The 571,557-nt window shown below is 36.2% G+C and overlaps 31 protein-coding genes, 5 long non-coding RNA genes, 1 other non-coding gene and 1 pseudogene across 76 annotated transcripts; 21 read left to right on the top strand and 17 right to left on the bottom strand.

Annotated features, from left to right (window-relative positions):
• The first annotated feature begins 53,579 nt into the window (after positions 1-53,579).
• LOC114242940 (uncharacterized) lies at positions 53,580-56,077 on the top strand. Its single transcript, XM_028174273.2, has 4 exons — positions 53,580-53,728; positions 54,243-54,448; positions 54,613-54,793; positions 55,785-56,077. Exons 1-4 carry the CDS (start codon positions 53,698-53,700, stop codon positions 55,961-55,963), a joined length of 597 nt encoding a protein of 198 aa, XP_028030074.2. The 5' UTR covers positions 53,580-53,697; the 3' UTR covers positions 55,964-56,077.
• A 3,026-nt stretch (positions 56,078-59,103) lies between these two features.
• On the top strand, positions 59,104-62,550 carry LOC114242965 (uncharacterized). The gene is made up of 4 exons (XM_028174310.2): positions 59,104-59,194; positions 59,537-59,742; positions 59,945-60,125; positions 61,034-62,550. Exons 1-4 carry the CDS (start codon positions 59,164-59,166, stop codon positions 61,210-61,212), a joined length of 597 nt encoding a protein of 198 aa, XP_028030111.2. The 5' UTR covers positions 59,104-59,163; the 3' UTR covers positions 61,213-62,550.
• Positions 62,551-67,953: 5,403 nt separating this feature from the next.
• shi (dynamin-1 shibire) lies at positions 67,954-98,246 on the bottom strand. 9 transcript variants are annotated; one of them, XM_089732865.1, is made up of 18 exons: positions 98,018-98,246; positions 95,824-95,897; positions 92,255-92,404; positions 90,156-90,359; positions 88,907-89,099; positions 88,267-88,476; positions 87,425-87,632; positions 86,771-86,908; positions 85,160-85,317; positions 84,918-85,024; positions 83,985-84,172; positions 82,997-83,116; positions 82,608-82,622; positions 80,236-80,445; positions 79,542-79,776; positions 78,680-78,833; positions 74,653-74,790; positions 67,954-70,765 (listed from the first exon to the last, which is right to left on the bottom strand). In XM_089732865.1, the coding sequence occupies exons 1-18, from the start codon at positions 98,179-98,181 to the stop codon at positions 70,702-70,704; spliced, it is 2,730 nt and encodes a 909-aa protein (XP_089588991.1). In that variant the 5' UTR covers positions 98,182-98,246; the 3' UTR covers positions 67,954-70,701. The 9 variants fall into 9 exon arrangements, 8 of the variants coding, with proteins under 8 accessions (XP_089588991.1, XP_028030140.2, XP_028030141.2 ...); XM_028174339.2 differs by lacking the exon at positions 82,608-82,622 and adding an exon at positions 81,397-81,438; XM_028174340.2 differs by lacking the exon at positions 98,018-98,246 and adding an exon at positions 97,029-97,312.
• A 5,000-nt stretch (positions 98,247-103,246) lies between these two features.
• Positions 103,247-118,978, top strand: nocte (no circadian temperature entrainment). Its single transcript, XM_028174321.2, has 13 exons — positions 103,247-103,476; positions 103,911-104,071; positions 105,105-105,250; positions 106,136-106,196; positions 107,013-107,181; positions 107,329-107,462; positions 107,542-107,786; positions 107,867-108,862; positions 110,522-113,786; positions 117,301-117,436; positions 117,519-118,054; positions 118,158-118,365; positions 118,450-118,978. Exons 2-13 carry the CDS (start codon positions 103,958-103,960, stop codon positions 118,575-118,577), a joined length of 6,138 nt encoding a protein of 2,045 aa, XP_028030122.2. The 5' UTR covers positions 103,247-103,476; positions 103,911-103,957; the 3' UTR covers positions 118,578-118,978.
• Positions 118,979-122,392: 3,414 nt separating this feature from the next.
• On the bottom strand, positions 122,393-127,415 carry LOC149501434 (uncharacterized). The gene is made up of 3 exons (XM_089732831.1): positions 127,326-127,415; positions 123,262-123,389; positions 122,393-122,820 (listed from the first exon to the last, which is right to left on the bottom strand). Exons 1-3 carry the CDS (start codon positions 127,413-127,415, stop codon positions 122,529-122,531), a joined length of 510 nt encoding a protein of 169 aa, XP_089588957.1. The 3' UTR covers positions 122,393-122,528.
• Positions 127,416-127,586: 171 nt separating this feature from the next.
• Positions 127,587-127,660, top strand: TRNAT-AGU (transfer RNA threonine (anticodon AGU)). The gene has a single exon. It is a non-coding gene; the product is annotated as a tRNA-Thr (tRNA).
• A 3,035-nt stretch (positions 127,661-130,695) lies between these two features.
• On the top strand, positions 130,696-148,286 carry Ctl2 (Choline transporter-like 2). 5 transcript variants are annotated; one of them, XM_028174222.2, is made up of 14 exons: positions 130,696-130,884; positions 130,968-131,038; positions 135,952-136,074; positions 137,069-137,232; positions 137,915-138,104; positions 138,261-138,484; positions 140,404-140,569; positions 140,890-141,115; positions 141,453-141,627; positions 143,293-143,419; positions 143,836-143,989; positions 144,434-144,725; positions 145,284-145,509; positions 146,406-148,286. In XM_028174222.2, the coding sequence occupies exons 2-14, from the start codon at positions 131,023-131,025 to the stop codon at positions 146,501-146,503; spliced, it is 2,181 nt and encodes a 726-aa protein (XP_028030023.2). In that variant the 5' UTR covers positions 130,696-130,884; positions 130,968-131,022; the 3' UTR covers positions 146,504-148,286. The 5 variants fall into 5 exon arrangements, with proteins under 5 accessions (XP_028030023.2, XP_089589215.1, XP_028030024.2 ...); XM_089733089.1 differs by having other exon boundaries at positions 130,696-131,038; XM_028174223.2 differs by lacking the exon at positions 138,261-138,484 and adding an exon at positions 139,222-139,343 and having other exon boundaries at positions 130,698-131,038.
• Positions 148,287-151,186: 2,900 nt separating this feature from the next.
• Rrp4 (exosome complex component Rrp4) lies at positions 151,187-153,143 on the bottom strand. Its single transcript, XM_089733091.1, has 5 exons — positions 152,904-153,143; positions 152,552-152,789; positions 152,340-152,474; positions 151,608-151,793; positions 151,187-151,403 (listed from the first exon to the last, which is right to left on the bottom strand). The coding sequence occupies exons 1-5, from the start codon at positions 153,026-153,028 to the stop codon at positions 151,188-151,190; spliced, it is 900 nt and encodes a 299-aa protein (XP_089589217.1). The 5' UTR covers positions 153,029-153,143; the 3' UTR covers position 151,187.
• A 255-nt stretch (positions 153,144-153,398) lies between these two features.
• Positions 153,399-158,072, top strand: MED18 (mediator complex subunit 18). The gene is made up of 5 exons (XM_028174225.2): positions 153,399-154,094; positions 154,559-154,693; positions 154,982-155,186; positions 155,315-155,427; positions 157,704-158,072. The coding sequence occupies exons 1-5, from the start codon at positions 154,002-154,004 to the stop codon at positions 157,827-157,829; spliced, it is 672 nt and encodes a 223-aa protein (XP_028030026.2). The 5' UTR covers positions 153,399-154,001; the 3' UTR covers positions 157,830-158,072.
• Positions 158,073-158,201: 129 nt separating this feature from the next.
• Positions 158,202-165,224, bottom strand: LOC114242903 (uncharacterized). Its single transcript, XM_089733092.1, has 4 exons — positions 165,068-165,224; positions 164,920-164,989; positions 158,730-158,848; positions 158,202-158,365 (listed from the first exon to the last, which is right to left on the bottom strand). The coding sequence occupies exons 1-4, from the start codon at positions 165,222-165,224 to the stop codon at positions 158,226-158,228; spliced, it is 486 nt and encodes a 161-aa protein (XP_089589218.1). The 3' UTR covers positions 158,202-158,225.
• A 252-nt stretch (positions 165,225-165,476) lies between these two features.
• LOC114242915 (uncharacterized) lies at positions 165,477-174,040 on the top strand. Of its 2 annotated transcripts, none has more exons than XR_016324214.1 (4): positions 165,477-165,581; positions 167,485-167,728; positions 168,659-168,694; positions 169,678-174,040. It is a non-coding gene; the product is annotated as an uncharacterized LOC114242915 (long non-coding RNA). The 2 variants fall into 2 exon arrangements; XR_003624674.2 differs by lacking the exon at positions 165,477-165,581 and adding an exon at positions 166,547-167,196.
• Positions 174,041-182,288: 8,248 nt separating this feature from the next.
• brk (transcriptional repressor brinker) lies at positions 182,289-183,382 on the bottom strand. Its single transcript, XM_028174274.2, has one exon. It carries the CDS (start codon positions 183,365-183,367, stop codon positions 182,561-182,563), a length of 807 nt encoding a protein of 268 aa, XP_028030075.2. The 5' UTR covers positions 183,368-183,382; the 3' UTR covers positions 182,289-182,560.
• Positions 183,383-202,351: 18,969 nt separating this feature from the next.
• On the top strand, positions 202,352-207,288 carry LOC114242934 (uncharacterized). 2 transcript variants are annotated; one of them, XR_016324181.1, is made up of 3 exons: positions 202,352-202,593; positions 203,000-205,614; positions 205,688-205,877. It is a non-coding gene; the product is annotated as an uncharacterized LOC114242934 (long non-coding RNA). The 2 variants fall into 2 exon arrangements; XR_016324180.1 differs by having other exon boundaries at positions 203,000-207,288.
• On the bottom strand, positions 206,096-207,617 carry Nep1 (protein). The gene is made up of 3 exons (XM_028174267.2): positions 207,307-207,617; positions 206,972-207,215; positions 206,096-206,457 (listed from the first exon to the last, which is right to left on the bottom strand). The coding sequence occupies exons 1-3, from the start codon at positions 207,448-207,450 to the stop codon at positions 206,135-206,137; spliced, it is 711 nt and encodes a 236-aa protein (XP_028030068.1). The 5' UTR covers positions 207,451-207,617; the 3' UTR covers positions 206,096-206,134.
• A 1,060-nt stretch (positions 207,618-208,677) lies between these two features.
• LOC114242973 (uncharacterized) lies at positions 208,678-214,121 on the bottom strand. 2 transcript variants are annotated; one of them, XM_089732858.1, is made up of 3 exons: positions 213,108-214,121; positions 210,588-210,826; positions 208,678-210,487 (listed from the first exon to the last, which is right to left on the bottom strand). In XM_089732858.1, the coding sequence occupies exon 1, from the start codon at positions 214,119-214,121 to the stop codon at positions 213,360-213,362; it is 762 nt and encodes a 253-aa protein (XP_089588984.1). In that variant the 3' UTR covers positions 208,678-210,487; positions 210,588-210,826; positions 213,108-213,359. The 2 variants fall into 2 exon arrangements, with proteins under 2 accessions (XP_089588984.1, XP_089588985.1); XM_089732859.1 differs by lacking the exon at positions 208,678-210,487 and having other exon boundaries at positions 210,723-211,909.
• Positions 214,122-214,134: 13 nt separating this feature from the next.
• Positions 214,135-222,892, bottom strand: LOC114245510 (uncharacterized). 4 transcript variants are annotated; one of them, XM_089732861.1, is made up of 5 exons: positions 222,793-222,892; positions 215,989-216,195; positions 215,212-215,301; positions 214,446-214,535; positions 214,135-214,352 (listed from the first exon to the last, which is right to left on the bottom strand). In XM_089732861.1, exons 1-5 carry the CDS (start codon positions 222,827-222,829, stop codon positions 214,135-214,137), a joined length of 642 nt encoding a protein of 213 aa, XP_089588987.1. In that variant the 5' UTR covers positions 222,830-222,892. The 4 variants fall into 4 exon arrangements, with proteins under 4 accessions (XP_089588987.1, XP_089588988.1, XP_089588989.1 ...); XM_089732862.1 differs by having other exon boundaries at positions 222,741-222,832; XM_089732863.1 differs by having other exon boundaries at positions 222,775-222,793.
• A 2,766-nt stretch (positions 222,893-225,658) lies between these two features.
• On the top strand, positions 225,659-226,399 carry LOC149501433 (uncharacterized). The gene is made up of 2 exons (XR_016324298.1): positions 225,659-225,919; positions 226,250-226,399. It is a non-coding gene; the product is annotated as an uncharacterized LOC149501433 (long non-coding RNA).
• Positions 226,400-228,058: 1,659 nt separating this feature from the next.
• On the top strand, positions 228,059-231,549 carry Atg5 (autophagy protein 5). Its single transcript, XM_028177657.2, has 5 exons — positions 228,059-228,371; positions 228,442-228,647; positions 229,003-229,127; positions 229,944-230,144; positions 230,214-231,549. The coding sequence occupies exons 1-5, from the start codon at positions 228,216-228,218 to the stop codon at positions 230,318-230,320; spliced, it is 795 nt and encodes a 264-aa protein (XP_028033458.2). The 5' UTR covers positions 228,059-228,215; the 3' UTR covers positions 230,321-231,549.
• On the bottom strand, positions 231,540-239,280 carry Torsin (torsin family member). The gene is made up of 6 exons (XM_028177685.2): positions 239,076-239,280; positions 237,882-238,153; positions 235,696-235,847; positions 235,453-235,598; positions 233,496-233,643; positions 231,540-231,703 (listed from the first exon to the last, which is right to left on the bottom strand). The coding sequence occupies exons 1-6, from the start codon at positions 239,272-239,274 to the stop codon at positions 231,574-231,576; spliced, it is 1,047 nt and encodes a 348-aa protein (XP_028033486.2). The 5' UTR covers positions 239,275-239,280; the 3' UTR covers positions 231,540-231,573.
• Positions 232,425-233,416, top strand: LOC149501432 (uncharacterized). The gene is made up of 2 exons (XR_016324184.1): positions 232,425-232,563; positions 233,210-233,416. It is a non-coding gene; the product is annotated as an uncharacterized LOC149501432 (long non-coding RNA).
• A 5,728-nt stretch (positions 239,281-245,008) lies between the features above and the next one.
• Positions 245,009-250,488, top strand: RpL5 (ribosomal protein L5). Its single transcript, XM_028177674.2, has 7 exons — positions 245,009-245,162; positions 245,643-245,756; positions 246,624-246,773; positions 246,984-247,144; positions 247,417-247,575; positions 248,239-248,356; positions 250,265-250,488. Exons 1-7 carry the CDS (start codon positions 245,160-245,162, stop codon positions 250,457-250,459), a joined length of 900 nt encoding a protein of 299 aa, XP_028033475.2. The 5' UTR covers positions 245,009-245,159; the 3' UTR covers positions 250,460-250,488.
• A 1,360-nt stretch (positions 250,489-251,848) lies between these two features.
• LOC114245539 (uncharacterized) lies at positions 251,849-253,605 on the top strand. 2 transcript variants are annotated; one of them, XM_089732882.1, is made up of 2 exons: positions 251,849-253,005; positions 253,313-253,605. In XM_089732882.1, the coding sequence occupies exons 1-2, from the start codon at positions 252,014-252,016 to the stop codon at positions 253,557-253,559; spliced, it is 1,239 nt and encodes a 412-aa protein (XP_089589008.1). In that variant the 5' UTR covers positions 251,849-252,013; the 3' UTR covers positions 253,560-253,605. The 2 variants fall into 2 exon arrangements, with proteins under 2 accessions (XP_089589008.1, XP_089589007.1); XM_089732881.1 differs by having other exon boundaries at positions 251,861-252,617.
• Positions 253,527-282,131, bottom strand: LOC114245537 (brahma chromatin-remodeling complex ATPase subunit). Its single transcript, XM_028177740.2, has 28 exons — positions 281,422-282,131; positions 271,676-272,250; positions 270,635-270,890; positions 269,886-269,969; positions 269,672-269,760; positions 268,989-269,127; positions 268,629-268,818; positions 267,723-267,861; positions 267,462-267,636; positions 267,109-267,216; positions 266,766-266,886; positions 265,606-265,738; positions 265,204-265,285; positions 264,687-264,844; positions 264,218-264,395; positions 263,376-263,618; positions 262,635-262,801; positions 261,972-262,160; positions 261,193-261,351; positions 260,173-260,344; positions 259,096-259,205; positions 258,753-258,873; positions 257,857-258,042; positions 256,991-257,190; positions 256,566-256,694; positions 256,357-256,483; positions 255,862-256,042; positions 253,527-255,485 (listed from the first exon to the last, which is right to left on the bottom strand). The coding sequence occupies exons 1-28, from the start codon at positions 281,863-281,865 to the stop codon at positions 255,346-255,348; spliced, it is 4,995 nt and encodes a 1,664-aa protein (XP_028033541.2). The 5' UTR covers positions 281,866-282,131; the 3' UTR covers positions 253,527-255,345.
• On the top strand, positions 272,261-281,410 carry LOC149501431 (zinc carboxypeptidase-like). The gene is made up of 6 exons (XM_089733424.1): positions 272,261-272,729; positions 272,791-273,113; positions 273,179-273,293; positions 273,784-273,998; positions 275,329-275,413; positions 280,936-281,410. Exons 1-6 carry the CDS (start codon positions 272,348-272,350, stop codon positions 281,196-281,198), a joined length of 1,383 nt encoding a protein of 460 aa, XP_089589550.1. The 5' UTR covers positions 272,261-272,347; the 3' UTR covers positions 281,199-281,410.
• Positions 282,132-286,619: 4,488 nt separating the features above from the next.
• por (Protein-serine O-palmitoleoyltransferase por) lies at positions 286,620-289,300 on the top strand. Its single transcript, XM_028177716.2, has one exon. The coding sequence runs from the start codon at positions 286,918-286,920 to the stop codon at positions 288,241-288,243; it is 1,326 nt and encodes a 441-aa protein (XP_028033517.2). The 5' UTR covers positions 286,620-286,917; the 3' UTR covers positions 288,244-289,300.
• Positions 288,932-290,517, bottom strand: LOC149501430 (DNA repair protein XRCC2). The gene has a single exon (XM_089733036.1). It carries the CDS (start codon positions 290,421-290,423, stop codon positions 289,617-289,619), a length of 807 nt encoding a protein of 268 aa, XP_089589162.1. The 5' UTR covers positions 290,424-290,517; the 3' UTR covers positions 288,932-289,616.
• A 2,196-nt stretch (positions 290,518-292,713) lies between these two features.
• Positions 292,714-297,433, top strand: Agpat1 (1-Acylglycerol-3-phosphate O-acyltransferase 1). 2 transcript variants are annotated; one of them, XM_028177713.2, is made up of 5 exons: positions 292,714-292,945; positions 293,015-293,148; positions 294,525-294,706; positions 296,251-296,416; positions 296,555-297,433. In XM_028177713.2, exons 1-5 carry the CDS (start codon positions 292,731-292,733, stop codon positions 296,707-296,709), a joined length of 852 nt encoding a protein of 283 aa, XP_028033514.1. In that variant the 5' UTR covers positions 292,714-292,730; the 3' UTR covers positions 296,710-297,433. The 2 variants fall into 2 exon arrangements, with proteins under 2 accessions (XP_028033514.1, XP_028033515.1); XM_028177714.2 differs by having other exon boundaries at positions 292,715-292,921.
• A 1,642-nt stretch (positions 297,434-299,075) lies between these two features.
• LOC114245495 (protein-associating with the carboxyl-terminal domain of ezrin) lies at positions 299,076-305,265 on the bottom strand. Its single transcript, XM_028177676.2, has 7 exons — positions 304,809-305,265; positions 304,543-304,728; positions 303,129-303,268; positions 302,913-303,022; positions 302,209-302,538; positions 301,565-301,752; positions 299,076-300,364 (listed from the first exon to the last, which is right to left on the bottom strand). Exons 1-7 carry the CDS (start codon positions 305,019-305,021, stop codon positions 299,564-299,566), a joined length of 1,968 nt encoding a protein of 655 aa, XP_028033477.2. The 5' UTR covers positions 305,022-305,265; the 3' UTR covers positions 299,076-299,563.
• A 1,370-nt stretch (positions 305,266-306,635) lies between these two features.
• Positions 306,636-311,730, top strand: ND-ASHI (NADH:ubiquinone oxidoreductase subunit ASHI). The gene is made up of 3 exons (XM_028177704.2): positions 306,636-308,761; positions 308,835-309,052; positions 311,434-311,730. The coding sequence occupies exons 1-3, from the start codon at positions 308,626-308,628 to the stop codon at positions 311,644-311,646; spliced, it is 567 nt and encodes a 188-aa protein (XP_028033505.2). The 5' UTR covers positions 306,636-308,625; the 3' UTR covers positions 311,647-311,730.
• A 4,298-nt stretch (positions 311,731-316,028) lies between these two features.
• LOC114245533 (argininosuccinate synthase-like) lies at positions 316,029-319,694 on the top strand. Its single transcript, XM_089732830.1, is given in 6 exon segments — positions 316,029-316,050; positions 316,682-316,758; positions 317,471-317,562; positions 318,858-319,006; positions 319,529-319,610; positions 319,612-319,694. Coding segments are annotated over 6 exon segments (489 nt in total). The 3' UTR covers positions 319,679-319,694.
• A 146-nt stretch (positions 319,695-319,840) lies between these two features.
• MED22 (Mediator complex subunit 22) lies at positions 319,841-321,463 on the bottom strand. The gene is made up of 3 exons (XM_028177719.2): positions 321,102-321,463; positions 320,875-320,976; positions 319,841-320,423 (listed from the first exon to the last, which is right to left on the bottom strand). The coding sequence occupies exons 1-3, from the start codon at positions 321,196-321,198 to the stop codon at positions 320,206-320,208; spliced, it is 417 nt and encodes a 138-aa protein (XP_028033520.2). The 5' UTR covers positions 321,199-321,463; the 3' UTR covers positions 319,841-320,205.
• Positions 321,464-322,095: 632 nt separating this feature from the next.
• On the top strand, positions 322,096-323,681 carry LOC149501429 (uncharacterized). The gene is made up of 2 exons (XR_016324173.1): positions 322,096-322,302; positions 323,441-323,681. It is a non-coding gene; the product is annotated as an uncharacterized LOC149501429 (long non-coding RNA).
• Ass (argininosuccinate synthase) lies at positions 323,397-330,085 on the bottom strand. Its single transcript, XM_089732783.1, has 10 exons — positions 329,169-330,085; positions 328,975-329,080; positions 328,728-328,888; positions 327,903-327,987; positions 327,506-327,651; positions 326,554-326,675; positions 325,396-325,547; positions 324,580-324,671; positions 324,113-324,261; positions 323,397-323,589 (listed from the first exon to the last, which is right to left on the bottom strand). The coding sequence occupies exons 1-10, from the start codon at positions 329,231-329,233 to the stop codon at positions 323,432-323,434; spliced, it is 1,236 nt and encodes a 411-aa protein (XP_089588909.1). The 5' UTR covers positions 329,234-330,085; the 3' UTR covers positions 323,397-323,431.
• A 2,335-nt stretch (positions 330,086-332,420) lies between these two features.
• LOC149501428 (uncharacterized) lies at positions 332,421-338,214 on the bottom strand. The gene is made up of 2 exons (XM_089732784.1): positions 337,602-338,214; positions 332,421-333,134 (listed from the first exon to the last, which is right to left on the bottom strand). The coding sequence occupies exons 1-2, from the start codon at positions 337,923-337,925 to the stop codon at positions 332,841-332,843; spliced, it is 618 nt and encodes a 205-aa protein (XP_089588910.1). The 5' UTR covers positions 337,926-338,214; the 3' UTR covers positions 332,421-332,840.
• Positions 338,215-342,726: 4,512 nt separating this feature from the next.
• On the bottom strand, positions 342,727-353,240 carry Rop (Syntaxin-binding protein Rop). Of its 3 annotated transcripts, none has more exons than XM_028177643.2 (15): positions 353,129-353,240; positions 352,003-352,152; positions 351,547-351,702; positions 351,261-351,364; positions 349,998-350,146; positions 349,850-349,910; positions 349,323-349,477; positions 348,695-348,846; positions 348,237-348,391; positions 347,947-348,027; positions 347,576-347,743; positions 346,642-346,731; positions 346,260-346,357; positions 345,599-345,681; positions 342,727-344,942 (listed from the first exon to the last, which is right to left on the bottom strand). In XM_028177643.2, the coding sequence occupies exons 1-15, from the start codon at positions 353,154-353,156 to the stop codon at positions 344,809-344,811; spliced, it is 1,764 nt and encodes a 587-aa protein (XP_028033444.1). In that variant the 5' UTR covers positions 353,157-353,240; the 3' UTR covers positions 342,727-344,808. The 3 variants fall into 3 exon arrangements, with proteins under 3 accessions (XP_028033444.1, XP_028033445.1, XP_089589227.1); XM_028177644.2 differs by lacking the exon at positions 351,261-351,364 and adding an exon at positions 350,931-351,034; XM_089733101.1 differs by lacking the exons at positions 351,261-351,364; positions 353,129-353,240 and adding exons at positions 350,931-351,034; positions 352,955-352,991.
• A 3,404-nt stretch (positions 353,241-356,644) lies between these two features.
• raskol (Ras GTPase-activating protein raskol) lies at positions 356,645-559,563 on the top strand. Of its 17 annotated transcripts, none has more exons than XM_089732874.1 (21): positions 391,034-391,201; positions 395,384-396,347; positions 415,484-415,605; positions 420,414-420,443; positions 442,442-442,628; positions 478,008-478,034; positions 539,862-540,087; positions 541,781-541,850; positions 542,527-542,654; positions 544,841-544,984; positions 545,929-546,074; positions 547,319-547,564; positions 548,639-548,838; positions 550,638-550,846; positions 551,647-551,759; positions 552,917-553,083; positions 553,584-553,811; positions 554,495-554,592; positions 555,216-557,214; positions 557,486-557,601; positions 558,001-559,563. In XM_089732874.1, the coding sequence occupies exons 2-21, from the start codon at positions 395,549-395,551 to the stop codon at positions 558,248-558,250; spliced, it is 5,505 nt and encodes a 1,834-aa protein (XP_089589000.1). In that variant the 5' UTR covers positions 391,034-391,201; positions 395,384-395,548; the 3' UTR covers positions 558,251-559,563. The 17 variants fall into 17 exon arrangements, with proteins under 17 accessions (XP_028033421.2, XP_089589004.1, XP_089589005.1 ...); XM_089732872.1 differs by having other exon boundaries at positions 395,373-396,347; XM_089732878.1 differs by lacking the exons at positions 391,034-391,201; positions 395,384-396,347 and adding an exon at positions 356,654-356,963.
• Positions 442,641-450,538, top strand: LOC149501427 (uncharacterized; annotated as a pseudogene). Its single transcript, XR_016324183.1, has 2 exons — positions 442,641-447,189; positions 450,328-450,538. The product of XR_016324183.1 is annotated as an uncharacterized LOC149501427 (transcript).
• A 1,508-nt stretch (positions 559,564-561,071) lies between the features above and the next one.
• Positions 561,072-563,490, bottom strand: LOC114245455 (uncharacterized). Its single transcript, XM_028177628.2, has one exon. It carries the CDS (start codon positions 563,121-563,123, stop codon positions 561,078-561,080), a length of 2,046 nt encoding a protein of 681 aa, XP_028033429.2. The 5' UTR covers positions 563,124-563,490; the 3' UTR covers positions 561,072-561,077.
• Positions 563,491-571,557: the final 8,067 nt, after the last annotated feature.

Below are 571,557 nucleotides of genomic sequence, written 5' to 3'. Positions count from 1 at the left end.
AGTTGGCGACACTATTCACTGGTAATTGGTTTGCACCCCTCATGTTTTGACAAAAGCTGCGACGATCATAAATGTTTGTTTTGATGACATTATTTTCGAAAAACCTTGACACTTCGTTAAAGCATTCAAATATATAACAAATATTGAAGAAAAATACATTCGCTAGATAACTAACTGTTCGTGTCATTGTGACTCATCATATTTTGAAGTTTGAGATTCAATCAGCTCATATTTGGAACATCCTACTTGTGGAACAGCGGTATTATCTGTGCCTCCCGTGTAAATATAGCAGCTTCAAGACAGGCTGTGGCCTCAATGGTTTTCAATTTTCTCGATATTACCTTTGACTTACTGCTAATACACCTATGATCGTTTTTTTATATCATAAAAAAATATTTGAATTAAAACGGTTGCTTGTCTGCTAGTACACTCGTTTGATTAACCTAATAAAAAAATCGTGTATTTAATTTAAATGTTAATCGCGTTACTTAATCTATTATTGTCACATACGAAGTCCGAGCTAAGCTAAGCTAAGCTTGCTAAGCTTTATTAGTAAATTCAGGTAAACAGGACATTAGTAAAATAGTATTATTCTTCAAACTGACCCAACCTTATTGTAATAGTATAGTAATTGTAGTGTAATCAGCAATGATTAGTATTAACAGAACAGCAAGAGGACGTACTGTGACCAATCGAGAATTAATAAGTACGTAAGTAAGTTAATAAGAACAACTAGTATAACTTTAATGCAATATGATTGAAACATGTCTGAAGATGGGCGTTGGCATTTTACGTAGCGATTACGGGCTCCATGACCAGGGCAGACCAAGCTAAGGACTCCACCCGCGGCTGTAATGCCTCAGATTATGATGAGTAATAGGGCTCGGTAACCTCTTAAAGCACTGTCACAATTTGCACCCGTTCACCAATCGTATCATACAAAACTGAAAATCACATTATAGACGACGATTATTACTTGAAATATTAAGGTATATAGTAATAATAATAAGTATTTTTCGAGGAGTTACACGGTAGGTTCTACCGAGCTCTTACAGGGCCTGATGTACCAATTAGCTTTTGTAGCCTGGAAACGATTCAGTAACCTCTTTGGCGAAACTGAAGGTTTTATTTTTACAATTATGGATGAAGTTATCATGACGAACAACTACTGGAAATATATATGTACTAAAGGATGGGACAGTTGATATATGTCGGGCATGCCATTGTCCGGGAGAGTCTATTGGACATATTGTTTCTGGCTGTTCTCGTTTTGCTAATGGCGAGTACTTGCATAGACATAACCAAGTGGCTAGGATTATACATCAACAACTTGCTCTGAAATATGGTTTTCTTGATTCTGCTGTACCTTATTACCAATATCAACCTCAACCGGCTCTTGAAAATGGTCGTGTTATGCTCTACTGGGACCGATCTATTATCACGGATAGGTATATTGTGACCAATAAGCCTGATATTGTGATAATAGATCAGTCTGCGCGTCGAGCAGTGTTGGTTGATATCACCATTCCGCATGACGAGAGCCTCGTGAAGGCAGAAAAGTACAAATTAATAAAATATTTAGACCTGGCCCACGAGACTACTGCCATGTGGCATGTTTATTCAACCATCATTGTTCCAATAGTTGTGTCGGTACACGGTTTGATAGCGAAAAGTTTCGATCAACATCTTAAGAAACTTTCGTTATCCAGCTGGTTTAGGGGCCTGATATAGAAGGCTCGCTTATATTCGATACCGCGCGTATTGTGAGGAGGTTCCTCACTCTGGAACCCTAAGCACTGGTTGGTGGTTTGTATTGTAGACAACGCCATGAGCGGCAATCTATTTTTATGAAGTGTTTTTTTACAAATTGTATTTTTAATAACTATCTTTTTTTTAAATATTCTATAATTATATAATAGGATTTTAAATAAATCTAATATATAAAATTCTCGTGTCACAATGTTCGTTCCCATACTCCTCCGAAACTGCTTGACTGATTCTCATGGAATTTTTTATGCATATTCAGTAAGCCTGAGAATCGACTACTATCTATTTTTCATACCCCTAAGTGATTAGGGTTGTCCACCCCTAACATTTTTTTTTTATTGGGACATATTTTTTTTGTTATAATGAGGTATTATGTGGTTGAATGAGGTTTTGTTATTTTTATTATATATTCCCTCATCGTTCACAGCACTACATACCTCTTTCAAACATTTACCACATCCTTACACACCTACAATAAGTTAGTTTTTTTTTCTACACTAGAAATTCCCTAGAAATCTTATATATGGCAAAACAATATTTGCCGGGTCAGCTAGTATAGTATAAGTATGACGGCGTTAACGATATTTATGTTATACAGCACGTGCAATAGGAGTGACTCACACAAGCGAGGCGCGCCGGCCGTGTCGTTCCACTCGTAAACAACAGCTGCAACAGAAGTGACTCATAAGCCAGCTGCGCCGGCTAGTATAAAAAGGCGGAACGTGCTTTGAAATGAACATTCGTTCGACTGCGTTTGCCCGGTGCACTTACTATATCGTTGTTACGTTGTGTGATTCAGTGACTGTTGTACGTACTGGTTAAAGTTGGACAAGTGTTAAAGTGAATTGTCAAGTTAACATATTGTTGATTAAATCAGAAATCAAAGGTGACTTCGTTTTAATTGGTATTCAACAAGATAATATCTACCCTCAAGCCAACATCAGAAGTGGGATCAGAACTCTACTCTCACTGGCGTGACGTGTTTGAACATGTTCGAAGTACAGCAAAAAAAAACATGATGCAGATCAGAATACTAGTAGTGGTACGCCACAAGAGCGTGAATGCAGCATACGTAAGTCGTGTAATAACGTCTCTGTTACCTCGATGGAAGATCTGAGCCACGAAGAAATCGTCACATCTTACGTTCTGGCTCATGTTGCCCAGTTTGACTGTCGACTTCATCACATGGCATTTACTAACGGAAATACAACACGTAACAAGCTATTGCAAGAAATTAAGGCAAGTGCAAATCTCAAGTGAAACTTCGATCGCAATAATGGATCTGTCATGACGAGTGGGTAGTTCCGACACGAATCGTTTTTAAGCCAATGACTACTGCTAGAGTTACATGGCACTAGTACAGTAAACCAGGACATGAGACTGTGAATTGTCGCTGAAATTTTAGAATCTACTCGATTCAATACCAATAACACTACACGTTCGATGACTTCGGGCTTCATCGAGCAAGCAAACAAGAAAGCAAGCAAGTTTCCGTGGGGAAGAAAAATTGACACATCTGAAGTTGTCGTGACCTGTAAGATAAGACGTCCGGTGCGTTCGTGTCTGGCGATGCGGCGGTGTTCGGGTTCCGCTGGCGGATGCAGGTTTTTCCGGTGAAGTGCGTGCTTGTGCGTGCTTGACATGTGTTCGCGGTTGGCTTCCTCAGTGTGGGAGTAACATCGTGTAAGAGAGGTGGAACCCGTAAAATTATAGTTTGCGTGGTGGCTGGTAAGATTTGTTGCGGTAAGAAGTTTGCATGGTGGTAAAATGTCTTGTGAGTCTGCACAGGTAGCCGGAGGTGAGACTTCCGCGGTCGCGGCCCACCCAGTCCGCGAGAACCGGGCAGATCGCCTCGACGGTACGGAGGCCGGCTGACGGGTCCGCCAAACGACGAGACCACGCCTCCAGCACGGACTGCCGATATTGGAGCCCCCGCGCTACGGCTGCACTTGCGCTAGGGCGCGCCGCCTCGTAGGAGACTGTGAGGTGCTGTGGCAGGTCCAACCAGAGACGTCAACGTGTGTTCCAGAGCTTCAGTGTGTTACAGATAAGTGGTTTTGGCTCCCCCTTTATGTTCCATTCAGGGTCAGACTGTAGTCTTATAAAACAAAGCCATAGTAATTTATTCAATGGTAAGCGGTTTCATGAACAAGTCACCGTAGTCACCCTAGACACGTCCTTACGGATCCATCAGATCCAATAACTCTTGCATTAGATACCTTCAGCTCTAACACTAGGAGCAGGCTGAGGAACCCCAGTAATCGTACTCGTCGAACTCTACAAAGAGGTCGACGTGCAACCTAACCCATGCATCAGCCCACTGAGTTTCTCGCCGGATCTTCTCAGTGGGTCGCGATTCCGATCCGGTAGTAGATTCATTCGCGAAGCAATTGCTCTTGAGTTGTTAGGTCTCCTGCGGAGGCGCTCGGGCAGTTGTTAGCAAATCCCACCCCTCTTGGCTGAGCCTTTGCTCGCCCACCCGTCCTGGTGAAGCGGGAAAGGCCTCCGGGCCACCAGTAATCTTTCAATCATCTGCAGTTTTGGAAAACGATAGGTATAAGTTGAGATATGTAAATGGTTCTAGTGTACAAAGTTCCCCATGAAAACTTACGCGAAGTACCTCGAGGCCCGTCAGGCCTACTAGAAATTTCTGAAAATTATAGTGACGATGACGTGACGGCGTACACAGATGGGTTAATTAATCTTGTTCGTGAAACTGATCTTAATGATGACGACTCTATCACTGACAATAGAAGCGACATTTTTGTCCGCAAATAGCGATACAGCAAACATAGTCTGTGGGTAGTGATACAATGTCTGTAAGCTCAGGCACCTCAGGTGCAGGTGTTGGAAATGTAGAAAACGATGGTCGGTCTCGCACTATTTCTGAAGAAATTCCGTATAAATGTTCTGGTTTAAGAAATGTTTTAACAAACGCTACCGTACACGCAGATTAAAAAAAAAAAAAAAAGAGAATTGTATGTGGCTAGAGAGATGTTAATCCGGACTAGCAAAAAAAAAAAAAAAAGAGGAAAAAAAAAAAAAAAAAAAAGTGTGAAGTCATTGAAGGGTCTGTCCGGTCCAATGGCTTGGCTATAGGGATTTTCATCCAGATTAGCCACAACAATTAGCTACAGGGATTGCGATTCGGTCTAGCATTATCCGGTCCAGTTCGAAAAACTGAAGGGATAACAATTCCGGTCTAAGTTAAAAGGGACATACTTACATACCTGAAGAGTTTTAAATGAACTGGCCCAGGTATGTAAGCAGTCTGAAGGTTATTTATAGCCAGTATAGGATTTTCTGAAGAATTATGCGAACCGAACCGTACTAGATTGTTAATATCATAGACCACGTTTTAAGTTGCATCCGTTAATGTCAGGATGAACGAACACGTTTGTTGTTCACAGACATACCATAAGAATGCGCGCACGAGGACGAGCGCACGTCAGTATGGCCGTGACGGCGTTAACGATATTTATGTTATACAGCACGTGCAATAGGAGTGACTCACACAAGCGAGGCGCGCCGGCCGTGTCGTTCCACTCGTAAACAACAGCTGCAACAGAAGTGACTCATAAGCCAGCTGCGCCGGCTAGTATAAAAAGGCGGAACGTGCTTTGAAATGAACATTCGTTCGACTGCGTTTGCCCGGTGCACTTACTATATCGTTGTTACGTTGTGTGATTCAGTGACTGTTGTACGTACTGGTTAAAGTTGGACAAGTGTTAAAGTGAATTGTCAAGTTAACATATTGTTGATTAAATTAGAAATCAAAGGTGACTTCGTTTTAATTGGTATTCAACAAGATAATATCTACCCTCAAGCCAACAAGTATATTGATGGAAAAAGCTGCGCATGAAAATTTGGTACAAATTTGGTTGGCAAAATAAAATGTTCTTTATTTTTTTTAATTATGACCTAAATTTTTTCTTTACATGATCTCTTTTAGAGAACAGTGTACTTTTCAATATTCTATTTAATTCCATTTCAGTTTTACAGTTGTTAGTTTGTGATTTTATTACGTTGATCTAAGTAATAACACTACGAAAATACGTTTTGTTGCCAAAGTGAGCCGAGTAAGTGCTCGCCTATCCATGATAAAAAGTATCGAACAGTCCTAAGGCGATGAAATATATTTTATTAAAACGCAATTGGGAGGAAGCTTAAAAATATGTTTTCATTCCCTTCCTGTTCGCTTGTAGCCTAAGGGATTATTCCAGTTACGCGCGGACGGGTAGATGATGTCATGGATTCAACCTGAGAGAATTTTCTGACACTAGCTCTAGCAAGAGCAGTGCTTCGCAGAATCTACCACTAGATAGAATCGCGATCCACTGAGAATTAAATGGGCTGTGTCTATGTGCTAGTAAGGTGTAGTGCTTACATCAAAAACACCTCGTTGAGAATTAGCTGATAAATTTGGAAATTATGCCCAAACTGAACTGGTGGACTAATATGCCATAAGAATAGTACCATGCTTTTTCTTGGTGGACACACGCTTGCATTTTAAATGTATTGAATACAATAAGATATTTAATGAATTATAAATATAAAAAAGTCATCGTGGTCTAAAGGATAAGACGTCTGGTGCATTCGTGTTGAGCGATGCACCGGTGTTCAAATCTCAGGCGGGTACCAATTTTTCTAATGAACAAATACTCACTACAAGTACTCAACAAATCTTCACGATTGACTTCCACGGTGAAGGAATAACATCGTGTAATAAAAATCAAACCCGCAAAATTATAATTTGCATAATTACTGGTGGTAGGACCTGTTGTGAGTCCGCACGAGCAGGTACCACCACCCTGCCTATTTCTGCCGTGAAGCAGTAATGCGTTTCGGTTTGAAGGGTGGGGCAGCCGTTGTAATTATACCGAGACCTTAGAACTTATATCTCAAGGTGGGTGGCGCATTTACGTTGTAGATGTCTATGGGCTCCAATAACCACTTAACACCAGGTGGGCTGTGAGGTCATCTACCCATCTAAGCAATAAAAAAAAAATACCCAGACGAGGAACAAACAAACCTATTCATCTCACCAATGTTTGCCCCATATGGAAATTGAAACCACAGCCTTCGGCGCAAGAGTCAGGGGCGCTAATTACTGCACCATCGAGACAGTCAAAGTGATGTGATGTATTCGAAACGTCGGAAATAATGTAGTTATAATAAAAATTAATAAATTAATTTTGAGGTCGTCGTGACCTAAAGGATAAGACGTCCGGTGCATTCGTATCTAGCGATGCAACGGTGTTCGAATCCCGCAGGCGAGTACCAATTTTTCTAATGAAATACATACTTAACAAATGTTCACGATTGACTTCCACGGTGAAGGAATAACATCGTGTAATAAAATCATACTCGCAAAATTATAATTTGCGTAATTAGGTGGTGGTAGGACCTCTTGTGAGTCCGCACGGGTAGGTACCACCACCACCATGCCTATTTCTGCCGTGAAGCAGTAATGAGTTTCAGTTTGCAGGGTGGGGCAGCCGTTGTGACTATATTGAGACCTTAGAACTTATATCTCAAAGTGGGTGGCGCGTTTATATTGTAGATGTCTATGGGCTCCTATAACCACTTAATACCAGGTTGGCTGTGAGGTCGTCCACCCATCTAAGCAATAAAACGAAAAAAAAGGTGAGACTAAGCCGTATGATTACATTGCAATCAGGCCTTTTGATGCGATGCGTAGAGAGGAGATGCACGTGACTAGGAGATGTATGGAGATGGTAGTGCAAGATAGTGAGGAAAGAGATCGACCGAAGAAGACATGGATGGAGTGTGTGAATGACGATATGAGAGAGAGAGAGAGGAGTGAGTATTGAGATGACGGCTGATAGAAGAGAATGGAATAGAAAAATTCGCTATGCTGGCCCCACCTAGTGGGATAAGGTGGAGACAAAGATTGCAATCAAGCCATTTCAACTTTTATGGGCTTAGAGGGCTATTGCCTTATCTGAGCATGTTTTTATTTAGTTACTTTATACCAGCTACTACCCGCTGCCTGCGGTACTAAATATAACTCACCCATAGTGGCAGTGTCCCCTACTCAGAAAGGTTCTTCCTCTTGAATACATCATGCCACACACATATGTTTTGAGTAATGATTGGGTGTATTGTAACCCCGCATGGGTGGGTAGTATCTACCACCGCCGTCCAACTTGTTTCAAGAGGGCGGTATTCTCTCTGTGATGTCTATAGGTTCAGATATCCCTAATAGCAGGAAAACCTTGAAATCGGCTGCTACGGTGCCTATTTCTACTGCGTTACGGCTTAAAGGGCGGGTCAGCCATTGTGCTATAAAAATGAAACAGAACTCATATCTCAAAGTGAGTGGCGGGATTTAAGTTGTTGATATCTATGGGCTCCGGTAGCCAGGTGGGCCGTGAGTTAGTCCACTCGCTAAGCAATAGTATTTTTAAAAAAGTTTTATATTACTGTTTTAAATTATATGGGCTACCTAAGTAGCACTAAGGCGTTGTTACTATTTAATGAGTGTAATAGAAAAAGTAGCGATTAGATAAAGAGTAGGTATGCTAGTATTTTATTTGGTAGTTCTACTATTTTATTTGGTCGTTTTAACATGCGGTATTGCGACAGATAGATTTATCAAAATCATTTTTTAGTGTAATATTTCAAGTGTTGTTTGATGTTTTTTCACGGTTTATAGTCGTCATGACTTAAAGGATTGGCTCAAACGATACGACTATTTGTCGATATTCAACACCCGCAGGCATCTTTCTAATGATACACGACGTTAGGTACTTACTTACCTACTTCATTTTCACAAACGACTTCCGTTCGTAAAAATGATTTAATAAATCATTTAATTGATGTTTTTTATTACACGATAAGCTATGTTACTCTTTACATAACATAATATCGTGTAATAAAAAATGTACTTTGCGTTATTGCTATACAATTGGGGCAGACTTCAAGTATCAAGTTAGGTGGCAGCATTCACATTGTGATGCCTATGAACTCCGGTAGTCACTGAACACCAGGTGGACCGTGAGTGTTCACCAGCCCGTCTAAGGAATAAAAAATAAAAAAAATGAAATATCCACTACATATTTGAACTGAACAACATTCCAATAAGTACCCGTTCACTTGTAAGATGACGTAAACGACAACTATATAGTACATAGAATAGGAGAGTAAAGGGGCACTCGACGAGTAAATTAACCCATAGACACAGCCCACTGAGTTTCTTGCCGAATCTTCTCAGTGGGTCGCGTTTCCGATCCCGATGATAGATTCTGCGAAGCACTGCTCTTTCTAGGGCCAGTGTTAGCAACATTACGGCTTGAACCCCGTGAGCTCACCTACACATCAAGAAGATGCTGAAACAGCCTGAAAAAAATAAGGGGCTCAGTGGGACCACGTAAAAAAGAAAAAAAAAGATTTTTTGTTGCAATCGCCCTTGTTTTGGACGCTAATCAATAATATGGTTATTTATCGCTCAGTAATATAAATAAATAAATTCAAGAAACAAATGGGACCAAGCAAGAAAAAGAAAAATAACAATTTTTTTTGTGGCAATAACCCTTGTTTTGGACGCTAATCAATAATATGATTATTAATTGTTCAGTACTATAAATAAATAAATTCAAAAAACAAAATCTTAGCTTATAGAAATAAATTATTCATAATCGATTGATTATGAGAATGCTCGAAACTGATTTGCTTCCCTTGCATATCGGGCAATAAGAGCCTAAATCATTCATATATTTATTGTACTCTTGCATAACTTTACTCATATTAAAATGCATTCAATTTTTTTTTGTTTACTATTTAAAATTTAATGTTTTGGAAAAAAATGTCTTTGGCTTCTAGATGGCTTTCTTAGATAATAATCTTAACTTGGTCTAGGTCTCGTTAACACTGCCCGGGCGGCCTGGTAGGACTCCGGTATCACGGAGACCGGCGTCATTGGTCGTCGTTTATCGCCTCGATGACACATCGAGTGTCCTAGGAGTGACGCCGCGAATCAGGTTGTAGAGTTGACCGCTGGAACCTCCTTACTCTGACTGGGTTCTGACCCCGGGCGAAGATCGGACGTCGGGTGTAAGAGTGCAGGGGAGTCGTTTAGTGCAGTGGGGCCTTAAAAACATCCTTCCTTACCTGACCATCATGAATGTCAGCAATGCCAGGGGCACACCCAAGGCGCTATCACTCTATTATTGCTTATTGATGCCTAATTTTCATTTAATCGCAATAAAATGCAAGATTAAATCGTAAAAGAAGTTTTCTTTAAGCTTAAATTGAATTAACTGCAACGGTAAATTTACCATCTATCTCTAATATATTTACCTAAAAAACACATTCACCTTGAAACCAAACTTAACTATACAACTCAATACCTACCCAATCCCTAGCTAGGGAAGAGCTGATCGAGAAACATTTCTTAACTCGTTCATATTTTTGTACCGAAATAATACCTGGCACCTAAACTACTATGAAAATGACGACCCCCAATGTATACAGTTCAAAATAATAATTTTTTTTTTTATGATATACAATATACAAACTACCATAGTTCGGTAAAGTACAGCGTTTATCGAGAGTTTCCGCTTATGGTCTAAGTACGCTTTTTACTATCGATTTTCAGGGAATTGCTTGTTTTAATTGTAATTTTAAAAAATTGTGGTCTTCCGGTGCGGCGTTGTTTGAATACAAAGTGTTTTTTTCGTTATCAAGAATTAAATATTACGCGAGTTGTATTATCTACTCAGTGATTACTGAGAATTGACTCAATTTTAAATTTTAATGATGTTAATATTTTTATTTACTTATTAAACACGTTGTTTGATAAATCAAAAATATATAATCGGTATGTTTGATGATTTACGCAGTCTATTTCGCCTCTTGCAGTAATGGGTTAACAAATTGGCATCAACAAGGACAAAAGACTGATTCCACTCAAATTATGAGTTTCCCAGGGTAAGCTGATAAAATGGTACTACGTATCACATGTTAAAGTGTAAAGAACCTACATAATAATAGTCTAATTGATATAAGAAGATTAGTGTTTATTTGCCAATTGGAACTAGATCCTCTAAGTAGTACACAGACAGGCAGATCATTAGTAATTCAATTGTTGTGAACACTACAGCATTGATAGATATTGGCACGACCAAACTTAGTAATTATAATAACAAAAGAAAAACGAAAAATATAACAAATTTAAGATTCGCTTTCGCAACTGGAATCACACCGAGCAGATTATTTCACAAGACAAATACCTAAGAGCAATTACCATTAATGTGTCTCTCGATAATTTAAAAACAAGAATGACATGCAAGAATACGCGAGAAACACTTTATAATTCAATCTTCGGCGACATCATTCTCAGTTCACTCTATTTAATTAATTTGAGTTACATTTGCGAGTAAAAACCCAAGAAATCTTAGGCATACGTACATACATACATACGTATAATTTATTCCCACGTCGTGAATAATAATCGATGTACTTATATGACATAATTGTGTCGAGCACTTCATTGCGGCTTGTCTGACTAAATACAGTCAGCATGACAACAACAAAATAGTTGTTTATTTAAAAGTAATACAATAAAATGTTATAAATTTACTATGTTTTTAATTTACATTTTCGAGAAAAACAATTGTAAATCGGAATTTCAGTTAGCGGTTCAATTGTGTGAGCGTCCATTTAATGTATGAAACTCAAATTACACATTCTAGTTATTTATTTAAAATCGAGTACTGTGATTTGGTAGAAAATGTTGAATAAAAACAATTTCGTGGATTATTTTTTTCCAAAAAACATTTGATCCTTGTTTTATATCTTATTATTATAAGTATATCACAAATTATTTTAAAAATAATATATTAAATAATATTAAATTCTATAGTAGGTATACCACAATAATATTGTTAATGGGTAATATAAATAATAAAGCCAGAACTCACCGTAATGTGGTAAAGTTTCTGATAAAAATAACATAGGTTAAACTTAATTAACTGAAAAGGAATTGAGAAAAAAACTATTTCAAAAACTAGGTAACGCATTTTAATTGGACGAAAGCGATACATTGTTAAATAATTATAATATAGTCATTGTCTATAATTACCATATTATCTTCAATTAATATCGATCAATCATTGTACCCAGCTCTGTAGAAACATAGGTTCGACCGCCTTCATAAATAAAACAGATAATTCTTCGTGTAAGTAACGTTCACGTGTCAAAACATTAAATTCAATAAAATGTTCTTTAATTTCGCCCACTTAAACTAGCTAATTATAATTGCACTTAAAATATATGTATATTCAAAATGGGAGTGACAAAATTTTGTTTGTTATCGTGTTTCGATACGATTTTTTGTGATTTAATCAACGTACTTATTACCAGACAAACTCAATATATAATTGGTATATAAATATTGGTATATATTTCATATTATATGTAAACGGTATATATTTTGTTTATTGTATGTATGTATTTTCTATAATAATGTATTATATATAGTTTCTATAGTACACCGCAACATACCTGCTATATTTTTATATTTTCCAGAATTTCTGTAAATTAAAGGGTTGTCTGGAAGAGATCGCTTTTAGCGATAAGACCGCCTATTGTACAAATGTATCTGCTTTTTTGATTGTTTTTTGAATGTAAATTGTATTTTGGTGTGCAATAAAGTGTATTCCCTCTCTCTCTCTCTCTCTGTCTCTCTCAAGTTTTTAATTAATTATTAGAGAAAATGAAATGAATCAAACTGTTTTTGATATACGCTTTAAATTTGTCGACTCCAGATTTTTCTGTTGTAGGCACGTACAACGCAAGAACAGAAAAATCCAATGTCTTAACAAAGTAACTCGATCTGGAATCTGATTCGGGACCTAACTGTACAGTAGTTAGGGTTGTAACCACTAAACTAAAGTTCAAACAACGTAATTATACGACAAATAACTGAATGTTTAATTTTGGACGACTCATCACAATCTGTAGATATGGTGACACTCGATGACGCTGATAGTAAAATGTTAATACCACTGCAACTGAAAATCCTTTGAAAATTATAGTTTTTTCAACAACAAATGACGATTGTAACTGGCCGATGTAACGTTAATCACTTTTGAAAACCACCATTTAATACAACACTATGACTGTTTGAATATTACTATCAGAGATACATTAATCGGAGAGCAAATGGACTTCTTGAAGGAACTGGAGTGGCAGCAGATAAAACTCCCAAAAAAGCAAAGAAATGGCGCGTAGTTGTCCAGTTGCGGAAACCCAACAAACGGACAAAGGTTATGATAATGCATTTGAATGTTTACAATAAATTGAATTAGATTGAGACGAACACGCTCGCGGGCACACACTAGTTTCAAATGTTAATAATATGTTTTTGACAGCTAATATTCTGACCGTACACTAATTGCAATAATTACTCATTTTCAGGAAGTCTGCAACGCACGTTAATTTACAGAGAGTTTTTACTTGGATTCAACAAATACTAATTTAATTGCTTGTCTTTTAGTTCCACTAAGATTGTTACGTTCGTGATGTAATTTGGTTTGTTTCACATTTATGAATATGGAATTATTTCTATGTAAACTATGAAATGTGTTTTATTTCACCAAATACATCAGAGATATATTTGGATAAATACATCGGTAGGCAGCGGCTTGGCTATGCTCCTGGCATTGCTGAAGTCCATGGGCGACGGTAACCACTTACCATCGGGAGGGCCGTACGCTCGTCTGCCTACAAAGGCAATAAAAAAAAGGTATCATCAAAATTCGAAGGTCGATTAAGAGTTAAATGAAAAATAATTTTAATATTTTTTTTGTTTGAATTCGACGCGATTGCGGGTCGTTTATCTGACTGAGTTTTAAAATTTGTAAAGTTATTATTTTTAGCCCTTCTGGAAACGTTTCCAACCATTCTATATGTTTTTTTCATCAAACGTGTACCATGCTATGGGTAACAACACTTATTTTCAGATAGTCGACTACAGTCAGAGCGGAACGTGGGATGGGTAAAGTTTATTAGTATTTAGTAACGTAAACCATTAATATGAGATATCGTACATAAAAGAAAAACAATTTATATAATATATCTAAATGAGTCATACGATTATTATTTTAATTATGTTAGTTAAATCTCAATACATGACGCAGGTAAAGATAATGTTTTTTAATAATCTTCATGAATATTAGTATTTTTTTATAATTGCATATCTGTTTAGACCAATTCACAACCAATCTGTTCTTACCAAATGCCATCACGACGTAAATGCCGCCAAGAAAACGACTTCGACGTTATGTCTCATGATGGGCATGGACATGGACATGAGGTCCAAATCTTATTTTCCCTAATTATTCACTGGTAACCTAATGGACTATTCCAGCTACACGCGGACGGTTAGGTGAGCTAACGGCCTCAACCAGAGAGAATTAGAGATAATACTAAACCTAGCAAGAACAGAATCGCAGAATATACCACCTAATCGGAATCGGAGAAGATCGGGCGAGTAACTCTATGGTCTATGAATATTCGAAATCTCAATTCTATTCTATAAATCAGAACGCATGACTGCTTCGCATCAGAAAGTGGCAAGTCGTTTGTTACCTAGGCCGGCTTAGACACACACACTACGACAAAAAAAGCAAATTTACAATTTTTGCCACCTTTATTTGTATTACACGATGTAATTTCTTCATCCTTAGTAAACACATATTTAGTGCGTATTACTTTAGAACTGTTGATGCCTGCTTACCGAATTTCCAACTTTAATATACCTAGTCGTATTACTATATAGCTACGGATGTCTTATTCTTTAGACCAAGACGACTTATGTTATAAGAAAATTAATTATTAGTTTAGAAATGATGTCTCCGAGTAATAGAAATTTGAAAAAATGTAATAAGAGCTTAAGATAAAATTGTTTAAAATTATTGAAATTATAATTATCAGTTAATAGCTTAATACAATGTGTAATTATTAACGTTACACGATAAAGTTATTATTACGAAAAATAATAGCTTAACCGAAAAATACTTATCACAAAATTTAAAACATCGTTCTTTATAATAGTACGCACATGTTCTGCTTTTACCAATTATTGATACTTACGAACTAAATAATATACCCACTGAATCAGGAAATGTGTAACTGCAATACACATTTATTAAACATTTCCTTGACAGCTTAATAGATTCATACACTGCGTTGATCAATAAGGAATAATTACTTATGAACATTATAAACTTATGTACGAATATAATGTGTTCTTCTATATTATGGGAGCGACATTTTACAATTGGCAGTTTGATTCTAGTAATGAAGCAAAGAAAATTACTAAAAAAAAATCATATTTTAAAACCATACAACAATTTGATTTATTTTGTCTACATATTAAAATTTTACATCTATATTATTTTTAAAATTAATTGATGGACTTTATTATCATCATCATCAAACCACAGACTTCCAGAGCTGGACATAGACTTCTCCTAAGATTCGACACCAATCCCGGCCCTGTACTACCCACATCCATCGATCGACTTTATATTTAATTGAAATTAATTGATTCCACAAAACAAATAATAGTTTCCAATATTAGAGACAAACCGTTAAATAAGACGGTATAGAGGTTACATCGGCAGTTGAACAAGAAGGCTAAACTGAATCTTCTAGTTCTTCAGTTGCGAGGCTTGTCTTTACAATTCACAATATCCCGTTGTGGATTAGGGGACCTGTGGATTGTATAAATTTTCAGCTTATTACGTCCCTGGTAAAAGCTTCATAGGTATACTAGTTTACGAAACGTATAAATATAAATAGAGCTTTCGCATCCAGTTATGCTAATGTCTTTTGCGAGACTTTTCAAAGACCACCCAGGAGTTTAATTGGGATGCTGGTGAGATCTTGGGCACACCAGACCGCGTCGGGGCCGTTTCAACACCGCCCATACTGAACTACATTACTGGTAAGCATTTCCACTTGCATTATGTCAAACCATAATTACAAATTAAATAAAGTAATTTATACAACACGAAAACCCGAAGTACCTTATTGGTAATAATGAAAAAGTGAAAATAATGAAACTGGTAAGTAAATCGAAAAGTAGAGTAGCAGAGTTTTTTTATTGCATAGTAGGTGGACGAGCTCACAGCCCACCTGGTGTTAAGCAACCAGGAAGTCTTGCTATAATTAGTGAGTTAGAGCCCATGGGTTTGTATCTGACAACTGCGACCACAGAATCATCTTAACCAGAGATTGGGATGACTTGACGTTCGCTCGCCATGACAAACCTAACTTCTTTCGGGGCTACCAGCTCTTAATTCAAATTATAATTTAGTAGAATACAAGACGATTAATCGTTATTTAAATGACAGAATAATTTACTAACGATTATAAAGCTGTCAAAATAACTTATAACTCTTAAAATTAAGTGATTTAAAATATTTTAAAACCTAAAATCCTAAACATAGTTATATATATTGCGTAGCTTTCACCAAAATGCTAGCCTAAAGTGTTTAAATACAGCTTTATAATTAGATGATTTTAAAGAATGATTATATTGAAATCCAGAATTTAAGTAATATTTCTATTGCCTCTCTTTGTTTTAAATTCATAGACGCCATGTTTAAAATGTTAGTATACAATCTCTCCCGTTATTAAAAGACTATAACAATACCAGTCAATGCAAGACCAAGTCAATGGGGCTAGAGAACTTAGTTGAAAAATATTAAACTCTTTCTTGGTTAGACGGGAATAACGGATCACTATGTTTTCATTTACTCTGTATGGAAAAACAATAATCAAAATCACACCCACATTCTAAAGTTAATGTTTATGAACACCTACCATACTACAGTGGATGAACTAATTTATATTATGTTCTTTCAGTGAAATAATAAGAAAATGCTAAAATTCAAAATCAATGTAATGAACTAGCTATCGTAATTAAACTAAAAGATTCTCTTCTCATAACAATCGAAATCAACGACATCTTTAATACACGACATACTCGTAGCTGTTGGGTAATCAGACTTCAGACAGTACGTAAAACAATGAATTTAAAATGACGTGTTCTGTGTCCCGGCCAATTGTCAAACACCATTGTAATAGGGATTGCTTGATTTCACAAAAAAAAACCTATGCGCCTTACATCAATCACTTCAATTGTTGCATTTTTTAAGCGGACGTCTACAACACGTAATGGATATATTTTTGAAAATTATATGTATGGGGGCAAGCTGGCCACTAGCTCACCCCCATACTTGTACTCATAGCAATTGAAAATACAAGGTTAATGAAAATACTATAGCAATACCAAGCATTAGAAAAATGATAGCTTAAGATCGACCAATCAATCTATCTACAGATTCAACTATTAACCATGTATCTTATTTATTTATCGATATCTCATTTTTTTTATTGTACATGAACAAACGACCTCACAGTTCGCCTAGAGTTAATACATATCACATTTTGTATTATATTATCGTCAATGCGTTAATCAGACCTTAGTATTGTTTTATTATTATAATCAAACTAAAATTGACCAGTGCTTTTTCTCAGTTCATCTTAGAGTTTCTTTATTTTTGATCCATAATAACCACCGCGATAGCAATTAAGACAGTGTTAAACAATCGGCCCGCTGATTCTTTAGACCGTGGGGTAATTGCTTTCATTTAAACTTCTTACGACTTACGTAATAAAATGCACGCTCATTAAATACGAACATCAAGAATCGGATTTATTTTACTTTATGATGCTAAATTAGTTGTATTTATTTACAGCGGTTGTTTTAATTTCACTTAATTTTTAGATGGATTTTTGTGTTCCGTGACAAATGTGTTTCTCTTGTACATAGGTGATAAGATTTTATGATTCATATTGTTGATTCAGAGAATACAGACTCGAAAGGAAGTATAAAAACGTTATTAAATGAATTGTTTTAATTATATAACGATAACTCATTAATTAACTCATGAGAATTATAACTTCCCATTTAGTAGTCGTAAATAAACTTTATTACTAAAATGTTCAGACAGTTTCAAGTTTAGACTAGTTATTGCTGTCTAACAATTAAAAATTGGTACTTGGTACGTACTAGCTTTCCGCCCGCAGCTTCGATTGCTTCGACTTTTCAACTTGAACTTAAAGTCTTCGTGGCCTAAAGAAGAAGACGTCCGATGCATTCGTATGTAACGATGCATCGGTGTTCGAATCCCGCCGGCAGGTACCAATTTTTCCAATGAAACACGTACTTAATAAATGATCACGATTGACTTTCACGGTGAAGGTATAAAATCTTGTAATAAATATCAAACCCGCAAAAATTAAGCTTTGCGTAATTTCTGGCGGTAGGACGTCTTGTAAGTATAATAAGTTCAATAACTTAGCCTTAAAAACGTAGCAGACAGACAGAATTACTATCGTTTTAATAATATGTAATATATGCTTACTATGTAACTTCTAACATTTAACAGTATATTCTAGAAATCTATAAACGGACAATAATGTTTTTAAAACATCCGATTTTTAGCCTTTATATTCTGGGAAAACTACATGAAAATCATTTCAGTAGTACTAAAGACAAACAAAGACGTAGAGACCGCGAAGAATTCTAAAAATCCCCTTTTCACTTTTCTTCTTTTCTTTCTTTCTACTCACTATTTTTCTTCAACGTACCGGATTCTATGGTTTTTTAATATTGACTAGATTAATCAAGAACGTTTTTAAATGAACTGAAATAACCATGACATCAGGAGAAACAGGCAGAGTATTGGAATCTAGTACGTGGAAGTTTCTGAGCCTAGGGTTCAATATAAGCAACCTGATATCCAAGTCACAAATTCTACTACATATGTTTAAGATTATTTCACTGTTGTGGCAACTAAAATAAATTAATAAAAAAATTGAAAACGAAAGTTGTATTTACGAGACTTAAATATTTTAGTCGTTCTTCTTCTCAGTCGTTTGCAGAGTGTCAGAGTTGGGAGAGTGGTCGTGGTCATCATTTCAGTTAGTGGTGTGCTTCTCAAAACGTCGCCATTCCTCGTGTACCGCAGTCCTTCTTGTTCACTCGTTGACGGGATCGCTAAGAGCTGCCCTTATTTGGTCGGTCAATCGTAACGGTGATCTGCCGCGTGGTCTTGTACACTCAATCATTCCCTGCACCACACGGCGCTCCAGTGAGTCGTCACCCCGTCGCGACACATGCCTGAAAAAAGTGAGAATGCGACCCTGATCTATGGAGGTTAGACGTTGTTTGATGCCGAATTCCTGTGGAATTGATTAATTCGTTCTGAACTCCATCCATGATGCTTGCAGCTTTCTTCTCCAGCACCAAATTTCGAGAGCATCTATCCTCTTTTTCTCACTTTCCCTTAATGTCCATTTCTCAGTGTAGTTTTAATCGTAGGTGCTATTAAAAACCTAAGTAAACACTATGATGATTATCTTTCTAGACGTACAAGGTTGTCAGTTAGTGAGTGTATAAAAAATTCTAATCATTGTTTTGGTATATTTGAGACACTTCGAGGTCACATATCATCCTTCGTAAATAGCACCATTAAAAAAATACATAATCAGATTGAAATAATTTACAAAGCAATCAAAGAACACACGGCTAAGCAGAATACAATTCGAAATTAATTAAAATAATTTACGAAATGTAACCGCCAAGAGCTCGCGTATAGAATCAAACAGTCACATGACCATAAAATTGGTGTTTAGGAAGACCGCTGCCGGAAACGGTACACACATTTACATCGCAACAAAGTAATGAACAAAAGTTATTATAAGCGGCCAGATCGGAATGATAAGGCAGCGGCTACAATAAACGTGCTTTTTACGTTAATTAAACTTTGTAATGTTAACGATGATGGACGCGTGGTATGCATTAAGGATTTGCAGTTAAAATTTAATGAAGTTTAGAAGTTCCTTTTGAAAAAAACAGATCTCGACGATTTCTTAGCACGCCTGAAATATTTTTATATCTTTTAATTTGAAATGCTAACTTACGATTTATATTATATAATAAATTGTTTTGTTTGAAAATCGTAACACCAAAATTTTTAAACATTTACTAACGCACCAACATCATAGATTTTAGATTCAAGAACAAAAATTTAATTTATTTTATTTTATTTTATTTATTTAATATACACACAACACATAAAATGTGCCATCAAATGAGAAGTTTACTCTTGTCTTTCATATTCGCCCTATGTTCGTGATTTCACAGACGAGAGCTCAGTGCTAAATGATAGTAACTTGCTTGTTACGCCGTCCTGAGTGCGCATTAACTCGATTTATGTTCAAAGACATTTTCACATTATATATGTGGACGAATGATTAGGTTACATTATTTTGCTTATGCTCCTTGATTATGTCAAGTAACATGGAACAGTTGATGGAAATTTGTGAAGAGATTGACAGTCAGATTAGCCAGATCAGTCAGGTTAAGTTGAATAATTTGTAAACGAAGTGTGTCCTGTGGTTTCAGCGTTGTAAAATTTTCGAATAAATAATAATATAAATCTACATAAAATGGGAGCTCGGTTTTTTAAATGGTTTCGTATGATAGTTGCACATAACATTCTCAACACTTCTTATCACCGCGAAATATTTGCAAAGGTATACTTATTAAAGTGTTAAAATCATTCAAAAATAACTTTCATCAAAATCGATCCAGTATTTCTATTCTGTTATATGTATGTCCTAAATTATTAAATTATCTATAATATTTACATAAAGAATAGTGATCGGACAATCTTCAATTGAATGATAATTCTAATGTAATTATAATGCTTTTGAAAGAGGTTCGTATGTTTTTTATTTATTTATTGCTTAGATGGATGGGAGAACTGGGAGGGGGGATGGATGAGAGAGCTGGGAGAAGGGGGACGAGGTGCAGGAATTTGTGTACTTGGGGTCATTAGCATCCAGTGACGGTGATTGTGACAGGAGATAAACAGGAGGGCCCAAATGTCAAAATCAGCCGTGAGGCGATTGGAGAAGATTTGGAGAAACCTTTTTTTTTTATTGCCCTTGTAGGCAGACGAGCATACGGCCCACCTGATGGTGAGTGGTTACCGTCGCCCATGGACTTCAGCAATGCCGGGGGCAGAGCCAAGCCGCTGTCTACAAACCGCAGTATAATCAAAAAAATTAAGATAAAGCTCATGCGAACCCTTATCTTCTCCATATTCTTGTACGCTACTGAGACGTGGATCTCAAGGTCCGTACCCGATCGAGAATTGACGCATCTGAAATGTGGTGTTGGCTCAAAATGTTGGGCATATCATGGTTGGAGCGCCGAACAAATGTGTCAATTCTCTCGGTGCTAAACGTCAAGACCCTTCTATCTACAATCTGTATGCAGCGTCTTCTCAAATACTTCGGACACGTGGTCCGACGTAATCCTGACAACTTTGAAAAAGTAATAGTTGTAGGTCACGTGGAAGGAAAGAGAAGTTGAGGAAGATCGTCAACCAGGTGGACGGACATTGTAAGGGAGGCCACAAACACCAGGCGGGCGCAACTAAGCAGGCCGAATGCAGGTAACATTGCAGGAAGCTGGTGCAGAAACTAGACCAAGGTGATCACGATCCACAGTAATGAGGAAGCGACGAAGAAGAAGAAGATGGATGGACGAGCTCACGGCCCACATGATGTTACGTGGTTACCGGAGCCCATAGACACCTACAACGTAAACGCCGCCACCCACCTTGAGACATGAACTATAAAGTCTCAATTTTTACAATACAACGGCTGCCCTGCCCTTCAAACCGAAACGCATTACTGCTTCACGGTAGAAATAGGTAGTACCTATAGGTAGCAGAGAAATAGGTAGAAATATGTGGTGGTACCTACCCGTGCGGACTCACAAAACGTCCTACCACCAGTAATTACGCAAACTATAATTTTGCGGGTTTGATTTTTATTATACGATGTTACCGTGCTCACCGTGGAAGTCAATCGTGATGATTCCTTAAGTACGTATTACATTAGAAAAATTGGTACCCGCCGGCGCGGCGGCGGGATTCGAACACCGATGCATCGCTACATACGAATGCACCGGACGCCTTATCATTTAGGCCACGACGACTTCGATTGTTTATTGCATTTGTATCTGATTGTTTATAGCATTTCTCTAATCTTCGATTTTTCTACTCTTCGAATGATTGCTTAGCGATCGAAACGGGCAAAATGGTATTTTCACTTAGTCATGCTGAACATAGGATTTTGGTATTCAAACAGAAAAATGGGTAAGGATTTTTACTACAAATAGTCTGCTTAACATCCATACTTGGGATCCAGAATCGTTTAAATACATAATATTACATCCAGTTATTAGAGTAGTCGATTCTCGAGAACCGCAATAATAAAAATTACTATTTGGAAACACGGCGGCGCACGACACTGCCCGGAGTCACATCTAATAACGGCTCTCGGCAAAGGACACACGACAAAAACCATCTCATTAGCCTATTCTATGACAATCTAACTCCATTTATAATGCTATTAATAAATATAATGACGTATCATGGCAATAAGAATTTGATTCGGCATCAAACGTACATTAAATGTCATTTTATCAGTAAAAAAGATTAAAATCGTTTTGTTATTTTGACATAATGACAATATTTTATTGTTATGTTCCAACAGTCGAATCTTCTATTTTAGATAATTCAAAATATACTCTATTCTGAAGGTAAAGAAAGTTATAACTCGTCGAAACAAAAAGTGAAACTTCCAACTAAAGATTTTTGATGGTAACATTATTTTTAGATCTGCTTTGGAATAGCATAATAAACATCCGTATTACTTTTGCTAATGTTAATTAATGTACGATTGTTCGTTGAGAATTTTAATCGACATCTTAGCTATTAAAAACATTTATTTTATTAATGTAGTAATTAACTTAATTAGCGATTTAATACAGAATACGGAAATTTTAATTATTCATTTGTAATTTATATCTGTAGCAATTATCAGGATATACTATTTTTAAAGTAAAATATACAATTTACACTTTCAGAAATAGCAAAAAGCAGAAGAATTGTGCCGTGTGTTTCTAATTAAAATCATAATAAAACTTTACAACAAATTTAATAGGGAAATTAATCATGGTAGTTTTAATGTTTGGTTTGCTTTACGACCGTTTTGACCACTAGAGGAACTGTTTTCATTAAATATATTTGGAATCCGTTGTAATTCATGTCTCAAACTAGTATTCACACGATATGTATTTGATCCATACAATTCAACTTCCCGATACGAAAAAAGGAAAGACTGTCGTTCCTGAAGAAGAAAAACCCAACAATTTACAAACTTATCGTAAGCAGACAACAAAGTCGTCCCTTCCCAAAGGATAAAAAGCCATATTTATATCGATGACTAAAAGAGTGTTCAAATCCCGCAAGTAGATACCTATTTTTTTAAGGAAATACGTTCTCAGCACTTGTTCATGAATGAATTTTGCGATAAATGAATAACATCTGATATCAAAAGCTACTTAATTACTGAATGTAAAGCGTATTTTAGGCCGACATGTCGGCTTAAAATAGCCTGTTTGCAGTACATTGCGTGCAGATCAAAATTAATAATATTATCGATGTGATGTTAAAAAATAGAATACTATGATAAACAATACAATATGATGATTTTTAATGTAATCGTTTTAGGAATTCACCCAGTACACCAGATACACCCAGTATTAGTACTAAGAAACAAACTAACATTACTACCACAATAACAAAAAAATGTATTTTCCCGTTAGAATACCTATTAATTCAAACTATTGACGTATGTATCATGAATAAATTGTCCAGTCTACACAAACACGTACAAATTACATGTTTGGTTCCACATCTTAATTTGTATATTAATGAAATATTGAACTTAATTAAGTCATGTTCTTCTTGTGGACATGTCATGCTATGAAATGTCCTTCTTCAAAAGAGGCTTGTAGAGAGTATTAAACGGTAGGTAGCGGTTTGGCTCTATAACCACTCACCATCATGTGGGGAGTATACTCGTCTGCCTATACGGCAATAAAAAAAACATTCTTAAAATTAACACCTAAATAATCTCTTATAACAGCCGCATTGCATTTCTTATTGTTTTACTTCGTTTTCTTTAAACACCTTCAATAATAGTGTTTAAAATTATTTAGTGACAATTCTAAAAGGCAGTTTTTATGTTTAATATTTCATTGACGTCTACAAGGGTGGCGCAAGACGGACAGGGGTACTCGGTAAACATAGAATCAGCCTTATTACCAGTTGAGTTAGTATGCATGGGCTGGGACCCGCCCTCGGAGCCCTATCGCTACATTATACGACTTCGGTACATAAACGACGTTCCGATTTACAACTAGATCACACACTACACTTGAATGCAAATCGACTTAATTTCGTATTGTTGTTATAGTTGGATTGGAACAAGGTTTTACAGTTTCACAAACAACTTTTCTAGAAAATATTTACAATAAACCTATTTATATAATTTCAATATTTTCAATTCGATGTTGGAATTTATTTTGAATATCGAATATTATGAATGTTGTTTTTTTTTGAATTATTTTATAATAGGTAAATAAATATCTGATAGGAAATCTTCAGTCAATATCCATCATCTGATTACAGAGCTTATTTGAATATTTTTTTTCACCCTCATGATTATTGTCCCATAAAAGACAAATTAGATTATAATAAATTAACTTTGGTATAGTTTCCTAAATACATTAATTTCGCTGTATGTAATACATCGAAACTGATCATTTTATTTCTGCTACAAAAAATCATATTAGAAAAACGTTGACATTCCGACAGTTTCTCAGAGACATTCTACTAAATTATACTATTATTAGTTGCCGATCACGTCGTAGGATGCTTTTAATATTGAATTAGAGGAACCTGTGGTTACGTGGCCCTTAATCGTCCCAGCGGCTTCGATGTTCATGTATCAACCTTATATCCACAGACTTGTAATGGCGTAAGTAATAATAAAGCCCAAATGACACAAAATATTGTCAAATTATAGGCTCTGAAAGTACGGGTAACCACTTACAATGTCTGCTGTTGATCCATAAGTGTAACGATAGCAAAGAAAACCTTAATGTTTTATTATTCAAATATAATGCACAAAAATTTGTTTTAAGGACTCTAATTTAAAATTATATTAGAAAAATTTAACTAAAATATATAAACACATTTGAACTTAATAAAAAAATCGATCATAAATAATTCAGGATATGTTTTTTCGTTTAAAACCAATGTTTCCATTCAGACGTTGACAAAAATTACCGTAGTGGATCGTGCACTTTTTCTCCATCTAGGATTGCAAATGAAATGTTTCTTTACAAACAAACATTACTGTTAATGCAAACGAATACTTTACGTATATGTTAATGTAACCAGTGCTAGAACCGAATATCTAAGTAGGTTTTTGCAACCAGTACTTGTAGTTAATTATACATATATTAATAGTTTTCCTTTTTGGGCGCATGAAGGATATCCAGAAACGGCTGTGTCATATTATTTTAGTGGATGACGCCGATAACCAACAGCTGCAGACTTGTCTGATTGTAGTATTTAGCTTCGAAACCAGGACTGTAATGAAGGAACAATGAGTCCGAACTTCTCAAGGCCGGGCCTCATAGCTCGGCTTTTACAAGGCAAACTTCGATATTTAGATACACTTGAATTCTAGTGAATTCTAATTACGTTTTGAAAATATTTTTGGATTGGATAAATTTTAAAATTCGATCGAAACATGCACTTCAGAACAATATAAATTTTTTGCTTGACCGATCTAACAAAATAAATTGAAACATTTCATAACATCGCAATTCGTTTGCGAAGTACCTGAGTGCGTCCCTGTGGGATAAGAAATGATTTTATTCGATTGCTATCGAATGATCCGATCGTAGGCTAATAGGAGCGATTCCAATATATTTTCGGTTCTCCGACCGGTCATTTAAGCCGTACGTGATGTGCTTACACGGAAAATAAAATCGTTTGAATCGCATTATATCCATTCGTATAATTAAATGATTCGTTTCTGTGAGAATTTCAAATTTGGCGGACGTGAAAGAATGTTCGGTGACCTACAATCATTTTTTATCATCACGTAAGTGAAATAAAATTAAATAAATCATAAATTGCTTGTTTTTAATTTAGCTTTTACAATTTAGTCTTATTATGCAGTCTTTTAAATGTCATTATGTCGTTTATATTTTATATACTTAACTTTAACATGTACACAATACATCATTAAGAACCTATCCAATCAAAAATGTCTGATATTTTTTTTTATTTTTAATTTTTTTTATTGCTTAGGTGGGTGGACGAGGTCACAGCCCACCTGGTGTTAAGTGGTCACCGGAGCCCATAGACATCCACAACGTAAATGCGCCACCCACCTTGAGATACAAGTTCTAAGGTCTCAAGTATAGTTACAACGGCTGCCCCACCCTTCAAACCGAAACGCATTACTGCTTCACGGCAGAAACAGGCAGGGTGGTGGTACCCACCCGCGCGGACTCACAAGAGGTCCTACCACCAGTAAATCATATTAATTACCTTGATACATTGTGCTACAAATATTATGTTAGTCGACACCAAAAGCTTGAAATTCTTAAACCAATTAAATAAACAAACTTTGAAACGAGCGAATAAATCAAATTGGTTTTAAGATCACTTTAAATCCAATTTGTTTACTCATTATTGGTTTTATCGGATCTCTTACGAGCGAGTCGAATGTTAATTGATTAATTAGACTCTTTATTAGTCCCATAACAAATTAATCGGATCAGATCGGAGGTACCTAATCGGTTTGGCGCCTCTTAACGGAGTGCTCGTTCAGACAAGGATACCTCGAGATAAATTTGTAACAGAATTATATTTTCATTAATACGTTATATAACTTAATTAACAGTCGTCACATTTTGAGGAATTCCATGATTAAATAAAAACAAACATTGTAAATCAAATCAAAATCAAATCATATTTTGTACGCGCTGGTGATGTTTTTTGACAATATTAATTAGTTATCTGGATCATAGTATATGTATGTATATAATCTGTTTCTGGCCAAAGCTTAAAACTGCGACCATGTTTTTAATTATTAATTTAATTAAAATAAACAGCCCAATACCATTTAATAAGACAAAGTGAGATTATAATTATGTAGTAGTTACACATCACGTCGCACGGCCATCTTAGGCTACTATTTCCACGTCAACCAAAGTGGGAGTCTCCTTGCTTTTTTCGCCTTTAAATCATTTTCTTGAGCAAGTACTGCTTGCAAGAAAATTTGTGAATCCGCGAACTTAACATGCTTTCTGCTTTAAAGAGGAGAATAGCGGCTATTTCAATCCAATCGAGAATCTGGCTTAATGTCAAGGCAGGTGGCCTGATCCAAGACGGGCTTACCCGAGGTGACGCCGCGAGTCTGGTTGTAGTGTTGTCCTCGAAAACCCCTACTCTGACCGGTTTCTGACCCCGGGCGAAGATCGGACGTTTGGTGAAAGAGTGCAGAGGAGTCGTGTGGTCCTAAACTAAACCTCCCTTGGACACGCGGTACGCTCGCGACATCTGTAAAGCGTCCAGTCCACATACGCCGCGCGCCCCCTAGGTTAAGCGTAGGGACCACGTAGGAGGTTCGGCTCCCTGCCCGAAAAACAGAAGGTGGCCGTATCCATTGAGAAGTACAAATCGAGGTATGAGAAAATCTTAACCTCTAGTCTATGAAAAAATCACAAATTTAATAATGTACCACATTCATGATAAATAAGAAGTTTTGTATTTTAGTATAAAACTATATTTAAATAAAAGTCACCTATATTGGTAAAGTCCCAACAACGGTCCGGTTGAGGTGCCACAAGTCGGGATACAGATAAGAAACGCTGAATATTTCTAGTCATAGAAAGGCTTGTGTGATTGAAAACTCAATCTTATTACCCAGATAACAAGAACTACGTAAACGTGTTGAGACATAATGTTATTTTGGTCAAGTTAAAGGTACTTAATGATACCTGCTCAAAGGCAGGATGACATCACACACGGTATTGTAAATGGAGAGATAAGGATAATTCAATGGATATCACAGATTTTGGTCACAGCCTTCGCTAAGTGGCGTCTACCTTGACACAGGAAACAATGTGGAATGCAAGTTCTGAAAGTAGGTTGAAACTAGGCTGCACGGGCATATTCATTTAAGGATTTGACGGGAGGGTAATGAATCAGATCATATAAATAAAACTTTATGAAGTCTTTACTTTATGCGGTTTTTTACGCGGATTTTATGAGGTGGCAGAGCGTCTTGTAAGCTCGTGCAGGTGGGTACCACCACTCTACCAATTTCTATCGTGGAGCAGTAATGCGTTTCGAATTGAATTCATATCCCAAGATGTGTGATGGCAGTAATGTGGTTTATGTAATGTAGTAGTGAGCTCGTCCACCCATAATAAAACGCCCGGTGTGGGTACTCTGTACCGACTTTGCTTGGGCTTGTATAATTTTTTTTAATCCGTAAAACCACAGAATTTATTAATTGGCGTATTTTAATGGTGGTTGACCATACTATGAGCTTGCGCAAGTATTCTTATCCGTGCATTATTGATTTCTGCCAAAGACTCATGGATTCCGGTTTCAAGAGTCCACAAGTTTATTAGCTTTTCGTGAATAGTCAACACTATACATAAATGCTAATACCAAAAATATATTGAGCGATGCGTGTTAAATTACAGAAGAAAGTATGTTTGTAAATCGATCAAACTCAACGAAAATGCAGTCAAACTCGAAATGTCACATAACTATGTCAAAACAAAAGATAGTGAACCTATACAAATAGCTTAACCCTACCGACGCATCGTCAGCTATTTCAAAATAAACGTTATTCTAAACTCCGCTAATTTAACAACGAAATCATCCTAAACAAATACATTCCCTTTGTTTTATAAGATTTGTAACAAAATCATAAAAACTGTCCGAAGTTATCAAGACTAGTAACGCCATCTATTAGCGAATTTGGCAAAAAGAAATGTAATCTACAAATCCTATCTGAGACTAGCACATATAATAATTATGGACATTATTAAATTACATACAATAATATAATTGTATATATAAGAGGTACATGAAATAAACTTAGTCAATTGGCAAAATCAGTGTTCCCATGTGCCTAAAAGCGAGCTGTATATGTCCTTCTGGGTTGCCAAAGAATTTTTCAGTGGTGTAGGATACCGCCCACAGAACCGAAACCGAAGTTTCAGGAAGAAAGCTTCACGGTCTTTCCGTATCTTGCATCACCGATTCCTAATTTACTGGTCATCGTACTAGTCGAACCCGTCGCTTGCGACGAAGAATTCAGCCGTAATACTACCGTATTACGCCTATTCCAATGGAATTAAGTGTTCATGGTAATTCACATTTTGTTATCTATGGACTCGATATCATTTAACTGTGTGTTTCGTCTACCCAAAATAAAATTAATTAAAATATAAAAAAATCGAGATAGGAAAAGTTTTACAACTCGACCTAATAGTGATTTAAGCTTACAAAACTTCGGATTATAAATATAAAACAAACTTTTATAACCCTTAAAACACTTCTAAATTTTATATGTAGCACCTAAGGACTGTGTAATACTTTGCTTTGACTTTTGACAACAAATGACAATACTCCTTTTATTAGCGCGGTACAAAGTGCGCGAGTCAAATACTTAATTAAAAAAGCACAGATAATAAAAATATTGAATAGGTAGATTAGGTATTGGTTAGGTATTCCTTTTGATATCAACAATGAACACGACATAATATGAACATAAATAGAGGTAACTACGAATAATTAGTATCATATGATCACGATATAACAATAATTCCTTTAGAAAATTACGTGATTTTAAATTGATTTTTCCTAATAACAAATAATTATTACCGATACATGCGCAAACGATTACAATAATAACAGATTAACTTGCATGTAATATCTAATATTATATAACTTACAAAACAAACCGCCATCAAGTTTTTCCAATGTAAAACTATTTATTTTTCGCAATAATAAAATAACACTTTTTTAAAATAACAATTGTGTCTTAGAATTTCGAATAGGGCTTTAGAATTTCGCATCTTCCTTCAGCATTTTTTTCGCACTATATAATTTTAATGAGCACTCTTTTTAATGCATAATTGATTAATCTATTTTATTTATTTATCTATCTAATTGTAATTATCCAAAAAAAATTTTTGGGCATTATACTTAGTGTTATAATGTTGTTGCGTACAATGTTGATTTCAAGTGTACACTATCACGTTACTAAAACGTTGTGGTTACACTACCAACTAGCTAAAATCAAATTAATTTTATTGTTAGTTACCTTAATAATGTTAATTTTAACACTATTATCAAAATTCATAAAAAACAAATAAAAGGTAAAATTTTAACCGTTTGGTAACTGAAAATCAAAAAATTTGTGTAAATGTTTATTGTAATGACAAAAAGCCAATCATGGAACCAAAAACGGATGAAGTAAAAAAAAAATACAAAAGAAGAAACAGAAAAGTCTCTCCCTGTGGCACGTTGCGATGAACATACTATTTGGGATATGTAGAACCCAAGGAGGGTTGACGTTAGGCAGGCAGCCGGTCATTAAACTCATGCCAAATCCCTATGAATGTGGGATAAGAACCAGAAGAAGAAGGATAGAGTAGTTTGCTAAAAACTTTTTTTTACCTACCTATTGCTTGCAGCCTAAAGAGCTCACCCGGGCTCACCCGAGAAAAATTACTATTCTGTGATACTAACCCTAACCCTAGGTTTAGGTTTAACTAGCAATATTTAGTAATCGCATAAGATAAACTGGCCTTATCTTTCAGTTGAATAAAATCAAATAATTATTATAATTTTGTTTGGAGTTTAAAATTACTAGACATTTCTGCCACCCTGAGATATAATGTCGAAGTTTCAAAGTAAGCTTGCTCTCCCGCAATTACGAACAAAAGACTTGACTGTTTCGCGACATAAATAGGTACTGTGCAACCATACCATAAGCACTTCCTTCAATTACATAATTTAAAAAAAACACATTTGGTATCGCCAAAATCATTCGAAAGCTATTATCTTTTTACTCTGGCAAATTTGGTCTTGTCTTAACCCTCGATACGAACATGCGTCCTACCTATTAGAAAACGGACGTTTTAGCTCCCATAATGACATACATCTTTAAAGAAAATGTATTATTTAACTTTTGACCAAAATTCGTACCGGAAATGATCCTTTTGTTAAATAAATCAAAATTACACCAAACGCTGTGAATCTGGACATAAAATTAGGCCGAATGTCGGTCGCAAAAAATTAATGGCGGCACGGCACAAAACGCTTTTTATTAGTTAAATCAGAAACTGAATGAAAAATAAACGTCGCTAATCGCCTGGTTTGAATCGAAGGTCGACCGACCGACTTTATTGTAACTACGTTAATTGTGTCATTGCATTATATGAAGCATATGTATAAACACCGAAAAATGTATAAAGCAAGTTAGTAATCTGGAGCAAGTTAGTAATCTGGACAAGCCTCTTTTAAAGAAGGATATGTCATAGCGCTCGGGAAACACCGTGGAGGGGAACTCATTCCATAGCCGGATGGTACGTGGCAAAAAAGACCTCTGGAAACGCACTGTCGATGAACGCAGCGGTTCCAGATGATACGGATGAACTCTACTCCGATGGCGAACGGTGCGATGGTAAAAACGAGATGACGGTATCATCTCGAACAATTCCTCAGAGTACTCCCCATGGAACATACGGTACAAAATACAGAGGGAACCGAAATCCCTCCGCAGAACCAGAGGCTCCAAACGATCCGTGAGAATGGGATTATCGACAATCCGAACGACCCTTTTCTGTATGGAGTCAAATGGAAGAAGCTGGTATTTGGGAGCCCCGGCCCAGAAACGGGAGCAGTACTCCACGCGAGGCCGGACTTGTGCTTTATAAAGTATTTGTCCAGGCGTGAAGCACCGCTTCGCTCTGTTGAGGATTCTCAGCATTTTGGACGCCAACTTGGCTTTACCTTCCTAATGACTCCAACAGTTGGAGTATATACATAGTAAGGCAACGTTTAAGTTTTAAAACAATAAACTCTTTTACTCTCCCAAACTATTAATTAATGACTACTAATTAAACTTACCACGACTATATCACAATTAGACAAATCAATTTGCTTTATCGTTGTTACTAAATCGGACGGTCGTTCATCACGTAGACAGGGCCGCCACTTCCATTCGGGTCGGTGTCATCAACTTCCATCTGACCATGTCAATGTTTTAGCTCATTCAAAAATGCTAATACGATTAGTTCCGCATTGTTTCTGGTATGAGCCGTCGTAGAGCACTCTAAAACACGCATGGCTTGTACAATTAATTTATAATTAACCGTCATTTACATAAAACATTTAAAAAAAAAAACACATTTTGGTAATTTTAGTATTGTAGCACCTGAACCATTTAAAAATAAAACGTTACGCTCGGCTGAAATATACCAACATCTCGAACTACGTCTACGACTATGTTTTATTACACTAAAGGTGCTAATGGATCTTAAATAATCATTGGGTAATCACCAAATAAATAATTCACGACAACGAACATCTATCTCGAAGTGAAACGAAAACGGATATCCAAAATTGGGACAATAAAACGCTTAGCCCCAATAGGTTTATCGCGTCCACTTCCTACAGCCGTTCTAATAACCAAAACAAACAATATCGACGGACACAAAGGGAGGCAAATAAGTCCAAAAAGTGCTAATACAAAAAAGTGTGCCCGTTTTTATAAAGAACGAGTAAGTGTGAGGTCGGAGCGAGGAATGTTGGCGCCTGTCTGAGTACGTATACCTGTAGGTTTATCAATGGACCGCGGACAATAAGATGAAAAAAGCGACATGAAAAAGTATCAAAAGAGTGCTTCATCAAGCGGAGCGGCCGGCGAGGGTTGTCACTTAAAGGAATCGTCACTTGTCTTGTCTATTAGTGTCACAGTGACACCAACACAACGAATTAATGAATTCGTAAAACACTAAAATCAATTAACGTTCCATAACCGCTACAATATTACATCTGAATTTTAATATGCAAAAAAATAAACACAAAAAAGCCGATTTAAAGTAAAATAAATCTTAAAATAAAAACAGTACTTATTTTAAAATAGAAGGTGATATTTCGCATTCGCGCCGGCAATAAGTTTCCAACATTGTCACGTGTAGGCTCCGCGCTCGCCACCCCGGCGTCCGGCGTACATATCCCGTAAAGCCTAACACAACTCAAGATGAACACGACAAAACTGATAAGGGCCCGCCACGCCTCGGCCGAGACATCCCAATTTAGTACCGGCCCTCGAGATAACGCTATTATACAGCTTTTAACTATACCAACGATACGCTAAATGTGTTAAAATCACCTATAGAGAAGGTTTAAATATAAAGGATGTGTCCGAGCAATTGTCACCTGCGTGGGTGATTGGTTTTAGATTCAAATGCCCTTCATTAAACATGCTTGAAAGACTATAAAATTCGTCTATTTTTAAATAGATAAAACTGTGAAGCTATGAAATTTAAAATTTTAAAACATTTTTCATGTTAAACAATACGTTGCACAATCGTACTAATAATAAGTCTTAATATTTACCTAAGTATATAAGCATACAAAAAGTAAATACTTATTTGTTGACAATATTAACTAAAATAGCATAGCATATTCTCTCAATTAAATTGACAGTTTCACAAATAAAATTTAGTTTGGTAGGTATGTGATCAGAAATGAGTCGCGATTCCTTCTTTATTCAGAGTACAAAAAAAGGTAGAGAAAAGTAGAATTATCACTCCAAGGTAAAAGTTTCTCGAGACCTTAATACGCTTTAGAAATGAATTTAATCCATTACGCCTACACATGTAATTACCATTAAAAACCATGCCGAACAGGGTAAGCTTTTTAGTGATGGCACTGTACAGTTCAATTTTTAACACTGAAGCATTAGCATTATCTCGTGATAATTGGGAATAATGATTGATGGTAATGCCGTAAGTAATTTCCTACCGTTTTCATTTTTACGCATTAATAAACGTTTTTTTTTTTTTTTTCAAATTCTTTGTCAAATTACATTCGAATGGACTCTTTTTGCCTTTTCTGTACTATAGCTGTTGTCATCCATGGGAGTTGAATTTATTACATTTGAAATAATACCGAGTTATTGCCAGTAAACGAAAGGCTTACCCCATAACCACAACACTATGCACCCTAAGCGATACATAGCGCCGTGGCTGAAGACCACGATGAGACCATAGTGACCTCACATGGGCCGTATGGTCGTCTGTCTACAAGGGCAATAAAAATACTAAAAATTGACATATCAATCACAATGGAACTTTGTTATGCGAATGAATTGGTGGACTACTTGAAGAATCGGAATTCAGTACAATCATTAAACCAGATCGAAAGATTACTATACTAAAGAACTTAAACAGGCTCGAAGCCTCTGTGGCTCAACGGATAAGATACCAGGTCTAGACGTATCGAATGATACTGTTAGTATCGAATCATAAGACAGGTACCTACAATTTTTTCTAAGGAATTGTACATCTAGCAGATACGTCCCATTGTAACGAGGAAACCATAACATAATTTAATAAAAAATAAAATCCACAAAAGGCTTATTTCTACCGCAGTAATACCTTTCAAATTGAAGGGTGGTTGGGGCTGCCGTTAAGCAATTCGATTCAGACTTCGGAGGCAAAAATTACAGTTTAGAATGTTTAAACCAGTACAACAGACACGCGTCATTTGTGTCTTTATTTTACACATTAGAGATGAGATTTATATAGATAGCATCGTGTGAGTTCAAAGAAACAAATTTCCTTTTAACAAATTGAGCAAAATCGACATAAGAAACTCCATTCAGCGTCGGACTAATGAATGGCTTTCGAAAAAGCCAATTTGTAGTTTTTTTTACAGTTCAATTTGTGGCGTAAACCCAAAACAGGCTCGACCAAAACCACAATCGAATTAGTGTCCCTTGTTCCGGAGATTAGAGGACTGTCCCCTTATCTTGGTCGTTCGTTATTTTATGGGCTTGTACAGAGTAAGTCGATAAACACGACGTATAATGGTCAATAATGAATCGTCTTCGCGAGCGGTTTGACTAATCATAAAGGTTTTATGGGTGTTGTTTCTGAATACTCACTTTATGACGTAGCGTCGTCTATTCCTCGGTACAATAACACATTTGTTGCATAAACAGATACTAAAGCTGTCATTTCAATCTCAAACGCGGATATAAATTAATAAAACATGTTTTATTGTTGTTCATCACTCATCACACCTAGGTCTGCTAGCTTATCACTCATCCGTTGTATTACTTCAAACACGCTACGCCTTAGTAATTATATTAAGTAATCAAAAATACCCTGCACTTGAATATTCTCTCAGCTAATGATCACTAATATCAATCATTTTCATTCAATCGACCCGTACACAGTAACGAAAACAATTTACAAAAAATAATTATTGTTCGGTAACTACAATTATCTGAGAATCAAGAGCTTGATAATGTTTAAAATATGAATTAAGACACGCTCTAGATAAGGTTTATTGCTATAAATTACTCGTCTAACAGTTTTCTGTAGTCGTTCATTCATACAAAACAACAGACAAAAGATTTCTATGTTTGTACCAAATTTCGAATGAAGAATGACAATGGACGACACAGACCGCGAACAACCATTCATTGCCTACATATAACGAGCTGCACTAATATTGAATTAATGAACACAAAATGATCTATAAGCCGCGTAAAAGAGCTATTCATAAGTCGAATTAAAAATGAATTAAATGTCTGAAATATCGAAATGCGAGGTCCGGTGGTTTGTTAGTGGTGTGGTGACTGCGTTTGAGAACAATTACACCGATGCGAACAATGTCCGACAGTAAAATATAGTCCATAACGTTAAAGATTCTAGGTATATAATAACATTACTGAACCTCAATTACTTAGGTTTCATATTCGTTATACAAAATAAGGTTTAATGTACGAATATCTCCTTTACATTTTGTTTATTATCCCAAATAAACTCACGACTCGCGTATGGTAAATTACTATCGAAGTCTTTAGAGTTTAGATTTTGATAACAATGTCTGTCTAAGTCTTTAGACTGCAATTCTTCAGTAATGTCTTTACACGGAGCAACATGAACCGCTACTATCTTGAGAAATGAGAACGGTAGGTACTCTTCAAAACCGATAGCATCATTAGTTCACGGCAGAATTAAATAGAATGGTCTGTCAGTGCGAGTTCATAAACGTTGGAACAGTAGTAAAAAAACTTTATCTTCGTTTTTATTTTGTTTTGTTACGTTATGGTGTCACAGTCGGTCTCGGGCTGGAACGGGCGGCAGTTCTCGTGAAATAGATGCCGTTCGCTTTGCCACTAATGACTTCCTGTTTTTTTTTTTCATACGCCAATTATTTCCCGTGGGTGAGCATGCCGAAGACAACAACTTTTTTAAGAACCTTTTTTTTTTTTTGACAAAATCAATTTCCATTTATTTTGTATCGTTAAAATGTTTTTTGTGTGATTGAAAACTTGTTTTTGTAATTGTTATGTTTATAAACACCTTTATGAGAACATAAGTATAAAAATTGTAAGAAAACACACAGCTCGTTTCAAAGTCTTGTTTCTTTCAATTCAAATGAAAAAAAAGAGACTCGATATCAGAACGTTGAGGAGCTTGTGAGTCCGCACGGGTAGGTACTACCACTCTGCCTATTTCAGCCGTGAAGCAGCAATGTTTAAAGGGTGGGGCAGCCGTTGTAACTATACTGAGACCTTAGAACTCATATCTTAAGGTGAGAGGCGGCATTTCCGTTATAGATGTCTATGGGCTCCGGTATCCACTTAACACCAGGTGGGCTGTGAGCTCGTCCGACCATCTCTGCAATAAAAAAAATAAAAAATAAAAAGTGTTTTTTTTCCTTAGATAGATTAATGAGTCCATAGCCCATTTGGAGTTAATTGGTTACCGAAGTTCACATACATATATCACAACGTGAGCCTCACCACGTCGAAGCCTCGACTATATTATCTAAAGGCTGCCTTTAACTTTAGACGGTAACGCATCGCGGCAACGATAAACTGTATGGGATATATTTATGTACTTATAAGTGCGAGAGTAAAATATGCCCTACCTGCCAGATAATTAGGAAAGATATTCATTTTGCGGCTTTGGATAACAGTTTAGTAGCATCGCCGGAGACTAACTAGTACACCAGGCGTCTTATCATTTAGGCATCGACGGTTTCTTAAATAACTTACCAACGTACGTACCACTGGGCTCCAAACTGTTTTAAATGAATCTGCTTTCCTCTGGTAAATACTACGTGGATCTTCAGCGGACTTTCCTACAACGTGTCTTGTAACTCAGGATTGAATCACCACCTATAGTATGCCTAATTAATTTACTATGCAACGTCTTCATTGAAACAAGAAAATGAACTAAAAAAAAGATTTTTTCTTAAATAATACCAGTAATGACACAAAAAACGAATTGAATTTTTTGTTTATTTTTACTTATAAACCTAGTCTTTACGTTCTAAAGATGGCAAATAAAAAACAAGAGAACATTTGTTCCAGCCCTTGGCGACGGAAGACGACATTTCAAAACGTACACAGAATTTTGTAAATGCCTTATAATTACTCCATAATATTCATGCCACTATAGTTTTATTTTTATAATTCTCTGTGCAAAAGAGGCCGAGTCCGTTTTGCCTAAGCATTTAAGGGTGGGCGAAACCGCAGATAATTATGTTTTTCTGTGGGGAAACAACATTAAATTGGCATGCGGCTAATTCGAATTGCTCTTGTTAAAATGCCATTTGTCGTGAAACGTAATTATGGATATGGATTCGATAGCAACTGCAACATAAAGCTTACTTTAAACGCACAACAGCACCTTAACAAATTGCGTTTTAGGTAGATTGAGAGCTCTAATTAAGAGTAGGTATTTTGGTGAAGTTTGGATGACTTCGTTGGTCAAGTTGACCTGTGAGTGTGACGGTCTATCAAAGGCCAAAATGGATAACTTGAGTAACGAGTACAAGCTTATTATTTATCCGTCCAAGCTGTAACAATATTCATGCGAAGGTTTTTGGAAAGGAAAGGATCAGGGGTCTGATACAAAAGCATTAAAGAGTTCGGCAGTTCGTGTGACCATTCCTTTAAATTAAATACAATAAGACAGTGTCTACTCTACCAAAAGGGCCGTTACTCGTTTATATAATACTAACTATAATAATAATATTATTATAGTATAGATAACAGGGAGAGTCTATTAGACATATTGTTTCTGGCTGTTCTCGGTTTGCTAACGGCGAGTACTTGCATAGACATAACCAAGTGGCTAGGATTATCCATCAACAACTTGCTCTGAAATATGGTTTTCTTGATTCTGCTGTACCTTATTACTAATACCAACCTCAACCAGTTCTTGATAATGGTCATGTTACGCTCTACTGGGACCGATCTATTATCACGGATAGGTATATTGTTGCCAATAAACCTGATATTGTGATAATAGATCGATCTGCGCGTCGAGCAGTGTTGGTTGATATCACAATTCCTCATGACGAGAACCTCGTGAAGGCAGAAAAGGACAAATTAATAAAATATTTAGACCTGGCCCACGAGACTACCGCCATGTGGCATGTTGATTCAACCATCATTGTTCCAATAGTTGTATCGGTACACGGCTTGATAGCGAAAAGTTTCGATCAACATCTTAAGAAACTTTCGTTATCCAGCTGGGTTAAGGGCCAAATACAGAAAGCAGTTATCCTCGATACTGCACGCATTGTGAGGAGGTTTCTCACTCTGGAGTCCTAACCACTGGTGGCTTGTGTCGTAGACACCGCCATCAGCGGCAATCTATTTTTATAAGTGTTTTTTAAAAATTGTATTTTTAATAAATTTTTAAAAAAAATATTATGTAATTAATAAGATTTTAAATAAATATAAATAAATAATAATAATAATAATAATATAATAATAATATTATAAAGAGGAAAGATTTGTTTCTTTGTTTGTTTCGAATAGGCTCCGAAACTACTGGACCGATTTGAAAAATTCTTTTTCCATTAGAAGCCGACATTGTCCCTGATGAACATAGGCTACTTTTAAAAATTTTTTTTTTTTGGTTTCATGTGTGTTTTAATGTTTCCGAAGCGAAGCGAGGGCGGGTCGCTAGTACATAATAAAGATATTTCATCTTCAGGTTGCGGTGTACATACTTGTTTTTATGCCGTAACTGTATATTATTCTACTAACATAGGGCAAAATCTTGACTTGATGCACTCTTTGAAACCTTCGTCTTTGGACCAACCATTGCTACCAATAGAAAATAAAATAGTATTTTTTTATCTATTTCCAATAAACAATTATCAGTACCGGTACTCTATTTAATTGCAATAGAATAAAATTAGTATACATTACCTTAAAGTATCACAATGCTTGGAATATTATAACACTCGACTGATCGCAGTAATTAACCGCCAACCACTACTAAAAAGAATGACAAAAAAAAATTGGAAAAAAGTATAATTGATTCGAAGTGAACTTTCCCTATTTTATAATTAAAACTACTTTTACGATTTAATTTCGATTTAAACTCGACGTCGTCCGTGAATCACGAAAAGTGTAAAGTATTTGATTCGTTGGAAGTATTATTTTTGTAATAACAAAAAAAGCGAGAAGGAATCTTAAAAGTAGTTTTAGGTATAGTAAATACCTTATCTTACTTGTTTATTAACTTGAAATAAATGGCAAAAATCAATACAGGGAACACTAAAAAGTTTCATAACCAACTATAAATAAACTTCATTCACCCGTTATCATAACCATTCAGGTTATTTTGATATTTACATAAAACGTTGACCGTCTCAAGCTGGTACAAGCATTTTTCAATAATTAAAATGTATAGATGTTGTACTTACACGCATTTTAATTTCCGTAATGGCTCTCCGCGGTGGTCCTCCCAACGAGTACAAAGGCATATTACGAATCGATATTTTAAAATAACGTAAATATTTTTAGAATGTGTTTAGTTTTTACAATTTCAATTATATTTATGTCAGAGCTCTGTTGGTATTCGATTTTTTTACACGTTTTTGTTTTCTTGACATACATTTTCTAGTCTCTATTTATTTAATGGACTCTTTCAACCTAATTTTAATAAATTTTTAGACGTCCAATAAAGTTGGATATTTGAATAAGTATCACGGACCCACAAAAATTACTGGTGGTAGGACCTCTTGTGTGTCCGCACGGGTAGGTACCACCACCTTGCCTATTTCTGCCGTGAAGCAGTAATGCGTTTCGGTTTGAAGGGCGGGGCAGCCGTTGTAACTATACTTGAGACCTTAGAACTTATATCTCAAGGTGGGTGGCACATTTACGTTGTAGATGTCTATGGGCTCCAGTAACCACTTAACACCAGGTGGGCCGTGAGTTCGTTCACCAATATAAGCAATAAAAAAAATTAAAAAAATAGTACGTTACATACTTTACTACAGGTACGTTCAGGGTTTCAAAAAAATTGTTCAGTTTGCTATCGAAGTGTTTTTTTTAAACTACACACATTGTTCTACAGTTCTGTGTAGCAAGCATCCCGAATTAGGAACAACGTGAAGAGTTCATTCGTAAGAAACGTGGCGAAAATCATCTCTGGAAAGTACTGAGAATTACAAAGCAGCAGTAGCAGCAATAATTAGGCAGTATGAATGAACCCAGCTCTGATGACGATTGGTGCTATATTAATAAAGTGATAATAGAACTTCACAGGGAATGTTCGGTCTGAAACACAGAAAGAACTAAAGTAGCTTTGTAGACTCAGATCGTTTTAATTATTGGTGCTAAATAAAAAAATATCCCACTTATCTCCTTTTTAAGTTTAATTAGAACGTATTACTTATTTACACTTTTTATTATTTAATACAACTTATAGTCTGTGAGTCCTGTGCCAGCTAAGGCACGCAAGGCTACGCAGCACACCAGAATAAATGACCCCGTATTCTGCATCTAACAGATGAAAAAAATCTATATTATTATAAGATTTGGCATTACGGACAACATTCCCTTTACGCTAGGCAGCGGGCTTGGCTTTGCACCTGGTATTGCTGAAGTCTATGGGCGACAATAACTACTCACCATCAGGTAGGCCGTATGCTCGTCTGCCTAGAGAGACAATAAAAAACCCACCCAATTAATAAAAAAAAATGAAAATTTATATTTTACACCAGAGAAATTACTATTTTTTAAATAAAACCCAGCAACTGCTCTGATCATAAACGATTTTTGTATTTGCATGTACGCATTCTTATTAACACAAATTTTCGGCGTGTAAAATGTACTGGACGCAGAATATTCTTGTGTAATGAAAACATGTTTAATAAAAACAATAATAAAAGGCACAATGGTCGGTCGTGTTTATTGTAATTAGCTTATCATCCGGATCGGTAGATCGTGTGCACGCGCATTGGCGATCCTTACGCCAATCGTGAAGCGTACCGCGTTCTTAACCGATCGATTCTTTTCTGTTATTACAATAATTTCAATACGATTGCATCTAATTGCGCTCGTTTCCGCCGATCATGGTCCTTACACCTACCAAGGGTGCAGCATACACTAGTTAACAAAGAATTCATAGATATCGATTTTATTGCTAATCATTCCGAGAGTAAAGTTTTATTATCCTACTAGCTGTACCCGTCCGCTTCGCTAGGCATTTAAAATTAACATAATTATTTCTCACCCCCACAAAGATTCTCATCATTAACGCCTCCGTAACTGGTGTAGGGAGTCCAACACTCATATAAATATTAACATATCCATTAAGTACATGTATTTTCTATATGGATACCAAATTTCAAGTCAATCGGATGCATGGTTCAGTAGTTATAACGGAACATCCGTAAAAACCACTGTAGATTTATAATATATTAGTGTAGATAAGATACCAAATTCAACAATAAGAACACAGAAGAACTTTTAAAAACATTTCGGTGCTGACGATTGAAAATCGTAATTGTTCACCACAGGTTATACAGAATAGTTATTAAATTCTTTGGTCAAATTTCACTTTAATATCATCCTACTCTGACCCCACCACGGTACTTCACGTAGCTGAAAACGATTTCCCATTAGAAGCACGCGGCAAGCCTTCCGAATTATTCTATCTCATTCTCTCGGAAGCTTAATCCTGTAGTTATATATGTCCGTCTCCTTTTAGTGTTGATATTTTGTTTTAAATCGCAACGGCCCTATATAAGTTTACATTTAAAATATTCAAATCGATTTCTGTAATTATTTCAATGTAAAACCAGTTCTGCATTGATTATATTATCTCTGTGCTCAGTATCGTATAGTCTCTTTCTAACGAATATTTGGTTTGACCACATCGCCGCCTTTTTACCGTTGCACTAAAGCCGTCAAAGATGCGTTTAAGGAAATCATTTTTGCCACGTTCGATACTGAAATAAATGAGGTTCTACAAGTATTATCACCAACATGTTCTTCAAATAAATTTAAAGGAAGTACTAAGCGGATGGCAACATTTTCCCAAATGAATGCACGCACGACGGAAACCTATCACAGGTGTACTATGCAAATTAAAAAGAAGTTTTTTATATTAATATATATTACTACTAAAACAAAAATAAAACAAATACACAGTGATATCCTAGAGTAGGGGTTTGATCACTAAGAATTACTGATAAATTTATCTATAGCTGCTTATGAGTAGCTAAATTACTAATGTCGGCTGCATTATTGTGAATACAGAAAATAACATCGAGAATTCGATCTCGCTGAACAACTCCATTATATCGAACATACCATAATCTATGTTATTTGGTATACGTGTTTTCCTATTCTCCACTTTTAAATGAAACGTTATAATATTTCATACAATGTAGTCGTAGCCAATTGTAATATATAATAATAAATAGTATTTAAAGTTTTTAATGTTCCCTTTTCTATTGCTCAGATGATTGAATAAGCTCATAGTACCTACTAGTGTTAGGTGTTGCCGAGGCACTTAGACGCTACAACTTAAATATCGCCTTCCTTGAGATATGAGGCTGAATTGTCAATTGTATTCTACCTATATAACTGTTATACCACTCTTGACACAGGAACGCACAATACCTGCCCATGCGAGGAAATACCGCGAATAAGTACCAAAAAAAATATATTTTACGGGTTTGATTTTATTCCTTCATCGTGGAAGTAGTGCGTGAACATGTGTCAAATACGTCTGAAAGTTAACGTTTTTTCTTTAGGAAATTAACCGCCTACGACACATCAACAAGAACGATGGACATATTATCGTTTAGGCTACGACAACTACAAACCTACGACCTTTATCAATTTCCCGGAGAGCTAGGGATGTTAATTAGAGCTTAATACCAACAGCCGAAAAGTTGTTCTTAAAACATTTTAGCTATATGTACCTAGTCAGGTCATAAATTCTGTCACATGTTTAATGTAAAATAATTGAAACAAGTTTATTCATTATGTAACCATTCATATACCAAAATGAACTTAACAAAACATAGATTCTTATGACACTAAAGTTTATTCAAAATGACCTCCGTGATTTTGAATACAGGCCTTCAATCTGCGCGGCCAGTTATCTATCGCAGCACGAACGAGGTCCATGTCAATATCGGCGGCTGCCTTAATCAAGGATGTCTTGAGTGACTCCAAATTGGGATGAGGCTTTAAGCACGCCTTTTCCTCCAAGTGTTGCCATATCTTGTAATCTAACGGATTCAAATCTGGACTGGAGGAGGGCCAGTCTTCGTGCCGGATGAAGTCGATTTCACGCGCCGCCAGCCAGTCTTGTGTGCTCTTCGCTCTATGAGCTGGCGCCGAATCTTGTTGGAATACCCAGTGCCTGTTATTGAACATGGTATGAGAAACAGGTTCCACAAGGTTCGTCAGGACTGTATTTTGATACACAAAGGCATTCGTTTTTACACCTTTCTCACAAAAATGTACCTCTGTTAAGCCCCAATAAGAAACTCTCAACCATACCATGAGCGAGGATGGAAAATGACCTCGTTGGACACGCGGAATACAGTTGCTTCACTACTGTGTGGGTACATCTTATCATTTTGTTTGTTGTAGCTCTCTTCTACGGTAAAAATTTTTTCATCCGAAAAAAGAATTTCCCGATATTTTTTTCCCGCGTACCGCTTCAGCAAAGCGCGGCATCTCTTCAGTCTCAGGTCCATTAGACGAGCATTCAAACGATGTCCTGTTTTTCTTCGATATGCCCGAAGCCCTAAGTCTTCATTTAACACCCTTTTCACCGTGGTTCTGCTTAACCCCATCTGAAGGGCCAACAGTTTCTGCTTACGTTTGGGATTTCTTTGAATTCGCGCCTTCACAGCTTCTATCACTGCTAGAGTCCTAACAGACCGAGGGCGACCACTTCTTGACCTGTCATCTACACTAGAGTCTTCATTATATCGTTTGATGGTACGATAAACGAATCTTTTGGTTATATTCAAAATTTTCAGTATGTTAAAAATTTGAATTGGCGCGTAACCGCAACGATGCAACGCAATAACTGCAACACGGTCTTCTTTAAGCGTCCACTCCATATTTAAAAATGAGTAAAATTCTAAAAAGTATACATTTTTATTTTCATGAACAATTCGAAATTCGAATTTAATAAACTTTTTTGTGGCCAGCATTCTAAAAGAAAAGTTTTTACTGTGTGACAATACTTATGACCTGACTAGTTATATCAAAGCTATAAATTATATATAGTAGCATATATACTGTATGGACCAACTGTATTTCTCGCCGGATCTTCTCAGTGGCTCGCGATTCCAATCCGGTGATAGATTCAGCGAAGCATTCCTGGGACTAATGCTAGCAAGTCCTCTCAAGTTAATCCCCGTGAGCTCCCCTACCAATCCGGGGGTAGATAAAATAACTCCTTAGGCTACCAACAATTAGGCAGCGACTTGGCTCTGCCTCTGGCATTGCTGAAGTCCATGGGCGACGGTGACCACTCATCATCAGGGGGGCCATATGTTCGTCGGCCTACAAGGGCAATAAAACAAAAAAAGATTAGGTACGCCAGATACAAATGGTAGGGCGAGCTGTGAGCACCGTCATAGAACCAAGCAATAACAATAAAAGCAGTCGCGCGTTCAGATTTAAAGAGAGATCGCGTTCTACTAAAATACAATTGAAGCTTCAACCTCATGTCCTCTAATAGATGGTTACATTTACTTTGCGATGTCTATCAGCTTCGGTATATACCTGAAAAACACCAGTTATGGGTTAAGTTCATTTGATCATCGTTTTTCACTGCTTAAAGCTCACCGGGGCTGACGATTACAGCTCTGCTTAGTGTTTTAGACATGGAGCATGTATAATAAGCCCCAATAAAATAAAATAAAAGATGTGTGGTGTCGTGGGACACCGGATAGGAACGAAATTCCGTATTATAAAAATATTAATTTTAAGTTCTATTCGAGGTATAATGATATTTTATTCGGGTATACATTTTTTATAATTCATTTATAATGATAATTATTCGGGTATACATTTTTTATTATGATTTTTTTATTGAAAAAATAATCGCAAGGGTCAACCACTCCGCAGTGCAGTGGAGAAGCCTCGCCCTGGGGGAATCGCATGCATGTTCACGGTATCCACTACGCCAGGTAAGTATGATTTAGCAAGAGAAATACAAGAACGTCTATCAACTGTGTAACATCTCGTCTCCACGATTCAGAAATTGTTGAATTTACGTGCAGCGACATCTGTTGATAACAAACTAAATAGAAAAAATCTTACGTTACGGACGTTTTTCCCCGGTTAGGGTTCCCCTCCGCATCGTCCCATAATGAACTTCGTTCCAAAACTTCGTTAATGGTCACGTTATTATTACGACATAGTGGTCATGGCCAAATTTTACTAACGTACATTAGCCGACGAGGTCTCGGGCCGATTATTGTTAAATGATAGTATTAAAATCAATAATTAAAATATGGCGACGGGCTGCAAGCCAACAAGTGTTGGGTAAACAGTGAATAATCTTCAAATAGGTTCACAAACAAAGTTTAATACTAGGACTTCTGATGCATAAAGGGTTCGCCGACAACTAATTAAAGTTAGTCTACGAGCCAGACTAAGGATAAACTCAGTATTTCCTACCAAGACCCTCGTCAACACTTGAACATCTTAAAAATATTATTATATTTTATACGTTACAACTAATTTTTCTCCAAGATTGCATTCTAAAAAGAGTATATTACCAAAGAATACACTGCATCTTAATATGACTATTAGCTTTAAAAATAACCGTACCGTCGACGGATGCTCTACAATGAGTATCTGCGATGGGTGTGGTGTGGTGCTTAATGTTTTTACCGGCGCTTATAGTCTCCTCGGTAGATAGAATAGGACCGTGGCGTCGTACATAATCAAACCACATGCGGGGCAGTAATTGCTTCTACATTCAAAGACCCGCTCACATCACGGCGTATAATGACAAAAATAGTCCAAAAAATACCACAACATATGAGGTTTTTTTAATACAAAGTTCGCGCTCTCGCACTCAACTGAATTACGAAATAAAAGATTAAGTTAAAAGATCAATAAACTTAATAAATGATCTCAATAATTGTTGTATTACGGATACAATGGAGCGCGGCGTTGTGAAACGTCATTAAGGCGCGAACATCATTAATTTTATTCGCAGCCTTCTGACGTAAAAGCAATGGCGTCTGTCAGAATTGAAAGAACGCACTGCTGCCACCTGTTGGTAGCGCGGTAAATTAGACATTAGACCCCGCGGTGCGAGTTCCACTTGATACTGCCACTGGAATGACTTGCCTAAAAATTTGAAGCAGGACATATTAAATTTCACAGTTGAAAACATTCCAACAAAACAAAATTGAGAGATTTTCATACCAAGTCCGTGGTATAAATCAAAAGTGAATCATGTCAGAATTCATTCAAGAAATTTGATTAAAACACTTTTGTTCAGTATAGGGTAGGATAACAAATTTCAAGGAATAAGCTCAATTCTATTTTTATAATTCTATTATTAATGGAGTTACAAAAAGCTGCAGGTTTTTGTTCTAAGATTAAATTTCATTTTGGTAGCTAATTGCGTTTTATCAAATTATAGCCAGTCTGACGGCGCGAAGCCCGCGGCGAGCTATGATTAATAATGTTTGACGAATGAATCTTTCCCACTAGTTTTACAAAATAAACTGTTTAGATATATTCAACACTTGCCATTTTAGAAGTAGAAATCAGTCAAAGGCCAAGTGTTGCAACATTAGGTACGTGCTTGGCTCTGAATCTAGCAAATAAATCATACAAAATTACCCATTCCTTTGATCTACCTAACAATCTCATTATTTAAATTTTACTGAGGCATAAATGTTATTTTATGGAAAAAAAATTATGATAATTTATAAAAGTAACAAGTAGATAGAAGTGGCCAATTATAAGTTTTATTATAGACTGGACCTGCCCGCGGCTTCACTTTTATTCAATTTGTAATTCGGATAAAAAACACACAGTGTATTTTTTCCGGGTAAAGAATTGCTTGCGTCACTCTTTGGTCCATTTGGCTGCCAGTTAGTTTGTCAATCATTTGATATGTAAAATCACGAACAATCTAGCGTACTGTCTTAATTATCTTAGCATTACCGGTTAACATGGTAAGAAGTATCCTATCGTATCCTAGAAGTGGAAGTGGAAGTGGTAGAGTTAACATTGTTATTTGTATTTTGACATTCAACAAGTGTGTCATACTGACATCTAAGTTGAAATAAATGAATTTGAATTTTGAATTTGAGTATCTTTGAGCGAAAAATCATCCTAAGCCGCTCAATTACTTTTGCGTCAGTAAGTAACAGTAGTCCATAAAAACTGTAACAGAGGTCAACGCTTTTCACACGACAAGTGAACTCTTAGAAACCCGATTCGCATTAGATTATTGTACTCAAAGATGCAAAGAACTAACTCTTACTATTATGAACTTTGTTTTCTACCGTTTCCATGCAAAGTACTCTGAGGAACTGTTTGAAGAGATCCCGTCCTTTCGTTTTTAGCATCGTTTCTATTGTAATTTCATATGAAATTAGGTCGTTTAGGTGTTCCGATACTTCATTCTGATATCACAAATTATATGAAACTTTTGGGTCTACAGAAAAACCTTATGTCTTTTGTATTGTATGTTGGATTGTGGATATAACAATTTTTTGAGATGATCTTCTCAATTATCGCTATTTGCTGGTTGACATTTTCTTCTTCAAACCAGCTTAGAAAATAGTCTTCAGGGAGAAGCAAGTCTCCATCAAATTTATAGTGTGCATCAGCGACCCTAAGCATTTACTGAAGAGGTTTTACCCTGACCTACCTATATTGACAATCAGTAAAGAACAAACCCACGTGGACACATCTGAGAAGGCTAATATAATTTTATATTGATTGAAGCATTGATATTATCAAAGACACGCTAATTAGCGTGCAAACGATTATGCTAATTGCAGATAAGCATTGCTCTTAATTTTGAATGCTGATAATTTGATTTATATTTTATCTCGATGTCCACCTACGCGAGCGCAGTAGCTCGATATAGCCGTCGGCATCGGCCATAGCCTAATTGATGAACAAAATAAATATATTTAAGCACGTTGGTAATTAAAAAGAATAGTTTAAAAAAACTAACAAAATACGTTTACAAAAATCCACGCTTTTTATACAATAAAATCATTTTTTCTTACGCTATTTTTAATTCTAATTTATTAAAATTTATTTTCTATTTCTTAGTTGGATTTTCTATAAAAGCGTATTTTGTTAGTTTTTTTCAACTAATATTTATTTTTAATTTTTTAGTTGAATTTCAATTTTTTCAATTTTTTTTTTTAAATATAGAATTGACATCGCTCCTTAATAAGTATACCAAATTTCATACTACACACTAACATACATACGTCTCAAGCTATTAAAAGCGTATTAATAAGATCAAGTCCTTTTATATCTGTTTTCTCAGTTATTGGTTGGGATTAAATTTGTCAGAGCTCGGTCAAAGTGCATGATAATGTTGGAGCGGGGTTCCTGTGGCCGTCATTTCAATCATTAAGAAGTTCGGCGGCGGACACAAAGCGGTGATTGATGCGCCCGTTTACCGGCCTCGGTGGCACCGGTAAAAAAACGTACGCTTAATTAACTCGTTTGGCACCGCCGCTCATTAAAAATATTAATCAAACCGAGGCGGAGCGATAGTCCGAATATGATGTATCGAGCTTTGATTACATTAACGCACTCGGGCAGCGATAATTAAAACCGCGCCGGGATGTCTGTGTCCCGAATACAGAACAAAAGGCTTTATGTGTGCATTCTCAATTTTCTTAATTTTAGAACAGCTCGTGATAATGTTTTTCGAGTGTTTCGTGGGGCGGTTGCTTGGTGCACTGATGTGATGAACATCTGCGTTTAGCCCACTGAGTTTCTCGCCGGATCTTCTCAGTGGCTCGCGTTTCCGATCCAGTGGTACATTCTGCGAAGCACTGCTCTTGCTAGGGCCAGTGTTAGCTGAGCCCCGTGAGCTCACCTACACACGCTAGGGTGAAGCTGAAATAGCCTCTCAAGGCTATCAGCATAGGTAGGAAAAAAAAACACCAGCGCATCACAGTAAATGACCAATGAAAATTAAGATTACGTACTTACTACCACCTAAAATAATTCTAAACCCGTGTTTAGATGGCTAACACGAAAACAGAATATTACAGATGATTAAAAATGAAAACCTTTGTTATGAAGATGGCCTTAGTCATAGTTTCCGAAAAAGGTGCAGTGCAAGCGCGCTAATCTTATTTATTAAAACTATTAAAATTCAATGCAAACTTTATCGTTTTCGAAATGTTATAATTGCAAGCAAAGGTCTATTTTAATGCACACGCGTATAAACAGAATTACGTTTTATTTAAAACTAGCTGACCCGGCAGACTTCGTAGAGCCTCAATCGATAAATAAAAGACCTAAACTTTTGTATAAAATAAACTTAAAACAATAAAAAGGAATCCCTTCCGACGGGGGACACATCAAAGGAAAAACAAAATTGTTATTTTTATTTAATTCCGAGCATTTTCATATTTATCTACCTTTTAAACCTTCTCTGGACTTCCACAAATAATTCAAGACCAAAATTAGCCAAATCGGTACAGCCGTTCTCGAGTTTTAGCGAGACTAACGAACAGCAATTCATTTTTATATATATTATATATAGATAAGATTGTTTATTAAAAACATAAATTTCTAAATATAAGTTGACTGCTATTTCAGTTGTACTGGTAAAAGAGTAAAATGCACGCCTGGTCCACAGTGGGCGTGCACAATGCAAAGATACAGCACAATCTAATCTTATTCTGATAGCTCCAGCGCATAAACAAACCAGCAACGCATGTACCGGCTGACAATCTGGAACTGTATATGGAGCTGATGCCACGAACCATGCACCACATTAATATGAAATATCGAAGAATTGTCTAGTCTCGTCCTGCTCTTGGCTTTATTAGTGACGACCATAATAAAATATAAGATTTTATTGAGGAAATTTGTGTCGAGATATAGTCATTTAATTTTTTTGTGATAGGTCACGCTCTGTCTCTTTATTTAAAAGTCAATGTCGTTAAAATAGATTCGGTATTATCTACATGAACACCGTTATGCTTATAGAACTCGATTGGTAAATGATATGCCACTACATTTGGTGTTAAATGGTAACCGTAACAATGTGAATGCTGCCACCAACCTTAGGACCTACGTAAGTAAGACGTAAGACATAATTTTGTAGGTTTACGACGAAGGGAAGATCTTCGAATGTCCGAATGTGTCTAGAATTGTCCGAATGTTGTTTTTCGAAACTTGTATATATGCAACCTTATCTACAATGCCCTACGTGTTCAATATAATAATGCGTTTAGGATGATGTTATCACTGCCGCGCTTTTGTAGTGCATCCACAATGTTTGCGACATCTCACACCGATGACTTCTTTGCAATAATGCGGAAGAGAAGTGCATCGTTATTGCGTCGAGTTCGTGACAGTGGCAACAGTCTTTTGAGAATCATATCGACCAAGATCGAGGGACTGCTGATCAATAGCCTTTGCAGTAGGCACTTGGAAGGAGAAAAAAAAATAAAAAAAATGTAATGGTATAAAATGTATATAATGATAGTTATGTGTTAGATTTTTTAAGTTACTAACATAGATTATAAGTAATTACTACTAACAAAATGTTACGGTTTAAAAAAAATAATGAAATAAAGTATTAATAATAATAATAATTATTATTATCTTGAAAATATCGTAAGCGAGATTCAGACATCTGTCAAATATCTTGTGTTCTGTAATGGCTACCGCCATAAGTTCTAAGTCTAAGTTTTATAGCACAACGACTTCTTCTTTTCGACGATCTTCCCCTTTAAAGTTGTTGTGGCTTAGAGGATAAGAATCCCGGTGCATTCTAATCAAGCGATGCAACGGTGTTCGAATCCGTCATAAAACCTTCAGCTATCTTCGCTATAAAAATGCCGCCTTACAAAATACGAAGTTGAAGCCTCAATTATTAAGTGGCAAGACTGTTCTGACCATTTAATCTCAACGAAATTGACTGCTTCGTGGCAGAAAGAGTACTTGCGAATTATAGAATACCTTCAACCCAAAAAAAGCTGAATGGGATGCGGACTCACAGTCTTTCTCTTCATTATGAGTTAATAAATTTTTAAACAATAAGTTCATTTAAATTATACCTATGCTTTTATATAATAGCTCTTACAAAATGACAGCTGATGCTCGACTACAAAGAATGAATGTCGAAAGCTATCAATACACGGAGCGCGTGCGCAGTTAACCACAACCCTCGCCCATTCACCACTGAAATGAACGCGTAATCCTTTAACTTAAGCTAAAATGCACTTACGCGTTCTGAGGATGAAGCTTAAATTCGCACGACGAGAGAAATGAAATAAAAAGCATTTTGCAAACGCTTAAAACTAAGGTAAGAACAAAGGACGCGTGTTCTTTTTGCATTTAACCACACAGGACGCACTGAAAACCCTGCGGTCCAACGGTAACTGAACACCGTTTGCTCCATAAAATCAGTAGCCAATTTGTCATTAGTAGGCAGCGGCTTGGCTCGGCCCTGGCATTGCTGAAGTCCATGGGCGACGGTAACCACTCACCATCAGGTGGGCCGTATGCCCATCTGCCTACAAAGGCAATTAAAAAATATATATATAATAACAATAATAAGCCCATATTATTTCCAAAAACAAAGAAAGAAAAAAAAACACCTTATCAAATAAAAATTTACAAAATTAAACATAAAATTATGTTATTGGAACCCCATTTGGGTATAGGCCTAGTCCAACTTACTTACACTCTTCCCTATTCTTGGCTTTGTTTCTCCATTCTTTTCCAGTTGCTGCTATTATTTCGTCGATCCATCTGCTCCTTGGTCGTCCTCTTCTTCTTTTGCCCACTAGTCCTTCCCATGTTGTAGTTTCTAATGTCCATCTTTTGTTCATATGTCTCGCAAGATGTCCTGATGATTTGTCATTATATAAGATGATAATAATTTCCTTTCGTATTGTTACTATTAAAAGAGATTCACATAGTCAAAAAACCCTTCAAAATGTAATTCAATGAACTGAGAGAACAATGTACCTAATTCAATGAATTTTTCCTGCTGCTTTCCAACATAAAATAAGAATCAAAATTCTATTGATATAACAACTATCTTGCCCTTCAAGTCAGTTCATACGATTCTCAGTACTTAATAAGTTTGATTAAATAAAATTCCATTTATATAACGACTACCCTCAAACCAGTTCATACGATTCTGAGTACTTAATAAGTTTGATTAAATAAAATTCCATTTATATAACGACTACCCTCAAACCAGTTCATACGATTCTGAGTACTTAATAAGTTTGATTAAATAAAATTCCATTTATATAACGACTACCCTCAAACCAGTTCATACGATTCTGAGTACTTAATAAGTTTGATTAAATTTTCCTTAAATTAGCATTTATCATATCAATTCACGGAGGAGCATCCTCAGGAAGCACCTGTTTACTTCGTTTACTTCACGGCTGTTATTTGCGCCAACGCAGAGCGTCTACAATGAGCTACGATAAATTTACAACAAACTTTTTTAAATCTGAACAAACAAACTCATGACTGACTTTTTATTAAACGATGACCATAGTTGCTAGCTAAGATCTCTAGAGAGGAAACGAAAGCAAAAAAAACTTGATTTTTAAGATCATAACGTGAGGAAGAAAGATCGCATAATCCTGTCTTGATTTGGTCATGGAAAAGAAGAAAAGCTCGCGGCATGTTAAGCGGCTATCACATCAAACAGGGATCTTAGGGGATCTTAGATCAGGGGACTTAAGATAATTGAGATCCTAGGCTCATCTTGATTGGGATATCATATAACGCAAAACAAAAAGAAAAATTGGGTTAATCTAGTCACTACTTAAGAGCATTATGACTATTTGTACAATATGTTAAAAAGTGGGAGTTAAAAAGTTAAAACAAAAATAAATCTACAATAACGGATACTCCAACTTGATTTTTAAATTTCACATTGTGGTTCATTTTTAGGATATCATCATTATTGTCTCTGGTGATAAATAAGTAAACTGATATTTTTTTATTTCGGCATATCCAAATTTTTTGCTTCTATGTATTCGTCCCTCGCGCAATCCTCGCAGCTTATTATTCTTAAGTTTATGAATTCAGTTGCGTTCTGATGTCAACATGTCGCCACAGCGTCGATGTATTCTAATCGGTAAGAAAAACTTATGTGCATTTCACAACACTAACACTGTGTTTTTGAAACTTAAAATTAATATTTGACATAGTTTTATTTCTTTTTAATAGTAGTGGAAATAAAGAAAAAAGATTCACTCAAAATAAGTTTTTTTGTTGGAAAATCGACAGTTTATTCTTTCAGGGCGCAACTGGCTATAGTTGTTTTATAGTAGAAATAAAGCCTATCAAAAACCGAACAAAACATTTTTAAATTCGGTGTACAAGTTTTTATCTTTTTACTGTAGTTTTCGGTAGACAGCGGCTTGGTTCTGCCCCTGGCATTGCTGAAGTCCATGGGCGACGGTAACCACTAACCATCAGGTGGGCCGTGTGCTAGTCTGCCTACAAGGGCAATAAAAAAAAATCTAATAAATTATAGCTCTCCTCTATAGTTACTAACCAATGAATAAACGAATAAAGTAATGAAAAAAACGTGTACAGTGTGGCTTACCTTTTAAACTAAGTTTATTTAATGCTAATCACTGTTGCAGTATTATTGGCAGTGGGAGTAATAAACGCGTCTCCGAAAGTCAACGATGTACACGACAAGCAGCAAAACTGTGAAAATTCTCCGCAAGGCCACGTCTTCAACGAAGCCCAGGTTATTGGCACATGGCACCCGCAACAACATAAATCAAAGAAAACTTACGCATTCGGGGACTCCGAATGTGTTCAATTAACTTCGGTCAACGAACAGGTGTGTTATTTAATGTTCCATTAAGCCAAATTAAGTCCTAGGTATGCGCCAAAATGAAATTACTAAAAGCGAAAATATAATGTTACCTCGAAATGTAACGTAATGTATAAACGTATTGAGTTCTGACCATACATCATATAGATAATTTTACGGTTTTTGTTCAGGAACGAAACGAATTAAAAGAAATGATCGGGAATTACGTCGACAAAATGAAATGGGAGAACTTAACACTGAGAATGCAAATACCTTGTCCGAGTGACAAACATAATGTAACCAAAGACTATTATCTGGAACGTCTTGAGGGCGACGGTTTTTACAGGACTCTAAACATGCCTCCGCCGACTGGTAAGTTTTGATGCTCGACTAAAGAGTTTTCTTACTTCCTCAGTTGTTCCTTTTCGCGACAAAGGGACATAATTAATATAGGCTGCCTTAGTAAAATTAAAGACAATAATAATCGTGTGTCCCTGCGACTGGGACTACTCGATGCTGTTCGAATTTAAATATGACCGGATAATTGGAATATAACGCCCGTAGTCCACGTTGCAATTTCCTATGTAAATTATGCGTTTCTCCAGGGGAAACCCGCCCCTAATCCGGACTAACACCAGGTGGGCTGTGAGTTCGTCCACACATCTAAGCAATAAAAAAATAAAAATAAACTTCTGGGACGCGGTGGTAAAATAAGATTACGGTGAGTACGGAACCTCAGCATCTTTTGCGCTCTTGCCCTATACGAATTCTGTCCGTATACGGTTCGAACGCGTGAATAACAAGCAGCGGATCAAACTCCTAAATCTAACCAAACCCAACAAGGGATTATCTGTGATCCATTCAAACCTACTTCCTGAAGACCGCTTTTTTTTTTTGCTTAGATGGCACACGAGCTCACATCCCACCTGGTGTTAAGTGGTTACTGGAGCCCATAGACATTTACAACGTTAAAAATTTATAAACATTTACGCGCCACCCACCTTGAGATGTAAGTTCTAAGGTCTCAGTATAGTTACAACGGCCGCCCCACTCTTCAGCCAAAACGGATTACTGCATTACTTACCTACCCATGCGAACTCACAAGAGGTCCTACCACCAGTAAAACCCTTCTTCCATATGAAAAGACAGATCGATAAAAAGTATTAAATATCACCAATTAAAATATTAACTCACATTGAAAACAATGTCTTTTGTTTTAGATTCATTGTAATGGATGATGTGAATGGATAAACAGTCTCTATCACAAGCCTATTCACTTGACATGATCTGTGTTTATGTTATAACGAGTAAAGAATATGTTGATTTTGGCAACTCCTAATCCGTTTCCTGTTATTTTGTTTAGCTAAACTGGAATTCGGCGTCTTTCGTCGTTACCCAATACGTTTGAAGATCATCGAGAATGAGTACCTTGGTATAATGGACTGTCACGTGTTCCTTTTAGGCAAAGAACCATCTGACGGCACAAAAGTCGACGAACGCCTAAACAAAATAACGCAAATATACTGGCCAGACGACATATAAGAAATAAAAACAATTATTGTTGTTAAGCATTAGTGTTGTAGTTATTTAGAATGTAATATGTATTGATATATTTTCAATAAATGTGACACATTTGTAGTCTCTTTTGCACCGACATTGTTCATTTGTTTTTTTTTATAATTTCATTAAGTACCTATTGACCGATTAGTGAAGAAGGACCTAAAGAGGCGACTTAGGGGATCTAACAAGACAGCTCCCTGAAACAATTGACATCGTAACGAAAATATCTCCACTCTATGCGATATGAAGAGTCCCTAGTAAACTCAACATTTGTTCCACCCTACAAATTAGAACCCGTGATTCTGAGATATAAATAGGCTAGATGGTGGTAGTACCTACCGCTTTTGTGTTACAATACTTCTCTACCGGTATACTCTACAGTACACAAAATTATATGAATTTTTGAAGTTTGATTTTATTACATGGTGCTATTAATCCATCGTAATAGTCTTTTTTTTCTACTTAATTGCTGGTAGCCTAAGGGGCTATTCCAGCCACGCTCGGACTAGTAGGTGAGCAAGAGCTCAACCTAAGAAAATTGCTAACGCTATCCCAAGTAAGAACAGTCCTTCGCTGAATTTACCACCTGAGAAGATCCGGCGAGAAACTTAATGGGCTGTGTCTGTGGGTTAGTTCGATCGTCGAACTTTTCATCGTATTCGACGAGTTCGACGGAGATGATGATCGGAACTTTGAAGAGACTAAAAGCACCGAGAACGGACCCAAGGGATCCGACAAGAAATGTTTAGTGTGACGGTGGCTTTGTGTTGGCCCGTCGCTCTGGTCGGTTGTGTAATTACCGGTGGCCACAATTAGAGGGATATAGTGTCGCGCCGCTTTATCAAAGTAGCGGTGTGGCGCTTCCTTAAAATACTTACGTATCGGATCTAAGGTTAAGTTGTCATGAAGATCGACATTCCTCGCGTACCCCGGTGCTGTGTCGGCTATTCTGCAGAAACAGGATTGGATGACCTGGAGAGACCTATTACGAGTACCGGCCAGGTGAGCTAACAGCGTAATAGTCGTTCGTGAACATGTGTTCAGTACGTTTTTTCATTTCAAAAATTGGTACCTGCCGCCAGACAAATACTAAACTAGAACTAAATAACAAAGGCACAACGGCATATAAGCACACTGAGCATGCCCGTCCGCGCGTAGCGGAAACAGCCCTTTTTTTATCTTTATGATCGAAGGATTACTGGTGGCCCGGAGGCCTTCCCAGTTTCACAAGGATAGGTGGACGAGCAAAGGCTCAGCCAGGAGGGGTGCGATTAACTAACAGCCACCCGAACGCCTCCGAAGGAGTTCTAACAACTCAAAAGCAGCTGCTTCGCTAATGAATCTAGGAATAAACCCCTCAGAATACCAGCGAATAAGTAGGGAAAAAAGAAAAAAAAACTGGGCATTACATTCGTTGGACCACCACGACTTCCAACTCTTCAAATCAGATCATTAAATTGTGTGTACTTCATAGATTAAACAGATAACGTTTTCCTTAAAGTGGTATTTATCATACGACTTCAAAGAGTAACATCCTCCGGAAACACCAGTTTACTTCATTTACTTCATACATTGTCCTCTACAACAACGCAGTATACAATGAAGTACGATAAATTTAAAACAAGCTTTTTTTATAAATTTAACGGGAAAAAAAGCTCACAAACTACTTGTTGGTGGTTACGAAAGCTTAGCTGGTGGTAGGACCTCTTGTGACTGGTGGTAGGACCTCTTGTGAGTCCGCACGGGTAGGTACCACCGCCCCGCCTATTTCTGCCGTGAAGGAGTAATGCGTTTCGGTTTGAAGGGTGGGGCAGCCGTTGTAACTATACTGAGACCTTAGAACTTATATCTCAAGGTGGGTGGCGCATTTACGTTGTAGATGTCTATGGGCTCCAGTAACCACTTAACACCAGGTGGGCTGTGAGCTCGTCCACCCATCTAAGCAATAAAAAAAAATAAAAAAATTAAAAAATAGCTTACCAGTGTCCATCTTAAAACAAAAAATGGAACTCTTTTATCTTATTTCATCATACCCTTAAAACGGGAAGTTTTTTTATTTAAGAACAAAAAGATACGCAGGTTACCCATTAACAGTGCTTTTAGGTACCACAAGCACCGGTCACCGTCCTCGTCGTTCCCATCGCTTGCGACGAAGTAGCCGACGAGTGAATTAACCAATAGACACAGCCCACTGAGTTTCTCGCCAGATCTTCTCAGTGGCTCGCGTTTCCGATCTGGTGGTAGATCCTACGAAGCACTGCTCTTGCTAGAGCCAGTTTTAGCAACACCCTGATTTGAGCCCCGTGAGCTCACCTACATATTAGGACGAAGCTGAAATAGCCTCTCAAGGCTATCAGAATAAGTAGGAGAAAAAAAAAGTTCACATCTCAAGACAAAAGGTATATAAGTCTCAATTGTCTCAACCATAACGGCTGCCCAACATTCCAAGCCCTTTCTGTCATAGCACCAGGAGCGTGCAACAGGTAACTCGCGAATAGCTTAAAGAAGTTATGGAAAGAATACATTAATTGAGGTGAGGTAGAAAGACAGAAGAGATAGCAAACATTACCTAGATATTTTGACTTAAAAGAGAAATCTTACAAGATATTGACTAATATTTCTCCGACTTCTTTACTGTTGATATTTAATATTTGAAGTAACAAATACCGCATTGCATTACACTGCTGCACTGAGCTGTGCTCGTCTTTATCGTCGTCATCAAAACGATTGATTAGCTTGCGACAGTAATATACAGAACGGGCGTGCAACACTCCATAGCTGGCTTAAGGTTAGTAATTGAGATCCTAGGATTATCTTGACAGGGATATCATATAACACAAAATAAAAATAAAAAATGGGCGAATGCAACAAAAAATGGGTGAATGGTAAATAGCCATAATGCTCTTAAGTGAGCATTATGGCTATTTGTACAATATGATAAAAAGTGGGAGTTAAAAAATTAAAAGAAAAAACAAATCTACAATACGGATAATCCATCTTGATTTTTAAATTTCACATTGAGAGTCATTTTTAGGATATCTTCATTATTGTCTCCGGCGGTGATTTTGTTGTGTTTTATTATTTCGGCATATCCAAATTTTTTGCTTCTATGTTTTCGTCCCTCGCGTCCTTATAGCTTATTATTCTTAAGTTTATGAATTCAGTTGCGTTCAGATGTGAACATGTCGCCACAGCGTCGATGTATTCTAATCGGTAAGAAAAACTTATGTACATTCGCAACACTAACACTGTGTTTATGAAACTTAAATATACTTTGTCATTTACTGTAGAAATTAAATAAAAATTAAGCACGTATTAGAATCGAATAAGCACCTTATTCTTTTTGACCTGAACTGACCATGATCTCTTCATGATAGACATGAAGGCAAATACTGAGGTTTTTTTTCAGTCAAAATTTTTGCTGACGGAAGGCAATTAATTTAATTTTCTAAAGTAGTTGTTAGTAAATTAATAAAAATAACAATAAATTACATTTAGGATGTTTACAATTTAAAAATTTCAAAATATTTAAAATTATTTCGTTGATTGTTGTAGTATTATTAACAGTGGGGGTAATTCACGCGTCTCCGAAACTCAACGATGTACGCATTAAGCCACAAAATTGTGAAAATTCTCCTCAAGGCCATGTCTTCGACGAAGCCCAGGCCATAGGTACATGGCACGCCCAACAACACAAATCAGACAAACCTTACTTCTTCAGGGACTCCGAATGTGCACAGTTAACTTCGGTTAACGAACAGGTATCTATATTATGTCTTTAAATGTTGAAATAAGCCAAAGAGCGGCTAACGCCCCTGTGGCATCCAAGTAAACTAAAATTACAAAAACTATATAATTTAATAATGAATGTATTAATCAACAGTTGCTTCGGAATAGATCGTAATGAGTAAATATATTGATTTTTGACCATATACATCTCGTATAATACTGATTTACGTTCAGGAACGAAATGAAGTTAAAAAAAAGATCGGAAACTACGCCGCCAATTTAAAATGGGAGAACTTAACATTGAGAATGCAAATACCGTGTCAAAGTATGAGACACAATGTTACAGAAGACCATTATCTGGAAAGACTTGATGGTCACGGTATTTACAGGACTCTACACGTGCCTCTGCCGAGTGGTTAGTTTTGATGTTTGATTATTATTTTTTCTTACGTCCATCCGCTTCCCGGAAGCTACAGCCTCCACATGAAAAGCAATACGATGATAAAAGTATTGTATCGCATCAATCTAATTTAATCACATTCGGAATGATATGAGTAATTTTGTTTTTTTTTTTATTGCCCTCGTAGGCAGACGAGCATACGGCCCACCTGATTGTGAGTGGTTACCGTCGCCCATGCACTTCAGCAATGCCAGGGGCAGAGCCAAGCCGCTGCCTACCGCTTAATACTCTCCACAAGCCTCGTTTGAAGAAGGATATGTCATAACACTCGGAAAACACCGTGGAAGGGAGCTCATTCCATAGCCGGATGGTACGTGACAAAAAAGACCTCTGGAAACGCACTGTGGTTGACCGCAGTGGCTCCAGGTAGTATGGATGAACTCTGCTCCGATGGTGGGAGGTGCGATGATAAAAAGGAGATGAGGGGATCATCTCAAACAATTCCTCATAGCACTCCCCATGGAACATACGGTATAAAATACAGGGGGAACCGAAGTCCCTCCGCAGACCCAGAGGTTCCAAACGATCCGTGAGGATGGGATTATTGACAATCCGAACGGCCCTTTTCTGTATGGAGTCAAATGGAAGAAGCTGGTATTTGGGAGCCCCGGCCCAGAGATGGGAGCAGTACTCCACGCGAGGCCTATTTATTATTATTTATTAAAAATATTTTCTCTTGCGTTTTAAATTGAATGTAATTAATAAAAGTCACTGTCAACATTGAAATCTATGTAATGTATAAATGTATGTATAATGTATAATATCTATGTATAGATGTAATGTATTATTGCGTAATATATTGTCTAATAATGTTTATAGTCTAATAATAATAATGTTTAATTCATTTTCTTTTATTGTTTTAGCTAACCTAGAACTCGGCGCATTACGTAGTATCGCAATACGTTTGAAGATCATCGAAAATGACTATCTTGGTTTAATGGGCTGTCATGTTTTCTTTTTGTCCAAGAAGCCGTTTGACGATACAGACATCGAAGAACGCTTGAATAACACCTACAAATATTGGCCACAGGATTTATCATAAGGGTCGTAAATATTATACATATACTAGCTTTTGCCCGCGACTCCGTCCGCGTGGAACAGTTATTTTGGCATAACGCTAAATTTTGCCCCCACTTCATTTACGTAGAAAGTGAAAATATTTTTTAATTATAGAATGCTAAGGAGCTTTTAAACCCCTATTTTGAAACATTATTTACTGATACTCCACATGTATTGGCCTTGCCGTGATGTTATATAGCCTATAGCCTTCTATGATATAAATCTATATTGATATTATGATTGATTGATATGATGTTGACTATGATTCTATATGAGCTATCTAACACTGAAAGGATTTTTCAAATCGGACCAGTAGTTCCTGAGATTAGCGCGTTCAAACAAACAAACTCTTTAGCTTTATAATACATATATATATATATATATCTTCAGAATTTAGGATAACAAATTATTTATTTGTTTTATGCATGTTGTTTAATATCTACGTCTAGCTGATATATAATGTATCGAGGGCATTTCAATCCAACGACGGATCCTAAGTTCGATCCCATCGCACAGCGCATGCAACTTTAACAGAACTACCCTCCTTTTTATAATTATACAATTAATTTCAATAGTTGTAGTTTAGCAATTAAACACCAAAACATTAATGAATCTATTACATTAAGTAAATCTATAAATATAATTATTCTATTTATAATAAGTAATTACAACGAGTATAATAAAAGGTATCATGGGTCGTTCTTCTATTTCTACTGAAATAATAATTCATTGCGGCACAGAGGCTAGAGTAACTTAAGTCTTGTTCCTTTACTGGTAGCGCATATCTCAATGTGGTAGTCTCTCTTTGAATTCACGTATTTTAGAGATCCCTCTTATCCAAATAAACAAGAAAAAAGGAAGGACTGATAAAAAAAGTCGAAGGCATGTTGGATCTTAGGCTCGTTTTAAGTAAAATCGCGATTATTTCAAACGATTGCATTTTCTAGCCTGTATTATAATATTAACAAGCAAATACTTTTATTACGTTTCGAATTCGTAATGAAGAAAAATATGAATCAACCGAAATCACTTATTACGTATCGATACTACTCGTATAAGGACAAATATGAGAGTAATTACGAAAGCAGCGGAGCCATTAGTTACCTTCCACCCCATCGGCAGTACGCAGCCCTTACACTAAAGCACCACTCAAATTAAGTGCGGCTCGATCAACAGTCATTTTCGGTTACAATTAACCACACATTTGAGTGAAAAGTCAACCACCCACTCCAATTGATTTATTGTGTCCTACACTAGTTCCGCCATTTTGTGGCAAGAATTGTATTTTACAACATAGAACTATTAAAACTATACTGGAATACCCAAAGACTTTTATTGTGTGCTTGAATACCTATAGCTTAGATGTGTGGATGAGCTCACCACCGGGCTTATTGTGAGCTTGTATGAACAGGTATCATCCAATCTATTCCTTCTGAGAAGCCATCATTGCAACTGGAAAACTGGGTTAGCCGTTTGCAAAATTAAGGTGGCGATAGTTATTGAATATTATTCTCCTAGTTATTATTATTTAACCATTACTCCAGATATTATACTGGCCCTCTTTGTGAGTCCGCACAGGTAGGTATCACCCTGCCTATTTCTGCCGTGAAGCATTAATGCGTTTCGGTTTGAAGAGTGGACCAGCCGTCATACTGTTAAAACTGAAACGTTAAAACCCATTCTTAGGGTGGGTGGAGGCATGTTTTAGATGTCTATGGGCTCCAGTAACCACTTAACACCAGGTGGGCTGTGAGCTCGTCCACACATCTAAGCAATAAAAAAAACAAAAAAAAACCGTAAAGTTAGTTTTAAAGCTTACCGAAGATCTTTTAATCTTATAAAAAATTGTCTGGCCAACTATTAATCAAAAGGTAAAACTTTAAAAAGTCACCATGAAGAGTAAGAGACTGTGGGACCTCGAACCTATTCCTAAAGTTGCATGTTCGCATGCTGTAGGCACTACGATCCTGTCTTTCTTTTTCAACAAGAAATCATACTTTCCAGTTCGGGAGAATGGAAGCCCATTAGATCAATATAATTAAAACTTCTTACGTCTTAACCTATTCCCTTGGTGACGTACCTATATGAACTCCAGTAACTGTTTAACATGTTTAACGCTGGTCCGTGGGCCAAAGTACGGCAATGTCAAAACTTTACCTAATTTTGTCGCATCATAATTCTATATATCGATGTACAAACAAGCAGTGGCGTGTGCCGTGAAGGGTGCAACGCTGTTCATTTGTCTAAACGCAGTAGCATTTTGAAGGGCACTTGCACGAAGGGCTGGGAAAGTGTTGCACTTTACAAAAAGTTAAAACGCCATTTGCGTACTCGAGCACCGTTGCCTGTTTATTTCATTGGTCTCTATAATTTTACCTCTTGTCAATATTAATAAAAAATCGTTCTATAATCAACCGCCACAATCTAGTTTAATCTTCTGTATTATGATAGCGGAGATCAAAGACACAATACTCCGAATATTAAATAATAATGTGATAGTTTGAAAGAGATATTTTGACTCCGAATCGAGACTCTGTTATAAACATAGGCATTCGTTTCTAATTTCATTAGGCATATGTAACGTTCTAGTATTACTTCTGGTCTAAATTGGAACTCATCATCATCATCATTTCAGCCTATCGCCGTCCACTGCTGAACATAGGCCTCTCCAATAGAATTAGTGAACTGAAGTGGCAATGGGCCGGCCACATAGCACGAAGAGAGGACGGTCGATGGGGCAGAAAGATCCTGGAGTGGCGACCACGTACTGGCAAGCGCAGTGTGGGACGGCCACCTACTAGATGGACCGACGACCTAGTAAAAAGCGCTGGGTCTCGTTGGATGCAGGTGGCAATGGACCGGTCGCACTGGAAATTGGAACTAATCGAGAAAATATTGATCAACAATATTACCTCTATTAATTGAATTTCACAGTTGATAGTTTAAAATTAGTTATGACAGTTTGCAGACCACACATAACTCCCAAATAATACTTAACTCTTAAAATGCTAATGAGTAAAATGAATGTGACATAGACGAAACATTATGTAAGGAACCTTCAAAAAGCATCAAAAGCATTGAAACAATGGAATCATACGATCTAAAGATCAACTGCTGCTAGCAACAGAAGATAGGCAGAGCGATTGCAAATAACCGTGCGATCCTCACGCTTTATTAAAATTTGCAGGTTTGATTTTATATGTTCAGGATGTTACTCTTTTGCCATGGAACTCATTGGTACACACGCAATAGGTACGTACGTACGTTGTGCGTATTTATTTAGAAAATTTGTACCACATTTGTCACATAGTCGCATCGCGTCACTGGAAATAAAACATCCGCCTTACAAAATGACGACTACCGACGTCTAAAATCGAATTTTTGCGAAGTAAATATAACATAAGAACACGTATAAGTCAAACTCCAATTATTATTCGATTCATTGTCGGTCAAGCTATCAAACACAAATTATGGCTGGTTTATAAGTTTTTAAATTACACTTTCTTTCATTAAGTCCACACGGAACAGGTACATCAAATCATTATTAAAAGTTCAAACGTAATAGCAGCTAAACAAAGCCGATAGAAATCTGATCGCCGAAGTAAAATGAAAGAAACGTATAATTTTGGATTGTTGACCGTCATATCGCTTGTGAAGTTTTTCAATTACACATAGAAGGTAAATAAGTACCTACCAGTGTGATTTAGATTTAATTACCGTAAAATATTTTTGTGATGTATCCGATATCTGAATATTTAAATTCTGAAATACATTATACTATGTAATTGTAATTAATATATATATATATATTTTTTTTTTTTTTTTTTTATTGCCCTTGTAGGCAGACGAGCATACGGCCCACCTGAAGGTGAGTGGTTACCGTCGCCCATGGACTTCAGCAATGCCTGCTTTTATGCTGCCTAATATGCTTTTATTGCTACTGCCCAATACATTTTCGTATCACAGTTAAGATATTTTAATTTTTTTTTTGTCATTACCATAAAGTACTCTATACTACTTCAAATGCAATTTGAAATGAAACTTGTACCAAAGAAAATTTGTTATGTTTCCATTTAACTGAACCACTTAACACCAAGTAAGCTGTGAGCTCGTCCACGAAACTACGCAATAAAAAAAATATAAAAAATTGCTATTGATTTACGAAATTTCATAATATATGTTATTGATTATAAAATTAATTAGAATTTATCACAAATTGTGATTGTAGCATTTGACTGCACATAGCAGAGAACAGGGCATGGAGATTTTGGGACAATCTGTAAATAAATCGCAAACATAAAACAAACACAACAATCTGTTAGTGCGTGCTTTTTAAAGTCGTTTACTGCGTGCTCCACACCTGTAATTACCACATACGGACCTCGCATGTTAATTGTTGGGAAAATTTGGTTCAAAATATAACGAGCGAGGGTGACTTTCTGACTTGTGGGAACTCGCCTATTGCCAATTAAATTAGACAACTGTTTAATTACGTAATACGTACATGAACAGATTTCGGGACAAGTTGTGTAGTTTCTAATTAGGGAGTAGCTGCGTTTTCTACGAATTGTTACGCTTATTCCTCAGTCTACACGCGTAAAGCTTTTTTAAGTAGTAAAAAATGCTATTCTCCTCTAATTAACAAAGAAATAATTTATGATAGAATTTTGATTCATAATTTTTAAGTAAAATTTTTAGTAGTAGTCTAGAATGAACGGTCTTATCTCTGTAATTAGAATTGGGATTCGTTTTTTTTTTCTTCTATTAGATAATTAGCTACTTATAGATAGCCGAGATAGATCCATTCAGAGTATGTAGGTACCATTTAGCGGTCGTGTCTGTCATCGGATTTGCATAGTTAATCGACTGGTTACACGCTAACTGCGATAAAGGAAATATGCTGTAATGATTTACATTCTAAACACAGAGGTGCCAACTAAACGCCTACGTTAATCCGCTCTTGCCTATTTAATTTATGGACAGCTTTATAACTTCGGATAATTATTGCTTAAAACTCTGGCATAAATCTGTCAACACTCAGCTGTTACACAATTCGTCAGTGTTAAGTAATTCAAGCACTTATTTGTAAAGACGGGTACAACATAGTGCCTTGTGTTATTGAATAAGAAACCGCATTAATGTTTTTAATATTTTGTACCGCAATGAAAAATAAAAAATAGGTAGGTAATTTACTTTCAAAATTTCAAATGTCAAATGTTCGCATTAACAGCAGATTACTTTTTTGCGTAGTACACCATTCACAAAACATACGGACATAATTTTTACCAATTAGTAAACTCACATACCTACCTACATAATGGCATATGAATTACATCGAGGCATCGTGTAACAAACCGAAACTAAGTGCAGCCGAAAGTTTCCGCTCGTCCTCTAGACCATTAGAGGCGACGCCGATAGCATTACCGGCCACTGAATAATTTGATAGGGGAAATGATTGATACAACAATCACACGTAATCAGAATCGTGTCGGTGCGATTAGGCCCCCGCCAGCACAGAGGGAGCCGCTACTCGACAATTGCTCACCGACGATTTAATCAAGTCCCCGTTCCTAATGGTTTTCTCTCTTCATTAAATTGTAATAATGGTCTGTGTTTTTGTCTTGCGGTGCGCGTTGGGCGTTGCTGCGGCTAATGCAACTAATGATTCGACTCGCACACGTCCCCTTTACTTTGAGGTCAAGAAGGTACCAAAATAAAACGTCAACGTGCGAAATTTTCTTTTGATTCTTATCAGAATTACATTAGTGCTTCAATCAACTTCCATCAAAAGCGATCTTATCTAAAAAAGTTAGCTAATTTATAAAGAAAAACTAGCTTGTTTTCGGAAACGTTTTCACGTAGTTAAAGGCAAGCCCCATCATGCGATTCAACAATTAACAGGCGAAGGCCTGAAAGCGATAAGAATACATATTAGAGTTCTTTCACTAAGCTATGGTTCTACTAAAAAAAAACAGTTTTCAGTTTTCAACAACAACGAAAATTGGATTCTTTTTTTATTTTTTATTGCCCTTGTAGGCAGACGAGCATACGGCCCACCTGATGGTGAGTAGTTACCGTCGCCCATGGACTTCAGCAATGCCAGGGGCAGAGCCAAGCCGCTGCCTACAAATTCATTCAATATGATATAATAATATCCGTTCGAGATGTTTTAATAACCTTGACAAATTATATAGCTCATTTAAAAAAATATATATATATGAAGATATAACTAATCCTAGCTTATATTGTCTTGTTTCTTTCAAACATGTGAGCTTGAATTTCGATGAAATAGAAATTACACGGTTTATTTATTTCTGTTCCTAGGTCATATCACAATTAAAAGCCGTAATAATTTCACTTTTTACCTAATTGTAGACACATTAGGTATTAGCTACTTTATTTTTTTAAGCACAGGCCTATACCAGTAATTGACTATAGTTATAGAATCTTTATTTTATTTTTTGTTTATTTAGTTGCACCAACAAAGTGATCATCAATACAAAACATTGACAAATTGACAGTAAGTACAGGGCAGATATCACGTCGTATTATCTGTCAGTTTAATTGAATGAAAACTACATTGCCAAGTCGGATTAAAACAAAAATTCGTATAAGCATCAATAAAGTTCAGCTTCCACATTCAATGAATACCACGGCGTTCTTCCAAAATTAAAAAAACGTCGCTGAATTAAAACCGTAAGCTATTATTAAATGAAACCACAGATTATATTTTATTTACACATTTAATACAGTTGCATATAAGTATATAAACAGGTCTATTAGATAATATTTTATACATTTATATACAGATTTCTGACGCGCAAAGACGAAGGCAAGGGAATGTTAGAAAAATTCAGAACTCAATAAAAACGATCATCAACAAAAGGGCTTATATCGAATAATAGTTTTTAAATTGAGTTATTCAAAAATGAAGACATACTTTTTAAAAAAAAATTACACATAAATTGAACTAAAATAATTAGTTTTTGTTGTTTAATAAACTCAAAAAAGTTTTTTCAACAATTTCTTTTCTAATACTGAAATGTAAACCGCTAATAATATATCTGTCTCTTTCCAATATTTTATTTACTACTCTTCGATATTTTTTTCGAATTACAACACAACATGTCTGACGTAGGTGTTCAACTTAAATTATTCATACAACCCGTCCATTTCCCGCTAATGAAAAAATATAAACTTATGTATCTTAGCTGACGCATGTTCCTTAAAACCAGTTTCCTCCATCGGTAAAACGAAACAAACTAAATAAATGTCACCTTAATAAAAATAGTGACGAGATACCTATATCATAGGCTTATGCTGATTGTGTTATATTTATTAATAACTTTAGTTTTATTAAAGACAACAGCATAAATAAAGCAATTGCAAAATAACTAAGTTACTAAATTTTTCGCGCGTCAGGCGGTAGGGTAAATTTGCCTTCAAAAAACTTTTTCATTTTACAATATAATCTCTCATTCTACACGAGGTGTAAGGGAAGGCGAGAAACGATAATAAAGAAATAACATCGAAAGCAAAATATATATTTTGCTAAAATCTCTAAGGTATTTACGGATCAGTTTCTAGTTGTGTTTTTATTTTATCATACCATTTCATCCTCTTTGTTTCGTTTTGATAATAATTACATAACGATACCATTATTACATTACAAGTAACTATAATTTTTTAAAGTTTTTAATTATGGATTTCAATTATATTACAACTAATAAACAAAATCAGCAAACAGGGCTTGAATACTTTATTTTTTTTAAAACCAATGGGTTATACATGGTAATGTATTTTTAAAACCAATGAGTATGATGATAATGTGTATTTTTGATATGCAATCTGAACGAAGAACATCCGTCCATTCACGTCAACATTTTTCTGTTGCATCTCATGCGGTCCAAATCTTGTTCATTGTTATCGTGTCACAAATCACCAGTACTAAAGCTACCTACCTGCATACCTTCATTTTCAAGGAATATCCCCTTACACAGTATTATCTTATACCTTTAAACGAGCAATTCTTGTATATTAATATATATTATAATCTGAATCTCGGAAACGGCTCCAACGATTTTCATAAAATTTAGTATACAGGGGATTTCGGGGGCGATAAATCGATCTAGCTACGATTTATTTTCAGAAAATGTTTTTATTCGTATTTTCAATAATCAACTCTTCCCGACATCTATTGGCGAATAATAATACTATTTTTCTTAATTGAGGGCAACTAACCGCTTTAAAGACAACAAGATGGCTTTATCAAAAAAATCATCAGGTCATCGTCTAGTTTTAATTAAATTTAAAAAGTCGTATTAAAACTCATTTTTCTCTTTTCATTGTGAAACTTGTGATGTATTTATTAGATCTATAATATTTATTTATAATAAACATTATAGGCTCTATTGACTTGGGTTGTAGATTACTTAACAATACATAACAGAGCAAAGGAGGTATAAGGTCTGTTTCATTTATATATATATTTTTTGTACTGAACTTAATATAATTTTGACGAGGTTTAGACACTATATTAATTGTAGGAAAATAATTACATCGATAACTGGTTTGCAGAGTACTATTTCGTATAATAAATATGAATTTGTTAATGTTATTATACATTTCCACATTTTTACTTCTGTAAAGCGACAGCGTAAATTATTGAATACAGCAGATGCAATTATTGTATTTCAGACTAATGTTGATTATTAAATAATCCTATACCCTGAACCTCTGTAAGGTTTTGTTAATAATTAATTTCCTAGTAAGCTGAATGCTAAGTTACTAGAGATTGTAAAATAGTTCCGTATTTAGTGATAGGTAATTTGGTCATTACGTTTTACAACCACAGCATTTGAGACATAATTTCGATGAAATGCGATTTTTTATTATTTATTATTATTCACGACTAGCACTAAACTCCCATTTGTTACGGTATTTTTGCACCGTAAAATTTCCGTTAACAATTCTTCATGAGAACCAAACTATCAAACGTTGATTCCAAAACCATTTTAAAAAAAAACAAAGTTTTTATAAAACATACATTTTTTTCGTTAACAAATATTGTCATTAGTTAATCGGTCGATCTATACGTTACGACATGATACTAAAGCGTTTTTTAAAGATTTGAAATACAATACAAATATCTATACACTTTTTAAAGCAACTTCGATCCAAAGTACAATTTTAATAAATTAAAGCTGCAATTAGATTACATTATTTCATTAAGTTTAATTATTAAAGTCCACATTACGTGTTTTAAACATTGTGCCTAATAACAGAACCATCGACGATAAAATCGTGAAGTACGCGAATGGGCCCCACTTGCATAGTAAAATGCTAAATTTGAATACCATCCACCAAGTAATCCACTAAACGTTTTACGCATTGAACACAACAATATACAAGATAAAAAATATATTTACATGATAAAAGCTAATCACAAGATGGCGGCGAAGGCGGAGCGCGTTCAAAATGGCCGGCCGTTCTGCGGTCGTTCGGGCAGTTTCGGCGGCATATTCGGCATCGGGCGACTATGAACAACAAAACGAAAATAATTATTTTTCACACGTGAACATACTCGCTCTGTAAATTGTTTTATACGATGTTTAACAATTTAAAGTATTTACATAATGAATAATCAATGGCGTAGCGTGGGTGTCAGCCGCCCGGGGCGGAAAACAAATTTGCCGACCTTTTATTTAGGTATTTCACTTTGATGTATAGTATACATTGGTTCTAGATTATTATTTTTGCAAGAGCTGTCATCATTGTTTTGCATTATATCTACAGGTAAGATTTTAAATAAAAAAGTTTGCACACACACAGACTGTATTGCCAGTTCAATCGGTCTAAATTTGTAGTTGCGATAAAAATATGAAATGGTTCAAATATTTTTATTATTTATTGTGAAGTTTTGCCGCCTCCTAAAAAGTGCCGCCCGGGGCGGGCTGCCCCCCGCCCCTACCACGCTACGCCACTGTGAATAATTGTCAGCATACAGTACAAGATCTTACAGTACAAGAATGAAGCCTTCTTTCTTTAAGCATGTTGAACAGCCTAATTACGTGCTAAGATAGCGATGAAGTGTTGCTGCATGCAATGTTCTTGACCTGTCTCACGCATTCGCAGTCGTCGACAAAAGAAAATACAAGTAAGCTTCGGGATGGCATTATTGAGAGTGAAACAGGTCTTTATCGTTTTAACTAATAAACTAATTATAATATAACATTATATTCCATTCCATGCGCAATCGATACTATTAGGTATGGCAGCAATCTACATGCCGAATAATCAATCTTGACAATAGACCGCGATACATTCGAATTGTCCGTAATATTTATGAAAGCTAATGATTCCAAACACATGCATCTCACTTAAATAATCGTATAGAAAGCAAATCTTACTTCCTACAATCAAATATCTCAATAAGAACATTCTGTGACCATTACGCACTTCATTAACGATAGGATCTACGCTTTCAGTAACTTTCTAAATGCGTTTCTAAAAGCGGAAACGCTAACCGCATTCGATATCAATCGATACAATTGAAAATTTAAACTTTCGCAAACCGAACACGATTAACGTCAATATTCAAACTAATCACGAACACTATAAAGTTTAAATTACTCTAATCATTGACTTGACTAGTATCAAAATTAACAGTCAATCTAAAAACCAAAAACAATTGCATTTACTCAAGACTCGTTTTAAATCAAATTAAAATAAGACTTAAAATATATTTAAAATAAAACTTACTATGTATTGAACTCTTATTGAAATATTCAATTTAAATACAAAACACGTCTTACCTAAATTTTCACTCTCATTTTCCACAAACTAATGGCTAATGTAGCCAGCCACTTTTCAAATACATTATCAACTCAACTACTGGAATAAATCAAACTCCTTTATTACACATATATAGCATTTAATTACTCTAATTTATACAGCATAAGATTAACAATGTTCATAAACTATATCAAATCCAACAATCACTGTCTATGTTTTATTTTTTCGATGGTACCAACTTTCTATTTTATTTATAAGAGAGCAAAACGTTAGACGATTAGATTTAACTTCAGAAGTAATGCTAATAGAGCAAGAGACTGACTACAGTGTCATATTGTAAGTGTAGGAACTCGAAATTTATTCTATTACAATTTTAGACTATGCTTCATAGTTGGGTAACTCAGTGGGCATCGTTGCGAAAGCATTTCATAGATTTTTTCTATAATACTTTCAATTTCAAATCTATAATACATTTTCAATATATCGATTTAAATTGGAACATCAATGTTTTTTTTTTTAATTACTCATAAGCTTTTAAGTGATGCTTTTATGTTTTTGACGTCAATCAATGTTGTATTTTTACTCAATAAAACATCTCTAATAATTGACCTTTTCGTCAACATCAACAATCCTATAAGAGAATAAAGTGTTTGCTTGGTAATATGTAATGAACCTAGGAAATATTATGACAAATATTCAAGCAAAGTATTGTGAACATTCAACGTTCATAATATAGTTTACTTTGAAAAAAACAATCTCAATTATAAACGAGAATATTAGATCCGAAATGTTCATACATGTTTAAAGTACGAAATTCGCATCATTGAACGTTTTACACACATATGACGTCAGAGTCTAGTTACAATAACCGGTAAACGCGCCTATATACACACGCTCCCGTCGATAAACGTGAGACGAGAATTCAAGAGACGTATCATCGTTCTAAACTACGGGAACAGCTAAACATTGAAGTGAATATTTAATAGGAATAGTTTCAAGTAACTACAGATCTAGGTCTACGCGACAACTGTCGGGTGCAACATCAACCGATACACGTACTATATAACTGTCCTTAATCGTACGAAACTAGCATTTAGAAAAACAAAATGATATGCGTTTTTTTTTTGTTATTATTTATTGTAAACACATCACCCGGCTGCAAGAATCCTGCGACACAACTGACCTGCTGCATTCGATTATATATCACCGTTTCAAGCCACCCAATATAATAACATTTACAATAATTATGTTAAACACATTTATCAACTATTTATTTCATGTGATATAACGGTAGACAGTAAATTTTTAAACAGCGCTATAAGACTATTATATTCGTTTAATCCAATATACACAGCGGTAAAGCACTCTAATTTATCATTCGCTGTTAATACTGTATATTTCATAATTCATTTTCTAATTTATCACCATTTCGCCTCCATATCTTCCATAAAAAAAAAAACTAACAGATAGTCTATAGATTTTAGGAGAAATAAAAAAAAAAAACTGCGCACCTATTAAGGAAACATGGAATGTAAATACAAATATATATATATATACATTAAATATGTATGTGTGATCTTCTTTTTTTAATTTGACAACACAATTTACTTCATTTGGACTTTTCCTGAGTTATTAAAGCAGTTAAACGTGTGTTACTCATTTTAATATAAACGCTTTATAAATATTCGTAGTTTACGCATGGAGGTTCAGTTAGTTCACTAATAGTTGGAAATTTATTAGGAACTTGAAACAGAAATAGCGCCATTCGTTTACATTAATACGAAACTCGTGAAGACACTCTTAAGTTAAATAATAATATAAATACGCAGGATAAAACATCGATTTCTTTTCATCGTATCATATATTTGGAGTAATGCATTATTTAATACTAAACAGAAATGTAGCTTTCACATATCGTAACTGCGTTAAGTTTGTCATTAAATAATTTTAGTACTTAATTAGACACACAAAAAAAATTACATTCATCAAATAGGTAACACTGATTTATTAAGTGGCAACACTGAAGGGTTACAAGTGCGTTGCGTACAGCGGACAAACATTAAATTTTGTGTTACAAAATAATAGCCAACGCTCACTCCAGCAAGACGAGTCATGTTACAAAGTGTAATCTGTATGATTTGACAGATTTTTTAACTTTATTGAAAACCATAAATATACTAAACGTATGAAAAGCAATTTGAGCTTTATTGTCTATTATACTTGGTCTTTAAATTCAATAGACGACATATCTTTTATGCGTTTAATTGTTTAAAATAGTATTTTGGTTGTAAATGTAGCCTATGTAAATGTAACATATAAAAAAGGAGTTACATACTGCGTTTTTTTTTTCAAACGAAAATTGGTCCGGGACTATCCCCTTCATTTAAAGTTAATGAGACTTATTGATTTATTTAAAACAAAAGCGTAAATGTTAATAGGAGTTTATCACAACAAATGCGTGAATCACGTTTAATTTTCTTTAGGAATTGTGGAGGTTTGCGTTTGCAAACGAAGAACGAAGGTATATCAACTGTTCCATAGACAACGCTTTTGCGAGTCGAATTACAAATCATACAGATACATTTTAAGCGGACACCAGTTAATAGGCGGTTTTCTGATTAAAGTTTACTTGAATCTCGCGAAGGCGGAGCTGAGCTCGTTGATGGCCGCGTTGGTGACGGCCTGCCCGACGGCCTGGTTGATCTGGTTCCTCATGTGCGGCGGGAGTTGGTTCATCGCACCGCCAGCACTCGCCCCGCCGGGTCGCCTATTCGTTTAATACGCATTTTTATTTTATTGATGACTCTACCATTATATTTTTGTCTAATAAAGAAAGAAAGAAAAAAAAAACATGATAAAGTATTAAAACTAATTTTTTCTCCTACCTACGCCGAAAGTTCGGTTTTCGTCCCGCTGTACAGGGAAGAAAGTCTAACTTTTCCTCCATGGGTACTGACAAGTGCGCATGCGCGTTAGTGTCTACGTCTGCTCTCACGCACCTAAAATACTCCGCCATTGTTGTGCTCGGGTAATTTGCAATATTGTGTTTAGTGTTTTTACAGTGTCGAACTTTCGGCCTGGTAGGAGAAAAAATAGTACGTGCACCGCGGGAAAAAAGTAGGACATCTCATCAGGAAATGTCATACTTTTCTCCCTTATTGCACAATGTACTATTACACTGAGATGTAATATTTAAACTTGTGTTTACTACATACAATGTTGTTTATTGTATTCGAATTCTCAATTACTACACAGTCATACAGTACGGTTCAAAAGTATTTTTAATCACGATGATTTCAACAAAGAAACCACATATATATTCGAGGCTATGTGTAGGCGAAACTAGTTAAAGAACTCTCACAGCTGCTCTGTAAGATTCATAGTTGTACACCGAATGATAATGTAACAGCCATAATTGGATCATTATTAAAACTAAATACGTAATATATTTATTGATTTATTTTATCGTTACTCTTACAGAATAACTGTGAATTCGTTACATAATATGTTCTGATTTATATAAAGCACAATGGTATTTATTAGAAAATTTATGTACTACAGCAATCTACATTTTTCAAACAACGTATATTATTACAATACTTAAATGTGCACAATACGCCGTGCATATGTTGAGAACTTGATGAAACAACAGGGATTAGTTGGTGCACAAAATATTTATACTTAATTAGTGGATTATAGATGATGCACTCTTAGCCTTGTATTGATAAAAAAGAAACGTTAGCAAGCAATCGTCACCGCTCACTAACTTACTCGTGTTATCTGAAAAATCTCATATGTTTTTTATATTTTTCGAGATCAAACACACATCATTGTGTATTAAATAGGATTATACTTTGGCATGCCAGAAAATAAACCCCCAGCATCCCTCAGTAACTGAGCTCTCAACATACACGTAGGCACTGTACTACTAAAGAAATTATAGATTATCTATAGGAATAAAGAAGATCACACACGTATTAGTTACAAGTGTTACAACAAAAAATCATATTAAAAAATATTTAAAAAACTTCGAGTGTTAAATACAAAAATATATGTTTTTTTTTTAAATAATTTAAATCAATCTCAAGAGGCGGACCGTCGACCGTATTTTACGTACATACATTCTGAACTAACTTTCGTAACATTACGATTATAATATTTTAAAACATCGTACATCGTTCGGTGTAGGCAGCCGATTTTGATTCTTATTTTAATTGGATATACAATTTAGAATAGATTAATTAAACTTGACAAAGTGAACATTTAATACACAAAATAAGGACTTTTTAATGTTAATTACACGAAAAATGTACCGAAACATATATGTATGTGTGTGTGGAAGTGCTCAAATTTTTTTATTTTATACTTTAGTATGGAAGGGTGGTAAAATACAGTGAACTTGAACACATACACAGAGTGGTATGTTTGTCAACAAAATTGGTGGATTTTAGTAAAATTAATTGTGCCCCTCCGGGCGTAGTTGCAATAGACCCTTCGACTACCAGCCAATAGGTCGGAATAAAATATTGCGATCAAACTCAAAGTTTCGTTGTGTCCGACTGCCTACACGGTAATTATAACTTAAGCAGTTATAAATGTTTACTACGTAATATATGAATACATGTTTTCTTTCTTTCTTGGAAGCAACTTTCGACTTTTCATAAGTATTTAATTTTATATTACACGACTAAAATATATATATTTATTTAACATATTATGTATAATTTTCATCAAATGATTTCGTATGCTTGTTAACTTATTATATTTTTAAACAAGCAAAATAAAAAAAAAACTTATATTTTTCCGTTATTTATCGTAATTTATGCATAAATTTAAAATATCTCATTTTGTACTCGCATATATAACGCAGAGTTTAAGGAAATTGCTTCCGAAAACAACAGTAAATTGTACTGCCGATGAATCCTGACACTATTAAGTTACTAATGCGACGAAAAATTACATAAAACAAAAGTTTTTCGGCGGCTCGAACCGTAAACAAGCGAAGCGCGGGGTGAATGACCCCGTATGATCGCGGAGGACTGACTATCTACCCCCTGCTTTTAAAATGGGGATTCGAGAATTATGAAATTACTATAACGATAACAATATCCGTCAACCGTAAGATACCCCACGCTCCCACCCTTCTTCAGACCAGAACTTACGAACGCTACGCGGTAGAAATAATGAGGAGAGCGGTGGATATTACGTGTCATTTATTTTTATATAGTATTTTTATATTACGTCTTCAGGAATAGTTCCCTCTCACACTGTCTATAAATTTATTAATATAATAATTTAAAAAAAAATGTAATCACCTACTTCTCCTTCATAGCGTAGTCTAAGCAAAACTAGTATCATTACGTATTACCGATAAGCGTCTATAGAGCTTATTTAATGTAATATCCAGCCCAGCACCTCTTTGAATTGATATATATGAAAATATAGAGATTTTACTAATTATTCTGATGTTAGTAATAAGTTAACAAGCATTGTTAGTACCTTATTTTCGTACGTAACTAATGTTAGAGGACGCGCGTAGAAGCTGCGACCTTAGCGCCGCCTGCGAAAACAACCAATATCTAATGCATTTTTAACTTAAAACTTTGCCAATCTTTGCACCAGAAAAAAAAAACGCACCAAATAATTCATTAATTAAATGAACACTAGATTGCTTTGACAATGATTTGCAAATTTCAAAACCTTTGTTTATGTTATCGGCAGTTTTGTTAGAGTTTACCCAAAGACTTGATATAAGCATTAAATACATAAATATTCATGATTTTCATAAATAAACATTATATAAATACGAATTTATAAAGCTTTGGCTCCATATTATGGCAGTTACATTATTCACTCACACAACATTTAAAATTATCACACAAAGCCCAAGTACATTTATTTTAATAGTAGGCTCCTGAATACCAACCTTTAATGTTAATTAGTCAATTTTTTTGCTTTTTTTGTAAAAAAATTTAAATTTAAATTTGAAAATATGTACTTCATTTAGCGACCTTTTTATTTTTCAAATAAAAAAGTAATTGATTGCGTGTTTTTTTAAATAAAATTAATTTACTTAACTTATTCTATCTAAGCTTTCGTAAATCAAATTCCAAATTGACAGCTTACATAACTTCATTTACACATACGAATTTTTGACACATTTTCAATGTGATTCACGGTCATTTCCAACGGTTCATAACAATGAAATATTATGTCATTTATTTATTTCTATATATTTTTCATATAATATAGGTTTATTCTCGTTGGAGATTATTTGAGATTGAATGAAAAACATACAAACGGTGGGTTTAGCATTTGTGTATTGCAATTTTGTAGATGAAAGTTGATGGTATATCCTCATGAACATCCACAAACGTTCCACATTGAATAATATTAAGCTAGGATTATTCGTCGTGTTGGGTGCCTCAAACAAACACATACGAGAAAAATACAAATACAACGAGACCCCGGATCCGCGATACAGTGATGAAGTATTTAATCAGTAGTATTCATCCACAGACACGTCTCGTATTAGCAATACCATGTGTATCTAGCAAGTACTGCTATCGCGCTTTACATCAAGGCCAGTCTGGTTATGCTGCCTATAGTACAGTTGTTGACACTGATGCGTGATGCACACAGAGAGATATACTCACGTGGGAATGAGCGGTGCGGGCAGACCCTGAGAGGGCACGGGTCTGGCAGCGGGGGGCCGGGGGGCGGCGCCTCCCGGCCGCGAGGGGAGCGGCGGCGCCGGACGTCCTGCACCCGCTCCGGGCGGCGGGGGAGCTCCGCGCTGACCCAATGAACCTATTAATAACACATTCAATGAAATTCCATATTTTTAATACTTTAATTTTAGTATTTACTTTAATTATTAACGTCGAGTGTTCAGTGAGACCCTTCAAGCTGCGCTTACTTATAAGGGCTGTTATTGTAACGCAATTTCAACTTCGACCATTCAATAATTAGACCACATATTGATAATATATTACCATTTTATTTTACTTTAATACTTTCGAATGTTCTAATATATCACTACCCTGCTGTTCGCGCCGACGTTTGTGTATTTCAGAAAACTAATATTCAATAGACATATTTCATAGATTAAAACCTCTTTGCCATTGCACTCTGGCACGCACGCACGTCACAATAAAACAATCAATCAAAACATCAGAGTTTAATTTTACATAAATTAAATTGCAAATGTCCATACGAGACACCTGCCTATTTCTGCCGTGAGGCAATAACGCGTTTCGGTTTGAAGGTTGGAGCAGCCGTTGTACTGTTAAAGTTAAGAACTTACTACTGTTATCTCGAGCATGGTAGTCACATTTACGTTGTACATGTCTATGGGGTCTGGTTACCACTTGACACCAGATGGGACGTGAGCTCATCCACCCATTAAAAATATATAAAAAATATGCAATTATGTGACAAGTTAAGCAATGGATGTTCACGAGAGTATGTGCGTGCGGGTGCGCACGTGTGTCATAGTGTGTGAGAGCGTGCACGTGCCTTGTTGCGCGGGCGCGGCGCGGCGCGGGCCGCCGGGCGAGGGCGGCGACAGTCTCGGGTTGGAGTCGAGTCTGCTCTCGAGCCAGTCGTTCTTGACGGGCGGCGGGACGGGCGTGCTCACGGTGGCCATGGACACGTCGCCGATGATGTGCAGCGCCTCCTTGCACGCGTGGTACATGCGCAACATCTCTTCACGCTTCAGTGCCTCCTCGGGAGACTCTTCCATCATTTGAGACTGTGAATGAAATTTCGAATTTAGAGCCGAGCCTTAATCTAATTGAATACGCAATTTTGAAAAGGGCACATCTCTGAAAATGTAAAATGTGCAGGAAATGAAAAAAACTGATTATTTTCTAAAGCAGTGTAAAATTTAAAATATTAACTTTTGAGATACATCTAAGTCTTAATTAGCAATTGAAAATTACTGGAATTATTATCTTTAACGTCAGTATATACATTTAATTAGATATCTTATATTTGTGAGATATGACCTTTTTGAAATTGCATATTCAATTAGAAACTAGAAAAATTGATAATTATTTTCGAATAAAAACCATATAGACGGTATTCCTAAAATATAATGTTCTTCATCAACTGTAGTATTCGATATTATTTGTTACCTAATAAGTGACAATGCAATTTAACTCGTAGCTGAAGATTATTATAGTTTTTAATATTTCATAGCAACTATCACCTGATCCCCGGACGCATACAGATGCGCAAGTAATTCTCCATTAATGAAATCTTTGGCATTATTGATGATCATCATCATGATTGTCTTGGGGACGAGATCTCGCGTTGTCTTCGTGACGATGCGCATGTACGAATCCACCAGATTACGGATGGTCTCCACCTGCCTCTCTAACTGCGGGTCCATACTGCTGGTGCCTGTGCTGTCCGAATTCTGGAAAAAAACACTAATACTCAGTTCTGTATTACATACATTCCAAGAAAACTTCCAAGCCCTAAATATGATGATGATGATAACAATAATATATTTTATTAACTACATACATAATATCACTGAATACTTTCGGTCAACAAAATTTCAATCAATGTTTCTATTTGTGCATTAGTGTTAATATGAAAACTTCAGAAGTAACACGAATCAAAATTATATTCTTTTTATTATAATTGAAATCCAAAAATGACATTAAAATTTATATCGAGAGAATAACATTTCAACGGTTTTTTTTAAATATTTCGTTCAAGTACAACACTTATGAGCTTATTCGAATACTGAAAACGAGGACTGGTTTTAGCATGCATGCAGTATATATATAATTATCTCAGAAGTATACAATCATCGCTCGATTCCAAAGCGAGAAGAGTAAGCCATTGAACACTATTCGTTGATTAGAAATAACATCCATATCAATGTGTTAGTGTTAGTTCGTTTGCTAAAAATGAAATCAACACTCGAACGAGCTACGGAACGATTTACTAAAAATACCTTATTTATTATTAAAATTTTAAAATAATATCAAACCCACCGTCCTTTCTAACGAGTAAACCAACACCTTTTTTTTAAATTATATCACAAGTATAACTCAATTTTCAATAGAGTATAATTGCAAAATTACATGCGAAATTGCAAAAAATAAAAATCCTAAGAAAAAGACTAAACGACTCTGCATCCCGGCTGCCATTTGTTTTGCACTTCAAAGCAATCAATCATGCATTTCAATTTCAAAATAGACGCAGTTTCCTAACTGCAAAAAAAAATAAACCTCTGTAAATTCATAGGCTGTTTAACATCAGGTACGCCATGAGCATTTCTATACTAAATCAGTGAAAAACCACCTCACTAAATTAGAATCCAGCATTCAAAGCTTTTAAAACTCGGGAGACTTACTCTTCCTGCATTTTCACCCAAACCCAGGGAAGGCGGAAATAACTAAAAATAAAAAAAAAACACACATGCTAAAACAGAACTTAACGATATAAAAGAACGTCGTGAGTTTAAACATTTTGAAAGTTAATATTTAAGTTACATCTTTGCGACTGTTCGTTTTCATACGAACACCAAATATTAAAACGTTTTGTGAATCGATGACATAATCTATATATTAATACGTGAAGCAAAAACTTTGTACCCCTTTTTACGAAAATTGCGCGGAGGAGTATGAAATTTCACTAACTTCATGAACACTTATACAGAATATAGAAAAGTTGTGCACAATTCTAATATTTTTTTAAAATAATGCATAAAAGATAATTTAAATCAATAAAGAAAACATTACACACACTACCATGTATTTGACACAATACATACATAAAAATATACTCGTGTTTACTGTCAAATACTCTGTCAATTGGGAAACTTTTGTTATTGTTTAAAGTCTGTGGTCGAATTGAAAATAGATTAATATTATATGTCTTTAATATTATTGATCTATAGTGCAGTTTTGGCGAATACTGTGATTATATTATCGAAGTATAATAGTGTTTCAATTTAATTATAATTTCAATTAATTATAGTCGAATCTCGACTACTGCGGGGCCACTAGTAATATATAATGTATAAACAGCGTGTACTGGATATTTGCGTGATCTTATAACTGTACGAATAGCTCTAAACGCGTTTCATGCTACTAAATTACATAATGCATTTCAAGAAACATTCTAATTCATTATATCGACGGGCAAAAGGCTATGTAGTTTAAGCGACATTTTTGCAACTTCACAGGAGATCCATTTAAAGTTTAAAATTTTGGATAAAATATCATAACAAACAAAACTTCAGCTATTTCAATGGAGTAGAGTTAACATTTAAAAACATATATTTTTTGATGCTAATACCAAATAAAACGGACCTTTAATTACAAACATAAATATCGCGTCTTAAGCGAAATGTCACTTAAAACAAATAGTCTTTCACGACTCGATTTAATTTTGTAAATAAATTTAAACTTCACTAAAACAAATAAAAAATAAAATACATTGTAATTTCAAATCGGAGAGTATTCTTGAAATTCACTTTCATGTTGTGGTGTAGACAATCGACATAGAATTTTAGTATGTGTGTGTATGTTACATGTCTCGTTTAGTTCTACGTTGACAAACCTCAGATCCTTCGTTCTGCGAGGCATGCCAAAATAAGATTTCTTATAATACACCGACACACTTATTAGATGACAGCAATTGATATTTCATAAAGCAATTTAATATTGAAGCTTAGCGGTAAGTAAGAGTAGAAAAGAAATGGGTTTTGCCGACAGCCTTCGGTAAACTTATATTGAATCTAAAAGTTCTATATAATTTTATAGAAACTTTCAAACTACAGGTTTGAAATTTGAAAGTAGTTGTTGATTTAAAAAAAAAAAAAATTTGCAATATTATATTTTGTGCCACCCATACTTATGGGGTATTGCAAAGGGGGCAGAGTGGGAGTAAAAGTTTACAATCACCTTGAAAGCCTCCTTAAGTTTATTAGTAAAAGATATCGAGCTCACCTCGTCGCCGTTGGCCGCCTCCGATGTCTTCTCGGGGTAGACTCCCGCGCGCAGGAACGAAGCCTTCCACGAATCGACGTCATCTTGAGTCTCACACGACAACTCCAATTGCTTGTAATCCTGGTATTAGAAATAAATAAATATATATACATATCGCACCTTTACAATTAGACTTCCACTTTAATTCAAAAATGGACCTAGAACGACCTTTTTCAGCGACTCTTAATAATCAATAGAGCAAAAGTAGCTTAGAAGGAGACAAAGTTATCCATCGGTCTCTTTCACTCCGTCCCCTTCCTCTACATCTTTTCGGTTTGTTTTCCAAATAACACATGTTTTTGGATGGATCTCTATAATTCTAAAGTGCGATATAATTGAATGAATATACCATAAAATACTTAATTGCGTTTTCTGTGACACAATAAGAAAACAACATTTAAAGCCCTTAATCTCTTTTAAAATTAATATGTTTACAGTATTATTGTATGTACTCTGAACTATTCTCTTCACTGAATGACAGACAGGGGGGTGATTCCGTCTAAGAAAAATCTTTTTTAAAACTAAACAGTTTTAAAGGTTTTAAATGCTTACGGTTTTTCTTTAAACATAATAATATATATTAAAAACTTCGTCGAAAACTGGTTCAGACACATGTAAATTTTCACAGACCCTAATAGAACATAGGTTTTTGAAAACTTTGATTCTAATTTTAAAATCTAGATTTTTTTTATTTTTTTTCTTAGATGAGTGGACGAGCTCACAGCCCACCTTAAGGTGTTAAGTGGTTACTGGAGCCCATAGACATCTACGACGTAAATGCGCCACCCACCTTGAGATATAAGTTCTAAGGTCTCAAGTACAGTTACAACGGCTGCCCCACCCTTCAAACCGAGACGCATTACTGCTTCACGGCAGAAAAAGACAGGGTGGTGGTACCTACCCGTGCGGACTCACAAGAGGTTTTACCACCGGTAAATGTATGACTGACCTTGTAAACATTTCTGCCTTCAGGGTTGAAGAGTGCGAACATGTGTCGCCGCGACATGAAGCCCTGCTCAAGATCTCTCAACTTGAGCCCGTCGAGGGGCAACATGTACTTCTTCTCCCGCTCCTCTTCATCCTTGTACCACGAGATGCTCTCAGAAGTCAGTACGAACCAGTAGTCGCGGGAACCTCCTATAAATTTTCAAGTCAAATTCAAAACTTCGAACTTTCAAAAAAATCGAATCATAAGGCAGTGGAGAGGAACGTGTAGTGTCTTATAAAATTTCAAAACAATATACCTAGTAAAGGTTAGCTGTACCGGCCCGCTTAGCTGGACATTTAAAATTAACATTATTATTTCTCACCCCCACAAAGATTCTCATCATTAACGCCCCCGCAACTGGTGTAGGGAGTACAACAAACAAATAAATATTAGCCTATCCATTAAGTGCATTTAATTTCTACATGGATACCAAGTTTCAAGTCAATCGGATGCATGGTTCAGTAGTTATAACGGAACATCCGTAAAAACCACTGTAGATTTATATATACTTTTAGGTAAAGATAAATAAAATATATTTGTTATGTATAAATCTCTAAGATCGTTATAACAATTAAATTTTTTTATTTATGTGTATGAGAGACATAAAATATAGACTTAGCGTAACACACAAAACTTTGACAACATATCTCTAACTATAGGCTCCGTGTCTAGCATGAAATTGAAACTCTTATAAAATCCTTATAATACTCAGAGAACACTGCTGTTCACTCTACGGGGAATCCCTTAGTCGCCTTAAAGGAAACCCGTGGGAACAATTGCCATGATTTCCTATGCCACACAGCCGAAAATATTAAAATTAATTTATATTACATAATAAAGCAGAAATCGGACATATCAACTAATGCATATAACGATTTAAGAAAAAAAACATACCCTTCATAATTCCCAGATTGTGAATGCACATGTATCCTTTTCGGATCACCTGATTTCCGAGCGCTCGATGTCCTGATTTCGCAGAGTTCTCAGACTGATTTTGTGCGCTGTTGCCGAAAAGAAAATATGTAATATAAAATACAAGACGAGAAGATGAGAAATCCGTCAACAATTCAACATCCTGTATCCTTAAAAGGGATGTTCTCATTTCTTAATTCAAAATATAAATATATTTTACTAACTTCGCGAATCCAATGAAATCTTCATGATTGGTATTCATATAAGCCAGTTCGCAGTCGATGAGCAGCACGAGCTGATCCTTGCACATCTGCTCCCGCGAGCGCACGTGCGACATTATGATGCGCTCCGTCTCTTCGCGCAGGCGCGGGTAACGAGACATCTGTAAATTGTATGTCAAATAAGATTATTGTTTTGCGTGATTATGTTGATGTTGTATCTATACTAATATATAAATCTAGTGGTTTTTACGGATGTTCCGTTATAACTACTGAACCATGCATCCGATTGACTTGAAAATTGGTATCCATGTAGAAAATACATGTACTTTAATGGATGGGCTAATATTTATATGAGTGTTGAACTCCCTACACCAGTTGCGAGGGCGTTAATGATGAGAATCTTTGTGGGGGTGAAAAATAATAATGTTAATTTTAAATGCCCAGCGAAGCAGATGGGTACAGCTTGTCTACTAATAGATGCATGTGCTTCATTACCCTGTCATGGCGTATTCATTTTTTTTCCTACCTAATCTGATGGTCTAGAGAACTATGTCAGCGTCACCGGGCTAGTAAGTGAGCTCACGGGGCTCAATCCTGACGTTGTTGCTAACACGAACTCTAGTAAGAGCAGTGCTTCGCAGAATCTACCACTGGATCGGAAACGCGACCCACTGAGAAGATCCGGCGAGAAACTCAGTGGGCTGTGTCTGTGGGTTAATTTACTCGCCGAGCCCTTCGTCGCAAGCGACGGGTTCGACGAGAACGGTGACCGGTGCTTGAGGTACCTAAAAGCACCGTTAATGGATCGGGAGGATCCGAGATGACGTGTCTGTATACATGAGAACGTATATAGTCTACTGTTTTTTTTTTTTTGAAGGTGTGATAGAAAAAAAGATAAATAACTAGGTTCACGCTGGTTTCACTAAAAATGTCTTTCCAAATTTATGGTCACCTCACCGTGCTAATCAAAACAGACAACAAAGACCAACATCTTCAATTAAACGTATTAAAATTCTGAGAGTATTCACGTTTTTCAAAACCAAACATTTCTACGTTAAGGACTGCCGTATGCTACGTTGTGGCTAGCGCCTAAATACATTTGTTGTATGTATGTGTTCTGCAATTAAAGAACAATATTAATAAGCTTAGATGTAGTTTTTTTTTTTTTTTAAATCAAACCTTGGCTGTCACCGTTAACCCTGCGGTGTCTATGAACTCCAGTAACTACTTTGCCATGTGCCAAAACCTCATAAATATTTCCACCTTTTTTTTTCTATTGCTTAGATAGGTGGACGAGCTCACAGCCCACCTGGTATTAAGTAGTTACTGAAGCCCATAGACATCTAAAACGTAAATGCGCCATCCACCTTGAAATATAAGGTTCTAAGGTCTCAGTATAGCTACAACGTCTGCCCCACCCTTCAAACCGAAACGCATTACGGCTTCACGGCAGAAATAGGCAGGGTGGTGGTATCTACCCGCGCGGTCTCACAAGACGTCCTACCACCAGTAAAAATACTAAAGTAAACTGAGCAATAAAATAATAATAATAATGTATTGCTGTTGCAATTGCTGTTGTAAAATTTAATTACGTTATTGAATCATGTTACATACTCGTTCGGTGCAAATCCGTACAACGTTGGACAGCTCCTGGACAACCAGATCGACGCACTTCAGGCACGGCTCCTTCAGACGACCGATCTGCTTTTTCACGATAGCCTCAAACGCCATATCCGGTGTGAACAAACCCACCTATCAAAACAATTAAGTCGATACTTAGCAAAATTCAACGAACCCACCTTGTAAACTATTTCAATATGACTTATGCAAATTAAATTTCGACAAATGTCTATTTCGTGTCGAATGACAATTATAAATACATCAACTTAACATCTCAAGGTGGATGACGGCTATGAGTTCCAGGCATCGCCAAACACCAGAAGCGTTGTAAGCTTATTCACATATAATTGCCATAAAAATAATTCAATTTATTACAAGTTGACTACCGTGTTGGTCGTCGTCGGCACCCTACGCGGCGCTCTGAAGAAATTATGTCGACTTATGTTATGTGTTATGTAAGCTCCTGGACTGCCTAAGTTTGCCTTCTTTTGTTTTGAATGCATATTTTAGTCTTTTAGGTCTCTTAAAAACAGATTCATTCGTCTTCGAATTCCAGATTCTACTAGATGTTTCGGCGCCTTAGTAACAGAAATCGACATAATTGCTTCAGTGCGTTCAGTCAAATGGTTAAAAATATAGTTCACTTACTCGGATACCGTGGATATTTCGAATGGCGAACGCGATCTCGCGGCGCAGTTCCTTTTCGTCGAACTCCATTTTGACAATTTCAAAAGGAAAACGTTCGTGAAAAAGCCTGTTGATCTTAGCGCCACCGGACAGTTCGTTGGTGTTGATCTGCGCCGATCCGGAACCTTCGATGGTGCGTTCGAAATCGGTTTGCAAAGTCTGAATCATTCTGTCGTAAAATAATAAAAATTAGTTACCTACTTTGTTCATTATTTGGAATTAAAATACTGGTCGTTTTTTTTAAGCGCACAGAAAACAGCTGCCGGACGAACCAGCGTTCCGTCGAGGTCAATGACAGCACGCGTCAGCTGATTTCTTTATTTTGTTACATTGCATGCAAAATACACAATCCACCAGCAATTACCGGATGTATTTGTCTTCAACGTTATTGTTGATGTACCGACTAATTACGATTTAAAAATAATTATTTTCAAGAAGGGTAATCTATGAATTTATATTCTACCAGGTATGAACAGATTTAAAACTGGCCTATCCTGCCCATAAATGATCTATTTTAACAAATAATGTCGATTCGTTGATGCATTAAACAAATGCAAATCAACAAATAGATTTTAAATATTCAATCATTTTTCTGATTTCAATATTCAATGAGTTTCACTGTTACTAGTGCTATGCTTAACTCTGTCAACAATTATTGTTTGCACATTTAGATCATGTAAAGATACGTCCTTATATGTCTTATAAAATGCAAGGTGCATTTAGTAAAATACAAATATTGTATTTCGAAAACAATTTCATTAAAATGCAGTATATCTATGTACTTTAAGAACTTAAGAACTTACTGCAACATGGCCTTAGTTTTAATAGACGGGTCATCGGGTCGGAAATGCTTGTACTGGTCGACGTCCTTCTCCAAGGTCAGGAGTTGTTTCTGCAACTTGTCACGGAGACTGGGCAGAGTGTCGCGGATATGGTTGGTGAGCTGTTGGTTCAACACTCGCTGTAGGTAAGGGGTACCGAGACGATCGGCCAAATGACGGTATGACGGGTGGCTGTTAATAACAAACAAAACAAAAAAAAAACATTATTATTATTACGACTTATTACGAAATGTTCACGATTGAGTTCCACGGTGAAGGAATAATAACATGGTGTAGTAAAAATCAAACCCGCAAATTTATAATTTGCGTAATTAATGGTGGTAGGACTTCTTGTGAGTCCGCAAGGGTACCAACCACCACGCTGCCTATTTCTGCTATGAATCAGTAATGCGTTTCGATTTGAAGGGTGGGGCAGCCGTTGTAACTATACCGAGACTTTAGAACACATATCTCAAGGTGGGTGGCGCATTTACGTTGTAGATATCTATGGGCTCCGGTAACCACTTAACATAGGTGGGTTGGGAGCTCGTCCACACAACAAAGCAATAAAAAAAAAGAATTATCACTCGTCAACAAAGTTTTGGTATTGCAAATGAATCACCTAAGGAAGAATTTTCTCTCAGCCGCAAGTGCAGCGGCTATGTCCTTGCGACCGTCGATGTCTTTCTGCGATCGGTTGACGACTCCGATGTACCCGCGGCGCAGCGGCAGCAGCTTGTTCTCGAGCACGTCCCGGGCATCGGTACCCTCGTCCATCAAATCTAATTTTGTTATGACGCCGATAGTACGCAATCCTGGAAATCGATGTTTTTTTTTTTTTAGTTTTACAATTCATAAACCAACAGATGTAACGACACGTTAATTAAATTATGTGAATCGAATATTTATTTATCATTTCATATCATAGTATATCACTTTATTCAATTCCAGTTTCACAAAAAGAAACGATGCCGTATAGAGATCGTTACCATCAGAACTTTAACATTCTGTTTAGTATATAATCTTTGGCAGTCCGCCGCTTCTCCACCCCTCACGTCTCTTCTTCATCCCGCTAAGCCGCTCCAGACGTGTATTTTAAATAAATCAAATTAAATTGTTTACAAATACTTATGCATGAAAAGTAGCATCTTTGTCTTTATTTGTGTTTCGGCTTGTGTTTTTACACTTTCAAAATGAACACGAAGGCATAATTAAATGTTTAAACAAGAAAAAAGTACCATATTTTTTTTAAGTGAGCTTTTTTTTCCTGCCTAAACTCATAGCTTTGAGAGGCTATTTCAGCGTAACCTTAACTAGTAGGTGAGCTCACGGGGCTCAAACCTGACGACGTTACTACCGGAATCTACCGAACCGAATCTACTACCGGATCGGAAACGCGACCCACTGAGAAAATCCGGCGAGAAACTCAGTGGGCTGTGTCTGTGGGTTAATTTACTCGTCGAGCCCTTCGTCGCAAGCGACGGGTTCGACGAAAACGATGACCGGTAATATTTAAGAAACACAATAGTTGTAATAAAATAATTTACTAAAAAAATACTAAAAATAACGAACTAACACATATCGGTATATTCTTAATAATAAAAATTAGCGTACATTTCAAATTGCTAATCAAATACAAGTAATATTTAAAAAAACATTGATAAATCAATATTGTTCAGGTATTCTTTTATACCATTTTATTTGTAGCAAACATTGCGCTTTCGTTCAATTAAACGTTCACAATAAAAGTCGTTACTAACAAATTAATAATTAAATGAAATCACACGGCGTTCCTTATATTCGGCGATGGGATAATAAATTTTATAAATGTATACTTGTTAATAATAAGCTTTGAATTTTATTCAACAAACCTTGTGGGTCTACTTCTTTGGCAAGTTTCAGAGCATCGCTGTTGGCCAAATCCGTGTTGGCCGGAGTAACTGCCAGGATAAGGCATGATTCGCGTCTGATGAACTGGAATATCATCCCTTTGATTTGCTGCTCGATATCTATAGGCTGATCACCGATTGGCACTTTTGTCAGACCCGGCAAATCAATCAGCGTCAGGTTGAGCACTGCGAACAATAAAAATGCGTTTATTTTGTCATTAAAATATAATTAGGACAAGATTGTAGTAGTAGCAGTAGTAATAGTAGACCCAAATTATAATTTTTGCCAGTTTGAAATGAGGAACAGTCGATATAGATTTTTTTTTGATTGCCCTTGTATGCAGACGGACATACGGCCCACCTAATGGTGAATGGTTACCGTCGCCTATGGACTTCAGCAATGCCAGGGGCAGAGCCAAGCCGCTGAATACTGTTAAAATTTGAGATTTCGACTTTGTCCGATAGTGGGTGACAACATTTGCGTAACGATATCTATGGGTTACGGCGACTGCTTTAAGACGCGTTCTCTGGGAGCATGTTCACTCATGTGTGGAGTAAAAAAAGCTCAACGCAGCTCTCAGACCACATAACAATAAAGATATACTGCACTTAACGTACAAATTTCACTGAGAACATTAATCCCACCTCACACATCTCGCACAAGTAAAAACTATTTCAAATATCGCGAAAATATTATTTTACTAGTAGGTAAAATTATCATTAATACCATTGGAGTCGTCCGTGATGACCACGAAAACTGAAAAGTATTCGAAACGCCGAAAATAATATAATGACAATGTAAAAGGGCGATACTCAACTGTTATGTACCTATAGACAAAATTTTTATTTTAATACGTAAAGCAAAAACTTTGTACCCCTTTTTTACGGAAATTGCGCGGACGGAGGCGAATGAAATTTCCCACAGTTGTAGAGAACATACGAGGACTGCAGAACGCTAATTTTTTTTTTTAAATTACCATAAAAATACATTAAATCAATAAAAAAAACATTACACACATTATATACCATATATTTGACATACATACACACATTTATACTCTTTTGTTTGTTGTTACAGTCTGTGGTCAAATTGAGAATAGATTAATATTGTTTGCCTTAATATTAATTGTCTATAGTGTAGTCTTGGCGAAATCTGTAATTATAGAAGTATTGTCTGTGATTATAGTATTTGACAATAGGACTCTAACAATGTTCAAATAAAAAATTTCGGATTTCGGCTACTGGGGGACCACTAGTTATTAATAAAATGTTCAATACTTCAATGAAACGATGATCCAATCACGACTGTTTACTATGACTCTTGCTCGCGTCAGTCGCTCTTATGGGATTAAATTAAAAAAAAAACTGAGCAAAAATGTACACGTACGTAACGTAGTTCTATTTAGCTTAATCTATTACCTACTACCTAAGCACATGATATCAACCGCATGATGTCAACTGCTGATCGTAGGCCCCAAGTATTCCTATATTGAATGGTTCGAAGCGGCCTGACTCGTAGCGGCCTGACTATCCAGTATTCCGTTTGCTATTTGACGAAACCTGGTTTCCATTCCTAGGATTTGTTCATCCCAAGTGGACGCCGCTTTTACGCACTATCTATCCCAACCACTGCCTATTCATTTTGCTCACATTATAAAGCAATGAGTTTCATTACTACTACTATGAATATCTGTGTACTACCGTTATTCTTATATTGCGGAATTGATTTACATGTATTATCGTATGAATCAGCATTTTGCTCAACATATTTAAACTACTTGTGCACGCTTGAAACTTTCAGTTTACTGGTTTAAACAATAGTGGATTTAGAATATATCCATTTAAACTAAGAGAAAGACCCTGTTTTTTGAATCGCAGACATATGAAATGTTGGACATTATATGGACTATTTATTATTAATCTGTGTAGACTATTCTAATTTCATATATCCGAAAATACACTTTGAAAATGCATTGTGTTAAATCGGTATCTAGCGTGTCTTTTTGTTAATTTAATATCAAAGCTAATTCAGCAAAGTAAAAATAAAGTATTCGTAATTTAAAAAAATATGTTAAACTCACCATTCGGGGAATAAACACGCAGGTTAATAGGTACAGGAGATATACCCTTGTTGGAACCAGTAACACGATCTGTCTCCGCCTCGATTTCTCCTCGAACTTCATTGAAGTCCGTGAACTTCTTTCCCTTGCAGTGTAAGAATTCTGCATATTCTATACAAAAACAAAAATTGTTCAAAATAAGTGTAAGCTATTTTATGCCTATCTATTTTTCACGCAATGTAACCAAATTTCCGGAATGTATTCCACCGTGAGGGGGTGGAGCAGTGTGCAATTAGAGCTCGAAGATGCAACGGGCCGCTATGGACTTTGAAACTTAATGTGCCACTGCTTTTCATTAAATAAATAACCGTATATACTTAGTCTGGCCATAAATACTGTTACAATTAAAAATAAAAAAATTATATTACAAATAACATTTATTACTTTTACAGTGTGTTAGTTTAATACATAAATATAAAACAATTTAAAGTATAAAAAGCTTATTCGAAGTGGTCTTCATTGGCTGCAATACAGTCCTTTAAACGTTGAGGCCAGTTATCAATAGAAGCACGCACTCTTTCCATGGGAAAATTTTTCACTGCCAATCGTACGGATTGTTTTAGGGACTCCAAATTATCATGGCGTTTAGTGCAAGCCGTACTCTCTATAACTGACCATAAATCATAATCCAGCGGATTAAGATCGGGACTAGACGACGGCCAGTCTTCATCTCTGATGAAGTCCGAAACGTTCGTGTCCAACCAAGACCGCGTAGACCGAGCTTTATGACCTGGCGCCGAGTCTTGCTGGAAGGACCATTCTTGATTATTGAACATGGTGTTGTTAAGGGGCTTCACTACCATCTCAAGAATAGTGTCTTGATACACTTGTGCCAATGTTTTGATACCTTTTTCACAAAAGTGTGGCTCAGTCACTCCTTCATAGCTAATACCCCACCAAACCATCACTGAAGTCGGATAGTGCCCACGTTGCACTCTGTCGACTAAATGGGAAGCTTCCTTAGAGCTTTGAGCATAAATACGGTCATTTTGTTTGTTAAAATGTTGCTCAATTGTAAAAAAAATCTCATCCGTAAACAAAATTTTTCTATGACCTCACTTTGCGTACCGCTTCAGTAGTTGTTTCGATTTTACCACCCTATTCTCTTTTAATTTATCAGTTAAGAAATGACCAGTACGTCTCTTATATACTGCAAGTCCTAAGTCATCTTTTAAAATACGCGACATGGTTCTAGGTGCTACGTTCATCTCCCGAGATAAAATATTTTGCTTTCGGACAGGATTTCTTCGAATTCTTTCCCTTACTGCTTTGACCACCTTTTTCGTACGAACACTACGTGGACGGCCAGATCTTTTTCTGTCACAAACAGAGGAGGTCTCATTGCACTTATTAATAGCCCGGTACACAAACATTTTACTAATACCAAGCGTATGGAGAGTTTTAAAAATTGTATTTGGTTCCATACCTACTATGTGTAATGCAATCACAGCGATTCGGTTCTCTTTATCACCCCACTCCATTTTAATATCGCAAAATATTGTACAATGTATTGGCGCCAAAATGAGAAAACTCAATGAGCAATCATATAAAAATGATAGATTCCAAATTCAAATGTAATATTTTATTTATTTTTAATTGTAACAGTATTTATGGCCAAACTAAGTAGACTATTCAATCCGACGAAGTGCCGCCTCTGTACAGCCCTTTTCGGGTTTCATATACCTACAGACGCGATCTAGGGAACAAGTGGTTACTAACTCAGTTATTGTCGTCTTTATTGTACTCAGTAAATGTATCACCCGGGTTACAGGGAGAACCTATTTGTAACGACATGTCAGAAAGACGTGAAGAGACACATTTAGCAACAATCCCTTAGAATCTTAAGTTAGCATTTGAACCCTATAATGAGATGAACGTTCATCAAACACACCCGCGGCAGATAATCATAATTAATGCAAAAAAAAACATTTCCACATAGTGCCGTCCTATCTCGCTATTAACACTTCACATTATATACAAATTATTACCCTTTGTATTCAAAATAATAAAATTGACCGAATTAAGTCTCTGGTCAATTATTACCGAAAATTTGTCAATACTATCTAATTTTCTTAAAAAAATATCTTTGGAATAAATTATACATTTATTTTAATGCATTCGCCCAAATATTAGAAGTATTGATGACGAAAGTTGAAAGCTTCAATATTTCATGCGGCGGAAGGGTACTGACCTAGACGTGACCGGGAAAAAATTATCGTCATAAAAACTGGATCAAATTGTTGACGCATACAAATACCCCATGACATGTTTTGAGCTTATTAAACGATAGACTCTGTCAAACAATCCTCGTTTACAGTGGCTTCAGTTCTCTTTGCGGTTTGTACTGTATATTCCATAAGGATGTCTGGTGTTTGAGATAATCACTTCATCTCGTAATCTACCACCACAACACCTACGATTTGAGCAGTTGGTATTGTCCCACTCATCCATAGTTTCCAGACATCAAATTGACACTTATAAACCAGTCAGAATTATGTTGATGGAATGTGGTTTGGAATGAATCACTTATCTATTCTCCTGGCATTGCTAATGTTCATGAGTGATGGTGGCTATTTTTTTTTTCTGTAGATGGATAGACATAATCATCTGACAGGCAACCTGTCATTAAAGGCTTCCAGAGAATAGATATTACACTGTTAATATTACCACCAATCACCTTGGGACATGAAAACTTTCAATTGTTTTGTAATAAAGTGTCTCGAATTTAGTACAGAAATAGGCAATATGGTGTTAGCTACTTGTGCGGGTTCATAACAAGATGTCCGGAGCCACAAACAGTTAAACAAATAAAAACTACTTTCGGTCTATTCTTTCTGTTTCTGTTTGTTTTGTACATGTGTTATGTATGCATGTACTTAATGTATGTGTATGTATGTATTTAAAAATATTGGTAATTGCCCTTTTGAACCTCAACTATATAATCACATCACTTGATGCAAACACACAGGGTGACACACTGATGCTTAAATTTCCATTTAATCAAATGAGGCATTTGTAACAAAAAAAAAGGTATTTAATTAGATACTGTTATCATCATCTAGTATCATCACATTCGGTATCTACAGCAATTCTTCTTCATTACAGAAAAAAGTTGTAATTTTAGCATCAATTTCAACTCATATTTGTAAACATAAGCAGCAAAGGACACTGTAATTGTATCTGGCTTCCGAATGTGCAATAATTAGTAAGCCAATTAGTTGATTTAACATTGAAACATAACTGAAGGTTACCAACTAAATTAACAGTGAAGGCAAATTATTTTGAAGAACACCAAAATACCAAAATAGTACAATATGTAGTAGACTAGAAAACTATTAGCACCTTGTTTACTTTTTTATCTTTTTAATATATAAATTTTTCACTTTTACAAAGATTTTATAATTTTTATAACAAGTTCGATCAATACCTAGTATCTATCATTTATTTTACATTGTCATTAAAGAATGTCTTATATTTATAAATTTAGTAATATTTAAACATTTTTTTATTTTAGTGTAAAAAGTTATTACCTGTATTTCCATTTATAAGCTGCAGAATTAATGGACGACGTGTGACAATGCCAGAGCCTCTTGGTAAAAAATCCCTGTAGCAAAAAATTAAGATATTCAGTTTACTCTATAATAAATATTATAGCAAAAACAAACAAAAACTACAAATTAAATTAAATCAATAAACATACTACTGTTTATATTTTATTATTATATTTTAATATATATTAGAATACATTTTTATCATTGCAATATAATATTTTAAGAAATGAAATAAAGGCTTTAACCCAGAATTGTGTATGCCCTCAAATATGTGCAAATATTTGTTATATTTCACAAAAAAAAGGTTCAAGTCACTTGCATACAATAAATCTTCTTATTTAATAATTTAATTTAATGAAAAATGACACCTATCTACACCTATCTAATAGACCTCTCTGTTTGAGAGTAGCATTTTTATTAAATATAGAGACTTGGTTAATTAGTTAACTGGCATTACCAGGAGTCAAAAGCAAAACTCTGAAATGATGAATTTTTAACTAATTCCCAAAAACACATTAAAATGGGATATACTCAGTTTTTATTTATTACCCATCAATTTTTGTATCTTAGACAAATATGACTCCAGTTATCCCTAGTTTATGCTACTACCATTACAAAATAAATCAATAGTAACACTACAGTACAATGATCCTAATTGTTTTTTTTTAATGAAATTATTAAATCCAGATCTATGTTGAATCAGGGTCAGAACCCACTAAGGAGATCTGTATTAGAAATGAAGTTTTTATGTTACAGAATAATAACATGTTTGAAAGAATATGAAGATCATCATTTTTGTGTAATTTACTTTTTTATCTTGTCCATTTTACAATTAATTTAATTATTAACCTTGTAGTTACTAATCAACTACACTCATGCCAAAACTCTACACTGAACTTACAGCCACCAGAACAGTGCATTTGGTGTATTTATTGGGTGCAATGAAAAATTAATGGCCAATTACATTTTTCTTGAACACTTTTTCGTTTTATCTGTCTAATATGTTATTATACAGCATTTCTTTATAATTTAATAAATTGCATTTTGTAGTAGATATCAATTTTCATAAGTTCTCAAGAACTGAATTTAACAACAAAAGAAATTTGATTTCAAAAAGTTTGCATTACAATACAATTTGCAAATACTGGTCACTATTGAAATTATCAAGTGGGGAAAAGTCTCACCTCCCGACAAAATTCTCTAAAACAGAACTCTTTCCTGCCGACTGACCACCCACAACAGCGATTTGTGGAAGATCTAAGGACATGTGCACGCCCATTTGTACAAATGCATCTTGTAATTTGTTTACGATAGGAATCAACTGCTGCATTCCAAAATTTCCAGCCATTTTTAATATAATACATTAATATTCAATCACCAAATACACGATTTCCACTCGCTCATCATCAGTTCATCATCGATAAACTACTATTATTTTTCAATATGGTGGGTGGTTACGTCTTGGGAACTGTCAAATTTTTTTCATTCCCATAAATTTAGCATATTTTTATCCTTTTCTAAACAAAGGCTACACGAGGTGTACAAATGAGGTAGAAAATGCTAAAAAACTCAGTTGTCTGTGGTCAGTGTGATCTAATGTAAAGCTCAAAAACCAGCTATTCACAGGTAATGTTCATCTGATGTTTAAACTATTCTAAATAAAACAACTTTAAAATCATGTTCATGTTCATTGAAAACAGAAGCGTTTTTTTTTTGTTTTTTTTTTATTGCTTTAATGCTGTACTTTAAGATATTTGACGATCAATATATCTTGACATGCGCACTAAATGTAGGGCATCCCAAATATATCTCGATATTGGCCTTAAAATTGTAAATGCTCCTTTAAACATCCATTCTTACAATAAAGTAAAGAAAATAATGAAGAAAACTGTCAACCGTATTTATTTTTGTTTTTTTATTACATAACAATTTTAAGTTTTTTAAGCGGACTTTAAAATAATTGTATTTATACACATTATTTAAACTAAAGTTGCAGTGGGAGTATATTTTTGACGAATTAAATGGTATTATATAATTTTAATCTCAAAATTAAGTAGGTAGTGAAACAACTAAAATAAAATGAACATTATAAGAGCCAAGTCCGTTCTTCCACCTATGATAAAAATAATAAGGTGCGAAAAACAGCACGATTATTAGTATTTAGCAACCTTACCTGCCCACGAAATTCTCCAGTACTGAACTTTTTCCTGCAGACTGCCCACCCACCACAGCAATTTGGGGTAAATCCAATTGCATGTGGACACCCAATTGAGTAAAAGCATCTTGTAGCTTGTTAACAATGGGTATAAGCTGCTCCATCCCTATATTCCCGGCCATGGCTGCCGGTTTCCTTGCACTTCTTTGACCTAATGAGCCTCGCCGCAGATCTCTGCTTACTGATTTTAACTTCGTCAATAAGAGGCAAATTCCTGCATTGCGCTTGCGTTAACTTTGTGAGATAGAAACGTATCGGTCTCTCAACAGTAAAACTACTTTTAAAGTGAGCTTAATAAAGGTTTCAAGTTACACACATTGAAAAACTCTATTCTAACAAAAAAATCCTGAGGTAATTTATTTTCATAAGTTCAGTCTTTCCTTTGCGTTTATAAATGATGAGACTACGAAAAGTCAATATGACGGGCAGTAACGGCATGTTTCACAGTCACTGACGTAACTAAAGCAACTTTACTATTTATTGTGGGTTATGAAAAAAACCGTAGGTAGCACACTTTTGTAGCCCGTTGCTCCGATAATTTCTGTGTAGTATTAAAGCTCCCGAAAAGCACAGCTGTGCTCTTAATAGGGGTCACCCTCCGACGCTATTGCTGGTATCTCGTCAGCAATTACGTGCAGTAACTCCATTACTGCCATTAAAATCTTTGGCCAGCCCATACCTTGGGCTTCGAAGGCTAAGTACTTAGGCATCAGCCTCAACAGAGAGGTGACATTCGGGCCCTACATTAAGTCAGTACGCGACCGAGCTGCGTTCTCACTCGGTCGACTCTACCCATGATCTGCAAGCAAAGTAAATTGTCCCTTCATAACAAGGTGATACTCTGCAAAACTTGCATACGCTCTGTCATGGCCTATGCAAGAGTATTCGCTCACGTGGCCCGTACACACATTAACTCTCCCCACGTCATCCAATCCCGCATCTTCAGGATAACCGTTGGAGCACCGTGGGGTGGGAGGAATGTAGATGCCGATACGTAAGTATCTTAAGGAAGCGCCATGGCGCCAGAACTAGAACGCTACTGCGACAAAACGGCGCGACACAAAAATCCTCTTATCGTAGTCGCCGATAATTACTTATCCGAACGCGACTGGGCAACACAAAGCCGCCGTCGCCCGAAACATGTCTTATCGGATCCCCTGGATTCACTCTTGGTGTTAGTTAGAGCTAACGATAGCAAATTCTCTCAGGTTGAGCCCGTGAGCTCACCTGCCCGTCAAGACGTAGCTGGAATAGCCTCAGCTATATCAGGAAAGCCGCTGATAGCTTTATAGGAAAAAAAAGATTAGCAAAAAAAGTTTAGTATTAAAAACTTCAAAAATGGCATAAAATGATAATCTTAATTTTGAAATTATACCGTAAAAGTAATTTTATTTATGACTATGTTATTATTAATGGCTTTTTCTTTCTCAAATCCTACTTTTACATAACGTAATTCATATTTTCCTAATTCATGATAAATTGGCCAAATATTAACATTAATTAACATTCAACTTAAATAACTTTATCAATCTGATCTCACTAATACGTGGGATTAGACATGAGGTTGAAGACACATCTGTTGACTGCTTTACGACATAAATAGGCCAAATGGTAATATCTACCCGTGTGGGCTTATAATATGACCTATTTTCAATAACTTACTCTGAGATTGCAACCACGAATCATCCGGTGAATTCTTCGCCACACTTTACGATAACTATGGCATAGGTTGGGATGGTTTAACAATATCTACGTATATAATAATATTTATGTCGTATGTATATATGTCGGCACAACCCTGCTATTTAGTTAGTTAAAATTATTTAAAATGGACTGCTATCCCAATGCTAAAATTGTTGGTTCAGCAATGCTTACTTACGTCATCATTTTAAAACACCATGAAACCAGCCTCTCGTTATGTATAATGATTATAATAATAATATTTATTTATTTTCTCTCTGAAAGGTATATTACAAATATAAATTAACGTTATAATATATTTTATTATCCTTTGAAAGAGCTGAAGTCTATAGTAGGTTCATAGACCTGTAGTACCGATCTCCAGGGTCTCTCCTTAGGTTAGATTTATTATTTTAGCGAATAATAAATATACAACTCCTGAAGTATCTTGAAGATCGCCAGCTGATCAGTACCGACAGTATGGTTTCCGTCACGGTCGCTCAGCTGGCGATCTTCTTGTATACCTTACTCACAGGTGGGCAGAAGCCTTGGAGAGCAAGAGCGAGGCTCTTGCTGTGAGCCTTGGTATCGCGAAGGCCTTCGACAGGGTCTGGCATAGGGCACTTCTGTCGAAACTACCATCTTACGCAATCCCCGAGGGTCTCTGCAAGTGGATCGCTAGCTTTTTGAATGGGCGGAGCATCACGGTCATTGTAGACGGTGACTGTTCTGATACCATGACCATTAACGCTGGCGTTCCACAAGGTTCGGTGCTCTCCCCCATGCTTTTCATCCTGTATATCAATGACATGCTGTCTATTGATGGCATGCATTGCTATGCGGATGACAGCACAGGGGATGCGCGATATATCGGCCATCAGAGTCTCTCTCGGAGCGTGGTGCAAGAGAGACGATCAAAACTTTTGTCTGAAGTGGAGAACTCTCTGGGGCGAGTCTCCAAATGGGGTGAATTGAACCAAGTTCAACACCAAGTCCATGGGCGACGGTAACCACTCACCATCAGGTGGGCCGTATGCGCGTCTACCTACAAGGGCAATAAAAAAAAAATTGGTTATGTTATATCGTGTGTGTCTACATCTATGTGTGTATATAGCTATGAGTGAATTGGGCTCACAAATAAAAAAGCAGTTCATTTCACAGTACGGAGTAAGTTCTCCGTTTGTTAGTAGTGTAAGTCATGAAGGCAATTTATTAATGCATGTTTGCATATGGTCCGATTAATTAACTTAATGCAATTCTACAATTTTAAAGTTCCTTCTTGGCGTAAATAAAAGTTACACAAGTATAGCAATATACGATTTCTAGGTATTTTAAAGTTTTTCATTGGTTATTAGTAATTGAATCATAATTAAAGTGTAAAGTCAAAAAACTAACTGGATGGCGCTAGAAAGATTTGTATCTTTAACCTAAAATAAGATTTTATAGACCTTGTGACATAAGAATTTATCAAAGGCTTTTCGGTAATCTATATCTCATTCTAAAGCTGGCCTTAAAACAAGTTGGACTTTTAACGATTTAAGCCAGTCGTTTGTGAGATCTCATCCAACAAAACATTAGTAAGTTAACGGATCGGACCGTTCTGACTTACAATATGCGCCCAACCTATTAAGGCTATTGAAAACGATAATTGAAGCTTGGAAACCAAAACAGTAGTGAACAAGCTATTTCGAAAATTAGAAATCATGAAGATGTTTTATTCCCATTTATATTAATCATATTAAATAAATTGATAGGAATTTTTGATATAAGCTGCAGTTGCCAATCGACGTTACAGTATCCACTACAGATTGTTTTCATCGAGTTTTTAAATATTTACATCACAGTGAATACCTACTCGAAGGGAATTTTACATGTTTATTTTCAATATTTCTTTCCCATTTCCCATATTTCTTTCCAAGAGTTCCCAATAAGAAGAGGCGTTCGTCAAGATGACCCTATTTCGCCAAAGAAATTCTCAGCAGTGTTTGAGTAGATCTTTAGGAGACTGGGTTGGGGCAATTTCGGACTTAATGTAAATGGATACAAACTGAATCATTAGAGATTCGCTGATGATTTAATACTTTTCTTCGATTAGCAGATGAAAGTACAAATGCAGGGCTCACTATGATTAAAACAAAAAGTAATGAGTTAAATGAGGAAAAGTAATTCCTGACAAAAAAACGCTATTGCAGTTAATAATCAAGAGTTAGAGCACGTAACTGAATACGTTTATCTGGGCAAATCAGTATCACCGACAGAAAGCATGCAGAAAGAGTAGAAAGAAGAATAGCAAACACTTGGAAGAAATTCTGATAATTGAGTGAAATAATGAGAAATAAAGAAATGCCTATAGCAGGGAAACGCAATGTCTTCAATGCTTGTATACTGCCATGTCTCACATACGGATCCCAGACATGGGCCTTAACTGAACAACAACAAAATAAATTAAATATATGTCAGAATGGAATAGAGAGAAGCGTATGGAGAGTAAGAAAAAGGGGATAAAATAGAACTAAAAAAGATCTAAGGAAAGACTAAATTTGAAAAGGTTCAAATAATGTGCAGAAAAGTAAAATGGTGCTGGATAGGACATATGTTGAGAGAAAAGTAAGAGAAATTGACCAGAATAATAACGGAATGGTGCCCTAGATAAAGCAGAAGAACTAGAGGAAGACAGCCAAAGCGATGGGAAGACGACTTGAAGCAAGTAGCTGGGCCAGAATGGCTACATACAGCAAAGGACGGAAACAAATGGAAATCTCTAAAGGAGGTCTTTGTCGAAAGACAAGCTGTTAAGCCGAATGCCGAGAATATGTTTATTTTGAGTTAATTTATATTTTGCTTACCTCTATTGTTATTATTTTATGATTAGTTAAATAAATTAAAATCTAACAACAATAAAGGCTTATTTATTATTTGTTTATTTATTTATAAGCTGACTTAGTAGCAAGTCCCCTCAATGTACCTTAGGTTCTTCAAGAGTTTTGTTCTATTCAAATGAAAGTTTGAAAGCAACTGAATTTCATACGTAAAAAAAATCATTTGGGGTATGAGGTGAGGTGTTTTTTTTTTTTTTATTGCTTAGATTTTTTTTTTTTTTTAAAAGCAAGCAATTTTTTAAGCAAGCAAGCAAGCAAGCTTTAAAAAAGCAATAAAAAAAAAAAAAAAAAAAGCTTAGATGGGTGGACGAGCTCACAGCCCACCTGGTGTTTAATGGTTACTGGAGCCCATAGACATCCACAACGTAAATGCGCCACCCACCTTGAAATATAAGTTCTAAGGTCTCAAGTACAGTTACGCTAGATACTACGACATGTGAATGAGCTTTTGTTATGATTTTTTATGAACTTTAGTGAAAACGTCCACAAGAGATCCATCTACAAACTTATACGTGTTGTTACCGAATATTTGACCTCGCGTCGTTTATCCGGCAACCGGATGGCGTGCATAGTGTAAAGTCGTAACCATTTTATGAAATACACTTTTGAATGGCACGCTTTAAATGTCTTGACATAGTGTTCACTAGAGAGCGCTGTTGCGCGTCTTTGTGACGTCACACTATTGATTCTGAATGGTAGGGAGAAGAGATCGTCTTTTTGAGACGCCATCTTAAAATAAAGTGATATAAGTTTTTGGTAGCGTAGATAATAGTTAAAATCCAAAGTAATCTTTGTTAAGGGATAAGCAATTGAATTTAAACCATTATTGTTTTCTATATTAAGTCTTAAGAGACCAAGGTACTAAAATATTTATTTTTATTGTTTTGTAGAAATATGAATTAAGTTTATTTACCGTTCTTGGATTTATAAATTTTTCGTACCGTTATTTTGAGCTACATAGTGAAAACTTACTATAAAGTGACTAGCAGTGTGTAACGGGATATTTTAGTGTAATAAAACTGAATTTCATCGATCCAGCCTTCACCAGACGGATGTAACACGTCAATAAACGTATGAGGGCAGGGCTCCCGTTTATTGTCTGAAGAGAATACAAGTTTTGTGAAAGTGTTCAGTGCCACACTATGATTAGACACAGTGCTTAGTTGATTTCGAATTGTAAACCTGTGCTTAACTAAAATAAGTGAAAGTATTCATTGCAATATGCATGTAAATGTATAAAATTTTTCTCCGAAGATTTGGGTAGTTCCGTGAGTATTTTGTATCGCTTGCAGTTGGTAGTCAGTGCGAGGGGAACTCCTGATGGTGTGTACATCGCAGCATGTCTGCACTCTCAACGCCGGGCGGCGGAGGCACTACGGCGCAGAGCAAGCCGACGTCCGGCAAGCAAAAATATCAGAAATTGGACATCAATAGCTTGTATTGCGCTAATAGAGTGAGTGCTTATTTTATCATATTCACAGAAATCAATTTTGTAAATTATAGTAATATTTAAAGGAGAGTAGGAAAATTGATCGATTTTTTTGTCTTGACATAGCAGCACATAGCCTTGGTCTTGACAATGGCAAGCACAAAGACTTGCACGATATTAGATACATTTTAATATGCTGACCTTCAGCTGGTAAAAGCATAACTATGTGTTTAGTACTGTATGATAATCACTTATTATTCGTTTTTGTTAAAATTCTAGAGTTTTAAATAATTGAATGCCAGTAATATACTGCCTAAGCTTTGGCACAAATTATTGCTCTTCCTATATAATCCCATTTCTGTAATTATGCGTAAGTAATAAATACCTATGTTATACTTTCTTTGTCATGAAGGTCAATAACCTTTCAACACTAATGTTTTACCTATAATCTTAGTTAGTTAATATAGTTACTAATGTATTTTTTTTCTTACGAAACATTAAGTGCCTGAATGCCTAAAACTGAGAATATTGATACAATAAAACTTTTCATATTTTTAGGAATAAAGTCAAGAATATGATAAAAAATTAAATAAGGTGAAAAGAAAGTTACAAATAAACAATATACTGTTATTTTTAGTATGAGCCAAAGCCTGGGTACCCTTAGTGCATTTTTATTAGAAGAATCTGTATTTAAACAGTTAGAAGAAACCTCATAGAGAAAAAAGCTCATTGAATTTTAAGCTGCTTTGTAGTATTTTCTCTACATAATTATGCAAAACTAAATAAATGGTAATTACATTATCAATCATACGATTTGAATCAGTTGCGGTAGGTATTGCAGCACTCTATAACAAGTCATTAATAATTTTTACACTAATGGGCTCTATGAATCTTGGCCTACTAATTTACTTTTATATTGAGGCCCTGAATGAGCTTACAAATAATTTTTGAGGCAAATCATGTCATTGCAATCAATCAATCTAACAATCAATTTAAACTTAACACAATCATAAATATTTTAATGGAATTTGCTTAGAAATCAAAATGCTTTTTTTAGAATGAAAACTCAGAACCGTCCTCAGTAAAATCTCAACTAAGCCGCAAACATGGAATGCAAAGTCTTGGAAAAGTACCATCCGCTCGAAGACCACCAGCTAATTTGCCATCTTTGAAAACTGAAATTGGTCAAGATACAACTGCCAAGTAAGTTTTAATATTTATTTATCATCAGCTAATATTGGCAGAAAAGCTCATAATCTGATATTAAATGAGACAGAAGAAGTAAGCATGAAATATACCATTTTAATGTGAAAACGGAAACTTCATTTTTATGTTTTTTTTTTCATTGTTTTTTACATTCAAACAGTTTCAATATTGTTTATGGTTATATAATCAGTATTTCACTACAGAACTACACCTGAAAAATCACTCATATTACTGGGAAAATAAATTGTCAGAGTTATTTCAAATATTGACATCCAAGTAATAGGTCTGTATCAGATGATTCAGCTTTGACAGAACCAATAAAAAACAAGCATATCACAGGAAATAAGGGAATGAACACAATACATATTAACTTATACACGATTAAAAGCCTGTTCATAGCTGAAGAAGTTTTTTAGAAATATAGGCCTGAAAAGCAGAAATAAAGAAAGGTTGACTTTTGTCTTATGGGAAAAGAATAAGGGAATAAATCCATTGCTGGACATTTCAAGTCATACCTTGCCAATTAAATTTTGAATGAATATTCCATAAACGCTGAATTGTAAGAGCAGATTAATAATAAAAAAAGCCTGGTGTTGTTCTAATTAAAAAATTAACTCAACTAAATTCTCTAAAACATTTTAATCACAGTTTCGTGTGTGGAAAAAATTATCAAATTTATTTGTATTTTAATTTTTTCTCTGAGCACCTGTCATTTTTGTGTATACTGTGACGTGTTACAAAATTATTGCCTAAGGCGTTAAAGCCATTAAAAAAAAAGATTTAAAAAACTAATAATTTATTTACGTAATGTTTGGGATTATTAATACATTGTTTAAAATAATTTTAACTTTGAATACCAATTTTGATTTTCATTTATTTCAGCACAACTTCTGCTGTTACTACAACCGTATCTGCACCACCACCATGTACTACCCAAACAACAGTGAGTTACATTTGCTTCTGCTTTGCTGACAGTAGACTTCTATTGCCAGATAACTTATGTCACAAAGAAATTAAAATCATGTATATTGCAATCCTGCAAGACATATTGGGGTTAATTTCGTAAATTGATATCTGGATCTTTGGACATTAACTACTTCTAAAAAATGAAGATGATGTTGAACATTTTTATTTTGTTGTACAACATTCTGCATGAGACACCTGTATCACCATTTGTAAATCAATCACAACAAAGACTTTTACTGGTAGTAGGACCTCTTGTGAGTCCGTACGGGTAGGTACCACCACTCTGCCTATTTCAGCCATGAAGCAGTAATGTGTTTCGGTTTGAAGGGTGGGGGCAGCCGTTGTAACTATACTTGAGACCTTAGAACTTATATCTCTGGCTCTCTATCTTATATGGCACATTTACTTTGTAGATGTCTATGGGCTTCAGTAACCACTTAGCACCAGGTGAGCTGTGAGCTCGTCCACCCTTCTAAGCGATAAAAAAAAAGATCTAATTACAGTGTTACAAAATAAAAAATCATCTGGCTCATCATAGAAACAAAATAAAAAGATATAAAAACTGTCCGAAAACCTTTTTTCGGTTTGAAGACCGGGCAACTAATTATGGATTGGATAAAATTACATAAAAATATATAGAATTAATGGGTGAAGAGTATAAAGTAGATTGCTATAACGCGTAACTTATAATTGAGTGAAAGTATTTTATTTAGTTCTATAAATAATATTCACCTATTAATATCATCGATAATATTCATTTATCTATTAATAATATTATTCAACTACATTTTAGACAGTACCATCGAACAGCAATGTGGTTGTCGGCCCAGGCGGTTGGGTGTCGTTACCACCGCCGTCATCTCCACACTTCCGCACAGAGTTTCCCTCTTTGGAAGCAGCCGCACAACCATCACATCGTACCGGAGAACACACTGGACCTCAGCCACAACTGAGACCACAAAGTATGTCTTGATTTTAATTTTAGTGACATTTTTTTATTTTATAAAGATGTTTTGTTTAATACGTCAACTTAAAATAAGAACTGAGATATTTAAAATAATAAAATAATGAAAAATAATATTTGTAATATATTGTAAATCAATTTACAGCGGAAGGCAGCTGGACGTGCGGTGGATCAGTGAGCGGCAGGCAAGAAAGTGGTTCCGCTCCCGTTGCTGCCGCACCTGCTGCGGTTCCCACCTCACAACAAACTCCAGCATTCCGCGCCATCCTGCCATCCTTTGTAAGTTTTCGAAACCGTAGACAAAGTGATAGCACAAAAAATTAAGTGATAAGTAAAATGTATCTATATTTTTCAACAGTTGATGAAAGGTAGCAGTGGTAGTGGAGGGCTCGGGCTAGGCGGTCTCGGAGCGCTGCGTGAGCGCGGCGGTGGGGGAGCCGGTAGTGGCCCCCAGCGAGAGCGCGGTGCCACCCGAGCACCTCCTACACCCCGCGCCGTTGAAGTACTCACGGCGCGACCCATTCTGCGTGACGAGCAGATTTCTTCCCTCGACGATATTTCACGTGATGCTGGCTGGGCTCAGCACGATGACATCGATTACGAGTTAGTTATTTTCCTAAATAACAATAATTCTTATAGAATGTTGAAACATTAAAAATAAAAAAATTAATTGTTAATTTTAGCCAAAAATTGGACTTTTCCGATGGAGAATCTTCAGCTCCCACAAAAGGGAGCACTAAGAGCAGTAGCACTCGGGCCAGCATCGAAAGTGAACGAGCTGAAATAAAAATGCATGAGCTTGGTGATGAAGACCAAATGTGGGCTGAAAGACGACAAAAGCAAAATAATGAAGTAGCACAAGCCGTTGCACGTGCTCGGCAACGAAAAGAAGAAGAGCAGCGCCGGCAATTACGGGACGCCCCCTCATCTAACTCTCAATCTAAAGATTTTCGTGGAGATCGGGAACGCAACGAAAATCGTGAAAGGGATTTGGAACCAAGGGATAAAGACAGGGTCGAAAGTAAAAATAGAGATCGTGTCGAGCGCGATAGGGATCGGATTGATAAGGAAAAAGAAAGAAACGATTGGGATACACGAGATAAAGATCGAATACATGAAAACAGAGATCGTAATCGAATGGATGCTAGGGAACGATTTGACAATAGAGATCGCGACTTGAAATCTGATCGGGAACGTGATGTACGAGCGGATCGTGATAACGACCTTCGAGATCGTGATCGTGCCGAAAATAGAGATAGAGGTCGCGGCGAGAATCGAGAGCGTCATGAAAATGATAAAGAGAGGATGGATAATCGTAATGAGAGAGACAGAGCAGACCGTGATAGGTTCGATAGAGAAAGAGAACGTGATCGCGAACGTGAACGTGAGCGTGACCGAGATAGAGATACAGCAAGAGAAAGAAATGATAGAGACCGCGAGTTTAGAGATCGTGATCGAGAGTATGGTCGCGATCGTGATCAAAATAATCCAGCGTTTTCCAAGACTTTTCAAGCAAATATTCCACCTCGATTTTTGAAACAACAACAAAACAGACAACAAGACGATCCAAAAGCAGGATGGGCCTTTTCGGGTAAACCTGCCCCAAGAAGACAAGATTTACAGCCTTTTTCTGCTCCGAGACATGTACAGCACAACAATGGTCGCAGATCTTATTCCAGGTTAGTTGTTTAATATGTTAATTACCCAAACCACTTAATAGAGAAAAACGAAAAAGTGAATTTTAAAACCTTGAATACTGTGTAATAAATAACCTTTTATATGATGTTAACTATTATAAGTAGTTTCCCCCTCTATCTATCTTCAGCCCTTTGATAGCCACTGCTGGGCATAGGTCTCCCATTGGCATAAAGCTATAATGCTCGATCGCCCGCCATTTGCATCGACGTCCACCCCGCCTTCCTGACTATATAGACTGACTTTTAGAGAAGTCGTCGTGGCCTCTTACGTCTTATCCTTTAAGACGTCCGGTGCATTCGTATGTAGCGATGCACAGGTGTTCGAATCCCGCAGGCGGGTACCAATTTTTCTAATGAAATACGTACTCAACAAATGTTCACGATTGACTTCCACGGTGAAGGGATAACATCGTGTAATAAAAATCAAACCCGCAAAATTATAATTTGCGTAATCACTGGTGGTAGGACCTCTTGGGGGTCCGCACGGGTAGGTACCACCACCCCGCCTATTTCCGCCGTGAAGCAGTAATGCGTTTCGGTTCGAAGGGTGGGGTAGCCGTTGTAACTATACTGAGACCTTAGAACTCATATCTCGAGGTGGGTGGCGCATTTACGTTGTAGATGTCTATGGGCTCCAGTAACCACTTAACACCAGGTGGGCTGTGAGCTCGTCCACCCATCTAAGCAATAAAAAAAAATGTATTATCCAATGTGCCATAGGTTATTCGGCATCTCAACAACCTAATCTTAGCTGCCATTCCATCACTATCTTACTTCGTCTGTTGTCATTTCGGCTTGCTAAGTGACCAGCCCAACTCCGTTTCAGATCTGATATTCTCTAACCAACATCTATAACTTTTGTTAGGCGTCTAACCTAGATGTTACGCACCTGATCTATCAGATTGATGCCCAGCATAGAGCCTTCCCTCGCTCGCTCTGCGACGCCAATTGTGTGCAGTCTCACGAGTAAGGGTCCATGTTTCTGCAACGTATATTAATATGGACCAAGAGCGTTGATTGTAGAGTCTTGTCTGAGACAGAGGGAAGTTTTTTGATTTGAAGATGTGTTCCAATTCTCCAAACACAACTCTTCTGAGTTGTATTCTACTACTGATCTGTTTAGCTTGATGTTCGCTTCTCAAGAATAGAACATGCCCAAAATAAATGTAGCTGTCCACTATCTCTAGTTGTTCATTTCTAACCAACCGGTCATTGTATTTGAGATACTACTCATCGCCTAAGATTTGGACATGTTCATCCTTAGGCTTACCTCTAACGAAGTATCGTAAAGTTATAGTAGGATGCTTTGCAGATCACAGATCATTAGTGAAGAGCATTCTTTTATTTCATTTCTTCCTCCCCTCATTTACAAAAAATGGATTCATTCAACCATAACAGTAACATGTATAACATTATTTATCAACTTAACTTAAAAATGAAAGTAGTTTTATATTACGAATATTTATTTATTCTTAAATAAACACTTAAAAGCTATTATCATGTCTTTATAGCTGGGATATAAATTCTTAAAAGAAATTGTCGTATTTCGTAAATAATATTTCGCGTTTCGTGAAGTTATCGTGATTCACTACAATTATTCATACATAAAGTAAAATTAAAGAGACTGTTTTTCTGTTTTAGGGATTATTCTGATCGAGAAGAAGTTTTTAGAAGAGAGAAAGAAGGACCTGGACCGCAATGGCGGTCTGAAATGCAAGATTTTGAAAGATTCGGAAAGGATCTTGAGAGGTCTAATTCTAAAGAATCTTATAAAGAATATGTCGACTACAAAGATAGAAGAAACGAATGTGACAAAAGAAGTACTGAAAATATAATTGAAACTAATTCTAGATCTGCTGCAGAAAAATTGAGTGAAGTATTTGAAAGAAAAAGCATTGGAATATCAGAGACTGTATCCTCTGATTCATCAGTGCAAACTCCTGGCTCTATAAAACTAAGTTCACCTGTACCTCCTTCTGCAAGAGAATCATCTGAAAAAGAGTTTAGTAAAACATCTTGGGCAGATGCTGTTCAAGATGAACAAACGCATATTGCAACATTAAAGACTTCTCTTGAAAAAGTGTCTGTGCTAATGGATAATGACAAGGTTCCTAAAGACCCACCAAAAGTAGAAAATGATGAACCAAGTCATGCTTCTCAATCAGCAAAAAATGTATCTCAACTTTCTTTGTCTTTATCTAAAGGAAATTTAATTCCATCACTTTCTCAGATCCAATCTCAAAAACCTGAAACTAGTACATCAAATACTCAAGGTATTAGTTACAATCAAGTACTATCTCAATCAGGATCTTTAGCTAATTCCACTCAATCTGTTCTTAATAATAATCACACACAAATGTCTTTCCCTGAACAACAAGTTGCAAAACCATCTTTTTCTGCTGTTTCCAAACAAAATTCTCAAAATGAAAATCTTCATAATTCTTCATTACTTTTACCAACATCAAAGCAAATGCCTGAGCCACAAAATCAAATAGCAAAACCTAAATTGTCTGCTGCTAAAACAGAAAAAGAACTTTCTGAATCTGATTCGGTAGTACCAAAATCCAGTACTGAGCCAACTGTGAAGTACAATGAAACGCAGTCTACAGATTTACTTCAAGATTGCAATGAAGGTCAAAAACGTCAGACTGATGACAAGAAAAATGAGAAATTTACTAATGAACAACATATCAAAATTCCCATTAAAGAACCCATAGAAAGGAAGTCTAGTGGGTCTGGTTCTGAGAAAAAGGTTAGAGGCTATGCAGGAAGCGGAGGATATGCTGTATACAATAGAGGTTGGGGATCAAGGGAATCTCGTGGAAGACGGTCACATCGCAGTTCCCGTTCAAATAATAGGGCTAGTGAATCTGATGGATCTACTGATGGAGCTCTCAATTCAGAACGCAGGGAACGGCGTAGAGCACCTCGTAGTCCACGAGGACCGAAAAAGTCTGATAAGCCTGATGAGTTAAATCCCGCAGTACAAGATCAAACTCCGACAACTATTGATATATTGGAAAATCGAGAACCGTTTGCACCTCGTGGGCAACCTTCTAGAAGGGGTAGGGGTGGTTTCCAGGGATCCGCACGTCCACCAGCTCCTGCTAAAAGAGTAGTAGGATATGGCCCTCCTAATACGAAGAGTCCATTCAGTCAAGCCAATAGAGCAGTGAAAGATACTGAAGAAGTTAAGGATAACATTGATGATAGAGGAAAACCAAACAAGCCACGTGCTGGTTCGACGTCAGGTAGAGGACGTGATCGTCGTCCTAAAGGTGGAGCTCCGAGTGGGGAAGATGAAAATTGGGAAACGACATCCGAACATTCCGAAGGTGGTGGTACTTCCGGTCGCCGTCGTTCTGCTCAATCTCAAAAGAATAGTAGAAATGCTAATTCCAGTAATCGTCAAAATGGACGTATTTCACAAGGAGGAAAGAAAGACGTAGTTACAGGTGAAAATAAAACTGCTGCGGAAATAACTGAGGCCATTTCTGATCTGAAGTTAAACACTAAAAATGACGAAGTTATCGATGACGGTTTTCAAGAGGTCCGCAATAAAAAGAGTTCCAAAGATACCCGACCACCTGCAAAAGAAGATGGTCAAGGTTCTGGAAAACAGTCAAGATCTCATTCTAATCAAGGAAATGGTCGCAATCGATCGTCGACTAGAAACTCCAATGATAAATCCACAAACAGAAGCTCCGCCCCAGTACCAGGCAAATCCGGATCTCAATATGATAGACCTCGACAAGCGAACTTAGCCCCTCGTTTTGTGAAACAACGACAGCAAAGGCAGCAAGTAGGTGGCTTAGTGAGCGCATGCGGCCCCGATACCGGCGCCGCACCGCCGCCACCCGCAGTTAATGCATGGGATAAACCCATATCCCAAACCTTACGTGGTAATGTAGAAGAAAATGTAGATTTAGTTGAAAATAAATCTGCGCAATCCAGTCAGCGTAGCACACCAGCTGAGACGTCGACTGATATCAAGACTGTTCCCACTCCTTGTAATCTATCTGCTGATAAAACAAGTATGTTAGATGGAGCAACGCCGCCTGTAGAAACCATAATTTTTGAAAATACCAACTATAAGACTGCTACACCAGATGAGGCCTTGCAACAAAAATATCAACTAAATTCTAATATGTCTAAAAATCAAACTGAAGAAGTATCCACTGAAATAGATAGTCGTTCCCTGACATTTAACGGAGAAGTTAGGGGACGTCCTAGATCCATACAAGAACTTATGGCAGAGAGTGGGAGACAATCTGCAGAAGGGGACGCGTCGTTAGGTTTACAAATGTCATTTGACACAACACAAAAAACAGAAGATTCTGACATGAAACTTGATTTTGGCTTTGATTCAGATTTGGGACAACTTTCAGAAGATAAATCAGCTAAGTCGCTGGGTTTACCACGTGGTGTCCACATGAGCACTTCTAATACGATTTCGCCTCTGGCAGCTGATCTTAATTTAAAAATCGCTAGTGTTAAGAAGGTCTGGGAGATGCCTGCTGTTGCGGAAAATACGGAGGAATTACAATTTACTGGATTTGAAGAAACCAATACAGAAAGCGCTCCACCTAATGTGTGCAAAGTGAAGCCAACGCAACAATTGCAGTCCCCACCGCCTCAACATTACAACCACGTGGGCTATCAGGGAGGGTACGGTGGGCTATCAGTTCCGTCGCCGCCTGCCATGTTGTTTAACTCATCACAGCAATTGTTAGGATCTTCTCAACAGCTTCCCCAGCAGGGTGGACTTTACGGAGCTTTCTTGGATCAGAGTAGAGGTCAATTTGGTGGTTTTCCTGGTACTCCATATGGCGCCGGTTCAGCGGCCCCCTATAACTACCAACCACCACCGGATATGTTTTCTAGTATTCCAAGCCAATATAGGATGGTAAGAAATTTTTAGTTTAATATTGTAAGTATTATGAAATAACAGAAATCTCACACAGATGTGATTCAACAGTACATACAGTACACCAGTTCGAAAAAGAAATAAGGTTTTATCGGCGACTCCCCATTCCACATTTAACGTGGATTTCAGCAATGTTAGGAGCCTACATAGTAACCTTGACGCCGTACACCACCACCTTGAGACGGCGCAGCCTGCCCTACTTTTTCTAACGGAGACGCAGATATCTGCTCCGGATGATACCTCATACCTTGAATACCCCGGCTACGTATTGGAGCACAACTTCCTGCGTAAAGCCGGGGTGTGTGTATTCGTCCGGGCTGATGTCTGTTGTCGCCGTCTTCGTGGCCTCGAACAACGGGATCGGTCCCTCTTGTGGCTGCGCGTAGATCACGGGGGTTGTACCCGAATCTATGCGTGCCTGTACAGGTCCCACAGCAGTGATGCAGGTTCGGCTCTGATAGAGCATGTGCAAGAGGGGACTAATCGCGTGCTTGAGCAGTACCCTTCTGCGGAGGTGGTGGTTCTTGGAGACTTTAACGCTCACCACCAAGAGTGGTTGGGGTCCAGAACCACTGACCTCCCGGGTCGGGCTGTCTACGATTTCGCCTTGTCCTACGGCCTCACTCAGCTGGTGACACAGCCCACCCGTGTCCCAGATATTGAGGGGCACGAGCCCTCGCTGTTGGACCTTCTGCTGACCACCGATCCGGCCGGATACAGTGTGGTGGTCGACGCTCCACTTGGATCGTCTGATCACTGCCTTATCCGAGCTGAGATACCAATCTCTCGTCCTGGTCGTCGAACGACGACCGGGTATCGAAGAGTTTGGCGGTACATGTCAGCAGATCGGGATGGATTGCGTGAATTTTACGCATCCTACCCATGGGGGCGGCTCTGCTTTTCCTCTGGTGATCCTGACGTCTGTGCGGACCGACTTAAAAACGTGGTGCTTCGGGGGAGGGAATTGTTCATTCCTTCTTCCAAGGTGCCCGTCGGGGGTCGCAGTGGACCCTGGTACAACAATGCCAGTCGGGACGCTGCACGCCTCAAGCGGTCCGCATACGTGGCATGAAATGATGCCAGGAGACGTCGGGATCCTAATACCTCAGAGGAAAGGCGGAAATTTAACGCCGCTTCTAGGTCCTATAAGAGGGCTATTGCCAAGGCGAAGTCAGAGCACGTTGCCAGAATTGGCGAGCGACTGAAGAGCTATCCCGCCGGGAGCCGTGCTTTCTGGTCGCTCGCTAAGGCTGCAGAAGGTAACTTCTGCAGGTCTAGTCTCCCACCACTACGCAAGTCCGATGACAGTCTGGCCCATAGTGCGAAAGAGAAGGCTGACCTTCTGGTCAAACTCTTCACCTCGAACTCGACCGTGGACGACGGGGGTGCCACACCACCGAACATCCCCCGGTGTAATAGCTCCCTGCCTGAGATCTGCTTCACGCAGTGTGCAGTCAGGCGGGAGCTCCGACTCCTGGACGTCCATAAGTCGAGTGGGCCAGACGGCATCCCTGCAGTGGTTCTGAAAACGTGCGCCCCTGAGCTGACGCCTGCGCTAACGCGTTTGTATCGCCTCTCTTATTGCACTAACAGGGTTCCGTCTTCATGGAAGACTGCCCACGTCCACCCTATCCCCAAGAAGGGTGACCGGTCGGACCCATCGAGTTATAGGCCTATCGCGATAACTTCCATGCTTTCCAAGGTGATGGAGCCAATAATAAATATACAACTCCTGAAGTATCTGGAGGATCGCCAGCTGATCAGTGGCCGACAGTACGGTTTCCGTCACGGTCGCTCAGCTGGCGATCTTCTTGTATACCTTACTCACAGGTGGGCTGAAGCCTTGGAGAGCAAGGGCGAGGCTCTTGCTGTGAGCCTTGATATCGCGAAGGCCTTCGACAGGGTCTGGCATAGGGCACTTCTATCGAAGTTACCATCTTACGGAATCCCCGAGGGTCTCTGCAGGTGGATCGCTAGCTTCTTGGATGAGCGGAGCATCACGGTCGTTGTAGACGGTGACTGCTCTGATACCATGACCATTAACGCTAGCGTTCCACAGGGTTCGGTGCTCTCCCCCACGCTTTTCATCCTGTATATCAATGACATGCTGTTTATTGATGGCATGCATTGCTATGCGGATGACAGCACGGGGGATGCGCGATATATCGGCCACCAGAGTCTCTCTCGGAGCATGGTGCAAGAGAGACGATCAAAACTTGTGTCTGAAGTGGAGAATTCTCTGGGGCGAGTCTCCGAATGGGGTGAATTGAACTTGGTTCAATTCAACCCGATAAAGACACAAGTTTGCGCGTTCACTGCGAAGAAGGACCCCTTTGTCATGGCGCCGCAATTCCAAGGAGTATCCCTGCAACCTTCCGAGAGTATCGGGATACTTGGGGTCGACATTTCGAGCGATGTCCAATTTCGGAGTCATTTGGAAGGGAAAGCCAAGTTGGCGTCCAAAATGCTGGGAGTCCTCAACAGAGCCAAGCGGTACTTCACGCCTGGACAAAGACTTTTGCTCTATAAAGCACAAGTCCGGCCTCGCGTGGAGTACTGCTCCCATCTCTGGGCCGGGGCTCCCAAATACCAGCTTCTTCCATTTGACTCCATACAGAGGAGGGCCGTTCGGATTGTCGATAATCCCGGTCTCACGGATCGTTTGGAGCCTCTGGGTCTGCGGAGGGACTTCGGTTCCCTCTGTATTTTGTACCGCATGTTCCATGGGGAGTGCTCTGAGGAATTGTTCGAGATGATACCAACTTCTCGTTTTTACCATCGCACCGCCCGCCACCGGAGTAGAGTTCATCCATACTACCTGGAACCACTGCGGTCATCCACAGTGCGTTTCCAGAGATCTTTTTTGCCACGTACCATCCGGCTATGGAATGAGCTCCCCTCCACGGTGTTTCCCGAGCGCTATCACATGTCCTTCTTCAAACGAGGCTTGTGGAGAGTATTAAGCGGTAGGCAGCGGCTTGGCTCTGCCCTTGGCATTGCTGAAGTCCATGGGCGACGGTAACCACTCACCATCAGGTGGGCCGTATGCTCGTCTGCCTACAAAGGCAATAAAAAAAAAAAAAAAAACACAACTGATTAAACAAACCATATTATTATGTTTTTAACAAACTTAATTGTTGATTTTTTTTTTATTTCTAATGAATGAATAAAGCTAAAAAGCAAATTTAGTTGCAGAAATATAAAAAAATATCTCTACAAAACATACATTTAATTCAATAAAATTTTACTTCTTCGCCGTCTATGTAGTGTGTTCTTAGTAGTGCCACAAATATATCCAGACATCAGAGGCATAAGGGCGAATATCCATGATTACAGTAGTTAGTTTCTTGTATTTTATTGATAGAACCATACCAGATCCTATTATAATGTTTATCAGGGTTGAGCTACTATCACATATTTTAAATTTTATTGTTTCGTCAATAGGTAAATAACCATAAAACTGTCATAAAATCTACCCAATATCAATTTACAGGCAGCAGGCGGGGGTGCAGCTTTTGGCCAATCAGGGCAGCTTGGAAACAGTCCTAGTACAGTGCTCATATCTAGTACATCTAATTCTCTAATGTCTGCAACTGTGAAGCCCACTACTCAACAAATTGGTGCCATAGGTAAGAGTTTTCGCTCTGGTTTTGTGTTTAAATAAGGTATGAAAAACGAGAGCTAAAAAAATAACAATTATAATGTATAAAGGTGCAGGCAGCAAAGGCGGCGGTGTGGGTGGAGTAGGAGGCGTCAACACCTACGGCCAACAGTACCTAGGATATTCAGGACCTGTGGGCGAAGCCCCGTACTCACTCTTGCCACGACCGGCTCCGCCAGCTTCCTCGTACTATTCACCTTACCAACCACCAACTGCGCCAGCACCTACCTATCCTCTCCAGTTTACGCAACCTGCGCAGTCTGGCGCCTTCGGCTCCCAATTTCTCTCTTCGCAACTACAGGTTGCCGCCGCTGTACAACAGATGCAACAACAATATAGAGCGCCTTTACAACAACAGTATCCTCCGCCGCAACCACAGCCTCGTTTACCCCCTCAACAACAATTGAAGAGTCCTCTTCACGAGCATGCCAATGGATTCGCGCCACTTTGCGATGCAGCGTCACCGACTCCGAAAGGTGGTGGAAAACCGCAAAAGCCGCCACATTCTCCACCGCAACACAAGTATCACGCCCCGCCTCAGCATCCACCGCCGGCACACACACCCCATCAACACCATCAACAACAGGTATATTTTATGTCAAACTATGAAATTATATGTTTACAATAATTGTATTAAATTGGTCAGTATCGTTTTCAGTAAGAAGTATTAGTAATGTCTGTCTCCGCAGATGGTGAGCGGCGGCAACAACGGGCGTTGCGGAGGGGGCGGGGGCGGAGCGGCAGGAGTCATGACCCGCGGAGGAGGTCCTGCCCCGCGCTACCCAGCGCCTATACAGCGCCCCCATGCGCCAGCACTGCCGCTGTATCGCGCACCACAACAGCGACCTCACCATGCTCAGCCGCGCCCCAATCTCTACTATCATCATCCTCAGCGAAGTCAGTATACAACTTAGTCACCAAATCGATAAAACTAGCCGCCGTTCTCGTCACGAATCGCTGATCGCTCGCTTTTGTGTCCAGACGGAGGCGGCGGAAACGAGCGCGCGCCCGAGAATACAGAACCGACCGCCGGCGGTGAGGAGAGCGGCGACCCGGCACCGCCGGCGGAGGTGCAGACCGTGCCCCCGCCGGAGGTCAAAGCGGAGTGAGCGAGCGTTTCGCCTGCCGCGATTTGCCCTTTCGCTTCTCGCGGACGCTTTCTATTGCGTCCCGGGAACTCGCCGAATTTAGGTTTCCGATATTTTTATTAGGACGTAAATTATGAAAGTGATCGTGAGCCGGTCGAGTCGCGCGCGTGTACATACTATGTCCGGCGGCTATCGGCCGGCTCCAGGACGTGGCACTATGACATGCCGTGAGTCGGGTGACCTACTAGTGAATGTGTAGCGACGATTTTGTGGAGGAAATGTCGATGCAATATAATGAGTAATAATGTAATCTGGAGTGATACAAACCGATCACCTTTCGGCTCTAAAGTGGACCGCCGCGCGGTTACACTCCATGTATCATAATCAATTATTAAATATGCGAATAAAATTATTATGACCAATCCCATTTTTTATTTATTAGTTTATGGTGAAACCTAATCTCTATCATACCTATCACCAATTCATAGGACTTTCAGTGTGACTTTCAATAGCTGTTATGCTATGTTACGATAATAATTTACAAGAAAATGATATTAAAACATACCTCTAATAAAAATTTATGCATGATACAATAAGATTTATTTTTTAAAATGTTCCACGTATTTATGGGCCGATGAGACCCCCCGCCTGTCGGTAACTACTACAGACACCGGTGCGCTGCTGATTTACGTAGTAAAAAATTGTCATGTATAATATATATATACAAATTTGTTCACTACATACGTCAATACTATTAATAAATAGCTAGTAAAATTTTTAATGATCCTAATGAATCAAAACCTGCTGATATTTTTTTTATATTAATAATTATAAGCATTTATAGAATACTTTATTTAAGATTAATTTGTATAATTTATTGTTATTGTAGAACTTAGTTTACTTAAAGTGAGGTCACTCTATATTCTATTTAGATGTCGCTATCCACTTAAAACCAGATTACTTAAATAACATATATTTATAAATTTTCCTTGTTTATTACATATCTAGGAAAAATGTACAATTTGGTAAATAGTCATAATGTAACTCACTTGACTGTCCATTTTAAAATGTAAATGGCCTTAAACCGTATAAAGCTACACATTGGGACCATCAGACCTGGTTAAAAGGCATGGCTTCCGGGCCAAGTATAATATTTCCAACACAAAAAAAAACTTCTCTTATTTTTCTGCTGGGACATTTGTATGAGGAATCTGTTCAAAAATAAATATTTGAAGAAGCCATCTTATTTCGAGTACTTAATCATGGTCGTCATTATAAAATATATCATCAAAGGACAAACCCGATATCCATACAAACTTGGGCCTGGCGTTACAGTGCTAGAATTTGGGCATAAGTTACAATACCTAAGAAGGTTTCATGAGCCCAATTTTCAGGTCTCCCAGCAATGGCCAAATTGGTAAAATCAGACAATGTTTACATTTTAGGTTATGTTTATTGTTCGAGATATTTTAATAAAAACGATATTTTTGAGGCTATTTCCTACTAAAGATGAGTAATTTTTTACGAAACCTGTTGCAGCAACAGGTTGCTTGAAAATAAAAATGGAACATGTTACGAGAAATCGCGCGTTAGGTTGTTTACGAAAACGAACGATAGCCAAAAATTAAAAACAACGTAATGCGAAACGCGCTGCGCACGAAATGATTTTTTAAGGGATTTTATGACCTGGTAACTAAGACCTTTAGGTCAGTCTTATTTTAATTTTAATGAAAACTTTTTTATATGAAAAACTATATTTATATGATAGCTTTTTTATATAAAATATAAATCATTACGTGCTCCCATATTATCTCACCACATTTCATTTCATTTTAGTTCATGCCTTTTTTTTTTTTTATTGCTTAGATACCCATCGACGAGCTCACAGCCCACCTGATGTTAAGTGGTTACTGAGCTCATAGACATCTACGACGTAAATGCGCCACCCACCTTGAGATATAAGTTCTAAGGTCTCAGTATAGTTACAACGGCTGCCCCGCCCTTCAAACTGAAACGCATTACTGCTTTACGGCAAAATCCAAAATATCTTCAGTTGGCATCATTAAAAATAACATAACACGATTTGATACATTTGTGTTTTTCTATGGCATAGTCACATTAATATAAAAATGCAAAACTACCCTTTCATGCTATATTTAATGTTGTCAGTTGTAGATATTTTGAATTGCCGCCATTGTAAGTAGTTGTGTCACGATTCGATGGCCATACTCTATTTACATTGATTAAAATACCTATAAAAACAGTCATTTATCCTAAAGCAAAAGAGTATTAATTATTTTTTACACTTGATTTCCACTAAATCGATCCTATTTTATGGATGTTCTAATTCTAATCCGCACGTTTGTGGAGCTAGTTACGTATATTGAAATAAGTGTTGCAGATGTTTACAAAGATTGTTTAAAACAAAAAATTGAATTCAACTTATTTTCTACACTTGGCCATTGTCAATGAAGCTAAGATTTTAATAGGTTAATCAAGCAAAGTAGACGAATTTTTTGGTACATATCCCATTCGTGTAACGCTTAGGCCCAAAATGGGGTTTCTCCTTTATACCTGTGTGATATGTGCGTGTACCAAAATGTAAATGAATTTACAATCGCGTTTTAAGAATTAATACTTTCTTAGCCAATATTATTTTATGTTTATAATTTTGTTTCTGGGTGAGTGACATTCATGGATGTTCGTATAAAAAATTGGGAGGGTGTTGATAATTTTGATAAATATTTTAGTAATTTAAATTTAGTTGTTTTATTTTTTGACTCTTATTTTTTTATTTTCTGTATTGGGCTTTGATTTGTATTATTTTGTTACTAAATTATTAGAATGTTTTTTTTAAATCATTATGTAAACTGCCCTTGTTCGTGAAACATTTGCTATACTATGCTGTTTTTTTTTCTACCTAGCCCTAGCGAGAGCCGTGCTTTGCAAAATCTACCACCGGATTGGAGACGAGACCCATTGAGAAGATCTGGCGAGAAACTCAGTGGGCTAACTGCTATTTTGGTTCTCTGAGTGAATATTGACACATACAAGAATAGTCGGTGGGAAAATAAAAACCGTCATTAATATAAAAAATATATATATATAAACAAGCACGTTGTAAAATAGCTTTAATAAAGAAAAAAATCCCAAAATGGTCCAGGTGGACACCAGGGTTCCACGGGAGACCACAGGGGGCTTACGTTGGCGTGCCAAATGAAATGGGAGTCAACAATTCGTAAGGCTCAGAACATAAGGGGTTCCACAAAAAGTTATTTGCTTTCGATAGTAAATTATTTGTTATCAATCCATCCAGTAAGTTCCCCTAAAATAATAATATGACTATTTTGTGATTTCATTGTATTATGTCCTTACATATGAAATTAGCGTTTTGTCGTACTGACCACTTTGATCTAAATATCTCCTCTTTGGTTAAGAATTCCAAATTCAAATTTATTAGTTCATTTAGCTGGTACATTTGAGTTTTGAAAACAGCCATTCATTTTTTTTTTTTTTTGGCGTCGCTTATTACCGCAAATGAAAAACATGAGGTATCGGTAAATTTACGAGTACGAGTTCTACCGTGCACTAGTGCTGCAGAAACAGCTCGAAGGATTAATTATGTGTACGGCTAGAGATGGGCGCAGGAATAAACCCAGGTTTTTTCTCATTTGGGTCAAACCGAGTATTTATGTGGGAAAACCAATAGACGGGTATTTTCATTATTTAACGTAATTATCACGATATTAATAAAATTAACTAATTTTTTTTTTTTTAGAACAATGCAGCGAAAAATATTTTTTTGCGAATCACACATACTTTGTGCCTGGACTAGCTGTGTTACCTGTTGTTCGAAACGTTAAAATGTATAGTAGGATTCAGGAACTAAAATAAAGCTAGCAGTTTATTAAAATAACAAAAAGACGTCTTCTTGTTTTATCATAAGATTTTTTTACGCATTGTGATGGAATTTTACTTAATTGCAGAACCTTTTTCTTTTACAATATGAGCTAATAAAGCGCTCATACTTTGGTTTCTATTTATTGCTTTTATCGTGTCTGTGGCAATCGATATAAAAGCATTAATAGGTTCTAGTTTTAAGCAATCTTCGCATAGCAAATTCAATGTATGTGCTACACATCTCATCGGTATTATATGTGCATACGAATCTTTAACTATCTGAAATGCTCTTTGAATATTATTTGCGTTATCTCCGATAAGAGTTACAAATTTGTGGCCTTCGTACGCGTTTATAAATTTAATTCTGTCGTCGTCGTGGCCTAAAGGATAAGACGTTCGGTGCATTCGTATGTAGCGATGCACCGGTGTTCAAATGCCGGGTATCAATTTTTCTAATGAAATACGTACTCAACAAATGTTCACGATTGACTTCCACGGTGAAGGAATAACATCGTGTAATAAAAACCAAACCCGCAAAATTATAATTTGCGTAATCACTGGTGGTAGGACCTCTTGGTAGTCCGCACGGGTAGGTACAACCCCGCCTATTTCCGCTGTGAAGCAGTAATGCGTTTCGGTTCGAAGGGTGGGGTAGCCGTTGTAACTATACTGAGACCTTAAAACTTATATCTCGAGGTGGGTGGCACATTTACGTTGTAGATGTCTATGGGCTCCAGTAACCACTTAACACCAGGTGGGCTGTGAGCTCGTCCAATCTAATCTAAGCAATAAAAAAAAAAAAAACTGTTGAGGTACATATTGGCTTGTATGTCGGTTTGTTAGAGTATTAAGGCTTTTAACAAAAACAGGCTCGGGTTTTGCAATAATAAAGTTGATGATACCTTCATTGCGCTGATTGCTCCAGCCATCACACTGCAAATCCAATCATAGACTTCAGTTCGTCTGTAATTTCTTTGACCATTTCTTTATAAATAGTTTAACACACACACAAACAGACAGGTTTTTTTATTTAATTAGATAGCATGGAGTATATATAACGTATTTATTGAATTATGAAAATAAGCCAAGTTAGATTAGCTCTAACTAGTAGTAATAGTATTTAAATAGTACGTACTATTTGATATATACATGTACCTACATATTACCTAGATGTTACATGTGCTAAATACGAAAAAACCCAAATATTATATTCGGGTTTTTTTCCCACATTTGGGTTTTTTTCGGGTAAAATCTCATCTCTATGTACGGCCCTGATGTTGCAAAAAAAAGCACGGTACGTTTTTTGTTTCAACGTTTTCGTTCTGGAAATTTCGACCTTCAGAATCAACCCCGTGGACGGCCGGAGACCAAAGTGGAAAATGAAGCATTAAAGGCTATTGAGGAAGCGGATCCATCACAAAGCACTCAGAGATAGCTGCAGGCTTCGGTGTACCTAAGTGATAAAACTGTATTAATCCACTTGAAGCAAATCGGGAAAGTAAAAAACCTTTTTATTCCTCCCATACAAAACGCCAATTTCATAATATGTAAGGACCTAATATAATAATTAATGTTTAATTTTAATTATATTACGACTAATCATATTAATGTAATATGATAACTTAAATAATTAATAGGGTAATAATTAAATATTTCAATGAATTTAATCCAAAAAATATACTAACTCCAAATGAGGAGTTTTTTAAATGAAATAACTGAAAATTGATTCGTTCCTTGTGTCGTGCGCTTGCTTTTTTTTTCGCCAATTATACTTTTTTAAAACTATTAATTCGTGGGTAGAACTAAACAGCAATGCAAATTTCCATAGTTGGATCTAATCTTCACATTTTTGTCGAGTTTGTTTAGTGGGTGAATTCGGTAGTCCCACATACCGCACACTCCCGCGGTGCAAGGGGTCGTTAATTTGAAATTTATTGCATCATGTAAGTAAAATTAAGTGTAATGAATGTGAAGAATGATGGCATAAAGGCTTAAAGCTTCAGTCCGCAATGCAAGCGAACCTGACAGAGTAAAAGTTAATTTACATTAACTAGGACAGGGCTGTCCAAGCTACATACTTTTCCTGACTAATTAAATTTACTACAAAAGCTGGATGGCCGCAGAAAAATATTTTTTCAAAAATACTAAATAAATACATTCCGGGAATTCCCCCAAATAATAGTAAAATATAGCTTCACTTTTAAATGATGTCATGGGAATGGAACATTACAAGAATAAAGATAAATTATACCAAATATTGATTAGTCGGTTCAGCGGGTTGGTGATCGGTCGCGTGATCTTACCTTCCATCCGTCCTTGAACTACCATATATGATGTAGATCGTAAAATGATGCTATAATATTCTGATAATTCCGCCACCTACCTTGAGACATGAGGTCTATGTCTCAGTTGTACGAATTACCTACATTATATGCAGTGTTGTTTTTACACAATATCTTATTCCTTTATCGAAGATTTTTGTATACTTGAGGAAACTACGTATTTCGTTGGAAAAATATCTGTTGCATTTAAAGCCAGGCATTGCCGCTTCACTTAATAAAAGTGCACCAGGCGAATTATCCTCTAGACCGACATACACCAGCAACGGCATCGCGCTTTATAATAACTACTCGTCGGCCTAAATAAAGGCTCCATCAAATCCAATAACTCTTGCACACTAGGAGCAGGCTTAGGAACCCCGGTAACCGTACTCGTCGAACTCGACAAAGAGGTCGACGTGCAACCTAGCCCATGCATCAGCCCGCTGAGTTTCTCGCCGGATCTTCTCAGTGGGTCGCGATTCCGATCCGGTAGTAGATTCATTCGCGAAGCAATTGCTCTTGAGTTGTAAGGCCTCCTTCGGACGCGCTCGGGCAGTTGTTAGCAAATCTCACCCCTCCTGGCTGAGCCTTTCCTCGCCCACCTGTCCTGGTGAAGCTGGAAAGGCCTCCGGGCCACCAGTAATCTTTCAATCATAAAAAAAAGGTGAGTGTGTATCGAGTGTAAATAGAGGAATGAAAACTAGCGTCTTAGTTCAATCGTCGTAATTAGGTCATTCATTACCTACGAAATTGCCTTTTAGTATATAGAAAGTTTAGCAATTTCAGTATAAATGTTTTTTATTTAGTTCAATCAAAGTATTCACCCATGATCTGATGCGTCTGCTAGCGTAGTGGTAACTGTCAATACCGTTCAGGAAAAAGGGTCTACCGGAGCCAACAAAATCTTCAAAGATATTTTGTATTGTCTCTCGGGTAGGTATTAATGTGTTTTTCTTGCCAAGATGTTGTCTCAACTTTGGAAATAGTAGAAGTTTGCCGGTACAAGGTTTGGTGAGTCCGGTGGATGACGCAAACTTCCAACCCTAGCTCTTGTAGCTTAAATAACGTCTGTTGTACCATATGAGGTCGAGCATTGTCGTGTAGGAGCAGCGGGGACGAGCGATCAAACTAGACTACCAGAGCTTCTCCATCATTGTGTACAGATTCTCACAGTACTTAATGCAGTAATACAGGTGCCATTTGGTAAAAAACTGACAGATTGTGCTGGGACTAAATCGCCGAACAGTAATGACTTTTTTGGGATAAGTTTTCGTTTGGGGCATTGCTTAGGTTCTGGACCAGCGTCTAACTAACAGTGAAGAGGTAGTCTCCTCCCGGTAATAGTCACCCGGAAGAGCAACCCGGGTGGCGTTGTATCGCGTTCCGACCTGGCAGTCTGATTCTGACCCAGCGGGGTGTCCCGGAACACCAGCGGTATCGCCGGGCGGCCTGGTAGCGTCGCCGTACCGCGGAGGTCGGAAGTCCTCGGGGTGGCGCCGCAAGTAATAATAATAATAATAACAAACATTTATTCCAATCATAAATTAGGTACAAAAAATAAAAACAAAGATAAGAAAAATAACGAGGCGTTACCGTCTCAGCAATGCCTAACAGTAACGAAACAATCGGTACTGCGGCGCTGAGCTTCCGCCGGCACCTGCGGAGTAACGGGCACACCAGCATCAGACCGACCAAAGTCTGGTTGAAGTCTTGACTGCGGGAACACCCCTTGTGATAAAATATTATATTGGAAAAATATCCTTGTACCCACGGTCTGCCTCCAACATCTGCAGATTGTCAAGTCCCCATATCCCGTGCGCCTCGTAGGAGGTTCGGCCCCCGGCCCGTAAAAAAAATGGTCTAACCAACAAGGTGACCGCTTACGATTATAAAAAAATCATATTTCATCAATCCCTTTGTTTCGGTGCCTGTTAAACCACGCAAGACATACTTTAACGCGTTCGAGATCCAATCTTGGTGTTATTAGGCTCTCCAAGCACCGTGTATTAAAGATACCCGACCTTATCCGAATGCGACGGGGCAACGCAAAGCCGACGTCGCCCGAAATGTCTTGTCGGATCCCCCGGATTCACTCTCGGTGCTTTTAGGACCCTCAAGCACCGGTCAAAAGTTTGACGAGTGAACTAACCCACAGACACAGCCCGCAGAGCTTCTCGCCGGATCTTCTCAGCGGGACGCGATTCCGATCCAGTGTTAGATTCTGCGAAGCACTGCTCTTGCTAGGGCTAGTGTTAGCAAATTCTTTCAGGTTGAGCTCGTAAGCTCACCTACCCATCAAGGCGTAGCTGGAATAGCCTCATAAGCTACTGAAAAAGGATACCTACCCGACAAGTTAAGGTTGAAATATACAGTCGTTCTGAAAATGACAGTAAAGAAGACAAACATTATAATTTGGGTAATTACTGGTGACAGGTCATCTTGTGAGCTCGTACACATAGGTACCACCATCCCAACTATTTCTGCCGCGAAACAATCATGGGTGCCAACTTGAAGCGTTAATACAATACAATTGAGACCTCGATCTCACATCCCAAGGCGGGTGCCGGTATTCACATTGAGATGTTTTTGAGTACCAGGAAGCATTTACACTTCGGCCATATTTCAAACTCGAATACATGATTACTTCATTGCAGAAATATGTAGCAGAACTCAGGTATAGTCGTGGTAGCAGCCCGGAGTACATAACGCTCTGCTATTGCTATTTAGAACTATTTTTGGGTGTCTTAAATTAAACAATTGTCATCGTTATCATTAAAATCCTATGTATAATTTGGGCTGGGGGCTTGGCGGCGCCGTGGCTTAGTTGGTTAAAGCGCCTGTCTAGTAAACAGGAGATCGTGAGTTCGAATCTCGCCGGGGCCTACTAGTTTGTTTTTGCCTAAAAGTTTTAACAGAAGTACAATCCATTTATGTCGTAGATATCTATGGGCTCCGGTAACAACTTAACATCAGGTGGGTCGTGAGCTCGTCCACCCCCCTGAGTAATAAATAAAAATCACATTGTACTATTTGAAATTGAATAGTGACATTGTGATTTTCTCTAAAATCTTCTCTAAAATGTTTAAGTACCACATATTTTGGTAATTTTAAAGACAACAAGATAACACTTAATAGTAATATACAATAGTTAATTAGACTGATAACATAGTTAAGCTACTAAGTGATAAATAGAAGAGTCCAGATATACAACAAAGTATGTAGTCAAACGAAGACAAAATATTTGACAGCTGGCAAACACTATCGTGTTTTAATACTTAGATATAATTGATTTCAACAGAATTCTATAATTATTAATTCTTGAAAATGCCGCTACTGATTGAAATAATATGTAAAAACAAAGTAGAAATATCAGGAATGAAATAATAATGAAAACGAAAAAGGTTAAGCTGTAAAAGTAAAAAGTTTTCATTAGGTATGTGTGCGGGTCACGAGATGAGCAGTAACTAAATGAAATTGGTCGACATAGCAAAATGATATCAAAAAAATCATCAGAGGTATAGGTCGACATAACAAAATGCTATCAAAAAAATCATCAGTGGTATAAATTATCAGCAGCATATTATTAAATTTTATTATCTTCACAGCCCATTTCTGCGAATTCAATACGTCGCAAAACTAGGCATTTTTTATTGAGTAAAAAGATTTTAAAGCAATTTACTTATACGAGTTTCACGAAAGGTCAACAACCAGACAGGGATGCATCGCAAGTCCTTTGTCCGGATCCTTGTCTAGCATGGCAGGACGTTTACCTCGACTCTAATTTCTTATTACATATTTTGAAGTACAGAAACGATCTGTCTTTGCAAGCATTGTATGTATTCTTCTGTCATGTAAGAGTCTGTGCTTTCAATCTAAACTAAGCATTAAATCATTTGCAGAACTTTTAAATAAACACAAAATTTGACATTTCCGTTATAGAGCTGGTCTATCCACGAGCTTCCAACGATGAGCCTGGCTAATTTTGGTTTTGATGGATTTTCTTCGGTTTTCACGAGTGCTAGACTAATTTAAAGCTGCTTTTATTGTTTAGTCATTACATTATTTTCGACGTTTGGAATACCTACTTTACAGTTTTCGTGGTAACGAATGACTAAGGTTATTTTAATATTGTTATAACTATTGGTTTTTTTTCAACGAATATTTTCATATGTTGTACTATTATTATGTTCACAATTTCAAAAATGTAATAAAAAGTGAAATCGTCAATTGAAAGTGTATACAGCTGATTAAGGCATTAGGTATAATTAATAGAAAGTAAGTATACATTACAAAATATGCGGATTTTTTTTTAAAGGTCAGAAACGGATTTCCAATAGTTAAATGTTAGTAAATAGGTAAATAGTTAAAAGTTAAATAGGTAAATACCTAATATCACCCTTAGGTATTTACGTATAAACAATATAACAACAATATAAACAATAAACAAATGACCGTGTACCAGCCTAGGCCGCATTAAAAGTAGCAAAATTATATCAACATTAGTACTCGACTACCCGCAGCCTTTTTATTTACATCTAATTTTAACGCAAGGTCAGTTTGAATATTCAGTGTTCGTCATCCTCTTTATTTCAGTATATTTTGTAAAGTTATTTTTTGTCTCCCGCTTTCTTCTGCTCTTCGACTCATAATACTATCGGCAGACCATCGTAATCATTTAGACTAGACTAGAAATTTTATTGAGTGTGAGGGTACTAAATAAAAAGGAAATTAAAAATAGTATGTAGTATTAAATAAAATAACTATGTGATATCAGAATTTTATGCAGTTAATTTATTTTTATCGAAGAACGCATAAGTTTATTGTCGCTAGTGACTAAAGCTAGCTAGTTAAGAAACGTAGTAATTCTTGTATTCCCTTTATTAATAAACGCAAAACTGATGCAGCACGAACAATGACGGCTTTTTTTATTCAGTTGCATTAGCAAATATTGAAAAATAAATGACATACGTTTTTTACAAAATACTTTTTTTCCTATTAGGTTACGCCCTATGAATCGTGAAAGGTTTTTTTTCATAATCAGTTCGTTATTTTTGTTTATTAAAAAGATAACAATATAATCTAAATGATTAACAATCTTATCGAGAACTCGTTAGAATTACAGTTAATTTCCCTCCTGCTTAGTAATAAATATATTATTTTTTAGTGGCGGGGCGTATTGTGAGCCTGGACGGGTTGATCTTTTCGCCCTGCCGTATATTTACATTGAAGCCGTCATGCGTTTCACGTACAAAGAGAAATTGTAGTTAGACAATAAAATTGAGAATTCTCAGGTTAGAGGGGCTCTATAACATATTATAATACCATGAACTGAATTGCTCGCTCGGCTACTACGCTGGGATAGCCCTCTAAGGCTGCCAGCTTAGGTAGGGGAAAAAATTAGAGAATTCTACTTCATGTCTTAAAATGCGTGGAAGCACAGTGTGATGTCTACGGGCCCCAGTAACTTAACGACAGATGGGCTGTAAGCCCGTTAACCCGCCAATGGAATAAAAACATTGTATAAAAATTAAAAGACATCATCACAGTTTGACATTTTGTCATTATGTTGGATGACAGAAATAACGATCGGAACAAGTGCTAACAGTAGGCGTTCTCCATTGATAATTAAAACTTGGATGCTTTTCATTAACCACAAGGCATTCTTATCAAAAACTATATTATAATATCCGGGTATGTCTAAAAGCTCTGTTTCTACAAAGCTAACTTAAGTGGCATAAAACAAGAACTGCTCGGTTTGTAATCTATTAACGATCGACCTTAATGAAGCTAATTGTTGTAAAAATCCATAATATAATGTCATAGATCTGGCCCACCAGACCACACAATGGAAAATATTCTTTGTATGCGATGTTTGATGATTCAGTCGCGTTCATTCGCAGCGACCAAGTACAATAATAATACAGCTCGGTAAACTTGTTATTCGTCGCGAAGCACGCGCGCTTAGTTGACGTATATCTGTTGCTACTAAAAGCGAAATAAAAACTTTCACTTTAGATAGTGTTTCGATGTACGTTAGTAAAATATTGCAACGCATAAAAATATCTGCTGAAGTGCCTATTATATGCATGTGTCGACCGTTTTGTTTAGTGAGTAAGATGTGTTGTAATCGAAGTTAATGAAGTCTAATAAAGTGTAACACTTACACACAGTGAATACATATTTCTTTTAGGTGTGATTTTATTTAGTTAAAGTAGTTTTATCTAAATTAGCGTGATTCGGAGACAATGGAAAAAAATTTAGGTGAGTTGAACAAGTAGCTGTCAATAAAATAATTCTACTTCTACTAAGTGCATCCCGCGGTTCCGTCTGCATTATATGTCAACAAAATATGAAGGAATATACTTAATAAAGGTAGATTCATTTTGTATTGGTGGACTTTGTTTATGAATTTTTTTTTGTTAAATCTCCGATATCTTCATTAGTCATCGTGTCCTAATTACTATTTTACGTAGGCATTCAGGACAATAACTGCAACTCTGAGGAATAAAGAAAAATATTATAATATAACGAATCAATTCCATAAAGCTGAGAGAAAAAAAATCTTAATTTTTGTGTAAAATCAATTTTTTTGTAGCCGACTTAACCTAATAGGTACATGGCTCTTATAAAGAATTTAAAAAAAATAGTCTAAAAACATATGCCAATTATGTACGTGTAAAAACAGGGGATGTATTAACCAACAAACTAAATCAAGAATCCGATTCTAAAATGGAATTAATCAAAATTTACTTACAAGCTTACTATACATTATAATTTTACAAAAACTAAATATTGAAATTATTCGAAAAGAAATTAAATGCTCAACATGCATCTAAATCATCCAGTCACGTTCGGCATCGGAACAAAATGTTCTAATCCTCTAACAAATTATATTTGGTTATTCGTGATCTATGCGCCGCTATTGTTGCCTGTTCTGGGAAGGCTTTTGGCATAACACCATAAATCCACAACAGGTAGTGCATCGGGACGTGAGCCCCGTGGCCCAGCTACAGCGTTAAAAAAATGCGATTGTCGCTAAATTGTAAAAGTATTATATATATACACATATTAACCTGTAGCGGGTAGTATTTATAGAACATGTTACCGATTACTGAATCTTGCTAACATTTTCACAATAAGTTTGCATAGGTACATACAAGTTTCAAACAATAACATTCAGACCGTCGTCGGTCTAACGAGCGACTTTACCCGCTCGGTGGAAGCTCTTCCCTTTTTTGTTAACCTCCAAAAGCCCTTGGACAAGATCTAGTTCTCGTCGCCTGCAGGCTTACTTGTACTACATAGTGCTTGCCTACATAGTGCATGACAGATGCAGTGCAAGTGGTAAATACGATATCAAGAATTGAATTGGAAAAGACAGGAAACAATCCGCTGCAACGCTTAAAATATTTAAGGGAGTTAAATATTCTGGCTGTAACAGTAGCTATCATATAATAGAAGCTATTTGACAAAAAGCCGATTAATATTAAAATTGGCATATTCCAAATAGAAACATTTAGACGAAGGGTCAAATGCCAGACCGCACTCCGCATCCGAACCGCCGACCCATTTTATACGGACCGCGAGAACACCACAACTTGCACTACAGATTTCGGAGGTTTCCAAGGAAGAGTTCTGGATAAAATTTGTGTATGGTAGTAAATATCTAGAACTACAAAACTTTGAAACTTCATACTTTGTTTGGGTCACATATATGTATTTGTAAAGCACAATTCCAAGATGAACTTCATCAAGAATGAATTTCGATTTCGACTTACTGATGAACATCTCCAGGATTTAATGACAATAGCTTGCTTCTAATTTTACTCAAAATTTCAGACAGATTATCATAGATATGTAAAAAAAAATTAGCGCTAGATTAAATCGCAAAAGTACTTATAAATATGCTTGACGACTCGCAAACATAAAAAAAAAATACTGTTTTGATTTGTGTATTATTTTACAACTGCAAAAACTTCAGCTGTATGTAATTGAAGATAGTCTTGTTAAACGTCGCGATGTTTAAATTGTGGCTGCTACTCACTTCTCATAAAATGAATTGAGGATGTTGTACCTAACCTTGTTTAAGTCTAATAATAGAACAGTAACGTCAGTAGTTGGTCTGTCCACAAAACACATAAGAAAGTTTCACAATTCCAAACAGATTTTTCATTAAAATTTGTCGCCTGTTACGTGCGTGTCGATAAAATGATTATTTATATCATAAACAAAAAATCGAAATTCATTCAAAACTAAACCGGTTAGTACTCGCAATATAAGTGCAACTGGCATTTGGCATTATCTCGCCGGCTACAATTATCTACGATTGAGTTGAGCTAAAAACTAGGACAAGTTAGTGAGCAACAAGAAAAGAGGACGTATGTAGTTAATAGGAAACACGGGTGCCGAAAATGTTGAAATAAGTTTTTAAAATTATTTCGCTCTCTCAAAGCTTACGAAAGGTATTTTAGCCTCTAAAATTAAGGATATTTATAAATGACGTTAAAAAATACTCAAGGTCTTGGTAGAGTTATTGTGTGAGTTGGACGAGCATTCTAAAAGCAAAAACGTCATTAGTTTAGGCCAGTGTTTACTGAAATCTACTAGTGCCAGTATAATGAAAGTATGCTATATAGTACTGAAGTAGTTGCAGATTGTATACACAGGCCACGAATGTAGCGCATAGTGACTACTGTGCCCCGGGGTACGTTTGGGATAAGATTAAAGTAAGGCTTGGGTTCGATTCCCGGATGAAATCGGTACTTTTCTCATAATTCGGTGTTTAGTTGTACGAATTATTGTCTCGTATGTATTTATCTATTTCTGGTAGTAGAACACAAGAGAAAATCCTAGATTGAGGCCGTCAAACCTAAAAGTATTCTTCACAAAGCTTATTGATTTTATGAGATACTAGCAGCCCGCTCCGGCTCCGCTCGTGTCTTTAACAAAAGTTTCAACGATATATTTGACGTTGTTTTATTTTTTTAAACAAAATAACACTTATTGCGGCATAACTATAATAGTTAGACATATGCTGTTGCGAGACTTTTTGTAAATAATAATGTGTTCTACAAAGTCGTAGTACATTATTTTATTCTATCATCAATAGTTTTCGCAGGGTACGCGATGTAATGAATATTTTAGGCAATTTTTTTACACCTAGGGTTACATTATTGGAGTTTTAGTAAGGATACCTAATTTAAAATAAAAAATTATAGCCTATGTCACTCGGGAATAGTGTAACTTCCAAACATTGAAAGAATTTTTCAAATCGGTTCAGTAGTTTCGGAGCCTATTCAATACAAACAAACAAACAAATCTTTCCTCTTTATAATATTATTACTAGCGACCCGCCCTCGCTTCGCTTCGGAAACATTAAAACACACATGAAACCAAAAAAAAATAATTAAAAAAAGTAGCCTATGTTCATCAGGGACAATGTCGGCTTCTAATGGAAAAAGATTTTTTTAAATCGGTCCAGTAGTTTCGGAGCCTATTCGAAACAAACAAACAAACAAATCTTTCCTCTTTATAATATTAGTATAGATTATATTATATAATATTATTAAGTATAGATAGTATAGAAGTATATTTAACCACAAATAAAAACAATATTGTAGTAAGTAATCTGTTTCCTTCATTTTCACGTGTATTCATGATGGCTTGATTCTATGAAATATTTATACCTACGCGTGACGCATTACGAGTTATATTTTTTATATCACTGAATTTAGTATTTAGTATCCGTAACCTCGGCTGAAATCGACGGTACGTAAATCACGAAAAGCGTTTTGATTGGTGTTTAATATAGGTAGTGTGGAGGAAAACCTTTTCGTTTCATGTAATCATAATGCCACTTTTAATTACTTAAAATAGTATTTAATTTATGTTTATAATAACAATCTAAGCAGCTGAGATAAAAAAAAAACATTATCATTTTCAAGATCATAACAATATTGGTTCATTATTGGCTTATGCCTATTTTATGCAATTGATTCGCGTAAACCTTTGAGACTTGACCCTACTTAGATGATTAATCCAATTATTCAACACTTAGCACGTTTCTCTTCTAGATCATCGGTTACTGGGTTTAGTTGGAGTAATATAAATGTAATTATAATAAGTGTAACTACTGAACTTCTATAAATAATTATCATTGCGTATAATCTAGAAATTGTAGTTAATATTGATTAATATTGATGATTAACTTGATACCCGTGATAACTAACAATCTAAAAATAAAGTACCTACGTATATGCTCAGTATAACTATAGCAATAAATATAGGATTACCTATTCAACTTCATATAAATAAACTAGCTCTACTGATGAGTTTTTGAGATTGAATGAAATCTAATTGGTCACACATGTTAAATAGTTATCATATTTCACCAATCCGTTATCGAGAATAAGAATTATCTTCACTACGATAAAGAAATCAACGAATTTAGTATCAGACACGATGTGTAAGTACGTACTATGCCACTTCGTAACGCGTACAATTTTTCACAAATATATTTAAGTTAATAGGGGTTTTAATTTAACGATGCTTTAAATAGAATTTTTCAATATTATTATTATAAAATGACTTGCTGTCGTGATTGTTGTGTGTCACCAAACGAATCTAGTAAGTATCTTTGATCGCATTAAATCATGTTTCGACCAATGCTATTTCTGAATTATAGGTGCTAAGTATTTCACAAAAGAACAAGATAAAAAGTCACGAAAATAATGAGTAAAGTTTCATTATGTTCTGTAATTAGGTAATGCTTTTTTTATTTAAAAAAATTAGTTATTCATATGATTGCCTTATTATTATTAAATATTTACTGGTGGTAGGACCTCTTGTAAGTCCGCGCGGGTAGGTACCACCATCCCGCCTATTTCTGCCGTGAAGCATGAATGCGTTTCGGTTTGAAGGGTGGGACAGTCGTTGTAACTATACTTGAGACCTTAGAACTTATATCTCAAGGTGGGTGGCGCATTTACGTTGTAGATGTCTATGGGCTCCAGTAACCACTTAACACCAGGTGGGCTGTGAGCTCGTCCACCCATCTAAGCAATAAAAATAAAAAGTCCCTCCGCACACCCAAAGGCTCCAAACGATCCGTGGATCTACAGCGATAAAATCATAGTAAGTTTTGATTTAAAAAATATTTATGTGTTAATTTTCAGGAGAGCCGATACGATATGATCCTAATTTTAATGGACCAATCCACAATCGGTCTTGCACAGATGTTTTCTGGATAATATTATTCTTAATTTTTCTTGGAGGTTGGATGTACATTGGTTACTATGGTTTGTATGTTTTTACTAATTAAAAACATTCTTATTATATCGTTGTGAAATGACATTGAAAATGCAGCGCAACAACAGCATAGGCACTTACTCATAATTCTTCAAACTTAATTAACTTAATTATTATTATTATAATTATTATTAACTTAATTATGGGTACCATTACTCAATCTGATTAATTAAGTTAATTACTCGTACATACCTAATGGTTCGTTTTAATTCTTATAATGACGACACTTTGCGAGATTAATTATTTTGTTCTATAACAAGTAAACAGATACTGGTTCTAAAACAAACCAAACAGAATATTTTCATTGTATTGACTGTAGGCAGTAGTGTTGGACTTCCTAATAATAATGACAATAAATAATAATGTTAATATTAAATACGCAGCGAAGCAGGCGAGTACGGCTAGTAGGTCTTTAAAGTTGGAACTATCATAAGTATTTATCTATGATAGTTGTAATTCGGACGTTTCAGACACTTAAATTTTTATTTATTTTAATAAATGCTACTACATACCACTTCATACTACTTATTGCTACACTTATGTTCCTCAGTAGTAAGATTTTTTTTATTATGCATAGTCGGGTGAGTGAACCTACAGCCTTCCTGCTATTAGTGGCAGGCAGCGGCTTGGCTCTGCTCCTGGCATTGCTGAAGTCTATGGGCGACGATAACCACTCACCATCGGGTGGGCGCTATGCTCGTCTGCCTACACGGGCAATAAAAAAAATATACCTTCAAAACGAGAATTTCCAATATTACTGAGCAAAAGTGATAATAAGTAAGATGATTATTCTGATTCCATGTTTGGAAAAAAGTTATATCTTACTACTAAGAATAGCATTGAAAATAACAATTATGTGCAATTATTGAGTGAAAATCAACCGCTACCAAATAAAGAAAATCATAATTAACTACAAAAATGTTGCTTAAAGATGAGTGTATATACTACCAGATATTTAACGGTTAACGTTATTTTTTATTTTAGGTTATCAAAATGGTAACATTGAAAAACTTTTAGCTCCAATGGACTCGAACGGTAAGCGATGCGGCGTTGATTCTGGTGTTATTAATAGAAAATATTTATTATTTTTCAACTTAGCGAATTGTCTAAGACCCGAGACACCGATTACTGGATGCCCTACTCCACAAGTAAGTTACTTAAGTACCTATGTTTGTGTAAATTTATATTTATAATAAATTGTAAATAAGCGATTTATTTCTAAAGATGTCTCAAATCGGTTATCACATATCTATGGCCATTCGTTCATTATTTACTTTTGGGTTCTGAGAAGAAGTGGCATTAAAAAAAAACATATTTTATCTTAAATTGAAGGAGGCTAAAAGCTATTCTTACGTAGTACTTTATAAGTGAGAATGAGAGTGTATTGAGCGTGTAGTTTGGAATATTTTATCATCATGTGATATATCACATTATGTGATATTTTCATATTTTTCTTTTTTTTAGATTAAATAGGTATTGTCCAAGAAATGTCGCAAATAATAGTAATGTTGAACATATTAAGTAAAGTGTAGGGTTGACATTAACACAATCGTCGGGATTAAAATCATGAATAAAACAAACATTTACCAGTACAATATGATTGAAAACTTACTACTTTCGAATATTCAAGTGTTATAATAAACGACCTATACTTATTTATTTGGCTATTACAATGGACCCATTAATATACGACGTGGATGCAGTCTGGCCTGAGATATGAGGCCTTCGCAGAAACAGCCCGGATGGTGGTATCCGTGCTGGAAATCTTCAGTGGCTAATAATATTACTATCATAAACAGTGGCCACAGTAATACGAATATATTTTTTTAGGTTTGCGTAGAGGAATGTCCCCAAAGGACAGTAAAATTTATTGAACAGTTAACTTCGGCAAATTTCAATGAAATGAAACGAGAAATGGTGTGTATCGACGGCGTTAATACGGAAACAATGACATATAACGACGCTTTGCAATACATGAACGAAGATAAATGTGCTGGCCTAATTTTACAAAGCCAGTCAGGTACGTTTCTTTTCATGTAGTTTTAATTAAATTCCGTTTCTGTTGTTTGCTGCGCTCGTGTGGACTTGTTCGTGTGGCATGAAATGCCTATAAGCAAATTCAAAACCCAATACAAACCATTACATACCCATATTGGATGTTTAATAAACCCCTCAGTGTTGTTTCGCTGCATCGGAGATCTATCCACCATCCCATGCAAGGGCCCACCCAAACCGACCACAAATTGGATGCAAACCGACGGAGACACTACATGTGTAAGAAATCCTAAGGAAGGACAGATGTCGTTGTTCAATCGTGCAACAGCTCTCGACACTTATATTGGCAGGATTGTCGCTAGCTTGGTGACCGCCTTCACGAAAAACGAAAGGGACACACATATTGTAGGTAGATCTGTCGCTGTCGCAAAATTTAAGCACGAAAAGATAAACAAACGCGGGCATGGCTTCACATATGTAAATCCTGCGCATGAGCTCTTCCTACTAATTCATTAACAATGACTCACCTGCTCACCTTTACTTTCTACAAATATTGATTCTAATAAAATTACGTTTACGTAAGAGATTATCGAAAAATACATCCATAGTTCAGGGCATTAAATCACGTTCAGCTGTCTAAATCTGGGCACGTGCCAATGTCCCTTCAATGATCCAATCATTGACGATGTTATTTTTAATAGTTTCTATAATCATGATCGTATATGTATATATCTGTGTTCTTTCAATAACCAGATCGGCTATTTGGTTAGCGATTTGACGTCAGTTAGTCGTTTCCCGTGCTTTTTATAATCAGCATAGGTTACATGAACTTGTAATGCATTGGTTAAATAGCACGTCAAACTTTTAATGTTGATTTATATGTGGCGGGTAGCCATCATACAACGCAAGATATTTGACACATACCTGAATCTCGCTTACGGCATTTTCAAGATAAGCTCGCATATATACAAGTTCCGAACAACAACATTCGGACCGTTGGTTTACCGAGCAAATATCAACCGCTCGGTGGAGGGATCTTCCCTTTGTCGTTTAAGCCTCCCCAAATATACTATACTACTCTCATAATAATCTAAATGAATATTTTTTCACAAACACTAATCCTTCGCTTGGTGTCGGTGCAGTAGTGAGACGCTGCTTTCTGAATGTCACGGAAGCGGTTACCGTGACTGATAAGTTCACCTCACTTGGTTTCAACGAAGAGTCTCTACTCAATCAACTGGCAAGTCTATTGGAACTCAACGAGGTAGTATTTTATCGGCATTATTTTAAAAGTACATAAATTTTAAATAGGTACATTAATTTCTCGAATTTGCATGATAGTTGTAATGTCAAAGGTTTTATCAGAAAAAATAAGTCTAATGTACGAAAGTAACAACAAAAACAAGTTTTTTTTTCGTATGAGATTGAGAGAATTGAGAACCCTCGCCGTTCAAGATACCTTAGACTTTAGAACGTAGCTAGTTCGCACTAACTATTAACACGTTTGCATGCTTCGCTGAAATTAAGAAATCGTATTATATTTATAATTCCACAGTAATTAGCATATTTTGTAATGATTACATGTTGTTTCTCTGTTGCTTTTGCTGTGAGTTGAAGGATTTCACTTACGTAGACAGGCTGTTCGGTAGAGCTCCTGGTCCACTCGGTATTAAATGGCTACAAGAACCCATAGGACATAACTTAAATGACGCATCCAGCTCGATCTCTCAATTGCATTTTAACGACTACCCTACCATACAAACAGGAACTTATGACTGTCTCGCGGCCGATCTAGGCATGCCTGGTGGTGCCGTCTCAGACTAGCTCAAAATTTTGCAAAACACATGTGATTTTACTTACTACTTTGTATAAAAAAAAGATCATAACAAACCTTTTTATTTTATTTTATTGCTTAGATGGATGGACAATCTCACAGCCCACCTGGTGTTAAGTGGATACTGGAGCCCATAGACATCTACAACGTAAATGCGCCACCCACCTTGAGATATAAGTTCTAAGATCTCAGTATAGTTACAACGGCTGCCCCAAACTTCAAACCGAAACGCATTACTGCTTCACGGCAGAAATAGGCAGGGTGGTGGTACCTACCCGCGCGGACTCACAGGAGGTCCTACCACCAGTAAAAAATTTAAACTTGTAAATTTGTAAAACTAAAACGCTCGGGTTATAATACTCAACCTCTACGTTAGCTTCAAATTAATTTACCTAACAAACAGCAAATAAACGCAACATTTGTTGATTGAACTATTTGTTTATTTTTCAATCTGTAACATACTAATTAAAGCTAACTTTTATTCCTGCAGCTATCATCAAAAATCGTCCAAGATCTGGTTCAATCTCGGTGGTACCTCGCTGGAGCTTTATTGGCAGTTGTCATTATCTGTTTCATTTATATAGTTTTGCTGCGGTTTGTCATTACACCTATCGTCTGGGCTTCCATCGGAGGGCTCTTAGCGCTACTTATTTTTAGTGAGTTAATCTTAAATCAGTATTAAAATTGTGTATCTTTAAAATTATCTTCTTCGATAATTAAGAATACGAAATATTATTAATCTCAACAATTAACATTGCAGGGACTTATGTAACTACTATACGTTTAAGATCCACGTTCCAACTGTTTAATGTTAAAAAACACAAAACTATTATGTTTCGTATCATTGATACTCATCTTTTTAAAATAGATACATTTACTTTGCAAAATATTTGTAATTAAACTAGCAATAAATGGAAATTGATTGTATCGGTACACTTCAGTGTATGCGTCTACATAATTCTTAAAACTTTTGCAGCATCATACTTGTGCTATGGAAACTACGTATATTACCGTGATAATCCCGTTCAACTTCACCAGACGACAAATCTCAAAGGATATGCGCAGTCTATATTCAGCAAGGCGTCGACGTGGATGGTCATATTAATTGTGACGGCCTTTCTAAGTTTCATACTTTTAGTAATCGTTGTATTTTTACGAAACCGCATCAGGATCGCCATTGCACTCATACGAGAGGGCAGCAGGTAAAATAAGCATGTTTTAATTATTTTTTCAATAGTTTGTTTTAAGCTAGCGCATCGCCTAACATACGAATCGAACCCTTCATATTGTGAACTTATCGAATTATGTGGGTGGGCAAATGATAAAAATTTCGTCAAAACCATATCTCCAACATTTCCAAGGTTAATTTATCTAAGTCACGTTAGTTTTGCGTTTCCTAACATTAGAGTTCACGAACGTGACGCAGATATGGGATAAATAAATTTGGAGCTTTATTTTTCATAGAATTTCAATAATTAAATAATGATTGTAACAAGATCACGTAAAACTTATTTCATTAAAGTGCTACTATATTTACAGAGCATTGTCGGCGGTCAAATCAACAGTTTTATTGCCTATATTCCCATGGATATTTCAATGTGCTGTCATCGCCTATTGGCTGTTCTTGTTTATGTCCTTGCTGTCGATAGGAACGCCGATATTCAAGACTGCCAACTTAAAATCGGATACCAATTGCAAATGTCTTTATACCGAAGTAAGATTAATACAGTAAATAACATTATTTGTAAGTTAAACATGTAGATATATGTACATAGTAGCGATGCACCGGTGTTCGAATCCCGGAGGCGGGTACCAATTTTTCTAATGAAATACGTACTCCACAAATGTTCACGATTGACTTCCACGGTGAAGGAATAACATCGTGTAATAAAAACCAAACCCGCAAAATTATAATTTGCGTAATCACTGGTGGTAGGACCTCTTGTGAGTCCGCGCGGGTGGGTACCACCACCCCGCCTATTTCTACCGTGAAGCATTAATGCGTTTCGGTTTGAAGGGTGGGACAGTCGTTGTAACTATACTTGAGACCTTAGAACTTATATCTCAAGGTGGGTGGCGCATTTACGTTGTAGATGTCTATGGGCTCCAGTAACCACTTAACACCAGGTGGGCTGTGAGCTTGTCCATCCATCTAAGCAATAAAAAAAAAATGCAGTAGGTACATATAGTAATTTCGTCACTTCTAATTTTCATGTATTTACCATTGCTCTCGAGTAGGTAGGTACCTATATTAATATACAAATAATAGGAGTTGTTACTTTAACGTGAGTTTTCTCAAAGACAACCACGCTTTTTATGTTTACTGAATGCTAATGAGTATTCAAAATTTTCATTAAGGTTTTAAAAAAAGATACTAAATAGTATTATAAATTTTAAGAACGTGACAACTTGCATGCAAAGAAGAAATTGTTTTTAAACATTATAAACTGGTATATTTATGAAAAAAACACAAATTATTTAATTAAAATCATTGTCACTTTTATTAGTTCATTCTACGTATTTGGTTACTGTACAGTACAATGTAAATAATTACTAGCTTTTATCAGTGTTGCTATTCGCGTTAATGTAGAAATAGGAAATATTTTGTACTTATGTAACGCCAATCTTTCTGTGGTAAGAAATTTAAAGAAATATTTAAACACATATATCATTATGTAAATAATGATTTTCTGATGTGGTCTCTTTTTTTAATTTTTTTTATTGCTGAGATGGATGGACGAGCTCACAGTCCATCTGGTGTGAAGTGGTTACTGGAGCCCCTAGACATCTACAACGTAAATGCGCCACCCTTGAGATATAAGTTCTAAGGTCTCAGTATAGTTACAACGGCTACCCCACCCTTCGAACCGAAACGCATTACTGCTTCACGGCGGAAATAGGCGGGGTGGTGGTACCTACCCGTGCGGATTCCCAAGAGGTCCTACCACCAGTGATTACGCAAATTATAATTTTGCGGGTTGGTTTTTATTACACGATGTTATTCCTTCACCGTGGAAGTCAATCGTGAACATTTGTTAAGAAAAATTTTCATTTGAAAAATTGGTACCCGCCTGCGGGATTCGAACACCGGTGCATCGCTAGATACGAATGCACCGGACGTCTTATCCTTTAGGCCACGACGACGGGAAATTTTAGGAGGACGAGGAATTTTAGATTTAAATTAAAAATGTTGTAATGGAAATTCAAATGTTTTCTAAGACAACTTTCAAACTGTACATCAAAATAGATAATATTGTTTATAGCATTATTATTACAAAAGTTATCATTTCGTAAATTTTTGATGAGTAAAACCTTTTTCTTTGTATATGTATATAATTTTATTATTATAACAATAACTATATTTTTTAATTAATTTCAGGATAACATGGATTGTGATCCAAATAAATTTACACTCTCATGTCGCGATTTAAGTGGCGGCCCTTGCCGACAGGCGACTTGCACCTTCCAGAGCTTTGAAACACCTCAGATCATCTTATATTTACATTGTAAGTTCTACAATCAAGTTCTTACTGATATAATTTAAAGATCTTGGTAGCAGTCCTATCTTTAAATCGCAGAAATATCCATATCCAGGTATTATCCATAAAAGAGATCTTTTCCAAAGAAACGCTTTATCTACAGAAGTTCTGAAAAAGATACAACTGAAGAGATTATTTCCATATCGATAATTATTATTTAGCAAAAGAATTATGTCACCATAATGATATTAATATTTAATTTCATTACCTGTTTACATAATTTACCTGATATATTTACCTATTATATGTGACATTTCCTGGAAAATCGATCAGAAAACAAAATACTATTCGGTGAACTGTGCTTAGCAATCAGATTGTTGTACAACTAAACCGTTTCCCTGTTTATTTTTTTTAATTTAAATAACTTACTATGTGTTTTTTAGTGGCCAACTTTCTCGGATTTTTTTGGACGATGTTCTTCATTACCGGTATTACCGACATGATACTCGCGAGCACCTTCGCCACTTGGTACTGGACTTTCCAGAAAAGCGATCTTCCTTTCTTCACCCTCACGAGAGGCGCGTACAGAACCATAAGGTGGGGTTTTGAAATGTTAAATAAAGAACGGATATTTAAATGCGTTGTTTCCCTTTTTTTTTGTCGATATATGTAGATAGAAATATTGCTTTTCGTGTAATACAGTGAATAATAAGGAATAATAAGGTTTGTGTACAATTGTACACGAACGACCAACCAAGTTTGTTTTACTTTGCGGGTTCGAAATCGCCGTGGCCTCAAGGTTAACACGCCCGGTGTATTCGTATAAAATGATGTGACTGTGTCGCTGTTCAAATCCCATAGGCAATTACCAATTTAATAAAGACAATTTATGGTCGCCATAACAAAGCGAAAATGCTTTTTTTATAAGACAATACCTAATTCCTTACCATTTATAAAGCATTATAATATTTCTCAAAATCGAGCCACATTGATAAAAAATCATAGTAAAAAAAAAAAGAATGAATTTTACTTTTTTTCCAGATACCACACGGGAACCGTGGCATTTGGCTCACTAATTATTGCCATTGTACGAGTGATAAGAGTAATACTCGAGTACATTGATCACAAATTGAAAAAGTTCGAAAATCCCTTTACGAGATTCATAATGTGCTGTTGCAAATGTTTGTTCTGGTGCCTGGAGAGCTTCCTCAAGTTCATCAATAAGAACGCTTTCATAATGTGCGCGGTGCACGGACACAACTTCTGTAAAAGTGCTAGAGATGCGTTTTCCTTACTCCTAAGGAATGTTGTTAGAGTTGTTGTTTTAGACAAGGTAAACTATACGATTTCTTTAATAAAACTAGTTTTGCAGACGCACTATTTGCTATCGCAATTGACAGTGTATAGATAACACGGGTCAACACCAAATTTGACTTTGATTGAAAAGCATACAATTTCGATATTTTAGATCGTAATTAGAAGAAAAAAAATACATGGCATGAAACAGTTTGCTTTTGAACTTTAATAAATTGACCACATATGAAACAAAATGCAACAGCATCGTATTTACACTTTCGTGAAATTTTAAATTTTTCTGGGCTTGTACAAAACACCTGATCGTTGTTTATGACTCGAGTGCCATCTAGTGGCATTGTGTAAACGTAAACACCCTACTCTCATAGCGCGATTTTTTTTAAGTATTAAAATTAATTAATTTTTTTTTTAAATTGAAATTACTATTATTACTAGAACTATCACAAAAGCAAACTTTATACAAAAAAAAAGGTATTTTATTTTCGATTTTGTGAATAATTAACCGGAAAACCTATTAGGACAAAGAACGAAAATATTTTTGTAGAGTTGTGTAATTCGAATAAAATATATATTTCAGGTGACCGATTTCATATTCTTCGTATCGAAGCTTCTGATATCAATAGGGATAGGCTTCGCAGTATACTATATTTTAGAATGGAATTTTACTTACGAAATCACGAAAGGCCAACGCTTAAATTACAACTACGTACCAGCCATAATACTGAGTGTCGCGACTTACATCATATGCACTGTGTTCTTCAATGTTTACTCTATGGCTGTTGATACTTTGTTCCTTTGTTTCCGTAAGTATTTCATGTGTGTATTTTTATATAACCCATAAACGTATTTTGTTTGCCATACCATAGCATATTTTGCTTAAAATTTCAATAAACTTCTGTTAATGTTTTCTTTTTTAATATACTTGACTACCCCATTTGCAATTTTGATAATAATTTCTATTAGAATTTCTATTAGAAAAATGACATACTTTATCATTTACCTACGTAAATAAAAACGAATGTATGTATACTCTATTGTACTCTAAGCATTTTTGAACCAATCATTGGATTATGGTGAATGAATTGAAGGTGTATAATTGTGAACACTCAAGAGGTTATTGTCGTAGTGACATCAACTTAGGACAGGTCGTAACGACGACTGGTTCAAGTCGTCGTGTCCTAAAAGATAAGACGTCCGGTGCATTCGTGTTGAAGCGATGCAACGGTGTTCGAATCCCGCAGGCGCGTACCAATTTTTCTAATGATATACGTACCTACTTTGCAAATATTCACGATTGATTTCCACAGTAAAGGAATAAGAATGAAACCCGTAAAATTATAATTTACGTAATCACTGGTGGTATAACCTCTTGTGAGTACGCACGGGTATGTACCACCACTCCGCCTATTTCTGCCGTGAAGCAGTAATGCGTTTCGGTTTGAAGGATAGGGCAGCTGTTGTGACTATACTGAGACCTAAGAACTTATATCTCAAGGTGGGTGGCGTATTTACGTCGTAGATGACTAAGGGCTCCAGTAACCACTTCACACCAGGTGGGCTGTGAGCTCGTCCACCCATCTAAGCAATACAAATAAAAAACAAAAAGGTGACGCTCGAGTTTTATATCCAGTTCAGCGACAATTAGAGAACAGCGTGTTAGGTTTTTCCTAATAATAAAAACATTTTAATTATTTTCCAGTTGAAGACTGCGAGAGAAATGATGGATCCCCCGAAAAACCATATTTTATGTCAAAAAATCTTATGAAAATACTTGGAAAAAGAAACAAACAGCTATAATGTTTTCTTGACAACACCTTGGATTGTAAATTATCATGCTATACTTTAATAACTTAATTAATAACAAAACATAAACCTTACTAATGTATAATTTCGTTTTGTGAAATATTTTCTATGGTCACAATACACTTTGTTTTAGAATATCTATTCTTAAAATTAATTAGTCTTTTCATATCTAAATGTACCGTGTTTTCGATATAAAAAAATTACCAAAGTTAGGCCATAAGGTGTTCATTTATGATTGTGATGCTCGTTTTTAAATGAAAAATTTTGGTTAATTTCAAAAAAAACTAAAACGTCCAAATAGTAGCTTTAATATTAAACAGAATTGAGTGCTCATATTCAGATAATACCAGGAAGGCAAACGTAGGTATGTACTCTAACAGTTTTATAAGCCGTCGTTTGTAGTTGCAAGATAAACTTTTGATAAGTAAATATATTATGTATGTTTATAAAAAACAATGTGTATACACGAATTATTTTTACGTAACACAATCTTTGTGTAGGTACAGACCTACGCTACAAAATTCTATCTCCTTAATTTTGAAAATGAGAAAACACAATGAATATTCATAAATAGCTCAAATTATGACAATGACAGGTTCCATATTCAAATATATAATTTTTTATCATAAATAGATTGTGAGCATTAAACCGATGAATGTGATCGTGATGTGATTATTTTCATATAAAGCTTTTGTATAAATAATTAATATTTTATAATTACATGCTTTTAAAATCAAGAAGAAGACGAGAAAACTTTCACTCGTACAAAAAATGATTCTTGTGAAAGGCAGATACGACCTGTTCATCTCGAAAACTTTTATTTGACTGATTTTCCTAAAAGTATGCATTCAGTGAATGTTACTATTCTAATAGCACTGACACGCAATATTTACAATGACTCAGAGGCACAAAGTGTGAGCTGAATAAGCCGATTCAACTATGAGAGTGCCTCATTCTTTACTGTGCTTTAGCACGCCTGCTCCGCATTTTATCTTGTTAATCCACACCGCGAGTGATAACGGAAATACCTACTAAACGTTTAGAATCATAGATAATATCATACATTCTCATTTATTGTTGCTGTTGTCCTTGAGAACTAAACGAGGCCTACTCGATTGGGAAAAATAATAATAAAAAGGGCTGGATCGACTGATAAGAGATTAATTTTGTTAATTTGGTTCATCGCATCGCCATCAACATGAGAACAATCACATAACTGAAATAAACAGCTTGATCGATTTTTCGAAGTTCCAAGCTGTTTTGAATATCAATCAACCTGTGTATTTTTACTAGAAAGCAACCAAGCGTTTCGATCTCAATTATGTGATAGCCGTTATTGATACAATTAAGATTTCGATCCCATGACACAATGAGGGTTTCGGCATTCACGTAAATGAGCTCCGCCTCAAACTTGCAGCCATGAGATCGTCCGTGCATCTAGTGCAAGAAAAATAGAAAAATACCAATTGTGCGTTAAAACCTTATGAACATTTACCAATAGGTATAACATGAAAGTGACCACTTATATGTTGTACATAATAATATTATTATAATATGTAACTTCCTTTGTCTATCAACGTTTTAGTTTTGTTAATTGGAGATTTGTTTAAAATACCTACTTCATCGTTCATAATTCGTCCGTGATCAAGAAAACTGTCTAGTGTTTTGTAGTATTTGAAATAACTAAAAGTAGACATAAGAAAAGTCACGTGTTTTTTTTTCTAGTTTTAAATATATTTTGTTAGAAATACATTATTAAAGAAAATCGCATTTGCAATTGTGTAATTTTATAATAGTTAACACCAATAGGTTATTTTAGTTTAATACTAAAAGGTTGTATTTAAATATATATTTATTCAAAGGAGATTGTCAGCGGTAAAATCAAATGTATAAAGATGCTTCAGGACGCCTTAAACTGGTTCTCGTGGTTATATTTTTTATTTATTTAAACAAAAGCGGAATGACTCGCAACATCGAAGAATTAATACATTTCTATGATTCGAAGACTTACATAGACACAGTGTGATGACACCGTGTGTAAAGATGTTTACACAAGGTTATCGAATTCCAAAGTCGTGCCAACAGCACACTCGTTCTATTTGTTTCCAATAATAATTCTTTTCAATACCAATAATTTCTGGAACTTTCTGGAACTGTCATCAACAATGATAAACAAAAATGTATGCATGTACCTATTCTTCTTTTTAAAACTCATTAACATAAATTAAGAAAACAATTATTTAAAATTCAGTTCGTTTCTTGATTTATTTCCTAAATAAAATTATCGTATCCATTAAAATTTTAATACGAATTTTGTAGTTACTGAAATATTCTATAAAATGTATTTACAATCTAAAAATGGGATTTTTTTTCCAATTTCAATTTGAAGATATGATATTGGTTGGAGTAGTTCACTATTGAGTTACGCCAGAATTCAATAAATATTGTAATCTTACGGTATCGAGAGCGTTAAAGAACTCGCACTAAGCACACTGACATGCTTGTAATTTTTACCCAAAAGTGCATAATGTGTAGTGTAATTTTTACCCAAAAGTGCATAACCCATATATATGCATACGTTTCAGCCATGTTATATTAAAAAAAAAAGGAACAGATTATATTATTTATAATTATTACATGGTTGAGTAACTGAAAGTGTCAACCAAAAGGAATAATTGAATGTAGAAGAGGACAGATTCGCATAGAGCTAGGCAATTCATTTGTTCTTTTTTGGATTTATTCCATAATAATATAATAACACATTTTTTTAAATGTGAAAGACTTTAATAGTGCTTAAAGAATAATAAATAATAATACATAAAATTGGAACACTTAAGCCTACATTACGCAGTACATATTATTATAGTACATTTTGTAGCCGACTTTCAATGCTATGTACTTGTACAAAATAATGGCTCGAATTACGTATAAATTACACTTTAGTGTGCTTAGTGCGAGTTTTTTAACGTTCTCGATAGCGTAAAAGTTAACTCATATTTGTATGGAATGGGATCGTTTGCGTACGATCCGGTGGTAGATTCTGCGAAGCACGACTCTTGCTAGGGTTCGTGTTAGCATCGTCGTCAGGTTTGAGCCCCGTGAGCTCACCTACTAGTTACTGTTACGCTGGAATAGCCTCTCTAGGCTACCAGCTTAGGTAGGAAAAAAAAAAACAAACAAATCGCGTACGTATGCCGCTAGGGGCGCTGTTCCAATTGCATACAAAATTGGCTTAACTTTTACGCTATCGAGAACGTTAAGAAACTCGCACTAAGCACACAGACTATTTCTTATTCTTATATTATGTACCTATTAGTTTCAATGATGCAATAAAACATTGTGATAAAGTTAAGTATAATAATATAATACATTTTGAATCATTTCATTTGTGTTTAATTTCGCATTATCAAGTATATTACAAGTAGGTACATTAGTTTAGTGTATTCATAAAGTCGACAAACAAATAACGTTTGTCGAAAGCCAAATTTTCAAATTCCGAGACAAGTTATTCGTTCTTTTTTTTATTTTTTATTGCTTAGATGTTTGGACGAGCTCACAGCCCACCTGGTGTTAAGTGGTTACTGGAGCCCATAGACATCTACAACGTAAATGCGCCACACACCTTGAGATATAGTTCTAAGGTCTCAGTATAGTCACAACGGCTGCCCCACCCTTCAAACCGAAACGCATTACTGCTTCACGGCAGAAATAGGCGGGGCGGTGGTGTATGCATAACGACATGCAAGCCTTAGCGTGTATGTGATTAAGCTGTGCAGTTATCGGTGCATGTACATGCTACCGAGCAAATATCAAAATTGATATTTTATGCCGCTTGGTTATGTTTGCGCGCGAACATAACTCCATTATAGAGGTCATACACGCTAGGTGTTGCATGATGGTTTTAGCCGTGCATGCATAACCGACAGGTATAATAGAGTATAGTTAAAACCATTTGTCACCAAACCTACATAAAGCTGGTATGTACCTACCTATATTCCTACATACCTAAACTAGACCTTATAAACTTCGATGTGATCGATTTGATGCCTATATGAACTGTATTAATGAAACTTTTTTTTTATTGCTTAGATGGGTAGAGCTCTCAGCCCACCTGATGTTAAGTGGTTACTGGAGCCCATAGACATCTACAACGTAAATGCGCCACCCACCTCGAGATATAAGTTCTAAGGTCTCAGTAGTTACAACGGCTACCCCACCCTTCGAACCGAAACGCATTACTGCTTCACGGCGGAAATAGGCGGGGTGGTGGTACCTACCCGTGCGGACTCCCAAGAGGTCTTACCACCAGTAATTACGCAAATTATAATTTTGCGGGTTTCATTTTTATTACACGATATTATTCCTTCACCGTGGAAGTCAATCGTGAATATTTGTTAAGTACGTATTTCATTACAAAAATTGGTACCCGCCTGTGGGATTCCAACACCGTTGCATCGCTAGATACGAATGCACCGAACGTCTTATCATTTAGGCCACGACGATTTCGAAAATCAACCATCCATACAAAACGTAAGCGCAATTGTACACAGATTTACATAGAATGATCAGTTCGCCCTATCCATAGTGAATTGCAATTTATAGAAAACTTAGTGGTATTTAAAAAGCTGTATTTCCTTTATTATTAATATTTTCTAGCTATAATTAAAACACATTAAAGTCACTCTTCTGCAATAATATTTATTCTGTGCTGAGTTAAAAATGCTACGTCAAGCATAGCTTCAGGATCCAAGAGGTCCTTTACATTGTCGTATTTGAGACTTTCTTCAAATGCAAACATTATGCTAGTATCATCTAACATCATCTTAGATGCCACAAGTGCTAAAATACAATTTTTCACTCGCGCCATCGTTTCTCTTTCTGATTTCCCAACAGGCTGCAATAAAAAAGGTATCAGCATCATATTAGCATATGCAACAATTTCATGAGTGCATGAGAACATGCATGAGTTCTATTTTCTTAAAACATGGAAAAATACAAAGTTTAGTGAAAATGATATAATAAATCTCTAACTTGTGTTTATAGTTTATCTTTCTTTACTCCTATTCTCGAACACTGCACACTGATAGCATTAACCCACCTGAATTTCATAATTTTCAATTGCATCCTTATTTCCTTCCATAAGAATATCACTTTTGTGTGGACTAATCCATATATATCCATTATTCCCTATTATGACAGATACTGCACATGGTAAGTTGTGAAAATGATTTTTTCTGCGCTTTATCAATGACGGGAATACTTTTATTAAAGTTCCCTGTGAAAGCTGCAAAAAATAAAGTTTTCGAACAAACTCTTAAATTAAATAAATTTTTACAGTTTTAACAAGAAGTAGAAGGTTCAACATTTTGTGATATTAATAGAGGACTGTATGAATGATTCTATTTTATGGTATGAAAGGCTATTAAGGAAAGCCATGTAATTTAAAATAAGAAAGAAAAAAAAAAAATCCAGCTATTTCAATGGAGTACACTTAATTGAAGTTCAATTTAAAAAAATGAATTGTATAAACTAATAATATATAAAACAATATAGTTATATAAAACAAATAGCCTTTTGCCCCTTGATTTTATTTATTTTTACATATAGGTAGGTAGAATTAAAGCAAATTTGAGTGTTTGTGTAGACTTGGAATCAATTTGCTATTAAAGCATGTTTAATCTACTCAGAAGGATAAATATCATCTTCACTTTGTGTTAGAGGATTTCAAAATTTAATGTTGCTACATATTTGAATATTTTTAATTTCCTTATAACATTCTTGTTGAACTTTAGAATAGTCATTTTTTATTGGCTTCATGAAATCTGATTACCTTGCCATATTTCAAGCTTCTTGTATGCAATGAGAGCGAACCATCAGAAAATACATTCTGTACTTCAGCACTTATCAAATCACCTTCCTGTAAATGCTTTCTCATCATCTGCTCATCCTCTTCAGAACGCCTTCTCTGGATTTAAAAAATATATAAATAGTTATCATGAAGAAGAAAATTGTTTTATATTATGGAAGTGTGCGTTAATTTACCAATTCTCCACCAGGTAAATTTACTGAAGAAAGTTGAAGTATTGAATCAAGTCGTGAATTGGTATCAACTTTCCATCTTTTTTGTTGAACTTCCAATACTCTTCCGACGACCACATCGCCTATTTCTCCAACGTAACGACTCTTCAATGGGCGAATGCATATAAGTTTATTTACTTTTTGCATAACCCCAGCAACAGATGCTTTTAGGCAATCATCTTCTGCGTAGGTTCCGTGGCCTCTTAAAGTGCAAAATTATGAAATTTATAGATTACTAAATAATTCTATTAATACTAAATAATTAATAGATTATTAAATAATTCTCAACAATATTGTTTTCGCAAAAAATACCGACCTCATAAAATCTTGTATCCCAGTTATGACCTCACCAGGAGTGTAAAAACGCGGTGGGTCATTATTTGATGCAACCGAATGATTTACTCTTTCAGATGCGAGTTTTATAGATACATGACTGACCATTTCTAATGTTTTCTAAGCTCGCTCTTTATTAATTGTGAATTGTGTACAATGCTCTATTCATAGATTATACACTTAATATATTAGAGAGCTCTATTTTAAATTCTTTGATAGGTACATCAATTTTTTAAGGGATTTTATGACCTGGTAACTAAGACTTTTAGGTCATGTCGTATTTTAATTTATATTCTTATTTTTATGAAAAATGAAAATATGGAGTGAAATGTAATGAAATGAAGATGAATGAAGTTAAATGAAATGAGATGAGATGATATGGGATGAAATATAATCTCAGTAAAATGGTGGTAATTTACAGAGATTTTTTCAGTGGACTTTTTGGAGGATCCCGAGAAGTTATGTCCAGCGGCTTTGTTTCATTATCCCACATTTGTGCACTTTCACAGATATTATACAGTTAATAAACCACCGTTATTACAGATTTAAACCTGAAGAAATACGAAATAGACAAAATAAAACAAATCACACAGTTTCCTTCTACTATTTTGTTGATGTGAGAATAATATGTGACAAAAAATGTTAAAAACAAATACGGCATACCAATATGTATGGTGCGATACCATTGTTTCTCCTGTATTTGAAAAACGAAACTACTAATGTTTACTAACTGTCAAACTAACAGTGACTGCATTTTACGTCATTTACGTGCATTTTACTGCAAGCAACAGTTATGGCAGTTAGAGTACCTACCTTGTTAAATTGTGTTAAATTCAATCATCATTATTTAGATGATAATTAGAAATTAGAATTTATTTTCTCCTTTAAAATTGCCTAGTTTTTTATTTTACGCAATATTTATAGTTTCGGTTATTTGGACTATTTAGACTGAATGCACCTCTATGAGACAGAAAAGTTGTTTTTATGTGTAATGATTCCTTGGCTCTCACATAGTTCTTCAAAACTTAAATCTTTAAATAGCTGCTATTAGAGTAGGTTTTCAGATATTCAGCTCAAGAAAATGTCGGTAAACGCTGCACCTATAACAGCTACAGATAGCTTATCGCAAGCTTTAAAAGCGAACATTATACCAAATCAGGAATACTTACTTCAGGTACTACAGGGTGTTGATTGGCTCAGTTATTTTAAATTTCAAAATAATTACAATATAGTCTACATTCCTCTACAGTTTCCATAAATTGCGTACTTAGCTGGACTAATTACCATAGTTGCAGTTATTGTATTCAAATCTTTTGACCCATTTGATCTGTTTACATACAACATTCAAAATATTATCAGAACCCATACATACATAGCTTACATATAATAGCAACAAAAAAAACATGAGATAAGGTCTTAATTACAATGCCTATAATGAAGGTCTTAATTACAATGCCTATAATGCTCTTCTTAATAAATAAAAATAATGCATTTAATGGTTTCCAATTTTACAGTATTTCTTAACTGGAAATTATGATAGTTAGGCAACAGGCAGCAACTTTTCTCAATATTCAGTCAGGTTTGTTTATTGTTGAATATTATACCTTTAATTTTCAATTCCACTAAAATTTGTTTTAGGGCTCAGTGTTGGACTCGGCAGTAGAAGTTTTACTTCACCGATTACGTGGTCTTTGTGACAATGTTGATGCTGGGCCAGAAACATTTGATGACCAGGAAGTGTGTTTCAGTCTACGGGATCCTAATCATCATCAGGTAATAATAATACTTAGAACTTTTTAAAATATTTTTGTTAATTTTATTATTATTTTAAGACACTAGAATATAAAATGGTTATAAAATTATAATACAATAAAACTTGTATTAAATTATAAATTAATTAAATTTTGCATGGGCTGTCACCTGTTTGGTCAAGAAAAGTGCTAATGATTTGGGAATCACTATTAATACTGTATAATTCATGAGCACGATAAAGACATGCCTGAATCTATATATTTTTCTTTCATGTTCTAATAGTTAATCTTAAATAAATATAAATTTTAGGCTCCCCCCCTCATGTTGCGTGTTCGTAAAGCATTAGATGCTAGAGACATGCCATTTCAGTTACGATACATTGGGCAGCCTGATTTGGGGGACAAAAATAGGCCAACAGTTGTCCGTTCCAGTCTTGATATAGCCTGCAGTGGAATGCTCATTGAATTTTTAAATGAGCTCGGATGCAGAATTGAATTTGAATACAGTGTAAAAGGTAATAATATTTATTATAATGACAATTTAATTAAATTGCATATAATTTTCAGTGGTTCTTCATTTCAAATCAATCAATTACTGTAATTTTATGAAACAATTCAAGTTTTTTTTTATTCTAAATTTCAGGTTACATGTTTAGAAAAGGTCGTATGAAAATTACTGTAGCAAAAGTGTTTAAGATTTCTCAAAATTCAATGCCACCTGAACCTATCTCACAGAGCTATCTTGTGGAGCTTTCTGTAAGTTTTTGACACCCAATTAAATAATTTGTCAAATTTCCCAAAAAATACCGCTTTCTGGTTTTGCTTGAGTATGATGATTATATATGATCTTTAAGTACCGTAGATTGGGGGAAATGGGGACCCTTTCCAATTCCAAAACAAATTTTCAATGCTTTTATTCTTGGGGTAATACCAATAAAATTGAGATTAAAATGGTTCCGAAGGTTTAAATTTTTAAATACGATTCATTATTTTATATAGTTCATATAGTCACAAAATATACACAAAACCTTAAAAAACTTGCTTGACCCGATTCTCTTTGAATGAGGCTATTTCTCTCATTGACTTGTCCTTCTTCAAACGAGGCTTGTGGAGAGTATACAATGGTAGGCAGCAGCTTGGCTCTGCCCCTGGCATTGCTGAAGTCCATAGGCGACGGTAACCACTCAGCATCAGGTGGGCCGTATGCTCGTCTGCCTACAAGGGCAATAAAAAAAAGGCTATGTATGGGGACATATGAGGGGTGGCGCCGTGTCCTCGTCGCAAAAATAGGAAACGACTTGTCGTTGCCGAGTGTTGTGGCATCGATGCTCGGCGACGACGAGTCGTGGAAGGCGATGCTCGACTTCTGCGAGTGCACCATCTCGCAGAAGGAGGCGGCGGGGCGCGTGAGAGACGCGCAAGCCCGCCGCCGTCGAGCGGGGGCCAGGGAGGCGGATATCGCCCAAGCCCTGGCCCTCTAAGTGTTTCGGGTCCCCTTTACACGTCGGTCTGGGGACCGGCAAAGGGGGCCTAAGAAGACGACGTGCAAGCTGCTCTGCACGCGTTTTACGCAAGAGCATCCGGGTGATGGAAGGCCGGCTATCCTCGACCCACGCTGGTTTTGATCCAGCGGGGTATTCCGTAGGATAACCCATTCTAACCGGCGCCATCTAGGCGGGCTCCGGATAGCCTGCCGACCGAGAGGGCTGGTGGTCGTGGCGCCGACGACCACCGGTCCGGCATCCCGAGGGGGAGGGTGATGGGAGAGATGTGCTCCGCACTAAACGCTTCACTTTCCCCCATTTGCCTTTTCATGGGTTCTGTCTCATGCGAGGTTCGGACGCGGGTTGTTGAGCGACAGGAGGTTTTAGTCAGTTCGACTCCGACATGCCCCGCCCTTCATCCCCAGGGGAGGGCGGAAGTCCGGCGATTTCCTCCTGACCCGAAAAAAAAAAAAAAAAAAAAAATGTATGGGGACAACAGAGTTTTTCGATAAGGCTGGCACTATTTAGTTGTTAGGTAGGTACCTAACTTTAGGTAATTAACTTTTTAATATCTTTAATGAGATACAAAGTTTTGATATCTGAATTAAACTATTTAATATTCTTAAACACTAAATAATAGTCATCTTCAGTGCAACAAAGTTATATATATTAACAACTCAACAAGAGTATTGTGACATTCCAGATTTGTCCCTATTCTAACTCTAGTCTCTATTCTCCCCAATCTACTGTAAATAAACTAAAAATAAGGAAGAGATTTTTAATTTGCTGGCTTAGTTTTGATGTAAACAGCATGGTTTTTTCAAGCTATAAAAACATAAATAACCTAACCTACAGTTTTCCATGAATAAGTAAGCCTCAATAATAAGCTTCAATTGTTTTTTTTCTTCTTATTTGTACATATTAAGTAGATTTTATATAATTAATGTATGTACTTGATGTTTGTAGAGCAATGTGGATTTATTTTATTTCATGTATGTTATGTGATGTGTAGTGTATTTCAGTTGTTGAAGACTTTTACCCTTCTTTAATATCTTTGGTTCCCTTAGGTTTTTTAGAACAAAATACTAATTAATACATTAAACTCACTATTGGACATTCTTTTACAAGTCTTATTTTAGTATCATTTTCTGTGTACCTATAATATATAAGAATAAGATGATAGACTAACTTTTATTTGCTGATAGTGAGTCCTGAGTCCTATATACTATACTTGAGACCTTCGAACTTATATCTCAAGGTGGGTGGCGCATTTACGTTGTAGATGTCTATGGGCTCCAGTAACCACTTAACACCAGGTGGGCTGTGAGCTTGTCCACCCATCTAAGCAATAAAAAAAAATATATATATATAAGGATTGTGCGCCCAAAATGTTATATTAACTCTGCTACTTAAGCCATCACGAATTACATTACACCTACTATTCCCAAAGACAGTTGACATATAATGTTTTACTATGTGCTGAGCCTATTTAGTAGTATAAAGGAAAAGGGAATAGTGAACTGCTGATAGTTTCATTGTGTTATTCAGGTTCTTGCACCACAAGGCCAGGACGCTATCGGCGAGGATATGCGAGCCTTCGCCGACCAACTCAGGCCTCTAGTGCAGCTCGACAAAATCGACTACAAGAGACTCGGGCACATGTCGGTTTCATAGCCCATGTTCCTAACTCAGGACTTACTTTAAAAATTTGAGCAACAGTCTGGTGAAATGAAGAAAAATAGACAAATTTTCTACGACAATATTCGATTAATAAATGTATATAAATACAATACTAATTTCAAACAAATTTAAGATTATTCCAAGAGAAAACTACGGCATCCATTTTCAATTAATATACGCTACATTTTACAAAACTTTGTATTCGTAATCTCGTAAATAAAATATAATATACACTGATTACTTTCTATTTCTATTTCTAAGAATAGCTTTTACTCCTCAATAGTCTAAAATGTTTAATTTCTATTTTTATATCTGTGAATAAATACTAATAAGTCAACATGCAAGAATGAATTAAAACATGATCAAAACAGGATAATTCTTGTTTAATTATTAAACGAAATCGGGATTCTTGACCGTGTCTTTCACAATGATATGGTCTTCGCCGTAGTCCAAATCTTCATATTTGTAGCCGTGAACGTACGCAAAGTTGCCGAAATAAAGACATTTATCATAATGTAAAGTAACAAATTCTGGAAAGCAAAAAAAAGTAATTGCATAAGGCCATTTCACGGCTATACGTAACGTCAACCTTTGCAACCAATGTTTCCTGTATTCCGTATTCACAAGTTAATTTACCAGTAAGTAAATAATAAATTAGGTACCAAAGCTTAGTATCGTAGACAGTTGGGTAACTTGAACCTACAGGCGGTCTACAACATAACTATAGAACATTAATCGATCTCAATAATTTCGAAACTATGCCTGATGCTAGAAAAAACATTTCCACAGTGCAGTATGCTTGACAGTTATGTTTCTGCAGTAAAATTTGAATATTCGTAAAATTTTACACGGAAAAATTTTCAAGGAGGAAAATATGTTCAAGTGTTTCTATACCTGTTCCTTGTAAACAATTGTACAAATCCATAACGCAGTGATTGTCGAATATAAATGTATTATTGGTGCTTGCGTCAAATGCACATATTTTTTGGAAGTACGTAGGGCAAATACCACATCTGAAACAAGGACACAACGAAAGCGATTTAAGTGTAAAGTTTATCGATAATCCAAACAGTTTTCCTTTGTTATGATCAGTTCGTAGGAAGATATGACACATGCAATGATCATTGACATTTTTCCTCTTTAATTAAAAAAAAAACAAATACAAGAATAGGCTAGCTGATGACAGAAAATCAAGTTTAAAACTTAAAAAATAATATTTAAGTTCCTATTTTAATCAAATATGTCTGTAACCTTTGTTTATCCTCAAATGTCTTAATGATTATATACCTAGTCAGGTCATAAGTATTGTCACACAGTAAAAACTTTTCTTTTAGAATGCTGGCCACAAAAAAGTTTATTGAATTCGAATTTCGAATTGTTCATGAAAATAAAAATGTATACTTTTATAGAATTTTACTCATTTTTAAATATGGAGTGGACGCTTAAAGAAGACCGTGTTGCAGTTATTGCGTTGCATCGTTACGGTTACGCGCCAATTCAAATTTTTAACATACTGAAAATTTTGAATATAACCAAAAGATTCGTTTATCGTACCATCAAACGATACAATGAAGACTCTAGTGTAGATGACAGGTCAAGAAGTGGTCGCCCTCGATCTGTTAGGATTCCAGCAGTGATAAAAGCTGTGAAGGCGCGAATTCAAAGAAATCCCAAACGTAAGCAGAAACTGTTGGCCCTTCAGATGGAGTTAAGCAGAACCACGGTGAAAAGGGTGTTAAATGAAGACTTAGGGCTTCGGGCATATCGAAGAAAAACAGGACATCGTTTGAATGCTCGTCTAATGGACCTGAGACTGAAGAGATGGCGCGCTTTGTTGAAGCGGTACGCGGGAAAAAAATATCGGGAAATGCTTTTTTCGGATGAAAAAATTTTTACCGTAGAAGAGAGCTACAACAAACAAAATGATAAGGTGTACGCACACAGTAGTGAAGAAGCGAGCAACCGTATTCCGCGTGTCCAACGAGGTCATTTTCCATCCTCGCTCATGGTATGGTTGGGAGTTTCTTATTGGGGCTTAACAGAGGTACATTTTTGTGAGAAAGGTGTAAAAACGAATGCAGTTGTGTATCAAAATACAGTCCTGACGAACCTTGTGGAACCTGTTTCTCATACCATGTTCAACAACAGGCACTGGGTATTCCAACAAGATTCGGCGCCAGCTCATAGAGCGAAGAGCACACAAGACTGGCTGGCGGCGCGTGAAATCGACTTCATCCGGCACGAAGACTGGCCCTCCTCCAGTCCAGATTTGAATCCGTTAGATTACAAGATATGGCAAAACTTGGAGGAAAAGGCATGCTCAAAGCCTCATCCCAATTTGGAGTCACTCAAGACATCCTTGATTAAGGCAGCCGCTGATATTGACATGGACCTCGTTCGTGCTGCGATAGACGACTGGCCGCGCAGATTGAAGGCCTGTATTCAAAATCACGGAGGTCATTTTGAATAAACTTTAGTGTCATAAGAATCTATGTTTTGTTAAGTTCGTTTTGGTATATGAATGGTTACATAATGAATAAACTTGTTTCAATTATTTTACATTAAACATGTGACAGAATTTATGACCTGACTAGGTACTTTACTATATTGATTATATACTTTAGCCTATATGTTTATTTACTCTATGTAGGACTCCAATGTCATTTTTGTTACGAATTAATTGTTTTTTTTTTTTCCTACCTAAGCTGGTAGCCTATTCCAGCGTAACCGTGGCTAGTAGGTGAGCTCACGGGGCTCAAACCTGACGACGATGCTAACACGAACCCTAGCAAGAGCCGTGCTTCGCAGAATCTACCACCGGATCGGAAACGCGACCCACTGAGAAGATCCGGTGAGAAACTCAGTGGGCTGTGTCTGAGAGTTAATTTACTCGTCGAGCCCTTCGTCGCAAGCGACGGGTTCGACGAGGACGGTGACCGGTGCTTGAAGTACCTAAAAGCACCGTTAGTGGATCGGGAGGATCCGAGATGACGTGTTTTGGGCGACGTCGACTGCTTTCCATTCTGTCCGCAGGATCGGGAATGAATTAATTGATAAAATCAAACCCATACATACATACTGGAAACACTTCCAATTTCAGCTCAAAGCATGAAGGTAGTCATGAGTCATGACTTGAACACTTTAGACTTATATAGTTTTGTTTTAAATGCGATGTATCACTACCTGAACGTGTTTTAGAGAAATTTTATTGTAGGTAGGTACTTAGTTCGTAGAAAAAATAGAAATTATTTATTATATGAACGGGTGACATTGGTGAAAGGAGTACCATATACATAAGTGATATCATTTTTTTTATTGCCTTTGTACACAGACTAGCATACAGCCCACCTGATAGCAAGTGATTACCGTCGCTCATGGACGTCAGCAATGCCAGGGGCAAAACCAAGCCGCTGCCTACTATTAAGTATTCTCCGCAAGCCTCGTTTAAAGAAGGACATGTCATAGCGCTCGGGAAACACTGTGGAGTGGAGTTTATTCCAAAGCCGGCCCGATCCTGCGGACAGAATGGAAAGCAGTAGACGTCGCCCAAAACACGTCATCTCGGATCCTCCCGATCCACTAACGGTGCTTTTAGGTACTTCAAGCACCGGTCACCGTTCCCGTCGAACCCGTCGCTTGCGACGAAGGGCTCGACGAGTAAATTAACTCTCAGACACAGCCCACTCAGTTTCTCGCCATATTTTCTCAGTGGGTCGCGTTTCCGATCCGGTGGTAGATTCTGCGAAGCACGGCTCTTGCTAGCGTTCGTGTTAGGATCGTCGTCCGGTTTGAGCCCCGTGAGCTCACCTACTAGCCACGGTTACGCTGGAATAGCCGCTCCAGGCTACCAGCTTAGGTAGGAAAAAAAAAAGCCAAAGCCGGATTGTACGTGGCAAAAAAATATCCTTGGAAACGCACTGTTGATGAACGCAGCGGTTACATACAATATGGATAAGCTCTGCTGCGGTGGCGGGAAGTGTGAAGATAAAAAAGCGATGAGGGGATCATCTCGAATACTTTCTCAGAGCATTACCCATGGAACATACGGTATAAAAACACTTTCCAGATTCAGATTCCAAGTGATCCGCGAGAACGGGAATATCGACGATCCGAACAGCCCGTTCTGTATGGAGTCAAATGGAAGTAGCTGGTATTTGGGAGCCCCGGCTCAGAGGTGGGAGCAATACTCCTTGCGAGGCCGGACTTGTGCTTTATAAAGCCTAAGTCTTTGTCCAGGCGTGAAATACCGCTTCGCTCTGTTGAGGACTCCCAACATTTAAGAGGCCAATTTGGCTTTACCTTCTAAACGACTCTGATACTGAACACCGCTCGAAATATCGACCCCCAGAATCCCTATACTCGCGAAAGCTGCAGAGATACTCCTTGAAATTGCGGCGCTATAACGAAAGGGTCCTTCTTAGTGGACGCGCAAGCTTGTGTCTTCAATAGATTGAACTGAACAGAATTCAGTTCACCCCACATGGAGACCCGCCCCAGAGAGTTCTCCACTTCAGACACAAGTATTCATCGCCTCTTTTGTACCACGCTTCGAGAGAGACTGATGGCGGAGATATCGCGCATCCCCCTGCTATCATCCGCATAGCAATGCATGGACCTCAACAGATAGCATGTCATTGATATGCAGTATGAAAAGCGTGGGGAGAGCACCGAGCCTTGTGGAACGCCAGTGTCATGGTATCAGCAGCCGTGGACGACAACTGTGATGCTCCATCCATCCAAAAAGCTAGCCATTCACTTGCAGAGTCGCTCGGGGATTCTCTAAGCTGGAAGCTTCTATAGAAGTCCGGAGTGCCCTATGCCAGACCCTGTCGAAGGCCTTCGCGATGTCAAGGCTCACGGCGAGAGCCTCGCCCTTGCTTTCCAAGTCTTCAGCCCATCTATGTGTGAGGTATACAAGAAGACGTCGGTGGTCGTCGTGGCCTAACGGATAAGACGTCCGGTGCATTCGTGTTGAAGCGATGCACCGGTGTTCGAATCCCGCAGGCGGGTACCAATTTTTCTAATGAAATACGTACTCAACAAATGTTCACGATTGACTTCCACGGTGAAGGAATAACATCGTGTAATAAAAATTAAACCCGCAAAATTATAATTTGCGTAATTACTGGTGGTAGGACCTCTTGTGAGTCCGCACGGGTAGGTACCACCGCCCCGCTTATTTCTGCCGTGAAGCAGTAATGCGTTTCGGTTTGAAGGGTGGGGCAGCCGTTGTGACTATACTGAGACCTTAGAACTATATCTCAAGGTGTGTGGCGCATTTACGCTGTAGATGTCTATGGGCTCCAGTAACCACTTAACATTAGGTGGGCTGTGAGCTCGTCCACACAGCTAAGCAATAAAAAATAAAAAAAAAATGATCGCCAGCAGAAGGACCATGACGGAAACCATACTGTCGGTAACTGATCAGCTGGCGATCTTCAAGATATAGTTGTGCAAAGTACGAGCGCGCGTGGCCTTTATTTGTAGTTGTTATCATAAATACACATTTTCATTAGTATGTATACCCGACGGAGCAGTAGCGAGCGAACCATATTATTGTTGTGAATTTCAATAATTTCTATGATATTTTAAACATGGATGACCTGCATTCTAATTTGCCTCATTTATTTCACATTTTATTTTATGAAAACGAAAACATTTATTTTCAAATATTTTTAAAAATAACTAGAGATCGTTAATAGCTATTAACTTTAAAAAAGCAGTTCACAAAAAGAGGTGAAAATTTTACATAGCCGTTTTATCCTTACCTTTTGATTTCGGTAGTTTGTGTATGTTTTGAATTTAGATATGTTTGGGACTGAGAAAAGGATAAGTTTTAGGACTCACTCCGTAGTTCGTTGATGCACTATTATATTTTCTCACTGGCGAGAGTTGTATGTGCTGAACAAATCACAATTTTATCGTTGTTGCACCGGTACCGTGTTTTAGTTTTTTACACACTCTCTTCGCGCCATTTTTACACGCGTAATTTTTATTATAGTGTCAACAGATGGCGTGGATAGGGGATTGAGTAAGGAATAAGGAAAAGGAAGTCCCAACAGTGTATAGATTCACAAAAGAAAGGAAATTATAAAAATCAAAATCGTGAATAAAACCCGTCAATCACACACGAAAAAAGTGCCCTAGACACGTCCTTACGAATCCATTAGATCCAATAACTCTTGCATTAGACGCCTTCGGCTCTAATACTAGGAGCAAGCGTAGGGACCTCGGTAACCGTACTCCTCGAACTTGGCAAAGAGTTCGACGTGTAATCTAACCTAAACATCAGCCCGCTGAGTTTCTCGCTAGATCTTCTCAGCGGATCACGATTCTGATCCGGTAGTAGATTCATTCGCGAAACAGCTGATCTTGAATTGTTAAGTCTCCTTTGGAGGCGCTCGGGTAGGTAACTGTTAGCAAATTCCACGCCTCCTGACTGAGCCCGTGCTCACCCACCTGTTCTGGTGAAACTGGTAAAGCCTCCGAGCCACCAGTAATCCTTCAATCATAAAATAATAATAAAAAACGAAAAAAGTTAATAAATATGTGCTTGCGTGACGAATACAAAATATCCCAAATAGTTTTCATACTCGTATTCGTAACTGTTCGTCTGTACTCAGGGAGTATCTAATTGATTCATTAACTTATTCCCTTACGTACGTACGTACGTATGTATGTACTTGTTTAAATTGTTAATCTTGTTATTATTTTGAAATTTTTGATGCAAAGTGCTATTTAAATATTAGCTCGTCAATTTATACTATGCCTTCGTTGTTGTTTCGTTACTTCGTAGTCTATTTGGAAAACTAACAGTATCAACTATTCATAATAAGAATCTTAGGTTGTTATTTACAAATCATGTTATAGTAGTAGATAGTAGTCTAAGGTATATAATTATGTCTACAACGAGTCTTTTGAAAATTAAAATTCTATTCAAAAGTACATAGAAAGATTTTAATAATACATATACCTAATTTGTTGGTACAAAACCATTTCGGTTCCTTACAATAAAAAATACCTGAAGTAGAAACTAGGAAGGTATTCAGAATTATTTAATTAATAGAGGCTTTTTAAAACGTACCTGTGCCCATCAGGTGCTGGATCTTTCTTGTACTCAAGATTTCCATCACAATTAACTGCTTCACGGGAAACTGTAAGTTATTGCGCATAATTAAGTTTCAATCCCAAATCTAGTTTATGTTACAGAACAAACAAGTTGGACATCTTACTCATGTTAAATATTACGTAAATAATGATTAATATATTCGAATATCGGTACATGGTTTTCCTTGAAATTAAAATTTCAATTAAATTAAATTCAAATAAAATTTCACTAACTTTCTTATCAGGTATACCAATTAAAATTTCTATAAAATAGGAAATCATGCGCGTTCGTTTTCTGAATTGAAATTAAACGTATACATATTTAATTATTTTCAGCCAAATGATTTTCAATATAAGCTCATAACAATTCTGTACACGACGTTGAAGCACACAACGTTAGTATCTTTTATATAATTCGCATGTAATTCAAATTCTGCTTGTTGCAAAGAAATTTTGTAAAGAAAACTATTACGTCTCGAAAAGAGACGCGTTAGTTAATGTCGTGGCAAGTTACGGCGACGTGAGTAGTATCACGATCACTCCGCGATGAGTCACGTCAAGTTACGCCGCGCCAGTTCGAACGCAAACGTGCAGATTTGTTGTTCAATGCTTCATACATTATTATCATATCGTAACCGCGTAAGTACCTATCCCTGACCCCTGCTGTATTGATAACATGATACGATGTGCGAAGTCCTTTCAACTATGTAGTTAGTTATTCGATTTGTTTATTCATAAGTCCATTAAAAGTTTGAAGCCCGTTGAATTAGTAAAATATTACGTCCTAAAGATAAGAATGTGCTAACATCAATAAGAACTAATCGAACTTTTAAAGGTGTGGCCTAATAAGTAGCCGGATGCTCTTAAGTTATTCAACTCACATTAGTTAACGTAATATGCATATAAAGATAAAAACCTGTTCTTTCGCTGACACAAAAATAACGAAAAGATTAAATTAGGTTTGATTTTAATATAAAATGGCGTCTTCCATAAATCTTTAACACTAAATTTGTTCATAACGCACGCATCACGTATAATTATTATTATTATTCGTCATGCGTAGACAGTTTATGAGCGTGGCAAAGGCGTGTACTGTGTAGGTTGATTGGGTGTGTGGGTTGCGCGTCAGGTGGGCGCGCAAGGCGCTAGCCGCACTAGACTCGATGGCGCTGCGCAGCCATGCTGGTTTGCCTTGACGTTCACCCAACACCCAGAGGGCCTTTCACGCTTTACTAAAAAAATATTTTCGATAAATAAGGAAATGACATAATTAATTTCTTTATACCCTCTAACTTTCACTTTGTCTATCTTCAGTCAGGGAAAAATGTAGTCATTAATTTACTTCCTAACCTGATTGAGAGGGATGAGCTAATGTCATCGATTTGCGAATAATCATTAATATTATTAATATTGTTTTATTTAAGAACTATCTAAAGCATTAATATCTATGAAATATTAATTAAAAATCAATACATTTCACATGCCACATCTTATAGTCAATGCCGAATTTTAGTCAATAGCCGAAATTTTCTGAATGTTGTTTAACACTAAAAAGATTTATTGGAAAACTATGATAAGGTCTTAGCTCTAGGAAATAGGATAAAGAGTACCAAATGAGTACTGAGCAAACGCGACCTTCATTGCCTGACTCTCAATCAGGCGCGTCAGAACTTCACAGGTGTTCCTAGGTCATTAGTGCCTCAAATTACACGACTACCTTTAATGGTTTAACAATTCTAAATATTTGTGTAAATTATATGATGTGGCACCAAACACCTACGTCGTTGACGTTCAAACAAATTCTTCATATCGATCTTGCACCTACTAAATGAACGTACAGTGCATACTTTTTCATTGCCATCGATCCAGAACCAACCAGACCAGATCATATGGTATACTTGACTAAGCTAGCCGAAGCTCGTGGACCCAAAGTTGACAGTTACGCTGTTGCCAATCTTTCTGAATTAAGTTAATATTTATGTAATTATTATTAACAAACTTAACGCGTTCGCTACTAGCTACGGCATACAAAAAATATTGAAACAAAAAAATATATATTGAAAGGTTGCAATACGAAACCTTGATAATATCGTGCGTTCGTTGACAATATGAGCCGTGGTTGTCCGTGGCACACATGTATGTGCCACCTTGTGGTTTAGTCCCTTCGTCAATGGCAGTGCTGCGGAAATACATGACGTTGAAACAATATGAATAATACCCACAAAGGAATTTTGAACACAACGATGACACTTAGGTATTGGTGTTCTTATTTAGCTGGCCTCTTGATTTGTCTAAAAAAGTTTTGTTTTTTATTTCGGAAGAGAATATAATATGTATTTATATATTAGTGAATTTATTTAGATTTCAGGATGATCAAAATCTAATAACATAAAAAACAATACTTAATAAATATTGATAGATACCTATATAAGTTGAAGTTTAACGTTAACTCACGTGTTTGTTTAGTGATCTAATTACATAATTTATTTTTATTCCAGTTTTAAAAAAGTGTAGGTACTAAGCAATAATACATTTCTTTCAGTAATTCAATAAGTACTTGAACTCTGATCGACAGAGGCGATATTGCACATAAATGTTAAGGTGGTTCATTTACAAATCAATATTCTCTACTTGCTTCGATACGTACCGTTTTGCGAAGTGGTGACGTGACAAAATGACCTCAGGCGCCACGTTTACTACCAATAAGCGGGACGTGTTTGTTCATAATAAAACTCCCGGCTGCTAATAATTTGAATAAACAACTGATTTTCGTTACATCCATTCAAGTAAGTGTAGGTTTCATACGATGAATCTACTACTAGCTCATAACATCTAATCTAACTGGTTTGAATTTAGTATCTATATAAATTTAAAGTATTAAAATATAAATTCTGGTGATTTTATCTTATATGATTCGTAGAAAATGTACTCAAGATCAAATCCCATACAAAAGTAAGAAGAGCTCATGCATAATAAATTGTAGTACACCTGTGGTGACGGCATAGCGCACATGTTTATTTCTATAGTATATTTACCGGATCCGACTGCGTATTAACGAAAGCAATTGGAAAGTGTACTGCATGCGCATTGTGCTAATTCTTTAAATGTTCATTAGTCATTCAGGAGAAACCTAGGCACATAGGTAATTTATTCAGTGGATTAAACGACTCTCCATATAAAGTGCGACCTACCTTGCCTTACCAGTTGCGTTGTCTTGCTGGACTTGCTATCTAATAAATTACCTATACATTCACCGCCCTACTATTTTGTAGAAATAATTGGATAAGAAGTGTACAATAATTTATTTTTTCACCATAACACGAACTAATCTGTTACAATGAAAGCTCTACGTGCAGCTAAGAACCAAATACTGTGTACGACCACTTTTATATTTATTGCTGATCCGATTAGAATTTCATCAAAAGTAGTTTCATCACATCACAAGTACGAACAATGTCAATTACGATTTAAATACAGTTTAAAAAAAATATTTTTATCTAATATGTTCGGTAAATATTATAATTGTGAATTATTAAATCAAGTTGAATGATGGGATTTATGTGGTGATGTCTATGGGCTAATCGGGGGTGGACCGTGAGAAGTACATAAAAAGTATAGTCTTACCTAATAAATGCATTCTCATATAATTATGTAGTTTATCTAATGTATTACGACAAGTGACAATAGTAAAGTAATTTCCTTTGTATTTGTGGCAGTCATGACGCATACCTGTCGACGATTCCGCTTTGTACGTAAGTATTTACGATTCGATCTTAGTTCTCCATTCCAGGATGTCAGCTGCGGCTCTACAAACATGCACTTATACTAAATAAGTTATAGGAACGCATAGTAATCGAGTTCATTGTTTCTGTGCATTACTTTATGCGCAAAGTAAGCGTTTGTTGTTACAAATATAATCATAATCTAATATGATTACTATTTTGTCCGGTTTTCGCAACTCGTAGCCACAATTAAAAGTATTTTAATTTTTTTTGTGTCTTTGAAATGTCGGAAATAATATCTTTATATATAACTAGCTGACCTGACCAGACTTTGTAGTGTCTCAATCAATAAATAAAAGACCTAAAATTTTGTATAAAATAAACTTAAAACAAACAAAAGGAATCCGTCCGACGGAAGACACATCAAAGGAAAAACAAAATTGTTATTATTGTTTAATTCCGAGCATTTTCATATTTATCTACCTTTTAAACCTTCTCTGGACTTCCACAAATAATTCAAGACCGAAATTAGCCAAATCGGTCAAGCCGTTCTCGAGTTTTAGCGAGACTAACGAAAAGCAATTCATTTTTATATATATAAATATAATATATATTTATTAATAATATATTTAATATCTTCACATTATTTCCGACGTTTCTATTGCTTTACAGTTTTCGTGGTATTCATTCGCGAAGCAATTGCTCTTGATTTGTTAGGTTTCCTTCGGAAGCGCTCGGGCAGTTGTTAGCAAATCCCACCCTTACTGGCTGAGCCTGTGCTCGCCCACCTGTCCTGGTGAAACTGGAAAGGCCTCCGGGCCAACAGTAATATTTCAATCATAAAAAAAGTTTTCGTGGTCACGGACGACTGACGTGTTAGGTATTATTTCCACATTTGGAAATTGTTCTAACTCAAACCAGTATAATAATAATAATTAATCGTTTAGATATGCATTTCCTACATACTATGAAAATTTCATAGTAAATGTTTTATAAAATTATTTTCTTATTAGAACTCGCGGGGCTCAACCCGACTCCAATATTCTCCGCAACGTGACTGCTGACGCCCATCGTGAGACATGACGTCAGTCTCAATTGTAACGTACTGACCCTTGAAACTAATTATTTCAGACGCATGACTTATTTGTGGCAAAAAATGAATTACGTTAGTGGTATTTATAGATACAAGGTTTATAAATGAAATAAATACCTATAAGAAAATGTATTGTTATAATTTCTCAACTGTTTTCTTTTTTGTAAGTCTATGAATATTTGTATGATGGCACTATGAAGCTTGAATATGTTGCAATGAAATTATTCAGTTGAAAACAGAAAATAGTTCATTCATCTAATGTACCTTTGTCCAACTGCATGTTAAATTACAATTTTATATTGCTTTATAGTTTAAAGAATAAAAAAAAAAAGAGGTTTATAAAATTACATTGTGTAATTTTGGGATGAACTAATTGTAATTTTTGTGTGTGACAAACTTCACACTCATATTGCCATATGTATTGAATGTATTATAAATAAATAAAAATACTTTATACATTATGTATTACTGTATAAAAATCTTTATAATAATACTGTGTTGGTGTGTGGTACCTACATAATAATATCGAGCTATCGTTTTCCGAGAAACGATGGCGCGAGCGCAACGGCGTGTCGAGCGGCTTGTGACGGCGGGACGCGGGACGGGGCTAATGCCCAACAGTGTCGTCATACGCAAGAGTTGTCCAATATGTGTAATATTATAGTGATAATAGTTACCTATGCTGCGAGTCAAGTCTTTAATAATGTAGTGGGGTCAACATGAGTGAAAATATAACATTGTTACTTTTGTTATGGAAACAACTCGACGCAGAATCACGATTCCATAGCTAGTTGAGCTACCCCGCCCCGCGTGACTACTAAATTACTCGACGCACAACACAAGTTAGTTTTCCATCTAGCGTTAAACGTATAGTTTCGTAATAACTTATTTGGAGATTAAATCCTCACAGATAATATCGATATAAATTTTGCTTCCTTCTACATTTTTTTTCCTGATAAATAATACGTGGAATGTTGTACCTAGTTACTTTGGCACAATATACTAAAGAGATTCATTAAGAAAAAAAAAACATTAAATTTTTTTTTGACTTTGGCTGTGCATTTAATTTTTGAATTTTTCTTTTCGTTTTTAAACTATAGATTTCATAATTTACATAATACATCCGTTTCACCATCCACCCCTTAAACCAGTATGTAAATATGTAATGAAAATACATACAGCAAAATTAAATGATTCATTCGTTGTTTCGAAAACTGGGTCATCTACACTTAAATGGCTTTGCATATTGATAATAAAATTTAGGAACACTTGTGTGATCAGATATGTCATTTGATTTGCATAAGCAACATCGATTTACTAATCTTAATAGCTTTATACATCCAAGATCAAAATCTGATAATATGCTCTCAAAAACAGGATTACGTATCAGACACGAATATTTGAATCCTATTGGAATAGTCGTTATCTTGGATAGGTACGCGTCAATATTGCCACAACATTTAATACCATGCTATTTCAGCTTGAAAGGTTTTTGCAAGACTAACCGATAGAAACCTAACTTAATTAGTGCTAAGAATAATTGATACTTGTTCGAGATCAATCTCAGACATTATTCTTAACGAGCTAGACTCACGAGATTTCGGCGCACCCTGTGTTCTCGTCTGTCAAAAAACTGAAATATTACCTCGCTAGTGTGGTCGTATTAAAATCTCATAATTTTTATCATAAAACATCTTGACGTGGGATTAGCCAAGTTAAACAGGTTTTATTGAAGCTACAGCCTGAATTCACGCGGCTTAGCGCAACATTAAGGATGATCTCTATTGCGCCACCGATATTTATATCAGAGCTGTGGAGATTAAAAAAGCGAACTCGGTGATACACATGGGTGGTCCGTGAACACGGGTGGCAAGGCGTGCAATCGACTCATTTTTATCAAGAAGCCAAGAGGCCAATCGTTAAGAAAAAACTCATGAAAACTGATATCAGCATGTTTTTATGATCGCAGCTCATTTCAAAACCTGGTCACACGATTAGTGATATGTACCGTTATGTACGGCACGTACTATCATAAGTTTCTGATATTTTTATCTTGACTGTTGGCACGATAGTATTAACTCCGTGAACAATAACCCTACAGAAACACTTTCTTTGGCAACGAATAAATTTGCGTCACAACTAGCCGTCGTTTCACACTAAAAGTATTTACTAAGTATCAGTGAAAAGTCCATTGACTCATAATTAAACTTAATGTAAAGATTTATTAATTATTATATTTTATACAATTTAATTTAAGTAGGTAAAAGTGTGGTTTGGTATTTACGAGCTTTTTATGCACCAAAAATGTATTAAAAATTATTTATTAATTCAAATCTATTTTCACTCATCGCCATTTTCGCGTAATAGCGTAAAATTTAGCTGTTTCAATTATTATATTCTTGCAGTAATATGAAATGAATTATATGTAAAATCTTGATATTAAGCCATTATCGTTTCTAAACATCCGGAAAATGTATAAAAAGGTTAATGATCAGAAATCCAAATGAAAAAAAATGTTATTAAATATTGATTCTTAAATTTACATAATTGAAGAATACGTGTGAATTTAATAACGTACCGTTAAGTTGCCTAGTTCGTTGTCATCGTACTGTGGAAAGTTCCAGAGCTGTTTAAGCTACTTATTATGTAACCTTAAATACAAGAAACTCTTTCTTGTGAGTATTTAGTTTAATATTTTCCGTTGATTTAAACCAATTTCGTGTAAATTGATATTTTAAAGCAATCAACTCATTTTTAATTAGACATGTTGATATGATAATATCTACTTTTTTAGGATTTACTTGTGTTTGTATAATATCATTTTGCACATCTAAATATGATTTTCATTTTAACAATAACTGCAAATAGAGCGCTTGCAAAGTAGTGCGTGCTGGATCCATTATCACAAAACACGAACGTCTAGGTTAAAGGGCAGAACGATTATGCTATTGAGTGCGCAGTAGTACACACTCCATGTTTACATAAAACAACCGTTTTCGCAGCGCCGGCATCTGTGATCTCGCCGAACATCAAATGAAGTGATATTAATTAAAATAATTAACAAATGAGCGCAGGCATGAATTATCATTAAACTAGAACACATATTTCATTTGTCCCTAATTTTACAATATTAATAAAAATCGGGAAAATGACAATTTTAGATGTATTAAAAAATAGCCGCCGAACATTAGTTCATTGTGCAGGATATGACTGGACATTCGTAGCTGTGAACGATGTGGGCTCGCTGAATATTATAATTAGTCGAGGCCGGTGTGAGTAATGGCGTTGGAAATAACACGCAGGCGGCGTTGGCGCCAAGCGAAGCGGCCATCTCGGCGCACACAATCGCAGCACATATCCCCTTGTGTGCGTTGCCGCCGACCGGTCTGTCTTGTGACTTGTACTATTTATGTTTCAAATGACGTGACACTCGGCTGACTTATTTGGCAACCTAATAATGCGTGTTTCTAGATTTTAGATAGAGACGAGGCTTTCAACGGCGATCATGAAAATTGCCTAGTATTTTTCGAAAACAATTGATGGATTAATTAATATTGTGTTTGAACCGTTTCTCGAAAACGAAGAGATATGGTACGGTTAATGATAGACGACAACGAAAATTTTGCACTATTGCTAATGTTGATTCAAAATCTATTGGCTTTATGGACATACGTTTTAATTATATACGCGACGCATACTTAAATTCGAAATAGCACGACGGACATGTACGTCCATAATTTTACGATAAATCTCTAAAAAAAATTTAGGTACTTGTCACACAATAGCATTATGTGATAATGATAAATTCTGTCCTCACTTCAACCTAGTACCTACCTCAGTCTACAGGGTGCTCCAATAATACGTTACTTTATTTTGCCCGCCATTTTAATAGGTGTCATGGCTCAAGCTGTCACTACTTGACATACTATTGCGCCACTTTGAGAAGGCGGCATGGCCAGTGCCGGATTAACCATGTAGCAAGAGTAGCAATTGCTACGGGCCCCGCGCGAACGTGGGCCCCGCATATTTAAACCCACTTATCTCTGCCCGAGCTTAATTTTTTCAGTGACTTATTAAGAAAAAGTTGTTTGTATAAACGTGTAGAATTTCAATCAGCCTGATAATCAGCTCTACAAAAAGTCTTCAAAAACAAAATTATTTTATAGCCAGATAATCTCATCTCTGGCTTTTTGTACTTGTCAGAGCCTAACAGCGCCTATAGTAATTTACTAAATACCCACAAAATTGTAACCTATAGATGGCAAATAAACGTATAGACTATTGATTTGTTTTTTTACCACTTTATACTTAAGAACCCATAGTAGATCAAGGGCTATTTGAAATAATTTGCTACGGGCCCCGCGCTTGCTTAATCCGGCACTGGGCATGACATGAGAACTCTCTTGTCGTGGCCGATGGAAGCTACATACCCGATCCTGTAGAGCGTATGGTAAATAGTCGACATCACCCAAAACACGTCATTACGGATCCTCCCGATCCAGTAACGGTGCATTTAGGTACCACAAGCACCGGTCACCCTCCTCGTTGAACCCGTCGCTTGCGACGAAGGGCTCGGCGAGTAAATTAACCCACAGAAACAGCGCACTGAGTTTCTCGCAGGATCTTCTCAGTGGGTCGCGTTTCCGATCCGGTGGTAGATTCTGCGAAGCATGAACGACGGGTTCGGTACTTAAAAGCACCGTTAGTGGATCGGGAGGATCCGAAGTAACGTGTTCAGGGCGACGTCGACTGTTTACCATTGAGTTCGCAGGAACGGGTGTGTAGTTTCCGGTGGCCACGACTAGAGGATTTCATGTCGTGCCGCTTTCTCGAAATGGCGCACTGATGCCGACTATAAATACTTGCTGATGGACTCGAGGTCCATGTTTTTTTTTTTTGTTTTTTTTTTGCTTAGATGAGTGGACGAGTTCACAGCCCACCTGGTGTTAAGTGGTTACTGGAGCCCATAGACATCTACAACGTAAATGCGCCACCCACCTTGAGATATAAGTTCTAAGGTCTCAGTATAGTTACTACGGCTGCCCTACCCTTCAAACCGAAACGCATTACTGCTTCACGGCAGAAATAGGCAGGGTGTTGGTACCTACCCACGCGGACTCACAAGAGGTCCTACCACCAGTAAAGTCCATGTTGTCGTGGAGATGTACGTACTTGCGTACCACGGTACTCCGACGGCTATCCTGCAAAAACGGGGTTGAATGACTAGAAGAGGTTTTAAATTAGTGCGGGCTGCGTGAGCAAACTACACTAGCTTAGGTCATGACCGGGCGTATGCAAGTTTTGTAAAGTGTTACTTTATTACGAAGGGACAACTTACTTCGCTTACTTAAATCATCGGATAGAGGCGTAATATGAACGCAGCTCGGTCGCGTACCGACTTGACATGGGGGCGGAATGTCATCCCTCTGTCGAGGGTGACGCCTAGATACTTGACCGTCGAGTCCCACGGTATGGGCTGGGTGAAAAGAGTGATGGGGCGAATGGCGGAGGCGTTAACGTGCCTATTTGTGAGTGGGCTGCTCGAATTGGTTTTGGGAGGGCGACCCCTTTGAAGAGCACCGCTGTGTTTTTCGTGGGGTTGAGGTCGATGCGCCACTTCCGGAACCACTGTCCCATGGTGGTTGCTACGGTCTGGAGTCGCCAGTGCAATAACGACTTCTTCCTACATGAGTAGTACATCGCCGTGTCATCGACGAAGAGCGCTATATGGGTCTCAGGAGACCAGGGTATATCGTTGATATACAAATGAACAGTAACGGGAAGAGCGTGGAGCCTTGCGGGACTCCAGCCGTTAAGTTGCGGGGACGAGAGTGAGTTCCCTCTACTCGATATCGAAACGAGCGGTTCGACAAGTAGTCTCATATAACGAGCATGAGTCTGTCCGGCACTCCCATGTTGTACCTACAGTTGGTGTTCACAAAACCCAAGATTTATTGCTGAAAATCTCTCCATCATAACGTGTGACTGTTTGATGCAATTTTATGGTCTGAACGAGTCATTGAAACTTACTTTTTCGAAAATGAGACCGGAGCAAATATTACGCTGAATGGATTGCGATTAATGATTTTATATTACTGGATTTATAGGATATTAATGTGAATTTGCGTTTGAATGTGTTGAATTTACGTGCAGCGACATCTGTTGATAACAAACTAAATAGAAATAAAAGTATCTCAGGGCGCCCCGAAAGCCGCGACAGCGTGCACGGACGTCAAAAACACACCGAACCAGTCGGGAACGCGAGACCGTGTGGAGCGCTTCCTCATTTGTCGGCGCCGCTCGGAGCCGCTTCGGCAAGCCAATCGCGGCACACTTATTTTTTCGTTTCGTTTCATTTCGTTTCATCGAGTTTGAAATCACAACGATTTTAAAGAAGTTTCACTTCAAAAAGAAATAAGAAGTAAAGACTTTTGCATTTAAAGTTTCCTGGCCGTGTGATTTCTTGGCGAGGCGATCACATTTGACCACCCAAATCTTGTAATTTAACGCCTTTAGATTTTTTTACCCATCTGCTAGTAGCCTCGAAGCGCTATTCTGGTTTCGCCTTCGTTGGAGGGCGAGCTCACTGAGCTCTGTTGAGAGGATTTGCTAACATCGGTCCTAGCAAGATCATTGCTTCGCTGAATCAGGTCTAAGCCCACAATCGATTCAAGACCTTAAAAACGCATTTCATAAAATAGCACGTCAAAAACGGTTCCATTTTGCAAAATAAGCTGTAATTTCATGAAAATAATCTAGTCAGACAAGTTACATGGAACCTGAATTTAAAGATATTCCCACTTACTAGCACCAATTTATATTATTTTTTTATTTTTTTATTGCCCTTGTAGGCAGAAGAGCATACGGCCCACCTGATGGTGAGTGGTTACCGTCGCCCATGGACTTTAGCAATGCCAGGAGCAGAACCAAGCCGCTGCCTACCGCTTAATACTCTCCACATGCCTCGTTTGAAGAAGGACATGTCATAGCGCTCGGGAAACACCGTGGAAGGGAGCTCATTCCATAACCGGATGGTAGGTATGTGGCAAAAAATGACCTCTGGAAACGCACTGTCGATGAACGCAGCCGTTCCAGATAATATGGATGAATTCTGCTCCGATGGCGGGAGGTGCGATGACAAAAAGGAGATGAGGGAATCATCTCAAACAGTTCCTTGAAAATTGTATGAATTATTGAAATTATATGAAAGTAGCCTGATTTCTCAGAAATTACTATTTAATTGTCATTCACCGTAACAATGGCTTTTTTGCGATGGCAAAATCGCCTTTGACCCTGAGACCTTGACAAATGGCTGAATTCGAAGGCTCAGTTGGGAAGGGAAAGTTTGCTAATAGCTGACCGAACGCCTCCAGAAGAGCCACAATAGCTCAAGGGCGGCTCCTTCCCGAGTATATCTATCATCAGATCTGAATTGCGATCCACTGAGAAGATTCGGCGACAAACACAGAGGGGGAATGCCATGAGCTAAGGTTCGCTCGAAACTTTTCTTCAACTTCGGCCAACTTGAGATTGTGTGTCCATTTTCATAAGTTGGAAAATTCAAGATATACCTACATACTTGGCCTTGTTTCAACAATAGTCAGGTACCGGTAGACTAAAACAAGAATATCCTGTGACAGTGTTTGCCAAAAATATCCTTGACTTCGTAGTCGGTTGGTAAAGTTAAAACCCATTAATTTTTGCTTTATGGGCCAAACTCGCGTCCGGCTGAAAGTCGTAAACACTCGCACATCTGAACCATCTGCAAATGCAGCAAACATGCAATATAAAACGCTTTTGATACGCTAGCTTTTATATTTCTAAACATTTATTATATATTATATGTATTTTGTAAGTAAAATATAATATGAAGACGTCAGGTGCGTGCGTCAATGTTTGTCAGTTCGCGCACGGACGACCAAAATATACAAGCTACATCATAAGAATTTTTCAGACTAGTGAATGACATTGCTACAATTAACGAAGTATTCCACTACTTTGCTAGTACAGTAGTCTATTGCCACACCTTAATTATTATTGTCATTTCTGTATGTATTATACTAATTAATAAAGAAGAAAAAAAGGTAATTTCTCCATCGTTGAATTTTTATTCGCAATATATTAATTATACATACAAATTAAAATCAAATGTATTGCAATTTACAATGCATAATGGTTAATGCTTTAGAACGCCACATGTGTTTGTACCTGAGTCGAATGTGCGATCAACGACCACGACGAATCCCTCCACAGTGGTGTAGCCAGACTGCTTGACGCCATTACTTTCTGCCCTGCTGCTACTGAAAATCATCCATAATAATTTATTTGTACCCTCTCGAAAGATGAATCTCAGTTTATATTTAAACCGTTTCTAATAAGAATTGATTTAATACATTAAAATTCATCAAAAATTAAAACAAGAAAATACATTTTTTGTAGGATAAATTTAATTATTATTATGAAAAAAGCGACTACGGTTTGGATATTATGATTAAACTCTTTTAATTTAGAAAGGCAGACGAGCATATGACCCAGCTAATGGTAAGTGGTTACCTTCGCTCATGGACGTTAGCAATACTGCCAAGGGCAGAGCCAAGCCTCTGCCTACCGCTAAGTAATCTCCGCAAACCTCGTTTAAACGAAGACATGTTATAACGCTCAGGAAACACCGAAGAGGGAAGTTCATCTAAAGCCGGATAGAACATTGCACAAAATATCTCGGGAAACGCAGGATGGATGGATGGATGAACGCAGAGGTTCTTGGTAGTTTTTTTTCTCCTACCTATGCTGATAGCCTTAGAGGCTATTTCAGCTTCGCCCTAACATGTAGGTGAGCTCATTGGGCTCAAACCGGAGTGTAAATGATAGTATGGATTAACTCAGCTCTGAAATTGTTTACAAAACCGCAGAACTTTGTTCATGTTTTCACGCTATAGGACAACGTGGTTTCGATGTGAACCAAATAAAACCGAATTAAAAGCATTTAGTCTGGTAAAATATTTACTAGTTGGTGCATACGGTATACCAGGAATTCCGTAAAGGTTGAAGTGTGCTAATAACACATACAGCAATAGAAATATTGGTAGTACTCGATTCACTTGATAGAATAGGCGTATGAAACTCTATCAATATCAGAATGTTTGTTTCAAGGTTTCTTTTACTAAATGAAGTTGCTTAACCTAAAAAGCCTATGTTAATAGTTATCACTTTTATATTCATTGTTATTAGACGAATTTGGAATGTCGCGTGTATAATATTATGTATAATATTAATATAATGATTTCCTTTATTTTTTCCTGCATAAGCTGATGGTCTAGAGAGACCATGTCAGCGTCGCCGGGCTAATAGTTGAGCTCACGAGGCTCAAACCTGACGATGTTGCTAACACGAACCCTAGCAGGAGCTGTGCTTCGCAGAATCTACCACCAGATCGAAAACGCGACCCACTGAAAAGATCCGGCGAGAAACTCAGTGCCCTGTGTCTGTGGGTTAATTTACTCGCCGAGCCCTTCGTCGCAAGCGACGGGTTCGACAAAAACAATGAATGAAATGACGTGTTTTGGGCGACGTTGACTGTTTACCATTTGGTCCGCAGGATCGGCTATGTAGTTTCCGGCGGCCACGATGAAAGGATTCTCATGTCGTGCCGCTTTGTCGAAGTGGCGCGCATTGATGCCGACTGTAGATACTTACTGATAGACTCTAGGTCCAGGTCGTTATACTGGTCGATGTTCCTCACGAACCACGGCTCCGACGGCTATCCTGCAAAAACGGGATTGAATAGTTTGAAGGGGTTTCAAGTTAGTGCGGGCAGCGTGAGCCAACACTACACTTGCACACCCCCGATTACTCTCTTTAGACAACCCATACCCTGGGCCAGGAAGGTCAAGTACCTGGGCGTTACCCTGGATGCATCGATGACATTCCGCCCGCATATAAAATCAGTCCGTGACCGTGCCGCGTTTATTCTCGGTAGACTCTACCCCATGATCTGTAAGCGGAGTGAAATGTCCCTTCGGAACAAGGTGACACTTTACAAAACTTGCATAAGGCCCGTCATGACTTACGCGAGTGTGGTGTTCGCTCACGCGGCCCGCACACACATAGACACCTTCGGAGGCGCTCGGGTAGCTGTTAGCAAATCCCACCCCTCCTGGCTGAGCCTTTGCTCGCCCACCTGTCCTGGTGAAACTGGAAAGGCCTCCGGGCCACCAGTAATACTTCAATCATAAAAAAAAAAAAAAAAACATAGACACCCTCCAATCTCTACAATCCCGCTTTTGCAGGTTAGCCGTCGGAGCTCCGTGGTTCGTGAAGAACGTTGACCTACACGACGACCTGGGCCTCGAATCTATCCAGAAATACATGAAGTCAGCGTCGGAACGGTACTTCGATAAGGCTATGCGTCATGATAATCGCCTTATCGTTGCCGCCGCTGACTACTCCCCGAATCCTGATCACGCAGGAGCCAGTCACCGTCGACGCCCTAGACACGTCCTTACGGATCCATCAGATCCAATAACCTTTGCATTAGACGCCTTCAGCTCTAACACTAGGAGCAGGCTTAGGGACCCCGGTAACCGTACTCGTCGAACTCGACAAAGAGTTCGCCGTGCAACCTAACCCATGAATCAGCTCGCTGAGTTTCTCGCCGGATCTTCTCAGCGGGTCGCGATTCCGATCCGTTCGCGAAGCAGCTACTCTTGAGCTGTTAGGTCTCCTTCGGAGGCGCTCGGGTAGCTGTTAGCAAATCCCACCCCTCCTGGCTGAGCCTTTGCTCGCTCACCTGTCCTGGTGAAACTGGAAAGGCCTCCGGGCCACCAGTAATCCTTCAATCATAAAAAAAAAAACTACACTTGCATAGGTCAAGAAAGATTTCCTCTATATCTAGGTATATTTATTTTATTTGTAAGTTTCAATCCAATGTCTTTTACTTTCCTCTTAAAATCGATTACATTTATTTAAAATTCGCATAATAAATCCCTCTTCAACACGCTAGTGGACAATAAAATAATAATTAAATGTAATATTCATTCTCTCCATGCAAAAAATTGATGATACACTTATGGTAAAAAAATTATCATTTTAAGTCATATTATCATGAAGGAAAATTTAATGTTTGACGTTTCAATGGACTAATCACCGAAATGGCCAATCATAGAATCAACCAATCAAATAATTTGAAACTCTCCGTCTTATCGCCTGATAACAAACGAAATTAACTACTGACTGAAGTTTCTTTCCGTTGATTACAATGACTGAAATGATAATGGAAAGCTTGATCACGAATGATCACGTTTAAAAAATAATTCTTGTACATATTGTAAATACCTATCCGTAATAAGGAGAATATTTGCTGTTTGCGAGAGGAATCATAAATATTTACAGACCTTTTGAAAAGTATTATATAGATAAATGGACACCAATGCAAATACATATCTAGAAAGTATCAAGCCTATTATTTTTACTTATATAGTATTTATAACCATTATTCATATTATTATTTATCTATAAAATGTTATAAAAGTACAATTAAACGTAGCACTTGTTAGTGTTTGTTCGTCCGAATTATGTAAACCATGCGTGACACATCCATATTTTACGTCTATCACCGCGCTACGACCACGACACGACCAGTTCAGTTCTACTTAAATTGTTAATATTCATAACCCTCGCTGTCGCATTGTCAAGTGTTACTAAACTTATCGATTAAGTACTAAACGGATGTTAGTTTTTTAATTTAAGAAAAATCTATCAACCCTTCAAAAATTAAATCATCTTTTATCTGGATTACCAATTAAATTGAAAACTGATGGTAGCTGCCCAGCTTGCTAGCTGACTGATAAAGATTCCCTAGCTACGCCAATTAACTCTGTTATGGACTAATTTTTTTGTATAGTTTATGATTTCGGGCTTTTTCAATTGAGAACTTCACATACCAATACAAATGTGAACTTTACTTTACCAAATCGATAAAATTAAAATAATAAACGCTAAATCAAACTAATACTATCTAACAATATGAAATCTGTTCATGAGAATGTTTTGGAAATTAAGACAACACGTCACGTTAAAAAATATCTATTAGAATTCATATTTATGATTATTTTTATCGTTATAGTGCAGAAAGTCAATGAAAATAAGCCCAATGAGGCCTTATCCCAAGCACATTATAGGTATAGTTTATGTGCTGATTATTACATTTCTTTTCATTAAACTTGAATTTTATTACACTATATATGTAATTAACTGCCATAACTTTGTAAAAAAAAACTAACAATAACACCGTTCAAGTTCATCCATATTAATTTTAAGCAGGTCATTGTGAAAAGCACATTTTCACAAATTTTTTTTTTGTTTTGAGCTTGATTGCTTACTTATTTTGTATGATGTATTTTAATTTGAATAACATCTCGTTCTAAAGAACAAAGTTTAACAGCAGAATGGGACCAACAGGTAGTCAATATGTATTTAAGCGCCAGCGCTACCTGCCAAGCGTAACAAGAAAATTAAAGGCAATGAAAGTAGAGGTACATTTTAAAACAACTCTCTTTATTTTATATAATAGTGTATAGTAATAACATTTCATAATATGTAGGTACTCTTTCATAAACTGCACTTATAAAAATACATTCTAATATTTAATACACAAAATAAGCAGTCATTTAAGGTTGACGGCATAATGCACTATGGCGGCGTGTATGTTAAGGCACAGTGATTTAGGGCTACGCCCCAGATGGCGCCAAGCGGGCGTCGGCGACTAGATCACAGTAAATACGGAGCTCAGCCCCTTCGGCGTCCTTTCATCTCAAAGGAGCCGAGAAAGAGGGCATAGCTGCACACCAATGAGGAGCAGAACACGCGGTCAAGGCGCAACCCGCTGCACTTTGTACTGGCACAAACGCAGAAACATATCCTGTATTCGAAACTGGCAATGAAGCGATTGATGGTCGCTTCTCATCTTCATCTTCAAGTAAGTAAGGTCGGAATAATTTAAACGGCTTGCGAGGTGGTTCAGGTGCAACTGGTGGATGTGCTAACGTTAGCGGTGAACATCTCCGTACTGATAAATCTATAGGTTCTGTTGACGGCTGTACCAATGCTTGAACAGGTAGAGGTGTAGGCAATGAAACTGACGTTGGCATCGTAGGAGGTGGAGGTGGTGTAGGTAATCTTGCACTTTCGGGGGAACCAGCAGCATATGGAGGAGGTGATGGCGCCGGCTGTGGAGCTCTCCTTAACAGCGCCGCTCGCAAAGCAGGTTCAGCTTGTAGCCACTTTTGGATCTGTCTGCGATGGATGCCAAACTTCCTAGCGGTGGCACGTTGGTTTCCTCTACATTGGGAATCACGTCTATACGCTTCAAGGACTTGTAGTTTAAATTGTGGTGGAAAAATACGGCGGGAACCAGCTCGGCCCTCAGCGCGACGGTCTGAGGGCGCGGGGGCAGGGTGCGTGTGGGCGGCTGCCATTTTACTGTGGATACGTGTGCGCGTGTTGGTTGACGGCGCCGAACTGACTGCTCGCTCAGACTTCAGAGCGGGAGTCGCGCAGGCCGCGGATGTTGCTGCCTGTCCGACGTGCGTGAGTGTGCGAGCCTCATATAGCATAAGGCTAGAGACATACCAACGAACGAAAAAAAAAACAATCAACCTTTGTACCACGCTTAGTGTACCTTTATTTTACACACTACAAAAAGCTTTTACGATGTGTTTAATCGGCAATATAATTTAGTCAATTAAGTTAAAACTTCATGAACTTCACGCAACGATATTCCATAGGAAATATTGGTTTAAAAGTCTGTTTAATATGGGATTTATTGTTAAATTTCATAATTTCGAAAGAGAAGTTTTTAAATATGTAATCACCTAAAATTCGGTTTAACCATTTTATATATTTTTTTATAATTTAAAATTAAGGTATGTGTACATCGCCTAAGACAGTAATCTCGCCTCATTCTCGGCGTGAAAAAATGCCGCAAGTGGGAGCCGATAGCACGTAGCGCCACTATTGCTATCTTTTTCATTCAACCTACACTTTAGCCTGGAGAGCGAGACAAATAATCTTGCCCTGCCCCGGTCGCTGCCACATCCGTTTACGAAACAAGTTTGCATGCGACGTTGACGCTTTGTACGCACGGCCGGGCTTATAACCATTCAGAGGGGTGCGGGCGGATAGGAATGTGTGCGAAACGGCAACACCGCCGACCGTGGCAGACAGGGTGTCGCCGACTCGCCGCCGTAGACAGGCCGTCGCTCGGCGGCGCTAGCCCCTCTTACACCCGCTCACATCAGTCCCACCCGCAACGCACATCAACAAGTTATTTCGTCCCAGGATTGAACGGAAGCAGAAGACCTCAAGTTATGAAGCTAACCGTTGTGCTTGTGACGTTTTGGCATGCTTCGTAAACTTAGCGCCATCGTCGTTTCTTGGAAAGTTGTTTTTTTGTTAACGGCCGACCACGCCGTTCGCCGCGTCCGCTTTTGCTGGCGTCTAACAGAAATGCATTGCGGCATACAGCAGTTTTTAAAACAAACCAACGGCCATTAATTATATTAAAATTGAAATATAGGTATTTACAAAGAAACTTAAGCAGTAATTTGTCTTTTTTATTTAGAATTAAAAACATTCTTATTTTTCTTGGCGTGTTGAATATTATTACATTGACTTTCTGAAATTTCACTATATTCTAGTACATCAATGCCTCGATGGAGCTTTAATTTAAAGTCATTGTGCTTTAACGTTTCTCAAGAGGTATCAACGATCATTGGTTGATTGATTTAATTTATGCTTGAAATGGGGCCCCGCCAGGCGGTGAGATAACTAGTTATACGAACTTATTAAAAATAATACAAATACGTAAATATTTTTTATTTTATTTATATATTTCAAGTAATTAGATCAATAAAACATTTATTCTCACACCTTACACAGCTAAATTTTCGCAGTTCATACGTTTGACTTGTTTGATGTATCGGAGTTTAAAAACACTTAAAATATATATTTTACTATAAATTTGTCGTAGCTTTTATTTCTTTATTTTTATTGCTTAGATGGGTGGACGAGCTCTCAGCCCACCTGGTGTTAAGTGGTTACTAGAGCCCATAGACATCTATAACGTAAATGGGCCGACCACCTTGAGACATAATTTCTAAAGTCTCAAGTATAGTTACAACGGCTGCCCCACCCTTCAAGCCGAAACGCATTACTGCCTCACGGCAGTACGCACAATAGGCACGGTGATGGTACCTACCCGTGCGGACTGGCATGAGGTCCTACCACCAGTGATTACGAAAATTATAATTTTGCGGGTTTGATTTTTATTACACGATGTTATTCCATATTTCAAGGTGGGTGACGCATTTACATTGTAAATGTCTATGAGCTCCAGTAACCACATAACACCAGGCGGGCTGTGAGCTCGTCCACCCATCTAAGCAATAAATAAAAAATTAAAAAATATGCTTACATACCTATACCTATACAAGTCGAACCCTTCGCTTGCGACGAAGAGCTCGGCGAGTAAATTAACCCACAGACACAGCCCACTGAGTTTCTCGCCGGATCTTCTCAATGGGTCGCGTTTCCGATACGGTGGTAGATTCTGCGAAGCACTGCTTTTGCTAGAGTTAATGTTAGCAACGTCATCAGGTTTGAGCACCGTGGGCTCACCTACTTGTTACAGTTACGCTGAAATTGCCTATCAAGGCCATCAGCTTAGGTAGAGAGAAAAAACAACTTTGCGAAGCACTGCTCTTGCTAGCGCTATTGTTACCAACGTCTCAGGTTAGAGCCCGGTGAGCTCATCTACTGGTTCGATGAATCTAGCTTTTATTTTCCTACCTAAGCTGATTACCTTGAGAAGCTATGTCAAAATAACCTAACAAGTAGGTGAGCTCACAGTGCTCAAATTTGACGACGTTGCTAGCACTTACCCTAACAAGAACAGTGCTTCGCAGAATCTACCACCGGATCGGAAACGCGACCCACTACTGAGAAAATCCGGCAAGAATCTCAGTGGGCTGTATCTGTGGGTTAATTTACTTTGAAACGTAATTTATGTAGGGCTGACAATAAACTCTAAACTTAAATGGCCTTAAATGAACTTTATACTAAACGGCAATTTCGTAGAGAGCTATTATTATTTAGCCCCGCGTTTAAAACCGAGAATTAGCTGCTATCCTAAATGGGTAGAGTGCATTTTTTTTATTTCACACGATGTCACATAAATTGATCGTACTCAACATGACACATGATGCGAAAGATTCTGATGATAAAGGCCACTCGACGCTTCAATTAACGATATGTGATTGGTTTGTGGTTAAAATAGATGAGACCGCCAATTAAAGTTTGTCAATTTGTCACATTAAGAATTTCGATAATATTGAAAATAATGTTGCAAGCCACGAAAAGTCAGTCGAGCATATCGAAACCATTGTTATACGTGTGTAATTGTATAGGTACTATCTCTAAACATGTGTTACATACACTCCATCGACATTGAATTGAGCGAAAATTCTAATCGAATCTTTACCTGAAAGCATATTGAATGCAATGAACACATTCAAAAGGCAAAGTTATAAATTACTATTGTGCAGTAATCTTTAAGTAGTAGCACGGTCTTGAAGCTTCTTCGAAATGATTATATGATGTATAAACTAAGTTTATATTTAGGTATCATCTCTATTATTCAGTTTTTAATAATTACTTTTATAGTACTTTATCAGTTTACTATTCGAAATGCTGATCGTATGGACAATCAGCATTTTTTTTTTTTTTTTTATTTCGCTCTTGTGAGCGATCGTGAGCTACTTACCATAAGGTGGGCCGCGTGATCATTCGCCTGCTAATAAATCGCAGTATAATCGCATGGGCGTCAAGCGATAAATGAGTCGACTATTATCAAAGGCGGCAATCTGACTTTTGGACAATGATTGGTAAATCAGAAAAACGAATTATTGACTTTGTATTCCATCGGCAGTCACAAAACTCTTCGGAACGACATCTTAGATAAATAACAGGTTAACTATTAACCTTTATTTAATGCAGGTTTTGAACCGTATTCTTTGAAGGAGACGATTATATTCAAATCAATCTGTATTGACATATCAATAATTTTTTTTTGTCCAAATGCGCAGATTGCCACCTTTGATAATAGACGACTCAAATATAGTTATTAGTTAAGTTACATGGATTAAAATACATATAGTTATTAGTTAAAGAAAGCTTCGGTAAAACCTTTTTATATTTGACTAGCGACCCGCCCTCGCTTCGCTTCGGAAACATTAAAACACACATGAAACAAAAAAAAAAAAAAAAAAATTAAAAAAAGTAGCCTATGTTCATCAGGGACAATGTCGGCTTCTAATGGAAAAAGAATTTTTCAAATCGGTCCAGTAGTTTCGGAGCCTATTCGAAACAAACAAACAAACAAATCTTTCCTCTTTATAATATTAGTATAGATAGTATAGATATAGATTTTCAAAGGAATCATTTAATTTTAACAAGTTTGGGGGCTAACCTGTAAACACTTATAACATTAAAGTTTAAACCCTACACAGACCATTTCAATACTCTGTTACACAGAGAGACCCACAATGTCATTACTTTCGGTATGCTCCTTACATTTTTAATAAATAATAACAATCTTTACATACTGAAGCACCATTTATATATTTTTTTCTGTGCAGAAGGAATTAACAACATCGTGCCTGTCATTTAACTTATAATGAATTCATAATTTAAGGCTAATGTTCAACACAAAACATAAAATTTATTACCTATAGATTAGAAAATAGCCGATTTCAAGTCTCTTACTGATTAATGCTTGGAAATTCGTATCAGCCATATGATTATATTCGTCAAATTCAAATAGGTATCGTATGTTGTCGACTGCGTCCAGTTAAAACACTCAGAATACAGAAAAAACAGTTTTTTCTGTATTCTGAGTTAAAACACAATTTTTGCGGCAAGAAGAAAGCTCTGTTGTTTTAAAATCTAATGTATATATCTACTATACTACTTCGAACCGATTCCAGATTGATAAATGTCAAATTTTTGCTGCTCAAAAGAAGCAGTAGAATGTTATTTATGCAAAAATAGGTACATTAAAGAAAGTTTGCTACTTATCTCATATTGTAACTACTTAATAATGTTTACTAGGTTTTGATTTTTACTTGGTTTGTTTTTTGTATTTACCTTTTTTTTTTTTTTTGGTCAGGAGGAAATCGCCGGACTTCCGCCCTTTTCTGGGGATACTGGGCGGGGTATGTCAGAGTCGAACTGACTAAAACCTCCTGTCGCTCAACAAACAACGTCCAAACCTCGCATGAGACAGAACTCATGACAAGGCAAAGGGGGGAAAGTGAAGCGTTTAGTGCGGAGCACATCTCTCCCATCACCCTCCCCCTCGGGACGTCGGACTGGCGGTCGTCGGCGCCACGACCACCAGCCCTCTCGGTCGGCAGACTGTCCGAAGCCCGCCTAGATGGCGCCGGTTAGAGTGGGTTACCCTACGGAATACCCCGCTGGGCCAGAACCTGCGTGGGTCGAGGATAGGCCTTCCATCACCCGGATGCTCTTGCGTAAAACGCGTGCAGAGCAGCTTGCACGTCGTCTTCTTAGGCCCCCCTCGCCGGTCCCCAGACCGACATGTGAGGGGGACCCGAAACACTTAAAGGGCCAGGGCTTGGGCGAGATCCGCCTCCCTGGCCCCCGCTCGACGGCGGCGGGATTGTGCGTCTCTCACGCGCCCCGCCGCCTCCTTCTGCGAGATGGTGCACTCGCAGAAGTCGAGCATCGCCTTCCACGACTCGTCGTCGCCGAGCATCGATGCCACAACACTCGGCAGCGACAAGTCGGTTCCTATTTTTGCGACGAGGACACGGCGCCACCCCTCCCATGCGGGGCAGGCGACGAGCGTATGCTCTGCCGTGTCCAAGTCGCAACCACAATGGTGGCACTCTGCCGTCGGCTCGGCTGTGATCCGGTGCAGGAACTCACCGAAACAATCATGCCCAGTGAGCACCTGCGTGAGCCGGAAAGTGAGGCGTCCTCTGTCACGATTCACCCAATCCACAAGGACCGGGCGAATCGCCTCGACGGTCCTACGACCAGCCGAAGGATCAGCCAGCCGTCTGGACCATGACTCCAACTTTGTATTTACCTACCAGGTTTTTGTGTTTTACTAGGTTTTGTTTTATTATTCAACACAAAGTCGATGTATGAAATACATTTTTTGATCTTCATGAATATTTTGAATCTCTTACTTTGATATCCACTGATATACTTGAAAGTATGGAAATGCAACAATAATGATAATATGTCTCAAAATTATCTATATAACATTTAATGTTCATATACTATGGATGTTTTTCCATCAATGAGTGGGGTAGGTGAGAGACCTCAAACTATAATATAAAATGAACTAATCAAACTAACAGAAACAGACACTACGACGCCGCGCCGCCTGCTCGCCATACCAACGACTATTAATAATAGTAGTAAGTCTTATGCGCCAGCTCCTTTATTCAAACAAACAACTTTAGTCCAACACAATAAAATTCATATTGGAATAATACATTTAACCATAAAATATTTCAGAGGCAAATAGTCCTTATTTCAATAATGACTTATAGATATTGAGCATCGTTGGATTTTAATCCTCTTCAACAGGACGGAAAGCTGTTTTCTTGGTTATTTGAAACAAGCAGGGTTTTAAGTGTCCAGCACACGTGTGATTCAACCGTCACCTAAATAGGAACCATTTCGAGCTTCGTAATATATCTTCCAAGATTGTAGCAACGATAAAATTGTATCATCAGGTTGCGTCCGTCTTAGGCCTTTAATGTTTATCTCGGAGCGTTTGAAGCTTGGAATTCATTCTAGAAACTGGTTCTCGGGTCTCCGTAATACAATAATTTTAAGTCAATTGTAACTATCACAAGTCTTAATCTAGCCAGAATTAAATCTATTTAAAGATATTCATTAAACGTACACAAGCATTGGGAAATGGGTAAACATACGACAAAATATTGTATCACTCTCACTTTCATGAGATATGCTATGCGCATGCGCTCAATTGTTTGTTCATCCTTTTAGCGTAGTAAGCGGCCGGACCGGACGAGAGTGTTAATTTAGCAAGTACGTCCGTCGATATTTGCTTTATTAATGGCGTGATCATTAAAACGGTTTACGGTTCTGATAAAAGATATTTCAATATTAGTAGCATTAGTCCGATTTTTTTTTTTGCTTATAAATACAGTTACTTAAAGAAATATATAAGATTAAAATATAATATTTATAGAAATAATATTAATACAGTAAAACGGTCGTATATCGTTGACAGATTAGAACCATAAATTATAATTTGTAGAGTTGATATTGTAGAGATACTATGTCTTAACTTTATTCTCGACTTTAGGTGTCGAGATTTAAATGCTCTTACAATATTAGACGTTAACTATTTCAGGCATTGATTTTTTGTACTTCGATTTCAAATAGATTCCATAACGCTTTTCCTCAACATTCGTATTCGAACTAACATAAAAACTGTCTGAACTTCTCCATTACACGTCCAAAAGAAATATATCGAAACTATTGTATCAAACTTTAAAAGTAAAGAATGATCATCGGGCCAAATCATGGAGGTGGCAAGACGGTCGGTCGCTAACAACCGGTTTGTGGTCATCTCAGCTCACCTGCCCGTTTCCTTGACTCTGCAGGTACCTACTTGAACAAGCCCCGCTCGCCTCATTCACAACCACATTAGCTTTCTACGACGAACGTAGAAAACGTCCACGATACTTGTACAAATCCGTTGTTGACTGAATTATTACCACTATGATAACACTAACAGTAAACAGTGCTTACTCTCTTGTTACATCACACTTCTTTGTTCAATAGATATGCAATACGCACACCAATGAACCTTTGTTTAACATCAATTCAACGTGACGCAGAATGCTACTTTGTTCTGTTTGCTGTACTCGTTTATCTTCGGAAATTAATCAAATACTTTATCGAGTCTTTATTGAGACACTAACATATAGGTATTATTGACATATGAAATAGTTCACCAAAATATCTGCGGAAGACTCTTTGCGTTATTATTCTATGTTACTTGCTTTATTATCTATGCGCAATTTCAAAATGTATTTAAAATGTTTAATTAGGTCGAATTCGATTTTTACATTCTTTGGGGTGCCAGCAGCACTTTTTTTAAATTTATTTTACGATTACTCTTTTAACTTAATTTACGTCCAATGTTTTTTTAATTAGAGCATAACTTTTGACTGTAAAACTGATACCTATGCTACGCGTATCAGTTAATGCTGTGATTCTCAATTGCGATTCATACAGAATACTTCATCAAACGTGAAGTAATTATATACAGTGGTATCACAGCTAATACGTATCGTATGTCTGTTGGTGTGTATCGAACAGTTAACACACTCAAATGCACGCACCGCCTTGAAACGATAGATTACTTGCACCGTTATAATCAAGTTGGTTTGAACTCGACCCAGGTTTAGAAGTAATATTGCTTGCATTTGTTGTTCAACAACTTCTGATATTCAATAAGATACGTATTCTAAAACAATGAAAAAAAAAACGTACATGTACCTAATGATGTTATAAATTTTAAAACAATTTATGTGTAAAAAACAACATAACAATTGAATTATGTATTTTATAGTGGACTAAGTCACGCTTCGCTGCGGTGTTCTTAATTATATAAAAATATAGCTTTATTGGAACTTTTTGCGTGTCACCTATCGTATGTTGATGGTAGGTTCATCAATAGGTTAGGCAGGTAGGTTAATCAATGGCAGAAATCTTTCCTGGGGTGCCAACCACAACTGCAAAAATTTTCATCAGAAAATGATGAATGGTTTAAGGACGCATAAAATAGATAAACATTTAAAAAAAGTGATTGCAGTAAGAACTTTCAATCCACCATCGACGATGACGCGGCCGTTTACTACTCTAGTAGGAATAGGTCCCTCCCTCATCTGCAGTCTGAAGAAACTTTAGACAGCAGCTTCACACTTGGACGCTGGTTCCGGAGGTGACGGATCAAGATCAAACCTGCGAAAAGTACAGCAGTACTCTTCGAGATAACAATCGCCGACTACTTTCGGGAATCAACTCACTCAGGGGTTAGTTACCGTCGACGCCCTAACGTTCTTACAGATCCACCCGTTCCACTAACACAGCTTAGGAGCTTAGGAGCAGGCATAGGAAATGAAGGGTTCATTTGTCAAAGATTTCGACGTCAATCCTAATCCACTACATCCGTCCGCTGAGTTTCTCACCAGATTTTCTTAGCGGGTCACGATTCCGACTCTTTTGCAGATGCATTCACGAAAACGCTGCCCTTGATCTGTTAGGTCTCCTTCGGAGGCGCTCGGGCTCTTGTTAGCAAATCTCACGCACCTCGCTGAGCTCGAGCTTATTCACCTGTCTTGGTGAAACTGGATAGGCCATCAGCGAACAGTAATCCTTTCTTCCAAAAAATATAATAAATCAGATCTGTTAATCCTCTATCTAAGATAAAATATGTGATATTAATGGTACGATATAGGATTAAAAAAAATATAGTATAGTATTATTAGATCGTTTTTTTTTTTTTAAATCCATCCATAAGTTTGATAATTGGGAAGTAGTAGTCTTATTAATATGAGAAATTCTAAAATGAAGGAAATAATCTTGAAAACAAAGTACTTTCTACGAATGTATGTACTTATATACCTTGTATTTCTGAAAAGGTGCTATTTTATTGCACTTATTTTTAATGGTAGTATTATAACAATAATTTCCTTTAAGTACTTACATCAGTTCGATACGTATGTACGTTACAGATAATATGTTATTTATGTATTTGCGTTATAATTTCGTAATCGCTCACACACAGTGAAACATCATTACGGGAAGACGACACGATTACATCATTCTCAAATATAGAGAGCAGTTCATACATATAATCACATGTACCTACCGTAGTACAGTATTACTATTTTATCAATATTCTAGCTGAGTGACGATCTTGATGGGATTTATTTATTGCAGACTAGCTGACCCGGCAGACTTTGTAGTGCCTCAATCGATAAATGAAAGACCTAAACTTTTTATAAAATAAAGTTAAAACAAATAAAAGGAATCCGTCCGACAGGGGACACATCAAAGGAAACACAAAATTGTAATTTTTATTTAATTCCGAGCATTTTCATATTTATCTAACTTTTAAGCCTTCTCTGGACTTCCACAAATAATTCAAGGCCAAAATTAGCCAAATCGGTCCAGCCGTTCTCGAGTTTTAGCGAGACTAACGAACAGCAATTCATTTATTATACATATATATATATATATGGATTAAACTGAAAAAAAAGCTAAATGAAATTGTGGTTTTTGCAAATGTAGCTAATTAATTTCAGATTATTTTTTAAATTAGCGGCATGTAAATAGCAGACATTTCGAACCTATTCTGTTCTGAATTTTCAAATGCCGTTCTCATCAATTTCAGGACTCACACTATTTAAATATTCATATTAAGAAGCTATTTCGATTAGAAATTCTTTTTGTCTTAAAATTTTGGTCTCTTCAGACGTGCTGCTAGTTCATTATTAAGTTTTAGTCATCTTAGTTTCTTATGTTAAAGGCAGTTTCTTAACATAAAGTTGGCATTTTAGCTGACATGGCTCGTTTGTCTTTGTTTTGGCTATCAATCAACTATTAATGCTTGTTGACATAAAGTTTGATATGTAGTCAATAGTGATATTATAGTTACAATGAAATAATAAATTATGGAGGAGGAAACCTTCAAATAATCTGTAAGAATGAATAAGGATTGCTTATATTCGGTAAACCATTAGTCCTTCCTTGTTTGTGTGGACGAGTGTGTTTTATTTTTAAACTGGCCATGGCCCATGTGACTTTAAGTGCTTATGCCTACAGACACCACAATCTGAAGAGCAGTACTCAATTTTAGATAGGAGGTCAAAGTCTCGATTGTATTGTAATAATGTGTGTGGGTGCTTGTGGGTAATTGTAATAACGGCCGTCCGGTGTAGTGGTAAGTGACATGGTCACTACATAAGGGGGTCGCGGGTTCGAATCCCGCCAAGGGAAGATATTTGTATGATAAATATAAATGTCTTTTCCAGGGTTATGGATGTATATTAAATATATGTATGTGTATAATAAAAATCTTACATTTATTTCCGTTATCTGGTACCTGTAACACAAGTTCTTTACGAACTTATCACGGGACTAGTTAACGTGGCGTGATCGTTAGTAAATATTTATTTATTTATTTGTTGGATAAATTTTGAATTAAGCCCATCTATAAGAAGTTTCTGATCAACTTTAGTTGTACAAATTAAACTATATGTAGATATTAAATTGGCTGACGTGAGTTTGTTTATTTGTTGCTCTTTAGCGTTTTAACAACTGCACGATTCATGATGAAATTTTCCACTCAACCCATCAGGGGTTATCAAAAGACGTAGATTTTTATTGTGATCAACATCAATGTATCAACTGGTAAAAGCTAATAAGTTATAATATAAATAATATTAGTAGTAATGATACAAGCCGTCGGTTAATTTAAATAAGACTCGACGGACTCCGACTCCGCTCCGGTTGGCGCCAACGCGGCCACCACCCCACTGCCTCCGATCTGACAATTACTCAATGTAGCATACTCATTGCATGTAAATATTGCAATAAAAAAGACTAAACTCGACATTCATTTGCATTTCAATGTTAAAACCAAACAAAGAAATGTTTTAATCGAAATAGACTTAGGTACTTGTGAGGTCATAGCAGATAGTTAATATATCCATTGCTTTATATCGGATATGAAACGAGAAAAGCTATTTTTTTGAGGAATAGGAGTGCCGCATGCCGGTTATTGCGTAAGAATAAATTTAATGTCCCACAAATTACACTCACGTAATGAACTCCTTGTGCTTATATGTACATAATGCTACCACATAGCACGCACACAGAGTAATGTGTTATATTAAGTCTAAATAACGATCGCATGTATCAAACACTTCGTTATATACAAGGCCAAGAGGGGAACGCGTTCATAGGATCATTATACTGCACGGTTTTTAACAGAATGGTCTTGGGGCATTTAGTATTTTAATTCCATAATGTCGACGACGGTGCTTTATTGCTCTGATTAAATCAACCGTTGAGTGGTTACCGAAGCCCATTGATAACAATAAAGATGCCATCAGCTTCTTTCAAGACATGAGGTCAAAGTTTCAATTTTGTAGTAGGTATAGGTAAGTGCTAAGCTTAGAAATAGGCAGGATCGTGTTACCCGTGCGAGCTTGCAATAAGTTTAAAGGGGGTATGTAACATCCGTTATATAACAACTATTTAACTCCGGTAACTAGTAAACACCAGGTGAGACGTGAGGACTGAATGTCAACTACGCAATACAATAAAAATAAAAACGTGACATACAAAGTCAAATAGATCGTTCGATGCAAGAAACCACTCGTGAAGGACTGTACGGGCAGGTGACGCGGACGCACGTTGAAATGGCGCCACGCCAGCCAGATCACACCACGAAACTACATATATCTAATTTATTTCTGTCTGTCCTAGTTGCAGACTTTCTGGTAATAGCTTATAGTGCAGCTGCTATGTAACATGAAACTAAAATTTAAATAAACACTCCGACCATCGACCTTACACTTAAGAAGAAAATTCGTGGAAGTCTGTGATTAGTTATAAATTTTTTATAGTGAAATCAAATTTCCATTCACGAATCTAGCTCTTCTTTTTTTGACTTGTGAAGATGCACGGTTCTTGTGTAAAAAAGTTACAGGAGGTCATAGATATCACAACTTTAATGCCGAAACCCAACTTCAGAGGTGAGGTCGAAATCTCACTTGTGTCGTAGAGCGTCTATCCCACCGGAACACATATCGTTTCGCGTCAGAAATTGGTAAGTTGATGATACCGACGCATAAGGTCTTACAACACGCCCTACCAGCTCGATAATTCGATTACAATATGAGTTCACACTCATTAAATCAATTTTTGATTAAGCTACAGTTCAGATTCTTAGCAAATATATTAATATATTATTAAATGCATTCTTGTATCGTGGTACTTACCTACCTACCAAAATTATAAAACAAAATTGTAATTGCCGTACCTATCAGCAGCAGCAATTTTTAAATTTAATCGTTGTTTTTTAATCTAATCTGTACAGATTAAATCGATTTAAAATTTTCTTAGAAAAGCGATTACTTTATGATAAAAATTTAGAATTATGTTCGTTTTTAAAGCGAAGAACAGATGAGTAGTTTGTGCCGTCATATCTGCGTCCCCGATAGACGGGACCCCACCAGCGGATGTGGATAACATTTCAATAGACTGACATGAACATCATTAGAACTCGCAATATAAACAAACTTCAAATGACGATTGATAAAAATGAAATAAAATTAAACGATGGAAAAATTCACGTTGCTTTTTTTTCATTTACTAATGTATAATGGGAATGTGTTAAACAAATTCACAGATTTCAAAACGAACAAAACTAATGCTGATTCCGGTTCAGTAGAGTCGGAAAAAAAAAAAAAACGCGTCGTGACATTTACTTTAGTAAAGAAAATAATTCAAAAACTAGTTTCTGCTCGTTATGTGATTACTTCTTTACTTTTGATAACGTCAGCCGACTAACTAATTGAGATTCTATGTTTTGTTACGATTTTATCAGTTTTAAACCGACAGTAGTTTAAAATAATGAATGAAGCTTGTTAAATAAATCTAACATTCATACCTACTTTTGTGGCTTCTATTGTAAGGTAGATTGTAGATTAAATAGTAGCTGGGTTACCATCATTTTGCAAGATAAATTTAATACATACATTAATAATCGTTTATGGTAAAAAAATGTAATTTTAAACGAATTTAAATTATGTTACATTGCGCTATTAAACTATATAAACTATATAATAACTCTTTGCAGTAGCAATCTGGTGGACACTAGAAACACAGTGTAGTTGTCGGTGAGAGGAAACCTGTTCGGTCACTACCTACTACAACGACATGAGCGGCACGACGGCTTGTGTGGGCGTCGACCACACCTAAAATGGAAATTTTGTGTCTACTTTCACGAATTTTACACATTCTATACATCTGGAAAATTGTAAATGTGAAACCCGACAATTGACATAAGCCGTTACTGAAATCACAAATGAAAAAAAAGCTTTAGTTTTTACAGTTCTACACACGAAGCTATCCCACATAAAGCCGCTCTTTACAAAGAATGACCATAATACTGTTCTAGCGCTGAAACAGGTTGTGATTTTTATTGAATTTGAGTGGGTCCATTTAAAGCACAACAAAAAATAAGGTGCCAATAAAAGGACGGAAACCCTTTGTTTGAGTGTCATTCTTATATCTGGGACTACAAAAAAAAAAACGATGAAGCTAAGGGTCCCCTCACTGGAATAGGTCGGCAAGAAACACAATGAATCCTTTGTGAGCGCAGGCGCCGAACGGTCTGGAGGCGCGGACGCGCGACACTGCCGCCGCCGCCTTGTCTGGCTTGCCGCGCTCGCATGTTAAAGAACTTACTGATATTAGCGTGTGCTTTGTATTGTAATGAATGAAGGAACATACATACATACATTAATACAATATTTTAACAAGAAATAAAACCGACTTTAACGAACTAAAATGAGTATATCATCTATCGCATCTTAATAAAATCTTACTTACAAATCATCGAAATCGTTGCACCAGGAAAACATTTTGAAATTAACGCATATTTAAAAAATATAGTCGAGTGTTTTAGAAGTTTGTTAAATGACTAACTACACTAAATAGTTGGTTTTGCCCAGTTAGCGTTGTGGTTAAGACGCGTTACCTTGACAATATCTGTGAGCAATATGTCCGACGTGTCTAAACTATCTACTTTAAAATCGCTATCCCTGAATCAAATCTAAAAATCTTAAAACAAAAATACATAGGTAACCTATATTAAACCTATTATTTTAATAGAACAAAACTACAACGTAATTTTTTGTCAATGCAATAAACATATTTATTTACATCACATCACATCCTGAAGGGTGGGGTTGCCAACTTATATCTCAAGGTGGGTGGCGCATTTACGTTGTAGATGTCTATGGGCTCCAGTAACCACTTAACACCAGATAGGCTGTGAGCTAGTCCAACCCATAAAGCAATAAAAAAAAATCACGCAACCACAATTCTGTCGTAACAAATATTTATAAGCAAATGTATGCCTGAGTCAACAACAGATGCAGATAGCATTACTCGTTACTTCGTTACACATTCAAACGGATTCCGTTCTCTTGACGCTCTACATTCCTGTGTCATGTTGAATACCTAGTCCTTCGTTCGACAAGTAGCTGATACGTCATTATGTAACGCATAGCAAAAAATTCCATTGCGCTATAAAGCACTACGAGTCTCTTTATTCTTTTAAGGTATTTACTAAAACGATATAATTTTTTCTGCACGTCTTACCTAGTATGTATACCTTCTTCTAATTCGCTGAACTTCATCAAAGTGGTCTATGAGATATAGGAAGACCGAAAAATCTTAAGATTCGACCTTAAGATAATGTTGCACGTTGTTGACGAGAGACGAGTCTCTCTGATGGCTTATTTCTACCCAAAGTTCATGATTCCTTATTATGAATTTTGCTTAATGGGTAGGGTAAGCGGTTATGTAAGGCAATGAAAACTGTTACGTTACAACTTAAGGTGGGCAGCGTAATTAGGGAAATGAACTTCCTTTACCAACATTTACAATTTAGTACCAAGTGACTCATGAGCACGTCTATTTAGCCAGTCTAGACGACAACAATAAACATATCGGGATCTATTATATTTCAAAATCTCTTAAATATAAATGTAATCCAAATATAAAGAGACAACCAAAAAACAACTAAGCCCAATTTTCTCCTCTGTTTGTTGACCGATGTTCCTTTTTTAGTCAGTAGCTATCGGAGCTGTAACTAGTATCACCAATATTATTTTTTGGAAATACATATTTACATAAAAGTTATATAAATGATTTAGTACCGGTAGTAACGGAACTTCGACTATTGTCTGAACTTTCTTTATGTGTCTATTTTCAAAATATATATGCAGGTATAATCTAGAAGCAAACACAAAAAATTAACTTGCACAAACTGCACATTGGGCAATTTGGCAGTTCTTTAATATATTAAACTTTTGAACATCTTGTTGGCTTGTTGTTGAGTGTTTTGTCAGCTTATGTAGAGGATGATTCAATATGATCGCTATTCACAGCGGTCACACACACACACACTCATACAATTCTGATCACCACTTGGTTGAATTCTACCTACATTAATCGGAAACTAAAATTTACCGTAGATAAATAAAAGACATCTAAATAATATTAATATACATAAACACACTACTGAAAGTTTTAAAATTAATAAAATAATGTAGTGGTCTTTCTCAAATATTTCTCTTTCCGGATCGAATATGATTGCTGTTATAAAGTTACTGCCGTTTTAGGTGAGTTCACTTAATATATGCTTAAGGTAACTCATGATACAGAAAATGGAGCTAAATTGTGTCTAAAACAGACAAAAAAACATAAAAGATTCTCACTAGTATTAAAAAATCCATGGCGACTGTCACCCAATTAACAAGTCTTTAGCTTCCAAGAAACGGATGATTAGATATCTTGTATTACAGTAGATTATAATAACGAATATATTGTAATAAATACAATACCTCAATGTACCTACCTACTTAGTACCTATCTATAAACTATAGGATAAAAGGGAATCACGTAAACGACAAAAACCTTGAATGTAAGACACCAAAGAATTGAATAAACACCTAATGTGTTTATTCAATTCCATAAACACATTAGGTGTTTATTCAATTCCAACCTCAGGATTTTCTAACTAAATAACCTAGTTAACTCTGGATTATTGTTTATAAGAATGTATAAAAAGAAAAAGAAATCTGGGTACCTACTTAATAAAGCCTTGATCACCAATAATACTTTTAGCCGCAACAAATATGTTTTTAAGACAGCGTTTGTTCTGTTTCCCAATTAGAAAAATAAACTAGCCAGTTAATTACCTAACCTTTCCTCTTCCAAAATATCGCTAGCAGTTTATTTATTTATTAGCTCTTGCATAAATAATGTTATTGTATGATTTTTCTTAAATATTCTAGTTATTCAATAGTGCAAATTAATAGTAATAATATAAAATTATTGATGCGTATTTCCTATGTACCATAAATAATTGGGGGAAATTAAAAAAACGTCTTTCAATCTCACTTGGTATACAAAACGTAAATGTATGTAAAAAAATGAATTAATTTATAAAATGTGATGAAGCCCATGTACCATAAGTCATATAATATATCATTATAAGAATAAATACAAGTTCTACATACGTCGCAGAGCATATTTTGTCGGTTACTGCGTTTATGTTATCCATGATCGCTATTTACGATGTGGCGCTCGCACTGGCTGGCGAATTCCTAGAAATCGAACTTGGCCTTGCCACTAGCCGCCAACTTGTCTTTTTAAATCCTTCGTTGTTCCATTACAAATAGATTAGATTTCCTTCCATTTTAAATAGTTATTAAAATACATTCGTTTATCGTAGGCCATAATATGTAGATTTTCTGTATGTTTATTGTAAATTTGTAAATATACTCATTATATTGTCTAATGGCTATCGTATTTATGACACATTTTACGTGCTTAATTACCAGAACATTATTCCTAATTTTTATATTTTTAATTCACATTGATTCGTCAGTTTATTTTCTTTTTTATTGTAACCTTGAAAATAATCGGTCTCACCCGTCTCACCCCATCTGATATTTAATTATTTTTTTTGCTATTATACGAAACAATTTACGAGTCTACACTGCAACATTATGAATACGAGAATTGCAAATAGCCACATTATGTTCACCAAACTGCAAATGATTTGCAATGTAGGTAAATGATTATCATGAAGTTAATTTGCTCACAAAGCCAGTCCGTACATCTAATATGGAAACTAGACAATAATCTAGTTCCACGAACTGGCCGCGGAGACCGCTTTCGTTACATGTACCTATGTATTCCTATAATTATTTAATAAAACGTATAAAAAGGTGAGAAATTTGAAACAGATATTTGGATAGATATTAGGCACTTTCTTATTTAAATTTCGCGAGTCGCAGACCCATATCACTCTTTATTTCAGTTTATTAATCATGTTATTTAATTTTAACACTAAATTTTGAAAATGGAAACTTGGTTTACTTAGTATTTTCCTTCGCCCTATTTATTTAGTTTTTAACATCACAAATTTAAACTTAAAATAAAATCAACCATATAGATTTTTTATATTTTATACTAAAACAAAACGATTTTTTTAACGCATTCCATAACTTAATGAGCAGGCGGGAGATGGGCGCATCTCCGCATTCCACAAGATAAAGGTGCCCAGCCGTTCTATCAAAAAGAATGCGCGACGTCTTACAAAAAGTCAGATGGATGTCAAAGAAATCGAAACTTTATTCAGTACAAAATTCTGTGAAAATTTTAAACATGGCTTTAATAAAATATGACGGAATTCTCCATGATACTAAAACAATGTTTAACTACTGTATTGTTGGTGGTATAATGTTTTTTAAACACCTATTTAATTAAGTACATTAAATTAATATCTTTATAACTAACCTAAAAAATAAAATTAATTAATATTTTAATTATAAAACACAGCTGGCTAAGCGTGAGAACATTTTGCTGTGGCTTTTTAATAGTGCTTTCCTATATGTATGAGCTTTTGTTCACATTCTTATGTTTTAATTTTACTTTGCGTATTCCTAATTATTTTTCCATCGTCCGTTATATGATAGTAAAAGCCAGGTCAAAATTGGTCCAGCCTTTTCAGATTAGCCGGCATAAATAGACAAGCAGACAAAAAAATTAAATTATTTGTTGGATTCATAGAAAATAAATACACTTAACAGGTCTATAAAGTTGCAACTATCATAAGTATTTATCTATGACAGTTGTAGTTCGGACGTTTCAGGCACTTAAATTTATATTTTTATAAATGCTACCAGTACATACAACTTATTGCTACACTTATGTTTCTCAGAAGTAAGATTTTTTTAATAATGCATAGGCGGGTGAGTGAACCTACAGCCTTGCTACTATTAAATGATTATTGTAACTTATAGACGTCACAATGCAAGTTAACACAATGATGAACTTAAAACACGAGCTCTAAGTCTTCATCTTAATAAGGCCATTTAACGACTACTCTAATCTTTAAACTGTAACGTAGACCGCGGCAAAAAGACGCAGGGTAATGGTATGTACTCGGATTTACAATACGCTCTACAACCAGTCATTACCCAAATTATAATTTCGATTTTTATTCCAGGACGATGTACTTTATTACTTCATCGTAGAAATCATTCGCAAACCTTATTCCAATTTCATTAAATAGATATAAAAATAATTGAATATCTGCGGGCTTTTGTGGATGTTTGTTATTGAACAAATGAATAGAAGGTAAGTAGTTTATAACTCGTAGGTAGGGGAGACCGGGGCAAGATGAAGTTCGGGGCAGGACGGGAAATAAGCTTTTGTCCATGAATGGTAATCGTGTTCGGACCGGTAACGGCGCCATTTGCACGAAATTCAGACTGCGCAAGTGCGTCCGAGCAAAGCGAACGTATTGGATATCGTTTTTGCGTTGTATAGGAAAAAAACTGATTTTGCAAGTGTTTTTATCCGGTTTTTGGTTAAGAAACTGATGTGCAGACATGTAAGTACTTGAATTAATATAATGTTTTAATCCTCAGCGTGTTGTAGTACTATAACACTTTAAATTCAGATTAGATGTTTGCGCCGGTAAGATTTAAGATTAGAATTGCTTCAACTTATTTGGATACATGTGGGTCGGGGCACAATGATCGGGGCATAACGGAATACTATCCCGTTTTGCCCCTTCCTTGTGGTTTAAATAATTTCTTCTGTGTACCCACTTACCTATCTATAGTATTGCAACCTGGTTAAGCAAGCGTCCATAGGCTACGGTAACCGCTTTCCATCAGGCGAACTGTAAGCTTCTTTGCTGACTTAGTGGTATAAAAAAAGTATAAGTACATATTGTTGTAACTTCTACATAAGCAAGATATATCGTTGCTTTTCTCACAAAGTTTTTTTCTCAGATACAATGGTTGGGAACTATAAACGAAAAACAGATCGTGGCAAATGGGACCCTGAAGTTCTGGGTCTTATGGGTTCTTAATAACAGGATGGGGCTTCCTCGAGCCTCTGCTACATATGATGTTCCACCGCCGTGTAAGAAAAGCTCGTGATACTGTGGATGACGACACTGATTCCGGTAACTACTAAGTATGCAGGAAGCACGGTTAACTGGAAAATAGCTTCGTGTAATAGCTTATCAGTTGGGTCAGCGAAATCATATAGATAGCCCACTTAATGAAGAAACCGACATGGCAGGAGAAGATTGACGTAAAAAACGAATACACAAAGTTGGAAATAAGAAGATAAACAGAACTGAAAACAATCATCAAGCTAAGACTCGCCAAAAAAATCGAATCGGAATATAGTTCATCTTAATTGGAGGACGGTGACTGGGCCGGCATCTATTGTGGTTACTTATACTAAGAGTCAACCGAGGGTTGGGCTATCTGCAGTATTTGCCATGGTTGGGCACACGATTCCTGTGCCGAAGTAGATGAAGAAGACGACGAGGCACACATTTGTGAACGCTGTCTGCCCGATTAAAATACGTACTCCTTTTGCCCCGTACCATTTCCCATCTTACCCCGTCCATGGGGCAAGACGGGAAATTCGCCACATTATCGTTAATCATTATTTGTCAAAAAACTTCTGTGATTTTGCTTGATAAAATTATTAATTTTAAGAAACAAATGTATAAGTGTTACTTATTTTCTTAAAGAATTTAATTAAAGAGTATAATTGCCTTTGTACAGCGAGTTTTGTCTTAGCTATCTCATCTTGCCCCGGTCTCCCCTACATCTGTGTGCTCAAGCTGTGTGCAGCTTCTTCGTTTGGCGCTAGGGGCGCTGTGCCAACTCCATACAAATTTGAGTGACCTTTTACGTTATCGAAAAGTTAAAAAACTCCCACTAAGCTTAAATTTAGCACGATCAACGTAGGTACGAAGGGTGGCGTGCGAGTAGTTTCAATAAATAAATGTTACATTGAAGTTTTCCGTTTCCGTTACAACTCGTTTCTTTATGCTTTAAAAATCGGACAAGACACGGTTCGAAAAGATGTTTAAATAGAGGTTCAAGGGTCAAAGGGTACAGAGGAACGCGGGTAGGTCGGCATCCATCAGGCTAGTGATCAGCGTGAGCCATACCACCAAGTTTCTCATAACTGGTTTAGACGTGGGTGAGTGAGCTTGCGTGCTTAGTACGAGTTTTTTAACGTTTTCGATAGCGTAAAAGTTAACCCAATTTTGTAAGCAGTTGGAACAGCGCCCCTAGCGGCAAACGATCCCATTCCATACAAATATGAGCTAACTTTTACGCTATTGAGAACGTTAAAAATCTCGCACTAAGCACACTGAAGTCTAAAGAGCAAAGTCGAGCTATGACATAAGTCGAAATTATGCGGCCGATAAGCGGGATGCGTTTGCGAAGCGTGAAGCACGCCGGGATATGTGTTGAACTCAAGCGAGCGAGGATGTTAAAAACTAGATTATTTCGCAGGTTGACGAGACAAGACACCAACATTTTGAGGTTGGGATTGTGACAACATAAAATTTGTTTTTATTTTGATTAGAAACATAAAGGTAGCGCCATCTGTTGAAAAATGTATAAACACAAAATTCTGCGATCATATAGTAGAAACAAATTTTAATGAAAAACTTATCAATTAATCCGCTAGATGTCTGGTGATCTAGTTGTAATTAAATTATGGTAATGCTGTAGCCCGCTAATGTAGCCCCAGCATTAAAGGATATTTATTTATTTAATAATGTTTACTTGCGGTATGGCTCGCGTTATTGTAAAAGTTATTAAGAATGAGTACTTGTTTTCTGGATGAAGTAGAAAGTACAGCAAAAACGTATTTAACTGAATGGAATTCCATGAAATAAATAACAACCTGACAAACAAACATACAACCGTAACAATCTGATATTTTTTCTGATATTTTTCAGATAGCCTCACAGTGAATCATGAAGGACGTCGATGCTTTCAGAACTATTATCATAATTTTGATCTGATAAATGATATGATAAAAAGTAGCATATTGGGTTATGAAAGCGATATAGCTTAGCGCACCTCCTTTCTAACGCGTTTTTATTTGCTTGACCTATAGCAATCTTTCATTGTGATTTCCATCGGCTTCTAGACAGCCGATAACATTAAATTTTTCATTGGAAGTCGTCGTGGCCTAAAGGATAAGACGTCCGTTGTATTCGTGTTGAGCGATGCACCGATGTTCGAATCCCAGGCGAGTACCAATTTTTCTAATGAAATACGTACTGAACAAATGTTCACGATTGACTTCCACGGTGAAGGAATAACATCGTGTAATAAAAATCAAACCCGCAAAATTATAGTTTGCGTAATTACTGGTAGTAGGACCTCTTGTGAGTCCGCGCGGGTGGGTGCCACCGCCTTACCTGTATTTGCCGTGAAACAGTAATGTGTTTCATTAATGTGGATTTAAAACAATGTATTTAATATTTTTGTTTGACTTGCATTTTATTTTATCAGTAGACAGCAGCCTGACTGTGTCTGTACGACTGTGTGCTTGATATTGCTGATGACCATGAGCGATGGTGACTATTTACCGTCAAGTATAAAATTAACTAATTTAATTGTTTCAAATACCAAATTCACATATGGTTTCAGGCAATTCTAACCTAACCCAAAGAAGAATTTCACAGGACATCATTCTTTAATGAATAAATACTGTGTAGCCAGAACAATGAAGCGTTTGAAGACAGCATGATCACTGCAGTGTCATTTTTTTATTTACATCACAATTTGAATGCATGTTACACCTACTTCGAAACAGGACTTGAAAGTTTTAATACTATTTTAGCCAGAATTTAAAAAAGAAGACGTCCATGCATAACGACATACCCTATTTCACTCCTAGCAGCAAATATGCCTCCTTAAGTAATAAGGGAATCCTAATGCCATTAAAGGGGCTCGAAAAGTTGAAATACATTAACACTGAGTATTGAATGAGCAATTGGATGACTATATAACATTATAAAGGTATTGAAATAAGTCACCCAGAATAAAAAAAGGAAATTGGGGTAAGATGGTTTATTTTACAATTAAATTTAACACTTATGCTACTCCCCAAACTTCTTCAAATGCTGAACAAAGTTTTGCACAAGTCAATGCTGCTGATAAAGGATAATTGCTGATAGATATGACATCTTCAGAGTAGTCTACTTCAACTTTACCATGAGCCATTGCACCTATGACCATCACAATGGGTTCGTCTTTTGGGACCAGATCTCTGCAATTCTGAACTATTTTAGAACTAAAAGACATAGTAATTTTCTTGACTCCAACTGGTAGATGTGACGTGACAGGATTTTTAATAACTTTCAAAAGTTTCATTGGCCCATCTGATGCTCTAATTGCAAACTTGTGTAGAAGTTGAACTGTGGAATTTAAAAGAAGTCACATTTTAAGCATTTTGTAATTCCTTTCTTTAGATTTTTTAACAATTTGGGCAAAGACTCTCAACTTACCTAATAATCTATCTACTTTTTAGAAAATATGCTTTTATACTAGTCTATGTATCTTTTCCTAATATTTTAAAGAATTGATTATTAAAAAAATATATAATTGTTACATAGATGGATGAATCAGCTTAAAGCTCTGTTAAATGGTTACCTGAGCACTACACATCAAAACTTGTGTGCTGACACTGACCTTGAGACATAAGATCTAAGTCTTAATTGTAGAAGTATATCTGCCCATCCTTCGAACAGGAAAGCATCACATATATGCGCACCTACTGTAGCAGGCTTACAAATTGCCTTGTGAGTATGCAAACTATTCTTTGTGCAGGTTCTAAAGATCCATTTGAATTTAACTCATTTAAAGAGAATTTATACTATATAACACATGAAATTTCAGATGTAATAAGCATGATTAAAAAAAAATACAAACCCATTAATCCAGCAAAACGCTTGAATGTTCTAGGTATTCTTGTTTGTGGATTAATTTCGATTAAAACATTTTTTTCTGTATGAATATAGACCTGCAGTAAGCCAGCTCTGTTCAACGGGGAGTCCATCAACATGAGGAGAGACTGATGTGTAATATCTGGGCGACAAGAACCAGGATCACGATCGTTTTTTCTTAAAATGTGACCATGGTCATCACAGTTTAATAGCTCAAAGCTATTTCCATTCTGAAAATTTTATTCATAATATAAGATAAAATGTTTATTATTTACTCATTAATAAAGTAATGGGATTTTGCAAGGTCAATATTTCACTTACTTTCACGCTTTCCAGTTGTGCGTTTTCCAGGATAACTATAAGACGTTTTTCCTGCTTTTTTATGTGTGAAGTAACCAAATGTTTAGGAATCGGATCAAATTCAAAATCATCATCTTTAGAAACCAATTTTCTTTTTTTACCCATTTTAGAATGCACCTTGCAATGTTATAACTTATTTAAAGCAATATACTACGACCGTCATCAGGAAAGTATTTAGTTTCGAAAACAAAATTAACTTCTAAAGTTGAATTCCGTGAATCAACAAAACAATAACACGTGCTTACTACTGTCATGCTACTGTCAGTGTACAGTAGTTCCATTTTCGAATAGGAAGCGAAGATATCACACCATACAGCCTAATCTTTCATTCTGTTTTACGAAAAACAATATGGAGTGAAAAATGAAATGGTGTCGATTTATTTGAGACTGTAGGTAATCAATTGGGATGAAATATGTTAGACGGTTGTATTTGAGGGGAATGGGCTCTGTAGGTGAGAGCTATTTAAAAACACTGCTTCATAGTTAATATATATTACTTATACTTTTATTATACTATTACTTTTATACTATTACACCATTACAATATTTTATTTTTATAAATCCCTAAGATGTTGTACTGTCCGTGTCTAGATGAAAAGTTCTAGTCATTACTAAAGAGAAGACAATCATCTGTTTTAAGCATTTCATTAAGCATTCCAATATGATTCCAATATTCGAAAACTTTTTTTTTTATGATTGAAAGATTACTGTTGGCCCAAAGGCCTTTCCAGTTTCACCAGGACAGATGGACGAGCAAAGGCTAAGCCAGGAGGGGTAGGATTTGCTAACAACTGTCCGAGCGTCTCCGAAGGAGACCTAAAAACTCAAGAGCAATAGCTTCGCGAATGAATCTACTACCGAATCGGAATCGCGACCCGCTGAGAAGATCCGGCAATAAACTCAGCGGACTGATGCATGGGTTAGGTTGCACATCGACCTCTTTGTCGAGTTCGACGACTACGGTTACCGGGGTCCCTAACCTAGTGTTAGATTTGAATGTGTCTAATGCAAAGGTTATTGGATCTGATGGATCCGTAAGGACGTGAGTCGAAAAGTGTTACTTCACATGTGACAAGTGCTGCCTACCATTACTTACATATTCAAACTCCAGCAAAATGAAATGAAATAAGATGGGATAGGATAAATAAAGTCTCAATAAAATAGTGGATAATTACAAAGACTAGGAGACGTGGAAAACTCTGAGAAACTACGCTTCGCAACTGTTTCAATTTCTCACATTTCTGCTCTTTCACAGATGCTAAACACAGAAGTTAATCAACCACCGTTTATAAACGATCAAGTTTATAGAAACATTAAATGAAACGTAATGAAACAAATTTATAGGCTTATATTTAGATACTGTTTTTTGACACTTTATTTTATGTTTAATTCGTCTAATTTCAAAACGCAAACAAAACAAAGCGCTTACTGATTTTTCTATATTAAACAACTAAAGCTATCTATTGCATTAAAAATTAGACTACTCCTTGTATACAGATTTTGAATAACAGATTTACTGTTGGCTCAGCGTTTTAACCCCGCAAGGATATTTACTACTCCCCTATACATTTCTGCCGCAGAGTTATAATATATGAGTCGTCTATTATCAAAGGTGGCAATCTGTGCATTTGGACAAAAAAATGTTATTGATATGGCGATACAGATTGATTTGAATATAATCGTCTCCTTCAAAGAATACGGTTCAAAACCTGCATTAAATAAAGTATTAACTTAACCTGTTATTTATCTAAGATGTCGTTCAGAAAAGTTTTGTGACTGCCAATGGAATACAAAGTCAATAATTTGTTTTTCTGATTTACCAATAATTGTCCAAAAGTCACATTGCCGGCTTTGATAATAGTCGACTCATATGCTACAGTTAGAAAGTAGGTCTGCGCTATACTACATAATTCACATTTAATACTAAAATCACGGGTGGGTCGCAATATTTGGGTTGTTATGTGTAAGAGTTCCAGTAACCACTTAACTTCAGGTGGGCCACCTGTGTGCCTAGTGCCATAGACCTTTAAAGTATTAATCAATCATGATGATGATATTAATTTATCCCTAATGGAAAGGCAAAGAACTTTAGTCCATACAGCCAGGTCTTGTTTTCATCAATCAATATTACATTTGTATAAAAGTAGGTAGGTATATAGGTAGGTACATATTAACAATTATGAATAGATTGGAGGACATTTCACAATTTACCATACAATCAGTAATCAGTGCAATGCATGTGTACAGTGGATTTATTTATCATATATATTCAAATGAAGATCAAGTAGAAGATAAATTAATGTAATTAAAGAAACTACTAATAACATTAAGTATGTAATTGTTTATAAGCTTGAAACTACTATGAGCATTTTTGATAATATATATCTCACGATTTCACTTACGTAATTAAAAATTTAGAGGTAAATTACTGTTTATTATTTCGTTATTTATATTATTATCTTGTTTTGACTCATTAATACGAGAAAAGCTGGCTCATGGACATGTAAATTTCATCTGCATTATTATCTGTTTAGAATATTATTGATCAAAATGTTATATGGCGATTAGTATTTTACCAAACTTATGCAATCATGTCGCAATAAGTAAAGTGTAAAAAATTTAACAGGCACTTTTTAGAATTTAGAAACTATACCTCGTGGCAACAAAGTTCATCTCTTAACAAATAAAACCATTAAAAATTATATAATAAATATATTAATAATATAATAAAAACAAAAAGAGCAGTAGCATCATTGATAAAGAATAGACAAACTACACAGAATGTTCGAAGCAGTAGGCACTGTAATCGAAGCGCACAAATATTCAATAGGGTTCAACTGCATGCCAAGACCATACAATCTATGGCCTGGGGCGTAAATAAGTGTGCAATTTAAACGTGACCATGGGACTAGCAACATTATAATATATGTATATATACATATTATATTCTCTCTTCTCTCTGCCTTGTTTCTCGATTAATATTATTTAAGGCTCTAATCTAAGCAGCCATCAACATAAGTCACTCACACTGCATCTGTTACCCCATCCAATAACTGAACAAGACTAAGTTTTGGCTTGGTTTTAGTTTTTGTCTCACATAATAATTTTACATTAAAACCCAACATAGATTACCTGTTAAAACCTGAAAGATGTTACAATAACATATTAATAAATAGGGCATTTATAATTAGTACAATAAACAATTACTAGATGATACTCACAAATCTAACAACATTACTTACATTATTGACTAAATCTCCTGAAAAGTTTTACATTCTAAAAAAAACTTATTACATCTTCACGCTTTGTATGCAGGTGTCGTGACGTAAGACAATATTATGTCTTCACAGAGGTATTGAACTGATTGATTAAGACTCCACATTCAATCGTTTAATTTGTGACTTAACATCTTAGCGTTTTTTAAGTTACATACATTGTCTATTTTTTCCAAAGGATTCTTATTTCAAAAGTTAACCGCTACCTAGAATGAAAGAATTTTTGTTAGTCATGTATAGAAAAATACGTTTTTTACTTGTGTTTACATTTTACTTGTGTTATATTTTCCATGGTTATCTATTATTTTTTGTATGTACTTAGTCTGGCCATAAATACTGTTACAATTAAAAATAAACAAAATATTACATTTGAATTTGGAATCTGTCATTTTTATATGATTGCTCATTGATATTTTCTCATTTTGGCGCCAATACGTAGTACAATATTTTGCGATATTAAAATGGAGTGGGGTGATAAAGAGAACCGAATCGCTGTGATTGCATTACACAAAGTAGGTATGGAGCCAAATGCAATTTTTAAAACTCTCCATACGCTTGGTATTAGTAAAATGTTTGTGTACCGGGCTATTATATTATATATAAGGGAAAGAATTTGAAAAAATCCTGTCCGAAAGCAAAATATTTTATCTCGGGAGATGAAGATAGCACCTAGAACCATGTCGCGTATTTTAAAAGATGACTTAGGACTTGCGGTCTATAAGAGACGTGCTGGTCATTTCTTAACTGATAATTTAAAAGAGAATAGGGTGGTAAAATCGAAACAACTACTGAAACGGTACGCAAAGGGAGGTCATAGAAAATTTTTGTTTACGGATGAGAAATTTTTTACAATTGAGCAACATTTTAACAAACAAAATGACCGTATTTATGCTCAAAGCTCTTAGGAAGCTTCCCAATTAGTCGACAGAGTGCAACGTGGGCACTATCCGACTTCAGTGATGGTTTGGTGTGGTATTAGCTATGAAGGAGTGACTGAGCCATACTTTTGTGAAATATCGGCACAAGTGTATCAAGATACCATTCTTGAGAAGGTAGTGAAGCCCCTTAACAACACAATGTTCAATAATCAAGAATGGTCCTTCCAGCAAGACTCGGCGCCAGGTCATAAAGCTCGGTCTACGTAGTCTTGGTTGGAAACGAACGTTTTGGACTTCATCAGAGCTGAAGACTGGCCGTCGTCAAGTTCCGATCTTAATCCGCTGGATTATGATTTATGGTCTGTTTTAGAGAGTACGGCTTGCTCTAAACGCCATGATAATTTGGAGTCCCTATCCAATCCAATCCTAGTCCAATCCGTACGACTGGCAGTGAAAATTTTTCCCATGGAAAGAGTGCGTGCTTCTATTGACAACTGGCCTCAACGTTTAAAGGACTGTATTGCAGCCAATAGAGACCACTTCGAATAAGCTTTTTATAATTTAAATTGTTTTATATTTATGTATTAAACTAACACACTGTAAAAGTAATAAATGTTATTTTCAATAGATTTTTTTTCCTTTGTCACAGTATTTATGGCAAGACTAGGTATAAAAGCACTCAAAAATCAAATGTGGGTAATTATTTCACCATTTCGCAGTCAACATTATTAAATATTGTTAAAACCGCACCCAATGACAGCGAGAGCTACCTATGAGCCAACAGCGGTACTGTGTGCTTAGTGCGAGTTATTAAAGTTCTCGATAGCGTAAACGCTTATTTAAATGTGTATGGAGTTGGAACGTTTGCGTACGTTTGCCGCTAGGGGCGCTGTTCCAACTGCATACAAATTCGAGTTACCTTTTATGCTATCGAAAAAGTTAAAAAACTCGCACTAAGCACACTGATCAGATTTTTTTGTTCCTTCAAGAGAGCGTCACGATTGCACGGGTCACCTACGATTAGCAATGGCTAGTTAGCCATTTTTTACCTTTCATTTAAATTTCATTTTTAGTACAAGGACACTGAGATAATTATTTCGGCCACGATGACTTCATGACATGTTTTTACATTTCTATGTTGCAAAGTGTTAAGAAGTTTACTAGTACATATTATTATCATCATCATTATCCTGCCCTTCTCCCAGTCACCTGGGGTCGGCGCAACATGTTTTCTCCTTCCATACTCTTCTATCATATACCATTTCTTCGCTCACTCCCCTCTTACCCATATCGTTTTTCACACAATCTATCCATTTCTTCTTAGATCTACCTCTTCCTTTATATTCTTCCACATTCATAGTTAACACTCTCTTACCAACCTCATTTTCATTTCGTCTTATCACATGTCCATACCATCCCAAACGCGCACTCCTCAGCTTCTCTGTCACAGGTGCCACTTTCAGACTTCCTCTAACATATTCATTCCGTATTCTATCCATTCTCGTTACTCCACACATCCATCGTAACATTCGCATCTCTGCTGCATGCAATCGCCTTTCATCCGCCACTTTTGTTGTCCAACAAGCAAAGAAGTTTACTAGTACATTACCTCTTAATTGCGTTTTGATATCCCACGAAATCGTGACAAGTATCACAGTCTGTTATGATCACATTCTCGTAGCCATTTTATTTTTTATGTTGAAACACTCGTAGTTACTCAAACAATGGTTATTTTAACGATTTATTTTTCCTCCACCATGTTTGTAGGTTGGTTGGAGATAGTTAGCAATCGAGGCCACCGTCATTAGAGTGGAGTCAACTTTTCTGCGTGATGTGAATTCAATTTGAATAGTTTCGGCTGCTATGCAACCTCCTCCACTTCCACATCATTGGATTCAGAGAGCAATACACTGGGCAATTCCATATCCAATTCGATAGGCTCAGTTGTTGGTCGTATAAATCCTATAGTAACTCTGGGCTCTATCATGTTACTGGTGCTTGACACTTCCTCTAGTGTTATTGTGGACGTGGTGCTCTCGTCTATAGGACTGTCTACTACGGAGTTATTTGATTTCGGCAATGTCCGGATAAATTTCCGTATACCCGTATTTAACTTCACGTAAACGGAGCCCAACATAAAACTGAGTCTCCGCCCCGCCTCCAATAAACGCGGGATGACATCATCAGGTACACCCACTACACACAATGCCACACCTTTTTGTGGTAGGTACCTGTACGTGCGCCAACGATTTATCTGTGCCCAATGATTTTGGTTCATTAGAACTCGGAAAACCATGTCTTTATCTTCCCATGTACCCGGTATGAGGATACGGCAGCGAATGAACGTTGGAAGATCAGATAATTTTTTAACTATTGGTTTAACGTCAGCGGGTAAGGTTATATCGGAGACTGCTTTTGTTAGCCAAGCTAATGTGAATTTGTCTAGGCACCAAAGTTTCAGGACTCCTTCTGAATATGTCGGTTTTCTTTGAAACGATGGAAAGGGATGTACAGGCCTATCTCCATCACAAATGTCGAGGATCGCCTTGTGCAGAAGCTTTTGTACCAGTTCTGAATTTTCTTCACTGATGTAGTTTGATTTATCGGTCGTGATGGCCACCATCAGATCAGTCCTATCAGCAGAGTAGGAAGTGGCTTGTACCAGCAGTAAGCTCGAGTTTATGCCTCTTGGTGTCCTCTTTTGGTGTAATACTCTGTTCAGGCAATGTCAATTTGTTTTTGAAATTTTTGTGTGACTGTTTCATGTCATTATTGGAGCAAGAGAGAACATTGTTATGAATTTGTTCAAAATTTATATCTAGTTGAGGTTGTATGATGGATGATCTGACGCTATCTGTAAATAAAGATTTTAAAACGTTTAACATTATATAAAGAAACACTTAAAACATTTAGTTCCAGATTTTTTATTTTATTTTTAGCAACATACCAATTCTAGGCTTTCCCCTTGATTTACTTGTCTCAGCATAATTATGTTCCATTAGCAAATATTGTACAGCAGAGTTGTCATTAGAGATTTCTAAAATTAAAATGAGTATTAATTCAAAAACAATAATTTCGATTAAATTTATAATCCTGCAAAGTTTTCAAAAGACAACTAAGATGAACATCAACATTATAAAATAAAAGACAAAAGTAATGAAAGACTAAAATAAATTAAACCATCTTTGGCTTTATCGGCTCATCTGATGATAAGTAGTCACCGTCGCTCATGGACTTAAAAAATGTCAGAGACACAGTTGAGCCATTGCGTACTACTCGTAATTATTTAGAATATTTTTAACATTTTTGACGAGGTCTATAATGTTGGTACTATAAGGCTTGATATACCCATTGTGGAGCACCCTGTATGAGCACGATAACTTTATGGTACTAAAGATCTAATGCATAGCTGATTGTACTGTCATTTGTTGAAGGTATAAGTCTCTTCAGCTATATACTTTTTTTATTGCTTAGATGGGTGGATAATCTTACAGCCCACCTGGTGTTAAGTGGTTACTGGAGCCCATAGACATCTACAACGTAAATGCGCTACCCAGATTGAGATATAAGTTCTAAGGTCTCAGTATAGTTACATACCTAACGATGCAAAAGGTAAATATGACAGGAAGCTGTTTTTAAGATTTTATTTTTCAATTGTGAAATACTGACTAATTTGTTGTGAAGAACAAAATGAATCTGTATGTTTTCCTTACCCTCATTGACTAGTTGTGTTGTGGTTTCTTGCTCAGAGTGTTTTGTGGACCTTGAAGAGTTCTCTAATGTTAATTTACTTACTAATTGCCCTGTACATTCAGAAACCTTTTTAGTCAATTAAGATAATTCAGATCTTCTTCTTAATTAATTTACAGAAAAGAATATTTGTATATTTGTTTGTTTCTTTGTATTCATAGATTTGGGATGTTTCTAACTTAATGCATAATAATATATAATTTCAACACAGTCTTATTTCATGTCTCGAGCAATATAGAGAACTATCAAATTATTTAGATTTCTTTTTAACTGTTATACAATAAATCACATAAGTCCTACACAAGTCCAGTCCTAGATAAGAAATCCTATGAAAGCCAGTTATAACAACAATTTGAATTCTCAATGTATATGCAAATTATGCTAATCATGCATGCATGCAATTATAAAGCAATATAAATAAAATTAATATTATATGAATTTATTTAGATGATTATTTTATGTTATCAAAAGTCTGATGCAGTTTATTTTACCCCTTGGTCACATTGATGAAAGTCAAAGCAAATCAGCTATCTTTTTATTTAAGAGATAACAGATAGCTAATTTTATGATTTTAACAATAAAAAAAACTATTCATGTAATTGTATGTTTTTACCTGCATTGACTAATTGTGATGTGGTCTCTTGTACAGAATGTTGTATAAAATCTGAAGCTTATGATGATGACAGCAATGTCAAGGACTGAGTCAAGCCGCTGCCTACAATGTAGTGAAATGAACTTACTTGGTATATGAAGAGAAGGAAATGCTTTTGCATTCAATCGATTATGTTGGTTCCTATCACTGTCTATGAAATGTATATCACATATTCTCTTCTTTTGATAATGTTCATAGTCTGATATTGATTCTAATTTTCCACCAACTAGCTTAACCCAAGTTTTAAACAGATCAGGATTTCTGTTACGATTAGGTAGCCTGTGCATTGTAATATCTGAAAATAATGATATATAATATTATGATTAACATAATATATAGATATGCCTATTTCAAGCCAAACAGTTGGCAGGTAGACAGATACGCTGCTCACAGCCGGTATTGTCAAATGTCATTTTAAGCCAGAAGCAGGAGAGGGGATGTCTGAATGTCTAATAGGAATGAATATGACAAATCACAGTAGCAAAAATCATTAGATTGTGTTTTATGTCTGTAAAGAAAACATTTGTGTAAGCTGGAAATAATTCTGTAGAAGCCAATTTTACATGGGTTTTTTTAAAGGTGTCAAATGGTTCAACCTTAATGGTAATTGTAGTGTATTAGTGAGGGTACTTGTTCTCCTTTTAATAAAAGGATTGCTAAGTGCGGGTTGCATAAAGACAGACACACAATGAACTGATTTGTTACCGAACACATGTGCTTAAGTTCTTTATTAAATAATAAAACATAATATTGGCGACGATCGTAAAATACTAATATGGAGCGTAAATCAGTCAAATTCCAAGAATTTAATGTAAAATCGGATAATTGGGACAGTTATATTGACAGACTAAAATATTGTTTTGAGGCAAATGGAATCGAAAGTGATACTGTTAAAAAGGCTAATTTCTTTACTGTGTGTGGTGCTGAAGTGTTCGAAACTGTTCTCGCGTTAATTACACCAAGAAAATCTAGTGATGTGACTTTTGTTGAAATTGAAAACATTCTAACCAAACATTACAGTCCGAAACCAAATGAAATTTCTATGTCATACAAATTCTACAAACGAGATCAGGCACAAAACGAATTGGCTTCTGATTATATTGCTACGTTACGCAAAATTAGTTCGGGATGCAATTTTATTGATTTAGAACGAATGCTTCGAGATAGACTGGTGTGCGGCATGAGCGATCATAAGCTTCAGTATGAGTTGTTGAAGAGAGAACAACTTCGTTATGAAGATGTTGTACATGCTATGGTATCATCGGAGAGCGCCGGAAAAGATGTGCGCATGATTCAAAGCACGAGCACGGACACATTTGGTATGACACAGGGTGAGGTAGTGACGTCACATGCCGAGCCTATGGAAGTGAATGTCGTCAATTTCAAACGTAATTTTCGACTGTGCTATCGCTGCGGAGACCGACACGGTGGAGAGTGTCGTTATATTAATTCAATTTGTCATTATTGTAAGAAAAAAGGGCATATTGAAAAGATATGTACATCTAAGAAAAACAACAAAAGAAAGAGCATTAACTATACAGATGATGAATTTCAAGCGCAATTAAATGGTATTTACAACGTGAACACAAATAGTCGGCGCGTACCAGCTTACGAAGTAAAGGTGTTACTAGATGGTGTACCAGTGATTATGGAAGTGGACTCGGGTGCTGCCTACTCTCTTGTGAATTTACATACGTGGCGTCGAATACACTCTCACATGCCTTTGGAACCTTTGATGAATAAATTATGTACTTGGAATAATTCTGCAGTCAGAGTGGACGGTCAAGCCACAGTGCTAGTACAATATAAAGACATTAAGTGTTCTCTTAAGGTTATTGTGGCTCAGGGTTCGGGTCCAAATTTGTTGGGACGTAATTGGTTTGAAGCTTTAGGAATATGTGTAAATGTAAATACTATTAAAGAAATTAATGTGACTGAGGTAATTTTGAATAAACATAATGAAGTTTTCAGAGCCGGACTCGGTACTTATCGTGGGGAACCTGTAAATATTCACCTGAAACCAGGTGCAGTGCCAAGATTTATGAAAGCGCGTCCTGTACCGTACGCTATCAAAGAAAGAGTTGAAAAAGAAATCAATCGCCTGGAAGCTGAAGGAGTACTCCGCCCTGTAACTTTTTCTGAGTGGGCTACTCCAGTTGTTCCTATCGTAAAAAAGAATGGAGACGTACGCCTTTGTGGAGATTATCGTAGTACAGTTAATCAGGCTACAGAGTCTGATACGTATCCAATGCCCACCGCAAGTGAAGTGTTTGCCACCATCTCTGGAGGTAATATTTTCTCAACGTTAGATCTTGATCGTGCTTATACTCAGGTGGTTGTCACAGACGACACAGCACGTCTCCTAACCTTAAACACATGTAAAGGTCTTTACACGGTACATCGGCTAGCTTTCGGCGTCAAGGCTTCCCCGGGTATATTCCAACGTTTAATGACAGCATTACTAGCTGGCATATCTGGTGTTGCAGTGCTAATCGATGACATCATCGTTAGTGGTAGAACAGCGCAGGAGATGACACAACGCTTAGATGCAGTCCTGGATCGCATTGAAAAAGCGGGATTACGACTCAATAAAGGCAAATGTAAGTTTGCAAGGAAACAAGTAGAATTTTTAGGTTTCATAATTGATGCTGAGGGTATACACCCTGCACCGAGTAAAGTAGAATCAATATTGAAAACTCCCAAACCTAAGAACGTACAAGAGCTTCAAGCTTTTCTTGGCCTTTATAATTTTTATGAGAGATTTATTCCTCACAAAGCCACCATACTTGAACCTTTACATAGATTGCTAGACAAAGCACATAAGTGGCAGTGGTCAGAACGGGAACAGAGAAGTTTCGAGGTAGCAAAACGTTTGTTGTCTTCAGAGTTAACCTTAGCTCATTACGATCTTGAAAAACCTTTGATACTTACCTGTGATAGTTCAGATTACGGTGTAGGTGCAGTTTTGTCACATGTCATGAGTGACCGACAGGAACGACCTGTTGCTATGGGGTCCAGGACACTTCACATGCACGAACGGCGCTATTCGCAGCTAGATAAAGAAGCGACTGCAATAATGTTTGGAATAAATAAATTTCAGAACTATCTTATGGGACGGTCATTTACTATTGTCACGGATCACAAACCTTTGTTAGGTATATTTGATCCAAGAAAACCCATTCCTAATATGTTGTCACCACGTCTTACAAGAATAGCATTAGTACTTACTTCACATAATTATGATATTATGTATAAACCTGGAAAATGCATAGGACATGCAGATGGGTTGAGTCGTTGGCCACAACCTGTATCAGAACAACCTGAAGAACAGCTTCAGGACATATTGCTACTGGCCGAAACACCAGACGAGTTTCCAATAGATGTTGCTCAAATAGCAAATGCTACCAAACGTGACTCAGTTTTGTCTCGTGTACGGCATCATATACTCTCCGGATGGCCAGCTAAGATAAATGATGAGTCGCTACGTCCATACTGGCTTCACCGAAATGAATTTTCCTTGAATGAAGACTGCATTCTAATAGGCAATCGTGTAATAATACCACCATCATTTCGGCAGCCAGTTTTAGATTGTTTGCATAAAACACATAGTGGCATCGTTCAAACTAAAGCGATCGCTCGTAGCTACGTCTGGTGGCCACAAATGAATAAGGATATTGAAAAGTTGGTAAAGAACTGTAATCGCTGTTTGGAAAATCGACATATGCCCCCTAGAACAACTTATGAATGGATAACTCCTACCAAACCTTGGTCTCGTATTAATGTAGATTTTGCGGGACCATTCCAAAATAAAATATTCCTGATTATAGTTGACGCGTATTCGCGATGGCCAGAAGTATTCATTGTTAACAATATGACTTCGTCGACCGTTGTTAAACACCTTCGAACAATATTTGCGACACACGGATTGTGTGAGGTATTGGTGTCTGACAATGGAACACCTTTTGTATCTGAAGAAACGAGAAAATTTCTAGAGTCTAATAAAATTAGACATATTACAACGGCGCCACATCATCCGTCTACTAACGGACTGGCAGAAAGAATGGTTCAAACAGTCAAGGACAAGTTACGGAAGATGGACGGTATCTCTTGGGATATAAAACTTCCCAATATATTATTAGGACTTCGCACAATTCCATGTGCAACAACAAATAAAAGTCCATGTGAATTATTGATGAACAGGCGTTTGCGCACCTTGCTTGATACACTCCACCCAGACAATCTCCAAACGTGTAAGAGAAATGAACAGATTGAAAGAAATGGCAACAAAAAAATTAGACACACTGATGTGGGGCAGAAAGTGATGTACAGGAACTTTGGAAATGGATCCCGTTGGTTACCAGGAACGGTAGTATACAGGAATGGGCCAGGAAACTATCAAGTAGAAACTGGTGATGGAACATTGGTGAATAGACATATAGATCAATTACTTAAAAAAGAAACAGATTCTGGACAGGAAACTGCAGAAAGAGGGAAGGAATCGGAATTGGATTGTGAGGCAGTGAATGTTGAGGAACAAGAAGATATGGAAGACATTTCTAGTAGTTTGGAGGAACAGGAAATTATAGAGATACCGAGTCCGGATAAATGGGCAGAAATGTTAGGAATTCCTCCCGAACCAGAATCAGGATATTCTGGTGGTAAAATTCGTCACAAAAGTCACATACATCAGAGGTCACCTTATAGTAGATTTAACTATAATTACATTAATTAAAACCTTAGATATTATACATTATTTAATAGTAATAGTAGTAATTAGATGAAAATTATGATTAAGAATCTAATACTTTAAATTGTGATTAAATTGTACTTGTGTCTGTATTTATGGGATCGAAATATATTTCATATTATTATGGATAGTATATACTTGGGGAGAAGGTATGTAGTGTATTAGTGAGGGTACTTGTTCTCCTTTTAATAAAAGGATTGCTAAGTGCGGGTTGCATAAAGACAGACACACAATGAACTGATTTGTTACCGAACACATGTGCTTAAGTTCTTTATTAAATAATAAAACATAATAGTAATAATACAAGCAGTTGTATCTTAGAGATTGTGTGATCATTATCATTCATCATACATGGTTTGGTTTAGTCTCAAATTCAAGCCTAGCTAAGAAATTTGAATGAGCATGTATAAAAGAAGTACTGGAAGTTTGGAGATTACATATTCCAACAAGATTCAGCAATGTCTCATTGGATAGCAGACATGCTGAGCTGATCTATAGAATTGACTTCATCAGGCTGCTCCTATTTCAGTGCCAATAAATACTCAGTAATAGGAATAGCATGTAGTGATATTTTGATTCCCTGGTAAACGCTCCCTTATTAGTAGGGAGCGTATTATGTACATAATGCACGACTTCATTAGAATTTAAGTATGAGCTACCGCGGGGACGTATATTTGAAAAATTAAATACCGGTAAAATGGGGCGATTAGGGATTGAGAGGCGAATCGGGAAAAAACCGGGAAAATCTTTCGACGCTCAATATATGTTTTATATTCGTTGCAACATCTTCCATTTTTTGTAGTTTAATAGTAGAATGTTGAAAGTTCACAAAACAACTCTGAATATGCATGATAATAGCTGCTAACTTATAAAAAATCGCGTTTCAAATTAACTTCCTGTGGTGGTAATTATTTTAGTGCTAGAAACTTTGCTCTCTATTTGCTATTTGATATTAATAGAAGACGACTATGATTTATAAACGTTATTTAGTGTTTGAACTAGCATATATATTAAAGGTAAGTCTCAGTTGTTATTGGTTTTAATGTATTTGATTAAATAAAAATACATGTAAAAATCTGTTGTTTTTGAGGATATTGGGGACGTCTTAGGTATAAATAACAACGAAAAAGGGGTCAATTGGGATGAGAATACGTGATATGGAAACGACCTAAGTATAAATAGGTACAGGTTTGTAGGGTTGTCTATGTAGTTATAACAATATTTTTTAAATTTGTTGGTAAAAATTTGGTTTATTCGAAGCGAAATTGGGAATAAGTCTTTAGTTGAAATAGATAATCAATTTAATATAAGTAAGTCGATTTTGCAGAGACATGTAACAAGATCAATGAAATCTCAAGGTGGACAAAAATGTCTAAGTAATACTTAATAAAATATTTTATATTTGTTCAGAGTGGGGGTATTCATCTGATTAATCCATGGAATAACCGACACACCAAATCTATTAACCCAGATAGAAAAATCAGCCCCTAAGTACTTACCAAGAACGGAGAAATATAAACCGTTTCTAAGAAAGCCCACTATAAATGTATAAATAAGTATATATATATATATATATATTGTTGTTAATGCACTGTCGATTGCACCTATAATTGAGGTGATGTCTGCCATGTACTTTTGTCAGTTTTTCAAATTTTTTTATTGATGATCACTTTGTTGGTGCAACTAAATAAATAAATAAATTAAAACTATATATAAAAATAAAAGTAGTGCCAACCCTAGCAAATTTCTCATTTCGTCCCAATTAACCGCAATTTTCGGGTAAATAGGGATTACACCTATTTTTGCATTTTTTGCTTAAACTGGAATGTTAGTTGCATAATTTTAAATTAGACAACAAAGATGCCGCCAAGACTCAATCATTTTGATCCTGATATAGCATTATATACATCAACAACTACCTTAAAATTGGTCATAAAGTTGGAATTTGTCCCTAATCGCCCCATTTTACGGTACGATAAACAGCTTTAGGAAAACTATTTTATTGTAATGAAAACCACAAACTTCATCATTACTATTTCACTGTTTGTTTTTTATAGAGCGTATAGTATTAAATCCACTACGTGACTACTTACTAATCTACGATATCAAATTATTAAATGAGTAAACCTTAGAATTTTCACTTACTAATGGACTCACAGCCAAATGCACAACGCCTCGGCATTTTGCCTCACAGAACACTATTACATAGATTATACACTTAACACTATTACTTCTTTTGCCTTTAGGTGAATGAAGTTAGCCCCTCAAAAAAATTTTTTTTTCCTATTTTATACTTATTTTCTATTAATTCGTTTGTTCATCATTTGTTCATGATTGTTCACTGTTAATAATTGTTTGTTCTGCATTTATTTATTTAAAAAAAATATTTAAAAATATACCTACAAGTTAGCCCCTCTAATGCAATTTTTAATACTTTTTCATCCTTAATGACTCGTAAATATTCATTTTCGATTGTTCTTATATAAAACATGTTTGTTCTCTTTCGAAATTACTCGTTTTTTGTTTAATTTACTATTTTTATTAGTTGAATAAATGTATGCAAAATATGTGTACTGCGCATGCGTTAACTATAATGCCTAAACTTTCTACACGGTTTTAATCGTGAAAAAAAAACAAATATAAATCCTGAAGGAGCAATTAATTGGTATACAGTTTAATAAAAAAAATTTAAAAATAAATAAATGAAGTAATGTGCATTGGCGTTAAGTTAGACCAAATATATTTTTTCCATCCTCCTACTTATTGTTATGAAGGTATAAAAAAGATAGGGAGTTCACATAGGTAATATAAACAAATAAGTAAATATGTTCATTATTTATCTTTCAAGAGATAATATAGGTATACATTATAATAACTTTTTTACACAGTCGAAATTATATTCCTAACATTAGTAAAATAACATTTTAATACGATAGGTAAGAGGATGGAAAAAATGTATTTGGTCTAACTTAACGCCAATGCACATTACTTCATTTATTTATTTTTAATTTTTTTTAATTAAACTGTATACCAATTAATTGCTCCTTCAGGATTTATATTTGTTTTTTTTTCACGATTAAAACCGTGTAGAAAGTTTAGGCATTATAATTGACGCATGCGCAGTACACATATTTTGCATACATTTATTCAACTAATAAAAATAGTAAATTAAACAAAAAACGAGTAATTTCGAAAGAGAACAAACATGTTTTATATAAGAACAATCGAAAATGAATATTTACGAGTCATTCAGGATGAAAAAGTATTAAAAATTGCATTAGAGGGGCTAACTTGTAGGTATATTTTTAATTTTTTTTTTTAAATAAATAAATGCAGAACAAACAATTATTAACAGTGAACAATCATGAACAAATGATGAACAAACGAATTAATAGAGAATAAGTATAAAATAGGAAAAAAAAAATTTTTTGAGGGGCTAACTTCATTCACCTTTTGCCTTTACCCTCAAATATATTAAGTGTATAATCTATGTATTAAGTGTATAATCTATGGCCTTTACTGGATGAAATTGTTGGCTCTGTAAATTTGGCCCCCTTTTTTTATTTTCGGATTTTTTTTATTTTTAATTATTTGTTCGTCTTTTGTTCATTAATGTTCGAGTGTAAAAATTGTTTGTTCGTCTTTTGTTTATTTATAATTAATTAAACAAATGATCACCGTTAAGTGGGCCCCTCTTACTAGATATCTTTCTTTTTATCGCTCAGATTTATTTATTTTGATCAATTATCGTTTGTTCGACGACTATTGGTGATTGTTCGATCATAAAAACAATTAAATTCCCAATTATTCATTATTTTATATTAATGTAATACCGAAATACTTCACGAGATGGCGTTACAAAAAATCCCTTCCCAAAACTATAAAACCGTTGTGATTGTCTACTGAATAAATAATATTTATTCGTAGGTGATTGTTTAAGATGTTATGAATATTTCAGTTTTGATTTCATCAAAATAACTTGAACTTTACTACTGAATTCCGAAAAAAATTCTAATTAAGGCTGAGTTAAGTTCAGCTTTTTATTTCAGCATTTTACTGTAGTTTTTAAATTACATTTATGCGGATTGATGTTTCAAAGCTTTCAGATTTCAATTTTTAAATCTGAAATAATTAAGAACAGCGTCATCTACCGTTCACATTTGAAACAGAATTTAATTCGGTTTAAATTTGTAAAAGTTGATGTTGATTATTATTACACTAATTAATTGAGCGTTTCATTAGCTTTTAAGCTGAATGACTATTTATAATTTATTTTTATTCTATTGTCTATTTTTTTTAAGTAATAAATGAGCAAAAAATAATACTTAACAAAAAGATATGAAATCCGAACAAAAACAGTTTCACTGTAAAAAATTGCGCCAAGTCCACGTTTATAAAACTCATTTCAATAACATTTGCACTTTACAAAAAAAATAAGACTTCAATAACTTTCATTCTCTACAAAAAGATGTGAAATACAAAAAAATACCAAGAAACCGTCATAATGTTAAAAAAATAAACAAAAAATTGTTGAAAATAAAAAAAATAAAAAAATATTTATCGTACTTGGCGTGCGTCATTGAGTAACCCAAATTTTTGGGGTACCCCAACAACGGTTTTATAGTTTTGGGAAGGGATTTTTTGTAACGCCATCTCATGAAGTATTTCGGTATTACATTAATATAAAATAATTAATAATTGGGAATTTAATTGTTTTTATGATCGAACAATCACCGATAATCGTCGAACAAACGATAATTGATCAAAATGAATTAATTTGAGCGATAAAAATAAAGTTATCTAGTAAGGGGGGCCCACTTAACGGTGATCATTTGTTTAATTAATTTTAAATAAACAAAAGACGAACAAACAATTTTTACATTCGAACATTAACGAACAAAGGGCGAACAAATAATTAAAAATTAAAAAAATCCGAAAATAAAAAAAGGGGGCCCAATTTACAGAGCTGAAATTGTTCAAATTGCACTCAATGGGGTTGGCAACTGTCAAAGTGGCGCTGGTGTGCATTGTTCCCATAACATTCAATATTTGTATTGGAATTTTTGATAAAAAATTATTTTAAGCACAATGACGCGTTGTTTTGTACCAATATGCTCAGAAATTGGATTACATCAATTCCCGAAGCACAAGAAAATTGGAAGACTGTGGTTAAAGGCCATTTGACACGAAAAAAGTGCTCACACAAAAAGTTCGAGGTTATGTCGTAAACACTTTGTGGAATCTGACTATGAAAACATTAGTAAATACACAGGTATGCTTCTTTCTGTCAAATATATATAATGCATGACTAGGTGTAGCACACATCTTTGTTCTCTTATTAAAAAAATCCAATAATAATTAGTTAGGCACACTATTAGTTTGCTAACATATTTTGCAAGTAGATTTATGCTGTAAGGAACCTTTTAACAAACACAAAATCAGACTGGAGGAAACACATTCCTCATGAACTGTTGTTCATTATCAGCTGTTACTATTGAAAGTTCTGTCTAAATCGCTGCATCCATTGCAATAACAAATATTTTGAAACTATGGTCAGGTTTCCTTGTGATAGTATATTTAAATGTTATTCTTTGTGTTGCAGGTGTCAAATATTAACATAAATATCTGAAGAAAGGTGCTGTACCATCTATATTTTCATGGAATATGAAACCAGTTTCTGAAGAAACAAAAAGTAGAGAAGTTACTTATGTAATTTTAGAGAAGGAATTGTCAATAAAAATAATTAAAAATATTCCTGATTTTTTTTATTTCGATAAGTGTGTAGTTATAATACAGATATTTTTCATACAATGCTTCTTTGAAAATATTTTCATAAAAGATATCTAATTTATTTAACATATTATTTATAAAATTATTGTCTTTTTCAACATAAATCACTTTGATGTCCTTGTAGGTGTGAATGACCAAGTTGCAGTATGTTTTGCCTGAGCAGTATAACTGTCCTTGGATTTGATAATAATATGGGCAGGTTTTTTTAGAGACAATATCCCGTTACATTGTTCTAAGTAAGGCACCGTTGATATATTTATTTCATGTTTTCTGCTAGCGTATGGACATTTCACTTCAATTATAGCTTCTTCGCCCAACACACCATCAGGAGATGCAGCAAGATATGGGCGCTCTTGGCTATTGAAAATGCCACATGGCTCCACTAGCAAATCATATATATTAGCATATTTTGCTAGAGCATTTTTTTTCATTTTGTTTCAAAATTAAAATTTTGGTCATGTAGCTCTAATCTGAAAAAAGTAAAATAATACGTTAGTTGGTAGGTAATGTGTGTAATATGAGCAATTATTTTTGCACATGCTACAAGGAATAAAGTTCCTAAGGTACACAATTTAATATTATTATTATAATAGCTACCGGAAACAGTTTGAGAGAAGTTTTCTAAGTTAAAATAAAACATCAACATGGTACCTTTCGACAAAATCCATTTTTTTTCTTCGTAAAAATGCAACACGTTTTCTCAACTCCTCCTTTAATTCTTTAACTATCCAGTTGGAATACATGTTGTAAAACTGTTTAGCACTACTTAGAAAGTAATAAGAACCATATCAAAGTCACAAAATGCCGAAATATCACGAACGCAAAACACACAAAATGGCGGCTCTCTGTGACAAGGGAACAAGCTACGCTGGCGACATCTGAGAAAAGCTTTAACCGGCCAACCCCATTGCACTATAATCTGTAGTGGAAATCTCTAGGCACAACTTTTTTTTAAGGGATTTTATGACCTGGTAACTAAGACCTTTAAGTCATGTCTTATTTTAATTTACATTCATAATTCTATGAAAAATGATATTATGGAGTGAAATGAATCAACAAAACGAGCGGCTCAGTGAATTTGGCCCCCCTTTTTTGATTTTCGGATTTTTTTAATTATCTGTTGACAGTAGCTAATGTCACTTTGTAAAATAATGTTGCTATATTTAAAGTAATAGTGATGCGTTCAGTTCTCGTTGAATCACATGAATGAACAATGGGTGTGAAGAGTTAATCATTTTAAACTATAAAAGAATATTATTTCTATTTTACAATGAAATTGTATTAAAGTGCTCAAATATATGTTACTAGTAGTATGTAACTACAATCAGTTTTTTATTTATTTTCATTACCTATCTATAATTGTAAATTATATACATCTATAGTTTCAACTATATGATGTATTGAAAATAGGATGGTCTTACAAGTTTCCTCGCAACGTTTTCCTTAATGTTTAAAACACTCGGTATTCAGTATAGGTAGATACTATAGGAACATAATCGTCGAAAACTCGTTGGTATGTACAAAGCACTACTAAAATTCAACTACGTGCACATTAACTATTCACTAGACAATCGAGGCAATTTCATTAATTCAGGAGTTTTTTCAATCATTCACTTTATCACTACACTATTTTTATTTCATCAAAAACTGACAACACAAGAAACGTCAGTTGACTTCGTCTAATAAAAAATCCGAGAATTTTTTAATTGATAGGTTGCAAAGCGTCAACAATCAACATCAAGAAGTGTTCTGTGATCAACATATTAATAACTATTAAAATGGCCAACGACAGGGAGGTACTTCGAGAAATATGGGATGGAAAACTACCGATATGTTTTCATCTTGCTCAAGAAGAAATAATGGAAATTCAACAACCTGATCCATTTTACGTTATGGTGCCTCGACTTAGCTACTTTCCTCTTGTCATCGATAAGGTAAATATTTTAAAACAACACGCTATTTCGTTTTTGTATAAATATTGCATCCAACTTGGTTTTTTTTCAGATGAAACGTCACTTTCTCCGATTCATATCACAAGAGAATTCTGATAGTGAAATGTGGTTGGACTTTAATGGGCAACCCTTGAAATGGCACTATCCCATAGGATTTTTGTACGATTTGTATTGTGGTAATGATCCTCAACTGCCCTGGACTTTGATAGTACACTTCACAAAGTTCCCTGAAGACATTCTTCTTCATTGCCCAAACAAGTAAGAACAAAATTTCTTGTAATCGGCAAAGTTATGATCAAAATTTGGTATTATGGTACAACAAATATAAGTAGAGCATTAATTTGTATTTGGGTTTATGGTCCTAATTTGTCCCAGAAAAAAAACGAGAACCAATTTAAATCTTTTTTTTACATGAAACATTATCTTAATAATTATGCTACCAAGTGCTTGACATATTTCAATGATCTCTTTATTTGAAATCTGGTTTAAATTAAATTTTCAATAACTAGTTAATAATTTCTTTGTCTCCTACTAACAGTAAAATACTGATTATTATTTCATCACAAATATTTCACAGGACAACATAATTATATAAAAATATATATTCTTTCAGAGATGTAGTAGAAGCACATTATATGTCTACGGTGAAAGAGGCTGATGTACTGAAACACAGAGGACAAGTGATGTCAACTATGCAAAAAAAGGATCACAATCAGTTATGGCTTGGATTACAAAATGGTACATACATTATTTTTAATGCTAAGGGTGGCTAGGTGTTGTATTGACGGAAAGTAATACATTGAAAACACCGCAAGAATTATAAATAATACTAAAAGGATTAGGGGTATAAGGACTCTAAAAGTTCTAGGTGTAGCTAAAAGATCTGGGACACAATGGTATGCAACCTGTCAGTATTAATATTGTTTATGTATCATATGTGTCTGTCTATATCTCACTAAAATTGTGGGAATTTACTGAAATTATGTGGACTCTGAAAAGAACTTAACAATAGGTAGTATTCTCAAATTATCTTAAAATTTCTCCTCTTAAAATGAGAAAATGCATCTTTGCTAACATATTTTTAAAAGCCCATGATTATTGTTTACATTGAAAAAACAAACATAATTAGAATAACTCTCCATGATTGCTTTCATAATTCAAAGATACTTTTAGTATTGTTTACTCTAATGAACAATTTATATTACTGTCCATTAATGTTGCAGCATGAAAACATTGTAAAGATAATGTTTAAGGATTCTGACAAACATACATTTGCCCAATTTACTTTATCAAGTGGTTACTGCTTCCTATAGACATATGCAATTCTAAGGACACAACCATGTTACTGCCTACTTTAAAATATTAGTACTCTTGATGAATAATAAATGAAAAAATATATAAATTGTAAATGTAAAGAAATAAAAAAAATCTTTCATTTTAATATTGAAGTATGTCTTAGATTTTTTTGTCATTGCACTATCAATATAGTTTTGCAACGAGCTAATTAACCTTGTCCTCATAAATTAGAAACAACAAACATTTCTTATTTTTCAGACAAGTTTGATCAGTTTTGGGCTATCAACAGACGTCTTATGGAGTCACATGGTGATAATGATGGATTCAAACACATACCACTTAGGATTTATACTGATGATGGTGTATACAATCAACGCCTTGTCTGTCCTAAAAATACTGATAATAGTAGAAAAACGCTACAACAGATGATCTCCGAGCTATATCCAGAAAAATCAAATGGTACTTTTAATTTTATTGTTGAATAAAATTTATGTAATATTGTTTTTAAAAAAAATCTTATTTTCACAGTTAACCTAAGAACTCATGGTGTAATCATACCTCCAGAAACTCCTCTGCAGTGGCTTTCAGAACATCTCAGTTACCCTGACAACTTTTTACATTTGTGTTTATGCTGAAGATATTTGGGTCGTGTATGCATGAGTTGTGAAACTATTTAATATTTATAAGCTTATGTCACATGTTCTGTATCTTTTGAAAAATGTATTGAATTTACAATTCAGTATGTATTGTCTAGTCAAAAATGTATACAACATAACTATTGTATTCATTACGCATTCTCTGAATTGTTTATAAGTAACAGACATAATTAGTAAAAGTATAGTATTTTACAGTTAAATCTCTCATTTATAATAAAATTTTACAGGTTTTGGATATTACAAATTTTTACAACTTTATTAATGTAATTTAAACAAACGATACTTAGTTATATTGAATTAATAATTTTATCTAAGATTCACAACTCCACCACCCTATTATTATATATTTAAACTTCATTGTCAGCCCACAATACTTGATTATTGATTATTTTTCTACAAAAACATAATGGTCCAAAACTTCTTTCATACATTGTAAAATTGGTCCCAAAAAAAATAGATTATTCTGATAGGTCATTTTTGTTAGTTTGAGATTTGAGATGAAGTAGCAAACATTTACTTTCAATCTGCATGACGCAGGCATCTAAGTTACAGTAGTTGTGACTTTATTCCACCTTTATTTCGGTTATCTTTCGTAAACTGAGGTCAACAGAGTGGCTTACTGTCTATTCAATTAGAAGTTTGAAAACGATTGAAGCTAGCTGCCTTTGGTTCAAAATCTCATTTGCACCGGTACTCTGCCCAGAACGGTGGTACGCGTCAGTACAAGCTTGTATAATAAATAAAGAAATACTTAAAATTGGAGTTAATTACGTTAGTGAGTACATTACTGATACGCACAGATGATAGAGTTAAGTAATAGCCCTAAGGGGATCGGGGTCGTGTACCAATGTCTTCCGATTTATGAGAAACCGGACGACACGAATAACAGACTGCTGGTCCGTAAAGATTCGACTGGATTTATTTCCGTCCACAATTTTGAAGCAGTCTTAATAAATAATTATTTGTATTGTGTAAGTAAGTTATAAGTAGGTATATTGAGGTAAATTCTTCAGTACTCTGAGGCTAGTCATTGCAAGTTGAATCCCTCCATCTACTCACCACTACCCACGAGATATGGACATTTGAAGCTATTGGAAGTCTCAATTGTATAGGATAACGAAAAAAATTAGGTAAACACTATTTAAGCCTTTGACAAGTTGTCCAGTCAAACAATATGAAATTTATTAAAATAAAACTATTAAACCTTATAATATTTTTAATTTGTATATGTTTCATAATTCTGTTTTTCTAGTGTGCTTTTTTATTACATATGGAATGTGTCTTGTGAATCGTCTGCATCCATTATTTGCAAAAATAGGTTGAGTCTCTGGCGGACCGTATGTTATAACAGTTAAGGCATCCCTGAAACAGAAATGCAAGGAATGAGCACGACTTCATTTTTAACAAAATCCTCTCTATTTAATTTTTATAAAATAGAAGAATTCGGGTGCCAAAGTAATGTGAGATTAGGGCAGATAATCATTTCTTAAAAATTTTTTTTTATAAATTATACAAGGTTAAGTAAACAGCTTAGATAAAGTAAGCAAAACAATTACGCAAATTCAGTTTCAGTTCATTTCACGATCATCACTCAAGTGGACGTCGTTTTTCAAAAAAGAAGTCGCTAAAGGCGATTTTCCAACTTCATACAAATTTGAGTCAACTTTTACGCGATTGAGAAGTTAAAAAACTCGCACTAAGCTTAAGCGGGATTTACATTACGAAATTAGTGTCATGCATGTTGAGCTCAGTTTCACGAAAGTAGTTTCGATATATGCGAAAGTAATTTCGTTAAAAAATTAGTGTCTCGAAATCCACAGTATCGCAGTAAACATGGCGCCTTCAGCATCAAAGCTATAATTTGCTATATTCAATGTAGCTAAAAAAATGCTTATATACTTAAAAAAAGACTATCAAGAAAAAAAAAAGTTGGTAGATTCGAGGATGGTCAACAAGAAGGCATTTAGGTGCAATGAATTTAGTCTCTAAATTAGCAGATGAAGATCCTGAGAGTTATAAAAACTATTTTCGAATGAGTGAAGATAATTTTGATTTTTTACTGTAGGTGTTTCGGGTCCCAGAGACACCCTTGTCGCTGATATTCATTAATAAGATCTTTTTTTTTCTGTACTCCATCGTTGGTTTGCTATTTTCAAGGCTTGAAGCGCGTCCGAACTAACAATACACACGTCCGCACAGCGCAGGCCCTTTCGCGACATTAGGCCGGTTACAGTGCTCCACCGACCGTCTGTGCGTACGTCAGTCGCGCTTGTCGTTTATATGAAAATTCATAAATCTTTACAGTGCTGGACTGACCGTACGCACGCGTATATTGCTACGCACTGCGTACGAGGACCGTCGGTCTAGCGCGTCCGCATGCGTGCCGTCGGTCGACCGACACGCAATGGAAACAAATGAACGCGTTCAATGCTGCACCGATCGGTGGACCGACCGTACGGATGTGGGTATCATCATCAAAAAAAGCGATTTCGTATTGAACGTGACCAAATATATCGACACCTAGCGCCCAATCACCGAAGTTCGTGAACCGCTCTGGGACAAAGGCCACAGATCGTGATGCCAAGTTAAAGGCCTGGCAAGAAGTATATGTTGATAATTCATCAAAACTTGATCATCGTCATTCTGAAATAATTAAAAAAACTTGAACGTTCCTTAAACGTTTTTGAAAATAATAAGCAGCAATTAAACCATTTGCAAACGCTTCCCTTTTGCGTACCGACTATACCAATCCGGTCAGATTGTTGGTCAGGAGAGCACTGAATGAAGCAAACTGACGATCGGTTAATGCGTACCGTCAGGACGGAACGTACGCACAGACGGTCGGTGGAGCACTGTAACCGGCCTTAGTTTCACGTCGCGTCTACACTATGAAATTAGTTGCATGAAACTAATTTCACCAAAAAATTGCATGCATGAAATTAATGCATGCATTACGAAAATATTGAATTACACGTGAAACTGTTGGTAAAACTAATGTCACGAAATTAATTTCACGTCACTAATTTCGTAATGTAAATTCGCCTTTATAGAATCACGAAACACGTTGACATAACATCGATTCAGGTTTCTAATTGTTTCAGGCATCTATGCCTCTATGAATAAAACTATGGAACTAACAATGAATTATACTTACGCCATCATTTTCTTCGACGGCTTTTCAACGCCGTTAGCTTTAAATTCTGCAAGTGCACACATTTCGACGTGATGTTGTTCCAAGGGTAAAAAAGGTACATAGTGATCGATCAAATGGTGTGCAATGGCGGCCGCTTTCTCGAAGCCACCTAAAGATCATTGTAAGTTACTGGCTTATTTTATTTCAGCGTAACCTTTATTAGTAGGTGAGCTCGGGGGGTCAAACCTGACGTCAATGTAGTCGTAGAATTATGTAAATATGAAAAGATAAAGGAGACACGGTCGACAATCGTATAACAAGCATAACCAGTCTTTGACCAAAATATTCGAAATAATGTCTAATCGTCTTCAACTCCGTAAGCAATAAAAAAAAAAAACAAAGTCGGGATCACTCATTGGGTTCGAAGAACCATTTTCATAATCTGATTTCTGATTATAGCATTGTAGTTTTAGTTGCATAAACTAATCTTCGAATCTTTGATTATCTTTGAAATTTACACTATATTAATATTGTCGTTCGCGATGGTGTACCATCAACAAAGACGGATTGGCGCCTTCAAACAACTGAACGATTATTTGTCCAAAAACAATTATCCTAGTCGTAAAAGAGCTTATATTCTGTGCTCTATAAAAAAGATTACGACCCAATTCTGGTAGCAACCTCTAAAAGAAGAGTGTATAATATTTTTCCTATAATGTAATTTTTATCCTGATCCAGCGAATAATAGCCTGAAAGTGTGGCAGTGCTCATAACTTTTATGCTAAAAATGAATAAGCACCAACAACAACAACATGCATCGAATATATCAAGGTCGGTTAGGAAATTAGGATATTATGATCAGAAAATAACATCCAAACACTATTTAAAATTACATTGTTATCCAGTATATTATTTTGATTTGGATAAGAATCTATATACAGTCAAACCTGGGTAAGTGAGAACTGGATAAGTGAGAAAACTCTATAAGTGAGAGTAATAGCCAGGAACCGTCATTTTAAGCTCTCAAAACCTCTATTAGCGAGAAATAGAAACCTCTGTAAGAGAGAGTCGTTTTTCCCTCATGGACCTCCGTAAGTGAGACTGCTACTTATCTATAACTCTATAAGGGACAGTCGAGCTTTATTTATTCATATTATTTAGGAGGAACAAATGACAAAACAAATTACAAATTTAACATCTGCTATTTTATGACTCATTCTTAATTTTCGTGGAACTTCCTACCATTGTTTTTGTATTGTTTTCTCGTCAATATTGAACCTATTCTATTTCTTGGAACTAAATAACGTTGTTATTTTATCGCATTCTTTTCGAATGGACACGTGTGCCTGTGTACCGTCCTGTTTGTCGGACTCACTCAGTTTATCGTTAATCAATTGCGAAGGAAAGTTCTGTTCTGCATCATGTCTAAACGGAAAATTAAAGTACTGTCATTAAGTGATAAATTTAAAATAGTGAATGCGTTTGAATCAAATTCAGAGGGTGCATTTGCGAGAAACTCGGGTTAGTGAGAAACCTCTATAAGCGAGAATGAGATTGTGCTCCCTTGAACTCTCGCTTATCCAGGTTTGACTGTATATAAAAATAAATTGCTGTTCGTTAGTCTCGCTAAAACTCGAGAACGGCTGGACCGATTTGGCTAATTTTGGTCTTGAATGATTCGTGGAAGTCCAGAGAAGGTTTAAAAGGTAGATAAATATGAAAATGCTCGGAATTAAATAAAAATAACAATTTTGCTTTTCCTTTGATGTGTCCCCCGTCGGACGGATTCTTTTTGTTTGTTTTAAGTTTATTTTATACAAAAGTTTAGGTCTTTTATTTATTGATTGAGGCACTACGAAGTCTGCCGGGTCAGCTAGTATTAAATACTAAGATATTATATTAAATGATATTTAAATAAATCATTTTAAATTTACACTAGACAACCTATTTTTAAAAACTAAGATATACTTAATGATACCTTGGAAATATGCTGTCCTCCGAATGATAGGTTCAAAATCACGGAATTCAACTTCTGATCGAGTTACACCTTTTTCGTAGAGTTCTAAAAGCTTTGTTGCTATTTCATGTCCTCCTATGTTTGATATAAAAATAAAGATGGTGTTTCTAAAAAGAGTAGGTTATTACTAAAAAGAGTTTTTGTAAATTTGTGGAATTCTTGGATGTAATTTTTTTAGTAAGTAAATCAGTGATATAAATTTACCTATAATCCACCTCATCAACAGCACTGTGGTGATCGAGCATTGGTATTATTGTATCAAGCACTGATGGACACATGTGATGTATCTCATCAAAGATAATCAGAGATTTGGGACATTTCTTCACCAGAGTGTTCAATGTATTAACTAACATTTGCTGAAAACAAATATTAATAATATAATATAGCATCAAGTGGCATGGCCAATCCTACATACATATTATAAACTAGGAGGATCAAAAAGTAGTGAGAATGAGATAGAATATAATGACTATGGATAACTTATTAATTTATTTTTCTATATAGTCTCCGAGTCTCTACACACCGAGTCCAGCGATTTTCCAAGGCTTCAAATCCCTTTTAAAAAAAAGTTTTGTCTTGGTCCTGCAAAAAGCTCTCCACGGCATCCATCATCTCGTTATCGTCTTCGTACCTGTTTTCCCTTAAGTATTCTTTCGATTTGGGGAACAGATAAAAATCGCTAGGCGCCAGATCTGGTGAATAAGGGGTCAACCAATTCGAAGCCAGCTTGCTGAATGGCAGCCATTGCAACAGCCGACCTGTGCGCGGGTGCATTGTCGTGCTGAAACAGCACGCCCCTTCAAAGTTTCCCTCTCCTTTCTCGGGTCGGTGAAGATGGCCGTTTCCATTGCGAAGATTGCTGTTTTGTCGCGAGATCAAAATGATGGACCCATTTTTCGTCCATTATTACGAAAGACAAAAAGTTTTCAGAATCTTATTGAAACTTGTCCAACAATATCTTCGAAATGTCAAGTCGATTTTGTTTGTGACTGTCGGTTAACATTCTCGGCACCCATCTTGCGGAGACTTTTCTCATATTCAAAGATTGTTTCAATATGGATTGAATACTTCCATATGAAATGCCCGTTTCTTGTATTAATTATCGGATGGTAAATCTTCGATCGCTCTATACAATTTTCTCGACTTTCGCAACATTTTCTTGGGTCACTGACGTTGATGGAAGGCCGCAACGATGTTCGTCTTCCGTGCTCGTTCTCCCTACTCGAAATTTAGAAGGCCACCTTGCGACAGTGGAATACGGCAGAGCAGACTATAATAATGTTGCCTCCAAATCGCAATGAATAATAACGGCTCTCACTTCGTTTTTCTCCATTTTCGAGAAGACATTCCGACACGAAGCAAACAAATGACTACATTCAGAGAAAAACAAAAGAGAATCAAAGATTTTTTTTCTTTATTAATATTACAAATATGTTTCTGGGCTATGCCTGCCAGTGTTTTTTTTTCTTACCAAGGAGTATGTCGTTTTCACTACTTTTTGATCCCTCCTCGTAATCTTTGCTCTCAAAGATGGCGGGCGAATGCATGGACGAAATTAAAAAGTCCATGGCTGTTACGAGAAATAGAAACAATGAATTTACTGACTGTGGTGCTGTCGTAGTTAGCGAGCGCCCTGGACTGTTGCGCCGAGTCATGGGTTCGATTCCCACATCAGGCAATCATTGTGTGATTAACAAGTTTATTTGGGTGTTTTTGTATACATGTATACATTTAAACATATATAAGTTTGTTTGCCAATATCTTGTACCCACAACTCGGGTATCTTAAATTGCGGCTGGATGACTGTGTGTGATTTGTTTCTAATTATTATTAATGAAGACCATAAAGATGAGGCTCATTAGAATGCTAATCTTATCTATATTCTAATATGCTGCTGACATCGACAGTGCAAGATGTGGAAAAGAAGAAAATAGACACTTTGAAGAAGATGAGTGGAGTTTTGTTGACTAAGTTTCATGCAACCATTGCATTATTTCAAGAACTCAGCATCACGCATCTTTTTTCTATAGTAGTCTCAGATGGTGACTTCCTTCAAACATGTTTGGCAGATAGATAATCAGTCCATTGAACGCAGTGTCCTGTAGGGAAGGGCGCCAATGCACTAAACTGACCAAATCAGAAAAACAGTGGGAGGTCCCCAAAATAAGTGCAGCCAGATGACCTCGAGCCGGGAGAGATGACGAGACATTGTGAGATGTCGGATGTCTGCCCTCACCAACACTTGTGATGATCGAGACAATTTTCTCAAGAGTGAAACAATTAAGTATTAAGTAAATAAATGACTGCAAGGACAACAACAAGTAAGTAAAAAGATTTGTTACATACTTTTTATATTATGGAAATATCACATTCTATTTTAAAATACTCACTTTTTTCTTTTCCAACTCATAGCAATTGAAATCTTTTTTACCCATAAATAGTTTTACATAGTTGCTCTGCATGCCTTTGCGATAGACAGCTTCGGCAATCATTGTAGAGGCAAAATTTTTACCAACACCTGACCAGCCATGGAGACTTATTACTAGAGCTTTCTTGTTCCCATTGCTTTCATTAATATTCTCTTTGTGAGCTGAGATAATATTGAAAAGTTCATTGACCAGTGGCTGACCAAACATTCGCTGTGAAAGAGAATCTCTCAATTCTGAAATCAAATTTTTATTTATAAATTATACTTTGACATGCATAAGTGCCTATATTGCCTTGATGGTCTCTAAATTCTGGCCTGAAGGATTTCAGTGATCGAGACTTCCATATCAAGTATCAAGGTTTTTACTGGTGGTAGGACATCTTGTAAATCTGCACACCAGCATGATACCACCACCATGCCTATTTTTGTTGTAAAACAATAATGTGTTTGTATGGAGCAGTCATTGTAATGCAAAGCAGAGACTCAGAACTCATGACTCAAGGTGGTTAGTGACATTTATGTTGATTTCTATGGGCTCCGGTAACCACTTAACAGCAAGTGGGACATGACCTCGTCAACTCATTTAAGCATTAAAAAAATTGGGTGTGTTGTGGTATTGAGCCCAGTAAACACAACACCAGGTGGACCAAGAGCAAAACAGCAGATAAGAGAAAAAGAATAAAGTCTCAGGAATAACATCTATTATTTATATTCTGACTAAACACAGATGCACTTTATTTCCCTATTGTATATCACTATTATACAAAATAGTTTCCCTATTTGACTTGGAACCCAAATATTCTTTCATATAAAAGTAACCAAGGTAGTCCACATAACATCTAATGCAACATATCCGCTAGCTAGTCTCGACAGTGATTCCCATCAATTATTTTACAACAAAAGTTTCATAGATTAGGAGGAAAAACTGCAAGACAATTTGTTGTTAATGTTTTTTTGTCATAACTAAGGGTAGTTAGAGGGTAGTTAAAGAATATAGGCTATATTCTTTGATATTTTAATATTAATACATTTAGTAAAAAGCTGTTATTTTGACATTATAAACAGTTAAATTTGAGTTTCTCGTAAGTAGTTATTTTTATAAAGTACACACTACACACTTTACACGGGAATATAGTTTGTTTTGTCAAGAACTTACTTTGTACATCAAAAGGTATGTGATAATCATTACAACATTCTGTAAATTTACAATATGTTGCATCCTTTAAAGTATCCCATTTATACCATCCGCTAGCAAGAACGATAGCTGATCCAACTAAAGATATCGTGATTGGTTCAGATAACGTGCTACTTAAAAACATAATTAAATATATTCCAATTAAATATTTTTGAACCATTGTAATCATAGATTAAACACTTATATGATTGTAATTGTTACTCTTAGATAACATAATTTTTTTTAAATTACGTACCGTACCGTATGTATCTACGGTACATACCGGTAAAATGGGGCGATTAGGGATTGAAAGGCGAATCGGGAAAAAACCGGGAAAATCTTTCGACGCTCAATATAAGTTTTATATTCGTAGCAAAATCTTCCATTTTTTGTAGTTTAATAGTAGAATGTTGAAAGTTCACAAAACAACTCTGAATATGCATGATAATAGCTGCTAACTTATAAAAAATCGCGTTTCAAATTAACTTCCTGTGGTGGTAATTATTTTAGTGCTAGAAACTTTGCTCTCTTTTATTTATTTGATAATAATAGAAGACGACTATGATTTATAAACGTTATTTAGTGTTTGAACCAGCATATATATTAAAGGTAAGTCTCAGTTGTTATTGGTTTTAATGTATTTGATTAAATAAAAATACATGTAAAAATCTGTTGTTTTTGGGGATATTGGGGACGTCTTAGGTACAAATAACAACGAAAAAGGGGTCAATTGGGATGAGAATACGTGAACTGGAAACGACCTAAGTATAAATAGGTACAGGTTTGTAGGGTTGTCTATGTAGTTATAACAATATTTTTTAAATTTGTTGGTAAAAATCTGGTTTATCGAAGCGAAATTGGGAATAAGTCTTTAGTTGAAATAGATAAGCAATTTAATATAAGTAAGTCGATTTTGCAGAGACATGTAACAAGATCAATGAAATCTCAAGGTGGACAAAAATGTCTAAGTAATACATAATAAAATATTTAATATTTGTTCAGAGTGGGGGTATTCATCTGATTAATCCATGGAATAACCGACACACCTAATCTCTTAACCCAGATAGAAATATCAGCCCCTAAGTACTTACCAAGAACAGAGAAATATAAACCGTTTCTAAGAAAGCCCACTATATATGTATAAATATATATATAAATCCCGTAACTCTTATACCGTATATATATATATATATTGTTGTTACTGCACTGTCGATTGCACCTATAATTGAGGTGATGTCTGCCATGTACTTTGTCAGTTTTCAAATTTTTTTATTGATGATCACTTTGTTGGTGCAACTAAATAAATAAATTAATTAAATCTATAAAAATAAAAGTAGTGCCAACCCTAGCAAATTTCTCATTTCGTCCCAATTAACCGCAATTTTCGGGTAAATAGGGATTACACCTATTTTTGCATTTTTTGCTTAAACTGGAATGCTACTTGCATAATTTTAAATTAGACAACAAAGATGCCCCCAAGACTCAATCATTTTGATCCTGATATAGCATTATATACATCAACAACTAACTTAAAATTGCTTATAAAGTTGGAATTTGTCCCTAATCGCCCCATTTTACGGTACAGCATGTACAATTGTACATGTACTTCTCAAATATATTATGTGTATAATCTATGCATGTACAAAAAATAATTGCAAAAAAAGCACTTTTTTTAAGGGATTTTATGACCTAGTAACTAAGACCTTTAAGTCATGTCTTAATTTTATGAAAAATTACAATATGAAGAGAAATGAAATGAAATGAAGATGATTAATTTGGGACATTAATCAACCGGGATGAGATTAAATGAAATGAGATGAAATGATATGGAATGAAATGTATAATCTCGGTAAAATGATGGTAATTTACTGAGATTTTTTCAGTGTACTTTTTGGAGGATCCCGAGAAGCTACGTCCAGCGGCTTTGTTTCAGTTTCCCACATTTGTGCACTTTCACAAATATTAAACATTTAATAAACCATCGTTATTACACACTTAAACCTGAATAAACACTAAAGATGTTCTTTTTTTTCTGTGCTTTTGTCGTAGATTATGTCACAAATTATGTAGGTACAATTCAAAAACATGTTTCTGTTTGATTGATTCGTCCATTGGATAAGCAAAAGGGACGCGCCCATAGAACTACAGTCAAACCTGGATAAGCGAGAGTTCAAGGGAGCACAATCTCATTCTCGCTTATAGAGGTTTCTCACTAACCAGAGTTTCTCGCTAATGCACCCTCTGAATTTCATTTCGCGATTTTCCGGATTCAAACGCACTCAATATTTTAAGTTGATCACTTAAAACAGTACTTTAATTTTCCGTTTTGACATGATGCAGAACAGAACTTTAGTTCGCAATTGTTTAACGATAAACTGAGTAAGTCCGACAAACAGGACGGTACACAGGCACACGTGTCCATTCGAAAAAAATGCTATAAAATAACAACGTTATTTAGTTCCACGACATAGAATAGGTTTAATATTGTCAAGAAAACAATACAAAAACAATGGTATAGTAAGTTTCACGAAAGTTAAGAATGAGTCATAAAATAGCAGATGTTAAATTTGTAATTTGTTTTGTCATTTGTTCCTCCTAAATAATATAAATAAATAAAGCTCGACTGTCGCTTATAGAGGTATAGATAAGTAGCACTCTCACTTACGGAGGTCCATGAAGGAAAAACGACTCTCTCTTACAGAGGTTTCTGTTTCTCGCTAATTAAGGTTTTGGGAGCTTAAAATGACGGGTCTTGGCTATTACTCTCACTTATAGAGTTTTCTCACTTATCCAGTTCTCACTTACCCAGGTTTGACTGTAAATAAACTGAAAAGGATGAAGGCATTAATGGTGTATGGAAATGCAGGTAAAATTTAATAAAATGTGGACCATTTGCTTCATCTTCATTACTTCAAGCAATAAAAAATATTGAGAAGCCACTTGCTAACCCACACAGATTTGAGCCCCCCCGGGAAATTTCTATCATGAAGCATTTTTTTACCTTCATATATGCATAAAACAAATTACAACCATAGTTTATAAATTACAAGTTAAAATATTTAATATAACAATCTGGATTGCAATTAAAAAAAAACCAGGTGCATACAGAAAACTTATAACAACTGGACAGATGCCTTTTTTTTCCTCTACCTATGTTGGTAGCCTTATGAGGCTATTTCAACCTATGATTTCAACTTCTGTTTGACGTGTAGGTGAGCTCACGGGGCACTAACCAGGAGTGTTGCTAGCACTAGCCCTAGCAAAAGCAGTGCTTTGCAGAATCTACCAACGGATCGGAAACGCGACCCACTGAGAAGATCCGGGGAGAAACTCAGTGGGCTGTGTCTATGAGTTAATTCACTCGTCGAGTCCTTTGTCGCAAGCGACGGGTTTGACCAGGACCATTATACACTTATATATTTGAGAGCGAGAACGGTGACCGGTGCTTGTGGTACCTAAAAGCACCGTCAATAGATAGGGAGGATCCGTAATGACGTGTTTTAGGCGACGTCGAATGTTTACCATTCGGTCTATAGAATCGGGTATGTAATTAAATATATTAAGTGTATAATCTATGTATGTAATGTATGTAATTCCCGGCGGCCATGACAAGAGGGATTTCATGTCGTGCCGCCTTTTCGAAGTGGCGCAATGATGCCGACTGTAGATACTTACTGACTAAGTCAAACTCCAGGTCATTATGGAGATTCACGTTCCTTAGGAACCATGCTGCACCCACGGCTATCCTGCAAAAACGTGATTGGATAACTTGAAGGAGTTTCAAGTCGGTGCAGGCCGCGTGAGCGAACACTACGCTTGCATAGGTCATGGCGGAGCATATGCAAGTTTTGTAGAGTGTCACCTTATTTCGAAAGGACAATTTACTTCGCTTGCAAATCATGGGATGAGACGTCCTAATATGAAGGCGGCACGATCACGTACCGTTTTGATGTGGGGACGGAATCACTCTGTCGAGGGTTACGCCTAGATACTTGACCTTCGAGGCCCATGGTATTGGCTGGCCAAAGAGAGTGATGGGGTAATGGCGGAGGTGTTAACGCGCCTATTAGGGAGTGGGCTGCTCGAAGTGGTATTCGGAGAGCGACCCCTTTTGAAGAACAAATTATGATTTAAATACAAGTCACGCAAAGAGCCATGGAACGGGCTATGTTGGGAATTTCTCTAAGGGATAGTGTGCGTAATACCAAAATCAGCAGAAGAACTGATGTGACTGACATAGCCAAAGTGATTGCTTGGAAAAAGTGGAAGTGGGTCGACCACATGTGCCGTCGCAATGACAGTCGGTGGGGCACAAAAGTACTGAAGTGGAGACCTCCTTAGTAGGAGGTCTCCACTTCACGTCTAGTGACGTCGTAACGTGGGCAGACAGCCAACGAGGTGGACCGATGACCTGGTCAAAGTGGTTGGTAGAGATTGGATGTGAAAGGCAAGAGACCGAAGAGAATGGAGTGCATTCGAAGACACCTACACTCGGCATTGGGTGGACACGGGTCGAAGAAGAGAGAATGCTGTTCTCCTTCAATTTTTTTAAAATAAATGGCATTATGTACCGCATAGCAGCATTATCACAGAAAATTTAATAATTTTACTTTTTTAACACTTAGTGATGCCTAAGTACGAGCTACCTGAGATTGCACTTTCAGATACAAGTAGGAGTGGGTGATATAAATCGTATATAGATTCAATATCTATATATCGCAGCAATATCGTTGAATCCGATATCGCTCCGCACGAAATCTATATATCGATATCTGCCGATACACGATATTGCTCGATGTGATGCGCATCGCCATATCGTACCGATTCGTGAATCGAAATCTATATTTCGATATCAGCCGATACACGATATTGCTCGATGTGATGCGCATCGGCATATCGTACCGATTCGTTAATATCAGCAATATTCGTTTGGTTCGTATCGAATCGGCCAGAGTGAGTGAGCGCACGATAGGGATATCACGTGATGAATGAAACAGAAACAGGCATTATCCATACAATTGTAAACCTTATATTTAAGTCCATATGTCTGTAGATTATTCTTAGCGTATCAGCAGGATACAATTAAGGAAAGAAGTTTCAACTTTCGACCCTAACTTGAATGCAGTATAGCCTATTTGCATCGTTGAATTTAATTTCACGCGCTTTGACCTTGAACTAGAATTTTTGGACAAGTGTTTATAAATACTTAAAAGTTTTTTGTGTTTGATTTTTAAAGTACACATTTTTCTATTTTTAGTTGAATCCAAATAATTGAGTTTATTTCTTGTGTTTGTATTAAACTTTTGAAATCTGCACTCTTTTGGTATATTTTGTAATTTTAAATTAAGACACAAAATACTAAAAACTGAAAATAATGTAGCCAGTCCTAAGCTTGGTAAAAGCATGAAGGAAAGTTTTTTTGATATTTTTATTTTCATGTTCTTTTTATTACTTTAAGATCATATTATAAATTGATATCAGAAAACCAACCGTATAACGTTGACTTAAATCTATATCTACTACGATATTATATCAGCGTATCGTTTCAAATCTCAAATATCATGAATCGAGAAAATCTACTAGCATCCATCAATATATAGATTCAGAAAATATATAGATTCAATATCCGATATTGATCCTCGATATATAGATACGATTCGATACGCGGCAAAACCGATATTACCCACTCCTAGATACAAGCAGAGTAAAGACAGCTAGACAATGGCAGGCCTGAAAGGTTGATTGGTAGAAGCATATCTGTCTTAATTAAAAGTGTATAATGGTATGATATTGTTGACTAACCGTTTGGAAACTCCAAATTAATAATATTGAATACGCAATCGGTACGTAAAACAATTTCGCCTGAAATTTTCTTTCGTGACCGTCACCATTTTGTGATTGTGAAAATAATTGAGAAAAATCGAGATAGATGTATAATCGATTTTACATTTCGGAATCGTACATCGCCGTTCGCAGGGATAAGTGGAACAACACTATAAGTAATAATTCCTTTCTTTTTGCTTGGTGTCCGTCTGTGGACGCCACTTTGTAACTTAGATTTAAAATATGGTGAGCATTACTAAAAATATTTATACAATATTAACAATGTTACTAAAATTTTGTCAAATGTGTTGTATTTTGGTCAACTTTATCAGTGATGGTCAAAATTTATATTGATGATTATTTAGAAGTCACGTCGACATTATTTCTAGTTTACTAACGATAGTTGAAGTAGAAATTTCAATATTGAATAAATTATTACATTGAATTACAGCAAATAACACAGTGGATATCATAGATAGAAATGAAAAATGCTTCGAGTTTACAACCTAACCTAAGTGATGAAATACCGACACATGCGCGTCATCTGATGCTGTGAAAGGTGCAGAGTTGAAGTTCAGTGCCGTGTTTTATGTGTGCTGCAATATTCGATTTTGTGTCCTGAAACAGTGTTAATGATTATTAGGTGTCTCTGAAAATAGCTTTAAAATGATCTATAATTCAGCAGTGTTTGAAATTCTGAACTCAATAACATTGTTTATTTTACAGGGATTCGTTAAAGTTGTGAAGAACAAACAATACTTCAAGAGGTACCAAGTAAAATTCAAGAGGCGTCGTGAAGGGAAAACTGATTATTATGCTCGTAAACGCCTCGTTGTTCAGGTACGTACAAATGCTTTTTAATCATAGTTGGGGTAGCAGGACCGCTAATAGTATTCACTTGTTTCACAGTTTCAAATGCTCAAATTGTAAAAAAATTGCCTTAAAATCTAAATTAAAATAAGCACTGAGATATAATATTTATTAATAGAAATATATTTGAGGCCTTAACATAACAAGAATACTAAACTATTCCAGTTGAAAAATATTCTCTATGATTAAGCTGATGGGTAAAAGTGGAATGTGGGACAATTGTCTGTAGCACACTGAGTGAGACTTGCATGTACAAATAATGGTGATTTAACTGTTTAAGCCAATCTGAAAAAGGTTATTCTACATATATTATGATTTTAAATATTATAAATCTGCACAAATAGCAGCAATATTGTCATATAAGGCAGGTAGTCTATAGGGCATATACTCGCTACTTACTAATGAGGTACACATGTGGTTTATACAAATTTGTTTGTTTACTAAGTGAATATTGTTTTTCTTCAAGCTTAGTAGTCTGATTTGGTTCTTCAGGAACATATTGATGCTTGAAAGGCAAATATGACTAAGCGACAATAACTGATTTGTACATAAATGATAGGCAATAACCATATTCAATGCGCAAAAACAATATCTTTCTGGGTCTATTAAAATCACCTACAGCTAGATTTGTTAAAATATATAAGTTTTTTCAAGTATTTCTCATGTATATTTTAAATTAATTTCAACTTTAAATTAGTCTACTGTAAAGGCCACGCATTGTCGCTTAGTCACTTTTGCCTTTCAGGCGTTGATATGCTTTACATAATATGTAAATTGTTAAAATAAGATTTATGTATCCTGCTATTTCCATGCTTAGTTGAATCTTTAATGCTTCAGGACAAGAACAAATATAACACACCTAAATATCGTCTGATTGTGCGTCTCTCCAACAAAGATGTAACATGCCAGGTGGCCTACTCTCGGATTGAAGGTGACCATATTGTGTGCGCTGCTTATTCACATGAGTTGCCACGTTATGGTGTGAAGGCAAGTTGAAGACAATATATCCTTATTAATATATATCCTTTCCTTTAATATTCACTCAAATGATGAATTGAACGGGCGGTCTGAAGTTGACGTACAATCAATAATAAAGTGCTGTTACATGTTCATAACTGATATATAATCTCAACAAATATGATTTGAATTATTTAAACTATACACATGAAAATAGAGATTTGTAATCTTTAATTATAGGTTGGTCTGACAAATTATGCTGCAGCATATTCAACTGGTCTGCTATTAGCACGAAGACTGCTTCAAAGACTTGGACTTGACACCTTATACACTGGCACAACAGATGTCACAGGTGATGAATACAATGTTGAACCTGTCGACAATGGACCAGGAGCATTTAGGTACAAATTAAATAAAAAAGTTATGATGTTAATTTAGAAATAAAAATTGAACAAAAATCAAACATTTTAAATAAAAATAATTTTAATATATAATTGGTAAATAAAAATAATTTTGGCATTTATAATGATGATTTTATTACGGGCGGGCTGAATTATACGTACAATGTAATAGGAAATGATGTATTGTAATATTCTGACATTTAAAATATATCAGTATAACATTTAAGTTTTATTTTAGCTGTCCTATTCATGATAAAAATCTTGTGTTTCAGATGTTATTTGGATGTAGGCTTAGCACGCACCACTACTGGTGCTCGTGTCTTTGGAGCTATGAAGGGTGCTGTTGATGGTGGCCTCAATGTTCCTCATTCCATCAAAAGATTCCCTGGCTATGATGCAGAATCCAAAAAGTTCAATGCTGAAGTACACAGGTAATTTTATACTACCTTTGAAAGCAGCCTATCTGATAGTGTATGGTTCCTAAAACTCATAAATATGAATAAAATCATAGTGAAATTTCAATAGCTGATATTTAATCAAATGCAGTCAGTCAGCCATGTGAATTGATTGAATCATTTTAATTATGAAAAATTATAAGTACCTACATATAACATTGTAATTAGCATACCTGCTTCCTTGTATATTGTAAGGTAGTATTGTAGCAGTGGTTGCTTCATATAAACAGTTCTACTTAAAACAAAATTTGCATAGAAAATTTTTGCTCTTATCATCCTCCAATAAATAGATAAATCTATTAATTGGACAGCCATTTGAGAGCTAAATTAATGACATGGTTAATGGTTGTGAAAACAAAATAAATAAATTGTTGTAACCCATCATGTCAACATACAGTACAAATAATGCTCACTTTTAAATATTGGAATATAAATAACTAGTGTAATTATTGCGTCAGTCTGTAAGATAATACCAAAGGCTTGCCTGTCTTGGCCATCATTTGTGAATTCTGGATGGAAGAGTAAGTGCAGTCTGAAGCTGCTAGTGCTGGCAATAATGATGTATGGATTCCTGAAATAGCGTAGTGGACTGGACTGGTTTGTTTACCCATGTGATTTAACACAAATGTTTAATTTTAGGGCTCACATCTTTGGTTTGCATGTTGCTGAATACATGAGAAGTCTTGAACAGGATGATGAGGATTCTTTCAAGAGACAATTCAGCAAGTACATAAAACTAGGAGTCACTGCAGATGCTGTAAGTACTTATCATATTAGGTTGGTATAAAAATTAAAAACAAATGCTATAAACCTAGGATAGCAATTTTTAGGGCAAATAACTAAAAAAAGACGTCCAACCAAATTACTAGTCCTCTTTAGATAGAGATTAGTGTCGAGCTTGGACTAAATTATTTTGCAATGTAATATAAGACTTTGATGTATTTGAGGCATCAAGGACCTGTTGAATGTTGTGACACTCGGCTTACATTACTGCAGCTTAAAATAATATCTGCCCAATCTACTGAAACTAGCATGTACAGAGATGTTATTTATCATTATTAAAATGTTCTGCCGACATCGCCCTAAACACGTCATTACGGATCCTGCCGATCGATTAACGGTGCTTATAGGTACCTCAAGCAGGGGACACCGCCCTTGCCGAACCCGCCGCTTGCGACGAAGGGCTTGACGAGTAAATTAACCCATAGACACAGCCCACTGAGTTTCTCACTGGATCTTCTCAGTGGGTCGCGTTTCCGATCTAGTGGTAGATTCTGTGAAGCACTGCTCTTTCTAGGGCCAGTGTTAGCAACACTCCCGGTTTGAGCCCTGTGAGCTTACCTACACGTCAAGGAGAAGCTGAAATAGTCTCTCAAAGCTATCAGCATAGGGAGGGGGAAAAAAAAGCTTGTATAATAAAACTTAAATAATTTATGATATTTCACCCAAATCAGCTATTTTTGCATGATTGAGTAACAGATAACCAAAACTAAACTTTTACAATAATAATCATAGATTATATAGTCGGATTTTTTATTAGACGAAGTCAACTGACGTTTACTGTGCTGTCAGTTTTTGATGAAATAAAAATAGTGTTGTGACAAAGTGAACGATTGAAAAAACTCCTGAATTAATGAAATTGCCTCGATGGTCTAGTGAATAGTTGGTGTGCCGAATTGCCGATATCGGGTACAGGGTTCGAATTTTAGGCGTGCTTTGTACATACCAACGAGTTTTCGACGAAATATTATGTTCCTATAGTATCTACCTGTACTGAATACCGAGTGTTTTAAACATTAAGAAAAACATTGCGATGAAGCTTGTAAGACTGTCCTATTTCTAATACATCATATAGTTGAAATTATAGACGTATAAAATATAACAATTATAGGTAGGTAATGAAAATAAAAAACTGATTGTAGTTACATACTACTAGTAACATATATTGGAGCACTTTAATACAATTTTATTGTAAAATATAAATAATATTCTTTTATAGTTTGAAATTAATGATTAACTCTTCACACTCATTGTTCATTCATGTGATTGAACGAGAACTGATCGCATCACTATTACTTTAAATATAGCAACATTATTTTACAAAGTGACATTAGCTACTGTCAGCTGGCTTCGTCTAATTAAAAATCCGACTATAGTCATTTTATTTGACATCTACTACTAAAAATTCCTGTTTGAAAGTAATATATATGAATGTAATATTCAATGTTGTATGATGTAAGAAACTCAATCATAAATAAATTTGTGGAAATTAGAACTACATATGCTTTGAATAATTCATGTTCTTTACCTATTTTTTGCTTAGTATTTTGAAAATTATTTACAAAACAATAGGTAGTATCCATATAATACTCTTGTCTGATTCAACAATAAGTAATAATTACATTATCCTTATACCAATTATAAATAGTGATATTTTACATGTTTATGTGAAATTATGCATTTTTTAGAACTTGAAATAGATTGTAAATTCTTCAATAACCTATTTATCAGAACAGTTTTAAAACAAACAGACCTGCCTTACTTTGAACCTTTTCAATTAGTCTTTTAAAAACAAAATTTCAATATTGAAGTTTTAATTAGCATTTTGGACATTTTTGTGTATTGATTTTTGTTAGTTCCCATTCTGAGATATTTTATTTCATAGATTGAAGCCATCTACAAGAAAGCCCATGAAGCCATCCGTGCGGATCCATCCCACAAGAAGAAAGAGTTAAAGAAAGACCCGGTCAAACAGAAGCGCTGGAACAAACGCAAGCTAACATTGGCCGAGAGGAAAAACAGAATCAAGCAAAAGAAGGCTTCCTTCATCAAGAGACTGCAGGCTCAGGCGGAAGCTTAAATGCTCTAAATATAATTTTTGAAGCATTATCATGTTTTTATTGAAATTGTTTTCCCAATACAAAACTACTTCTAATACAAATCAGTAATACTCAAATTTTGGAAACAAAAGTAATTAATTACCTACAGTATAACCCTTCACTAATGGCTACTAAAATTTGTGAAATTTAATAAAAATCTGTTGACAAACCGAGGAAAATGTACTAAAGCGATTTAAATAAAAGAAAATCTGGTACATATTAAAATACCAATAGTTTTCTGTTACAATAATTGAATCGTGTTCTAATATTATATTTGGACTAATATCATTTGAGATTTTTTTTAACGTAGTAAAAAATGCTAATAAATAAAGCGCAGATTCGTTTTTTTTTAAGAATAATGGGACTCACGGTATGACGACTTTCTGTAGTAATCTATCATAGTTATAAAAACTGGACCATTGGCAGGAACGCGAGGAGTGAAGTTGTGTGATTTGCTTTAATCTTATCTATTTAGTGTTTCTTCAGGCTTAAATGTGTAATAACGGTAGTGTTTAGTATTTGTGAAAGTGCACAAATGTAGGAAAATAAGAAAACCGCTGGACGTAACTTCTCGGGACCGTCCAAAAAGTCTCAGTAAGTGACCACCATTTTACTGAGATTATATTTCATCCCATGTCATCTCATATCATGCCATGTTTCATAATCAACTTCATATCATTTCACTTCTTAATATCATTTTTCATATAAAAATATAGATATAAAAGATTATGCTGTATGATATGACACCTTTGCCTTTTCCGTTAAAAAATAAAACTACTACTACTGTCAAAAATATCAACATAAATTTGATAAAAGGTAGGTACCTACTAGGGATGGTCTGTAAGAAGTCAAATTAGAGACCTGTTCCAGTGAAAGAACAGTTCTCGTAGCCTGTTCCAAAATAACATGCTGTTGCGTTTCAACAGGTTTATTAATGTTTTAAGTAGAATATGTTCCACATAAAAGAATAGTCATACATATGAAATGGATTTAATACATTTTTTAAAATGAAAACAATCCTTCATGCTTTCTCAGGCTTAGGACTGACAACTTGATTTATTAATATTAATGTCATTGCTGTCTTTTTCTATTACAATAAGAGAAAGGAGAAAAGAGCATGTTACAAACTGGGAACAAGATGTAATATATGCTATCTTTTCTATTTCTGTACGTGAAAAGGGAAAAGAGCTTGTTCCAAACTGTTTTGTTTCTAGCTGTTTGATGTGGCATGAAAGAACGCAACGTATGGAATATTATGGAACAATTGTTTCGTTCTATAGACAACAATACCAAATTTTTTCATAAACGAACCTGTTCAGATAAATACGCCTCACCCCTAGTACCTACAAACCTACATCTTAATAGTTTTCTAAAGTAGGACGGCGAATTAGCAGTTAAGCACATAGATTATACACTTAATATATTTGAGAGGTTAAGCAGTTAGCAGCTCTGCAAAAAAAAAAGAATTTAAGCTTAGTGTAATATTAAACAAATGCTAATTTTAATACTACCTTATTTATCTGAATAAGTTAATCATGCAGCACAATTCAGTTATGTGCAGAATATGCTTTCGAAGTGAAAACAATATTACTCGTTTATTTTCAGATAGTTCTGTATCAAAGGGAATTCTTGACAAATTTTATTTATGTTTTCAAATTGTTATGAACCCCGAAAAGGATTTGCCAAATGGAATTTGCAACCAATGTCTTAAAATATTGGAAAATGTAAATTGTTTCAGGATTATGTGTATTACTATTTACGAACGGTTTGCTGATTTTCGCAAAAGCTTTACGCGTGAAATGAATGCTTCAAAATGTCGTGAAGACGAAAAAGATGAACTAGCATTGTACGAAGATAAATTTTTGGAAGTTAAAACTGAAACAGAGGGAACTTTGTTAGATAATAATAAACAAACAAGTAACTTTTTTAAATGTCAAATATGTGATAAAGTTCTTAAAACAATGAATTCATTGTCAAAACATAGTATTTCCATGCATCAAAATCGCAAGCATGCAGGCACTGTCACAGGCAATGGTATCTACAGACTATATCATTGTACTACTTGTACTTATTCAACTCCACACAGTCAAACTTTAATAAACCACATGAGAAGACACAATGGAGAGCGACCATTTGTTTGTGAGTGTGGAAAAAGTTTTACACAAAGATCTAGTCTTTCAGCTCATCGTAAAACGCACAGCATCTCTTCAAACTTTACTTGCTTTATATGTGGAAAACAATTTAAACTAGACTTTGCATTAAAAAGTCATTTAATTGTTCACAATACTGGTCAATTCAAATGTGATATATGTCAAAAAGTACTTAAATATAAAAGGTCTCTACAAACACACATAAATCGACATCATAATATTCATAATTACAATTGTGAGGACTGCGGTGATACATTTGTATCTTCTTCAGAACTAATAAATCATAAAGTAAAGCACAACGTGGATAAAAATATGGAATGTCACTTGTGTGGGTATAAAACACACACAAAGAAAAATTTCATTATACATTTGAAGAGGTAATATGTTGTTACTGTTCAGATTTTTATCTCTCTATAAGCAATAGCACTTTTTTAAATAAAAATATTGACTTTTTATCTGAAAAAATATAGTAAAGATATCATTCATCTAATACATCTTCAAGGCTGGTTAGTGTTTAAATAATGTGCAACAAGCAACAAGTATATTCTCTCAACATATTTTATGGTTTTTCATATGATATTTTAGTAAAATAGTGAACACAATAGCGTATGAGGGACATAACACCATAAAATTTAGTAAAATGTACATATTAGTATATTTTCATGAAAAAGTTTAATTCTTCAGGCATACTGGAAACAAGGAGTACAAATGTAACATTTGTAAAGTTTGTTTCTTCACACTTGGTGATCTGCATCGTCATCAAAGGAAACACAGTTCTGAAAAGCCCTATTCTTGCCCTACTTGTACTCAAAGATTCAGTCATAGTCCCAGTGTTAACAAACATATGAAAATTGTTCATGGAGTGGATTACAAATGGGGTGAGGTTAGAAAAAAGCAGTTGAAAGACTCAAGAAATTTTATTAAAAAATAAACCATACCAAATTAAAAATTATGAGAAATAAAAATAATTTCACAAATAAGGTTTATTAATTTCAAGAGTTACCAGACCTAGAATGATACAACTTTGCTTAGATTACTTTTCATGTAATGTATTATTAACATGCACAATTGCATTAATATTATCATAACCATCGAAATATTCTTGTCATATAATGAAAGCCATGAAATCAATTACTTTTCAAATTCTATTCCAACCTTTTATTTATATAATTCATATGTGGGTGGACGAGCTTACGGCCCACCTTAGTTTAGTGGTTACTAGAGCCCATAGACATCTACAAAGTAAATGCCGCCACCTACCTTGAGATATGAGTTCTAAGGTCTCAGAATAGTACAACGGCTGTCACACCCCTCAAACCGAAATACATTACTGCTTCACTGCAGAAAAAGGCAGGGTGGTGGTTCGTACCTGTGCACTCTCAAGACGTCCAAACACCAGTAACTATTTTTAACACAGTTCTAATTTTTAATAATACAATACTTCATAGTTTTAAAACACTATCAATTACTTACTATACTACTAACTTTAAATACTAAAATGATTTAAAAATAAGTATGTAATGTAAAGGACTAAATTTGTAGACAATTTAAATGTTTTGGATATTAGCTCAATTATAGGAGATAACTTAATCGATACAAAAGTCTAAGAATTTTTTGTTTAAAAATTTTCAGTTTTAATGCAAAAACTTACTATATAGTTTATTTCAATTTTAAACACCAGAAAATCGAAAATTGTAGTAACTTAAAAAAGTTTTTGTTATGAAAAGGATGATGGAGAAAGATAACCTAAATAAATCGAATGATATGGAGCCATGCGGAGTCACAAAAAGCCTTTATTACACTGTTGTTAAGTGGGGAAACGTAAAATAAAAGTACACACTTCGACTATATATTTACTAGTTATATTTAATGTTTGTACAGTACAGCAAAATTTATCAAAGAACCAGTCTGTACGACTGTTAATCCGACAGACAGTTATATTTACCACCATCGTCATGGTTACTTCATGGTAGTAACCCCACTATGTACCGAACTTTCCCTACAACTTCTGTTTGTAGTAGGTATTGGTCATGAGCAAAGGTGTCTTTAAACAATGTAGCGTCCGTGTGCAATGCACAACCTGCTTAAGTAAACCCGCCTCTCGTAATGAGTTTTGAATCCGCACAAGCTGATACCACTGTTTTTCATATTTCTAATGTTAAGCAATATTACTGTATTGAAACGTAGCAATTATTATTTCAATTGACAAGTGTCTCAAGTTAGTGGTGGTATTGCTCATATGCCCGAACGGATATATAGAACCTATACTAATAACAAACGAGCTAAACACGGCCAGGCTGTGGCTTTGTCAGGTATTAAAAATAAAATAAAAACTTTAAATAATAATGAAAAATAGAAGTAGCTTAACTTATTCTTAATAAAGTCAGTAGTTTGCCATTGAAAATCGTCAAAAAGGGGCCAGCCGTTTGGAAGTTGACAGGAACAAACAGACACATTTTTTTTTCTTGATATAATAAATACAGTAAGTACAGTGTTTCATTCATATTCATTTAGTAAAAAGCTGTTATTTTGATATGGAAACATGTTCATTTTGCTTTATTTCTACATGGATATGTGAAATAGAATCGAAAAGAAACCAGCATTGACTTCAAATGATATATGAGTGAATAACATTTTAAAACCAGTATTTACTACTTTATTTATAATAATAGTTTTAAATGAATGTAAATGAATCTTAAATTTAGTTTCACCCAAATTCAATCTTCTTCGTAATATTCGTCATCCGAGATGTGCTTCCGTGGTTTCCTTTTCCTGGAAGGGGTATTTTTTCCTTTGCCTTTCAATTTAATTTTCATTTTGACTGATCTATTAAACTCACCATCTGAATCTTCTTCATCTGTATATTAATAAAATGACTGTGAATGAATGAATGTCACTGAATCTTATTTCAGACTTAAAATGTTTTAAATAACAATACTCCCACAAGGTGGTTAAGGGCAGACTAAAAATCAATAAATAAGAAAGGCTAGTATTGTATTTATTTACCAATACATTTAATTGTATTTATTAATTAATCCTATATTTATTAATTGTATTGGTACTACAACATTTAATTGTAGACGAAATATGCTGCAAATTTTGGAACAGCATTCTTTATATGTATTGAAATGCTATTTCAGACACAAAAATATTTAAGAATTTAACAGACAGTTGTTTTCTTCTAAGATAGTGAAATATAAAAGTGAGAGCATTGTATCAATGTTAAATTATACCTTTTTCATTTTCGTCAGAATCATCAGAATTTTGTCCACTTTCGTGTCTTCGTCGTAGTTCTATGAATAAATTCCGAAGTCTTACGGAATCTTCGTATATAAGTGAGGCCTCCTCGTTGTATGTCTGCGCATTGGCGCATAAAGTGAAAAAGTCCCGCTCCAAATCAGATATATCGTTGTACTGTAGAAGTAAAAATTTTCATCAATACATACTTAAAGACTTAAAGGATCAATACTCGTAAAGTTACAATGATCTAGTGAGGATACAGCCAGTCCATTCAATATTATCCTTACCGGTGACACTTTAAAAAAATAGCAGTCACTACAATTAAACTCGTTCGATATTGTCTATATCTATCGGTTCTAACACGTAAACTGAGTCAGAAATAGCAAGAATACTCTTTTGTTCCAGCTTATACCTTACAAAAAAAAAAATCGTTCATCATTGCAATGCTCATTACGGTGCACTAACATGTCACAGTTGACGTAGCTTACCTTGCCCTCTTCAATCCTATTAACGATTTTCTTGATGTCCAGTGGTTTCTTGATAATATCATAGTAGTCAGGTAACTCACGTCTCGACGGCAGTTTCATGAATGGTTCAGACAAAACTCGTCCATTCCTGCAAAAATAAAATAAACGAAATTATCTAATTCTTTTCAGAAGATCGTACCATACAATATTTAAATAAAATAAGAACTAACTCATCTGCATAATCAATTATTTTCTTCATGATATTTTTCAGTCTCTTCTTCAGAAGATTGATTTCTGTTTTGCTTTTCTTCTTGGACGATGTGGGTACTTCGTCTTCGTCAGAATCGTCCTGATTTCGTCTAAAACACAACAAAATATACCATAATGAGAGAACAGGAGATTTTTTTACCAATTCATTTGTTTCTGCTTTGCCGCATAATTAGGCGATCGCGCAGGCGTACATGCCGACAGGACTTCATCCCAGAATCACGATTTCAAAATTCAGATCAATCCTATAATCCATTACAAAAAATATACAACAAAATATATAAGTTAAGAGATTAATTCGTGAAATATGAGCTGCACAAGTATTTGCATTGTTTGTAAAGGTAAGGAGAAAATAGCCCAATTACAGAGCGCTTCAATATATTCTTACCGTCGCTTACGTCCCTTCTTCTTCTTCTTATCGAGAACTTCATCCTCGTCGTCTTCTTCTTCTTCTTCTTCCTCAAACTCCTCATCGATAGCCTTCAGCCACTCTTTCTCCGTGAGCGAGTCCGTGTAGTCAACTTCCTTGCGTTGTCTCGACCCGCGTCCGAGGGTCTCGTCTTCATCTAAATAATTCCAGCCTTGACCCTAAGACAGATTATAGTAATAAAAAATATATTTTCAGTTAGTTTAAACTGTATTTCTCTACAACAGAATCTTCAATGAATTCTCACCAACATATAATATGTGTACTAATTAGAAATAGTGGTGCCCTAAACTTTATGAAGATTATTTTCATAGTGTCGTCAACTATTTTAACAAAAAATAATTTGAGGCTGTGATACTATTACCAATTTTACTAGGTCGAGATATTTTTAAAGGTTGATGATGGTACGGGGATTGTCCACAAGCTCTTTGAACTGTTTGAACCATCTGTAAGAGTATTTCTCTGCCCATTCTTTCGAGGACTTGAAATGAGTTTTATGTTCCTCATGTCAGACAGGCAAACTGCGTAAACGCACTTTGCGTTACGAATATTAGAATTATATAAATAATTCAATACAATTTATTATAAGTTTAAAAAAAAATTTTGTCTCGAAGCGATCCCAGGCATAGGAGTCCATAGAGGTGCCGGAGTCCGACATAACCCGGTCCCCCCTCTCCACCAGGTATCCGTAAACGGATTCCCCAGCGTTAAAAAAAACTGGCATAGGAGGCGCACATAATTCACTAGACCACCCGCGACACCAGCAAGGTATTCTTCAACAATAATGAATAATGTTAAGAATTACTCCGGATGAATAAATAGCTTACCTTATTGCAGACAACTTCATCATCGTCCTTCACAAGCCAATCTGGCAGCTCTGACTCCTCGATAAGCCTTGAATGCTTCTCAGTCTTTTTACGTTCCAAATCTATTTGTTTGAATATCTCCAGCTCTTCTTCCGAACGCGCTATCATTGCGTTAATGAGATCGTCATCGGGAACTTCATTTTCTTCCTGTATTTTTTTAAATTGCTTTTTAGTTTTATTTATTGATGTATTTGAATATTAGTTCGACCCTAGTACACATAGTTCATAATAACTTATAAAAACATCGAATTCCTTGAATAGATTCTTATGTCATCTAAACACAACTGCAAGATAAGTGCTAACGACGCAACCGGTGGATTTTTTTTTAATACAACCAGACAATAATCCATAATTTTAAGGGAAATGAACACCCAACTAACTTCCCATTTTCATTCATACCTCATGTCACTTATATTTTATTAATAGGTCAATATTTTGTATTTTTATAAGATCTATACGCGATTTATACATATCGACGCTTGAAAGTTAAACGTGATTAAGTGGCAATAACTGCTCTGTATATAAATGATAGGCAATAACCATATTCGATGCGCAAAAAAATAATATTTCTAGGTCTATTAAAATCATTTCAATCCTGCAGCTACATTGGTTAAAATAAAATTTTATCAGGTATTTCAACTTTAAATTAGTTTACTGTAAAGTTCACGCATTGTCGCTTAGTCACGTTTGGCTTTCAAGCGTCGATATGGTTATCAAAAATACAAAGTTGCAAGTTGAATACATGATCAGATGATAGCGCAGCCATTTATTTTTAATTGTGAAAAAATGCCTACCACAGATTCCATACACACTAAATGAGACTATACTTTTTTTTTAATAAATATCATTACAGATACCTCTTCATCATCTCCGTCTTGATGCAGAATACTTTGCAGAAATTGTTGCCGCTCAGATCCAGTAGACTTCTGATCGAACATACCAGCTTGGATGACTTTTTCGTCCATGTTTAATTTGTATCTACAGAGTAGAGGAAGTATTATTTAGTTGAAAATACGCAGTGGTCTAGGTGTTATATATTGTTAATTTTTAGAACGCGGGTAGACAAATTTGTGTGCTCCTAGCATCCTAGCACAAAAGTTGACATAATGATACAATTTTTCCGTTTTCTCAATATTTATTATCGTTAAGAGTTTTAAACGAAGGTTCTGATTTAGTGTCGTGGCAGCGTAACAATCTCACCTGGCAGCAGCTAAAATTCTCTCTTCTACAGAGTTGACGGTCATGAGTCGGAGCACACGTACTTCATTCCGTTGGCCGATACGATGAGCACGATCTTGAGCTTGTAGATCCTAATAGAAACAACAGACAAAACATCAATTATGGTGAAAAATGCTTTACTGGTGGTAGGACCTCTTCAGAGTCCGCGCGGGTAGGTACCACCACCCTGGCTATTTCTGCCGTGAAGCAGTAATGCGTTTCGGTTTGAAGGGTGGGGCAGCCGTTGTAACTACTTGAGACCTTAGAACTTATATCTCAAGGTGGGTGGCGCATTTACGTCGTAGATGTCTATGGGCTCCAGGTGGGCTGTGAGCTCGTCCACCCATCTAAGCAAAAAAAAAAAGATTTAACAAATCTTGATATCAAACATTAAGTACTCTTGTTTTTCACCATAAATCTTATCTCAAGTCAGCATATTGTGTAAATTTTGTGGTTGGTAAAACGAGTCAAATAGCTATTATAAAATAATGGCTTATTTTGATGAATTAAGAATCTTGGACTTTAGGGCATGGGCAACAAATAGCCCTATACTTGTATCTTGTACCTTAATGGCTTATTTTGGTGAATTAAGAATCTTGGACTTTAGGGCATGGGCAACAAATAGCCCTATACTTGTATCTTGTACCTTTAGTAATTCCATTTTTTGTTACATTAATGAGACATACACATGTCTCAGTCGAAGTCAATTATTGATTGAGTGAATTATTGATTGGTTCTAGTGTTCGTACTCGCACTCTGTAGTTACAATTAATTGTTATTCATTTACTTTGTTGTGTACAGGAATTTACAGAGGCAAGTTAGAAAATAAAAGGCTTATACAAACGCGAACTAGAAAGTATTAAAGTACTAAGTGAATGACGCTATTTGACACACAAGGAAAAAAAGAAGAGACGAGATGTTTGGAGATGGATGTTATGCATCACGCTGAATGTGCAACTATATGTTTATATCTGTTTACAAGAGAAAACAAAATACCAAATGTACTTTCAAGAAAAATGTTTGAGAAATTGTTATTGAAGATCATATTTGTTGAGTTACCTGATGCGGATTCCAGTCCGAATCGAAGATGATAACAGTATCAGCGCTCTGCAAGTTGAGACCGAGACCTCCAGCGCGAGTCGACAGTAAAAATATGAAATATTCAGAATTGGCGTCGTTAAATTTCTTCAGTAGCTCTCCGCGATCCTCTGCCTTGGTCATACCGTCCAATCTATTGAAACAAAACGAAAGCTAAACGATTCCATCGGAATACTATGAATCTAATATATAAAATTCTCGTGTCACGGTGTGCGTGATTGAACTCCTCCGAAACGGCTCGACCGATTTTCGTGAATCTTAGCGTGCATATCGGCCAACGTGGAGAATCGGACAACATCTATTTTTCATCCATTTAAATGTTTAAGGGTGGTCCACCCCAAAAATTTTATTTTTATTTTTTAGACAACATTTTTTGTTTTTATTTTTTTATGATACAGCATACAAAAATACATACAACCCTATATTTTCACCCCTCTACGATCAACCCTTATTTTTATTTGTTAATTATACATTTTAATTTTTTTGGCAGTATTTTCATATTTATTTTTATTTTGTCATGAATTAAAATAAAAAATTTGATGTTATTCTCAATTTTTCATCCCTGTATGATCCACCCCTATTTTATATTTGTTAATTATAAACTTTATTTTTTTTGGCAAGTTGTTTGTTTTTAGTTTGTCATGACTTAAAATTAAAAAATTTATATTACTCTCAATGTTTCCTAGAAATAACATACATGGCAAAACAACGTTTGCCGGGTCAGCTAGTAAAATTGATATTGTCATTAATGTCAGTCAGTATGGATCTGTGTGCTTAGTGCGAGTTTTTTAACGTTCTCGATAGCGTAAAAGTTAGCTCATATTTGTATGGAATGGGATAGTTTGCCTACGTTTGCCGCTAGGGGCGCTGTTTCAACTGCATACAAAATTGGGCTAACTTTTACGCTATCGAGAACATTAAAAAACTCGCACTAAGCACACAGGTTGAGAAATTTGAGAAATCAAAGTATTCTAAAATTACCTCAAATATTGGAAAGCTCTCCACGAAAGGTAATCTTCGATGATGGTCATGCACTGCGTCATCTGACAGAACACAAGCACCCTGTGACCAGTTGTTTTCAACTTCGGCAATATCCGGTCAAGCAACTCGAACTTGCCGGAAGCTCTGTACAGATCTGGCCTGTGTTAATTAGAAATAACTTTTATATACCCTGCATCACAATACCAAACAGTAGTTTTAAGCAATACAAAATAACTTTTTAAAAAGGCTATATATATTTTTTATTCCTACCTATGTTGATAGCCTTGAGAGGCTATGTCAGCTTACCCTAGCGTGTGTAAGTGAGCTCACGGGGCTCTAACCGGAGAGTTGCTAACACTGACCCTAGCAAGAGCAGTGCTTCGCAGAATCTACCACCGGATCGGAAACGCGACCCACTGAGAAGATCCGGCGAGAAACTCAGTGGGCTGTGTCTATGGGTTAATTCGCTCGTCGAGCCCTTCGTCGCAAGCGACGGGTTCGACGAGGACGGTGACCGGTGCTTGTGGTGCCTAAAAGCACCGTTAATGGATCAGGAGGATCCGTGATGGCGTGCTTTGAGCGACGTCGACGGTTTACCATTCGGTCTACAGGATCGGGTATGAAGGCTATATATTTTTAGTATGATTTAATGAATGAACAAATGTCAATAAAAACTATGAAACTTTTAAGAGTAAATTTTTTTACATTGTATTCTTTATCAAAAACTAACGCGTGATAGTTAAAAAGAGCACAGAGAACATATTTAAGCTTGTAGTTACCCGGAAACAACAGTGCCACCAGTACCGAGGTGATCACAGAACTTTTCCTCTATGTGCTGGAACATGAAGGGATGATTACACAGCTTCCGGAGCTGTACGATCGTGTTCATCAAAGCTTTAGCGCCACCCTTTCCTTTGTTCCCTTTCTCAGACCCATCCGTCAGCAAAACTCCCTTGGACTGCATATGTCTGGAATTTTGTATTTTTGTAAAGCCTGTGTGTGGCTCAGATATGTTTACATGATATGTTTGATATAAAAAGCATAAAAAAGAAATTTTTGTGATTTATCAGGATTTTGCAAGTTTAAGTTAAAACTGAACTGCATAAAATAAGAGATACACAGCTATATTTAATTAAATGAATTTCTTCAATATTAAATATATTTATTTCAATTTATTGAATTTATTATATCATTCAATTTATTACTAAACTCGCGGACGTCATTCTTTTTCATCAGCATACAAGGTATTAGACAAGACAAGCCATTACATAGACAAGTAATATTTATATTGTTATATAATTTATGGTTATTATTGAGTAAGTAATAAGAATACAGATAGCTGGACAGCTTATTCCACTTCCGACGGTATTCATACTTGAATAGAAAGTCTATTTGAGGAATATAATTAATGTTTATTTTTCTTAAGATAAGACGTCCCTTACTTGTAAAGTACTCTCTGTAGCCCACTCATGTCGCACTTGATGATGTATTCGACTTTGTCAGGTAGTTGGCTCTCGACTTCTTTTTTCAGTCGTCGTAGCAAGAACGGACGTAATACTTTATGCAGACGACGAATAATTAAAATTGTTTCTTCTTCATTTAATTCCACCTGTATAAAGGAGATAAACATGATTTTGTTTTTCTCAGACAAATGGTTAAATGTAGACATTAAAAATTATAGTTACTAGCCGTACTCGCCCGCTTCGCTGGGTATTTAAAATTAACATTATTATTTATTGTCATTATTATTAAGGCGTCCAACACTCAGATAAATATTAGCCTATCCATTAAGTACATGTATTTTCTACATGAATACCAAGTTTCAAATCAATAGGATGCATAGTTCAGTAGTTATAACGGAACATCCGTAAAAACCACCGTAGATTTATATATTACTAACTATACCCGTCCGCTTCGCTGGGCATTAAAAAATTAACATTGTTATTTCTCACCCCCAAAAAGATTCTCATCATTAACGCCCCCGCAACTAGTGTAGGGAATCCAGCACTCATATAAATATTAGCCTATCCATTAAGTACATGTATTTTCTACATGGATACCAAGTTTCAAGTCAATCGGATGCATGGTTCAGTAGTTATAACGGAACATCCGTAAAAACCACTATAGATTTATATATTAGTACAGATTTTAAGAAGAGGCACAGTTTATGGCTTAATGCTTACCTTTTCACCGGTTGTTGCAAACGGAGCGTTGAACCATTGTTCGAAAGTAGAACAGCTCTTAAATATAGATGGCAATAGGAAGTTCAGTAGTGCCCAGAGTTCTGGTAGTTTGTTTTGCAGCGGCGTACCAGTCAGGAGCAGACGGTGCGGCGCGATGTAGTGAGTGTTTAGTACTTGTGTTAGTTTGCAGTGATGATTTTTCATCCGATGACCTTCGTCAATTATCATGTACTTCCATTGTACCTAGAGTGCAAAGGAATATAATATAATGAAACAAACAAAATTTAAAATTTTCGATATATTTTAAATACGAGTATACTGATAGAAAATATGACTGTACTTTAAATGGGTTATCATTGGGAAAAAGTCATTGTAGAGTCGTATGATTTTGAAGTTTCAACGAACTGGTAGTTTTGGCGGAATGTTGGAAGGAACGGACAACAAATGTTAAAATCTTCAAAGCACAGAGGCATAATTTTTCGATAAGCACAGCATGCTTATCAAAATAACTATATAACAAATTAGGTTCAACATAATGATGTCACTATTGTAGTAGGGCAATAAACGAAACAAAAATATACAAAATTGCTACTACACTCAGTGGGAGGAGTCTTTAAATTGTGTTCTTAGAATTCGATAAACTTGAAATTGTAACAACTGATACATAATGTACATTTTTGGTAGTAGGGTAATGTGGAAAACAGTTGGTGAACAGAATTTATTTTAAATAAAATTTCTATTAATAGGCAAAAAATTAATTTCTTTTTTTAATTAAAATTAACTCCTAGTGGTAAAGTGTGTATAAAATTATTCTTATCTATTCGCTTTAATATAATATGGACCTTGGCTAGAACTCCCTTATCCTTGATGACGTACTCGTAGGTAGTGAGCAGCACATTGAACTTGGTGGATCGCATCTGAGCTTGCACCAGGCGACGTGACTGCGGAGAGCCCTTGTACGAAACGACCGAAACTGTAGGAGCCCACTTCTCGAACTCCAATACCCAGTTTGAAAGAGTACTGCATGTTAAGCAAACAACATAAATTCATTTGAAATCTATAATTTTAGGAAAACTTTAATGTTATAAAATATTTATTAACATCAAAATAATAATTGTTTAATTGATACTTACGGTCATCTAGTGATTAAAATATGTAATAGGATAGTAGTGTACCGTAGTCAATTAAAAAACAATAAAGTAGTTCTTGCTCAACCGTCATCTCATTCGGTTTATGAGATTCTACATGAAGTAAGATTGTTTCTAGTGGTAGTGATTTATACAGCAAAGCATGTTCGTAAATTTTACTTACCTCAACGGTACGATAATTAGATAAGGTCCATTCACTTTCTTCTTTTCCATGAGGTAGGTGACCAGTGCAATAGTCTGAATAGTCTTACCCAGGCCCATCTCGTCGGCCAAAATTCCATTAAGATTATTGTTGAATAGTGACACCAACCATTCCAAGCCCTGTGAGCACAAAGTTAACGATATAATGTTGGCAAGAATACAGGTTTGAACAAGAACAGATTAAGCATGATGAATAATTTAATAAGATGTTAACTATTAATTCAAGCATGAGATAGATTTTCAAAAAAGTGCTTGGTAAACTTTTATATTGTAAATGTTGTTTGTAAATTTCGATTAAAAACCTTTAAATGGTCTTGTGATGTTAATAGCTCCATTTTCACTTGTTTTTAATATTATGTTCAACATATTATCTGTAGATTGCAAATAAATTTAAAAAATCACATTCAATGGCATGATGAGATCGTGGGTATTGTGGATAATAGTGTCGTCATTAACGTTAGACATTCAGATAAAAATACCTTTATTTGATATTCTTTGAGATTTCCGTTCACTAGAATACTAGCTTGTTCTGTTACGGACTCGTGAACTGTGTGAGCAATGCTGAAATCGAAATATTTAATATGAATAGGGTGCGTTCAACAAATGCGGAAATTTTAATGACAGTTGAAGTTCTTTTCTTCTCGTAAAAGCTTCATGAACAGATACAATGGTCTTTGTCACTGCCAAACTTATATTTTGAAAAAAGGTTAATTTACCCTTTGAGGCAAAAGTCATGTTTGTTTCGCGGCAAAAATACTCAATAGGGCGTTACGTACTTGTGGCGAATTACAACAAACACGTAAAATTAATTAATGTGATTGGTTTAGTTTTTTTTTTTTAATAATATTATATTGTAGATAATTCAGTAACTGAAAACATACCTGTAGTAGGTCTGTTCCTCAGTTTTATATTCATCGTCCTCGACTTTGGCCTTTTTAATCATATCTCGCGCTTTCTCTTCGTCGGTTTTCTCGCGATCGCCTCTGTCGTCTCTGTGCCTGTCTTTTCTCTTTTCTATAAATTATTAATAGTACTACATTATTGTTGCTGCTCCGGTCACCGTTCTCGTCGAACCTGTCGCTTGCGACGAAGGGCTCGACGAGTAAATTAACTCTCAGACACAGCCCACTGAGTTTCTCGCCGGATCTTCTCAGTGGGTCGCATTTCCGATCCGGTGGTAGATTCTCTTGCTAGGGTTCGTGTTAGCAACGTCGTCAGGTTTGAGCCCCGTGAGCTCACCTACTAGATAAGGTTATGCTGGAATAGCCTCTCAAGGCTATTAGCTTAGGTTTTAAAAAAAAAAAAAAATTTGTTGCTGCTTACTCAAGTTTTACATGATTTCAGTACAATGAATGATGTTACATAACCTAACTACTTTTGATCTCAGATTAATATTATAAATAGGATTGAATTTAGTATATAAAATTTAGCTTGTAGAAGACAATTTTGACCACTGTGACCACATACAGCTTACATACCTAAGATATTTCGTTTTTTATTGTAACATAATTAGTAGCTAATGCTTGCGGATAAATACACGTGGAAGGACAGATTGAACGCCCGTAAGGTTAGGTACCTACCACCTATTCAGTTTCATTACACAGTGTATTCCTCGATCAATACATTCTTTCGTGAGCAAGTACCTATGTATATCTTTTAAAATGGGTACTTGTCTGCGGTATTTCAATGCCAATATAGTAGCATCACTTGATACGAGTACACCAGACATCATCATATCTGTGGTACCAACTATGGTTTTGTTGCAGTGATACCACTAATTACAATTTTATATTTAATTAAAGAGCGATCAAATAGAAATGTTAATAGCGGAGCACCAGCGTATGTTTTGTCTCGAACTCAACGGAATAAAAAAACATTTTGCGAGTACCGACGAATATTATATATAGTGCGATGCTCCAGCGCAGGACCGTATCAGCGCAGGGCCGCACTCAGACTCGCTACAGCACTCCCCTCCGAGATCGCTACATATATTTTAGGCCACAACAATGAACATAATACATACTATAAAATAATAGCATACCATCATCGTCTTGGCTGTCGTCACCAGAATCATCGGAATCAGACATTACTTCCCATCCAGGGTGGGTCTCCATCCAATCCTTTAATTGAGACAGCAGCGGCGCATCTTCACCCTTCAGTATCTACGAAGTATTCAATAGGAAATTAAGTCTGTTCAAGTGAAGTTGTAATATTAAACATATTATAATTTGTACTGGTTGTTTACAATTTATTCTTCTCTTAAATATTTCAATATTAGTGTTTCTCATTAAATAGGTGAACAAATGATGTTTTTAGTACAAGTTTGTTTGGGTGTAACTTCTTTAAAACAATTGTAAAATTGTTTTATAAAACAATATTTTTACTTCGCCAGACTTGGGATCCACGACGCTGACTCTTGAGTCTGAAGTCTGGGAGCTGTCATCCAAAGCGTCAATCTCTCCACCTTCCAGCAACTTCTTCTTTCTTGATTTCTGCAATTACAAACAAAATTTTACTAAAGAAAATAGATATTTGTTTATAGTTTCTTGATATACAACCTATAGTTTCTATATACACGTTATTATTATTTTTTTATTGCCCTAGTAGGCAGATGAGCATACGGCCCACCTGATGGTGAGTGGTTACCGTCGCCCATGGACCTCAGCAATGGCAAGGGCAAAGCCAAGCCGCTGCCTACCGCTTACATTAGAAGATAATAGTATAAAAAAGTAATTACCCTCTTCCTCCGTTCCTCTTCTTGTTGTTTTTTACGTTGCTCTTGCTTGTGCTGCTTGACCATCTCGGTAAGGCTGGCTATATACTCATCAGTCTGTGACAATAAGAACGCCAATCTTTTGTCTTTCTTTTGATCGATCAGTTTACGGTAACCTTCTTCGTCTTCTGCCATTAACCTGTTATGACAAAAGTGTTTAAATGGGCATGTTTCGGAAAGTAATCAATTATTTGTATGTCTTAGTTAATATTAGTAAATACTAACCGCCGCATGCGCTCTTTTTCTATGCGTTCCTGTTCTTTCTTCTGTTCTCGTTCGGCGTTAGCGTGATAGTTCATGATTGATTTATTGATGCGTGCTGTTTTAGCTAGGTTGTTACGGTGATATTCCTTGAAATCCTTAACTACAATACAATAGTGTTCAAAATTAATGATTAATTATTTTATTTAGAATACTATTTTAAATATCGACTCTCGTCATCGTAGCGAGATAAAAATAATCTATATATTAATACGTGAAGCAAAAACTTTGTATCCCTTTTTACGAAAATTGCGCGGACGGAGGAGTATGAAATTTTCCACACTTATAGAGAATATAGAGAAGGAGTGCACAATGCTAATTTTTTTTTTAAATAATGCTTAAAAGATACATTAAATCAATTAAAGAAAACATTACACACACTACCATGTATTTGACGCACACACGCATGCATACTATTTATTTATTGTCAAATTTTTGTTCTTGACGTCTGTGGTCAAATTGTCTTTATTAATATTTTTTATAGTGTAGTCTTGGCGAAATTCGTAATTATAGAAGTATAAAATACAATCATAATAGTGTAAAAAATTACAATTCCAATTAATTACCTATAGTCGAATTTCGACTACTGCGGGACCTCTAGTAATAATAATAGTACTACTTTAAGTAATACGCTGATAAAAGATCGATCTTATCGATCGATTTTAAGAAAATAAACGTAGGTACATTACAAATCTCACTAAAACACATAAACTCCTAAATAAAATGAATCTTAAATGGTTCACATTTCACAAACATACAATTTTTTTTTGTAATTTAACTACGAAACCCTACAAATTTAGATGCAACTCATAGAACATAAACAGTTACGAACTGTATAGTACTATTATAACAATGTAATAAAACATTTACCGTGCTGAAGAACTGTTTGTAGGAATTCTTGGTGCTTTTGTCGTCGTTTCCTCTCGGCCTCCAGTTTTTGTTGTTTCTCAAGTTTCTCAGTGGCTCGGGCCTCTCGCAAACCTTGTCGTTTGGTGCGCTTATAGGCCTTTATGTTTACAGCGGTCTCTAGTGTTGTATCACGGCGGACTTGACCTAATATCTAGAACAATTTTGATTAAAATTAAAGGCACACTATTAAAATGGACCAATATAAATTTTTTTTTCTGTGTTTGCACGCAACTACTATATAATCAAGGTTTTCTTATCACAGTTTACTTATAAGACACTGTGAGGCGGAAGTACGGGAAATTACAATGAAGTAAAACACACCTCTGAACGTAATTGCTTTTGGAAATTAATCACTCGGAGTGCTCTGAGCTCGATTTGAGCTTGTAACCGAAGGTCGTCAGGCATATTGGCGGGTAGGTTTGATAATATTTCTATACGATGAGCTATTCGTGCTGCAATCCTGAAAATTTTAATTATTTATTTATTTATTACACTTCATGTAAAATTTACATTGGCGAACTTAATGCTTAAGTCATTCTCGACCAGTCAACCAAAGGTAGTGCAGAGTAAATAGTGGTAGGTGCAATGAAATTTATATTAAGCTACAAATACATACACAAAACATATATGTATATACACACAATAACATATACATACATACATACATATAATAGTATCACGTTTGTTGCATCTACTATTGTGTGTACCATTTCGATGCCTCCAATGAAGACTACGCTAACTCCAAATTCGTAGATTTACAGGAGGAGCATTTAAACGAAAAAAGTTGATAAAATCTTTATTATTGCAGATATATTTATGGTTTTTTTTTGTGTAGCCAGCTCTTGTAGCCAACTCTTGTTTCGAACCCCATTAATAATGATTAATTGTAATACTTTTAACATAGTGAAGCGATTTGCGTGAAAAACGAAAATTTCAAAATTTTGAGTTAGAGTAGTGTTTATTGGAGGCATCCATTTGTAATAAGTTTCTTGCTTTCATGTTACCTGTTTTCTCTTTCGTTCAATATCTGCACGGGGTCGATTCCGACAGGTTTGGGCATGGTGGTCACACGATTTTGTTTGGCTCCAGGTAGCTAGACAAAAGATTTTTATCTAAAGTAATTTCACCGTGGGCATTACGATACGAATGTGAAGTAATTTTGACGCAAGTTACAGAAGTAAAATAGTCTGCTCATGGAGAATTATAAATAAAACTCACCTGCTGCGTTTGTGGAGTCCCGGGAGCTCCAGGAGCCGAGGGACGCAATGGCGCGGGGCCACGAAGCGGCACTCCACCCACCGGCTACGACAGATAAATCATAATTAGATTGTATTACGTTTGTTTATCTATACTAATATTATAAAGCTGAAGGGTTTGTTTGTTTGAGCGCGCTAATGTCAGGAACGATTGGTCCGATTTGAAAAATTATTTCAGTGTTAGATAGCCCATTTATCGAGGAAGGCTATAGACTATATAACATCACGCTAAGACCAATGTAAGCGGAGCACCAATAAAGGGGTTTTTTCCCTTTTGAGAGCTTCCACTGCTTGCGCTGCGGAAACGGTTAAAGTTTCGCTAAAATAATGTCTGAAAAAATTGTTCCCCTTTAAAAGATCTAAAAAAAGTCCGCGACAGCATATTATGTCTATATATTAAGGTTGGCTCACTATAACGTTTTTTATGCATCATTTTTTACATATATAAAAAATATGATCGAATTAATAACTTCCTCTTTTGAAGTCGGTTAAAAAGCATGATTTTGGTACCTTAAATAGCTCCTTAACATTCTATTATTCAAAAATATTTTCACTTTCTACGTAAATGAAGAGACGGGTAATATTTAGCGTTATGCCAAAGTAACTATTCCACGCGGACGAAGTCGCGGACAAAAGCTAGTATTTATTTATAATAAAAAAATATTTTCCATTCCAGAATTCAAGTGATGAAACATGAATATAATTAGTTACCGGATTAACAAGGGGGGGCGTGTGCTGTGTAGGTGGAGCCATTTGTCCAGTCATGGGCAGCGGGGTGGGAGGCGCGCCGCCGTGCGCAGCGGGAGGCTTGCCCGCCGCGCCCTGCGCCTCGCCGTACGCGCCGCTCGCGGGCGGGGTCGGACACTCCGGAGGACTCTCGCCGGTACGTTTGCCCGTAGCCAGGGCGGCCACTTGCGGCGGCAAGGGTTGATTTCTGGCGAGATTCCGATACGCCGAAATCTGTGCTCTGCGACCAACAAAATTATTGTGATTGAAAGCATATTACTTAACAAATAGTTCAACTAAATCAATTCGTTGGGATGAATCAAACTCAATCAATATTTAACTATTATCACTACATAGTATAAAACAAAGTCGCTTCATCTGTCCCTATATCCTATGTATGATGATCTTTAAAACTACGCAACGAATTTTGATTTTGAAGAAGAAGGTTTATATGTATATCATCCATTAAATAGTGGAGAAATCAATAATAAATTACAGTTTCCGAAACGAAGCGAGGGCGGGTCGCTAGTTTTTGTATAATATCAATACTTTATTTAAATGGTATTTAATAATCGAAGTCGGATTACTGCTTTTTAAAAACAAAATTTTCGATATGCTTTTTGTAATATAAATTCAGCCAGCGCTTTTCCGTATTCAGGTTCTTCAAGCACCGGTCACTGTCCTCGTCAACTCGTCGATTAAGACTAACTAGAACTAACCCCTAGACACAGCACACTGAGTTTCTCGCTTGATCTCTCAGTGGGTCGCGACTTCGATCCAGTGGTAGATTCTCTCTAATCTTTTTTAGTTGGCGGAATAGATCCCGGTTTAACTATGGCCAGAACCCATAGACATCTCCACATGAATGCTGCCACTCATCCTGAGCGATCTCAAATCGTATTGTGTAACGGCTGTCCTAATCTTTTCAAACTGATTTTGTGGCGATAGCTCATGACTTCTTTAGGCATAAAAATAGAGGATCGTAGTGCAAAATTAATTTTTTAATTTAATTTTTTTTATACTTACTTTAACTGACAGAGTTGCGTATTTGAAAAAAGTCCTTTACTAGGATCTTGTGGATTTGAGCGGGCTCTAAGAGCTAATAACTGTGAATAACGGGGATCTTCTTGGAGACCTTTTTCTTCCATGGAATCGATTGCACGTTGAAGAGCATTTAGATTGTCGGGCCCAGTAACAGGAAGGGACCCTTGCATGGGTGAAGAGGATGGTGGAGCTCCATTAGAAGAAGAAGACGACTGCGGCGGGCCTTGTCCATGAGGCGGCGTCTGAGCTGAAGGTGGGTGCTGCATGGGCCCGGTTGTAGATGCGCCCCCTGAGGTAGGTTGACCGCCACTTTGGGCAGGTGGCGTAGAACCAGCCTGTGGTGGATGGCCATAAGGCCCAGTATTCGCACCATGAGGTGGAGGCCCTTGACCCGGCATCATTGAGTGATGAGATGGCATATGTCCAGGAGCGCCGGGTGGCATACCCTGTCCAGGATGTACACCGTGCGTTGGAGGTCCACCCATTGGCATCGGTCCGCCTAGAGGACCTTGAGGACCGTTACCGGACGGCGGTGCTCCACCCATCGGCAGTTGACCCTATAATTTATAATTGATACTTAAATTTTTGCAAATAGATCAACAAGACTTATTTTACACACATTAAAAAGATACTAAACTAATTTCAAGACGGATCATGGTCAGCAAGATTGATTTGAAACTTCATAAAATGAATGTTGTCAAAATCCTTTTTTTAATGTTATCCTTTAAATTACTAGTTTTCGGAATTCATAACTACAATTTATATGAGGTGACAGCCTTTAATGACATAGAAAGAGCTTTATTATACTCAATGCACATGAAAGAGGGCAACATAATTTTTCTCAATAGCGTTACCAGTGAAGCAACTATTCCAATGAATGTTATTGTCATTGATAAAAAAGTAAATTTCTTTGAAAAAAAACTCGATAAATTATACATTGAATATACATTAAAGGAAACAAAATCAGAGTATGCAATTTATTATATTAGAATTACATTGCGATGTGCCATTTGTAGGTTCAAGATTTTGTTTTTTGTATTATTATAGGTTAAAGGATTTACTACAAATAAATAATTTTACAAAATATACATGGATAGAAATACAAAAAATGATGAAGCACCTTTCTACTGAACAGAATAGCATTGTCGAGGCAATACCTATTGGCAAAACATATGAAAAGAATAATGTTATTGTCTTTAAGATATCCAAGGGCAAAAAGAAATGTGCTGCTTTTTTTCTTGGTGGTGAAGATGCAAGAGATTCGAATTCTGCAGTTATCATACTGAATCTAATCAGGGGAATTATAGGCAATAAAATGATTTTCAGTACTCTGTTGGACGAGTTAGACATGTATTTTCTACCAGTTTTAAATCCTGATGGTTTACGATATAATTTGCAAAAGGTACCATGTACTTGGATTTAAGTCAAATTTCAAATACCATTTACATAATATCATCAATCTGATAATAACATACTTGATTACAGAATATTCTGTGGTCTAAAAATAGGCAGACCATACCTAATAAGTTCTGCAAGAAAAAGAAAATTGCCACCGGAGTTAATGTTGACAGAAATTGGTTACTAAATTCAGTAGAAACTCGTAAATATAATAATTATAGTAATATACCAAAGTTATTTAAATGATGATATTCTCTATACTTTCGCAATATGTTTCCTGTTTCACCATCATACTTTTTTCATGAAAACAAGTATCAGAATAGGTTGTAAAATTTAATATGTCTATTAATAATTTGATGTAGAGAATCAGACCCGTCATACCTAGATGATTCTAGCCTAGTTATTATGAATGGATACTTAAATAGTTTTCTTTTATATATTTGTTATTATAATTCAAATAATGAGACTTTATGATTAATTTTAATGAAAGTTTGGCAAATAATCACGCAATGACACATTAAGACAGATCATAATAATTAAGATGTATCCTCAAATTTTCAGTTATAAAACTCCATATTAACTATATAATTTTGTATTAAAATTATAAAAACTAAGAACAGGAATATGCTCTTGCTATCACAAGAAAATCATTTTAATAGCATCAGCACCGTTAATATTTTCTTAATTTTTAGATAATAAAGAATGCAACCATGTTTATCAAGGTGCTAAAGGATTCACAGAAGAAGAAACAAAGGCTTTGTCCATTTATTTAAGACAAATTTCTCAAAATCTGATTACTTTCATAAATTTACGGAGTTTTCACCAAATTATTAGTATACCATACAGTGACAAGGGCCAATTTTCAAACAACGATGCAATTTTGGTGAGAAATTCCACAATATTTTATTACATATTAACTTCCTAATCAAAGGAAAATGAATTCCGCCACTCTTGAAACATTAAGGTGAGGTCTCAATTATATTATACAATGGCAATCTCACGCTTCAAACCAGAATAAATTACTGCAGAATAGGGCATATAGGAGGAATATAGGGCATAATGTACCCTATTATTTATTTATTTGAGATACTAACATTACATCCATATATATATATATAATATAATATTAATGTTAGGTAAGCAAAAACCAAACAAGTTTCTCCCAACTACATGAGTAGTTAGTGAACAAAAATAATTGAAATTTACAAAAAGGTAATAAGACAAAACAAAAAAAACTACTACGAATCAGACCTAAACTACCATAATTACTCAAATTTATAAAAACTATGGGTTATATTTTAATTATAGTCCCCGGCACGTAACTTGGCAAGAGTCGCTAGATGCGCAGAAGTCGTTTTTTAGGTCTCTTTGGTTGTCAAGCGGGACGCGGGGAAAGACGCAGCACCGTTCCCAGCGCACGATTGGTGAGTCAGTCGACCCTCCCCTCCCGCACCGCGTCCATGTTCCGTTCGCTCCCGGTTACACATGCGCCTACTAAAGTTGCAGGAACCCTTTGTTTATATTGAGTTTTTGTTATAAGTTGTTATTATTGTTTTAAATTTAGTTTTTGTTAAGAGTGTTATTGTTTTAAGTTTGTTTGCAATGCCAGGACCCAATACCAATGACCATATAGTCGATTCAGTCACTGAGCGTTTTATTATTTACGCCAGTGACGACAGCGACTCTTCGTTATATCGATGATGAGGAGCCAACTCCTTCTACCAGCTCAGGTGCTACCATAAATTTAATCCAAGGGGTAGCACTATTAGAAAATGATAGTGACGAAGGCGACACATAATTTTTAATATTAAGTATATTTTTTTAAATAAACTTCTTAACTTTTAATTATATTTTATTTATAACACCTAATACACTTCACCAATTCCTCTCTTTTCTTTAACTTTCTTCTAAACACACAGGCTTAAAAATAAATTATGGCAAATAAAAAATTTAATAAAATTAAATTAAATTATAATGCGGCAATAAGAGTGACCATTTTTTTGTTGCAATGTACACTATGCGCGACATTACCCCCATTACACCAAAACCTTGCCAACTTACGTGCCGCTTACTATACAGAATGATGTATGTGTGTCATAGAAGACATTCTTAAGCACATGCAGAATTTAAAAACCAGTATATGGTACAAGTCCTCCATGCATTTTATCTTTTAGAGCAAAACATAAACACTACAAATTAAAATAAAACAGTCATAGTTATTGTTATTTTTTTTTCAGATGGAAATATTAAATACTGTATGTGAGAAGATTCATAAAATTCATGGGGTGTCATATTTTTATGGCAATACTGCAAGTTTAATATGTAAGCCATTTTTATCACTGTTTTGTTTGTTTTTGTATATTGAGGAGTAAAAGGCTATTTGGTTTAAGTAACATTTGTAATTAAAGGTGCACCAACCCCAGGTGACTGGGAGAAGGGCGGCAGAATAATGATGTAATTAAAAGTTTGTTCTATTTGATGTTAGCATCAACAATTCAATTCAATTATGTTTACATTATTCAAATAGTTGTAGAAGTTTTTTTTAATGGTATTTTCCCAAATTTTTAACTTTAAATGACTCTCCTGTAAAGATTCACAAATATCGCATAAACCAAATAGCCTTTCACCCCTCAATATGATCTGTGAAGAACTTTGGTTTATGTGTTTCTACATTTCTTCTATTCAGCCTGTCTAGGATACCACAGTAGGTATGTGCACTTTCTGTAGATACTTATTTTACATTTTAGGAGTTGAACATATAGTTGCCCCTCACTTCGAATTTATTTCGACCCTTTGGAACTTTTGTCATTCTCCTGACCTCTATCCTTATCTTTAAGCATGTCTCATCAATCATAATTAAATCATAATACATAGTCAGGTCATAAATTCTGTCACATGTTTAATGTAAAATAATTGAAACAAGTTTATTCATTATGTAACCATTCATATACCAAAATGAACTTAACAAAACATAGATTCTTATGACATTAAAGTTTATTCAAAATGACCTCCGTGATTTTGAATACAGGCCTTCAATCTGCGCGGCCAGTCGTCTATCGCAGCACGAACGAGGTCCATGTCAATATCGGCGGCTGCCTTAATCAAGGATGTCTTGAGTGACTCCAAATTGGGATGAGGCTTTTAGCACGCCTTTTCCTCCAAGTGTTGCCATATCTTGTAATCTAACGGATTCAAATCTGGACTGGAGGAGGGCCAGTCTTCGTGCCGGATGAAGTCGATTTCACGCGCCGCCAGCCAGTCTTGTGTGCTCTTCGCTCTATGAGCTGGCGCCGAATCTTGTTGGAATACTCAGTGCTTGTTATTGAACATGGTATGAGAAACAGGTTCCACAAGGTTCGTCAGGACTGTATTTTGATACACAATTGCATTCGTTTTTACACCTTTCTCACAAAAATGTACCTCTGTTAAGCCCCAATAAGAAACTCCCAACCATACCATGAGCGAGGATGGAAAATGACCTCGTTGGACACGCGGAATACGGTTGCTCGCTTCTTCACTACTGTGTGCGTACACCTTATCATTTTGTTTGTTGTAGCTCTCTTCTACGGTAAAAATTTTTTCATCCGAAAAAAGAATTTCCCGATATTTTTTTCCCGCGTACCGCTTCAACAAAGCGCGGCATCTCTTCAGTCTTAGGTCCATTAGACGAGCATTCAAACGATGTCCTGTTTTTCTTCGATATGCCCGAAGCCCTAAGTCTTCATTTAACACCCTTTTCACCGTGGTTCTGCTTAACCGCATCTGAAGGGCCAACAGTTTCTGCTTACGTTTGGGATTTCTTTGAATTCGCGCCTTCACAGCTTTTATCACTGCTGGAGTCCTAACAGACCGAGGGCGACCACTTCTTGACCTGTCATCTACACTAGTCTTCATTGTATCGTTTGATGGTACGATAAACGAATCTTTTGGTTATATTAAAATTTTTCAGTATGTTAAAAATTTGAATCGGCGCGTAACCGCAACGATGCAACGCAATAACTGCCACACGGTCTTCTTTAAGCGTCCACTCCATATTTCAAAATGAGTAAAATTCTAAAAGTATACATTTTTATTTTCATGAACAATTCGAAATTCGAATTCAATAAGCTTTTTTGTGGCCAGCATTCTAAAAGAAAAGTTTTTACTGTGTGACAATACTTATGACCTGACTAGGTATAATGGAAATTAAAATTAACACAATTTATCAAAGTATAGAGAGTATAATTATAATAAAGCAGTTTTGAAAAATCTTATACAATTTGGATAGTTTCTTGGTAAACACAAATGGGCATTGAATAATGTGATTTGAATTTTTTTACATTTAAAAAAAATCTGTGTAGATAAATTTTATTATTATAATTGATTTAAAAGGTCAGAAGGCTTAAAAATAAGGAGCCATTGCCTCAAAAATTTATAACTTGTGACATGATGCGCATCCTTTCATAAATGTCACCAGATCAGTTAATAAATAATTTATGTTTTTTCTAAGACCTTGAGTATACGTTTTGAAGTCGTCATGGCCTAACGGATAAGACATAAGGTGCATTCCTGTTGTGCGATGCATCGGTGTTAGAATCTCAGGCGGGTATAGTAAGCAGCACGTAAGTTGGCAAGGTTTTGGTGTAGTGGGGGTAATGTCGCGCATAGTGCACATTGCAACAACAAAAAATGGTCACTTTTAATGCCCGCATATAATTTAATATAATTTATTTTTAAGCCTGTGTGTTTAGAAGAAAGTTAAAGAAAAGAGAGGAATTCGTGAAGGGTATTAGGTGTTATAAATAAAATACAATTAAAAGTTAAGAAGTTTATTTAAAAAAATATACTGAATATTAAAAATTATGTGTCGCCTTCGTCACTATCATTTTCTAATAGTGCTACCCCTTGGATTAAATTTATGGTAGCACCTGAGCTGGTGGAAGGAGTTGGCTCCTCATCCTCGACATAACGAAGAGTCGCTGTCATCACTGGCGTAAATAATAAAACGCTCAGTGACTGAATCGACTATATGATCATTGGTATTGGGTCCTGGCATTGCCAACAAATTTTAAAAAATAAGACTCGTAACAAAAACTAAATTTAAAACAATAATAACAACTCGGAACAAAAACTCAATATAAATAAAGGGTAGCTACAACTTAGTAGGTGCGCATGTGTAATCGGGAGCGAACGGAACGTGGACGCGGTGCGGGAGGGGAGGGTCGACTGACGCACCAATCGCGCGCTCGAACAGGTGCTACGTCTTTCCCCGCGTCCCGCTTGACAACCAAAGAGACCTAAAAAACGACTTCTGCGTATCTAACGACTCTTGCCAAGTTACGTGCCGGGGACTATACCAATATTCCTAATGAAATACGTACTAAACAAATGTTCACGATTGACTTCCACGGTGATGGAATAACATCGTGTAATAAAAATCAAAGCCGCAAAATTATAATTTGCGTAATTACTGGTGGTAGGACCTCTTGTGAGTCCGCGCGGGTGGGTACCACCACCCTGCCTATTTCTGCCGTGAAGCAGCAATGCCTTTCGGTTTAAAGGGTGGGGCAGCCGTTGTAACTATACTGAGATCTTAGAACTTATATCTCTAGGTGGGTGGCGCATTTACGTTGTAGATGTCTATGAGCTCCAGTAACTACTTAACACCAGGTGGGCTGTGAGCTCGTCCACCCACCTAACCAATAAAAAAAGCAATCATTAGGATCGTTATACCCGTCTTATTAGATGAAACGATAAATTTTAAGTTTTGCGTCATTTTAAGTCATTTTGATTGACGTCAAACAAAGACCAAACATAATTAATAAAAAATAATAGCAATTCAAGATTTTTAAACTTAAAAATTGGTTTGCGGTAAACCTTCTGGCCTTGAAATTGGTTTTTTTTTATTGCTTAGATGGATGGACAATCTCAGCCCACCTGGTGTTAAATATAAATATAAATATTTTACTAACAATCACGCCACGTTAACTGGTCCCGTGATAAGTTCGTCAAGAACTTGTGTTACAGGTACCAGATATCGGAAATAAATGTAAGATTTTTATTATACACATACATATATTTAATAAACATCCATAACCCTGGAAAAGACATTTATATTTATCATACAAATATCTTCCCTTGGCGGGATTCGAACCCGCGACCCCCTAGTGTAGTGACCATGTCACTTACCACTACACCAGACGGACGGACGTGTTAAGTGGTTACTGGAGCCCATAGACATCTACAAACGAAAATGCGCCACCCACCTCGAGATATAAGTTCTAAGATATCAGTATAGTTACAGCGGCTACCCCACCCTTCAAACCGAAACGCATTACTGCTTCACAGCGGAAATAGGCGGGGTGGTGGTACCTACCCGTGCGGACTCACAAGAGGTCCTACCACCAGTGTTTATCAATCAAACAAGATTAAAACTGTTCAATACCCACTAGAGCACTGCTGCAATCATTTTGCATAGCAGCAAACTTGTTGGTCGCAACATACATACCGTAGATAAACAAGATAAATATATTTTTTAAATTAGCACCCAACAACTATTCAGACTAAATATCTACACAGCTAATAAAATTAGAAGCTAGTGTTATCAATAGCCATGGGCTATACAATCAACAAGTTTCTTGTATTTTGTTCTCACCCTTCTAATATAATAAACATCTAATAAGATATCTTCAATATTGCATTTGAAAATAAGTGGCCAAGACGTCTTGGTCTAGGTAATCAATCCCAGGTGGCCCAGCAACCGTCTCAATAATAATGAGTGAGATGCATAGTTTACATCCACTTCATGCTGGATCAGCTTACTAGCAAAACTGCTGCCTCATGTATGTCTAGTACTAGTAAGCTATGTACTCATACCCATCATTATCATCATACCAATGTGTTTCTATTTCTACTGCAAACTGTTTATGTCTGTTCGAGGAGTTCAGGTTATGTTTACTTTTGAAAAGTTTTTTTTTTATTAGCACTGGCCAGAAGTATTTGAGAATGCTCTAGAGAATGCCACCCACATTCCTTTTTTATTTATTTATTATTTATTATTATTATTTATTGCTTAGATGGGTGGACGAGCTCACAGCCCACCTGGTGTTAAGTGGTTACTGGAGCTCATAGACATTTACAATGTAAATGCGATAATATGAGTTCTAAGGTCTGGAAGGAATATTTTCTAAATTACTGAAAATATTATTGGTTCACCTGTGATATATTAATAAATAGATGGATATTTAATTCCAGAATATGGTTTATAATATATTTAAGCAAAAAAATGCCTAAACTGCTTTCTTTGAATGAGTTTCCCAGTTCACAGAGAAACACCCATATGATAATAAAACACATATAGTCATACCATTAATGCATTTATAAAATGTAGTATGTCAAGGCTAAGTATGTGAATAGCTATTGGTTTTTATTTATTAATAGTCTTGAGTACAGGGACAGGGTAAATTGCTGTAAATAGCAGGATAAAATTTGTTGTTTCCAGTTACATGGCTTATCTGGCACTAAATAGAATTATCTTTTCATCATAAACAAGCAAATATTATCTAGCTGAATTTTTGAAAAACAGCTATCTCAGAAAAAGACGATATTTATTTTTAAACCTACCAACTACATAATGAACCATTCAAAGTTATTCAATATAATAAAATTAATCTATAATTAAATGTCAAATAAAAGATGAGATGATAATGATAAAAATGAGATCACAAAATTGTTAAATATTCAGAATATTGCAAGTATTAAAATGGAAATAATACACATAAGAATAATAATAACCACAAAGGCAGGCAATTACTATTATTATATGTAATTATGAAGATTTAAGTTATTTTTGTACTTTTTTGCAGATAACTTCTCAGGTAACTCTGCAGACTGGGTTAAAAAGGAACTCAATATACCAGCAGTATTCACAGTATATTTAAACTATGAAAATTCAGTATATCCTCATAGAAATAATGTTAAGATATTAACTGATATATATTCTACAATATTGGAAGAAACATTACATTTAACTGAAAGTTTATATGAACCATTATTTAACAGTATTGTATCTGTTAATTCAGACTTTATCATATTATTACTATGCCTAATTATCTTTTCTTGTAACTAATTTGTACATCGAGCCTTTTTAACCAAAACATAAATTGCAGCAATCATAAACTTACTACATTCATGCATGATCATTGTATTTTTAATATTTTAATACTGTAATGAGATTTCTTTGAATTTCATAATAATAAATTCACTTTTCAGTCATTAATTAAATTAAAATGTATTACTCTGAAAAATATTTTTATATGTGTTTTTAAGTATATAGGTTGATAAAATTGTACCTGGCCAGGTGGCATGTGCCCCATTTGATGTTGTAAATATCCATGAGGTGGTCCTTGGGCTGCTATATTGGAATGCTGTGGCCCTCCTGGCATATTTGGATGCCCGTTGGGGCCTGGTGGATGGGGCTGGTGACTTGGAGGTCCTGACATGTGTGGTCCTACCATATGCGGTGGCATTTGATGTCCACTAGGTAATCCTGGGTGTTGTTGGGAAACACCCGGTGGACCATTAGCATTGGCTGCTATAGCTCCGGAAGGAGGCATATGGTTAGAAATTGATGGCGGCCCACCACTCGATGGATGTGAAGACGGTGGTCCGTTTACGTGTTGGTTGTATGGACTATGCGGCGAATGCGGCGGCGCCGGGCTTTGGGTTGGAGGTCCCATTGGGCTTGGCGCCTGTGGCGGTGGCATTGGACTACTTTGAGGAGATGGACTTGCCATTTTATTTCCTCACAGGATTATATTACATGTAACTATTAAATTAGAGGTGGTTAAAGCGACCTACTATGGCGGGCGGAAATACACAGCACTTTTCTTCCTTTCATATCTTACTTGAATTTGTACAACGGCACTGGGTTTTGTTGAAATCGATTTTAATCATTTATTTAATTGCACATATTTATATTGCGACTTGGATTCTTAGAAATACCACACTCATTTAGCTTTCCTCTCAAGATTTGTCTTTTTTGTAACAATAAAATTTTACTTTTGATTCGTTCCTTGGACAAGCGAAAGGAAATTAGTCCAAACAGCCAAATCTTTGTGATGAAAGTTGAAACCAGATCTGTTGTATATGAAAGAAAGAAGATCTTGTAGGATGGTTAAATTTGAGGGGATTGGGTTCTGTAGGTGATGAGGGGCTATTTAAAAACACAACTGCTTCATTATAATTATATTGCAGATAGCTTGAACACTTTTACACCATTATACAATTATTATATATATTTTTATAGAACTATTACATGTTTCTCTTGCTGTGTCTAGATGAGAAGTTCTGACATTTTCTTACGAGAATACAATGATCTATTTTTTAAACATTTAAAGAATTCTAATATTCGAAATCTAATCAAGTGTCAAGTGTTGCCTGCCATTACATTTATATACAAACTCCAACAGATCTTTATATAATTTTTAACACGCTTCCATTAATTTCATGCGTATCTTTGTATCTGTGTAAGTATGTATGTATGAAACGAAAACTTTGAACATGATTTTGACCCCCTTCTAAACAGCGAAATAGCTCGAAATTCGGTATACTTATCAAGGACCGATAACATGTAATATTTTAGTAAGACTGGTTATCCTTACTTGGATAATCAGGATTAGCAGTTTTTTGTTGTTGGGACTTTTGTTACGACCAAAATGCAAGTCACGCAAGGAGCCATGGAACGGGCGATGTTAGGCAATTCTCTACGGGATAGAATGCGCAATACCGAAATCCACAGAAGAACTGATATAACTGATATAGCAGAAGTGATTGCTCGGAAAAAATGGAAGTGGGCCGGCCACATACGCCGTCGCACTGACAATCGGTGGAGCACAAAAGTACTAGAGTGGAGACCTCGTACTGGAAGTCGTAACGTGGACAGACAGCCAATGAGGTGGACCGATGACCTGGTCAAAATGGTTGGTAGAGACTGGATGAGAAAGGCAAGAGACCGAAGAAAATGGGGTCCATTCGAAGAGACCTACACTCATCATTGGGTGGACACGGGTTGAAGAAGAGAAGAGAAGAGAAGAAATATGTCCGCCGCCCCCGCCATCCCAGACCCTTCGTTTCATGTCGAACGCTCTGTCGGCGGGGCGTTCTTAGGGGGTGTCGCGAGTCTAGTTACAGTGTTTTGGGTCAGAACCACCCTGCCAGGTCGGGACGCGATACACCACCAACCGGTCACTCTTATGATGCTACTCTTTGGCATCGCGGTTCTAGTTTTTTTTTTTCCTTTCTATTCGCTGGTTGCCGAAGAAGCCATTCCAGCTAGGTAGCATTTGGTAGGCAGCGGCTTGGCTCTGCTCCTGGCATTGCTGAAGTCCATGGGCGACGGTAACCACTCACCATCAGGTGGGCCGTATGCTCGCCTGCCTACAAGGGCAAAAAAAAGAAAAAAGATACGCCCGGACGGGTAGGTTAGGTTAACGGGTCACGTCGTCACTAGGATCCGACGGTTGGGGCTCGAGGTGGCGCTCGACAAAACCCAGGCCCTGTTGTTTCACGGGCCGGGACGAGCGCCGTCTGTGGGTGCCCACCTCATGATCGGAGGCGTCCGCGTCGGGGTCGGGGTGACCGGTCTTCGGTACCTCGGCCTCGAACTGGATTTACTGGTGGTAGGACCTCTTGTGAGTCCGCACGGGTAGGTACCACCGCCCCGCCTAGCCTATTTCTGCTGTGAAGCAATAATGCGTTTCGGTTTGAAGGGTGGGGCAGCCGATGTAACTATACTGAGATCTTAGAACTTATATCTCAAGGTGTGTGGCGCATTTACACTGTAGATGTCTATGGATTCGATCTCGCGGACTGGGTGGGCCGCGACCGCGGATGCCTCACCTTCCGGCTGACACAAATGTTGACCGGCCATGGTTGTTTTGGCCGGTACCTTTTCAAGATAGCCGGAAGGGAACCGACGGCGCAGTGCCACCATTGCGCAAACCGCGACGAGGATGACACAGCGGAACCCACATTGGCGCGTTGCTCTGGATTAGACGAGCGACGCGCCGCCCTCGTCGCGGTCATAGGAGAGGACCTCTCGCTGCCGCGCGTCGTGGCTACGATGCTCGAGGCCTGATGTTATGGGCTATGTTTCACGTCGAATTATTTGGTGAGATTGACGAGCACAGTTACCAGGACCCCCACGCCTGGTTCTAATGCTAGAGCTCCAGGCGTCTAATGACAATGTTAGTGGATCCTTGTGTGGGTTCTTTGAAACTGTTTATTTTTCTAAAGGAAATTCTAGCATTTGGAGTAATTCTAGATACGATTTTTATAATAGGAAATATTCTTAGCAATTACGGTTTATAATTGTAACTGTTGGAGAATTGTAAACATAATTTATATTATCTGTAATGTCAAAAATGGTTCACATTTTTGCTCACGTGTGACGCCACCGTCCTTCCTTTTCCTAGCGTGTTTCATCTTGTTACTGTTTGCATTAAACCGTTACATTTTTTATTCCGGAGTATTATTTCAACAGTAACAAATGGTTTTTTGTTTCCAAAATAGTTTCAACTTCTACCATCACTACTATTTTTTAAGGAATTGAAACTAATTTTTGCCAACTAGTGAGCTTATTACATAGGTACCGTAAAACGGGGTAATTAGGGATTAAGAGGTGAATGGGAAAAAAATTAGGAAAATCTTTCGACGCTCAATGTTAGTTTTTTAATCTTTGCAAAATCTTCCATTTTTTGTAGTGTAATAGTAGAATGTTGAAAGTTCACAAAACGACTCTGAATATGCATGATCACGGAATAGATAAATAAGTATTCCGTGCGCATGATAATAGCTGCTAACTTATAAAAAATCGCATTTCAAATTAACTTCTTGTGTAATTATTTTAGTGCTAGAAACTTTGCTCTTTTTAATTTATTTGATAATATTAAAAGACAACTGTGATTTATAAACATTATTTAGTGTTTGACCATCATATATATTAAAAGTAAGTCTCAGTTGTTATTGGTTTTAATGTTTTTTGATAATATAAAAATACATGTAAAAATCTGTTGTTTTTGGGGATAATTGGGACGTCTAAGGTACAAATAACAACGAAAAAGAGGTCAATTGGGATGACAATAAGTTAAATGGGAGCGACCTAAATATAAATAGGTACAGGTTTTTTTTTTTTTTTATTTGGCAAATATTTATATTATCAGTTACGTATTGTTTTCTATTTTTAGATATGCCTCGCGTGTACGTACCAAAGAGTGCAAAGCCTTATGAGAGATATGATCCCTTAATATTAAAAACAGCAATAGAAGCCTATGAAATTCCGAATAAGTCTTTAGTTGAAATAGCTAAGCAATTTAACATAAGTAAGTCCCGACTAGGCGCGTCAATACCCCCGCCCCCGCCGTTCGCCCAATCACGATGTTCGACCAGCCCATACCGTGGGCCCCGAAGGTCAAATATTTAGGCGTCACCCTCGACAGTAGGATGACATTCCGCCCCCACATCAAGACGGTACGCGATCGTGCCGCCTTCATTCTAGGACGTCTCTACCCGATGATATGTAGGCGAAGTAAAATGTCCCTTAGAAATAAGGTGACACTCTACAAAACTTGCATACGCCCCGTCATGACCTATGCAAGTGTAGTGTTCGCTCACGCGGCCCGCACTCACTTAAAGTCATTCCAAATTATTCAATCCCGTTTTTGCAGGATAGCCGTCGGAGCCCCGTGGTTCGTCAGGAACGTCGACCTCCATGACGACCTGGACTTAGAGTCCACCAGTAAGTATATGCAGTCGGCGTCAATGCGCCACTTCGATAAAGCGGCACGACACGAGAACCCTCTCATCGTGGCCGCCGGTAACTACATTCCCGATCCTGCGGACAGAATGGAAAGCAGTCGACGTCGCCCAAAACACGTCATCTCGGATCCGCCCGATCCACTAACGGTGCTTTTAGGTAATTCAAGCACCGGTCACCGTTCTCGTCGAACCCGTCGCTTGCGACGAAGGGCTCGACGAGTAAATTAACTCTCAGACACAGCCCACTGAGTTTCTCGCCGGATCTTCTCAGTGGGTCGCGTTTCCGATCCGGTGGTAGATTCTGCGAAGCACGACTCTTGCTAGGGTTCGTGTTAGCAACGTCATCAGGTTTGAGCCCCGTGAGCTCACCTACAAAAGTTAGGGTTACGCTGACATAGCCTCTCAAGGCTCTCAGCTTAGGTAGGAAAAAAAAAAAAAAAAAAAAAAACATAAGTAAGTCGGTATTGCACAGTCATGTAACAAAAACAATGAAACCTCAAGGTGAACAAAATATCTAAGTGATACATAATAAAATATATTAATATTTGTTCAGAGTGTTCAATTGTTCAATAATTTGTTAAGAGTAACAAATACCTTAAAATTGTTCAAGTTGGATTTTGTCCCTAATCACCCCCTTTAACCGGTACCTACTCATTATGGCCACAATGTTTCAAAATTGACAGCATCTTTAAAGTCAGATGTCTCGTTAAATAATCTCGTTTTTTTATGAATGTTTCACCCATTTCACCCCACTGATTATTCGAATAAAATCCGATTTATCCTTCACTAACTCACTAAGGACACTAACTAAGTGATCTGACTTAAAAGAACTAAGCCACAACGTATCAGTACTATTTATTAATTTTCAATCCTTGTGTGATGACATTTTATATGGAAATGAAACTATGCAATTAATAACCTAAGACATATGTTATGCCGGTTCCGTTCTTCACTACATGAAATGTTTCATGAAAACTTAAAGAAAATTCAAAAATACTGGAAAACTTTGTGTTCTGAAAAAATTTGACAAGATGGATGCAGAAGATGTTTACGCCGAAAATACTTGGACCTACCTATCTATGTGTACAGAACCAACTGTGTACGAAGGACTAAAATTTGCTAAAGATATTTTATTTTCTAATTTGTTACTTCGTTTTACCATTCAGTTTTTACCATTACCTCATAATGTCAGACACAGTTTATCTCTTATTACGGGAGTTTACCTACTGTACAACAACATTGGGTCAGCTATTTTTTGGACAATAGGGCTAACTACTGGATCTTATACAATGATCACAGTGCTATCGTGGACTAAAAGTAAAAGGCGGTCACTGTTTGTGTCATTTACAATAATCACATTTCTTCTATTATGCGAAATATATGTTTTGAATCCAAAAATGTGGCAACAGATCAGAGGCATTCAGATGATTGCTGCAATGAAGATTATTTCTGTTGCAATAGAACTGGATAGAAATATATACAATAACATCCTCAACCCAGTTGAATATGGAGGTTATATTTTTTGCCCTGCAAATTGCATTCTTGGCCCTTGGATGTCCTTTCAAAGCTACAACAAGAGTTTGGAAGTCAGATTCTTGTGCAAGAGATGGTTCAGTATTATTTTCATAAATTTAATCTTGTCAATCTCATTCTTGGTATTATCAAACTGTCTGATACCTTGGTATATTGATGATGATATGCCGAAATGGTTGATAGCATATAGAGACGCACAAGCATTTAGAATGTCCCATTATTTTGTATCAAGTATGTCAGTTCTTTCCATGGTTAGTGCTGGATTTGGGCTTACTAATGACTGCCATTGTGAGCTTAAAGTTACTAGACCTTCTTACATTGAAATACCCAGATCACTTGTTCAAGTTGTTGTTTATTGGAACATTCCAATGCACCAATGGTTGAAAATGTATGTCTTCAAGACATTTCAGCCCTATGGTCAATTTACAGCAATACTCATAACTTATGCAGTGTCATCATTACTTCATGGCCTCAATTTCCAGCTGTCTGCAGTGCTTCTTAGCATTGGAACATTTTCATATGTTGAATATAACTTGAGAAGCAAAATTGCATTAGCACTTGAAGTATGTTGCTTAGCTAATCCATGTTTGAAGCAATGTACTCACAAATATAAGAAAAATAGTTTACTTGCATTGGTTGTGAATTCCATCTTTACATTGATAACGATAATGCATTTAGCATATTTAGGAGTCATGTTTGAGGCATCATTTTCAGTACAAGAGTCAGGGTTTTCATATTTACACACAATGAGTAAATGGGAAAACCTTAATTATTTCAGTCATGGACTTGTTGTCTTTATGTATATCATTTACTTAATGATGTGACTTCCTAATTTAAGTAGTAGCAGTGTCTATTATTAACAATTAATAAATTTAAATCTCTATTTACTTTGATCTCACCTAGTATTTACTTATATATGAACTAAATAAATCTTTAATTATTTTATGTGGATTGTATGAGACGATAAGCAGTAAGAAAGCAGATAAGCAGTAAATTAAGGTATGAATCCCTATTCTTATCATTTTGTTTACAGTAGTTAGGCTGTAAACTTAGACCTCTACATCTTAAGAGGTTACTGGAACTGATAAACGTCACAAAAGATTCCAATGTCAGATTGATTGAATTTTCAACTGTAAGCATTTTTCCATTCTGCCCTCCAACTAGAATTGTTTTTTAATAGAGATAGGCTAAACAGTAGTATCTGGTGACAGATTTAGTTAAAAAGATATCCTTTTATCTACACATAATGTGGTCTACTATATTAGGCAGATGATAGGTATATACCTACAGCCACTCAGTGTTTACTACCTTACAGGAAATAATATTTACAAGACAAAGCCATAACTTCATGTAAAACACTACTCTCAGAATTTTAATGGAAAAATTTGTATATAATATTAATTCTAAATGTTTGTATTTACTAAAACCTTGACTTGTATACAGAATATAGATGCATAATATATCTACATAGTAGTCTCAGGAAAAATGGGCTTAGGTAGTAGTAGCCAGAAACTAAAAATTATTGTGTATCATTTTCTTTATATTTTTTTATTGAAAAACAAATCAATTTCAAATCATCATTTAAGTGCCAAATATTTAAAAATAAATGTAATGCACTGCAATGCTGTTGAGCAGCATGGCATTGCTGTCATCCATGGGCGACAGTGACCACTAGTCTTCAGATAGGCCATATGATAATCCGCCTACAGTGGTAATAATATTTTTCTTGTGTAAGTAACTCGACAACTACTTTTACTAACATTGCTCTAATTGTAAACAAAGTGCCCATCGTTTTATATAATAATTGAAATTGTTACATTTTACTCCTTTTTATGATTGTTTATATATAAAGAAATGCTTAAATAAATAAAGTAGCATTTTTTTCCTTTTTTTACTTAAAGAAATAAAGTTCTATTGGAAAACTGTACCACACAAACAGTAGGTAGATGAAGACTAATGAAAATGTATTAAAGTGATTGAATTTCTTTCAATAGATTGAATAATCTTATTATATCGTTTTAAATTTTTTACTATACAATTTTCTTAAAGAATATCTTAATAACATAAAAAATATCAATAAAACTATCAACATTATTACATAGTGATAACCAAATTATTATTAAATTGACAAAATTTATAGCTGTGATCAAGTAATTCTTCACTACTGACCATGCTTATATAATATGAGTTTATTATTTCAACTATCCCCTCTCAACCAAGTTAATTGATCATTTATTATTTTGAAATATTTCATTTCTTGCACAGATCCAGTGAATATGGAAACATTAAAAATGTCAGTATCGTTCAAATTACTTGAAACTTCAATTTTATAGTTAATTGTTTGTATCTTTGTGTCTTCAGATTCTTTGCTTGAATGAAAATATTGCGGTTTATAGTATAGAACAGGAATTTTGTATTCTTTAATTATAGTTTGAACTATTTTCAGTATTTTTTTTTGATAAAGATCCATTTTTATTATTTTAAAACCTTGCTCTGACCAATAAAATGCTACTAAATTTTCAATAAGTATTAAACTTATGTTTGGATATGCCGAAACCACATTTTCAAAGTTGTAAAGAGTACAATAAAATTGAGTTGCATCATAAACTTCCAACAAATGAAAGTTCTTTAAACTTTTAAGTAATAAGGTATCTAACAGAGTTGTATCTAAGTTTCCATTGCTATTATACTGAGAAATTTTTAATAGTAACTTTTGCGTCAAAACTTTTAATATTTTTTCAAGACTAATAGATCCATCGGTTGCCAATAGTACCACTCCTATTTCAGGGCCGTCGAGCTCACTTGGAACTAAAGCTTCACAAATAATGTCAATTATTAAAAATGAAGCTCGTTTTCCATCGCTAGACATTTCAATTAAATCTTCATTTTTAATACCAGATTCAAATAACGTTGGGTAATAATTTCGAATTTCTTTATTCATTCTTAATCGTGACAGCAACTGTATTCCTGATTCCATTTTAAACTTCACTGGAGTAGAAGCCATGATTAATTTTAATTAATATTATGATATTGCATAAATAACCGTTAATTATTACAAAATACTGAGCACAGATATTATATAATAGATTAGTTACTACCATAGATTATACACTTAATACATGTTACTACGTATGTAGGTATGTAGTGATAGTGTGGGCCAGTTTTTCACACAGGTACTGTTAGCTACATAAAATATTGAGTGTATTATATATGAGATTATGACAGAAAACGAACAATATCATTCACGAGTACCCGTAGGTAGTAGAAAAATTATGACGGCATTGTAAACAAGTTTATTCAATAGAAGCCTGATTGCCATCTAAACATTACGTTTACGTCACAGACTATATTGGATATTGCGTACGTTTTGACTACATAATATATCAGAAATTCAGTCCGATCGATGAAGGGATACGTTTCTTGAGTATATATATAAAGCGGATCAATAGATAATACTTGCGGCCTGATCACCCTCTTCGGCCAACATAGGTTGAGTATAGTAGAGTAATCCGGAAACACAAGAAGTCGGCGTCGGGACGGTACTTCGATAAACTATGCGTGATGATAATCGCCTTAACGCTGCTACCGCTGACTACTACTTGAATTCTTATCACGCAGGAGCCAGTCACCGTTGATGCCCTAGACATGTCCTTACGGATCCAGTCTTTAGCTCTAACACTAGTAGAGAGGGACCCTGATATCCGTACTCTTTGCCGAGTTCGACGAGTAAGTACGGTACTAACCTAACCTAAACATCAGCCCGCTGAGTTTCTCGCCGGATCCTCTCAGCGGTTCGCGATTCCGATCCGGTAGTAGATTCATTCGTGCAGCAGCTACTCTTGAGGTATTAGGCCTCCTTTGGAGGCGCTCGGGACTCGGGTAGCTATGGTAGTAAATCCCACCCTGCCTGGCTGAGCCCTTGCTCGCCCACCTAGCCTAGTAAAACTGGAAAGGCTTCCGAGCCACCTGTAATATCTCAATCATAAAAAAGTAATACTCGCGGCTTGTGAAACTTAATTTAGAGTTCAGTGCGTGCTTAGCTACATGATGTGTTCGTATATTCGAGCTGAGTTGTTCAAACTTAATGTACCTTACTTTTAGTTTGAACAATGTAAAGTGGGTGATAGACGTATGTACGAACTTAAAGTACGCGGTTTTTAAGGTCATGAAGTTACTCGGCACAACGTCGGGAACACACCTGAAGCTTACGAGACTCATTCAACATGTATTGTGATGTCGTCGTTGCCGCGTCGTCGAATAATATCGTATTACATTTTAAAATCTAAAAAAGAGACGAAGCTGAAAAGTGTGGTTAAAGAAAACTGGATTACAAAAGGAGAGCGTTTATCACTTGTGAATTTAGTAGGTATGAGAGTTTAGTGCACGCTGTGGTGTCACACGTACGAGCGGGGCGGGTTACTTGTCCGATCGCCAACGAACCTACTCGGGGTTATAGTATGCGTACTTAGGGTGATACACCAGCGAAAAAGGTCGTCGAGCCACGAGAATTTACTCGCACATCTATCACTCACTTAAGACTAGCTACAGCTGCAGTCTATTTTGTAGATATGTTTGCTCATATGCACGATTCGTAAGCGATTTTACTTCGGCATTTAAATTACCTGTGTGCTTAGTGCGATTTTTTTAACGTTCTCGATAGCGTAAAAGTTAACCCAATTTTATATGCAGTTGGAACAGCGCCCCTGACGGCAAACGTAGGCAAACGGTCCCATTCCATACAAATATGAGCTAACTTTGACGCTATCGAGAACGTTAAAAAACTCGCACTAAGCACACTGGATGATGATGTGTTGTGTGTAAGTATCTGTCAGAGCGAGTGGATCTTCGTCATCAGTTTATCTTTGTTAACTTCAATACATTCTATTAATGGTTTTGTAAATAAGAATTCAACACCAAAACATTATCTCATATTTAATTACTATGGTGTCGAATCTTGAGGATATTTGCGACCCACCGACACTTGTAAAACGTTTAGTAACGTCAGTAAGTAAGGAGAATAGATCTGACAAATCTTTTGTCTGTTTTTAACATCGCCTTTACTCGTGATCATGGAGTTTGCAACGACGACAAAATATCAGAACCACAATAAAAGTGAAAATCGGGATTATAACTCGTTAAATAATAGTGTTTATAATTTGTTAAATTAAAAATAATGCACTGCATTCGATGATAAGCTTTCTTCGCTTAAAGTTTCATTTAGATTGGCCGTAGACAAGTGTTTCCCGATAAGGCCTACGGATTGTTTAATCGCTGACTTGGTCTCTGGTATTATCGATTTAATTTTGTAGTTATGGCTTCCTCCTATTCATATCCTGAATTATTTTTGGCGGGTTTCATATTTATTTTGCCATTTTTATACGAAAAAAGTAATGTGTTTCGATATTACTTGAAGTTTTTTCTGTATTATGCGTATGTTTTAATAACGTGTACAGTTTTGTTACCAGTGGTACTTGTATATCCACGCGATGTTACAAATTTAATGTACGCAATTGATTATTTTCATAAGTAAATATCGATTTAAAATTCATTATTTTCTTAAATGATACTTTTACTTACATCTTTGCTGTGTTGCAGTGTTGCATCCAGATTTTGTCGATATGCATCACATATAGTTGGAATTGAATGGGAGCTACGCGGAATGGAACATTGGAATAATGACGAATGTTACATAGTAATTTCAAATCATCAAAGCTCTCTAGATATATTAGGTACAAGTATACTTATTTTTAGTAATAAATTTAATTATGGGTATTTTTCCCCAGATGACATATTTTATGCTTGATAAATACAAAAGTTTGTAAGTTATACTGATTAGCAGGGACCTGACACTGGATAGCTAGATCCACGTTTTGCAGGTTGAGGTAGCAAGGTAGTGACCTTCTACCCCACATAATCTATGTCCAAAATTACATGCAAACAGCACTCAATTTAGATGTCAACATGGGTAGGTAGGTACCTAGTAGAAGTTAGCATAGTCTCTAATGCATTTTCTAAGATGATTTTATTTCATTGTATCTTTGTATAATATAAGTTAAGAAACAAATAGCCAACCTCAGATTTTACTTTACTGGCAATTAACGCCATTTTGGATGTTTTTACTATTAATAAAAACTTTATTTTGGACATTGTTGTAAGTGAAGCTTGAAAAGCGAGGCTTTTACTCATGCCATTCAGTATGTCATCCGATTGGGTTCTTCATGTCTCTAGGCAAACCGTACGAGCGTCTGTTTTGCAAGCGGATCTCAGACTTTGTCTCTTCCCAGACCAACCTTATTGACGAGGAATTTCGATTTGCTCAATTTCTCAAAAGACCCGATTGGCCCTAAAGGGGTTACACGAAAATCCCCGTTTTTCGAAATTGTGAAGGCGTTTAACTATACAACATATGCTTGCCGAACCATTCGTTTCGAAATCAGGTCTGCAAGGCTTCCCTGTCTCCGCTACTTTTAGTAAATGACATTTCCCGGTCGTTAACGACCCAGCTATCGCTCTTCGCTATTGACACAGCTATTCTCTATCTCTGCTTCTATACCCATCCAATTCGCCGAAGAATTCGATACGGCCCTTAGTCCATAGTTTTGTAGTCATGTCAGCAGGTCGCGATTCTAAACCAGTGGTGAATGCATCGAAACTTAAGAAATTAGGCCTCCGTTGAAGGTGCTTAGGCAGTTGTTAGCAAACCCTCTTCTCCTGACTGGGCCCTTGAGCTCGCCCACGTGTCTTAGTCAAGCAGCAGGCCACAGGGTTCATTATTAATGTAGGTTTTTTCCATACCAAAAAAAATGATCAGTGTACGCGTCTGTACGCGGCGTTGCAATGTCCTGAAAATATAATTTACGAATTTTGCTAAAATTTCAATAAACAATTATTTAAGAAACTATTTAATTATAAATTAGAGCAGAAAATCAATTTATGTGTAAACATGGGTATTTTTTTATTCTGTTAAAATCCTAGCAGTTGACATCAAATAAATTAGTAGTTGAAGAAAAAAATATGTTCAAACTTTCTATTCAAAAAATGTATTATATTTTGTGATACCAAATTATTTTGCTTGAGTCACTCGTCTGTATTTATATCATTTCAGGTATGTTTGAGATGTGGCCAGTAATGAAAAGATGTACTGTGGTAGCAAAGCGACCATTAATGTTCACTGGTGCATTTGGTTTTGGTGCATGGCTATCTGGACTTGTGTTTATTGATCGACTTAAAACCGACAGAGCCCGAAAATTGATGAAAGAAGCTACAGAAAGAGTCATTAAACAGAAGGTTGGAATTGCAATTGGATACTTTTTACTAAGCAAAGCTAAATCATATTCGCTTCACGGCAAATGAAATGAAATAAATAGGTGTAGACATTCTTTAAAATTAATCATAATTGTTGTTTGGTAAGCCGTTCAAACGATTAATGCAAGTGTCCATGATAACTATTTACATTTAAGATAACAAGGGTAGAGGGAGACCGGGACCTTCAAGATATCCCTGGAAGAATCTAGAAGATAATAGCTCTCACCTTTACTTTGAAAAGCCATGAAGATGATGAAAGTTACGTGTAGAAATATGAATGATGATGAATGAAAGATACTGTATATGAAAGTTAAGAATGTTACTGTAATTGTAGACCTGTAATTACTAGAGGGTTCTTCAGTCCTTGCTTATTCTGGCAAAAGTTCGAACCTAGCTCTGATATTTGATTTCTTATAGAACCTGGAAGTGGCACTAAGCTTCCTCCTTTCCTCTGAAGATGTCAGTATCCTAACTATTTTTACTGGCGGTAGGACCTCTTGTGATTCCGCGCGGCTACCACCACCCTGCCTATTTCTGCCCTGAAGCATTAATGCGTTTCGGTTTGAAGGGTGGGGCAGCCGTTGTAACTGTGCTTGAGACCTTGGAACTTAAAATAAAAAAAAATGTGGCAATGGGCTTACACCAAGGGTCTGCGTTAAGTCCCTATCTTTTGATGATGGATGCCTTGACATCGGAGATCCGAGAAGAGCCCCTTTGGTGTTTGCCGATGACATAGTGCTCGTCGGAGAAAACAGGCTCGAGGTCCAAAACATACTGGAGAAATAGCGATGCAAGTTGGAGAGTGTTGGCCTAAAAATCAGCAGATCGAGAACCGAACATCTGTTCTGTGATTTTGGCGTCTTTCCAATTTTACACCCATTGCTCTCGACGGAGCACCTTTGCCAGTATGTCAAGATTTCCGATACCTAGGGTCTGTTATCCAAAGCGACGGTGAACTGGATCGTACTGTGAGGCACAGAATTGACGCAGGTTGGATGAAATGGCTGCAGGTCACGGGCACCACATGTGACTCACACATTCCTCTTCCCTTAAAAGGGAAGATATATAAGACCTTAATAAGGCCTGCCGTCTTGTATGGATCAGCTTGTTGGAACACTAAAGTGGCGGATGAAACGCGATTGCATGCAGCAGAGATGCGAATGTTGCGATGGATGTGTGGAGTAAACGAGAATGGATAGAATACGGAATGAATATGTTAGAGGAAGTCTGAAAGTAGCACCTGTGACAGAGAAGTGCGCATTTGGGATGGTATGGACTTGTGATGAGACGAAATGAAAATGAGGTTGGTAAGAAAATGTTAACTATGAATCTGGAAGGATATAGAGGAAGAGGTAGACCTAAGAAGAAATGGATGGATTGCGTGAAAGAAGATATGGGTAAGAGGGGAGTGAGCGAAGAAATGGTATATGATAGAAGAGTATGGAAGGAGAAAAAATGTTGCGCCGACCCCAGGTAACTGGGAGAAGGGCAGGATAATGAATGATGATTCTTTTATTTCTTTACAGACAAAATTGTGGATATTTCCAGAAGGAGCCCGATATAACAAAGGCAGTATACAGAGCTTCAAAAAGGGAGCATTTTATTTAGCTATTGATGCTCAAATTCCAATAATGCCCGTGGTTTTCAGTCAATATTATTTTTTGGATAGCGAAACCAAAACATTTGAGCCAGGTAATTAAAACAACAAAGAATACGTTTAACGTTATTTTACGTGTTCAATCAAAACTTTTTTCATTACTGTTGTTATGTTTTTTGTTATAATTAAACATCAGCTTTATTTAATAATAAAAAAAACAATTGATTTCACAGGAAAAGTCGTAATCACAACATTGCCACCCATATCTACGAAAGGAATGACTCGTAACGACTTGGACGCATTATCGGAAATGGCTCGTCAACAAATGTTAGACGTGTTTCATGAAGCTTCCAAAGATCTCGTCATGCAAATCAAAATTGCTGTTTAGGTGCAACGTTGCCACTTGCTCACTCGTCATGCCAGTCGCTGTTAACACATAAGATATTAAACGAATCTAGGCACCGAACTCTTCGTTACCACAGACAAAACATGAGGTGGCTTTTATTTCTTATGTTTGCAAAGTTGAAATACTGGAGAAAAGAACACGAATAAGGACGAATATTAATAGCTTATGTTAATTTTTCGTGAAAGAAATAATGAAAAACTGAGTAAATAACAAACTGTGTTTTTGTGCTGTGTCACCTTGATTTCTTCCCGAGCAGGTGCACGAATATTCGAACAATCATTACCTACATCTTAAACCTATGACCAACACCTCGGCAAACCGAGTCTGTCTCCAAGCATCAGCATGTAATATTATTTCATGCTCCCAATCAGTGTTCGCGAGGACCACAATGCTAAAGGCTCACAAGACGTCTAATATGATAGACGGCAATCAAAAACCTTTATCGTGCTATGTTCATTTCTAAATAAGCTTTGACACATAAGTTCTATACTTACGTTGTTTATCATACTGTCAATGATGGGTATCATTTTTTTTCCTGCAGTAAAAAGAGTAGACGGACAAAAATATCTGACAGATATTGTCTAATTGTTGTATAAGCCTGGCTACCAAGAGAATTTATTCACTACGTTTAGCAATAATAATCTACATTGAATACAATTAATATTTTGTTGAACAATAAAAAATAAGAATTATTAATACTGTTTTATTTCTCACTGTCAAATCGTATTTCTATAAAATTTCTTGACATTTCTTAATTTGATCATGTTAATTAATAAATACTTATTAGTCTATGACTTATTATCATTAAAAATTTTCTTTAGTTGTCAAGAAGTAAAATATAAATAATAGTTCGAAAAAACAAAAAAAAAACACGCTAATCTAAATAACCGAAATAAAGGTTAGTAGATATTTTTATATATGGCGAGTTCGTTCTACACCGGCCTTCGGTTTAACTGAAATTAACTGAAAGTAATTTAAAAAATTCAATAGTTTTGAATTATTTATGTTACTCTTACCCTTTTTTAGAGCACAATTAACTATTGCATCAGGGGTCCTTGATAAGTGTGCTAAATTTAATAGGTGAATATCACGAACATCAAAGATTTCATTACATGCAAAAATATACACAGGCAGTACCATAGAGTTAGTATTTTGTAGCTACATAGTAACTCCATGGGCAGTACACAGGCTAAAGCATTGCTAAAGGCGTGTTAAAAATTGTCAGTGTAGCATTTGTCACCAATGAACCTGAAAATCTTTTCTTCATAATCTACCTGTCCCGGCAATGTTTACCGGTTCGCAGTCTCATTTCAGGAATCTATTTGTTCCAGGAATGGTTAGTCCTCGATTTTGTCTGTTGAGTAGGTCTAAGCAATGCTTACTGTATCTGTGTGTTACGTTAGGGATAAGTTAAGGGGTATACACGTATCGAACACCTAGTCCGGCATCAATACCGCACCAGTTCTTCTAATGAAATACGTAGGTACCTACATAATACATGTTTACGAATAACTTTACGATGGTTAAGGATAGCATCGTGATAAAAACCAAATCCACAGGTTTAATTTACGTGATTACTGGTAGTAGGGTGGTGTCTTGCGAGCTCACACGAGTAGGAATCCCCTAATTTTTTGCATTTAATGCCTTTCGGTTTTAAGGGGCAGTCGTTGTACTATAGAACTGAGACTTGGAACTCATGTGGTTGGTGGCATTTACATGGTTTATGCCTGGGTTCCTACCAGCACCACCCACCGAGCTCGAAGTCTTCCTCTCTAAAAGGCTCTAATGACACAAAGGTCGCGCGAGAGAGATCCCGGGCAATATAGGGGGTGCCACGACCGACACTACAGCAGAGTAGATCATACCAAAATCGTCGGGTCGGCGGAGTCGTCTACATGTCGTTTAGAAGTCGTCGTGGCCTAATAGATAAGACGTCCGGTGCATTCGTATCTAACGATGCAACGGTGTTCTAATCCCGCAGACGGGTACAAATTTTTGTAGTAAAATACGTACTTACCAAATATTCCTGATTGACTTCCACGGTGAAGGAATAACATCGTGTAATAAAAATCAAATCTGCAAAATTATAATTCGCGTAATTACTGGTGGTATGACCTCTGAGTGTCCGCACGGGTAGGTACCACCACCCTGCCTATTTCTGCCGTGAAGCAGTAATGCGTTTCGGTTTGAAGGGTGGGGTAGCCGTTGTAACTATACTGAGACCTTAGAATTTATATCTCAAGGTGGGTGGCGCATTTACATTGTAGATGTCTATGGGCTCCAGTATACCACTTAACACCAGGTGGGCTGTGAGCTCGTCCATCCATCTAAGCAATTAAAAAAAAAAATTGTAACTACACTGAAAGCTTAAAACTTTTTATATTTATACCAATACAACAATATCTTTAATTTTCTAACACAAAAATTATAAAATTTGATTAATGGAGAATCCATACATGCCTATTTTTTTTAAAGAAAAGCTTACAATTTAAAATACTAGGAATCACAAATGAAATTTTGAAGATAAGATTTTATTTATTAAATAATATAATCTATTTAAGACAACGTTAACAATATTTAGGGCATAAATAAACTACATAATGCGTATTTACAGTTTTTAAATAGATAAGTAAAGGTTTTCATTTCATTTTAACAATTTTATGACTTTATCAATTGTACGAGGCATTGAATAAACGACATCACAACTGTGTATAAAAAAAATCAAGTCTACATTAATGAAATTTTACAGTTGTTACATTTTACAATTTTACAATTCTTAAGGTTTTGTAAAGTACAGATTATAATTATTGTATTAATGATCATTTCTTTTATTCTCTTAATCATTCCAGTTTTCACCCCAACCTTCGTTCTCGTCTTGGTTTTCATCGGGTACGAACGTTAACTTGCTGCTAAATTCTTTCGAAACCAAATCATCGATACTGACAACAGCGGCCTTCTCGATAACAGGCTTCATGTCAGCGAAAAAGTCAAATTCGTCAGCACCTTTTTTTGCATTACTTGTTTTTTGATGTTTAATATCCAACTCTGATATGTCTACAATGTTTCTTTTGGCATCAATGGCTGCTTTTTGAAGCAATGATTTTTTTAATGCCGAATCTTCTGCTGCGACGTTCGTTTCGATTACGGGTACTTCTTTTTTTTCGGTATTCAAATAAATGGTATCTGCTTCAATCGAGATGCTTTCTGTTTCTGCCATAGTGAGCTGACGGTTAGTGTTATCCCAATCACTCCAATCCTCTTCGCTGTTAACTTGATTAATTGTAGATTCTCTTAATATTACTTCCTCCTCCAAAGATTCACCGCCAACTGGTGTAGGTCTTTCATTTAAGTTTATATTCGTAAAAGTGGTCAGACCGGTATTGTCGTTTTCATAAACATCCTCTGAACAGGGTAATTCCCTTAATGATTTTTCTAAGAGATACACTTTTTTATCTTGCTTGTTGATGCTCGTTGATTTTATCAAGTTGTTTTTACAGTTTGGTCTTCCGTCAGTAAAATATTTTGATCTCTTTCCGCCTACAACGGCTGCAGCTCCGAGTATAGGTACTAAGACACTTAGGCATATTAATGTCGACGCTACTAAGTTATCATCTGTGTCTTTTATACCCAACAATAACTGAAACGTACAAGTTAAATCATTGAAATTAACAATACTAGTAGTAGAGTGTCTGAGTTTCGGTTTGAAGGGTGGGGCAGACGTTTTACCCTGAAAACTGAGACCTTAGAACTAATATCTCAAGGTAGGTAGCGGCATTTACGTTGTAAATGTCTGTAGGCTACCACATAACACCAGGGGGACCATGAGCTCGTCCACTTACATAAGCAATAAATAAATAAAAACTGTTGTACATTTCAAATTTAATATTTAGTGGCTTTTTTCTTTTTTTTTGGTCAGGGGAAAATCGCCGGACTTCCGCCCTCCACTGGGCATAGGGGGCGGAGCATGTCGGAATTGTACCGACCAAAACGATTCCATTACGGAATACTTGGAACCCAAAGATTTAGCGTTTGTGGTTTATGCTTGCTTCTAGTGCAGTTGGGATTCTGAATCTAAAATCTAAATCCCCATTCGTTTGTTTTTGTAGTTTGCTTATTAACAGTTTAGTAAGCGCGTGGTCTTGTATTAATTACAAAATAAACACAGGCGGTTTGTACATATTGGTGAAGGTTTTATCATAAATTCGCGCCACGTCATGTCCTCAACACAACGGCAGCCATTTACCCGACCGAACGAATCCATCCTCAGTTCGGTACCACGACCCGATTTATAAGTTCCGGCGAAAAACTACGTACTACGTAAACGTCTAAGTATTTCGTAACGTGTTCGATAAGCACGGTAACCTGTGCTTTGGTTTCTGCTAGAACTAGTAGCGAAAGTAGGATCAACCAGGAACAAATTACTACTGTCATCCGATATATTTTATGACTTTGAATCTTTAATGTCGAGAGTTGATAGTTTGGAATCAAGACCGACACATTTTTAGTTCGAAGATTAATTATTATTTTGAGAAGTTACTTTCTCGATATACTCTTAACACAGTAAGGTTTGTGTGCTAATATGTTTTACGAAAATGTCATCACAGCCGTGCACAGTTTTTACTGGCCCAATATGTTAGGCGACCATAAGTTATTGACTTAGTGGCGCAGTTGTTAGCTCTCAGCCTCTGACCGTTGGGCCGTGGGTCGTGGGTTCGATTTTCACATAAGGCAAACAATATCACTAGATGTGATTTGTCGCGTATTATATATTCGCGATGGAACACGCGCTTCTTTTAAGATTGCAGATGAAAAAGTATAATTTCAGTATTGTACTCACTTCGGGTAGTATATGTTGCGAGAGCTCCTCGTGTGTGAAGACATGAATATACTTTGAAAAATGCATCAATAACAACATTCTTATCTGACTGTCTCTGACACTGAACAGTTGCAAAAGTCTAGGTTTCACATGCTCTTTGAACACGTTTAAACTAAAAAAACCTGGATGTTCACTATTTTGTTGTCTCTCTGAAAATAATATACCAATTAGCACAAATGTTTATTTTTTTACCTACCTATTCGCTGGTAGCCTAAGGAGTTATTCCAGCTTTTCGCGGACGTATAGGAGCTCACGCGCTCAACCTGAGAGAAAATTGCTAGCACTAGCCCTAGCAAAAAAGCCAAAAACCCCTCGCGATAGATTCGCTGAATCTATCGCGAGATTGGAAGCGCAACCCACTGAGAAGATCAGGCGAGAAACTCAGTGGGTTGTGTCTATGGGCTAGTTTGCACGTCGACTCTTCTTCGTATCAAATTGACGTCTTCGACGAGGACGCTAACTGGTGCTTGAAGAGCCAAAGCCTGAGAGCCGATCCGAAGAATGCGACAAGACATATTTTGAGTGACAGCAGAATTATTGTGCTCGTTAGTCCATTTTATACCAATGAAAAAAAACATAAGACTTTTACATAAAATCAAAATTACCATTACAAGGTTCGAGGATATATGGAATGACTTCCCTCCGTGCAGTTGCATCTAACATTGTGAGTCTTGAAAGCAACAATCCACTCAATTGCTTAGCTACAGTTTCCTCATCATAACATTTCAAATTGTTTAAAATGGTTGTGAAGAATTCACTTCTTTCATCTTCGCTTTTCAAAGGCAGGAATGTAAGAAACTTATAAATACTGATAAATGTGTGGTTGAAAAAATTGTGTTGCAAAACCTCTGATAGCTTTGACCTTTTTGTTGGATCTTCATTTTTCAAGTTGTCTTTACAGTATTTTTTAAAATTTGTTAAATATGGTACCTCATCTGAAATTTGCAGAATGGTGAACTGAATGTAGTCTGTTCAACTAAAAAACTGCGTTTTTACTATAATATTAAGAAAGAAAAAAAGCATGATAATATGATTCATAATATGATTCATGATACCACCAACCTGCCCTTTTCTGCGAAAAGGCAAGTATATTAATTGTTTGAGTTTGAAGGGTATGATAGCTATTATGCAATACAATTGAAAATAGAACCTGAAGATTAGTAATGGCGTTTATGTTGTAATGTACATGAGTCTACCAAAATGTTACATTTTAAATCAAAATAATGCATCTCTCTAAGTTCTCTCTTGTAATATGTTGATTTTGTAATATATTTGGATAGTCTATCTAATAAATGTTTACAAAGAATACCATCGCTCTGTCCCTTTAGAACATCTTCAACAAGTACTGCAAAACCATATTGATCCACTTTTGTTGTTAGCTCATTTGAATCTTCATTGGGATCAATGGCTTTATCATACCTGAAAAAAAAAAATTATTAAAACCATATAAAGAAATCATTACATAAGATTTTAATTTAGGTAATCAAAAGTCCAGTGAAATTCAAAATAATTATAAAATACTGACCTATGGATTCTAGCATGTTTTAAATAAGCCGGTGTGAGCTCAGAAAATGGACATAAGTATTGCAAGCCACCTAGTTTCCACTGGCCATCACCTGTCACATATACAGGTGAAGTACTGACATTATTATGTGACATGCTAGCCTGGAAATTAAAACAAATTTCTAAAAAATCTTAAAATTCATTTTGATTGGGTTTCAGAGTAGACCCTTATTGTATAATGGAAAATGCTCATTAGAATTTCTGTACATGGTTTTGGCCTATCATTGTTTTATCAGAACCTATTTTGGTAACTCATCAGCATATTCATTTCCTTTAACATCAACATGTCCAGATTGCTAAACTATCAATCTAGTTCAAGAGTGTCAATACACTACTATATTGATCCAGTTTAGTAACGGTCCATATAGAAGGGTCAAATGCTATATGGTTTAAGCGACATTATCTTTGTAATTAAAGGTCTGTTTTATTTGGTATTAGTATCAACAATTTGATGTTTTTAATTGAACTTCAACTAAGTTTACCCCATTCAAATATCTGGAGAAGTTTTATACTATTTTTTCCAAAATTTAAACTTTCAATGGGTCTCTTGTAATGTTGCTTTAACAAAATAGCTTTTCACCCCTCAATATGAATCATTGTTTCATTATCTATACTAATATAAAAATCTACAGTGGTTTTTACGGATGTTCAGTTATAACTACTGAACCATGCATCCGATTGACTTGATACTTGGTATCCATGTAGAAAATGCATGTACTTAATGGATAGGCTATTATTTACAAGAGTGTTGGACTCCCTAATAATAATGACAATAAATAATAAAGTTAATTTTCAATGCCCAGCGAAGCAGGACAGTACAGCTAGTGTCTTATAGAATATCAATGATATAAGAGCCTCTACATATATTGTATCAACATTATTTGTGTCTAGTAGACAATAGACAGTTCACATGCCTAATTTTAACTTATATTTTATGAAGCCTAAGTCTTGTTTTCAAATGTTCTACAAAAAGTCAATAGTAACTTCACCTGTCATAAAAAGAGCCAGGGTAACAAATTGCAGCTTATATGACTTTTTTAACGCACACATCCCTATTTGTTAATACTCATGGGTCTTTAAGGGGAATGCATGCAGGTGGGGCGAGAGAGAAGTGCCGCCGGCCGACCACAAAGCTCTCAGTAAAAAGTTAGTGATTGAGTCGATATAAAAGTGTTTAAAAATGTTTACCTCAGTTACTTATCTTTTAAATTCATTTTGGGTTGTCCATACATCATTAAACTATACCTTCGACTGTGATAGTTTTAATTCATTATAAATCCTAATTTTGTTTAAAGTTAACGGTCAACAAAAAGGAGCTATAGCTATTCATTAGTTATATCCCATTTGTAAGCGAGTCTGTTAATGTGGTTGCTTACCTGATCATGCAAGAATACTAAAGCTCTAAGAATGTTGTTTAATCCAATGCAAATTTGTAAAGGTGAAAGAGTTTTCAGAACATGACTTAGAGGTAGCACATATTCTGTTGCCAAATGCAGTGTCGAACGCTGTTGCCATGCTGATATGTATCTCACAATACATGGATGTCGATATTTTAATAAATTCTGTAAAAATATAACTGTTGCTTTACTTCGAAGTACCAAATGTGTATTTCCACTTAAATTTATTAAGGAATAAAACTCACATTACAAAATTTTTCTAGAGGTGTCGATACAGCCCAAAGTGGTCCTGCAGCCGCTTCTCCTTTGAAAACAGACACTGAACCATCCCCTTTCAGACTGAAGTATCTACAACTATCTTTTATAGTGGCTTGATATTGTTGCCAAAATTCTGTTATCTCTACAGCTTTATCCTCTATTTCCAAGCCACTTAGCTGTGAGTTTTCGTTACCCATCATTTATCTAATATCTGAAGATAACAAATTACCTACTAAGACATACCTATTTAATTTATAAAATTTGACTTGGATGGAAACCTAGACATAAACACAGCATTTTCGCGTTTGCTAGTAATAAGTATAACCATAGACTTTTTTTTTTGGTACATTTTTCCTTATTAGGGGATTTAAGCCCATACAGCCTTGTCTGTTCTAACCATAGACTTAGTAGGTACGGTACGGTACCTACCGTATGTACCGTATAGCTATTATATCTATGCACGGACTTTTTGACGGGAACGCGAGGTGTCAAGTTGTGCGATTTGTTTTGTTTTGTCTATTTATTGTTTCTTCAGCTTTAAATGTGTAATAACGGTAGTTTATTAACTGTTTAGCATCTGTGAAAGTGCACAAATGTGGGAAAATGAAACAAAGCCGTTGGACGTAACTTCTCGGGATCCTCCAAAAAGTCTACTGAAAAAATCTCAGTAAACGACCACCATTTTACTGAGATTATATTTCATCCCATATCATTTCATCTAATTTCATCCCAGTTGATTAATGTCTCAAATTCTTCATTTCACTCCATATTATCATTTTTCATAAAAATATCCCATATCACATCATCTTAACTCATTTCAATTCATTTCATTTCATATTTCATAAAAAAAGATATAAAAGATTAGGCTGTATGGTGTGATATATTTGACTTTCCATTTGGAAAAATAAAACTACTACTACTACTAAAATACTACTACTTCTATTAATATTTACGAGTCATTAAGGACGAAAAAATATTAAAAATTGCAATCGAGGGGCTAACTTGTAGATATATTTTTAATATTTTTTAAAAAATAAATAAATGTAGAACAAACAATTATTAACAATGAACAATCAAGAACAAATGATGAACAAACGAATTAATAGAAAATAAGTAGAAAACAGGAAAAAAAAATTTTTTTGAGGGGCTAACTTCTAGACATGTGTAAGTAATGCGAGTGATATTACTCCGGTAATATTACTCTACGATGTAATGCAACATCACACATTACGCGAAGGAAACAAACATCACACTATCACCCAACATGTTTCTTTCTTTGTCGTGTAATGTTGCATATTACACGAACGGAACCGAGCGAGCGAGACAGACCGATCGACCAAAATAAATGAGCAAGCGACACGGAATTATTCCTAGTGATTTTGAACCGTATGCCCTAGCCGCTAGGTACATTTTTATACCTATGGTACGTCTGAATTTTAATATAGGTATTTGTGTTTATATTTTTCATGCGGCCAGCCAGTAGTTCCCCGCAAGTAGTTACTTAATTTTTAATTCGCAACTTTTGTAAAATCGCTAGTCGCTCGTAATTGTTTAGTAATATTTCATATTAATTTTTGTGTTTGAATTACTTAAGCACTTGTTTGAAAATAGTTTTATTATATGTTTTAATGCGTGTTTAATAAGTGAAAGAAAGAACGGCGTCTAAATGAAAGTACAGTCCTCTTTGGATGCACTTTGAGGAGACCGCGCCGAAACAATGCATCTACTGCTCTCGTATATTAACATTATTGTCGAGCTCAATTTGCAGTCTAAGTCGCCATATGAAATCCGTTCATCCCGCAATAAATTATATTAAGTAAAAAATAAAATTATTATATTATTAAGTAAGTCAATCTCTGTCAAGTAATTTAACAGTGTATTACAATACAAAGTTCATACTTTGTATTGTAATACACTACTGTAATGACACACCCGAATCATTACCTAAGTGATGTGTATGAACACATCACTTAAGTAATGATTCGGGTGTATAGATACAATGTATTCGTCGTCACAGTATCTATTGAACGCACCGAGTAATGTTAAGAGTGATGTGTAATGTTTTCGAGTAATATCACCTGTCGGTAAAAGTGATGTCATATCACATTACATTGAGAAGTGATGTTTTGCGCAAGTCTACTAACTTCATTCACCTTACTTCTCTTTAAACTTCAGTGCTATGCGCCTGTAGATGACGTTTACACTGTGGACGTTTGTTTGGAGTACGGTACTAGTTCCATTTTTCCTACCGGAAAGGCGAAGGTATACGGCCTAATCTTATGCATTCACTGATTCATAAGAAATGATCTTTAGGGAAATTAAATGAAGTTGAATAATTTGTCAATCAAATTAATCAATTGAGATGAAGATACCCTTACTAGGAGCGTCGACTATCGGAGAGTTACTTAAAACTCGTATTGAATCGGGAGTAAGCACGATATGTCTGAACGTTCTATCTTTAGTAGGCTATCCGTCCTCCCGACGATGGACAAATAGATCCGATAGGAACTGATAGCAGTTCCCATCGGATCTATTTCGTCGTCGATAGGTTATTGAAACGCAAGTAAGGACAAAAAGACAGACTTGTCTATCTTCAGTAACCGAAACTACGGATAGATAGGTTATTGAAAACGGCCGTTACTGATAATTGGAGATAGCTATCTATTCGTTATCTCAGACAGGATATTGAAAACGGGTGTTAGAGGAGGCCTGTGTCCAGTAGTGGACGTCGGTGGGCGGAACGATATAAGATAGATAGTTACGGTAATGTAAAAGCCTGTCATGAGTTAAAAAGTAAAACAATCGATAGACGTGAAAAGTTCTACACCTAAATGAAATCATAGATAACTAAACCTACCTAATAACTAAATTTAAAACCACGAATGTAGCGAAAACTTCGCATAGTCATTCGCAAATGTCGTCCCTCACTTGCGGGTTTGCGTATTCGTGCGCATGTGAGTGGCCGGTGTAAAAATAAAAGCCAATAAATAAATAAAAATACATGTGTGCAATTCACACGTGGTAGAAGTGAAACCTTCCAAAATTAAAATACAATTATAATAAAAATAATAAAATTTTGTCATTAGTAAATAATTGTAAGGTAGCGCCCTCTGTGAATTGATATTTTAATTTCACGTATAATCCTAAATTAAAATTCACTACAAGACCTTTCATACACACGTTAGTATTAAAAAATCTCACAGATGGCGCTGTATTAAATAGTATGTATATTTCTGTCGCATTCTTTTGTATTTGTGTCTCTTACCTGCCGTTTTTTCCGTTGCATCCGGTTTGAAATCACAACGATTCTAAAGAAGTTTTCACTTCAAAATAGGTTTTTTTTTTAAGTGATGTTATGACCTGTTAACTAAGACCTTTAAGTCATGTCTTATTTTAATTTATATTCTTATTTTTATGAAAAACGATAATATGGAGCTTAATGAAATGAAAATAATTAATTTGAGACGTTAATCAACTGGGATGAAATTAAATGAAATGAGACGATATGGAATGAAATATAATCTTAGTAAAATGGTGGTCATTTACAAAGATTTTTTCAGTGGACTTTTTGGAAGATCCCGAGAAGTTGCGTCCAGCGGCTTTGTTTCATTTTCCCACATTTGTGCACTTTCACAGATATTAAACAGTTAATAAACCACCGTTATTACACGTTTAAACCTGAAGAAACACTAAATAGACAAAATAAAACAAATCACACAACTTCACTCCTCGCGTTCCGGCCAAAAAGTCATAAAAATTATGTGCTAGTTATATGCATAGATTATACACTATTTGAGAGGTTGTATGTCTTCTAAGTGTACTGTCTATGGTTGTATGTTTCTAAATGTAAAGATGTCTTCGTTACTGAAAAGAGCTCTGTTCAACAACTCTCAATCCCTAAGAAAAACGGCAGCTCTGTTTTGCAATGCCACTAGGAATCGTAAGCCTTCGTTTTCATTACTTTAGACACAATTTTGTACTGTACAGGTGTTACGTCATTTCTTGTTTTTCAGATTGGAATTACCAGTACCAACCTGGTCCTTATCCGAAAACACCAGAAGAACGGGCTGCAGCAGCTAAAAAATATGGAATGAGTGTAGAGGAGTATACTCCCTATCCTGAAGATATGGGCTATGGTGATTATCCGAAGCTACCTGATATTGGTGAGGACTCCAAGGATCCTCATTATCCTTATGATAACCCGGAATTGAAGAGGAATTTCAATGAACCGGTACGTCTCCAACATTATCACAACATTGACTTGATTACTATAGTATCAATTATGTGAATTATCAATTATACTGTGGGCTTTTATAATTCAAATGCATACCCTATAACCAAACTAATTTACTGTTTTGAGTCAAAAATACTAAAATTTAATCTGCAATCTATAGTAATATAGATGGAGGATAAATGCAATTGTTCTGAATCCTTTAATGTAAAAATTGACTAGTGCAGAAGTATTCCGTGTCATTAATATTGAGTTTTACAAAAAGTTACTACATTTCTAACTAACATCTTCTGAAAGCAAACATGGAATATTTTTTACCTTTGCTTAAAATATAATAAAAACACACAACTAACACACACAAGTAATAGAAAAATTAAAAGTCACAATATTTGACTAGCCTAAATTATTTATTTATTTTAATGGTAAATCAGCAGCTATTACTTGTTAATTAAGAGTAGATCCTGATCTGATATTTTAAAAGAAATAAATCTATCAGGATATATGTTTCGTCGCACTTAACTTGTTCAAGTTATATATATATCTATCTTTTTTTTCATTTTTTTATTCGGGCTAGGAGCTGAAGTCATGGCCTAAAGGATAAGACGTCCAGTGCATTTGTGTTGTCCGATGCACCGATGTTCGAATCCCGCAGGCGGGTACCAATTTTTCTAACGAAATATAGTTAGCAGTTGTTCACGATTGACTTCCATGTTGAAGGAATAACTTCGTGTAATAAAAATCAAACCCGCAAAATTAGAATTTGCGTAATTACTGGTGGCAGGACCTCTTGGGGGTCCGCACCGGTAGGTACCACTGCCCCGCCTATTTCTGCCGTGAAGCCGTAATGCGTTTCGGTTTGAAGGGTGGGGCAGCCGTTGTAACTATACTGAGACCTTAGAACTTATATCTCGAGGTGGGTGGCGCATTTACGTTGTAGATGTCTATGGGCTCCAGTAACCACTTAATAGCAGGTGGGCTGTGAGCCCGTCCACTCATCTAAGCAATAAAAAAAAATAAGAAGCTGAACCTTCTACAAGGTCGTAACCCTTCCTCCGCATCCTCGACACGGCTGCACGAATCTCCTCCTCTAAGATGCTCAGAGGGCCACCTCAGCAGAGGCATCACCGCTCACGTCACCGCGTGGCGGCGCGCCCATGGAGGGGGGCTTGAAATCCCTCTCCATCCGCGGAAACAGCCCGGAGACAATCTCCCGCAGCTGTCGAGGTTAGAGACGCTCTATCACCGGGAGCGCCCACGGCTGCAATTTCTCGCAGACCGTTTGGTACGGGCGCAACCAAGGATCGTGGTCGAGCGTCTTCATACTCTGAGATTTGGCCTCGCCGATGGCCCGCCGCAATGCTTCCTACTTCTGACGGCAGTCTGAATGCAGGCGGGGCGCTACCTCCGCGAAGTACGCATCGCGTAGGTGGCGACGGCGATGGCGGGCGCTTAGGCGGCGTGCCCGCACGCACTCCTCTCGGAGGAGCGCGATCTCAGGCGTCCACCAATACGCACCGCCGCCTGGAGCGAGACCGCTGACCCGGGGCATCGGCAGACCGAACCTCTATTCAGAAGAGAGGCCGGTCAAGAAAATATATATCTATCTGCCTTAACTTCAAATGAATAAAGAAGAAAAAGCAGTGTTTACTTAAGATAATTTAGTGTAACAATTGCTTACAATCTAAACTGTGATTTTCAAGAATCAAATATATTATTCATCTGGCACTCTATAATAATTTGATATTTGTAGAATTCTGATAGTTGTAAACATAAATTGTGTTCATTTACTTATAAAATAATGGTAAAAACCACAGCACTTGCTACAATTGCACGACTTGACACAAATGCACTGGCCATACAGGATTTTTCTCAGTTGTCTTAGAGCTTCCTGCAAACTTCCAGAAATAATGAAACCCATGTTTTCCAATCCTTTATTTATCAATACAATCAAATATAGACCGATTTAAGATAATTTTTTTTAAATATTCTGTGCAGATATTTTTAATAGTTATTAGAATATGCCAATACTTTTTAAAGGTGTTGGCATCATGAATGCTATAAACATACCTATATGCTTTGAGTTGAAATTAGGAAAGATCAAAAATTGACATTTCATTCATACACAGAGTCTTTAAAAATATAGGGTAAAGTATGTTTAAGATTGAATAAAATTAATAATTATATTATTGGAGGACAAACAAAGGTCAAACATATTTTATTAAAAATGTAATTTAAGATTTCTCATCAAAAATTCAAGCAATTGTATTCTTTTTTTTTATTGCTTCTATTCCTCAAAATGTTTTTCAAAATGGTCAATGCATATAATTCTTGTGATATATGTATAAATGTGATATTTTTTACAATAATATTTTATTCTTTAGTTGCACGCTACTGCAGAAATATTTGGTGGAGATCGCTGTGACATTAGCATAAGGCGAAGATTTTCACTGCTGCATCAATGGACTTGGTTTTTGGGTACTCTAGGAGGATTTGCTCTTCTAATGGTGTTTTTAGAAGACTATAAAATTGGAAGACCAGTTACAGCCAAGCAGATTCCTGGGCAGGGTGTTCATTACTTGTTCAGCCCAAATTAATGATTTTCTAGTGATGACTCAATTAAATTATGTAGTTACTTTTGTTGCTGTTTATGAGATAAATAAAAAATTTAAATGGAAAAATTTAATGCATTTTATTACTTAGTCATCGTTCTGCTAATGTACATCCATGCTTATGAAATAAATATGTGCCCAACCAAAACACAAATCGATTTTTGAGTGATTTCTCGAAACAAACACTTGGCTCAAAGTGTATCATTAACATACACATGTTTACATTTAATTGCATGCATGCACATACACACATTTAATTGTTATCCGGACCTACAATAGCACCATTCATTTCTTCCCGTGGAAGTCATAAATAGGTAGCTAGTGATCACTGAAGACATCAGTGTACTTAGTGCGAGTTTTTTAACGTTCTCGATAGCGTAAAAGTTAATCCAATTTTGTATGCAGTTGGAACAGCGCCCCTAGCGGCAAACGTAGACAAACGATCCCATTCCATACAAAAAAACTTTTATTTTTTTTTCCGGGCCGAGGGCCGAACCTCCTACGAGGTCCCCGCGCCTAGGGGGCGCGCGGGGTATGTAAGACTCAACGATCTGCAGGTGTTGAGAGCAGACCGCGGGCCCAAGGAATTTAGGGCCCACCCACTAAACGACTCCCCTGCACTCTTACACCCGGCGTCCGATCCGACGGGTCGTCGAGGCGATAGTCGACGACCAACGACGTCAGTCTCCGCGGTACGGCGGCCCTTCAGGCCGCCCGGGCGATGCCGCTGGTGTTCCGGGATACCCCGCTGGGCCAGAACCAGCCTGCCGGGTCGGAACGCGATACACCGCCGACCGGGTTGCTCTTCCACAGTATGTTCGGCGACGACAGCGACGACGAAAAAGCGGACCGCATCGCAGTCCGCAGCCGCCGACGCGTCGTCCCGTCCTCCTGGTGCCAGCGCGCTAGAGTGACGGTAGCGTGCTGCGCAGTCTCAGCCCCCTTAGGTCGCCCCGTGACCATCACCGGGAGGAGACTGCCTCCTCATAGGGGCCGGAGCTGGACAAACGCCCTCCTCCGACCCCCGGCTCGACGGCGGCGGCACGGCGCCGAGAGGGAGGAAGAGTTCTCCCTCTCCCGTTCCGCCGCCTCCTTCTGCGAGATGGTGGACTCGCAGAAGTCGAGCATCGCCTGCCAAGACTCATCGCTGCCGAGCATCGCAGCCACGACGGTCGGAAGCGACAAGTCCGGTCCTATTTTTGCAACGAGGACGCGGCGCTGCTCCGCGAAAGCGGGGCAGCACGCGAGCGTGTGCTCCGCCGTGTCCTCGTTGCAGCCACTGCAATGGTGGCACTTCGGCGTCGGCTCCCTCCGGGCGACGAGGTGCAGGTAGCGACCGAAACAGCCGTGTCCCGTGAGCACCTGCGTCGCTCGGAAGGTGAGACGTCCTCGGTCGCGATTCACCCAGTCCGAGAGGACCGGGCGGATCGCCACGACGGTCCGTCGCCCGTAGGCGGGGTCCGCCAGGCGGCGAGACCACGCCTCGAGCACGGCACGCCGAGATTGAAGCTTCCGCGCTCGAACTTCCGCCACGCCGGGACGCGGCTCCCCCTCCATACAAATATGAGCTAACTTTTACGCTATCGAGAACGTTAAAAAAAAAAAAAAAACTCGCACTAAGCACACTGAGCTCTCTGAGAATCATACCAGCATAAAAGTTTCAAGTATTAATGAGCTTGATTAGGTATTTAATTGAATTAAATATTAGGTATTTAATTGAATTAAATATTAGGTATTTAATTGAATTAAATATTAGGTATTTCATTGAATTAAATATTAGGTATTTCATTGAATTAAATATTAGGTATTTCATTGAATTCAATATTAGGTATTTCATTGAATTCAATATTAGGTAGGTATTTAATTGAATTATCTCAGAGGAAAGGCGGAAATATAACGCCGCTTCCAGGTCCTACAAGAAGGTTATTGCCAGGGCGAAATCGTAGCACGTTGCTAGAATTGGCGAACTATTGAAGAGCTATCCCTCTGGAAGACGTGCTTTTTGGTCGCTCGCCAAAGCTGCAGAAGGAAACTTTTGCAGGTCTAGTCTCCCACCACTACGCAAGTCCGATGACAGTCTGGCCCATAGTGCGAAAGAGAAGGCTGACCTTCTGGTCAAACTCTTCGCCTCGAACTCGACTGTGGACGACGGGGGTGCCACACCACCGAACATCCCCCGGTGTGAGTTCCCTGCCGGAGATCTGTTTTACACAGTGTGCAGTCAGGCTGGAACTACGATTCCTGGACGTCCATAAGTCGAGTGGGCCAGATGGCATCCCTGCAGTGGTTCTGAAAACGTGCGCCCCTGAGCTGACGCTTGCGTTAACGCGCTTGTATCGCCTCTCTTATTGCGCTAACAGGGTTCCGTCTTCATGGAAGACCGCCCACGTCCACCCTATCCCCAAGAAGGATGACCGGTCGGACCCATCGAGCTATAGGCCTATCGCGATAACTTCCTTGCTTTCTAAGGTGATAGAGCGAATAATAAATACACAACTCCTGAAGTATCTTGAAAATCGCCAGCTGATCAGTGACTGACAGTACGGTTTCCGTCACGGTCGCTCAGCTGGCGATCTTCTTGTATACCTTACTCACAGGTGGGCTGAAGCCTTGGAGAGCAAGGGCGAGGCTCTTGCTGTGAGCCTTGATATCGCGAAGGCCTTCGACAGGGTCTGGCATATGGCACTTCTGTCGAAGCTACCATCTTACGGAATCCCCGAGGGTCTCTGCAAGTGGATCGCTAGCTTTTTGGATGGGCGGAGCATTACGGTCATTGTAGACGGTGACTGCTCTGATACCATGACCATTAACGCTGGCGTTCCACAAGGTTCGGTGCTCTCCCCCACGCTTTTCATCCTGTATATCAATGACATGCTGTCTATTGATGGCATGCATTGCTATGCGGATGACAGCACGGGGGATGCGCGATATATCGGCCATCAGAGTCTCTGTCGGAGCGTGGTGCAAGAGAGACGATCAAAACTTGTGTCTGAAGTGGAGAACTCTCTGGGGCGAGTCTCCAAATGGGGAGAATTGAACTTGGTTCAATTCAACCCGTTAAAGACACAAGTTTGCGCGTTCACTGCGAAGAAGGACCCCTTTGTCATGGCGCCGCAATTCCAAGGAGTATCCCTGCAACCTTCCGAGAGTATTGGGATACTTGGGATCGACATTTCGAGCGTTGTTCAGTTTCGGTGTCATTTGGAAGGCAAAGCCAAGTTGGCGTCCAAAATGCTGGGAGTCCTCAACAGAGCGAAGCGGTACTTCACGCCTGGACAAAGGCTTTTGCTTTATAAAGCACAAGTCCGGCCTCGCGTGGAGTACTGCTCCCATCTCTGGGCCGGGGCTCCCAAATACCAGCTTCGTTCATTTGACTCCATACAGCGGAGGGTCGTTCGGATTGTCGATAATCCCATTTTCACGGATCGTTTGGAACCTCTGGGTCTGCGGAGGGACTTCGGTTCCCTCTGTATTTTGTACCGTATGTTCCATGGGGAGTGCTCTGAGGAATTGTTCGAGATGATACCGGCATCTCGTTTTTACCATCGCACCGCCCGCCACCGGAGTAGAGTTCATCCATACTACTTGGAGCCACTGCGGTCATCCACAGTGCGTTTCCAGAGGACTTTTTTGCCACGTACCGTCCGGCTATGGAATGAGCTCCCCTCCACGGTGTTTCCCGAGCGCTATGACATGTCCTTCTTCAAACGAGGCTTGTGGCGTGCTTAATACTCTTATTAAGCACGCCGACCGACCGAGGGCGACCACTTCTTGACCTGTCATCTACACTAGAGTCTTCATTGTATCGTTTGATGGTACGATAAACGAATCTTTTGGTTATATTCAAATTTTTCAGTATGTTAAAAATTTGAATTGGCGCGTAGCCGCAACGATGCAACGCAATAACTGCAACACGGTCTTCTTTAAGCGTCCACTCCATATTTAAAAATGAGTAAAATTCTAAAAGTATACATTTTTATTTTCATGAACAATTCGAAATTCGAATTCAATAAACTTTTTTGTGGCCAGCATTCTAAAAGAAAAGTTTTTACTGTGTGACAATACTTATGACCTGACTAGTTATAAAACAAAGTCGCTTTCTCTGTCTCTATATCTGTCTGTCCCTATGTATGCTTAAATCTTTAAAACTATGCAACGGATTTTGATGCGTTTTTTTATATAGATAGAGTGATTGAAGAGGAAGGTTTATATGTATAATAACATCCATTAAATAGTGGAGAAATCAATAATAAATTACAGTTTCCGAAGCGAAGCGAGGGCGGTTCACTAGTTACTGATAATAAGGCGTAACGTAGTTAAGTTGCTGGTTATGAATAGTTAGCCATCTCTTCGGCTTCAAAACAATCATGCATTCCGCTTTGACGCATGGTACAACCGATATAAGTATATCGACGGTTGAAAGGCTATTTGGTTTAAGTGAAATTTTTGCAACTTTACATTTTACCACCATAGGTGGCCTAGTCCTGTAAAGTTTAAAATTTGGAAAAAATGGCATAACAAAAAACTTCTTCAGCCATTTCAATGGAGTAAACTTAATTGAAGCTCAGTTAAAAACATCGAACTGTTGGTATACCTACCAAACGCATTTTTAATTACAAAGATAAATATCGCGTATTAAGAGAAAGCTTAAAGCAAATAGCCTTATACCCTTCGATATGTACGTAAGTACCTACACTGGGCTCTGGTAACCATTTAACACTAGGCGGGCCGTGAGTTCGATCGTCCATATAAGTAGTAAAAAAACAAATCCCTTTTTATCTTTCCTAAGTAACTACCTATTTAAAACCGAGCACACGAGTAGGTATGTTTATTTTATTAATGTTGTTGCCTTTTCACACAGCGTGACATTTATTCTTTTTCACCATTTTATCACTTTAGGTTTAATTATCAACGCATAAACCTTTGATTCATTTCTCCCCATAGGATTGCCTGTTTCTTTACGAATTCCAAGTGGTCACGAAATGGCTCTAGCATGTAAACGATCCCCTTGTTATCGTAGAAACATTAAACAAACTAGGCAGCCAGCATGGGATTGGCAGAATAGACATAGTTGAGAATCGTTTTCTTGGATTGAAGGTGAGACTTAATCACTACTTTGGGTAATTCTGGTATAATAAAACAAGACTTCACAGACCATTTACTTTAGCTCAACCATAACGGACGAATACTTTTTTTTCTACCTATTCTAGTAACCTTGAGGGGTTATTCTAAATTCGTCAAACTAATACGATTTTCGCGAGTCGTAGCCTTAGTTAAAATTAATTTTACGATTATCTACTAAGCTGTCGTCTTTTAATGCATCTGTTAGCTTAAACGTGCTGCACAGACGGAATCATCAGATCATTGTAGCCGGAAAAAAACTATAAAAATCCAACTCAATTAAAGTGAGAAGTAATTCATTAATTTCAACGTCAGAAGAGCCCCAAATAGTGTCAATTATAAAACAAACAGAACATATCTGTAGCCTGATCGGCAAGCCATCCGGTAAGCCAATAACAGATGCACCGAACACTAACCAACTCGTGCTATATTATATCGACTGATGCGATTAAGCTTCTTTAAATCATCTGACAAGTAAAGTTTTCAAAGTGAGTAGGTACTTACCTAACATGAACTCACGAACAATTTTGATATCGAATGAATAGCACCGTGAAATGAAAGTCACTTTCAAAGTTAGTACACGTAATACTGATAGTAAGGTGTATCGTGAGGGTAGACCACCCATAAGTACTATCGTCGTGTTTATTTCTAGAAACATTGAGTCGTTCATTTTGGTATAAATTTTCAGTCCAGAGGTTTGTATGAAACTCCGGCTGGCACCGTATTACATGTGGCGCACGTTGATTTGGAAGCATTCACCCTCGACAGAGAAGTACTGAGGTACAGTTTCTTATTGTGATGAAAATAACTTACAAACAATCGTGGATGTGAAGTTTGTCTGCTTGTTTTTATTGAAAATTTTTAAAAAACCATTTTTTTTTTTTGTCAGGAGGAAATCGCCGGACTTCCGCCCTTCACTAGGGATGGAGGGCGGGGCATGTCGGAGTCGAACCGACTAAAACCTCCTGTCTCTCAACAACCAACGTCCAAACCTCGCATGAGACAAAACTCATGAAAAGGCAAAGGGGGAAAGTGAAGCGTTTAGTGCGGAGCACATCTCTCCCATCACCCTCCCCCTCGGGACGCCGGACTGGCGGTCGTCGGCGCCACGACCACCAGCCCTCTCGGTCGGCAGGCTATCCGAAGCCCGCCTAGATGGCGCCGGTTAGAATGGTCTATCCCACGGAATACCCCGCTGGGTCAGAACCAGCGTGGGTTGAGGATAGCCGGCCTTCCATCACCCGGATGCTCATGCATAAAACGCGTGCAGAGCAGCTTGCACGTCGTCTTCTTAGGCCCCCTTCGCCGGTCCCCAGGCCGACATGTGAGGGAGACCCGAAACACTTAGAGGGCCAGGGCTTGGGCGACATCCGCCTCCCTGGCCCCCGCTCGACGGCGGCGGGCCTGTGCGTCTCTCACGCGCCCCGCCGCCTCCTTCTGCGAGATGGTGCACTCGCAGAAGTCGAGCATCGCCTTCCACGACTCGTCGTCACCGAGCATCGATGCCACAACACTCGGCAACGACAAGTCGTTTCCTATTTTTGCGACGAGGACACGACGCCACCCCTCCCATGCGGGGCAGGCGACGAGCGTGTGCTCCGCCGTGTCCAAGTCGCAACCACAATGGTGGCACTCTACCGTCGGCTCGGCTCTGATCCGGTGCAGGAACTCACCGAAGCAACCATGCCCAGTGAGCACCTGCGTGAGCCGGAAAGTGAGGCGTCCTCTGTCACGATTCACCCAGTTCACAAGAACCGGGCGAATCGCCTCGACGGTCCTACGACCAGCCGAAGGATCGGCTAGCCGTCTGGACCATGACTCCAGCTTTAAAAACCCATACTTACATACGAAAGTGTGTTTGTTTGTCGTTTTTTAACGTTGTAACGAAGGAACCGATTGACATGATTTTCAAAGCGATAGTATCACACCAGGCGAATGACAAAGGCTGCGGCTTTTATTCGGAAAAAACATATTATTTCCACGGGAAACTATTCTTGACACTTTTCTTGTGACAACGCAGACGAAGCCGTGGGTAACAGCTAGTAAAAATATAATAATGATCTTCTAAATTGCAGAGTGAAAAAATATCTACAAGATAAAATGGCTGATTTTGTATATAACGGATTTTGGTTTTCACCGGAAGCAGCGTTTACAAGGAAATGCCTGGAACTATCCCAGGAGTCTGTTACTGGAACTGTTACCGTTCAGTTATTCAAAGGAAACGGTTAGTACGAATATGAACACAAATAGGCCAGGTTTTAATTTGATATAAAATTACGCATAAAATAACATTCTTTTTGAAAATAAAACCTTTTATAATATTTGATGAATATTACGAACGGTGAAAGGCTATTTGGTATAAGTGACATTTATATTTGTAATTAAAGGTGCTTTTTATTTGGTATTCGATGTTTTTACTTGAGCGTCAATTAAGTTTACGCCACTGAAATAGCTGAAGAAGTTTGTTTTGTCATGGTTTTTTTCCAAATTTTGGACTTCAAATGTCTCTCTTGTAAAGTTGTAAAATGTCGCTTAAATAGCCTCTCGATTAGATTTGATGACTATTGATTTGATGTATAGCTGGATTCTGTGTGAATTTAAAAAATCTCAGGTAAATCGGGCCGCGGTGCCCTTACGAGGATTGTTAAGAAATAATCGCAAATTTGAACCATTATAGTAATTTAATATGGTTTCTGCGACTTTTTTAAAATCGATATTTGTCGAATAAAACCTTAATTTGTTGCAGTTACCGTTCTGGCAAGAAAAAGTCCAAACAGTTTATACAACAAGGACCTGGTGTCCATGGATATCGCCGGAGGCTTTTCTCCGTACCGGTTTTATCAATATTAACGCAATTCGCTTGAAGGAATTCGCAAGATTATCCAATCTGAAATAAATATAGATAATGGCTTAAAGTTCATTTAATTGTAATAATATAGTACACGAATGGGTAGTGAAAATGATTATATTTAAGTCAGTCCCAGCTACTATTATATTCAAATTAAATGTCAATGATTGGAACATAGTATAGGTTTCATTATATTAAGCTAATGAAACGTTTACTTTTAAACTTAATGGATCATTTTATTTATGCTTATACAAAATAAGTCATAATAATTAAAATGTTTACAATCTCTTTTATTATAATATGTATGTTTATAATTATACTAAAATTAATAAATAAAACAACTACTAGTTCACATTGTGTCATGTTATAGCTTGTATGATGTATCAATACCTCAATTTAAGATCAGTATTTATGCTACAACTAGTTTCAATAATGCAATACAAACTTATATTTTATTGTTGGTAAAAGGTGAAAGATTTGGTATTTACAGTGATCATTAATTTTAAGTACATACAGAACTAATTAAATAAAGGATTCACTTTCAAGAACATTTCGCTTATATAAAAAATTAACATTTACTTATAAATACTGGTAAAATATTCATCTTCTAAATCATATAAATCTGCTGCAATATCATCCCTTAAAGACATTAATTTCTGGTCACACTCTTGTTGTTTTGTACGAAACAATTTTGAATTTTGGGTAATGGCTTCATTAACTGATGGAAAGTCATTGAGAATTAAATACTGTTTAATATCTGATACTAGTTTCATAAGTGATTCTCCAGCTCTGACTGAAATTAATATTAACATTATTTTTATTAAAATTGTTGCAATCCTATGCCATTTTATACATTCAACAAGAATATAATTATCAATTTTGGAGCACCCCTTATGTTGGCAGAACTTTTACCATTGTAATAAAATTTGATTATATTAATATTCATAAATATTATATATGTGGCTTCTTTCATTGCATAAGCATTGCATTAAGCCAAGAAAAGAATTGCATATTAAGTTTTATGAGTCTTTTGAATACAAAAGGTTTAATTCTTAAAACAATTATTAACAATAGCAATTTATAGTTAAGCATTACTGTGTTAAGAATTTATCCTATGAAGCTGCATTAATAAGGTTTCCCCATTAATAAAATTTCTTATTTTTGCCAGATTATAAATCAAAAACTTCTTCATTAATGCATTTAGTGTTCGTGTAGCCAGTAAATGGATTAAAGGTTAATATTACCTATATTAGCAGCCCTGACTTGCATTTCAAATGTGTCTTGTTCTATTTGCGTCATTCTATTTAGTTGAGATTCATTATCTACTTTTGCTAATTTTATTATTTCTGCAACAAAAAATGTAACATAGTTTTATCATAAATGATAAGATTCTTTTGTCGGTGAACTTGTTAAAAAAATTAGGTATGTTTATCAATGGTACCTTCTGTTCTATAGAACAAATACTATTTACCTTCAAAATTCTCTAACATGCTTTTGACATCTTCTTTTAATCTTGTAGTGTACGATTTAAGAAGTGCTTCTTTATTCTGAGGTAGACTCCGCTGCATGTTGGTTTGTGCCTTGTTACTTAAACTGGCGTAGCTTTTAATTCATTCGTATCACTTTTTGTAATATTTTCGGCAGTCTACAATAGAGATGTAACAAAACAACTCAACCCTAAAGTTACTTTACTTTTTGTACACAAAATTAGTAACTGTGTGGTGCAATTTAGTACACAACAAGAGTAGAATGTACCTACCAAGATTAGAAATTACAAATAATAACATCAAAATAACATGAACCTAACAAAAAGTCAGCCAATTTCTATATATTTTTTATGGGATTTTAAGACCTGGTAACTAAGACCTTTAAGTCATTGTAGTTTTTATTCTTATTTTTATGAAAAATGATAAAGTGGAGTGAAATGAAATGAAATGAAGATGATTAATTTGGGACATTAATCAACTGGGATGAAACTAAAGGAAAATAGATGATATTGGATGAAAAATAATATCAGTCAAATGGTGGTCATTTACTGAGATTTTTTCAGTGGACTTTTTGGAGGATCCCGAGAAGTTACGTCCAGCGGCTTTGTTTCATTTTCCCAAAATTGTGCACTTTCACAGATATCAAACAGTTAATAACCCACCGTTATTACACACTTAAATCTGAAGAAACACTAAATAGATAAAATAAAACAAATCACACAACTTCACTCCTCGCGTTCCCGCCAAAACGTCGCTATATTTTTTTTGGAGTTTGCTATTTGCAATAAGTGCCATACAGTGCAACCATTTCTTAACTATAGAACCTGCCTTACTTTCGTTGAAAGCCTACCAAATCCTGCCAAAGTCTGTAGTAAAAAATACCTAATTAATGCTAAGTTTATTAACCGTTGTAATATACCAAGAAAAGTAAAAACAGGAGTTTTTGGCGGGAACTTAAAGGTGACGTGGTACGTGGTATGCAGTTTTATTTTCTAACAATGTGTACAATTACTGTTATAAACAATATTTGGAGTATATTGATGGTTTTTGAGTATTATTTATGTGTTTATGTGAGAAATGTAAGCTGTGTAGTCAAATGTTGCCTTATGACTTGTCACAAGAACCCTACAGTACAGGTGTCTAATAACAGAGTTAGTGGATCGGATGGATCCGTAAAGACGTGAGGTAAGTACGAGCTATAGAAATGCATAATTACACAAATTATATATTTTGTTCTGTTTTTCTTTTAAACACTTACAATGACATCATACGAGTGCACAGTGCGTATTATCTTAAGCCATAACTTCAGTCACGCATGCCTTGCATTCGGTCGGCAGGTGGTACACTTTAATGGTAGCTAGCCATACACATCATGACGTAATTGCCCAAGCTTAGATTAGTACAGGTAAGCATGACTCATAATGACCAGTATAATAACAGACAATCACATGCAATTGTACACATTAATGCACGTACACATTGTACCCAAGAAGACGAGTCAAGCAAATGTCAAGTACGCATAAACGACCAGAATTATCGTTCGCATTATCATAAACAAATCTAGAGGAACGTAACAAAGATTTTAAATTCTCTTGTTGTAATTATCGTGCGTAATGGCCACTAATATTAGCAAAGCATCAGTAGTCCGGATAATATTCTCGCAGGACTGTACCAGAGATGACTGGTTCATGCTGTTCTTAGAAATCTCTCATACTTTAATGTCTTCAAAGTTCAAACAAGATTTGAAAATAGTCATCGGCGATAAGCAACGGTTTTTTTGTGCCCCTGGCATTAATTACTGTCATCTATGATCGACGGTGGCCCTATTAAAATCAGATCGTGTCACGCCATATACTCGTATTCTTCTCATAGTTTTTCTCTTACTATAAATCCTACAATTTCTCCAAGCTCATTCAGAAGAAGTCAAGCTCTGGTTTTTAAGAAGAAAAAAATTTTTTTTTTAACTCTTCTTATAGAAAGAGAAAAACTATGAGAAGAATACGAGTATATGGCGTGACACGATCTGATTTTAATAGGGCCACCGTCGATCATAGATGACAGTAATTAATGCCAGGGGCACAAAAAAACCGTTGCTTATCGCCGATGACTATTTTCAAATCTTGTTTGAACTTTGAAGACAGATACTTCGTAGCGCTCGGGAAGCAACGTGGATGGAATCCGTATCAAATAAATATACAATTTTTTTTGTATAGTTCCTTTATGATTGATAAGCGCATGTTTTATTTTGCTGTTCTTACATTTTAAATTCAAAAATATTATTACAATTAAATGACCTTTAAGCCATTATCTATATTTATTTCAGATTGGATAATCTTGCAAATTCTTTCAAGCGAATTGCGTTAATGTTGATAAAACCGGTACTATCTTCAGGAGAAAAGCCTCCAGCGATATCCATTGACACCAGGTCCTTGTTGTATAAACTGTTTGGACTTTTTCTTGCCAGAACGGTAACTGCAATAAATTAAGGTTTATTTTTATTTTTATTCGACAAATATCGATTATAAAAAACCGCAGAAACCATATTAAATACTATGATGATTCAATTTCGTGATTATTTCATATCGATCCTCGTATGGGCACCCGCGGCTCGATTCACCTGAGATTTTTTAAATTCACATAGAATTCAACTATATATCAAATCAATAATAATCAAATGTAATCAAGAGGTGAAAGGCTATTTAAGCGATATTTTACAACTTTACAAGAGAGCCATTTAAAGTGCAAAATTTGGAAAAAAAGTCTTTTTAGCTATTTTAATGGAGTAAACTTAATTGAAGTTCAAGTAAAAATATCGAACTGTTGATGCTAATACCAAATAAAAAGCACCTTTAATTACAAAGATAAATGTCGCTTATACCAAATAGCCTTTCACCGTTCGTAATATTCATCAAAAGGTCTTATTTTTAAAAGGAACGTTATTTTATGTGTAATTTTATATGAAACCTAGCCTATTTGTGCACATATTCGTACTAACCGTTTCCTTTGAATAACTGAACGGTGACAGTTCCAGTAACAGAATCCTGGGATAGTTCCAGGCATTTCCTTGTAAACGCTGCTTCCGGTGAAAACCAAAATCCGTTATATACAAAATCAGCCATTTTATCTTGTAGATATTTTTTCACTCTGCAATTTAGAAGATTATTATTCTATTTCTACTAGCTGCTTCGTCTGCGTTGTCACAGGAAAAGTGTCAAGAATAGTTTTCCGTGGAAATAATATGTTTTTTTCGAGTAAAAGGTAGCCTTTGTCACTCGCCTGGTGTGATACTATCGCTTTGAAAATCATATCAATCGGTTCCTTCGTTACAACGTTAAAAAAGGATAAACAAACACACTTTCGTATGTAAGTATGGGTTTTTAAAACTTTTCAATAAAAACAAGCTGACAAACTTCACTTCCACGATTGCTTGTAAGTTATTTCCATCACAATAAGAAACTGTACCTCAGTACTTCTCTGTCGAGGGTGAATGCTTCCAAATCAACGTGCGCCACATGTAATACGGTGCCAGCCGGAGTTTCATACAAACCTCTGGACTGAAAATTTATACCAAAATGAACGACTCAATGTTTGTATAAATAAACACGTTGATAGTACTTATGGGTGGTCTACCCTCGCGATAAATCTTACCATCAGTAGGTTACCTATTACGTGTACCAACTTTGAAAGTGGTTTTCATTTCACGGTCCTATTCCTTCAATATCGAAATTGTTCGTGAGTTTATGTTAGGTACTAGTACTACTCACTTTGAAAACTTTACTTGTCAGATGATTTAAAGAAGCTTAATCGCATCAGTCGATAAGACTCGTGTTCACGATAGCACGAGTTGGTTAGTGTTCGGTGCATCCGTTGTTGGCTTACAGGTTGGCTTTCCGATCAGGCCACAGACATGTTTTGTATGTTTTATAATTGACATTATTTGGGGCTCTTGAACGACTTTGAAACGAATGAATTACTTCTCACTTCAATTGAAATAGATTTTTATAGTTTTTTCCGGTGGTAGATTCTACAAAGCACTGCTCTTGCTAGAGTTAGTGTTAGCAACGACGTCAGGTTTGAGCCCCGTGAGCTCACCTACTAGTTTGGCGAATCTAGAATAACCCCTCAAAGTTGCTAGAATAAGTAGAAAAAAAGTATCCGTCCGTTATGATTGATCTACAATAAATGGTCTGTGAAGTCTTGTTTTATTACATCAGAATTACCCAAAGTACTCCTGCTGTTCCAAAGGGTATTAAAAACAGCTAAATGATTAAGTCTCACCTTCAATCCAAGAAAACGATTCTCAACTATGTCTATTCTGCCAATCCCATGCTGGCCGCCTAGTTTGTTTAACGTTTCTACGATAACAAGGGGATCGTTTACGTGAAGAGCCATTTCGTGACCACTTGGAATTCGTAAAGAAACAGGCAATCCTATGGGGAGAAATGAATCAAAGGTTTATGCGTGGATAATTAAACCTAAAGTGATAAAATGGTGAAAAAGAATAAATGTCACGCTGTGTGAAAAGGCAACAACATTAATAAAATAAACATACCTACTCGTGTGCTCGGTTTTAAATAGGTAGTTACTTAGGAAAGATAAAAAGGGATTTGTTTTTTTACTACTTATATGGACGATCGAACTCACGGCCCGCCTAGTGTTAAATGGTTACCAGAGCCCAGTGTAGATACTTACGTACATATCGAAGGGTATAAGGCTATTTGCTTTAAGCTTTCTCTTAATACGCGACATTTATCTTTGTAATTAAAGACGTGTTTGGTATGTACACCAACAGTTCCATGTTTTTAACTGAGCTTCAATTAAGTTTACTCCATTGATATGGCTGAGGAAGTTTTTTGTTGTGCCATTTTTTCCAAATTTTTAACTTTGTAGGGCTATTGTGGTAAAATGTAAAGTTGCAAAAATTTCACTTAAACCAAATAGCCTTTCAACCGTCGATATACTTATATCGGTTGTACCATGCGTCAAAGCGGAATGCATGATTGTTTTGAAGCCGAAGAGATGGCTAACTATTCATAACCAGCAACTTAACTACGTTACGCCTTATTATCAGTAACTAGTGAACCGCCCTCGCTTCGCTTCGGAAACTGTAATTTATTATTGATTTCTCCACTATTTAATGGGTGTTATTATACATATAAACCTTCCTCTTCAATCACTCTATCTATTAAAAAAAACCGCATCAAAATCCGTTGCATAGTTTTAAAGATTTAAGCATACATAGGGATAAACAGATATAGAGACAGAGAAAGCGACTTTGTTTTATACTATGTAGCGATTACGCAAATTGATAAAACTTACCAGTTTGATTTTTTTACCCAATGTTAATCTGCTATCGCCGAGTCGTTCGTGAACACGCTTTAAGTATATTGTATATTTAATGTACCTATACATATTATTGTATATTTGACGAATTACCTTTTTCAAAATGTATATCCAAAACGCTCGAATAATCATCAGCCTTTGCTAAGTCTCGTGTCATTTTAAATATGCCACCTGGTGGAATGGCAGCGGGATCCTCCAGTACCCCAGATTCGTAACTGAACAACAACGACAACAACAATACTAATGGTAGTTCTAGTTACTAGTAAGCAAACAGACAACCCACTGAGATTCTCGCTGGATCTTCTCAGTGAGTCACGATTCCGAACCAGTGGTAGATTCAGCGAAAAACTGTTCTTGCTAGGGCAGATGTTAGCAGATTCGTATAGTTTACAGTACTGTTACGTCGCGCTTAGTTTGGATTCCCGGCGAGTGATGTTGTGTTGAGGTTGAAACTTTCCCACCAATAGAGCAGTGTCCAAAGGCGCGTTGCATTAGTTTATTTTTTTATTTACAATATTGGTAGGCGGGCGAAGGTCACGGCCCACGGTTATTGAAGCTCATAGGCATTACAATATGAGTTCTATTAGTCACCTTGAGGCAAGAGGTCGGATTTTCAATTGTATCGTACATTTTTTTAATTTTTTTTTAATTGCTTATTGGGTGGACGAGCTCACAGCCCACCTGGTGTTAAGTGGTTCCTGGAGCCCATAGACATCCACAACGTAAATGCGCCACCCACCTTGAGATACAAGTTCTAAGGTCTCAAGTATAGTTACAACGGCTGCCCCACCCTTCAAACCGAAACGCATTACTGCTTCACGGCAGAAATAGGCAGGGTGGTGGTACCCACCCGTGCGGACTCACAAGAGGTCCTACCACCAGTAATATTGTATTGTGGATATATAATAAATACCATATTTGTATTGTGATATCTCCATAAAATTAATAAACATTTCGAGGGGCTGTGATAACATAGTTCTTGTTTACATATATTATATAATCAATAACAAAAGAGACAAGCTTAGATATAAATTACTACACCTACCTAATATGCATAATATTTTCGTCTGTGGACCAAGGTTCTTTTGGCGTAGCTGAAACGGGTATATTTTCTTTTTTAGCGAACTCAATCAAGTCAGTTCTTCCCTGAAACCTTTGGAAGAATTCAGGGATGCGCCACGGTGCTATAATCTGCAAAATTTTAAAGTTTTTATAATTCACAACATAGCTAAATTTCTCTGTATTAAGAGAGGCCAAGTCCACTGCCCAAGTCACCGAGTATGCGAGTAGGACTACGATAATTCGTTTTTGATTTTTATTTGGATTACTAAAAAAAAATGTGTCACTTGTCCTTTTATTTTTAGTAAAGACCACACTGACGTCACTTCATTTACTGTATGTACATAGGTATATTTGTTTCTTTTTTTTTGTACAGAACATACCTTTCCTTCTGGCCATAACGAATACATGCTTAATTCAAACCGCACTTGGTCATTTCCCTTTCCAGTGGCTCCGTGGGCTATGTATCTGTAATTATTAATGCTTAACTTTGTTTTTATTACATTAGAGGGGCAAATAGATTCAGGGTCCATTTGGTATTAAGTGGTTAGCGGAGCCTATCGACGTCACAATGTCGTTACTCAGTAAGATGGAAACTTTAAATTTGAAGTTAATTTGTTTGGTGTTAAGAGATCACTGCTTCTGATTTCCTTATTAACGTCTTCGAAGGCAGATGAACGTGTGATGTTCAGTGGTCATCATAACACCACAACTACGAACCGCTGAAGACTTTTTTAAACCTCGTTTGAAGAAGGACCATAAATAGCGCTCATTAAACGTTACGAAGCAGAGTTCATTCCAGAGCCGGATGGTACGTGGCGAACATACTGGTGGTAGGACCTCTTGTGAGCCCGCGCGGGTAGGTACCACCGCCCTGCCTATTTCTGCCGTGAAGCAGTAATACGTTTGAAGGGTAGGGCAGCCGTTTTAACTATACTGAGATCTTAGAACTTATATCTCAAGGTGGGTGGCGCATTTACGTTGTAGATGTATATGGGCTCCAGTAACCACTTAACACCAGGTGGGTTGTGAGCCAATCTAAGCAAAAAAAAAACACGATTCATAGATAGACACTGAAAACGGCGATTCCAGTTATTATGTAGGTAATGTAATAAATTTTTCGCAAGAGTTTAGATTTTTTTTGGTTTCCTTAAATTAAGATTTGGTAACGCTTGAAGAGAGTATGTTTCGTTAAAAAATAAGCATACTTAGCGCCTAAATTTTTAGCAGTGTTTACGAGGCCGACGGTTATACATGGTCGGGCAAGTGATGTTCCCAAGTAGTAACGACTTTCGTAGACAAGCCCCATTTGTACTGCAGGCAGCATATAATTACATACAAACTCTTTACGAAGATCTTCTACGACTACCTATTAAAAATAAAAATAAATATTGAAACTTTAATTCAATGAGAGTCATGTGTTTTATGGAAGTGTGCGTAATATTAAGTACTCACATCTTTGGCACCAACTGCTACAGCTTTCTTTTTAGCTTTTTCGAAGTCCTCATTTTGTCCGACATCTGCCATGAAACAGACAACTTCGTAGTTCTTTTGTATTAGCCTATAAGTCGTTTGAAAATTATTACACTTTTACACCCGCACATATTTGTGAACAACATACGTTTGTACACATTAATAGAAATACTCACCATTTTAATATACAACTAGTGTCTAAGCCACCAGAGTATGCGAGAATTACAAGATCTTTAACCATAATTCAATCGTTGTCAACGGAACGTCGATGCGTAACGAATGTTATTATTTGAAACTCAAATAAGAAAACATTGATTTATATTAAGAGAATAAGATAACCTATAGGTCACAGTCGTAATTATTATTATCATTGTTGATTTATTTTATTATGTATAAAGATATGGTGTCTTTTGTCAAAGTATATATTAAAGTCAAATAGCTTAGATATCAAAGGTCAAATCTGGTGATACAAATTTATTTGAAACTGTATTTTTAAATAAACGTAATGTCATGTGACAACGATTTACGATAACCATATTCTGAATTGATTCACGCGTCCTCTCTTCTTTAAAAACAAAGAAAATACGAGATTTGAAACTCAAGTTTCGTCTCTTCCGAGAATGCGAAGTTTCATTGAAGACCATGGGCAATATCAGAATCTTACCTCAGTCAGTAAGTATCTACAGTCGACATCATTTCCCCCCTTTGAGAAGGCGGCACAACATAAGAACCCTCTTGTCGTGGCCGCTGGAAACTACATACCCGATCCTGTAGACCGAATGGTAAACAGTCGACGTCGCTCAAAACACGTCATTACGGATCCTCCTGATCTATTAACGGTGCTTTTAGGCACCACAAGCACCGGTCACCGTCCTCGTCGAACCCGTCGCGTCGCTTGCGACGAAGGGCTCGACGAGCGAATTAACCTATAGACACAGCGCCGGTTGTGAGCGGCAGGAGTTTTTAGTGAGGTTCAACTCCCACATACCCCACCGGCCGTGCGGGTGGGGATCCGGCGATTTTCTACTGTGGGAAAAAAAAAAAAAAAAAACTTTAGACTTTGGCATGAGTCAAATACAAATAATTAAAGATGGGTTAATACCATAGACCTATATAGTAGGGACACGACATATTGTTCTATACGTACAATTGCTTATATAAATAGCACCCATTTTGAAGGCACATACATAAACATATATCTATCTCGCTCTTACTCAGCACTTTAACTCGCAGGAAAACAATATAACAGTATTTCAGTGCGTACATAAAATGAAACATGAATATACGTAAATGTCTCCGTCTCCGTCTAATGAGGCCGAAAATCCGCCATGCTTAGCGCGCCAAATGTCATTGTCACGTCAGTTCGGCCGTCTGTTTTGGGTTGTACATTATTTATTGACTTTGATATCGATTTAATATGATTGCTTATATAAAATTTCTTATTTTATCATGCTTAAAACATACAAAAATAATAATTAAAATATATTTTATAGGATCTCAAGAAAGTCGTCGGAACTATTTAAATAAAATAGTTTTATAACACTATTGTCAACTCGTTAAATATTTATTAATTAAGTGATTTTAGAGAGGAAGTCACAAGGAATGACGTTTGTAATTTTATTCACGAATAAATGTTCTGTAGGTGTTTTTTTTTATCAGGCGGTCCCTTGATAAGTTTAAAATTTGAATCACTCTCAAGTGAGAGTGATTCAAATGGTGCGGCGTACCTTCCTTGAGGTGCGCTGCGGTAATGTGTTACGGACTTTAGAGTCAGCAAAACAATTAAAATAGATTGTAATAGTCTAAGACAACATTCAGCATGCTAGAAATGGGCAGATGGCACTGTACTACGCCATATCTTTATGTTTTGCGGCAAACGACAACTTTATAAAATCAGTGTAGCAAATTTTAAAAATCGTCATATCGTTTACTTGGCAAATTTGAAGCACGAACTCGTCTTAGATTTCACATAATATCTAAATCACATCATCTTTGCACATAACAATATACTTACTTCCTATTAAGTATAAATTATACAAATACATTCACTCAACAATATTTAAAATAAAATGAGCCAAGAACGTTTATCGATAAAACCTACTAACATTAAAATCTTCTGGGCAGCACTAAAACCGCCATGTTTTGTGGCCAGATGACGTCACAGTGGCACGAATTTTTTGTTGACGTTTCATTTCCATAGGTTTCCTACTTCAGTGGTTAATACCGATATTTATCAATATTAGCGAATACTAATATATTCATGATGTAATATTATAATACCTTAACGAATACGTGAATATCCTGATATCTTAATATACTTCGATAAAACGGGTAAACGAGTTAAACTTAATACGGTATTCGTGAAATAAGTTAATGATTATTAATACACTTAATACGGTATTCGTACCGTATTAATTTTAACTCGTTTATCCGTTTTATCGAAGTATATTAAGATATCAGGATATTCACGTATTAGTTAAGGTATTATATATACAAAAATTAAATGCTGTTAGTTAGTCTCGCTAAAACTCGAGAACGGCTGGACCGATTTGGCTAATTTTGGTCTGAATTGTTTGTGGAAGTCCAGAGAAGGCTTAAAAGTTAAAATAAATATGAAAATGCTCGGAATGAAATAAAAATAACAATTTTGTTTTTCCTTTGATATCCCCCCGTCGGACGGATTCCTTTTGTTTGTTTTAAGTTTATTTTATACAAAAGCTTAGGTATTTTATTTATCGATTGAGGCACTACGAAGTCTGCCGGGTCAGCTAGTTAATAATATAAATAGTATAATAATATTGTATCTAGGAATTTGACTTCACACTAAATATTTTACAAGTAATATTATGTACATTAAAATTAATATTATTATTAAATCAGAATTTGGTCAACATTGTACATTAATATAAACAAAAAGTTAGTAATATTATTTATTTCTTATTGGTGCATAAAAATATCAGCTTTTTTACTTTTTCTACCGAAAGCCTGTTACGTCGGTCAGAAATAAGTATAGAAATTTTGAAAAAATTTTTTGAAATTTTTTTTAAAAAGTCCTCTCACATGGTACTGAGGTGGCTAGTGGGTACACAACATCTATAATATTATAATCCACGAACCGTTTGTTTAGAAAGTCATTTCGATTCAAATCAAACTTCATAAAAAAAAATCAAAAAAGTCAAACTTTTATTTAAATTTTGAGAAGTCCGTAGAAGATAATTAAATACCACCGCAAAAATATATTGTCATCATAATTTATTACGTAAAAACACTTAATTTAGTTGTGGCAGTATTACATTTTGTGTAAAAAAAATTTAATTTATGAAATTGGTAAACAATGTCAACTACCGTACCTACTTTCGTTTTTCAAATCATCGTTTTAAAACCAACTAATTCAAAGGAAACAGAAAATAAAATTAAAATAATGAAAATAAAGCTCACCGATTTTATTCCAATAAATGTAAAAATGCACTATTTTGCCTTGAGTAGAATCTTTAGTTGAATCAAGAAATGAAGGTTCAAACATTAAAAAGTAATGCATTTAAAAATTCCCACTAGCATCTTTGACATGTAAAAAGTTGAATTAAAAAATAGTCCTTATATTCATAATTGTTGGCGCCTTTGCGATGAGATGTTGGGTGCAAGGCTTATACGAATAAAAGTGGACTGTATTTAAAGCTGGTTTATTAATCGGATCAAAGTTAATACAGTTTTACGGGACCGACAATGATTGTGGTTTTTCGTCGATGCACGTCGTTTTTTTTTGTCACTCCACGCCTCTCCCCCGCTTCCGCCGCGGTGAGGAAAATAGGGTTGCTATGTTTCGAACATGCTCCCCGGGTTGAAGAACTTCAAATATTGACTGGTAGCGGGCATATGTTGTTGTAAGCGCGTCGTATAACACCTTTCTTGGTTAAGATATCTGCCACACGTGTAATTCCATCTCGTCCAGGACAAAGGCGAATAATGCGTCCGAGCAGCCACATAAGAGGTGGTAGTCCCTTCTCCTTGATGACAACCATCATACCTTCTTTTAAGTCTCCCTTTTGAGTCGGCCATTTCATTTTTTGTTGTAGCCACACGACGTACTCATTGGAGAATCGCTGCCAAAAATGCTGCTTAAGGTACTCGATACGCTGGAATCTCTTAAGAGAGGTTAAAGTTGAATGATTTGTTAAATCAGGCTGAGGTACAAAGAGTAAAGATCGTCCTATTAGAAAATGAGCTGGAGTGAGAGGATAATAGTCCGAAGGATCATCTGACAGAGGAATGAGAGGCATTGAATTTAAAATGGCTTCAGTTTGAGTTAACAAAGTCGTAATTTCTTCAAATGTGAGATGTGTTAGCCCTAAAATTCTACGCAAGTGATATTTCGTAGACCTAACGGCTGACTCCCAAAGTCCGCCAAAATGTGGTGTGTATACCGGTATAAAAGAAAATTTAATCTCTTGCTCTGCCAAATCGGAAGGAAAGGTACGACTAAGAAGTTTGGATAATTCATTGAACGTTCCAACAAAGGTGGTACCATTATCAGACAGAATTGATTGTGGCTTCCCGCGTCGCGCAGTAAATCTATTCAAAGCAGCAATGAATGCATCCTTGGACAGGTCTGAGACAAGCTCCAAATGTACGGCCTTTGTTGCCAAACATACGAACACGCAGATGTATGATTTTATTAGTTTAGAACCTCTACCTTTCCGGTTTGCTACCAACACTGGGCCAGCGTAATCAACGCCAGTTTGAAGAAAGGGATATTCCAGGTGCACACGTTGACGTGGTAAATCCCCCATGGGTGGCTGAACAGTAGTAGCCTTAAATCTGCAACACGTCACACAGTTTCGCACAACCTTTTTAGCTAAATTATTGCCACCAATGGGCCAATAGTTGTGCCTAGTGATTGCTAATAAGAGTTTAGGACCACAATGTAAATGTTTAAGATGTAACATTTCAAATATAAGATTAGTTAAACGATGGTTAGCGTGGAGAAGAATTGGGTGCTTAATATTAAATTCGTAATCTGAATTGTTGAGTCTACCGCCAATTCTCATCAACCCATCGCTATCGAGGAAAGGTGACAAAGAAATAAGTTTATTTTTAATCGGTAAAGGCCTACCAGCGATTAAAAGAGAACGCTCTGCAGAAAACGATTCTTCCTGAGCTACAAATAATAAATGGTTTGTTGCAATTCTTAATTCTAAGTCAGTTAGCCTCCCTTTTTGTAAATGTTTATGATTACAATTAGATATAAAACGATAGATATAAGATGTCACGCGAATTAACCTAGAAAATCTAGATGTGTTCTGAATTAGATTTGACAATATACAATTTTTTGAAGAGCCTTGATTTATGTGTAAAGCATGAACAGTTTCTGGAAGATGATCAGTATAATTTGGGTTAGTTGGCCAGTGTGATGGGTCCTGAGCTAAAAATGAAGGTCCCGACCACCATAAAGCGGAATTACGTAAAAAACTAGCGTTCAATCCTCTAGATACCAAGTCTGCTGGATTTTCCTTTGAAGGGACATACCGCCATTCGTGTCCAGCGCAGATTTTCTGTATCTCAGACACACGATGAGCTACGAATTTTTTCAAATGAATTGCAGAAGAGGCAATCCAACCGAGAACTATCGTTGAGTCCGACCAAAATGAACACCTTTCTACTTTTAATCTTAAAGTCGTGGTGATCTTTTCACATAATTTGGAACCAAGCATGGCGGCACAAAGTTCCAGTCTTGGAATCGTAGTAGTTTTTATAGGAGCTACTTTGCTTTTTGATGCTAAAAGAATGGTTTTTATGGATCCTTCTGACGTCTCACTTCGAACATAAACACATGCGCCGTAGGCTCTCTCCGATGCGTCCGTGAAAACATGAAGCTGTATTCCAATCGGCTGAGAAATAACGCAGCGCGGAATTAGAATATCATTGAGATGAGGTAAGGTTTTAACAAAGTTAAGCCATGTCTTCTTTAAAGGTTCCATGATCTCGTCGTCCCATGAGCATTTATGTTTCCAGAGATCTTGCAGCAAAAGCTTAGCTTCTACAATGCAAGGCGAAACTAAGCCAAGCGGGTCAAATATTTGGGCTACGGTAGCCAAGATATACCGCTTTGTTATAATGAGTGAAGGTGACAAATTTATCGAAAAGTATAAATTGCCAGCGCGACATTTCCAATTAAGACCTAAAGTCTTCGAGTGTTCGTTGGAACTCAGATCTACGCAATCTGCGTTATCATTCGAAGTATCACTAATAGCTCTGAGAATTTCATAACTATTGGAATGCCATTTACGAAGATTAAATTGTCCAGACTGGAGGGCAACCTTAATCTTTCTGCACAATTCTATGGTGCTGTGAATGGTGTGACTTCCACCTAAGTAGTCATCAACATAAAAGTCATGACATATAGCGCGCTTAACATCGTCATCGTGAGCTTCATTGCCTAGCTGTATAAGACATCGGGTTGCTATAAAAGAAGCTGAGGCCATGCCATAAGTTAATGTGTTTAGTGTGTACGTCTTTATGGGTTGTGAAGGATTAAATCGCCATAAAATTTGTTGCAAAGGGCGTTGAGAACTGTCTAATGAAATTTGTCGATACATTTTTTCTATATCGGCCGTGACCACATACAGATGTTGTCGAAATCGTATTAAAATTGAAAATAAATCATCTTGTATCGTGGGGCCTACTATCTGAATATCATTTAGTGATTTACCTGTCGATGTACGAGCAGATGCATCGAAGACTGCTCGTAATTTTGTAGTTGTACTCGATTCCTTTAAAATACCATGATGAGGAAGGAAATACTGAACCACGTTCTTGTTAGTATTGTGGATATTTTCACTCATGTGACCAAGATCGAGATACTCGCGCATGAAGCTACCGTATAGTATTCTAAGTGTATTGTTTGATGTTAGTCTCCTTTCGAGTGAAAGGAACCGGTGCTTGGCCATATAGTACGAGTCTCCTAAACATTTTGGTGATTCGTGGAAAGGTAAGGTCACGTTGAAGCGTCCGTCTTCAGCGCGCGTTGTAGTTTCAGTGAACACCTTTTCACACGAATGACTATTTAAATCGTTGATTGTTGAAGATGGTATAGAGTCTAGCTCCCAAAATTTAGTAAGATCTATGCTGATCTTTGAAGAATCGCAACTTAATAAGCAATGTAAATCTTTAGAGTTAGTCTTGTTTAAGAGGGAACCAGAAATTACCCAGCCAAGTTTGGTTTCAAAAAGAACAGGTTTATTTTTGCCTAGTTGAATACGGTTTGTACCTATGACATTCCAGAAAACATCTGCTCCGACCAATATGTCAATGGAGGATGGAATATGGTAAGTTGGATCAGCTAAAGATACTCCCGATGGTATATTTATGTTTTTATTTTCTAAATATGCTAAGGGTAAAGAGTTCGTAATTGTATTCAAGAGATAGCAATTGATGTTAAAGTTGTGGTCGCCATCTAATGATCGTATGCTTATCAAACACGATTCATTACACGCGGAGGTTTTATTGCTGATACCACATGCTATGTGATCCACACGCTTCGTTCTCAAATTAAGCCTATGACAGAGATCCTCCGTAATAAAGTTAGCAGTACTCCCGTTGTCTAAAAGAAGACGTGCAGTGTGCGTTTGCCCCTTAGAGTCTAAAACCTGAACTAACGCCGTAGAGAGTAAAACGTGTGATGAAGTATCAGTTGCCGTGGCTGACACGACAACGGTTTCAACTGGGACTGTTTGCTTCGTATAATGAAGAAGCGTGTTGTGTTTTAACTTGCAGTACTTGCAATGGTTAAGCTTACATTGAGAATCAGTGTGTCCAGGCCTCAGACAGTTAAGGCACACTCTAAGCTCTTTTGCTTTCCTAATACGTGTTTCAATCGATAAACTTCTAAAAGACTCGCACGCGTACAAGAAGTGTTCCTGATTACATAACGGACACGCAACTGTTTTATTTTTGTTAATGGTAGTTAGTGCTTTAAGCTTAAAATGTTCATTTTTAGATTTGATTCTACGCGCGTCCTCTAACGTTTCCAATAAATCGGCTTTATTTGAAATGAATTTAGTAAATATTTTTAGAGTTGGAGGGTCGCTGAGAGTATTACGATGCTCTTCCCAGCCCCTACTAGTGATGCTGTCCAATTTAGACGCCATCATATGAATCACCAAAGTGTCCCAATGTTCGACAGGTTGATCCAATGTGGCTAAGGCTCTAAGATTTTTGTTGGTTACATCTACAATGTGTCGTAAACTATTACTGCATTCTTTTTGTATGACGTCAACATTAAAAAGAGTTTGGACGTGATTGTTGACAAGTAAGCGCTTATTGTCATAACGCTCACAGAGAAGAGTCCACGCAGAAGAGTAGTTATCTGCTTTAAAATCTAAGCTTTTGATTACTAAAGCAGCGCTTCCATGAAGAGAAGCTCTTAAATAGTGATACTTATTAATACTATCAAGGTTATCGTTTTCATGAACCAAAGAAATATAAGTGTCTCGAAATTCAAGCCAGTGCTGGTAACAACCGTCAAAGCGGGGTACATCAATCTTTGGCAACTTAATATAGTTTGGCTTTTGACTTAACACGGTGGTATTCTTCATGCCATTTTCAGAGCTTACCTCGGACCTACCGTCATTATTTTTGCGTTGATCCAACAGCGTACGCGCAGAAGCCACAAGCTTGTAGTACTGCGACTCAATGGACTCACGATCCTTATAATGGTCTTCCGGCGCGTCTGACAGCATCTCGATCTCACTCTGAAAAGTGTCGAAGTCCCCGTATAAGGTTTCGAATTTCTCAAGACGTACTTGGAGTTCCGAGAATTGCACATCATTGAGATAATCACAACCCCGTAGGACATCCAAATACGTAGAGAATTGTGTTATTTTGGCCTTTATTGAGGCCCTCCTTTTAATTAAGTCTTTTACTTTGCCTTCAGGCATCTTTATTATGAGTACCAACTATCTACTTCCCAAAGGCAATGAAGCAACTAAAAGCAAAAGTTGACCCTGCCAAAAAAATTATAGCAATAGACTGCCAAGCAAAATCTAAGTCCCTGAATAAAGTATAATAGCAAAAATTATTAACAGCTGTACTTAAGGAGTGTTATATTTCAAACTACCCGCAATATGTATATTTTTTTAATAAAAGTTTCTACAATGTTTTATTAGAAGGCGAATGAGTTATTTTAAAAGTTTAGTATTAAAATAAAATTGTGAATTTAAATCTAAATCTAGTGTCAAGTAAATGATACACTACAATAATAGTTTAAAGCTATACCTAACGAAATGTGTAAATGTAAATTATATATTAGCGATGAAATGAATAAGCGTGAAAAGCAAAGCTCTTGTGTTATTTTATGTTGTGTTTAATAAAAACTTAATGAGAAGCATAAAAAGTGATTGACAAAAATGAGAAGAATGACCTTTGGACCTTTTGTTAATAGTGAAAATGTTGACGGTAGCAATTAATTGTTATGGTTGAATGTTAATGTTAATGAGGAATGGAAAGAATAAAATATAAGGAACGATCTTACGTATCTTTTCTTTGTAAACCTCCTGTGACTTGATCCTATGAGACCTTGAATAATGGTGTTGGTTATGTTGTACTCAGCTGATGCGGCAATGTTGTACGTTTGTTGGATTGTTGTTTTTTAAATGTTGTCGGTGAGCTGGATTCGGACTTCTTCTGTAGATAATTATGGGCGTTCCACGAAGGTAATCCACCTGAGGCGCTGCTTGAATTTGAAGTGTAGGTAGTCGTTGAAAAAACTGAAGATCTTCTTTTTCAAGCAGTGGCGACGAATTTCCAGCGGAATGTAGACCCACGAAGGTTGATAGGCGTCCTAGGCTCCAAAAGACTTCTTTGAAAGACCCGATGTACTATCTTCTTCCGATTATGTTGAGGTTTGAAGGACCATATGTTGGCGCCTTTGCGATGAGATGTTGGGTGCAAGGCTTATACGAATAAAAGTGGACTGTATTTAAAGCTGGTTTATTAATCGGATCAAAGTTAATACAGTTTTACGGGACCGACAATGATTGTGCATTTTCGTCGATGCACGTCGTTTTTTTTTGTCACTCCACGCCTCTCCCCCGCTTCCGCCGCGGTGAGGAAAATAGGGTTGCTATGTTTCGAACATAATGATATGTACTTATTTTCATTGCTCAATATGTAAACATGTAGTTTATCTCACTTACTCTTAGCGCATGCAGTATTGTTATGAATTTGATGATCCACGAGACACGTACGGCGTATGCCAGTATATTTTCGAGTGATAGATACAACCCGACCGATGTGAGTTGGCTAATATTAAGAATAGAGTAATACGGAATATTAGCATATCAGAATTCGACGGATTACCGATACACGAATACAAGCTGTATTACGAATATCATAATGAATACTAATATATCGGTCTCACCCTTACAAATAATCTTGCATGAACAATTAGGTGTAAAAAAGTTGTTTTCCCGATGGATACCGCATTCGCTCTGTGAAGAGCAAAAAGCGGCTCGCGTTACTTGGTGCGTCAGAACTCTCGAAAGATTCTACGCAGGATCCTCAAATGCTGTATACAACATTGTATCAGGTGACGAATCCTGGATATACGCGTACGAACCCGAAACAAAAAACCAGTCACGAGTTTGGGTGTTCGAAAATGAGTTACAGCCAACAAAAAAAGTTCGTTCACGGAGTGTTGCAAAAAAAATGGTGGCCACGTTTGTCTCCAAAACCGGCCATGTTACGACTATTCCTCTTGAGGGACAAAGAACGGTTAATGCAGAACGGTATGCTAGCATTTGTTTGCCACAGGTCGTTTCTTAACTCCGTAAAGAGAACTGCAACCGCCGCATCATCCTCCATCACGACAATGCGAGTTCTCACACCGCGCACAGAACAAAAGAGTTTTTAGAGCAAGAAAACATAGAATTATTAGACCATCCGCCGTACAGCCCCGACCTAAGCCCTAATGATTTCTATACTTTCCCTAAAATAAAGAATAAATTGCGTGGACAGAGATTTTCATCACCTGAAGAAGCTGTGGACGCCTACAAAACGGCCATTTTGGAGACCCCAACTTCCGAATGGAATGGTTGCTTCAATGATTGGTTCCATCGTATGGAAAAATGTGTCAAATTTCGCGGAGAATACTTCGAAAAGCAATAAATACATTTTTAAATAGTAATGTTGTGTCACTTCGTTAATTCCCGAAATTTTCAGTGCCGCCCTCGTAGTGTTTGAACCATCATATATGGGTAAGGCCGCCAAAAAGTAACCATTTTGATGGATGACTCCGCGTCCGGCATCTTTTTTAGAATAAATACAATAATACTATCATGTTTTATTGTTTTCTTGGCAAAAGGCACCCTTTCTATAAGTGTTACAAATACGCAAACGTCTGTAAAACTACTTCTTTGTATTTAATTATGTCGTTTTTACTACGATAATACCAATTGCTAGAACAAATTCAAGTGTCCCAAATGATCCCCCATCATAGTTGGAATGAATTATATAAGTTTCAGTTTATTCCACCGGCAATAAAAAAATTTTTTTTAAAGAATCATTTATGTTAGGCAATATTTAATTCCTTCACAAAAATCTAGCTATTGAAATATCAATTATTTTCCAATTTTAACATCACGTCCTAGTATTTTACGCTTTTATGTTACTGATTTTAAGTTACCAAATTTTTTACAATAATTTAAGAATTGAGCAGTAAGAATATGTTTTAAAATTGGCCACGCCAATATCTAACTTACTTAAGGTATGTCACGTACTTATCGTCCATTAGTGAGATAATACGTGAGTTAGTTTGGTCCGCATCGTGTTTTTGTCCGACAGAAAAAAAGTTTTTACTGATTTTAAGGTAAGTTTGTATCGTTTTGCTTAAATCGAAGGATAATTTAGTAAGTTTAATGTTTAATTAAGAGCTCTAAGCTATAAACGTTGTTAATTATTCATCATAGTGCCCTAGGTTCGAGCATCTTTTGAAAAGAGGGTAGGTTTAAGTTACTTTTATGTTACTATTGTTGTTAATTTTTAGTTACGTAGCATAAAAGTGAAGAACACATTTGGAATTGTAGAACAAAGCTTTAATAAAATGATAAAATTATAAAATTATAAATTATAAATTCAAACACATCAACAACTTTTAAGTTATCCGGTAACTTAAGCTTTTATGTTACATGAGTCCAATTTAACGGCCTTACCCATATATTAAAGGTAAGTCTCAGTTGTTATTGGTTTTAATGTATTTGATAAAATAAAAATACATGTAAAAATCTGTTGTTTTTGGGGATATTGGGGACGTCTTAGGTACAAATAACAACGAAAAAGGGGTCAATTGGGATGAGAATAAGAGAAATGGAAACGACCTAGATTGATAGGGTTGTCTATGTAGTTATAACAATATTTTTTAAATTTGTTGGTAAAAATCTGGTTTATTCATGATGTTTTTGTCTAGAACTTTTATTCAAAATTATCAATGTGTTATTTTATTGTTTGATAAATATTTATATTATCAGTTACGTATTGTTTTCTATTTTTAGATAGGCCTCGCGTGTACGTATCAAAGAGTGCAAAGCCTATAAGAGATATGATCCCTTAATATTAAAAACAGCAATAGAAGCCTATGAAATTGGGAATAAGTCTTTAGTTGAAATAGCTAAGCAATTTAATATAAGTAAGTCGATTTTGCACAGACATGTAACAAGAACAATGAAATCTTAAGGTGGACAAAAATGTCTAAGTAATGCATAATAAAATATTTAATATTTGTTCAGAGTGGGGGTATTCATCTGATTAATCCATGGAATAACCGACACACCTAATCTCTTAACCCAGATAAAAATATCAGCCCCTAAGTACTTACCAAGAACGAAGAAATATAAACCGTTTATAAGAAAGCCCACTCGTTCGAATTTAGGTGCTTACTCTCGCATATACAGAATCGTTTGAGACTACAATAATGTCCACGGTAGCGTGGTCTCCGTTAATGTTCATTCGGAGTTGTCCGATTGCGCTGAACTAATTTTAAGTGATGAAATAGATGATTTTTTAATTATCTCACAACTTACAGGACAAATCTGTCGCGGATCATTTCCCAAGTAAATATAAATTAATCATAAGTAAATAAATGTAATCAAGCTTTAGTTATATATATTTTGTTGTTAATAATGCACTGTCGATTGCACCTATAATTGAGGTGACATCTGCCATGTACTTTTGTCAGTTTTTCAATGTTTTTTATTGATGATCACTTTGTTGGTGCAACTAAATAAATTAATTAATTAAAACCAAGTAGTGCCAACCCTAGCAAATTTCTCATTTCGTCCCAATTAACTGCAATTTCCGGGTAAATAGGGATTACACCTATTTTTGCTTTTTCTGCTTAAACTGGAATGCTAGTTGCATAGTTTAAAATTGGACAACAAAGATGCCCCCAAGACTCAATCATTTTGATCCTGATATAGCATTAAATACATCAACAATTACCTTAAAATTGGTCATAAAGTTGGAATTTGTCCCTAATCGCCCCAATTTACCGGTAGTTCCTCCATCGTTTCTAGAAATACTTTTTTTCATGTTCATGCAGTTTGGAATGAATTCCTCTCCATAACGTCTCTCTACTCTCTAGCTCTATAAAATATTATTTTTCAAACTGTTATGCATTACTAGCATATTAATTATTGATGACAGCTGACTAGGTAATTCTTTTACAATAAAAATAAAACAATGATAGCTATTATTAAGATTTAAATAATTTAATGAAATTTTCAACAATACTGATAGAATTATTCAAACTGGTTAATAATATAATTATTTTAACATTATATTCTATATAATTGCACGATCTGTGGATAATATTATTGTAATAAAATGTGTTAGCTAATAATAAAATTGATCACTGTTAATTTAACGAGCCAAACAGATTCCAAATATCTACATAGGTACAGCTATTAACAAAGTTTTATCCAACTAATAATCCAACATTTTTGGTTTATCTTTATTACAGCATTATCATAGTTTCTTTTTTAAATCTACTTAGATTAAGCTTTTTTGTAAAATATGGGATAAGTGCAAAACTTTTGCTGAAATTGATTTTTGCAATGAATACAGCCGGCTTGTATAGATTTCATTGTTCCACGAGCGGCTACCGTAAACTACATAGATCCCTATATATTTAACGTTTTCTACATTGTTTAAAAATATGGAAACATCTCAAATCAGCAAAAGAGAAAAATGTGTTTTATTTATTTGACACCAATGCCAGACTCCATAGGAATGTTTAAAGTTTTATGTTAAACTTTATTTACACAAATTCTATGGAAATAAAGTTTATTATGCTCTAGCATATCACAAACTATCTACACGTTATCATTAATAAAAGTTATGACTTACAAGTTGAAACTAAAGACATAAAAAGGGCACATCTTGTGATATGTATATCACTTTTTACAGGTTTCAACCAATGTCAACCTTGGATAATTTATTCTGCAGCCACTAAACTTAGTTTAAGTTTTTGTTAAATCACTAAACGCTGCACTCGACTTTGCTGACACAGTTGCTAGTGTTCATTTAGAACTAGTTCATCAGTCTGATGTAATCCAATTTTCCATAGATTCTCACAATTTAGTTTTATATAAAACCAAATAACAGATATATAAAATCATTTAAGTAACAACAGATAGATACAAAGTAATAGCTAAAATTTTATAAAGGAACTTAAATATGTTAAACTTAATTTGTAAAACTCGTTTAATCTTAGGTGGTGTCCGATTCTGCAGATTATTTAAATAAAGTAAAATCTTTTTTCACAGAATTTCACCTAAATTTTGGAACCTATTTTACAGTTGTACAAATTAAGATTAAGGATGATATTGAAATAATATTCAACATGTATCTGAACAAAAAAAAATTTGGTTTAATGTTATTAAACCAAACAGCCATAAATTCTAATTTTGAAAAGATCTCGTTTTATCTCTATTTATGATTCGTTGACATCTTACGTGGATAGAATCATATATGAATACAGTCAAAAACAAACAGATTATACACTTATTTTCTACAAAGAAATAAAAGATTTAAAACTACAATTTTTATATTTAAATAATTAATACTTTTATGAAGTTCCAATATGTAGATGTTTTAAATATTAAAGTGAGTAAGCCACACGTATAACTGTATGCAAACTACATAGTATATTTTATTTTATTTACGCTACAAAACCAGCTAAAGCGTTGTTAATACAAAACTGTTTGGTTCATAAACTTGTATAGGTAGGTAACGAATACGGTTTACTAAGGAGGTATTCTAACTTGCTAAAGAGTCTCATAAATTTTCTTTCACAAAATCATTTCCTCATCGGGGAAGTAATATTTTTTTAGAAATCATCTTAGCATAGGTGATGATCATCCGGCCCTTCTCATTAGGTTTTTGATCAATGTAGGTAAGTAAGCTTCATTAAAGCATAGTTCAGAACACGATATTCGCTCTAAATGGAAATCGATTGTACCTGAACTTGAACAAAAGTAAAATGTGTAGTTCTTCATGTACAATCCATGTTCTGATATTGTGTGGTTACAGGACTAAGTCATACATGGTAAGTTTTACTTACTAGGCCATATTATTTTTATCATATGTGTCTAACGATCCCGGGATGCCCGATAATTCACAGGTTGTTATAATTAAATGTTTCTCTTCATTATCTTGTTGATCAGACACATTAGCTTACCTCGCACATAACAGTCGTGATATTCACCTAGATTTTTAACAAGCTAATAGAGAAAGGGTCTATAGTGAACTTGTAAAACTAAAACGATTTTAGGCGGAGAGAGAACTCAGGTCCGAAAGGAAATTATCCGGAGTGAGTATGTGGGATGATCCAATGATCACCTCCCAGTTCTTGATGGCTGCAGTCACTTCGTAAGCGCAGCGGATCTCAGAGAAGCAAACACCTACGGAAAACAAAATATATTATTTGTGAACCGAGACTTTATAGCCGTTAATTGGAAGCGACATTTCATTATAACGTGAAAAAGTAATTTATGTATATAAGTGTACAAGAGTGAAATGTTAAGTAATTATTTGTAATTTTTGAATCACCAAACCCCTATATCAAACAACAATATCATTTGAAAATCCTTTAAATTATAGATAGTATATGTAGGTATGGTTTTACTTGTGCATTTATTGATGTGATGAATTTAGAAGAAATTAGTTTACTTGTTAACCTTTATTGTTACCTAAGACTAATGTAAGACTAAACTATATGTCCAACAAGTCGGACTCTGAGTCTCTGCGGACCTCAAAGGATTGACAAAAATCGTATAATATAATTATTATTATCTATTATTTCTCGAAAATAAAGAACGAACCGCAAACTTGATATCGCGGATTTTTAGTCTTGGGTGACGTTTATATGGCGACATACAGAATAATGCCTCCTACTAGTTTACATGTCTCACTACATATACAATCTAAGTCGTTCCTCCGCTATATTTTTTTTTATAAAGAAAACGCAGAATATTGCATTTACAACCAATTGACTGAAAAATTTACATCTTATAAATATTATATCAGTAGCGTTTTGACACATGTACGAGTATATTACCTCCAACAACGAACACAATCAATCTTGGTACGTTCTTGATAGTCTGCTGGGCTTTATCCTTGTGCCAATGTCCGTAACGAACGCTAGAACAAAGATTAGTTTTTAATATACATATTTTTATGTATTTTTTGTCTAGATGGGCCATCAAGTTAATCAGGCTCACTCTGGTGTTAAATGGTTACCCAATTATGTAGATATTATAACGAGAATAGATACTAGCATGTACCTGTGCAGGTTCACATTAGGATATATTACGCCCATCAGTAAAGCAGTGAGAATACGCAGTATACTATGTTATTTTTAATTTAACTTAGTTTTACATGAACCTTCATTAGTAACGAAAGCTTGTCATGAGCAAATAGTAGTAGGAGGTGTAGTGGATAGTATTTTGTGAATTGTTAAGTTAATTCTGTTATATAATTCAGGGGGAAACAACAGCAGAAAGACGAAGTTTTTGTGATAGTGTTAGTACATATTATTATATCATGGGGGTACTTTATACCAAGAGAATTTGCCACTAAGTAAATTAGAAAACAACTTGACCATCTGACTTTGAACCAATTAAAAAATAATAGTAGGAGCTCACATTTCTCTACCTTCTCTCATTTTAGACAGACTATTATGTAGAAATTCTATATTCTTATCATTTATACAAATATACCTTGTCGGTGCTTGATACCCTGAGGTCTGTGCTCTTCCAGCCAGGAATGGGAAATGTCTTTGATCCAGCTTGTCCTCGATAGCATCTTCCATGATGTCCTGGGAAAATTATAAAAATAAATTTTATAGAACTTTGCTTACCATCGATTTGTCTGGATTGTCAAAGTCAGTTGGAAGTGTAAAAGTTGGAAGGTAAAACCAAATTGACACCAAAAATATTGTAATATTAACAGTTTGTATCTAGTAATTCTTGTGCTTTAAACAGCACACAATAACAGCATTGCTTCCATAATTTTAACTTAAGGAGCTCAGGACCACATGCAAATTTCTGATTAATTCTTGGATAGACTCTGACCATATTCCAAAAACTCTTGTTCATTTACCTTGATGACAGGTGTCCATCGTGACATTTGATAAGTTTGCTCAGTGATTCTTTCCTTTCTGGGAACTTGATACTGCTTCTTACGGTTTCCCTGTAGTTAGTAAAAGAGAATATTTTTAAACAGTGTCACAAAAGTAGAAATGTCATTTTTTTACTTGGAAAAGGTTTTTTTAAATGTTTTGTTTCTGATAAGGTTTCTTCTGATAAGGTCTTTATTACCTATTCAATGCTTTGTTATCTAAGAATAACTTTTAAATACAAAAAAAAAACATATTATGTTCTCAGCTTTCCATACAGGACGCATTCAATAAATAATAAAACATTAATAGCAGATTTCTAAAAATCAAATTCTATGCAGTATTTCTAAAATATTTTTTTTTTTTATTGCTTAGGTGAGTGGACGAGCTCACAGCCCACCTGGTGTTAAGTGGTTACTGGAGCCCATAGACATCTACAACCTACAAATGCGCCACCCACCTTGAGATATAAGTTCTAAGGTCTCAATTATAGTTACAACGGCTGCCCCACCCTTCAAACCGAAACGCATTACTGCTTCACGGCAGAAATAGGCAGGGTGGTGGTACCTACCCGTGCGGACACACAAGAGGTCCTACCACCAGTAATTACGCAAATTATAATTTTGCGGGTTCCATTTTTATTACACGATGTTATTCCTTCACTGTGGAAATCAATCGTGAACATTTGTTGAGTACGTAATTCATTAGAAAAATTGGTCCCGCCTGGGATTCGAACACCGGTGCATCGCTCAACACGAATGCACCGGACGTCTTATCCGTTAGGCCACGACGACTTCAATTGTGTTAGGACTTTAGACTATGTTGCAATATAAATATGGCATGGTTCCGCTTGCCATTGCCGATACATTACGTTGAAATGTAATTACGGAAATAGGTTGTTAACAACGCAATACATACATCAACTACCACATTGAGGCCCACGTTGGCGAGGTTCAGGATGGTTTGCTTGTCAGAGGGCTCAAGCTGTGCATGTTTAACTAGTTTGTTGAGATTCTCTTCAGAGATGCCATTTTTTGCCATCACATACAAAGCAATAATGCGCATCTTGTTGAAGTTTACTACCGTCTAGAATAAAACAAATTATGTTAGTTATGATTATGAGCGTAATTTCTTTCAATAGCAAAGAAATTAATTACAGTGGTCACAGGTGAGCAGTTTGGAGAAAAAAACGTGAATAGTTTAAAACAGAAAATTAATTTTAAATAGTAGAATTTTAGTCAATTGGCTCATTTTTATGTCGTCAGAGTTTCAGGTATGTTCATTAATACCTGATCCAGAAGAACGGGAACAATGCTTCGCATATGATCTTTGATTTTCTCACCATCGGCATCAGTGCCCATGGCAAGATCCTGAAACATAATAAAAGAATTGGAATTAAAATCACAATATCCCTATTTTTCAAAGGTACATCTATTTGGCACAATACAGTCCTGTTTCATTAAGAAGTAGAATTATAGACTATCTTTCATCCTGCTGTTGGGTATGCGTCTTCACAGATGTAGACGAAGTTGCAAGCGAAATCCTCATGTGAGTCAGATCTTTGAGTCTGAAATCTTACCTGTTCAACTTTGCAGAGTTTGTCTACATATCCTTGGTAGCTTTTCATGCAGTCTTCAGCGAGGCGCAAATGTGTTGCATATTTAGACAGCTCCTTTTGATATTGAGGCATTTTCTTTATCATTTGCGACAGGTCCCTCATAGATTGTTTGTCACCTGTAAAAATTTAACATTTTAGCGGCTGAGTAACTTAAGCTATCAACTTGTTAATTATCAGTTTTTAAACTGTTACAACAATCCATAGTGTAAATGTTTTTAACACCGCTACTGCTAGTTTTTACCACGCTATTTAACTTGTTTAACCCCATAAGTTTTATTTAGGATATATGCTCTGGAGTTTTATGACACTGCAATTATTTAGTCCTGTGCTCTAAGTTTGAGACGTGACCACGCACCACTGGGTTGTCCGTATGTTTTCAATAATGTTTAGGCAGTGAGGAGTAATTTGACAAGACTAACCGCCACCCATGCGTTTGGACTCGGTGAATTTCTTCAGATTCTTAGTAACTGCTGTGGAGACCACAGCAATATGCTGGTGCCGCAATTCGACCCATAAGTCATCATTTTCATCCAAGAGAACTTCCTTTAACTGCCCCTGGGATGCATCATACCTGACAAATTCGGAAATAGTCTTTTGGAGTGTTTGAATTTCATTTATTTTTATCTCAACTCTCAAATACCACTGTCAGTGTTCAAAGGTTACTAAAGATTATTTTGATAAGGTCCAAATATAGCATGCCAAAATACTGGTAGTAAATGGGTCATTTATTAATTAATTTTTTTATTTAATCCATTTGATGTATTTTTCAATGTAATGCATAATATGTAATTTCTGCTGAATTGTAAATGTTATTTGAAAATCAGTAGTCATTGTTAACCTGCATAGATAGGTACCACCGCTTATTCCTGCTATGAAACAGTCCTTAATCCCGGTTTCAAATATGAAACAGCAGTTACACACTTCAATCTCAAGTTGAGTTCCCACATTCACTTTATGATGTTTGTAGGCAGGCAGTACACAGTTGATACATACAGGATGAGCTCATCTCATCAAATTCAATATAAAGTTTATTGGTTCATTCCTTACTTGTAAACATCATTTTCAATTGGCAAAAGATCGTAAGCCATGGCCTGAAGAGTTAGTTCATGTAGTAACGGAGACACGCAGTCGAACCCGCGATCCAGAACGAGAAGCTGAGAGCGGGCTTTTTCTGGTCCTTCGCCCATAGTTGGTTCGTCAGCCTTAAATGTGGAGAATAAATTTAAAATATACAATTTTCAACTACATATCAAAATCATAACCAAGCGTCTACTCATTTTATTTTACTATTCCGAAAGAATTTCTGATATTTTAGTTTTCTTTCATTCAACATTTTTCAACATGTCCGGGCTTGCGATACGCCTTACCAGCACTAAAAATCGTTTGGCGAACGCAGTATGCTAGTATAATGCTCAAGAATAACGGTTCACGTTTTCAGTACTCACACTGTCCATGTACATCCCATTTATTTATGAAACCATTCACTAAATAATCTGATATGCACTCGTACTCATTTTGTATATCTCTTGTAATTCAAATACATTTATCTATAGCATTTAAATATCAATTATTACCTTATAAGCATCAAGTTTCTGTTGGATTAGTTGAGCTAACTCAACATTGCGTTCCCAATCACTGAAAAAATTCGAGTTGTTTTAAAGGTTTTACAAAACCAGAGTGTTCGATTTTAAAGTTTAGATTACAGAAAGAAAGGTATCAAACCTGCGGTATCGAACGGAAGGATATTCGCCGAGCGTGGCACAGAGGGTCGCGATTTGTTCAGCAATACGTTCCATGTTTGCGTTACGAGTCTGTGCTAGAGCTGGGTTGTACATGCATTGGAATGTTTCAGGTGAATCCAACGAAAATACCTATAATAAATATATCTTTAAATTATTTTTGTATCACATCATATCATCGTGGCACATTTTTTTACATAGAAGATATGTATATGAGAAGAACCTAGGGATTAACTGATGGTTTGCTTTGCTACGACAAAGGATAATGAAAATGTCGGGGTTATTCGGAAAGTACAGTCAAGTTGGCTTTGAAACTATTGGGAGTCCTTAAAAGAGCGAAGCGGTAATTCATGCTTCGCGCTGAGTGTTATCCTATCCTTGAGGTCCTATCTTTGAGGTGGGACTTCCAAATAACCCATACTTCATCTGGCCTTGGAATGAACTTCCCTCTACGGTATTTCCTGTGCTCTATAACATGATAATGAGAGCAAGTGTGCACTCAGAATCAGATGAGTCGCATGCTTGTATGCTTGTAGAGGTAAAAAAAAAAGTATCAATAATTAAATAAGTATTATTAGGAATTTTCAGTTACTTAATGGACACAAATGCTTTGTAAATGTATCAAGAGATGCTGAAGTTCATCATTTGTATCCAATCGAATTTTTTGACAAGATATTCTCATTAGGCATGGGTATTTTACTCTCTATACACTGGATCACTGAGGTAATCGATAGGAAGTGCTTATAATCTAATGCTCGTATTTAATTCATTATATTTGTTATTAGATATTTAATTTTAGATTACAGTGAAGTACAACCAGGCTTCACTAGTGTTTTAATTTAGATAAAAACATATATGGATATGATTTTATCTATATTAAAATTAAACAGCATATTCTCAACAAAGCATAAATTACCTGGCTTTCATAAGGCAAGAAAGCAATGTTGATTTCCTTTAACGTTTTGATTTTTCTTGCAGCAGAAGACTTGCAGAGTTCATTGAACAGTTCCTCTGGGCACACTAATGAATAGCAGCGTGCAAAGAAATTATCACATTTTCCAGTCAATGACCTCACATCACATGTTTGATTTCAAGGATTTGTCTGCTATTATTACATGAATACAAGTGAAAAACATTTTCACATTTGAACTGAACAATGACTATGAGGAATACTGGTTGCATTTAGGCTTGATTTATTCTACTTGTTATATATAAAGTTTTTAATTAAATACTGATAAAAACTGACCTGCTGTTCATATGGAATGAAAGCAATGTTGATTTCCTTTAATGTTTTAATATATTTGGCTATTTGGCTACGGGATAACTCATTAAACAGAATATCAGGACAAGCTGTAAAATAAAATGTGCAATGCAACTAAATGGATAAAAGAAAAGTGCATACAATATTATCATACATTATCCAAATTAAATGATTATTAAACTGTTCAATAAACACAATCTTTAATTAATACAAAAAATAAAGCTGAATAAAGTATGTCATGTAAGCAAAATATTTTTGACAAAAATCATACCTTCAGTGAAGAAAACATGAGCAGCTCTGTACATGATGCGGTTACCGACAGCAAAGTCATTGATCAGAGCATGCACTGATTTCTCAGAAGGAGTGATGAGGTAAATACCATCCATAGTGCATAAAGGTTCACGTTTCTTGTGAATGTCCTCAACCACTAAATTAAAATGAAATGGATTAAGTATCATTTTTATGTATTTCAAGATTTTCATAAGTTTTAAACTTGATTTTCCTGTATATGGGTAGTACCACCTTAATGGCTATTTATACCATAGAGCAACAAAGTGCTGCTGTTTATATATGAGGGCATTAATTGTTAAATTGTGTAATTGTAAAATGCTACTAAGAATTATTTTCTATAGAGAGAGAATGATCTCTATGGGCTTCAATTACTACTTAGAATGAGTAGGCCCCCCTCATTAAGTGTACCCATCTTATCTAATAAAAAGTAACTTACAGGTAATTCCTTCAGCAGATATATCATGCATTTTGCAGCAAGCTGAGACCATGCGCATGGACAGTTGGTCTACTATTAAAACTCTCCATTCTATTCTAGCTGATTCCTTGCCTTTGGGTCCGCGATAGCGGATCACTTCATTCATAATCTCTGTAAATAAAGTTTAAAACAAGTAAAATATACTATTGCACATAGTCTATACCATAACAGTACAGTTATGTTATTAAAAACGGTTCAAATAATATCTTAATACTAAGATATAGTAATGAAAGTTTATTTTGAATGACCGTGAAGAAGATGTGTATCAAAGTTTTGAGTTGTAGAGTGGAATCACCATCATACACTACTATTAACTTCGACTTAGAACTCATGTCTAAAGAGCGGTGATGACAATGACGTCTCCATGTCGATGGACTCCAGTAACGACTTAAAATCAGATGAGCCGTAAGCCCATTTGATAGTTTAATCAATAAAAGTATCTGCTGTATTTTAGTTTCTTTATGTTCAATATTTTTCGATAAACTTATTAACCACATTGGCATTATAATTATTTTTTGATAACGGCTAGTTTTGAATTCTCTCCATTTTATATTCGCTTATAAATTGAAAAAGCGCAGATGACGTACATAACGTTTTCCCCATCCCCCACCCCCGGCGCCCTAAGAAAATCAATACGACAGACATTTTCAGCACTGTAAATATCATGCAACGTTATGCTTTATTATTAGGTACTACGCGACTAAGTTTTTCTTTTCACGATAGAAATATTTCAGATATTGTTTACCTAACAAATACATTATAAATTGAAGTTAATTTCTTCGCTTGAATCTCATGATTATTTCATAGAAGAAAATTAAAATTATTGAAATGATGATTCCATGGTATTATAGTAAAATTGTGTGAAAATTCACGGTTTATTGAAATTATAACTAAAGATTAGCGCGACACCTACTTTGTATGTTGTTATTAGTCATCGATAAGAACCGAGGATTTAACTATCGATGTCATTTTTTTAAATTGTTTAAAAATATCAAAACTTAATTGTTAGCATGAGACATATGATAATTTACATGTAAAAGTCTTGATAGTTAAATAATATCAAATTAAATTATGATTTGTAACTCACTTTGTCCGACAAGTGCTTTCAGAGCCATTTTGAACCGTAGACTAAAGAAGTCAGAATTTACTGGGAGTGGGAACAACAGACAAACAGAGCAAACGTCAATCAATACCTCTTCTTTATTTTTTGGCTCCGGCACGATTTATGCATTAGCCAGCGTCAAGTAATAAGATTTTTATAATTCGCCGTTTTAATTATTTACAGTTTATGAATAATAATAAAACGAAGGAAACTAATCGCGACATAACATAAATGATTAAAAACGAATTAAATTTACAAATGAGATGATATGTGATGAAATATAATCTCAGTAAAATGGTAGTCGTTTACTGAGACTTTTTCAGTGGACTTTTTGGAGGATCCCGAGAAGCTACGTCCAGTGGCTTTATTTCATTTTCCCACAATTGTGTACTTTCACAGATTCTAAACAGTTAATAAGCCATCGTTATTACACATTTAAACCTGAAGAAACATTAAATAGACAAAATAAAACTCAAATTTGTATGCAGTTGGAACAGCGCCCATAGCGGTAAACGTAGGCAAACGTTCCAACACCATACCTAGTTAACTTTTACGCGATCGAGAAGTTAAAAAACTCGCACTAAGCACATTGTTTCTACATGAAACAAGTATTTTTCTTGATGGTTGAACCCTTAGAACAGGACGAATGATCCGTGCAGTTTTGAACAGTTTGCAAGGTTATGGCACTTAGGCCAAAATAAGTGTAATGAATTTTGAAGGGCTTCTGAAATTTACAGAAGGTCGCTTCAACTTATTCTTTTTTTAGTATATTAAATTGTTTCTTGCGATACCGTTGCTGCCAGTATCGAGTTTATACAAATCTTCAATTATCATAAATGGGATAATTATTATAAAAATGGGATGAAGTTCATTTAATTGAGACTGTAATTATTATTAATCGGGATCATATGAAATGAAACGAAATAAAATCGTAGTAAAATGGTGGTGGCTATTTACTGATACTGCATTGGACCTCATGGAATAATTCGAGAAGCCACGTCGGTGCTTATCTGTCGTTTTCGTCGGTTAATGAGCCACATTTAATAAGCGCTTAAATGAAATACAATGAAAAGAGGCTTCTAGAATAAGTCTTAAACTAAAAAGCTGGCATGCATTGTCTATGATAAAACAACGGATTAACTAAAGAAAGAATGAAATGAAATGAAAGCCACAAGCTACCTACATAATTATTATCATCAACAACACAAATCCGAAAAGTATCATTTTCTCCTCTTTTTGTTAGCTATTTTACTTGCTGTATACCGTACAATGGGGTAAATAGGGACAAAATCGACCTTCAGATTGAATTTTAAAATAGTTCCAATTAAATAGTCACTGCTCAACCAAAGAAATAAGTTGAGTCTTGAACGTACCTAGGTGATAAAAACCGTTACATTATTTTAATTATTCATTTTAAAGAAATAATCGGTAAAATAATGGCCGTCCCAATTTACCCAGCGTCCGGGGTAAATTGACACGGTTAAGGGTTAAATTGGGATATTTGTAAGGGTTGTCAACTCGCAGTACTGCGATATATAGGTAGGTGCCATATAATTATTTATATGGACCGAAATGATGAATACAATCCATAATTTAAGCACAATACACAACATAGTGTAAATTAAGCTGGTTTCTATTCGATGTGAACGAAGCGATGTGACGTAAATGATAATCAACAATACAATTATCAAAAAAAGTATGTGCATGTTAAATTAAAAAAAAAATATTATTTAATTTCCTTAAAAATCACAACTCTGAAACAAAATCATAAAATAGAATTAAAAATAGAAAACAAAAGGACTGGAAATGCATTAATACAATTTTATTTAATCAACATTTTCAAAATGATCTTTGAGCAAGAGTAAGATAAATAATAATAAGTGAATAAGATAAAAAAACAGCTTTATCTGATTACTGCCAATAATAACAAAAATAAAAGAAATTATTTCTAAGCTAAATAACTAAATTCAATTAATTCACTCACTCATAATTGGATATCTCGGATTTTTAATTAATGTTACATTTAAAATCTGAGGCCTGTTTTTATTTGTGTGTGTTCGTTGTGAATGTTAACAAAATCATGATTCGACGCGTGAATAGATTCTGAAATAACAAAAGTTTTGATTCGTTTGAGTTCTTTTAACTTTTAATTTTTTTTATTGCTATAAAGAACATACGACCGGGCAGATATTACAAGGTAAATGTCGCGAAAAAAAGTAATTATATATATACTTTTCTTTTACCTATAATACTTACATAAACTAACTGATAAACACATTAACCTTCTTTACATCACGCAATTAAGTGATAGTATAGGCTAAAAAATCTATTATAAGATATCAGTGACAACCCTAACAAGCCATCCCTATTTTGTCTTTTGGCGTTCCAATTTTGTGTTTTCTCGTCCCTAATTTTTCCAGTCTCGTTCCAAATTATCCTACATACGTCCCAATTTTCCCCAAAAAGAAAGGAAAAAATATACATTTTTTATTTTGTCGAAATATTGTATTTAAAATAAGAATATTGCAACTTACCGTTTGTTGTGGTATTTCCAGGTGTATTAAAAACTTATATAAACTGTGATCTTATTGAAAAAACAACGATAATATTACTTTTTTTAAAAGTTCTTTAAGCTGTTTTAAAACGCACTTTTCAACCACTATTTTAAATTTAATTTGACGAATTTTTGGGACCAACTAAACTCATGTTTAGTACTTCCATAGTTAGCTTGGTTTTTCTTCTATACATTGATAAATATTACCTTAAAGAAAATTAGGTAGATTCCGTGCTACAAGTACTTTGAGAATCTTCCGCAGGTTTGTCCCAATTTACCCCAGGATCCCAATTTACCCCATGTCATGGTAATAGTTATTGAAGAGCTTCAGTAAAACCAATAAAAAGCGTGTTAATACAGCTAAACGGTAGACAGACAGAGAGAGAGACAAAATGGAGATTTTTAATCTTGTGGGCGGGCCAATACAAAATAAAAGGAAAGATGTATATTTCTTTCTCTGTCTTTAACATAGAATAAACGAGTAATATTTATAGAATAGACATAGGCGTGCTTCAAAATAGAAGTGCAACAACAATCAATCAGTTTCTTGTTTACTGTTGCGCAAACTGAACGTGTAGAAAAGTACTGTTGCGATGTTCTTATCACGTGTACGTTAATGAACAAAATTATTCGCAAAAGAATGCGATAGTCCGAAAAGGTGAATGGTGTGATTTAATATTATAATCTTCAGATTTATTCTTTTTTCATTATTTGATGTTTAAATTACGTTATTTAAACGTGATTATTAATTAAAAAATACTTTATTGGAACGATTCAACTTTCAAATTAATGATCACAGACATGAAAAATATAAAATAAGTTTTTTATGTAGATTTTAACGCTAAATTTTATGTTTAAATAAGATATTGATAACATTAAGAATTTTCCGTCGCGATTATTATTTTATAGAACTGTTTCTTAATAATCTAGTAATCTGTAAAGAAACAAGGAACTAGAAGCTCGTATATTACATATTTCGGAAATGACTGTTATTGAAAGTCTGTTAAGAGACGTGTTATCACCGTTTGTTTGAAATGTTTTTATATCGACAGTCGGTGAAAGTGGAGTACAGTGATTGAAGACTGCGATTTTTTTGTGTTCAATTAGTCCCAGTGAACTTTGTGAAATGTTTTAAAGATTTAAATGTTTATTTCATAAGTGAAACGGGTATAAGTGCTGTGCCATTTTAAATGAAGATGAAAGGTGATGGGCTAATGGTGGTGATCAAGTATCCGTGCCGCGTAGAAGGATGGGTTGAAAGATGCGGTAAGCTGTTTCAATTTCTTTGTTGTAATTACGCTTTTTGGCGGAACCGAAATTCATTAAAGCTATCACCTAAGTTTGTTTATTTAAAAAAGAGGGTATTTAATAACAGCTATCGTACTTTTTAAATGTTGTGGTCATTAAAGAATAAAAGCAAATTACTGGCAAAACGTTACGCACAGACAGTTATTATGATCGCCGCATTTCATGAATCGTGAGTTATTTGGGGCATTTTACGTAAGTGCTCAATCAGTGACATGTACGTATGCAAGTAATAAAGGTCAAATTCTTTGGCAATTACAATAAAAGTGGTGTTGCTCGTTATTTTAGTACTGAGCTAGTATTTTGATTTTGAGTGAGATGTTTTATTCTTGAAATACACACAAAGAAATAAAGCTCATTTTCCTATGTTATATCACTGTTTACATGAAGTATAATTAAGCAAAAGGAAATAGCATCTTTTTAATCATCTTTCCTCGATGTTACCTCATTTATTAAAAAACGGAAATGAAATGCTCTTCAGTTGTGAGTGAGTTTAATGGTTGAACGCATTTTATTTTGTGACCGACGATGTATTTTTATTTAGATAGGTACTTGATGCTTTGTATAACGGTACTAATCGATTTATTAACAATTAACATATTATATTGTATACGTTTGTATGAAGATAAGTTCTTGTAGGTAACTTATGGTAGGTTATTGATTTATAAATAACTCTGTATGTCATTCGATCTTCTAGAGAAATTTAATTGCAATACCTATTTCATTTTCTTCAAGACATTAACATGTTATATTGCTGTCTCTATCGATACTTATATGTACCCTTACTTTTTAAGGCCTTGGCTCAATTTTTTTTATCCAACCTAATCGTTGGTAGCCTAAGTGGCTATTCTAACTTCGCGCGGACCGATAGGTGAGTGAGGTCACGGACTCAACCTGAGAGAATTGCTAACACGAACTCTAGCAAGAGCAGTGCTTCGCTGAATCAACTACCGAATCGGAATCGCGACTCACCAAGAAGATCCGGCGAGAAACTCATTGGGTTGTCAATGGGATAGTGCGCACGTCGAACTCAGTCGACGAGTGACCGGGAGACTCAAAGAAACGGGAACTCAAAGAACGTCCTTGCGATTCTCAGTGTTCCCAGAGTGGGTAAAAAATCCCTCTATCACTTTAGAAAGAAAAATATTTATAGGCCTGTAATAGTATAGGCGAGGTGCACGGTTAGGTAATTTTCTTAGAGATATATGAACATTGCGGTTTTTTTTTTAAGACACTGCTTCTGAAACAACGTCTTTCTGATAAAATGATTGGGGTTCTGGGTCACTCATGCCTCGCATGTTTCCGGTATCCTTATCACAACGGAACATCCTAGCCCGGGGCTGTGTCACGAATGTGGAACGTTCATTTATAATACCATTAAGAAATCGATCGTGATTGGAGTTTATCGTAGTAATGCAAATCGAATGAGAAAATAATTAGCTTGTTAGTGGACGACGATAGCGTCAAAATAGCAGCAGGTCGGTTGTGTATGTCCTACTTAGAGTGAAAACTATACGCCGTTGTGGTTTTCTATCGAGTTACGGTCCATCAAGCTGAGCCCGTTGACTCGCTTTCTAGCCTTAATGAAGGGCCTCGTAATAAACACTCATTATATAATCTGCATGAAACCGTTTAGAAAGGTTTCGAATTTGGAAAATATGCAAAACTGTTCAAAAGACTATTTGATACATTATATCACCTGCTATTTTTACTACATTTTATTGCATTGATGGTTGGACGAGCTCACAGCCCATCTGGTGTTAAGTGGTTACCGGAGCCCATAGACATCTACAACGTAAATGCCGCCACCCACCTTGAGATAAGAGTTAGGTATATGGTCTCAGTATAGTTACGGCTGCCACACCCTTCAAACCGAACATATAGAATGTTGTGCCATTAAAACAATGAATGCCAAAATTTATAGTTCTGTATCAAAATTGAAGGCTTTCGCAGCCGTTGTGCTGTAAAAACAGTGACTTAGAACAAGTGTCTCTTCAGATGGGAGGCGGAATTAACCTGATTGATATCTATGGGCACGGTTACCGCTTAATACCAGTGTGTTTCGTGCGAGTTTTTTTACTTCTAAATCGCGTAAAAGTTATTTTTACGCGATCGAGAAGTTAAAAACCCGTCGTAGGCTTGTCCACTCATGTTAGCAAAAAAAGAAAATCGGAACCCTGGTAATTTTGTAAAGTAAGCTGATGCTATCGGTCTTGAATGTCACAGCTACTAAATTTTACAAATAATGGCAGTAAAAACCACACCATTTCGAAACCCAGTTGCTAGCTATATTATATAAAGCGCAATGCAATGAAATACCTATATAATGGAAAAAAAACGACTTGGGTGTGGCACATAGTTCTCTAAGGTTTCGTACTATCTTTTTTATTTAATCACTTGTTTTGTGTTACCAATTACTTCAATAAGATGACCTCTTCAAATTTTAATTTAAAAATTTTTTTAATTACTAAATGGATTTTTTAAATATTTTCAACAATAAAAGCATATGTGTCCGAACAAAGGTAACACAATAGCTTGTTTCTGGGACATAAAATCCCCGGTCCGAGATTTAGGTATTTCACTTTTTAATAAATTTCAAAATTATGTTCTCTTTTGTGTTAAATATATGCACATGCATGTATGTAAGTGTGTAAACTCAATTAAAGTCATAGATTAGTGTTATGGTGCAACAGAAGCCTGATTTTTATGATTTTTCGCTAACATTTTCAACACTAGCTATTGCGTTAACGTGTATTCTAATTTTCTCCTTATTTCTCTTTTGTGTTTACGGAATAAACTTACTTTACTCCAACCAAATCTACGAAGTCACGAACCATCCACACCCATAAAATGTTGAGCCTCTTTTTATTCTCGTGAGGTCGGGATTTAGCGGAGTGTGCATTTTGCTCTATAATATTTCGTGTTAGTTACATCTTGGCTACGAACGGTGAACTTCGATTTGTTCTAAAAGATAATTTACACGCGATTTCACTCGAAAAAACTTATCAACGAACTTAGATTTTACGTATAAAAATTGATTCTACTTTTCAAAGAACCTATTTCGGAACACGTGGACGGGTTCTAGTTTAAGTCAACTGGCTGTTTTCCACTCGACATAAACTCTCCCTTATTGTTACACTATGCTATTTATTCATGACAGTTGTTTATGGACACGTATCGATAGGCAGCGGCTTGGCTCTGCCCCTGGCATTGCTGAAGTTCATGGGCGACGGTAACCACTCATCATCAGGTGGGCCGTATGCTCGTCTGCCTACAAGGGCAATAAAAATATATAAAAAAAACGTATTTGTCGTGTATTTACCTAAAAAAAAGAGTACTTTCTCCAAGATTTTAACTACGGCAATAGAGGCATCTACATCTAGCCTTTTTTGCCTTCTAAAGCGGACGATTAATAGGCTACGAGCGATTTAAGTGAAATAATGAGGATTCTTTTTAAGTAGAAAAAAAGCTAACCCTGGTTTTCCATTTCCAAGTTAAAACTAACAAGTGGCTCACCACCACAGCAGCAGTAATTCTTAAGAAGTAATGTGTTTTTTTTTCTTTTTTCTTTTTTTATTGCTTAGATGGATGGACGAGCTCACAGCCCACCTGGTGTTAAGTGGTTACTGGAGCCCATAGACATCTACAACGTAAATGCGCCACCCACCTTGAGATATAAGTTCTAAGATCTCAGTATAGTCACAACGGCTGCCGTACCCTTCAGACCGAAACGCATTACTGCTTCACGGCAGAAATAGGCAGGGCGGTGGTACCTACCCGTGCGGACTCCCAAGAGGTCCTACCACCAGTGCTTACGCAAATTATAATTTTCCATGGAACTGTAAAAAACAGATCTTAAAACTCATGTATTTAGTTGGGTAGCAGTAACCACTCACCATTAGGTGGGCCGTGAGCTCCTCCAACCATAAAAAAAATGTATGAATTTTCGGACATTATAAACATTCGGGCATCACAGACATCCGTTTTTCAACTATCCAAGCAGGAAACTATTTTAGCTTCCATGTTGTTTACTGCCCTGTGTCATGCCGGTGAAGCAAATTTGTTGCCACACAACATACATATATCACGAATGTTCAAGAAACACGAATTTCGTGGAGCAATGATGTCATGCTTCTCGTAATACAACCGAAGGTTTTGAATAGTTACAGTCACGCTGCGCATTAATTTGATGTCAAAACCTGAATTGAAGTAACTTAAAGCTCGCTTCTTTATTGTAGTTCAAACCAATGCACTGTGACAATATTGAATTTCTTCTTAAGTTAAATCTGTAGCATTATATCCTTAGAATTCGTCATGGGCAATGTATTGTATAAACATTCATGTAAATATATTTGTGGAGTTTGGCATGTCAGTTTCCAGAGGTGAAAAACCTTCGACAAGCGGATACGCGTGACGAGAAAAACTCCGTTATTCAAAACACTGGACGATGTGACTACAGCACGTGCCACGCCTGCAAATATCATTGTAGAAAGTAAACTCTCCCTCAGTCAACTTGGCTAACAGTCAGTCAGAATTCGCTTGACACTGCTTTTGTTTTTTTTTTTTTTCTTCCAAATTCTATTTAATGAATTTCTAAAATCGACTTTCTTGAACGCGACACAACTTGAATCTTAACAAACAAAGAATATTCCCAAAATTCAAACTCATTGTTTGTGCAGTAGGTACGTTAGTTCGCATGGTAATAATTTTGGTATTTAGCTAATGGTAAAACTGCTAATTACTCGTCTTTGTTTGTGTGTAGAAAGTTTGTCGAGTTCACAGTTACAAAATCTCAAATTATAATACCGTTGTAATTTGCGTAAATCTTGATTGTGTAATTAATTGGATCGTTATGATATCGTTAAACATTTCAATAACATAGGGTGAGTGCTGATATTGTAATAAACGCACTCAAACGTTGTGGTTAGAGCATTTCCAGAAATTCGTAGGGTAATTATTCCATGTCCCTCGGGGCCAGTGAATGAGGGGGCCCGGTGGACGTCTGCCTATAAATCAGGTTAACTACTCGAGTAAATTCACGCTAACGTAATCTCGACTGATATTGAATGTAGTTGATGGTTACCAAAACGATATGTCTGAATTAAAAGTGACGCGTCACTTTAATCTAATTAAAGCAGTTAATAATAAATTATCAAGCAAATACTACTTCTAAAAAGTTCTTTAAATGGCCACTCGTGGAAAAAAAAACGAAGAGATATAAGCAAGTAACATTTTATAAGCTGTGTGCAGGTAGGTGGTGTTTGTTCGTGTTCCGCTGAAAGGATAGTAGGTATAATACAACTGTGCACACTAAACTCTTGCATAACGTAGGTGGGTAAACTATTGAATATTGCGTACAACGGCAATTCCGACAACAGGAATTAAACTGAATAAACATTCCTATGGTTCATTTTAACGTTTATGAATACATGTATGCTATGGTATGTACCATTGCGATGCTGTGACATTTGACCCAATAAATAGAACGAACAAAAAGACGAATGTAAAATTTCCCAGACTTTAAAGAGTAAGCAAGATATATAAAGACTGAATGCAGCAATTAAAATTTCATAACTTATTTAAATTATTTAATTATATAAAAAATGGTAATTATTTTTTATACGAAAGCCATACGAATACTGAATACTGCATTTTTACTGTTCTAATATTATAAATAATCTAGTTTGTGATAAGCTTTTAAATAAAAAGAAAAATCTTATTGTTAGCGTTATTCAGGACGAGTTCCAATCCTTTTTTTTTTTTTTTTCGGGTAGAGGGCCGAACCTCCTACGAGGTCCCCGCGCAAAAGGGGCGCGCGGGGTATGTGAGACTCAACGATCTGCATGGTGTTGTGAGCAGACCGCGGGCCTAAGGATTTTAGGACCCACCCACTAAACGACTCCCCTGCACTCTTACACCCGACGTCCGATCCCCTCCGAGGTCAGAACCCGGATGAGGTAGGGGGGCTACCGCGGTCAACACTACAACCAGACGGCGCGGCTCACCCCAAGGACGCCCAGCCGACGGAGCCTTCGAGGCGAATCGAAGGCTCTGAAACGTCGGCCGTCTCGGTACGGCAGCCCGTCGGGCCGCCCAGACGGTGCCGCTGGTGTCCCGGAATACCCCGCTGGACCAGAACCAGCCTGCCGGGTCGGGACGCGATACACCGTCGACCGGTCGCTCTATTCACTCCACGGCAGCGCGCTAGAGTGCTGGTAGCGCGCCGCGCGGCCTCACCCCCTCAGGTCGCCCCTTGACCTTCACCGGGGGGAGGCCGCCACCTACAGGGGCCGGGACGTACGGGCGTATTCCCGCCTCCGGCCCCCGGCTCGACGGCGACGGATCGGTGCGGAAAGGGAAGAGCTCTCCCTCTCTCGCTCCGCCGCCTCCTTCTGCGAGATGGTGGACTCGCAGAAGTCGAGCATCGCCTTCCAGGACGCGTCGCTGCCGAGCATCGTAGCCACGACGCGCGGCAGCGAGAGGTCCTCTCCAATGACCGCGACGAGGGCGGCGCGTTGCTCGTCGAATCCAGAGCAACGCGCCAGCGTGTGTTCCGCTGTATCTTCCTCGTCGCGGTCCGCGCAGTGGTGGCACTGCGCCGTCGGTTCCCTTCCGGCTATCTTGTGCAAGTACCGGCCGAAACAACCATGGCCGGTAAGCATCTGCGTTAGCCGGAAGGTGAGGCATCCGCGGTCGCGGCCCACCCAGTCCGCGAGAACCGGGCGGACCGCCTCGACGGTTCGGAGGCCGGCCGACGGGTCCGCCAAGCGGCGAGACCACGCCTCCAGCACGGACCGCCGAGATTGGAGCCTCCGCGCTCGAACTACTCCTTCGCCGGGGCGCCCTTCCCTTCTAGAGCGAAGGTCGCTACGCCACCGGTAATCGGCAGCGAGCGCCTCCGCCTCCAGGTCCCAGGGTGGCGTCCCGGCGAGCAAGCACGCCGCCTCGAATGAGACGGTGCGGTATCCTCGGATCGCCCTGACCGCAATCGCGCGCTGCGGACGTCGCAGCGCCGCGACGTTCTTGCGGGTCAGGGCGTGGCACCATACGGGAGCCCCGTATAGTGCCATCGACCGCACCACCCCCATGTAGAGGCGGCGCGCCACCTGATCGGGACCCCCGACGTTTGGAAACAGCCGGCTCAAAGAGCCGGCCGTCGCCATCAGTCGAGGGCCCAACTTCGCAAAGTGAGCGCGGAAGTTCCACCGACCATCCAGTTCGAGGCCGAGGTACCGAAGACCGGTCACCCCGACCCCGACGCGGACGCCTCCGATCACGACGAGTTCCAATCTTAGTAGTTAGATTTTTTTTTTTGTTTGGTGGACGATCTCACCTAGCCCACCTGGTGTTAAGGGGTTACTGGAGCCCATAGACATCTACAATGTAAATGCGCCACCCACCTTGAGATATAAGTTCTAAGGTCTCAGTTTAATTACGACGGCTGCCCCATTCTTCAAACCGAAACGCATTACTGTTTCACGGCAGAAATAGGCAGGGCGGTGGTACCTACCCGTGCGGACTCCCAAGAGGTCCTACCACCAGTGTTTACGCAAATTATAATTTTGCGGGTTTGATTTTTATTACACGATGTTATTCCTTTACCGTGGAAGTCAATCGTGAACATTTGTTGAGTACGTATTTCAATAGAAAAATTGGTACCCGCCTGCGGGATTCGAACACCGCTGCATACGAATGCACCGGACGTCTTATCCTTTAGGCCACACCGACTTCGAGTGAGTAAACATTACTGATACTATATATGAGTCGTCTATTATCAAAGGTGGCAATCTGTGCATTTGGAAAAAAAAAATTATTGATATTTCAATACAGATTGATTTGAATATAATCGTCTCCTTCAAAGAATACGGTTCAAAACCTGCATTAAATAAAGGTTAATACTTAACCTATTATTTATCTAAGATGTCGTTCAGAAGAGTTTTGTGACTGCCAGTGGAATACAAAGTCAATAATTCGTTTTTCTGATTTACCAATAATTATCCAAAAGTCACATTGCCGGCTTTGATAATAGTCGACTCATATACGTTACGTTATAAATGTTTGGACCGTTCGAACAGTAGTCTGACTTCGGCTCCCTTATAATTAATTTCTTGTTCCCTTTATATAATACCATAGCTTTATTTTAATGTCTAATTTTCTGTTCTCTTTCATTTAACGTTCGTCTGAAACACGGGTGGTTAGGTCTCAAACTTAGCTAGCTAATTTCAATGCAACTAATACTCAAAACGATAAAAAAGGTATCTCTAGGTCTAATTTCTAAGGTCTCTCTAGGTAATCTAAGTTATAAAGGTATCGATCCACGACACAATCGTAGTGCTAGTATAGTATACTTACTATAAGCTTAATCCCTGTTAGGCTTCTTCCCTATTAGACCAAGGTCGTTTAATACTACATTTTTTTATTTAAACCTTCGCTATTTTAAATCTTTATTTATGATATTAGTAAACCCATGAAATAATTAACTAAAAATCTTTTGTTAATTTTAAATTCGATACCTTTGGTTGTAGGATAACAAAAATGTAACACCCCCGATTACTCTCTTTAGACAACCCATACCCTGGGCCAGGAAGGTCAAGTACCTGGGCGTTACCGTGGACGCATCGATGACATTCCGCCCGCATATAAAATCAGTCCGTGACCGTGCCGCGTTTATTCTCGGTAGACTCTACCCCATGATCTGTAAGCGGAGTAAAATGTCCCTTCGGAACAAGGTGACACTTTACAAAACTTGCATAAGGCCCGTCATGACTTACGCGAGTGTGGTGTTCGCTCACGCGGCCCGCACACACATAGACACCCTCCAATCCCTACAATCCCGCTTTTGCAGGTTAGCCGTCGGAGCTCCGTGGTTCGTGAGGAACGTTGACCTACACGACGACTTATGCCTCGAATCTATCCAGAAATACATGAAGTCAGCGTCGGAACGGTACTTGGATAAGGCTATGCGTCATGATAATCGCCTTATCGTTGCCGCCGCTGACTACTCCCCGAATCCTGATCACGCAGGAGCCAGTCACCGTCGACGCCCTAGACACGTCCTTACGGATCCATCAGATCCAATAACCTTTGCATTAGACGCCTTCAGCTCTAACACTAGGAGCAGGCTTAGGGACCTCGGTAACCGTACTCGTCGAACTCGACAAAGAGTTCGCCGTGCAACCTAACCCATGAATCAGCTCGCTGAGTTTCTCGCCGGATCTTCTCAGCGGGTCGCGATTCCGAGCCGGTAGTAGATTCATTCGCGAAGCAGCTGCTCTTGAGCTGTTAGGTCTCCTTCGGAGGCGTTCGGGTAGCTGTTAGCAAATCCCACCCCTCCTGGCTGAGCCTTTGCTCGCCCACCTGTCCTGGTGAAACTGGAAAGGCCTCCGGGCCACCAGTAATCCTTCAATCATAAAAAAAAAAACAAAAATGTAAAGAAATATTTTCGTAAAAAAGGAATGCTAATTCTTTATGCGGTGATACATAGGCGGCACTGAAAAATTCGGGAATTAACGAAGTGACACAACATTACTATTTAAAAATGTATTTATTGCTTTTCGAAGTATTCTCCGCGAAATTTGACACATTTTTCCATACGATGGAACCAATCATTGAAGCAACCATTCCATTCGGAAGTTGGGGTCTCCAAAATGGCCGTTTTGTAGGCGTCCACAGCTTCTTCAGGTGATGAAAATCTCTGTCCACGCAATTTATTCTTTATTTTAGAGAAAGTATAGAAATCATTAGGGCTTAGGTCGGGGCTGTCAGGCGGATGGTCTAATAATTCTATGTTTTCTTGCTCTAAAAACTCTTTTGTTCTGTGTGCGGTGTGAGAACTCGCATTATCGTGATGGAGGATGATGCGGCGGTTGCAGTTCTCTTTACGGAGTTCAGAAACGACCTGTGGCAAACAAATGCTAGCATACCATTCTGCATTAACCGTTCTTTGTCCCTCAAGAGGATTAGTCGTAACATGGCCGGTTTTGGAGACAAACGTGGCCACCATTTTTTTTGCAACACTCCGTGAACGAACAATTTTTGTTGGCTTTAACTCATTTTCTAACACCCAAACTCGTGACTGGTTTTTTGTTTCGGGTTCGTACGCGTATATCCAGGATTCGTCACCTGATACAATGTTGTATACAGCATTTGAGGATCCTGCGTAGAATCTTTCGAGAGCTCTGACGCACCAAGTAACGCGAGCCGCTTTTTGCTCTTCACAGAGCGAATGCGGTATCCATCGGAAAAACAACTTTTTTTACACCTAATTGTTCATGCAAGATAATTTGTATTTGACTCATGCCAATGTCTAAAATTGCCTGAATTTCGCGGTATGTCACATGTCGATCTTCCTCAATCAGCTTACGCACAGCATCAACGTTTTCTTGGGTTACTGCAGTTTTTGACGACCTTGACGGGGATCATCACTGAGCTTGACACGTCCACGTTGAAACTCAGCAAACCAGCGATAAATTGTGGTTTTGGATGGGGCTTCATCACCAAATGCAGAAATCATCCGGTCAACACACTGTTTTTGTGTTAAACCACTTCGAAAGTCATAATAAATCATCGCTCTTGAATTTTCTCGAGTCAATTCCATTTTCTCAACGACTAAACAAGTTTGACAAAATCTCGTGACAAGACCGAGGATCTTTTTTTAAATAAATAAATGGTATTCGATTTTTAAAACCAAGGAATTTTCAATTAAAAATATTTTAAAAATGACAGGAACAGTGGAAATATTCCATTCCCGATACTTTTAGTGCAGCCCTCGTAACACATAAACAGTAAAAAAGATCATTTTACCTATTTTTTCAAGCGCTTTTCTTATTTTTAAATTAGGTATTGACTTTATTTTTTTTTGGATAATGTGAATACGGTCCAATTTTGATCATTGAGAAAACACTAGTTATAAGAATTATATATGAAAACCGTTCCACTAATATTTAATTTTTTCCCCACTATATTTTAACTATAGATTTGTAAAACATAACTCACATATTCATTCTAACGAGGTGTTTACCCTGAGATGAGGGTCAGTGACATAAAATTAATGTGTTGTATATTCTTCAGAAATTGTAGCCATTGTTTTTATTTAAATGCAAAATTTAAGTAATTCAATAAGTAAATTATGTTTGTATTGGTACTCGAACTATTTTATTATGATTTAAGAAGGCTGTAAACTAAGGATAAAGAGAATTTGTTCTAAGTACCGTGGATATACTGAATTAAATAGAATCGTTTAATACAAATTCCTCGACACCCGTTCTCACGGATCGTTTGGAGCGTCTGGGTCTGCGGAGGGACTTGGCTTCTTTCTGTATTTTGTACCATATGTTCCATGGGGAGTTCTCTGAGGAATTTTTTTTGAGATGATTCCGTTATCTCGTTTTTATTATCGCACCGCCTGCCACCGGAGTAGAGTACATCCATACTACCTGGAGCCGCTGCGTTCAACCACAGTGCGTTTCCAGAGATCTTTTTTGCCACGTACCATCCGGCTTTGGAATGAGCTCCCCTTCACGGTGTAGTCCGAGCGCTATGACTCGTCTTTCTTCAAACGAAGCTTGCGGAGAGTACTCAACGGTAGGCAGCGGCTTGGCTTTACCCCTGGTATTGCTGAAGTCCATGGGCGATGGTAACCACTCACTATCAAGTGGGCCGTATAATCGTCTGCCTACTAGGCCAATAAAAAAAATTAATTAAACGTTTGTAAAAACGAATGAAATAAACACACTATTGGCTGTATGTAATGTTTTTTGAACGATCAAGCCATTGTGTTTTTGTTTCCGAACCTGTCTGCCAAAATATATCATTCACAAAAAAAAGTGCACATAACTGGATATAAAATTATGTTAAAACGTTGAAACTATGGAGCTGGGTGAATTTGAGGCGTATAATTCAATTAGAGGAATAGAGAGGTCAGGGAATCATTCCTCCCACGGTCACATAGCTTATCAAGAGAACTGGACCGGGGTCGCCGGCCAACGCTCCGATGTTTGCGTTGCATCGCTTATAATATCTGTAATCACTTTATTCCCTATAATTAACATGATCAAGTTTTTGAACAATTTGCGGTTATCGTAGTCTCAATTGCATTGTAATAAAAACTATTTACCTTGCAAACCTGAACAAGATGACTGCTTCGCAACAGAAACAGATAGTAGTGTCTACTGCTTCCTTGGTAAGCAGTACCTAATGCGTTTCGGTTCGAAGGGTGGGGTAGTCGTTGTAACTATACTGACTTCCACGGTGAAGGAATAACATCGTGTAATAAAAATCAAACCCGCAAAATTATAATTTGCGTAAACACTGGTGGTAGGACATCTTGGGAGTCCGCACGGGTAGGTACCACCTATTTCTGCCGTGAAGCAGTAATGCGTTTGGATCTGAAGGGTAGGGCAGCCGTTGTAACTATACTGAGATCTTAGAACTTATATCTCGAGGTGGGTGGCGCATTTACGTTGCAGATGTCTATGGACTCCAGTAACCACTTAACACCAGATGGGCTGTGAGCTCGTCCATCCGTCTAAGCAATAAATATAAAATAAAAAATTCTCGTGGTCGGACGTATTTCTAGTAATGATGGTACAAATTCATAAATTCTAGGGATCTGACGCGATTCATTATCATGTTCATGACAGAATGTTTTCTTGTGGAAACACAATAGGAGTACCCATTTAGAAAAACGCAGCATTCTATACGGATAATATAACAGGCGTTTTGAATAGTAACCAACATACAAGTCACATACAAGAAAAGTGTCAACGAAAACTTACTTCTAAAAAAGTTATGATCACTGTTTGTTGGTCTATTGCCGGTATAATTCATCACAGCTTCTTACCAAATGGCACTAACATTACTGCGGATTTTTACTATGAAGAACTGGATACAAAGATAGGGAAGCTAGTGAATCTCCGGCTAGCCTTGGTTAATCGCTCGTCCCTGCTGCTGCTACACGTCAACGCTCGACCTCATATGGCACAACAGACGGTCTCAAAGCTACAAGAGTTAGGGTTGGAAGTTTTGTGTCATTCACTCTTGTATTCGCTTTGTACTCACCAGACCTTGCGCCGACAGACTTCCGCTTTTTCTAAAGTTTGAACAACTTCTTGGCAGGGAACTCAATCATATGCTGATAACCCATGAGATAGGTATAAGGCGAGGAAAAATATCAATACCCGAGATGCAGTACAAAATGCCTTTGAAGAGTTTGTTGGGTCCTGTACAACTAACTTCTTCAAGAAGGGCATTGAAAAGTTTCCAATGCGCTGTGTGCATATTTTCATTAATAAGATTTAAAAAAAAACAATAAGAAATAAACCGAAAAAAACTGAATTTTCTGTATAATAAATAAACTACGAATTAGTTTTACTGTTTTCGTAAGAAGAACCAAGACTGCAATACTTACCAATTTTACTCATCCGTACCTACCTCAGACGGCTTAATTTGTAATTAATCAGGTTGTATCAACATATTTCCTTTCATCATAACCAGATACAATTTCAAGTGAATTCCAAAACATGAATAAAAAAAAATTAAAGTCGGTCTAAATCGGTCCAGTAGTTTTAGCGTGACGCTTGAACGAAGAAATTATATGAAAAAAACGAACAGATAAAAAAGAAAATCGGTACGCCTAAATATCGCATTCTTTTTTTATGGGAAACTTCTATTTACTTATGCACTTTTGTATTACAATTTAGATAGTATAAGAACTTTCATATAATATTTGTAAAGTAATATACCTATAATGTGGATGAAAGGTATGGTCAAAAAAATAGTATTTTTCATGTATTTTATAAACGGATCCTCAGGGTGGCGGCGACAATTGAGACAATTTACATCCACACGAAATATTATATTCTCTTTAGTACACGTTACGGTGGGTAGAATACGAATGCAATAGAGATATGCTAACCGCCGGTATTTATACAATCATCTTGACCTATTTAAATACAAACTTAGTAGGTAATATTAAACATTGTTCATCTTAATTATTCTGCTGATTATTTACGTACAATTATTATTTAATAATATCGAATTATGTAACATAAATAGCATTAAGGCTTATTGCGCCGTAAGGTTTATTGCGCCGGAAGCTGTCAAGCGGAAGGCGCCAATAAAATATTATAAGTATAAAGAAATATGAATGAACTATTTACTTGATTATGAAATTACTAATTATATTATAAGACAATAATAAGTTCTATATATTTCCTAAGTTCGTAAATAATTAATTATGTGAGGCCGGAAGTGTTGCTCGATAACAATTTCTTTGTCTTAATTGTATTAAAAAATTACGCATCTATTTCTCCGAAAAAGAAACGCTTAAGTCATTCGCTCGTCAGCCTTTGATCATCACAAACTGCTTCATAAAATTGTTAAACAATCACCTATCAAATGCTATTATTGTAGATTATTTGTAAATTTATTACGCAGCCCTGGGCAACTCTCGCTTGGCAGGCTGAGTTTGTTTTTAACTTTCACACTTTCAATCACGTTATCTGAGACAAGTTTTATTTCGCTGTTCGATGCGGGAAATCGGATTATTTTCGTACGAGCGAGCGAACAAGTTCATAAAATACAATATGGTTGCACGCAAAAAATAAATATAACTCAGATCATTATTCTTAATGAATTAAGCTCGGGGATATTCCTTCATAATCATTAATCGCTGAGTAATGGTATTATTTTTGCCTTAAAATAAATAAATAAAAACATTGTAAAAAATAGAATTTAATATTTTTTGCTGGACTGTGTAGCAGCAACATTAAAACGCAATATACTTTACTTTTTAATAATATTCATTCTGGAACAACTTAACAAACAATAAAGCTTGAAATGATATTTTAACTGTATTGTTCGATTTTATAAGAATTTTGGCCCTTCATTGTGTAAATTAACCTTGACTTTTCTAGTTTTTGTCTATTCATTATTCCTTCAGAGCTATACAGTTGCTATAATTTGACACTACCTGGTGTAACGGCAATGCATATCGTCGGAATCAGCTATAGTTTATTTTAAACATTGTAGGCAGTAAGACCGATGAAATCGACTTGAATATAGTGACAATTGAGATTGTTGTTTAGTTGCACCTCTTACGCCAATAGCTGTCAATAAAATCAATCAGCGTCTTGAAGAGTCTTATTTTGCGTAAGTTGGGAGCTTTGAGGACATTTGATTTTATTGTGACTCGAATATGTTACCTTAACCAATACGGAAATTAAAATATTATAAAAATAAAAATGAAGGCCATGAAGGTAAATCATATCGCACCACAGTGTGATGATGATGAATGAATGAGAATCCAGCCCATTGAGTTTCTTACCGGATCTTCTCAGTGGGTTGCGATTCCGATGCGGTAGTAGATTCATTCGCGAAGCAGCTACTCTTGAGTTGTTAGGTGTCCCTAGGAGGCGCTTGTAGGTGTTAGTAAATCTCGCCCTCTTCTGGCTGAGCCCTTACTCGCTCACCTGTCCTTGTGAAACTGGAAAGGCCTCCGGGCCACAAGTAAACCATCAATCATAAAAAAAAGACTGAGAAATATTTTTCTAGAATTGATTTTCTAATTCTCGTCACTCAAATCGTTCGGCGAACGATACAATTTATTTCATAGAATTGATTATAATACCATACTGCATAATTTCCGTTTGATTATAACATTACATACAACTGTCAGCTATCTTCATATCTTTCGGTGCAGTTACGTAGACCGTTGATGGATATTAATTAATAATCATTCAAATAACGAGCTCGTTAAATATCAATATTTACTCCGACGCCACGTAATTATTATCACAAAACAGGTCGTTTTAGAAAGTTAGGCGTTACTTAACCACGTCAGATTGTGAATAATTTGGCGTAGAATGTTTCTTTTATTGTACCATCGATTGATTTCAGTTCCCATCGAGTAATGTTATTTTATTCAAACTGTTCGAAATGAACAGCAATTTGAGATTAGATTTATTGTAAATCGGATAGCGTTAATAATGAAACGAATTGTTTTTTATTGTCGGATTACTGTAACGGTTATGCAATAAATGGATACAGTTCTTTGGATACAGTCTACATGCAAAACTTTAGTTTTCTGTATGACCTCGAAACACATGTGAATTACTTAAATATTTTTACTAACAAAATTCTAGGTTATTTGGATGGACGAGCTCACAGCCCATCTGGTGTTAAGTGGTTACTGGAGCCCATAGACATCTACAACGTAAATGATCCACCCACCTCGAGATATAAGTTCTAAGGTCTCAGTATAGTTACAACGGCTACCCCACCCTTCGAACCGAAACGCATTACTGCTTCACGGCGGAAATAGGCGGGGTGGTGGTACCTACCCGGACTCCCAAGAGGTCCTACCACCAGTGAAAAACCCATTTGGAGCAAATTAAAATAAATCAACTTATTTTATTGTTAACTTAGTATTTGTCTACAAATATAAATCAGTAACAGCTTAACCCGAAGTCGGTCAAAGCATACCAATGTTACATTTAATCATATCTTGTTTATAAGAGACAGTTAGTATTAAGTTTCAATGGGAGTCAATGGTCAAGACGTCTTTTGTTCTTGTAAGAGAGAATACATGTCTCGCGCACTGAAGCGTAACCGTTGTAGCCGATTCTCCTCAAATTACCATGAGAACACTTAATTAGTAATTTATTTACATTTGGACTTTTATCGTGGGAGGCTGTGAATCGTGGGCGTCGCGATAATTTGCCTCATAACAAAATTTACCTTGATCTTAATAAGTTAATCTTTCAATAACTGTCTATTATATATATTTTTTTAACTTTTACTAAACAATACACGTTAGAAGATATTCGTTATCATGTTTTGTGACTGGTGACACGTTTTACTTAGATAAGTGAGTAATTAATTTAAGTTTATTGATAAGTTTCTTAATGCCAGCGGGTTTTACGTGTGGTTTTTATTTCGTTTTTTAAGCATTTTGTTCCCATCAAACGAACGCGAGCGACACCCTTGCATAAATCGGAGACGAGAGACCTCTTTTGCACGTCGCCCTCCGACCCTCCTGCGTGCATTGTTGCAGGCAGCCAGAGGGCACCGACCGTCATATAGGAAACGCACCCTCGTTGCCATGACAACGCCTCTTCCCGCGAATTATTGACAGACACCGATGTAGACGGGATAAAATACACCCCTCTTCGAACCCCACCTATATAAATACGTACATAGGCGGTAGTCGCGTGCATTATCGATGTAGTATTAATGTAGGATTTTATACCCCTACAATGACGTATTTATAGCTGATTATGGGACATTAAGCTTAGATTTTATTTCAAATCATTAACTGGGGTTCGCAGATTATGCCACTGACGTTCTTCTTATCTCTGTGTTCTTACCACCAAAATAACTAATGACAGGAAACGCTGTAGTCTGTTTTAGACCAAAATTAAGAGACCCATCACAAGTTGATTTACTTATATTTAGAATAATACATTATTTCTTTCAATCCCAATATTAAAATCTCAAGACCGATGCTGGCAGGATCGTTTAGTTTAAATCCGAACTTTTAAGTGTGGTTGAAAGATTTTATGGGACTATTATCACATCTAATTGGTAACTTATTGAAAGTCTGACGAAATGTATAAGAACTAGATTGGCAGGACACAAAGGACGCCGCAGATATTTTCTGGAAGTCGTTATTGTGTACATAATGTGGTTGGCGAAGGTTGACTCAACAACTTAGAGTCAACAAGGAATCGAATGATTATGGAATTACTGCTGAACTTTTGAAGGCAGACTGGAAACTAGTACTTAAGATCTTTTAGGAGATATTCTTTTCTATGGGGCTCGATGGTAATGTCTCAGGGATGAACCAAAAATATAACGGTACTCTTCTTCAAAAAATGGGTATAATACACCCATCTCACTTCTGAGCCCTTTAAATAAGTTGTATACTCACGCGTAGTTTAGGACGATTTCTAATGGATCAAGTCTGTTTCCAAAAAAGTTACAGTTCTGAAGGTCGCATATTCATACGCCGTGTTCTTTTCTTGTCTAGTAGCTATTAATGATTTTTTGTGTTTTAAATAGGCATTAGCCAGCAACTTGGTACTACCCATTGGGCATTGCATTGCATTGGATTTGGCATTATTTTTGGCATTGCATTGGGCAATGTTGATGTGCATTAGCGACCTTTAGGTAAGTCGTGTCCGCCCCTCGTCAGCTCCCCTGTCTACAACTACAATAATAGAACATAGTTCAAAACCAGCCTAATAAGCGCTATGAATTTATGAATAGCCCAAGTCTGTTAGAAAAGTTGAAAATATGGATATTCGTTCCTATACCTCTGTTGCAGATAAATGTAATCGATGTGGTCTAACGTGATTATGTACATACTTCAAAGCATTATTATGAAATCTCCTTGGGAATTTCGTAGCAGAAAAGAGGAGATACTTTAGCCGTGTGGCTGTATTGACACGGTTTGAGACCGCTTAAAATTTTAAAAAGGACACCAAGTTACCTCCTTTTCAATTGTTTAACATGCTATAATAAACATTGACAAGTATTGTCCACTAAATTACTATGGATGAAAATTTAAACTGTATTGAAACTGACAGTGAGGTATGTAGAGAACAGATTAGTACATCAAAATATACTACTATTGAAAACATATTACGAGTAATTGTAATTGCTAGAGTGGCGGGCCGGTTAAAATCTCATGTAAACAAATAATGTTTGTTATTAGAGCATCTACACACAAACCGAATTATCTAAAGTAGCCAAATAGTTCGGTGTAATATACGGCTTGGAAGCGAGTTCAATGATTATTATAACTTAAGAATAATTACAACGTTCGTTAAACATGTACATATTTGTAGTGAATAGAATTAATTTGTAATAATTGTAACATAAGACTCACGGGTTTATTTTATTTTCGTGCACTATTCATACCACAACTTCAATTCTTCGCTTTTAGATCAGAGATACAAACACGAGATTACTTAGTTTAGTTAGATTAGTTAGTAGCAGAAATTGGCAAGGCTGCAGTTGCCTGGAGACTATAAAGTAGTCGTAGTAATAAGTAGAAGCAGAGCAGAATTCATCTCTACTATTTGGACACATACCATCCGGCTCCGGAATGAACTCCCCTGCACGCAGTTTCACGAGAGCTATGCCATATCCTTCTTCAAATGAGGCTTACGGAGAGTACTTAGTATCAGCAGCGATTTTGCTGTGCCTCTCCTGGTATTGCTGACGTCCATGAGCGAAGGTGACTTACTCAATATTAGGTGGGCCGTATGCTCGTCAGCCCACAATGAACGTAAATAAAGAAAAATCAAGAAGCGCCAGTTTTGAAGCTTCCGGTTCTTAACTATCCACCAATTTAATTCAATTGAATGCTGCTACTTAATTTAATTTACTACACATACAGCATATCTATTTGTCTGAGCACTCGCGATGAGGACTTCAAGTATGGAGCAACAAAAATGTTAAATTAGTAAAACATTATTTAATTCACGCTTTAATATTTTATAAATTCACTAGCTGACCCGGCAAACGTTGTGTTGCCTTAAATAAGATTTCTAGGGAAATTCTACTGTAGAAAAAAAACCTCATTTAACCACATAATACCTCATTATAAACAAAAAAAAATATCCAAAAAATAAAAATAAAAAATAAATGTTTGGGGTGGACAACCCTTTTCACTTAGGGGTATGAAAAATAGATAGTAGCCGATTCTCAGACCTACTGAACATACTATTGATACACAAATAAAACCAAAAAAACATGGCTGAAAAATGTATAGTATTGTATAGCTCTCAAATTATATATTAAGTGTATAATCTATGATGTATAATGAGTAAGTAAGACAGGAGACCGGCTTCGTCCTCATCCCTACTACGTGATGTTTGCTGGATGAGTGGTGACACCTGGCGGGGATAGCTGATCAATTGATAGTTGATCAGTAGTCGACCGGCGAGGGCGGGAGATCAAATTCAATTTAAAAAAAATCATAATTAAAGGAACTTGAAATTATAAACTCTGAATAAGAATTTATCGTACTACAATTATAAAATTTGATTGCCATCTTGCAACCTTATTGCAGATCTGTGCATAGAAAAAAATATATTAATCGGGGTGGAAAAATAGGGGTTGATCATATAAGAGTGAAAATTGAGAGTAATATGATTTTTTTTATTTTAAGTCATAACAAAATAAAATAAAAAACTTGCCAAAAAAATTAAAGTTTATAATTAACAAATAAAAAATAGCGGTCGATCATAGAGGGGTGAAAATTTCAGAGTAATATGATTTTTTTTATTCTACGTCCTGACAAAATAAAAACAAAATTCTAGCAAAAAATTTTAAATTTTTTAATTAGCAAATAAAAAATAAGGGTTGATCGTAGAGGAGTGAAAATTTAGGGTTGTATGTATTTTTGTATGTTGTATCATAAAAAAATAGAAATTAAAAAAATTGTCTAAAAAATAAATAAAAAAATTTAGGGGTGGACTACCCCTAACATTTAGGGGGATGAAAAATAGATGTTAGCCGATTCTCATAGATACCGGATAAGCACAAAAAATTTCATCAAAATCGGTCAAGCCGTTTCGGAGGAGTATGGCAACGAAAACTGTGACACGAGAATTTTATATATTAGATTTTACAACATACATCCTTTCGAAAACTAGTTTCTGTGGAATTATGTAAACGCCCATAAGTTTTCTACATTAGAAAATACAAAAAAAAAATATAAGTCTTCTTTGCGTACACAAAACGCAACCAACAGAAACAATTGCTATTTGTAGGTTTGAATATATTATACGACTGTAAAAGATAAAGATCTGAGCAAGTTTAATACGTACAACATTATGAATTTAAATTTTGATGGATATAATTAATTTGAAATATGTGTTATATAGATACGAACAGTTCACACAGTCGAAATCGCGGCTCAGTGTTAGCGTTGATGTAAATAGTGTTGTTGGCCCTGGGGAACCTTGACACACATACCTACGTATTGATATTCGCCTCACCAATGGTCAAGCTTCGCTCATTGACATTGCTGACTCAGAAGTACTTTAAAATGTGGACAAATATAATTCGGCTGTGTTATAAATGACAACAGCATAAAAGCATTTGTAATTTCACCCAATCTCTGAAATGAAACGTTGCGATTTTCCTGTCACTGTAAGGGGACGTCCATTGTGAAACATGGAGTCGATATTTCACTTCTGCCCCAGTTATCTTACTCTTCAAATTCAAGACTGCTTCGCGGCAGAAATAAGCAGGTGTAATAAATAATAATGCTACCTAGACGACCTCAGAATACGCAACACCATAAGTCAAAAAAATCTCTGAAACGCTCAGAAGTATTTCTTTACTAAGAACATGAAAGCAGAGGAATAGCATAATTATTCCAATAGCGTATTATACGTTGTTCGATTTTTAGATTTGAATTTCCAAATCTCCCGCCAACTTGAAGTGCATCCAATTGGGCCTTATACTGACGTCACGTGTGAGCAACGCTTTGAAAAAATACAGACGAAAAATCATCAGGATTGACGGTAAGTCCTCATTTCTTAAAAACTGTAAAATTCAATAAAACTGAGCTATCAGGCAGGCGTCACGCTCAAAGATCGCAAAAGAGCAGAGGAACTCAATAAAACTCATTAGTTCTAAGATCTTCTTTGTGGCACTGACCTCAACACTATTAGTGCGTCTACTTCAAGAGATATCTAGCGATATAAAATCCGCTGTTTACATGTCATCAACTAATCATTGAAATCTTTCGTAAGGTTTTTTGTTAACCAAATGAAGGTTTTTATTTTATCAAAATTTTATAATCTTTGTTTGTCAGAGAGGTGTTAAATTACCTCAACCGTATTTAAATATCAGCAGGATGAAGATAATATATTTTTATACTTTTGTTGTATTCCATGCATAATGCGACAACCGTCGTAAGATTTCCGGTTATATTAAAAACCTTGAAAAGTGATTGGTTTATTATTAAATAATCTTATGATTATGATGACAGGTATTAGACTAAAGGCCAGACGTGGAGCTTACGTATACTTTATTAAAAAGTGTAGGTTACTTATATGTCTGTCTTTTTTCATATGCTCTTGGCTTTCGCTGGTAAAAAAGTACCCATGATATCCGTGGAAATTAAAAAATCGGTTCTAGATTACTATGACCACCAATGACCAATGTTTGACTCGTTTGTCTATCTGTCTATCTATGTAGATTCCGAATGCTATGTACAAACTTTGTATATCATACAGAAAAAGCAAGACCCAAGCATCATGTCTCAAGATGAGGTCATGTTTTAATGTTTTGGGTTGCAGTACTCACGTAAGCACTAGGTAGACCGTGAGTTTCGTCAATCTGCAAATAGTAATTAAAAAAACAGCGCTGACGCAAAAAAAAAAAGTGAGTGTAATAAGTAAGTACGCACTGCGCTGGTAAAACATATTATTTTTTGAAGAATTAAATACGCAATTAAAATCATCTAAAGTGCGTCCTTAGTATTCAAAATGTCCGGAATCATATAATAATATAATAATGTCCGGTCTGATGCGTAATTTAATTATCATGAGGAGAACCGCGCCAAACTCCGAATGCCTCTCCCTATCTAGAAAATCCTGTTCTTTATTACGAAATTAATTTTATTTTTGATGCCTTTAATAACAGTTGAAAACAGTTTCGATAGCTTGCTTTCTAAAAATCAATCGAAATAATATTGGGTTTGTTGATACCCGCGTTACCAAGCAACATAAGGTCATTAGCAATTTAAGGTAGGGTTGAAAAAAATCACTCAAGAATTTCAAGCTCCACTTTTTCGAATCTGATTTGAATAAACGTCCTCTCAAGAACTATTTCATGGTTTTCTTTGTGCCATGATACCACGCACATCATTCAGGGTTCATCATTTTGATCATTTTTGCTAACGCTTAACTTATGTTTCTCTTGTTCTCTTGATGTCAACAAACCTCAAATATACAATTGAAATCCAAATTTACGTTAGTCCGATTTAATGTCCGGTTATAATATTACCATGAGGCTACGGCATCATAAGATGTATATTATATCGTAAGACGCATATGTCGTTGGAACAGTGGGACAGCAGTTATGCATTATTTTATTATACCATTTAATACACTACTTTACTACCCATGCTTTACTACACTTATTAATTATAATTGCATTGTGTAGGATTATGGAGTAATGTTTGCTAATGCGCTTGATCGACGACAGCCAGTTACAATCACATGAATCTTCTTCAAATTTCGGAGAGTACTCAACGGTAGGCAATTACTTCGCTGTGCCTTTGACATTGTTAATGTCCATAAGCTACGGTAACCACTCACTATTAGGTTATACGCTCGATTGACAACAAAGGCTATAATAATGTGAGTCGTTGACTCGTCTACATTTAATGGCAATGCATTGAACTGGCAAAGTGTAAGGACCTTCCATTTTAGACATCATCTTGCTAATTTTCATTATTGTCTTACAATTGTCAAAATAGCTAGTAGTAGTAAGCTTATAATTTTTATTATTCGTCTTTTACGCTCCTATTATTAAAACAGAAGGTGTAAAGAGGACGAAGCTCTAACGATATAATTTAAGCATTCAAAACGTTCCCATGTGACACACAAAGGATGCATTCTACACTTACTTGTACAACCGTTATTACTTACAAGTAAGGTAAGGCTTGACCGATAATTTTGGGCGACGACAATTGATTCGATTCGTAATATGTATAAGATTGCATGAAGAGACATTTAACTAAGGAGTACAGTTGTTTGAACCTTTTGTGAAGGAAATGGCGTACTAAAGTACTACTCACCATTAATCTGTTTATGTACGTAAATAATTTATTTATCATTAATGAATAACACAGAATAGCAAAAAACAGCTTCCAAACATAATACATTCGATTAAAATACCGACATTCAGAAAATATAACAACGAATTGTGGTGGTTCATTTATAACGCAGTGTCACGGCTGAACCGCTAATCTCAACTTAGTGTCATTGACTTTCAGAGCTGTTAGAACAGGTGCTCAGATCTGCAAGATATATATTAAATTAAGCTCTAAAATTAAATTTATCATCTACACTGCATCTGCCACGGGAATATTTATGTATGACGTATTCTGAAGGTAAACTTAATTATGGGCTTCCGTTTTTGGGACTTATTCAATTATTTAGGAGAGATTCGTTATCGTGGAAATCATGCAGAATTATTTAATTATAATCATTGTGAATATTAAATAAGTTTAGTTCATTACGTGTTTTAAAAAGTTCCGGTCATCGTTCTCGCCGAACCCGTCGCTTGCGACGAAGGGCTCGACGAGTAAATTAACCCACAGACACAGCCCACTGAGTTTCTCGCCGGATCTTCTCAGTGGGTCGCATTTCCGATCCAGTGGTAGATTCTGCGAAGCACTGCTCTTACTAGAGTTCGTGTTAGTAACGTCGTCAGGTTTGAGCCCTGTGAGCTCACCTACATGTTAGGGCTCCAATAGCCTCTCAAGGCTATCAGCATAGGTAGGAAAAAAAAAGTACCAAAGTAGATACCAGCTATGATTGCAAATAATGTAACAGGTCTGTCGGCGTCGTTCGTGTGATGTGGTTCGTCGAACAGGATGAGTGAAGACTGAGGAAGGACGTTGTGTGTCGCGCCTGCGATGCGCGCCGGACGTATGGGACATCGCTCAAAACAGTGACCTCATCGGAACCGTTATGAATACGAAATCGTTTGCTATCAGTATTAGGCTTCGAGGCACCTGTTCGTATGCAAATTGTTGTTGAACGAATGAGGAAACAAAGTCAAGGAGATGCGGATTTAAATGCGCATATGGAATACTTGATTTTGAACGACCTATTCAAAAATGTTATAGGGTTGATTTTTCTTAATTTATCGCTAAACCGTATAACTCGATTTACTTTTTGAGACAGTTGTTGTCGTCTGCAGGGATCTGCATCGGTGAGCTACGTTGCTTGCCGCTAAGGATTACATTTAAACATCTTTGGTAGAACACCGCGTTGCGGGCAATCCGTCGAGTGTTGATTCCAGGATCTGATGATACGTAGTAAAACGGTTTACGGTACCGAAACATGTACGAAAGTACGCAGTGTGGTCAAATAAGGTGTTTTGGTGGTACATCAGTAAAAAAGAAAAAAAAACGGAATCATCTCGAAAATTTACTTGGGCAGTCAAAGATACAGAGTACTAAATTGCCTCCGTAAACTTAGAAGTGCCATTCGATCCAGGTAGGAAGGCCGAGTCTGTGCTTTGTAAAATATATTCTTAATTTTTTTTAAATATTAACTTACAAACAAAAAAAAAAAAAATTGTCAATCGTAAAGGATGAGAAACTATAGACGTGATTGCCACCGCTTGCTTTGAGACATGTGTTCGATATGTATTTTAGAACGGCAGTCCCGTCTTTCCATTGGAAAGTATGACTGCTTCGCACCAGAATTTGATAGAGGATGACGGGCATTCCCGTGTGGCCTCAGAATTCGCCCGACCACGTGTAAGTTCTATGAGGACATAGGATTGCGCATTTGTGTAATAGGATACTGCACTTTGATCTAAATTAATTTGTAATCAATAATGTTTTGGTGTAAAATATAGCAATCTCCATTTTAATACAATTTGTAAGAATAAGTAAACATGAAAACTCTATTCACCACGTTGTAATTTAAGACATTAGTGGTTTCTATATATATCTTTAAGTGTAATATTACTAACTTATGTAAGTAAACGCAAAATTGCTCAAGGAAATCCACAATATATTAACTAATACATAGAATACAATGTATTAATTATTTATTATGAATAATCACATTATAAAAATTTAAAACTCTTGAACTTGCTTCATTATATGATATTTCACATTCAATAATACTTTCAGAAAATTATGAAAACTCGAATTTATTTATAAACTTGCCCTCGTGACTATGCTCGACTGTAGATTTTGTCAATCAATTCATAATTAAATAAAAAAAGGTTTTATTTGAGGACACTGTAATATATAATGGAACTATGGAATGGAATAGAAAATAAAATTGCATCGCACTGCCCGCCATCGGAGTAGAGTTCATCCATACCTGGAGGGTTTATCCACAGTGCGTTTCAAGAGTTTTTTTGGTTCCTACCAGCTTTTTGTCACGTACCATCCGGCTTTGGAACGAGCTCCCCTCCACAGTGTTTTCCGATTGCTATGACATGTCCTTCTTTCTTCAAACGACGCTTGTGGAGAGTACGGATAACGGTAGGCAGTGGCTTGGCTCTGCCCCTGGTATTGTTGAAGTCCATGGGCGATGGTAATTACTCACCATCAGGGGGGCCGTATGCTCGTTTGCTTTCCATGGCAATAAAATAAAGCCCAAACTAACCCTAACTTCTTATGCTTGGTTAAATTTTCATTTTCTTTGGGGTACTCTTTCGAACTACTTACTACAAGTCGCTGTTCCTTTTTTTTTTGTATTGACGCACCATACTGCAATTTATTTACGTCAGTAGATGGGTCGTTTTCAAATTTGGGGCCAAAAGCGAGTTATTTGATATAATTCTCATAATCTTAATGTTACCGTAATTATAAGTACAGTAAATTTGTTGTCATGACAACAGGCACGTGGTTCTATAACTATATACAATTCGTAGACACTGTTAAATTAGGAGTTATAAATTAAAAACTAGGCACCCCAAATCTCATTCGTATCACTAGTTCGAAATTCAAATTCTAACTTTTTTGCTATTTTTCCAGTAATGTGTGTTGAAATTCGGCAATTTTATTTAATGAGTATGAAAACTAACTGGATATTAGAACATTATTAAAAACAAATGAAGTACGATTTCTAAGCTTTTTAAAAAGTTCCTATTTAAGTTAATAAGTGAATATTATATAATATTTTCAATAAATGAGGATTGACTTGATTGTGATGAAGCATTTTTTATTCTGAATTTGCCTAAACACAAAAAAATTTATGGAAAATTGGAGAAAGCTTAAATTCATGAAATCGTTACTTTTTGGTCCCAAAATCGAAAACGACGCAGGTCCAGTTTCTATGCCCAACGAATCGTTGTTTCTAGATAATACGTGAAATCTTAATACACAAACAAATTCAGTTTCGCTTTTATAAAATTGTCAATTGGGAATCACTTGTGGTTGTATTTAGGTTGAGGAACACGAATAAAACCTCTGGCTTTGTTTCTCAGAATCTCATTTCGTCTCGTCGGGGTTCACAATACAGAAATTCGTTTGTTTCAAATATAAATAATGAATAAATATGAGACTTAGTGTGTCAACAACGTAGGGGGAACGATTAAAATAAAGTTTCCAATAAATAACCAAAACTTTTAGTTAAATACTTAATTAATACTATACGCCACAACGAAGTCAATTCTTCTACCTACTAAAATACAATATTTTACGAATAAGAATGAAAACTTTATGGTCAGCTGCGCCATCTAGCGGCGAGTAGAAAACGATTAACAACAACCGAAAGAATTCGTTAAGTATATACTAGATGGCGCTGCTTGAATCTAGTTAAAAATCATAATATAGATGTCACTATTTTACAATATCTTATTCGTTATACTGAAGATTTTAAAATTTAAATTAATTTTAAAATCTTTGTAAAATCAATTGACAACGATTTTTACCCATATCTTTTGTCTAGTTTTAGTAATACCATATTGAGTACAGAATTTCAAAATCTAAAGAACTTTATTAAAGTACAGAAACATACTATTATTGTGACAATGTGACAATTAGTCTAGAAGACGCTGACACAGAAGATGGTCTAATTAGAAGCTTATAAAATTGTATTAAATACGCAGTCTCATCAGGTCAACGACTCTAAAATTTTATTTGTGAATCGTCTGGAGCCCATGTGGGCGTCATTGTTCCCACCACGTGCTAATTACTTTAGGATTGAAGAAACTTTATTTGAAGCTGTCATTTTACTGTATGATATAATTGATTAAACGCCTACGAGGGCTGACATCACTCGCATTTCTAACAGACTCTGCACTTCTCTGATATTAAACTATCCCCTCTTTATGAATCATATGGGTTTCTGATGTAGAGTGGCATCAATTATTAATTGTTGATTGGTTCTCATGACCCAGTTTTTGAAGTGAAAACCGCTATAACACCGATGTGATTACAAACGAAAAAGCGACACTAAAAACAGATAAACATATTCACAGGAGAAGCCTGCGAGAAAATGAAAATGAAATGAATTCTTCTGAAGATATCACTTATATCACGTACACATAGTTTTTTCCTTATTTCTGCTGCGAAACAGTCCCGTGTATTGGTTTTCAAGGTTTGAAGGAAGAACAGTTACACAAAATGATTAAGCCTTCAACAGAAGTGATGTATGATACATATTAATTGTAGACACAATAATGGACGCATTTTTTTTCATTACATGGTATGAACACACTGGCGAAAATAAAAACTTGATTAAAAGCGATTAATAGAGTCCACAAACGGCATGGCGTGAATGACGTAAGGTTTTAGCGTGAAAACCTAGCCATGGATGCCCTGCAATATTATTTGAAGTCTATATATTTATTATCTGTAACTGTATGCATTTGCATGAAAACCCAAATTTGTTTAAATTTCTCGTGCGCTATTTATCACACGGTGATGTTATTAAGACAAAGTTTTAATTAAATCTGATTATGAGAACGCACAAGAGCATATTAGTGTTTGCAAATTCGCCAGGCTGAGCTCCGCCTTCACTTTTGGTGAAGTTGGTATAACCCGTCGAGGATAAATAAATATCCAATCACGAAGAAACATTAATCTTAAAAGGTACGACGATCATTTAATGTCCGAAATACATAATGCTATAAAAAACATTTCGAGAATATCAAATTTAACGAACAAATGTTGAATTCAAACAAACTTTTGCGTTCTAATGCGTTTGTGTTTTTACCAGTGGTAGGACCTCTTGTGAATCCGCATGCCTATTTCTGCCGTGAAGCAGCAATGCGTTTCGGTTTGAAGGGCGGGACAGCCGTTGTAACTATACTGAGACCTTAGAACTTATATCTCAAGGTGCGTGGCGCATTTACGTTGTAGATGTCTACGGGCTCCAGTAACCACTTAACACCAGGTGGGCTGTGAGCTAGTCCGCCCATCTAAGCAATAAAAAATAAATAATGAAATTGTACGACCTATATACTTATTCTACCTGTCTTACAATTTTCTTTGAAACGATGATAAGAATAAATAAGAGAAAAAGTATTTCATTGTATTTTGTAGTACATATTCAAAGAAAACTACAATTTAATAAAACATTAAAGAGTAATCGATTATGGCATCGTACGTGTTCTATCGGCGTTAACATGCCACGTAACGTCTTGAGTTTTTTTATTGCAACACGATATCGAATGAAATTATCTCAATCAATTAGAAATTATTGTTTTTACATTTTTAATTTAGTCGAGCCATTCAGTGTGGCAGTCATTTCAATCTCTCACCGTTAGTAAATTTAGTTTGATAGTACAGTGAATTATCGAGTGGCCTCGTTAAATTATTTTTGATAAACAAACTTTTCTGCTCTATTAATGTGTTTTGAAGTAATTTATTGTTTGGGTAAGTGATTGTATTTTAGTTACCTATTTATTGCGTTCGCATTCTCAAGATTGACAGTTGGGTATTTATTGTGTTCCTTGGAAATTATAGTAAGGTATGGTTGTTAACTGTACATGTTAGCTCAATAGTTTTTTTTTTCTGCCTTTCCCCGTTCATAGGCTCAACGGGATCTTATTGGTCTGCATTTTCTCATTCATACCAGTTCTCGCATTTAAGCCTCTCGCACTTTCACGCTTCATACTACACGTTCATCCATCACCTTTCTTTCTTATCCGGCAAATTACTCCCGCTACTTTATTATACTACTTGTAGCTATATTTCCTAGTTTAATCGGGGGAATTAATTTTTTCAGAGTATTGTGATCTTTATTCCAAAAAAAACAAACGATTTTGTTATTTACACTATAGAATTTTTAGGATATCTTTACATTACTAATTACTTTGTACAGTGTTCTCTTAAATTCATAGCTCAATAGGTTTTCTGTTGTCTCTCCGATCGCCTTGTTCGTTAGTGAATTTTACTACTAAACTGCCGTGTCCGAGTTCAATTTCCGATCAAGGTAAATATCGACGCTTGAAAGGCAAACGTGACTTAGCGACAATAACTGCTTTGTACATAAATGATAGGCATTTTCGATGCGCAAAAAAAAATTATTTCTAGGTCTATTAAAATCATTTCAATCCTACAGCTACTAGCTAGATTCTACTACAGCTAGATTCGTTAAAATAAATTTTGTTTTCAGGTATGTCAACTTTAAATTAGTCTACTGTAAAGTTCACGCATTGTCACGTTTGCCTTTCAAGCGTCGATATGTATGTGAAAGATATTTTTATTTAGGGTTTTGAGTTCTTCACTGATGGTATTGGAAGTGAGTGTAGAAAGGTACCTTTTTGTCTGTTTCCGTCGTGAAGTAATCATATGTTTGTAGGGTGGGAGAGTCGCTATGCAATAATATTAAGAGTTCGATCTCAATCTCAACTGTTTTTTATTTTTTATTGCTGAGATGTGTGGACGATCTCACGGCCCACCTGATCTTAAGTGGTTACCGGAGCCCATAGACATTTACAACGTAATTGCAGCCACCCACCTTGAGATAATATATGAGTTCTAAGGTCTCAGTATAGTTACAAGGACTGCCCCACCCTTCAAACCGAAACGCATTGCTGCTTCCCGGCAGAAATAGGCAGGGTGGTGGTACCTACCTTTGCGGATTCACAAGAGGTCCTACCACCACTACTACGTTCACCTTGTAATGTCTATGGGCTCCGGTAAACAATCAACGTCAGGTCAATCAACATGAGCTGACGTTGATTGAGCATGAGTGTAGTAACTGCGGTAGCCTCCTACTCTGCCCGGGCTTTGACCACGGGTGCAGATCAGTCATCCGGTGAGAGAGTGCAAGGGGATTCGCTTAGGGGGTAGGGGTTTGAAAACATCTTTGGGCCAGGGGCCACTCCCAACATCTACAGACCATCAAGTCCTACATACCCCACGCGCCCCTTAGTGGCAGATACGGAGTCCTCGCATGAGTTTCAGCCTTCTGTCCGAAATAAAAGAAAGGTAACGATAAAAGCACTATTAATATTAGATTGACTAGGCTAACTACTGCTATGGTAACAGGTTTTTAGCCGTATCTATTAATGTAATATCGACAGGTGCAAAGAATAACATGGTAACTAAGTTTTAGCTAAACATGAGTTACAATTTATTCTTTGCAAGTGTCGATATAGTCTTTGAACGTTATTTTCACGAATTTTATGACTTCTGATGAACTTAGAAGCTTGCACACGCGCCCACGATAACTTTATTACTTTGGATAGCCGTTCGACCAGAATAAATAAAAACATTTTGATTTCAATTTTGGATTGTTACTCAATAGTGTTATTGTCATTTTTTAACTATATTCTGAATAAGCCCTATAGTCAGATAAAGTCAGATTACTATCTGTTATCAATAAGATCACCTGATGTGATAATGTCAATTTACTTTTCAACGCTAACTTACTTCCATCCATTGCTTTGCTAACTTATAATCAATATTTAAAGAGATAAAATACCCAAGACGATAGATAACTTACGTTAGGATGACCCGTTTTAAACACTGGTTAAATTTTGATCACATCGTTAACATTTAATTAAGTGACTTTTCGTAAACTTGCTTCGCAACGTCCTCGTGGTATTGCCGATTATCTGAACGAGTATTGCGCAATTAGTAAATGTAGTGCAATGAGAACGAGGCGTACGGACTCCGCGCTATAATGTGTCAGTAATCATTACGGGCCATAATGGCCCAAGATAAGCAACCTTTGGCTTTTCAATTATGCTCTATTAAGCAACACAATACAATTTCCTTGCACAATTTGAATAAGGGCTTGAGAATAAAATGGAACTCGCGTTGTCTCTTTATGATTATGATTATCATAATATGTCATTTCTAACGTGGCTACGGTAAAAGTGACTGTTGGATCTGTGTATTGGAATTGAATGGCGTCGTTACTATGAGAACTTAGGTAAATAGTAAACTAACAGCGGCCCGCTCCGGCTCCGCTCGGGTCTTTAACAAAAATTTCGACGGTTTATTTTTCAAAATAAAATAACACTTATTGCGGCATAATTACAATAGTTAGACATATGCTGTCGTGACACTTTTTGTAATTAATAATGTTTTCTACAAAATCTTAGTACATTATTTTATTCTATCATTACTTTAGGTAATTTTTTTACACCTTGGGTTACATTATTGGAGTTGTAGTAAGTATCCCTAATTTTTTTCAAAAAATATTATAGCCTATGTTACTCGGGAATAGTGTAACTTCCAAACAGTGAAAGAATTATTCAAATCAGTTAGTTTCGGAGCCTATTCAATACAAACAAACAAACAAATCTTTCCTCTTTATAATAATAGTATAGATTATACTATAATGAGCCCTGTTTAGTTTAATAAATAAATATATATATTATTATTGTTATTTTAAACAGCTCTCCTTAGTAATTAAAACTTTGATCTCAAATCTTAAAAAAATGGTTGCCATAACTAAATAGGTGACGTAATTGTGTCGACGTGGTGATTAAGTTTATTGAGTCCATAACCACTTTTGTATGAAAATTCAATCCTTGTTAAAACACCTCTGTAACGTTAATGTTACTGTGTCAATTACCAAAGCAGAGGAAAACAAGAGGATCTATTTCGAATCAATTAATAATAGTACAATAACAAATGTATTGTACGCTTGTAATTAAAACCAGCAGGATATTCATTTAGTGTTCAACTACCAGTTTATAATTCGAGTGACTGTTTTAGTGCCAGTAATTTTACCCGATCGTCTAGTTAACGTGTGACTAATATTGTATTGTTTACCCTAAGTATGCAGGTCTTGTATGTAGTATAGATCTGCAAATTAAAAATTAACGTTAACTAGTCGTAAATATTCGAAAGGGTTATTAATAACTAAATCTGTATTTCGTTACATTCGAGCATTTTACGCGCAACCTACCCTTCCGATTTAAAGTTTTATCTCGACCACCCTTTTCACTGAAAAAATAAATAAAAGTGACAACTCCCTGCCCCTGTTTAGTTGTCACCTTTGTTTGTGTAGGCTCGGAAACTGGTTCCCCTAAAGGACGTGACGACAAGCGTACTATCGTAGTTAAAGTTTCTATAGTAAATTTCTTTGTTGCGCGTGTGATGCACAGGGCTCATGAATATGGAGCGGGATTTGTTTGTGACATCGGTGTCCCCTGCGAGCGATAACGGTCCGTGTGTTGTTTGATGAGCGAGCGTAGAGACCAGTGTGCTTAGCTTAGTGCGAGTTTTTTAACGTTCTCGATAGCGTAAAAGTTAGCTCATATTTGTATGGAATGGGATCGTTTGCCTAAGTTTGCCGCTAGGGGCGCTGTTCCAACTAAATAAAAATCAAACCCGCAAAATTATAATTTGCGTAATTACTGGTGGGACCTCTTGTGAGTCTAGGAGCTCATGTTGATTGACCTGACGTTGATTGTTTACCGGAGCCCATAGACATTACAAGGTGAACGTAGTAGTGGTGGTAGGACCTCTTGTGAATCCGCGCGGGTGGGTACCACCACCCTGCCTATTTCTGCCGTGAAGCAGTAATGCGTTTCGGTTTTAAGGGTGGGGCAGCCGTTGTAACTATACTGAGACCTTAGAACTTATATCTCAAGGTGTGTGGCGCATTTATGTTGTAGATGTCTATGGGCTCCAGTAACCACTTCACACCAGATGGGATGTGAGATCGTCCACCTATCTAAGCAATAAAAAAAAACTACATACAAAACTGGGCTAACTTTTACGCTATCGAGAACGTTAAAAAACTCGCACTAAGCACACAGCTGCGGAGAGATGAGCGGGTCCCGAGGAGCACGGTCACCGAGCGCGCTGCGGCAACTCGATCCAGTCCCAGTCGCTTCGAGCGCGATCCGGCACGCGCACCTCTACGTAGCGCGATCGAAACGAATTTAATCGAAACATTCGAAATTCGAATGTAACCGTCACTTTACGCCTGACGGTCTCAATCGGAAAGTGACTAACGTTGTGCCTTGTTAGTGTCAAGTTCAGTGATGCAGGATTGTTTACTACGGTCGGCAAACTGTAACGTTATAAATTCATGGCGATAAACGGGATAGGAGGATTGGAGTTCGTTTATGAATGATTTGTTTCGAATTTGAATAATTACGTTCATTGGCTTTATGACGTCAATTTCAAGGCAATTATTGACCGTTTTAAATATTTAGGCAAAACTAAAATATTTTTTAAGGAGCATGATCTATGCATCTCTTCATTACGTTTCGTATAGTCAATGTTTAAACTTTTCGTAAATAATTATGAATATTTTTTTACAAAATCGCATTTTAAATATTCCGGAAACTACTTACTACAATCAATTGAGTCGGTGGTTAATGTAGACAATACAAATACTGTGTAAGTTCGTTGATAAATATTAATAAATTTAGCGAAGACTAAAAGTATTTCTTCATCAGTCAGTAAAATGTCTCGCAGTAGTAGGTACTTCACAGCATTAGTCAGAAGATTAGTGGCTGAGGCACAATATCGATCTCCGTTCCAAGGATGCACGTTGGATGCTAACATGAGGCTACTGTAACATATTGGACTAGACCAAAGCACTTAGTATACTCGTACCTAATTCCCTAGGATACACACCATAATTCAAGTAATAAATTCACAGAAAAAATCACGAACAGCACAATCAACGTCGTATAATCAATCAAACCTGCAAAGTTATATGCAATTCTACAGCCTGTTACTACTGAACACTAGGTGGGCCACGAAGTACATAATATCTCGATGACCACGACTTCGTTTGCCAATACATTGAAAACATAAACCTGCCGTTTCTAGTCTGTTCTTATCGTCAGTAATAAATTCACCACGAACAATCCTCTCTGGAGACTTGCTCGATATAACAGTCAACTTTCCATATTAAATTTCATATCAGGTATCCTTTGGCTATTTAGTTCCATACAATGCAATATTGTTTGTGAGGTTTCGTCTAGTATGAAGGTGAATTCTATATGCCTTTGCAAGTAATAAACTATTACCCTGATTTAAAAACATAAATTAATTGGTAGTTGAAACCTAAGACGAAATACGAATTAAAACATGTTATTATTTTCCTAAGTATAATAATTATCACATTTTTGAAACCAGCCTGGAAATAATAATATATAGAAGAGGTTTACGTTCAGCGGTGAATAACAGATAATGTAATAACGCTGACCATTAAAATAATTCCCTTTGAAATATCTCATTTAAAATAAAATATTTGTAGGATTTATTTTAAAAAAAGTACACCAAAATTGAATAAATTAAATAAAATGGTAATGAGTTCTAGGCGTGATTAATTATAGTATTATCAATAAAAAAGGTTATAATCGTATTTCGGATCATAGTTTTTCATTCGCTTACACTAGACCCTGTTGGTAGGTTATGGAATGTTTTTGTTTATTTTGCAGACTATTTTAATGGCTGTAACAAAGTTTCCGTGATTTAAAATCTTAGATAATTATTATACAAATAAACTTGTTTGACAACGCTGTAACGTTTGGAATGCGAATTGGCATATTAAATCATGCAACGCATCCATAATTAGTTGGGTTTGGTAAAAGAATGTGTAGAAGGCTTCTTAAATAACTCCTTTTACACAATAAAATCATATTTTAGTCATTGTAAACTAAAATGAGTTAATAATAATTTGATATTATAACAATTAAGCATGGTCATTTTACTATTAGTAAAAAGAATCTAATGAGAATTCATTTTAATTTCTGGTTAATTTGTTTAGTAAGTAGGTAAATAAAGTAAATTTCAAACGTACGTTTGCTTAATAAATATTTACAAACCATATTTGATGTGAAGTCGATAAGTGACATCACTATTATTTCAATCAATTGCATTAAGATTTAGTTCTAGATTTATATTAAGACTATTCGCACTTAAACTATTTTTGTTAGTAGACAGACGGGTGCAAGTATATATTCGTTCGTTGACCGTGGTTCACCCGTGTTTTTGTCGTAGATCACATCGATGATCTAATGCGGCACGCGTCTTCACCGCGTTCCATTAATTCACGAATTTGTAGAATTTGTGAACATTCAAAGTATTACGTAAAAATAATCGGAAATGTTGCTCTCTCTTTCTCTTTTTCTAATTTCTTGTCTGTCAAAGTAACTATTTCAATATATACGCTAATCCTTAATCAACATTGAGAAAAATGAAATCAACAACATAGAGAAAGAGAAGATACTTTATTGCACACCGAAACACAATTAACATTAGAAAACAGTCAACAAGCAGATATATTTGTACAATAGGGGGTCTTATCGCTAAAAGCGATTTCTTGCAGACAGCCGTTTAATTAACAGAAATTCTGGAAAATATAAAGATTTAGCAGGTACGTTGCGGTGTACTATTAATAATACATTATTAAAGAAAATACGTACATACAATAAATAGATATATACCGTTAAATAAAATATGAACATAATCTCGTAAACCGAACGAGAGTCTTAATTTTTATATGCATCAATTTTTTACGTTATGTACCGGTCCTCACTTGCGTTTTTATGCCTCAATAACTAAAACTTTATTCTTAGATTTGTACGTAATAACTATCGTTTTACCGGCACGCTCACCTATTCGATAGTAGTGAAAAATCGGGTCGTATTCACTTTTACTCGTATTTATTTATTGTTCGATATTACTGAACGATTTATTTTTTTTGTGGAGAAAGTTTTTTTCTATATCCCGTAAACAATGAAGATTGTCAGTCTATTAAATATTTCGGTTTATATCGGTATGTTTTAATATAAAAAGTTATATAGATAATATTACCGATCCATTTACTCTTACTACTTGCGGTAGTATGTTCTAAGATAAATGGTTGGTTTTTAAATAATTCGATTCAATAAAACAATATTTGACAGTTATGAATTATTTCAAATTCAATTGATTTTTTGGATTACCTTCTGACGTCATCGTCGTCATTTTACAATGACTATAAAGTGCACTCTATGACGTTGGGTCCCAGTGCTCAGTTAACATCAGATGGACATAGGTCATCTGCCTTTCTTAGCTATTAAAAAAATATAAGGAATATATTCATTAATTTCGTCAGTAAAAGTATTTAAACCTGATCTCATAACGACAGTAAATTTTAATGTACAATTTCGTTTTTCTTTCCCACTTAAAAACGTATAATTTTTTTCAACAATCCTATTACAATAAAGAAGTGGTCACGATACCGCATCGCCATTATCACGGTCGCTGTAACAATCTCGAAGTACTTACAAAATAATTGCGTTTCCTAAGCACGACTTACAGCCATCGACCTTTTAAGCATTTATTCACGTCCACCCTAATAGTAACATACTTGTTTTCTCACTACTTTCACGGTTCTTTAGAAATTTTTATTTTATAACTTTTATGATAGCGTAGATACTATCTATCCATTCCGAAGTTTAAGGTAGGGCTTTAAGGGGAATGTTAAATAGGATGATTGCAAAGAATTATACTCGTTTTTCCGCTTTTTAGACTAATAGATTGACAAGTTATTATGATTTATGAAACTCTGACCTAAGTGTTTGTTAGTTGATTCGGGAAACATACATTTGTACGCAGTATATATAAATTCGTTTATCCCAAACAGCTTAGTTCGTGTATATCAAAAACATCGTCGTAGTAAGCGCTATAAAAGAAAATCTTCTCATTACGTCGAGTTGAAATGATTTGAATGTAACGGAGAGCTCACTTAACGCAATACCGTAACATGCTAGTTCTGTTACAGTCAGATATATATACAACCAGTCTAGTACATCCGGTACACTTGATAGAATTTCGATTATACGAACCACATTGCAATTAAGTTGAGTGAACGTAATCATTACAACAACTTCAGTCTGATATAAACATGGTATTTCGATGGCTTGTATGGGGCTTTTAAGTTTCATTTTGCGTTTTATCGAACAAAATTAAATTACATATTTGTTATCTTATCTTGGGTTTTTGGGGCTGGGCAAACAATTGTCCACACTACGAACCTTGGGATCTTATGTGCTGTTCTCCTGATATATCTTAGTTAGTTAGTTTAATTCTGAATATTTCATTGTTGTTATAAAAGTAACATATAGTTTAGTAATAAATAATACATAGGAAAACTAACAAACAGAATTCTTTAAGTTTCGAGAATGTTTGATAAAATAGCAAGCGGTATTGTAAAATAACACGAATTGCAGTATTTGAACAGATGTTGATGCCGACTGTAGTGAAACAATTCCTATATCTGCACAATCCATGATGAGTGTGACATAGTTAATCCACTAAATATAATACATACAATAAGTGATTGCCTTTGTAGTAAGCGATGAGTGAAAACCTGTAGCGTGTACGCTTAGTATGGTCGCTGTCAGCCATGCCGGACTGGCGGTACAACGTTTTGTCGACGAGCGAGGCGTATATCAATCACGAAGGTCCTACGATCAGGGATCCCCTGGCAGCCAGCTATCCTCGGCGTGCGGATCGTACGCGTCCGCTCCACACTTGCCCCTACACCACCATTTTTCATGGGACTCGCTCACAGCTCGCACCTTACCGACAACAAATTGATTCAACGGATCCTTACGCTGATGTGTACTCTGTCGATCGATCGTCAAATTTAACAGACACTTCGAGTTTCGCTCGATATGAAGATTGTCGTACCCAGATCGATGATTTAATCCCAGAACAGCCTGCACGTCAATACCTGACTAGGAAATCGGATAGCGTCTCTCTAAAACTCCAAAAAGTGCCATATACTTCTAGTGTTTTCTATATATCCACGAAAAACGACAAAGAAGTTGTACAGAGTAATAATGTTTTTGTGGTTGACGGCTCCGATTCGGATGATGCTTTGTCATCGTGCACCTGTGACAGCTTCGAGAGATGCGAATTTGACTGCAGAGACTTTGAGCCATTTTCGGACACGTGCTGTTGCGATCCCCTTAGCGACGGAGTCTGTAGCCGTAGTCCTAAAGAGGTCGATTCACCAGAAAACTTTTGCCATCGGGTAACCGAGGATGATGGGGTATCGACACGTAGTGATATGGATGGTCTGGATTTTGCTCTGTTTGAACCAGCTCAAATTGAATCGAATGAATGTACAGTACAAAATACTGAAGCTGTTTCTGCTGCACTCTGCGGGGTGTTGTATGCTCTTCCGGACGGCAGTGGCGGTGAGTATTGTTTAACTCGCCTAGACTAATTCATTTGCAGTAAAACTCAAGAAATGTGATAAAGCTTGATTACAGTCATTAGGGACATTGCTTAGAATGTGGCCTAGCGGCAAGCTTGCACCGCTTTATTTTACACTTTATATCGATTGTGCTTGTATCGGATACGAACAACGGTGCGTTGTGTGGGAAACTACATTCGCGCCATAAATAAAAAATCTGCACCTTCTATTCGGTTCGACAAAAGAAAAATCAAGAAGTAAAATGAATGTATTTGCTTATAAAGTATAAAATCATGAACGCCTTATAAAACAGGGCTTAATTTTTATATTTAATGACAGCGTAGTCATTCGACAATGTGTTTTAGTTGTAACAAAGTATTATTCAAGACCCGAATCTAAGTAAACTGGTGTCACAACACAAGTCAATTCGAGTCGGAGTCGCTACCTACAAATTACGTACCGTTATTCACAAGTTTCTAATTACCGGTAGAGAGACAGCGATTGTTCGGAATGCAAACTCGATGGACTCGCCCATAGATGAGGCTAACGATAAGACATGCAACAATATGTTAACAGATTAGGTTTTTATCACGAACCGGAACGATTGAAACTCTGGTCTACTTACTCTATTTAAATAGATTAATAACACACAAGCCTTAGTTATATTCTTTTTTTTTTTATATTGCTTAGATGGGTGGACGAGGTCACAGCCCACCTGGTTACTGGAGCCCATAGACATCTACAACGTAAATGCGCCACCCACCTTGAGATATAAGTTATTCTAAGTTCTATTCGCTAATAATAAGCTCTATTCGCTAATTATTTCCGTGTGAACAAAATCGTTTGCTATGTTTGGGTGAATTAAATCGTGCAAACGTTGAATAGCTAAAACAACGGTTTTTTAAATGAAATTAACTTGTAACTTCATACTTTATCAGATTGAGGTCGGAGAACTTGGATATTCTTTATCTAAATATTATTGCACTCAATCTGATTGCAGGTTACGTGTTCTATTCTCAATTATTCAACCGGTCGCAATGAGTTTTGACTTCAAGGTCATCAGATACGGTATCGCGTTCTTAACAATCCTGTTTTACTAAATGTGAAATGTTATTTTCGTGACACTTTGTTTCAATGAAATCATTTGTTGTGTACGTGCATAACGTATTCATTGTTAAAATACGAGGCACCTCGCCCGTCTGTGTATTTTGAGCTAAAATGTTATGTTTTTACTCACTCGAAGAAAGCAACAGGGCCGAACATGTAAATATTACGTTTACGATCTCTTGTAATGCCGTTTGAGGCTGTGTTTATTTGAAAGCAATAAAATATGTTTATGAATGTCATTGGCGCACCGTTACGCTAAAGTTTTTCGGAAGGTTTTCAAACATTGGCTTTGAAATAAAACGGTAAATTATTAAATAAAAAAAGCGTAAAACAAATTTTAAAATTAATCTAAAAACTTAATAAATATTATTTAGTACATTTTATTCGACATACGATTACAGACCCAAACTCACTTAATCAAGTATGAAATATAATGAGCACTCATGTGAAATAAATGTTCCATTATGTTCAGACTAATTTATCCAATTGGTCATTATTGGTGTTTACTTTCTTTAATGTATTTGAAATTAATACCAAATTATTATTTTTACATAATTACGATTATTGAATAAATCAAGTTCTTGATGGGCATTACCTACTGTAGTCATTATTTGGTAGAAATACCGACGGACAAAGATTCATTTTATTTTTTTAACAACATTGCGCATATGAATCACTTATTTACAATTTATAATGAGTCTATACTTAAAAAAATACGTCAAGATAAGCCCCAGAAACTAAGATTAACAAATTGATTACTTTTTATTGCATGTTTACAAATTTTGTAGATGTTGAAAACCGTAGAGCGTCGCGTCTTGTTACGGTTTTGAAACATCGTAAACATTAGCAGACTCGGAAGTTTATACTTTTTGGGGTTAACCTCTTCGCTTTGCCAACAATAAGAAACCAGTTTTTGATGCGCGCGTCAATCGGACGCCTCGTTCTTTTGAATGATATTGTATTTGTTATTGTATTAAATGAAAGCAGTGATACAAACTGTTACATGCATATTTGACAGCGAAATAAATGTTCACTTTAATAACATTAAGGAAATAACGGGACATTAATTTCTTGGTAAATTTGTGATGAGTAATGTTCACTTGCTGACGGATCTGTCGAATGTCTACAAACAAATACACTACTTTCGTTTATATTTGAATTTGTTTGGTTAACAGAACTATTTTTTAGAAATGTACTTATATTTCACATGATTTCGTTTAAGTTGATTTCGTTTTTGAACGTGCGTGCGGGGAATGTGAATAACATAAAGAGCGGCGAGACAGTTACAAACATTGTGGTGTGGTCGTAATTTCGCGTAATAGGGAGCAATTTATGTGAGAAGCTTCCAGACAATACAGCGTAGATACGGAATTGAATTTACGGTAAATAATTACTTTGTAGTTTGATCTTCTGTGGTTTTGATTCCTTATCGATTTGAGAACGTGTATTCGTATATTTTTTTACCAAAACGAGGAGGTCCAATCTTAGCGGTGTCGACGAGAGAATGGCCGCGACTTACAAAGAAACAAATACCTGAACAATATTCATGGGTTTTACAAATAACGAATGCTATATAATACAGAAGAGAAATCACTAAGTTCGTTCAAATTATTCAATAATCTTATTTAACAAAATAATTTGGAAACAACGATAACATATCTCGATTTAACCCTCATGATGTCCGTTCTGAAATTGCGATGTAATATCGTTAACTTAAAACACAATTGGAATATTGTAGCGGATTTTTAAGGAAGTGATTCGTTTTTACCAAGGTTACGTAAAAGAACATTAAAAGAGTTGTGTGAAAAACATTGTTCGGGTTCCGTAGCCAGTTAAAAATTCTATTCATTTATTTTAATACGTCTTAATCAACCATTGAGATATTTTAAGTCAGAGGTTATTAGTTAAAGGTAGTTAAAGGTTTAAACTAAAAGAAAATAAACATAAAATAGAAAAATAAAGTACATACGCCCCAAATTACGAATTTTTAAAAGAGTACATCTGTGAGAAAACCCATTTAAATAAATCAGATTATTAAAACGATGTAGAGTAATTAAGAAAATAAAAGAATATAATAGAAAGACTTGATATATTCAAGTCCTCAAAAATGAATTCAAGATTTTCTGGTGAATTTTAATGTCAATGTAGGGATCCTCTAGAGTCGTGAAATGTCTTCTCCATCTATCTTTCCGATTACATATTGGTTAGAAAGCTTAGTAGTATATAGCTGAAATAGCCCCATAGGCTACCAGCTAATAAGTAGAAAAAAAAGAGAGAAAGAAAAGTAGAATAAGATACGTTGCCACGATATCTAGTTTTAGGGTAACATCATGTGTTTATATACTCGCTTATATTTCTTTGCTGACCTCATGAATAACTTGGTTCTTAATAGTGTCTGAGGAATTTAATAAAAAATACAAGCTTTTCGTCACATCCCAACATTCATCCCAACACCTCGACTCCCTATCCTTCGGGCTACAGAACCACTTCACATTGTGTTGCTCAAAACGCACTTGACCGGTTTCATATTATTGTAGCCAAGTATGATTTAAAGCCATTTATAAGTGAATTTAATGGTAGTATTAGACCGTGTGACCTAAAGCCGGTGAGTCAGGTGCTTATTTTACGTCCTTTAAATATGTTTTCAAAGTCGTTTAAACTTGTTGAGATTTTGTCCAATAGCATCTGAGTATTTTGTTTTTTATTATGAGAGCATTTTTGATTTGAAGTTTTTATTGAAATACCCTAAATATACCAGGTCCAACCACAAATATACAAGAAAAAAATCGTTCCTTTTAATAGAAGACATTAAAATGTTTTATATTGTACGTGCATCAGCTTATACATTATTATGATGCATTTTAAATAGTGTAAAGGTCATCTAAAATCCATTAAGCTTAATATAAACTTAAAGTCGTAGACAGCTCTCGATTGCATCACGCACATTTCCATGGGCTAATTCACCGCACCCAATCTTATGGAATGTATCAGGAACTCCAAATTATTATGAAACTTAGAGCATGTCAAACTCTGTAGAAGAGCCATAAAATATAATCAAACTGATTAAGATCAGAACTAGACAAGGGCTGGCTCCAGTTTTGATAAATTCAGAAACTTAACTTACGATCAAGCTTTATGGCGGCCTTGCTCTAAAGACCATTCTTTGTTATGCACCGGATCTAAAGAGGCCTAACCATCTCCTCATGAACCGCGTCTCGATACACTCGGATCGACGTTTTGATACTCTTTTTACGCTAATAACATATCAAACTATCAATAAATGCATTTCATCAACCGAAATTGGCATCTATACCGGAACGCACTACTTCTACGGTGATTATTTTTAAGTTTTTTATTATTTAAATAGTAGATATTTAATTGCACTGTCGAGTAAACTGCCCTTCCTTATGTTCATGCGTACATTTGTAATACAGCAATCATTAAGTTTCACGCCTCATGTTTTTATAACTATCAAATAGCAAAGAGTAGTCCTACATCAGTAACATAAGGTTCATAATAGACAAACAGCCATAGTCTCAAATGATTATTATTAAATGGTTTCTTTATCCCAAAGAGCTTTACGGTAAATATATTTTCGAGATTCAGGACAAGTCAAACTTGTTTCCAATGGTGAATAGGTGTCGCCACACCTTAATGGAAACGCGGCTGTCCACGGGCAATGGCGACAGCCTTCAGTAACTATAAAATAAATGAGTAATCCAAAATACTTATCTATTGTAAAGACGTGATGTTATATTTCGTAACGTATGATTGGAACTAATATGTACAATTTTTCATCTTGTTGCAATCAACCTTCAGTCGTGTTGTTGCCTAATGTTCCCGTTCTTGGTGTACGGTTTTTAAGTGTTTCATTAGGATTATTTGCATGGCCCCAATACTTATTAATGACTGACTTGAGTTTTGTTGAAATTCACAAAATTTTAATGAGTTTATAAAGTTATATTTATACTTAAACAAACAGCTATATTTCCGCAATATCAAATTGCTTACTGTAAATATCAAATTGCTACCTGCGATCTGAAAATGTCGCAGTTATTTAGATACTTACGTATGTTGATTCCCTAATGAATTTTTGTATAAGATAGTTCCAAGTTTTCCTTTGTGTTGGTCAATGAGACTTTTAATGAGCTTGCATGCATTTACAACCTTTTGATCTAAACGCAACCTCAATTTTACCACTTACTCTCTTTACTTTACTCACTTTACTACAATTTGACCACAATTATTTTATTTGTGTCTTAAATTTATTCTAAGAGATTGGCGATTAATTTCAATCTAAATTAAACCGGGAAAATAAACGTAAACATGCTTAGTTAATTTTCGTGCAATTTTGGGCTCTGTTAAATGACGCGGTCTTTGTTTTAATCTAACCATGTCATGAGAAATATGAGAAACTGTTACAAATTTCGGAATCGTGAGTATAGCGTTTGATCTTTATAAAGGCCATACATTTCCGTGTCTTGAAATTCGCTAAATACTTTGTAAATGTGAGCGGAGAACAGCTGAAAGTGGATACCAGCGTACGCGTCTCTGTTGTCAGGGCACCTGTGCGCACCGGTCACTTGCCAGGCTGGTTAAGTGCTCTCAGCTACACTATGACGTCACCATACACGTAACGACCGAAGAACTGTCAAATGATGGTCTCGTTTTTTTTTAAGGGATTTTATGACCTGGTAACTAAGACCTTTAAGTCATATCTTATTTTAAATGATATTATGGAGTGCAATGAAATGAAGATGAATAATTTGAGACATTAATCATCTGGGATGAAATTAAATGAAATGAGATGAGATGATGTGGGATGACATATACTCTCAGTAAAATGGTAGTCATTTACTAAGATTATGATGGTCTCGATTAAAAGCCAAAGTATGTTTTCAATTCAACCGCTTAGCATTTGGTCATTTGTATGTCAATACTCATTATGAACACAAAGTTTTTACATGAGACGTAGTTTCGTCACAAGTGTGTTTAGTTTCTTATTACGTGCTTTGTTTAATATATCTCGTAGCTTCAAGATGCATTATATTCTAATTCAATATCAAATTACTTTAAATTTTAGGATGCAGAGAAGTAAAGCGCTGTCATCACACTGAGTATGTACTTTTGAAAAAAAAAACCTGTTTACCTGGCCACTTATTTCATTTAAACGTATGCTTACGAGAAACATAAAATGACGAGTAGAGAATACAGAATTGTGTTCATTCATTTGAGTTATTTTTACGACGACACTAGTACTAGTATCGGTTTGTGGTCTTACGAGAATTTATGCTACGATGCGTTTATACAAATGGTATAAGATACCAGTTTTACAAAATTAACTTTAATTATAGGCTCAAGTTAACTTAGAGTATGTAAATAAGTATTTTTATTTTGGTATTGAATAATCAATTGAGAGTTTGAAAATTCAAATCTATCAATGGATTAAAATTTCCATATCGTTATTTGAATGACTTTTGTACTGCAAACGCCGAAGAACAGCTGTTACTTCCACAAGTCTTACAATTAATTGAATGGTTAAGTCGCCAAGATCGTGACTTCTGAGAACGAAACAGGCTGGGCTCGCTCACTGCTTGGTATTTAGCAGTCAAACTCGCGTGAGGGGAATTGAATAAAGACACATACTATTACGACTATTGATTTCTTTTGATGTTATGAATGAGTTCAGTCTTTCGTAAGGAATGACCTTCTTAAGACTTTGTAAGGTATGATTCATGCGCTCTTAGATTCGAGTGCTCATAAATATTTCGTTAGCGTTTATATGCGTGATCGAACTTATGTGGGAAGTGTTCTTGAACTTGCTAATTTGTTATATATAATCCATTCAAACAATAATAAAAATTATTTACGTTAACTCTTAACGTATCGAATGTTCTTTGTTTATTGAACTTTAATTATTTTATTACTGGTGGTAGGACCTCTTGTGAGTCCGCGCGGGTGGGTACCACCACCCTGCCTATTTCTGCCGTGAAGCAGTAATGCGTTTCGGTTTGAAGGGTGGGGCAGCCGTTGTAACTTACTTGAGACCTTAGAACTTATATCTCAAGGTGGGTGGCGCATTTACGTTGTGGATGTCCATGGGCTCCAGTAACCACTTAACACCAGGTGGGCTGTGAGCTCGTCCGCTCATCTAAGCAATAAAAAAAAAATGTAATGATCTGATATTTTAGTGCATAATTTTTGTTTTAGTAATTTTTTTAAGGAGATTACCCTAATTCCGAAAGTAAATAAACATATCCAATGGAATGTAGTATCATAAACAATAGAGTTTTAGGGAAGAAGCCACGATTTCTGAGAAGCTCATATGCAGTTTGTCCAACACTCATCGTTTCCGTCGACGTGACAGACGCAAGTAGGGCTGCCAGTCGTTAAAACATGTTCTTGGAACAAAACTTCACCTTTGTTAAAATTATAATACAATAGTTTCAATCCATGATAATTTCTGAATTACCATAGAATAACTTACTATAATAGTATACTTTGTACTATTGTGTCGTGCATTATTAAATGATAATTTGTGAGATTCGTCCATGCATAATGTAGAACAAGAAAAAAAAATTGTTAAACATTTTTCAAAATCTTCAAACCGTCAATCGTCAAATTGAGTGTTCTAATTGCCAGCCTGCTACTTCTTTTGCCAAGCAGTCATATGCTGAAGGATAGAAAAGTTGCCATACATTACAATTGAGATCTTAAACCCATAGCCTCAACGTGGGCAGTACAATAAAAATAAATTAAAATATAACTCGCCTTTAATTTAAACATTCAAATCAAACTCTCTCAACAATACTCAACAATAATGATTAATAATCGTTGAAATCTCTTGAATATATGTACATACATATGTATTGTACATAAAATAAAATAATCTCATTCAATTCCATGGACGAAAACAACAGAAATTCGAATTCGTTTACTCCACAAAAGGTTGATCATGGGTAATGGTTTTACTGGTGGTAGGACCTCTTGTGAGTCCGCGCGGGTGGGTACCACCACCCTGCCTATTTCTGCCGTGAAGCAGTTATGCGTTTCGTTTTGAAGGGTGGGGCAGCCGTTGTAACTATACTTGAGACCTTAGAACTTATATTTCAAGGTGGGTGGCGCATTTACGTTGTGGATGTTTACGGGCTCCAGTAACCACTTCACACCAGGTGGGCTGTGAGCTCGTCCATCCATCTAAGCAAAAAAAAAAAACGCTTTTTTTTTGTGTATCATGTCTTTTTGTTTGCTGAGTTATTGTGTTTCATTTCCAGTAAAACATCGTTTTGTCTATAGCGAAGATGTGATTTTCCTCGTTTCTCTATGATGGGATCAAATTATTCAACAACACATCACACTTACATCAACATTCGATCATGGGAACTGCTGCACTCGCTCATAACTATAGCTATTGTTTGACGTTTCTGTGTAACGAGAACTAGTTTACAAAATGTGTTCCTTGCCAATTAAGTAAGCAATTAAAAACCGTAATGAATATTGTTTGTCTTGTCTGAAAGGATTATTTCAGTCGATGAACGCTTTTAAAATTATTCAATATTCAATGCAATACTGAATTTAATTGGGTATAGTACTAATTAATTAAGGACATCTCAGTTATTTATACATAAAACTAAAACATATGTTGTTTTCCTGGAATAAGACAGAGTACGTTGACTCTGAATAATATGATCTTCATTAATTCAAGTGTTGTGTTTCCGGCTGTTCGTCTCTTTGTTTTATGTGCTTAGAGTTTGTGTCGAGTTAATTGTGGCGTATGACAAATTGTGCCACTTTCTCTGAGTTGTAGGGATCGGGGCTCGTGCATCCGCGGGACGTCGCCTACCATACTTACGTTCATTTTTTTTATTTTTTATTATTGCTTAGTGGGGTGGACGAGCTCGCAGCCCACCTGGTGTTAAGTGGTTACTGGAGCCCATAGACATCTACAATGTAAATGCGCCACTCACCTTGAGATATAAGTTTGGAAAACATTACTCGCGTCATGTTTGTAAATGACAACAACATGTAATGTTTTTGTTTTTCTGCATGCTTTGCATCTGATTTATAAAGCTTTCTACATCTGATTTAATATAGTTTGTGGAAATTCGATAAATTCTATTGATAAATCATGTCTTGTTTCCTTTGCTTTTGCTCCCTTCGCTCATGGGCATCAACCAGTGGTACAATTTGTCATTGCTTATCTTTTCTATAAACCTCGTTCGAACAAGGATACGCGTCCCATAAAATTATGTAAATTTGTAATTGATTCTAAAAAGGGCATTCTGTTTTTTCATATTCATGTTTGTATATTTGACCTAGATTTCTGTAGAGAACACTACGTGAGTTTGGTTGCTTAATTTCACTCGCTCCAGCCAGAGTCCAAGTACAAGACCGCGCGGGTGGTCACAAATGAGGTGGACCGACCTAATTAAAACTACACTGGAAGGTCCCTTAAATCAGTGCAGTAGAATGGCCTCGAGCAGGGAGAGATAGTGGGACATCGTGAGATGCATTAAGTCTGCCCCTTCGAACAAACACTACGTGACGATCACGACCACTCTGTCAAGAGTGACACGATTCCAGACAAGAAGCCAGAGTCCAACCCGTTCACCGAAAATGACAAAGCCCGCCCTACCGACAACATATAAGTTAATTTATTTAGGACATCTCTGAGACAGAACCATTGCACTAAAAAAAATTTTATTCCCTCTTATAATTAAAGCACTTACTAATTTTGAGTTAGCTTTCATAGTTTCACCACACGTTCCCAGAATGATAAGTTTGCTAGTCTCAATATCTAATTTGAAATTTTATTTTCGAATTTTCTGTTGATAGAGGCATGATATGTAACATTCATGTGTTATGTCTTCACGAGTAGGAAGATTTTTATAAAACAATTGAGGATCGTATTTCAAGACGGGGGCAGGATTTATATGGTAGACTCTGTTCCAATAAACACCTGCTCTATTAGGCTTAACGGTCACGGTATTGCTAAATTGTTAAAACTAACACCAATATAACGGATTTAAGTCATTTTAATGTTTGGAATGTACTTAAGAATTCCATTAGCTAAACGTTCCCAAGCGATGTCTAATATGTTAAATCTAAGCTAAAATTATTTACTTTTTATATTAATATAAATTTCCGTCTTGAATGAATTTACACGTGAAAAAATATATTAAGAGTTACTATAACGTGTATTCGTAACGTGCGGACGCTGCGAAAATTGCTGTAGATTAAAATTATACAATAATACGACGTATTATTATTCCCACGATACGATGTCACCAACCTCACACATACTTTGCTTATACGTTGGTTTGAACTTTGTTGAGAATCAACACTTTTTTTTTTTATCTCTTAGATGGTTGGACGAGCTCACAGCCCACCTGGTGTTAAGTGGTTACTGGAGCCCATGGACATCTACAACGTAAATGCGCCACCCACATTAGAGATATAAGTTCTAAGATCTCAGTATTGTTACGGGTAACTGCTAAATTTCGTACAAAAAACCTACTTATGTTACTTTATTTCACATTGGAGAGGTAGACGAGTAGCTTAAGACAATTTCAACGTGACATAGATAGTGATAAGGATATCACGCTACATATTATCCTTATTCTTGAACATCACTAACATCTATCTTCTATCTATCTCTATATATAAAAAATGAATTGCTGTTCGTTAGTCTCGCTAAAACTCGAGAATGGCTGAACCGATTTGGCTAATTTTGGTCTTGAATTATTTGTGGAAGTCCAGAGAAGGTTTAAAAGGTAGATAAATATAAAAATGCTCGGAATTAAATAAAAATAACAATTTTGTTTTTCTTTTGATGTGTCCCCTGACGGACGGATTCCTTTTGTTTGTTTTAAGTTTATTTTATACAAAAGTTTAGGTCTTTTATTTATCGATTGAGGCACTACGAAGTCTGCCGGGTCAGCTAGTATAATTATAATATAAAAAAAAATATCAGAAAAAAATATCTGAAAGAAAATAGTGCCATAGTAGGTATAATTATAATTGCTACACAAAATTAGAACCAGCTACGTCAAGCATTAGGAATAAATTACGTAATTAGTCGGCGTAGTACGCGTATCGTCCCAATAAAAAGTAGAATTTAAAGTGCAATGGTATAATTGCACTAGAGTTAGTACAGGCGCTAGAGTAGGGCGACGCCCTTACCGGTCGGTCGACAAGTGACCTTTATGGGGGAGGGCGAATGCCAGGATGCTTAGCTATTCATAACAATTCCCAAGACGAACACTAAACACGTAAATGTCGATTTTATGTTATGTGCTGTGATTTGAAAATTAAATTATAGTGAATTTAAAAACATGGCGTTAAATAAAATACGGTAAACATAATTGTGGTGGCGTTGTTACGTTTACTGAAATTATTAGAACAGAAGTAAATCAGTATCGTTTAATTATTACAACGTTTGGAAAATTAATGGTATGGTTTACCCTACCAGTCATTTTCATTAAAAGAGAATATTTGCGTTTGTTTTCTTATTTAATGTGAAAATAAATTAACTTTTATAATTTAGCACATTTATAATTTTCATGTGATTTCATACGGTAGTAACATCGTCGCATTTTATAATTTGTGTTCGAAATAAGTTTAATGATGTCAAAAGTTATGAAAACCTATAAATAAGTTGTGTAGAAATATTTTATTCGCATATTGATTTTATTCATTTATGCATTATATTTCTTGCATGCATAAATTAAACTCCATGAATATTCTAATGAGTTTTGGTTCTGAATCTAGCCGTGACATGAGGCAGTATTATTTCGTAGTCTCGAACTCTCGTATACATTAAAAAATGTATTAAGTTAATTAATACTAGTATGACATTTCATTCAAGGAAAATTTATTAAGCAACTTACATCAGAGGCTACCGTGCGAGACCGAACTGAATATTATAAGGTTTGTTTTAAGTTAAATTCTCGGGTCCCGTGCTTTGCGTATGAATTTTATACAACATATTGTGCATAAAGCAAACATGCGAAAGTTCATGGATGGAACATGAATATAAAACACAATTTGGAGAACTAATTAAGATATAGAACGTCTGCGCCAGGCTCAGATATTGATTCAGGACTTATCTATGAAATGTCGTATTTGTCATTATTTTCTTGTTTGTACTGCTGTTTTTTTTGCTTCTCGTGTTTCTTCTTTTCAATGTCGTTAATTAATCTTTCGTTCAGAACATTCTAGAACTGAACTTCACTTTGTCTGTTATTACAAATGTTTACGAGTATTCGAGTCTGAGTTTTACATACAATGCCATATAAAAAACTCTTACAAGATGCTCAGAAAGCCTCGTTACTGCAGAGACAACCGACACACCCATTGTGATTGTAAATAAAACTCTCAAGGGTAACAAGGCTCGGTTTCTCAAACGAAAATAGATCCTTTATATTTTGCAATTAAATTTTAATATTGTTATTAATATACATTAATTCGGTCTTGTGAAAAATAATAATAAATCCGAAATGTTTTCTGCCATTCAATGTTGATTGGCGAACTTATAATTTTGCTAAATCATTTGTAGGTACTTGGTTTGGGATGAAAAATACAGTAAGCATTTTCTTAGTTTAGTATAGTATGATTATTGCTTCAGTGCCGTTACGATAGTAATAATAAAATCATAAAACGCCTTACAATTAATAGAATGCAGATTGTACCAAACAGTAGAGTAAGTACCATGTTATCCATACGTCCAGACACGTAAACTTGTTTATAAATAAACCTTGCTTGCGGAGGCTAGGCGTTTTATTTCAAGCTTTACATTAAAACAACAATACGTGTTTTAAGCGTATTGAGAAAGTCATTTTTAAGTTAAGACCTCGTCATTTTTGTGAGTATAGAATTTGAAGACCATTTAAAAATATGTTTATCTATTTAATGTAGTGGCGTAAACAAGACGTGACAAATATTTAGCAGTGAATAAATTGTAATAATAAGGATGATAATAATATGTTTGATAAGAAATCACTGTCGAGTATTCCAAAAGCAATTTCAAAAACAGTTCCAAAAACAAATTTAATGATTTAAGCAGAAATACGAAATAATAAAACCTTCTACGGATAATATCGCAGTTGTCTATATTTAGACAATAGCGAAAAGTGTACGTACGTCTCATAGATTTATTTATAAATAAACGCCACTTGTAGAGGCTGTTTATATCAGGTTCAACGTCGTCCATTTCCAATGACGGCACCAGCTTCTTCGTCTATCACCGAGTCCACCCACACATCTGATTACAGAACAGGCTTGCAATAATTTTTAATATTATACTGAAGATATTATTGATGTGATATCATGGATTTATTTCTTTACATAATTTCGAAGTAATTGAATGTTAGTATTGAGGAATTGTATAATTCTCGTTGTGATACGAATTTCGTCTTCTCGCATTAAAACTGTATAATCTCAAAGCTTACTAAATTTTACAGGAGAGTGTTTTAAAGGTTTAACATATTATGATATTTTTAATATCTTTGCAATATTTATTTTCTAGTTTTTAACAGTTACACTATCTTTTAAAGTAAGATAAAATTATATATCCACTTTTGTTAATAGTAGTCAAAACATAGGTAAACTAAAACTAAACTACGTTCTTTTGACAGTATTTATGAGACACTTTTAATGCGAAAAGACGATTTCTTAGCTCCTTCTGATAAATCTTCATGCAAGGATTTCTATGTAGATGTGAGAGCTTGATAAATTCTGTTCGAGAAACAAGCTACAATAGTTGAACCTAATGTGCAATATTACATACATGATACAGTTAATTGAGTCCAAATTAACAACAGGTTAGTGTAAAAATGTTAATATGACAATTTCAACAAATCTTTTAACTGAAATGAGCTATTATATTATACAGACATAAAATTTAAATTTCTTCTTGCTATTGACACTAAACATGCATGATGTCATTATTTCGAGGAAATGTGAGCTGTCTCGATACTCCGCAGAATACAGGTTCCGTTTAAAGATTCGCGAATTGCGACCCAAATATTTTAAACGAAACGATGTGTTTTTTTATGTCAAAATGTTTATTGTCACTATGTTTATGAACTTGATTTGGTAGATTAACACTATGTTACGTTACTCCTAGAAGCTAAAACAGCTCAAGAGAATGATCTATATGTTTATTATCATACAAAGGATTTACACGAATTGGCACCGCTCAAGAATTGAAATACCCACTTTCTATTACTATCCCTGAGGCGCGTACAGTTTATGTGAGTTGATGGACGGGCTTAGTTACGAGTGCCGGCTATAATATAGAGCTCCAATAAAAAAAACGAAGACTTTCAAAGTGTTCCGGATGGATATGTCTAGCAAACCTTGAAATAACATTTACCTATCGAGCAGTCCTAAGCAGGTCTTGATCTGTTTAGATACGGTAACTAATAAGACCGGTGATTAATTATAAATCTGATAGATGAAATGCGTTAAAGTAATTAATGTAGGTATTCTTAGTTCCATAAATCGATTAGTGCGTTTTAATCCTGTGTTTTTGTTTTTATGAAGGCCCTAAACTTAATTGTAAATATTCTGGAAACTCTCTTCGTGTATTATATAAGGTAACTTACGGTAATACAAGAATTTCTCGTTCTGATTTGCTACTTTTGTATGCTGAATCATTATTTGCTGTAAGAAGTGAAGACGTTTGTCAAGTAACTCTAAGCAATTATTTTTAATTGGATTTTTTTTAAATAACGGCTGCGTTTGTAGTTTGTTTTCTTCAGCGATTGATATCTGTTCTTAGTACAGTTGCTATGACTTGGAGCTAGGGATAATGAGTATAATCGTCATAAAATATTATCAAGTAGATAGAGCGGACTTGCAAATTGCTTTGGTAAAATCCTGTTTTCGCTGATATAAAAAGTAATGAGAGAACGCTTTTTTTAAATGAATAGCCGCGTAAACGGGCTCATGGCGAACCTGGTGTTAAGTGACTGCCGAAAACAGACATCACCATGTAAATGCCGCCATCCACCTTGAAATATGAGGTCTATATCTCACTTGTACAGTCTAATGGCGGTGCCATCTTTCTAACAGTAATGCATTACTGCTCCACGGCAGAAATAGACAGGGTGGTGGTACGGGCTCACAAGACGCCCCACCGTTAGTAAATACTCATATTAAATACGTATCATATCATATTATCATATGACATAATATCATAGTCCATAATATCATATTAAGCATCTTTATAAAAAAAAATTAAACAAATCATATTAAGCACATGTTGTTAATATTATACAAAGTAAATACGAAGTCGGCTCTTATACTAATTGAAAATATAGTGTAGAAGAAATGCTGAATAAATTTATTTTTAAACAAACATCTAAAGCGGACTAAGTAACGTTCGTAAAATAAAACCATTGCTACTATCCTGAATCTGATCGCCGCGCCGGTAAATCGATGAGTTGATATGAAATTCTATGAATGAGAATAAAATTTCCTATTTTACTTAGTACCGTCGTTGTACTGTGCGTGACTGTACCGCCGATAGTGTGATAGCCGAGGGCTATTTTCGAATCGAGATGGGCGTTCCGAGCTTAGCCTTTTTTTTTTGCTAGTTCTCCTGGTATCAGGAAAATATTTCGTTCACGGTATATATGTATAATAATTTTAGAAGAGTCTTAATGTATGTTTAGTTGTCTAATTCGTTTTATTAGATATAAGCTATCTAATAATAAGTTCAATATAAGTTTTCGAAATTTGAATATGTATAAAATATAGTAGCTGATAGTATCTATTAACAATCTTAATATTTTTTTAAAATAATACGAACAAAAAAAACCTGTTTTTGTATGAATACTAGTGGTCCCCCAGTAGTCGGAATTCGACTATATTTAATGGAAATTAAAAGTTTGAACGTTATTATGGTCCTATTATAACCTCTATAACCTCAAATTTCGCCAAGACTACACTATAGACAATTATTATTAAAGACAAACAATATTAATCTATTCTCAAATTGCGAAGACCTATTCACAAATTGACCAGACTTTAAACAATAACAAAAGTTTGACAATAAACAAAGAGTATATATAAATGTGTCGTGTCAAATACACGGTGTGCAATGTTTTTTAATTGATTTAATGTATTTTTTATCCATAATTGAAGAAAAAAAATTAACATTCTGCATTCCTCTATATTTTTTTCATAAATTCATACTCCTCCGTCCGCGCAATTTTTGTAAAGAGGGGTACAAAGTTTTTGTTTCACGTATTTATATAAAGATTAGATTATTACTTTAAAAGGTAAATGAGAAATACATTTCTGATTAATGAAAATAAAATGCGATAAATGTTAAATTTGCGATCACCACTTTAATTTTTTATTCGATAAAATGAAATTTCACCATTGTTATTCAAAAGAAGACGTGGGCCTGAATATATCGACTTTCTATGTTACTTATTTGAGAGCATAAGAATAAAACTTGCCTCAAGCGTTTGTGGGAGTTCAAAGAATGCCCACTTAAAACCTACAATCTTAGTCTTCTATTGAATTTCAAGATGCAATAGCCATAACCATATTATTATGACCATAGCACTTTTCAACTTTTATTTTAATTTAATTTAATTAGTGTGATTTCCGTCGTACCTATTTTCACAAAAGGGCAAATCTTGGTTCACTGTATTTTCCAATACTCTAATAACTATCACGACCATTCACTCATTATATCTACTTTATTTTATTTATGGCCTGTAAGAAAAAGTATCTTAACCTAACACTTTTCTCTTCTAAGTTATGTCTCATTTAGGATTTTAGGCGAAAGGTTTCTAGTCTGAGATAAGTCTATATTCCCTAGACCAGAGGTCGGCAACCTTTTGAGTCGCAAGAGCTAATTTACAAATTTCAAAGTTTTTAAAGAACCACAAAAAGATTTTTTGCTAACTATAAATAGTACTTGCATATTTTTTTTAATATGACATTGCACACTGTAATAATCAAAGTAAGTATATCATTGCCTAAGAGAAAAAAAAAAAAAAAATGTTTGGTTAAAATAATAAAATGTTTAGTACCCTTGCAGACCTTTTTTGCGTAATATGGGTTATTATTTTAAACAATAATTTTACGGATGAGCCGTCTGATGTTGTAACGTACAAGCTAGAGGTCGTTTTAAATATACTAAGGTTATTGGCAATATCTTGACAAACTGGTCTCAGTTCTTCTCAATGATAACGTATAAATATATTTCGAGTGCTATGCTTTATATTTAATAGCTACTAATTTTAATAGATCGCTAAGGTAATGTGTCAGCATTTAAATATAAAAAATATCGTTAACTTTTTTTTACCCGCGGCTTCGCTCGCTTTAATGAATGTTTTGTCAATCAATTTAGACTTAGAGCAGGCAGTTTAGTACCCAGATATAAGCTATGTTTAATGTTCTTCCATTTGGCATTAATAAATACGAATTATGGGCAACATGATACATCTGTCTGGTCATGAGATAGAAATATGCTTTCCCAATGAACCTCTATTATCTACTAGTAGGTAGGGCGTCTTGTGAGTCCGCGTGGGTAAGTACCAAATGGGTACCAAGTGCCAAAAACTATGGGTAGTAACGAATGGGTGAGAGTTTTAAATATAGTAGCCATGCTACCGTAGCCTAGCCGTATTAGCCATAGTAATAGATCATCATGGCGATATTTTACTAGTAATAAACAGAATCATTTTGAACGCATTTCCGTGAAAGTAAAACAAAACCGAGCATCAACTGAGTCACAGTTAAATAAATGGAACACATTAATCCAAGTGGAGACTAGTAGCCACTGTGCGGGAAGTTTATTAACCGAATAACTGCTTCAATTGGTGTTGTCCTTTTGAGAATTCTCCTCGACTGCGACCTCCTACCAATTTAATTGACTACTAAGTGAGATTAAGCAGATGACAAGGGTGGTGTCCAAATATTCGTCTGATAAAAATCACGAATGGGACAATTAAGGTTTCAGTTTTGGTATTCAAATAACTTTTATTCGTTGGAAATTGAAAAAAAAACTGTAATTTCGCCAAATAATAGGAAGTTTAGTGACCATCGTAATTACGTGAAATTCTGAAAGCTGATTACTGAATTTACGTACTTAAACGTAACTTATTGTATTTTATTATTATTATTGTATTGTATTACGTAACTTATTGTATAATGGAGTAAATAAAAAAAAACAGACGCTTTCAAAATTTTAGTCTGCTATAGAAAAGCAGTTAACCTTTATTTTTAATAAAGCCGAATAAAAAAAAACCTCGTATTAAAAAAAATACTTCACATTCTTGAGAATACAAATAAGTACGTTCTAAGAGATTTTGTATTCATTGGAAAGGTTTCGATGCAGTCGCCTAGAACGTCGAATGCTGTAATATTTACATAACTCGTTGAGATGACAGACAACGGCTCTTGCAATTATGTGCTAATTTACACTTCGACGCGCCATAATTGAAGAAAGTACTGAACATATAACGAATGTAATTGCGATTTTTTTTATTGCTTAGATTGGTGGACGAGCTCACAGCCCACCTGATGTTAAGTGGTTACTGGAGCCCATATACATCTACAACGTAAATGCGCCACCCACCTTGAGATATAAGTTCTAAGGTCTCAACTATAGTTACAACGGCTGTACCGCCCTTCAAGTTTTAATTTGTGATTAGTTTTAATTTGTTTAATTTTTTGCCAGATATCGCGGAGTTCGAAATTTTTGCTGCTTAATAAAATACTTTAAAAAAGGCATTAGCTAATGCTTCTTAATCTATACTAATATTATAAAGAGGAAAGATTTGTATGTTTGTTTGTTTCGAATAGGCTCCGAAACTACTGGACCGATTTGAAAAATTCTTTTTCCATTAGAAGCCGACATTGTCCCTGATGAACATAGGCTACTTTTTTTAATTTTTTTTTTTTTTTCATGTGTGTTTTAATGTTTCCGAAGCGAAGCGAGGGCGGGTCGCTAGTAATATATATATTTTAAATTACGTTACTGATATTATGATTAATTTTATGCAGATGTCGCAACTAGTGCCGTCGCCGGAGCGGTAGTGGGAGTGCCGCTCTCCTGGGAGCCCTTCTATTGCGTACTTCAACAAGACAGGCGCATCCTCACTGCATACACTAGCGAGGAACTCGCCGTGAGTAATCTTATACCTTTAAACGAGCAATTCTTGTATATAATCTGAATCTCGGAAACGGCTCCAACGATTTTCATAAAATTTAGTATACAGGGAATTTCGGGGGTGATAAATCGATCTAGCTACGATTAATTTTCAGAAAATTTTGTTTTATTCTTGTTTTCAATAATCAACTCTACCAGACATCTATTAGCGAATAATAATACTATTTTTCTTAATTGAGGGCAACTAACCGCTTTAAAGACACAATAAGATGGCGTTATCAAAAAAAAAAGAGCAAAGCTCGGTCATCATCTAGCAAATCATTATATAAATTTTAATAATTAGAATTCGAAATAGAAAGGCCAATGGGTAAAAGAAGAGGACGACCAAGGAGTACACGGATCGACGAAATAATAGCAATAACAGGAAAAGAATGTAGATACAAAGCCAAGAATAGAGAAGAAACCCATAGACACAGCCCACTGAGTTTCTCGCCGGATCTTCTCAGTGAGTCGCGTTTCCGATCCGGTCGTTGATTCTGCGAAGCACTGCTCTTGCTAGGGTTAGTGTTAGCATCACTCTGGTTTGAGCCCCGTGAGCTCACCTATTAGTTAAGGTTACGCTGAAATAGCCTCTCAAGGCTATCAGCTTAGGTAGCAAAAAAATATATAGGGAAGAGTGGAGTAAGCTGGAGGAGGCCTATACCCGAAGTGGGGATCCAATAACAAAAGTTTTATATTAGTAATTTTTATTTGATAAGGTGTTTTCTTATTTTGGCAATAAAATGGGCTTATTATTATTATTATTATTATATTGATAATTAAAAAAAATCTGTATATTATTCACAGTATAAAATCGTTTTTTAGTTTGTAGAACATGTCATCACATAAGATCATTAAAAGAAACCATTGTCAAGTACCTGCTAGTTTTCACCGAATCGTGTTAAAGTAAAGGTTTACAAGTCATGCTTCATAGCATTAAGCATCTTTAAATCTATATTTTTTGCCGGTCTCTAACTAAAAAGTAATTGTTAGAAATATTCGAAAGTACTGTTTAGTTTTGTTTCGTGGTTGCTGTAATTTTATAAAATAGAGCAATAATTATGAGTGTTCGATTTATTTTGAGAAATTCAACTAACAGTATTATAAATGCTTCAGCGAGTACTGATTCGTGGGTTCTCGACGAACTCGTCGAAAGTGCGGGTTCGACGTTGGACTTAACCCACAGGACACACCCACTGAGTTCCTCGCCTCTTCTCATTGAGTCGGGATTCCGATTCGGGAGTTTTTTTTTTTTTTTTTTTTTTATTGCTTAGATGGGTGGACGAGCTCACAGCCCACCTGGTGTTAAGTGGTTACTGGAGCCCATAGACATCTACAACGTAAATGCGCCACCCACCTTGAGATACAAGTTCTAAAGTTTCCCGTATGGTTACAACGGCTGCCCCACCCTTCAAACCGAAACGCATTACGGTAGTAGATTCAGCGAAGCATTGCTCTTACTAGGGTAGATAGATATTAGCAAAATTCTCCCAATCTAAGCCCCGTGAGCTCTGCATCTGGCTAAAACAGAATAACCTCTCCAGGCTATCGTTAATTAGTTTCACAAAAGAAAGATTCGTGCGAAAGGAATAAATCGGAAGAAGTACTGCGAGAATAATTCAGAAAGTAATAGTGATAAGGGTTTTCATTGTCGTCTAGGGATCACTAAATAGAAAGTCCGTCGACACCTTACGTTACCGGTGCCTTATATGTCTCCACATTAGAGGCATTCAAATTGTCATTAGTTTAAATTTATTATGTATTTATAATAAATCTTGATCGTTTTTTAAGTCAAGATTTTGTTGAGCAAGTGATATAAAATAACAGACTGAATTCTAATTATTATAGGCAATAAGCATACACGCTGTAATAAAAAAATATATAAACATGCTTCAGCCGTCAATTTATTCTTTGCTCAACTAAACTTTTGATAAAATTTAAAACTCATACGAAATTCTAGAAAACTTGACTAATTTATTTGGAAATTAAGATTAAATTGACGAAACTGTACATAAATAGCTTCGTTTATTAGTCTGCAAAAACTTTACTAACTAACCGTTCATTTATACCTGTAAAGGAAAATTTGCTTGAGATCTTTTTTCAAATCATTTGTTCCGCTTTCCTAATCACGTTCGAAAATTTATCTTGTTATCTCACGTCTGACGGAATTTAAAAAAGCAACATAAAAATGCTATTTCGTTATAATTCGATGCAATTAACGTTTTTTAATGTTCCATTACGTTAAAATTATGGAGATATTTATTGTCGTGTTGTTTGCGTAATAATGTGGAAGAAAGGGTTTTCATTAAATAACATTTTCGATGTAGCGTTTTAATATGTAATAATAATATCAACATCACGTTTATTTGTATGTGATGTAATTTGGATTACAAATCTACATGCTCATTTCCACTCAACAAATGGCAAGAAGGATTGCATTTCCTTGTTAGAATTAGCTTAAATAGTAGATTTTTTTTTAGTAAGTATGTAAATATGTGAGTGAGTAGTAACGAATAGATTTAAATTTTCTTGTTTGTATTGTCTAATATTGAAATTTTCTACTATTGAAATATCGTGAGTTGGGAAGCAGTTAAATATTAGTGTTTAAAATGTTAGTAATTATCAAACATTCCAAGAGAGCTTTTGATATTTTTGAACCAAGTGTATCTTAGTTTAAATATAAGTGACTCTAGGGCAACAGTTTTATGAAACATAAAACGATACAAATGAACAAATTCATTTATTACACCGAAAGGCTAAATAAAATAATTAATTAATTAAAGATTAAAAAAACTTAAGTAACAAATTAAGTAAAAATATCCAAAGCCTAAATAAAATAATTAATTAATTAAATATTAAAAAACTTAAGTAACAAATTAAGTAAAAGTGAACTTTGACGGCGCCATATCATTGCTTTACATCAAAGACATGTTCAACATATTGATTAGATCTGTGTGATTGCTGTCATTAAAATAATTTCATACGCTATTTTGTTATGCAAATATTTAATAAGGCATACACACGTATACAAAAACATGTATTTGCTGTACTCCGATGTGTTTTGACCTACTTACTAGTAAGAGCTGTTATGTGATGGAGACATGACAATATTTTGTAATAATATTTTAAAAAAAAGATTAGTAACATTTTCATTCCCTGACATTTTGAGGCAACTCAATGAAACATGAAATTCATATTTGTTACATATTGAGTTTCATATCGGAGTCATGTATTGAAAAATATGACAAAATCCTGATTCGTGGTTATTACTAGTCTTATTATGTTTGTACCGAGACGATTTAAAGTAAAATGGTCATGCTGGTAATACGAGGCGATATTTATTTACTGAAATACAAAGCATACGAACGCGATGCGTAGGCGCCGAGATTCTGCATAAATCAAAATTAAACGCAAGCCACGAGGGTCCTCGCCTTCGCGAACGAGAGGAATGAACTCATTTTGTTGAATCAATATTAGTTTACTTACTACACACGTCTAATTCTAGTTAATTAAAGTAGTCTAGCAAGTAAAAGTACCTACACCAACTCCGTTTCTTTTCAACCGTCAAAAAATTATCCCGAGTATCGTTTGCCTTAGGCATTTCTCATATTTATCGTTTTTTATATGACCAACAATATTTCAAGAACTACTCGACTTGAGTATCTTTCGCTTTAAAATAAATAGCTTTTGCCCGCGACTCCCTCCGCGTGGAATAGTTACTTTGAAGTAGTAGTAGTTACTACTTACGTAGAAAGTGAAAATATTTTGAAACATTCTTTATTCGTGCTCCGCTTGTATTGGTCTTAGCGTGATGCCTATTGCCTTCCTCGATAAATGGGCTATCTAACACTGAAAGAATTTTTCAAATCGGACTAGCAGTTCCTGAGATTAGCGCGTTCAAACAAACAAACACTTCAGCTTTATATTATAATATTAGTATTAATTAATTAAAGTAGTCTAGTAAGTAAAGGTACACCAGCTCCATTTCTTTTCAACCGTCAAAAAACTATCCCGAGTATCATTTGCCTTAGGCATTTCTCGTATTTATCTTTTGTTATATGACCAACAATATTTCAAGAACTACTCGACTTGAGTATCTTTCGCTTTAAAATAAATAAGCTGTATTGATTTTTCCTTCGATTTCAGATGTGTTTCGGTTATGATAAGTGATTACAAAATTTAAACGGCATCTTAATTGAATGAAAAATTTTAGTATGCCTAATACAATGGTTAAGGCGAAGATGTTGAAACGCCTAAGTATTTCATTTCGTCGCATTCAATATTATATTCTTCATATTAAAGACACGTCGTACTATGCTATGCTATAATCAAACGGAGGATGTCTTTAAACAATGGGAACGGAAGCATCAAGTAGTCGGGTTCCGCTTCTCATGAAGACGTATTACCTTTTAGACATGTACCTTGCCACATATAAGAGGTACGGGTTGAAGAATATGGTATTGGATCGTTTCGTAAAACATTCCCTAGACTGTTCGCTTCCCTTTTGAATAATTCATAGCGCACAAATTAGCAGTCGAATCAGATTTTGCAACACTTTTTTCCGCCCTAGTATTACTAAATAAAACACGTTAATAATTTCATTTTAATCAAAGATATTTTTGCTATTTAGTTCTAGTATCTAAATCTGCAAGTTAACAGTTTAGTGATAATTTTTATTTATTAAGCGCTTTTTTTCTTCATCTTATTGAAATATATTTAAATTATTACAAACAGTGTTATTAGAATTGATATTAACTTTATTTGTCTTTACATGCGGCTGGACAGTCCTTTCCTGGATTCTACGTAGAAAGGAAGGTAAGACTCTGTATGTATGTGTGTGTGTTTTGTGAGCATAAATTACATTAAAAATTAACAGAGTAACAATAACTCCCAAAAAATAAGGTTTACTTATTAATGCGTGATATTTTTTGTTCATAGATTTCGTTTTATAAAGCTCAATGGATTTATTTTTTCTGTTAATGGAAATCGGGCTGGTATTAGACGGTTTGCCATAGCGGCCATGTTAATGTCGACGCCCGCCTTGAGACATGAGGTCGGAGATATAATTATATATAATATATTATATAGTTGGAAATCGTCCATACCGAAACACATACTCCTTATTTGCGACAAATTTTAGTGTCACGTTACACGTCCTTATGGATCCATCAGATTCAATAACCCTTGCATTAGACGCCTTTAGCTCTAACACTAGGAGCAGGCTTAGGGACTCCGGTAACCGTACTCGTCGAACTCGGCAAAGACTTCAACGTGCAACATTACCTAAACATCAGCCCGTTGAGTTTCTCGCCGGATCTTCTCAGCGGGTCGCGATTCCGATCCGGTAGTAGATTCATTCGCAAATCGGCCACTCTTGAGTTGTTAGGTCTCCCTTGGAGGCGCTCGGGTACCTGTTAGCAAATCCCATCCCTCCTGGCTGAGCCCTTGCTCGCCCACCTGTCCTTGTGAAAGCGGAAAGGCCTCAGGGCCACCAGTAATCACTCAATCATAAAAAAAAACAAAATAGTTTCTGAATGTGGTACTCATTGACTCATGTGGGCTTATAATAGCACCTTATTACCATGGGAGAGTACCAACACGAGATAATAACATGGAAATGAAGTGGGAGTATTATTACTATGTAAAATAAAGAAGTTACACTTTTATTCATGTTATAATGTCTGGCCGCAATAACATTGATGCTAAATCAAACCACATTGTGGTGATGTCATGGCCTGTATACGCCATGTGCGCGTTCGACCATAACGCGCCAAATGTAAGCAATCAAAAGACTACTGTTTTTTTTTATAAACAGTGAAATGAAAGAGCAATATGGGACAAAAACGTTGGTGTAGCGATCGCGTGGATAACATTTTAACTACCAACGTATCTGGCTATAAATTTATGGAACATGTAACAAAATAAAATGTTTTTGGATGTTTTGGGATTTGCGAACATTTAATAACGAATTTATTATGCTTGTTTTAAAAATCATCAGTAATATAAATTGTTTTTTTTTCTTTTCTTTCAATTCGTTACTAAAAGGTCTCTTTGATTGTCATTGCATTAATTGCATGTTTGATTTATAGTGTGTGACTCTGTTTATTGAACATAAAACATGTTTTAAAAATATAACGATACTTAATTAATTTAATAAACAATATAACCGTCGTCTATTGCAGTGCAATGTCTTTTTTATTGGGCTAGATGGGCAACAAGTATCCGGCCCAACCGATATCAAGTCGTTGTCGGAAGACATTACAATGTGAACCAACTGTGAGAGATGAGATCGAAACTTTAATTGCATTGGTGAACCAAGTTTTTAAATATTTTTGATTTCTGCGGGTATTGGTGTTGTAGTCCTAAGGTACATAGGGCCCTCACAAGTTGTTTTCACTTGACCTTGTCTTGCGCTTGCTGCTTAAAATCACTCCAGGTCAGGTTGGCAGTAATCATCTCGCTCTCTACGGTGCGTCGCCAAGTGTGTGCAGTGCTACCAGTTGTTCTGCCATGAAGTTGCTCCTCAAACGCGATTGATACTGCGTTGATTCCGCTGCGCCGTAGAGTGTGTCCTATCGAACACCATTTCCGATTATTATTAGTATTTTGCGAGTATTAGTAAAATAGAAACATGTATATTATTATATAACACACTCATATCACCTTTTATAACATCTTATTTGACAATTGTTTTGAAAATTGAATCGGTGAGGGGGAGCTTCGCAGCTTCAAAGACTAAACAGTATTCCGGTAGTATTTTAAGTTTTCAGAAGAATTAATTTAATGAGTAGCGTGGTCGGCAGTGCTCGGTATTTTGTTAGCAATGTGAATGACGTGGCCAATTACAAAAAATCTCCATGATAACTTTTGGGTTGGTATTTACAATTTTACGATCTCACAGACGATGCTATACGCCATAATAATACTAATTAATATAATGGTGCGATTAAAAATGTTTTCGTATACTCACATGAATATTTTATCAAATCATTATTTTAATGACAGTGTCAGAACATAATCCAACGGAAATAATGCTCCTAAATGAGCACTCGCCATAGGAAAAGTCAGAGACGGTCGTAGTGGTCTAGTTTTTGTGTTAAACATTAAGTTTATTTTTACGTTAACTATATAGTTGTTTCATTCTACTGAAAAATTTTGTGTGTTGCAATTAAAGGTGTCTAAAAGCGGTCGCTTAAAGTTTTAAAGCGATAAGGCCCCACTGTATTCCTGTTCACCGTTAGTAACGTCATAACCCTTACTTTTCTCTTTACGGTGATCAAAAAAGACTCATCCATTAAATTTGATTCTAAATTCAGGGCTTTCATCCTGTACCGCGTGTCTCAAAATAATATTTGAAAAGGTGGAACAGCGGATTAAAATAACTAGTGGTCCCAGTCGAAATTAATTGAAATTATAAATTTGAACATTATTATGGTTATATAGTTATTGTCAAAGACTACTGCTATAATCACAAATTTCGCCAAGACTACACTATAGACAAATAATATTAAAGATAAACAATATTAACCTATTTTCAATTTGATCACAGACTTTAAGCATTAACTAAAGTTTGACAATAAACAAAGAGTACCTATTTAGACATATGTTTGAGTGTCAAATACATCGCAGTGTGTGTAATGTTTTCTTTATTGATTTAATGTATCTTTTATGCGTTATTTTTAAAAAATATTAGCGTTATGCACTCCTTCTCTATATTCTCTATAAGTGTGGAAATTTCATATTCCTCCGTCCGCGAAATTTTCGTAAAAAGGGGTACTAAGTTTTTGCTTCACGTATTAATATATAGATATTGTGTCTAATGATTGTGATATTAAAATGATATGCTTGGTGATGGCTTATTGTCCGTTCTACTTTGAAGTCCATCACCGCTTTCTCAGTCCTACTTTGAATGCTGCTCGTGTGACGTTTTGTGGCAAAATCTATAAATACACCTAATAAATATGTTTCATATAAACGTTGGTTGTAGATTACGAGTATCACCGTCATGCCTATTTCTAACGCGTAGCCACCGTCCTTTCCGGTTTATAGATAGGATATCTATCTTGTATTAAGTTTCACGGGTCCAATCTAATATCATCCCAACTACCTTAAACAACTTTAAGAAAAATATTGAATCCGTGTCACTTATTGCTTAAAGTTAACAACAATGCTGTATTTTCGGTACCTATCCGTGTAGATCGCACTATCCGTACATAATTATTACGCAAATTTTAAAAAGTAATTACTGTTTTTTTTTTGCGAGTTTCATTTTTATTATTCTTTCATTCTTTTAACGCGGTAGTTGATCGTGAATACGTAGACGTAATAAATGCATGTGAGATAATTGAACACTGGCATAGTGACTTCGCTCGATACAAGATCACCGAGGGGCTTTCTTTAGGCGACGACAACTTTGTTAATAGATTAGTCTACTAAATGGCCGAAAACTATTATTTGGATAATATAAAATACATATTTAAGATAAGTTTAAGTCAAGTAAAATACAGATTAAATTATTGAATATCGTATGCAATAAACTTGCATTTTAATTTAAACTCTAAACTATGTGAAATATTTTGAGGCAAATTTCTGAACATTATATATCGCAATAACTTGTATATAGTATATAGTGTATGTCTTTGTCGAAGAATGAGGTTAAAGAGACAGTAAAACCGACACATCGTTCCCGGAGTGTGGGCTCGTAAAATTCATTGTCCAAGAAATCCCATAGACGTCGGGCTCCAGCTGTCCTCATTCGAGAATTGCCCCGACATTTCTATTTATAGTCTCAATGTTTGCACCAATCGTGTTGGATCCATCTCATATGTAACAAAACAGATTACAGTTGGTTATTATAAACTATCACGATTTTAAGTATCTATATGTGTAACTTACATAAAATTACTATGGTTTGGTGAAAAATCAACCAGCATTCCGAACATGTCGGCGTGAAATCAAAAGGTCATCGTTTTCATAATAAAATTCAATATAATGTAACACCAAATCACAAATTATGTGCTGACTTAGAAAACTATCTCACGTCGACTAAAGGGTTATGTAAATGTTTATGACAACTAGGTATATTTATTGACCGTTGAAGCCATGATTATATATTCCTGTAACGGCATCTTAGGCGAGACAGCTCCGACGTTGATACTGCATAGTTCATTGCACGTGTACATTATGCAATACATTGTTCATCTGGTTCCATCGACGCTTATTTTGCATATACATTATACGTTGTAAGACTTTACGCCTACTCAACGGATCGGAACACACAGGCAACAAACTAAATGATCCCGTGCTAATTCAAAATTAATACTGCACTAAATTAGACAATTTACTATTGAGATTAATTAAATTCGGACCTTACTACGGACATACGAAAATAAAATAAATATAGATTTTTTTGTGGTTTCGTGTTGAATTGTAAAAAATACTTTTTTCTATTTTCAAACGTGTGGTAGTGACCAATTTGGAAATTAAAGATTTACGAATATTCAGCAGACTTCGTCCTGCGACTATGTAATATGAAATTATAGCAATGGTGACGTTTCTTTCTAATTTAGTTCGTGGATTAAGCAGAAAATTTTGAGAAATTCGAATTTGGCACATATATTTAGCTGGAAAATACGCCATGTGAAATAGTCCCGTTCAGATTTTTTTTAATAATCGATAATTGTCGATTCACTCTGTGTGTTTCGAAACTAATCCCGCCTCCACGATTAATCAATAGTGCGTGCGCTCGTGGTGCGCTCCAAGAGATTGATGCTCTATTTTAAAATTGATTTATGTGCACATATTTTATCACAATTTGTATTTAATTGTACCTAACGACGTTCTGGTCATGATTAAATTTAGATCGAAGTAACGTAAATTCAACTTTGTGTTTATTTTTAAATTTATGCAAAGGGATCCAATTGACAAAGGACCTCGAACTCCTGAATTAAATTCATAAAATAAAAAAATATATAATACATTTCAACCTTGTATTTGTTTTAACTCTCTGATATTCATTGTGATTCCTAACTCCTACACAGATACTGGTCTCAAGCATAAGCCGTTGAATTTATCTGTATCATTCATTCACTCACTTGTGCATTCATATTTATAATTAGCATAAATTCCTTTTGAACTTTATGATTAAAAAATACAGTACATCAATGGAGTTATTATTAGAATTAAACAGTGCATCCCGATAACTACATTAAAGCTCAGCATTTAAGTGTAAGATGAATATAGATTTTGAAATAATTTGAAGATTACACGTTTTAAAAAATAACGAAGACTTTAAGTTTATACAACGCTATCTTTTTATAAAGAAATTAAGTATAAAATGTAACATCCTAAATATTTCGCATTGTAATATTGGTATTTTTTCAAACCATAATAAGCACATAGTTTCATACAATCCATGTTAGTTCTCTGATTCTAACGATCAGACGCTCGTTCTGAAGAGATAGTATTTTAGTGAACAATAAAACATAATATGTACTCTATAATTACTGCACTGAACTGTGTTATAAACCACGGAATAGATACCTTATTTATCTATTCCGTGTTATAAACTATCAAACCAAAATATTCTCATTCGCCTCACTATGAATATTGTAATATAATTGAAGTCGTCGTGGCCTAAAGGATAAGACGTCTGGTGCATTCGTGTTGAGCGATGCAGCGGTGTTCGAATCTCAGTCGGGTACCAATTTTTCTAATGAAATATGTACTCAACAAATGTTCACGACTGACTTCCACGGTGAATGATTACATCGTGTAATAAAAATCAAACCGCAAAATTATAATTTGCGTAATTACTGGTGGTAGGACCTCTTGTGAGTCCGCACGGGTAGGTACCACCACCCCGCATATTTCTGCCGTGAAGCAGTAATGCGTTTCGGTTTGAAGGGTGGAGTAGCCGTTGTAACTATACTGACCCCTTAGAACTTATATCTCAAGGTGGGTGGCGCATTTACGTTGTAGATGTATATGGGTTCCAGTAACCACTTAACACAAGGTGGGCTGTGAGCTCGTCCACCCATCTAAGCAATAAAAAAAAACATTGAGTTTCTTTCTTCCTTGAGACTACAGGTTAGGTGTTATGAGTAGACAATCTAGTGTACTCTCTTTGTAAGTGATTTTGTTACTATTTGAGTCACATTTATTAAATATATAAACATGAAAGACATAAATGAATGGTCGAACTGAAAGTATTGTACATAAAATGGAAAAGCAAAAATAGGAGCGGAACATTTTAGCTTGTGCTTTCTTCGATTTTCGTTAGTCGGAGACATAATTAAAAATACTTTTACGTTATTGTTGAGTTAACAGCTTAGTCATCCGTGACCACGATAACTGTAAGCAATCGAAACTTCGGAAATTAATAAGAAAAAGTAGCCCGCGAGATTAAACGTCAATTTTTAATTATTTCAGAGTTATTTTTAATCTACATTTAAAGGGGTTATTTTTTAAAGACCTAAATTAAAATATCGGTAATAACGCACCATTTCTGTACTATTTATGTACTGATTGATCTACGGGCAGTAGACATTTTCAAGATCGACTAGAAACTAAGACAGTGATATGAGGGATAAAGCAAGGGTCCAGTCGCCATACCATTAATAAAGAATGTAATGTTGTGAATGTAATGCAGGGCTGTCTAACATATAATAATTTATTAAGTATTATAAATTGATTAATATTTGATATATAGATTATAATTGTTGAGGTAAGGTTAAAAGGAGGAAGGTGGGGTTCTAGTAGTAGCCCGAGGTAGTATGTGAGACCATAATTTAGTCCTTAAGAAAAATAATTTAAGATAAAAACTCTTGAGTTTGTCTTAATGTTTTTTCTGAAGACGATCATCAATCCACGAATTGTTATTAGTGCTATTTTTCCTGATATTCAACACGTACATTTTTATTAGAAAACTTGATGTTGATAACATCAATAATTTAATATTTTCACTTTCCAGTGGCTATCAGTGCTTAGTCAGAAGCATGCAATGTTTTATTTTATTTTATTGATAAAAAAATTCGTGGTTAATAATGTTTAGATTTTTGGTCAGCCCTATAAAATCTGTAATAATGTACCGACAAAATACATATAAACAGCATTTTCTTCTGGGGAGGATAATAAATATTATTTGTTTATGTATATTCTCGGAATTACGACGACTGGTGCTTGTTTACTTTTCAGAGGAAGTTCTGTTAATGATGTTATTCTTGTAAAATAGACTAAAATGTTTAATGAAACTCCCATTACTATCCTCTAGTAGCGGTAGTAATCATGCGGGCTTAAAGTGTAGGTTTGTTTTAGTGATACGGACTAGAAGAAAGTAATCTCCGCGTCTTGGTCAATGGCCAAGCTGATTCGTCAGCGTGTTTTAGATGATCTTTAAATTGGGTGATGAAGGCGACGCAGTATAAAATGATGAGTTTTCAACCCTTGAAGAAAACAAAGCGTTATTACTCTTCTCGGCTTTCAAATAAAAGAGGGAAGAGCTTTTTTTTTATTGCTTAGATGGGTGAACGAGCTCACAGCCCACCTAATTTGTGGTCCAGTGGTTACTGGAGCCCGTAGACATCTATAACGTAAATACGCCACCCACCTTGAGATATAAGTTCTAAGGTCTCAGTATAGTTACAGCGGCTGCCCCACCCTTCAAACCGAAACGCATTATTGCTTCACGGCAGTAATAGGCAGGTGGTGGTACCTACCCGCGCGGACTCACAAGAGGCCCCACCAGCTTTCGGGCTCATGCTTCATTTAGCACCATCTAGCCGGGCTTCGATTAATCTACCTACGTCTTGTTGTAGGTTGATACAATTGCGACAAATTCATATGAACAAAACGCTCATGGTCTATTCGTACGTTATTAATTATTATTATTATTTTTTCTAAGTCATTAAATTTTAAAGCGAAGTGTGCTCACGAGAGATCGCGGTTGGCGAATTAGATTAAACTAACATTGTATTTATTTTGTTGACGGTACTATCAACGTTTGTGTAGAAAGTTAACCTATAAGACATATGTAGATATCCGAGTTTGTATACATTTTTTACTTACAAACTTTTAATTAGTCTCTAAAAGAAATTTTATTCATTATTTCGTAAATTTGGCAACCATATGTGTTTGTTTATATGGAGCTTTATTCTGTATTATATTTCTTAATCATGATACTTTAAATGGTGTTGAGCAATAAAATTTAATCTGATTCTTTTAATGTCACTAGTAATAATATTACTAAAGTAGTATGTACTAGTAGTACGAGTAATATTGCTAAAACAAATAAAATACATGTACATGTACTGGTGGTAGGACCTCTTGTGAGTCCGAGCGGATAGGTACCACCAGCCTGCCTATTTCTGCCGTGAATCAGTAATGCATTTCGGTTCGAAGGGTGGAGCAGCCGTTGTAACTATACTTGAGACCTTAATCTCAAGGTGGGTGGCGAATTTCCGTTACAGATGTCTATGTGCTCCAGTAACCACTTAACACCAGGTGGGCTGTGAGCTCGTCCTCCAATTTAAGCGATAAAAAAAAATTGTGCATAGAAATTTCTTAAAACTAAACTTGAAACACAAAATAACATATTAACGTGTATACATGTATATAAAACTCGAATAAAATGATTGGTTTAAAGAAAATTACTTTTGTAATTTACACGGTGCAATCATCTTCGACAAAATACTTTTAAGAGCCGTATGTATTCGGCCGTGTTTCTAATTTCATAAAACTTTCACCGACCTATTTATAGGTTTCTATTAAAAGTGCAGTGGCCGATTTGAATGGAACGATATTGTAGACTCGAATATTTTATTGTTCCATCCGAAATATTTCCTAGTTGTGTATTAGTATTGTTAGTTTTATACAATTCTTCGTAATGCTTATGACTACATATACAGAAATTAATGATGACATTGATTTAGTACGCATGATACTCGTATTTCGGAAACGCTTTCTTGATGTATTTGCAATCATCGAGGAGACAATAAGTGTCAATCTGAATACTACATCATGAAGTCGCGGTATTATTCTACGCTCGTCCGAACTGTCCATCAGAAGTTCCGAACACTTACTTTTCTACCTGCACTATTCAGCAGATCTGCTTTTTATCTTGATCCGCGCTAACAGGCTAATCCCACAGCCATTAAAATTTTCGGGTATTCTAAAATACCCATCTTTTACTAGTATTATAGTATATCTGGTATCTGGAAGGTATACTAGTCAGCTTAGTCATAGAATCTATATCGCTTACAAGAGTTAAGGTTTAAAACAATTCTTTATCGGCTATTTTATTACTGACCTATCACCTAGAACGGGCTGGCGTGCTTATATTGCCAAATTGACTGCAATCTAAATTAACCTCAATATTTTCAAATGCATTATCAGATATTTCTGGAACCGTGTTGGGACGGTCGAATTCGTGACGAGGAAGCTTCTAAATAATTTAGGTCACACTCGTTCGGTTTGCGGCTTTTTACGACGTTAATTAGTGTAACGCGTTCTTCGTTTTATCGCTTTAATACTTACCATAACATAAGGACTGGCGTGAATGATTTCGTGTGTTTTACAAGCTGACGTTCATTAGTCAGGTTTCGGCTTGGCGATCGAATCTTGATGGATTTCATTAGGTCATGACTTTATTAATGACTAGCGGCCCGCTTGGGTCTTTAACAAAAATTTCAACGATATTTGACGTTGTTTAATTTTTTTAAATAAAAGAACACTTATTGCGGCATAACTATAATAGTTAGACATATGCTGCCGCGACGCTTTTTGTAAATAATAATGGGTTCTACAAAGTCGTAGTAAATTATTTTATTCTATCATCAATAGTTTTCGCAGGGCACGCTATGTAAAGAATATTTTAGATAATTTGTTTACACCTTGGGTTACATTATTGGAGTTTTAAGGTAGTAAGGATCCATAATTTTTCAAAAATGATTATAGCCTATGTCACTCGAGATAGTGTAGCTTCCAAACAGTGAAAGAATTTTTCAAATCGATTCAGTAGTTTCGGAGCCTATTCAATACAAACAAACAAACAAATCTTTGCTCTTTATAATATTTGTATAGATAATATTTTCGGTTTTTTGAATGTATTCACGAATTGGATTGTAATACTGGGTTTCATTGAATTTTAGTTTGAGACATAAGGCCTTTTTTTATCTTTATAGTGATCTTTTAAAAACTTTTTGATTGCACGCCGATTTTAAATTGAACATCGGAAATTAAATAAATTGTGAGCAGTTTGAAATAAAACAAAATCGCGATTACAACTTACTTAATGAATTTAAAGTTGTACTTAATTACTTCAATTTTAATCAGACAAGGAATGGATATATCGATCTTTCAACATTAGAGAGGACTTGCAAGGACGGGTATTAGATATCGGCGTTACGCAGCGTCATGCTTCAGATATCCGCAATGCTCTCAGATTAGTTAGTGTGATCCCATAGGTCGAGATACTTCAAATTCTTTCTCACAATATCATGCCTTCTAGTTAAATACCAAGAAAAATTAATACCTATTTAAAAATTTGAATCTCCACTAATCTACAAAGGATTATTAGGAAAGCATATTGATTTATTTATAAAGCAATAAAACGTGTATCCAATAAAATGTCGTCTTAACAGATATTCGTAAATGAGATAGTCAATTGATTTTTATCTCGAAATAAGTAAACAATTGTATTTATTTTATAAAATATCGAAACCAGTTTTAATATGATGAATAGTAAATGCAACGCAGTGTTAAAACCACTTGCCCGTTACGAAGCGTGTAAGAAGATCTTGATCACTGAAAGGTGCCGTAAAAGGCCTTGTCTGATCGAGTCCATTGCTATTAGTTACCTATATACCAGTTAAGTTCCCACGAAAACCGTCCAATCGCCTCACTAGACCACAACGCGTTATTTTTGTATTAACATTTAGTGATTTAGCTTTCGAGAAACTAAAGGTGTTTGGATATTATCATTTTACTATCGAATTATGTGAACTTGTTCAACCAACTAATTGACGCAGAAGCTAAACCGCTACTATTACAAACTTGAAAAGTTTGGAAAGTACCTAATGCCTTCTTGTGTTTTAAGCATCCAATAAGGAAGAATTTTCGGTATTTTTTTATTTTCTGTGTTTCGTTATACAATAATTAAATGCCTTAACTTTAACAACATATAGGTTTAGGGGTATCCGCTACAAGATGTCGCTAGTTTCCATACAAAAAAAAACATTGGTGTTAAAGTATCGCAGTTCGGCCCTGTCCACGAGGGCGAAGCTATAGGTAGTAACGTATAATAGACGGCCAGATCAAATCACGGTACATCTGATTTTAAGAAGTTATTCTTCAGTAACCATAGAGTGTAGTGAATGCAGCCACCCACCCGTGAGGCATTAGGCATAACGGCCATCCTCCTATCAGATCGAAAAGTATTTACGGCGTAGAATTAGTCGGACGGTACAAGCGTCTCAAAACAAGCCCTATCACTAGACTCAAAGTTGGAATTACGGGGAGAGCAGTTGTGTAAGTTATATAGGAAAAATCAAGGTTTACTTCGCCAATACTAATACCAATATTTACCTAGTACTACTTACTACCAGGTAAGGTAATAAGTATTTGGACCAGGCCAACAAAGTGTGTGCAAATAAAATAAATAACAATTTTTTTTAATAGCTTCTAGAAAGTCGATATTGCCTTTTTTATAATATATGGACATCACAACAAACAATATTTTTAATCCGAATATATTTTGGCTTGATTGTACAATATTTTAACGGATCTCTAAAAGATAACACATTGAATTACATCGTAAAACCACTTGTCATCATTCTACTTCGAAGATGTAAATCTTTTTATAGCAAACTGTAGTAGACTTGTAAGTACTAATGATTCACGCTGACAGGTGTCGACTATTCTGAACTCTGCTACTACTTGAGCATTCGTGAACATACTTCATGTTTACGCTCGATTTCAAATTTATCACACCCTGTTTTGTAATAAAATAATTGTAATATTAAGTTTAGGTCAAGTTTAGGTGGGTGGCGCATTTACGTTGTAGATGTCTATGGGCTCCAGTAACCACTTAACACCAGGTGGGCTGTGAGCTCGTGCATCCATCTAAGCAATAAAAAAAAAAAAAAAAAAAAAAGTGTGTGTGTCCGCTCCGACGCACGACTGGAGTTTACTGGATATAAAAAATTAAACGAAACAATACGAGAAATAGTTCTATATTACGACAACACGATACACTACAGATTATTAACAAATTAACGAGACACAAAACAAACGACTAACAAATATATGAAAATACAATAATGAGAGAAACGCGCGATCAGTACGAGGCTTTGTGGCGGACTGCCGGCGCAGCAGCCCGGCGTCACCTGCGATAACGCGGCCGCGCGTTGGCTCCTGATTGGCGCGCGCACGCATCACGCAATCAGGAGCCAATCAGGCGCATAACGCATTTCGTGTGACATGCTAGTACGATTTTGATTGGCGCGCGCACGCATCACGCAATCAGGAGCCAATCAGGCGCATAACGCATTTCGTGTGACATGCTAGTACGATTTTGATTGGCGCGCGCACGCATCACGCAATCAGGAGCCAATCAGGCGCATAACGCATTTCGTGTGACATGCTAGTACGATTTTGATTGGCGCGCGCACGCATCACGCAATCAGGAGCCAATCAGGCGCATAACGCATTTCGTGTGACATGCTAGTACGATTTTGGTCCCCATAATTTTCATACCCCGGGCCTATATATGTAAATCGATTCTAAAGGAGTAAACTCCAAAAAAGTTCAAGCGTTAATTGATTTTCTTGTGGTAAGTATTATAATCTGTGATCAAGACATAATGAGATCACACCTTTAATTATATCCTTAAAAATACTTTGGCAGTATCTTAGGTGTTGACACTTAATTGTTCGTCGAACGAGAATAATGAATTTTCATTTACCTCCGTAGTTATAAATTTTTGCGTATATTTTTCAGTTTCATAGTTGTAATGAACATTTGTTGCTCATTTGTTACTTCATAATACTTCAGTAGGATTTTGTTTACATTTTCTAGAAAAATATGTTTTGTTCTAAACAAACAATTTCTAGAATTGTGATTATTTTTGGAATGTACAGACAAAACAAACTGTGTTCACATAATGGAATGTTTATGGCCAGTATTTTTTTTACGCTTTCGACTTTCTCATGTACTTTTAGTAAATAAATTGTACAAGATTTCGTTTATCGAATGTACAACTTAAGTCTTGTTCTTTAGATACAAGTAACTTTCCCACCACAGATGTTGGAAATCAATGGTTCCCACGAAAACCGACCGATCGCCCTAACTGGACCGCAACATGTAATTTTTGTATTAGCATATACACTATGTGCTATATTTCACAACGTGTAGGTTCGCTAGGTATGCGTTCGTTCTGTAACTGTTGACTGATCTTTAAAAAGTAGTGATTTATTTTGTTTTTAATACGCTTTTATTAGCTTCAGACGTATGTACGTTTGTAACGTAATCTTTGAACCCGATTTTGACCCCCTTCAAAACGTCGGATTAACTCGAAATTTGGTATACTACTTAAGGACTGATGATAATAAAAAAAAGTGTGTGTGTCCGCTCCGACGCACGACTGGAGTTTACTGGATATAAAAAATTAAACGAAACAATACGAGAAATAGTTCTATATTACGACAACACGATACACAACAGATTATTAACAAATTAACGAGACACAAAACAAACGACTAACAAATATATGAAAATACAATAATGAGAGAAACGCGCGATCAGTACGAGGCTTTGTGGCGGACTGCCGGCGCAGCAGCCCGGCGTCACCTGCGATAACGCGGCCGCGCGTTGGCTCCTGATTGGCGCGCGCACGCATCACGCAATCAGGAGCCAATCAGGCGCATAACGCATTTCGTGTGACATGCTAGGCGCATAACGCATTTCGTGTGACATGCTAGTACGATTTTGGTCCCCATAATTTTCATACCCCGGGCCTATATATGTAAATCGATTCTAAAGGAGTAAACTCCAAAAAATATATTGATAAACTTGAAATTCAATAAAAAATGAAAAATAAATTTTAAATCATTTTTTCTTACACTATTTTAATTCAAATTTATTTATATCGATTTTCTAATTTTTTTTAATTTTTTTTTATTGCCTTTGTAGGCAGACGAGCGTTTTATCATTAGTTTCCAAGGCATAAGAATGTTGTTTGGAATAATGAAATAGACTAAAATATTACAATCATTTTTTCTTACGTAATCTCTAGCCTAAGGTGCTATTCTAGCTACGTTCGGACGGGCTATTTATTTGTTTTATAAACAACAACAAAAGAAGCCGTTGTGTTGTAAATTCTTTAAATATATATCGTAATAATGCGTAATGCGTAACAAAAGTACCCTCATCTAAAATGTTGATGAAATTCATACTTATTCAGTTTCAATTGAACATAATATGGTAGCGGTAATTTATTTGTTACATTGCAATTCAAGGCGGTCCGACGGATAACTGTAGCTTGCCGGAGATGCGTTCATTACATCGTTCGTTACATTATGTATTTATTTATGAGTGACCGTTACCGTATACCATCGCTTGTATCGCTGGGTCAGTAAATAAGCCCAAGTTAGCGTGGCAAGATGTAACTTCATTGAAATCAGACAGAATAAAAGATTTTATAAAAACACGAACAGATATGGTTCTAAGGAAACTAGTTTTATTTTAAGTTAGCCGATAATATTTATGAAAATGAAGGTGTGTTATTCTGAAAAAGTAAATCCCACCCTCGACTTCGTAGGCATCTAAGAGATTATTTTGAGAAGATAATTACGGTTTTATTGTATTTTTTTCAATATTATTGATATATCAAAATACTATTTCATTTTTTGTATCGAAAAAAAAACACGGTCAAAAAGTTTTTTGTGTGGCATAGTTTATTTTTTTAATACAAATTGCGTGTAGATCAATATAAAGTTTTTTTTTTTAATAAGAAGTTCAGTAAGTCTTGAATCACTTTTAACTGTTAAACTTTGTACATATTTGTTCGAGGGAGAAGATATAACATGCAAATAAAGCCTGTCTAAAGAGGAACCCGTTATTCACACCGATATTGAGTTTATTAATCGTGAAAAATATCTGATTGATTTTTTATTTCGTTTTAGCCCGATATCGGAACCTGTAGACAGTAATATTATTCTTTATTACTACAAATTGTCACTCGTATTCACGGATGATCTGGCGCTAAGTGATTCTGGGAGCTCACAGATAACAAACCGTCGATCTTCTCTTGAGTCTCAAGATAAAAGTCAAGATAAACGTCAAGATAAAAGTAAAATTGGTATACAATCCTACAAACCGCAACGCATTATTACTTCGCATCAGAAAAGGCCGGATTTTGGTCCCCATACTAACGGGCTCACAATGTGCCAACCCTTGCCTACTGAGTTTCTTCGCCAGATCTTCTCAGTGGGTCGCGATTCCGATCTAGTGGTAGATTCTACGAAGCACTGCTCTTGCTAAGGGCAGTGTTAGCAAATTTTCTCAGGTTGAGCCCGTGCGCTCACCTATCCGTTCGGGCGTAGCTCGAATTACCTCTTCTTTGGCTATTAGCGAATAGGTAGGATAATAAAAAAGAAGTGCCCACCCGTTTGTATGTATACTGCACTGTTTGTTTGTATACTGAATGCTTGAAACCCTCTTCCTCGCGTCGTTTCCTCACTGCTGAGGGTCGTGACCAACCCATTGATGTCATAATACTGTTTTTATTTATTTATAACGGGCATGTTGACCGAGTAAGCTAACCGAGCTTAATACCAGATTTGGTTAAGTCGATTTTATCCACATTGATAAGTAGCAGTTGTTCGCATGACTCATTTTATCAACACGGACAGCTGTGAAACTACACCGTGTGTTTGTAAATGCGGGTCATATGCAGGGCTTCGTACTCGTGATTTTGATTTGTTGAATAAGACTGTTTATTGTGTTATTAAAATCCGCATCGAAGTATCAAAAGCACTTGTAAACTAAAGGTCAATTTATTAAGAACTAGCTGACTCGGCAGACTTCGTAGTGCCTTAATCGATAAATAAAAGACCTAAACTTTTCTATAAAATAAACTTAAAACAAACAAAAGGAATCCGTCTGACAAAACATATTTTTTTTTACTTTTTTTAAATTTTTCAAACTTTTAAACCTTCTCTGGACTTCCACGAATAATTCAAGACCAAAATTAGCTAAATCGGTCCAGCCGTTCTCGAGTTTTAACGAGACTAACGAACAGCAATTCATTTTTATATATAGAGATAATCTTTTTTTACTCTTTTTTGGAATTAACACTAAAGCATTTGTCGTCGGACGTATCGTGAGTCTTATCATGATGGCTGGCCATTGTCTTTACATCAGGAAGAAGCAATGATGTGCCTCTAAATTGGTAGAATTATCCGCGTTTCATCACGGTTACCGGAATTTACACTCGGCTTCCGCGAACCTTGGTAGCGGCGAAGCAGTTGTTGCTTTTGTCGTGCAGGTGCAATCGGTCTCATATAGTAAGTAATAGTACCGCCTAATACGTACATATGTACGTACGTGTATATTTTTTCAATCTAATTGTGACGTCCGGCTTTCTCCGTTATATTTATTGTTAAGCCAGTTGTTTCAGCAGTTCATGAGCCAATAATAAAGATATTTAATAGTATGAGCTTTACAATAGTAAGATAAAGAAGCCTTTATTAACAATCTTAATTCATATTTAGGTATACTAGTGGTCCCGCAGTAGTCGAAATTCGACTATAATTCTTCGACTATATTTCTTTATTATAATTTAATCTATTCTTGATTTGACCACAGACGTCAAGAACAAAAGTTTGACAATAAATAAATAGTATGCATGCGTGTGTGCGTCAAATACATGGTAGTGTGTGTAATGTTTTCTTTATTGATTTAATGTATTTTTTAGGCATAATTTAAAAAAAATATTAACATGCTGCACCCCTTCTCTATATTCTCTTTAAGTGTGGGAAATTTCATACTCCTCCGTTCGCGCAATTTTCGTAAAAAGGGGTATAAAGTTTTTCCTTCACGTATTAATATATAGATACTATTCATTTAGATAGTTTTGCTTTCGCATAGGCCTCCCCCAAATCCTGCCATAAGTCCTGGTCGTGGCATTTCCTCTTCCACGTAGAGCTTGCAACGGTCTTTATGTCCTCTACCCACCTTTGAAACGGTCGTCCTTTTAATCTTTTCCCCTCTCGTAACAAGTAACATAAGGATAAATGGAAACGGCTCCCGAAATTGCATTTTTTTGTCAAGTAAAAGTTTATTTTGGTCGGAGTCCGAAAATATGGAGTGATCAAGTGTCCGAGTACATGGACACGAGACGCACTTCACTTTGCCACTGACCGACGTACGTGGATACAAGATCACAAGTAAATGTTTTAGTCGGACGCATCATGATGCTGCGCAATGAACTAACGACTAGCAGATTACACAAATCTAAAAAAAGTTTTCGTTCTTTGTCCTAACGTTTATACTAGGTTTTTCCGGTTAATTATTCACAAAAACGAAAATAAAATACCTTTTTTTGGTATAAAGTTTGCTTTTGTGATAGTTATAGTAATAATACTCATTTTTAAATATTTTTAAAATTTTTTAAAATATATTTTAATACTTTTAAAAAAAACGGGCTATGAGAGTGGAGTGTTTACGTTTACACAGTGCCACTAGATGGCACTCGAGTGATAAACAACGATCAGGTGTTTTGTACAAGCCCAGAAAAACTTAAAATGTTACGAAAGTGTAAATACGATGCTGATGCATTTTGTTTCATATGTGGTCAATTTATTAAAGTTCAAAAGCAAAATGTTTCATGCCATGTATTTTTTTTCCGTCTGATTACGATCTAAAACAGTGATTATCAAACTTATTTCTTTTACCGCCCCCTTTGAAAATAAATTATTTTTCAGCGCCCCCCATTTTTTATACACCCCTAAAACTTTAAAACCACAATTTCATTAATTTAATTAATAAATGTTGTATTAATTTTAGTAAATGTATTTCTAGATGCTATTATTGTTTCTTCATATTATATGTCCGTACATTGCTACAGAGCGTGTATTTACAAATTTGCAAAGTAAAAATGAATTCTTCTCATCAATATGTTTGTTTAAATTCAGAATTACCAAAATAAATTGCTAGTTCACTATACTATTACTATGCTAATTTATTAGAACGAAACTATTTTGCTGAATATCTTTCTCATTAATATAAGATTCTCATCATAAGATAATTAAAATTTTATATTTCGACTAGTAAATAATACTACTATCGCGGTCAGGATCATCCGTGGTTATTGCACCATCTCTTTCAAGGCGGCGTGTGTACTGGCTGGGACGCCACCTTGGGTCCTGGAGACGGAGGCGCTCGCCGCTGACCATCAGTGGTGGGCTAACCTTCGTGCCCGGGGCGTGGCACGTCCCAGCCCCAGTGTGGTCAGAGCGCGGAGGGACCAATCTCGGCGGTCCGTGCTGGAGTCATGGTCCAGGCGGCTGGCCGATCCTTCGGCTGGTCGTAGGACCGTCGAGGCGATTCGCCCGGTTCTTGTGAATTGGGTGAATCGTGACAGAGGACGTCTCACTTTACGGCTCACGCAGGTACTCACTGGGCATGGTTACTTCGGTGAGTTCCTGCACCGGATCGGAGCCGAGCCGACGGCAGAGTGCCACCATTGTGGTTGCGACTTGGACACGACAGAGCATATGCTCGTCGCCTGCCCCGCACAGGAGGGGTGGCGGCGTGTCCTCATCGCAAAAATAGGAAACGACTTGTCGTTGCCGAGTGTTCTGGCATCGATGCTCGGTGACAACGAGTCGTGGAAGGCGATGCTCGACTTCTGCGAGTGCACCATCTCGCAAAAGGAGGCGGCGGGGCGCGTGAGAGATGCACAGGCCTGCCGCCGTCGAGCGGGGTCCAGGGAGGCGGATCTCGCCCAAGCCCTGGCGCTCTAAGTGTTTCGGGTCTCCCTCACATGTCGGCCTGGGGGCCTAAGAAGACGACGTGCAAGCTGCTCTGCACACGTTTTACGCATGAGCATCCGGGCGATGGAAGGCCGGCTGAGGATAGCCACGCTGGTCCTGACCCAGCGGGGCTTCGGACAGCCTGCCGACCGAGGGGGCTGGTGGTCGTGGCGCCGACGACCGCCAGTCCGGCGTCCCGAGAGGGAGGGTGATGGGAGAGATGTGCTCCGCACTATACGCTTCACTTTCCCCCCTTTGCCTTTTCATGAGCTCTGTCTCATGCGAGGCTTGGATGCTGGTTGTTGAGCGACAGGAGGTTTTAGTCGGTTCGACTCCGACATGCCCCACCCTCCATCCCCAGTGAAGGGCGGATGTCCGGAACTTTCCTCCTGACAAAAAAAAAAAACGTGTGGCACTCCGGAACTGCGGCGGTTAAGCTATTGCATCGCATTTTTTATCAACTTATGACATTATAATTAGACAATGATAGTTTAATATTAAAACAAGACCACGCTATATTAAACCTTAATAAAGGCAAAGCCTTAACTGTCCCCTTCACACTCATAAGCTAAACCGCGCGAGAGAGAGATGGGCAAACTTTTCATGATGCGCATGCAGTGTGACGTCACGCCACGCGCTTATTCACAAACACTACACAAGCGCAACGTGTGAATGTGTTGAACGCGAGCTACATGGTAGGCGGAATGAGCGATGTTAGGTTTTTTCGTTACGGAATTTCATAATTCAGTCGCCGCGCTCAAGGCCCGCAATAAAAGCTATGCAATAGCTTAAGAATGTGTGAACTTGTAATAAAATCTCTTTGGCTATACTATTTGTATCTGACTGGTTTTGGTATCATTAAAAGTTTAAATTCGAAAGAAGATAATTCCAAATTAAAATTAGGATGATGTGTGATTTTTATGTATTTTTCGTACTGTCAAGATGAGTGAATCTAATAAAGATATTCGATACATTTTAAAATTTTACTACAAAAAAGGTAAAAAAGCAACGCAAGCCGTGAAAAAAAATTGCGATGTTTATGGACCTAGTGCAGTGTCTGTGAGAGTAGCACAAATTTGATTTTAGCGTTTTCAATCCGGAAATTTTGATGTCAAAAATGCACGTCGCTCTGGTCGCCCTATTACGGATAAAATCGATGCCATTTTTGAAAATGTGGGGCAAGATCGACATATCAGTAGTTACGACGTAACTGAATAACTGGGAATTGACCACAAAATAGTTATGGCGCATTTGAAAAAAACTGGGTACACAAAAAAGCTCACTGAAAGAAACCTAATGAACCGTGTACTCATTTGTGATTCTTTATTACGATGTAATGAAACCGAACCATTTTTGAAGAAGCTGATAACTGGTGATGAAAAGTGGATCACGTACGGCAAGAACGTACGAGAAAGGTTGTGGTCAAAAGCCGGTCAGGCTTCACAGACTCTGGCGAAACCCAGGTTAACTCGCAACAAGGTGATGCTGCGTGTGTGTGGTGGGATTGGAAGGGCATTATACATTATGAGCTGTGACCACCAGGCAGGACCTACGATTCTGAACTCTAATGCGAACAACTGATGAGATTAAAGCATGTTGAGAGAAAGCGGCCGGAATTAATCAACAGAAGGGGTGTGGTTTTTCATAACGATAACGCTAGACCTCACACATCTTTAGCCACTCAGCAAAAATTAAGAGAGCTTGGCTGGGAGGTGTTAATGCATCCGCCGTATAGTCCTGACCTTGCACCTTCAGATTTCTACCTGTTTCGGTCTCTTCAGAATTCTTTAGGCAGGTAAGGTTAACATCACGAGAGGACTGCCAAAACCAATTGTCGCGGTATTTTGATCAGAAGCCCCAAAATTTCTATAGCAATGGGATCATGTCCCTACCTACAAGATGGCAAAAAGTTATCGAATAAAATGGTACCGACATACTTTAGTTAAATGTGAATAAACTATATTAAAAAATGTTGTGAATTTTCTTAAAAAATGCGAAGAAACTTTTTCCCCAACCTATTATTATATAGAAATAAAATAGTAAACAATTTTTACAATAAGTGAGCTGTTTAGGCTTATACTATTTGACACTGGACGGTAATAATCTAAGACAAGTTTTTGAACAATAATTATATACGCATTTCCATTTTATATAAAAATTATGATTCTGACATCAGTAATATCTTATAAAATGCTAGGAAAATGCTGTAAAATGCCCTTATTTTAAAAACAAGAAAGAAAGTAAAGAAAACCTCAATTTGTGTTAGTTTACGTATGTGTAATATTTTAAAACTCTGCATGGTAGTTTTTGTTCTAATGTTTAAAATAATTTCTGGTGTAATGTAATTAAGGTAAAATTGCTCTAATTTTTTAACTATCATCGATCATGTTCCGCAGAAACTTGTTACAACTTGATTGCGTACGGTGTGTAGGCTATCCTACGAAATCTATGTTAATTATTTTAAGTTTTTATAACATCATACAGGGTAGAAATATAAACTAAGTATTCGTTATTGTGCAGTAGGTGAGTTTTAATTTTAGTGAAATTTAAAATACTATAAAGTAAATGAAATTACAAATTTTACAGCGCCCCCCTAACCCACATCAACGCCCCCCATTTTTTCCTGGGCCCCTTAACGCCCCCCTCTAGGTTTCAAACGCCCCCAAGGGGGCGTTATCGCCCGCTTTGAGAAAGACTGATCTAAAATATCGAAATTTTATGCTTCGCAATCAAAGTCAAATTTGGTGTTGACCCGTGTTATTTTACGTAAATCTTCGTTTGCAGATCAACAATAACAACGGCGAATACAATTCGAGGAGCCTTCCTCGAGTGCGGCTTGACACCGGAGGGCAGGTGCCGAGTGCGGGCGTGAGACTACGCTGCTGGGCCGCTCCGCCTTCCATTACGGAAGAGGATGTGGAAGACGAAGTTGAAGACGACTCGGTCTCCTTACGGGCTGCCCCCGCACAAGGTAAGCCCATTTCTTATGTGTTCTCTATGATGCTTAAGATTCTTTCTTTTTTTTCCTACCTAGCCTTGAGAGGCTATATCAGCGTAACCTTAACTAGTAGGTGAGCTCGCGGGGCTCAAGCCTGATGACGTTGCTTACACGAACCCTAGCACAAGAGCCGTGCTTCGCAGAATCTACCACCGGATCGGAAACGCGACTCAGTGAGAAGATCCGGCGAGAAACTCAGTGGGCTGTGTCTGAGGGTTAAGATTCACATGATGATAGCTGTGAAGAGCTCGGAAGTAGTTTAGAGAATATAGTTAATAATTAATAATTTATTTATAAGTTCGTAAATAATTTTTAGTACTTTAAAAGAATTAGTTTGGGATATGCTGCGCCGACCACACAAAACTTGAGATAAGGACAAGGAGCAGAAGAAGCTGTCAATAGTTTAGTAGTATAGGTACTATTTAAGTTTTAGTATTACGTTACACAACATTTTTTATAGTTCATATCTATGGGACTTGGACAGTAGAACGCAGAGATAATTTCAGTGAATATAAACAAAAAATATCAATCTGTTGAAAGTTATCAAGGTGTGGTTTTGTGAAAAAGATTTTTTTTGTCCAAGCTCAACATAATCTCGTATAAAAATGCTAAAAAGCTATCTTAAAATAGTAAGAAATATGTCGATTAAGTCTTCAAATAAATTAAACACATTTGATCCTTTTGGTTATTAAGCAGTTAAGCCCTTTCTTTTTATATTAGCGGTTAAAATGTTGATAGTACTAGTATTGGGATGTATCTTTCCTAACCTTGCTGCAAAGAACCATGGATTCCAGTTGTATAGGAGAGCCGTCATGATAAATAAATCGAGACTAGACTATATCTTAAGGTGAGTTGCGAGTTTCGTTGCAATCTATGCACGGCATCTGTGTAATTCTACAACTTCTTTTAAACTCGTCCGTTCGATGTATCATTTAGTGTTTAAAGAATCGAGAGTAATAAATATATATTTTTTAGAAAATATAAAAATATACTGACATCTAGCGTCAAATAGGGATACTCGTAAAATAGCGCCATCTATCATCAAATGGTAACAGAATAGCACTAGCCGCGATGCATAGTTAGCGACATCTGTTCTATGGAGTTTGTAATGTTTCTGGTCTATATAAAAAGACACTAGATGGCGTGTTCAATGTGTCGAAGACCGTATAGGTAATTAAAAATGCGCAAAATGTATGTATTTATATATATTTTTTTTGCTTTCCTCGTTTATGATAGGTTTTGGCAAGGAATCGTTTCGTTCATATAAGTTTTTCATAAAAAGAACTATACTATTTGTATTGTACTATTTTGGGACACAATAAGTACTAAAAATGAACTAATTGTTAAAAACATCAAACGTCATGATTCGATTCAGCTGGATTCAGCCCATAACAAAACAAATTCCCGGAAAAGATCTTAATTAAGAACAATACTGATTCAAAACGAAACTCGTTTGATGACACGTTTTATTTTTAGACAATGCACATCCTGTATGAGCTGCTCGTACGATATTACTCGTTCACAGAAATAATGTTTCAAATCGTTTTAATATGGCCATCGCTTCTAATTAGTCAACCGTTGTAGCATAAGCCTGGGTTCGTCGTGCGACTGATGTGTCATTAGTTGCACCAGCCACCGATCAGTGGCGGAGAGGGAGCGTTGTCAAGGAGGGAACGGACAGACAGTAGAGGGCGTGACGGTCGTGCACCCATGCGGCACAAATCGATTACGTCTGTACTTTCATGGCCCTGCATACTTGAACTTTTTACTGCCTAGTGACGTTTTAAACAAAACGGGCAGCGTAAAAACTTTTTATTGAGGCGAACACTTTTCATCTTACGGCTGGCTTACTGGCTGGCTTACGGGATCAGATCTTCGTCTACAAAAAACCATGATTACGATTAAATTATTCGATCCTTTTTAGGGGTGTATAAACGTTCTAAGAACATTGCGGTATAAAATTACGTGCAATGCGTAGGTACTTATTTACAAAAGAGTTTTCGTTTTTTTTTTATTTGTTTGATAAACTATAACTCACAAGTTGTTTTGCAACGATCGAGTGTTGCCGGCCGTCGGACGCAATTGAGCTAAAATGGTCACAATTAGGGCTCGACAGTTTTAATTGACATCGGTCCCTTGACTCGTGTCCGTCGCGACATTCACGTAATCGATTCAAATTTTCACTGCGCAAAGACTACGCACATCATAATTGTAATTTCACGGGAAAACATATTTATTCATATAGCCATTGGAAAGTTGTGTTGTAATTTTGATGAAAAGTATACGAACTAGTGTTATCATGATAATATTATAGTGTTAGTTTAATAATTAACGCGACATAAAAGAGTAAAATAAGTTATATTCATGTATACGACTTTTCACGAGTCACCTTAAAATTAAAATGATAAGTCTGGTTTGGTTCATTTCTACACGTGCGATACTGTTTTTTACATTAAAAAAAAAACAAAAGAAAACTGCATTATGCTGGGCATTAAGTCACGTAAACACGCTAATGTAACAGTGCACCTCAACTTGCGCTGCACGCGGCGTTATTCCAAAATCCATAAATAAACGGGGAATATTTGAAACTGAGCGGCAGCAAACCGTGAAAATGCCATGCTATTTATGTACCATTATTTTTAGTGGGTGGAAAGAGTTTAAAAATGTCGTTTAGTTAACCTGTCTTTCGGTAACACAAATCCTCTCGGAAGAAAACATTAAGGTTGACTTCACAAAAATAAGTGATAGTGGAGACACCGTGCTGCGACAAAAATGGATTTTAGTACTTTTTTTTTTACTTTTTGTGAAATAGATCGGCACTTTGGTGTTTAGTAGTTTTAGTATATACTCGTACATTAGTTGATATTGTTGAAACTGGATATTCAAATTTGCTTTGCGTCAAATATAAGTTCACGTAAGCCTAACCTTTGGAATTTCTTTGAATTGGATTTGCACTTACTTGTATTTATAATGTTAAAGGCCATGATAGTAGGAGTTCAAAGAAAGCTTGAATATTTCTGATCGACATAAAAGGCATAGTAGATTTACCGTCTGCGACACTGCCGGAATAGTGATTCATTCACGAATGACACCTACGGAACCTTACACATCGAATATTCCTGCGAATGTTGACGTCCAACCTGAATTTTAATTACATTCGTATTCAGTAACCATTGTTTGTTTTAATAAGGGGTATGCCTAATACGTATTTCTTTGAAATAAATTAATTTACCGCAAAGTGTACGGTTGAAGGCTATCTGCTCAGAAATGTTAATGTACTCAAAGAAAATTGTGGTTATTACTCACTAATTGTAAATGTAACATTTCCAATTTAGAAGAGTTCTAGACTTTCTCGCTTCTTTCTTTTAACCAATATAAAATGATGGGAATATTTTTACATAGTAATTATTTTTTTCTTTCTTATTTTTTGGAAGTTATGTTAAAAACTTTAGTACGGAAATAACAACTCCTCATCATATCTGATAGTATGTTTTTTTTTATTGCTCTTGTTGGCAGACGAGCATACGGCCCACCTGATGATGAGTGGTTACCGTCGCCCATGGACTTCAGCAATGCCAGGGGCAGAGTCAAACCGCTGCCTACAAACATATTACTCTATACACACAAGAACATTGTTCTTCTCGTAGATTCGGTTGCAAATATAGCAGATTACATTTTAAATTACTTTTACGGTATAATTCACGTAATTCGTAATTCAATTAAGCTTAAACTTGAGATGAAACTGTAAAATTAGTTTTAATTATTTCCACGAAACGCGAAATCTGAAAAAGATAAATAAGTAGTAAAGTGTAACGGACGTGACGTCAGCTGTCATGCCCTGCCGCCAGCCAAGCCGCCAAGCCATATTAACACGCCCCCTTCCGCCACAGCCAACGCCACCGCCGCCAGCCAAAGCCAACGAAGGGGGGATAGTGTTAATAAAACAAGCCGTGCCAGCCATTTCTACCTGCTTTCTGCATTCTCGCACAAATAAAAGAACTTGTCGTTACGCTGCTGGTTTTTATTGTCACATCATTTGCAACAATCAGAAGTGGCATTAAGAAATGAAACAACGTCATATACACGCTCAGATCTCTCGGTATTCTGACAAGTTTGAAGAAGATGAAGCTCCTATTCCACTGGCGAGGAAGGTGTTGAAAAATTTGCTTCAGAAGGAGGTCCACAAGGCGATGCTTGAGCTACAGGATGAAGAACCTGGAACAATCAAACCAAAGAAATATCGACGTCGTCGGACGAAGAGCGCCCGCCGCCCTGTCCTTCCATCATTCTGGTTCACGTGGACGGAAACTAGAAGAGCAACAACGTGGAGTAACCCACTGTGCGGCACTACGAGCTTCACGGCGCTTCACGAGATTCACGGCTACGAGCTTCCTTCTCCCTGCCTGCGACGCTGCTGCGCGGCGAAGACAGCTACGTCAAAGTCATCAACATGAGCTCAGAGACCATCATGTGGCCGCCGGGCGAGGTCCTGCCGAGGGCTAACAGCTGCGAGGAGCCACAGCCAAACAGCCAGGTGTGTTGCATTTCTACTTGCCCTAGCCATGCCATTACAAATATTTCGAGATTTGTGGGTAGAAATAAAAAAAATTAAAAGGAGCCATTAAATATTAGGAGTCATTCAGATTAAAAAAAATACAGTATAAGCATTGCTTTGCTACGAATACACATGATTTAGGTATTGCCAATTTAGTTCAAATGCAAATTAAGCTTACTAGTGATCAGCCCGTGTATCGCCACTTTTAGATATCGGCATTATAAAATAATCTGAATCTAGTCATGCTTCACTTATTAAGAAAAAGAACGGCGACAGTAGGCTATGCGTTGATTATCGTGCGTTAAACGCTATGGTAAAATATAAAAGTATCCACCGAACAGTACTGCACGAGTTTAGATTTAGCCCAGGGCTACCATCAATTGAGCATTGTGCCAGACACACAACTGCTTTCATTACACCGCAAGGTCATTATTTCTAGTACACTAGAATTCCTTTTGGTTTAGCAAATGCGCCATCTGTATTCATGCGTTTCTTCTTTATCTCCACCTTATTCCACTAGGTGGGGTAGTTAAATGCGTTTAATAAATAAAATAATTGAGTCTGTGGGTAGAAAAGAAATGGGTAAAAATAAATGTAGGTCAAATCGAGATACTAGCAATTTTAAACGATTTACATCTACCCTCAGTTGGTATAAAATCAGGTTCAATAATTATTGAGAAAGTACTTGGGAAATTTTATGGTGGAGACTTAAAATTAAATATGAGTAAATGCTCATTCTTGGAGGAACAAGTCACTTATTAGGTCATGAAATATCTTCAGACGGTATACAGCCGGGTGCAACAAAAATTGACGGCCGTTTCGCAGTGTCCTGTGCCAAATAATGCTTATAGTGTGCGACAGTTTATTGGTTTAAAAAGAAAAAAAAAGATAAATCATGGGTGTGGGGCCGTGAACAAAACGCGAATTTCGAACAACTGAAAAACAGTTTATGTTCCAAACCTATGCTAGCTCTGTATAATCCTATGCTTCTTACAGAAATACAAACCGATGCGTGTAACTTAGGAATTTCTTGTATACTATTACAAAAACAAACTGACAACTCACTGCGGCCTGTTATGTATTTTAGCCGGGTTACTAGGAAGGAAGAGTGTGTATCATAGTTAAGAGCTCAAAACCTGGCGGTCGTACAATCGCTACGTAGGTTCCGTGTTTATGAAGTAGGTAAGCATGATATAGTAGAAACTGATTGTACTGTGGTTTGTGCTACGCTTACCAAACGCGGCATTATACCACGCATGGCGCGATGGTGAGTTTTGAAAGAAGATTATGACATTAGTGTTGAGTATAGACCTGGTGAACGTATGGAACATTTGTAGACGCGCTTAATAGGCATCCTGTTGACATGATGAACGTAAATTATCTTAAAGTTACTAATTGATTCTGTACTGTGCAATGTCAGGACGAAAAGCTTAGTTCGATTATAAAGCAATCTATACTAGCATTATAAAGCTGAAGAGTTTGTTTGAACGCGCTAATCTCAAGAACTGCTGGTCCGATTTGAAAAATTCTTTCAGTGTTAAATAACCCATTTATTGAAAGGTTATAGGCTATATAAAAGGTTATAGGCTATATAACGCTAAGACCGCTAAGACCATCATTGTGTCACGCTAAGGCCAATACAAGCGAAGTACCAGTAAATGTTTCAAAATCGGGTTATTTTCCCTTTTAAGAGCTTCCGGTGCCTGCGCTGCAGAAGCGGTTAAAGTTTCGCTAAAATAATGTGACAGAATTGTTCCCCTTTAAAAAAAAATGTCCGCGATAGCATATATCTATATGTTAAGGTTGGCTCACTATAACGTTTTTTTATGCTAACCAAATTTGTTCTAAAATAAAGCATTATTTGTGAACTATATTCCACGCGGACGAAGTCGCGCTGATGTTAAAGATAATTATGAACTAGTTCGAAATTTTTTTAAGGGAAATAGACTCGCAGTCCCTTCGGCTAAATGGAAAATTGTACAAATGCACTATGACGACATTTGTCACGTGGATCTAAATCATCGTTTAGCTTTGATTAAAAGCCAATATTGGTTTCTTAAAATGACACGCTTTATTAGGAAATACGTGGCAGCATGTCTTTATTGTACACATGAGAAGGATAACTATGTTAAAAAAAAGAAGACTGTCTATATCCGATCTCTAAACCATCTGATACTATGCGCATGGTACAAAAAGATAACATGATGCCCTTCTGTAGGACATCTAAAGGGCACCAACCAGTACATGATCGTAATGAAAGATGCGTTGTCTAAATTTGTGATAGCTGAACTAACGCGTACTGTAAATTCAATCGGGACCATTCGTGCATTGAAAAATATATTAATAGGGTTTGTCCAGATACCCGAATTACGTGGTGACAGACTACGGGAAAGCTTTTACGAGTAGGTACTTTAAAAAAATATATCAGAAGATAAACAGTTTAGGCATACGTTAAACGGTATTGCTTGTCCGCGCGCTAATTGGCCAGGTTGAACAAACTAAACATATAATTTTATGTGTTGCGGGCAACTGATCCTAGTGAAACTTCAAATAATTTAAACTCCGTCATTTGAGGCACAAATAACACAATTAAAAGTAACAGCGGCTACAAGCCTTGTGATTTAATCTTTACGCGCTCTGGTAGGTCAATATGTGATGTTTCCTTGGTCGCGAACCAGAAACTGTTGACGCACGGCGTAAGATAGCTGCAGCTAGGATAAAACAAGCGAGTACAATAATGACACACAACATTAATATAAAAAAAGCTCATGTTTATAAGAAAAGGCATATTTGTATCGTAGAGACAGGCGCCAACTGGTTAGTAGCGCCGCTAGGATTAATACCAAATTAGACGATTTGTACTCAGGTCCGTATGTAGTAACTAAAGTAGTAGGTAACAATTGGTATCGAATTAGAAGTATATCTAAAAGGTTTACGAAGTTATAAAAACTTCACTGGCCTGGTATCAACAGATTCATTAAGGCCCTATAAAAGTATAACCCATGTGTCTGATAGCGCTAGTAGTTCCGATGAGCAGGTCGAAACTGAAGACCTTATTGATTTATTTGAGAACTAAATGTTTTTGTGTGTTCCCCATTGCGGGAGCAATTGTTGCAGGATGGCCGAATGTAACGGACGTGACGTCAGCTGTCATGCCCTGCCGCCAGCCAAGCCGCCAAGCCATATTAACACGCCCCCTTCCGCCACAGCCAACGCCACCGCCGCCAGCCAAAGCCAACGAAGGGGGGATAGTGTTAATAAAACAAGCCGTGCCAGCCATTTCTACCTGCTTTCTGCATTCTCGCACAAATAAAAGAACTTGTCGTTACGCTGCTGGTTTTTATTGTCACATCATTTGCAACAAAAGTAATGAATTACATTACCATAGAAAATAAAAGGGATTAACGGTAAATTAAGTAAAAACTTTCATGGGCAAAAAAAAAACGTTATTGCTTTGTGACAAACTGGGATTTACGGTTATCACACATAAATTCAAGGAAGCGAATATTTATATAATAATTATTATTGTAACTACGAGGAGTCTTCTGTTAACGAGACGCAGGAAAATGGTTCAAGTAACGTTGTTGAATAACATTGTTGTTTATAATTATTTTGTTCCATCTTTTGATTTCAACTCAGAAGACGTCCATTATGTGAGCAATATGTCGGCTCGTTCAAGCCGTTGCAGCGGCACATGCTATGTTATTCTGAAGAGATCGGCGAGATAAAACGGCTTCATCGAGATACTACTAGATACTATGTTCTTTATTCCCCATTATTTGTTGGTACAACTTTTTTTTTATTGCTTAGTTGGGTGGACGAGCTCACAGCCCACCTGGTGTTAAATGGTTACTAGAGCCCATAGACATCTACAACGAAAATGCGTCACCCACCTTGAGATATAAGTTCTAAGGTCTCAGTATAGTTACAACTCACGTAATTACGCAATGGCGGGCTGTCATCTCGTCTATTTCTTTTGTTAATAATAAATAATAAAACTGGACCTATAGACTCTGTTACCACAATTTTTTAATTTAAAAGACAACCATTTACGATCGGATCCTAATGAATTTGATTTTGAAATTGAAAATGCATTAATTTTTTTCGTCACACCTTAAGATCAACAGAAAAGATGCTAATCCAAATTCAAATAGTTATTTAACGTTTCACGAAGGCGCAATGTAAGTCATACAACTAGAGATTAACAATCCACTCAATCTTTATCGTGCTAAGAATAACTTCTACCAGAGTTGTCTCTCACGAACGGTTCCCGCAATCTCTGGAATCAAGATAAGTAAAAAAAACTCGCTTTCAATTAAATACCATTTAAGGGAAGGCATCTTACTATTGACTCCAGACTAACGTGCTCAATAATATGCTATTGAACTTTATGAGGTGTATACCTACTTAGTAGCTATTGAGCGCGGCCGTGTAGTGACTCAGATAATCTAGAGAGGAGTCACTCATTGGAGTGCTATTGTTTGTTTTAATCGCACGCATACGAAATAAAAGTATTATCAGTAAAGCTTAAAGCAATACGTTTTTATTGATATCCGAGATAGTTGATATCCTTCGCAACGAGTAGCTTAACAGAGTTGAATTTATTTTATTATATTTTATTTTATTTTATTTCAAGTGTATTAGTAAATAAAATCATAAAATGTTGAAAAAAAAAGAATTAAGTTCTTGAGAGACTGTAACCTTTCACAATAAAGACATGCTGTAGGCTTTTTAGTCAAAGAATATGTGTTTCTGTATATATTTAATATAAATTCCGATTGATTATTATTGAAACCTATAGTATGTATATTGTCAAAATAATAATAGCCGATCTTTTTAATGCGATAGTTTTAAGGTCTATAATTATTATTAGATTATATAGCTTGTTACATTTTTATACATTACGAGCTGTACCCGTCCGCTTCGCTGGGCACTTAAAATTAACATTACGATTTCTCACCCCCATAAAGATTCTCATCATTACCGCCCACGCAACTGGTGTAGGGATTCCAACACTCATATAAATATTAGGCTATCCATTAAGTACTTGTATTTTCTACATGGATACCAAGTATCACGTCAATCGGATGCATGGTTCAGTAGTTATATTGGAACATCCGTAAAAACCACTGTAGATTTATATATTGGTATAGATTGTCCATTAAAAGGAAGATTTAAAAGAACATCTAAATATACAGACGCTTAATCCGTTTTTTTTTGTTTTAATCCAAACTTAAGACCTTAATTCTAAATAAGGAATTATGAAAAACGATGTAAAATCAACTAAAAACAAGAATGGTTTCTGGTTGTATAAAAAGTAAAAAAAAATTAATTACTATTTTGGTATCACGCCTTCGAATCACCACAGTGCGATGCAATATAAAATACGAATTTTATTTTATGAAATTAATTTCTCGATGCAAATTCATCGAACCATACCAGGCGTTGGTCAGGGTCACGAAATGATTCATTATTATCCGTAATTAACTGTTGGTAAGCGCAGGCGGTTGAATTCGCAAAATTTAAATTTAAAATTGGGGGATCGGGTGAAAAATCGTCAAGGTTATGCAGGCAGCGCCTTGGCTTTGTCTCTGGTATTCCTGAGGTCCCTGAGCGACAGTAAACATTCACAATCAGGTGGTTCGGTTAGAAGTCTGCTTACAATAGGATAAACAAAAGGTACAATCACCCTGTTTATGATATTCACGTCGTAATATCTCTGAGCTCAGGTAACCGTCTCAATCGTTGTCTTATAGCGATTTGAAAAGCGTTTTGCAGCACCCACTCACATTTAAAGTTGAAAATCGCATATCATATTTGACGGTTGTATAAATCAATTTAATAGTAACTGGTATTAAATCTTTAAAAAGTTAGGTTGTCGCGTTCTTCTTCTCCATCGCTCCCTCATTGCTGAGGATCGTGACTCCGTTTCAGCTTGTCGACTGCCAGTCTCCATCGGTTCCGGTCACTTGCCTGGTGTAGTGCAGCGCTAAGTGGTCCGCTGGTTTGCTCGGAGATCTGGTCGGACCAACGTTTGGGGCTCCGGCCTCTAGGACGCTTTCCTTCTACTTTTCGCGTTCATTCTAACAAAATTCTTTTCTCACTGAATATTTTAAGTACTTCGACAACGCAGTTATGAAATTGTGTAATTTTTGCATATCATCTTTACTTACAGTATGTTTATTTGGTATGTACTTAGTTAGTAATTTCTTTAAGTGTATATAATAAACTATCAAATTATATATACAAAAAGAATAGTAATTGTTTCTTTTCTCACCACATTGGTGGTAGGACCTCTTGTGAGTCCGCACGGGTAGGTACCACCACCCCGCCTATTTCTGCCGTGAAGCAGTAATGCGTTTCGGCTTGAAGGATGGGGCAGCCGTTATTACTATACTGAGACCTTAGAACTTATATCTCAAGGTGGGTGGCGCATTTACGTTGTAAATGTCTATGGGTTCCAGTAACCACTTAACACCAGGTGGGCTGTGAGCTCGTCCAATCTAAGAAATAAAAAAATATAAAAAAAATCTAGAAAAAGTCTCCAAAGTTTCGTTAATTTATGAGTAATTCTTCATTGCAATGATTTGTTACTATGTAGGTATTAGTGGTCGAAATTCGACTATAAATATTAATTTAAATTAATAGTTTGAACATTATTATGGTTCTATTGTCAAAGACTATATTATTATACATCTATAATCACAGATTCCGCTAAAGCTACACTATAGGCAAATAATATTAAAGTAATCAATATTAATCTAGTTTCAACTTGACCACAGACTTTAACAATAAACAAAATAGTATAAATGCGTGTGTGTGTCAAATACATGTTAGTGTGTGTAATGTTTTCTTTATTGGTTTAATGTATTTTTTATGCATTATTTAAAAAAAAAACATTAGCATTGTGCACTCCTTCTCTATATTCTCTATAAGTGTGGGAAATTTCAAACTCTTCCGTACGCGCAATTTTCGTAAAAAGAGGATACAAAGTTTTTGCTTCACGTATTAATATATATATAGATATGACAATTCATACATTGTTTCAGTACTATTAGAGATGTTCCGCAGTAATGCATTTCCACTGTACGTATCGGTCGGCGCAGACTGCAGCGGGGTCGCTGATAGCCCAGTCTATTGTCTGCGATAGGGCTGCCTCACAAATTATTAAAATAAAATAAACAATTGAATTAAAATCATAGTTTTACTACTATAACGATTTTTCAGTTTATACGATAAGATAGTCTTTATTTCTATTGCAATTAGGGATTCGATGACATGTTTCACATTTTTTGCTTTTGTGTTTAATGATCTTATTTCAAAAGACAGAAAAACATAGCAAATTATAAGTTACCTAAACAATAAATAAAAAAATATCTTCTATAGTTACAAGTTAAAAATATTTATTCGTAAGTTTTGAATACTTATATTAATTAAGTAAATAGAATAGCTAAATCATTTTAGAAAAAGAATGCAAGTCACAATAATTAATGCTTTCGTTAATCAAAAACAATTACTGTCGAGTGATTGGCAAAAAACGCAAGATTCACTAAGGCATGTACTAAACGGTTCCATTCCAGCACAGAGTCGTGTAAACATTTGTATTACGTTTTTTTTTTAATTGCATAGCGGAAAATTACCTATGATAATTAAAGATTGTCGTCCCTAGTTTTCTCTGAGTCAATGGTTGTGACGGTCGTGTGTAGCTGCCACAGTAGCAAGGAGGCGTCAGGCACGCGCGGAGTGCGTTCAATAGCTTCCGTCTCGGCGCACATGATCGGATCTCTTTTTTTTTTAAATCACAATTTCGTTCAGAGTTCTATTTAAATCGATTCTATTTTCGATAATCGATAGTTCGTGACGTGACGTCATAATAATAACGCGTTTCGTACACTCTACTTTTGTTGAAAAAGTACGTGTAGTGCGTTCAAAAATTGATCCAAAGTGCGTTTGAGTGCGTGTGTGATTTGTGCAATCAGCTGTTTGAGATTTATTGGCTTTCATAAGGTTTCTATTAAAATATTACGATCAAGTTGTTCATTGTAAGCGTTTAACGAGGAAGTAGAATTGTACAAAGGAGTTAAGGAAAACAGTCTTGAAAATTTAAGACATACTGTTTGTATAGTAAAGATTTAAATTGTTTTTAAGTCAAACATTTAAATCAATCGCTATGCTGATTAAAAACATTTTACGGCCATAAACGCCATCATGCAAATCTTAATGGATATGAAATATTGGAAACTGTAAAAGAAGGATAGTAAAAGCGCAATATCAAACCGTAAAAGTGTTTATAATCGTGAAGTATGTGTAATCGTAGGATTTGTGTAAATCCTGTGCTATCAATGTGATATTTAATAGATATTTAATAGAATAATTAAGATTGAGGGTCTGAAGTACCTGTCCCAATGTTTTCCCAATGTTTTTAAAGTTTTAGTATCAAAGACGAATGCGACAAAAAAATTATATTGGGTCCCAATGTTTTTAAAGTTTTAGTATCAAACACGAATGCGACAAAAAAATTATATTGGGTCCCAATGTTTTTAAAGTTTTAGTATCAAACACGAATGCGACAAAAAAAATATATTGGGATTAAAAACAAATTAAAATACACCTACAGGTACTTCAGACCCTCAATCTTAATGTGCGTCACGCCTAATTTAAGGACCAAAAAGGTTTTGATAACAGTCGTGATTCATTCTAAAAACATTTGAAATTAATGAAATACAGTAAATTCTTCAGAAGTTTATTTATTTATTTATTTATTCATAAAGGCTTCATATTGATAACTACGTTACGATATACACGGCTTATCTTAAACTAATTTTGTTATCGTTTATATTAAACACAACATGCATTAGTTAACACAAAATAAAAATCTCACTGAGAAATATTATCGCACACATAATAATGTCGTTGATAAACTGGAAATACATAACCTAATTTTCATTCATAATTTAATAGTTAGACATAAACAAAGGGCAGAATAACAGTGTTTCAATGTACCTAATAAGAATAAACGTTAATGTCATTAGTAAGCTATAGCATCAATAATTTTTAAGCATTCGATTGAAGAACCTTAATTTTTCCCTAGCAATATACGCGCCGCATTGACCCGGTAGATTTACGTCATGTTTTAATATACACATCCGAACATTATTATTTAAAAAAAAAGACGCTCAAAAAAATAAGTATGTGGTGTTCAACGCGTGGGAGACAAGATCATTGTTAATTGAATATACACGACAGCAAATATAATTAACATCTAGTGACTTCAAAGATTGATAACGAAACTTCGACATCAAGTTCGGAAGTTGACTGCCTTGATGACTATCATTATGCAGTGGTCGTTACGACTGCGGCTTGTACCGCTTCGACTGGTGGGACTTTTCATTTTAAAACCACATAGAAATATTACAATATAACATATATTATTAGACAGTATGGTCCTCGGATCCACTCGTGCCAAATTTGGAATACCTAATCTGAATGTACTTGTGAGTGACTCTTGTGAGTCCGCGCGGGTAGGTACCACCACCCTGCCTATTTCTGCCGTGAAGCAGTAATGCGTTTCGGTTTGAAGGGTGGGGCAGCCGTTGTAACTATACTAGAGACCTTAGAACTTATATCTCAAAGGTGAGTGGCGCATTTACGTTGTGGATGTCTATAGGCTCCAGTAACCACTTAACACCAGGTGGGTTGTGAGCTCGTCCACCCATCTAAGCAATAAAAAATAAAAAAAACTTAAAATGGGAGCCGGGTAGGATTAGATAATGGTTTTACTATGTCATTGTAGCGTAATATAAACCTGATTTCGTTGTTTACAAAGGTTAACGACCTTACGGCACACCAGGTGGTCAGTGGTCACCGCCGCTAATGGATATTTTCAAAATCACAGAGATTTAAAAATAAAAAACCTGCCAATCTATTGTTTTTTTTTGTTATGCTCGAATAACAATTCCATACACAGGTAAAAAAAAATCAAATTCCCTTACCTAATTTCAATTTACGTACAAACGGACTTCTCTTTCAATTTCAAGATATTATAGAAAAAATATACATATTATTATGCAGATTATTCGCAATAAATTTTAAAGTATTAGCAGATTCAAATATCATTCAAAGTCGTAGTAGACGTTATTTAATATATTATATTATGTATCTATTTCTATTGCGAAAACGCGGTATGAAATTTCAACTTCTGAGGCACAAAAATGAACGCAACATTATTTAAAATATAAAAATGTCTGATGCTTTTTCCCACGTAATACACGCTTTTTTGTTGCTGAGAAAGTTTAGTATGTAATTATAAAATGACTTTCTGTTTCATACGAATATTCTTTCTCAGCGTTTCGGTATAAAGTTCAAAAATTTAGAGGTGCGTGTTTCGTTTGATCCGTTAATCTACCGAGCTGACTAATTAATGCTCATTATCTATTTATAGGTATATATAAATGAATTGCTGCTCGTTAGACTCGCTAAAACTCGAAAACGGCTGGACTGATTTGGCTAATTTTGGTCTTGAATTATTCGTGGAAGTCCAGAGAAGGTTTAAAAGGTAGATAAATATGAAAACACTCGGAAATAAATAAAAATAATAATTTTGTTTTTCCTTTGATGTGTCCCCCGTCGGGTGGATTCCTTTTGTTTGTTTTAAGTTTATTTTATACAAAAGCTTAGGTCTTTTATTTATAGATTGAGGCACTACGAAGTCTGCCGGGTCAGCTAGTTACAGATAATTATAATTCATCCATCTCAATTGAATACTCCGAATTCATACAACAATTAGGCTGACTAATACTAATTGTATCGGTTAAATGGAAAAAATATCTTGTTTAAATTTATCAATAAAGTTGTGTCGTGCTATGCGTTCGTTTTATCCGTTTAATACGTTAATCTACCGAGCTGACTAATTATTGCTCATTATTACGGATAATTATAATTCGTCCATCTCAATTGGATACTCCGAATTCATACAACAATTCGGCTGACTAATACTAAAATTGTATCGTTAAATGGAAAAAATAGCTTGTTTAAGTTTGTCAATGTCAATAAAGTTATGTCATCCTATGCGTTCATTTTAAGAAGATTTTCAGAGATACTGTTACGTTTGAGTAAGACTTTCTTGGTTACGTGACGCGATATACTGTTTTGTGTTATTCGTGAATCCGATGTAACAGTACTTAATTTGTTATTGAAACCGATACCATGTCGGTTTCTATAGAGATCATCTTGGCCGGCTGTCGGTGGTGTGATCACGCAAGGGGTTTATTGAACTTGTTACGAATAAATGAATTATTACTTCATATTGATTTTATTATAATTGTATATTAATGAAAAATTGATTTAATATTTAATCCTTATAATAAAAGTTACCTAATGAATTTAACTACTATCCGCAATGCGTTTCTTTTGACTAATAAGGCTCTTGTGTTGTCAAGACTAACATAAACTGGTCGAACCACATTAATTTCTCGACAGAGAAACTACGTTCAAGCGAAAGCAGACTCGATTTATAATTAAAGAGAGCCTTTACCCATGGAAATGTTTCCTGTATTTTCTTTTTCGTTAAGTAAAAGTTGACTCGGTTGATAAATCAATGCGTTTTCCTTTTATTCTGTAATTTTTTTCTAATTACGTAACTGAGTAAACAAACTCATGCCTCATATGGTTCACAGCGAATTCTAAGGTTTATAGGTATCACAACGCGAATGCCTCAAGAACCTCAAGTAATGAGGTCGAAATCTCAATTACAATGTCGGCTGTCCACCCTTCAAACCGAAATCCACGAGTGCTTCGGATGGTGGTACCCACCCATATTGGCTTATAATACTTCCTAACACCAGTGAGTAAATCAATAACATAAATAAACCCAAGTATTTTGTTAAAGTATTTCAAATTACGAATACCTATGCCACAAAACTTTTACAAAATGTCTATGTTTCCCGTTTTGATACGTGAGTTTACCCAACTGACGTTAGAAAGCAATAGAACATCGTTAGCTGAATTTTATTGCCTCAATTTAGATGTCTGGAGGATAACGGGGAATTAAAACCGCCAAATAATTGCCGAGGAATTTACTCTTGCACTCTCCATCCTATGTTTATATACATCTTTATAATTTTGTGCCGCTTGATCTCACAAACAAGAACATGTCGTTGTTGATGTTATTAAAAGAAATCGACAACAATACGATAAAGAAATTTAAAGAATCTGTATTATTGAAACAGATTTATCCAGTTGAGCGTACGAGAGTGCCATATTGATTTACTGGCTCATCTAAAGCGCTCATCCCCCGCCTTAATTTCGCACCCTCGACATTCATTAGGCATTATTCCGTTGGGTTGATCTAGGCATTCCCCAGCGTAATGTCGAATTCTGTGAGGGGACGTAAATTGAATAGTGGCGAAGTCGCTTACGTAAGCGGAACCTGGTGTATGCAAATCTGCAAAACTTGGACGTAAGTTTATTCAGAATAAGAAATAAGATAAACTCGTATTCCTTTTTAAAATCAATAGACTGACTACTTTTGGTGTAGATTCAATTGTGGTTGTCGAAATGAAATAAAAAAAAAGTTTTTATTCTAAAGTTTTATAAGTTGTTTCGTTCTCAATTTAAAATAATGAATTTTGATATATAGTAATACACGAGCGACCCACCCTCGCTCCGCTTCGGGAACTGTAATTTATTATAAATTTTATTGAATTTTCTTTTATGCAAATCTGGTCCTGACAGTAACAAACACAATAAAAAAAGAACGTACCAAACAAGGAATCAAATTTTTCCTGTTCTTATATTCATGCTTCACTATTTTCGCAATAATGGTTTACACATAAAAGATAGATATATTCTGTCGTGGGTTTTTTTGTAGGACTATTTAAGATAAACATTTTCATTTTACATTATAGACGTGTAATTTGGACGGTTTTTGCGGCGCACATCAGAATAGGTCGCAGATGACAGATTCTTTTCTTGACTACTTGACACTTACCGTTATATTTTGGATAATTCACACTATATCTTCATAAAATATAGCCTATGTGTTATTTTAATATGTAAGCTATATTATTGTAAAGTTTCATCAAAATTCATCCAGTAGTTTTTGCGTGAAAATGTAACAAACATAGGTACATCCATACATTCTTACAAACTTTCGCATTTAAAATATTAGTAGGATGAGTCCTGGTCCGTCCGGGTCTATTTGAAAAAGTGCCCAAATTTAACTAAATCTAAGAACTTGTATGAAAATAGCAACTGTTTATAAAGATATGTTAAAAAAATCTAAACTCGCCAATAATTCTTTCAAAACGCATTTTAAATATTATTTTATTTATTTATCAACGAATTAATGCAATTAATTCTATGTTTTTAAACGATACTGTCGTATTGTGTTTTGATAAGATTTTCTCTATAAAGGAGCGGTTCATGATTTCGGTTTATTTACCACGCTTTTTTGAAAGAGTAATTGTTGTTGTACCCGTTAGTAGAAGGGAAACCTGTTGTACATTATTGTTACTAACATTATGAAATTCTTATTGAAAATTATTGTGAGATGCAGAAGTAATCGCGTACAAAAACTGTATATTGATATGACACACGTATAGATTCTTCTATGGGGTTTTGTATGACGTCGGCGAACCGGCGTGCACGTGTCTTGCAAACTGATACGTTAACGAGGCCCTATGTTAGGATATTTATATGAAATAGTTTCATTGACTTTTAACCAGTTGAAGACTTATAAAGATGATTAAATAATTGCATTATTTAGCTCCGGCTTTTATTACATTTTATGGATTTAATGTCTAGACGATCGAATCAATCCTGTCTTAACACAGTTGAAGTCCCTTTATATGCAAATTTACCTTTGCCTTACGATAGATTTTCGCCGAGTAAGTGTTCATTTTGTAACTTTTACATTAGTTTGAAGTTTGTTTGAAGGGCGGGGCAGCCATTGTAACTATACTGAGACCTTAGAACTCATACCTTAAGGTGGGTGGCGGCATTTACGTTGTAGATGTCTATGGGCTCCAGTAACCACTTAACACCAGGTGGGCTGTGAGCTCGTCAACCCATCTAAGCAATAAAAAAATAAAAAATAAATTAGTACGATTATGTACATTACGGACTGAGTTCTATTTCCATTGGCATCACATTAGTTGTTTATTCTTTTGAGCAGCAGGTACATAAATAAAGTAGTAAAAAGATTTTCTTTCAAAAAATCAAACAGTGAAATGACGACCATAGCACACATGCTGATAAGATAGATTTTCCGATGCAGACAAATATATAAAACGAAGTATTCGATTTATTTGCATTTCATTATTTAGTAATAGAAGACTAGTATTCAAGGGTTAATCTATCTATGATAGCATTATTTCAGTTTATTGGGAGTAATGATAATGCATTCGCTATTTTGTCGCCAAAACTCTTGTCGGGAATCGAACTCGGAAACTGTAGGACAGAAGTCAGAGTCACGAACGACTACACAAACAACGTAATTGATAGCTGTAAACATTTCCATACATTCCACCATTGAGGTTGGTGCAATAAAACGCAAGTCAAAGTGTCCACTGTACTTGAACAATTTATCGAAAAATACCTTTTTCCGCCTCATCGACCGCGTCAAGGTGCGTCGCTTTAGTGGTTCCGTAATCAAATATCTTTTGACAAGGTTCGTACCAGTCAGTAAATACTATAAAATCTTAGTGATCGAATACCCCTCTCCTTCATTAATATACACTTAGTAATCCAACGGTTTTGAGATTGACGCGAACCAGCGCTTGATTGGGACATTAACGTTGCGTCACTTTTGAGATCTGTGTGCTTATTGTTTTTTAACTTCTCGATCGCGTATAAGTTAACTCAAATTTGTATGGAATTGGACAGCGCCCCTGTTTTTGCCGCTAGAGGCGCTGTTCCAACTTTATATAATTCTGAGTTAACTTTTACGCGATCGAGAATTAAAAAACTCGCACTAAGCACACTGGAAATCGCTAACAGAATTATTCATTTTTTTATTTCAACATAGTCGCAGTGGTCCATTTCTAATAAACCACAATAACTGAATAATAACTGTAACCGTTTTTAATTTTGTCTAGGATTCGCGATAACCTCAGATAACTGTATTTTATTCGTTTTAAGAGCTTTAAGCACGCAATAAATAAATAAAACAATGATAAATATACCATGAATATATACCTTCCCTTGTTGGATGAAAATATATACTGAATTTTATCAGTAGCGGCTCTGTGCGGTAGTCAGCACGTGGCCTTTTGTTGACGTTCGTGAGCATTTGTAACCACTTACCATCAATCAGTATGTTTCATCTAAACTGAGCCGATTTGTTGTTGGGCCAGTTTCATTGTAATATAACGAATAATTGATCAAGTTGTATGCTATCTCTGATCGAAAATAGTGCGGTTACGTTTGATCGTCTCGTTGGTCTAATGGTCACCCCTACGGAATAGACCTTAATTATCTGTTCCGTGGTCACCCCTGACTGCTGTAACACGGAGTTTGATTTAGATTTCCAGTTAGATTCAGTGCCTTTTGAAATATATTTGTATTCGGGTTCGAGGGTGTTTTTTTTTTAGACCGATGCTCTTTTTTCCATACTACAAGTACAAAAGGAAAGTAGCTTGGAGCCACCGTTATAATGAACGCTAAGTTTTCACAAACACGGTGGTGATAAATTTGTCTGCGTTATTTTGCCGTCTGGTCATATAAAAAATTACATCAATAAAAATTACATACAGTAAAAACACAGTAGGTAATTAGGTTACGGGTACAGGAATTTGTGACGAGTAATCTCCATTAATTTGAGTGCAGGAGTGCCATATTGACATCATTATGATATTATTAGTACACCTCATATACAGGGACGTCTCAAACTAGGATGGGGCCCTTGGGCACACAAGAATTTGAGGCCCTTTTGGAAAGTAAAAAAAGCGAATTATAATAACATTTTTTTACTGAGTTTGAGACCATTTATAGGTAATCAAATACAGTATGATATAATATGTCATTAATGATATTAGAATGCTGCTGGTTTTTTGGTTACGATTTCGATAACGGTTTCTTTCGGGATTTCTGTTGAGCAAAATTTTCTATTATAGGCATAGTATATGCCTTGTAAATACCTTCTGATTACTGATTAGTGAAAAAAGTGTAATGTGCCCGAAAAAAATGTTTTGAGAATAAACGTTTGAGAGAAATTGTCGGTCTTTCGGGCCCCCCTGAGAATGGGGGCCTTGGGCACGGGCCCCGTGTGCCCTTATGGTAAAGACGGTATTGCTCATATAGTAGTGTGTTCAGAATTCGTAACATAATATTTTGCAATAACGTTATGTAATTTGTATCGTTAATATATCTAAAATATTCAAGTATTAAGTATTCAAGTATTATATTATTATTAATTTTAATTATTAATTATTTTTTATTATATAATTAATATTATATATTATTATTCAAGAGTATTAAGCGGTAGGTAGCGGCTTGGCTCTGCCCCTGGCATTGCTGAAGTCCATGGGCGACGGTAACCACTCACCATCAGGTGGGCCGTATGCTCGTCTGCCAACAAGGGCAATAAAAAAAATTAAAAAAAAAGTTGGACAATATCTGTGTCGAATTTTGTTTAGGGAATTCGATCGATGAATATTTGTGTAAGATACTTCAGTACCTATCGGAGCTTGCGAGTTTGATAAGACGTTATCAGTAGATTCTTAATTGAACGGTTAACTAGAAACATATTTTTGAGAGAAAACTACATGAATGATCTTGTTTTTTTTAAATGCAATATCTTTCCTAATTTCTCTCTAATTTATTCTTTCTAATATATTTTCTACTATATGTATGGCGTTACGAGCTGTATGTACGTATTCAGTTTTAAATATCTCAAACTAACATCGATTTTCTAAGAACTATTACAGTATCCGATTTTGGTATAAGATATTGAAAGGTTGCTTAATATATTATAACTAGAGATCCCGCAATAGTCGAAATTCGACTATAATTAATTAGAGTTGTAACTTTGTACACTATTATGATTGTATTTTATACTTCTATAACACAAATTTCGCCAAGGCTACTCTATAAAAAAATATTAATAAAGACAAACAAATTTAATCTATTCTCAATTTGACAACAGAATTCAAGAACAAAAGTTTGACAATAAATAGTATGCATGCGTGTGTGCGTCAAATACATGGTCTGTAGTGTGTGTAATGTTTTCTTTATTGATTTAATGTATCTTTTATGCATTATTTAAAAAAAAAATTGCATTGTGCACCTTTTCTCTATATTTTCTATAAGTGTGGAAAATTTCATAGTCCTCTGTCCTCGCAATTTTCGTAAAAAGGGATACAAAGTTTTTGCTTCACGTATTAATATATAGATAATAAAAAAGAAAAATAACGTTTTTTTTTTTACATTTAACTGTTCATATGATTTTGACGAAATTTACAGGGATATGGAACCAATCCTTACAATAATACAAGAAGAGATTTACAAATGGTTTAATCAAAATCGGGAACCTCCTCCTTTTTTGGAGTTAGTTAACGAACTGAATACGCAAAGAATACAGTTTTAGTATCAATAAATTTTACATTGAACCGTATTGCAACAGCAGTCTTTTATGCGCCTACCTCCAAAAGAAATACGCGTTCTATTAATAAAATCTGCGTAACCACGGGAAACTCATGCAAGAAAGAACCCGTTACTTCGCTTCAGCTGCATTACGCAGCCTTATTTCTGTTTTACGGCGTTCGTTTTCGTAAACAATTGAATTGGCACCGTGCCATCTGAGTTAGATCAGCCGTCGATATCTGACGGATGACGCAAGGTCGTGTCAATGAAACTCAGATTATAAATGTTGCTTCGTCATATCAGTATGTGAAAAGCGATAAGTCTCACGTCATTACGGATCCTCCTGATCCATTAACGGTGCTTTCAGGCACCACAAGCACCGGTCACCGTCCTCGTCGAACCCGTCGCTTGCGACGAAGGGCTCGACGAGCAAATTAACCCACAGACACAGCCCACTGAGTTTCTCGCCGGATCTTCTCAGTGGGTCGCGTTTCCGATCCGGTGGTAGATTCTGCGAAGCACTGCTCTTGCTAGGGTCAGTGTTAGCAATTCTCCCGTTGAGCCCCGCGAGGGGGCACTCACCTACTAACGTTAGGATGAAGCTGAAATAGCCTATCAAGGCTATCAGCATAGGTAAAAAAAAAAAGATAAGTGAATTCATGTCTATTTGGACAGAAAAAGAAAAGTAAAACAAAAAAAATATAGGGTTGGCCACTATTTAGTGTATGCTTTTTGAACCTAAGATGGCTCTTATCATCATGTTACCTATGCGTACTTTCGTCTTGTCTTAGGGCATTGCCAGAGTTGATAGACAATGACAATGTGTTATGAAACGAATGCCACTACTCTTTATCCGAGTGTCAGCTTTCAAGCTGCGATGTCTATAAACTCAAGTAATTACCGAACCTCGGGTATTAGCCAAATTTTTATTAAAAACATATCAAATTTACTAAAGTGACCGATGAAAGTATCAAGTTACTACAACCTTGTTTATTGTATGCTAATTGGTTCGCGAATTGTAAAAAAATAACAAACAATAAATTTCAATTAATTGAACCAATCGTACAATAGTTACGCTTATCGAATTAGAATGTAATTATTGATTCAACAAAAAGTTAATCCACTGATCCCTCCATCAACTCCAACTGATTAACTCCATTGATCCCTAATTTCTAATTAAAACAAAGCTTAGTAACTGTACAAAAAACAATTAACACATCAACATTTATGAATCGATGAGATTATTTTTTTATTGCCCTTGTAGGCAGACAAGCATACCGCCCACCTGATGGTGAGTGGTTACCGTCGCCCATGGACTTCAGCAATGCCAGGGGCAGAGCCAAGCATACCGATGCCTACCGATGTTAATAATCAGTTAATTAAATTTGCAGCAAAAACATTCATGACTGCAACTTAAAAGGAGTTAAAACGCTTTATTTAAATTGTAACTTTATTAACGTATTTACAATATTATAACAGATGGAACTGAGATTACGAGCGGTGAAATCGAGAACTCAATTAGTTGAGAAGGTTAAGTTTATTATCTCAGTACTAATTATTATTAGAAACGACACTATAACTAGGACACGGTTCTCGTCCTTATACAACTTTTCCACAACAGTGAATTTGCGTTAACAGGTTTACATTATGATGCTCCGATCGGAACCCAGAAATGAATTCGCATTGTGGTGTATTGAGTCTTAGACGAAAAAAAATAGATATAAAAATACATATTGCATATTTGGTGAACGGCAAATCTTAAGCGGTTACCTAGAACTACTTTAGGATATAAAGATGAAATCACAATTGTAAAACGGCTGTTCTACCCTTCAAACCTCGTGACTATCCTGATCACGCAGGAGCCAGTCACCGTCGACGCCCTAGACACGTTCTTACGGATCCATCAGATCCAGTAACCTTCGCCGCCTTCAGCTCTAACACTAGGAGCAGGCTTAGGGACCCCGGTAACCGTACTCGTCGAACTCGACAAAAAGGTCGACGTGCAACCTCACCCATGCATCAGCCCGCTGAGTTTCTCGTCGGATCTTCTCAGCGGGTCGCGATTCCGATCCGGTAGTAGATTCATTCGCGAAGCAGTTGCTCTTGAGTTGTTAGGTCTCCGTCGGAGGCGCTCGGGCAGCTGTTAGCTAATCCCACCCCTCCTGGCTGAGCCTTTGCTCGCCCATCTGTCCTGGTGAAACTGGAAAGGCCTTCGGGCCTCCTTCAATCATAAAAAAAACCACGTAACTGCTTCGCGGCAAGATATCTACCCGGTTGGGCTTATATTACAACCTATCACCAGTAATTATGCAAATATCAAAATATTTTAAAACGCGCTAATTACGTCTTTCCTTATAAAAATTGCTAGCTGCTGACGGGATTACGATCATTTCAACCAATTGTGTCACCAAACTAAGAATTACCATACACAGTACACTTAGTAATCCGGGGAATATTTTTGTCATAGTACCATTTAAATAAAAAGCAATTACTTTTAAAAAAATCTAAGTTTTTCGTACAATTAATGACGGTCACAGCAGTTCATGACCCCTCTACTAACAGAATGATAAATTTCAAATATTCGAGATAAATGATCAAAAGTTTTTAGGTGTTTCTGAGCGGCAACATTGTCTTTAATATTGTCCCTAGATTGTATTTATGACATTGACGAACAAATTAGAAGTCGAATCACGGAGACGATTTAAATATCTTTGAATCATCTTTACTATATTAATAAGTATTGTGTGCGAACGCTTACAAAATTAGGAACGTCAAGTTTATAAAAAAAACTGCGCTACTAGGCGATACTGGCAGACTAGGCCGGGCCTAGCATGGGTCAAATAGTATATTATAATATATTATAGTGAATACTTATGTATATATGTACGCAATTTTGTTAAAAGCTTTAATATTGAATTTAACGGTTCAAAAGTGACGAATTTCCCATGTATCTAAAATCCCTAATGCACACTTTAAACAGTAAAACTGCAAAATTATATTTATACCACATTAGAGATTAATTCTATGTGCCCGCATTTTTGGTTGGCACTATGGGTCCATTCCCTTCAGCTATATATTGCCAGTGCTCGCTAAAGCAAAGTTAACCTGTGAGCACAACCCCTTCAAAAAGTCCCTTATCCTCGGTCATGATTCATCCAAGCAACGACCGGGTTAGGCGCCTTAGGGGTGCCTAGACAATGGATATATGTCTGATAGAGTCTAGACTTTAAACTCCTGGACTGTAATAACGAATCTGGCTTTAAAATCACAACTAAGTGTTAGGCGAGCAGATCCCAGTTAATATTTGCAGTAGCCACATTTTCGTACAATAATTAAAAACAAATGCTATTTAGTTAATGACAATATTGCTTTTACTCAATGTGTTATTTTATTCCTTAATAAAAAAAATCTATTTAGTCAATGTTAATATTCATTTTGGTCAATGTGTTATTTTATGCCAAGTGTCATATTTAATGTGTAAGTATTTAGGTACATATATGATCTCATTTCATATTTAAGTAACTCATAATGTTAAATTTAAAATAAATACGAATTCAAGCAGTTGTTGTATTACTCAAAACTATGACATGACAGAAATTTTAGTATCGGAAATTTTGTGTGCAAAAACTACAAGAATAATTAAGTATGTATTATGTATTGGTTTCGTATTTCACTGTGCCAACAATATTTATAGAAGAAGCTATAATAATGTGCGTGTGTGTGTATTGGTAATTTGAGATTTTATTTGCAATGTGACATTTCGTAATGGTTAGAAGACGGTAATTTTATGCAAACATAATATATATCACAAATATCTTACAAATCGATTAGAAATAGAGTTTCTTAAAAATTAAAAATAACTTTTTAGTATGAAGCTAGGCAGTGACTTGGCTCTGCTCCTGGTATTAAAGTCCATGGGCGACGGTAACCACTCATCATCAGGTGGGTCGTATGCTCGTCTGCCTACATGGGCAATAAAAAAAGGCGAAGTGAAAATTACAAGACTGTCGTTTTATTATAGGAATAATAGGCAGAGGAGTCCGTCAGATGGTAGGTCGTTATCATTGAGAACTACTTTCAAATGTCAACACAAGACAAAAGAGAATTAATTAGACCCTGAGTTTCAAAGCTGTTCATGATTTAGGGCATATCGGTCCTCCCCCTCGCGTCGTTTCCTCACTGCTGAGGGTCGTGACCATTATAGTTCGACAGGATTTTACTTCTTGTAATGTCCCTCCAGCGCCTCCGACCATTGGCTGCATGAAGGGCTTCGTGGAATGGGATCTCTAGTGTGGTACGGATTCGATCGAACCACCTTGTCAGATTGCGTTCGCGTGGTTTCTTTGCCTCGATCTTCCCTGCCACGAATAGTCTCTCTAGGCTATCAGTTTCCGAGCAATATGATCGAAGTACCCGAGTTTGCGGCAGAGGCAGAGTGTAGGCAGTCTTGTCTTGATCTGCAGTTGTTCTAAGATAGACACATTGGTTCTCTTAGCTGTCCAATCGGTAATATACATCGGTAAACTACACGAATAGGGAAGTAACAATTATTTTTTAAATATTTGTATTCAAAGCCTTAATCTGAAAACATTATATTAATTCATTAAAAAATTAGTAAGGTTTTAAATTTAGTTCAATAAGAAAATAATGATCGAGATTCCTAAATTTATTGCTGTTAAAGTGCTGTCGCACAAACGACTCATGAGAAAAATAACGAAATATGTATATGTACTTAAACACCGGGCGTCTTATCCTTTAGGTCACAACGACCTTAATTTTCTGATTCGTTTGAAATAATTTGCGCAATCATTTAATATCGATCGATGTTTTCTGGAGCTTTTTTTCTGGCGAAGTTGGGTAGTTTAAGTTCACGGCCCACTAGATGCTTTTAGGAGGATAATACACCTCTGTCTGTCGTCACATTGAAAAATAATTGAATATTAATTGTAGTGATATAATGAGGGGTCCCTCAACCCGAACGTTTTGTCGCGACTGAAATTGGCTGAATGAAGAAGAATTGGCTTTATCACCTTAAAGGCTTAGCATATAAATGGATCTTAAGATTGACATGTTTATATGAGACATAATAGTAATGTGAAGATATTACGTTAATAAAATATCAAATGAATGAATTTCATTTTATGCTCAATCTAAGCGTGTGATAAGTTTACGAAAACCGAGTAATTACGGCTCATTCATAGATCACGAATTTCTCATAATTATTTTCCGTTGTACATTAAACTTGCTCATTGTTTTATAATTACCATTCATTTTGATGGTTATTTCGCATTGTAAGATTGGAATCAGTTTGCTGATTCATTGTTAGTTTCTAATTTCATACAATTTCAAGTGTCACAAATTTGCGTAATTGGTGATGGTAGGAATTAACTTATTATTTATTACCTATTTATGCCTGACGCTGTGTTGGTACTGCCAATTTATTATTGGTATTGCCTATTTATGCGATGCTTGTGGTTTGAAGGGTTTGAAGGGTAGGACAGCAGTTACCTAAACAATTCTGTCTTTGCCCTCACGTATTAAAACGGATAGTGGCATTCACGTTGCGATGTGTATGGGACTTACAACAGTAATAACTAATAATAATAATAAAGTAAATAAATATTTATATAATTACAAAGCACAATGCGTATAAAATGTAACTTTATATGTAGTTATTTCTAATGTTACTACTTACTTGATATTGAAACAGAAGACTCGTGCTCCGGCAAAATCTATATTTCGTTTATTTTTTCTTCTAATCAATGATTTTATGTTTAAAGGTAGAGTTAGTATTGTATTCATGTAATATATCTATGAGATTTTCATGTAAAAGTTGTGTTTTCATTGTATTATTGATTATTCATAAAATAACCGCTTGAATCAGTCTATTTATTCGAAAATTTCACTAGATAATTTGGCGTTCTTTTCTAATGTAGATACTTTTTTTTTTATTGCCCTTGGAGGCAGACGAGCATACGGCCCACCTGATGGTGAGTGGTTACCGTCGCCCATGAACTTCAGCAATTCCATACTGAAAATCCCTGGATATGTTAACCAGAAGAATGTCTATCGAATACTCTGTAATAAATACCCTCGTTGTGTTTCACGTCTTGAAATTGGGAACATGGCAAATATGTTTTTTAAGGGGTAAGAATTTTTTAGGTCTACGAAAATAATTATTTCTAGTTTATTTTTCGAGAAGTTGCTTCAAAACGATAAATTTTTCTAATGAAAACATATTCCCTATTCAATTTAGCGATAACCTGACTTCCAAGTGTCACTCACTGTTAGACGACCCAGTTTCCATATATGTATGGAATATACATAATGGAAAGACTTATTTGATCGCTGACCATGATTTAAAAAGTTTATCAAAATAACAGTTTTAAACATGTTCTATTATACATTTTACGACAATGTTATAGACGAATGATTATTGAACACAATATCAATTTAAAAATTAAATTGGCCTGCTTTATTGTGTATCGGCAAAGCTAGTGTTTATTGTTGAAAACAGATATTTCCAATATTGTAATTCAGTTGATCTGATTAGTAGATTTATCGATGTTCCAATAAAAAATAATTTATTCTAAATGTTAGTCGCACTTATGTATTTTGCAGTGATAGAAGTCGTCGAGGGATACACCCCTATACTCAATGAAGGCCGTTAGTTGGTTGTCACTTTATTTAGTGACGGCGGTTGATTTACACACCAATTGTCTGTATCCATTCAATTGACACTTGATCTTATTTGCCAATTTATCTAATAGAGACCTCATGAAAACTTGTACTCCTGAGAATAAAAACTGATGTAAGGATCTGTGATATGTGAATAAACAATAAAGTGATGAGTCTCCAAAGGGAAAGGAAACCAAAGTTTAATATGTGGAAAGCAATAATTCATAGAAAAAGAAAATACAGTGAGGTTTTAACATGTGAACACGAAACTTACGCTGCCCTAGCGTCGATGCAAGGAGGTAATGCTGCGACACTACCGCCATCTCTGGATGCGTTGCGAGCATGTAAGTAGTACTACTAGTCGATAATAGATGGCGTTTCATACAAGTACGTTTTGAACTACTCACGACAAAATAAATCAGCTCAGAGATACTAACCAGTTATAAAATACAAGGATAACAAATTATTTACTTTGTTTTAGAACACAATGTTTGAAATTGACTATTTCGATACCTAACAACATAAAGCTTGGTTTATTCAGTGAACACAATAACTTGAAATAGCTCCTTGAGAGGACGAGGACAATTTGAAACTAAATGTAAAAAAAAATACAATAGTGTTGTTTCACTATTATTGTGGGAAAATAGCACAATATGATTCACGGTATTGTGTTTGACATGCCGACCGCATCAAAAGCCACCGACCCTCTAAATAAGGTCGAGCTTATCTTAACGTCCCGTTGACGTTACCTTTGTGGTAGGTTGCTGTTTTTGAACTTAGATCTGAATTTTATAACTCCAAGAATAGAGCGAATGTTAAGCACAGCATTTGTTTTATCGCACTGAAGCTATATCTAATACTATCAAATCAAATAATCTGAATTCATACAATAATATCAAATCTTCAGTTTATCTTTGTAAGCAATTTATAGCGTAATAATATATACAAAAGGTCAAACAGAAGCTCTGTATAAAACAAATGAAAATACGGACAATAATAAGTAAGTATATTTGATTATCCGTTATTATTATTGTCCGTCATGGGATATTTTTGTTGTTCCTCAGTCTTCAGCCTCGCGATAAAAAAATATTTTTCGTAAATACACTACCATTTTGGTAAACAATTGCCTTTGTATCTACAAAAATCTGTAAAGGACATCATCACTTGGCAGCGTTATTATTATAAGACGAAACAATGGGACGAATGTAAAATGTAATATCGTAGAAGCTTTATATGAGTTCAAAACAATATGCCTCCCACGACACAGTTTCCATGGGCTTACGTAAATTCTAGCTAATTACTGCGCATTTGCACAACAATTTTGTACGTTTCCTCGTCAGATTGCGAGAAACAATAACAATAGTCATTGTAGAAATGTTATTTAAAAAAAATCTTATTATAAATTCGTAGTAATATCCTCGAGAATTCCTTATCTTTTCTTCGAACTCCATTTTTTTTCTCGCAATTAATTATAATATCGAGAAAGACCAGTAGTCTGTCTATATCTGCTGCAAAGTTTTACTGGTGGTGGCGTCTTGTGAGCCCGCCCGGATAGGTACTTACTACCACAGGTACTACCATCCTGCCTATTTCTGCCGTGAAGCAGTAATGCATTTCCGTTCGAAGGATGCGTTTTTGTGGCCGTTGTACTATAAAACCTCTTGTCTAACTTTAAAACTCTTGCTTTAATTTGGGTGGCGGCATTCACGTTGTTGATGATTATGGGCTCTCATCTCTCTCATGGTAACGTGGGCCGTATGTTCATCTGCCTTTCAAAGCTCACAAAAAGTACAAAAGATCTCGGCTTTATCGCTTACGTCTTTTGTGAAGTGAAATTTAAACACGTTACCTGGGAATGGGAATACATAGCGTTGCTCACTAATTTAATCATTACTGTTAATATCAAAACTACTGTAATGTATCTTGGAATTATACGAACCGGGCATACAATTATCCGAAGTTGGCGATCACGATTTCATTGAAACATAAATAAGCGTTTAAAATTCATATTAAATTCTTTAAACTTAGGGCTAATAGAAACAAAAAAAAAAAAAGATTCTATTTTTGTCAGAAAATTGTAAAGAGGGTGGGCCTACTGGAAGAGATTTCAATATGAAATAAGTAGTGCCCTTGTACTCTGTATACTACTTGTTGTCGTGTTTTTTCTAACAGCTGTGTGTACAAAATATATTAAATAAATAAATAAAATAAATAAAAGAGTGACTATAAAAAAAATATGAAAATAAACGAAATCAAATGCATAAACATCGACAGACCAGTGTGTGTTGTGTTACAGATATTGACCTACTTTTGGCCAAATGTACATAATATAAACACGATATAATAGGCTAATTAATATTTTGTTTCTCTCACACTTCAAAGTAACTGATTTGTATGAGCAAGACCGAGATAAGTAAAGCAATTGTGCGGTCTGTATTAATTTGTTCTTATAGCAATCGTTTGCTCCTACAGGATTTGGTTTACAATTTGTATTTCGTACCTAACGTTCCCTTATCATTTATATGTTTGTTTATGTGATATGCTTGACGTATCGTATTTATTTATTTATTTATATTTAATGATTACTAAATCTTTCAAGATTTTTTCCAGATTACCGAACTAAAACTAGAGATGGTTTGTTTACGACCACGTGTCATGCAGATAGGTCGGTGATCATTAGCCGACATGTTAATTTTTAATAGCGCCATATCTGTTTTTATGGCGATTTATGCACTATTTATTAAATTCTTTTTTGTACACAATAATATTGCAGTGAAAGCCGCAATAAATAACATTTTATTTACAAAAGGCGACCTTAATTCAGACATGAATCAACAAATCAATTCCTCTGCTTTTGTGGCAAGATGGCAGTTAATAACAAGATATATTTAAAAATACGATTTTACGGTTTTTATCGCAGTATGCACTTAATTTTTTATTTCCTAAACAATTTTCCTTATCGAACTTTTAACACGATGTGTTTCAAATACAAACACCAATCTAAGGGTCAGAGACACCTCGTACAATTGTACGAACGAACGTATTATTATAATAATATTAATTATAATATATTATATTAATTAAGAAAGTATTAATATATAACGTCGCTGTACTTAAAGTGTCACATAAAAAATCATATGAAAGTGTGCAGTGAAGTACCAGTACAATTCATAGCAGTCCATAATTGAACAGAAACGGACGCTTCGAGAATCTTTTCAGATCGAATTGTTCATATAAAGACATGTACCTCGCCCTAATGAAAAGCCGGTATCGGCTGTGGAAGTAACAGTTGGTAGCAAAAAACTTGTTAGTTACTCCGTGTAGCGCGTCGTTACTGAATTGTACAGTTTTTGCACTGCAGATATCTCGGGAGGCGTTTCTAGAGATTTCTTCGACGAACCTTATGGAGGTCGTTCTATTTTATTAAAACTAAGTTAATATTTAAGGTTTTTTTTTATTGCTTAGATGGGTGGGTGGACGAGCTCACAGCCCACCTGGTGTTAAGTGGTTACTGGAGCCCATAGACATCTACAACGTAAATGCGCCATCCACCTTGAGATATAAGTTCTAAGGTCCCAGTATAGTTACAACGGCTGTCCCACCCCTCAAACCGCAACGCATTACTGCTTCACGGCAGCAATAGGCAGGGTGGTGGAACCTGCCCGTGCGGACTCACAAGAGGTCCTACCACCAGTAAGAACCCGGCATGTATTTTCTAATTCATAAGGTAGATCGTATTTGTGCTAATGCTTTTGTAACTATTAGAAAAACTACTTCTCGTTTGGAAAAGCGATCATCGCTCTGTTGATACGAAAACACATAAACAATCGATCTTCACTTGTTGTTAAAGTTAATAGTAAATATATTAATACTAGAGGTTCCGCAGTAGTCGACATTCGACTATAATTAATTGGAACTGTAAGTTTGTACACTATTATGATTGTATTTTATACTTCTATAATCACAAATTTCGCCAAGACTACACTAGAAAAAATATTAAGAAAGACAAACCATATTCTATTCTCAATTTGACAACAGACGTCAAGAACAAAAGTTTGACAATAAAAATAGTATGTATGCGTGTGTGCGTCAAATACATGGTATGTAGTGTGTGTAATGTTTTCTTTATTGATTTAATGTATCTTTTATGCATTATTTAAAAAAAATATTAGCATTGTGCACTTCTTCTCTATATTCTCTATAAGTGTGAAAAAATTCATACTCCTCCGTCCGCGCAATTTTCGTAAAAAGGGATACAAAGTTTTTGCTTCACGTATTAATATATAGAAGAAGATATCTTCCGAAGTACCGTATTGATGATTAATCTTCTGTAGGTGTTTTCTATCAATTTATATGCAATAACACGAGTCTCGACGACTCTGCCTACACTGCGTAGGTTGCCGATAATGTGACTTTTCATTAAGCCCATGAAAACAATGATTCAACGGAATGCTCATTAGAGGATGAGTCAGTCCACTATGAGGAAAGACTGTTTATTTATCACCTGTGTGAAAGTGGGACGTTTCAGTAAAATTTAAACCTTCATGTAAACCAAATTATAGTATGAAAGACACTAAGTATTAGTATACACGGATGAACGATAGAGCTTTGACTTGTAGCTCTATTGCGACTTTTAGATGTCTTTAAATACAATCTATATATATAAAAATGAATCGCTGTTCGTTAGTTTCGCTAAAACTCGAGAACGGCTGGACCGATTTGGCTAATTTTGGTCTTAAATTATTTGTGGAAGTCCAGAGAAGGTTTAAAAGGTTAGATAAATATGAAAATGCTCGAAATTTAATAAAAATAATAATGTTGTTTTTCGTTTGATGTGTCCCCCATCGTACGGGTAAAGCTTAAGTCTTTTATTTATCGATTGAGGCACTACGAAGTCTGCCAGTTCAGCTAGTACAATATAAAACACTTCATTGCACTTACGTACACCAACCTAACGACAGTGTATAAAAAAAAGTAAATGAAAAAAAATTAACTTTTAACTAAATTACAATGAGCAAACTTATCTACTTACTTAATACAAACAATTTTGAGATTTGATAAAAACAAAGAACTTATTAATAAACTAACCTGTAACATATTAAATAGTATAAATATTTATTTATTTTTTATAAATATTGGTGAGTACAAAATTTTCTAGAAAATTCCGATAAATTGTGAATTTAAATCGATTGGACACAATATTCGATCTCCCGCAGTTTTCAATTTACATCGTGGAGCCGAAGTAAAACTGTTACTGATTTATTTTGCGGAAGCCTCTTCATACAGTTACTCATTTTATGGGCAAATATTATCTAACTGTGTCATTTTGCATTAAAAATAATACGCCTGAAATTACTTTTGCAATTCCACCTACTAAATAAATATATAACCTAGGTAAATAAGTACATTGTGTATTTCCAATAATCTATGTGTACATGTTTGTGTTTGTCGATTACCGCAGCCGATGGTCATCATAACGTGAATGCGGACACCAACCTTGAGTCGTGAAGTCGATTTCTCAATTGCATTGTAGAACGCCATTGCCATCCTTCAAACCAAAACGCATGGTTGCTTAAAAGCGGAAATAAGCCGAATGAACCACCATTTGTGTTTGTACAAATATAACGCTTAAACATTGTAATCACTACATAGTATAAAACAAAGTCGCTTTACCTGTCCCTAATCTGTCTGTCCCTATGTATGCTTAAATCTTTAAAACTACGCAACGGATTTTGATGCGGTTTTTTTAATAGATAAAGTGATTGAAGAGGAAGGTTTATATGTATAATAAGATCCATTAAATAGTGGAGAAATCAACAATAAATTACAGTTTCCGAAGCGAAGCGAGGGCGGGTCTCTAGTCATAGATAAGAATAAAAATGATTTATCTCAATATAAACATAACATTTTCTTCAAATTAATGTTTTAGTATGTGTTCAAAAATCAGAAATCAGCGGTTTGTTTGTATTTACAGAAAACGTTCTCAATATTTGTAATTATTATTGTATTGTCGTTTTGTGTATCTATATATTAATACGTGAAGCAAAAACTTTTTACCCCTTTTTAAGAAAATTGCGCGGACGGAGGAGTATGAAATTTCCCACACTTATAGAGAATATAAAGAAGGAGTGCACAATGCTAATAATTTTTTTTTAATTATGCATAAAACCTACGATAAATCAATAAAGAAAACATTACACACACTGCCATGTATTTGATGCACATACACATGTATTCGAGTATATACTCTTTGTTTATTGTCAAACTTTAGTTGCATGAAGTCTGTGGTCAAATTGAAAATAGGTTGATATTGTTTATCTTTAATATTATTTGCCTGTGGTGTAATCTTGGCGAAATCAGTGATTATAGAAGTATAATAGTCTTTGACAATGTAGCCATAATAATGTTCAAACTTATACTTTCAATTAATTATAGTAGAATTTCGACTACTGCGGGACCACTAGTTTTGTTTAACAGCTCCAAAAACTATGCTACACTAAACTATGCATTCTAATGTTTTTTTTTACCTTTTGTTTCAGGTAAGTGTCGGCAGTTCAAACAACACGGTAATTTGATAACTTAATTTTTAAAGTGAAGCCTCTTAACGCTTTCTTAACTTCACGTAATTGTCGAACGTTCCGTGTGAAAATTATATGTTTATTTTAAGAAACCTATACATTATTAATTCTACTCTTTTATTTCGCTATCTCCAGTTTAAATCTTAATTTAGACAGTCAAAGATGGTAAATAAACATTTCATTATTTTTCCACCACTATGTAATCGTTGTCAACATTTTTTACACCTCACCTATATAGCGAATAGTGCTTGGTATTTATCTATAATATTATATTATGTATAAAACTTAAACAAAAGCTTGTGAAGTTTTTTTTTGCTTAAAATGAAATTCAAAAGAGACTTACAAATTCTGTCTATTTTATTTCGTTTAGATGAAGAGATTCGTATTTAATAATAAATCAATTTTATCGCAACCAAGCGTTATCATTGAAATGAGATTCCTTTTGAAGTATTTTCATGTATATTATTTTTATACATATATATTTCAAGTACTTTTATGTTAGGTTCCAAAATTAAATACGGGCTACAATACTAACTTTGTGGTCAGCAAAATCGTTTTACCCAAGTAAATCGTGACCCAAGTAAACAGGTGAAAGTTACATGAAGTCAAACATTCTGGATGTAAATATCTTCAATAACGAAATCTTACGTTGTTACGTCTTTATACGTTGTAGTGATGACTGTATCGCCTTAAATGTTATACCTTTAAACGAGCAATTCTTGTATATTAATATATATGTATATAATCTGAATCTCGGAAACGGCTCCAACGATTTTCATAAAATTTAGTATACAGGGAATTTCGGGGGCGATAAATCGATCTAGCTACGATTTCTTTTCAGAAAATGTTCTTTTATTCGTGTTTTCAATAATCAACTCTTCCCGACATCTATTGGCGAATATAATACTATTTTCCTTAATTGAGGGCAACTAACCGCTTTAAAGACACGACAAGATGGCATTATCAAAAAAAAAACTGAGCAAAGCTCGGTCACCATCTAGTGTTCCCTTAATAAGTCATTCTTTGTTAATCATATTTCATTAAATCAATGATTTTACTGCAGATTTTTTTTTTAAACGAAATAATACAAAATGGAAGTAAAGCTAAACAAGCATAAAATAGTGAAATACATAATCTTACTTGTAAACAAATTATACATACGTAATGGCAACGTGTGTTCTTAGAAATAAGTAGGTGAGTGACCTCGTTGCATCCAGCAGCATACGTAAAATAAAATTAAAATGAATCTAATGTCTTTTGTCTAAACTATTGTGTATATTGGATAATTTTCTTTACGCAGTCTTGAAACATTACACCATGGTACGATTTAAGGTTCCGTCTCTTCGTCTTGCATAAAACCTTTTTTATTTTACTATATTGGTGAATTAGCTCACGGAGCACAAAGAGACAGAACGTAAATACGTACCTTAAGATATGAAGTCGAAGTGTCAATTGTATTGAACGGTGTTGTACAAACCTGAACGCATCACGCTTAGCGAAAGAAGTAGGCAGTACGGTGGAATACTCGTTGAAGCTGGTCGTACTCACCGTATTCACATTCAACCGTCAGTAGCTACGCAGATTTATAAATTTTGAACGTTGATTTTTATTACTGTTCCTAAACCTCGTTCTTTTTTTTATTATTTAATCCTACCTTTGCTGATAGCTTTGAGAGGCTATTTCAGCTTCGCCTTGACGTGTAGGTGAGGTCACGAGGCTCAAACCGGGAGTGTTGCTAACGCTGGCCCTAGCAAGAGCAGTGCATCGCAGAATCTACCACCGGATCGGAAACGCGACCCACTGAGAAGGTCCAGCGAGAAACTTAGAGGGCAACGTCTTTCGTGAACATGTGTTAAGTACGTCTTAGATTGAAAATAATGAGAATTTCCTGCCTGAAGATTTGACCCGCGACATAGCCGTGTCAGACGTCTTATCCTTAGTTAACGACAACTATATTTATAAAATAAAATACATACATTAAATTCAACTACATGTTATAGTTCAAATTGCTCAAGTATTCTGTAAAAGCTTTCTCCTTATTTAATTTAATTTTGTATTGCATAGATGGGCGGACGTGCTCACAGCCCACCTGGTGTTAAGTGGTTATCGGGACCCATAGATATCTATCTACAACGTAAATGCCGCCACCCACCTTGAGATATGAGTTGTAAAGTCTCAGTTTTATAGAACAACGACTGCCCCACCCTTCAAACCAAAACGCATTACTGCTTCACTGCAGAAATAGGAAGGGCGGTGTCTACCCGTGCGGACTGACAAGACATCCTACCACCAGTACATATTGTGACAATTTTCGGAAAATTACTTTTGGGTTGTGTTCCATCTGCCACGGAACCTCACTAATAATTCTTTGTATAGTCGATGTGGATTATAATTAGCTGACCCGTAGCCGTATCGAGTGTCGCTGCGTTGGCATGCTGTCGGCCACAGGATGTCGTGTGTGCCTACACATCCGTTTGCTCTCAGCGCTTAAAAATATGTTTATGTAGCATTCGGTTTACCTTTAGCTATAGTTTATTTGGAAAGCAAGTTTCTGAAATTTACCTGTTAAATAAGTCGTTTTTATTACCTTACGTTGTCGAGCTGCAGGCTACACGAAATTCAACCGTTGCCCAAGTCTGTTATAATGTAAATAATCTATTAATAAACCGGGATTTTTAACTGAGCCTGTCCTTCAATACTCGTGAACAGATTCAGCGTTATCTAAATAAAAAAAATAAACGTAAATAAAGTAAATAAAAATAAATAAAAAATAAAAATAAAATTGAACACAACTCTTAAATGTATTGTACAGCATTCAAGAAATAAGAATAATAGCTCTGAATGTCATCTATAATACGTATTATTAATATTTATTGAAGTTATACTTCTTTAGGCGCGTTATGAAAAATTGATGAGAGTGAAATTTTACGATGCGCGCGCACTGTGACACAAAATCAACAGAATGAAGTTGCCCACTAAATCGCTCATTACAATACGACCGACGTAACTTGGCGAGTCTGAATATAGCCGCAGGTGAACTTTCCGAACCGTACCAAGAATTACCGAATTTATAAGATGTCAAGAAAAGGGATGTCCAATATGCGTGTTTGAGGATGTTGCTTAATCGTTTTTTTTTTCAAATTGATTAAAATTTAAATAAATAAAAAAAGAAATAAATTTAATAAAAATAAAGTATAACTTCTTATACGCGTACATAAGTACACGCACACTTTTGTACATAAACTAAATGTAAATAGATATGGTTAAAAATCGTATGTCTGATCAAGAAAGAAAAAAAAAAGAATAAACCATAGATGAAATTGACAAAGTAATTTGAATTAAGAGGCGTGTATTGCTCAGATCAAAATTTCTGTTACTCCTTTATAAATGAAAACAACACATAGATGTTTTACTTTACGCAAACTATTTTCAGTTCTGTACACGCTTATTTAAATTCGTTAAGTCTCAGTCTGTAAATAATCCGCCTGTGCGTTCGTTTAGATTAGTAATGGAGTGTCGAAAGTGCGAGTAATTTGTTTTGTTTATCTTATAGGTTTAATGTTTTCGTAACTAATGATTAAGGGATTTCAGTTATTTGAACGTGAACACAAACACGCCACCTTGAGAAATTGTATCACGTTGTATTACCACCGTGTTAAATAGTAGTTTAAATAGGAACATTGGTTTAGTTAAAAAATAGCCTTACAACAAAATCAAGCCAAATTAGCTAATTTTGAAAAGTGAAAAATTACAAAATACTAGAGGCCCCGCAGTAGTCGAAATTCGACTATAATTAATTGGAATTGTAAGTTTGTACACTATTATGATTGTATTTTATACTTCTGTAATCACAAATTTCGCCAAGACTACACTATAAAAAATATTAACAAAGACAAACAATATTTAATCTATTCTCAATTTGACAACAGATGTCAAGAAAAGTTTGACAATAAATGCTATGCATGCGTGTGTACGTCAAATACATGGTATGTAGTGTGTGTAATGTTTTCTTTATTGATTTAATGTATCTTATATGCATTATTTTTAAAAAATATTAGCATTGTGCACTTCTTCTCTATATTCTCTATAAGTGTGGAAAATTTCATACTCCTCCGTCCACGCAATTTTCGTAAAAAGGGATACAAAATTTTTGCTTCACGTATTAATATATAGATTATTACAAGTATAACATCGATAAACTAGTAGGAACCTGTGAATAAACGTTGTTAATTTATTGCTAAGCCATTGTGTTCTTCTTAATTAAATAAGCTAAACCCTTGTGTTCGTGTTATGCTAATGGTCTGGTAGACGGCGTTTGCTTCTTCTGAGAATTGTTATGTAGCCAGTCCTACCAATTTTCACTATAAACTATGGTTCACGCACATTAACGATTCTATACGCATCTAAAACTGTGGGAGACTCGCGCTTCGGCGTTAAACCGCGTCAGGTATGAACAATTTAGAAACAAACAGTTTGATTTTCCATGTTGTCTTTAACCTCGGTTGGGAGTTGTATTTTTTTTTTTTTAGAAGATTTAAAGAACCGTATTTGCATAGTGAATTTGGCCCGAACTTTAAAATTCTCGTGCCCAAAATATGAACCATCTGACGGCAATGCAGATGTGCCATTTCACGCATACAAATTGGGGCGCAGAGCTTTTTCCATCGTTTCACACTAATGCGTTGCCGACATCGCGTGCATCGGCTTGAAAATTGAAACCGAAAACCACCTTCTATTTTTCATTTCATTTACGGAAAACTGCATTTATACAGCATGTAATATTCACAACAATATTAACTTTTAACATGTCTGCCCACGTGCGAGTAGACGCATAACCTCCGCGGTGAAATCGTGACTCATTGGATGTTGTGCGATGCTCTGTCCATATCCGTATATATATATTAATATCCGTTTTTTGTATTGTTTACGCCTCCATAAACGCCTCAAAGCTTCCATTCTACTGTAGGTTAATTTTAGCTGACAAATGTTTACTTACCTCTTCCGGCGTTCGCTGCGATAAATCTCTCTGGCCATAAACCGTTAAACACTTTCCACGTATCTCTCTCTCTGGTCGACTTTTAATTTACACGTTTTCGTTAATTGCCGATCAAACTGTAAACGTTGATGGAATAGTTACATTTTTGGTAGTTTCGTAATGGTTCCACTTTCGTATCAACGTTCGGCTATCATTCGTTGCTCAATTTTATTATTATTGCGAACAGATATCGCGTGCTCTACTCTTCGTATTAAATTAGATGCGTGCTCTTATTTACTTATCGACACGCCCGCGTTACTCTGTACTGTGTCTTGTTTGAACGTGAGTGAAAAAATACTCGATAAATTAGTATTATCTTAGGGTAATTAAAATTAAAATTAATTTTACTCGGTGGTCGTCCGCGATCACGGGAATTGTCAAGAATTTTTAACCGTTTTAAATTTAAAACTAGAATTGGAATAACGGGATTAAATACTAAATTTATATTTAAGAACATAGTTCATTTATTTATTTTAATGCGAAGTTTTTTAATTAATGTTATAATTTATTTAAAGTAAAAACTTTTCGGTTTATTTAAGATATCGTACTAGTGTGTTTTTTTCGTTAACTGTTTAAGTTTCAGTAGTAACGAAAAACTAAATATCATCACGTATGTACATACAAGTATTTCTAGGAAGGCCTAATTAACATTTCCCCTTTTTTTGCTAAGCACTCTGTCGGATTTATTACCGCGGCGGATAACGAAGAGGTCATTGACTCAAAGATTTCCTCACTATGTTACAGTTTTTATGTAATGTAGTAAAGAGGCTTAAGTGCTATCAATGCTGACGACTGTCATTGTAAAACGTGGTGCTTAGGCTTAATTGTAATGCGTTTAGTTTTAACTCCATGATGACTCCATTTTCAAATTGGAATAGGATGAACTTATAGGCTGTTAGGGAATCATTGCCGAAAAAAGGTAACTGGTAATTTTTATTAATGTTTTTTGCGTTAGCAAAGTTGAATGCATTGTCTAAATGAAGTATTCTATAAATTGATGAAATAAATTACTTACACCACACGCATATTTAAACTGGAACGATTTTTTTTATTGTTTACACCGGGGATAACCTATAGGTATCTTAATCATCATCTATGGCGTTACAGCCGCGGTTGGTATAGTAAACCGATTCATTCATGGTTTTCCATCTCCAACCATTACCAGCCCTAAGTTCTTGGTGCCTTATTACATATCATTCAACCATCTAAGTATTTTTTATAGGTACGTTTAATAAAAATTTAGCAATACAGGTTACCTAAGAATGAAAAAAAAATACATTAGTAAGACTTGAACAAAGATTCTTCTAATTATAAGAAAATAATTTTGTTATGTTCAGGATAGATGAGTATATGTTCTGTTAATAAATTAAACATAAGTACATATATAAAAAAAAAATGTATGAGCGGCAAGGTGCCCTAGCAATTATGAAGTCCAAGAGCGAAGGTGACTACTTATCATCAGGTCGTATGTTCGTCTGCCTACGACAGCAATAAAAACATATCGAGGGGTGAAAGGCTTTGGTTTAAGCGACATTTCGCTTAATAAGCGACATCTATCTTTTTAATGAAAGGTCTGTTTTATTTGGTATCAGCATCAACAGTTCGACGTTTTTAATTGAGCTACAATTAAGTTTACTCCATTTAAATAGCTAAATAGCTAATATGTAGATATATTTTTTTATTACGATATTTTTTCCAAATTTCAAACTTTGAATAACTCTTCTGTAAAGTTGCAAAAATGTCGCTTAAACCAAATAGCGTTTCACCCCTCAAAATAAAAAAAATACCTTGCATGCAAACTGTAGTGGTGGGTGCTTTAGGCTCTTCAAGCGCCAGTCAACGTTTCTAGTCAAACTCGGAGATTACGACGAAGAGTTCGACGAGTGAACTAACCCAAAGACAGCCCATTAAGTTCCTCGCCGGATCTTCTTAATGGATCGCGATTTCGATCCGGTGGTAGATTCTGCGAAGCACTGCTCTTGCTAAGATTAGTGTTAGCAAATTCTCTGAGATTGAGCCCGTGAGCTCACCTACCCGTCCAGGCGTAATTTTTTTTATTATATTCTATAAAACTTACGTGGAATTGATAACATTAACTTCCAAGCTCTAACACGATATGATAATACTTATCGCGTGGCCAAGTTTTTTTCTATAAAACTAAGCTCTGCGCAACATAGTTTGATAGTAGGGCTGTCATTTTGGAGTTATCTAATTTACTTTACACCATTTTTTTTGGGATGCAGGATTTGCATTTGATCCAAGAGTCTCCACAGGACTCGATGAGAGCAGGAGCTTACAACCAGCTCGAGTCACTGTAGAAGCCGGCACCCCTAGGTTATCCGGTTGGGGATAACGGAAGGTCGAGACAGTACGGCGAACTAATGCACTCGAGATCTGTACTCTAGAGCCAGGCCACCGAGTTTATATGACCAACCGATTGATTCGTATATCACGTTCTGACCTGGAAGGCTGATTCTGTTCCAACGGTGTGTCGCAGAATCCCAGCTGTGCTAGCCTAGGTAGCATAACTGGCTGCTGACCACGAAAGCCGATGTATACTCGTTATTGCCGATGATCTTGTCAGTCAGGTGTCTCAGAAATATCCGCGCTTGGAGTATTGGCCGCGATCACTTACCTTTCCCAGATTGGATGCCAACGGAGACTTGGATCTTAAGTCGCTAATACAAGAGAGTCGTTTGGTGAGTGGTTTCAATATTTCCACATATATCGCATGCCCTTTTAGCGCGGGAATCTCTCAGGAAATTCGCCCCCAGACCAAAGAAAATATGGGGTGATGGATAGAAATTTTCATATTATAACCATAAACGATATTGCGGGCTCTGGGCTTAACTATAAAAAAGTGACCTGTAAATATAAAGAATTAAACACTAAATAAACTTCGTTTACTATGTACTGTTAATTGTATTTATAAATATCCATCTTAGTACAGCAGAATTAATTATGAAATTTAAAAAATAAAAAAAGAGTGTATTTAAAACCTATAATCGATTTTTTTTCTATTTTTTATTCTCTATTTTAAAATATGTCATTTTCAATAAATGAATATATTTTTTAAATAAATGAAACATATTCTCAGTCTTTTAAAATGTACTTACACTTTCACATTTTGATAGAGAAATAACACTTACGTGTATAAAATTCATCGTAATTTATATATTGATCAACTGACATAATTAATTTGCACAACTCTTTGTCAGTAATTTTATTTTATGACATCATTTTTCAATTCCAGCCGGTCATAATTATTAATGAGGAAATTGTAATGTTTAACGCTTATTTGTACAAGAAGCTATGCAATTATTGTAAACTAGCGACTCACCCTCACTTCGTTTCGGGACATCGATATATGTGGTAATATATCGATGTTTCGGGAACTATAATTTATTATTGATCTATTGATTATTGGTTTGAATTTGGTCCTGACCGTAACAAACACAATAAAAAAATGACGTAACAAACAAAAAATATAATATTTCCTCTTCTTTTAATCACCACTATTTTAGCAGGCTTTTTATCGGACTATTTAAGATAAAAAAAATCCATTTTATACGTCAACGGTTTTTGCGGGGGACGACACCAAAATAGCTCGCAGATGGTAGATTTTTTTCCTTCTTACTTGACACTTATCGTTATATTTTGAGTAATTCACACTATATATTTATAAATTATAGCCTATGTATTATTCTGATATGTAAGCTAACATTATTGTAATTTTTCATCAAAATCCATTCAGTAGTTTTTGCGGGAAAGAGTAACAAACGTACATCCATACATTCTTACAAAATTTCGCGTTTATAATATTAGTAGGATACAATTGAGTTATGTGTGCCGAGGCAGCCCTATGGTTGATGCACACCGGGCGAGTACGGGGCGTCAGTAAACAGTCACCATCAGTCGGTGTCGCGCGCGCGTCAAACTCGCTTCGTCACACTCCTATCCTCTCACTTTACAATGGACAGGATCTCCGCGGTTGACTCCACATAGATGGACAAACTTATTGCGCTTTGGATTCATTACATTCTTTGTCAAGTGCCACTCGGTGGTTTTGTTCGTATCACAGTGAACAGTGCAGAGAGTGAATTATAATTAGTGTGTCTAACTACAGTGGTTTTAACAGTTTATCCTAAATGAACTCGTAAGTATGTTGAGGCATTAAAAGTCGAACCAATCGCGGCAGTTTTTAGTTGATTTAAACGAGTTCGCGCCATTTACATAACACGCAAAAATTGGAAAAGTAACTTGAGTCGCAAACTTTCGAAAACGTTGAAACGTCGTGCGGATTATGCTTCTCTCTACTCAAATGCTGACTTTCATAAACTTAAAGGTCAGTCGATCTGCTGACAGTGGCCCTGTAGTGCAACGTTCCGTATTAAATCAATTAATCAACCGATAAATTGATTGCCAGCAGTCCAGGTTCATAACACACATCGTTGGTTCGCTGCTCTATCGTGTGAGAGGGGGCCTCTAAATATAGACGCAACTTCAGATTTTGCGGTGAAATGTATACAAATGCCTCGCGAGGCTAAAGATATGTCTGCTTTGCAATCTGCGATTTTAAATAATCCAATTAAAATAAATTAAAACATTGTCGCGCAATGTTTACAGTTCGAATATTATTATGACAATTAAATTAAATCCCCTTATGGTCTTGTTAAAACAAAATTACACTTTGTTTATTTCATTTCTTAAACCTTAAAAACGTTTATTTTAAGAATTGTTATGAGCTCAATTCAATTGCTGTCAAGTTATAAGTTCCCAGATTAGTCCCAGAAGCGAATTCTTGAAGCGTTGAAGCGAGTAATATTTTATTTAAACGTAAAATAATAATACAACAATCTTGAGATTTGGTAGCGTGACGGGAGAGGCCTACACTTCACGGCTAGATTGTCTTCAATGAATAAGTATTTAGATACACACGAACGGATTCGGCATTGAATGTAGACATCAATAGTTTTCGTGCTCGCCGTTTTGACAGTTACTACCGATAACAAAAAAAGAAAATAACAAACTTTCTTTGATCTAATCTAATTAATTATTCGATATATCGAAGTCCGTTCTCTTGAAAACATCTGCTGTGACGGGTGGGTTTAAATCACGTTCAGCACATGGCATATTGTGGCCGCGACAACATCTTGCAAGTTCCGGCCCACAAGCCGCTACCTGCACCTAAACTCCATTGTTATCTCCAACTACCACTCACAGACCTGCTTACCCTGTTTTGTTCTACGAACAACAATGACCCGGTTGCTTTGTTTCAAGTGCACCATCATAGCTGCACTTAAGTTCAAGAATTTTAATTGTATGCCTTACTGTTAAAATACATAGGGTTCGTTAGCTCTTTGCTTAATATAGTAACGCATTTACTAATTAATGCAATTATCCATATCGCTTGTGCTGTATGTTGTCATGCTACTAAAAATGGTCGCCATGCATCATGCGGAATATGAAATCGCAACACGAACACAGGTAAACGATACGTAATAGGCCAATGGGTTTTATTTGACAATCGAACCACGTCTTTCACACACACCGTGCAACGACATTGAATGCGCCAAGAATTCGATACGGGTCTTTCTATATGCGAGGGAATTTTAATAGTTCTTATTAAGAAGGTGATTTTTTATCGCGAAACAATTTAAAGTTGCCGTTAAAGTGATGTATTGTTAGTTAAATATTCCCCAAACGTTTATTATACGAGAGATGAAAGCGTTCTTATACATATTTACATCCGCAAAGGAATGTTGTAGAAGAGGGATTTTAAATTTAATGTCTTAGTAAAATGTCTGAGTGGAAACGCGTTAAATGTCAACATTTAAATCGTTTTGCTGGTTTCTGTTGATAGATAAAACGTGGTTATCGTCACAGAATACTCTAAGGAGCCGATAACGCGCCGTGAGAACACGCGTCTTGGCGGTAGGTAATCCGGGATTTTTAGGAATCCTTCGAGCTCAGTAAACATAAGTCAATTTGATTACGATAAAAGCTATCCGAGTTTTACGGGCGATAGTTGCGCCCCATTTGAGTATGTCCTATGATTTAACACCTATGACATTTCTTCAATATGCATTCCGGTTACCAATTAAAACTTGGTAGGTCATGAGATCGTCTGCCCATTCGCAGCAATAAAAATTGATAAACGCCCAGTCTCGTAGGAGTTGTTTCCTATGTACATAAAGAGGTAAAATGAGTACTTCTGGGTGCAGAAAATAGTATTGTTTCATTGAACTGAGCTCCAGGTGTTCTTTACACTTGATTTCATTTTCTGAACTCGATTTCGTGTAGTATTTGAACCCCTTATGAAGCCATTCAGGTGTGCCATTCACCGTACAGTTAATAATTTCGGTCGAAGGGCTGTGTTTATTCACATTAAGGACTTGTGACCTTATATTATTATTATTATATATTTTTTACTGCTTACATGGGTGGACGAGGTCACAGCCCACAAGTTGGTAATTGGTTTGCGAAGCCCATAGACATCTACAACGTAAATGCCGCCACCCACTTTGACATATGAATTCTAAGGTCTCAGTGTAGTTACAACGACTGCCCCACTCTGCAAACCGAAACACATTACTGCTTCACGGTAGAAAATAGGCAGGGTGGTGGTACCTACCCGTGCGGACTCACAAGTCGTCCTACCACCAGTAATTATGCAAATTATGGAAGTGGAAGTCAATTGTGAACCATTGTTAAGTACGTGTTTCATTAGAAAAATTGATACCCGACTGAGGGATTCGAATATAGTTGCATCGCTGGATTTAAATGCAGCGGACGTCTTGTCCTATAGGCCACGACGACTTAAAAATACAACATGGGCTGTGAAGAGTGAACGCGATCTTGACGAAGAATAAAGGTTAAGTAAGACCTTACTTCAGCTGATGTTAAATGCTTATCGGAGTTCGTAAACCTCATAACTCTAATGTTTCCACCACTTTGATCCCCATTTCCAAAATTGAAACAAATATTGCACTAAGAACTAAGGAACGTTAGAAAGGTAGTCGAATATACTACTGTTTATGGGCGGACGATGGGAGTATGGTAACAATGGTTAAACCTAACCGCTACCGCACTTTATCTGATATAACCGCCCTGTCAATTATTTCTTATTAACTGATATTTTTTTCTTTATCGTTTCACTCTTGTCAGAGCGAGCATGGTCGTCATTTAGTATCATTGCTGTGGGTAGATGCTATACGCCTCCTGAGTAATCGCTAGTTTACTAGTAATCGCTACAGTAATGTAAGTTTACATGAATGTACCAGGCTCACCACAAACCAGGAGAAGTGGCGATTAACTGAATTACTTAAATTAAAATTCGAACCATTGAATTTCAAGAGACAAAATCCGAGAGCTGTCTATGGCTTCAAACACTTTCACTTCAACAAAAAAAAATGCTCACTGTGTTAATCAGAATGTTGGCAAGCATGAATTAAAAAGTTTAAATAATTTTATTTAAATTGTAAGTGAGAAGTGTCCCGAGGTGCTGCTGTGAATTACAAAATGTAATACAGAAAACGGTAGTTAAGGTGACAATTTTCACGACTCCCTATCAACACTTGAAAGGTCAGTTGACATTGACAATTCGGGTCATTCCCCCGAAGTTCCGGTACCTACACATCGGCGACGGGAAATTGCGTTTCTACATTCACATTTCACACAACGGCCGTCTGGTGTAGTGGTAAGTGACATGGTCACTACACAAGGGGGTCGCGGGTTCGAATCCCGCCAAGGGAAGATATTTGTATGATAAATATAAATGTCTTTCCAGGGTTATGGGTGTATATTAAATATATGTATGTGTATAATAAAAATATTATATTTATTTCCGTTATTTGGTACTTGTAACACAAGTTCTTTACGAACTTAGCACGGGACCAGTCAACGTGGCGTGATTGTTTCATAGACACATTCAGACATTTTCTAATTTCACATTAAATACGACTCTCCAATTGTTTAAGAAACTAATTTCTTTTTATTAACATAAATTATTTTAATCTTGGGATTGTTATTTAAAACAACAAATTTAAATTTACTCTTACAGTAATTATTCTATGATAGTTTGATTTAATTAAATATAGAGGAAGCTGATTTGTCATTCAAGTAAATATTTATTAAATATTAGCTGACCCGGCAGACTTCGTAGTGCCTCAATCGAAAAATAAAAGACCTAAACTTTTGTATAAAATAAACTTAAAAGAAAGAAAAGGAATCCGTCCGACGGGGGACACATCAAAGGAAAAACGAAATTGTTATTTTTATTTAATTCCGAGCAATTTCATATTTGTTTACCTTTTAAACCTTCTCTGGACTTCCACAAATAATTCAAGACCAAAATTCGCCAAATCGGTCCAGCCGTTCTCGAGTTTTAGCGAGACTAACGAACAGCAATTCATTTATACATATATATAGATTAATAAATAATAATATTCAAGAATGATATAAAACAAAACATTGCATTCAATTCAGTTTCAGTTGCATAAAAATTCTATCATTCGGTCATTTATAGAGTAATAATGTGACGTAACGTTATCCTTGACAATTCGGTTTGTTCGATCTGTTTCGGTCAAGACAATAATTTCTAAAAGGGCAAATAAAATGAAGCAACCGAACCACGTTTTTGCAATACTCTGTTCTAATTTATTGTAAAGTCCTAGTCACGAAATCGATCTTGTTCACGATTATTCGGATAATCTAAACGATTACTTTAATAGTAAGGCAAATGCAATAAACTATCTACAAATATAATTCGATAATAATCCGATTACCGCCGTCAAGCGTATATCTTATTTAACTTGAAATTTCTTATGATAACTTTCCCTTCAAACGGAAATTAATGCTATATTTTAATGGGCATCATTATGATGTGTAAGTTCGTGCTTACATTTTAATTTGGAAGATGAAAATCTTGTGAAATGTGAATTGCAAATGCGGAGAAATTCCAGTGTACGAAGTCACGTGCGCAATGTACTTCACTGCATTGTGATGAACGGACTTGCAAGTGGAACTTGTCGGGCTACTTACCTTTTTACTGGAAGAGAAATTTCTTTGGACCTGTCGACGGATGCGATCTCGTTGCTTTTGATTCGACGAAATGGTTATCGAGTTATTATTGAAAACCATTTAGTGTTACCAGGAGCCAAGTGATTGTGGCTTCGTTCAAAGGGTGTTCTTAAAATGCTTCAATGCTCTCAAAAAATTAATGACGAAGGAATAGCATCGTGTAATAATAGTAACTAGTGGTCCCTTAGTGCCCGAAATTAACTGAAGTTATAAGTTTGAATATTACTATGGTTCTATGATCACAGATTTCGCCAAGACTACACTTTAAGCAAATAATATTAAAAACTATGTAACAATATTAATCTATTTTCAATTTGACCACAGACTATAAATAATAACAAAAGTTTGACAATAAACAAAGAGTATTTATATATGTATGTGTTATGTCAAATACATGCTAGTGGGTGTAACGTTTTTTTTGTTGATTTAATGTATTTTAAAGCTTAATTAAAAAAAAATAACAATCTGCACTCCTCCTTCTCTATGTGTGGGAAATTTCATACTTCTCCGTCCGTGCATTTTTCGTAAAAAGGGGTACAAAGTTTTTGCTTCATGTATTAATATATAGTTTACTAAAATAATTGAGACATAGGCCTCGAGTTCTAGGGTGGGTGGCAGCATTGTAATGTCAGTGGACTCCACTTAACACCAGGTGGGTCGTGAACTGGTTCACCTTCCTAAACAACAAGTTTAATCATAATTTGTTGTTCAATTAGTTGCGTATCTTTAATATTATTGTTAAAAACGTATCCGCAAAGCAATGACATTTTAACGGTCAGAAAGGGTTTCTTAAAATTAAATTTAATTTTGAAACAGAACTATGTTCGAGAATTATTTATACTCATAATAAGAATGGCATAGTTTCCTATAATACTGAACACAATAAATATGTCTCCCTATAAATTTTATAGCTTCAAAATGGGATATTATAGCAGGGAATGTAAAATATCGAGGGATATTAATTTCACAGGCCCAAGTGTAGTTCGGCGTGGATCCTGGCGACCGTCCAAACATTTTATAGCCGTTAGCTGACTATGTTTACAATCACCTAAATACCTCCAAACACAAGCTTTTATCTGAACCGAAAACAGTTCGAAACACCCGTCGCGCCTGTCGCCTCACCGGATGCGGAAACTGTAACTATATAGTTAACTACTATCCTATAGAAAAAGTTCTATTATAGTTAATTTTTAAACGATATTTTGTTTCTGCTAGAAAAAAAATATAGAAAATTTTTTTTGGAGAGTACCTTTAAAATATTTTACACCTGTTAATTACATTATCGTAACTTCATCTAACGGATTTCGTGCCTTTAGGGGGGTTGAATATAGAAAAAAATGTCATTTTAGAAATAACCTTTCAAATTGTTAGCTATCAAGGCTTAATCATAAATCTGGTGGGACACGTAATCTATATAGTTCTTGTTTCTGCACAACTTGGGTAGTACATAGAGCAGACGATCATCGCACCATCAACTACCAGAACAGAAATCAATCAAATCAACTTTATTAGGAACTGCTGCGTTCATCCACAATACTTTTCCAATGGCAAATACATCCACGTTCCATTCCGCCCCTGGATAAGACATGCTCGTTAGCCTTCGAAGAAAATACAATAAAAAAGACATAATTCAGTGGCTTGCTTACTTTTTTGTCTTGAATTTCGATGAACAAATAACGACGATCTCATTATAAGATTTGTGTCAGTGGAAATGTGCACACGGAACGGTAATGCGTCGTCCATGTGTGCTCACTGCGTGCCTAATCTCGTTCATTTAACACAGAACAGCGGTTGTAAGGCAGCCCCGCGCATTCTTATAGGTATCGTATTATACCACAATACGTATCTGAACGTGTTTTGTATTTAATTTCTATATACAAATCTGTAGGTATATGAAACATTTCGTATTGAGAATCGCGTTCTCATTGCTAATGTTAATTCAAATCGTCTTATCAGATAAGTAGAATTAAGGAAATTTAAAGAGATTCTACACAGTCCTTGTTTCATGAGATCAATTGTGTTGTAATCTTATCAACGCTGTAATTCAGATACTGGTGACAACCTTGGCGGAGTAGCGATTTTTTATGCGTGACATTTGTATGAAGTTGAATTATGTTTTGTCAGATAGATACCAGATCTCACCTTGGCCATATCGAGTTCATGGGCCAGGGTCTTCTTCTTTTTTTTTCCTACCTATTCTAGTAACCTCGAGAGGTAATTCTAGATTCACCGAAATAGTAGGTGAGCTTACGGGACTCAATCCGGGAGTGTTGCTAACACTGGCCCTAGCAAGAGCAGTGCTTCGCAGAATCTACCATCGGATTGGAAACGCGACCCAATGAGAAGATCCGGTGAGAAACTCAGTGGTCTGTGTCTATGGGTTAATTTAGTCGTCGAGCCCTTCGTCGCAAGCGACGGGTTCGGCGAGGACGGTGACCGGTGCTTGAGGTACCTAAAAGCACCGTTAATGGATCTATAGGATCCGTGATGACGTTTTTAAGGGTATGTTTATGTCTTAATGGAGGCTGTCAATATTGACGAAGTCAATGCGGTTGCTCATCCGGGAGCACGGGTGGAAGTCTCATTACTATGGTAATTAAACTATTCAAAACATAACGCACGGATGGTGTACGCTACAAATAGGCATAACGACAGTAATGAGAGCCGACTTATAGACCTTACAGTATATATGTATGACTTACTAATAGGTAAAATAGGAAGAAGTTGGGAAGGCCAGGGCAAAGAATTACATAATCCAAGGAGATATCGTAATGACGTTTGAGCTAAGGTAGACAGACCTTAAGCTATTTTTGCGTATAATGGAACATTGATGCTTATCTATCGCAACATTGTCGCTCGTACAGTTTCACTAACAACACGACGCGTGCACTGTGCAGTTATTGCTTCGTCCTCCACGCCGCACGCCACCTGCATTCTATTGGCACAGTTCTCTCCATCGAAAGTTCGTTGCATATTCCAGTTTTTTGCTCTTTCATCGCTACTGGCTTCGTCGAGTTAGTGTTCCATTAAACCGATCGATTTTGTAATTGATCACGGTTGTACGCAATCAGTGAACAAATAAATGATTGTGTATTCTTCGTTCTGTACGTTTACGTTCGTGTCAGTCCATTCGTATGGTCTAGTTAACGCTTTACTATTGAAATACGAATAATATAAACAGTGATATACAGCGAATATCAGAATTTTGGTAAGTAATTTAACTTTTTTTTTTCGGACGGAATATTGTCACGTAGTATAAATACGCGCATATGTACGTACATACATGTATGGAATAAAATTGCACATTGCATACAATTAGTTTTTAATTGCTACATAAGCAATAATGAAATAACGTTAAATTTAAATTTTAAAGTTTCACATATAATTTATGTATATAACTGTATTCATTTTAGTGTAGCTGTTAAATGTAATTTTTTTTATCAATCAGATAAATACAAAATTTAACCAGTGCATATATGAGTGCAAGTAATTAAAAATGTAAACTATCAAGTCCTTAAATCGTGTAACTAAAACACAAAACGTTATTATGTTCGCTTATTGAATATTATCAGAAGCGACACCAACACTGTTAATTAATGCGCTAGTTTGTGGGTTGCGTAATATAACCAGCGTGCCAAGTTCAGTCGCCCACAGCCGCCCAACCCGCTCCTACGCAACAGTAACCAGGTCTCATTAACTGCACCTGGAAGCAAACAAAAATCAAAACACATTTTCGAACTTGTTACAGTGCGATAAATTCTCTCAGAGAACATCTACAGTAGTGCAGCTCTGATGAAATTGTGATAATATCATTTAAATCAAACTTCACACGCATCTTGAGTGTAAAAATAATAATACTCAAATAAACTTGTAACTATACTTGAGACCTTAGAACTTATATCTCAAGGTGGGTGGCGCATTAACCTCGTAGATGTCTATGGGGTTCCAGTAGCCACTTAACACTAGATGGGCTGTGAGCTCGTCCACCCATCTAAGCAATAAAAATAATAATAAAAATAAACAGTAAAATAATACGTTTTTTACGACTACTTCGGTTGAATATCGTATTTACCCTAAAACGTTCGTTCCGGGGTTTAATATTGTAAGTTTTTAGGAACGAATAGGAGAGACGATTCCGATAATTATAAGCCAAAAATAGTAGAAGAAAAACAAAATTTATATTAAGTACGTGCGTGATTACGTAAAATTTACAATAAACATACCAAAATACCGTATGTGTAGAGGAAAATAAACAGTACAGAATGTATAAATAAATGTATCATTTAAATCCATAACTTTTATGTTAATAATGTAAAACCAGCTCGATAAATACTTTTAATTTTATGACCAATTATAACTTTTCATTAGGCACATTAAAATATTATTTATTCATAAAAAAATCTAAAATGTATTTTTTTTTAGATGATTACTAAAATATCTTTCTCTTCTATATAATTCTATAAATATCTTCTATAAAAGTATGTATTTGTGTACAGGCTATCCACGTTGCTACCTATTTTAATATTATAAAAAATAACAAAAGCACACCAGTGATAATACTTATTGTATTAAATTAATTGTGTGACTTAATCCAATTTTAATACGTATACCTATTCTTCTAGCTGTTAAATAAAACGTGTTTTGGCGTAGTTTACTTTCAAGGGTACCACACGTACTGATGTTGTTTGAATATAATGTGAATAGCTACTTATGGTCACTGATTTAATATTTAATTTTGAAAAGGTAATATTTGTAATTTTTAACTCGCATAATATCATCATGATACAGACAGATGTTTCATTACTGTGGCTTGTATGTACCGCCGATGTTGGCAAAACAGAATAGGTTTCTGTCGAAGCGAGACATCCCTACATGAGCGCTCGCCATAGCCTTTTTTTTTCGATTCGAAGACCGAAAACCGCAAGGCTACCCAGACATCCAATCGGGATATGTGGGACTCGGTGGACGATGATCCGGTAACCACTTAACACCAGTTGGACCGTGAGTTGGAAAAAAAAACAAAAGGCTATGTTGCCTAGAATTAGTTAAATTATATTTCGTCTCCTTCGTAACTACAAAAACTGCAAAGTATCTCCCGATTCATTAACGGTGCTTTTAGGCACAACAAGCACCGGTCACCGCCCTCGTCTAACCCGTCGCTTGCGACGAAGGGCTCGACGAGCGAATTAACCTGTAGACACAGCCCACTGAGTTTTTCGCCGGACCTTCTCAGTGGGGCGCGTTTCCGATCCGGTGGTAGATTCAGCGAAGCACTGCTCTTGCTAGGGGGTCAGTGTTAGCATCACTCCGGTTTGAGCCCCGTGAGCTCACCTACTAGTTAAGGTTCCGCTGAAATAGCCTCTCAAGGCTGTCAGCTTAGGTAGGAAAAAAAAGCAAAGTACTCGAATGTTCGGAAAAAATATTATAAGAAACAATGCGAGTCTAAACTGTAAAAATAGTTTTAATTATAGCTAATTATAATTTATACTCGTCGAATAATATTTTTGAACGTATATTTCAATGTATTCTGTATCCATTATAAGTAAATATTTTAAAAACTAAGCTATTTTCGGTACATCCTTCAAATATGTTTGCTGACATTCCAGTGTCTGTTTGCTGTTCTCCTGTAACTAATAGTACAAGTGTGCCGGGAGAACGTTTTGGAGGTCATTGTTCGTTTCCTAGTCAGCTTCGCCTATTATATCTACCGTGCGTTTGTAAGCATCAAAACAGTAAAAGTTATCGATAATATAGTACAACTAGTTTTGGATCTAAAGCTCGCGCTCGCTTTCACTTTCATATTCTAAATTATAGGTTTCTGCTGGGATTTTCCCATTCAGTAGTACTAGACTCCGGGTTTAGAGTTCTTATCAAGACTCCTATGGACTGTTTCTTTGAAAACATTCTCAACTGCCGCCATATTAGTAACGGGAACTTTTTTTTTTTAGTTAGGTGTATCGTAGTTTACGCGGGCTTATCTGCCGCCATGTTGATTAGAAAAGCACGTTCGAAATTCAAACTGCTAGTTAATAAACGGTCCGCGGCATGTGTCATGAGGCCACTGTCATTGTATACTCGTGCGCTTGCGACGAGCCGCTAGAACGCTCGTCGTGTTGTGCCCGGCGGTGTCGTATCAGCAAACGCGCCTACGTTCAGTACGTTAGCATCATTGAATGGAGACAGACACGCGGTCTTTCCACCATGATATTAATTCATAGTCTCGTGAAAATATCGTCGAGTCTAAATGAATGAAAATATCATTTAAAACATCTCAGTGTCCGGGGCAGTGCAGTGGCGTGCAAGTTTAAGTTTGTACGTGACGTGTACGTTTATTTTGGTGTGATTCTATTTTCGCGGTTGTGCTCTCCATGTGTATAAACAGTAAAGTAATTTATCGCTAAATATTACAATTATACGAAACTAACAGGTTTTATGTGTCTTGACTCTGTAGTCATTTGTGTTTTTGAGATTGAGGATGCAAGAATGATTTACTCCAAACACTTTGTCTTGAAAAGTAATTAATTAAGTACCTAGTAGTAGTACAATGTGTGATCATAAATATGTCATGAAAATATTATTATGTCGCACATTTTATGAATTTCCTGAAAAAAAATGCGTCCGTTTTCCCTTGTTTATAGTAATTAGTGAAATTCGATCATGCTCGGTCGTGACTATCGTTAATTTTATGAAAAACATGTATTTATCGAGACAGTACAAGCGTTACCTATCGATCTTTGATGGTATTATAACATAAATCTTCTTTGGAGTGCCAAAAATAAGTATGTACACAATGTTTTATCATAATCGGATGAATAGTTAGGAATACATTCTTAAAAACCTTTTCATGAGATAAATAATTATAGATAGGACTTGATACTTAGATTACGAAACATGAACCTCATCTCTCGTTAGAAGTACAAAAATACCCTACGTACAATATAAAGTACACTCAGGCTTCTGATTTCATCATTAGACCTGCCGCTATACCCAAATAATGATGCCATTGTAGGCGGCTCCGTAATGAGCGAGAGATTATTAAGGGAGTTCAAGAGTTCAGTATTCCAGTTGGTCTAGTGGCGATTTCCGTCGTAAATCAAAGGCTTCCTCTAGGCATTTTGTTATAGACAGCACAAAGTAATATGTGACATGGATTTTTTGTTTCGTGGTATACTACTTTGAAGCGTCATCGGATATCTATATATTAATACGTGAAGCAAATACTTTGTATCCCTAGTTACGAAAATTGCGCGGACGGAGGAGTATGAAATTTTCCATACTTATAGAGAATATAGAGAAGAAGTGCATGATGCTAATTTTTTTTTTAAATAATGCATAAAAGATACATTAAATCAATAAAGAAAACATTACACACACTACATACCATGTATTTGACGCACACACGCATGCATACTATTTATTGTCAAACTTTTGTTCTTGACGTCTGTGGTCAAATTGAGAATAGAATAAATATTGTTTGTCTGTATTAATATTTTTTTATAGTGTAGCCTTCGCGAAATTTGTGATTATAGAAGTATAGAATACAATCATAATAGTGTACAAACTTACAATTCCAATTAATTATAGTCGAATTTAGATTACTGCGGGACCTCTAGTACCAATAATAAATCCATTATAGTCAAATCCCTATTGGTGTGAATTGCGATCTTCGCCATAACATTTCGACTTATGTCTGACGTACTTTTAGATTTACAATCAGAATCATACCAATAATAAATCCATTATAGTCAAAGCCCTATTGGTGTGAATTGCGATCTTCGCCATAACATTTCGACTTCTGTCTGACGTACTTTTAGATTTACAATCAGAACTAAAGTAGTAAAAATGTAACCAAAAAGTTGCATAATATTGCGGTATTCAGTTAAAGGTGTTGGTTGCGTTCGAGTTTTTATTTTATTTTCATAGATCGAGGAAAGATATTCGTGTAGGTCGTTTTATCTTACATAAGGCATAATTGTGCTCCATTTTATAAAAAAACGTATAATTTTTCCCGAGGATCTAACTTCTCAAACGAGTTAAACTTAGATAGTTTAGAAGTCCATATTTTGGTTTCACTAACCATAATTACCAAAGAAGCGCACGACCCATCAGATGTCCTCGGTTATCGTGAACTACAATTTGAATGTATTCATAACATTGAAGCACAAAATATGGCAAATCAACTATTCTACTTATGGAACTGAAAGCAGTTTTGTTTCGCAGAAGAATTAGGCTAAATTGTAATACTTTATCGTGTGGGTTTTCAACGTGTTTGATTAATCGGCACTTGCTTAATACAGAAATTAGAAGGTTTGAAAAGAATTCCTACAGTACTAATTAGATTTGACCACCCAAATGCCGATATAATTTATTGGATTTAATTAGGTAAACCGTACATTTAACAAAAAAGTCAAAGTAGTTGAAGAACTTGTGTTTTTAATGGATTGTGCAAATACATACAAAATAGTTTCCATTGCCTTTTTGAAACCAAGCTCTGAGAAAAACTCAGGTGGCCAAAATATCGCGCATCGTGATGTCACTTATGTGAGAATGCGTGCCATTAATAGACCATTCATGTGGAGGATGAAAAAAATGGGGGAGGTCATCAGCCTTTTGGATCGTCAATGTAAATAAAGCTGATCTATCGGTGATTCCGTCCTAACTTCGAGATAAGAGGCATAGGGGCCATACTTTGTCAAATGCTTTTGCGATAGGCCTACTGATTCTCTTCTCGTAATTAGATGTATAATTTATTGAAATATTAAGAATGTTTATAACGTGATATACAATTTACCTACTGGCTTATCATTCATAGCTGTGATTTGAAAACAAACGAGCTTTAAAAATATTGTTTTGTCTTGTTTTCTTTTCTTTTAATATATAAATTCAAGCTTTGTATAAATAGATTCCTAACCACAACGACTGGATCTGCAAACAATCTGTAAAACATCTTCCCTTTGTCGTGCCCTATGGACTAGAGAGATAGAATCCCTAATTATATCGCCATTAGTAGTTTCCATTGTGATACACATTTCTGTATAGAAATCCGAATTGAGGAGTTCAGTATTCTGGTTGTACCATTGACGGTATCCGTTGCAAATAGACGGTTTCCTCTGACCGTCTTACGTCGGTCTTCGCTATTACTGATATGATTTATACCTGTCGTGTCATTAGTCTCATGTCAGCGTTTGTCGCGACCGGATGTACGTTGTTTAATATAACAGCCTGTTCATAATGCCGGCTGGCTTTTGTACCGAACAAAGGGTTAATGCGCGTTGAAAAATGTATTGAGTCTGATTGTGACTGCCTGTTCCCAATTACGGAAATAGTTCACAAACTAATACTCCAAATTTTTAGTATAATATATTCAGGTAAAAAATCGTGATAATGCCATGGACGTTATTTTTTATTTTTTTATTGTTTAGATGTGTGGACGAGCTCACAGCCCACCTGGTGTTAAGTGGTTACTTGGAACCCATAGACATCTACAACGTAAATGCGTCACCTTGAGATATAAGTTCTAAGGTCTCAGTATAGTTACAACGGCTGCCCCACCCTTCAAACCGAAACGCATTACTGCTTCACTGCAGAAATAGGCGGGGCGGTGGTACCTACCCGTGCGGACTCACAAGAGGTCCTACCACCAGTAAACGTACTATCGTAAACGGACGTATCTATCTATGAAGAATAATCCTTGAACTATTGTCTTTTTTTTTGTATAATAAAGGTCGATTCAGATTCAAGTACCAATGTCGAGTGTACAAGTTGTCTTTATCGGCTTTTGTCTATCTAGATTTTGGCAAGGCCGTGAATTGAATAAGATTTAAAGAAAATGTTAACGTTGTCTGAATTGTATTTTGCTGCTCAAGAATAACTGAAACATTTTCTAGTAATGAAAATGTTACGAGGTTATAGTTATTGTTTTGGCTGCTACAATTTGTGCGTGGTAATAATCTTTTAGATGATTTAGTAGGCGGCACGCCAGGCCTGGGGCCGCTGAACGTGCTATAGCGCTCTTAATCTTGAGAAAATATCGGTATCGTGACGGAAACTGCTGGCCACAAGCCAAACTCTAGTGTCGTGTGTTGCCATTAACTAGATGTATTTTGTTTACTAAATGAGTTAACTTATAAATGTGGTAATATTGATGCATAAATCTACGGTTTTCCTTACGTTCTAGTTTTTTGATCGTAATCCTATTGTTCGCTGCAAGAAAACACGCTGTTATAAGTATCAGGAGAATAATGTAACAAGTCGTTCCGGGTGGTGTGGCACCTTGAGAATAAATTTTAAGCAATACAGCACATTTTCATGCAGCGATTTTTGTTTACCAAATAAACCATAGCCAATTGTTGATAAATAACTTTTTATCAATTGCAGTCAGAAAAAAACTGCTTTTTTATTTTGCAATTTAATGCTGCCTATAAACCACGAACGGAAGAAATTTTCTTTAATTTTCACTTACGCTACTTGATAAGGCGTCAACAGTAAACTCCCACATAAAACTTTCCAGTGAAACAATGGCTTCTCGGAGATTTCACTCTTTTTGTAATAATTTTATCTAAGAAATCCAATGATAATTCAACTAAAATGTCTCACGACTTCCTTAGCATTTTTTTTGGATTTCATTGAATGTTACATAAGACATGCTCCCAGACATATGTAGGATTTTGTTTATTCTTTGTTCTGCTATTTTTCGAATTACGAATAGCATCCGGTTTATTACACAAGTTACTTTTTATGTATTAGCCTACGTTGACAGGCGAGAAGGCAGAATGAATAACAAATGGACAAAATGTAGTATTTTACATGTTCTAAATCTACGTGACGAAATTATAAAACCAAGTGTAACTATAAGTAGAGAACCGAATAAAATATAGCAAATTATTCAAATTTTATTTAAAAAGAAAAAAAAGTAAAAAGTGCAATATTTAATAAGAATTGTCGTCGAAAAGTACTACAAATTTTAACAAATAAAGAACGCTCTAACATTTGTAAGGTTTAAATGTTCTGATTGATTTGTAGGCTAAAATAATTTCCATAAATCTCACCATCAAATGATATGGAGATATGCGATTTACATAAAAAGCTGGTGAGTTAAAAACACATGGTTATCCGTGTTCACAACAAGATAATATTTGAAACAATCGCGGTCCAAGTTCAATCTGTAGGATGCCTTCGGCTCTGCCGTTAATTCTGGGTACACAGAAAACACATATATAAGCTTATTAAAACAAGCTCAGTTTATTAAATGAATATTATTTATTCATTCATTTCAAATTTCATCTCAAGTTTTATGGACACAGCTATTACGAATATAAGAAGTTCTAGGCGCCTTGTACATGTATATAAAATTATAGAGGTTTTCACGTATCATCACAATTTAATTCAAAAGTAAATTATTGGCCATGGCTAATAAATATGAGAAATTTTTTTTTTGCTAAATTTCTATAGTAGCAAAATTGAACGATTAGCTTCGCCATATTAAAGTAAATAACAAGTAATTGAAATATTCATATTTTTATTTGCAGAACAAATGTAATTTTATTTCTGTCTTGACTTTCGAATTGAAATAGAAACTTCCTTAGTTTGACTATTCACAATCCTCAAAAGTACAGGCACATATTTCTTTTGGGACGTGAATAGAAAGATGGTGGACTACAAAGACGGCCTCTTTTGTTTGTCTGCCATTCATTAACCGAATGCAGCTCTAGCAGTCCCCATTCTTGACGAGTGCAATGAACCTACAATTGTCATGTTCCTGATGTCTTCTTGTAACGTGTTTTACGGGATGCCAACGCCTTTTCGGGACTAAGAATGTTGCAATCGCTTATTTAACCACACTCGTAGAGAGGTTTTGTGTGTTCGTATGTTTGCATTCTCACGACGATCTCGCGTTATCGTGCATTTATCAGTTTTAAATAGATAAAAACTACAAACCCACACCTAGAGAAGGTGTGATTATATTACGTGCCTACAGCTTTAGTAATTCGTAATGTACAATTAGCAGTAGTACACAATGATTTTGGGTCAAAAAGATGTATTTGTTATAGTTCCTTTAAATTTCATTTCCGACAAAAAAAAAAAAAAATGCATGATATTTTTATAGTAAACGTAGTTTTGTTAAAAAAGTATTGTTATCGAGTTGTGTCTTTACCATAGACACTCGTCTTCTTTACACTCGATTGCAAGACACAAAAGATCGCGTAATAAGCTTTAAATAAGTTAAATTACTTTTCGTGTCCTAAGTGACGACGAAAACTGTAAAGTGTTTGAAACGTCAGAAATAATATAGCGACAATAAAAAAACTGCAGATTAATACGTAAAAGCAGTAATATTATGTCTACGTCTCACGAAAAAGGAACAAATAATACCTTTAATAATAAGACTATATAGCGTTCGTGAAAATCTTCATAGCTATCGTTCGAAGTTTTTCAATTCTCTCGAGAGACGAATAAGCCGTCGTAAATTAGAGTAGCATTATAAACAGATTGATATATTTAAACTATATCCCGTTTTGATTGTCGTTTCATCATTTCTTTATTTGTTTCCGCGACACATATTTCATTCTCGTTGTAACGATAAATAAAACGATAAAATCTACGTTTTTAGTGATATACATTAATGTTGCGTAAAATTATTTATGGCACGGTCCATGTTTCCGATATTCCTTGAATGCGACCCCGATTTTTGTGTGTTATGTTTTTTTTTTAAATTTATTGCTCAGATGGGTGGACGAGCTCACAGTCCACCTGGTGTTAAGTGGTCACTGGAGCCCATTGACATCTACAACGTAAATGCGCCACCCACCTTGAAATATAAGTTTTAAGGTCCATCTTTCAAACCGAAACGCATTACTGCTTCACGGCAGAAATAGGCAGGGTGGTGGTGGACTCACAGGAGGTCCTACCACCAGTAAAAATGTTACCACCAGTATGTTTTATTAGGGTAACTCTTCGTCGTATGTATCTTACATATTGGCTAGGTGTCTTTAATGAAAATTCATCGGAGTGTGTGAGTTCCACCATCCAGCTGATTCCAGCCGCGAAGCCGTGTTGCGTTTCGGTTTAAATGGTGGGACAGCCCTAATAAAATACTATAGTGACATTGACTTGATGTCTCAAGGTAGGCGGGCGGCATTCATGTAGTGATTTTTACTGGTTCGGATAACCCCTTAAAACCAAGTGAATTCTGAGCCCGTTCAAACGCTAAAGCTATAAATAACGCTACTAAAATTAGGATGTATTACAACAAAATACCATAATAAATATTTAGTAAATTAATAAAGTGCATTCTATTTGCATTTTTATTAGTTGGCGACGCGTTGGATCATTCAATGTTTATGATTACAGAGTCCTTCGCGATAAAACAGATAAGACGTTGACAATGTGAAACAAAATACTGGTATCTGAGAAGGTGTGCGGATTACACGTAGCGTTCGAGTAAATAATCTATACGTGGAAGTGTAAATATAGTTACGCTATATTTTTTTCTATAAACGGTGACGTCATAGTCTCAAAACTCAAATGACTCAACCCTAGACCGTCTAATACTATAAATAACAATAACATAAATCAGTGGATCAGTGATAAATGTGAATCTTTATTGCTAAAGTGATAAGGGCTAAAATAGTGTTGTGCGAAAGGACATGAGTGAGGATGAGCACAGAGCGGCGCCTCTCTCGGAGTTTCCACTCTTGTCTGAAGGGATCCTCGACGGAGGAGGCGGCAGATGATGACGACAGTTGCTACCACTCGCTGGGAGGCAGGAACTCGCTTAGCCGACAACCACCAGTGTACGTCGAAGACTTAACGAATGTCTCTTTAGCAGATTTCGAATCAACTCAGGATGAAAATAATGGTGTGTATAACATTTAGTTTACATAATATCCGCCAATTAACATAATATTTTTACTTGAAATTAAATTGTGTGCGGCCGTCATTATAACTCGGTTATGTAAACGTTTTACTTTCTACGCAAATTATTGTCAGTTTAAATGAGGACATCTGTTTCCGTTTAAAAGGTGCAAACTCAATTTCGTGTATAAGAAATGTCGTAAATGCGTCGCAAAATATGTATATGTATTGGTTTAGCAGATACATTTGTACAATAGGCGGTCTTATCGCTAAAAGCGATCTCTTCCAGACAACCGTTTAATTTACAGAAATTCTGGAAAATATAAAAACAGGTTGAAAGACTTTGTAAACAATAAGTTATTAAATTAATGGAAATGTATGGAAATGGTAGTGCAAGTTACAGGGGGAAGAGGTCGACCGAAGAAGACATGGATGGAGTGTGTGTATGACGATATGAGAGAGAGAGGAGTGAGTGTTGAGATGACAGCTGATTGAAGAGAATGAAAGAGAAAAAATAGCTGTGCCGACCCCACCTAGTGGGATAAGGTGGAGAAAAAGAAGGAAGACGTTATTAAATCAAGAATATTCCTTCTTAATAAAATACTGTATCCTTGTAATTATCTATAGCAAAAATAATATTTAGATGCTATTCTTTACGACAGATTTCCATATCGAAGAGTGAGGAGAGCCATTTGAAGTTTAAAATATTGTACAATTTTTTTTTATTGCCCTTGTAGGCAGACGAGCGTACGGCTCACCTGATGGTGAGTGGTTACCGTCGCCCATGGACTTCAGCAATGCCAGGGGCAGAGCCAAGCCGCTGCCTACCGCAAAAAACTTCTTCAGCTATTCATGGAGTAAACTCCATTCATGGAGTAAACTTAATTGAAGTTCAATTAAAAACATCGTACTGTTGATCCAAAAACCAAATAACGCACCCTTAATTACAAAGAGAAATGTCGCGTTTTAAGCGAAATGTCGCTTGAACCGAATAACGTTTCACCCCTCGATACGCAGGGATTTCATCTACATCTTATTATACATCAAAGCGTCTGTTTGTGATTACGTAATATAAGTAGTTAGTTATTTGAGTTTCATTGAGCCTTATTCGCTTTTTTATTATTATTTCTGATTATTTGTCCGGGGAATCGGCTACTTTGCTTATTATAATAGACTAGCGGCCCGCTCCGACTCCGCTCGGGTCTTTAACAAAAATATGAACGATATTTGAAGTTGTTTTATTTTTTTAAATAAAAGAACACTTATTGCGGCTTAACTATAGTAGTTAGACATATGCTGTCGCGACAATTTTTGTAAATAATAATGTGTTCTACAAAGTCGTAGTACATTATTTTATTCTATCATCAATAGTTTTCGCAGCGCACGCGGCGTAAAGAATATTTTAGGTAATTTTTTTACACCTTGGGTTACATTATTGGAGTTTTAGTAAGGATCGCTATATTTTTTTTCAAAAAAGATTATGGCCTATGTCACTCGGGAGTAGTGTAGCTTCCAAACAGTGAAATAATTTTTCAAATCGGTTCAGTAGTTTCGGAGCCTATTCAATACAAACTAACAAACAAATCTTTCCTCTTTATAATATTAGTATAGATATAGATTTATAATATTAGTATAAATTATAATATTAGTATAGAAGTATAGACAACGCGAGTTAACGCGACCGCTTTAACACGCTCGAACTATGCTAAATGACCGCGAATCAAATCATTCACAACCACAATCAAAGCTTGTTACAAAACGAGGATGCGTTGTTAGAGTGAAGTTGTAGAGAATTTTAATGACTAAAGTAATTTAACTTATTAACTATATTTTAATGTATTTTCTATATAACGTGTAACGATTTCAAGCATTAGTAGTTACAGTAAATGTCTCTACTGGTGGTAGAACCTCTTGTGAGTCCGCGCGGGTAGGTACCACCGCCCTGCCCATTTCTGCCGTGAAGCAGTAATGCGTTTCGGTTTGAAGAGTGGGGCAGCCGTTCTAACTATACTTGAGACCTTATAACTGATATCTCAAGGTGGGTGGCGCATTTACGTCGTAGAAGTCTTTAGGCTCCAGTAACTACTTAACACCAGGCGGGCTGTGAGCTCGTCCATCGATCTAAGCAATAAAATAAAATGTAAAAAAACAGAATTAAAATACAATTATGATTAAATTGGCTTTCCATTGAGACAAAATACTGTGTAGGTACTGTTGACGTAATTCACAATACACACAATTCGAATTTGCGTTAAGCACTACTTAATAATACTCATTCAATATATACATGCGATATGTACATAAGAAATCGTTAGTCCGATCTTGACATTGATTCTAGTTATAGGTGTGTATGTTGTGAGCTATGAGTCAGACCGGAACACGAGAATTATATCTTGCACAGTTTGCTTATAGATACGAGATACAAATGCGATGGTAATCGTTTATTTTTGCTATTTTCTTTAGTTGTTTTGGGTGATACGTATATAATTAGGGCTCTGTGACGTCGGCTTAGAGTATTTATTTATTTTTATATTTTTTATTATACTTCATGTAAAATTTACATTGGCGGACTTAATGCCTAAGGCATTCTCTACCAGTCAACCGAATGTAGGGCAGAGTAAATAGTGGGAGGTGCAATGAAATTTATATTAAATTACAAAAATATATATACATACATACATAGATGTAGTGAGATAGAGTAGATGTCGTGAAAGGATTTAGATACCCGGGAATGGGAAGCATTGTTTTTTCGGTTTGAAGGGTGGGGTAGCCGTTGTAACTATACTGAGATTTTAGAACTTGTATCTCAAGATGGGTGGCGCGTCTACGTTGTAGATGTCTATGGGCTCCAGTAACCACTTAACATCAGGTGGGCTGTGAGCTCGTCCACCCATCTACGAAATAAAAATAAAAAAATATTTAATATATTAGAATACTAAGAACGTCAAACTGTTGGGTATCAATCACATTCAATCTATCTTTCTATCGCGACAAAGTTATGTTTTTCGGTTTGATAATCCAGAACAGCTGTAATGCAAAACAGATTCTTATTGCATTTCCTAAAATGCGTACGCCTGCGTATGCGTGCCAGGTCGACTCGTCTGTCCATCTAAAACAATAACAATGATAATTTTCATCATCATATGTAAATTGAAATACAAAAATAATTATAAAAATTGATATCGTTTTTTTTGCCTTGAAGTGTGGACGAGCTCAAAGCCCACCTGGTGTTATGTGGTTACTGGAACCCATAGACATCTACAACGTAAATGCGCCACACACCTTGAGATATAAGTTCTAAGGTCTCAGTATAGTTACAACGGCAGCCCCGTCCTTCAAACCGAAACGCATAACTGCTTCACGGCAGAAATAGGCGGGGCGGTGGTACCTACCCGTGCGGACTCATAAGGTCCTACCACCATTCGTGTTCCAAGAATGCTAGAGGCAGACAGGATCTAGTTGATGGTGATGACCACTGACCATTAGGTAACTAGTTTTCTTTTTTTCTTTTATTTCCCGTGTAGGCAGACGAGCATACGGTCTGATGGTGAGTGGTGACCGTCGCCCATGGACTTCAGCAATGCCAGGGGCAGAGCCAAGCCACCTGCTTACCGTAAAGTTGTCTATAAAAAGGCAATAAATTAAACTCTCTATGAAGTGCCAGTATAAAAATTATTTCAATGGTACAAATGGCATAGTAACGCTTGCATAGCCGATATTATCACTTTAATTTGTGGCTTGTGCAGAGTACTTGAGTACTTAGCTCTACGCAGCGGCTTAACTCTGCCACTGGCATTGCTGATGTCCATGGGCGACGGTAACCACTCATCATAAGTTAATATATATGCTCCTCTATCTACAAAGGCAAAAAAAGAAGCTTTTATTAATATTAAATATTCATTAAATTTAGGATTTGATTAGGTACGTCGTGTAACTGTTTAGTATTTAAGTCACGTCATGTATAGGTACAACAGTACGAAAGCGTGTCACGGCTTTACCGCACCTGTGCAAGCGTCCGCTTCCCGTGTTCCTGCATGCGAAGCCCCCTTTACCTACCGCTTCCGGCCTATTGTTCGGCCTATGGTTGATCGTTCAGCTGTTTGATTTAAGAATCGGTACATGCTAATTATTCATTTTATTATAAAAAGCTGAGGAGACTGTAAACGCATTGATTGATGCCTTTGAGATGTGGTGCTGGAGAAAGATGCTCCGTATTCCGTGGTCACCACATCGGACTAAAGTGTGAATTTTGCAAAAATTCTGGTGGTATTGTTTACTGGTGGTAGGACCTCTTGTGAGTTTGCGCGGGTAGGTACCACCACCCCACCTATTTCTGCCGTGAAGCAGTAATGCGTTTCGGTTTGAAGGATGGGGCAGCCGTTGTAACTATACTTGAGACCTTAGAACTTATATCTCAAGGTGGGTGGCGCATTTACGTCATAGATGTCTATGGGCTTCAGTAACCACTTAACACCAGGTGGGCTGTGAGATCGTCCACATATCAAAGCAAAACCAAAAAAAATCAATACATCAAAGTCACATATTGTGTTAGTGTTACAAATAACTTAAGAACTATGGTTAGTATTTCAATAAATCTATCAAGTATACTATAAAGTATACTAAGTTTTCACTCAGTCGAATGACAATCACGCGAACGTACATATATAACACGTAACATTAAGTAAAATACCGAACATTCAACGCTGTTTTTTACATTAAAATATCGAATAAAAGTAATACACTGTTATTTTACCTAAAAAAAATTTTACATAATTCAGACATAATTTGAATGTTTTAATATCGACGCTTGAAAGGCAAACGTGACTAAGCGACAATGCGAACTTTACAGTAGACTAATTTAAAGTTGAAATACCTGAAAACAAAATTTATTTTAACGAATCTAGCTGTAGTAGAATCTAGCTAGTAGCTGTAGGATTGAAATGATTTTAATAGACCTAGAAATATATTTTTTTTGCGCATCGAATATGGTTATTGCCTCTCATTTATGTACAAAGCAGTTATTGTCGCTTAGTCACGTTTGCCTTTCAAGCGTCGATTTGTATTATGAAGTAAATGATTATTTTTCATGTCTTAATAGAGAGCTACATCTTTACTTCTGTTATATTCTTCATAATCCTAGTATAGTGTACATACCTGCCGTTAAGTGACAAAATCAAAGTGCTTTGCAAAGACCTATCATGTGTTGATGGTAGTATAGAATACTATATTAAAGCCTATATGCTGTTCTACTGTATTAGATGTAACACTGAAATGTTATACACAATATATTACTCTTTTAAATACGTTTAGTAATTTTTACGTAAAAGTGTAACAAACATTAATCGATTTTCAGACTTTTATAATATTGGTAGTATTGTAGTTTATTTCATTTTGCTAAAAGAAAACACATTATTGACGAGAAACATGTCGATAATAATGAACGCGGGATTAAGCCGTAATAATAGTACAAAATTGACGCACAGATAAGTTTAACCTGTGGACATCCTATTTTAAAATTAAAATGCTTGTGTGTTAAACTGGTGGTAGGACCTCTTATCGGGTAGGTACCACCGCCCTGCCTATTTCTGCCGTGAAGCAGTAATGCGTTTCGGTTTGAAGGGTAGGGCAGCCGTTGTAACTATACTGAGATCTTAGAACTTATATCTCAAGGTGGGTGGCGCATTTACGTTGTAAATGTCTATGGGCTCCAGTAACCACTTAACACCAGGTGGGCTGTGAGCTCGTCCACCCATCTAAGCAATAAAAAAAAGCTTATTGTAATTGTCGTTTCAATTGTACAATAAAGAATAACAATAGAACCAAGAGGTTTTGTTAATTACAGTCATCCGCTCATATCGCTCTTCTGTGTATATTGTCAATCTACTACATCGTTATTATCGGTAGCTTGGCATCTCGTCGGGGGCTGGTTTTTTGTATGCGTAGTCCATTACGAACGGAAGCAAACCGGGTTCTGTCTGTACGTCCTGCGCATACCGTTCGGGCTCTTTGTCATTCCGCACGAAATTCGAGTAAGACTTGTGTATAGGAAGAATACCGTGCTAGTTTGTTCCGGCACATATCGTCTTCTCGCATTAAAACTGTATAATCTCAAAACTTACTAATTTTACAGGAGGGTGTTTTAAAGGTTTAACATGTGATATTTTTAATATTAATCATCTTTGCAACATTTATTTTTTATTTTTTACCAGTTAAATTATCTGTCTTTTAAAGTAAGAACTACGCTCTTTTGACAGTATTTATGAGAAAAATACTGGTGATACCAAATGATTCCGCATATTAACTCAATTTCGAATATCTTTGGAAATTGCACACTTTTAATGCGAAAAGACGATATATAAAGGTCTCTTCGTTTAATTATCCAAATTTTCGTATTTTTTACCTTCACACCATTCGCAAACGAAGCACTGTGCTCGTTGTAGGCACTGACTACTTTCATTAAGGCTAAATGCCTACCTAAGAGCAATCAAAAATATAATTTAAAAAAAAGATCCATCGCATTGAAAAACTGGTTTTATTCAATCATAAACGCTTTATTGCTTATGATATGGGATGAAATATAATCGCAGTAAAATGGTGGTCATTTACTGAGATTTTTTCAGTGGACTTTTTGGAGGAACCCGAGAAGTTACGTCCAGCAGCTTTGTTTCATTTTCCCACATTTGTGCACTTTCACAGATATTAAACAGTTAATAAACCACCATTATTACACATTTAAACCTGAAGAAACACTAAATAGACAAAATAAAACAAATCACACAACTTCACTCCTCGCGTTCCCGCCAAAAAGTCATAGATTACTGTTAGTTTCTTTTGCCGTAGATTATCCATGCGGTCCAGCGTAGCGTGTCGTGTTCAATTATAAAGTAAATTGTGACAATTAGACCGTTTACTCCATTCGACTGAGCACTCGTTCGGTCTTGCGTGAGATCATTCATGAGCTCATCACAATTATTTTTAAAGAAACGTTAAATTACAATATGTAAATATGTAGTTTTGAACAAAAGTGTGAATAGTCTTTAATACGGTTTTCACGATATACATAATTAAAACTACTTTTACGGTTTACTTTCACTTCTTATTTATTGGTTTTTGCCGTGAACTGTGACCACGGAAAATATAGGTAACGTATAGAAAATGTCGGAAATAATATAATAATGACATTAAAAACGCGAGATTAAACCGTAAGAGCAATTTTCATTCAGACGTCAGACGACAAAAACTAATAATACTCGTAATAATAAAACCGAATTTAAACCTTAAAAGTGATTTTAAAAATGTATGAATGATAGTTAAATTTCTTTTAAAAAATCCTGATATAAATACAGCTGTGTGTGTAGACAGAGTTTATCCAATTTTATCATATCAAACGAGTGGTGAATTGTCCCGGACATTGCACTCTAGTCCACTATTTATACCACGTTCTTGGCAACATTCAACAGTTTTTGATGTACTGGCAGTTAATATTTTGTGAAGCGATTGTATTTTTTTAACTAATATGTAAGCTGGATACGAACCTCGAAATCTGATACAATTTATGTTTGAAATTTTAAAAATGATTACTTTTTATTAGATTTTTTTTTTTTTGTTTCTTTATCTTGCAATCGGTCAGCTAGACTATGAGCAGATGTGTTGAGAGCTGTTAGTTTGAGAGCTGTTTTTATTTGAATAACGTAGCAGCGTGTTCACAAACACCTTTTTTAATTTGATTTACATTTTAAGTTAATAGCAGAGTACGGTCGCAGCTCGCTATCGGTATAGTATTTGAAAACTATGTCACACACAGGAAGTGATAGTTTACATGCAAATTGCTACACAGCTGATAGCGCAGCTTACACTCTAATCTACATAATTGTTCCATGATTTATGTTCGCATTTTTTTTCTGCTACATGCTATCCTTCTAGCACTAGTATATCCTTATAACTTATGTAAGAAATATATGAATTGTGCCGTTAATATTTTGAAATAAACTTAAATTAGTTTTAAAAAAAGTTCACGATTACTTTTTTCATTTATCTGTGAACTAATAGACCAATCGTGACAACGTATATTATTTGCCATTAATGTGTTAAAATTATAAATAATCGATCCAAAACTGCAATTATGTAATTGTTTTAGTATTTATTAAAATTTATTTCGTTTATTTTTGTTACAGGTAAGTTACCACAAGCTCAAAATATACGAATACAGTGCCATCTATCAGTAAGTTACCTATACGACTTAAGGAAGCCATTGGACGCTAGATGGCGTTGTAAGTAGTCAGAAAATAATACATTTTGCTTTTTAAAACTTTTTCTTCCAAAAATACTGTTTCTCACGAAAGTAATAATAACACAGTATTATTTTAAATGTTCAATCATAAATAAATAAAAAATAAATGTAATTATAAGAATATTTCAATTATAAAGAGATCAATAAAAAACTAAGAAAATATGACTTGGTTGTTGCACTGATATTCAACAAAGTTTTTATTAGTATTTAAAATAAGGAGTCGGTCTACATATTCACGGCCCATCTGATGTTAAGCAGCTACCAGAACTCAGAGACAAATGCTGATAGCCTTAAGAGGGAGGCTATTTCAGCTTCTTGACGTGTAGATGAGCTCACGGGGCTCAAACTGGGAGTGTTGCTAACACTGTTCCTAGCAAGAGCAGTGCGACCCACTGAAAAAATCCGGCGAGAAGCTTAGTGGGCTGTGTCTATGGGTTAATGTACTCGTCGAGCCCTTTGTCGCAACGGGTTCGGCGAGGACGGTAATCGATGCTTGAGGTACCTAAAAAGCACCGTTAATGGATCCGTAATGACGAGAATGCCTGTTGACGTAAGAACGAAGCCGATGATATTTCAATCAACAATTCAAACCGGAACACATGATTAATGAATCACTTTTACAAATTTTCAATAATAAAATCCCAATCATTCACTTTCACGGATTCTGTCAGTTATTCGAAACGAAATGAAAATGAAATAATGTTATGAGCGCCAGATAAAACACTAGAAAAATATTTCTTGTGACAAGTTCTCAAAATGTAAATATGTACAAAAAAGGTCTAGTTCATAGAGGCCCTTATGTAAAGTAAGAACAATACGAAGAACCAGTTTAGTAGGTTCACGACCGCAATCGCTTTCGAAAGCCGCACGTCTCTCCGAGGATTCACTGTGATTTATACTTGTGTTTACTCCCTAGCAAAATACAAATGCGACATTTACACACAAATGCGTTGGATGGAACATACGAGGCCTTTCATTTTACAGTAACCAATAAAGTTTTATATTTTATTGAACGTACTATTGTTATTTTCTCTTCAATTATTTCATAGATTTGTTTGCTGCGCTCAGTTCTAAATAATTTTAGAAATTATTTAGCTACCTTTTTTTTATTGCTTATATGCGTGGACGAGCTCACAGCCCACCTGGTGTCAAGTGGTTACTGGAGCCCGTAGATATCTACAATGTAAATGCGCCATCCACCTTAATATATAAGTTCTAAGGTCTCAATATAGTTACAACTACTAGCTACTAGATAAATTCATTTGTTGGTTATACGTAAAACTTAAACTGGTACGAAAGTGAATTTGAATAACACTCGGCTTGCGCGTTTTAAATATTTACTAATAAAGACTCGCAAAAGTTCGATGTTTTTTATTGAACTTCAATTAAGTTTACCCAGTTTACCCCATTCAAATAGCTGAAGAAGTTTTTTCGTTGTAGTTTTTTTCTAAATTTTATATAGCTCTCCTGTAAAGTTGCAAAAATGTCACTTAAACCAAATAAACTTTCACTCCTCGATATAGCCTTTTTCAGTTTTCTTTTTGATTGGAATTTGTAAATATTGGCTAGTTCCAATCTTTATATACTTATGAGAATGATCACATTTCGATAATTACCCTAATAGCTTCTCAGTCAACTTAGAAACATTCGTTCTCCTTGAGGCAAATTTGCGTTAAAATGAACTAAAAAACTATGTGTTTTTTAATGTACAGACCAGTTTTATTTTAAAGGAACATCATTTCGTTCACATAAAGGCCGATTGGAAAATAAAACGACATTAAATTAGCTAAGTATTCTAGTATCCCATATTATCGTTGTCAGAGACACGAAGAATGCCGAAGTTAATCGAAGATGTCCGAACGGTTCCAATATGGCGGCTGAAACGCGTTTTTTGAGCGCTTGTCAACATAGTTACGCGAGATCGCTGCGTTGACGGTTGCGCTTTATCGTGCTCTCTGTGACATTGTTTTTCGTTGTAATACCGCGAATATCGAAAGTGATTTTTGTGTTCCCAGTGAAAAAGTGCATTACTTTATTGGATTGCGTTAATGGGACTTAAATTGTAATGTTTATTATAATATAATTATTGTCATAATACTGTAATGTTGGAATTTTGGAAAAACTAACTCTTTACTTGCTTATTATTAAAACTAGAAATAAAATCACTTAGCAATACGGATTTTTTGTTCAAAGATATTTAAAATGAGTAAATCGACATTAACTAAAGCGGGCCTTACTGTGGTCAAGTATTTATCATTAGATTTAAAGTGAAAACAAAAACAAAAGCACTTAACACCCCAAATGGAAAATCTATCTTTGTTTGAAGTAGTCACAACAAATACATTACCACTAAAATTGCTTAAAGTTGCTTAATAACTAAGACTGTTTCCGGATAGTTATGGTTAACTTAAAATTTGTATTATTCACCGTAACAGTCCCAGCATGCGTTGGCGTTGCCTCATTTGCATATCGTCAGATTCCCCTTTTGTTGTCACCCTTTCCCTCAGGGCTAGGCCCATAACGGATAACATATTTAAAACTAAGCTGCTCGACTGACTTTTCATTCGACTTGTTGCACAAAAACGAGTCTTCTCGGTCGTGTCCTGTTATTGTTAGACAATAGCCTGTTATTTGACAGCAATCACGTTTTGCCTTCAATCGTGCGTATACATATAGGGTAAAACACCCAGTAGTCAGCCTTTTAGTGGGATTCTTAACTTGATTCACCTGTATTTTTAAAAATAAAAGACTTTAAATGAAAAAAATTTTTTTTACAGAAGGTTTGTTTATTATTTTTACTCAAGAGATACAATTTTTTTTTTAATTTTGTTAGAATTATATAAAAAATCAATATTAAACAAAATATGGCACTTTTTACCGGTAGTCAGCCTCATTTCTCCACAAGTCAGCCATGTCTTACCCTATAGTCAGCCTTTTACTTATTATTGCACGTTGGACATACAAATTCTTTATTATAGACATTTTCATAGTCTTCATCTGCAAATATAGTACATTTTAAATGATACCACGCAGGACAATTGTCACAACCAATATTTTTTAAGTCGTTTATATCTGTGTCATTAGTCAATTCCTCTTCACACGAATCGCATCTTATTCTGTTTACTGTGCATGTCGTACTTTTCTTCTTACTTATACTTTTTTGGACATCAAAAACTTTTGAGCTTTCCTTTTTGTAATTCTTCTTCCTTCTTTTGTCTTTCTTCTTCAGTCTTTTTTTAGCTTTCATTCTTTTCTGCTTTTTAATCAATATTTCGTTCTTTTTCTGTTCATGAACATGCTTCGACGCAGTTTATATCTTCTTGCGTATTAAATTCAGATGCTCCTGTTTCTTGGACTTCATGACTTTGTTGCAAGACTTCAAAGTCTGTTATGAATTCGAAGTCATTTGAGGGTACTTCACTTTCGGTTAAATTAATGAAATTATTGTCCAATGTGCAATCCCCTATAACTGGCAAACTAACATGAAGAATTTCAACGGATTCTGACGCTATTTTTAGAATCAATAGAACTTGAGGTATCGATTTGGACAGCCTGGCTAATTGATTTTACTGTAGAATTTAGGCTTTCAGTACCGACCATATTATTTGCTTTGTTTAAAACATCGATAGCGATTTTGATTCTCTTAACTCCGGATTTCGTTTAAGAAATGAGTTCCTTTTCTTCCCTGGCCTATTATTTACAAATGGGTTAGGTCTGTTTTCTTGGGAAATAATATTATGGCCGGTATAAAGGATCATCACATTTAAAGGGAAGCCACATTCTGCCAAAGTAATGCACCAGTCTTTCAAGGCAGTTTCTTCGTCTTTGGTAAGTACTAAGTCTGGTCCCATTTTACGAGGTGCTTCTGGGACTCTTAAATGCAGGCGATCTTGTAGGGTCCCTCGTGGTACACTAAAAACTCGACTAGCTTCTCTAATCTTCATCCCGTTTCTGATCACGGCCATAGCCTATGACAACTGCTCTTCTTTGTACTGGTGGATTGGTCGTTTCGACATTATGAAACTCTAGAATATAAGATTTTAACTTGATCCTTATTAAAATGCATTAAAGTTCAATATTACACAATAGAACTAACGGCCGACTATAGGAGTTAATAGTCCATTAGTCAGCCCTCAGCATATATTTTACTTTTATACACGGCTGACTACTGGTAAAATAATATTTTGGTCATCTAAGAGTTATATTCAATCCAAAGCAAATAACAAGGACTATTCTCTGTGTTAATTTCGACGAATTCTAAGAAAATCGTAAAAAACCAGTAGTCAGCCCCTTGCTGCTGACTTCTGGATCAACCTTAACAAATCCTAACCCAGAAGTCGGCCCCCTAAATTGAAACGAAATAAACATATAAAATGCCTCTAATGCTTAATGTTATCGTAGAAAAAACATTATACAACAACATAACATAAAAATCTACCAGCAATTACAACAAATTCATAGAAAAACTTACCAAAACCTCGAACACGTTTCCTTACGAAAAAAATAGCAAAAGTGACACATCCTGTCCTTTCGTTGGCGGCAGTGGAAATGAACGAGTACAGAGGATCAACCTGTCACGCTATCGGTTCTTAGATGTGCACAGTAACCAACAAGAGAACATAGATTTGATTAAACGTTATTTCAATGGTGTAAGTCCATTTCAACACTATATATACCAAAATAAAACCTATAAAGGCTGAGTACTGGTGCGGGGCTGACTTCTGGGGGTTTTACCCTAAGTGGTATTGTTTTTAACATGTGCACAAGCGAAAACTACCTGGTCAGAAAAATACTGCTGTTAATTTTTTACAGCAAATAAATGATAAAAATGTTTTCTATACTAATATTATAAAGAGGAAAGATTTGTTTGTTTGTTTGTTTCGAATAGGCTCCGAAACTACTGGTCCGATTTGAAAAATTCTTTTTCCATTAGAAGCCGACATTGTCCCTGATGAACATAGGCTACTTTTTTTAATTTTTTCTTAATTTTTTTTTTTGGTTTCATGTGTGTTTTAATGTTTCCGAAGCGAAGCGAGGGCGGATCGCTAGTGATACATAAATACATGACTGTGTTGTTTTGAAAATGTCCTTTCTTACAAATCATACTTTATTCAAACTCGATCAAACTTAGGATATAAATTCTCCTTATCTGAAATGTTTGTATAAATCGGACGAGTCAAAGTGTTTATATGTACCTAGGCACAATTAATAGAATGTCGTGTCAGTTCTTAAGTGCGTTGTAATTTATAACCCTGTAATTTGAGTTACAACTCCTTATGGAATGCGTTTGAGGATTTACGTCAACCCTTGCGATAGTTATGACATTTGAATACTCTCGGGAATTGTGTAATTTTGATATCAGTCGTAACGTCCATAGTATCAAAACGTATCGTCAGACAATTTTATAAACATTTACAAAATGTTATGTGGGAACTTCGATTTGTTTTTGGGCGATTGGTTCTTCACAACTTTCGAATTATTTAAGTAAAAAGTGAAACACGGGGCTCGTATAAATTTAAGTTTCGTTTGGAAATTTCGTATTGCTCAGAATTTTTAAGTTAATCTTATTTCAACGTCGGACTTGATGCTCAGATTTTTTTATTTTTTTATTTTTACACTTTTAACTTGTTTTTTTATTTAATATTTATTCTTCAAACTTGAACTAATCACTTTCGTATTGAAAAGGTTTCGTTGTAAAATATTTTTAATAGAATTTTCTCATATGATAACTTACGTTCAATCGTGTAGGTGTAGTGTAATCCCTAATGCCGATGCACCCACGCCGTGGACTTTCTAAATAGACGGGGTCGTTGGCGGCAACAGTTATAAAAGTTCGTTCATATGACTCACCAGTTCGGGTCCCATCGGGTCTGGGTCACATTCCAGACTGACCGCCGGCGTATCGCCAAACCGGACCCATGTGCGTCTACACCCACGCGCTGGACTACTGTTCACGTTTTCAGCGATGTTTTACGTAATCTATTGAAACTAAGATATGAGATTAATTGTTATATAATTTAAAACGAATTTTACCAAGAGAAAAAGCTTTGCCTCCCATTTGACTAGGGGCGGTCGTTTTTTGTTAACCAACTGTCGGTCTGCAGGTGTCGTTTTACAGACTGAGCAGGTGTTGCCTATTCGCTAAACTTCAAAGTTATTCATTTTAAAATACAGTTTTTAGTATCCTCTAATCGTCAGATTTCCGTCTGAAATTACTTATAAAATACAAATATATAAGGCTCTGTCAATATAAACCTGTATTCTTTAGACAGTTTATTTGTGTACATTTTTTTACAATTGTCGATGGGAACTCATTGCATCAATGAATTTAGTAGATACACCGACATTACCGAGTATTGTTCTGTTTTACAGTTCATTTAATAGGATTGCATACAACTTCGATACTACAGAATGGCCGAATCAGTTACTGTGTGATTCATTTTCCCGACGGTGACTAGGTACTTAGGCTCACACTAATACTGAAATTTACCGTCGAAGACATTCAACTATAATATTAAATATTAATTCATAACCCAAGTTTGACAGCTATTAGATTACATTCAATTGTGTTCAACTTCAACTTCATTTACCTTTAGTACGTATTTCTGTAAGTTTTGAGTACAAAATAATCAATGAGTCATTTGATCTCTTCGTGCGATTAAGTTCAAAATGCAAGCCACAACTTGATGATGATTCATTATAATTTGAATGTCATCATTATCCCATGAAAATAATTGGATGTTATTGAAATGAAATAAGACAAACATTGTGAACGTTAAGTACTCAATTAAAGTCTTAAAGAAAATTGACAGATCTTTAATTCCCCCTTTAATTTGGAGAAATCGGTGTAAATAATGAAACTGCTAACGAAAACAGTAAGCTTATTATATATTATGATAAGATTAGCAAACAAAATATGAGCACTATCACGAACTTATTATCTACAAACACTAGAAAACCTTATCAAAATTTGTGAGTTTTCCGTCCTTGAAATATATTTTCATAAGAAATGACATCGAGATCTTATGAAACTAGATTGTACTATCTACCTAAGATATGTAGGTACATATCCAATTGTCAGTGTGTTAAATTATAAATATCATCATGATTTGAGGTTTGGGAATATTAAACTACTAGCGACCCGCCCTCGCTTCGCTTCGGAAACATTAAAACACACATGAAACCAAAAAAAAAAATTTAAAAAAGTAGCCTATGTTCATCAGGGACAATGTCGGCTTCTAATGGAAAAATAATTTTTCAAATCGGTCCAGTAGTTTCGGAGCCTATTCGAAACAAACAAACAAACAAATCTTTCCTCTTTATAATATTAGTATAGATAACTTTCACGAACAAAAAACAAAACTGATAATTATTGTAAAGATCTGCAGATTAACCAACTTGGGAACTGTGGCGGTAACATTTAAATACTGCGTACAACATTAATCCTCTTGTTTGACTACAAATCGAAGTCTACAGGTTTGTTAAAGCTTTCCAAGTTATCTTAATCTAGCGCATCTCTAGTGTTTCGATTACTGATGTAGCAAAAAACTGGTCGTGCCCCTTGGATATGGATCACTTATTTCCAACAAACTCTAAGGTGGTTACATAATAAAACAAAAACTAATAATTGGAAATTGATATAATTGACCTTTTAATAAAGTCCACGCCTCTGATCATTGATTAAGTACGTTGGTTGAAAGCATTTGCATCAGAAGGTTCATTAGATGTTGTCACAGTGTCAGTGACCTTGTGCTGGTGAAGGTACAACTGTGGAATCAAAGGCAAACCTCGGCACCGTTACTATTAATATAAAACGGACTATTGTCATTCTATAACATGTATCTATGGGCGAGAGTTCAGTTTTAAAATAAATCGTCATCAACATAGTAATCATCTGTCTAGATACTCCTTTGAAAAGATACTCATTTTTGGCAATAAATGGTGAAAGAAAATATGTTTTAAAAACAGTAATTTTGCAGCTTTTTTCTATCATTTCGCCTTTTAGCTCTCAGTTTTAGTGAAAGTAATTAATTAACTATTAATTCCAGATACAAGATGAATGTTATTAAAATTCACATCCGCTTGAATCGGCCGTGGCCTCATAGATAAGAAGTCAGATGTTCTCCAAGTTATTATATATTGTGCTGTGATTAGATTAGCAATTAGAAAATAGAAATTTTGTCAATAACGATATATAAACACGCTAAAATAAAATACGCCAAATTTATTAATTTGTATTCTAAAATCATCTGCCTATATTTGCCGAAAAGTTGTGTGATCAACTACACAACAAAAAAAACATTGTTTTTGTTTATGTAGAATATAGTAACAATATAACGGAAACTTCTATAAATATATATTAAGAAAAACAGTGAAGAAGGTAAACATTAACCTTCACGCCTCCCCTCTGTCTAAACATTTTCGGTAGCGTAGAAAATCGTTATTGCACAACGCCGGCTTCGACCACGTTCTGTTGCTCACGTTGCTTTGCTTGCATCATTCTGAACTGGTTTATGTTTTCCACCTTTGAACTCTATTTTGGTATTCATAGAAATTCCTTTATTTAAATATAAACATAATTACACAAAAACAGTTGAGTTCTTTTTTCTCCTCAGTTTGTTGATAATAATAAAAAAAAAACATTTCAAGTTTCTCACACTTTTACAAATAAATATATGACGGAGTAGGGACGTCCGTAGTGTTTTTAAAAAGTGTGACGTCAGCACCGCTGACGTCGCGGTCATCACTTTCTTGACGAATGACTCATGTTTGGGTTTCCGAAACAAAACTTTACGAGAACTTCACGAAAACTTCGTATATTGCACGAGAAGCATAACAACGTTACAGAGATATCCGTACAGTACAACGGCTCGGACACGAATCAATCAGTGCTAGACAGCACGGCCGTATTTATGGGGCTTCGTACCCGTGAGCGTGTTGACACGTTTTAAACACGTGAGCGGGTTTACACGTTTTTCAAACACGTGAGCGGGTTTACACGTTTTTCAAACACGTTTTAAAGTATTGAAATTACAATAAAAGGAACTGTTTAACATCAATTTCTTATCACAGAGTAATTAGTTGATGATCAGTAGGTAAATAGTCATATTTGCGCCGACATATAAATAGCAAAACAAAAGAGAAATTTGAATACATAAAATAAATGTTGATCTTGAGGCGTCAGTGAATGTGGTCAAATTACGTTGACTGGGCGAACACTAGTAATTAGTTTATCAAGAGAAATATCGTCCGGCAATTTATAGAAAGCTTTGATTGACTCGGAATAAAATTTTAGTGGCCTAAAATTGTGACTATATATTTAATATTCAATTGGGTATATTAGAATTAACTATTTGAATTACTAAAAACCCTAAGACCTTGTACTTAATTTACTCTTGTTATACTGTACGTAAGCCAATTTGTTTTTAGTAACATTATTTATTGACTCAGTTTACGAACGCAAGCTTCGAAAACGAAGCACAAAATGTTCACCCTCGTTTTTGTGTTAGTAACAACACAAGCATTTGCACATTCGCTCGTTTGACCACATCGCACGTGTATTTAATGTAAAAAGTTTTGTTCGTAAAAATTGCTTGGCAGTTACGTTCTTGCCCTCGTTTTCTTGTCTTGTCGCAACGTGCACAAGCGTAACTAAGGGTTTTTATCTTGACCCACTGCATGCCCTATATCCCGGGGGTGAGAGTTGACACAGTTGATATTCCTAAACGAGTGTCTTTTGATGTTACCGCGGATAGAAAAACGAATTCGAAAAAAAAACGTGGAGAACAGAATAGAGATGGATTGTCCAGTCTTCTTAACATGGAATCGCCTACATGTGGCGGAATAAATATATGCATCTCAAAATTCTATTTTCATACATGGATAAAAATTTGATCTGAAATAAATGATTATTATTATTATTAATAACTAATTGTTAATTATTCTGAAGAATCGATTCATCGAAATTTGATTTCTTAGTCACAAATGAAGGTACGTAATAATGAAGATGATCGATGTAATTACGTCCTAAATTTGTGTAACAGTACTTTAGGGTCGGCGTCAAAGCGCAAACACGACATGTGCGCCATGTATGATAGTTGTCTGCCATATGTAACGGTCCTTTTGTATTATTTACACTTGGAGAGTGCTAACCTAATAACCATGGCTGTTCAATGATTTGTTAGAATGCTCTCAAATTTATTTTGAGATATATACCTAGTCAGGTCATAAGTATTGTCACACAGTAAAAACTTTTCTTTTAGAATGCTGGCCACAAAAAAGTTTATTGAATTCGAATTTCGAATTGTTCATGAAAATAAAAACGTATACTTTTAGAATTTTACTCATTTTTAAATATGGAGTGGACGCTTAAAGAAGGCCGTGTTGCAGTTATTGCGTTGCATCGTTGCGGTTACGCGCCAATTCAATTTTTTAACATACTGAAAAATTTGAATATAACCAAAAGATTCGTTTATCGTACCATCAAACGATACAATGAAGACTCTAGTGTAGATGACAGGTCAAGAAGTGGTCGCCCTCGGTCTGTTAGGACTCCAGCAGTGATAAAAGCTGTGAAGGCGCGAATTCAAAGAAACCCCAAACGTAAGCAGAAACTGTTGGCCCTTCAGATGGGGTTAAGCAGAAACACGGTGAAAAGGGTGTTAAATGAAGACTTAGGGTTTCGGGTATATCGAAGAAAAACAGGACATCGTTTTAATGCTCGTCTAATGGACCTGAGACCGAAGAGATGCCGCGCTTTGTTGAAGCGGTACGCGGGAAAAAAATATCGGGAAATTATTTTTTCGGATGAAAAAATTTTTACCGTAGAAGAGAGCTACAACAAACAAAATGATAAGGTGTACGCACACAGTAGTGAAGAAGCGAGCAACCGTATTCTGCGTGTCCAACGAGGTCATTTTCCATCCTCGCTCATGGTATGGTTGAGAGTTTCTTACTGGGGCTTAACACAGGTACATTTTTGTGAGAAAGGTGTAAAAACGAATGCAGTTGTGTATCAAAATACAGTCCTGACGAACCTTGTGGAACCTGTTTCTCATATCATGTTCAATAACAGGCACTGGGTATTCCAACAAGATTCGGCGCCAGCTCATAGAGCGAAGAGCACACAAGAGTGGCTGGCGGCGCGTGAAATCGACTTCATCCGGCACGAAGACTGGCCCTCCTCCAGTCCAGATTTGAATCCGTTAGATTACAAGATATGGCAACACTTGGAGGAAAAGGCGTGCTCAAAGCCTCATCCCAATTTGGAGTCACTCAAGACATCCTTGATTAATGTCCATGCCTTAAGGCAGCCGCCGATATTGACATGGACCTCGTTCGTGCTGCGATAGACGACTGGCCGCGCAGATTGAAGGCCTGTATTCAAAATCACGGAGGTCATTTTGAATAAACTTTAGTGTCATAAGAATCTATGTTTTGTTAAGTTCATTTTGGTATGTGAATGGTTACATAATGAATAAACTTGTTTCAATTATTTTACATTAAACATGTGACAGAATTTATGACCTGACTAGGTACACATTATTATAACTATGTGATGCATAAACGAATGTTTCTAAAAAGTTGACAATACCACTGTTTCAGTGTTCTAAGAAGCAATCGTGAATTCCGAATTAAAGAATTTAAAGACCGCTATTTAAAGATATCATAACTTTCATCTCGTGTTTCAAGGTAGATGAGGCAGCATACACGTCACGCAATATATGATCTCTGGTCGGATAACAAGAAGAAAAAGTTTCAATTTATTTGCTTTCTTCGCCACCCCAATATCAAGGGCTTATTATTGTGAGGCTTTTGTAAGCGTATAATCATTAATTTATCTATTTAAAATTCGAAAATTTGTTGGATAGAACGAAAATAAAACAGAGGTTAATATGATTATTGTTACTTTCCTATCGGTACAAACATACATATCTATCACAAAGTTGAGAAATACTCCCAAAGTAATTGACTTCACTCTACCCTGATATTTCTGATACCTACCTACATTACGCTTGATGGATGACTTTGAGCACCCCTCTCTTGATATCGCAATCAGTCGTTTAGTGATAGAAATAATCAATTAGACGGGGGAATCGCTCGTTAAAGACAAATTGCTGCATATTGAATGCTTCATAAATTTTTTAACAATCATCTAAAATTAACTTCGCTTTTGTAAACCTTTGAACTTGGTATCTGTTCAGTTTAAATTTACTTTGATACTTGAAAGTTTGGCTATACGCTACTTTTACGCTTGCATCTGTTAAACAAACATTTTACGGTCTTCGTGCACTGTCGATGAACCAGCTTTCAATGGATGTACCTTGCTTGTCCAGTTATCCCGCGGAAGTAAAAGTAATATCGTGCGTCTTCAGCGTCTTCGGATAGTTGTAGATGTTATTTGAATATGATAATTTCAAATCCAAAATTATTGCTTTGGATATTACAAAAAATACCTTTGTTTCGTAGTGATATTAGGTAGTAAATTGTAAATTATTTTGGAGCATAGCCGTTGCTATAAATTGTAATCAGCTTAAAGTTAGACAAAATACAGAATATCAAGGACATAACCGTGTTTACGGAAAACGGTTCAATTAACAGGATTAATTAGGAGTGATGTTCGTTTTCGATACGGTTTCCGATGAATCACGAAATGAAGTATATATATATATAGGGAATCCGAATGCATTTTTATATGTCGGTTGATTACCAAATGAATTTGCGGTCGACCTATATAGTGTAACGTGGTTATCACATATATATATGTATGTATATGGAACTTATAATAATATATTATGAATACCTTATAACTGTGTATTTTGAAGGAAGGTTGAATTTTCTTGCAAGGAATACGTTCTTTATTTATTTTGAATTATTTAAAACATTGTTTGATATTAAGCAAAACAATAATGGCAAGTAAAATTACTAAAATTTCCATCTGCCATTGCGTTTTTTAATCACTGAAATAAAATCATAAAAAACATTTTTTTAAGAGGTACTTACACAATAAAACAAAGGTCATAGACTAATAAGTAAGATCACAAACACGTAATTAACTTCGGCCTTACCACAATATTATTGTTTGCAATGAATTACGAAACAACAGCGGTTGTTAGGCTCATGGTATTCGTTTCTGTCAGCGGGCACGCGGTTGGAATAACTTGCGAAATATTGAAGGAAATATCGAAACCAAGATGCTGTTTTCATTTTATCTTAGAAATACAGTAAAAGCTCTTTATTCGCAGGGTATATGTTCCGTAAATATGCCGCGAATACAAAAAAATGTGAGCCGTCACGGGACGCCTGGCAGATGTGAAACATCGACATTATTTTGTAAAAGTAATATGCAGAAAAGAACACATTGTGATAGGAACTAAATATGTCATAATGATAAAATAAAACATTACGAAAAAATAATTTGTTTTCAAGTAAAACACAGGTTATGCGTACTGTGTAGTAAACAACACTGTATACACTACGGAGTATGCACTATAGGTATCCGAGCTCAGTGTAACGAGAGAGATGGCTTAACGCCGGATCGAGTGGGAGAGAATCGCACAGTCGATTGCGCATGGCGACGCGTCGCCACGCCAGAAATCGGTTTTACGTGCGGCTATAGCTGTTTCACATCAAAACTGAATTTGGAAAAGCTCGTTTACAAAGGTTATTCGGCTAACTTCAATATTGGAATCCTTCTTATCAACGTGTATGTGCCGATGTACCAATTTAATCCGCGAATGAAGAAATCTTTAGCCGCGCATATAGGAATTGAGTCGCTGTGAGCAGCAATAATAATATGTTCCGCTTTGAAAAGCGGGATTTACTTTCACAAATATATAATACATTGTTAGGTAATGCTTAATTAAAACACAAGTTTTTTTGTTTAAAATTTGTAACAAAGATGATGTAAAATGTTTACATTTTTTATGTTACATGTAAATCTATGATAGAATTGTGTAGATAACTCTGTCAAATAATTCAAGAGAGGATCCCGTGAGAAATAATACTCCTGACGTACATATTGCTCGTTTCTGTGTTCATATTTCACACACTTGCGTATTTCGCTCGTGGGGTATTGGTGTGAAAAGAAATTGTTCATAATATTGTACACAGTAATCTTGTGTGGGTTATTTTTGAGGTTTACATCTATGCATTTATGTAGAAAAGGTTCTACCTTTGATACAAGCATAAAAGCAACAATAACATATCAATTATCTCGTTTCTTTGTAAATTCATTGTTATTCTTTCTCCGAAACATCGATTCGCAGAAATACATCAAAGTATAAAATTACCCGCTGTCATCCAGAACTTCGATCCTAATATCATTCATAAAACTCAATATCCCAAGAAATCAGAATAACATCCGTGTTTTATTGTATGTGTGATATAAAGACCGCAGAGTTGAAAGACCTATTTACACATAGCAGAGAGGTTGCAGAGCTGGCTACGATCGCTGCGCTGCCTTGAATCACGAACATAGACGTAATATTATTAACTGAGCATACCACTCAGAAATGCGGAACAGAGTCGTGATACACTGTTCAGATTTTATTATATCTAAATCAGTGTGGATACCAAAACAAATCTGATGTCGAATGTCCTTCAAAATAAGTTTCGCTAAATAGGCGTTTTTACCATTTCTCGTTTGATCTGGAGGATATCTAATAAATAGAAGCCTGAACTGCTGCGATAAGCTGAAGTAGCTTTTTTCTTCATATTTAAATCACAGGTCTTGTTTTTGTTTTAACGTCCACAATCACAACACCGGCGCGTTAGTCACGCCGCCGCCGCGCCACTCACGAGTTATATTCCTTTTGTTTTCATATATAAATTTTATTAAACGTAATCTAGTAGTTGGGTACGGCTTCTGCGTTGAATTGTGCCATTTTTATTTTCATTCTAAAGGAAAATATACGTATGATAGTGAATTGTTATTAGGGAACATAGATAGGTTTCAAATTCTATGAAACGTAAATTTTAATTAGGATTATGTTTCAATTAAATTTCAACTTAAAATAGGGGTTTCATTACTTCAATATTGTAGATGAGATAGGATAAAATCTCTTTAAAGAATTATTTTCAAAATTATAGCGTAGAGTAATCATCCAAAAAAAAAAACAAAAAGCAACCGACAGGTTCGAATCTGTGTCTGCTATAAAGCCTATGTTTGTTTCAAAAAAAGAACATCGAACCCCACAAATCCCATGTCTCGAAATTTAATATAATATAATATAACGTACGTTATAAACGTAACGTAATAAACGGTAACGTAATAAACGCAGACTCATGATATCCGGTATAATAAAATTATTGGCAGCTCCGGGGCTTATTAAATCTCTCTGACGTCACGTAATTTATTTCTTGTGGTGCATATTAAAAAAATTCCCTCGACATGAAAAGCCTTAATGAAAAATTAACTATTAACTAGATTTTACAATGATTTATGGGCAGAGAATGTCAAATGAAACTGTAACGTTTGCATGTTGTCACGTACACATCAACTGTATTTACGCATTAAATCTCGCTTGTTCCCACTAAAATACACTGAAAACTGATTAGCTAAACACCGCTGCGTTCCACAAGTTGCCACTTAGCAAATACAAAGTTAGAATTTGTACCTGCTTAAACTTCGTAATAAACAAGAAAAGAAAAATCTGTAATCTGAGTTGTTGTTTATTTACCACTTAACTTGGAATGTGGGATTAACTCTTGTTTGTTTAGGATTGAGAAATTGAGATCTAATTTCACAACTTAGAAACGGTCTTGTCGATTTTTATGGCAGATAAATAGTATCATACAAGTGTAACAATCTTAACTGTGTTTATGTTGCGTAGCATTTGTTTGAGCTTGGTAGGTTTAATTTCACAACCACATTAATGTTGTTGTGGCTTAACGCGGGTTGCAGAAGCGTTCATGGCCTAACGAGTAAGACTCGGTTTATTCATTTCGAGTGGTACGACTGTAGGGGGCTCAATATTTCTGAAAAATCAACAACATATTCTCAATACATATAAGAATATCTAAGGATTGTTCACGAACAACTTTTTCTGTTTTATTTATTTTCCTACCTAGTATACACAAGGATTTTTATTTTTTTTTAATTTTCCTATCTAAGCTAATAGTCTAGACTCTAGAGAGACCATATCAGCGTAACCTTAACTAATAGGAGAGCTCACGGGGCTCAAACCTGACGATGTTGCTAACACGAACCCTAGCAAGAGCTGTGCTTCACGGAATCTAGTTCTTCTAGTATCTTCTTCTAGAATCTAGTCCTAGTTCTTAAGTGGAATTACAACATAAAACTCGCAAAATTAGAAAGACATACTATTTATGTTATTTCTTTGTTTTGTTTTAAATTAGAAACTACGGCTAATTTGCAAAAAGCTTTTAACATTCTCACACTATAACATTAAAGTGATTACAAACATACAGAATCTCGGTTAATTCACCGTCCAAACTCATTCGTTCCGCAAGCTTCGGTTTTGTATAGTTGATTTCGATTCGAGATTTCGTACGCTCCCTGCCCCTGCTCATGACATCCGGTGAGTTGTTTTGCGTGTCTTTGCACGACAACGAACATAAAGAACGTCTTTAGAATAGTAATTTGATTCTGAAATCGTAATGACAAGTCAATTATTTCGTATCTTTGTGTAGAAATTATGCGGTGTGATTTTATTGAATTTTTTTTTCTTCAAATCAGTGAAAGGAAATAGGTCAGGATAACTGTTCTATATACAATAAGAATAGCTAATGTGTTTGGGAATGCTCAAATTATTTTTCATCTTTACATTACTATGATTACTATTTGTGAAAAACCCTTTTTTTTATTTAGTAAATGAATTCTCAGTACAAATTTATTGGAATTTGAACACTTTTGAAGCTCTAATTATGTACTTTTTGCACATCGATTTCTAGCAGCGTATAGACCAATGTATCCTATAGATTATATCTACACATGTATTTAATATGTGTTTGGTATCAATTATAGCCAACTTAATCAACAAATTAAAAGTCCAATTCTTTTTGAAATTTAACTACCGAAATTTTAGAACATGTATTAAAATAACTAAATAATAAATAAAATACTCCATATATATAAGGACAAGTATATTAGGGAATATACTAAGAGAAACGTCAACGTTATTCGTAGGCCATATATGACTTTGCGGTTTAAAACTATCTATCTAAAAGCAATATTATAAGTTTCCGTATATACTGCAGAACAAACGACAACTTAACGGGCTTAATCATAAGTGAAAGCCTAGATTTTTCCAATGACTACTAAAATGTTTTCAATTAATATAACGCTTTAAAGAGATGAATAGGAATGATCTGAAACTGCGGTGTTCCACGAGTTACAATACTTGGGGTTGACCTTTCGAGCTATGTCTAATATCGGAGTCATTTGAAGGCCAAAACCAAGTTGGTGTCATAAATGCTGGGAGTTCTCAACAGAGCAAATCGGTATTACTGTGGGCCGAGACTTGCAAATATCATTTGACTCCATACAGAAGAGGTCCGTTGTTAGGATTGGCGTAAATTCCATTCTCATCGCTTGGAATTTTTGGGTCTACGGAGGGACTTTGGTTTTCTCTGTGTTTTGTACCATATGTTTCACGGGGAGTGTTCTGAGGAATTGTGAAAGAAGATCACGTCGTTGTTACTATCGAATCGCTCGCCACTCAGCGATAAGCAGCGGCTCTGTCCTCGGCATTATTGACGTCCATGTGCGATAATAACTTACTGGTGGTAGGACCTCTTGTGAGTCCGCGCGGGTAGGTACCACCACCCTGCCTATTTCTGCCGTGAAGTAGTAATGCGTTTCGGTTTGAAGAGCGGGGCAGCCGTTGTAACTTGAGATCTTAGAACTTATATCTCAAGGTGGGTAGCGCATTTACGTCGTAGATGTCTTTGGGCTCCAATAACCACTCACCATCAGGTGGGCAGTATACTCGTATGCCTAAAAGGTCAATAAAAAGTGAATTGTGAAAGAATATAAACATGAAGGTCGTATAAATTAAAACGTATGATTTTCAAAATGATTCGCCCATGCACACAACTGTTAATTTAATTAACTGATTCCTTGTCTAATTGTGATTCAGGTACACATACACGCCAATGTGGGGCGTTCTAAATGTACACACATAGATACATACATAAATACATACATACATACATATATACATACAAACGTATGAAAATACACATACGCCGCTCTTAGAGTTCTGCATAATCGTACGTAGGCAGTCAAAAGTTCTTAAGTAGTGTTACCTATTTTTCATAGTGGTTTGAAGGAAATAGAAATATAATTTTAATAAATAAACACAGAAATAAAAACATCAAATCAGGAACAAAAGTACTGTTTCAATCGGTCATTTAAATCTTCTTGATAATAAATAGTTGATAAATATAAACTCATATAGTCATAAAATACTAAATATCGCTAGTAAAGTTCTAAATTAAACTACATTGATAATATAAATATAATATAAAAAAATACAAGTAATAACAAAAGTAAAACCCTAAGTATTTGAGTTATTTAAGTCAATTTTCTTTCCCGCTATTCACAGTATGATGTATTTTAATTTAAAACAAGTTTCAGTCGAGCTCTTTTTAAAACACTTTCATTGATTGAACGAGTTGAATAGGTTTTGATTGCAGTATAATCTTATCGTGTTTTGATAAACCAAAACTGTTCAACTTGCATACAGTAACGGTCTATACTTACTCGAGGCCAGTACACTTGATATGTGTTATAGTATTTTTTTAAGTTTCAACTTGAATTTCTTTTTACAATGTACAAAATAAAACCTTAATGTACTCGTAATCTGTTTATAACACTAAAACGTCCATTACTTAGTTATTCTAAAATACCAACATCTTATAATAATATTTACACCGATTAACAGATTAAAATCATGTGAGTGCTAAATATCAAATAATGCAGTGAAAACCGATACTATAAATATTAAGTGTGAATTTGAATATGTAGTGAACGTTGCGAAGGAAACAGTAAAACGAATGGATTCGAGGATGCAGCGCGATGACTTTGTAGTGGGCAAGAGTTAACGCGGCGTGCATCCGGCAGACAGGACCATGTCGAGCGAACTGTCGCCAATCGCCGTGGCTACCGACGACGAACAAGTCAGGCGAAGATCTGTCTTCTATGTACCATTGTTCGAAAGCTTCGACAATTATCTACCTTTGACTCCTGAAGAAAAGGAAGCCCTCATATCAGGCGAAAATATTGATCTCGTGACAGCAAAACCCAAACGTCAGAATTTAACTGCGAGCTACCGGTTGCAAATGTCGCCGCACGGTGACTCATCTTTCACGGAAAGCGAAAGTGACATTAGTGCATTTAGTCCCGGACGACGCTTCCATCGACCTATATCATCGACGGCGAGTTCTAATGAAGCGTTAACTAGACCCGCTCTGACGAGTCCCAGATTAGTCGTCGAAAGCGGATTCAGACGACAGAAACCAAGATTACGGAGTACAACTTCGTGTGAACCTCGGTATGATAGAATTTATACCCCTTTAGGAGGTTCGATCTCAAATAATAAATTAAATACTTCTGCAACTAATATTACTAATAAAAGTAACATTATGAATTCAAATCTGTCATTGATACCTGATTCGCCAAAAATAACGATGTCTCCTGCAAAAGAAAAATCTCAGACGTTACCACAAAACCTTATTGTGCCATCACCGATCCGAGGAAGCAGCAGTTCTTCTTCCATATTTAGGACACCTAGAATAACGGTTACACCTGAAAGTCCTAACAAAAGCCCCGGCAAAATATCCGGACTGAACTTCATTCGTCGATCTCGAAGTACAAAACTATCTAGAAGCAATTCTTTACTCCGTAGTATAACTGCCAGGAATATAGAGGAAGGACTTGAAGACAGATTAGCTGTAGTTACTAATTTAACCGAAGATTATGGAAAATTTGTTGATGATAACGGTGGGGAAACTGAGGTGATAGGAGCACTGATTAAGAGGAATGAAGCACAAATTGCAACCAGTCCTCTCAGTATTCGTCGAGGGTACCTCGACGTGGAAGATGATGTCGCTGTACATTCTGGTAAGAAAGATTTTAATGGCTACGTCTATAAATTTTTTCATTTTTTGTCCTACCATGTTGATAGCCTTGAGAGGCTATTTCAGCTTCGCCTTAACGTGTAGGTGGGCTCACGGGGTTCAAACCGGAAGTGTTGCTAACACTGGCCCTAGCAAGAGCAGTGCTTCGCAGAATCTACCACCGGATCGGAAATGGGCTGTGTCTATGGGTTAATTTACTCGTCGAGCCCTTCGTCGCATGCGACGGGTTCGCCGAGGGCGATGACCGGTTTTTTCAACTCTAAAGTGAATGTAGCTCTAAGTATATACAAAGACTCTAGACCTTTATATTCTAATAATAATGTTCCTCAATGCCGTGACATTCATATTCTCAACACCTTTTTTTTTTTATATATATATATATATTATATTATTTTATATTCTCAACACCTACATTAAACCTAGACAAGTAGTAGTACCCTTTCTAAAATGACTAATGTATAAAACATCAGAGCCTATGTTTAATGTAATGTAAATAGAGTTTGAGACTAGGTGACCGTGTGTGAGTTGTCTTCCGTTTGTTATTATGAGAATATACAATTTATACTAAAAATTATATGTTAAAAGGTATTATTAGAACAGTGATCAGTGCAAATATAATTTTATGTACTTTTCATTGTTCTCTATGGCATTTAACCTCAACCACATACAATACCTTAATGCTTATGTAACGATGACATGACAAAAACCTTATCTTAACTATACACAATAGCAAACAATACTCATTAACTGCTCGCTTCAGAAATAGCTAAATGTTTGAGGGTCGTTTATTATCCATCATAAACTCTTAGTTTAACGAAAAGTAGAAGTCATTCCGTCGATTAATTGTATTCATAACAATACGATACAAAACATTGTGTGGCGTTATTTATAATGACTAGAGATCCCGCAGTAGTCGAAATTCGACTATAATTAATTGGAATTGTAAGTTTGTACTCTATTATGATTGTATTTTATACTTCTATAATCACAAATTTCGCCAAGACTACAGTATAAAAAATATTAACAAAGACAAACAATATTTAATCTATTCTCAATTTGACAACAGACGTCAAGAACAAAAGTTTGACAATAAATAGTATGCATGCGTGTGTGCGTCAAATACATGGTATGTAGTGTGTGTAATGTTTTCTTTATTGATTTACTGTATCTTTTATGCATTATTTAAAAAAAATATTAGCATTGTGCACTTCTTCTCTATATTCTCTATAAATGTGGAAAATTTCATACTCCTCCGTCCGCGCAATTTTCGTAAAAAGGGATACAAAGTTTTTGCTTCACGTATTAATATATAGAATAAAAGTGCGTTAAGAGATTAGTGTTGATCTACCGTTTGTTTACTGAAATATATCTACTGTAAACATTCATTATAAAACTATGTTAAGCTTAATTAATTCAATTATTATAGTTATTTAGTTTGCATTCACCTTGGCCTTTTAATGTTTAAAATTACCATAAATTTTCTTGAATTAAATTGAAATGTGTGATTAGAACATTTTATAAATATGAAAATAATTCTGAATAAAGTAATCGTATAGTTTCATAAATAGCCTTGACGGTTATGTTGCAAACTGAGATTAGATTGTGTTTGTATTAGAGAGAATAATGTTAAGCCAAAGTACTATCAGCGGGCAGTCACGTGGTACTTCCTCGTGGGCGGCTATCATTTTGTTATCACTATGTGCATTGAGTGCAGTGTTGCCACTATCTGAAGTCGCCATTAGGAATCAACGACCAACTTTTGTTATTGCTGTCTGTAATTATTCATACAGGTTTTTGTTTTTTTTATATTGTTTTTCACTTAAACAAGTTTGACGGTTTTTTTTTCGTATTTGTGTGTCAACCGATTTCTCTTTCACCGTAAATAATCGGAAATAGCTATGATAAATATTTAAATGTTAAATGTAAATTTCATTCAGATAATGATTTTTTTTATCACTATTCAAATATTTTCTTGTTATTATGACTGCCGGTGGTAGAATGTCCTGTGAGTCCGGGTAGGTACCACCACCCTGTCTATTTCTGTCGTGAAGCAGTAATGCGTTTCAGTTTTAAGGGTGGGACAGCCGTTATGCTGTAAAAACTGAGATCTTAGAACTCATATTTCATGGTAGGTGGTGGCATTTACGTTGTAGATGTCACTGGGCTCCGGTAACCACTTAACACCAGGCGGGGCGTGAGTTCGTCCACCCACCTAAACAATAACAAAAAAACCCTTTTTGTAATGATGTTGAAATAAGACGCTATATGAGGTATGCTGTATAAGGTATAAAGTATTATATAGGTTTATTTATAAAGGTTTTATTTATTTTATCGAATATGTACAGACATATATGTTACAGACAGTCGATTATTATATTCAAATACCCGAGTTATCAATGAAGTATTCAGGTATTTCTGCAAATTAAACGGTTGTCTGGAAGAGATCACTTTTAGCGATAAGGCCGCCTATTGAACAAATGTATCTGCTTTTTGACTATTTTTTGAATGTAAATTGTGTTTTGGTGTGCAATAAAGTGTATTCTCTCTCTCTCTCTCTCTCTCTCTCTCTCTCTCTCTATTCACACACTAAAGAAACAATGTTATATCTAAAAGAGTTTAAATAAGTTCAGGTTATTACTATCACACATTCGATCTATAATAAACTATGTACATATATACAAAGTTGAAAAAATAACAAAACTATACTACAGACTTATAACAGCATGTGTAATATCTGTCTTGAGCGCGAGACCATACCTTTGTTATTCTGTAGGCCGTTCACCTGTACATGATTTCTCGGTATTTCTCTCAGTAACTTTGTTCGGAAACACTTTTTACGACAGTACGAGAAATTACTATAAATTTAATTGTTACTTGAATCATGAATAATGGAGACTTTAAATAACTCAACAGTTTATACAATAAAATAATTGTGATTCATTGTAAAAAAGAAGCAAAAACCTTTGCTAAATTAATACATAGCTGTGTTATACAAAAGGTTCTGATATTTGAAGTCTTATAGTAAATATTGTAACTTTAATATACCTTAGAAATCTTATCTCAAGGTGGGTGGCGAGATTTACGTTGTAGATGTCTATGGGCTCCAGTAACCACTCAACACCAGGTGGGCTGTGAGCTCGTACAACCATCTAAGCAATAAAACTATCTATTAGTAAATGTTATTTGTTTTATATTAATTTGTAATTGTTTCAAAACAGTGATAACCGAATCGGACACCAATAGCAAAGGGTATTACGATAAAATGGTCATGATAATTTTAGTTTTTTAGTATAAAATGTTTCTGGATGGGCTGAATTTATTTGTTTACCGATATATATACCTATGTAATAAAATGCATTTTTTTTATTGCCTTTGTAGGTAGACGAACGAGTCAGTCCACCTGATGGTGAGTGGTTACCGACGCCCATGACATCAGCAATGCCAGGGGCAGAGCTAAGCCGCTGCCTACCGTTATTTAGGGAAAGTAAACCGATAATTCTTTTAGCATCAACTTAATACTTTTAGCATTGGCGATCGGTAATTCGATGCAATGGCTGAATGCTATAGTCCGCAGTTCGTGACACACGAATAATAGTCGCAGTCAGTTCTGGGCAGGGCCGGATTTAAACTTAATGCCGCTCCTGGGCACCGAAAAAAAATCCGCCCCAATACTGGAATTCTACCTAAACTTATAGTTTATATATTTTATTGTTCAAAATTAAAATAACTAATTTATCGCGGAAATTTGACCATATGTCATATGTTCCAAAAACATAAATAAATATTTTTCTAACAAATATAAATTTTGACTAAGGATGAATCATAATTATATTACATAAAAAAAACTAATTTGATTTCTTTAATTACAGAAAATAGAAAAATCTATTATTATTATTATAAAAGTGCCAAAATTATAATTCACAAATGATGGATAAATTGAATTTCTTGAATTATTAATTAAAAAGAAAATTATTAATCATTAGAATTAAGTTAATTATATTGAAAAATCTTGAGAAGACTAAAAAAAAAATTTTACTTTAAAAAATTTGCCACCCTAAAAAAATTGCCGCTCTTGGCACTTGTCCTGACTGCCTTAGTTAGTGTAAATCCACCGCTGGTTCTGGGTCACAGAAATTATGATTTACGTGCAAGTAAACAGTCAATACGAGCGCGTGTTGCTACTCCCGCTCTTCTGACTGCCGAATCAGCTGCGACATCACCGATGCTAAAAGTATTGTGTGCGTTCAATTCCTAACTGTTATTGAACCGATAACAACGGTTGTGTTATAAAATCTGTTATGTTCTCACGATGTGTCGTTCACATCAAGTTAATACTCGTATTATGTTGGTTTATGTAATAATCAAACGATACGATAACGGGTTTATACATACCGGTTTTATTGTGATTTAGAAATTTAGAGAAGCGTTAGTACAAATACAATGAATGTGATAATTCACAAGTTTTTTTTAAATGTAAATATGTTGATAACTTATATCAATTTGATCAAATATTGTGAATCAAATATTTGGATTTTAAATAACAAGCGATGCGTATGACGATGAAAAAATATATATTCCATAATGTTTTCAAAAATGTTCGAAACATAACAGCTGGCGGTCATGGGCTTGAACGCAACTTCCGCCGGAAACTCACGCCATACTCGTTGCACTTCACATCTTTATGTCGATCACATATCACGTTATATATTTGTGTGACTATATTGATATAATGGTTTAGTGCACAAGACGCGTATGAAACCATTTTTATTCCAAGGTCAAAAACATATTAAACTTATTTACTGGTAGTAGGACCTCTTATGAGTCCGCGCACGGGTAGGTACCATCACCCTGCCTATTTCTGCGGTGAAGCAGTAATGCCTTTTGGTTGAAGGGTGGGGCAGCCGTTGTAACTATACTGAGACCTTAGAACCTATATCGCAAGGTGGGTGGGGCATTTACGTCATAGATGTCTATGGGCTCCAGTAACCACTTAACACCAGGTGGGCTGTGAGCTCGTCCACCCATGTAAGCAATAGAAAAAAATTGTTTTATTTTATATTTGACTAGCTGACCCGGCAGACTTCGTAGTGCCTCAATCGATAAATAAAAGTCCTAAACTTTTGTATAAAATAAACTTAAAACTAACAAAAGGAATCCGTCCGACGAGGGACACATCAAAGGAAAAACAAAATTGTTATTTTTATTTAATTCCGAGCATTTTCTTATTTATCTACCTTTTAAACCCTCTCTGGACTTCCACGAAAAATTCAAGACCAAAATTAGCCAAATCGGTCCAGCCGTTCTCGAGTTTTAGCGAGACTAACTAACAGCAATTCGTTTTTATATACATATATAGATAGATGACGAATATTTTCTGAAATGAAGACATTTTTGAGTATTTTCAATTCCAATAGCTAGAAGCGTAGCTTAATAGATTGTGTTTTGTTTCCAGATACGTCGTACGAGAAAGCATGTCGGCGGGGCTCTGCGCCAAGCACACCGGTCCCCGGAGCACAGGCGCAGCACAGTCCGTCCCGATTAGCTTCGTTTTTCTTTTCGAAGCGTTCCTTCCGCAACAATCCGTTGAAAAGAACAAAATCAGCAACGAAACTGGAAAAAGAGCGAGCTCTGGCTGCCGTACCAACGCATCCGCCTACACACGCGCTACGGACGTCCAGGTATAAACTAGTTATTAAAAATTATTATTAACTTTAATTTATAAACCCTTTGCGGTCTTAAGACTAATGTAATTAAGTCCAATACGCGAAGACAGGTTATTAAAATTGTGTAGACAATTTTAAGCTCTACACAGGTATTGACCAAATCTGTAGCGATAACTCTTTTTTTTATTTTTATTACTTAGACGTGTGGACGAACTCACAGCCCACCTGGTGTTAAGTAGTTACTGGAGCCCGTAGACATCTACAACGTAAATGCGCCACACACCTTGAGATATAAGTTCTAAGGTCTCAGTATAGTGCAACGGCTGCCCCACCCTTCAAACCGAAACGCATTACTGCTTCACGGCAGAAATAGGCAGGGCGGTAGTACCTGCCCGTGCCGACTCACAAGAGCTCCTACCACCAGTAAAACCACCCAGTAATGTAGACCTGTTTCATCTTTTAGATGAGTAGATTAGGTATAGAATACCTTATAAATATGTTGTTACGTACTTATTATTTAGAAAAAAACATTCTTGTGTTTCTGGTTGATTCGAAGCTAGTTAGTTTGTTGGCAAGGTTTAACAAATGTTAAACCCATTGCCTGTCATTAGTAATATTTTCAATTAGCAATTTCAAACAAAAACCTTTTCTATTATCAAACACGAATATTATTTAAATTAGCGTGAAGGATTTACAATTGCTTGTAGTTATTGTACTAAAGGACATTAATTTTGTAGCAATTATACGAAATTAGTCACTTATTTAGCCACCGTGAAAACGGGGTCAACAGTCCATAGTGAACAAAAACACTAAGCAGTAAGTTCACTTTCTAATTGTTTTTCTACAATATGAGCACAGATAATCGGCCGAATGAACAAGATGGACAGCCTTTCATTATTATTAGAACAGCCCACTACTTTTGTGATGTTAGAAAAACATTATTGCCATATGAATGTGCCCAAAGTATCAATCGATGGAGCTTATTTGTCAAAAAAAAGCAGGCAATAAATATCCATTACCGTAATTATTATCTAAGCAATTCCTGTCATTATCTATGCAAAGAAAAACTGGCGGGATTGTCTCTCTGTTTTCAATAGAAAGGTTTTTCTAAGGTTCATGTTCGGTCATTTTAATTTTTATTAGCCTACTCAAAAGTCAACGAAGAATCAAAAGAGTCACCAATATACTACCGATTTACAAACAGCGATGATATTAGCACTGAAACTTGTAATGAAATGTGGGTGTCTTTAAATTGACCTGTGGCTGTGTGCCGAGTGTCTAATGTATTTAACAAGGTGTCGTGACTGCATAACGTTATCAAGACCCGACGGTGTTGTCATAATTCGCAGGAGTGTCGCCCCTCCTCGTTTGCCTTCATTTACAGTGTGTTCTTAATTACTCCCCTCACTTGGCAAACACGAAGCTTCGTTCAAATAAAATAAATTAACTTTGAATGGACTACCTAGTAACTGTCAGTTAATTATTGCAAACACGATACTTTACGAAACCTTTACTAAGTTGATTGTTTTAGTAGAACTAATGTAACATAGAGAGTAGCAGAACACAATAATGTATTTAGAAAGTTATATTTATTCTTGAGAGAAATCGATTGGTTTTCTGATTATCGATATATTTAGAATACAACCTTATCTATGACGTTTTCGTACAACATGTTGCTTAAAAAATTATGTATTTTTTTTATTCTCAGATCTCACGAAAGTCTGTTATCAGCTCACTCTCCCGCCGTTTCCACAATGGACCTAGGCCCTCCGAATCAGGTACCATATTAATAAATACTACATAATACTCCTAAATTAAAACCAGTTTGTGTTATGTTAATAACTATTGACTCGTAATTTAGTTTTTGATAATAATAAAAAACTCGTTCTAAATAGTACGCTCGATATTATCTTACATCCTGTATTACGAAGTATTTTTATGAATTCATTTTATCGTTACAATAACAAGTTCCTTTTGCTTTTAAAATGTGCATATCATGAAAGTAATGAAGTAAATAAAAGATCCAAAATTGCTTCCGATAGGTTTTTATTGCTTAAATAAAGTAATGGCGTATAGTATTGTCGAATTATGATTTAATTGATTGAATAAATTTAACAACATTCATTTAGTTTGAGATCATTGGGTTTACATTCAGAGTTTCTCGCCGGATCCTCTTAGTGGGTCGCGTTTCCGATTAGGTGGTAGATTCTGCGAAGCACGGCTCTTGCTAGGGTTCGTGTTAGCAACGTTGTCAGGTTTGAGCCCCGTGAGCTCGCCTACTAGTTAAGGTAACGCTGAAATAGTCTCTCAAGGCTATCAGCTTAGGTAGGAAAAAAAAAGTTTCCAAAGACTTTAACGCGCATTCATTTTCAACACTAAAATTGCCTTTATCTATGAATCATAGAGAATGCTTTGGCAACTTTAAAAATATATAATGTCATTTTACTATTGTAGGTTGAAATACGCGCGCTTCATTCGTCGGTACTGGGCAGAGCGCATTGCTTCGCGCTGAGCGCAGAGAACCGCGCACCTCGATACTTCGCTTGTGCTTCCAGAAAGGAGCGAGACCGGTGGATATACAGGTAGCTGTTTTAACTCGAAAATCTTGTTTTTTTTCAGTTCATATAATATCTCGCCACGTTACATAACATTGGTTAAATTTAATTTTAGAATTTTATCATTAGAGAAATCTTGCGATTATTAAATACCTATTAAGATTTTTTAATACGCTTTTATTAGCTTCAGACGTATGTATGTTAGTATGGAATCTTTGAACATGATTTTGACTCCCTTCAAAACGTCGGATTAACTCGAAATTTGGTATACCTATTAAGGACCGATGACAATCGATATTTAGTAAAAAAAATTAAAAAATTGAAATTCAACTAAAAATGAAAAATAAATAATAGTTTAAAAAAACTAACAAAATACACTTTTATAGAAAATTCAACTAAAAAACAATAATAAAATATTTTTTTCTTACACTATTTTTAATTCAAATTTATTAAAATTTATCTTCTATTTTTAGTTGGATTTTCTATAAAAGCGTATTTTGTTAGTTTTTTTTTACAATCAATACAATACTTTTTTGACATATTTTGTTAGAAATATTAGTTTTATTAAATCTTAAGATTTATTTTTAAATAGTTGTTATCGCTGCGATCTCACGACTGTTTTACTGAGAGACAAAAGTAGTAATTGAACGAGCCCAAGACTCAGTACTCGTTGATTACACTGTAATTCATAATAACGGGTAACCAATACTATAAGAGTGAAATTATTCGATGGTCGTAATACATGTGTCATATTAAAATTAATGTTGAATGTGTTCGTAATTTATGTATTAGCGCATGTTTTAACCCATTGAATTCAAACTCGGTACAGTTATTGTTGGTACAATTAGGAATGTTTTAATTCGTAGTACCATCTACGTACCTACGACAAACACAAACGACGCCCCTGTAGTTCTAAGAAACTGGTGTATTTCACAAATTGAAGACAGTGGAAAATGTCTATGTTACGAAAGCAATTTAAATATTAGTGTTTTTTTTCTGAAATCAAAACCTGTCACGAATGTCGTCCTAATATTTTATAGTAATAAAAGTCGATCAGGGTACGACAGGTGGGATGTGTTACCTCCAATATGTGAATTTAATGAAAGCCATTAGCATTATCGAGATTCTCTAGTATAGTAATTCACATCAAAATAAACTAAAATAGCCAAAGGCCTTGTATTGTTTATGTCAAAAAAGGAAGTCAACGATTAAAATTCTAAAGTTCATTCATAACAATATTTTTAGAAATAATCTTCAGATGGTTAGTTATTAATATAATGTGATTAAGACTAACGCGTGTCACATATAATTATTGTTTGTTTATAACAAATAGCATTGGATATCCATTGTTCATGGAAACAATTTATGTGCATTCAAGAGGTTTGTTTTCTTCAAGTGTTTTAAAATATAAACAATATCAGACCCGATTAGATCATGATCCACTAAAAATTATTATATCGAGGAGTGAAAGAAAGGCTTTTCGATTTATGCGACATTTTTTGATTTTTTCAGGAGAGCCATAAAAGTTAAGTTAAGTAAAAAGATTAATTTCGCGTATTAAGTGAAAATGTCGCAAAGAGCCATTCATCCATGGGCAAAGACATAAATTTGCAACATCCAATCGCTTCCTGTTTTTGTTAGGCGCCTAAGGAATTTACTAGAGAGACTGTATTTACTGATGTTATGGCATATTGTGAGCCGTCACAGACGGCTCACAATATGGTTGGCACAAATGGCTACCACCATTTCTTTCTAACTTCAAGCGATAAGGCTTTCTAGTTTGCAGATTCTTTCAATGTGTCTTAACATGGATTAATGCATTCACTTGGACTCCACGTTCGTGAACTACGATAACCAGTTAATACCAGATTGCAATCACTAAATCGCTAAACAATAAAATAATCCAATTAAATTTATTATATTACTAGCTGTACCCGTCCGCTTCGCTGGGCATTTAAAATTAACATTATTATTTCTCAACCCCACAAAGATTCTCATCATTAACGCCCCCGCAATTGGTGTAGGAAGTCCAACATTCATATAAATATTAGCCTATCCATTAAGTACATATATTTTCTACATGGATACCAAGTTTCAAGTCAATCGGATGCATGGTTCAGTAGGTATAACGGAACATCCGAAAAACCAATGTAGATTTATATGTTAGTATAAATATTATCAGTGAAATTAAAAATCAATATTGTCCACTTCAGTTTGCGACAAGCGGCCCGACCGGACGAGATGCGGACGCGACGGTGCGAGCGAACTGTCAAGCTGTGGTTGTTGGAAGCCAAGGCCATACCACCGAAGAAGCGGTATTACTGCGAGATCATGCTAGATGAAACATTATATGCAAGGTATTTATTTATACTAGTGTTTATTTATTTATTTATTTATTTATTTATTTATTAAGTTGCACCAACAAAGTGATCATCAATACAAAACATTGACAAATTGACAAAAGTTCATGGCTGATGTCACCTCAATTATAGGTGCAATCGACAGTGCATTAACATCAAAAATAAAAAAAATATACAGCTAAGATTTGAATACATTTCATTCATTGCTTATGATTAATTTAATTGGGAGATGATCCGCGACAGATTTTTCCTGTAAGTAGTGAGACAATCAGAAAAAACATCTATTTCACTTAAAATAAGTTCAGCGCAATCGGACGACTCCGAAGGAACATTGACGGAGACCGCGCTACCGTGGACATTATTGTAGTCCCAAAGGATTCTGTTTAAGGGAGAGTAAGCACCTAAATTCGAACGAGCGGGCTTTCTTATAAACGGTTTATATTTCTTCGTTCTTGGTAGGTACTTAGGGGCTGATATTTTTATCTGGGTTAATAGATTAATTAATTTAGTGTTCGCCTAATGATCTAAATTCAACCATATTCACTGATAACTTAAGATTTATATTCATTTATTAGGTTTTTATTTATTTATTTGGTGTTGGTGTTGTTAACAACGAAGCTTACGGAACGAGGAAACCTCTTCGGAATTAAAATCCTATTTTGACGTGATAACGTCTTATTATCGATGAATATCGGCCGCACGCACCAAAAAGTGTCACGTTCCGCCTGAGCCTGAACGTGCAAGCGAGAGCGCAGAACAAGCGATAGAGAGGCACAATCGACTCATTTATCTCTCTTCTCGCGTGACGTCAGAGATAGCAGTTCGAATAGTTCTGCTACTGACATTATCACGTAAAAGTATCTTCCGTAAACCGACTTTACGGACAACCTTTTTTTTTGCTGTAAACTCTTTTTGACGGGAACGCGTTTCTATGTGTCCAGGTCATCGTCAAAGCTGAAGACCGAGTTGTGTTTCTGGGGCGAAGTGTACGAGTTCAGCGGTCTGCCGGCCGTGCGCGCGATACACGTGAACGTGTACCGCGAGCCGGAACGACGCAGCCGGAAACGAGACAAGCACGCTCTTGTCGGTGAGTACACCAGGGTAGTTTTCCAATTACAGCACTAGAACGCATTATGCGGCATAATGCTCAACGTTGAATGTTCCAACTACAGCAACGCTTCGCACAATCGAGCACTCTCAAAAGTACTGTCCTCGCGTGATACTCGCAATCGATACCAACTCAGTGACAGAAAATTAACAACTGTTTTTTCTTTAAGTTGGCATTGATCGAAATTTTGTTTATTTATCGTTAGTAATATTATTTATTGTTGAAAAAATTTGTATGGCTTTCGTTTCGTCGTAGTTTCTTGGAAATAATCAAAGTTAATTCAAACTGTGCTACCTTAGCGCACTCTGCTGATGCATTTGAAAACTAATTCACGTTCCAATTAAGCTTCAGCATAATTCGGTATTGTGTGTTACTGAGTCGCATTATGCTCTGTAATTAGAAAACTACCCAGAACTACATACTAGAAGAGCCAAACATACATCACTAACGTTACACACATCACTAGATTTACAAAGCCCCGGGAACTAGCGCGGTAATAGCCTGCCGTTAATCCTTTCTAGTATTTGGTTTTTTTTTTAAGTATTCGAAATGTCGGAAGTATATATATAATGCCAATTTAAAAGAATGACGAATGATTAATCCGTAAATCAGTTTAGATCCTGCCACTAATCAGTGGACATTGAGATTTGGTCTTGGCTTCTTCGAGCTAGTCGCGTGATACATTCAACGAGTTAGGATATTCAGTTATAGAAATTGAGAAAAGAAAATTAGTAGGTATATCTAATAAAAAAAAATAGTGTTAAGACTTGTGAAGAAACTCACGGCCCAGCTGATGTTAAATGGTTATCGGAATCCATAGACATCACGAAAGAAATAAATAATAATTTTTAAGTTCGGCTTGTATGCAATACGAACTTTTTTAATACGATTTTATTAGCTTCAGACGTATGTATGTTTGTAACGGAATCTTTGAAAATGATTTTGATCCCCTTCAAAACGTCGGATTAAATCTAAATTTGGTATTATTATTACTTATTAAGGACCGATGACAATTCTTACACGCTTTTTTTTTACAATAAAATCATTTTTTCTTATAAGTACTATTTTTAATTCAAATTAATAAAAAAATTATTTTCTATTTTGTAATTGGATTTTCTATAAAAGCGTATTTTGTTAGTTTTTTTTGAACTATTATTTATTTTTAATTTTTGTCCAACTATGAGCTTGGTCTGATTTATAATGTGTAATATTAATATTTATAGGCACAGTGCGCATCCCGGTCGACGACGTATCGTCGCGATACCTCAACGAGCGGTGGTACGCGCTGTCGGAGAGCGACAAGCCGCAGTCCCCCGGCGCCCGCGCCCCGCCGCCCCCCGCGCCCGCCCTGCGCATCAAGTGTCGCTACCAGTGCGTGGACGTGCTGCCGCTGGACTGCTACGCGAGGTTCCTCGACTACCTCAAGAGGAACTACAGGCGGCTCTGCGAATACCTCGAGCCTGTTATCGGTAAGTGCCACTGCTCTGATCAACGTTTATCACTGATGTTTAACCCACAGACACAGCCCACACTGAGTTTACTGGTGGTAGGACATCTTGTGAGTCCGCACCGGGTAGGTACCACCACCCCGCCTATTGCTGCCGTGAAGCAGTAATGCGTGTCAATTTGAAGAGTGGGGCAACCGTTTTGTAACTATATTGAGACTTTAGAACTCATATCTCAAGTTGGGTGGCGGCATTTACGTTGTAGATGTCTATGGGCTCCGGTAACTACTTAGCACCAGGTGGGCAGTGAGCTCGTCCACTCATCATATCCATTATCCTGCCCTTCTCCCAGTCACCTGGGGTCGGCGCAACATGTTTTCTCTTTCCATACTCTTCTATCATATACCATTTCTTCGCTCACTCCCCTCTTACCCATATCGTCTTTCACGCAATCCATTCATTTCTTCTTAGGTCTACCTCTTCCTCTATAACCGTCCACATTCATAGTTAACACTCTCTTACCAACCTCATTTTCATTTCGTCTCATCACATGTCCATACCATCCCAAACGCGCACTTCTCAGCCTCTCTGTCACAGGTGCCACTTTCAGACTTCCTCTAACATATTCATTCCGTCCGAGCGTGAGTCGTGAGCTCGTCCACCCATCTATGGAATAACAAAAAAAGAGTGCGTGTACTTATGTACGCGCGTAAGAAGCTATACTTTATTTTTATTAAATTTATTTCTTTTTTTTATTTAAATTTTAATCAATTTGAAAAAAAAAAGAGATTAAACAACATCCTCAAACACGCTTAATGGACATCCCTTTTCTTGACATCGTATAAATTCGGTAATTCTCGGTACGGTAATTCAGACTCGCCAAGTTACGTCGATCGTATTGTAATGAGCGATTTAGTGGGCAACTTCATTCTGTTAATTTTGTGTCACGGTGCGCGCGCATCGTAAAATTTCACTCTCATCTATTTTTCATAACGCGCCTAAAGAAGTATAACTTCAAAAAGGAGGATAGAGTACAGAGGTCAAGCTAATAGGAGCGTTTTACAACGATGTTTTACTAAGGTGTGTTTTTTTGTTCAGGCGTGAAGGCGAAGGAGGACATCGGGTGCGCGCTGGTGCTGTGCATGGCGGGCGCGGGTCTGGCGCCGCGGTACCTGGCCGACGTGGTGGCGCTGGACGTGCGCCGCACCGGCGACCACTCGCTCACCTTCCGCGGGAACTCGCTCGCCACCAAGAGCATGGAGGCCTATCTCAAGCTCGTCGGCGATCAGTATCTACAGGTCTGTATTCTAAGCACCTTACTCAGTTTTTATTACCGTCAGACACAGCCCACTGAGTTTCTCGCCGGATCTTCTCAGTGGGTCGCTGTGATTTCATTTACTTGTGATTTCATTGAGGTAGAAATCGAAATAAACGACGGTAACCGCTTAAGTGGGTCTCCGGTAGCACCAAAATAAATATGTTATTAATTAATTAAACTTTACGTTGTGACAGTATATCGAAGGGTGAAAGACTATTTTGTTTAAACAATATTTTTGTCACTTTACTGGGTATCTATTGCAAATGTAAAATTTGGAAAAAATATCATAATAACAAAAAACTTCTTTTCCTATTTGAATGGAGTAAACTTAATTGAAGTTGAACTAAAAACATCAAACTGTTAATGCATATACTAAATAAAACGCAACTTTAATTTCAAAGATAAATATCGCGTATTAAGCGTAATGTCGTTTAAACCAAATAGCCTTTCACCACTCGATATATGAGTCGTCTATTATCAAAGGTGGCAATCTGTGCATTTGGACAAAAAAATGTTATTGATATGTCAATACAGATTGATTTGAATATAATCGTCTCCTTCAAAGAATACGGTTCAAAACCTGCATTAAATAAAGGTTAATACTTTTTTTTTTTTTTTTTTGTGTCAGGAGGAAATCGCCGGACTCCCACCCTCCACTGGGGATGGAGGGTGGGGCATGTCGGAGTCGAACCGACTAAAACCTCCTGTCGCTCAACAACCAACGTCCAACCCTTGCATGAGACAGAACTCATGAAAAGGCAAGGGGAGGAGAGTGAAACGTTTAGTGCGGAGCACATCTCTCCCATCACCCTCCCCCTCGGGACGCCGGGCCAGCGATCGTCGGCGCCACGACCACAAGCCCTCTCGGTCGGCAGGCTGTCCGAAGCCCGCCTAGATGGCGCCGGTTTGAATTGGTTATCCTACGAAATACCCCGCTGGGTCAGAACCAGCGTGGGTCGAGGATAGCCGGCCTTCCATCACCCGGATGCTCTTGCGTAAAACGCGTGCAGAGCAGCTTGCACGTCGTCTTCTTAGGCCCCCTTCGCCGGGCCCCAGACCGACATATGAGGGGGACCCGAAACACTTAGAGGGCCAGGGCTAGGGCGAGATCCGCCTCCCTGGCCCCCGCTCGACGGCGGCGGGCTTGTGCGTGTCTCACGCGCCCCGCCGCCTTCTTCTGCGAGATGGTGTACTCGCAGAAGTCGAGCATCGCCTTCAAGGTTAATACTTAACCTGCTATTTATCTAAGATGTCGTTCCGAAGAGTTTTGTGACTGCCAATGGAATACAAAGTCAATAATTCGTTTTTCAGATTTACCAATAATTGTCCAAAAGTCAGATTGCCGGCTTTGATAATAGTCCACTCATATAAACAGCAATACTCCAATCAGTATATTGTGTATATAACGAAAATTGTTAATTTATGTAAATTTACCTAAGAAATTTGATTGACTGAAACGGTGGGGCAGGAGTTAGCGCTCTTAACAGCCAAACCGATAGGCATGGCACCAACATCGGGCGTACATTAATTAATGTGACGTTTAATATATGTAATATGTATATATTTATTCGTGGTGTATATCTGTCTGTGTACACTCAAGAGTCAGGAACAAGAAATTCAAATCTATAATACATGAAATTATTGAAATGAATATTTAGAGTTTTGAGATCATGGATATCCTACTTTATGTTTCTATTTCCACATTGTATTGATTCATTAAAGTATCACAGAGGGCATATTACCCCGATGGCCTCATTGATCACATTCGATTTCCCCCAGGATACACTAGGCGAGGCGGTGGCCGCGGCGGCCGGTCCCGCAGCTGTGGAGTGCGAAGTGGATCCCCTCCGGACGAGCAGCAGCGCAGCGCTCCGCAGACAACAGACGGCTCTGAGAGACGCCGTAACGCTTGCCTGGAGATCTATTGCGTCATCAGCGCCACACTTCCCACCACCACTGAGGGACTGTTTCGCTACCTTCCGAGAAAGGTTAATAGCTTCTTACTCTCGTCACAAATCACAATCGAAGTATCTAGAAAGAAGATCTATTTAACAACAGTTGTCGAAGCGAAATGCACGGATGCTAAGTGGCCCAAATAGATATGGGGAATACGTGTGCCGGCCTTATCGTTTCACAGTAGGGACACATTAAAAATTCGGTGATGTGAACCCTGAACCACATACGAATGCTTAAAAGGTTAAAGATGAGCGTATGATGTAAAAAAATTTAGTTTTCAAATTAATTCTATAACAACCTATTTTCTAATCTTTTTTTTTTTATTGCTTAGATCGGTGGACGAGCTCACAGCCCACCTGGTGTTAAGTGGTTACTGGAGCCCATAGAAATCTTCAACTTAAATACGCCACCCACCTTGAGATATAAGTTCTAAGGTCTCAGTATAGTTACAACGGCTACCCCACCCTTCGAACCGAAACGCATTACTGCTTCACGGCGGAAATAGGTGAGGTGGTGGTACCTATCCGTGCGGACTCCCAAGAGGTCCTACCACCAGTGATTACGCAAATTATAATTTTGCGGGTTTGATTTTTATTACACGATGTTATTCCTTCACCGTGGAAGTCAATCGTGAACATTTGTTGAGTACGTATTTCATTAGAAAAATTGGTACCCGCCTGCGGGATTCGAGCACCGGTGCATCGCTACACACGAATGCACCGGACGTAATCTTAGTGATTTAGAATTAGACGAAATCTAAATATTCGATAAAAAAAAATTCAAGTTCCCTTTCAAGCGTTTCTCTCGTGATGACATTAAAAACTTATTTCAGATTGACTTCGATGGGACGAGAAGACATCTCTGACAACCTGATCAGCGCGTCCATATTCCTTCGCTTCCTATGTCCAGCTATATTGTCTCCCAGCCTCTTTGGAATTACTCACGGTAATTTTTTGTATTTAATTCATATATTTCTGCAGCAAATGACAATCATGATAATGGAAGCGACCGATGGATGGATTCGGTTGCGATGAACATCATGATATCTCGAGATTTTGACGATGGCATTCAACATTCATTACTGGTGGTAGGACCTCTTGTGAGTCCGCACGGGTAGGTACCACCACCTTGCCTATTTCTGCCGTCAAGCAGTAATGCGTTTCGGTTTGAAGGGTGGGGCAGCCGTTGATCTCAAGGTGGCGCATTTACGTTGTAAATGTCTATGGGCTCCAGTAACCACTTAATACCAGATGGGCTGTGAGATCGTCCACCCATCATCCCGTCCATCCTAAGCAATAAAAAAAATACATTCATTACTGAAGATCGCGACCACGTTAGTATTTCCATGAAGATCGGTCCGTAGCAAGATGGACCGCTCCTTGGGTGCTGCCTTCAACTATCCTCATTATATTGTCCGACCATCTTGTACTTACCTGCCTTTGGCGTTTCCCCTCTGCTTGACCAAGAGTGAAAAGATTTTCCAAACCATGTTTTTTTTTCTTTTCCTTAGATGGATGGACGAGCTCACAGCCCACCTGATGCTAAGTGGTTACTGGAGCCCATAGACATCTACAACGTAAATGCGCCACCCATCTTGAGATATAAGTTCTAAGGTCTCAGTACAGTTACAACGGCTGCCCCACCCTTCGAACCGAAACGCATTACTGCTTCACGGCGGAAATAGGCAGGGTGGTGGCACCTACCTGTGCGGACTCCCAAGAGGTCCTACCACCAGTGATTATGCAAATTATAATTTTGCGGGTTTGATTTTTATTACACGATGTTATTCCTTCACCGTGGAAGAGAATCGTGAACATTTGTTGAGTACGTATTTCATTAGAAAAATTGGTACCCGCCTGCGGGATTCGAACACCGGTGCATCGCTACATACGAATGCACCGGACGTTTTATCCTTTAGGCCACGACGACTTCCTTTGCGCCTGCCTTGGAAATCGCATGATATATCCGAAAAACCTGAGTGTTCGATCGTGGCAAATAGTGGGGAGCAATCTTGTGATGTGTGTATGATGTGAAATCGTGTACCTAGATCTAAAATACATGGAGCTATCATCAAATTCTTCATTTTTTTTGTGGTGTCGTAGAATACCCGAACGAGCGCGCGGCACGTAACTTGACGTTGGTCGCGAAGACGCTGCAGACGTTGGCGAACTTCACGCGGTTCCAGGGGAAGGAGGCCTTCATGGAGTTCCTTAACGACTTCCTCGAACAAGAGGCGCCTAATATGAAAGCCTTCCTTAGGACTATTTCCGTAAGATAATACTAAAATATACGTGCTTGTTCGCTACCATCTGTGCCTGTATTTCGAAGTCTTCCGGAGATATTTTAAATGCGACATATATTTATTTATATAACGAAGCAAAAAAAAATGGACGCGGCATTTTCTTACATTCACTGGGATGGGAACTGAATAAGTTGCTAAACTACGGTAACATATACTACCTATATTTTATGTGGAATTTTTTGGATATATCAAAAACACAAAGAATATTATTATCACATTTTTATTTATTTTTTTATTGCTTATATGGGTGGACGAACTCACAGACCACCTGGTGTTAAGTGGTTACTGGAGCCCATAGACATCTATAACGTATCATCTATGCGCCTTCCACCTTGAGATATAATTTCTAAGGTCTCGGGTATAGTTGCTACAACGTCTGCCCCACCCTTCAAACCGAAACGCATTTTATTTGAATATTTTCCTATTATGACAATCTAGATTCACACAGTTTTGACTTTATTCCACAGTCCCGTCCACCAGCACCTGAGCAGCAGATCCCAACTCAGCCACAAGAAGGCAGCAACAGAAATTCGTCGTCTTCCCAAGGCTCCCTCCCGGGCGAGGGTCCGCGCGGAGACGCCTCCGTGGAGCCTGACCCGGAATGGGCGCCTCATGTCGACTTGGGCAAACAACTGGCAACACTGCACGGGCTGCTCGTTGACAGCTTGCCGAAGTTGCCAGCCGCTAAAATTCAGGTTAGTATTTTAATCTTTTGTATTTTAGCTTCAAACTTATTACAGCCAAGATGAGGTCATTTAAACTAAATTTATAAAACACTAGCTGTACCCGTCCGCTTCGCTGGGAATTTAAAATTAACATTATTATTTCTCACCCCCACAAAGATTCTCATCATTAACGCCCCCGCAACTGATGTAGGGAGTTCAACACTCATATAAATATTAGCCTATACATTAAGTACATGTATTTTCTACATGGATACCAAGTTCCAAGTCAATCGGATGCATGATTCAGTAGTTATAACGGAATAACCGTAAAAACCACTGTAGATTTATATATTACTAGCGACCCGCCCTCGCTTCGCTTCGGAAACATTAAAACACACATGAAACCAAAAAAATAAAATAAAATAAAAATTAAAAAAAGTAGCCTATGTTCATCAGGGACAATGTCGGCATCTAATGGAAAAAGAATTTTCCAAATCGGTCCAGTAGTTTCGGAGCCTATTCGAAACAAACAAACAAACAAATCTTTCCTCTTTATAATATTAGTATAGATAATTATAATAGTATAGATAATCGGTTCATGATCAGAAGAAACGGAGTTGTGGTACGTGCCCCATTTAAAAAAAGAACAGTTGAAAAGGAATATGTTTTTTATTTAATTTGAAGTTATATTTAAGTTGTTCTGGTATTTTCAGGAACTGGATCCACTAAATGATATATTAGACGAACTAAGTAAGAGGCTGGTGAACAACGATATTTCGATTACACAGCAAGTCACTGACAACATATTTAGGTAAGTTAAATATAATCTTAAATATAATCTTAAATTTGGACTTACATTAAATATCCATCTTTTTTTAATTCCAAACCAACTAGATAAAATTGCTATGTATAAATATGAAAAGTCAAAACAGTTAAATACCATTTTTGTAAATGATTTTTTTTTTGTGTCATTAAGGAAAAAATAACATCACTAATAACATCATACAATAGTCTAATTAAATCTAATCTTAATTTATATAAATAAAAATCACTGTATATGTAATTATAAATATCCTCTATAAATTTCTAAACCATTCACGAATCCGATTGCGATCGAACTTGCTATATTTGTTGTTGGCAACCCAGGGAAAGTTTCTGTTATAGTCTATGGTACACTCAGTGGCGCGTACTCTCACGTAATCAATGTTTCTCATACAATGATCAACAGTTATAATAGAGCAGGACCGAGTTTCACTAGTGCAATATAAGACGTAGCGTGGGTAGGCCTCCCGTAAGACGGACCGACGACCTATTGAGTTTCGCGGGGTACAGCTGGATGCTGGTGTCGTATGATAGCGCAGAACCGATATTTGTGGCCTATATCCGCAGTGGACGATAAAATAGAATAGAAAATATAATATATGATTGTTTCAGGTTCAACGACCCAACGTGCAATACCGCAACGTTACCAGCGAACCCAGAGCCGCCGCCGAACGTGCAGCTCACTAACAACTTCGCGCACAGCTCGCCGCTCACGAACAGAAACGTTGTCCAGTTTAACGTGAGCCCCTCAAAGTCGAACGCCGACGAAACGAAGCCCAAAGGACCGTATGTCGCCGTCTCGAAATCACCGAGCTTCAATTTGCGCTCGGCAACGTTACCGAGAAACGGATACGGAAGTAACACCTCTAACGCGAACGTGAACCCCGATCGATACAGCTCTCAGTACAACAACCAGGAGCACTGCGTCAATTTGAAGGTCGTCCAGATCGGCTTCGGCTCGGATCAGTACGCTAAAGGTATCAGCAACGGCGTCAACGAAAGCCTAGAGAGGAGGATCCAGGAACGGTACAAACCGAACAACTACGCCCAACATTATCATAACGCGAACTACAACACGGAGAGATCGCCCAGCGGTGACAGCATCAATCACAACTACAGCTCGAACGAGAGACCGAACGTCATAAAGGAGACGGCCACTTTAGACGAACTCTCCGATTTGCTGAATTACGCCGACGAAGATCTAGCCGAAGATAAACTGATCATGAACAAAAAGAACTTGGCCCAATCTAAAACGAATAACAACATTGTGAACGGAAACAAAACGAACTACGCGAACAACGGCTCGAACGTATCGATCAGCGGCCTCTCCAACGTGGCCAGCTCCGGCTACCAGAGCATCGCCACGTACAGCCAGAGCTCCAGTCCGGTCGAGAACCCGACTCACCAACATCAGACCTTCGAAAACGGCGGCCAGCCCATGAGCCGGTATTCACAGCTCAACTACCAAAAGCAGAGAGACCGGCAGTACTACGACAGTAAAAATGAAAAGTTTTACCCGAAGAGCCCAGTGCAACAGAAGATCGAATACGACATTCAGAAATACGGGATACAGAACTTCACAACGGCCGACAACAACGCACACGCAAACGCCAACGTCAACACAAAGATGGCGCCGCTGGTGTTCACTAACCCGGTATACAACATGGAGGACGGCCGTCAACCGCAAGAGAAAAAGACAAACGATAACAGAAACTCAAAGCGTTGCCCTTGCGGCTCATCCAGTTCATCGATCGATGAGGAGGGCTTGAGCACAGACAACGTGGAAACCAACTCGGAGGAGGGTTCCGCTAACTTCAACGAGGACGGCAGGAACTATGACCAACAGAACCGCAACAATACCCACCGAAAATTAACCAGAGATAATTGTAATTACGAAGATTTATACCAGAGAAGTAATCATAGTCACTCACCGAGAATCAGGGACGACGAGTCGTCGAGCAACTCGCCCAGCCTGCGGAAACACAGCAAGACGCGCATGCCCAGAACCAACCCGATGCTCTCTTATTCCACGAATCAAAACCAGTTGAACCTGAAACATTTCGGGCAAAGAGGAGACTCGTTGTACGAGAGCAAACCTCACCACATCTCGACCGACTCCGGCTACCCGATGAGCAGATCGGAATCGAACGTCGAAGAAGTCAACAAGGAAATGTACAGGTTACAGATATCGAGATCTCAGAAGGCCTTGTTCAATATGGAGAACACGAAAAATTCTCCAGAGAAATATACAATGACGGAAAGTGCAATAACCGAATCGAACTATCCGCTCGATCGGACTTATTCCGGAGCTAAGGTATCCGGCAGCAGGCTGAACGAGGATCTCGAAAGACAACAAGATTATTATGGGGTTCGAGAACGAAGGGAGTCACCTTCGCAGGGGATATTCAGTCGCGAGTCTCAGTCGAGCGAGGCGAGCGAGCGGGCGCTGGTCAGAACCGAACGGGAAGTCGCCGGTCGAGAGAAACTGCAGAGACGACTTAGTCTGGAGTCGGCGCGAGAGCTGACCGACAGCTCTGATGAGATCGAGGAGACGTTGTACAGCACCACCGGCCGACGCCGGATGAACAAACATCACAGGACCATTGAACAGGTAAGTTGTCTACGGCTATTGGTCTGAGGGTCTATAATTAAATAACTGTGTTTGCACTGTGTGCGTGAGAAGTCATACTTCTTTGTAGTCATTGAGTTATTTACATACAAATAATACTTACATCTAGACGTGTGACTTCCAAATGTGCTTAAGCACATCTACTAGAATGTAGTAAAAAATAATCATAAGACATTCCGAAACATAACGAACTATGTAATTTTTTTTAACTTCGTATGAAAGTGTATTAATGGCGAATTTAACTAATTTTCAGTATGAACGAGAAATCGAAAGACTGAAATGTTCCGTTGAATTACTACGAGGGAGGTTGGGACCAACCGAACCAGGTCAAGATCACACCGATGCTAAAATGAAGGCTATAATTTCAAGGTTATTGGATTTTAATTTCTTATTTTACTTAATATTATCATTCAAAAAAATATCTGACGATCGACGATTACAAAATCGGACTTTTTATTATTATTGTGTCTCGCACATTTTGTGCATTTGCCACTTCTAGATCGAACTACTTACTCATTTGGACCGCTATTCTATGTTGCCACTTTCATAAACCGAACTTGAAGGTTCGATTTGCGGTTAGGAAAATTGATTTTTCAAAAGGTTTTGATTTTTCTTGCATTATAGTGAAGATTTCTAAAACTCGTTACAGTACTCATAATTTCAGATTTGATAATCTTCTACACTGTTTATTATTTACTACTATGTATTATTATGATTTTTGATTTATATTCGCTTTTATTTATTCTGAATTAAAAAATATTTTTTTAGGTTAATCTGTGTCGAGGAAGAATTGAGGAGGGAACAACGCAAGATGGCCGCCGCACTATCCCACAAGCAACGAGTGATCGAAGCACAAGAGCACCGTATCGCAGCTCTCGACGAGGCCAACACCAGGCTTCTCTCGGCTCTTGTTCACTTACAACAAAGAGCCCCCCACACTCCCACCACACATCCCACACATAACAACTCGCACCCGCCTTCCCACACACAGCACTCTCATCAAGAACTGCAAATATAATTATCTCCTGATTTCTCTCATTACACAACAATAGCCCTGTTATTACCTAGAAATAGTTCAAGGATAAAGAAAAAATTATATCTTAGTCCATTTAGTATTTTTACATCTGGCAATACTGTCCCAAATATTTAAAGTAGTGTGCGCTTATCTTTTTTAACTTCAAAGCATTTATAATAAGCTCGTAACTAATTGCGGACAGGTTGATTCGATTAAATAAATATTTATTTATTATTAAAAATATATACTTGTTTAAAGCTAGTGTACAAAATAAGACACGATCTACCTATTGCTAGCTTGCATAGTAAATGGTAATAACAGGGTCGAGTGTAAATAAATAAATAAAAAAGTTTTTAACTGTTAAACAAAAAAACTATGTAAACAAAACGAATTATCTTTAATCAAACTTTGACTAACACATTTAATTGTTGACATTACCCTCATCTATTTAACAGTACAGTGCAAATTTAGTATTTAAATGTAAATGATTTTTTAATGTCAAAAAAGAAATCCATGTTGTATTATGCATTTTACAGTTTCGTAACCTTATATATCGCGCACAAATTTATATTAAAAAAATATAAAACAGTAACTAATATTTCTTATTTAAGTAAAACTTTATGTTACTAATTTCGATGTATTGAGATTACATATTATATAAATTTTTGACGGACTTCGATCGTACATACGTGTTTCAATTATTATTATTATTTTTTAATTCGATTATGTTTTAATATTCGCCAAACTGTTATCGTTTACGACTTTAACTCGTTCTGTAATTATTTTAGTTATTGTTTCTTTAGTTTTAATTGAAAAAATGCTTTAAAGTTACAAACGTTCGTTGCATCAGTATTCACAGCTGGGTTCTGTTCGCGTCACGTGTCGACAATTTGTTTTGTTTTTCGTAACAATGATACCAAAGACGATTGAATATCCCTTAGACTTAATATTACAAATAATTTAGTAGCGACAACAGACTAGACATGCCGCTATTCAGAAACCAATGTTCTTTTTAAACATAATAAAATTTTGTAATTAATATTAAGTATTGTATAATAATACAATTTGGCTTGTAAGTGTATAACGTTGTAAGAATACTAAATTTATTTTTAATACCCTTGGAGTATTGTGAATTTTTTGGAATCGAGTTTAAAATGTATGAAATATTTTTACCTTTGAGGGTCTTCAATTGATCGCAACTCACACATTCTGCAACCTAGTTGTTATTCAGTGAAATTTTTAATTTTAAGCCATAACGATGTACAGAATACACGCACAGGTATCTCTGTACTTGTAATATTAAATTATGAATTGTAGTATGGTGTTTCATTTCATGTATTTTTTTAATAAATTCCCTACCTATTCGCTGGTAGTCTAAGGGTTTTTCGAGCTTCGGCTAGTAGAAATCACAGGTTCAACCTGAAAGAATTTCCTAATCCTAGTCCGAGCAAGAACAGTATTTCGCAGAATCTACGACCGGATCGGAATCATAACCCACTGAGAAGATCCGGCGAGAAACTCGGCTGTGTCTATGGGTTAGATACAGGTGTAAAGATGCCACGCTATCCTCATAAAAAAGTTTATAGCAAAAATTTAAGGAAATTGAGTTTATTTAAATTTCTTTGAATTTCCGCGTAGGCTCACAGCCCACCTAATATTAAATAATTAGCCAAACAGTTCGACACCGTCGTCTATGCCCCAGATTCTAAAGACGAAAGTCTTCAATCAGTGCATCCTGCCTGTCGTGACATACGGATCCAAAATCACGGTTTGGCTGGTACAAAAGTTTTAAGTCGCTATGAAGAGGGCGATGCTTTGAGTTTCTCTGAAGGATCGAATCCAGAATGATGTGATCCGACAGAGAACCAAAGCTATCAACATAGCACAGCGGAATAGTAAGCTGAAGTGGCAATGGGATGGCCGTATTACCAGGACAACCGACCTTAACCTTTGGGGTAAATGTGTTCTTGAGTGGAGACCGCGAATTTGCAAACGTAGTGGAGGATGCCCTCAGGCTTGTTGGACTGACGATCTATGCAGGGTGGTTGACAAATGCTGAGTGAGAAAAGCCGAGGATCATGCTCAGTGGCGTGCAATTAGAGAGGCCTATGTCTAGCAGTAGGCTGCTATCGGCTGATGAAGTGATGTGATGAGAAGGGACGCTCAAGTAGTTTTTGGCAAATCAACCAAGCAAAGCAAACAAAGATACATTTTTGCTGCATTATAAAAATACATACGGCCCACCTAGTGGTGAGTGGTTACCGTCTCTCATGGACGTGAAGCGAATGGGTGAAGCATTTCATTTCAATAAGTTAAATTATAAGACTAGACTCTTTGTTGCGTTGTGGTAAACGTTTACTACATTTATTGCTTTTGAGATATTTATTAGTCTTTACGTGACAAATTAAAGATTGAATATAACAGAAATATGAAATCGATGCGTCGCTCTTGGCGACTGGAAATGAAAGGGAAAAAGTGTCATAGCGGACGTCGCTCTCTGACACTGACGTTTCGAAATCGAGCAGTCTTCGACACTCTGTGGTCATCCGACGACCAGGCCTAGAGATAGCCCAAGTGGAGCTTCGACCACCACTCTGAATTCGGCTAAACGAGTTAGAAACTGGTTAGCAGAATGTTCAACAAAGAAGCCTCGGGCCCCTCAATGAGAACAAGGTAGTATCTGAGTAAAGCGTGCAATACAGTGTGCGCTCCACCAAGGGTCGCTTGAGAGACTGACGCAGGGAAGCCGATTTAAAACTGTAATATAACAGAATAGCTTTATTCAGTAAAAAAAGATGTTAGTAAAAGTTCTCAGGCTAAAAAAACATCTTCAATCTTTAGCTTCGATACCTGCAGGCACACAACAATACCGCCTACGAGCCAACATATCTTTGCGTTCTGCAGCTTCTTTCGAACTGTATGGACGTATCAGTTGTAAGTCTTCAATGCGTTTAAACAAATATGAAAAGTATATTTCGCGAAACTTTTTATCTGGGAATTGAGCCTGACACATCGACGGCCACATGAGATTGGTACCGTAAGCGTGAGACCGATACATTTGTAACTTAAATTTCTCAGTGTATTTGTCGAATTGTTGTTGTAATTCTCGCTTGTGCATCCAATTTGTATTACCACCGAAAATGGCATCTCTCGGAGGAGAAACGTGATCGTATCCTTTCATAGCGAACATACGGAACAGCTGCCAATAGAATTCGCTTTTGCGCAGTGTTTCTGTTATTTGGTATCCCTTTAATGGACCATAAATACGTCTCCTCATCCATTCCTTAAGCTCTGGAACTAGATGTATGTCTGGTAATCTTGCAGCGACATTTACTTTTTTCATCAGCCGCAGAGCGCATTTCAAGTAATCTTCCGGCTTCGGAGATTCACCCAAACATGTAGTAGATGACCTTTTTAACTTTTTCTTCTTTTTATCTTTGATAGCTTTCAAAGTACCGTCATCAACATGAAGCACGCTATCTGTGTCCCAAAGTTTTTTGAATTCCTTGCGAACGAGGAGTCGTTTTTCATCTAAGTCATAAATTGTGTCATAATTAAAAACGAAAGGCGATTTCCGTGTAGGCTTTTCGAAAAATGGTAATTCTTCAGGTAGAAAAGCTCCCTCGTTACCATAATCATAGTGATGACCGCAATAGCATTTTGTTCTTTTTACATATTGGATCACTGTATCGTGCCATTTCTTAACGCAATCGCAAGGATCAGGTTTCGGTGGTGGTGGTCGCCCGCGGAAACCACAATGTATGTTGACGCATTGATCGCCCATGTATTTGTGTCCACCGTGAATGAGATCCCCTGTTGAAGGCAGCACGGAAACTGTACTAATCACAAAAACTGATTTTCCACGTATGTAACAAACCCCGCTGATCACGTATTGTGTGTTCCACATGCCTGTAGATGGCGCTACGGGTTTTCTTCTTCGGCCACCTTTTCTTTTACCAACCCCACTCATGCCATAGGTCTTTTTAACTTCAGTAACAGATAGTTTTGAACCCCGAAGCTTACGATGACTAGTACGAGCCACTGTTTTCAAGCTAACTGCCGTCACGGATGTGTGAGGCTCAATTCTCATGATTCCAGCAATTTTGTCACAAAACGATCGCGCTAGCCTTTTTTTTGGTGGTGGTGGTGGCGGCGGAGGGGGAGGTGGCTTAGGCACCGGTGGCTCTTCTTCGTAGGGCTCATTGAGATCATTTAAGTTAGGCAAAGGAGGTGGACGCTTCGGCTTCCTTTTAGGAGGCTCATAAAGAACAGCTATCATTTTTTGAAGATACGGTGATTTCAATGGAGGTTCGATTTTAGCCTTCGGCTTATTGACCGGTTTTTTATGACTTGGATCAGGTTTGAATCTTTCACGGAGCAATTGTATGAGATTATCTAGACCTAAATATAGTATACCAGACAACATGAGCCGGGCATTCAGATTGTAGACAGCTCGTTTCCCATCGATAGGATGGCCGTAGGTCATAAGGAATAGTTGTGCTAGCATCTCTTTTGGATCATTCCGCCCTAAATATACACAGTTCATTAAGTTTATAATGTTTGGACGTGGGTATAAACCTAGCTCTTTCATGACTCTAGCCGTTCTTATGGGACGCCCTTCTAAAATGTCCTGATAAATTGAAAACTCTAAAGTATCTAAAGCACTTCTCTGCGGAACGCTCAAAACCTGATACCAAATTGGTCCAATTGAATCTCTAACTTTCTTGAGCATACGCTTGTCATTCTTTTGTCTTATTTCTTTAAGCTCTTGCATGAATACTTGTCTTTCCTTAGTTTTCCGTGCGTAGATGATCTGGAGCCGCCGGTGGGCGCGTTCCTCATGACTTGTGTCAGGTCCATAGTTTTGATGTACCATTATCTCGACTGTATTTGGCAATGACGAATAGTAGTAATAAAGAAATAAATAGAAATACTCTTGATAAAACCACAATTTAGAAAAAAATATGCGTAGCAGCCATATTTTGACAATTATGACGTTTTTTTAATGCCACTGACACCTATCATTTCACTATGGCTTCAAGAAATATGAACAAGTGCCTATAAATCTGGCACCAGTCATATCTGCCGTGCAGGCATTTCTAATCAGAAAGAGATCTTCTGTGGAAACGTGACTTTAAAAAATTCGTATCAATACGAACGTGATTTCTATAAATTTTAAATGAGTAACGGTGTCTGAAAATTTCAAAATATTTATTAGCTTCCATCGTGCAGGGTGACGCAGGTCGGCGCGATCAGCTGTGTGAAACTCGGCCGGTCGTAGACCCACGTTTTGGGTTGAACGCCCTCGGTCATCCATCACCTGAATAATTCTACTCATTCATACTCGACGGCGAATCTATCTTAATATTTAACATCTCATGCATTGTTCCGGAAACGATCAATCAAGTGAATCTACCACAAATGTGGATGCAAAACCGATTGACAGCAATGAATTCGTAGCTACTTCCAATTGTTGAATTCTGTTGGTCTAACCTCTACTGATTCTGGTAACAAATGGCTAACCGTAATCATATGAATTAGATCTAAATATCATTCAAAATGATTATAAGCCGATAGCAAACTAGTGTTACCTACTTGTTTTTTAATTTATTGAGACAATTTTAATAAAGATTTATAACGAAGTGTCAGTTTTACTGTACCGATGACATGTCATTAACGTTAATGAACTTCAATTCTGTTAATCGCTTTAGTATGACTAGTTCCAGTAGCATTAATTCAAGCAATCTCACTGTTTGCAGTTCTAACAACCTAACCCATGCATCAGCCCGCTGAGTTTCTCGCCGGATCTTCTCAGCAGGTCGCGATTCCGATCCGGTAGTAGATTCATTCGCGAAGCAATTGCTCTTGAGTTGTTAGGTCTCCTTCGGAGGCGCTCGGACAGTTGTTAGCAAATCCCACCCCTCCTAGCTGAGCCTTTGCTCGCCCACCTACCTGTCCTGGTGAAACTGGAAAGGCCTTCGGGCCACCAGTAATCTTTCAATCATACAAAAAAGTTCTAACAAAATAAATTCACTGCCAACTCTCTTTTCAACAAGTATGCCTTCGTTTAGTTTATTTTTAAATTGTGAATTTCATTATAGTTGTGTCCATTTACATGCAAATTTTTACAAGTGACTTTCTTTTCATTAACAACAAACGTGAGATGCTATCTATCGGACGTTGGCGTTAGCTCAGACGCATACAGCAAGAATTTCTGTATTAATTACAAAGAAAAAAAAAACAGCTCTGTACCTTTTTTATCTCTACTTGTCAATTCTTTTTTTTGTCAAGTTATTATATTATTTATTATCATTAAATTGAGACTCTATGCAGATTCTAGTACTATTGGAGTACTATTGGAAAATCTATAATTATCATGAAATTGTGGGATGATATGAAGATATGAAGTTAATTAAATCGTATAGTTAGCCATAATTTATTTGTAACAATTTATTTGTTTTAAATTTTATTTGTAACACTTTAAACAAATGTGTAATGTATTCAACAACTAAGCGTTCTGTACGTAAAATGTTTTGCGGCTATGCGCCAGGACCGAGTCTAGGCGCTCATGAACGTTCACTTTCCACGTGCCAGGAAGTATCCGAAGGCACTTTCACTCCATTCAAGACCAGGTCGCTGTTCCGCCAGAGCTGTAGCTATTCTAAACAATAACCAGGCGCCATTGTCTATGTGTTCTCGGTTTCCAATGATATTCCGGCTGATGTCAAATCTGTCGTTCTTTAAGCTGTTTTTTAACGCGAACGCGAGTAAACTTACGTAAGTTACGTAAATTTCTTCGGTTTTCCCGAATCTTATACGTAATTAAAACTGGTTTTCACGTTTTAATCTCGCGTTTATTATTTGCAGCTTTCCGAATACTTTACAGTTTTCATGTAACACGAACGATAAAAAAATTGAAAATAAATATAAAGACATAGTAAGTACTAAATGTACTTATGAATAAATTTAAATGCATTTTTATTCATCGATCAACTGATCAAAATCCGAATGAATAACACTAACTTAATTTTTTTGTTGAGAATTGAAAATGTTTTTATTGAATAATCAATAATAACATACGGTTCAGCTAATCAATTTACTTTTTTTTTGTCGCCATTTAAAAATGCACTAGAACAAATATTAAATCCCATTGTAATATCGATATCACGATATCGAGCTGTAGCTGAAAACCTATTTATTACGTCTTAAATTAGATTAATAATAGACAAACTATTCCTTCTGATTCATCTTCCAATAGATCCACAGCTAAGCACTATCCGAACATAATTGATTTATGTTAAGTATCGTTCGTTTATTTTTAAAAACATCTTACCTTCGGGGACTATAAAAGATTTCAGCCGCTAGTCCTCGGGAGGTCGTTGACCGTGCTCTTATCTCGGGCATGTGTGCGCACGTGTTTGTGTACGGTGCGCCCGAGTTTGTGCTTTGTTTTGTGAATTGCGATATTATGCAACGCTTATGAAGCGGATAACGTTATCGAAATGTTCATCTACACCATGCTCGTATAGAATTTGTTATTTTCGTTCGCTTTTTGAATGCGACGCGTGTCGTCTTATACTAGGGCCAGCGTTAGAAATTCTTTCGGATTGAGCCCCTGAACTCACCTACTGATTCGTGTGAAGCCGGAATAGCCCCTTAGGCTACGAACGATTAGGTAGGAAAAAATAACGCATGTCGTCAGGTTCGCGTGTCGGTTCCTGATCAATTCAAATTTCATTTAAAAGACGAGCCGGTCACCGTCCTCGTCGAAACCGTCGCTTGCGACGAAGGGCTCGACGAGCGAATTAACCCATAGACACAGCCCACTGAGTTTCTCGCCGGATCTTCACAGTGGGTCGCGTTTCCGATCCGGTGGTAGATTCTGCGAAGCACTGCTCTTGCTAGGGTCAGTGTTAGCAACGTTATCTCCGGTTTGAGCCCCGTGAGCTCACCTACACACGTTAGGGCGAAACTGAAATAGCCTCTCAAGGCTATCAGCATAGGTAGGAAAAAAAAAGATGAGGTGGTTTTTTTACAAATTAGGTGTATTTAAAAAAACACACACATACGCACACACACACACACACTTCAGTCGGGTTATTGATTGTATTTAAATTGAAAAGTTGAACGCACCGCATGATAACGCTGAATAGACTGCCGTTGACGTACTGCGGATCCATACCACAGCGACAAAAATAGATAGAATATATCTTCAGTTTCTAACAATGGTCTATTAACAAGAATCTACAAAATCAACAGGATGAGTTTTCAGCTGTACAAACTCGTGCACTTGTTAACGTTCGCTTTAACATTTGCGATTCGTTTTATGGTTTGCCTTCTTACTGAGTAGTTTTAACTTACGCACTCTGATGTTATTTAATTAAATAAAAATGATGCGGTATACACTAGTTTACTGGTGGTATTATTTTTTTTATTGTCCTTTTATGCAGACGAGCATACGGCCCACCTGATGGTGAGTGGTTACCGTCGCCCATGGACTTCAGCAATGCCAGGGGCAGAGCCAAGCCGCTACCTACTGTTAAAAGGGCGTTGGTAGGGCGTATTGTAACCCACACGGGTGTGTACTTCCGTCCAGTCTATTTCGATCGCGTAGCAATAATGTATTCGGATTTGAAGAGTCGACCAGTTGTTATGCAAAGAAATCGAGACCTCTACATTTTCTCTCAAGGTGGTATTTACGCTGTGATATCTATGGGTTCGGGTTATTTGGTTAGTAGGTGGTAGAGTGTCTTGTAAATCTGTCTACACGGGTAGGTACCACCGTGAAGTAGTAATTCATTTCGGTTGGAAGGATGGGGCAGCCATTGTACTGAAATCAGTTACTTAGTACTCACGTCTCAAAGTGGGTGGCGGCATTTACGATGTTGATGTCTATGGGCTCCCGTAACCAGGCTGGCCGTGAGCTCATCTACCCATCTTAGCAATAAAGAAAAAAAAAGTACATGGCAGTACATACGAGTAAATAAAAAACAAACATACCGAACATTGAACTCATACTAAAATGACATAAATAAAATCTATGTAGTCAGACGATATATGTACAAGTACTTAATGCATTTTGGGATAAGGTAGTTGTAGCCGTAGAGCTGTATACTTCAAAATGCATGATGATTCTAAATAAGATGGACAGCAACGACTTGCTAGTCGAGGCATATTGGTTTACAAGACAGTAAAATAGCGCTAGTGAAATTGGTCATGAAAAGCGCCAAGACGATTTTTGACAACCCTAATAAACTTTAAACTGCCTTCTGAATTAAAGCGGGGTTCTATCAAAAGCAGATTCGTTCTAGCAAAAACCATCGAAACAATTACACGTGAAAGCCCTGGAGAACGGATTCTTTTACCCGAGAACCTCTCAATCTGTATCGCAATCTGTTAAAAAAATTTATAGTACCTCAACCGGATATTATTAGCTGTGTGGCGGGTAGCCATCATACAACGTAAGATATTTGACAGATGCCTGAATCTCGCTTACGAAATTTTCAAGATAAAGCGCATATATACAAATTCCGAAGAACAACATTCAACCCTCAGGTACAGCCCACTGAGATTCTTGCCGGATCTTCTCAGTGAGTTGCGTTTCCGATCCGGTGGTAGATTCTGCGAAGCACGGCTCTTGCTAGGGTTCATGTTAACAACGTCGTCAGATTGAGCCCCGTGAGCTCACCTACTAGTTAAGGTTACGCTGATATAGCCTCTCAAGGCTCTCAGCGTAGGTAGGAAAAAAAAACATTCGGACCGTCGGTCTACCGAGCAATATCACCCGCTCGGTAGAAGATCTTCCCCTTATTCCTTCCCCAATCTCCCCACACCTGCAAAAACTTCGACATGCTGGGCATCACAACTAATTTCATATTGGTTAGGTATATGGTAAGGAGGACAAGAGACCTTTTAGACATACACTGTAATTTGCTGCAGAGAGTAAAATACACTTATCGGAGAGCACATTCACTAATCCTAGACCAGTTGTCCCGGGAAAGTAGTCCAATTTCATATGGATTTGGTCCTAGATAACGATGTTTAATACTTTGTGGTAGTCATAACAGGTTCAGGTGGGCTCGTTACTTCTTGCTATTAAGAATGATAATAGATAGTTCAGCCATTACATTTTTCTTCTTGAGTCGATGTCGCCACGCGTCGGTAGGTAATGTGCGGGAGAGGTATGGGGCAGGATTTGCGAACCAAAAGTGTTGCTATCTTCAGAAAATAAAAATATCAATTCTAAACCATCGCAACCAGGTGGTTATACTCGTACGCGATAATAATAATTATTGGAGTAGTAATTTATATATATTTTACCACTTACTATTTAAATATAAAAATGACTCAATCATAAACTACACAACATACATTTAAAGCACGTTACAGTTAAACTGCCAAAATACACTTAAAATTCAATCTTCCTGTAAATCGTTACATTTATTCTTAACAAATTTTTAAAGAATCTAGCAGCGATACAGCTCAAAGGACGAAAAAATAAAATCTCCAACTAAGCAGTATAGATTACACGTCAAAGGATATAAAAGCTACGGACGAATTAAGATAACACGTAGCAGACGCGCTACAAGTCCAAACAACGCTTAATTGTCACGACAAGTGTTTGACAGGTGGCATCTCTCAGTTCGGCTTACGAGCTCTTGCCACGTTAATATCGAGAAACTAAAAACATAAGATCGTGTCCTTTGACAGATAGTCCCTGAAGAGCGAAGGGCGATGCCCAAATATTGGGTGAACAACCTCTTAATGCTGTTGGGACATTTTATTTTTGTCATACAGTGTTTCCATGTGTAACATTTATTTAGTTATTATATTATTAAAATCGCGGAACGATTATTACTACTACTACTACTACTACTAAAATGTTCCCTTTATAGATCATTTGAGAAATATAGGTGCTGAATAAACAAGCATAAATGTCAAGATCATTCCGACAACTTTAAAATGTCAAGATCATTCCGACAACTTTAAGGTAAGGAGTAGAGTTCATCCATACTACCTAGAACACTTCGTTCATCCACAGTGCGCTTCCAGAGATCTTTTTTGCCACATACCATCCGGCTTTGGACTGAGCTCTCCTCTACGGTGTTTCCCGAGCGCTATAAAATGTCCTTCTTCAAACGAGGCTTGTGGAGAATACTTACGGTAAGCGGCAGGTTGGCTCTGGCCCTGGTATTGCTGAAGTCCATGGGCAACTGTAACCACTCATCATCAGGTGGGCCGTATGCTCGTCTGCCTACAAGGACAATAAAAAAAAAGATATCGTAGAACAGTTCAAATACAATATAGGCACGAAATAAAAATCTCGTACATTTTAAAAAGCTAAAAAGACATGTTTATCAGAACTCTGTAATTAAATAAATAAATAAACTTGTATGCGAAGTCAAGTGTCAAGAATTATATTTGCTTCAATTGTCATTCTATTCACAATTAACATTTAAAAAAATAATAGAAGGTAGTATTAGAAGATAGAGAAAGAGTTGTATCTCCTATATCACATCGAAATATCGGTCGTTCCTTGAAACAGTCTTCTTTCAATCTTCAATTTTTTGAATTCGTCTAACCACCGTATGTATACATATGACTGAAACTAGATAGTTCATATTTTAATATTATGTCTATAAATAAAACAAAGTGATTTTTAGTTTATTAACCTACCTAACCTTGTTTTTGAATGTAAATTGTGTTTTGGTGTGCAACAAAGTGTATTCTCTCTCTCTCTCTCTCTCTCTCTCTCTAGCCTAATAATTAACTAGATGACGACCGAGCTTTGCTCGGTTTTTTTTTTTGATAACACCCTTTTGTTGTGTCTTTAAAGCAGTTAGTTGCTCTCTGCAATTACGAAAAATAGTTTTATTATTTGCCAATAGATGTCCGGAAGAGTCATAAAGTTGATTATCGATAAAGTTCATTATTGAAAACACGAATTAAAAAACATTTTCTGAAAATAAATCGTAGCTAGATCGATTTATCGCCCCCGAAATCCCCTGTATACTATATTTTATGAAAATCGTTGGAGCCGTTTCCGAGATTCAGATTATTTATATATACCTAGTCAGGTCATAAATTCTGTCACATGTTTAATGTAAAATAATTGAAACAAGTTTATTCATTATGTAACCATTCATATACCAAAATGAACTTAACAAAACATAGATTCTTATGACACTAAAGCTTATTCAAAATGACCTCCGTGATTTTGAATACAGGCCTTCAATCTGCGCGGCCAGTCGTCTATCGCAGCACGAACGAGGTCCATGTCAATATCGGCGGCTGCCTTAATCAAGGATGTCTTGAGTGACTCCAAATTGGGATGAGGCTTTGAGCACGCCTTTTCCTCCAAGTGTTGCCATATCTTGTAATCTAACGGATTCAAATCTGGACTGGAGGAGGGCCAGTCTTCGTGCCGGATGAAGTCGATTTCACGCGCCGCCAGCCAGTCTTGTGTGCTCTTCGCTCTATGAGCTGGCGCCGAATCTTGTTGGAATACCCAGTGCCTGTTATTGAACATGGTATGAGAAACAGGTTCCACAAGGTTCATCAGGACTGTATTTTGATACACAACTGCATTCGTTTTTACACCTTTCTCACAAAAATGTACCTCTGTTAAGCCCCAATAAGAAACTCCCAACCATACCATGAGCGAGGATGGAACATGACCTCGTTGGACACGCGGAATACGGTTGCTCGCTTCTTCACTACTGTGTGCGTACACCTTATCATTTTGTTTGTTGTAGCTCTCTTCTACGGTAAAAATTTTTTCATCCGAAAAAAGAATTTCCCGATATTTTTTTCCCGCGTACCGCTTCAACAAAGCGCGGCATCTCTTCAGTCTCAGGTCCATTAGACGAGCATTCAAACGATGTCCTGTTTTTCTTCGATATGCCCGAAGCCCTAAATCTTCATTTAACACCCTTTTCACCGTGGTTCTGCTTAACCCCATCTGAAGGGCCAACAGTTTCTGTTTACGTTTGGGATTTCTTTGAATTCGCGCCTTCACAGCTTTTATCACTGCTAGAGTCCTAACAGACCGAGGGCGACCACTTCTTGACCTGTCATCTACACTAGAGCCTTCATTGTATCGTTTGATGGTACGATAAACGAATATTTTGGTTATATTAAAATTTTTCAGTATGTTAAAAATTTGAATTGGCGCGTAACCGCAACGATGCAACGTAATAACTGCAACACGGTCTTCTTTAAGCGTCCACTCCATATTTAAAAATGAGTAAAATTTTAAAAGTTTTTAAAAATTTAATTTAAATTATAAAAGTTTAACATTACTATTTTAT

This window comes from Bombyx mandarina, chromosome 15 (assembly GCF_030267445.1).
Source record: "Bombyx mandarina strain Sakado chromosome 15, ASM3026744v2".
NCBI lineage: Eukaryota > Metazoa > Arthropoda > Insecta > Lepidoptera > Bombycidae > Bombyx > Bombyx mandarina.
This window is presented reverse-complemented; position numbering and strand designations above follow the sequence as displayed.

Coding starts and splice junctions, on each gene's coding strand:
- LOC114242940 (XM_028174273.2), top strand. CDS start 53,698: ATGTCGCCACAGCGTCGATGTATTCTAATCG. Junction 53,729..54,242: donor GCGTCGATGTATTCTAATCG/GTAAGAAAAACT, acceptor TCACTGTTGCAG/TATTATTGGCAGTGGGAGTA. Junction 54,794..55,784: donor AAACATGCCTCCGCCGACTG/GTAAGTTTTGAT, acceptor TATTTTGTTTAG/CTAAACTGGAATTCGGCGTC.
- LOC114242965 (XM_028174310.2), top strand. CDS start 59,164: ATGTCGCCACAGCGTCGATGTATTCTAATCG. Junction 59,743..59,944: donor TAACTTCGGTTAACGAACAG/GTATCTATATTA, acceptor ATTTACGTTCAG/GAACGAAATGAAGTTAAAAA. Junction 60,126..61,033: donor ACACGTGCCTCTGCCGAGTG/GTTAGTTTTGAT, acceptor TTATTGTTTTAG/CTAACCTAGAACTCGGCGCA.
- shi (XM_028174339.2), bottom strand. CDS start 98,181: ATGGCCGGGAATATAGGGATGGAGCAGCTTATACCCATTGTTAACAAG. Junction 87,633..88,266: donor AAAACTAAGGCCATGTTGCA/GTAAGTTCTTAA, acceptor ATTTTACGACAG/AATGATTCAGACTTTGCAAA. Junction 84,173..84,917: donor CAATCTGGGAATTATGAAGG/GTATGTTTTTTT, acceptor GAAAATTTATAG/GAGGTTCCCGCGACTACTGG.
- nocte (XM_028174321.2), top strand. CDS start 103,958: ATGTCTGCACTCTCAACGCCGGGCGGCGGAGGCACTACGGCGCAGAGC. Junction 107,182..107,328: donor GCCACAACTGAGACCACAAA/GTATGTCTTGAT, acceptor ATCAATTTACAG/CGGAAGGCAGCTGGACGTGC. Junction 118,366..118,449: donor CTATCATCATCCTCAGCGAA/GTCAGTATACAA, acceptor TTTTGTGTCCAG/ACGGAGGCGGCGGAAACGAG.
- LOC149501434 (XM_089732831.1), bottom strand. CDS start 127,415: ATGTATTCGAGTTTGAAATATGGCCGAAGTGTAAATGCTTCCTGGTAC. Junction 123,390..127,325: donor ACCGGCACCCGCCTTGGGAT/GTGAGATCGAGG, acceptor TTGGATTTGCAG/TGTGATGGCTGGAGCAATCA. Junction 122,821..123,261: donor AGCCAATATGTACCTCAACA/GTTTTTTTTTTT, acceptor CGACGACGACAG/AATTAAATTTATAAACGCGT.
- Ctl2 (XM_089733088.1), top strand. CDS start 135,361: ATGACTTGCTGTCGTGATTGTTGTGTGTCACCAAACGAATCTA. Junction 141,628..143,292: donor GCAAATGTCTTTATACCGAA/GTAAGATTAATA, acceptor AATTAATTTCAG/GATAACATGGATTGTGATCC. Junction 143,420..143,835: donor GATCATCTTATATTTACATT/GTAAGTTCTACA, acceptor TGTGTTTTTTAG/TGGCCAACTTTCTCGGATTT.
- Rrp4 (XM_089733091.1), bottom strand. CDS start 153,028: ATGGTCAGTCATGTATCTATAAAACTCGCATCTGAAAGAGTAAATCAT. Junction 152,475..152,551: donor ATTTACCTGGTGGAGAATTG/GTAAATTAACGC, acceptor TTTTAAATCCAG/AGAAGGCGTTCTGAAGAGGA. Junction 151,794..152,339: donor GAAGCTTGAAATATGGCAAG/GTAATCAGATTT, acceptor TATTTTTTGCAG/CTTTCACAGGGAACTTTAAT.
- MED18 (XM_028174225.2), top strand. CDS start 154,002: ATGTCGGTAAACGCTGCACCTATAACAGCTACAGATAGCTTATCGCAA. Junction 154,095..154,558: donor ATCAGGAATACTTACTTCAG/GTACTACAGGGT, acceptor AATTTGTTTTAG/GGCTCAGTGTTGGACTCGGC. Junction 155,428..157,703: donor GCTATCTTGTGGAGCTTTCT/GTAAGTTTTTGA, acceptor TGTGTTATTCAG/GTTCTTGCACCACAAGGCCA.
- LOC114242903 (XM_089733092.1), bottom strand. CDS start 165,224: ATGATTTCCTATTTTATAGAAATTTTAATTGGTATACCTGATAAGAAA. Junction 164,990..165,067: donor TTACGTAATATTTAACATGA/GTAAGATGTCCA, acceptor AATAACTTACAG/TTTCCCGTGAAGCAGTTAAT. Junction 158,849..164,919: donor CCAGCACCTGATGGGCACAG/GTACGTTTTAAA, acceptor TCCTTGTTTCAG/ATGTGGTATTTGCCCTACGT.
- brk (XM_028174274.2), bottom strand. CDS start 183,367: ATGCTATATGAGGCTCGCACACTCACGCACGTCGGACAGGCAGCAACA.
- Nep1 (XM_028174267.2), bottom strand. CDS start 207,450: ATGGGTAAAAAAAGAAAATTGGTTTCTAAAGATGATGATTTTGAATTT. Junction 207,216..207,306: donor CACAACTGGAAAGCGTGAAA/GTAAGTGAAATA, acceptor TAAAATTTTCAG/AATGGAAATAGCTTTGAGCT. Junction 206,458..206,971: donor GCGTTTTGCTGGATTAATGG/GTTTGTATTTTT, acceptor TAAATTCCACAG/TTCAACTTCTACACAAGTTT.
- LOC114242973 (XM_089732858.1), bottom strand. CDS start 214,121: ATGGTGGCCATCACGACCGATAAATCAAACTACATCAGTGAAGAAAAT.
- LOC114245510 (XM_089732861.1), bottom strand. CDS start 222,829: ATGCCGAGGCGTTGTGCATTTGGCTGTGAGTCCATTA. Junction 215,302..215,988: donor TCCTTCTCTTCATATACCAA/GTAAGTTCATTT, acceptor CTGAATGTACAG/GGCAATTAGTAAGTAAATTA. Junction 214,353..214,445: donor AAGGGGAAAGCCTAGAATTG/GTATGTTGCTAA, acceptor CTTTATTTACAG/ATAGCGTCAGATCATCCATC.
- Atg5 (XM_028177657.2), top strand. CDS start 228,216: ATGGCCAACGACAGGGAGGTACTTCGAGAAATATGGGATGGAAAACTA. Junction 229,128..229,943: donor ATGGCTTGGATTACAAAATG/GTACATACATTA, acceptor CTTATTTTTCAG/ACAAGTTTGATCAGTTTTGG. Junction 230,145..230,213: donor ATATCCAGAAAAATCAAATG/GTACTTTTAATT, acceptor TTATTTTCACAG/TTAACCTAAGAACTCATGGT.
- Torsin (XM_028177685.2), bottom strand. CDS start 239,274: ATGGTTCAAAAATATTTAATTGGAATATATTTAATTATGTTTTTAAGT. Junction 238,154..239,075: donor CATACCTTTTGATGTACAAA/GTAAGTTCTTGA, acceptor ATTTGATTTCAG/AATTGAGAGATTCTCTTTCA. Junction 233,644..235,452: donor GAGGACAGCATATTTCCAAG/GTATCATTAAGT, acceptor AATGATCTTTAG/GTGGCTTCGAGAAAGCGGCC.
- RpL5 (XM_028177674.2), top strand. Junction 247,145..247,416: donor AATGGACCAGGAGCATTTAG/GTACAAATTAAA, acceptor CTTGTGTTTCAG/ATGTTATTTGGATGTAGGCT. Junction 248,357..250,264: donor TAGGAGTCACTGCAGATGCT/GTAAGTACTTAT, acceptor TTTATTTCATAG/ATTGAAGCCATCTACAAGAA.
- LOC114245539 (XM_089732882.1), top strand. CDS start 252,014: ATGCAGCACAATTCAGTTATGTGCAGAATATGCTTTCGAAGTGAAAAC. Junction 253,006..253,312: donor TTCATTATACATTTGAAGAG/GTAATATGTTGT, acceptor TTAATTCTTCAG/GCATACTGGAAACAAGGAGT.
- LOC149501431 (XM_089733424.1), top strand. CDS start 272,348: ATGGTCAGCAAGATTGATTTGAAACTTCATAAAATGAATGTTGTCAAA. Junction 273,114..273,178: donor AGGTACCATGTACTTGGATT/TAAGTCAAATTT, acceptor ACTTGATTACAG/AATATTCTGTGGTCTAAAAA. Junction 273,999..275,328: donor GAAATTCCACAATATTTTAT/TACATATTAACT, acceptor TTTTTTTTTCAG/ATGGAAATATTAAATACTGT.
- LOC114245537 (XM_028177740.2), bottom strand. CDS start 281,865: ATGGCAAGTCCATCTCCTCAAAGTAGTCCAATGCCACCGCCACAGGCG. Junction 272,251..281,421: donor GGCACATGCCACCTGGCCAG/GTACAATTTTAT, acceptor TATAAATTATAG/GGTCAACTGCCGATGGGTGG. Junction 270,891..271,675: donor ACGCAACTCTGTCAGTTAAA/GTAAGTATAAAA, acceptor TGTTGGTCGCAG/AGCACAGATTTCGGCGTATC.
- por (XM_028177716.2), top strand. CDS start 286,918: ATGGATGCAGAAGATGTTTACGCCGAAAATACTTGGACCTACCTATCT.
- LOC149501430 (XM_089733036.1), bottom strand. CDS start 290,423: ATGGCTTCTACTCCAGTGAAGTTTAAAATGGAATCAGGAATACAGTTG.
- Agpat1 (XM_028177713.2), top strand. CDS start 292,731: ATGGCTTCCTCCTATTCATATCCTGAATTATTTTTGGCGGGTTTCATA. Junction 292,946..293,014: donor GCAATTGATTATTTTCATAA/GTAAATATCGAT, acceptor GCTGTGTTGCAG/TGTTGCATCCAGATTTTGTC. Junction 293,149..294,524: donor AAGCTCTCTAGATATATTAG/GTACAAGTATAC, acceptor ATATCATTTCAG/GTATGTTTGAGATGTGGCCA.
- LOC114245495 (XM_028177676.2), bottom strand. CDS start 305,021: ATGATGGGTAACGAAAACTCACAGCTAAGTGGCTTGGAAATAGAGGAT. Junction 301,753..302,208: donor TATCCTCGAACCTTGTAATG/GTAATTTTGATT, acceptor TATTATTTTCAG/AGAGACAACAAAATAGTGAA. Junction 300,365..301,564: donor CGCAACATATACTACCCGAA/GTGAGTACAATA, acceptor TGTACGTTTCAG/TTATTGTTGGGTATAAAAGA.
- ND-ASHI (XM_028177704.2), top strand. CDS start 308,626: ATGTCTTCTAAGTGTACTGTCTATGGTTGTATGTTTCTAAATGTAAAG. Junction 308,762..308,834: donor TTGCAATGCCACTAGGAATC/GTAAGCCTTCGT, acceptor CTTGTTTTTCAG/ATTGGAATTACCAGTACCAA. Junction 309,053..311,433: donor AGAGGAATTTCAATGAACCG/GTACGTCTCCAA, acceptor TTTATTCTTTAG/TTGCACGCTACTGCAGAAAT.
- MED22 (XM_028177719.2), bottom strand. CDS start 321,198: ATGCAGCGGAGTCTACCTCAGAATAAAGAAGCACTTCTTAAATCGTAC. Junction 320,977..321,101: donor CATGTTAGAGAATTTTGAAG/GTAAATAGTATT, acceptor TTTTTGTTGCAG/AAATAATAAAATTAGCAAAA. Junction 320,424..320,874: donor AGTCAGGGCTGCTAATATAG/GTAATATTAACC, acceptor TATTAATTTCAG/TCAGAGCTGGAGAATCACTT.
- Ass (XM_089732783.1), bottom strand. CDS start 329,233: ATGGTTAAAGATCTTGTAATTCTCGCATACTCTGGTGGCTTAGACACT. Junction 328,889..328,974: donor TAGCAGTTGGTGCCAAAGAT/GTGAGTACTTAA, acceptor TATTTTTAATAG/GTAGTCGTAGAAGATCTTCG. Junction 326,676..327,505: donor GAAAATATTATGCATATTAG/GTAGGTGTAGTA, acceptor GTTGTTGTTCAG/TTACGAATCTGGGGTACTGG.
- LOC149501428 (XM_089732784.1), bottom strand. CDS start 337,925: ATGCCTGAAGGCAAAGTAAAAGACTTAATTAAAAGGAGGGCCTCAATA. Junction 333,135..337,601: donor ATAATGACGGTAGGTCCGAG/GTAAGCTCTGAA, acceptor ACCTCTCTTAAG/AGATTCCAGCGTATCGAGTA.
- Rop (XM_028177643.2), bottom strand. CDS start 353,156: ATGGCTCTGAAAGCACTTGTCGGACAAA. Junction 351,365..351,546: donor TCATGTTTTCTTCACTGAAG/GTATGATTTTTG, acceptor TTTATTTTACAG/CTTGTCCTGATATTCTGTTT. Junction 345,682..346,259: donor GGGTATCAAGCACCGACAAG/GTATATTTGTAT, acceptor TCTTTGTTCTAG/CGTTCGTTACGGACATTGGC.
- raskol (XM_089732874.1), top strand. CDS start 395,549: ATGCCGGACTGGCGGTACAACGTTTTGTCGACGAGCGAGGCGTATATC. Junction 396,348..415,483: donor TCTTCCGGACGGCAGTGGCG/GTGAGTATTGTT, acceptor AATTTTATGCAG/ATGTCGCAACTAGTGCCGTC. Junction 554,593..555,215: donor GTCACTGACAACATATTTAG/GTAAGTTAAATA, acceptor TGATTGTTTCAG/GTTCAACGACCCAACGTGCA.
- LOC114245455 (XM_028177628.2), bottom strand. CDS start 563,123: ATGGTACATCAAAACTATGGACCTGACACAAGTCATGAGGAACGCGCC.